Source organism: Oreochromis aureus, linkage group 5 (assembly GCF_013358895.1).
Source record: "Oreochromis aureus strain Israel breed Guangdong linkage group 5, ZZ_aureus, whole genome shotgun sequence".
NCBI lineage: Eukaryota > Metazoa > Chordata > Actinopteri > Cichliformes > Cichlidae > Oreochromis > Oreochromis aureus.
In genome coordinates, this window is record NC_052946.1 from 26,233,937 (window position 1) to 26,810,652 (window position 576,716).

Consider the following 576,716-nt stretch of genomic DNA (forward strand, 5'->3'; position numbering starts at 1 on the left):
AGTATTCCAGCATTTCAAGCTGTTCGTATGCAGTGTTTGTATGTGTGTTAGTGTGCTGTAAGGGTCGGAGCCCATGTGACTGAAAACAGAGTTTGAATGACAGTAACGCTCGTTAATGAGCTCTCATACCAATTAACCGTGAAGATTTAAGGCCACGTCAGTGAGCCAAAGATGCTTTTTTCTCCTCTCTTGGTCCGTTCCGGTTGTGAATCGCTGGTCTGACATTTGTAAAGATGGAGGTCTGTTTAAAATAAATAAATAAATAAAAGAGAGAAAAGGACAAAAGTCCAACAAGTTTCCTCAAACTAAAAGGAGAACATGGCTTTCTGTTTTCATAAAAGAAAAACACTAGACTTTAAGCTCCTCTGATATAGTGTTGAAAAACCAATAACCACCTGTGTGTCATAAAAAACAGACTCCATCTTCTTTCACATTGCCTGCTGAGTCCATTTGTTTGTTTCTAATGTCTTAATATTTATCAGGCATGCGTACGTGGGTTGTTGTTTGGGGCCTTATATGTTCGTCGCACATTTATTCATTATTCATTTATTCATCATTTCCAGAGTGATTCACGATGATTATTTGTTTTTAATTTTTTTAAAAAAGCTTCATTTTCTTCATGTAGGAATGTAAGAGGTCACAGACACACCTCTCCATTTGTGGGGAGGTTAAAGTAGCGGAGATGTTTCTAAAAAGCCGAAATCAACAGTTACTGAAGATGATTTTATTTTTATTTGAGTTTTTTGGGACATGTGGGGGTGAGATATTGCTTTCTTGTTTTTGCTGTAACCAAGTGAAAGACTCGTGTTGGCAGAGCTGCACTTTACAGACGAAGTAAACACGACAGGATTGCTGATGTTGAGCTGTAAATACGTTTCAGTGATTGATGTTCCCGTGTCATGATTAATAAAAGGCTTTACGGTGATAATAAAGCACTAACTCCATCCGCCTGACTCAGTCTGTTCTTGTTTTCCACTTCAAGCAAACCTTCACCAGCAGCACGAGCTTAAGACAAACATAGAATGAGAGGAACATTTAGACAAAGATTAAAAGTTTTATTTATGTTTGTGCCGGCTATGACAGTGGTGGTGCGGTGAGCTATAACACTAGACCAAATGTATTTTTTAATCTGTATTTTATTTGTGTAATGGCCAGCAGGGGGCAGCTGTTCTACAGGTCTATGAGCTGTGCTTTTTGGCAGCTTCCTGAAGACTTTATGGGCTAAATAACTTCGTTCAAGTCTTAGTTAATAAAACATGAAGCTTATTTAGTAAATTTTAGTCATTATATTGGTATACCTTTTTTTTAACAACTATCTCTACATAAGGTGGATCTGCAAATTGTTTTGCATTTTCATATGAAAAAATTGTTTTAAAGTAATGATATTTAATGATGATAATTTTCTGTCACATGATTTACATATTTACATAATGATACCTTATGTAATACTGCAGTGTATACAAGCTTAATATATAAATAGAGCATTGGTCTATAAAAAAATTTTATTTGGCAAAAAGTTGCTGTGTTAAATGAAAATATTACACTGAAATTGGGTGGAGCGCAGTAAAATAAAATTACGTGGAATGCAAATTAAAACAAAAGAGCAGAGGAAAGTGGACAGATGATTTTTTTAAAGTCTTAATTAAAATGTCATATAATGATTGATAAAGGACAGAATTATCTTTGTAAATAATAGGATTCAGGTGATTTGATTAAGTCAGACTTATTGTTTGACAAAGTGTGTACTGCTTAATTGCTATAATAACTTGAACTCAAAAGTTGAAACTGTGGGCATATACACCACGTAGCACATTTAAACCAACAATAGCTAGAGTGCTTTAAAGACGAGGACATTTATTTTCCTAGTCTAAAAAGAAACAAATATAAGAAAAGCTGGAAGGTAGGTTTTGTCCTATGAACAAAAGTAAAAATCACAGACATTTTCTGATCATTAAAATGTGTTTGATTTAGGAAAGTGATGATGATTTTCAAACTGATCAGTGGATAAAAATCCACTGACTTTTAACCTACTTTATAGGTTTAAAGTATCTGTATTGGTAACAGCAATCCTGGCCCTGTATTTACCTGGTATTGGACTGACACCAAAGTTTGCAATATCACACAGCATCACTAGATCAGTCACCTCATCATCAACTTAAAACAGCTTCTTGCATAGGGACGATCCACTCATGCAGTATGTTGTCACCATAATTAAAAATATCAAAAACAAATTTTTTTAAAAAATGTTTTGTTTATTATGTATGAAAAACATTTATTTTCACACATTACATACAACAAATGATGTATTCAATAATTGTAAGTTTTATATTTTGTTTGTCAATTTAGAAAACAACAATAAAAACACTCAGTTTGCCCTACAGATACATGCAGTTACATCTTACACAGAGGGAGCAATCCAGAAAGGATAGAAGACCCAAGGTGGTGTCAGGGGAGAATGTTAAGAAGAGGAATTAAATGAAGGCAGAGGCAAGGATTACGTGGCACTGCGTAGTAGAGAAGACATTCCACTAGGAAAAGTTCAGCACTAGCTGTTTGGTGTTTCCTCTGAACAGAGTCAAGAGGACAAGGAGACTTGATGGTGAAATGAAGGAGGACAGGAAAGTATTTAAAGGAATAGTTTAGCAAAGAAAACGTGGGCTCGTCAGGGAGATGAAGAAAATAGACAGTAGAATTGGGAGACAAGCATACACAAAGGAAAAGGCTTACAGTGAGTTATATGTGAGGCTGGACACCGAGGACTATGGGAAAGAGACAACAATCAATGAGCAGCACTGTGGTTTCACAAGAAAAACCATCACAGATGCTTTGTTTAAGAGTGTTTTTGAGAAGTTCTTTCTCTTTGTGGAAACTACATATAATAGGGTATCAAGAGAGGAGCTGTGGTACTGCATGAGAAAGTTGAAAGTGGGAGAGATGAGTGGCAGATGGGTCCAAGGTGGAGCTGTGTCCAGTAGACACTGTGATCTGCGGTGAGAGTAGGAAGAGGGCGGAAGAGAGGTGGAGGTGTACTCTGGAGAGAAGAGGATTGAAAGTCAATAGAAGACTACATGTATGTGAACGAAGTTAGGTCAGGTGAAAAGGTGAGCATGCAAGGAATAGTGATAATAACAGTAGATGAGTTTAAATACCTGGAGTCAACCATTAAAAAAACAAAAGAGAGACAAAAGAGAGTTGAACACTAGAGTTCAGGCATAGGGGAGTAGGTGAAGGTGAGAAGGAAACACTTTGGCAAAGGTCAACCTACTTTAATTTATCTATATCATGGCATTGAACATTTAGTGCATGTTACTTTTTTTTTGTTATTGTGAACTCTTTCTGGTAATTCCAACAGTGTGTATTAAAATAACACAAAGATACACAACCTCTCCACATGACAGCTTTATTATACAATAATGACAAAGTGAATCTGGAAAAACAAACATGTTTAGAAAGATTTATGTAATTCATGTGAAAAATAACAATAGCCACAATGCTACAGAAACACCTTAATAAAAACATTCACCCAGAATTTTACCTCATACACCAAGTTTCAACATCACAGTTTCATAAATAACCACTAAATCATGTGTTTCTGCTACAATGACAAACGACTCCAACGCTTCATTTGTGAAATAAATGAAATCAATTAGAAGAAATAACCTGAGATAAAAATGATAAAGAAAAAAAGTGCAGTTAAATTTTTTTTTACAAAAATGAAAGTTATAAGGAAGCCAAGAGGGACCATCAGAGTCGTCTGTTGATCAAATAAAGTGCAGGATTTTGAATTTTTTTTTTTTTTTTTTAATCCTAAAGTTCTGATTAATTTCACCTCCTTGCGCCTTTAAACTGTTTAAAGAAAACACTCAGAGATGGAAAATCCTTCTTCAATTTAACTAAAGGCAACCCGTGTCTACATTAAGGCAGCAGCTTGTAAATGGGGAACAAATCACGAACGAGGTCTGTTCACAGTTAAAATCATTATAACTGACTGAATTTAACCACTTTTTACATGGTTTGGTTTGGTAGTCTTTTCTAAAATTTCCCATCAGCATTCTGAATGTCTTTTGTTCTCCTCGTGCCAACCCATGTAAAAAAATGGTGGCTTCACTGAACAGTGACGCCCTCACACTTTTTAAGTAAATGTAAAAGCCACCAGGGGGCGATACCTGTGGCTGCAAAAAGACTGCTTGTCTACACAATCTATGCAAAAACATCCCTCTGCCCTGGCCCCACTAAACACTTTCATGATGTTTGGTTTCGGGTCATACTGAATAAAACAATCATTAATTTACTTAATTATGGTCATTTTAAGAGCCAGGCTATCATTGTGATTGACAAGATATTATCTAATGAGCTGATTGTTTCAAAACAACAATTTGGTGATGGCAAAAAAAACCAAAACCAAAACCAAAAAAAACAATCTCGAAGCTTCACAGCAGTATTTCATTAACCAATGGGTGATGTCCATCTATGCTGTGTCTATCAGGTCTCATTCGTCCATATTTACAATCACTATTTGGAGTGCATAGTTGAGTTCACATAACTGGCTGCATCAGAGGGACTGCTAAACAATTTTCATTGTGATGATGATGACTGGTAGCCCAGGTTAGCTGAGCAAGAGCAGCACTGAGTTTTTTGCAGGTAAAAACAACATTACACGTGTTAGGGCGTTGTTTGGCAGGTGTAGTGAATTTAACGATCGAAGGCACAACTTCTGGCAGCTGTTCATAAAATGTGGTTTAAACATTTCAAACGTCATTTGTGGTAATAATTAAACTCATCGTGGTCCATTTGAGACAATGCTAACCTTTGATAATTTACGTACTACATCAGCAAGTAAAGTAAGTTTGATAGATGAGAAAAATAAAAACACCGTTCTGGTAAGTTCTGTGGAGGCAGTTTTAAAGCAGCTTGTGTTGTCTCAGCAAGTTTGAACAAAAGTGATTAAAAAAATAAAAGTTAAGGAAAAATTAGCCCCGTTTAGACTTTTATCTCCTGTTTTTGAGTTTCTTCTAGAACTCTGAGTGACAGCATTTCCTGTCAAATGTCTTTGTGATGAGGCCAATTTAACAGTTGCAAAGGATCCTTCATGCTGCTTCTGGATTCACCGCTCACCTCAGTTCACAGAAGACAGAAGACTCAACAAACAAAGTAAAGCAGAACTCCTCGTCACCCCGATGTCTGTTACCGTTTCAGGATCTCATTAGAGAGCCAGTCCAGACCTTCAACCAGACCGGTGCCGCTGACGGCGCAGGATGGCTGGACCGACCACTGCACAAACACAGAAGGATGAAAATATTAACAAGACATAGGACACAGCCGAAACGGTTTATGATTGCAGCTTACAAACCAAGTCGCTTTAATCACACTGCTAACCACATGTGGAAGACAGAAAACTCTCCCATGCTCAGCAGAAGCTGGGGACACCTACCGGCTGTGACACTCCTTTTAAACTCAGGGCCTCGATGATGTCACTGACAGACATGGCTCTGGGTAAATCCTGCTTGTTAGCAAAGACCAGCACGGCCACACCCTTCAGCTCATCCTCCTGCAACTGCAACAGGACAATAGAACCAACTTTAACTATGGTCTATTTTAAACTCAGACCTCTGACTGGTACTGTGTGGATTAAAAGCTGAATGAAGGAGTTGTCGAAGTACCAAAGTCGTTAAAGTTAATTAAAACTCAAGAACGAAACTAAACTACAAGTAAAAATAAAAACATTCTAGTTAACTGAAATAAAAATAACATTTTTATAAAAATTAAACAACACAATATGATTAAAATCATATTATAAAAAACCCCAAAACCTCATACTGAAATAAAAACACCAAATAAAAATGTAAAACAGATGGAAAAACAAAACTATGACTAAGTTTAAATCTTTTTACCAGTGTGTGCAGCTCCTCAGACGCCTCTTTGATCCTCTCTGGGTCGTTGCTGTCGACCACAAATATCAAACCCTGAAGACAAACACAGACAATATTTATAATGTCCTCACTGCAGCTGCTTCATAAAACACAAACACAGACTCCTGAGTTAAAGTCCTGTGTTTACAGCAGCACTCTCACCTGTGTGTTAACGTAGTAATGTCTCCACAGCGGCCTGATGATCGTCTGACCACCAACATCCCAAACTGTGAAGCTGATGTTCTTATACTCCACAGTCTCCACATTAAACCCTGCACACGCACACACACGGAACCATGTTTATTATTATTTAACTCTTTTATATTTGTCTTACATAACATAAAGATGGAGGTTAAAAATGCTGACCAATAGTTGGGAGGGTGGCGACGACCTCACCCAGCTTGAGTTTGTACAGCAGGGTGGTTTTACCTGCAGCATCCAGACCCACTGCAGAAACACAAACACACACAAGTGTTACTGTTGAAAACACAACACATATTCAGCCGTCAAATATGGGTTTGGGGGCAAAGGATGCAGACATTTTACTTAAGTGAAGGCAATACATAAAATATCCCATTAGAACAACTTTCATTTCAGAACCCCTTGTTTCTGAGGGGCAGCCAATAAGGAAGAAGAGGGGGAGGAACTACAACATCTTGCCTCAGACAGAGGATGAACTTGGCTGCACCAAGGCCCAGTATTGAACAAATAAGGATTATTTGGAACTGTCAATCATGCAAAGCTGCTCTAGCAGAGTCTAAGAATAAAAACAAGAACATTCACTTGCGTATTGTTATGCTACACATCAGTAATATCAATTATATTCCATGGCTGCTGATGCATAAACGTAAAGTAGTATTTTAGTTATATAGCTTGCAGCTGATTACCATCACTTGATATCATCATACGATCTTAATATTGCTCAGTTTTTTGTTTTTAGCTTTCTTTTTTGTTATTAATGTTTATTTTTCTTTATTTAATTAATTGATTGATTTTTCTTTCTTTGTTCAGGTCACACGAATAGTAATTAGTAATAATAACACTTATGTAAGTTATTATTACGAATATGTAAGGAAAATGTCTTCACACTTCAGAGGAAGTTCTCACATATTTTACATACTATAGGTGAATTATAAATATAAAGATCATTAATTTTAATGTTATTTTCACTTTGTAAATAAGAAGTAAGCAAAAACTGCAGAGTCAATAAGAACCAATGATCCTACACGAGACTCATGTCAGTTTAAATTACATCACAATGTGTCGGAAAGAATAAAATTACATGTTGCTGTCATAACAAGTATTAACTCACCCATCAAAATCCTGACGGGATGCTTGGAGAAGAGTCTGGAGAAAATGTGTGAGACGATGACGCCCATGGTTCAGGTAAGCCTCAGGTAGAAAGTGTCTCTCATGTAGAAAGTGTCTTCGCTCGCTGTGCCTCTGTCTGTCTTTGCATGTGTGTGTCGGTGTTTTATAGCGCTCCATCGTGTTGTTTTGGTCTGTGTGTGTGTTATCCATGGTGTCATCAAGGCTCCTGTCAAATCTGGACACGGTGGAACTAGTAACAACACCGGAAAACGCTGGAAAACTCAACTTCCGCTAACCCAGCTTTCAAATTAAGAGCGCTTTGAAGCCATTGGAATTGTGGGAAAACATCAGAACTGGATATCAGAAGTTAGAACAATAAACTCAGGAACAAGATTACTGTTACACAGCACCGCAACATTTTTACTTAAATTATGTCATGGAAATGCAACAAAACCTCATTCAACAATTTAAAGATTGTTTTTTTCATATGCAAAACAAATTTAATTGTTCTGCGCATTAAATTGCAAAACATTTCTTCAACAAAATGGGAACAGAGGAACAAAACAATGTAATACGTCTATCTTTCATTTTTACCTTGTTTGCTAAAGTTAAAACTTTTGTAAACCTAACTATATGTGAAATGGAATTGTGCTCTTGATCCTCAGCTAGCACTTTGTGATAAGCAAGTGTTTATTTTCTTAATGTGAGTAGATTGTATGTGTTAGTTATGATCTCCAGTCAGGTTTCAAATGCCATTTTATTGCTTAGTTGGTTCCGAATAATAATAATGATAAGAAGAAGAAGAAGAAGAAAACGAAACAATTCCAATGGCTCGAAAGCTCTCTTAGTTTGAAAGCTGGATTAGCGGAAGTTGATTTTTCCAGTGTTTTCCGGTGTTGTTACTAGTTCCACCGTGTCCAGATTTGACAGGAGTCTTGATGACACCGTGGATAACACATACACAGACCAAAAGAGCACGCTGGAGCGCTATAAAACACCGACACACACATGCAAAGACACACAGAGGAACAGCGAGCGGAGAGGCTTTCTACCTGAGAGACACTTTCTACCTGAGGCTTACCTGAACCATGGGCGTCATCGTCTCACACATTTTCTCCAGATTCTTCTCCAAGCATCCCGTCAGGATTTTGATGGGTGAGTTAATGTGAGCTTAATTATCAGAGCTTCCAGTATGGCGAGTTCTTACTGATATCGCTGTAGTTGTAGTCCCGTACAAGCAAAGTCTGCAGTTCTGTTAATTTTTCTCCTCACTTTTTGGTTGTTTTCTACTTACAAAGAGCAAATAAGTTTAAAAGTCATGTTTCTTATCTTTATCACCTACAGTATATATCTATAACATCTGTAATTATCTGTATAGTGCATCTGTTTGAGGGGTTTCTTTGTGGTGACTGATCCAAAAGATTTTCACTCAAAGGAGACTATGAAGTCATTTTATCTTATCTCAGTGTAGGATAAGCTTTATTAGATAGTTAAGGTTGACCTTGAATATATTTGACTTTTAACTGTTAATTAATCGTTTCAGACTTATATTTTTCTTTACTTATTAAAAAAAATTACTATGACAATCAAACGCAAGCAAACAAAAAAAACCATGTCATTAACAACGTAAAGAAACTTTCTTTTTAAACTGAGCAACTTCAGAAAAAGCTGTTGTGCAGTTTTTGTAAACTTAAGCCTCAGCTTTGCTTCATTCAAATTTCTTCTAATGAAAAAATCTTTCTGGGACTATGATACCTTCAGTTTGCATTGCAAATGAATATTTTTACATAGCCAGCCCTTATTTGCTGTTGCCATATTACATAATACACTAAATACATCGTAATGTGAATAACAATAAGTACTACAGTATGTGTGGCTAGGTATAAGTATTAGGTACTTTTATTTGTATTACCGGTACTTAACTGATGATGGTTTACATACAGAACCTGTGATCATCTTATAAAATATGACTTGTCATATTAAGTGATGGTAATCAGCTGCAAGCTATATAACTAAAATACTACTTTACGTTAACGCATCAGCAGCCATGGAATATAATTGATATTACTGATGTGTAGCATAACAATATGCAAGTGAATGTTCTTGTTTTTATTCTTAGACTCTGCTAGAGCAGCTTTGCATGATTGACAGTTCCAAATAATCCTTATTTGTTCAATCCTCTGTCTGAGGCAAGATGTTGTAGTTCCTCCCCCTCTTCTTCCTTATTGGCTGCCCCTCAGAAACAAGGGGTTCTGAAATGAAAGTTGTTCTAATGGGATATTTTATGTATTGCCTTCACTTAAGTAAAATGTCTGCATCCTTTGCCCCAAAACTCATATTTGACGGCTGAATATGTGTTGTGTTTTCAACAGTAACACTTGTGTGTGTCTGTGTGTGTTTGTGTTTCTGCAGTGGGTCTGGATGCTGCAGGTAAAACCACCCTGCTGTACAAACTGAAGCTGGGTGAGGTCGTGACCACCATCCCAACTATTGGTCAGCATTTTTAACCTCCATCTTTATGTTATGTAAGACAAATATAAAAGAGTTAAATAATAATAAACATGGTTCCGTGTGTGTGTGTGTGTGTGTGTGCGTGTGTGCACAGGGTTTAATGTGGAGACTGTGGAGTATAAGAACATCAGCTTCACAGTTTGGGATGTTGGTGGTCAGACGATCATCAGGCCGCTGTGGAGACATTACTACGTTAACACACAGGTGAGAGTGCTGCTGTAAACACAGGACTTTAACTCAAGAGTCTGTGTTTGTGTTTTATGAAGCAGCTGCAGTGAGGACATTATAAATATTGCCTGTGTTTGTCTTCAGGGTTTGATATTTGTGGTCGACAGCAACGACCCAGAGAGGATCAAAGAGGCGTCTGAGGAGCTGCACACACTGGTAAAAAGATTTAAACTTAGTCATAGTTTTGTTTTTCCATCTGTTTTACATTTTTATTTGGTGTTACTTTTTTTATTTCAGTGTGAGGTTTGTTTGTTTTTTGTAGTTTTAAGCTTATTGTATTGTTTAGTTTTTATAAAAATGTTGTTTTTATTTCAGTTAACTAGAATGTTTTTATTTTTACATGTAGTTTAGTTTTGTTCTTGAGTTTTAGTTAACTTTAATCACTTTGGTGCCTCGACACTCCTTCATTCAGCTTTTAATCCACACAGTACCAGTCAGAGGTCTGAGTTTAAAATAGACCATAGTTAAAGTTGGTTCTATTGTCCTGTTGCAGTTGCAGGAGGATGAGCTGAAGGGTGTGGCCGTGCTGGTCTTTGCTAACAAGCAGGATTTACCCAGAGCCATGTCTGTCAGTGACATCATCGAGGCCCTGAGTTTAAAAGGAGTGTCACAGCCGGTAGGTGTCCCCAGCTTCTGCTGAGCATGGGAGAGTTTTCTGTCTTCCACATGTGGTTAGCAGTGTGATTAAAGTGACTTGGTTTGCATAAACTGTAGGGGGGCAACACACAGCCTTGCTGATTAGTGCTGAGAAACAGATTAATAACATACAACAAGAACAAGACATGTATTATCTGTGTTGGCACACCTGTCAGTCAAAGCAGCCATGCCCTAAATTGAACCCACATGCAGTTATTATGAAGGGGTAGTTAGTTAAAATAATTTGTTACAAGTTGAAGACTTTGGTGAATGCTGTTTGTATCCCTCGTGTTTCTGTGTCTTGTTAATATTTTCATCCTTCTGTGTCTGTGCAGTGGTCGATCCAGCCGTCCTGCGCCGTCAGCGGCACCGGCGTGGTTGAAGGTCTGGACTGGCTCTCTAATGAGATCCTGAAACAGTAGCAGATGTTGGGGTGACGAGGAGTTCTGCTTTACTTTCTATGAACTGAGGCGAGCAGTGAATCCAGAAGGAGCGTGAAGGATCCTTTGCAACTGTTAAATCTGGCTCATCACAAAGACATTTGACAGGAAATGTAGCGCTTCATGCAACCAGTCATGTGAACCCAGCTTGCACTTGTAAATATGGACGAATGAGCTTTGAGATACAATTGTGGTTAAATTCTCAGCAGGAGAGACCAAAGATGGAGTATTTTATATCTGCTGTTATATCTCTGACAGAGACACGATGGACGTCATGGATTGGTTAATGAAATACTGCTGTGAAGCCTCGAGTTCAGTTCAATTTTTTTTTTTTTTTCTTTTGCGCCATCACCAATGAGCTGATTGTTTTGAAACAATCAGCTCATTGGATAATGTGTTGTCAGTCGCAAGGGTAGCCTGGCTCTTAAAATGACCACAATGAACTAAATGGACTGATGGTTTTATTCAATATGAGCTGAGTGCTTAGTGGGGTCAGAGCAGAGGGATGTTTTTGCATAGATTCTGTAGGACAAGCAGTCTTTTTGCAGCCACAGATATCGCCTCCTGGTGGCTTTTACAATGCACTTACAAACTGTGAGGACTACAGCAGACATTTAGTGTTTTGAGTCAGCTGAAATGTTTGTGTGTGGAAACTTTAATGTTTTAAGACCGGCAGATTCTGATATGTTTTTTTTGGGTGAATGTTTTCAGAAGTGTCTCTAGTTTTTTTTTTTTTTGTTTTTTTTTTTTACATGGGTTGGCACGAGGAGAACAAAAGACATTCAGAATGCTGATGGGAAATTTTAGAAAAGACTACCAAACCAAACCATGTAAAAAGTGGTTAAATTCAATCAGTTATAATGATTTTAACGGTGAACAGACCTCGTTTGTGATTTGTTCCCCATTTACAAGCTGCTGCCTTAATGTAGACACAAAGTGCCTTTAGTTTAATTGACGAAGGATTTTCCATCCCTGACTGTTTTCTTTAAATGGTTTAAAGGCACAAGGAGGTGAAATTAATCAGAACTTAAAAAATTTGTAATTTGAAAAGCTAAAGAAAATTCAAAATCGTGCACTTTATTTGATCAACAAAAGACTCTGACGGTCCCTCTCGGCTTCATTATAACTTTCATTTTTGTAAAATCAAAATTTAACTGCACTTTTTCTCTTCATCATTTTTATCTCAGGTTATTTCTTCTAACTGATTTCATTTATTTCACAAATGAACTGTTGGAGTCGTTTGTCATTGTAGCAGAAACACATGATTTAGTGGTTATTTATGAAACATGACTGTGATGTTGAAACTTGGTGTATGAGGTAAATTTAAAGAAGACTTAATGTGCTGCTGGTTTTGTTGGGTGAATGTTTCTGTTAAGGTGTTTCTGTAGCATTGTGGCTATTGTTATTTTTCACATGTATTACATAAATCTTTCTTACCTTGTTTATTTTTTCAGAGTCCCTTTGATTGTATTTATTGTATAATAAAGTTGTCATGGTGGAGAGGTTGTGCAGCTTTGTGTTATTTTGATAAACCCTGGCCTTTTACTGGCTCTGCGCTTTGATAATATGAAAATTACTGTTTGAATAGAAAAATAAAATTCACAGTAAAATAAAAGAAACATGCGCTAAATGAGGGGATAGTTAGGATTACAGTAGGACATTAAAAACATTGTACGATGGGAAGCCAGAGATCACAAATCAAGTACAGGCAGAAAGATAAATGAGGGGACAAAACAGCAAAGAGTTTATTAACTGTTTATCCTACCTTCACTGAAACTTCCTTTGAGCCGTGCTTGTGGTCAAACTCACATTCAGTAGGTGGAGCATCAGCAGCCTGAAGCAGCAGAGTTTGGAATTTTTCTCTCCTGTAGCTCGACCCACTCACTCAGTCAGTGTTTGTTTGTCTTAGATAAGAGGTGGAGCTTATGATCAATAATAATAATACACTCATTTCTGTATTTTATGTATATAAGTTTAGATTAGTTATTTATAGTTGGTTTACACAGCTTTGTGTATGTATGTGTATGCATGTGTAATGTATATATAGACACGTGTGTGTGTGTGTGTGATTTACATTGCTGTGCTCGAGAGCCACCATCTACCGCACAGGTGTCGAACTCCAGGCCTCGAGGGCCGGTGTCCTGCAGGTTTTACATGTGTCCTTTATCCAACACAGCTGATTCAAATGGCTAAATTACCTCCTCAACGTGTCTTGCAGTTATCCAGAAGCCTGGTAATGAACTAATCATTTGATTCAGGTGTGTTGACCCAGGGTGTTATCTAAAACCTGCAGGACACCGGCCCTCGAGGCCTGGAGTTCGACACCCCTGATCTACCGGAACCAAATTCCTTGTATGTGTCTGCACATATACTTGGCCAATAAACACGATTCTGATTCTGATTCTTTATTACACAGCACAAGTAAAAAACATCAACAACTTAAGTTTTTTTTGTAAAAGTAATATTTGGTGAGTGATTTAAAAGTTACATTTAATATTTCTACCACAGATATAACAGAAAATACCTCATTTCCCTTTTTAATGAGTTAGACGGTGGAAAGAGTTTGCAAGGTCTCAAGTAGCAGGTGGGTTCATACGGTCTGACTAAATCTACTGCAGCAGATTTATGGTAGGAGTCCATGAAGAGCTTAAAAGTAAGTTTATAATCACTTCAGATAGTATAGTGTTAGGCGCTGTGAACGCATCTTGTTCCAGGCCTTTCTGTGTGAAGTTTGCATGTTCTCCCTGTGCTTGTGTGGGTTGGCAATATGTAAAACTATGTAAAACAACTATGTAGAATTATGCAACCAAAAGCAAAAATGTTCTGAATCACATTTAGTGTTATATTTTAGACTATCCCAATAGATGCTTGGGATTCAGGTATTTGTATTAAGGACCATTTGCAAGTAATGCTGGTGCTGCTCTCTCAAAGTGTGGGGTAGGAAACAGTTAAAACAGTTTAACACATTCCAGTATCTGTATTTACATTTAGGCTATAAAGTCATTTATACCTGAATTGATGAAGCAAACAGGTACATAAAAAAATCACCATAGGCAGAAGTGCGTCTTCTTATCTATCAAACTTCTTGTGCAGCAGCTGTGGCATTTTGTTTTTAGTGTCCAGTTTGTTTCAAAAGAAGAAGTTATAGAGAGATTTTACTACAGAGCCACATTAGGAGGAAACTTAGTTGGAAGTAGATTTTAACTGTTGTCAGTCCACAGTCACCGTATCTCAATCCAATAGAGCACTTTTTTAATGTGGGAGAACAAAAGACAGATATTATGAAATCTGAAGAGCAAAGAGTTTTGCTTTGAGCCAGATACAGCAAAACTGATTGGAGACTCTTCACAGTACAAAGGTTCAAAACATACTGTGTGCACAACAGATTCTGAAGGCAAGAAGTGTTTTGTTTGTTACCTGATATTTGGTAATGTGAATGCTTTATTTATTCCTTTTTATGGCCACGACAGATACAATGTTATGTCTGTTCACAAAAGCAAACGTAAAGGCAAATGTGCAGTCAAGCAATCTTTAAATTGAACTCAATCACCTGACGGTACAGTGAAGAAACAGAAGGAAATAGGAACGCCTGCTTGACTCCATTTTTTGTTGTCAGAAGTGGCAACAATAGTAGAGTGAAAATAGATGAGTTGGACTCAAAGCTGCTGATATCATCTCAAACAGGAACATAACTAAATGAGCTGAAGTGCAGCCTGCTCAGATTCAGAGAGGGAGCAGAGAGAAAAACACATCCACACAGCACAGATGCTCAGACGCTTCACTGCAGTGTCAGGGATGATGAAGACGAAACTTTTTCTTGTTGCCATTCTAATGATTATTCTGCCAGCGATGGCGGTCATCGGTGATGAACCAACCCCACCTGGACAACCAGACGCATGGCTAACAACAACAGGTAGACACACACACACAGACAACAAAAGTAAACCACACAAACTTGTGGTCTGTGATGTAGGAGGTATTCTTTTTCTTAAATGTGTGTTTGATTGCATGAATGAGGCTTGTAGTGCTTTACATGTTCAGGTAGAGTAGAGTTACATGAGAATCATAACAGGAAACTGACAAACACACAAAGAGTGAAAAGATCATTTTTATATTAGCTCAGGCTTTCTGTTTCTTTCTTCAGGACGTTCTGGACTAAATCTAAATGGGAAGATGTTCACTCTGTCTTCTAATAATGGAGGAGTAACCTTCTATCCCCCCAGTTATCATTTCCCCACTCCCTACCAAACTAGAAGACACAAAGACAGAGCTCCCATCACCACCGCAGCTACAACCAGAGCCCCAACTGCAGTGGGTCCAACTACAGGTGAGCAGGGCATTTAATTTTTTGTATTTATTATTCAAACACTGACTTTTATGTTTCTTCAAAAGAAAACCAAAAAGAAACACAATCTTTGTTACAGTTCATTTCTTTATCAAAACCTGATACAGTGACATAATTTTGTGTGCATTAAAAAGGTAGCAGATGCCTTTTTTACTAAGCAGGTTTTCAGAGTTACAAAAACGGTTAACTTCTTATCGAGGAGCTAAAGTTGTGAAGATAACCTGCCCCAGAGCAGATTGTGGAAAGTAGAGATCAACATGAACAGAACGACCTCCCTGATGACAAATCAGTTCTCTGGAAAATATCGTCCCCAATCCTGGGAATCCCGGGATTCCAGCTAGGAAGTTTGGTAGTTCAGAAATCCATGAAATTATTTTAAAAACCTACATACACACAAAACAATTTGGACATAGCTTTTTAAATCTGGCTTTCCCTTACTGCAACATCGTAGTCCTACTAAGCCAGGGATGACAAACTCATTTTACACTGTAATGCACACATAACCAACTTTGATCTTAAGTGGGCCGCACCACTTCAGTTCAAATCGATTTTATTTATAGAGCACCAAATTGCAACTGTCTCCCTAAGTGTTGGCCAGTGAAACTATCGTTTCTACACATTTTGTCCTGAGGTATCTTACCATAATTTATAAAAAAAAAAAAAAAAAGTGTAATCTTACCTGTAGTTTTTCTACAATATAGAAAAATTCTGTTGTGGTAAATTAAAGAAATCTTAACAGAACTCTTTGGGCTCAAATTGTTAAAAAAAACCAACAAATGTGTAAAATTGCATAAAACGTTTTGGTAGCTGATTGCCCAGACTGTCTTCTAATTGTAAAACAACAACAACAACAACAACAAAACCACAAAAAATGTAAAAAAAATCAAAATAAAAAAAAAAAAATCCCAAAGTGAAATTTCTAAGTCAGGTTGTAAAAAAAGCCCTGTCATTTAATAGTTGTTGGGTTTTTTGGGTTTTTTTTTATTTTTATTACTTGCAATTAACTCTCTTTACTGGGCCAAATCTGACCCCAGGCCTTATGTTTTACATCCCTATGCTAAGAGGTCACACAAAAGTGGACGCTAGGTAAATCTAGGGTTAACCATTCTAACTATGAAAGAGGCAGTGTTGGCAGCATACGAAGACTGCAGAGGCCCATATTTCATAAAGATGCTCAAATTATAATGTTGGAAAAACTCAGAGATGTTAAACAGACTGAAATACAAACTAAAAACAAGTTCAACAACTACAAGGTATAGGTGCCTCATTTAAGGGTCATACCACTGTATTAAAGCTTAAAAAATTATAAAAATGTTTTAGAGTTGTATGTGGACAGCTGGGAAAAGGCAAGCAATAAAGACGCTTCTAAGAGTCACTTTTTCTTCATGATACTAAAAAGACAAAAACTCTACAGGCTCTTTTTAATAGGTCTGAGGGAAAGGTGACGTATTTTCCAGAAAACTGATTGGTCAGTAGGTGATGAGTTCATACCTGTTGATCTCATGAACATAAAATGTTGAAGCAGAGGCTAGGTCTGTTGCACCAATTACCATGGTGATGGTAATAGGTGTGCAGGTGTCAGTTCCTTTATTATTTAGATTTATTGAAGCTGATAAGGAAGTCCAGAAAAAGACATAGCAACACAAATGGCACTAAAAGGCAAGCCTACGATGACAAGAGATAAAGAAGACATCAGTAAGGTGGAGCATAAAGGCTCATCTGTTATATAAATAATGGAAACAGTGGTGGGTTAAGCACCCAGATATAGAGATTATTAACTGCAGAAAGGGAAACATACCTCAAAGCCTGTTACACACTGTTCCTGACCATTTCTAGGAACCAATTTAACCTCTTTAAACTGCATGTAAAGTCAATAATCATGTTAAGTAACGTCTACATTTTTACTCACCTTTTCACAGGTGTGTCTGTGTGTGTGCGTTACATGACTGACTATATGTATCAAACCTTCCCGCTCTTCACTGTCAGTCCAAAGAAATCCACTCTGAAGCTGCAGGGTAGCACTGACGTATTCACGCTATCATATCAGGATCACAACAGCGTGGGCCTGGAACCCATCGTGTATTTATGGCCGGACATTACACAGGAAATCTGGACCAGTGTCTGCCTCACTGTGGACACCAGTAAAGGTGTGGTCCAGCTGTTCAATGGCGGGTACATGAGCGTCAGGGAGGTGCTGCCCACTCAGGTGAGAATTATTAGAATTAGTGTGTAGACTCCCACATATTTACACCCACATGTTTAGTTTAAATACGTAGCATACAAAAGGAAACACTTTTATTTATTAACATCTTTCAGGCTTGAGGCGAGTGGAAAAGTTACTGCATCCATAACATCTAATAAATGATGACACAGTGAGGAAGCTGTAACCTTTCTAAAAGTTTAAAAGCCATTTTTTTCACTCAGAATGCAAACTATGGAATATGGGTAACAAAAACTTTGTGAAAAATATACAGATCATTCATATTTCAGGTCTACAGCAGTTAGCATTTCCTTCTAAAAAAACAAGCAAACACCCCTGTCAGCCAATAAAACCTTCACTGTGTGTGCGTTTATGTGTGTGTGTTCAGTATGTGTGGGCAGGTGAGCCTGTCATTGACTTCCCAGGTTTTGATGGTCAGCTGACAGATGTCCACATGTGGGATTATCCTCTGAACTATAAAGAAGTTTTCTACTACATCACTAGAGGCTACTATGGGTAAGATCCTGTGTGTGTGTGTTTATGTGTGTGTGTGTGTGTGTGTGTGTGTGTGTGTGTGTGTGTGTGTGTGTGTGTGTGTGTAGGTGTGCTCCAGTTTTACATGTACAGCTAACTTAAACCTCACTGCAGCACAGACCATCATCACTGCATTAAGACTGATTTTAAGAGTGTGTTTTATTCCCAATACTTTTAAAAAATTGTCTAATACATGAAGAAATAAACTCATCATAATGTTACACGATGGGTGTGAGAAGTCTGTGCTTCATTTATTAATGGGAACAATAGTTATCTCTCTGTCATCTCTCTGCATGACATCACATGTTAAAATATGTAGCACAAAGTAGAGACATTCAACCATCAGCTGATAGCCATCACGGAAAAAAATTTTCTGGGCATGGAGCGCCCTCTTTTGGAATCAAGTTAAATAACAGTGCAGACCTGAAGTCATTTATGTGAGCGTGGTGCCTGGTTGGTACCTGGTTCAGTGGCTGCAGCTCAGGAGGTAGAGGAGGTCATCAGAGGGAAGGTAGTTGGATCCCTGGCTGCTCCAGTCTGTGTGCCAAATATCTTTGGGCAAGACACTAACTCCACTTTACTCTCTGATACATCCACTGAATGTGTATGAATGTTGAATAGAAAGCACTTATGTAGAAAAAGTGCTGCTTTTAGTGCTCAGAGTAGAAATGTGCTGTATAAGAATCAGACAATTTATCTTTTACTGTTTTTTGAGTGAATTGTTTCTTTAGGACCACCATATTTTGCCCAAATGTGTCCTTTGCAATTATAATTGTGTGCTGATGGGTTTGCATTACACTGCCACCAAAAGCTGGCCACATATCTAACATCCATAATCTATTTTTAAACAGAATTATTTTTATTTATAATTGGCCTTGTGTTTTTAGGTCTTACAACGGCTCTGTCATCTCCTGGTCCTACATCAGCTATTCTAACAGAGGAAGGGCAGTCATGGAGGACTCCTATGACATGCAGGCAAAACAGTCAATCAGGGAACCTGAGCAAGAGCGTGGCCTGAAGGAAGAGAAGCTGAGATTTTTCAGCATGGAGGAGGAAAAAAGACGAGAGTTGTTTTAATGATGACAGAGTAGGGACGGAGTAGGGTGTGGAATAAGGAATATTTTACTGCTACTTATACTTATTATCAGCATTATGATTGCATTAATTAACTTTGCATTAAGTCATGATCATTGCATTAAACCATATAATAATCACTTTATTGAAGCAGTTATTGAAGCTGCTGACAGTACGTTAAAGTCTGTATTACAAGTGTTATCATAATCACATATTCTTTACACATTGCAATTTGGTGCTTATTAATGAGTTGTGGCTCAGTCAATTAATTAAAAGGTTGAAAGCTCGGTTGGGCGTAAATGTCCCGGCGAAACATGGAGTAAGTGGCTTGGAGCTATGGAAGGTTCAATGCATGCACGCCTACAAAACACATATAATACATTTAATCAAGAAACAGGCTTGAGTGAAGGCCGGAACATATTCAGCTTCTTGTTGCATTTGAGTTTACCCAGTTACAGGTGACAGAAGAAGTGGCCAGATGACGACCATCCCCAAGGACCGTCTGGAGGGTGCAGCGAGTGGCCTTATATGGAAAACGTGATAGAAAACAGGAACTTCTATGTCTATTTTAGTTATTAAAATGAATATTTACTGTAACTGACATATCATAATCTTTGTAAACGCATGAGGGGGCGTTAACCCTGATGAATCAAAAGCAATCTGAAGTGTCTTTTGGGTGAAGATCTACACCTGATGTTGTACAGTGTACATCTTCCCACGCGTGTGCTCAATAAACTCATCTGTTTGATTGCATCCTCCGGGGGCTTTGGTATTTTGTTTTGGATCTCAATATTTCGAATCGGGACAAGGGTAATTAGTAGAAAATAATCCAGTCATAAAAGACTTGACAATGATTTATAATGTTTTGAAATTAAATGTTTGATTTGGGAGAAATGTTACAACTGTCTAGGTTTACTCCGATATTTGGAAATAACAGCTTTCCTCCTGGTAGGGCGGATGCAGGCTTTAAATTTTGGTTCGATCAAGGTATAAGAAAAGTATCTGTATTTAGGAATAATACTCTTATGTCTTTTGAACAACTTAGAAGTACCTTTTCTATTCCTGTCAAATATTTTTTTTAAATTTCTTCAATTAAGAAGTTTTATCTTAACCACACAAGGTAACAGCTTAGAAATCCGCACCTACTCCTCTCTAGAGAATACAGTTATAAATTATCTAAATGGGAGAGGCCGAGTTTCTGTATTGTACAAATTATTTATGGAAAATTCCAAAGAATCAACACAGTCTATTTTAGAGGCATGGAGAAATGATTCGCAAATATATATATATCTGATGATGAGTGGAATACAGTGGCTTGCAAAAGTATTCGGCCCCCTTGAAGTTTTCCACATTTTGTCACATTACAGCCACAAACATGAATCAATTTTATTGGAATTCCACGTGAAAGACCAATACAAAGTGGTGTACACGTGAGAAGTGGAACGAAAATCATACATGATTCCAAACATTTTTTACAAATAAATAACTGAAAAGTGGGGTGTGTGTAATTATTCAGCCCCCTGAGTCAATACTTTGTAGAACCACCTTTTGCTGCAATTATAGCTGCCAGTCTTTTAGGGTATGTCTCTACCAGCTTTGCACATCTAGAGACTGAAATCCTTGCCTATTCTTCTTTGCAAAACAGCTCCACAACTGCCCTGTGATGGCCTCAGAGGTTGTCTCAGTGGTGGGTCTTATCACCAACGGTGATGAGACGGCCTACAGGGAGGAGGTCAGCGCCCTGACCCACTGGTGTCAAGACAACCATCTCACCCTCAACGTCGCAAAGACAAAGGAGTTGATAGTGGACTTCCGGAGGTGCAGAGGAGTACACACCCCCATCACCATCAACGGCGCCGCTGTGGAGAGAGTGAGCAGCTTCCGCTTCCTTGGTGTACATCTGGCTGAGGATCTTACGTGGTCAGTACACATAAACAAGACAGTGAAGAAGGCGCAGCAGCGCCTCTTCTTTCTCAGGAGACTGAAAAGATTCGGCATGAGCCCCCGCATCCTCAGGACCTTCTATCGCTGTGCCATTGAGAGCATCCTCACTGGATGCATCACCACCTGGTATGGCAACACCACCGCTTACAACCGCAAAGCTCTCCAGAGAGTAGTGCGGTGTGCTGAACGGATAATTGAGGTGAGCTTCCCTCCCTCCAAGACATCTACAGGAAGCGGTGCCTGAGGAAAGCGGGAGGATCATCAGGACTCCAGTCACCCCAGCCATAAACTGTTCAGACTACTTCCATCAGGAAGGAGGTTCTGCAGCATCCGGTCCCGAACCAGCAGACTGAGAGACAGCTTTTTCCACCAGGCCATCAGACTGCTGAACACGTCATAGACACCTCACCCTCACTACTGGAACTTCAACATTATGCACTCCATACTGTACATTAATGCCACTGTTTTGCACATACCTACCTCTGTATATTTTATATTTTATATATCTTATTTTATTGTTTACTCTATTTCATTTGTAAAACATGTATATACACACTCACACACACACACACACACACACACACGTAGAAAAACATATTTAGTACACACATTCAGTAATGTATATACCTTTATATATGGTACATATATTTATTACTTTTAGATTAACCATTTTTTTATATTTTGCTTGTTGCACGTTATTGTATTTTGCACAACTCTGTTGCTTGTGAAGCTTGCACACAAGAATTTCACTCGCATGTACTGTACCAGTGTACCTGCACATGTGACGTGACAATAAAGGTGATTTGATTTGATTTGATTTGATTTGATTTGTCTAAGAGAATATTGGGAGCAACAACACCATGAAGTCCAAAGAACACACCAGACAGACTATATACACACACACAAGGTAATCAGGTAATCACCCACAGGAGAGAAGCACAGCTGATCCTAATACACAAGACGAACGGAGGATACAAGCTGAACACAGTGACAACAGACAAAGACCTTCAAAATAAAACAGGAAATCCACAACACGAGCTCAAGGACACAAACAGGGCACAAGGGGAGGACACAGAAAATCAGAATAAACTAGAACAGAAGACAATAATCATACTAAACACAAAACGCTGGGTCAACGACCCAGCACCATGACATTAGCTTATAACAAAACGCACTTTGAGATGACCATTCCTGTGAAACAGCTCTACATAAATAAAACTGAACTGAACACTGACCCGGACGTGTAACATTAATAAGGAGTGGTTTGCTTGCTCCAACTTCTTCTGCCTCATCTCAGCATCCTTGGCACTCTGCTGCTCCTTCTGCAGTTTCCTGATGTAGTCTACAGAAGCCTTGAGAATGGTGCCTTTATTCCAGCGCATCTCTCTGTCATTGTTGCGATGTCAGTAAAGATAAGAAAGACAACAGAGGCAGAGGACAAGATCATGATTTATACGCCTAATGCGTGGCCCCCTGGCATTAAAATTCAAACAGTGTAACTTTATGTGAGCAGTGGAAAATGAAAGCACCAGTAAGACCTACGGGTCTGATGACCCGGGTATCAAAGTGCCCAACTCGCATGTTGAACCAATGCCTCCTCTCAACTGCTACCAACAAAGCAAAGACACACAAGGTTACCTCCAGCAAGCAATTGCGTTGTATATTTTTTTTATTGTATTCACATTCGAACAAGAAGTTTAAAAAAAGGATCTCAAACAAAAGGTTTGACTTACTGAGGTTATGGTTGTCTTTCTTCTGCCTTTCTTTCATTATTGCTTTGGGATCTGCATCTGAAAGAGAAAATGTTAGCGTTCATGTTACGAAAAGCTAAACTGTTTATTAAAAACTAAAGAAATAAATGAAACAAGACAAGTTTAAAGAAAGAAGAAGAAGAAGTATAGCAAGTACACTTATTGTAATGTGATTTTATTCAAACTTTGAAGCACTTTGTCACTGTGTGCTTTAAAAACTGCTACACAAATAAACTTCTTATTCTTTTTCTTATGTTGATTGTGTTTTTCTTGTATCTCTTGTATATATTTTCTCAGTCCTGTTTTGTCCTTTGGGTTAGGGTCGTGTTGTTCTTGCAGCTGTGTGTTTCCTCGCTCTGTGCGTCCTGTATTTGCATCTCTTGTGATTTCTGGTGTTTGGACTCTGATTTTATTCCTGTGTATTTTGGGCATTTTGGACTTTGTTTGCTTCCTAGACTATCAGCTTTGAAAGCTTCCTTTGAGTTTCGTGCCTCTCCTGCATCCTATATTTGGCTCTGCTAAAGTTAATCAACAATCCACACAGCACAGTGTGACAGAAACTCACTGCTCAAATACTTTAAAAAAACCCATCAACACAAAAGCAATGGACCTGTTTTTAGAATATTTGAATAATTGATAATGTGTCAGTAATCCGGTTCAGTTCACTGAGCTGTAATTGTCTACATGGAGGAATCTATCATGAAGAGGACCATGTGATGTCTCATTGTGCTGTCCTGAACCGCAAACACACCTCAACCTGGCTGCAAGTTCAACACAGAGGTCATGACTGCTGTGCAGTATGAATACAGTCCATAAAGGCTGATTCCAGTCTATTTAGACTAAAATAACACTAAAAGATTGAGTAGCTCTGCTCACCACAACAGCTTTTCCACATCATTTAACAAGAGGTAAAACTGACACAAGAACCAATACTATATGGAAATTCTAGTTCTCAAATTAGTTTAGCTTTCATTAAATCTGTATGTGAGCTTTTACTTCCTCTACTCAAACCAGTGCAGAACTTTATCTCATATTAACAGCTTGCTGTGTCAGTAAATTTCATCTTTCACTTCCTTAAACTCGTTGCCCAAACTTTGATGCAGAGCTCCAGACACTTTTCTGACTGAATATACCAGTTTACTATGAGTACATTAGTCAAGACACATTTATTTAAGAAAGAAGTCACCATGTTAGGGTAACATGAGCTAAAATATCAGCCCAGTTTTTTTTTTTTTTTAAAGTGTCTCTAGGTCTGAGAGTATCAAGTAACATTTTGATGTAGAGTGACCTCTCGGGCCACAGAGGTCAGAACTCTCTGCCTGGGAGGGATGTGAGGTGGGCAAATGAACTGGTTTGATTCAGCCATGAGGCAGTCTTCAACACTGGCTGCAGACTCACCCACCCCCACTACTGCTGTCTCACCTCTGACACCTCAGACACTTCACACCTCCTCACCCTGCTCACTCCTCCCCACCCCCAACAACAGCATCCAATACACACTCAACAGCCTGTCTCTCTCAACCACCCAGGTTAGGAGGGAACTGAGGAGGATTAAATGGTGCCCGCTGGTGGGAGAGAAGGCCCGCCTACCCCAAGTTAACGATCAAAGATAGAAGCAGTGAATGCAAACAATCGAAAAACTGTAAATCTTTATTTTTCCTGCGGTGTGCTTGTGACTCGCTCAATAAACAGCTGACCAAGGTCTACCCTGTGGCTGCAGTTAAGGCTGTTTTTAAGCGCAGAAAAACAAGCATTATATTGTGATACACCAATGGCTTTGGCAAGAAACAAATCCCGCTTTTTCTACTTTACTATTAGAACTCAGTTTATCATAATTTCGCTGTATCGGCATAAACGCGGCCGTTGGGGTCTTTTGTGCCGAAACCTGATCCAAATCCAACTTTTTTTTTTCTATTTGTAATTAGCAATATTAATGAATAGACTGTATCCAACCGGATTGACACAATTTTGACTTTGCGTTATTGTACGTATCCTAATGAATATTTAAAATATTTCTATAGAATTGTGATTTTACATTTGTCGCAATGTCTGCTCCCCTCTTGGACTCTTATCCTCACTTCTCAATGACGTTTTTTTTGTTTGTTTGGTTTTTTTTAACCTGGAAACTGATCGCAGCTTCTACCAATGTTCCTTCTGGCTGAGAATGATTTGATATAATCCCTGAGGGATTTGTGTGACATTTGTTTGACAGACTATAGGCTAAAAACCTGTTTACAGCAGTTTAAATACCAATCATTTTTTGGCAAATACCGGAAATCACCTGCTTTGAGTGCATTTTCTAATAACCTTTTGTCGCAAAAGACCAGAAAATTTTCCACAAAAAAACACCTTTCAAAATAAAAATGCAAATTACATGTAAGAAAAAAATATAAAAATCCTAATTTGGGGAAAAAAATCTTGATGGACTTTGTCTCTGTTGAGATTGAGATTAAAAATCTAATTTCCAAGAGAGACCTGGATAGGGTATATAGGGGGGACGGTATGGTTGCAACATGGGGACAGTTGCAACACCCCCAATTCCATCAATCAACAATAAGATAGGAGTCATATGATTATTTCAGTGTTTACCCACTTCTATCCCTGACTTCAAGGCTAGAAATAGGGCATGCAGATTTTATTGAGAAAAAGGGATTTTGATGTAACAACACAAAACTTTGTTTGCAGATAAAATTATATGGCTTACAGGAGATTAAATTCTGATTTCTTAGATAAACTGTGATGCACCCCCTTGGGCTAACTATGCTAATACAGTTAGCTAAACAATTGATGACAGAGGTGGGGTGGGTTGTAACATATTTTAGAAGTGTTACAACATCCCCTTACATAAAACTAAGAATAAATTATTGATTTGAATCATTTTACAGTATGCCTAGGCAGTGGTTAAGTGACAGAGAGGTGTCTTAAAAGGAACCCCGACTATTATGACAAGTTACTCTAAATATGTTACAAATTATCTCCACTACATAAAAACATACTTGAGAATAACTACAAATCTTTTGTAATTGTAAAATTTTTCAATAAATCTTTGTTGCTTTAAACTATTTTGGAGCCGTGGGAGCGTCCACGTCTTTTCGCACACAATGCATTCTGGGATGACATATAGCAGGGGAGATACAGCAGATTAACCCGGAACTTATACAGAGTTCATTCCCGCCACAATGAAGGGATTTCCGGAAGTGTCTTTATTCTGTGTTATCGTTTTAAAATTGGATAACAACTGATTTGAACATGATATGAATGTGTTTTCACTATGGGAACTGTGGATCCATTGATAGCTTTAGTAATATGAAAGTTATTTATATTTGGATTTTTAGCGTTTTCCATTTGCATTTAGATAGGCCAATGCATGGTGATTCTCTGATGAGTATCTGTTTCTACCTGTGTTGATGCTAGCATGACTACTCATATGGAAAAGAAATAGAAAAAACTTATAGAAGACTTGCATAAGACGTGGCCTACTTCAAATAGTGAATCATATAAGGCTTATATGATTTACTAATGAAAATGGCCACTTTCTCATTACTTTCATATATTGTTTTAGTAAGTATCCAAAACATACAAGTTTCATTTATATAATTTTTCAAGGCATCTTATATCTGTTTTCACTCTTGTATGCTTTTCATACAAGTTTCACACAAGACAGATACAAACTTTATAAGATTTATATATATCTTTTCCATATGGGTAAAGCTAGCCAAGAAGCAGTAAATATGTGAAGCGAGGCAGAAAGATAATACTCATCAAATGACAAAATCATAAGAATATAACACCAGCACTTCAAATGTAACAAACATATGTTGAAATCAAATGGTGTGCAATTTGAAATATACATAAAACAATGACACATCTATATCTTTTAAATTTTTTATTTATTTTTTCACCCAATTGTACAAATTAGTCTCTGTTTGGCCTTAGTGTCCCAAAAATCATATTTATACACAACTAAATACAACTCGCGAATATGTTTTAAATGGATGTTTCCTCACTTGATGATGAATCATCCATTTACATATTTGCTGAGTGCTAAAACTGATGCCACTGAACTTATAAGCGGTTATTTTAACAAAGCCCCCAAATCCCCTATGAGCAAGCACTTGGCGACAGTGGGGAGGAAAAACTCCCTTTTAACAGGAAGAAACCTCCGACAGAACCAGGCTCAGAAAGGGGTGGCCATCTGTCGCGACCGAGTGGGGTTCGAATGTTCACATGAAAATTTAGTTGTATATAAATATGATGTTGAGGCCAAAATACTAAAAGGTTCATAGCTCTCACAACTCCTCTGCAAAGGGATTCCCTAAGAGAGAGAAAAAGTGGTTACCAAGAACTTGAGGACATTACCTACATATAAAAATATAAATAATTATAAATTTGTTTTGTTTTTTTTAACAATGTCAGAAGGAGAGAGGCACTGAGGCACCGTCTTCCGCCCCCCGGCGCACCTGCTGTGCCTCTTCCTTCTGACAGGAACTCCCTACAGAGCAAGTTTGAATGATGCCTGAGTGGACAAACACAACTTATAAGTTCCTGGCTCTCTCAGCTCCTCTGCAGAGGGTTTCCCTAAGAAGGTGGACCTAGCAGGGTCACCGGGGACGGGAGCTGTGCCTCACGGCCTTCACTTCGCCGGAGAAACCCTCCCGCAGAGTTGTTCAGAAAACTTGTGTGTTGTCCTTGTGAGCCTCCACCATTTACTGATGGGTGCAGCCTGGACTGTCTAGAGACAGACCAGACCAGCTGCACAACACAGACACTTCAAACCTCACCTGAGGACAAAAATTACAAGAACAAAAAAAAAAAAAAAAAAAAACGTAGCTTAGGACCATGCAGCGTTACAGGAGACGGCAGCACTGCAGAGGTGAGGACCGGCACCTGTTTGAAAGAGACAAAACAATACACACAAACAGAGAGAGAGAAAAAGTGGTTATCAAGAACTTGAGGACATTACCTACATATAAAAATATAAATAATTATAAATTTGTTTTTGTTTTTTTAACAATGTCAGAAGGAGAGAGGCACTGAGGCACCGTCTTCCGCCCCCCGGCGCACCTGCTGTGCCTCTTCCTTCTGACAGGAACTCCCTACAGAGCAAGTTTGAATGATGCCTGAGTGGACAAACACAACTTATAAGTTCCTGGCTCTCTCAGCTCCTCTGCAGAGGGTTTCCCTAAGAAGGTGGACCTAGCAGGGTCACCGGGGACGGGAGCTGTGCCTCACGGCCTTCACTTCGCCGGAGAAACCCTCCCGCAGAGTTGTTCAGAAACTTGTGTGTTGTCCTTGTGAGCCTCCACCATTTACTGATGGGTGCAGCCTGGACTGTCTAGAGACAGACCAGACCAGCTGCACAACACAGACACTTCAAACCTCACCTGAGGACAAAAATTACAAGAACAAAAAAAAAAAAGAAAGAAAACGTAGCTTAGGACCATGCAGCGTTACAGGAGACGGCAGCACTGCAGAGGTGAGGACCGGCACCTGTTTGAAAGAGACAAAACAATACACACAAACAGAGAGAGAGGAAAAAGTGGTTATCAAGAACTTGAGGACATTACCTACATATAAAAATATAAATAATTATAAATTTGTTGTTTTTTTTTAACAATGTCAGAAGGAGAGAGGCACTGAGGCACCGTCTTCCGCCCCCCGGCGCACCTGCTGTGCCTCTTCCTTCTGACAGGAACTGTCTACAGAGCAAGTCTGAATGATGCCTGAGTGGACAAACACAACTTATAAGTTCCTGGCTCTCTCAGCTCCTCTGCAGAGGGTTTCCCTAAGAAGGTGGACCTAGCAGGGTCACCGGGGACGGGAGCTGTGCCTCACGGCCTTCACTTCGTCGGAGAAACCCTCCCGCAGAGTTGTTCAGAAAACTTATGTGTTGTCCTTGTGAGCCTCCACCATTTACTGATGGGTACAGCCTGGACTGTCTAGAGACAGACCAGACCAGCTGCACAACACAGACACTTCAAACCTCACCTGAGGACAAAAATTACAAGAACAAAAAAAAAGAAAGAAAACGTAGCTTAGGACCATGCAGCGTTACAGGAGACAGCAGCACTGCAGAGGTGAGGACGGCACCTGTTTGAAAGAGACAAAACAATACACACAAAGAGAGAGAGGAAAAAGTGGTTATCAAGAACTTGAGGACATTACCTACATATAAAAATATAAATAATTATAAATTTGTTGGTTTTTTTAACAATGTCAGAAGGAGAGAGGCACTGAGGCACCGTCTTCCGCCCCCCGGCGCACCTGCTGTGCCTCTTCCTTCTGACAGGAACTGCCTACAGAGCAAGTCTGAATGATGCCTGAGTGGACAAACACAACTTATAAGTTCCTGGCTCTCTCAGCTCCTCTGCAGAGGGTTTCCCTAAGAAGGTGGACCTAGCAGGGTCACCGGGGACGGGAGCTGTGCCTCACGGCCTTCACTTTCGTCGGAGAAACCCTCCCGCAGAGTTGTTCAGAAACTTGTGTGTTGTCCTTGTGAGCCTCCACCATTTACTGATGGGTGCAGCCTGGACTGTCTAGAGACAGACCAGACCAGCTGCACAACACAGACACTTCAAACCTCACCTGAGGACAAAAATTACAAGAACAAAAAAAAAAAAAAAAAAGAAAACGTAGTTTAGGACCATGCAGCGTTACAGGAGACAGCAGCACTGCAGAGGTGAGGACCGGCACCTGTTTGAAAGAGACAAAACAATACACACAAACAGAGAGAGAGGAAAAAGTGGTTATCAAGAACTTGAGGACATTACCTACATATATAAAAATATAAATAATTATAAATTTGTTGGGGTTTTTAACAATGTCAGAAGGAGAGAGGCACTGAGGCACCGTCTTCCGCCCCCCGGCGCACCTGCTGTGCCTCTTCCTTCTGACAGGAACTCCCTACAGAGCAAGTTTGAATGATGCCTGAGTGGACAAACACAACTTATAAGTTCCTGGCTCTCTCAGCTCCTCTGCAGAGGGTTTCCCTAAGAAGGTGGACCTAGCAGGGTCACCGGGGGACGGGGAGCTGTGCCTCACGGCCTTCACTTCGTCGGAGAAACCCTCCCGCAGAGTTGTTCAGAAACTTGTGTGTTGTCCTTGTGAGCCTCCACCATTTACTGATGGGTGCAGCCTGGACTGTCTAGAGACAGACCAGACCAGCTGCACAACACAGACACTTCAAACCTCACCTGAGGACAAAAATTACAAGAACAAAAAAAAAAAAAGATAGAAAACGTAGCTTAGGACCATGCAGCGTTACAGGAGACGGCAGCACTGCAGAGGTGAGGACCGGCACCTGTTTGAAAGAGACAAAACAATACACACAAACAGAGAGAGAGGAAAAAGTGGTTATCAAGAACTTGAGGACATTACCTACATATAAAAATATAAATAATTATAAATTTGTTGTTTTTTTTTTAACAATGTCAGAAGGAGAGAGGCACTGAGGCACCGTCTTCCGCCCCCCGGCGCACCTGCTGTGCCTCTTCCTTCTGACAGGAACTGTCTACAGAGCAAGTCTGAATGATGCCTGAGTGGACAAACACAACTTATAAGTTCCTGGCTCTCTCAGCTCCTCTGCAGAGGGTTTCCCTAAGAAGGTGGACCTAGCAGGGTCACCGGGGACGGGAGCTGTGCCTCACGGCCTTCACTTCGTCGGAGAAACCCTCCCGCAGAGTTGTTCAGAAACTTGTGTGTTGTCCTTGTGAGCCTCCACCATTTACTGATGGGTGCAGCCTGGACTGTCTAGAGACAGACCAGACCAGCTGCACAACACAGACACTTCAAACCTCACCTGAGGACAATAATTACAAGAACAAAAAAAAAAGAAAGAAAACGTAGCTTAGGACCATGCAGCGTTACAGGAGACAGCAGCACTGCAGAGGTGAGGACCGGCACCTGTTTGAAAGAGACAAAACAATACACACAAACAGAGAGAGGAAAAGTGGTTATCAAGAACTTGAGGACATTACCTACATATAAAAATATAAATAATTATAAATTTGTTGTTTTTTTTTTAACAATGTCAGAAGGAGAGAGGCACTGAGGCACCGTCTTCCGCCCCCCGGCGCACCTGCTGTGCCTCTTCCTTCTGACAGGAACTGTCTACAGAGCAAGTCTGAATGATGCCTGAGTGGACAAACACAACTTATAAGTTCCTGGCTCTCTCAGCTCCTCTGCAGAGGGTTTCCCTAAGAAGGTGGACCTAGCAGGGTCACCGGGGACGGGAGCTGTGCCTCACGGCCTTCACTTCGCCGGAGAAACCCTCCCGCAGAGTTGTTCAGAAAACTTGTGTGTTGTCCTTGTGAGCCTCCACCATTTACTGATGGGTACAGCCTGGACTGTCTAGAGACAGACCAGACCAGCTGCACAACACAGACACTTCAAACCTCACCTGAGGACAAAAATTACAAGAACAAAAAAAAAAGAAAGAAAACGTAGCTTAGGACCATGCAGCGTTACAGGAGACAGCAGCACTGCAGAGGTGAGGACCGGCACCTGTTTGAAAGAGACAAAACAATACACACAAACAGAGAGAGAGGAAAAAGTGGTTATCAAGAACTTGAGGACATTACCTACATATAAAAATATAAATAATTATAAATTTGTTGGTTTTTTTTAACAATGTCAGAAGGAGAGAGGCACTGAGGCACCGTCTTCCGCCCCAGGCGCACCTGCTGTGCCTCTTCCTTCTGACAGGAACTGCCTACAGAGCAAGTCTGAATGATGCCTGAGTGGACAAACACAACTTATAAGTTCCTGGCTCTCTCAGCTCCTCTGCAGAGGGTTTCCCTAAGAAGGTGGACCTAGCAGGGTCACCGGGGACGGGAGCTGTGCCTCACGGCCTTCACTTCGCCGGAGAAACCCTCCCGCAGAGTTGTTCAGAAACTTGTGTGTTGTCCTTGTGAGCCTCCACCATTTACTGATGGGTGCAGCCTGGACTGTCTAGAGACAGACCAGACCAGCTGCACAACACAGACACTTCAAACCTCACCTGAGGACAAAAATTACAAGAACAAAAAAAAAAAAAAGAAAAACGTAGCTTAGGACCATGCAGCGTTACAGGAGACGGCAGCACTGCAGAGGTGAGGACCGCACCTGTTTGAAAGAGACAAAACAATACACACACAAACAGAGAGAGAGGAAAAGTGGTTATCAAGAACTTGAGGACATTACCTACATATAAAAATATAAATAATTATAAATTTGTTGTTTTTTTTTAACAATGTCAGAAGGAGAGAGGCACTGAGGCACCGTCTTCCGCCCCAGGCGCACCTGCTGTGCCTCTTCCTTCTGACAGGAACTGTCTACAGAGCAAGTCTGAATGATGCCTGAGTGGACAAACACAACTTATAAGTTCCTGGCTCTCTCAGCTCCTCTGCAGAGGGTTTCCCTAAGAAGGTGGACCTAGCAGGGTCACCGGGGGACGGGGAGCTGTGCCTCACGGCCTTCACTTCGTCGGAGAAACCCTCCCGCAGAGTTGTTCAGAAACTTATGTGTTGTCCTTGTGAGCCTCCACCATTTACTGATGGGTACAGCCTGGACTGTCTAGAGACAGACCAGACCAGCTGCACAACACAGACACTTCAAACCTCACCTGAGGACAAAAATTACAAGAACAAAAAAAAAAGAAAGAAAACGTAGCTTAGGACCATGCAGCGTTACAGGAGACAGCAGCACTGCAGAGGTGAGGACCGGCACCTGTTTGAAAGAGACAAAACAATACACACAAACAGAGAGAGAGGAAAAAGTGGTTATCAAGAACTTGAGGACATTACCTACATATAAAAATATAAATAATTATAAATTTGTTGGGTTTTTTTTAACAATGTCAGAAGGAGAGAGGCACTGAGGCACCGTCTTCCGCCCCCCGGCGCACCTGCTGTGCCTCTTCCTTCTGACAGGAACTGCCTACAGAGCAAGTCTGAATGATGCCTGAGTGGACAAACACAACTTATAAGTTCCTGGCTCTCTCAGCTCCTCTGCAGAGGGTTTCCCTAAGAAGGTGGACCTAGCAGGGTCACTGGGGGACGGGGAGCTGTGCCTCACGGCCTTCACTTCGTCGGAGAAACCCTCCCGCAGAGTTGTTCAGAAACTTGTGTGTTGTCCTTGTGAGCCTCCACCATTTACTGATGGGTGCAGCCTGGACTGTCTAGAGACAGACCAGACCAGCTGCACAACACAGACACTTCAAACCTCACCTGAGGACAAAAATTACAAGAACAAAAAAAAAAAGAAAGAAAACGTAGCTTAGGACCATGCAGCGTTACAGGAGACAGCAGCACTGCAGAGGTGAGGACCGGCACCTGTTTGAAAGAGACAAAACAATACACACAAACAGAGAGAGAGGAAAAAGTGGTTATCAAGAACTTGAGGACATTACCTACATATAAAAATATAAATAATTATAAATTTGTTGGGTTTTTTTTTAACAATGTCAGAAGGAGAGAGGCACTGAGGCACCGTCTTCCGCCCCCCGGCGCACCTGCTGTGCCTCTTCCTTCTGACAGGAACTGCCTGCAGAGCAAGTTTGAATGATGCCTGAGTGGGCAAACACAACTTATAAGTTCCTGGCTCTCTCAGCTCCTCTGCAGAGGGTTTCCCTAAGAAGGTGGACCTAGCAGGGTCACTGGGGACGGGAGCTGTGCCTCACGGCCTTCACTTCGCCGGAGAAACCCTCCCCGCAGAGTTGTTCAGAAACTTGTGTGTTGTCCTTGTGAGCCTCCACCATTTACTGATGGGTGCAGCCTGGACTGTCTAGAGACAGACCAGACCAGCTGCACAACACAGACACTTCAAACCTCACCTGAGGACAAAAAATTACAAGAACAAAAAAAAAAAAAAAAAGAAAACGTAGTTTAGGACCATGCAGCGTTACAGGAGACGGCAGCACTGCAGAGGTGAGGACCGGCACCTGTTTGAAAGAGACAAAACAATACACACAAACAGAGAGAGAGGAAAAAGTGGTTATCAAGAACTTGAGGACATTACCTACATATAAAAATATAAATAATTATAAATTTGTTGGTTTTTTTTTTTAACAATGTCAGAAGGAGAGGCACTGAGGCACCGTCTTCCGCCCCAGCGCACCTGCTGTGCCTCTTCCTTCTGACAGGAACTGCCTGCAGAGCAAGTTTGAATGATGCCTGAGTGGACAAACACAACTTATAAGTTCCTGGCTCTCTCAGCTCCTCTGCAGAGGGTTTCCCTAAGAAGGTGGACCTAGCAGGGTCACTGGGGGACGGGGAGCTGTGCCTCACGGCCTTCACTTCGTCGGAGAAACCCTCCCGCAGAGTTGTTCAGAAACTTGTGTGTTGTCCTTGTGAGCCTCCACCATTTACTGATGGGTGCAGCCTGGACTGTCTAGAGACAGACCAGACCAGCTGCACAACACAGACACTTCAAACCTCACCTGAGGACAAAAACTACAAGAACAAAAAAAAAGAAAGAAAGAAAACGTAGCTTAGAACCATGCAGCGTTACAGGAGACGGCAGCACTGCAGAGGTGATCCTGTGTGAGTCGTTTTTCTGTTAGTGAAAAAGAGAAAAAAAACAAGAAAACTTCCCTTAGAAATCTGTAGGGTTGTTTCCTCTGAGACATGTTGGAATCTGTAAACAGTTACTCCGAAAAGGTTCCAGGTGTTTCAATTCTGCAAACATAAATGCTGCGATTAACGAAGTAAAAGTCATTGCTTTTCACCCCTATTTATGGATTTTTACGGATCAAAGGATTAAAGCATCAAAGGACCAAATTTGTCGTAAGATTCAAAATATATGTGACGTCAACATCCGTAAGCCAATTAAGTTGTCACATGACATTTGTGGATCCTGGTATTTTTTTTTACTTGGAGAATTGACTATGTGCACGTTAGCATATGCTAGTTCCGGTGCGGAAAATCCTGTGTGGAGCTTTGTTTCCGGTGTCCTATTCGCGCCCTGTTTAATGTCCAAAAGAAGTTAACCAAATGAATGAATTAAGCGTCGATTTACATTTCTATAGATGTCTTGGTCATTTACCCAATATATCTGTAAATGATGTTCACGGACTTGTCGATATTTTGCCCCCACGCCTCAGAGCAAAGGAGAAAAGGGATTCAAATGTTATATTTCTCAGCTGTCCCTCGTTTATTGCGGGTGTTATGTTCTAAAAATAACCAGCGATGGGTGAAATCAAGTAGCCAATTTTATTTTTTTGATGCAGGGACATCGTGGACATCCAGTACTGCACTTTTTAATTTAGAAGGTAAGTCACAACATACCCTTCATACATACTAATGTATAGAAACCCTCACCAGCAATCGTTCATTTTTTGTGTGGCTTTTTTCACGGTTTGTTAACATGCTGTGTAGGTGTGGACATAACGGGAAACATCTGTGACTGTTGTTCACCTGTAGTTTGAATGCTGAACATTTGCCTGTTTAAAGAATAAGACCAGTCACTATACAGAGATGTGCTTCTGAATGTGGACGATGTGTCCTATGCTGAAGTGATGCAGTTCTGCTTGTGTTGAGTGATGCAAACAACCAATAGATCTAAACTCTTTAAACGTCAATCACGTGGTTACAGGTGTTGTGCCCAAAAGTGATCGTCTGCCAGAAACTGATTGCCGTCCGCGGGAGCGCGCACAGCTGCTTAAAGCTGCAGCGCCCGGATTAAGTGCGTTGCCAGCTACTTCCGTGCAACTGACATAACGTGGGGGAAACAACCCAAAGACATTAATGCCTTTCTTATTAGGCAAAGGTCTGCATTTATGGAACTTTAACGTTTATATAACCGAATTATGACGTTTATCAGAAGGTTGTTTTCAGTGTGTAGCGCAGTCACGAATGACTACACGCATCACGATGGAATAATTAATGCCTACAGGTTCAGTATCTCTACTCTCGTTGTTCATATTTGATATAAGACTGTCGAATAGTAGTTAAAACAATAAAGACCTATTGTGCCAGTATCACCATGACTCTGTCTTGTTTGTTCAGAATAACGACTGAGAACATGGCATTTTAGCGCTACCGAAAAGTCATTGTGGCCTATAACTTGTCACTGAAACAATATTTCAGCTTCAAACTTGTTGGATATATTCCCGAATGGTTACACGTGATATATTATATCCCAAAACTCTCCAAGAACTGCTGAATACCTTTAAAAGAACATTAATACCAATAATATGTAATTTTCAACCTGCAAAAAGTGATTGTGGCCTATAACTTGTCACTGAAACAATATTTCTGCTTCAAACCTGTTGGATATAATCCAAAAGGATCATATGTGACACATTATATCCCAATCAGTCTCTAAGAAATGCAGAATAACTTTTAAAGGAACAATAATACTCATAATGTGCCATTTTCGACCTGCCAAAAAGTGATTGTGGCCTATATCTTGTCACTGAAACAATATTTCTGCTTCACAATTGTTGGGTATCATCCGAAAGGATCATATGTGGCACATCATATCCCAAACAGTCTCTAAGAAATGCAGAATAACTTTTAAAGGAACAATAATACCGATAATATGCCATTTTTAACTTGCCAAAAAGTGATTGCTGCCTATATCTTGTCACTGAAACAATATATCTATTTCAAACTTGCAGGATTTCATTCAGAAGTGTTAAATGTGACATATTATATCCCACACAGTCTCTAAGAAATGCACAATAACTTTTAAAATAACATTAATACCGATAATATGCAATTTCCAACCTGCCAAAAAGTGATTGTGGCCTATATGTTGTCATTGAAACAATATTTCTGCTTCAAACCTGTTGGATATAATCCAAAAGGATCATATGTGACACATTATATCCCAGTCAGTCTCTAAGAAATGCAGAATAACTTTTAAAGGAACAATAATACTCATAATGTGCCATTTTCGACCTGCCAAAAAGTGATTGTGGCCTATATCTTGTCACTGAAACAATATTTCTGCTTCAAACCTGTTGGATATCATCCAAAAGGATCATCTGTGACACATTATATCCCAATCAGTCTCTAAGAAATGCAGAATAACTTTTAAAATAACATTAATACCGATAATATGTCATTTTCGACCTGCCAAAAAGTGATTGTGGCCTATATCTTGTCACTCAAACAATATTTCTGCATCAAACTTGTTGGGTATCATCCAAAAGGGTCATATGTGACACATTATATCTCAAACAGTCTCAAAGGACTGTTGAATAACTTTTAAAGGATCAGTAATACCCATAATATGCCATTTTCGACCTGCCAAAAAGTGATTGTGGACCATAACTTGTCACTGAAATACTATTTCTGCTTCAAACTTGGTGAATGTCATTCAAAAGGGTCCTCTGTGACATATTATATGTCAAACAGCCCCTTAGGACCGCTGGATAACCTTTAAAGGAACATTAACATTGATAATATGCCATTTTCAGCCTGCCAAAAAGTGATTGCCGCCTATATCTTGTCACTGAAATACTATTTCTGCTTCAAACTTGACTGATATCATTCAGAAGGATCATATGTGACATATTATATCTCCATCAGTCCCTTAGAACTGTTGAATAACTTTTAAAGGAACATTAATACCCATAATATGCCATTTTCGACCTGCCAAAAAGTGATTGTGGACTATATCTTGTCACTGAAACAATATTTCTGCTTCAAACTAGACTGATATCATTCAGAAGGATCATATGTGACACATTATATCCCAATCAGTCTCTAAGAAATGCTGAATAACTGTTAAAGGAACATTACTACCCATAATATGCCATTTTCGACCTGCCAAAAGTGATTGTGGACTATAACTTGTCACTGAAACAATATTTATGCTTCAAACTTGTTGGGTATCATCCAAAAGGATCATCTGTGGCACATCATATCCCAAACAGTCTCTAAGAAATCCTGAATAACTTTTAAGGGAACAATAAAACTAATAATATGCAATTTTCAACCTGCCAAAAAGTGATTGTGGCCTATATCTTGTCACTGAAATAATATTTCTCCTTCAAACTTGTTTGATATCATCCAGAAGGGCTATATGTGACATATTACATCCCAAACAGTCCATTAGAACTGCTGAATAACTTTTAAAAGAACATCAATACCGATAATAGTCATGTTCAAGCTGCCAAAAAGTGATTGCCGCCTATATCTTGTCACTGAAACAATATTTCTGCTTCAAATTTTATGGACATCATTCCCAAAAGTTTTATGTGACACATTTTGCTGCAAATTTAAATCAAGCCTTTATTGGACAGTGCATAAAACGTCAAATTTCAAAAATGTTGTAATTCAAAAATAATACAAAACAAGGATAATGGCCAAATGGAAACAGGTGGGAGGAGATCTGCTTAAACACATTAGGAACACTAAGTCATAGGAAAGAGAAAACAAAAGGTAATAAAAATTCCATTCCATTACAGCACTTATTAATTGAAATGAAAACCAAAAACGAATAACAATTACATCCAATTAAAGAAGAAACCACCAGTTAAAATAAACTAACAAATAGACCAGAAACAGGGGGTACAGCGGAAGCTGAACACGAGTAAACCATGGAACAACATATATATTAATTCTTTGCCTACAGTAACTATAATGCTAACATGTTAGGAAACACAAAATAATTGAATAATCCTACAAACAAATTGCAATCACACCTGAACTCTAATGTATTGAACAATACAGAAACACACACAGTTTGTAGTTTACCATTTAATTTATATTTGTAATGATACCTATATTCTCAAGAAGACATATTGCAATCTGTTGTCTCAGACTTGCAATACTTGAAGCAGAGTCCTCAAACTCTATTGGAACATCTTTTAAGATGCACTCTGCAAACTGTGAATAAAATATATAACAATGCAGTCATTATTTGAAGTAACATTTGCTATTCAAAAAATTTGAATCATATTTATTTTTAGAAAAATCATAGTAATTGCTTGTGTTGAACAAGAATGAGGACACAAATGGAGACACTGGAGGAGACAGAGCAGAGACTAGAACCAAAAGCAAGTGATTTTATTAAGGCAGGTAAACATGAACAAAACGCCAGCAAAGATGGAACAGGAGTAACAACTAAAGTGGGAAAATAATTAGGAAAACTGTTATGAAACTATGATAAATATGAACCAATTTAGACAACTATCACAGCTCCTTCCTGAAACATCCTTGCTGCAGGAAAGAGTGCTTTCCCAGATCATTCATTCCAACAGCAGTTAGACTCTACAACTCCTCAATCACGATGTCATAATTCACTGGACTTTGTGGACATCCATGGTCACCATTCATGCACAATGCACCTTCTATGTTTATGGACGTGCAGGTATACAGTATATGTATGTATATGTATAAATATGTATATTTAGTGTGTACATATGTGTGTTCGTGTACATATCTATACGTATAGATATCTATTGCTTCATAGGAACAGTAGTGGTAGAATGGTTATGTTAAGATATGTTTTTGAAATGTTGTTTTGTATCGTTGTCTCCTATAATATTTATTGTTTGTGTATTTATTTATTAATTCATTCATTTATGTTCATGTTGCTGTGTGTGTTTCTGTATTGTTCAATACATTAGAGTTCAGGTGTGATTGCAATTTGTTTGTAGGATTATTCAATTATTTTGTGTTTCCTAACATGTTAGCATTATAGTTACTGTAGGCAAAGAATTAATATATATATGTTGTTCCATGGTTTACTCGTGTTCAGCTTCCGCTGTACCCCCTGTTTCTGGTCTATTTGTTAGTTTATTTTAACTGGTGGTTTCTTCTTTAATTGGATGTAATTGTTATTCGTTTTTGGTTTTCATTTCAATTAATAAGTGCTGTAATGGAATGGAATTTTTATTACCTTTTGTTTTCTCTTTCCTATGACTTAGTGTTCCTAATGTGTTTAAGCAGATCTCCTCCCACCTGTTTCCATTTGGCCATTATCCTTGTTTTGTATTATTTTTGAATTACAACATTTTTGAAATTTGACGTTTTATGCACTGTCCAATAAAGGCTTGATTTAAATTTGCAGCAAAATGTGTCACATAAAACTTTTGGGAATGATGTCCATAAAATTTGAAGCAGAAATATTGTTTCAGTGACAAGATATAGGCGGCAATCACTTTTGGCAGCTTGAACATGACTATTATCGGTATTGATGTTCTTTAAAAGTTATTCAGCAGTTCTAATGGACTGTTTGGGATGTAATATGTCACATATAGCCCTTCTGGATGATATCAAACAAGTTTGAAGGAGAAATATTATTTCAGTGACAAGATATAGGCCACAATCACTTTTTGGCAGGTTGAAAATTGCATATTATTAGTTTTATTGTTCCCTTAAAAGTTATTCAGGATTTCTTAGAGACTGTTTGGGATATGATGTGCCACAGATGATCCTTTTGGATGATACCCAACAAGTTTGAAGCATAAATATTGTTTCAGTGACAAGTTATAGTCCACAATCACTTTTTGGCAGGTCGAAAATGGCATATTATGGGTAGTAATGTTCCTTTAACAGTTATTCAGCATTTCTTAGAGACTGATTGGGATATAATGTGTCACATATGATCCTTCTGAATGATATCAGTCTAGTTTGAAGCAGAAATATTGTTTCAGTGACAAGATATAGGCGGCAATCACTTTTTGGCAGGCTGAAAATGGCATTTTATCGGTTTTATTGTTCCCTTAAAGGTTATTCAACAATTCTATGGGACTGTTTGAGTTAGAACATGTCACATATGATCCTTTTGAATGACTTCCAGCAAGTTTGAAGCAGAAATATTGTTTCAGTGACAAGATATAGTCCACAATCACTTTTTGGCAGGTCGAAAATGGCATATTATGGGTATTAATGTTCCTTTAAAAGTTATTCAACAGTTCTAAGGGACTGATGGAGATATAATATGTCACATATGATCCTTCTGAATGATATCAGTCAAGTTTGAAGCAGAAATAGTATTTCAGTGACAAGATATAGGCGGCAATCACTTTTTGGCAGGCTGAAAATGGCATATTATCAATGTTAATGTTCCTTTAAAGGTTATCCAGCGGTCCTAAGGGGCTGTTTGACATATAATATGTCACAGAGGACCCTTTTGAATGACATTCACTAAGTTTGAAGCAGAAATAGTATTTCAGTGACAAGTTATGGTCCACAATCACTTTTTGGCAGGTCGAAAATGGCATATTATGGGTATTACTGATCCTTTAAAAGTTATTCAACAGTCCTTTGAGACTGTTTGAGATATAATGTGTCACATATGACCCTTTTGGATGATACCCAACAAGTTTGATGCAGAAATATTGTTTGAGTGACAAGATATAGGCCACAATCACTTTTGGCAGGTCGAAAATGACATATTATCGGTATTAATGTTATTTTAAAAGTTATTCTGCATTTCTTAGAGACTGATTGGGATATAATGTGTCACAGATGATCCTTTGGATGATATCCAACAGGTTTGAAGCAGAAATATTGTTTCAGTGACAAGATATAGGCCACAATCACTTTTTGGCAGGTCGAAAATGGCACATTATGAGTATTATTGTTCCTTTAAAAGTTATTCTGCATTTCTTAGAGACTGACTGGGATATAATGTGTCACATATGATCCTTTTGGATTATATCCAACAGGTTTGAAGCAGACATATTGTTTCAATGACAACATATAGGCCACAGTCACTTTTTGGCAGGTTGGAAATTGCATATTATCGGTATTAATGTTATTTTAAAAGTTATTGTGCATTTCTTAGAGACTGTGTGGGATATAATATGTCACATTTAACACTTCTGAATGAAATCCTGCAAGTTTGAAATAGATATATTGTTTCAGTGACAAGATATAGGCAGCAATCACTTTTTTGGCAAGTCAAAATGGCATATTATCGGTATTATTGTTCCTTTAAAAGTTATTCTGCATTTCTTAGAGACTGTTTGGGATATGATGTGCCACATATGATCCTTTCGGATGATACCCAACAATTGTGAAGCAGAAATATTGTTTCAGTGACAAGATATAGGCCACAATCACTTTTGGCAGGTCGAAAATGGCACATTATGAGTATTATTGTTCCTTTAAAAGTTATTCTGCATTTCTTAGAGACTGATTGGGATATAATGTGTCACATATGATCCTTTTGGATTATATCCAACAGGTTTGAAGCAGAAATATTGTTTCAGTGACAAGTTATAGGCCACAATCACTTTTTGGCAGGTTGAAAATTACATATTATTGGTATTAATGTTCTTTTAAAAGGTATTCAGCAGTTCTTGGAGAGTTTTGGGATATAATATATCACGTGTAACCATTCGGGAATATATCAACAAGTTTGAAGCTGAAATATTGTTTCAGTGACAAGTTATAGGCCACAATGACTTTTCGGTGGCGCTAAAATGCCATGTTCTCAGTCGTTATTCTGAACAAACAAGACAGAGTCATGGTGATACTGGCACAATAGGTCTTTATTGTTTTAACTACTATTCGACAGTCTTATATCAAATATGAACAACGAGAGTAGAGATACTGAACCTGTAGGCATTAATTATTCCATCGTGATGCGTGTAGTCATTCGTGACTGCGCTACACACTGAAAACAACCTTCTGATAAACGTCATAATTCGGTTATATAAACGTTAAAGTTCCATAAATGCAGACCTTTGCCTAATAAGAAAGGCATTAATGTCTTTGGGTTGTTTCCTCCACGTTATGTCAGTTGCACGGAAGTAGCTGGCAACGCACTTAATCCGGGCGCTGCAGCTTTAAGCAGCTGTGCGCGCTCCCGCGGACGGCAATCAGTTTCTGGCAGACGATCACTTTTGCTACCGGCGAAAATAATCGGGACGGTAAGCCAATTTCTGTTTTAGCGCATTTGCGCCGCTGTGTGTTTTTGTGGTCTTCTTTTGCGGCTAATTTAGTGAATTTTGGTCTGATCGTGGTGAAACTTGGTGTGTGGAGTCAGTGATAGCTCTGGGAGCTAACCAGCCTATCTTTAACCGGTTACTTATATGAAGTCTGAATAATTTCTGGTTCGGTTTTGTTTGTTTAGCGGACTTCTGCGCATTTACGTAACTGCTCGTTTAATCGCGGCTTATTTCCGGTGTGTTTGGTGGTTGTAGAAATGGTTTATATGACATTTTAGCTGAGATTATGAGGTTTCTGTGGATACCACACATGTCTGGACTTATATTTCTCAACCCGCGTTATAACCGATTAAACGTGATCTCCTCCTTTTTGCCCCCGGTACCGGAGACGTGGGGCTTAAGTGGTTAAACGTCAAAATCTATCATTAGATTTTTTTGTGACACAACAGTGGTGAGTGTTCCCACCTTCTGCTCTTTGGAACTTAATGCAATCTTTCCATTTTCAAGTTTTGGACATGATTTTGGAGTATATCTTGGCAGTAGCGATTTACCGCAAAGTAAAGCTACCGGAAATGTGCAACCCCACATCCGGCCTCAAACCAGGAAGTTAGCATTTTCTCCTGCACATAGTCAATTTGCTTTTGGTCCATGGTTTTATATTTAATTTGTTTGTATTGCAGTGTGGCCGTCTGAGAGAAAATACTTTTGAAAGCTTTTGAATACATTTGAAGAAAAAAAGTGTGTTTGTATATTTTTATTGTTTTTTAGGCATAAAGACCTTTATATAGTGACACAAAACCTGATTTTTTTTGCTTCAATTTGTTCCATGCTCAAAAATGAAAAAAAAAAAAGGGCGCCACCTGGTGGACAAATAAAAAAATTACAACTCTAAGGCCCCTACCTCAAATCCTCGGTGAAAGTGAAAAGATCACTTTTAAATTGATGGTAATGATTGGGCAGTGAAAAATAGCATTTATAATGGGTTTCAATGGGCCCAAAACGGCCACTAGGGCCTTAAAGCCAAGAAGGCAGCAGGTCCAGATGGTATCAGCTCAAGGGTGGTCAGGGCCTGCGCAGACCAACTGTGTGGGGTGATGGAGCACCTCTTCAACCTGAGCCTGAGGCTGGGAAGAGTCCCACAGCTCTGGAAAACCTCCTGTGTTGTTCCAGTGCCAAAGACTTCACGCCCCAAGGACCTCAACTGCTACAGGCCGGTGGCTCTGACATCCCACCTGATGAAGACCCTGGAGCGGCTGGTCCTGGCTCAGCTTTGGCACCTGGTGAGCTCATCACTGGACCCACTTCAGTTTGCCTACCAACCTGGCATTGGAGCGGATGATGCCGTCATCCACCTCCTACATCGTTCCCTCTCTCACCTGGAGACCACTGGGAGCACTGTGAGAATCATGTGCTTTGATTTCTCCAGTGCCTTCAACACCATTCTTCCCACGGTCCTAAGGACAAGCTGGAGAACACAGGAGTGGACCATCACCTCACCACAGGGATTTTGGACTACCTCACCGACCGACCACAGTATGTGAGGACTCAGGGCTGTGTGTCGGACAGGGTCGTCTGCAGCACGGGGGCCCCACAGGGAACGGTTCTGGCTCCGTTCCTCTTCACCATCTACACTGCAGACTTCTCCCACAACTCCACCCAGTGCTTCCTGCAGAAGTTCTCTGATGACTCTGCAATAGTCGGCCTCATCACTGATGGGGACGACAGGGAGTACAGAGGACTGACCCAAAGCTTTGTGGACTGGTGCCAGCTGAACTACCTCCAGATCAACACTAGTAAAACCAAGGAGCTGATGGTAGACTTCCGCAGGCACAAACATCCTCCACTGCAACCACTGAACATCCAAGGTATGGACATTGAGGCTGTGGACAGCTACAGGTACCTTGATGTTCATCTGAACAATAAACTGGACTGGACTCATAACTCAGACGCGCTCTACAGGAAAGGGCAGAGCAGGCTGTACCTGCTGCGGAGACTCAGGTCTTTTGGAGTGAAGGGCCCACTCCTGAAGACCTTCTATGACTCTGTGGTGGCCTCAGCCATCTTTTATGGTGTGGTCTGCCGGGGACAGGAAGCGACTGAACTGGCTGATCCGCAGGGCCAGCTCTGTTCTAGGATGCCCTCTGGACCCAGTGAAGGTGGTGAGTGACAGGAGAATGGTGGCTAAGCTGTCATCCCTGTTGAACAACATCTCCCACCCCATGCATGAGACTGTGACAGCACTGAGCAGCTCCTTCAGTGGCAGGCTGCGGCACCCACGATGTGGGACGGAGAGATTTCGCAGGTCTTCCCCCCCCACTGCTGTCAGACTCTACAACAAAGACCTTTGCAGCTGATCAAACCCACACATGTGCAGTAAGACTGCTGTAAGTGCAATTCTTTTTCTGACAGAGTTGTACTTTTGTATTTTCTTACTCAGTTGTATATAGCATTTGTATTCTATTTTATTCTATTGTATATATTATTCTATTTTATTCTATTGTATATAGTATTCTATTTTATTCTATTGTATATAGTATTTTATTTTTATTTTATTCCATTCCAGTGTTTTCTATTTCTGCTACATAACTTTGCACTTTTGCTGTAACGAAACAAATTTCCCACCTGTGGGACTAATAAAGGTCATCTTATCTTATCTTATCTTATCTTATCTTATAAGTGTTACTGTTCTGTGCTGCTCATGTTGGCCCTTACCTCAACTTTTGATACAGTTGGCTATCACATTCTGCTCAGTAGGTTGAGGTGCTGGGTTGATGCATGAGGATCTGCATTTTCAGTTTGGCATTCAGGTGTAGGAGACCTGGCAAAACAAAGTGGAGAGAGGCAGGCCACAAGTCCCACCTAACATGAAACATGAAAACAGATTGAGCAGTGTGAGGAGACAACGCCGGTCTCGCTACGATTCTTTTTGTCTTGGTAGAGATCAGCAGAGATGTTTCCACATTGTATACAATCCTTTTATTACCCATTTTCCTTACAGATGCATCTGGAGATCAGCACAGTGCATCCTATGCCGTCCTATGCTAAAGGCTGATCTGAGGAGCATTCTTCACACGCACACCTTTATAGACCTTAACTTCAAACTTTCATTTGAAGGTTATGTTTACCTACAAATAATTAAAGCTAGGCACACTAGAGTAAGGGGGTAACAGTCCAGTTTAGTGGAAACAAAGAAATAGTTATACTGTAAGCAAATTAAGTACTGCAAGTAATTTTAAGTAATGTGTAAATCATTTTTGATAGTAAGAATAATTTTTTCACAATTTACAATGTAATTTTCATTTTCTTACACAGTGAAAATGGCATTTTTTTAAAATTCACAGATAATTTATGTTTATTTAAGTCATAAAGTAAATTATTTCTTCATTTCCTTTACAGGGTAAGCCCAGTAATTCTTGCTGACAGGTTTCTCTGACTACAGCAGAATTCATTTATAAATTTGAGCTGCATTGTTGTTTTTTCTTAAGGTGTTTTATATTTTAAAGGTAAAACTTCAAAGTTAAATAAGAGATTAAACACTCACAGAGTCAGGACTTTTGCTGGTGCATTAAATCTTCATTTTTCAAATTGGCCACCAGGTGGCAACTCCTGTAGCTTCAAAAAGACTGTCCCTTAGAAGTCAAAGGGAAAATTAACCTCAGCCTTCACCTCTGTGAAAACTTCCACCGACATTTTAGATTTCAAGTGATTATGATCGAAAAAACAAACAAAAACAAAAACAAAAAAGGCTGGTGAAACAAAGATAAAAGATAATGGATTACACTGTACAGCTGCATGAAGTGAACTCTGATATCACATGTCAGGGTGGGGCCAGTGGGAGTTTCCCCCCAAAGGGGGACAAAGGACCCCCTGATGATCCTCTACCTAATCACATGAGCCAAGGTGTGAAAGCGGGTGTGGGTCCAAATTAGACAGGGTTTCGGGTGAGCTCATTGTGAAACCTGGCCCCACCCTATCATGTGATTTCCTGAGGATTTCCCGTGGAGGCCACCTCCATGGGACAAGACTCAGCAGTTCATCTGCATCTAAAGGACAAAGGTCACTCTTTCGAGGATGCCAACGTTCACATTTTCGACGGAGAGGACAGATGGTTTGAAAGAGGAGTTAAAGAAGCCATTTACGTCCACTGTGAGCGACCATCTTTGAACACAGGCGGTGGTTTACGACACCAACTGTCTGCCATCTATAATCCAGTTTTGATATCCCTTCCCAGACGCCTTAACGCCCACTCACATCATGGGCAATCTGACCTCAGGAAATCACACGAGAGGGTGAGGCCAGGTTTCACAATGAGCTCACCCGAAACCCTGTCTAATTTGGACCCACACCCGCTTTCACACCTTGGCTCATGTGATTAGGTAGAGGATCATCAGGGGATCCTTTGTCCCCCTTTGGGGGGAAACTCCCACTAGGTTTAAATCTGGGACTCCCCACTAATTGACCCTTAGAACTGAAGAAGCTTCTCGGATGAGAGGTGAAACGTCTTCAAGCAACTCAAAGAAGTCCAGACGCTTTTCTTTTCAAGCTCCTTAGTCTAGTCAGGGGGTAGTTAGCATTACTCGCCTGGCTAACCACCATTTCAAGCTGTGCGTCTAAATGGCTTGGTGATGGCTTTGGCCAATGCAGTGAAAAACCTGACAATTTTTTTTTTGCATGTCCCATTTGGTTCCTTAGCCATCAGAATTGTTGTCTGAAGACCAACAAGGATACCCAATGGATTTAATTTGCCAAATGGATCATCACGGCCTTGCTGTATTGGTCCATTTGATCGACCTTTGTTCTTTTGTTTATTTTATTTTATTTTCACTTGTACGTTCTTAAAGACCTGCACGATGTCTTTGGGAGTGTAGAAAATGTTCTTTTCGAAGCCAACTGTGGATTTATGGTCTGAAGCAGAAAATCATGAACAAGCTGCACCGCCGATTCACTGCTTTTGTCTATCCCCGTGCTCTGAAATGTGGCCCTGATGTTTTTGACCGTGCGAAGAATTGTTGCATTTGCAAATTGCTTCGCAAAGAATGATTTGATTTTACCTGAGGTGTTTTTTGCGGCTGCTCCAATTTCTCTTTAAACGATGTAGGAGTGCTACCTTCATCACTCTAAGTCTAAATGGCTTGGTGATGGCTTCAGACTCACTTTTTTTTTTTTTTTTTTTTGCCTGTCCCATTTGGTTCCTTAGCCATCAGAATTGTTGTCTGAAGACCAACAAGGATACCCAATGGATTTAATTTGCCAAATGGATCATCACGGCCTTGCTGTATTGGTCCATTTGATCGACCTTTGTTCTTATTGTTTATTTTATTTTCACTTGAACATTTTCTACACTCCCAAAGACATCGCGCAGGTCTTTAAGAACGTACTTTTCCAAGCCAACTGTGGATGTTTTGAGCAGCCACAAGTGCACATCGTGTTTAATTTCTTAGCTCTGCGGCTAAATAATTAGATTATTTAAAGAGAGTGAGCGCTTTTGCAAAGAGCTCACTCTCTTCAATTATTGCTGATTGCAGCTTGTTAGACTCAGGATCTTTAGTTTGATCCAAAGCCTTTTGGATGTCAAATTTGGAGTATTTAAGCTGTCCTAGGAGCCTGTCATGAGTCTTTCATATTGTTGATCCTGCTGTTCTTCTGGGACATCTCGGCTATCAAAAATTTCTGTGTCACCTCTGAATTTGTGAAGCTAATAGTGTCAGTGCTCAAGCCGACAGACTTCATCATGGAGATGAAACCTTTAATCATTCTCCCACCAAAACTGATAATTTTGTTTAGATGTTTTGGAGGAATGATGTGCTCACTTTCTGAAGTGAAGCTTGTTTTGGTGTCAGCAGACTGTGCAGATTGAACACTCAGCACAACCTCTTTAGCAAACAGCTGCTATAAGTTTTTCAGTGCTATCCTTGTGGCCCTGATCATCCGTTTTCAAAGCTTCTGCCAAAGGCTCTGGAAGTATGGTACCCATGTTGTCCAAAACAGCCTCCTCCGACACTTCAATGTTGGCGTTCTGGGCGATCATTTGAAAGTGTTTCGACGCAGTTTCAATGATCTCTATAAGGCCTCTGGCAGAAGAGTCTTAGTGGCTATGTCGGGGTTTCCTGATTTAATGGAACGCCACTGTTCAGCTGTCATGTTTTCAAAAAAGGATTTGATGACAGGACAAACACGAGCTGCTGTCAGTTCCTTAATGTTCTCTGTATTTAAGTATTCTTTTTCAATTTCTAATATTTGTATATTAGGCTGGGTTAAATGATTATTTGTTAGGTTTTGAGTTGAACTTGTCTTAAATGGACTTTCACCTTGAAAGCGTGTAAAATGTAAGTTCCAAGTTTGCTATTTCAAACACAGTTCCTGTCCTATTTATGGGTTTTGGGGCTGTAAGTTTTTTTTATCCTGGACTTCGCCTCATACTTCTTCCAGAAGCCCGTTGTGGATGTTCTGTGAGCATACACAAATGCACTTCATGTTTAATTTCTTAGCTCTGCGGCTAAATAATTTGTGAATGATTATTTGAATGTAAGCTTTACGTACCGGATCTGCTGTTGTCTGTGGTTCTGTTGTTGTCTGTGTGCCAAGTATTGCAAGCATTACGCTCTGACTATGGCTCGCAGCCTGGGTTTATAACCACCATCTCACGAGTGCCAAGAAAACTTTGATCTTTCTTTTTATGTATGCTCTTCTGAAATATGCCCTGTGAAGCATATTTGTTGAGCATGTCTGTGAGCACCTTGGTAAAGTCCAGGGGTCCGTTCTTCGTACCTCGCTTACTACATCCAAGATCAAATGACACATCCAAGATCAAATCATCGCGCCAACTTTGAGCTCGCTAATCCGGTTTCCCGAACACACCTGTTGTTGATGATTAGTACAGCTGGATGAAGTAATGTGAGATCACTGGGTGGCTTAAAAGGGGCTACGCATCGATAGTAGAAACATTGATCGGCAACCCTGTGATTGGTCGGCGAAGATGTCGAAGGAGCACGCTCAGTATTTTACGGCAGCAGAGCAAGAACTCTTGATTGAGGGATTTCAGGAGTTTCAGAGTTTAATTAAAACACAAGGGAACACTGCAAAGGCTGCAAAAGCAAGGAGAGAGGGCTGGCAGAAAGTTGCTGACAAATTAAACTCGTAAGTAATTTATTATATTATATTATATCATATTACATTATATCCTCTTTCACATTAGAGCCACAACAGGACCCACTAGAACATGGGAACAAGTAAAAGTGAAATATAAGAATATTCTACAGAATGGTAATATTTATCACTTATATTGCTTTTAGTCTCCTGAAAAGAGACCCTGAAATAATCTGTTTGTTTATAACAGCAACCAAGAAAAGGGCAGAGCAAAAAAAGACAGGTGGTGGTCCTGCACCCCCTCGTCACATCCCGGCAGAGGAGCTGGCCCTATAGGGTTGAATGCCACCAGACCGTTGTTGAGGACATCCCTGGGGGCAGCTCTTCCTTAGACGAGCAGCCGGGGTGCAGTAGCAGCAGCACCTTCATAACTGGTAAATGAGCTCATAATTCTATTTGTACAATGTAAAATATTTGGTTGTTGCCTTAATTAAAATGCTTTTTGTACTGTGACATTTATTGACATTGTGGGGTTTTTTTGTGTGTAGTTTTACATAACACCATCACTTCTACCTGTTCCCATGCAAGGGGTGACTGAAGCATGCACAGTAAGTTGAGATAGAGCGATATATATATATATATATATATAACACACACACACAGTGTGGCAGGGAAAAGGGTCTGGGGGTCCAGGGAAAACAGGGATATACAAGCTCTTCTCCTCAGCAGATTCCAAATACACACATCCTCGCTCAGCTTCACGGAAAACGGCGTCCAGGGCAGATCTGTACACACACAGAGAGGGATGTCCAGGTTAGAAACGATCCACTCAGCTGGGATCGGCTACAGGTGTGACGGTGAGCACAGGTGCGCAGGCCAGGGGCGGGAGCCTGTAATGAGCACCGCTCCGGCAGAGAAGAGAGAGAGAGAGAGAGAGAGCAAAAAAACCAAACAAAACATGTTGCCAAACACCAAGTGAGCCAGCAGGGCTCCAGGGGACCATGACCATGACAAAAATTAAATTAAAACAACACAAACAAACAGCATTGTAGCATTACCTTATTATCCAGAAGTCCAGCCTGTGCAGCTGAATGACTATGTGCACTGCAGATCAATGACATTGATCTGTTGAAATTGGTATAGTTTATATTCACATTGATCCTGAGCACCAACTAAAGGAAAGAAAACATTCGTTAAAGCCCGATGCAAACTGTTTCCAATCATTTTAAGGAAATGTGTTGTCCAACCCGTTTTTGTTACATCTCTTGCAGGTGTGTCGGTGTGTCTGCGTTACATGACTGACACTGTGCAGCCAAACTTCCCACTCTTCACTCTCAGTCCAGGCATATCCCCTCTGAGTCTGCAGGGTAGCTTTGACACGTTCATGCTGTCCTATTATGATTCCTTCAGTGTGAACCTGCAGCCCATTGTGCACTTATGGCCGGACATTAAGCAGGACATCTGGACCAGTGTCTGCCTCACTGTGGACACCAGTAAGAGTGTGGTTCAGATGTTCAGTGGCGGGTATATGAGCCCCAGGAAGGTAATGCCTTATCAGGTGAGAATGGCGACAAAGTTAGAATCAGCATGTTAAAAACTGTGTAGATGTAGAGACAGAAAGACAAATTTACTAAACAGAGCAAAGCAGTGTGCGATTTTTACTTGAAATGTCTCCAATAAGCGGAATAGACACCTTTCCGAGGAAGTTCATTTTCCTCACTTGTATCCATGATTTCATTCTCTCACAGCTCATGGTCACAAGGAAAAATAGATCCGCTGATAAACTTCGAGCTTTGCCTTAATATTCAGCCATCTCTTAATCACATTACAGTCTGTCTCTCAAGAAACAAGACCCTGAGATAGCTGGACTCCACCAGCTGGAACAGTAACTCCTTTCCACCTTTTTTGTGCCTGAGACTTCAACAGAAGACATAATAATGACAACACAGAATCATTTTTGTTTCGTTTTGTTTATATCTAAGTGAAGAAAAAAAAATCAAATGACTCCTTCATTGTAATCCAGATTTCTAAAAGGCTTTAAAAAGTAGACAATATTATTCTCAAAATCACTTAATCATCTGTAATTTTGATCTTCTCTTTTTTCTGTGTGTTCAGTATGTGTGGTCAGGCGAGCCTGTGATTAGTTTCCCAGGCTTTGATGGTCAGCTGACAGACGTCCAGGTGTGGGACTATCCTCTGCGATATAGAGACATCATCTACTACATGAGCAGAAGTTATTACGGGTAAGATCTCTATGCTGAACTCACACACCGACCGTTTAATCATAACCACAGTATAAAAGAAAATATTAAAGATATAATTTTTTTTTTTTTTCATTTAAAACAGGCCTTGACTTAAATTTGTTTTTTAATGTTTAAGTTTTGTTTTAAAGGCTTTTTAAAAGTGTGTTTTGGTTTGGTTTTAGGTCTTACAGCGGCTCCGTCATCTCCTGGTCCAACATCAGATACAATAACAGAGGAAGGGCAGTCTTGGAGGACACCTTTGACATGCGAGCAAAAGTTGAGCAAGAGAGTAGACGAAAGGAAAAGAAGATGAGATTCTTCAGTGTGGAGGAGGAAAACAAGCTGCTGCTTTAAGTCAGTCCCCACAAACTCCTTTGTTAAAATGTTAAGATTTCAACCAGAAATAAACATGTTTGCAGCCTGCTGCCAAATAAACAAACAAAAGCTGGTGTTGTCGCTATAAATAGTTTCCACCTATCCCACTGTTGCACCAGGCTGAAAACATGTTCATCTGTCCTGTGAAGCTGAGATGTCTTTTTCCCATTGGCTAAAAAGTGGATGGTGGTCCTTCCCCTTCTTCTTTTGTATTAATGTATATATCAGAGTTCACTTCATGCAGCCGAACAGCGTAATCGGTAATCGGTTATCTTTGTTTCACCAGCCTTTTTTGTTGTTTTTTCGATCATAATCACTTGAAGTCGCCAAATGTCAGTGGAAGTTTTTACACAGAGGTCAGGGCTGAGTTTAATTTTCCCATTGACTTCTAAAGGACAGTCTTTTTGAAGCTACAGGAGTTGCCATCTGGTGGCCAATATGAAAAATGCAGTTTTAATGCACTTCCAAAAGCACCGACTCTGTAAGCGTATAATCTCATATTTTACTTGGAAGTTTTACTTTTAAACTATGAAACGTCTTAAGAAAAAACAACAATACATCTCAAATTTATAAAGGAATTCTGCTGTAGTCATAGAAACCTGTCAGCAAGACTCACTGGGCTTACACTGTAAAGGAAATGAGGAAATAATTAACTTTATGACTTAAATAAACAGAAATTATCCGTAAATTAAACAAAATGCCAATTTTACTGTGTAAGAAAATGAAAATGATATTGTAAATTGTGGGGGGAAAATCAACAGAAAAACAAACATTTTCCTCTGTTTCATCATAAATACTGTACTTTTTCAGAGCATGGGCTGCAGTCTGAAGTGGATTAATCCTGCCTTTTTACATCTGTATTTAATATTCAGTATGTTGATGTGTATGTTGGATATTCTGTTATTCAACTGTGCTTTTATATTGCTGATGTAAATGTGATTAGCACTGTTGTCCCTTACCAACTTACAAGAAAAAAATCAATACAATCAACGTTTGCAGGCCTATGTCACCTTACAATGATAGAGCCAAGTCCAACTTAATTGTTTATGTATTTTAAAATTTCACAATCACCGTACAAATATGAGTGTACAGGAAAGGAGTGTCCCCTTATCTGTAAAATATCTGGAATTTAGGCCAGGTTAAACCATTGAAAAGCTCAGTATACTCCTAATATACACAGGTTATGTAAGATGGTGAAATATTGTTTTTTTTCCCAAAAATTACCAAGAAATTATCAACTACTTAAATTTACTTACAATGTAATTATTTCTTCATTCGCATAGAAAACATGAATTTATGCATAACTTAAAATCACTTACACAGTACTTCACATGATTTCCAGAATAGTGTCTCCTTTCCTGTAAAACATCTGAAGTTATGTAATTATTAAAATTACTTATTTACTACCGAAAATGACTTACACATTACATACTTGAGTACATACTAAATTAAGTACTTGTGCAGTACATAATTTACTTACAGTATAACTATTTCTAGTGTGCCTAGCTTTAATTATTTGTAGGTAAACTTAATTCTAACTTTAAATAACATACATGGAAATTACATTTAATTATGCTCTTAGTCACGGGTATTATAATGTATTACTAAAAAGTGCTTATTTTAAGCAAATTTCCCACTTGTGGGACTAATAAAGGTTTATCTTATCTTATTCCTAAACTTACCCACTAACTGTCTTGTGTTCCAGCCTAACCTCAGCCGACCTGTCTCACTGTTGGATTTCTCTTTCTAACATGGCCATGTCTTATTTATTTTACAAGTAAGTAAATAAGTAAAACTTTATAAGTACGTCATAGGAGCCAACAATGCATAAAAAAACAAAATTAGAGAAATTAATAAAAAGCTGATTTTAAAAGATGTTTTTAACTGGCTTTTAAATAAGACCTTACCAGAGGCAGGTGAAAACACTGAGCACATATGAACCAATGCACTGTAAGACACTTTCGAACAAAAGTGTAGTTAAAATGTCCAGAGAGCAAGAAAACGCTGTCATTGTACCACTAAGCTTCGTTACTGCTGCAAAACTGCCTAAGATAACAGGTCGAGCTGATGTGACAACCGTCTGCATAGATGCTGAGGAAGAGATATTATTTCTTACATTTCTGACCTTAAAACAAAAAATGAAAGAAAATAAGAAAAGAAATAAGAAAATATATACAACATAAAGAGTCTTTAGATAGTGTGCAGATAACATCAGTCTACCCAGTGTCATAAAAAGATTTTCACAGTTCTGCCCTTTTACTTATTCTGTGGCCATAAGGTTTGAAAACAGCCTCTGGGAATCTTATATCCTCTTTCCGAAATGCTTCAGTATCAGAGGAAACAAAACAAAAGCTCAAGAACAAAATGTGGAACTAAAAATCTGTTTTGGTTACCGTTCAATCTGTTTTCATGTTTCATGTTAGGTGGGACTTGTGGTCCTCCTACAAAAACTGTGTGTCAGAAAGAATCTGTTTACCAATCTGTTTGCTGCATTACTATGTGTAAACTATTTCACAGATGTAAATACACGCACTGAAATATAATGAAATGAGGCTCTCTAGCATTCTGTACTGAGAATTATCGTTGCAGCATCAACATACGCGCACACATGCAGGATAAAACTTCACGTTTCCACACATTCAAACCTTCCTGCTCCTGTTTGAAATATGTTGCTTACTTGCGATGATTTTACATCTCAACATTTGTTACTGAGTGACGGAAATAAGATTTCCTTAAGATTATTCAGAGATCTAGCATCAGCGCTTGTAGACTTTAAAAAACTGCAGCAAACAGAAAGCTGCCTCTCTCCACTTTGTTTTGCCAGGTCTCCTACACCTGAATGCCAAACCCTGTGGAGTGAAAATGCAGATACTCATGCATCAACCCAGCACCTCAACCTACTGAGCAGAATGTGATAGCCAACTGTATCAAAAGCTGAGGTAAGGGCCAACATGAGCAGCACAGAACAGTAACACTTATCACTCTGCATCAAAATGTCATTTGATACTCTCAGACCAAGCCAAACAAAATATCTGACTCCAGGGAGCCCCTCCTTTCTTATTTTTTACTGGGCTAATATTTCAGCTCATGCTACCCTAACATGGCACCCTTTCTTAAATAAATGTGTCTTGACTAATGTACTCATAGTAAACTGGTATATTCAGTCAGAAAAGTGTCTGGAGCTCTGTGTGAAAGTTTGGGCAACAAGTTTAAGGAAGTGAAAGATGAAATTTACTGACACAGCAAGCTGTTAATACGAGATAAAGTTCAGCACTGGTTTGAGTAGAGGAAGTAAAACCTCACATACAGATTTAATGAAAGCTAAACTAACTTAAGAACTAGAATTTCCATATAGTATTGGTTCTTGTGTCAGTTTTACCTCTTGTTAAATGATGTGGAAAAGCTGTTGTGGTGAGCAGAGCTACTCAATCTTTTATTGTTATTTTAGTCTAAATAGACTGGAATCAGCCTTTATGGACTGTATTCATACTGCACAGCAGTCATGACCTCTGTGTTGAACTTGCAGCCAGGTTGAGGTGTGTTTGCGGTTCAGGACAGCACAATGAGACATCACATGGTCCTCTTCATGATAGATTCCTCCATGTAGACAGTTACAGCTCAGTGAACTGAACCGGATTACTGACACATTATCAATTATTCAAATATTCTAAAAACAGGTCCATTGCTTTTGTGTTGATGTTTTTTTTAAAGTATTTGAGCAGTGAGTTTCTGTCACACTGTGCTGTGTGGATTGTTGATTAACTTTAGCAGAGCCAAATATAGGATGCAGGAGAGGCACGAAACTCAAAGGAAGCTTTCAAAGCTGATAGTCCAGGAAGCAAACAAAGTCCAAAATGCCCAAAACACACAGGAATAATGTCAGAGTCCAAACACCAGAAGTCAGAAGGGATGCAAATACAGGACGCACAGAGCAAGGAAACACACAGCTGCAAGAACATCACGACAAAGGACAAAGGAAGACTGAGAAAATATATACAAGAAAAAGACAGTTAACATAAGAATAATAATAAGAAGAAGAAGAAGACGTTTATTTATGTAGCGGTTTTTAAAACACACAGTTATAAAGTGCTTCACAGTTTGGATAAAAAACACATTACATTAAGTTTTACATGTTATCCATGCAAACTCAGAGACGTAGGCACTGTCTAAACCAGGGGTCGGCAACCCTGGGCACGCGTGCCACAGCTGGCACGCGAAGGGTTAACTGATGGCACTGATGCGCCACTGATGCAGTCTATCTGGGTCAGATATAAACCAAGTTTAGGTGTAGTTTATTTTCATTGTGCTGACTTTTTACAGTCAGTTACAATAAGCGGAATCGTCCGGTAACGGAGTTTGTCCCGGACTTCAGCTAGAATGGAAAAAGACACAAAGCTGGAGTTATTCTGTGTCTTTACGCTGTCAGCTGCCTCTTCATCTCTCATTCTCTCCCCTCCCTCTCCTGTTGCTACTTAAATCATGAAACTCATCAGTGATCAGCTGATCGGTATTTCTGACGCAAGTCCGTCTCTCTTGTTTGTTTATCGCCCACTTTGCGCCAGAAAGAGGAAACCTGCGGATGTCGCGCTAAACAACAGCAGCACGTTTAAGCTTGATCAGCTGTTGTTAGAATTTATTTAATATTAATTTCTAGTATCAGCTGATGTTTGCTGGAGCCACAGCTGTAAAAGCTGCTGGTCATGATATCGGTTTGGATATGTGGTGAGAGGGAAACATGCAGATGAAACCAGGAGATGTCCTTACTGAATCATCAGAGCTGAACTGGTGATGGAGAAACAGGTTTACCTTTTAGGTGACATGGATAAGTTGAAGGGAAGTCATGAGCTGTTTCTGAGAGACAAATAACACCAGGATCCTTTTCTACGTAGCTGACAGCTGGTAACTGTGCAGGGGCGGGTCTAGCAAAGTTTTGCCAGGGGGCCATGTAGGGCATTAACAGGTAAAAGGGAGCACAAAGAAATACTTTTCTTTCTTATTCTCATTTAAAATGTCTAACTTTTATTAAATAATTGTCCGAATCTTACAACCAAAGTTTTTATCTGATGAAAAATGTATAGAAATCATCTGCTTCAGGAGCTGTCCGCTCAGCGCAGCATCAGCACCGCAGAAATACATCCATAGATTCGAGACAGAATTCACAATGCGTTTATGGGACTTTCAGGTGTATGGGCCAATGTTTTCTTTTCTGATCAAACCAGAAAGCTTTAATGAGCAGCTGGATTTGTCTCGCATTAACTGGCTGGACACAGAGGACATCGAAATGCAGCTGATTGAACTGAAAAGCTCGACTCTGTGGGGGTCAAAGTTTGCAGAACTACGAACGCAGCTGGAATCCACAGCTGTGCATGTTCATGGAGCTTGCATTTTCACCTGCTGGACATCACTACCTGACAAGTTTAACTGTCTTCAGAACATTGCAGAAGCCTTATTGACAGTATTTGGCTCTGCATATCTGTGTGAGCAGATTTTCTCTCACATGAGTGTCCTCAGGTAGCCGTCTGAACGCTGGACACTCGGAGACCTGTGTCTCTGAGTGGGAGACCAGAGATCACATTAACATGAGTGTCTCTGTATTAACAAACATGCCATATTGGCCCAGTTTATTTTTCTTATCACTGTTGTGAGGAGACCATAAATAGCATTTGCTTTTTCTGTTGTACAGTTCATTTGCTGTTATGGAGTTCTTGTTATGGATAAAAAGTGTCTTTTGTTTTGTTTCAAAATAGCTGATAACTATTCGCTAATAGCTGCCAACATCTGCGAACAAATATAATTCTATAAAGTTGTTCTATATACTGTGTAACTGTTAATATAGAGCGTTATTAAATTTATTGCTAATACAATCATATGGCACACTGACTTCTGAGGAAAGTTTAGATGGCACTCATCATCAGAAAGGTTGCTGAATCCTGGTCTAAACTATAGGAACAGCTGCAGATGACTAATTAAATATTAACTAGAGCAAAGACAAACAATAAACCCAACCCAAAGATAATGTATCTTGTGTGTGTGTGTGTGTGTGTGTGTGTGTGTGTGTGTGTGTGTGTGATTGCTCACCTGGTGATAACGATGAAGCCTGATGGGGATGAGGAACTCCTTTTTAACAGGAATAAACCTCTGTCATAACCAGGCTCAGGGAGGGGTGAAAATGAAATGCCCCTAAATGCCAGAAACTGCGGGTTTTTGTCCGTACTGTCTCAAAAAGATGGTCAACCCCATTAGATTCTCATTTTAAAACGTCCAAATTCACAGCATTAAAAAGCATGTTTGCAGCCTACTGTTCACAGTTTTAGACTTCATGTATAGTTTTCCACTTCATTACAACTGTACAGTTTTTTTTCAACTCCCTCTGTCCTGAACAGACAGAAAATATGACCTCCCTGTGACTTCACATTTGCTGCTATCTGTCTAATCTTGCAACACTGAAAGGAGGGGAAAAGGAGGGGGCAGGGAGAGTTTCTGTTCAAAGAAATGAAACTTAAAGCCGCTGCTGATGCCTGAACCAGTAAACTGAAAGTTACAGAGCTGAAGTGCAGCCTGCTCAGACTCAGAGAGGCAGCAGAGATAAACACATCCACACAGCGAGGACGCTCACACGCTTCACTGCAGGGACGCTCAGTGTCAGGGATGAAGATGAAGCTGCTTCTTGTTCCCTTTCTGATGGTTATTATGGAGGTGATTGGTGGACCAACTCCATCTGAACAACCAGATGCATGGCCAAGAACAACAGGTACACACACAGAAGAGAATGTGGTTAAATGCAAATATAATGACCAAAATTGCAGCAGTGAAAATATTTCTTAATTAAAATCATGCGCATGTAGTGAAGACAAAGGACTATAACAATGGTCCTTTGTCTTTATTAACAATACTTAAAGAGGCCCATGTGATATGCAGTCGGATTTGCTGTTGCTTTTATTTTGTGTAGATTGCAGCTGAAGGCTCTGACTCCTACGCTGCTTTTCGAAACTCTGCAAACCACAAGTATGGCTGCAGCCGGAGAGCCAAGAGCTGTTTTGTTGGGGCCCAATCATTCAGGACGTACAATAATGTGAAAAAGTGTTGGCCCCCTTCCTGATTTCCTATTTTATTTGTATGTTTGTTACACTTAAATGTTTCAAATCAACAAACAAATTTAAATATTAAACAAAGAATACAAACACAAGCAAACACAAAATGCAGTTTCTAAATGAAGGTATTTATTATTAAAGGGGAAAAAGTCCAAACCTACATGACCCTGTGTGAAAAAGTGATTGCCCTCTAAACCTAATAACTGGTTGAGCCACCCTTAGCAGCAACAACTGCAGTCAAGCGTCGGTCATAACTGGCAGTGAGTCTTTTACAACGCTGTGGAGAAATTTTGGCCCACTGATCTTTGCAGAATTGTTGTAATTTTAACCACATTGGAGGGTTTTCAAGCATGAACCACCGTTTTAAGGTCATGCCACAGCATCTCAATCGGGTTCAGGTCAGGACCTTGACTGGATCGCTCCAAAGTTAACTTAATTTAACAAATTTCCCACCTGTGGGACTAATAAAGGTCATCTTATCTTATCTTATCTTATTTTGTTTCTCTTAAGCCATTCAGAGGTGGACCTGCTGGTGTATTTTGGATCATTGTACTTTAATAGTGCTTCAGCTTGAGGTCAGGAACAGATGTTTTGGTAGACAGCAGAATTCATGGTTCCATTTATCACAGCAAGTCTTCCAGGTCCTAAAGCAGCAAAACAGCCCCAGACCATCACACTGCCACCATCCTATTTTACTGTCGGTATGATGTTCCTTTTCTGAAATGCTGTGTTACTTTTATGCAACATGAAATGGGAACCACGCTTCTGAAGATGTCATTGTTTGTCTCGTCAGTCCAGTTTAGTCTTGAGGATCATCAAAATGTTTTCAGGCAACTGTGAGACGATCCTTTGTGTTCTTTTTAGTCAGCAGTGGTTTTGTCCTTGAACTCTCCGATGGATGGCATCTCTGCCCACTCTCTTTGTTATTGTTGAATCATGAACTCTGACCTTAACGAAGACACGTCAAGTCTGCGGTTCCTTAATGTTGTTCTGGGTTCTTTTCTGATCTCCTGGATGAGTCATCGATGTGCCCTTGGAGTAATTCTGGTTGGACAGTCTTCACCACTGTTCCAGGTTTTTTCCAATTTGAGTATAATGGCTCTCACTGTGTTCATTGAAGTCCCAAAGCCTTAGAAATGTCATTGTAACTCTTTCCAGACCGATAGACGTCTCTGACTTTGTTTCTCAGGTGTTTCTTTAGATTGTGGCATGATGTGTTGTTTTTGAGAACTTTTAGTCTGCTTCACTTCGTCAGACAGGTTCTGTTTAAGTGTTTTTTTGATTCAACAGGTCTGCCAGTAATCAAGCCTGAGTGTGTGTAATGAAACGAAACTCAGCTTTCCAAAAAATGTGGTTAATCACAATAACTCATGATTTAAAAAATATAAGTAAAAAAAAAATTGTTTGACAAATTTGGCTATATTCCACTCAACACAGTGAAGATGGTTTAAAATTAAAAATGCAAAAGACAATAAATGTCCCTAAGACCCTCCAAGGGTTAACAAGAGGGCCAATTACTTTTTCACACAGGACCAGGGAGGTTTTCTCCCTTAATCAATGAAATCATCATTAATTTTAGTAATAATAAAGGTTCTGGATTTAGCAGATCAATTAAGAGATATGGTCTTTCTTTCCAGCCCGTTTGTACTTTCATTGCAGTGTTTTGGAACAAATGGAGGTTTATAAAAAGCTGCTCGATATTAAGGATGTTTAAGGATATATCTCTGCAGTTAAAGTGAATTCGTCTTGCCACAGTAGTGAAAATCTGATATCTTTGTGTCACTGAGTTCTCGTCAGCGAGGACTGGAGCTCCACACAAACCTCTTTATTTATGCAGTTTCTAAAAACAGAAGATAACCTTTGCCTCACTGTAAAGCCCAGCTGCAGAGCACTGACTGTTTGCTTTGCAGCACAGCTACCTGTTGTGCTCACTCACTCTGTCCCCTCCTGCCCTGCACCTCAGGTGAGAGAGGATGCACACCAGGTGCTCTGCGCCACCTTTCCATCCTACAGTTGCATCTAAAACCAAACTGCACATCCGTCCAGTCTAAAACAGGCTGGAGTCACATTCCTGGCTTAAATTACTGCTCTAGTCCACCTTCGTCCTGGATGATGGACTGTTCATAAAAGCACTTACATTAAAGAAGTACAAAGAAGGTTTCATATCATATCATGTTGACCACTTGTTTATGTTTCTGTCTCCAGGAAGTTCTGCACTAGATCTAAGAGGGAAGATGTTCACTTTGTCTCGTAATTATGGAGGTGTAACCTTCTACCCGCCCTATTATGATTCTGTCTCGCCATCTACCCCTGATTACCCAACCAGAAGACACAAAACCAGTTCCTGGATCCCCACCACACCTCCCACCACCGATCCCTGGGGCTCCACTCGTTACTCCCCCCTTTCTACTCCTTCCTGGATCACCAACCGTCGCTGGACCTATCCCTGGACAACAGAGAGTCCAACTAGAGGTGAGTACAGTCCAACATAGGTACAAAAATGTGGTAAATCAAGTATTATTACAAATTTGTTATAAATTCGTATGCATGTGTTCAGATGAGATTCAACTAAAGAAGCTGTTAAGTTTTTGCTCATCTTTGGTAAATTTGTGATCCTGCTCTCCTCCTGCAGGTGTGTCCGTGTGTCTGCGTTACATGGCTGACAGTTTACAGTCCGGCTTCCCGCTTTTCACACTCAGTCCAAACAGATCCCCTCTGAGTTTGGAGGTAAACCCTAACTCATACGGCCTGACATTTAGCGGTTACTACAACTATGTGTACCTGCGACCCCTCATTAAGTTCTGGCCAAACATCGGCTCGGACTTCTGGACCAGTGTGTGCCTCACTGTGGACACCAGGAAAGGTGTGGTACAGATGTTCAGCGGCTCAAATATGAGCATCAGGAAGGTGCTGCCGTCTCAGGTGAGAACAGGGCTGAAATCAGCTTGGAGGCAGATATATCAGACTACACTTATGGATTGTTTCCATCCACTTTCTTAAATATTTTTTATGTTTAAGTTATTGCTTCATGTGTTTCTGTTTTATGTGTTTTTCCCTCCTTCTGTAAGAAACACTGTACATCTGTAAACCACTTGAGTAGATGTACTGAGTTATGTTTCGTTACTGGGTCTGTTGGAGGTGCTCATTTTAATTTCTGCCGCTTCACACTGTTGCAAATCACCTCAGTGCAAACTGGGAATCATCAAAGATGACAACAGACAGAAAAGAAGAACCAAATAAAGAACAAAAGCAAAGAAACAAATTGTTAAAATGATGAGACGATGAATCCTTCATTGCAGATATTAATGCTTAGACTGTAAAGAATACGGGCACCTTACTAATTTTTGTGAAATCATCTTTAATTGCTCTCATTGGCTCTATTATGTCTGTCTGCAGTATGTGTGGTCAGGCGAGCCTGTGATTGATTTCCCAGGTTTTGATGGTCAGCTGACAGACATCCAGATGTGGGACTATCCACTCCGCTATAAAGAAATCTTCTACTACATGAACAGAGGTTATTATGGGTAAGATCCTGTGTGTGTGTCTGTGTGTGTGCACGCACATTGAATTACGTTGAATTTAGAGAGTATCCTAACAGGGAATCCATTTATGAACATATTCAAACTTAGGGCGTAATGACGCTTGATGATCCGTATCCTGCCCAAGCAAGTTTGGTGTCCAAAGTCCAGTTCATTGGTCCAGCGTGATTGTGTACTGTGTCCCTGGAGAGGTGGGCACAGTGTATTTGTGATAGATAACAAACTGCAGATGGTTTAATAGTAATAAGTCTTTATCAGATCAGCCAATGCTGCAGTGGCTCTTCGTGGTTTGGACTTATACTTGTGTGCTGGTGTGTCTTTGAGTGAAACTCAAGCACCATTCATGTGGACTTCCTTTTATGCTTGTGTAATAACAATAACTAATAATGCTCTTGTGTTTTTTAGGTCTTACAGCGGCTCCGTCCTCTCCTGGTCCTACATCAGATACTCTCTCAGAGGAAGGGTAGTCATGGAGGACTCCTATGGTATGCAGGCCAAAGAGCCAATCAGGAAAGTGGGGCGAAAGCACGGACTGGAGCAAGACAAGCTGAAGTTTTTCAGCATGGAGAAGGATGGAATGAGTGAGGCCCAAAAGACCCAGGTGTTATAAGACGTAACAGGGGCATCAGCACCAAAAGAAAAGCAAAAAGAGTGATTCTTTCCTTCTTTAACACTGATCATCTGAAATTAAAAGTATGAGGCTTTTGCTCCATGTCTTCCCCAGCCTTTCTGTCCATTCTCCACAAGCTAAACCTGCTCTCTGAAGTAACCAACTGCAAAGAGTCCAGCTCAGTGACTTAAATTAGTGGAAGTGAGGCCTCACTCAGCGCACTGAGTTCATCATACTGACTGAAAATTGGCAACCACCAAGGATGAGAAGTATGCAGCTGGTATGGGTACACCGTCCAAGTAGTTGAACTGCATGTACTCAATACTGTATACAAGCACTCCATTTCAGACACAGATTTTACTAATGCTATCTCAAAGCGAATTCTTTTCATTTGTATCCACTGTGTGTGTTTTATTTTTTAAATTTGTGTTTTGTAAAAGAAAATAAATAAAGAGGTGGTAGACAGAATCTGATTTATTGTGAAATTTATCCATTGAGACACTTGGTATTTTGAAGCTTAAGTCTACAAGAAAATACAAAGAAGGAAATTAATTTTAACAAACTTCAAAAAAAGTTTGACTTTGCTTGAGATTATTAGTTGTATTAACATTTTTAGTGGAAAATCAAATTTGGGGCTGAAACCTATCCCAGTGAGTGATGGGAAACATTCTGGATAGGATGGATTCACACCCAGAAGCACCGATTAAGTTACATATGCATGCCTTTGAGCTGTGGGTGGAAGTATTCAGAGTATTTAGAGAGTACACAGTCCTCAGAGGAAGGCCCGAGCCAGCAGGGGGGTTTACACCCAGGGTCCAGTTGTTCAGAAGGTGTAATCTAAAAGAATGATCCAGTTTTGGTAGTCCTTTTTTTGGCCTTCTACTGATCACGTAATCCAGATCGTAATCAGGAGATGGCAGGAAGACCGTTTTAATATGAAGCAGGGTTTTTTGTTGCAGTTTGATTAGGACAAGCTAACAAAGCTACTTGGGTGGGTTTAGTGAAAATAGACAAAAATAAACTCTTCAGCAACAATTAACCCTTTAGTACAAGGCAGATCTTGCTCATCTGCATTGTGTTGGGCCCCTACGGATCATTAAAGACTAAAACGTGACTCTAAAACAATCCTTGCCCTTCTAAAGCATTGGAGCATCTTTGACAGAAGCTCCTCAGAAAACAAGCAAGACTTTACATTTTAAGAAGTCAGTTTAATGACACAAAACAAAACACATCAGTTAACATCAGTGACCCCACTGAACGAGACATGTAGCATGAAAAATCCTCTGACCTCATTCAAACAGCAGCCTTTTCAAACATTTAATCAAACTGCGACGTGCTGCATGAGTTTTAGCAGCAGCTGTCAGTCATCTGCATCAACCATCACAAACAGCTGCTGGATGAATTTTGTTTCACTGTAATACCGTTTCAGAAGCAAAAACAATGTTATGAAAGATGCACAGCAGGAAGGCCACTCAAACAAGTTCAATAATCATTTGCTTATATTAAAAAAGTAGGTCAGCATGACTTTCATCATAACGCGTCTCATAACCACAGCTGCAGTCCTTCAGGCTGTCAGAGTGGTCAAGTGTAGTGGTTATGGCTTCAATTTAAAAACATAAAATAAAAAGTCAATGGAGCCAAAATGCATATTAAAAACAACGGCTTTGAGACATTTTGAATTTGTCTTTTCTCCACACTTTATATTAATATGAGGGGAAAATGCCTCTGAAGGGACTTTTAAATCTAATTTCTAAATGTGTGCCACTGCTGCATAAGACAGTATTTAAAACAGAAGTTTAAGTCTAACCTTAACCAGGTGTTTGAAGCATCCATCCTCCATCAAACCAGAATTATTTGCCATAAACAGATTTTTATTTTAACCATCTGTCTGACAGGAACTCGCATATCCCTCATACAGAGAGAAGCAGCAGATTTAGACCTGCTGTAAAAAAGCAGATTATATCTAGGAGTACCTTAAGAATAGGGTGACCAGGTCATTTAAATTTCATCTCCCTTCTTCCACATTTTGAGACCATCTCCACATAGTTTGTTAAGGTTTACTAAAGTAAGCACGTGTTTCACAGGAAACGTGTCTAGAAAACCTTTCTGCTGATGTGAGGATCTAGAATGAAATCAAAAGATAATTATCAGACAGAACAGCAGTTCTAACACAAGAAAGAAAAAGGAAATGCGAGACAAGACCACAGAAATAAACATCAGCTTCATTTTATGCTTCTCAAAGTCAGGGAAAATGCATTCAAATGACATGTCACATGATCAAAGTCAAACATGTGACCTAAAACTAAACATTTTTATCTTAACGTAGTTTACTGGGATCTGGTCACCCTACACGAGAACTACTGATGATAAACACGATGTTTAAAAATTAAATATCAAGTTAATAATGCTAAATGATAATATTGTAAATAATGGTGTAACTGTTTGTAGTTCAGCGTCTCACTGCACTATTTTGATTTTAATCAACTTCTTTCTTCTAATTTTTTGCAAATTTACAGAATAACTTAAAATGTCATTATTGCTACTTTTTCATATAAATATTAAATACTGTTAGATTTCATCTCCTCATTTGTATATAATTTGGGTTTTTGATGGCGTGATTTGAACCTTCCTGATGTTCCAGTCTCTTATCACATCTCTGTTGATAAGAGACTTGTTTCTTTTGGAGAAAAATCTACAAATTCAAGATGTCCCTGTGCCTCCAGAGCAGTGTAAATATTCTCGTAAAAGCTATTCAGCGCTGCAGTGGCGTCACTATAGTTAATAATTAGCAAAGACATCTGTTTGAATAGCAAAATAATTATCATACATCCTCATATGTGGGCGAACATTTTACTTTACAGCTTTATGTACAAAAAAACTCCTCAGTTGCTACACTGTGGAATAAGAATAGCCCTCCATTAAAAAATTAAAAGTTGTAAAATATTACTGTTTTTTTTGTTTTTAAAATACAAATATAAAATTTGCATGGTTGCCCAACAACCAGATGTCGCAGGTTATTCCAACCAGTACATTTTTTTGTCTTTACAGTTGTCTGCGTAATAAAAAAGGCAAAATTCAAAGCATTTATAAAACAGCTGTTACATGATGGCAGGAAAACACATCCACAAGCTTGCAAGTCCATTCAATGTTCCGATGATGTGCAATGCAAACATAAAATAACTGTATGTGCCGACGTATGTATTCTCTTTCAGAAAAATGAGAACGAGGCGTTTTAATTTGTTTTCTGAAAATACAAACTGCCAAGTTGTTAAACCATTATTGCTTTTACGTTTTAGAAAATGTACAGAAATCTTTGAAATATCACAGATCATAGTGATGCAATCATAAAATTCAACATTTAGCTGGCTTTCCTGATTTTCATGTTTAATCATTGTGTGCTATGAAGGAGCTGTTGCTGCAGCTTGACTTTTAATATAAATTTTTAGCTTTATATCTATTTCCACACAAACACTTTTCATTTTGTTAATATGGGCTCTAAATAATCTGACAGGTTAACTAACGGTTACACTGACTCACTGCACCATCTTGTGGTACAAAGTGGTATTACATATAGGGCAGCCAGTCGAGATCTCTTTAGTCAAAGTGGTTTTTGTTCACAATGTGTTCGATAGCTTTAGCTCATTTTGAAAGGTTTGAGGTAAAACAAGCAAACAAACAAAAAGTCTCAAAAGAATTTAAACCTCCTAAAATTAAATATAATGTGAAGAATCAGCATCTGTGTATTATCCTGAGCAACCGTGACCACTATTTTACATACAAAGTTCATTGTTTGTTAGTCATTAGAATGAATACATTTTAAAGCACAGCAGTGCCATTTTTGAAAGCCCCCCATCCATCTATCCATTTTCTGCCTCCTTTTTGGAACCAGTTCACAGGCCCAGCAGCCTCAGCAGAGTCATCTAAAACTCCCTGTCACCAGCTCTTCTGGGGAGACAACCAAGTGTTCACAAGCCAGCTGAGAGACAATCTCTCCAGCGTGTCCTGGTTTGCACTGAGACCTCGTTCCAGCAGGACATGCCTAACACGCCTCATCTAGGAGATGCTCTGGAGGCATCTTACGCTGATGAACCACCACAACTGCCTCCTTTCCATGTAGAGAAGAGCTGCTGTACTCTGACCAAGCTCCACACCCTATCGCTAAGGGAGAGCTCAGCAAACTTCAAAGGAAGCTCGCAGCTTGTATCTGCAGCCATCACGCAGTACTCACAACAGTGAGGGTAGAAATGTAGATAAGCAGCTTCAGTTTAACACTCTGTACCACAGCTGACTCCACACAAATCTGTCTGCCCAGCTCCCGCTCCACTCCACCCTCACTCCTGAACAAGAACACACAAAACCCTCCAATTCAGGTAGCAACTTATTCCCAATCCACATGGAGCACTCCACCCTTACTGAGTCTCAGACTTTGTGTCATCCAAACTGCTCTACAATCAAAAACGGGTTTTTTTTCAGGTGAATAAGACAGAACAGCTTCTATTTATCTTTGTACAAGAAGTTGACATTTTTCAGGAAAAAACTAAACAGAAAATAAACCTTTTTAAAGTCAAAACAACTGACAGTTTATTTCAGTTCATAGTAAGGACTTGAAAGTGCATTAAAATAGTTGCTTAAAAGAGCTGTTTTGGCTTTTAAAAAGTTTATTTTTCTATGAACGGTCTTGAGCGGAAACAGATATGCAGTTTGATCCTGCGATGAGAAACAAACGTTTAAGAATTGCGCTAGGAAGAGTAAACAGCTTTAAAGATGCCAAATCAAACATGTGGCGCCAACTGCTGCAGTGATCCCCCACTTTTCTCTACATTACAGGGACATTTGCTGGATTTTATTACTTTTATGAACCAGTGAAAAACTTTCCAGAAAGAAAGGAAGGCTCAAGCTTCAGTTTTTCACAATAAAAGTCCATTCCATCATTTCAATTTTTTTTTAAAAGAGTTAAATATAAGAAATTGGAAAATACTTCAAGTTTAAAAGTGTTAAAATGGCCAAATAACTTCTAAGAAAAATTTTGTGAACCCTTTAAAATCGAAGTCAATAAGATACAGGAATAACCTCATTGTGATAGTGACACAGAAACTAATCAGGAGAAAAGAAGGAAGTTCACAAAACAACACACAGTATTTCAGAAAGTTAATCTCTCATTATTACCGATTATCATAAAACAATAATTATCTCTAGAAATCAAACTTTGGGCTCTAGCTCATATTTTTTGGTGTCCTCTCATTCATTCAAATGAAAAACGTTTTTTCTTTTAAAAGGTATCTTTTAAATTTGCATTGCTGCAAGTATTTTTCAAATGATCCATTTTTCTTTCTTGGTGGATACGGGCTTGTAAAGTTCACACTCGAGCAGGTCAAAGATTTTCCTCACCTGTCGGAGGAGATTCTACATGATTTTACACAACAGTGACACAAAAATTCAGAAGTTAAAAAAACAAAACAAAGCAAACAACAACAAAAAAACAAACAAATATAAAAACCATTCTGAATTTTGTTTTGATAGGTCATGTAACAATCATGTGACATGGATAAAAGAAGATGACTGGCTCCTGCAGAGAGTTATTGCAGGGGTCGCTGGTGGTTAGTGCTGTGTGTGTGTTTTAGTAACATCCCATTATAAAGCACTGCTTGGCTCAGCTTGTTTGCATAAAGGTGTGTGGTGTGAGAAGGGCACACTGGTCCTGTTATGGATGAAGTGCACTTCTTTGGGAAACTTTTTACATTTCCGGATTTTGTTCATTTAGACTGCAGCGACCCGCCATCAAAGTTTAAAAAAAAAAAAATGTTAAGGAGGTAAAAACGCCCAGGGTCAAAGGTCAGTAAAAGTCAATCTTCTTGTTGCTTGTGCACGCAGCCTCAGACTGTTCAGAAAATGCTATCAGGATCGAGCCCTCCAGGCTTTCTTCATGTAGTAATGTAGCAGTGATTTTACAAAAAAAAAAAAAAAAGTAGCAGTTTTTAAACACTTCCTAATCGATCCTGGTTCGACTGGTCATCTTTATAAAAAAAAAAATTTAAAAAAAAAACCCATGATCACTGAAATGCTGTTTAGTCTGACTCATTGTGAGCTAGCACCCAAGTATGTGCTTTCCATCTTAGACCCGAGCAGATTTAAACTGGCACCCAGTCCAAGTAAAAGAGGGTCCACGTCACCCTCACCTTGGAAACCGACTGGGAGGAAAGCCACTAGGCACCCCCACCCAAAACTTTAAAACAAGCTTTAACTGGGGTTAGTGTTGCAGGCTGCAGGGTTAGAGGTCAGAGCGTGGTGGGCTTGTGAAGGATGCCCTGCAGGTCCTCTGGTAAGGTCAGGATGACACCCTCGATATGGGCTCTCAGCTTCTCCAAGGTCCCGGGACGCACCGGTAACTTCTCCCTCTCCGCCTGAGTCTGCAGCAAAGAGCACAGTGAGACAAAAACGCTTCACCCAACAGGCTGAAGATGCAGCAGATGCCAGATACCAGGTGCAGCAGCAGGGATTACTAACAAGCACAGCCATGTATGCTGTGTTAGTAAAAGTAAAGTAAAAGAAGTGGGAGGAATACAAGGCAGGGAGAAAAGGTTCTGGGAACAGCTGTATTAAAAAAAATTATTTTTTAAAAAAAAAACAACTTCCATGATTTAAATTTCATGGACCTTGAGTTGAAGGTCATCTGCCCAAGAAAGAGGATGACCTTAACCCGCCATCCTCCTGGGCGTGTTCAGGCAGGTTCCAGTGACTGCACACATCCTGTTCTGACCATTTGCACTGTGAGCTTTGCAATTTCAGATACAGCTCAAACTTTACAGAGAGTAAAGATCAATTTCTGCTTCAAGCGGACCTGAATGTCATGTTTAAAATCAGTTTTCCATCCAAGAGTCCACAGCTCCCAGATCTGAAAGAAGCTGGGTTCCCACAGCTTAAGCCCAGTTAGATTTTAGACTTTGGCACTCCTCCTAAATTTATTTTAGGTTTTTTAAATTAGCTTGTAATCTTGAATGATGTCAGTTCTTCATTTCTTATGATACATCCATCCATCCATCCATGCAACACATAAAAAACGTTCTATGCTACGCACTCACTTCACTGCCTTATAAAAGACTAGCACACACTTTAATCCAAAAGATAAACCGGTCATGCTGCCTATGGTTCAGATTCAGTGCAGTTTTACAGTAGCTGAAGTTTCTTCCAGATATTCACATGCTTATTTAGCTTACTTAGCACCATGTTAGCATTACTCAACTCTTCCCAATAAATGACACCCCAGCCAGAAGACATGTAGCCAGTGCAGTAATTATGGTGGATGTGCAGCATGTTGACACTGCACTGAATATTTAATGTAAAACAAAAAACCTAGTTTGGGGTGCATGTCAAGTGTGTGCTGATTGAGAATGGACAGATAATGCAGGCACATTTTGGTTTTGATTTTTATAGATCCATTCCCAGAACTTTTTGACCTCACTTCCTATTAACTATGCAAGAAAAAAAAGAGCTGCAGGACTATAAGCTGTTGTGCTAGTAGGAGAGCAGTAGTTTAGCAGTAAAAGTACAGGAGGTTTTAGTAGAGGCAGTAGTGTTAAAGTTATAGACCATGAATCATCTTTACAGACCAGTTTGTCTTTCAGCTTCAGGACCAGATCGACTGTCTCCACTTCAGTGTGCTTCTGGATTCTCTTCTGTAGATCCTGCAGAAGAACAAATGACGTGGAGATCGATAAAGGTGTCTGGGACTCAATTCAAGGTAACTCATTACATTTTATGACTCAATTCAACACTGATATCTGCTTTAAGATATACAGAGCTTTAGCCAATGGCATCACTTAACTACTTTCTAACATCCCATCCATGTAAGAACAAAAAATAATAATAATAATAATAATAATAATAATAATAATAATAATTATGCTCAACTTTATGTTCAGAGGGCCAAAACCTCAGACCACTCTAAACACAGTTAGTTTAATCTTGAATCTGTATGATGCTTTGGATATTGCCTTTATATGGTCCCTTAAGCCCCACCCACCTGCTGTTCAAAACTTGAGGAGCCAATCAGAAGTTAACTTAAAAGCATAAAACACTAAAATGATGTTTCAGACAGACTCAGCCCGATCTTTATACACTCCAAGCCTTTCTCCTCCTCACCTCCTCACACAGCGCCTCGAGGTGCAGGGCTTCCAGTTTCTGTGTCATCTCTTTCCTCCTGTTGCGGAACCAGCCGTCAAAGTTGGGAGACTTGAGGAAATGCCTTCAAATTAAAAAAAAAAAAGAAAAAAGAAAAAAGAAAGGAGTTCATATGACACTCAGGATAGTCTGCATTTCTACAACATGTCAGTGATTCACTACTGACATCCTTTCAGTCTGTGTTACAATCAAACCATTCATACTTAACCCAGTAAAAGCTTCCATGGCTTATGAGCTTAAAAAATACAGATTACCATCTGATAAATAGATTTTATAATAAAGGCCTATGCCTGCACCTGTAGAGTCCTATCCAGTCTCCTTTCAGTCTGGACGTAAGCTGAGGTCCAGCTTTCTCCAGTGTCTTCATGAAGTCCTGCTGTATGAACGGTCGTAGCTGAGGAGGACTCTTCCAGGGACTGATGGACTTTTGGAGAGGCATCAGACTGGCCACGTACCGCTCCTGTATCACACGTACAAATCATTTTAGTTGAAGCCTAAAATGCTTATTGTCATTTATAAAATTAAAATTACATATTTACAGCTTCACAGCACAATGCATCAGAGTTAAATCCACTTCTGTAAAATCTTTCAAACTCAGAGCTTCAACTCTAAAAACACAGCATTCATTATAGAGTTCTAGGATCTGATTGGAGGATACCACAGACATAAAGTAATTGGTTGTTACCAGTGGAATGATGAAGCTTTGTGTAAGTTCTAAGAAGTAGCGTCGAAGAATTGCATTCTGGGCTGCAGAGGGTCTCTTCTGTTGAACACCCTGCAAAACAAGAAAATACATAAAAATATTTCATATTTTCAATAATGAATAAGGTGATGCTTTAAAATGGGAAACATCTCACCTTTTGAAGCTGTTTGATGATTTCTTCATCTTTGTTGAGATACGGTTTATATGCAGTGTACACACCTACAGAACACACACACACACACACACACTTATCAGACTGTTTTTTAGTTATTGCGGGACCTCTTGCACAATTTGTCGGTGTGTGTGTGTGTGTGTGTGTGTGTGTGTGTGTGTGTGTGTGTGAGTGAGTGAGTGAGTGAGTGAGTGAGAGAGGAGAGATTTCATGTAATGTATTAAAAAAATAAAAAATCTTCATAATACAGAAAAATAAATGGAATACAAAGGGGATCTGAAATATTTACCGGGTTTAGAGTCCAGAGTTTTGAGGTTTTTCAGTTTCTTGACTTTCATCTGCTTGGCCATCTCTCCTGCGAGTACCAGGTGGTGAAAAGAGTGATCGGACAGGTTAATATTTCTCCTCCATTTCCAATACATCATTACCTACTGTAGTATCCTGATATCCTGAAAATCTAGATGATAAACAAAGCCACAAAAAAACATGCAGAGCCAGTCTATAAAAGTATGGGATACAGGATATCAACACACTTTTTGGACAGAGACATCTTTTTGGTCAGGTTTGAGACCCTGTATGTCTCAGTTTGCTGAAGCTGTAATGTTTACCTGCTTGTTTCATGTCTCCGATGCGGATGATGTGCGGCCAGTGCTGCAGAGTTTTTGCAAAAAAAGGATTGGTCACTCCTAGAATGACTGACGGCCTGCAAAAACACAGATTAATAACTTTTAACACCAATAAGCAAAAAACAATTTTCAACACTCAACAAATTTCTCCCAAAGTAGCTTCTGTTCATTGGCTCCTTCTTAAATTGGAATTTCAAACATCCTGAATGACCACGCCCCATCAAGACTTTTTTTCCTGCTGCTGTATGGAGTGGCAGCCTGTTCCAGCAGCTCCTGTTGCTATATTTAAAATTATTTTAGGGACTTTATCGCATGATTAAATTGATTTATTTTTCTTGCTCATTTTGATTTATTTGAAGGTGAAATAGATACTTTTTGTTTTACAAATCTACTCGTGGTTTTCTGCATATCCCCTCTTGGCAACAGAATCTTCACCAGCTGATCGCTCCACTGTCCACAAATTTATCCCAGCTAATAATACCAATGACACAACAGCATGGCATAATTTTATTTTTAATCATTTATTTTTACTTACGGAGCCTGCGTCCTGGTGGTGTACTCCTTAAACTCACTGTCATGAATGGTGAAGTACGGCCGGAAATCACTGCAGTAACGCAGAGGAGCAATGCAGCTGCAGAGGGGGGAAAAAAAAAAAACATTAAAAAAAATTTCTAACATTTTGAAACTAGAGCGTTTACTGAACCTTCTGACAAATTAAAAAGAAAAAGAAAAAACAAAAAGAAGAAGAAGAAGAAAAAGAAGAAGAAATTAAATGTCAGTTTTAATATTTGAGTTTTAATTTGTATAAGTTTTGGTACATCTGGCATTTTTGTGCCTTTTTTTAACATTTTTAAAAACACGTGAAGGTGACAGGATTAAGGGTTGTTGTTTTTTTTTTAAAATTAATAAAATCGTACTGATTTTGTAGAGATCTCAAGTATTCACAATTTAAATATAATATGCTTGGCATATTCTAGGTCAAGCCCATTTTAAACAAATCAGCATTTTACTGACGCACATGCCAGTATGCATTGGATGACAAACACCTCTCTGATCACTGTACAAACAGAAACATATGTAGACCGACTCATTTGCTGGGCTATAAATTACACTTTATAACACATTTATAACAGGAAGACATTTCTAGGTGTCATACATCCAATTTTCCTGGACATGAAGACACAAAATTATGTAAAAATTAGCTTTGGGTTTGTTGTCAGGTACAGGTCAATGTATTATCCTGGCACAATAACTGCTGCTAACTTACCTGACCAGCGCTAGCACAGTATCAGATGACTCTGCTGGCGATGGCGCCATGACAACAAGTGCCTCCCCCAGCAACACCAACTCCCAAAGCATCTGGAGATGGAAGAAGACTGGATAGAAACACCTGGGGGGGGGGGGGGACAATGAGTGGAGTAAGTCTCTTTACCAATGTTTGCAAACCAGTCAATTTTGGCAACGTCAAAGACACACGCCTGTGTTACATTCTCAGGTCGAACCTTGTTGAACTGCTAGATTTCAAATTTATTCATTTACCTCAGAACCTGAAAGTCTTAAAGGGTTTCAGTAGATTTGGTCAGGAGCACAACCACCAAGCTGGGTGATTAATATTCTTTTTTACCTGAATACAGAATATGCTAATTTACACTTCCTGACAGCAAGAGCACCAAAAACAGTAACCCTAACCTTTTAATAATGGGCATGACTATTCATTTTGTCTGCACTTCCCCCACAGAGACACAGGGTAGAAGCAAGTTTTAAGAGACGCCAACTAAACACTGAAATTAACCCTCCTTGTGAAAGGTCTGTCTTCACTTTCTCTCAGTGGATTTTATTGTTTTGTTGTTGTTTTTTTGATAAGCCGTTGTCCTCAGCTGAAGCATCAAGTGATATTGTTCTTGATTCAGTGGCAGTACCATTACTAAGCAGCAGGTGGGGAAAAAACATGCCAGAAGCATGAAGAACACTGTGACAGAGGATTAAAATTTCTGTGTTAAATCTACCCTGTAGGTACACGTTACACCTTAACCTGACGTGTACATCCCTGGAAATTCACACCGATGCAGTCTGCAGCCAACTGGCTCATTCAGTGCCACGCACCAGGTTTCAGACAGATCAGTAAGAGCATAACAATTATTACCTTGATGTAAGTTATGATGATCAGCAATATAAGGACACACATTTGTAACAAATGGATGGAGATTGCTTTTCTCAACTTACACCAAATACAATCCCAACATACATTATCATACCAAAGCGAGTCACTAAAAAATATCCAAAAATTACCTAAACAATCCTAACATATAAATAATGCTAACCTAATCTAGACATTGTCACACAACAATAATGGTAAAATACATAAAATACTCTGGCAGCACAGTGCAGAAAGAAGGTCCCGAGTTCGACTCCACCATCTGGGAGGACGGTGGAATTTCTGCGTGAAGTTCCTCACAGAGTCCAAACACATGTAATTATTGAGGTTAGGTTAATTGGTGATTCTATAGGTGTGAATGACAGCTGGGATATACTCTAGCAACCCTGATAAGCAGAAGAAAATGGATGGATGCCAGCGACCAAGACTCGCACCAAAAGACAGAGACATGACAACAAGCTAATTAACACCAATCACAAGCTTCAATGTGGCAATGAGACTATTATGTAACATAGGTTGCATCTTAGGCTCTATAAAGATTCAGTCTAAATCAGCCTTGACCTGCAGGACTCACCTGAAGAGGTCCACTTCATGAATTGTTGGGAGCACAATGGACACCATGCTATCACTCTAAAACACAAAAACACACTTCCAGCTTTAATATTCACATAATGCTCAGTGTGTCATCACAGACATCATACAGACACTGAGTGTGTGTGTATGTGTAAGATCACCTGGGCGGATTGGACCAGCTGTGACGTTCCTGGTTTATCATAAGAGGTTGGGATGCGAACCTGCAGCACATAGCACAGATTTTCATCAGAGAAACAACGACATACAACGACATTTGTGATTAGTAATGGCCTTTTCTAATTCTGTTTAGGTCCTTCTTACTAGTATTATCCACAGGCATATAGAAGAGTTCGTCCTGAAAAGAGGCTCATGCAAATCTTAAATGGCTGAAGTCATGAAAGAGTGCATCTCTAGCAGCAGCTGGGAACATCATCTCAAATATAAGACCAAGCCTCACTCCACATTATGTTTAGTGCAATCGTAATTCATGAACTGAATCATCTTTGGAAACTTGTCATTTTGGACTGGACAAAATCTTTTTGATTTGAAAGTTTATTTGAACTTTTAGACAGAAACTATTTTTAGTTTCTTGTTTGCAGATTATTTTTGTTTAAATACTACTAGCACTTTAATTTGTATTACTTAAATAATATTACTTATTTCATTTTTACTCTGTCATATTGAGAAATGTTAGAAATACATTTGATTATTTTCAAATTGTTTCCTGGGTTTTTATTTTAATTTGCTGTGGGACGAGACAACAGGGTGATGGAGGCTAGAACAGAAGGTCTGCCCACAGGAAGCGGAGATAAGAGTTACTGAAATAGTCGTTGACTAATCGAGTAATTGAAGAAAATAATCTTTAGTTACAACCCTACCCTAGACTTAAGACATGCATCCTTACGATAGTCAAACTTGTTTCATACTTTTACGAGCATGTCTGGAGTCATTGTAGCCACTGCTGTTGTTATGCTCCCTACCAGCAACCACGTAAAATTCAAAAATTCACTTTAATAACACGTTTTGATCATTAACAGTGAACGACTGCTGAATTAAAGCACTTTGAAATCAGATTTTTATTTTATTTTTTTTTAAATACAAATGTATTAAAACACTCATTAAAGTGATAAACTTAACTAAACCAAGCCTTCAGTCCCAGAACTGTACCAATTTGTATTCTTTAAAACAAAATAAAAGACATGAAGGACACAGAAGTAGTGAACCAACTCCATAACATTGGAAACATTGACGTTACCTCACTAAGCCCCTAAATCCTGCTTTTACGTACAGGTTTCTGCTGACTGCGAAGGATTCTTGTTCTACCTGAACAAGACTGCCTGATTAAACAAATATTTGCCTATCGTGGGAAATTGAATCAAGCCATCTTTAAAGTTATTAATTAGACCTGATCTTTACCTGTCACGACATGTCAAAACTAAACGTCTGCTGGTTTCAACTTAGTGAGTGAGTGTACCTTGAGGACTACACCCATGATAGGCAGCGTCAGGATTCGTCCAGGATGAGGCGTTGGCCAGCGATCGATGTCATTACAAGCTATCAAACACAACAACAATTTTGAATTAAAAAAAGATCTTCTCTGAAAACAGAAAAAGGGATTTATTTAAGTACACAGAAATAATTGGCTGCCTCTCTGATATTATTCTTCTTCTGTGGCAAGACAAGTTCACAATCAGCTAGAGTCACTGCTCACCCTCAGTGAGCTCACATGGCACGTTCCAGTTCTCCATCAGAAACAGGAAGTGTATGTATCAAGTGTATGTATGTAGTCTGGGTCCAAAAAATTAAGACAGACAATGAGAAAGTGGCTTAAACTGCAACTGCAACTAGATTTTGATAGCTGTGGTTTCAAAAAGACTTCATGTCCCATGAAGTCTCAAGCAGGTTTCATACTTTCCACGTCTGCAAGCCCACTAGGGTCCGCTTTGGTCTCTGATGCAAATTCCATTGTCAGACAGTAAATGCAATGGTCAAAATGTCTGCCTGTTTTTTTCTAATCATGAGTACTGTACTGTGGAAAATTTAGATTTCAATGCACCAACTACGCATGGCAGGCAGGCCCAGGTAGCTGACTTCAACGAAGTATAACAGGAAGGACTGCTCGGCCGTTGTGTCTCCAGCTTTCAGTGTCATTCATGGAACAGAGTATAATCCACCCTCAACAGAAAAGTGCTTTCTGACTTGGCAAACCACTTGTGATTTACAATTCCTTAGTCAATGTGCAATCAAACTTTCAAAATAAGGGGATCATCCCTTACCAAATTAAAGATGGCATCATTGCCTTATACTGGTCGGTATTAATCTATAATCAACTAGAATCTACAATCCCTTTAAATAGTTTCCAATTAGACATGGGTAAAACAATGGGTTGGCCAACCCTCCAAGGCTCCCACCCCTTCCTGATTACTTTCAGGAGCAGTCTGGGAAGCTCATCAAAAAAGTGGCTGCACCTGAGAGGTGGGAGTGCCCAACAAGACAACCAGTCTTTCAGTCCACACCGTTTCCACTTATAGTTCATTTACTCTGGTCCGAATCAGCTGATGAGTTCGTAAACTTAGTTTAGTACTTTTTTCACATTGTTTGGTTTGGTGTGTTTTTTTCACACAAAGAACTCCAAGCAAGCCAAAATGCATCACTACAAACCATGCGAGTCCACTCACTGGCCAGGAGCAATGAGTGGAGCAACAAAAGTAAATACAGGAAGAAGGTGCTGTGTTCTGGACCACTGGAGAACATGGAGAATTTACATTCATTTCACAGCTAGCTGCTAGTCCCTACAGACCTTTGCATATCTGTAGTACCTTCCCACATTGAGAATACAAAGCATACATGGCTATGGGACATTTTTTATCTCAAACTTGTAACATACACCTTGCAGGATTAGGGTCGGATCACATCACACGATAAACAAACCACTCTGGGGTTTATTCCTCCAAACGGTCACAGTGCAGCTGTTTTGGACTATACTTAAGTCCAAATACTGTGAACTAAATGGACTAAACACCACAGGTGTGAAAACACACTTATTCACGATCCTCTCTTGGTTTGTTTGGTTATTTTGTTTTTGCAGCCTTATCCAACTTTATATACTTTTTCAATGAGACACCTTAGGTGGCACTGTTTACCATACTCTCACATCTCACTGCACCAATTCTTGATTAGGTAATTTGACTGACTAATTAAACCCTACTGTGCGTGGGCTCTCCTTGTTTGTTACTAGCCTGGGTGAAATTAGTGAAAAGCAGTATTTCCAACACATATTAGATATTAAATACTAGAGACACTGACATTAGAGGGAAAAACTTGCTCTAAGAGAACATTTCTATTTTGTGGTTTTTGGTTAATGAAAGTAAAGCAAAAGAAAAAACAAAAAACAAGCTGTTTTAGTCATTTTAAAATTATATTTACCTTTTTATTTTCCTGTTTCTCAGAATCAGACAGTGACAGTTTGGTTTGGCTGTCAACATCTTAAATTGTACCTTAGTCCTAAGTAAAACATCTTTTTCAGGTCTGACCATATCAATTACATCTCATTTTGCTGTATTCTTGAATTCCTCAAAACCTAAACAGACGAGAGGAAACTCATTCCTGAGAATATATATAAAATACATGTCTTGTAATTAAATGTGCAACAAACTGGTTTCTCTAAACTTTGTAAGAGGGGAACCAAGCTTACAGTGACATCTGATTGTTATGATTTAATGTTGTCAGTGTTTTGTTTTATGTTATGTTTAAGGATTTGTTCTCGTTTCCTGTTTTATTGTGAAGGTCTGCGTCTCATGTGAGTGTGTTCAGTTTTACCTCTGTCTCGTTCAGGGTCAGTAGTTTAGTTTTTCCCAGTATAGTTTAGTTCTCCGTTCACCATTTTGTCCATCTCTTTTGTTGTGTTTGCCTTAGTGGCACCAGCCATTTTTAGCCAACCTGGTTGTCCATTTTAAGATAAAGCCTCTTCTCACCCACAATCTGGTATTCATCTTCTTTTATGTTGCGGCCTTGAGCCGGGTCGTAACACTAAACCCAGAAGTCTCAGTACAGGGGACCTGCTGCCAAGCTGATATGTTGTGCCATCAAAATAAAAATGCTGAAACTAGATATAACGAGGATGTGAAAGCATTGTGAAAGTGTGAACTAAGGACTGTGCAGTTAACTCTTCTGGACCACACGGAGCTGAGACAGGATTACATAAATGATTACATACAGACAGGTAATCAAACTGACCAGCCTCCAGGCAGGGCTCCTGTTTCTCAAAGTATTCAGGAGCCATAATCTTCAGCAGCGAGTGGAAGAAGGTCACATAGGGCAGCTGACTGATCAAGACGAGAGACTGGAAAGAGACAGGCACAGCAAGAAAGAAAGAAAAAAAAAAAAAAAAAAAGGGAATTGTATTTTCAGACATTTCATCAGTATGTAATTTTTTTAGTGGTTTGATTTTGATTTTGTCTGAAAGATGTCAGAATATAGTGACCCGACAATCCCTCATTTTGTCTAGTAATAGATCAAACCCCAAAGGGCGTCAGCTAGCAAAAGCAGAAAACTACAAGAAATCTCAAAAGTGTCACAAAACAAAGACCTGGAACAAATAAATATCTTATGGTTTTTAAACTGCAAATAAAAACAGAATCAAACCCACAGCTTGAACCAGTGTATGCTCGACATGGGCCTTTGTTTCTCATTTTAACCCTCTGTGTACCTGCGGTCATGATAAAGTATAATGTTACATTTGCACCACATTAAATCCATCAATCGCATCATCAATCTATTAAGGAAGGTGCCAAATAAACATAAGGTGAATTAATTTGGCATTTGTTCAGTGATCAGATGGGAGGAGTGAGATGCAAAGGCCTTTTGAAATAACGTGGGGTAAAAATAAAACATTTTAGATATTTATATATCAAATTTAACATGCATGCAGTTTTTATATCAAGGAGAGCGCTAATACAGTTAATCGCAATGTAACCTTGCCTGATGTGGGAGTACTACTATCGTAAGCCTAAAATCATAACCAAGAGGTGTTGCTGAAACCATTTAATCTCTGAAATGTGGAATAAAAATTGCTTAAAACCATCATTAGTCCTATTGTGGTAATAGGAAGCATAATCTCTCTCAAATGTTGCGTTGTTTTAACACAGTGCATAGTGTGCTGGATCCTTGTTCATGCTTAAGTTTTCTATCACCGGCTGTATTTAGTCCTCCTGCAGTATGACACTGACCTTCTGGAAGTATCCTCTCTTCAGAGATTTGTCTCGCACCTGACGGAAGTACACATAACCGTAGTAATGGCCCTGCTCCCTCTGTAACACACACACACACAGCAAATTATCAGTTCACAAATTCTTATTTTACTCTCAGCACACAAAACTCTACACTGTGCAGTTTATCCGCCTACAGAGCTGTGTGTGTGTTAATGAGCGGTGCCTGACCTTCAGACAAGGTGGCGCGTCTCTGTCAGTGGTTTCCAAGAAGCAGCCAAGTGATGTCTTCCTGTTGGAACCCTGCCGGAACCGGAAGCAGAACTGTGTGTCACCAAGGCAACCTGGAAAAAGAGGGCAGAGCAATGACTGATTGTCACCCACAGTAAACAAGACACATTTTAAGACCTGAATAAAAACATATGGGAGAAAATCAGCAAACACAGGAAACCAATCATGTTTTTGTGGTGATGCACGGGGTTTAATTTAATTAAGCTTAAATAAAGTTTTGTTTATAAAATATCCAGACAGCCACCCAGATTTAATCCAAGATGGCTGCAGTATTTATAGGAGGATTTCATTAAAAGCCCAGATTATCCCAGCTTCCAAACACTATGCAAAAAAATATGGTGAATACATTTTAATATGGATGCATATTCCAGTATTTTCTAAGCTCAGACTAGCACATAGAACCAAAATATACATAAGCTGGGAAAAAAATAAAAATCACTTCATAAAGACACAATAGCAAAGGAGTGCTACAAAACTTTAGGAACATTTAAAACTTGTACTAAATTATTCTTTAAGCCCAAGTCACTTGGGTTTGAAAATCAAAAAACATACAACTTAATTTGTTCTGAAGACGAAAAACTGCACTGTCCTCAGCTAACCTTAAACTAAGATTATAAGTGTGATTATAAATAGATTTTTTTTTTTAAATCACCTTTGAAAAACAAGAAACAAAAACACTGCAGAATCCACCACAACCTATTTCTGTACATATTTGCATTGTGCACACTTTTAAAAATAAAGAATTTAAAAAAAATGTACGCTGCAGAAAAACGTGACCTCGATGAGCACTGGTCAGCTCTTCCAGCCTGCATCCTCTGGTCTTTTAGACAAACAGGAAGAGGAAAACGGAAGAAAAAAGGAAACAGGAAGTCCTGCATAAGCCATCAACCAGAAGTTAACCTCAGCAGGAGGTCCACACATCCTTAGACAGAGAAAATGAGCTTTAGGACATTCAAAGAAAGACAAACACTTCAGCTCAGGCTGATAGACTTAAAAGCATTCCACTTCATAAGTCACGCATACATAAGCACACACTTCCAGGAGCGCCAAGACTCCATGACATCATTCAGTCAGGTTGCATTCAAGACCACACAGCATGAAAACAGGCCACTGCTGCCTGACCACAGCTCAACCACAGCTCTGAATTAATTTTGAGTTTCACTCAAACATTTCACCTGCAAACCTGAGAAGAGCAAACACAGTCCGAATACTTCTGTGTGTACTTAAAGAAAGACTTTAAAGCTCTTTGCTTTATTTTCCACAAATCACATCAGTCCTCTTTTTCTTTTTTTTTTTTAACCTGTCCCGTTTGGTTCTTTTGCCATCAGAATTATTGTCTAAAGGCGAAGAAAGATGCCCAACGGATTTACTTTACCAAATGGACCATCCCAGCCTTGCCGTAATGGTCCATCTGATTCACCTTTTGTTTATTTTATTTTCACTTGCTGAATACGGGACAGACTTGACTGGTGGAAAGAAAGGGAGAAAGAAAGAGGGAAGAAAAAAAAAAAAAAACCAACCCCCAAAAAAAAAAAAAAAAAAAAAAAAAAACACCTGAGAAGAGGGATGGGGAAAAGGGCAAAAACAAAACCAACAGAATAAGCAGACAAAAAAAAAAAAATACATATCGATCACCTGGATCACCTGTTGAGAAAGAAAAAAGAAAGCAAGCAGAAGAAGACAAGAGTAATAAACAAGATCACAATGATATATGGGAATATGACAGTAAATACTAAATATTAAACATTATGGTGCAGCACGTGAGATCGACAGCGCACAGTGTGCTTTGAGGTAGGAGCCCAAAAGGGTGTAGTTTGTGTGTGTGAGCGCCCGTGTGTACACCTGTGAGCATGAACGCGCTTGTTTTTAAGAGGTTCCTTCATGTAATGATCTGCTAGAGGGTGTAGGGGGCCACTGCCCCGACCTCCAGGGCATGAAGCAGGTATGGAGGAGATCAAAACTCCAGACATCCAGAGGCCCCCAGAACACAAGAGACCAAGGAAGACCAACAGAGGGCAGCAGCCACTATCCCAGAAAGAGCTGAGGAGAGTCCCAGATGAGGGGTCACTCAGCAGCCGCGGAGCAGAAGCCAGGGGGGGTTGCAGTGACATGCCCGTGAGCTCCACCGGCAGCCAGCTGTGCCTCAGTGACCGAGCCCCGGGCCGAGAGGCCGAGGGCACCCCATCCCCGAAGTGGCCCGAGCGAGCCCCAGGCTCCATGCCACATCAGTCCTCTTTTAACAACAAGTTGACCAATGCCATGTAGAGTTCACAGGACAGGCAACATCAAAATTAAATAAGTTTTTACAAATGACTTGACTTTTTACCCCCTCCCCCAGTAGAGATGGAGAAGAGGCAGGTCTGAGCATCTCCACTTAAATTGCTGCTTGCTCAGCCTGGACTCAGTTAACTGGAAGGAAACGGATGGAGGTAGTCGCACAAATGTAGAGCAACCTGACATCTAGCCTATTCATTTATGCACAACAACTTGTTTTATAAAGCTCTATTGGGTATGAGAAGCATGAAGAGTCAGCACTTTCCAAATAAAGAGCACAACAACAAAAAAAAAAATATAAATCACCATTTATTCTGAATTCCCAAAGTGGATTAACGACAAATGATGCCAACTCTGTTCAGGATGTAAGCCTAAATTATGGACAACACACAGAGAGAGGAAGAGAGCTGCAGTTCCTCAGTTTAATGTCTCTCTCCCCCTTTCTCTCTGACAAACACCTACAGTGAGATATATATATAGCAGCCCTGTAAGCAGTCTGTCCTAATCCTGTCTTCAAACTGAGGGCAGCAGGTTCCTCAGCTTCACCCCCCTCTGACTCAGTAAACTAAAACACACACCTGCGGGCAAACACACAAAGCCACAGTGGTGTTTGTACATGGGTGTGTGGTGAGAGTGCCAACCACTATACCCTAATCTATCTTACACTTAATATATCCGCCTAAAATATTAAGTATCTTACACTTAATATTTTAGTAATTAAAAAAAAACACATCTAAGAGTATCTGTGAAAAAAAAAAAAAGAATAAGTACAATTTTTTTTATGACTTAATGCTGTTCAGCTGATATCCATCCACCTACAGTTACTTCTCCAAATATTTATGGACCTATGCAGTGGATTTTAAATCAAACAATCAAGATGTGACTGAAGTGTAGACTCTCAGCTTTAATCCAAAGTGTTTAGAAGGAGTATTGCATTAACTACAGGAATGACTGTTTAGGAATTACAACCATTTTTATACACATCCCACACAGAGTTGGAAAGAGCTGCACCTAGCATTACAGCCAACACCTTGTATAAACTAGGTCTTTTTAAGCAGAACACAACCAGATGTTAGCAAATATTTTCCATCACTGATGGAAAAATCTGAAAGCTGTTTAAAAAAAAAATAAAAATACAATAATGTAAGGTGTGTCTCTCATGATTACAGAGGTGCAGAAAGAGTGCCTATTTTGTATGTTATCTTGTTTGCAAATCAAAAACCGTGCAGTGCGTAAGCTCTTCTGATGAGGATGTGCATGTATTTGTCCTTTTGAGATGACCTAGTTCAGGCCACAGATTTTATCCGCCATGCTTTGGTTCACTAAAATGTGACAGTAACGCTACTTAATTATCTCATCAAGCCAGTCAAACTGTAGAACGGTTCTGAAAAAGGAACAAGGCAAAACTGGACCTTGATTTGCATTAGAACCAGCTCCAGCCCCAGTTTGGTGGATACAAGGTAAGAGAAAAAGGCTGAAACACAAACTCACCTGAGTTGGAGTCAGGGAATGAAAGGTAGCAGATGCTTGTTTTCTGAAAGAAGAGCAAATATTTAGTTTATGTCCTGTCCTCTTTTATTACATCAGCTCAGGTTTACATACCCATACTAAGCTTTTCCTGCCTCAGAATGGGCCTTTGTGAATCAATCCATCAACATGTGATGCTTTTTAACATGTCAATAAATGTTCCAAAAACAAACCTTTCTTTAAAAAAATAAAATAAAGAATAAAAAAAATCCCGCCCATTCAGTGTAACTCACCTCTTTCTCCGACAGTTTGGAATGATGAGGATAAATGACCTGGAAGAGAAAAAAAAAAACAACACTTTACCCAAGGAAGAAGCTCACAAATGCACAACTGAAAACTTTGGTCAGCCTCTTTTCAGTGCTGTGCTTAAGTTGTTAAAGTGTAAAAAGAGAAAATTTTAATAGAATCCAAAGATGTTATAAACTGATTTTAATGTGACTGAGAGACAAAGATAAAAGCTAAAACACAGGAGTTAAATTATGTTTCACGGTGAAGATTTCTTTCACCATAAAAATAAATAAATAAATGAATAAATACAACCCAATAAAAACCCACAAACACACACAGAAGTGACCAAATTCAATCAAATTATTTTTTTAAACTATTGTATAATGTTAACTGTTTATACAATACATACAATTTTTGTAGTTCTAAGTGTTTCTTTAAAGTACTTAAAAAAAAATAGCTGTACTTTTACAATTTTAGTTTTCCTTTAGTATAAAAACGATCTACAGTGTTTATATTTTTCAAACTAGAAATGTATCAATGACAACATTTTGGTTTAATACTTGTGTTGACGTTTGCTTTCAAATGTTTTATTAAACATTTTAAAACAAAACTTTTATAGTCTTTTCAGTTTTTCATTGCACAATTTGTTAATATTTGCACAGTTAGAAAAAATGTATCTTACACAAAAGACAAACATCAGTCACTAACATCAGCAAATTTATCTAAAAATTTAATATTGAACTTTATCTATATTCAAGTTAGAGGTGGGAATGATCCGACATCCCTAGATACAATATTATCAAAATATTTCTCTCAAAATATGATGCTGTTGCCATTTTTAACATTTTGTGATATGCTGTATTTTCGGAACATATATTGCGAATTATCACCTTTTTTAAAAACAGCAAATTATCTCCTCACAGTTAAACTTTGTCAATATTTATATTTTAACTAATAAGATGACGTTATCTTACTTCAATTTTTTTTTTTTGCTGCAAAATTAAATCATCAACTACACCAAAATGGTCATTAGAACCACTCACAAATGTTGCTGTAAGTCAGAGTCAGCCTGCTATCAGTCTGTGATTGAATGAGGTCAAGTTGGCAACTACATGCAATCCGTTTCTGATAATGCGCAATTAACTGTTATACACAATCAAAAATCACATAATTCAACTATTATATTTGCACTCAACGAGCTAACACGTAGTCCCTTCCAGTTGTGCTCATGGACAAAGACTCATTCAGAGCAACAGCAGCATCTTGGCAATCATTCTGCATTTATAAATTAGACAGCAATTATTTACAAACCTTCGACAGTGTCTCTGACAGCGATTTCAGTCAGTCCAAGTCACACTGCAACTGTCTGCATAAAGGTTGCCTCCTGAACTGCCTCTGAACTTCGAGGTAGTTTTGTCAAGCTAAGTGTGTCCAGTGGTTTTGGTTGAACCAGTTTAATGTTAAGTTTGTTAACCTAATGTTACCTCAGCATGGTGACATGAGATGAGCCATCTTGTTGGTAGTACTCCCAGAGTATTTTAAATATTTAATTTAAAAAAATCAGTATCTGGTATTCCTATATCATTACAGTATCGTAATACTATGCTGTATTGATTTTCCCCCCACTCCTAATTCAAGTCAAATTTTGATATACACAATTTAAAAAAAATAAACAAATATGCTGATCCATGTGCTGCTGATAGTACTGCTGATGAATTTACCGTACTAAGTACTACATCCAATTAGTAAATCAAAATTATAAAATGCTCTGTAGTCTTAGTGTAGCTCAGTCCGCTGCAGAAAGTGAAACAGAAAGACCTGAAGAAGTCTGAATCTGCATAGTTGTTTTGCATTTAAACATTGTTATCAGGTTACTGATTAATGTGTGTTTCTATAACTCCTGCGAGGTCAACAGGTGTTTGTTTTGTTAGCCTTGGTGACTCCAGTAGGATTCAAAATATTTGGGTACCGTTTTAACCTCCTAGGACCTGGCGTCCACATATGTGGACATCACATTTTGGGTTATTTAGACCAAAATACTGAATTTTGCTCTACAAAGGCCTGATATCTACTTCCGAGGACATTATACTGCTACTGTTCTATCAAAATTTTAAACGAATATCCTCATATGTGGCTCTTATTTTTCTTAAAGACAAAAATAAGGTAAAAAAAAAACAACAACTGGTAATTCTTTGTTTTTACATTCATCGGGCCCCAATATGCCCAAATATCAAAGAGAAATTAAAAATGCATGCCGTGTAAGAGTTCGGGTCTTAGGAGATTAAGTTGAATGATTTTTTTTTGTTTGTTTGTTTTAAATATGCAACTTTCTGCAAAATACCTCCATTTGAAGTTATAGCCTGAGTGATGCAGTGGCTGCTGGGACAGACTAACGTCAGCTAAGGACACCAAACACGCTTCGCCGTAAGCATTGTCATAAAGTGATCCTAAGGTAAAATGTTCTGCTAGTTTTGTAAAGCGTGTGTGCACTCGTGTAATCATTGTTAAATCAAAGAGTGGCAAAATGAAAGCAGCTAATGAAAGTGATTTGTTCACTCCCCTCCAAGAATTAGCCCAAGCCTTAAAAAACTGCTAACTTAGACATTTGTAGCCTCACTGAGTTTAACATGACCCCGCTGGCCCCGGCGGATACTTTTGTCTCACCTCCACCGCCTGTCCGAGCTCCAGGTCGAAGCCGACCACACAAATGCAGTGCAGCCAGGCGGAGAAACGGTCCCAGGGCAGCAGAAGAGCCTCCTCCGTCTCCTCGTCGCCTCCAGGCCCTGGGGGTAGCGTTATCTCCTCGGCCGGGGAGATGCTGCTAGCGTCCTGGTCGTCCAGATCCTCCGGCTCTTCGACCGGCTCCCCCAGCTCCTCCGGGCCTTGCAGAGCCATAGCTACGGCCCGACACCGGACACCGAGATGCTCTGAAGAATGTTAACGGTTTCCTAAACAAGTTTAATGGTATTTCAGGCCAGCTTGTCCGCAGGTAACAACAGGAGGCAAGGAACGGTGTAGAAAGTAGCCACTTAGCTTTCAATTAGCATTTCAGCAGCAACGTATTACGTTCTTTGAGCAACGTCATCACGTACAAATGTCCCTGAGCTGACTTCTACATGCCGTATTAAATAATCCATATAAAATCAATAAACAAATAATTACGTAGTTGTATTTAATATGTGGTCTAATTTTTCCGAATGGTTTGCACACAGACATACAAAGAAATTGTTAAAAAGACATAAAACATGGTAGAAGAGGTTTTTCTTTTCAAATCAAAGCTTTTAAAATCAAAATTATGAGATCCAAAGTCAAACATTAGACCTGCTAAGTCACAGCATAACCTAGTTAAGGCAAAACATTCTAAGCTAGTAAACCTAAATGTAAACCTAAACTCTAAGTAGAAATTAAGAGATGTTTATGAGATTTTTTTTTTAAAGATTTATTTATGTAGCACTTTTCAAAAATTGAAGTCACAACGTGCTTTATACAGATAATAATCTAAGTAAGAGGTGTCAAACATGGTCCAGTGGCCAAACCCAGACCCAGGCTGACAATAGGTGTAGTTCAACACACTGGCTTTGTAAAGTGTAAGTGATGAAGTCAGTGGTTATTACAGTGTTTCAGTAGCAAAAATTCAATGCTCATCGTTTTTGATACCAGATTGGTTTAATCTTTTTTAAGATCTTGGTAGTGGCTAAGATGGGTGTTTTCAGATTGTACTTGAACTGGCTCAGAAACACTCCTGATCTAAGATAAGACATACAGCTGCAAAATTTAAAATACTACGAATACACGAAGGTCCTATGACAGAATATGTAAGTGATTAAGGGGAACATCTGCACTATATATTAAAATGCAAGAACCAAAAAAAAGCTAAACTTCTTTGTTTGTTTATTTGTTTGGTGTAATTTTTTTTTTCCAAATAAGCTGTAAGATGTACATTGGCTGGAACCTTGGGTAAAATCCAAAAAAGTTCTTTTGTTTGATCACTGTTTCTGTGCAAATTAACTTTGTATCTTTTGCACATATTGGGATGAAATAAGCATTTTTAGCAAGAGGCAGATGACTGAAGAAAATAAGTGAGAGAGGAGGACAGATAGAACTATAATCAGTAAGTGCATAGGACTGGTAAGGAGGAAATGAAGGTAGCTATGAAGAAAATGAAGAGTGAAAAGGCAGTTGGTCCAATGACATACCTGTAGAGGAATGGTGATGTTTAGGAGAGAGAACAGGGTACTTCTTAACCAGACTGGTTAAGACATTCTTGGAGATTGTTAGGATTCAGAGATTCTTTTATTGCTATCATATAATCTGCCTTATGATAAATGCATTAATAACATGTCTTACAGTATTATTTTATCAGTAATATTTCTTATAGGGTTCATATTGCATTGAATATGTTTGTCATCACATTGACCTTTCTATTCACAGGTTGAGTTCAGTTTATACACATTGCATATCTGTGCTTGTTTAGAGTTGATGTTCCATCCAAGAGGGTTTTAAGCTTCACTGGTGAGAGTGTCCAGGTGATACATGTTGAGGGAAGATGAGAACATAGCAGGTTAATTGCATGCATGCTTACAATACATAAATCTAGCAACAGAGAGGATGAGAGGATGCCTGAGGAATGGAGGAAACAGTTTATTTCTTTTCCATTCGACATTAGAATTGACGAGATTAAAGGAACACCTCAGGCTGAGATGGTTTGAGCATGAGCGGAGGGCAGATGGTGGATATACTATGCAAAGGATGTTGAAGAAGGAGCTTCCAGGCAGGAGGAAAAGAGGAACAGCACAGAGAAGGTTCATGGGAGTAAGCACATGCAGGGGTTGTTGTGACAGAGAAGAACACTGCAGACAGGACGAGATGGAGGCAGTGAAGTGGTAAATTGGGGTTAGATATTCATACTCTTTACACTGAGACAAAACATACAAAGCAGGTCCTCTATACCATGGCTCTGAAGAAGTGTTTTTTGTCTGCTATAAATGTAATGGAATTGTTTTTGATGAATGACATAATTGTAGAAATTAGCAGTAATAAAAACACTGAAAAAATGTCTTGATGCATGCTCAATCATCCAGGTAAGTAAATCCCAAAAGGTTGATTCTGTTCATGTGCACGTAGCATTTTCAGTGGAGAAATGTTTTGTCACTCATCCAAGTGACTTCTTCAGTCTCAGCTGACTGCAGGTTCCCCCAACCTTATAAACAGTACATTTGGACAAAGACTGAAACTAGCCCACTGAATGAACAATGGACTGTGAGGTCAGTTCCTTGAGCATTAATATGCAAATTTTCATCACCATTGATCAACAACCACTGATCAAAGCCCATTGATGAATTGAGTGGGTGGTCAGATGATTCAATTGTACCACTACAGACCACCTGTAGATAGACATGTTGATGATTACGATCATTTTCATATTACTTTAAACGATAATATATTCCTTTGTGACACCTGCTGCTGGCAGCGCTAGCTACAGTTCATTCTTTGTGATCTGAACACCACCACCACTACCACCACCTCCCCCACACACACACATCCACATTGCTAAGTATAACTCCCATCACTGAATGAATCACGTCTTCAATTACAGCCCGACTCTGAAGGCAGTAAATCAGCTTTATCTAAATCCTTTAATAGCTCCATCACTGAGCAAGCAGATGGATGAACCGAACTGCAAACAGAGGGCACAAACAAACCCTGGTGGCCTAAGTTGTGATTCAAACTTATGGGTAAGAATAGCAATCAAATCAATAAGATCTTTTTCCACAAAATGACCAGTACTGGATATCAGTAAAGTAATGCAAATTTAAACCAATTCATACTAAATGACTTATATATTGTGTTTGGTTTTAAATATTCCTGCATTTTATATCTTGAGCCACAGAAAACCGTATTTGATCTGTCACTAAATAAATGTAAATGTATATTGCTTTTTTACATACTTTATTGTCATATGTTTAGCTTTTTAACACAATTATTCTTTTTTCGTATTTTATTATGATTTCGTATTTTTTTTTTCATAAATAAAGTATATGTTATCCCATGAAAAAAACAAAATGAAACAAAACAAAAAAACTGTGCATACTAAAGAGCTAAGTTATCAACTAAACAGAAAATAAATCAATTAAAAAATCCAAAGTCCAAGTGAGACCTTTTTGGGGATGTTCAAATATCACATGGTACAAACATGTAAGTTATAATGAATGTAATAGTTTCTTATGTTTTTATACATTCTTATGTTTTTGTATACAATTTCAAATGTAAAATATTCACATTGATAACCTGACATTAGTGATAATACATTCAATATCCAAAACACTTTGCATCGATAGATAATGAAATGCAATGAAAGAGATCTGGGAGCACACAAACCCCAACATTTATCAGATCACTAAAGAGTGTTGTAATTAAACTAAGATGTAATGGAGTTCAGCTTCTAAGGCTTTGTATCCCACAAACAGCCTCTGTTAAATGGACATAGTGATGTCAAACTGGGCTAAGAAGCTAAACACAGTAAGATGCTGTTAAATCTCATATAATAGTCAGACTGTTAGCACAGTGACAGCTGGTGCCCTGCTCTCTGTGCAGGAGGGCTGGGCAATGCAGCAGGGACCACGATGGGGTCTATCCCACAACCAAAACCTGCACCAGGAACACTTTACCAGGAAACTCCAAAACTTTAAAATGAAAACCTATAACAAGGGTATCAAATACAAGGCAGAGGAGCCAGAATTGGGCCGCTACAGTCCCTGATCTGGCCCACTGGATGGCTTTGGAAAATGTGAAGTAAGGCATACATTTTGGACTGCGCTGTATTTTAATAAATTTAACTTTTTGTCTTGCTGATAAACCTCTCCCATGGCCATTCATATTGCACCAAAGTATTTGCTGTATTTGTGCAATATCTGTTAGTTTATAGTATATGTATAGTCTTTGTTACTTAATTATAATCCAAATCCAATTTGGGATCTGGACTTTATTATACTATCTGTAATTAAGTAACAGACAAAATTAAATAAGAGAAAATGTCCTGTTTTTTTTACTATCAGCTATAGAAATTATGTTCTTTCCGTAAAGAACAGAACCTTTCTGTTTTACAGCACAGTCTGGGGAATGATCTACCCACAGTTTAAAATGACTTTAATATCACTGTCCTATAAGGTCTGATGTTTACATCGCAGGAGTCTGTCAGTCACTCAGTCCTTATCTCGTCCTTCACTCTGGTATATTTGGAACAGCCTAATGATCAGTCTGATCCCAAAGTGAATCCTGTTTCAATCCTCTGCCCTCTTAGACCTACTGAGATCTCAAGCAACAGTACAAGGTCTTATTCCCAGAAACATGCCCTTTTCTTGTGATGAACTAATTTACTGGCTTACATAGCTCAACATATGTTTTTCTTGCTGGGATTTTGTTGTGAAGATTGATTCCCCATGCATCTTCTTACAGTTTAGTAATATGAACGAGGCCAAACTAAACAGCCATGCAAGAATTTAAATATTCTGATCTCATCAAACCTACTCAGTCTTGGACATTTAGAAGAAAAGAGGCTGAAATGCTTTACATCTTCAACCTCTTTAGGCCCTTGTTCTTCTCCATACACTTTGGAAGTAGGTGAATGTGGAATGCACTGAATATTTCTCACTTTTGAAAAATTAGGGTCAGAGTGTAAGGAGTTGATAACTCTGTCTGACATCAGGCTGCTTTTCGGGTTTCTTGTTTTGAGGAAGTCATTTGCTTTAATGTGCATGTGGCCCTTTAAATGGTTCAGATATGTTTCTGATCATGCTGGAAGGTTTCTGCATGTTTCGTTACAGCTCTGCTGTATTATTGAGGCTGATTGAAAACAAGGACTAGCAACGATGGCTTGAGGTTAGTTAGGAAAGCAACAACTCAATAAACTCTGAGAAAAAGTTTAAATACTGCAAATAAGTTCCTTCATTTTAAAGGAATATTAAAAAAATGCCTGTGACCTCTTGACTAACTTAATATGAATGAGAACAGCACCAAACCTGTCTGTCTCTTTCAAGAAAAGTGTTTTTTCCCCCCAAAACTGATGAAACAACAACATTCCCAGTCTTAAAAGTTAGTGTTCAAACTGTTCAATTAAATTTTTAGCTCTTCTTTTCTCAGTAAAGTGTGTAGACTGAAGCCTGGTCACAGTTCAGCTGCTAGAAGCAACAATTATATTTTTTATACTTCCTTATAACCAACAAAAAAAATTGATGTGGAAAATTCCAAACACTTATGGAGAGTAATTATGAATACTTTAGTCACATGCCCTATAAATTATGGCTGAATCTAAGAAGAAACAGCAAAGCTTTGCTTTGTTTTTATCTGCTTTACAGTCTCATCCACCATCGATTTAGTCTCAGCTGTCTGTTCACCAGAGCACCACAGGGACATTTCTGGGGCCAGAAGCAGAATTTGATCTCCTCTAAAACCACCCCCAACCTGCTGTTCTACCCCTAAACTGCATTGCTAGGATAACGCCCATCTGATGCAAACTGAAAAATACTGCTCTGATTAATAAACTGCAGGTGATGAGAATCAAAAAGGTACTTGAAAAGAAACCAGATGATTTTTTTAAGCAAAGTAGATAAAAATCTGTTCTGTTTTTCCTTTCTAGGTTATACCATTTATTAGGATTTCCATATTTCTTAAGGAATTAATATATTCAGGCCTGTGTAACGGACAATGAAAAACAACAAAAAACAAGAAGAAAAGTTCTGAAAAAGAGACTGAACAATAATCCAATTTCCATATTTAACACAAAGCAGTCCATGTTCTTGAAATAAAAAAATCCACTCCAGTAAAACAGGGAAACCACAGCAAACAATAATAAAACAAAACAAAACAACAAAACAGAGAAATTGTGTGGTTTACAAAAAGCAGCTTTTCTCATAGATCCATATCCTAAACAAAATTCAGCCCTTTTGCCTTTCAGGATACCGTTTCATGGAAGATTTGACATCATTTGTTTTATCTTGTGTTTAAGGTTTGGTTTATGAGGGTTTTTTTCACCAAAACAATGCTTCTAGCTTTTATGTTAGCTTATATATTTGTGTTCTTCTGTATATAAACTAAGTAGAAATAGATTTGGGTCTATAGTAGAATTTCTTATGAAATAATTTCCTCACACGTCCCTTTGAGCTCTGAGGGAGTTAGCTACATTTGTATTTGTGTGTTAGTCTGAGGTATTTTCACTGTCTGGGTGGTTTCTAGTCCTCCAATCTTTGCGCAATACGTTTGGATTTTCATGTGAACTCTTGTAAAGATGATGTAATCAGATTATAGGATTTTTGTATAAAGTAATTTTCTTTATCATCATTATTTGAAGAAGTGTTTGTACGTGAAATATGTTGATGTGCTTTAATACCAACTTTGTAACACCTTACCCGTATGTACTTTTTTTTTACATTTAAAAAAGTGCTTATAATTTTATCGTCAGTGTTAATCACGTGGTTATTTTTTTTAATAATTCATAATTCTGTATGTATCTATGTATTTATCTATTAAGCTCATTACTTTTTCCGAGTCTGACTTAGTGAGCTCAGCAGTGGGTGGTGCTCATGTCACCTGGTCAGTGAATGCATCCCTCCGGCTGTCTATCGTTCAGTGAACGCACCACCGCTGTCTGCTCTCTAGTTACAGTATGGCGGCTGGGACTTGCGGAGGAGGACAACTTCTTCTAGATTCCTTCCACAAAACTGTTGGAAGGCGACGGCATTAATATAAAACTTATAGCGGCAACCACGAGGTACACTGCAACAGACGACAGCGGCATAACTTGTGTTTCTTACTGGGGCTTTCCCCAGAAAATAATCGGACTGGTGTGTGATGCGTGAGGACCCGCAGTCAAGAAACTCCCCTGATTTTTCCGCGTCGGTTTCTGCTCTGACTGTCAGTTAGCCGGCTAGCTGCTAGGTAGCTCCCTTCAATGCTAACGCTCGCCTGCAGAGCTCTGTATTAGGAAAAAGAAGCGCTAGCGTGTTGCTTTTATTTACTCCAGGTGACAGGGATGGTATATCGTATCCATTTGGTAAGCGGACTGGTTGAAAAAGATGGGGAGAAAAAATTTGTGGACCTGGACGATAACTTTGTCAGTACTCATTAGCCTAGCCTAGCTTAGCCTAGCTTTCTGGTACAACGCCAGAAGAGAGTTAGCGCTTCGCCTGTCCACCAGCGAGTTAGCCAATTAGCATTTCAGTTGCACAAGACGACCAGATAATCCCCCCCTGTTCATCCCGGTGGATGGTTTTGAAACGTCTCCGCTGACTAATTCAGACGAAGAGTGGGCACTGAGCTGCTTTAGTTTTATAACTCAGGGGTGTTTTGGCGTTCAGGCTCGCTAGGTGTTCTCTGGTAGAGGGAGTGGTGAAGGTAGCTAAGGTTCCCTGCATCAGGGCAACAAGGTCACTCAGATTATGACGAGCCATACATGTCAACTACACTTATAGATGACACTTTAGTAAACGACAGACGCGTGTGTGTTTGTGTGTATGTGTGTATAGGGTGATGAACGCTGGGGTGTGTGCCTGCTGTTAGCTTGCTGCAAGAGAAGACAACACAGCTCAGAAGCGCGCAATAATTGGACCTACTGCTCTTGATAGGCGTTAAACAGACAGTTTAGTCAGCACAGAAGGAGTTTGATGGACGTGAGGGGCTGTCAGTGCTATACTCACTCATGTATGTCTTGACACATGGCAGCTTGGTCTGTACATAGTGCCTGCTGTCACATATAAGCGTCGTTATGTAGCTTCGGTGGGCAGTCAGTGAGGGGAATGTCCTGTCTTTTTTTTTATACCTGTTGGTTTGTTTTTTATTTCTCACACATGAGAGAGGACCATGTTTACTAGTTAGTGCCTAGAAGATTAGAGGACTAACGTTTTAGCCTACAGATAGGCCGCAGATATTGTAGATTATTACTATTTTTTTGGAGGAGGGACTGCACCAGAAAAACCTGCCACTCTGGATCAAGAAAACTTGCCCCTCGTCTCTGGTTGGAGTAATACTCTCAAGCCAAAATCAATGCCTTCAGCGCTGGCAATATTCGCCTGCCGACCCAACTCGCACCCATTCCAGGAGCGGCATGTGTACCTGGATGAGCCCGTCAAGATCGGCAGGTCGGTGGCTCGGTGCCGGCCAGCCCAGAACAACGCCACCTTCGACTGCAAGGTGCTGTCCAGGAATCACGCTCTGGTGTGGTTTGACCACAAGACTGGCAAGGTATGCGGCAACAGCACTGAAAATTACCTCCTATTGCTTTACTTTGGTGTTTATGTGGGCCTACAGTAGATGGATACTTTACTCCATGTCTTCTTATGGGTTGGCCATATAAAGAGAACCACCAGTGAGAAATATCACCTCATTGGTTTGCATCTTTAAATAGACAGGAATAAAAGGCCTATAAAGAGGAATTTTGCAATGTTAGCTGCTCATCTTGTTTACTTATATTTTCCATGGATGATCCCAATTAGCTCACAACCTTTCTTTTACTGTGTAAATAAGGTTATTACCTAAGAGCTTAAAATATAGCAGGAGATCCAACTTATTCCAAACTGAATCATGGTAACCCTTACATCAACTTGGATTAATTTAATATGCCTTATAATTGTGACTTGAAGATTTATAAATAATGTTTACCTTCATGGCACAAGGGAGCAGATTTTAATACAGCTATCATTATTAATACTAATAATGATTGCTGTGCTGTGGATTTAACAGGCTGCTGTTCAAAGTTTGAAATGTATCAGCAGGTTGTGGGATGAAATGAAGAAGCAATGTTAACAACGTTAACACTGGCATAATCTGTGTCACTCTTGTCAGTTATGCTGATGGATTTGTTTGTGTCACTATGAACTGTGGGGAGGCATTGTCTCTTTAGTAATAAAGAAAGTAGTGAAGCACTTTTTTTTTAAAGTGTTTAGAGCAGGGGTGGGCAATTGATTTTTCTCAAGGTGGCCACATGAGAAACTGTGACACTTGTGGAGGGCCACACCAATAAGCTGAACTCAGTTCTGCTCAGTTTTCTCTTCTTTTTCTCACGTGAGCCCTCGAGAAAATGTATTTCCCCCCCACAGTTTAGAGAGTTCAACCAGCACTTCTTATTGCTTCCTTGTCATTTCTGTTAGGAACCTCCATAAGAACAGCTGATGCTGTGACTGTAGTCAGGGCTTTTTCTGGCTCATAATAAACTTTTAAGGGAGTGGGGCACTAAGCAGGATTACTGAGTGTGTAGTTGAGGTAGGGTAGCTTACTTAACAAATGTGTGCATTTTCCTGATATTGCCCAGCTTGCCTAGCAAATTAAATATGGCTTTAAAACCACTTAATTGATAACTCTTTGTTCTGTGGACTGATGCACCTGAAAGATTTTGGAGAAAATCTTCACACGCTTACACATGTTTTTAAATTTATTTAAGTAGTTGACTTAATCTGCTATCTAAAATTACATAATTGAAAAGGATCAGGATCTACAGATGCACCAGTTGCAATTTTCTTCAATTTTAACTGATAGCATATACCCACTCTGCTTCAATGCAAAGTTTTACTTTCATAATAAAATAAATTATTAAACTTAAGAATTTTCCCCCAAACTGCAGTACATTACAAGATATTCTCTCATTGGAAAACTGAAAATAAAGTGCTCCGTCACTGGAAAGAGTTACAAATAATTGAATGAAAATAAGGTGCTGTACACCTACCTTTACCTGTCATATTTTATGTAGGCAAACAATGTCAAGTTCAACAGATTTATATAACAAAACAAATGTCAGGTACTTGCATCATTTCCTAGTATTTTTATAACTTCACCAGATAACAGGGCATTGACCCTTCTCTCTTTTCCCACTCATCTCCATAATTTGTCTCGTAATTGCTTTGATCTTTTGCTCACGCTGAGGTTGCTGGCTTGTGTCTGGCTCTAAGTTGTAGCTTTAACCACTTTTCCTTTGTTAGGTTCTTTGTCTCAGTGGGATTGTTGTTATGAACTTTTTCACTCTTGTGTTTCACTTTGGCAAACTGTGTCTTCACTTGCAGTGAGGAGGTTAGATGGTTTTGACATAGTGTGTGGTTGTGCATGTGCACGTGCATATGATGATTTGTCTGGATTGCTGTGTGCATGTGTTGTGCTTACATGAACTAGCCTTTTCTCAGTCAGGGCAGAAAATGCTGGCCAAGTTCCTGATTGGGGAGTATCGGTGCATCTCTACTGAGTTGGGACCTTTTTGTAGTGACGAATCCAAATTTTGCAGCAACATATTATTGACTAACCTGGCATTATGGATGCATTAACTCAGACTTGTCTTTCTGTAAAATGATGGAATTTATCTCTGCTCATCAGGGACCCTAAAAAACAAGATTTTCACCAAGAACAATTTACTAACTCTGTAGCTAGCTGCCTGGTGGTACATTATTAAGTGTCAACTGGCCCAACTTAGGAACCCTCCAAATGTTGCTGCTATTTAGATTTTAGTTTTCATTTATATCTGCACCTATAAGACAGCTGTACATTTTTATTTTTTTCTTTCTTTCTTTTTCTTTCTTTCTTTATTTTTTTAAAATAAATACTTCTGACTAACTTCCAGTGGATTCCTAACTCGGCTAAACTTTGTGAATTCTCTCTTTCATGGATGACTGGCTGTTAAAGTTTATTGTAACAGCCACACTAATCATTTTATTGGAGCTGAAAGAGTTTGGACTGTTTAACTGTCAGTATGGTCCCTGTGTTCGATTTTTGGGAACTGAAGGAGACTTTGGACCTGGACATGTATAACTGCCAATAACTGAAACAGAGGTTGAAATCGCAATACAAACTTCTCCCATGTGATATTGTTGGACCATCATTTCATACCATAATACTCATGTGGAAGTGATAATTTATTCTAGTAAAAGGTGTTAAGTTTTAAGATTGATCAGGTAATACATGGACTGAAAATCTAAATTGTTGCACTCTTAGCCGTTAAGAGTGCAAACCGCCCCAAAACAAAACAAAAAATTGAGTTTCAAGGAGGCAAAGATGAAATGAGGGAATAATTTCATTCGGGCTGCTCGGTTATGGCAAAAATCATAATCGTGATTAGTTAAGTCAACATTGGAACTTAATTATTTAGCGTAATTATTTAACATAATTGCTCATTCAGTTAAATGTCATGAAGATGTAGAGCCAAAAAATGTATCTTTAGCCATTAAAATCATGAATTTCTATGATTGATATTAACTATTTCCTTTGATAAATTACTTAAAAACAAAGTTTTTTTTTTTCTTTTGGGAATAGCTGTCTTGGTGCTAAACCAAAAAGATAAAATAAAAATTTAGTGTATCTGCCAGGTTTTCTTATAAATGCGATGTATTTGTTTATTTAAATAAATAACGTGTCTTTCTTGTGAATTGTTTAAGTAATTTCTGTCATTAGAAAATGGACAGTAAAACCAAGAGTCTGTTAAATTCAGAGAATGAGATAAAAATAGTTGTAGGACTCATTTTCCAGACCAGGGGCTAAACTTAGTCCAGGGCTAACCAAAATTCAAAGCAGATATTCATTGAATGGAGTCCACATTCCAGTCTAGGATTAGACTTAATCCCTTTCAGGGGAGCCAAACTGTTGTTTCTTTAAAAGGCACAGGTCTGAATGTAAAGTGGGCATATAAAATCTGTGCGTTGTTGCATCTGTAGTTTCTCTGCTGAACAGGTTAAACAGGCTGAGACAGCCACGGGATTACCCAGCACTGTGGTATGCAGGGACTTTGAAATACCCTCTGTGTGTGTGTGTGTGTGTGTGTGTGTGTGTGTGTGTGTGTGTGTGTGTGTGAACGCAGCACAGGCTATTTATAACGACACTGGCAGCGTCATCCTTTCCTCTGTTCAGGAATAAACGCACATGCAGACTCACACTGATCTGTAGGATCTTACCATTCACACATGCTGCTGAATGTATTGAAACAGGGGAGTAATGATTTGAGATTATTGGTTTATCACTTGAGTTTTTATTATGACCAAGGAAGTTTTTTTCTTATGGCTCATGAAAAGGTTGTATTTGCTCTCTATTTGTGTGATTAATACAGTCAGTTGAATTTTAATGTAATAAATGTAAGACCTAGACAATTCGTTTCCTACAGAATGAGGTTTTGTTTGTGGTGGTGGCGAGGCAAAGGGCATGTGTCCACACACAAGCATGTCCATGTCAGTTAATGTTTTGCAGTTTTTCATTAGGTTCTTTATTTTTAATTTTTCACAGTGCTTGTTTTACTTGTGAAGCAAACAGGCATAAATGCACGCACACTAAGAGTATTTTTCCTTACAGTCAGTATTTTCACATCAAAAGACCAATAAATCCTTCATTAAACTGCCTGCATGGAGAGTTCCGATGTGAAGGAAAGTGATGTTTTTTTTCTGCTTCCATCCACTGATATTAAAAAAATATATATCTGTAGATACTAATTATTCTTGCATATTTGGATTATAAATATAAAAGTTCATATCTCCAAAAAAACAGTATTACTATAGACTAAGCTTCCCAGTAGTATATGAAGTCGAATGAGCACTGTCTTGCGTTCTACTATTATTACCTGTTTTGCAATTAAGTCACATAGATTGCATGTGACTAAGGCACCAGAAATGTAGCTTTCATATTAGGGAAATGCTAAAAACACACACACACACACACACACACACACACACACACACACACACACACACACACACACACACACACACACACACTCTAAAAGTGGCTTGCCTAACCTGTACCTCATAACCGTAGTTTCCTCTTGCAGAAACAATGTTTGTGTGTCGCATGACTCTGCAGTTTTAGTTCTTTTAAAAATCAGTCTAATGTGAAAGAGTTTGAGGAGTGGTTGCTGTTTGGTTCGATAGATAGATAGATATCATGTCTAACCATATTCTACACATGTATATGGATCTAGCCTGCAAGAAATGAGGGTTGCTGATTTTAGCTCCGCTAGCCACACTTACCAAAGCTCTCAAGTACACATGCAGTATTTTTATGGCCAATGTTAAACCTCATCTACCTGACTGTGGTCAGTTTACTAATGTTTGTGAGTATTTGCTGGTTTTTATACTTAGTTGATTAGCCTGACACCCTAGACTTCAAGCAGAAAGGGAGCACTGACCTGCCATGCAAAATTGCCTGTAGATGACAGCAGGATTTTTCCTGGCACACACTCAAAAAGGATTCCCCATTTCTTACATCTGAGGAGATGACCGCATGAGAGCCCATCAGAGCCTTTAAAAACCAGGCTGACATATTGTCTTTTACATTTGGTCAGGTTTATAGTGTTGCAGTCAGACTGAGACTCTAACTCTGTGCTTGCACGCTATGCCGTGGACTCCTGGTGCCGCTGACTACTGCAGAGGAAGGATGAGCTAATTGACATGAACGCAGCTGGTGAGATGAATATCTGAAGGGCTCTGAGAGAAAATAATGAAGTGTTTATTTAAGCAGTAGCCATCATGGGAAGGTCAGGCGGGACCCAGCTGCTTCTCTCTTAACCCTGGAGGTCCTGGGACTTCAGTTTAGGAACCGTATGGTAGAGCAGGGCGATATGGCCAAAAATATATATCACGATATATATTTGAAAATTTGCGATAACGATATAACTGACGATATAATTGATGCGAGACAAAATACAACTCCACAACTTTACTAGCGCAAAAAAACCCCCATCCATTTATTTTCACTTAAACAAGCAGCTGTCTTTTATGTGCAGTAAAGCTATGTAAAAGTTTAACAGTGCAAATGCAAATTCCTTGCTGAAAGTTTAACCAAAAGGTATTTCCAGTAGAAATGGGCTGACATATCCTGAGCATAACCATGTATAATATTCACTGAAGTTAAAAAGAGGTGCTTTGCAACATTAAACTGCAGTGTGCCAAATAAAAAAGTCAAATACGTATTTTTCGGACCATAAGGTGCATGGGATTATAAAACACATTAAGCGAAACAAAGCAGTCAGATAAATCAAACTTTATTCAACTCATTCTTCTTGCTTCCTCCACTTCTGTACCATTGATTCATTAATGCTGTATTCTATCACAGCTGCGCTATTCCCATGTTGTTGCAGTATATTAATGACTAACCTCGTATTGTGGATAGATTATCTCAGTTGTTCTCCTGACTGAAGTTTGGTCCGTTTACAGCATCCTGCCATGCGATTGCATTTGTCTCTAACCATCAGGAACCTTCACGTTAACTTTTATCGAGTGGAAAAGTGTTAGCGTTCATGCTCCAGCTTCACTGTGTTTATGTTATGCTAACATAGCTGTGTCGCTAGCGATCACGTAGCACATCATTATACACCACCTAGCCCAACTTCAGTAACCCTACAAACGTCACTGCTGTTTAGTTTCCTGTCTTCATTTATGTTGGAAATGATAGCAGAGCAGTACATTTGATTTTTTTCAGAAATCTCTCAGTCAGAACATGCTATATCATGCTTAGGTAACTAGCGAAACTAGTGAGCTAACTCCCGCTAGCTTCCTGCTAACTTCTAACTCCGTTAAATGTAATAAATTCTGTTTTCATGGATGCTTGGATGTTAAACTTCATAGTTACACCTGGTAAAGCAGCAATGCTGATTGTTTTATTAAAGATGAAAGAATTTAGACAGTTTTTAACTCTCAGTGATGCTGCAGTGTTCGTTTGACTTTGGGACCTGTAGCGGACGGAGTTTAGGACCCAGAGCACCTTAGTCTGACAAATACGGCAATAACTACGGCCGCTTGCATGTTCTACAAAAAAATGTGCTTTGTTGTGTATCTGACGGACAAACACCAAACCAGTTCCACATCACTGAAGTTGCACCATTTTTACAAACCAATTCTGGTTCATCCGTTTCACTCAACAATCGGCCATGTGCGTATGAAAACAAAGGCATTGCGCATCCGTGTTTTACCCATATTCTATCGCGATATTTCATTTTCTTATCATTGCCTAACATTGTACCGGTATTACCGTGAACGGTATAATATGGCCCAGCCCTACCGTATGGCTTCAAGAGCTCCAGACAGTCAGACAGATTGATGTGTAGCAAGAGGATATGTCAGTCAGATAGACAGTTAAATAGTGCTATGCCATTTTTGGTTCATGTTTTCCACTTTCCTCAAAGCGCTTTAAAAACTCTTGATAAATGTGACTAATTGATAACACTCCGTCTGTGCACATATCCCGTTAAATTTCCCGCTGTTTCTCATTACTCACTACTCTTACACCTGATCTTTGTTTACGTCATAAAAAACGTGGGTAGTGCACCAAAATGTTATAAATGAATGAATAGGGTTATTATAATGTTATAAGTTCTTAATCTAGAAACAACAAATGTAAATAATTTTCCTTCAAAGTGGCCCCAGAGAACCACATGTCCTACCTAATTAGAAATGGTTCTTAGCAGCATTTTCTTGGATCAGAAAGGCTACTTATAGGCTGGTGTATGGAGCTGTGACTGAATATTAAAAATCTGATTTATATAATTGAATATTAGCAGTTTTCCTTGTTTGATGGATGGATGTTAAAGGAGTGAATATGTACATAAGGAGACTTGGTTCTTGCACAGTTATGTCTGAACCAATTTTATATTTTCCTGCAAATTTTTTTGCCTGTTTGAAAACCATAAATGTAATTTTAGCTTTAATAAATGAAAAATAAAATGATTTTCCATTTTCCCCATTTGCAGGATTGTATGACTGTCATAATATTTCAAACCTACCCAGCCTTTTTAAATACATGGTAGTCAAAAAAATGGGTGGACTTAGGACTGGGCGATATGACCCAAAATTCATATCTCGATATTCTTTAGCTGGATGGCGATATACAATATATATCTCAATATTTTTTAAAGCCATAAAGTAAGAACAAAAAGAGTTCTTAGTCAAAGCTGTGTCCCAGATCTCACACAGGCACTTTTATTAACATACAGCGTAGATGTACATGAAAACAACTACTCAGAAATAAATTATCAGCATTTATTAAATAATAATGCTCCATAAATAAAAGAAAACAATGTTGTTTTTGTGCATAACAAAAAGCTCACAATTGTGCAGTCAAAATGTAGTTAAAAGACGCTGAGCATAATAACAAAGACAGACAGATTTCGCAGCTGCTCTGTTCCCAAGTTCTACTGTGTGACTGACAGCCTTGAGTTTGAAATCCTCTTTGTAACCATGTCTCTTAACAGGTGCCATTTGTGGTCCTTATACACACACAATACAGTAATATTACGTTGAAGCACAGTACGTATTACTCCGCGAGGCTCCTGACTCTGGTAGCCGTAATGCTCTGAGAATCCATCAAGCGGTGCTGCTTCGTAGCTTACCAAAGTCGTACTAAAACACTTTTTTGACAGATTGCTGAGCGCTGTATACCACATAAAATCGGTTCGCGGTTAGTAAGCACAACCAGAATTCATACATAAGGCGCACTGTCGATTTTTGAGAAAATGAATAGCTTTAGGCATCAACGCGTTAGCGCGGTTAGCTCGTTAATGTGTTGACACCGTCCAACCCCACGCACGGGGCGATCCCCGGTAACTCGTTAACGGAGATTTGCTGCGTTAATGCAGTTATGGCGTTAACATCATTTTAACGAGATTAACGCTACCAGCACTAAAATAGTAATCTCCAAATGTTTTCTGTTTACCAACCAGCTCCTCTTTGATAGCTGCCGTATCCATCTTGTCGTTGCCTGCTGGTGAAGCAATGGGGGAGGGGGAGTTGTGTTCAGTGAAGGAGAGAGGCGAGGCAGAGTAACGTTGCGTAGAGACAAAAGTGGACGAAAGAGAGGCAAACTTGCGGCTCCACAAGTATAATTATAACGTAACATAGACTATATCGATATAAACGATATTGTCACATCTTATATCTTGTATAAAATTATATCGATACATTTAAAAACTCGATATATTGCCCAGTCCTAGGTGGACTTTATAAATATAAATAAAGGAAGCATTCCAATCAGGTTTACGTTCCACCTCACTGACATGAATCATAGGAACAGTTTTCCCAGTTGGGTTGGGCAGTGTGTTTAAAATTTTCCACCAGACAATTGCTGATATATTGGCAAAAGTAAAAGCCTCCCGCCCACCTCACCCATTACTACCACCACCACCACCACCACATGAAGAGTTGTTCATAATAGTGAAGAGAGCCAATATATTTGTCCATTTTCCTAACTTTTTTTAGAGGTCAGTGTCTGTAGCCACTGACCAGTTTGTCAGTCGGATGGACTCGCAGGCAGATACTTGTCAGATTAAATCCGATTTAGGACTTAGTGGGGTGATCCCTCTAATACAGCTGTATTACTCACTAGTTATCCCACCAGTCATTCATTCATCCAGTGTGTTTGTATGCTGAGAACCCTAACACGTGCCACTAGACCAGATCAGACCAGACTTAGCATCCTGCAGGACATAGACATGACTCCACAAGCCAACTCTTCTTGTTTTCTTTCTTGTTTTTGGTCAACATCTGCTTGTTGTAGGTTTAAAAAAAAACAAAAAACAGTGAATCGTTCTATTTTTATTTATACTGAACAATAATGTAACTTTTCTTATGATGCAAGTGTCCCGTTTGTGTTGATTTGTATGCAGTAGCTCTAATCAGGATCAACTTTTCCCTCTGTGAGCTCTCTGTGCAGGATTTGGAATTGACAGGTAGAAAGAAAGAAGAGAAAACCTATGCAGAAACTAAACTGTGAATGAACTATGAACAGACTTAGAAGATTCAAAGGCTCATTATTTACTCAGGTGTAAAACCCGGTTAGCATGTAGAAGCCTAAGTCCTAAGTATGGTATGAAAGAGAGAATATTGCCATGTGTTATATGCCTTTTGTGCTGTAAATGCTGCATAGTTAATTTTGTTTTGATGCAATTGTTGTTGCAACCATCAAAATCAACTGATCAACTGGTTGGGGTAGAGTGCGTAATTTGCTTAATCTCTTGATTAACAAGCGCATTGGGTACACAACCTAAATGATTTACAGAAAGACAAAAAAGAGCTCGTATGTGACAACACGTTGTCATCTCAACACATAACATACCGACGCTATGTGACAAAACATCGGTATGTTATGCGGTCGGAGGCATGAGAGCTGTTTGGAGTGAATCTATACATGTAAATGTGTTTTACGTTCTTTCATGAATTATTTTGGAAAACACTATGTGATAGGGTTAGGGTGTGTTACCACTGCGAGCGGCATTCTATTGGATTCAACTGAGAATCCTAAGTGTCTCATAAGGACGCGGAAGGGTACCTTTCGCGTTACTGTGGGACGCCTCGAGCCGTGACAAATCGTCGGTATGTTATGTGTTGGGAATGAGAATGCTTTGTATATGAATCATGTTAAATACTTTTTACTTTAAACTTAAATTGTACAACTGCAGCATATACATCCTCAGTGATACAGATACAAACCATAGTGCCAGCACCATTTTCATAAAGCACAAGTCAGTGATGAGGAAGGTAGCCAATGCAGATTTTAACACAGTATCATTGGAAGTTAGATCATGATTAAAGGCAGCCAAAGAGCTGGTCAGTCACCCAGGCAGCTGGTGGAAGGCAGTGCTGACAGCAGAGCAGAGCTGTTGTCTGGTGTCAATAATCCACGGCATGGTAATAACCGCAGCATGAATGCCAACAAGGCACAAGAACGTTGCTATACAGAGTGGATTCAGATCTGTAGTACTCTTAATATCTGAGCGCGTGTGTGGAGGAATAAGACTCTTTTGGCAAGAACAGCAGCCTGGCAGCCTCAGCTTTGGCATCGTTCATGTGTTTAGTGATAGAGTGATGCTTCCAGATATTGCAGCAGGATACCACAATGGGGCTTTAGAAGTGCAGTTTCTGACTGTTATGAAACTAGGACAGATCCTTTTTAAAAACATATCTTTTCAATAACCCAAAACATCCAGCAGCTTTTAGGTGAAATGTTTTTTTTCCTGTTCCTTAATGTATACCATACCATACCATACAAGCTTTATTTATAAAGCACTGTAACATAAAACCAGGGTTCACAAAGTGCTGTACATATACAAATAGCATAAGCAAAGTAAAATAAAATAAGATAAAATAACTTAATAAATAAAATAGAATAAAATAAAACATGTTAAAACAAATTGTATGAGCTGACATCCTGAATCAGCGACATATTTAAATGACCAATCAGATTTTCTTTATTGGCTTTAAGTGATGACTGAATTTGAACCAGGTTACAGTAAATGTGAATATTATTTTCCCTCACTGGGAGAAAAACATGGCAGATTGCCATTTAGCTGAAGTTTGTTAACTATTTTGGGTTACAATTTGTATGTTTTGGCCCTGCAGTTCAATTTGGATATCTGGTAGAGACAAAACGTCAATAAAAATGGGTCAAAGAATTGGGTAACAGGTTCAGTAAGTTTGGTTTTATCTTTAACATCTCCTCCTTTGCCTGAGCTCTTTAAACAGCTGCTGGTAAGAAGCTGGGATAGTCTGTTGAGATGGATAAATTCCAAAATTTATCTTTAAGTGTTGGGGCTCTGATACCACCACTGTCAATGGGAACAGCAGATATTCTGATGTCCTGTCTGTCATTCCATCTCTTCTCTGTCTGAATTTTGATCCTGACCCTGACATGTTGCTGCAGATTTTAGTACATTTTAATTAGTATTTAAACATGTTAGGCTTGAGGCAGTCTTCATAACTTGTTTAGACACGATGCAAGCTGTTGGGAGCTTTTTATTTTTAGACTGTAGGGGTGTTAAAGCCCATTTACTATTTGTATGTGTGTTACATTACCCTATTCTACACCAACTCTATTCATGTATTTTTGTGTGCTAAGTCAGTGAAGGTTATACCAGGAACCCAGTATATCAAGATCAACATACAAACTCCAGCAGAAAGGAACCAGCTTTGTAGGAAGGTTATTGTGGAAGAGCTGAAGGAGTAAACGTCTTGGTCAGAATAAACTAAAGTTAACAGGTGAACCAGATGATTGGTCAGTGATGATGCAATCCATCTTCAGCTTTTTAGTACTTCCTCAAATAGGAATGATGATGCTGTTAACAGTTGATCCTCATGAGCTTGATAGAAGTCAAACCTGGTTTGGTTTATATGTTAGCAACTTTTAGGTAAGACTATTGTCAGGATTTTCTTCTGTCACAGAAAGTTACTCATCTGTTTATATTCTTTTGAGATTTGAATTTAGTGGAGTCACTGTCTGATTATCAGGTATAAATACACAGACAGCCATAAGCTATCTGTTCTGCTAACTTAAGGTACTGAATTGGACCTGTCCACCATATTTGTGTCTTCAGAAACATTTTAAATCACATCGTCTGGCAAACAATATGGCTCTTTGTTTGATAATGGCCATCCAAGAAGTTTATGTTCCAGTTTTGATGAGTTAAATTCTAGATTTTTTTATTAGTGTGTTACTTAGCACCTGCACGGTTTATGGATGCAGTTTACTAACGACATTTTGTTAGCATCCGAATATGGTTGACTCTACTCTGCCACTACTGTATACTGACTGACTACTGACTCTTTTGATTTTGATGAATCAAAATGTTAAGTTAGAAAGAGTGTCACTGTGGCTGTGTGTATTTTTAATTTATTTGTTTTTCTTTTTTAAATACACCCTGTACCCTTGTGTTTCTTTCCAGGCAGTCCTACAGTGGCCACTAGGGCTGGGTATTGTCACTGATTTCTACAACTTATTCAATTCTGATTCACAAGGTCCTTGATTGCACTTGATCTGATTCAATTCAATTCTGACTTTGTCAAAAAATATTATAATTATGATAATTTATCTTGGATATGTACTGTCAAAATAACCTTCTAAACCTTGTAATGTAAAAATATTTTATTCCAAATTATTTGATTATTTATCTGCATTTACATACCCAGTGTAAACTATCTAGGTATAATAACAAAAAGTGACACTTGTGAGACTTCATCAGAGATGCAAGCATCACAGCAGATGCCATAATGTCAAACTATGAAAAATAACAGAAACAATATGAATGAGATTTTCCCAGCCTGGTCTCTTGAACAGGAGAAATTAAGCTTTCTTGTCAGGAGTCATTTTTCGAAGGCAAAAAAACCAAAAAGGCAAAAATGGGACGCCACTATAGGTCACTTGGTTGAGCTGGAGATCCATATCACAAAAGGCTGCAGGAATCCTGGGTTTGATTCCTACATGTTGTTCCTCTTTGCTCTTTTCTTAGTTTCCTGTCTGGTCTGTACTGTCCCAGCCCAATAGTCTAAAAACTGCCACAAAAAGAAACAAGTCAAATCCTCACACTTTAAGGAGAGGAAACTCGAAAGCCTCTGGCACTTTTTTTTTGTTTCATTATTGTCTTAAATTTATATTCAGTATGGAAAAATGTGTAACTTAATTAAGGAGGTAATCTCAACTGTTAAAGATGGTGAAGTCTATAGCAAAACACTTGTGCACTAAGATTCACCTTTGAAGGTAAGGCAGACACTGTTGCAGAAATGAGCACGCTGATAAAATGCTCTTTTTGTTTGCCAGCAGCAGCAGCAAACGGCCTCTTATGGAAATGGTGGCAGGAGTCCAGTCTCCAGTCAGCTGGGTCTCCTGCTTTCTCTCTTTCTCCATCTGCAGCCTTTCTGTGAAACATGCTCTGTAACCTGTGAATGTCGGGTTTGCATGTCAGCTCCATGCTGAGGGAGAAAACTTTGGGTACAAATCTCTCACTAAACGCCAAAGAAGCGATGGCAGAACATGCTACCGCCATCTGTGTACTAAATGTGTATAAAACTTGAACGGCTGGCTTTGCTCATGTGGAAGTTGGCAAATATCATGTGAAAGTTACTTAAAATAGTTTTATAGAGTTTGAACAAGATATGTCCTGAGCAGATCCAAAGAACAACTATTGGCAGATCTAGGTTTGTGTTCAGGGTTTCTTATCGGCGAAAGATGAATTTAGTCTTCATAGTCCTCTGCTGAATTCCTGTTGAAGTCATTCTTGGGTGCGCTGCCATCACAAGTGAAACTGAGTTGATGGAGTTGGACTTGGAGATAAGAAATCTTGAACATTAGAGAGAGAAAATTTAACAGGGTTCAACAAAACCATTTTTTTAAGTTTAAAAAAGAAAGAAGTGTGGCACGTAAGTTGACTGCCCAGCTGCCAGCCTTTTTGGGCCATCGATGGCATTTCCACTGGTTGATTCTCAGGTGAAGCAAATTGGCTACTTGGCTAATTTTTGTTTTATTTTTTTCCATACAGTACTAACAAATGTATTAATAAAAAATCCTGTATCAGACTGTAGGAAAAGGCTACAATAAAAACTGTGCTGCAATAACCTTGAGAAGTTGTTATTATTATTATTATTATTATTATTATTATTATTATTGTTATTGTTATCATCATTATTATCAGGAGCTCCATAGTTCAGCCACTGTTTGTTTCAGGATTGGACTTAAAGTCTATTTAAAGTAGACTTACAAATGTGACTGATAACCAGTTATTCAGATGATGCCAATGAATGCTTGTCTGGTCTGCCATGAGTATAGCAAACCAGTATTACTGAGGTACACCTCAGTGTGGAGTTGCTGATGCTGCTGTAGTACACAAACATGGTGACATATCTTCTCTCCATTTGATTGCTTCACTTCAGTTTTAAGACTTGTATCCTGCCAGGTAATCTATAATTCATATCTTATCAATAATTTAAGATTATCAAACACTTTTTTCAACAAGGACTTTTTAAAAATATTTAAATATAATCAGGTGTTTCAGGTTACAGCTCACAATGTCAGATACACAGTGCTGTTTAAAAAGTGTTTAAGTAAATCTTGGCTCTGAGTCTATGTCAAGAATATCAGAGTACTATGACTTCAGATCAGTGCCCAAAAAAATGTATCACTGTCAATGTGGAACATGTAGAGAACAAAGATGTGTGTGTTTAAAACAAATAAATAAAAGGATGGTTACTTCATTTATTTATTTATTCATTTATTTATTTAACTCTGTTATTGCCCTTTTCTCTCTCAGCCTTACAATCCTGCTGGACCTAATGCTTCTCAACAGTAACGGCTTTATCGCACCCGTCATGACTCATTTCCTTCAGTGTGGCGGATGCATTCATTAATAAAATATGGAGAAAATCTCATGCCTCATTGACAGTCCTGTGGTGTGACCAGTCCTTTGACATTCAGACCCACAAAGGGACCTCTTCTTGGTTTTAAAGTCAGTAATTAATAAGTGAAATTTTATGGCTCCTTCTCTGTCCAGCTTTCAACCTTCCACTTGACCTGTACTGGCTGTTACTCCAGATTATTTGATCATTAATAACACGATATTGACATTACAGTACATCGTTCCTATATTTTATCACCTGTTGGCATGTGTAATATTTCTAATCTAACTTTTACTTTTTACTTTCTAAATTACATGTAAATCCACTTGTATGCCTACTAACAGCTATACAAATACTAAAGTTATAGTAAAGTTTTCACTTATTTAATGTGGTGGTATAAGATATGAAAAGCACATGTAAGCACATCTGTTTGACCTATTTCATAAAGTGTTGTGGAATTTTTCCATTAAATAAAGCCTGCAGACAAGCGGTGAGCGGTAGCTAACATTCTTTAATCAAAACACAAAGAACAGAAAAACCAGTGTTAAATCCAGTGGCACCAAGGCATTATACAATAAAATAATGTGATTAATACATAAATAAAAGAAATTCCTATACAAAAGGTAAAACAAAGTTTACCTGCACTGGTCTCTGATTATAATACATTTGTTATTCTTGATTATCATTTTTGTGTTTTTTTTTTTTTTTTTTTTTTTTTTTGGTTTTTTTTGCAGCTTAGCATTTTTATTCTTGGACTCTAATAGAGTAGGTAGGTTTGGATGTTTCACAGTTCAGTCCTTATTTATCTTATACTGGGCATCGGTGTAGCCCCTTAAGTCATCCTATGTTGTGATTGGCTTTTTCTTGTAAAACAGAGGGTTTGAACAACGGGTAGGTGGGGCTTCTGTGCTCATAGACAGTTAGAGCCCAGACTACACACTCACATGCAGAGTATGCACTGCTTTGCCTTTCTCAAGCATATTTAATTTGCACAGTAGCACAGTTGTGTATGCACCTTAAAAACTCACACTTTAATCTAAATAATCTAAATAATGCTGTTACAGATGTCTGAATTAAAGCACAGACCTCTCAATATCCTGAACCAGGACCAACAAGAAGTGGTCAGCCTATAGGAAACTGTTGAATGTAAACAAGAGTCATGCCCCTTTTCCCTCCATATGAAGGAAGGTGCAGCAAGCCTCTATCTGAGCCTGGTCTTGTAGTGCAAGCACTGCTGCACCACTATCACTCATCTCAAAGCTGCAGTCCTCCTCTGAACTTGGGCTAGCAGCATTAGGGTAGATGGGTGGGGAAAAAAGCGACAGAGGGAGAGAGGCATTGCTGGCTGGTCAGCTACATGTAACCCATCAGTGCTTTCTGTGTTGAGCATCAGATTGACAGCTAACATCTAACCTTATAGCACAGCTCTTTAATATGTGATTTCATCACCTAATTCACTGTTGTTTTTTATCTTACTACCTGTTTAAAATATCTTCGCGCCAATATTTTTCAAAACAATGTTTGACACCTAAAGCGAAGGATCCCCATTGGCTCAGTGGACTCTTTGGCTGTGCAGTAATACCTCTGTTTGACAGCCATCAAACCAGCTATGTAAATTAAATTTCGGCTACTGGAACATAAAAAAATTGTATGCAATTGATAAAATTACTAGTCAACTCTGATTTTAATAAAAGCTTAAAATTTTAACTTTTCACCTGGAACTTTTACTACCATCTTTGTTGATGTAGAGTTGCCCACTGATTGCTCTCATTGTGTCTCTGGCTTAGATAAATTTGAAGTAACTGATGGCTCACAGGGAATACTTGTACATACCTTGACTTCATTATTTGATACTTTGGCCATGTTTAATTTGAGCATCCACCAATGGAACAGGATATATAACAGGAAATAACATAGCATAACAGGCCCACTTTAAACCCTGTATGAGTTTGTTTTTTTGTTTTTTTTTGCATGTGGTACAGTGATCTTGCTTCTGTTTTATGACTGGCAGTGAAATTTCAAGAACTTGTTTATCAAGCCTCTCAGAGAGTGAAATGTGTCCTGACTGGCCCAAGACTCCTGGAGTGATGGATGTTTGTTGCTGCTTTTTGTAAAAGTACTTTGTCATATTTTGCTAATGAAGGAATAATCCGCTTTATCTGTTTGTATGGGAGCTGCAGTGCTAGTGATGAGACAAATATGTGCATGTTTTAGTTGATTTGGAAATTGAAGAATTTACACTGGAATTTCTCTTGAATGCTATTATTTGGTGTCTGGGTTTATATTTGCTATTTTTTCTTAAGGTATTGACTAGATTAGGTCATCTAATTATTTGTTAGTATACATGGTTTCATAGACCCTGGATCTTGTTTGCATTAAATCGAGATATTGGATGTCCTGCTCTAAGGTGGAATTATTTTTAGTTGTGCCAGGAGTCAGGGTGACTCCTGCGAGTGATTCTGGGAAGGTTTATCCATCAGGTGACTGCTGCTTTCTTTAAATCTGTCTGTAGTGTTGATACAAACTGGTGTCATGTGTTGACCTGCTGACTGGTTAAGTGGTTGTTGTGCCTGCAGGGCTAGCTGCCAGCTGATGGTTTGTACTGTTTTTGGAAGCTAAGAGCAAAGTAAAATCCGAACAGAGTAGCATGACGTTTGTTTAGCTGACACTACTAATGGATGAAAAGGGACATGGAGAGAGAACAGACATAGAAGGATAAAGGGATGCAGTGTTTGCCTGAGAAGTGCTCTGATGGTGGGTGGAGGTATTGCAGGAATGCTGGTGGTCGACCTTCTGGTTTAAAAAGTGCTTCATTCATATGATGATATGCAGATTGGGGGGAGAAACTGTTCTAGAGATCAATCTTTTTAAATGTTCATTATTACTTTTTTTTTTCTCGTTTGTCTTGGGTGATTGTGGACCATCACTGTCAAAATTGGTAAAAAACAAACAAACAAACAAACAAGAAAACACAACACATGGCTATTTTTCCAAGAAATCCCAACAAAGCAGGTGGACAAACCAATACAACACAAACATATATACCTGCATGTTATAAAACAAATATTATATTTGACAAACATTATTTCCATTTTCTACCTGAGTTTCTTGACCCTTTAGAAGAGATTGCAGAACTGTAGTTGAAAAGACAGTAGCTCATCCTGCTCTGTGGTATTTGAGTTTGCAGACTGATTAAACTGGGAAAGAATTCCTTCTCTCATACTGGTATGCATGGAAGAAATCTCAGCTCATATCCACAGTGCGTCACTCTGGAATCTCCTTTGTTGTGTCTTCATTTCAGAATGTTAAATCAGATAAAATGTCCAATCAACAAACTTAAATTCAGCCTTAAAACAGCCAGCTGGTCTGTTTTCTCCTCTCAGTGACCTGGTAATAAACTAATGGCTCATTCACTCACGCATTTGTTCTTAGTTAACAGTTAGCCACTTATTAGTCATTATGGAAAGTTTTCAGGACAGTGAAATGGATGATAGCCAGTGTGGCTGATGCCTCACAGACTGCTTTGATTACTTCTGGGTAGATGCATGACGTTATCAGAAATTTGATCCTAGTACTTCCTAAATTTGAATACCAAATTTAATCAAAGAAAGACTCAAAGTAGACACTACTTAGGAGTGTGCAAGTGAATACATAGTATTACAACATTCAGCCCAAGTAACCTCTTGTGTTATTTCAAGAAAAAGACTGAAGATACCACAGGAGTAAAAATGGTGCTGTGACAGTATAATGTGAAGCTGGAGCTGGTTGACACATAAATGGTGAATGATTCATTTTAAGATTGTTTAAAAAAAACAAACAAAAAATAAAAAACTTCAATAGATCAGCAACACTGTGCACATCTGAGCATCCTGGTTCGTGACCAGATGACCCCCACAGATGCATGGATGTAAAGTTGGGACAAAGGTTTACTAAGATTTATTTCAAAGATTTAGTGACATAATTCTTTTGCAGATTTAGATTTTTAACATAGTGGCATTAGTATAGTGGCTCTGTGGTGTAGTGTTTAACACATTTGCCTTGTACACAAAAGGTTCCTGGTTTGAGAACAAGACACAAACAACTGAGAGCGTTATCTTCTGAGGGGGCAAAGAGTGTAAAAAAATCAGTCTACGCAAGTGCAGATTGAAGTGCAACCCCTTGTGAATAGAGGAGGAGCCAAAAGCAGTTCTACGTTCGTCACTTTACCCACCACTTTCCACATATGGGATGGTGGCATTTTATATTGATATAAAACTTTTTTTGGCATATTTTTTTTCCTTCATGAAACTCTTGCTGCGATTTTCGTTTTCTCCCTGCTGTGATGTTGTCTCTGTGTGTATGACTTTGGCACAGTTTTACTCACCATGTCTGCTGCTTGTGTGCTCTGCTTTATTGTTACTTCCTGGTTGTGTGACGTGTCGTAATAATGTTGTGAAACAAGTCCACGTCTCAGGTGCTCTATGAGAAATCAGGCGTCACAGTCAGCAGACTGAACTCGCTGTCTGCAGCTCACAGGTGGATGATGTCATGGTTTCTCTGTGTATGTGAGTGTGCGTGAGAATGTAAGTCTGCGAGAGCCATATGTGACGCATAGTGTGTGTGTGTGGTGTTGCTGGGTGAAAAGCTCTATAGTTAGGTCCCTCCCTCCCCATCTCCAGGTTACCATGGGGACAGAAGGTAACTGTGTGTGTGTGTGTGTGTGTGTGTGTGTGTGTGTGTGTGTGTGTGTGTTAGTGTATAGCTATCATGAGCTGTGAATTGCTAGCTTTTCGTTGCACACTGCAGTGGGATAAACAGCGAAGTGAGCCAGTCAGCCTCAGCCTCTCTCTCGCTCCGTGGCTTGTTTTTTGCTGTTTCCTCCTTCAGTCCCTCCTTCCTCTCTCTCTGGTAGGACAGAGTGTTTCAAGTCATGACGGAGAGCTGAAAGCTGATGAATGAAACTCCTGGAACGACAGGCAAAAAGGCCCCGGGCATCCAGATCAGATCGTTATCTGTGTGTGTGTGTGTGTGTGTGTGTGTGTGTAATTTTTGCTGTGTCTGTGTTACCTTTATCTGTGTGTGCTGGTTTGTGTTTCAATTTTAGCTGTTAATATGTGTGTTTGCTCTAATTTGTGTTTTGTTTTGATGGTTGTTTCCTGTCTGATATCAATCAAGATATTCTGCATGGGTTTCCTGAATCATATGAACGAATGATTTTGGCTTCTTGTTTATGGTTTACCATCATGGGTGTTCTCTGTGTATATAGACTGTATATAAAAGATGGATAACAGGGAGAAGCCTGAATTTATTCAAAACATCGACCTCTGCTGGTCACAAACCCTCGCTTGTGACATCTGATTGTGAAATGCTAAAATGGTGATGATGAAAACCGTCATCTCAAAGCTTTGAAACAGGACTGTGGGAATCACTGGGTGATTTCAGGGTAGCTATGTCTGTCTGTATGTGGGCCTGGTGGCTGTCAACCTGCAAGATTTATAAGGCTTGTGGTCTAAAGTATGAAATTTTTGTAATGGTCAGCAGAGGATGACATCTCTGATTTGTGAAAGACATGAGATATGAGCCTCCAAATGTGTACTTTTTTTGCCCTTCAGGAGCAAAAAATCTGTAATCAATGTGCATGGATGCAAATCGGTTGATATTAGAGATGGCACGATACCACTTTTTTATGTCTGATACTGATATCATAAATTTGGATATCTGCCGATACCGATATGAATCCGATATAGTGTATTTTTTAATCAATAAAACTGTTTTTTAATATTTTGCTGCATTTTGTATAAGTTCATACTCGAGTTTTAAAAAGCAAAACACCAAAGCTATTCTGTTATACCTGTATGCTAAAAATACACTGCACCCAAAATATTTCATAGTTCAGCAATACTGATCAATCTAATAAACTTAAGCCTACACCATCCTCCCTATTCTGGTATTTTAAAGAGTACTTAGTTAGGTTGCTTAATATTTCTGCTAATAGGGTTGTCAACTCCCAGCAAAAAAAATAAAATAAAAGGGAACCACCCCCCACCCTCCGCCTTGTGATGCTTAATCGACGTAATCAACTTTAATTTAATGCACGTGTAAAATAAAAAAATAATTAAAAAAATGCACAGAAATCAATTATTTTTCTACAATAATTAAATAGATTCAACATCTTTCTTCAACAGAATTGCAGACTGCACAGACGGTACCTTCCCAAAGGAAAAAGTACTATAGCTTACTAGGGTATATATTAGACTTAGTAGTTACTATATTCAGTAATGGACTTCTATACATTTTACATCAGATTAAAACTTTGGGTGTAAGATCCAGATAATTATTTATTAAAAGCTAGACATTTTAAATGAGAATAAGAAAGAAAAGTATTTCTTTGTGCCCCCTTTCCCCTGTTAATGCCCTACCTGGCCCCCTGGCCAAACTTTGCTAGACCCGCTCCTGCACAGTTACCAGCCGTCAGCTACGTAGAAAAGGATCCTGGTGTAGAAAGTAATATTAAATAAATTCTAAAAACAGTTTATCAAGCTTAAACGTGCTGCTGTTGTTCAGCCGCTGGTTTCCTCTTTCTGTTGGAAAGTGGGCCAAAAACAAAAAAGAGAGATGGGACTCCGACAGAAAAGCCGATCAGCTGATCGTTGATCAGTTTCATGATTGAAGTAGCAGCAGGAGAGGGAGGGGGAGAGAATAAGAGGCAGTCATAAACTTAACGTGGGAATGCTTTACAAACATTCAGAGATGAACTTACACACTTGTTTTACTTCTCTCTGGCATAACTTTCTCAGATGAAATTCCGGTTTGGTAGCGAGGCTCCAAATGCTCAACCAGGTCTCGCAGGCCACAGCCGCTCTATCACGTGACGCATACTGCTCCGACGTGCTAAGGTTATGAGCTGAGTTACGCTATGTCGCAAGTTTTGTGAGGTGCTTTTGTGATATTTAATGGATCGGATTACATTTTTTATTTCTCGCCGATATCCGATCCAGTAATTTAGGTCAGTATTGGACCGATACGTAATATCGAATCAGTCCATCTCTAGTTGATATGACATCTGGTCTGATGAAAATTGTGTCCTGACTATTTCACAAAGTACCGTGAGACTTACTAAACACAACATGCTGTGGTTCCCATTACCCTCTACTTTGTGATTGACATACGAGAATCCAGTGTCCCTCACTCTTCACCTCTGGTTTAAAACACAAAGATGTTGATGGCAAATAATGCTCATCGTGAGGTTTTACAGTGGGAATTTACAAACCAAGACGAGTTCCTCTTACTCCCCTAAAAAATTAAACCTTGTGCTTATGCCTCACCAGGGTCATCTCTGGCTAGCTGCTGTGCTTGTGTCATATTTTTTGGACTATAAGGCGCACTTAAAGTACTTTAATTTTCTCAAAAATTGACAGTGCGCCTTATAATCCGGTGCGCCTTATGTATGAATTCTGGTTGTGGTTACTGACCTCGAACCAATTTTATGTGGTACACGGCGCTCGCTAGTTTCCACCTAAACATGATTTATCATGTTCTGACTGAGAGATTTCTGAAAAAATTAAAACGTACAGCTCTGCTGTCACTTCCAACATAAATGAAGGAGGAGTGTCTTTTGTAGGGTTACTGAAGGTGGACTAGCTGGTATGTAATGATGTGCTACGTGATCGCTCGTGACATAGCTATGTTAGCATAACATAAACACAGTGAAGCTGGAGGATGAACGCTAACTTTTTTCCACTCGATAAAAGTTAACGCGAAGGTTCCCAATGGTAAGGGACAAATGCAATCGCATGGCAGGATGCTGTAAACGGACCAAACTTCAGTCAGGAGAACAACTTAGATAATCCATCCACAATATGAGGTTAGTCATTAATATACTGCAACAACATGGGAATAGAGCAGCTGCGAGAGAATTCAACATTAATGAATCAATGGTACGGAAGTGGAGGAAGCAAGAAGAATGGGTTGAGTAAAGTTTGACTTATCTGACTGTTTTGTTTCGCTTAATGCGCCTTATAATCCGGTGCGCCTTATAGTCCGAAAAATACGGAAATACAACAGTGTAAAATCTGTGTATTACAAGGCCGTAGACTGCAGCCATCGATGGTGACAGGTGGCTCTGTAACCTATCAGTGAGGCTATGTTGTGCTTGGGTGACATGAATAATTAGGTAAACAAAGCAGAATTTTTATTTTTGGGTGCCGTCTGACCCCACGTTGCTCCAGGGGAGTTCATGTCAAGAGTTTCAGTTTTATGTTCTGGTGAAATTCATTGGACGTAGGTCAGTTCATTTTGTGTGTGTTTTGTTTCTTTTTGTTTTTCAGATACACCTAGTACACCAAGTATTTAGCTTTGTATTGTACATGTTTTTCAGTTTGAGGCCTGGTCATTTGTAGTGCATTTTTATTTTATATTGGTTGTTTTTGTTGGTGAATAGCAAACAGTGTCCAGGTTCCAGAGGGTGTAGTTGGTAACATGTTAAATCCTACCACTGGTGAAAACAAGGAAATAGTTTATGCAGACATTTCTTTTCCCAAAATATACTATTTAATTGGCTTTGATTACTGATAAATACTTGATATTCGTTTGACAATACGAAAATCATACTACCAAAGGTTGTGAAATATAATTTCTGCCATTATGAGCCGCTGCTTCATATTTCCTGTCATAATTTATTTCTCTCTTTTAATCTGGGGATCTATTTTAACTCGACTCTTCTTCAATTTAGAGTTTTCTGTTCATGTTTGTTTATAAGTGTCAGTTTTCTTCACATGGTTGTGACCTGTTGTTTTGCATGTTTCAGTTCTACCTGCAGGACACTAAAAGCAGCAATGGGACATTCATCAACAGCCAGAGGTTGAGTCGTGGCTCGGAGGAGAGTCCGCCCTGTGAGGTCCTCTCCGGTGACATCATCCAGTTTGGCGTCGACGTCACTGAGAACACACGCAAAGGTACAAAGATCACATCTGGAATATGATGACATACAGTGATGTATTAAGGGGCAAAGCACATATATTTTATGCTTCTCAGTCAGCATACATAATGCACAGAGGATTTTTCCTTACTCTTATAGTTAATAATGCACACATGTCAAGTAATCACACTTGACTAACCTTCAAGGATGGCTCTGGGCTCATTTAGCTTTGGTCCTATGACCTAATGCATACATAGACACTAGAGAGCGCATATTAAGGTCAGATTTTCAGCTCTACTTAAGCCATTTTCACACTGGAGTTCCAACAGGCATTAAACCGGCACACGAGACTTCTGTCAGAGGTTATGAAAAAAAGACTGATCTGTGCCTTTTTACAGATTTTAGAAGATTATATCAAGTTAAATTATATAATAAAAAAATATACAGTTTGTTTTACCAGAAGAGACTCATAACTACTTTAATTCATCAGCAGTATGAAAATAAGTCACTAGGGTCTAGAAACACGTTTTTGTTTTCACATCCTGGATTTGCGCCAGTGTATGACAAGTCAGATAGCTTTAGAGAAGTGTGTTCTCGGAACTGTTGTTATGCATTAAAAAAAATAAGCAAAACAACAAAAAGCTGTGTCTAAACAAATTTAGACACAGCTTTGTCTCTGTATACTGGAAATACGATATGTATTTATTCTATTAGCACTACCCCTTCACAACAATAGTTGTCTTAAGTTGCTTTGTACTATAAGAACACCATCAATTATGAGAAAGAGAACACCAACAATCAAATGATCCCCTACAAGAGCGAAGAGGAAGAAATGTCTTTTAACAGGAAAAGACCTCGAACAGAACCAGACTCAGGGAGGGGCAGGATCTTCCATGGCCAGTTGTGGGGTGAGAGGAGGGAGAAGAGAAAACAGACGAGAATAGAGATGATAGTGGATAGTGGCATGTTACCGTACAGTTAGTGAAAAGACGGGAGTAAAGAAGAAATGCTCAGTGCATCATGGGAAGTCCCCCAGCCACCTGAGCCTGTCGCATAACTTAGGCATGGTTCAGGACGACCTGATCCAACTAACCCTAACCAGAAAGAAAGGTTAAACACAAGCCCTTTAAAGCAGAGATGGTGTCTGTCTCCTGATTGACAGCTTGCAGCGGGTTCCACAGGAGATCCTGACAGCTGAAGGCTCTGCCTCCCATTTGACTTTTAGGAACTCTAGGAACCGTAGATAAACCTGCAGTCTGAGAGACAAGTGATCTATTGATATACTATGATACTATAAGGTCTTTAAAGCATGATGGGGCCTGATTATTGAGGAATTTCTATGTGAGGCAGAAGATTTTAAATTCAGTTCTTGACTTAACAGTGAGCCAGTAAAGAGAAGCTAATATGGGAGAAATATGATCTCTCCTTCTAGTCCCGGTTAGTACTCTCACTGCAGCATTTTGGATCAGCTAAAGGCTTTTCAGGGAGCTTTAGAACAGCCTTATAATAATGTTTTCCCTATTATCAAAAATAAGTAAAATCCCAGTCCCTCCATGTGACTCCCTCTTTTCTGTCCATCTGTGTGCCTCTGCGCACAGTCAGCTCACATGCTGATCCAGGCACTACAGCACGTGTGCTTTTATTTAGCTCAAAACAAACCACTTCTTTGTTGTGACACACAGGACACAAGCTTGACCTGGTAGCAGTTAGACTGATGTAACCCAGGTGAATGTGTAGGAGAGCTTGCATGACTGTCTATTTACGTGCTCAAATTTCTTTGAATAGCACTTTGAACCAGGATCCTTGTGTGCAAATATATGTAAAAATGTAAAGTGGGAAACAGCAGTTTGGGCAGAATAGAAAGAAGCAACATACGCTCAAATATTCAGGCACTGACTCTCCATGTGTTTGACAATCTGTGGAATAACCTTCAACAGGGCTGAAGGTAGTGGTAATACAACAGCGCTGCAGCTACTGGTGAAAAAATTGCCGGTGATTACTCTGAACTAGAGCTGGGCGATAGAATGATAACGATATGTATTGCGAAATAACTTTTTCTCGATAGAAAAATTAAACTATTGCGATAGACCTCATCTCCCTTGTCCTCTTAAAACCCCCCAAAAAAGAACAGCCAATCCAAATTAAGTAGCGCAGAGCCGAACCAATCACAGCCGCAGCGTCACGTCACGTACAGCACAAGTGCCAAGGCGCACATGTGTATTTGTTTTTGCAGCCGGGCTGCCCGGGTAATGAAGGAAATGAGTTTGCCGACTAGAGAAAAATCAACCGAGAGCGTGAGCGAAGGTTACCGAAGAAAAAAACAGATGATGGTTCCAATGCCGGAGAGATTGTCGAACGGAAGGGCCATAGAAGTTCCGTAGTGTGAAGGTATTTCGGCTATTTCAAGTCTGACAAAAAACAGAGTAGCGCGCACTGTAAATTGTGCCGAAAGCAAGTCTGGAAATACAATGAACCAGTGCATGCTCAATCTCTGACTGAAAGCGCTAATTCGTCATTCGGCTTTTGTCAGACTAAAGTAACTGTTAAAACTGTTTGAAAAGCTAAGCTATACAACAAGGAGAGATTGAGAATTTCCTTTTAGTTCTCAGTTTATTTGATATTGACAAAAGTTAGTCAATTTTGTCTGTTCTTCTGTAAAACAAACTAAGATTTATTTTTAGAATTAATATTTTGTTTCTAAGTGGAATTGACAATTTAGTGGTCTGTTTTGTTTGTTCTATTTTGAAACTTAAACGCTTTAGCGGCTGCCTTTTGTGTAGTTTGCAATATTTGCCTTTATTTATCATGTTCCTTAAGTACATCTACCCTGTTGAACTTATTATGGGAAATAAATATTTAAATCAAAACTAGCTGCAGATTATTTCACATTTTACTCGTGAGCAACGGCACATTTAAATCTTACAAATATAGTTATTTGGCTTATATCGTGATATATATTGTTATCGCCTGAACTGAAAAAAACATATCGTGATATGAAAAAATCTTATATCGCCCAGCTCTACTCTGAACCATACCTAATTATAACAGTTGCGGGGGAATTGTACACCCCCACATCAGAAAACCCTCAATAACATGAAATTTGATACCTCATAGGATTTGTTAATATGGGCCAGAAAGGCAGAAATCATTTTCTTAAAAATTATGAACTTCTGCAGTTTTGACACATAGTCAGCCCGGGCTGCATGTTTGACATGGATTCTCTAGAGTCTCTATATTCGCTGATGATCCAGGACTTTGTATATGTAAACATTCTGCTCTGTTTTATTTAGTTTTCTTCATATGAACAATATTGAAGTGTCTTTTCTCTTTTTGTCTGCAGTCACCCATGGCTGCATCGTGTCAACAATCAAACTCTTCCTACCTGATGGGATGGAGGCGCGCCGACGAAGCGAGTAAGCACCACTCACATTGATCCATGAAGATTTGTTTATCTAGTAATAACAGACTATATTTTTAACAAAGCTTTCTACAGTTTCTACACTACACATTTTTCTGAAAAATTGGGATTTATTACTGCTCATTAAAGCAACATTATACTGATACAGATTTAACCAGATATTGTTGTCGATTTAATGGTTGTCTGGTTAGGGTTAGATGCTTTCATACACATACACCCCCCCCGAATTTCTGCTTGTGTAGTGATGTGATTATTATCAGTCTAGTTGATGATGAGGGCAGTTAATGAGCTGAGGATAAGGGTCTGCGAGTGTGTGTTAATAATTCTGGCCTGTGTAATAACCTTTTGAATCAACTGTTCTTTCGAGTGTTAGGGTTCCCCCCCCCCAGTTTCTTTATATTGATTCATGCTGAGTGTTTACATGTCTCTTTGCCTTTCTTTGTGTGTGTTTCTGTTAAATGGGCTGTAGCTGACCAGCTGCCGACCCAGCATGGAACTTCCTACTGTACTCAGAGTCCCACTTGCGTGTCTGTGTGTTTGTAATTGGCTGGACGTGTGCATTAGTGTTACTGGGGCTCAGTGCTGTGTTGGGCAGTGCCATATGCTGCCATGCTGCTCAGCTTCCAGTCTGGTAAACCCATCAGCCACGCTGACTGGAGTCCTGGGTCTGGTTTGTTCATGCTGTCTGTGCTAGAAAACAAAAAGCTGATTTCCAAAACCAAAGGACACCAAGAATTAGTTGTTAACAGTATGAAAAAACTAACATATAATTCAAACAAGCCCAATCTAATGATCGACTATTATTCGTAAAAATGTGTGTGTTTGAGATCTATTTGTAACTGTTAATCACATTCTTCAGGAATCAAACTGTATTTTACATGTTGCTAAAATGTGCGGCACTTTCACGTTGTCACACATGCAGGACTTTAAGATTAGTTTGCCAAGTCTAGCTAATGTTAGCAGTGCTAGCACTTCCTTCCACACACAGGACCGGAAAACACTGCTGTGGTCGAGTGGTTTTATTTCAGTTTGCTCTGACATGTTGCCTGTTTAAAACTTCTTGTCACTGAAAGAGAGGATCTCCTACCTTGTGCCATGTGGCTGCATAACATCTCACCTCTGGTAGTTAACTGGTTTTCTACTTAAACAAAATATTAATTTTATTATACTAAGTAACCAAGTAGCATTACTACTGACAACTACTGAAATCAACAATGTTTAAATCTCTAGATGACAGGCCACACACTTCTCTAATGAATAAAGCTGAGGTCTTGGGATGAGTTTAGAGCTTACTTTGACTGTTTATATCCAAATTTGGACATTGTGTGATATATTTTTTGCAACCTGGAAAGACGGCTTTTCATTTACAACTGCTTTTTGTCACAAACAAAGCTTCACAAAGTGAAGATTCTGATGCACAACTAGGAAGTGAAATCAATAAGACTTGGAATATAAAAATAACCTGGATGAAATAATCTATTAAGACATTTGTAAGACATCAGATATTAGTTGCCAGGAATCTGATCTGAAATTATGAATAGGTTTGCTTGTTGAACAAGTGATCATCAGTCACTTTCTGGTTTCTAGTATGTCTTTGCACAGGAACAAAATCATTTCAGTCTCTGTAATGTTTTCCCTTGTCTCTCTGTCACTGCAGATGTGTGGTATTTTAGTAGTGAGTTGTGATGAATTGTGCTGGTTTATTTTCAAATGTGCAGGTTTGGATTGTAGTTCAGCACAGGTTTAAGAAGTCCGTCAATTAACACCAACGGTAGTATTTTATCCACATGGTCAATAATCCATGAAAGTGAATGGTGCTTACCTGAGATCTAAATAAGCGTAGACCTCCAACATGTTCTGTGGGGAAATGACTGCAGTCTCTAGTTTGACCTTTGACCTTCAGCATCTGTTATTATATCCACATGGGAATATTACGGGAACAATTACGGCATCATAGACTTACAGAGCAATGATGCTACCTTCTGTCTCAGGACCACATTTGACATTTTTTGCCCCCAACAGGTCAAATTTCACCTTTTTTAACATTTGCTTTAATCAAACAGCTCTTCTTATTTAACTAACAGTTGGACTCTGTCTCTAGAGTGCTGCTGAAGGGGAGGGATGTGAAGCTAAGTCAGAAGATTTATTAATAGCTGAAGAATGTCTCAGCTCCCTGGTATTAGAATTAGCTTTCTGGAGATCTGCCATATACAGCTTTATAAAGATGGTTACTGTGTTTGCAATTTTACATTAAACCAAGGCTGGGTCTTTGAAAACCTTTGATAGTGACAAATGTCCACAAGAAAGAAATTAATTAAATGGAAAGAAGGCAAATTACACTTTTTACATAGCAGCACTTTTAGAACTAAATTTCAATAAAAAAAAAAACAAAGACCAAAGAAAATGCATGGAAGACGAAAACGACAGTTTCATAACAATAACTATGCTTCAATTTTATTTTATGAACATCTTTATCTATATAATGAACTCCACTCTCCTTATCATCCTTTAAAGATACTCCCCAAACTGAACCCTTTTCAGATTTACATCTTTATTTAATATCCCTTTTCTCCACATTGATACTGCATTTCTAATTTCAAACAACTGCTAAATACACATTAATAAAAATTATTTAGTAATGTGAAAACTTTGTTTACAGAATCTGTTCTAGACTTTTCCCACAGTGATGTAAATTAGTGTTGTTGACAAAGTAATTTTGATAACTGGAAATGTCATTATTATATAATATAAAAAGTGTGAGGCCCAGGACTGGACTTTGTGCAGTATTTTTCAGCAGTATCCATTTCCAACTAATTAGCTGTCATCTCTTACTCTAAATATTTTCTCTATACTATTAAATACGTTTTATAGATCAATGAAAATGTATTGACTGAGTTTTAATGCTTTTTGATGCTCAGAAGTCTCCATAAAGTCCTCTGAACAGCACAGCTCCCTGGAGCCTCTTCCATTATAGTTCATGTAAAATAGGAGGTGACAACGTGGGAGTGTTTCCTTATTATTCGGTCTTCCATCTAATCTAAAACACCTGTTGTGACCTCACTGGATGACTTGTGGCCAGAAATGTTTGTAATTGAGGATCAGCAGTTTTCTGCCTTTGTGAAGTCATTTTTTTCCACAATATTGTTTATGTGGTGAGACAGAAAAACACATACAGATCCAAAGAATAAATTCGAGCAAGTTGTGTCTTAGTGTTCCTGCATTGCTCTATTGAACTACTTCTTTAAACTAATGAAAGTTAATTTTATAAGGTAAAAATTGAGCTATGAATTATTAAAGTCTGGCCTGTACATGCGTCTCGTGTCATTGTTTTGATCACAACAATAGTACTTCTTTGTCTCCCCTATCAGTCTGTTACTGCTGCCCGTATTTCCGTAAAACACTCACGCATACTTGTGGTCATGTGGTTAATGGGGGTGTTTCATTTTCAGATTCACTGCTCTTCCAGCCAGGTGAGCAGGACAATAAAATGTCAGCTCAAAAATAGGTTGGGATTAAAGATGATGAATCAGTTGCCAAGTGATTTATCCAGGCTACCTTTGACCTCCCACAAGATGATAAAGGTAGTGTAGAGTCATAGTTGCAGCAGAGAGGAGTGTTTCCTCACAGTGAGTGCCAGGAGGGGTGGAGCTATAGTACCTTGCACAAGTTAAAGGAAGAAACTCAGCTGTTTGTTCAGAGGAGGGGAGGAGCGGAGAGACGAAGAAAGCAAGTTAGTCTTAGACTTCATGCGCTCCGTGGAAAAGTAGAGAAGAATCAGCTGCTTCCTCTGAAACCAGAAGAGAAATTAAGTAAAAGTTAGAAGCTGTGGAGGGGGGGAGGCATTTCTCAGACTAGTCAGGGTGAGGTAGAAGCTGAAAGGTGAACTTTGGCCTGTGACAAATCACTACCTGACGTACGAGGAGAATACCTCACAGGTAAGGTCTTTGAGGTCCAGAATTTCAGGCAGGTTTCTAGGCAACTCTGATCGGACTGTTTTCATGCTTTTGATATTTACAGAGCTTTAAAGTCAAATAGTACCATGACCTAAAGTTTGTGTCTAAACAACAGTGTGTCGCTGCAGCTGCTGATTGTATCTGTTCAGTGTTTCTCATTGAATTTCTGTATTTGTGGTGGTGACAGGGGAAGTGGCTCTCTGTGTGACCGGTCGACCAACCTGTGCTTTCTTTTATAAATTAAGGAATAATAGTTTATATTGTTTATGACAGTTATTAATTAGATGCGTCTTTGATTTCTCAGCTCATAGACAGACTTCAGATCCACAATATTGGTCTGTGGGTAGCATTGTTTTGTGTTGTTTTGTTAATGACCTCAGCATAGCACCACATGAGCCAGTTCTCCACTTGATGCTGGTTGTGGTTGGGATAGGCGGCAAGGACAAGAAAGTTGCCAGCTGCAGTTTAAGGTGATGAAGATGGAGCCCTTCCGAATGCATATTATACCTGGGAACCACAGGCATTTAAAGTCTGTGTGTGTAAAAAGTCATTGGTGGAAACTAAAACTAGCTTTGCAAAATATTAAAATTCAATGAAGTCACTGCTGTTCCTGGTGTGTGGATGCCAGCATTGTTACAGAGTACTGGAACTGAAGTGTTTTCTAGATGTTGTTAGTTGTAGTTCCAGATTAACTCGCATGGGAATGTTTGCTCTATAAGTTGTAACACACGTGCAGCAAGACTTGTTGATTAAACTCTGGTAATTTTTTAAAAGACTGCTCAGGCTGTTGTTAAATGGATACTGAATGTTTGTGTGCAGTATTTTTATTAGTTTTCCCACTCGAGATGAAATTGGACTATGTTGTCAACAAAACTAAAATGAACTAAAGCTGGAAATCTAAAATGGGACCTGATTGGTTGTTTGTTCAGGTCACTGTTGGGTGTCTTAAAGCTGATGTGGCAGCTGTGTAGAGAGCTTCTTTATAGTTTTTTTTATTCTTGGCATTTTACATTATCGCTTCAGAAACAACCTGCTCATTATCAAAAGTGTAATCTCTAAGGTTAATCTCCTCATGCTGTCCTCCTGATCAGGAATCCTTTGGGCCTCCAAAGGGCTTAAGAGTTTAAATTTATTGCCTGCACTTCCTGCGGTGAAATGCTGGTTTGGGAGACTGTATTGAGGCCAGGGGTTTAGTATTTTAAAATACTTTCCTGACATTTTTTATGGTAAAAAAAATGGGATTACCACTCCAATGTTATTTTTTTCACTGACAGTGGAAATACATGGGTAGTGAGACATATTAAAAGGCCAGTGCAACAGAGATGAAGAGCAAGATCAAACCTGTTAGAGGTGGAAGAGAAATGGAAAGTCTGTAAAATACAGATTTTTTTTTTTTTTTTCTATCACTGAACCAGAGAAATCCACCTATCAGCTATTTTGTCTTATAACCTTTTATGTGAATTGTTCCATCACATCTGTGATAAGACTTGAGATAATCGTGGACGGATCCATCCCACTGATTGGCCCAAATGAGCAGAGGATGGTTTTGAGTTTTTGGTCAAGATAAGATGTCAGTTTTGTTTTTAGTTATGCTGCAGCTGACTTGTTTATCTAGATAACATTTCGTAATGTTCAGTTCAAACTCTTGCGTCACATCTCTCTCTCCTATTTACTCCCACTTTGAGAATGTTATTACTGGTATTATTAACTGATTTTCCAACTTCCAGTTGTGTTGCTGGCGAATGTCTAATCAATGGATCCAGCTTATGGTGGATGGTTTCAGCTTAAATAAATTTAAATAAATCTACAAACAAATCTACAAAATCACCTTTAAAGGAGAAAAGGTGAACAAAAGATTGAGTTTTCAAAAAAGACTATGCTTTAAATTGAAGAAGCTATGCAAGGACTGTTTTTTTTAATAGTATAATAAATTTGCACAATATTGACGAGAACATAAAGGAACAACAGAAAAGAAGGAATCTGTCCACATGTGCGATTAAAAATCAAGCTTTTATGCTTGCTTTTTTTCTTTGTTTAAAAAAAGTGTCCCACTAATAAATTAATTGTTAAAACTTCGATGTAAAAGCAGTTTTTTTGAGCCAGAATTTCCCTCAACCACGTTTTTTTTTTTTTTTTTTTTCTAATTATTATTTTAATTTTTTAAATAGTCTGTGCTGCAGACATATTTTAGTAAGTAATAGATGACCATGTAGAGCTATGTTTATGACAGAATGAAGTGTTCTCCCACAGTGGTTTAAAAACATACGAGTATGCTACAGATGGAAACTACTGGCAGCCTTTTGCTAGACTGCATGCAAAACACTCAGCCTTTTTGTTTTCCTGTTGCTCTGCTCTTCACTTTGTGTGTCCGTGTAGGCAGACTTGACGTTCTTGTGAGCCACAGTTGAAGACCTGTGAAATTAGATCATGTGATGGCGTAGATATTGTTCCATCTTTTTTAAAATGTGTTGCTTTGGAGCCATGCTGGTCCGGTCTGTGCAGGCAGTATTTGATGACTGGAAATGAGTAATTTTCTTGATGCAGTCAGAATCTGCTGTAAACAACTGCTGCAGAGCCTCCTGAACCCCCTGAACCGGCCTCTGATCCTTCCTTTTCTTTGTACAATGGAAATCATTTTTGTCCTGCATGTTTACTGTAATTTTCTTTATTTGCTTATTAAGAGAAGGCATAATTGCTCCATGAGATTGTCATTGAGATATTTATCTAAATAGTGTATTTTTACTGTTCAGTCATGCTCTTTTATATAATTGTTTTTACATTATTTAGCTATTTTTTTTCTATCAAAATTTAGTTTAATGAGCTATTTGACTTTCAGTTGTGTTGTTTTTGTTATGAGTTATTTGCTTTAGCTGCTGTGACATAATAATTTCCTAACTTTTTTGGATAAATAAAGTAAATTATATGAAATACAATTAAAAGAAAAAAAAAAAAAAAAAAAAACAATACCAATGAAAGAAGAAAAGTTTAAAGTGGTTGTTTTTCCTGGCATTGAGTGGATAGAAATCTTTTCTTGTTTTCTTGTTCTTTCTGGTAACTTGATAAATAAAATGCCTTAAAGCTGAAGTAAATGTACCCCAATTATCCAAATTAATGGAATCAGTTAAATAGATGTGTTTTTATTAGTTGGAAAGACACATTGTAACTGCAAACTTAACTGTGACGATGTTAACTCCTTCCCCCATAAAGATGACATTTACTCTTAATGATGAGTTTTGACCCCTCAGTATATATCAATAAAGACATGGTTTGACGACCATTAGAAAAGTTTCTGCATTTTTCCAAGGGTAGCTGCACAGCCAGAGACCACCCTTATTATCTTATGATGCAGTCGTTTTGTTTTGTAAGCAGGCCTGAAATATGACAGAAACTCCTCAATTTAACTTGAGTTTAACTTGCCTTTAGTGTAGGAACTTGAATAGAAAATTGCTAAATCATGCCTGAGAAAACAGGTGTCTGCTCACCTTTAAAGGCTTAATCTGCTAGCATGATGTAGCTGAATGACAACAAACAGCCTATTTGCAAATGATTCAAGGTTTATTTATGTTTCCATAAACAGACCTGTATAACAGGAATTCCCATATTTATTTTGATATTTAAATTTCTTGCCAAACATGCCCAAAATATCCCCTGATACATAAAATATTCTTCTCTGTAAAACAAGCAGGGGAGCAAGTAAAAACTGTAGTAAAGTTTGGTGTGTGTGAACTCTCATTAAAAGGCTTTTTGGTCATGAATTTGCAAAAGAGAAAACGTACAAAAAATGTAAGTGCCAAAACGGCAAGCAGTGCAGTTTAATGACCTGACGGTACCTTTTCTTTAAAGGACAGTTATCTTGGTTTATTTACGTTTTTTAATTTTTGGTGCCTGGATCAGGGTTTCAAATGGTCAAAATGAAGAAGATGTTGTATCTAAGAAACCTCATTGTCTTCACTGTACACAAGCCATTAATCCAAACTTACAAACTATCACAAAACCCCATATTTCTGTTATGTATGGGTAAAGAGAGAGGCAAAAGGCTAATCATTAGCATGAGCAGTGCTGATATGAAGATGGTATCTGAATACTAGAACTGCTGCCAGCTGTTATGCACAGAAATTAAAGTGTGACAGCGCTGTGACTGAATGATTGCAGCAGGAACAAATTGTTGGAACAACACAGTGAAGAAGAATCATCATCCCTTCAGGACAAGAGAGTCATCTGGAAGTGCCAGTGCCCAGCATTCAAGTGTTACAATGCTTATTTGCTGGTATCTAGTCAAAAATATGACTAGGAGATTTTAACAAGATAAGAGGAAACACTGAATACTGTATGTAGGAGGATTGTAGTTCTTCCATTTCTTCTTGCTGGGTGTCATGTGATCAGCAGGCAGTGGAGCTCTGATATGAAAATGCCTAACTCAACACAAAGTACTGGGTGTTTACTGTGATTGATGATGTGGCTCTGTGGAAGCTGTTTGCTCTAATCTCTGTAGAGAACCTGCTCTGCTGGTCCTAAATGTACAAAAATCCTTTTAAATCACTGCCTTAACCTTTTAAAGTGCTTTTAATAATTTTTCTGACCTGCAGTTTTGGCCTTACGTACAAACTGAGGTAAATGAAAGTGCTCTTTTCAACCCATCTATTTATTCATTGCAGATTTCTGGTCATGTATTGTCATCTCATTATTTTGTGAGGTATTGCCATTCAGAAGAAAGTTGCCTAAAATAGTGAAGATAAAACTGTTGGCTTTTGTTTTTGTTTTAAGACAGCAGTGGTCTGTGGCTAAACCATTCCCTTGTTCATGGTTGTTTTGTGGCTTCTTCAGTGCACCTGTTGTTACTTTGAGTTGCACCAAACTGATAAAATTGATGTACAATAGTTTCTGCATCTTCATTCTTCTGAGCAGAATTTTACATGCAGCTCAGTAACCAAGCAAATTTGAGTTGGAGTTATAAGTATGGACAGCTGAAGTGTGTGCTGCAATCCTTTTTATAAGAGGAAATGTATTGAAAAAAGGCCTAAAATTAAAGCTGTGGTGGCTCCATAGATGTTATGATGGAAGTCCAGCTTGTTCTTGTCTCCTGTAGAAAAACAAACACTTATTGATTTGTAAAATGTGTTTGTGTCATGAGAATTCATGTGACCCGTGAGTTTTTTGTTAAAGGAGCTGCTGCATTCTCCATTTCTGCAGTGAGTAGTGACACATTAACAGTGTTGAGTTATTTTTTTGCCCAGAGTTGAATTTACCTTCCTGAACTGCGACTGTTTCTACGTAATCTCCACACTGTCTCTCAAACAAACCTGCATGACCTTGCTGTGCTGGAAGATTACAGTACTTTGGGTAAACACAGCACAAAATGACAGAGGCCATGTTTCTGCAGGGCAGAAACTGAAGGTGGCCAATTTGTTTTCACACTGTGGTTTTGGCTTAGATTTATTCTTCATTCAGCTCCTCTCAAAACTACTGTGTTTTTTAATTAATGCAACACAGAGAGCAGTGGAAGCAACTCACAGTGACTGTACTATATTATTATGCATGGTTTGACCTAAGGAAATGGAAGAAATGTGATCCTGTGGAGCAGTGCAGTGTTAAAACAAATGACCAACAAATTTATTGCATTGGTTTGATTTTTAAAATGAATGCATTCATCTTTTGACTGCTATATCCTGCTGTGTCCTACATATCTTTACAATATGAATCCCACAGTTTACTGGGATTTAACTAATCTTTTTTAAATGGAAAGCTATAGAAGATGGTGGCTACTGTCTCTAAAGAGCCAATCAATAGCCAAAACAGGAAACAGATGAGCCAATCATTTGTTGCGCTTATGCATATGCAACAGAAGATGTTCACGACAGTTTCCACTGTATGGTGGGTATGTCTACACGCTATCGTGGCTAATATGGTGATTGGTTAGTACAAGTGAATGGTTTTTATATCCTGGTGACCATTAAAAGTACAGATACATATTTGACTTTGTGTACCTACCTAAGCAGACACAATACAATGATTTCTGCTTGAGGAGGCTGTATCAGGATATTCATGAGCCTGGGCTTTTGGTTCACAGGGATCATGTGTGTTCAAAATTCTTGAGTCATCCCTTATTTCTTTATAGAAGGGCTTAAAAGGAGAAAAGGTTGAAGTATGCCAAATTGCATAAGAACTGGACTGAAAATTAGTGGCAGCAGTCTTATGGCCCTGTTGCAATACCATCTTAAAAGCTTCTGATTGGTAACGGCTTCATTTTTCAGCATGGCAGTGATCCCAAACACTGCCAATGCAGTAAAAGCTTCACCTGAGTAGAAAAATGCACAGCTGAACACCATCAGTCATGGATTGACCTCCCCAGAGAACTGGACCTCAGCATTATTGAAGCATTGTGGGATCATCCTGACAGAACAGAACAAATGGCAGGCATCTGATTTTTCTTTATTTTTGCACTTGATTATTTACTCAATTTACATTTATGTTTGCAAACTTCATAAATTGCTGTGCCCATTTCCCATTTTTCTAGCAAAATGTAAAGAAATGATTGGCTTAAGACTAGTGCACAGTACTATAGATGACATTATTTGAAACGTTGGCCATGTTTGATATGAACATCCACCACTGCAGCTATACATGGCAGGAAATAAGGAAATGGATAGTAGATGCGCTCTAAACTGTCATTATGTTTGCCTGCTTTAATTTCTGTTTATTTCTTAAAGAAAATTAGATTTTTCTGAATTCATTGAAGTTTATCTCATTGAAAGTACACAACTTTTAGCTTAAATTTTTACCTGTAGCTAATGTTACAACTGATAGCAGTATAACCTTAACAAAACTGTATAATCAACTACATGGTTGATTTTCAGGGTCTGACTGAAAATGTTTAATTTCCAGGCCTACTTGAAGACTTTTTGTTTGTTTGGTTGGTTTTTTTGTTTGGTTTTTTCTGCCATCAGACAGTGATCTTTTCTTGCAACCTTGCAAACTATAGTAAAGTAATTGTATCCTGCGCTTACACATCTCACTTGATTTGAGTGAAACGTTTCAATGCACTGTTTGGTGTTTTATTGGTCCATATATGTGAGTTTGAGATGTTATTAAAGTCAGACTTTATGTAACAGGATATTTTTGAAACTGGCCTCAAGGTGTTGTCTGCAAGCAAACAGTCGCATCAATCTCTGACTTTTCCTGTACTTTAAGGAAATCCTGTCGGGCTTAATCATTGACTGTGTTTGATGTTTATTGCAACAACCACACCACACTGATCCAACATACACAGCAGCCGCTGCAGTGTGATTCAGTTCAAGTTCACCAAAAGTTAAAAAAAAACTTATGTGTTTGAGTGTTTTTCAGGCTGCAAGTGAAACTGATATTGAGTATGTGAATTAAATTAGTCAACTAACAATATTTCTTTTAAAAAAAAATATGGAAACCAGTTACCTGCCATTTTGAAGTAACACATGGTGATATTTATTTGACTCTTAGGTTTCAGTTTTATTCCAGTATAGCAGGGTACTTAGAAATCTAGACAGTGTGATTTCATGTCTTTCCAAAAACAAACACACAAACAAAAAATATCCACTCATCTTCCTATAAAAGTATCACTGAGATACTGAGTATTGTTATTAGTGTATGTCACATAAAAACCACCTGGGTGCAGTCTCTGAGGGAGCATTTAGCTGAGCTCATTGAGCTGTGAAACGTGTGAGAACAGGTTAACTATTAATAATGGTAATAAAAAAATACTAATACTCCAATTACTCCTCCTCCTCTTACTGCTACTACCACTACTAATAACTGACTGGCATGTTTTTATACACTTGGTCATAACCAGGTTATCAGAGTCAGACTTTACAGGGAGTGCAGAATTATTAGGCAAGTTGTATTTTTGAGGAATAATTTTATTATTGAACAACAACCATGTTCTCAATGAACCCAAAAAACTCATTAATATCAAAGCTGAATGTTTTGGAAGTAGTTTTAGTTTGTTTTAGTTTTAGCTATTTTAGGGGATATCTGTGTGTGCAGGTGACTATTACTGTGCAGAATTATTAGGCAACTTAACAAAAACAAATATATACCCATTTCAATTATTTATTTTTACCAGTGAAACCAATATAACATCTCCACAGTCACAAATATACATTTCTGACATTCAAAAACAAAACAAAAACAAATCAGCGACCAATATAGCCACCTTTCTCTGCAAGGACACTCAAAAGCCTGCCATCCATGGATTCTGTCAGTGTTTTGATCTGTTCACCATCAACATTGCGTGCAACCACAGCCTCCCAGACACTGTTCAGAGAGGTGTACTGTTTTCCCTCCTTGTAAATCTCACATTTGATGATGGACCACAGGTTCTCAATGGGGTTCAGATCAGGTGAACAAGGAGGCCATGTCATTAGTTTTTCTTCTTTTATACCCTTTCTTGCCAGCCACGCTGTGGAGTACTTGGACGCGTGTGATGGAGCATTGTCCTGCATGAAAATCATGTTTTTCTTGAAGGATGCAGACTTCTTCCTGTACCACTGCTTGAAGAAGGTGTCTTCCAGAAACTGGCAGTAGGACTGGGAGTTGAGCTTGACTCCATCCTCAACCCGAAAAGGCCCCACAAGCTCATCTTTGATGATACCAGCCCAAACCAGTACTCCACCTCCACCTTGCTGGCGTCTGAGTCGGACTGGAGCTCTCTGCCCTTTACCAATCCAGCCACGGGCCCATCCATCTGGCCCATCAAGACTCACTCTCATTTCATCAGTCCATAAAACCTCAGAAAAATCAGTCTTGAGATATTTCTTGGCCCAGTCTTGACGTTTCAGCTTGTGTGTCTTGTTCAGTGGTGGTCGTCTTTCAGCCTTTCTTACCTTGGCCATGTCTCTGAGTATTGCACACTTTGTGCTTTTGGGCACTCCAGTGATGTTGCAGCTCTGAAATATGGCCAAACTGGTGGCAAGTGGCATCTTGGCAGCTGCACGCTTGACTTTTCTCAGTTCATGGGCAGTTATTTTGCGCCTTGGTTTTTCCACACGCTTCTTGCGACCCTGTTGACTATTTTGAATGAAACGCTTGATTGTTCGATGATCACGCTCAGAAGCTTTGCAATTTTAAGACTGCTGCGTCCCTCTGCAAGATATCTCACTATTTTTGACTTTTCTGAGCCTGTCAAGTCCTTCTTTTGACCCATTTTGCCAAAGGAAAGGAAGTTGCCTAATAATTATGCACACCTGATATAGGGTGTTGATGTCATTAGACCACACCCCTTCTCATTACAGAGATGCACATCACCTAATATGCTTAATTGGTAGTAGGCTTTCGAGCCTATACAGCTTGGAGTAAGACAACATGCATGAAGAGGATGATGTGGACAAAATACTCATTTGCCTAATAATTCTGCACTCCCTGTATTTATCCCCAAGGGGCAATTAAGATAGATGCATTTTTTTTTTTTATTATTATCTTTTCTTGTTAGTTTTCCCCTTTTATGGACTTTCCTGTCAACAAAAGTTTGGTTGCAGGCTGCAAACATGATTATTTATGTTGCAAAGTTAGACATTTTAACATGTGAGTCTGTGCCGACTAACTCACTTTAAAAACCTGCCTTAAGTGGCCATTAGAGGGACTGCAGTTATTTGCTTCATGAATTGACTTCATTTTTCAGACCTGGAGGTTTTTGCTTGATTAAATTACATACATAAAATATGTAATATATAAATACTCACTTTTTATTTTTTCCCAGTTGCATAAATAACCTATGAACATAACCAAAGTTTTAGTCTGAAAAGTCTTGGGGTTTTTTTTCCCTTTGTCTTTTCCTCTGCTCTTCCCATCTAAAAATTGTTGCAAGGCTCAGTTGCTGAGTGGATATTTTTTTACATCAAGTGATTTATACCCTCTGAAATGTCAGAAAGGTGTGAGAAATGGACTCCTTGTTGCCAGTGACTTGGTCGTAATAGAATGAGTGTTTTATTAAAATGGGCTGAAAAACCGATGTCACAAGACTTTTCCAGGAACATTTTTTTATTTTGGTCTCCGTGGTTACTCCATGTGTCTTTGCTCTTTGGTGTTTCTATGGTGACAAACTTTTTTCTCTCCTCTCTTCCTCTTTCAGTGTCATCCAGCCTCCGTTACCACTACCTATAGACAAGGTAAGAACAGAAGTATGTATGCGTGTTTTTGTTTGTGTTGTCCTGTCCCATGTCAAAGTGTCTCTCACTCACTCACATGTAGGGCTACACCTCAGAGAAGCATCTAAGAGTGTGTGTTTGTATTTCTAACACACATAAGTTGTCTTTAACCACACAGAGTGGAGTAGTCAGCTGACAGAGGAATGCAGAGATCCCTGCCAGTTGGTGCTGCAGCATTACAGAAATCCTTCATGTGCATCAAGGAGGAGGATTTTTTTCTGCCACTGTACAGGCTGTGGTTTCACATACATTTAGATGTTTGTCCACTCAAGTTTAAAAGGAAATTTGTCATTTTCTCAGAGCTAGGATGTGACCTCTCTAAACTGAAGTCCCACTGCTTTTGGAGATTAACTATTTGGATGGATTCATGATGTTCATAAGAGCTTAAAGTGCTTATACAGAAAAACCTTAGATTGCTTCCTTTTACTAAACTAATTACTAATGTGTGCAGTGATGTATAATTCAGAGTATTAGATTGGACTTGAAAGTTGAAAGTAAACTGTATGTGCTGTCACTGCACACATGCCTTGACTCGGTTTGTGTTTGGCAGATGGGTTAAAAAATGTTTTAATGTTTGAATTGTGTGTAAAAACTGCTTTTCACAGATAATGTCCATAATCCACACAGCGGGACATTATCTTTTATACAGTTGCACATAAATATTTTTATTTATATTATTTCATAAATATTTTAAATTTGGGCCAGTTTTGGTGGGATTCTCAATCCTACAAATCTAACACTTAAAACTTGGTGCAATGGTGTACAAAATTTTCCCAGTCTACAGTAATATTGGTCATTGCTGTCATGCTTCTTGGATTCTGCCTCTCCATGTGGGGTGAATTTCCAAGCTAAATTAAAAAATGCTAAAATTTGCAACACTGAAAGCTGCTGTTTCAGGAAGTCTCACAAACCTACACAGACAGGCTTCAAAGAGCATGAATGAAGGGTATACCAAAAACAAAAAACAAAACCAAAATACCCCGTACAATTTAAAGTACACTTTTTTTTGTTTTTCTATAAGTCAGGTGCTAAATTCAGTCATATAGACTTCTTTTGAAGTTCCAGAAGGAATTGGGGTTGATTTCTTAACCTCAATGTTGTAACATTGGGAAAATTCCTTAGTACTGTAATCGGGAAATTTGTTGTTAGAGTTTAGCTGATAAATTGACTAGCACCAACTTATTGTATGTACACTACAAGATTATTTCTGCATATAAAAATATTGGAATTTATCAAGAGACTTTGAGCTCCCCACAAAGTAAAATCTTTAGATGTATGAAAATATTGATTTTAATCAGTGTTTTTTTTTAAATAGTGGGATTTCCTTAGAATAAAGTTTTGTCTTTTTTATTTTTTTTATTTTTTTATTTTTTTTTTTGCAAATAGTCATAAAATAATAGGAAAGCACACAGATTTAAGCTCAGTAAGGCAACACGGACTGTTTTGAGCATGTAAAAACCTGTACTGGTATCAAGAAATTCCAGCAATAAGGTATCAACCCTTTGAAAAAGAAATAAAAAAAAGAAATCAGTAGAAATTACGAGCTTTAGTTGCTGTGGTTTGTTTTACAGTTACTTTGCAATTAGTTGAATTAGTCCGCATGCACCAGCTGGCTCCCAGTGCTGTTCACACAAGGGATAATTTATCATGTAATTTGAATGAACGAGTAAATCTTTGTCATATCATAACGAACACCTTTCTATAGTTTCTTGTACAACACCACATGTGATCATATAGACACGTGGTACTTTAACAATGTTTTGGGGGTTTTTTTGTTTTTTGTTTTTTTTAAAACGCATTATATACATGTAATGTAATGTAACCCTATGTGCCATACAGTGCAGTACCAGACTTATTGTTTACCCATAGTGTGTTGTACCAGGCTTCCTCTGTTGCCTCGCCCTGCTCTGATTCTTCCTCAGAACAGCAAAGACTCAGTATAACCTGTCTGAGGAATGTAGGCTGGTGTGTGAGCACGCCTGGGAGGAGCTATGATTACATTTGAGCCATTCTTAAACATAGTTAAGTGTTCTAAAGCAGGATCCTCACATCTCCCAGGTCTCAACACACATAGTCATATGTGTGTGTGTGTGTGTGTGTGTGTGTGTGTGTGTGTGTGTGTGTGTGTGTGTATAAATGTATTAAACCTTATGTAGGTTACAGACCCAAGTGTAAAAGGTGTTTTCCTCATTATGTTCTCATACTGGTAACAAACATAAAACATCGATAGCAAAGGGCATGCTGATTTGATTTGTACACATATATACAAGGATAAGAGAAAACCAGCTCACAGATCTATTATAAAAACCAACCAGCAGGAATAGCTGTGGACATACAAAGGTGACCATGTGGCTTTGATATTTCATGGTTAATCTGTTGTCTGACAACAGGAACATATTTATTATTTGCCTGTATTAAAATACTGTGTAAGTGTAAAGTCTGCGAGAAGCAAGCAGATGAAAATGGCTAAAAGAAATCCAGCTGAGCGTAACACTAATGGACATTATCAGTACTGCTTGTTATCAGTCACTCCTTAAAGTTTAATTTTCCACAGAGCTTTTTCCTGTGTACATGAAATCTTTCTTCAGATGATTGGAGAACCTGAACATGTCAGTGTGGTTATTTGTAGGCTGTATTGAGTGTTTTCATCGCTTTGCTTGCTATCACACAGACCGATTTGAAATTTGACTAGATTTGTAAGAATTCTTTCGTTAAATTCAACAGCCTCCAACAACAACAACAAAAAAAAAAACAGTACTAGCTTTAACACTTTTTTTGTGCTAAATATGTTTTGCTACTGGCAGTCAATAGCAGATAGTTAGCATCCATTCTATGATACACAACTTGGCATTGACCCAGGCTTAAAGTGTGGAAAAGCATGGGGCTGTGAAGGTACTGCATGTAGGCCACCAGAAGTAATTTACAATAAATATGTTTTTTCCCATATCAATTATACAACTTTAAAGAAAAAAACAGAACTAAGAAGAATACACTACATTATTCATTTTCTGACCCGTTTTTGATCCTGAAGTTATTTGTCATTATCAGAATGAAAGAGGTAAAAATTAAGTTGTGGCTACAACAGTAACAGTTGTTGGGGAACTACTTCTATGCAGCACTTACAAGTCTAAACGCAGCTTGTCACAGCACAGCTTTAATAAAGCAGATAAATGATGCATAGATAAACATTGCTGAGAGTCGTTCAGAAAATTCTGAAGCTCAAAGTAAATCAATGAAAGCAGAGAGTTATATATTTCATGTCGTGTTTTAATGATCAGAGTTGTGGTAAGGCTGAAATGTGGACCTGCACTGTTCCTGTGCTCTGTCTTCGTGTATGTTTGTTGTTGTATATTATGGTCAGCTTACTCTTTAACCTTTGGTTTTTCAGCTGTTTGTTGTCCTTGCATTCAAACAAAAGGCTGAATGAGTCTCAGACAACTGTCAGCATGTTTCCATGGTTTGTGTTTGTGTTTGTTTTTTAGGTTGCAGCCAACACTCCCAGTATGTATTCTCAGGAACTGTTCCAGCTCTCCCAGTATCTACAGGTAATACACTGACACCTACTGGACATATTTGAGAACTACACTAACAATAATGAGGAGTCTGAAATGTGATTGTGCTTCTCCTTATTTTCTTATTTATATAAATATATACAAACACAGTTAAACTGGTGCTTGCTCACATACAAATAATCATGGTGAGCCATAAGTTCAGGCTTCAGACTGCTCTAAACAGCTGGTTTGTGGCTGTTTTTGCAACATCTGTATGATGCCATGCAGAGGGATATCCTTCATATAGCTATCAGGCTTGAAGGCTCCACCCACCTACCGCTCAACCCTTGTGTTTACAAACGGCATCCAATCAGAAGAATGCAGGCTTACTCTGTTACAACCCAAGGGACTAAAGTTATGAAGCTGGGAAATGAACAGAATAGGTCTGCTTTAACAAGACAACATTGGGTTCTGTGAAGACTTGACAGGAGTATTTCTCTGATGTGAAATTGATGTGAAGTTTTATCTGATCTGAAAAATGGATTACATAATGAAAAGCATACATCAGAGGTCCTTACTAAAAAGCAACTTTCTATAATGCACAAAGAACTAAAATGAGGAATAAATGTTTAAATTATTTCTAAAGGAAGAGTGAAAAAAATCTGATTACTGATTTTGTTTTGTTTTTCTTTTCATTTTAAGTGATTGTAACTAAAAACGGAATCATTTATAATATTATCATAAATGTTGATGCACTGTACCAGAGTTAGCTTAGAAATAATTTGCATCCTCTGTCCCTCAGAAGGTTCCAAGCAAAGGTTACAATAAACCGCAAAGAAAAAGCAGCTAACTGAAGTTAACTGGTACACTAATATTAGTGGATAAAAATCAGACATTGTCATAAATAACTGTGTAAGCTTTTGTTTGTCCTGAGTTATTTTTCATCGATGACCTCCCTCTCACTCTCCAGGAGGCCTTACACAGAGAGCAGATGTTGGAGCAGAAGTTAGCCACTCTGCAGCGTCTGTTAGCCACCACTCAGGAGGCCTCAGAGAGCAGCTGGCAGGTAGGAAATACCACGTTTCATTCTTCATTTCTTCATTCTTCACAAGTTGAGGAACAAATGCAACAAGTGCAGCTGTGATCATGCTTTCTGGCAGTTCAGCATTCAGTCTTTTTAGTAACATAAAAGTATAGTGTTTCCCACAAATCATAAATATGAGCACAACAAAATGAGGCACAGCACTTTCATTGGTTATTTAGTAATAGAGCCTATAAAGAGTTGTGAACTTGGATTCACCCCGAGTTTGCAACATCATATCTAACTGCTCATATTTAATCAGGGTCATTTAGTACACTACGCTGCGATTAGTTAAACTAATTTGTGTTTTTTCCCCATAATTTTCATCTATAGATGGTATCTAATGTGATAAGGACTGCTGTAAACTAAGTGTGTGTCTCCTACAGGCTTTGATTGATGAGGACCGTCTGCTCTCCAGGCTGGAGGTGATGGGCAGTCAGATACAAGCTTACTCTAAGGTATACATACACTTAAAAAATGGCTGCATACTTCTACAATGAATCAAAACAAAGTTAAAATGATCATCGCCTTTTAAAATTCTCTTTCAGTCCCAGACGGAGGAAGGGATCCGTAAGGAACTCTTGGCTCTTCAGGAGGATAAACACAACTACGAGACAACGGCAAAGGAGTCTCTGAGGAGAGTTCTGCAGGAGAAGATTGAGGTGGTCAGGAAGCTGTCAGAGGTGGAGGTACGATACACGTGTGTGTATATGGTATGCACAGAATGAAAACTAATTAAAATTTCTAAGGTTAACATTTGGTGCCATCTCTGCTGTTGTGCAGCGCACGCTCAGTAACACCGAGGACGAGTGCACCCACCTGAAGGAGATGTCAGAAAGGAGTCAGGAGGAGCTGAGGGAGCTCGCCAACAAGTACAACGCGGCCGTTAATGAGATCAAGGAGCTCACTGACAAAATTAAGGTAACCGTCAAGGGAAAATTATTTATTTTCCTGCAGCATTAATTTGTTTTAAAACAAGTTTTATTTCAATGTGTTTTTGGAGATATATTTAGAATAAAATTATCTATAAATTCAGTAGAGGGAATCTGTGCTCATTTTAAGCTCATTTTGTGTTTTATCCTTCGACTCTGGTAGAGCAGCTTTGCATTATTTATAGTTCAGAATAATCCTTATTTATCAAAAATGGGAGCTGTGTTTTATGTAGCATATAATCTTTTTTTTCTGTTTGCTTTCTCCCCATTTCCCTCCTTATTCCACTTTTTTACCCTCGTCTTTGTCTTCTTCTGTTCCTTCCTTTGGCCTAACCTCTCTTACGTCCTTTTCTCCTCCTCCAGGCTGCAGAGGGCAGACAAGAGGAGCTCACTCAGCGGGGCGCGACAGAGAAGAGGGAGTTGGAACTACGGATTGAGGAAATGGAGGAGAAGGAGCAGGTTCTCCAGGCTCGCATCGAGGCTCTGCAGGCAGACAATGACTTCACCAATGAGAGGCTCGCTGCCCTGCAGGGTACAAACGCACGCACACACACACACTTCAATGCATGTGGCATTACACAGACTTGGACGCTTAATCCAATCATATGGTTGCGTAAATCAAAGCTTGATCCCAAAATGTAATAAAAGCAACTGGACAGCAACTTCTCATTCAGGAGGAGCTCAGAGTTGATCTGCTACTTGCAATTAGACATCTGAGTTTATTTAGGCATCCGATTAGGATGTTGGATCTGTTTTGCAATAATTCATGGAGAAAATGACAAAAAGTGTATTTTGACTAAATTGTGTGGAGGTCATATTACCGTAGTATGAGACAGGGGGCTGGTCAAAACTATTTATAACAAATGAAAGGTCTCCTTTTCACCTGTGCTTTGATAACATGCTCATCCTCTAGTCATAATCCTTTTGGCAGCTTAAAAAATGTCAACCCACTCGTGTACTTTGTGGTCCAGTAACTTAGAATATTTATAAAAATCATAGCCAATTTCAGTTTTGTACTGAATGACCTGGTTAAACTCATGATAGGTTGGATACATTAAATGATGGTTTTTCAGTCACCTGGTGATCAGTCTGCATCATCTGCATCTTTACAACTATACAGAGAGCCACACACACACAGTCCTATTTAACCCGCTGGCATAGTGATCCCTTTACGCCAGTCACTTTAACAACATAGCGCCTCTTGCGCAGGTCAGATCATGTCTTTGACCTGTGCTCGGACTTCCTGTCAGTCAACAATTCTCTCTGCTTTTGTTGTTGTTGTTGTTGTTGTTGTTTACAGTGCGGTTAGAACAGCTACAAGAGAAAAGCATTAAAGAGAACAACAGTCTGGGTGAGTCCACATGTCCTGGGTTTGCGTCATCTCCACCACCGTCTGTTTGTGTATCTCTATCACTTCCTCAGCCTCCACTAATGATGCATGACAGCTTCCTGCATGATTTCCATGTAATTTCCTGTTGCTTGCTGCTCTTATCACTGAACTTCTATCTGTCTGTCACGGGAATCTGGGTGTCTTCTGTTTTCGTCTTGTTTATGGTGGCATGCCATCCAGCCTTCGGGTTTCCATTTCCTCTGGTAGTTTATATCTTGGTGCAGGAACTGAAGCGTTCAAATAAGTCCTGAGAGTATTCAGAAAGTGTCAGCTTTTTCCACGTTTATAATCAGAAACAAAAACACTGAGATAAAATGACCTAAATTTAAGTTTTCAAATATTAGGAAGGTTAATAATAATTACTTTTAGATGATGTGACTTATAGAAATATGTTGTTACATAGCAATATTACTGGGGAGTTAACAGGAAGTGAAAATATTTTTATCAGGAATATATCCAGTGTTGAAAATCAGTGGAGAATATATTGGGCATGGTTGTCAGGCTCATTTGCAGCCCTCTCCCTTTATACGGACCTATTATATGAAAAGTGGCTGCACATGAGCGCACCCTGCAGCATTATTGACTAACTCATAAGTCACCAAAAATGGGAGCTGTAGGACCAGCATCATTTATGCTTATTACAGTATGAAATATAGCAAATATTTCCAACTTTTTAAAGATCGTCCTTATTATTCCAGTTATGACTTATTTGAAAAAGTAAACAAATATTAAAGCTTTACACTGCATGTTAAATCAAATTAGGGTATTAAGGCACTGCACACTAGCTGCATCCATCATACAGTATGTGGGTTCTTCTGCAAAAAACGTCGTGGTCATTTTCCAGAGATTTTAATGGTTCGCTGACCAATAAAGCAGCTCAGTTTTAAGGTGTAACTACATATATCTCTGCAATGATTCCAGCTGATGTAAGATGTTGCACTAGGCAACGGGAATAGAGGCGAGGTCCGAATTGAATGAGCAACTTGAGCAAAAAATTTTCTTTGTCTGTTTCGCAACTCTTCAGCTGTGATTCTTCTGATGCCATTAAGAAATGGAGGGGAAGCTTGATGACGCCCTTAGATGGCAGCTTGAGCTGTTTGGTTTAACTTTGCTGTTAGATAGCGAGAGGAAGAAAAATGTCGTTTGGAGAAAAGTGAGCGAGATAGGATTTTTTTTTTTTTTTTTTTTGGTACATTCTGAAACTGGGAGTTGAAATGCTGCAAGTGGGTCTCTGACGAACAGGTAAAAAAAAATATGATGTGAAACTAAGGCGAGTAAATATTTTACCTAAAACAACCCAAGGTTTGCTGATGCTGTGGCTCTGGTGATCTGAACTGTAATTTATGTTAAATTAATTGTTTTTACCCCTCAGCCGTAAAAGGCTGATGAGGTATTGTTGTCACACCGCCTAAAGCATTTTTTATAATGATTGTTCAGGGGTACATCTTTTCCTTAGGAATTAAAAAAGTATTTGGATTCTGATTCTAAAGTCTTTTGAAACCAAAGTGTTTCATGTGACCTTCAGTTTCAGCTCTGTGTGAAGCCCGTAGGATTTGTACAAGGCTTCATGTCCTTTAAATAGCTCGATGGTCGGTATATCCACTGGTGATAGTGATGGAATTTTTTTTTCTGGGGCTTTTTGGATAATCTGGGCTGTTTCTCTGGTTTCCAAACTGTCCACTGCTTTGTTTTTCTTCCTGTGGGGGAAAAAAGTAGCCTTGGTCACTGATTGACTTCTGGTCATTGAATGCCTGACACTCTGAACATGAATGCTGCGGGTGACTGGCTCACTGCACACCTCGCCACAGTAATCACCTTATGACGGAACCCGCCATCATTTAGACTCTGTGCTCAACATTTCTGGTGACGTTTCGACAAAATCGTCTATATCTGATCTGGTCACATGACAGATGTCGTCACTGTCCCCCACGGACCAGTAGAGGAGCTTGTCGAGGACAGAGATTCCACACAGCAGATACGCGAGAGCCAGGAGGAAGACGAGGATGAGGAGGATACAGACACCGATGATGGTGCAGTTGGGGAAGATGAAGATGCTGATGGTAGTTTAATTATCATAATAATAAACTATTTAATTTATATCTAGGCTTGTTTTTTTTTTAAAGGTTTTCCTTCACAGAATTAACAAAACAATGCTATTTTAATGCAAGTAATCAGAACAACATTTAGGGAATAATTTGCTCTTGATATTAATGGGGGTTTTTTGGGGGGGGGGGGGTATATAATTACAGAAATATAAAAATCGGTCCTTCAAATGACCCATTTAAAAAATAAATTTTTTAAATTTTGTGTTCTCCATTTTTTAGAAGTTTTTTTTTTTTTTTTTTTAGCATGGCTCTTTATTTTAGGATACAGATAAACTTTCTAATTTAAAAATGTATTTTATTTTTTTAAACACTTCTTTAAACCCTCTTAGTGAGGAACTAGTATTACCTAGTAATTTATAATGAGTGCAGAGTGACCTTAATCCCGTTCAAATCTGCCATCTCTAATTACTCCAACAAGGAGATCATGTGCTTGGTTTGGTTTCTGTCCTCTGGCAGGACTCAGTATTCAACTTAACACTGCCTCCTGCTTTTTTTCCTTTCATTTCCCTTTCTTTTTTAATGAATCACAGCAGATTTGCACTGGGTTAAGATCACAGACACTATCCAACCAGTTAAAACAGCCAGTTAAACATTCCTGCCACATCATATTACGCATGACTATCCTCCGGTTTTCTTGAAATAACCTATTTCAGACCGTGATACTTTACTTAAAGGGAGCATCATATTTTGCACATTTAAATGATAACTTGTTTGATCCGAGCCTTGAATTCAGGTTTTGTGTATTGTTACATTTTGGGGAGTTAAACTGTATCATTTCACATCTTTTTGATTTCACTTTGTTTTTGTAACATCTGTACTTGGATGCAAAAATAAGGTGGAATTATTATTATTATTTCTTCAAAATTCAAGCCGACTTGTGGAAACTGTTAGGCTGGTTAACTCGTTATTTCTTGTGCGTGATGTTGAAATGAAAACTTGCTGGGAGGCTTTATGTTTCCTGTCTGCTGTTTGCTTGTCCACATCTTGTCTGATGTGGTATCTGTCCAGAACCTTTGTGTTATAACTTTCTGTCTGACGAGACCAATTTTGGCTTTAATTTCAGCTCCATCCTTTTATCGCGCATCTATCTGTCCTCATAGTTCTCTGTAACTCGTTCTTTCATGCATTCTACCTGGTTCTACCTGTTTGTCCGTCATGATTTCTGTCTTTGGTTCTACCCGTCCAGTCTAAAACCGGGTTGGGTGTGGAGAGCCAATTCTCAACTGGATCCTGTTCCAGATTTGTCGATCCTTAAGAGCAATGTTTTTTGATTCTGCTTATCTAATCCAGAACATTAAGTCTTATGGTCTGCTCTTCAGTGTGCTTATATTGGCTACACAGGCACAAGCACATGGGATGCAGTATACCCACTTGTCTTGCAGTTCAATATAATATTGCAATAAAACCAGTTTAAAATCAGGACAAATTAAAAAAAACAAACTTAAAAAAAAAAAAATTGTATTGATCTGTGTTAAATCCATGATTCAATTTACCCTGGCATCGATAAGCAGAATCAATCAAATCTAAAAGAAATACCGGGCTGTGCTCTGATAGTCTTCATAGTAATGTCAGTTCTCTGTGTTTCTATCAGACAACTGTCATGTTAACAACAGCGGAGGAGACTCGACTAGAATCCAACAGTTGATTGAGTGTCCGCGTGAGTACAAGCATCCATTCCTGCTGTACACCGAAACACTTTTTCCTCATAATTTCCTTTACTTTCTTCCCTATGGAGGCCAAACAATGCCAGGAGAAGCCAAATGAAACTGTCAGAGCGCTTAAAAGTCATAAAATGGAAAGCACAACAATTAAGTTATACTTTTGCAATTTTTATTTTGTTTTCCTCAGAATTATAAAATCTGGACATTTACATTTAATAACTAAAAATTTCTTCCACTAAATTCCAATAATACCATAATATCCCCCTTTGTAATAATTTTAAAAAATTCTAAATTTCGAGATGTGATGTAATGAAATCTACATTTTTCTTACTCATTCTTCACATGCCTTAACACATCATCACATCTTTGGATTTTCCTGGTTTAAAGTTGTTTCTGTTCTTGCTCATTCTTCTTTACTTAACTAGTAAACTTTGATTAAATCTTTCGGATGAAGATTGTTTTTCTTTAATTGGATGTTTCTTCAGAGCAGTTTTATTTTGCGTGAAACAGGCTGATAAAGAGTATTCTTAGAAAACTGCAAGTGTTCTTTTCATAAAGACAGGCTAAGCAGTATAAACTTTTTAAGGTTGAGTAGTATTAAGCGTAGTAGTTAAACCTTAAGCAGCCAAACTATTTTATGCAGATATAATTGTTTAATGGCTATGTTTGTTTCCATGGTTTCAAACAGATGTTCTTTGCTGCTGTGGGTCTTTCAGTTTGTTCACTGCAAAATGTCATGTAGTACAAAGTAAAGAATAAAAATAAAGTATGTTTTTAAAAAACACAAGAAACAAAACAACATCGATTTCTAGCACAATTTTCTATTATCCTTGCCACACCAAAGGATGAACTCTTAAAGAAAAGTTATAGATAAGGTTGGGCGATATGTAAAATTTTTCCAGTCCAATAACCGATGATAGGCGATATATTCGTGCAGGTGACTTTTTGATGGGCGGAGCAGTGTAATTATGCACGGACTGATTTGTGCGTTTAGAATTTATACGTGTTTTTTTGGAGGGAATATTCTACCTTCTTTTCTTGTTTGTTTCAGTATTAATATAGCTACTTTTTGGATTATTTATTTATTTATTTATTAGAGATGCGGCAAATCGCACAAAAGACTTAACCTTACTAGGAGATGTTATATTTTTTTTATGTTTGCTGGAAGAGACATTTTGATTTTTAACTTACTTTTTGTTTAATTTTGTATTTGTTGTTTGGTTGAGTGTGTAAGACAGATAAATACCGGCATGGCCTGTAAACACAGAGTGGAAAAAAGAAGCCAGTTTTTTGGGGGGTTTTTGTTTAAATAAAATGTTTTTTTTCTGAATGTTTTTAAAGAATAGAGTCTATACTACTCTGCAAGAGCGACATCTTGTTTTTCTGTCGGCAGCAGCACATGAAATTTACCTCACTGCAGCTGGCACAGACATGAATGAGCTCTCTGAGTGATTATTTCTAAAATCACCACACAGCTGTTGTTTTTGACTGTTGTGAATGAAGAGAGCAAATATGTGTTATTGGGAAGATTAAGTTAAAGTGTTAATACTGTTTGTCAGATCATTTGAGCAGGCTTTAGCTGAAAAATTGTGAAACTAGAGGTTCATCATGAGGAACCAGGACCCACCTAAGCTTTAATTTCAGTTTTATTTTTCATGGAGTGAGAATAATTAGATTACATTTGGAGCCTGGTGATGTCTCACTGACCAAATGTTCCTGCATATTGAACTCTTTCTTCCTCTTTAAAAACAAACAAAAAAAACCCACACATATATTGGTTGCTTGGATTTCCTTATGGCATCTGTCATGTTTCTTCTGAAGCAGTTTTTTCCCTGCATGTTGCTTTTATAACTTTTCACTAAAGTGAAACAGATTTTTTTTCTCCCTTCGATTTCTTTTCCTTGTCTTCCTTCTCTTTTAGTTTCTTCATTTCACATAACTTTGGAAAATTTACCTTTTTACACATTGACCATGTCTTCACTCATACCGGAAACAGATGGTATGAGTGAAGAGTAGCAAGTGTGTGAAAACATTTGAGGAAAACATCATCCACTGTGGAATTTTTATTGCTGGTGTACCTTGTCGGTTGATTACATTTACTATCAGCTGTCAGCCACATTCTGGTGTGGTATATAATGCACAGATGGAGATTAGGACTTTAGATGAAGCTTTAGTTTTGTTTAAGGTCATTTGGAATTAATTGAAGTGAGCTGTGTTGATTTTGTAGTTTAATTTAACATTTATTGTGTGAACAGCTAATAACACCTGGTAAGCGTAGTTTGGCTTTTTCAAAGGTCTCGATTGCATTAAGTATTTATTTTTTATTAACTTTATTTCCACATTTGAATTCAGTTAGTTTTTGCTGTACAAAAATGTCATTGTATTTATCATACTGAATGTAAGGATACATAAGTGAGATGTCACTGCAGTAGTGAGTAATTACTTCAAATGGTAAATGGTAAATGGCCTGTATTTGTATAGCGCTTTACTAGTCCCTAAGGACCCCAAAGCGCTTTACACATCCAGTCATCCACCCATTCACGCACACATTCACACACTGCTGTCAGTTGTTTCACTGTTTTACACGTTTTTTCCAGTCGTCTGATAATTGTGTTAAAATGATTAATCTCTGATTCAGCTGTTCAGTTTGAGAAGTTTGAAATAAAACATTAGTTTTTCTGAATTTGTATACTAACACTTTTACTAACCAACTGCTAATCCAGCTGATAATGGTGGAGGTCCGATTTTATTTTCTGACTTATTTAAACTGATTCCTCCTGGTTTTCTGTTTTTTCTCTCTGCAGCCGTCAAACAGCTAAAGGAGACCGTCAGTTCTTCAATCCACAAACTGGCCAACTTTGATGGTAAGTTAATAACTCGGTTTCCTTTGGATTTCTTTGGGGGTTTTTTGAGTCCTGATATAGATTCATCCATGAACAAAAGCAAGCTAAATGGATTGCTGTTTTTTAAAACCTGAACTGAAATTTTCACCCTGATGTTTCTGAAGAAGTGATGGACGCCCACTTACAGAACAACCAGACGGCGGGAGATGACATCCTGACCAGCCCTGATCGACTCAAAGGTAGAGAACACACTTGAGTTAGAAATTAGGTTTTATGATATTGTTTTATTTTTTTTAAATGTTCAGTTTTAATGATCCCAAAATTACGTTTGATTTAAGTAGAAGTATAAATCTACCTGAACACTGTGCATGTGTTCCAGCTGCTTAAAGTAATTTATTGGTTTTGAATTTGATGGCATGTGTAAATGTGGACTGTCAAGTGATTACACTGTAGTTTTTAGTTAGTCCTGGCTGATGTGCGTGTTTGTTTTTGTTTGTGCGTCTACAGGGAATCAGATGGATGCCAAAGAGTCAGACATGTCCGACACTCTGAGTCCCAGCAAAGACCGCAGCAGTGATGACACATCAGGTCAGTGAAAACACCCACACATTCCTGCTCATCGGTTTAAGTCTAATTTTGGTGATTCCAAAATTTGTCTTGTGTTTTCTCAGTTTTACTGGAAAGGTTTTTCTTTTCGACCTAATTTCGAATAGCATTGACATCTGTTTAAAGTTTAGCTGTTCTGTCTCACACTGTCTGCTCTTCAATCTTTAATTACCGTAGTTTTCGGGTCATAAGCCGCTACTTTTTCCCCACACTGTGAACACTGCGGCTTATACTGACATGCGGCTAATGCATATTTTTTTTCATGCAGCCAAAAACATTTTGCCTGGTAACAGTAGACCAATCAAACTGATAAGTCGTATATATACGGTATATATTTTTATCGGTTGTTAAGAGACGTTGTAATGTTGTTTGTGCACTGTTCTGTAAAAAAACCATAAGCAACGCAATTTGTGTGTTACCGATACGTACGTATACTTAAAGGTAGCCGTGTTACAGGCGCTGTTCGAGGAAAAAAAGCATTTGCAGTATGTATTTTTGTATGTTACCATAACCTTTATGTTACCATGTTTACGTTACCTTACGGATCAAATTAAACGTTACAAATCCTCACGTGTAATATTTCTGTGTAAATATCTCATATTACAAATGAAACGCATACGGTTTAAAATCCGGTGCGGCCTGTACAAGTACAAAATTGATTTTCTTTCTACAATTAGAGCATTTAATCAGGTGCGCTCTGTAGTCCGGGATTTACAGTAATTATGGCATAGCTTCACAAATTGCTGAAAATGTTTAGATTTTTTCCTAAAGATTATAAATTAGTTGCCTGAAACAGAATGGTGTTTTGTGTCTTTTAAAATTAGTTGTTCTCTCTAGCAGTTTATTATGTCAGCATCTGAGTAGTCTTGAAACTGCTGGAGTATAGATCCTGAAGCAGCCATAGGAGTTTTATGCGTTTTTGTGTGTTTCAGATGGAAACATGAACGACCAAGAGCTGAATGAACCTCAGAACAGAGTAGCTCTGCTCAAAGGTAACTGTGGCCGTGCACCTGTGATCATAAACCCCAAAACACCGGGCCACCCAGTTTGATTATTGTATTTAACTGACCATTAGGGAGATGTTCAGCTGTGCTGGTCCCTGAAGGGCCTGGTGTTTTTTCCATTTTAGAGTTTGTGTCTACAGACTGTATGAAAGGTGGATGAAGCGAAGCCTGAAGTGCCTTAAACTCTCACCTTTGGGATAAGAAGTCTAGGTGTATTAAATATGAGTGGGAAAAAGGCATCATTGCCATGACCTGTGACCTCAGTAAACTGTTTCCTGCAGAGTTTGTGGTCTCAGGCGATATTTTAAATAAGCGCATTTTTTAAAGCTGGGATTACATTTACTTATGTGTAATATACACATGTAAATCTGAATAACTGAAAGGGCCCAGTCTAAACCAGGACATCCATCTTCTCAATAAAAGATCTACTAGCTACTATCTAGTCAGCTGGACACTCCCCACCGCCCCCACCCACTACACTCACGACTGACTGAAAAAATTAGTCCTGTCGGTTATGTTCAGTAAGTTGATATCCACACTGTCACTGTGTGCTCAGTCGTATATTCATATATTTATTTATTGAACAGTGAAGAAGTTAAGTCTGGAAAGTTCCTGTTTTCTGTTTTTTTTGAATAAAAATACAGACAATTTGTAGACTCTGACTTTTTCATTGAATGTTCAGGTTTTTTGAGAAGAAGAAGACTGTAACATAATAAATGATGTACTTAACATTTTGTATGTGTGTGTGGTTAGCTGAGCTGCATCGGGCCGGTCTAGAGCCTGGAGACACGGAGCAGGTCATCCACCATCTCCACAGAGAGCTTCTGGAGGCCCAAGAATTAGCCAACACCGGCAAGCAGAAATGTCTAGAGCTACAAGGTAACAGTGTTCTCACATGGCTGTGGATAATATATAGTAATATTTTATAATTAGAAATTTAATTGTAATTAATAGCTCGCAAACTTTGTTTGAATTAAAGTTTACCTCATACATTTTTACTACAGTATTATTGAGTTTGTGAGATGACAGTTCTTGCTCTGCATCTCTCCAATTATACGTTGCATGAAAATATAAAAGAACAGTGGTATAAACATAGTGACTGTGTGACTCTTGGTGTGCAGCTCTGTTGGAGGAGGAGAGGAGGAGTAACTCTCAGCTGACTGAGGAGTCGACCAAACAGATCCAGTTCTTGCAGAGTGAGTGAACACAGAGAAAAAGATGTACTATAGATTTGTATCAATGAGTATTTATCTGCCACATCTCACCTTCTATGTGTTTGTGTGTTTTTAGCTCAGCTTGGGAAGCTTCAGGCTGACATGGAGGCACTGAGGGAGCAGAGGGAGAGCACCATCTGCAGCACCAGAGAGGAGCTTTACTCTGCTCAGGAGGAGGTACTTCTTCACCTACTGTTGCTGCCAGTTCTTCGTCATAACTCTTCCTCACTTCTCTTCCATTTTGTCTTGAAACCTCTCTTGGCTAATGTGTAACATGTCAGACTCTTTATGGACTCCAGGGTTTGAGTGGGTCATTAACAACCCTTTAAAAGTTGAAAATACTAATGAGAGCTAAAAAAAAAACCTAACTAAAAAAAACTGAACTAAAACTAATAAAAGGGAAAATTTTAATTAACTGAATTAAGACAACAAACTGAAACAACATTGTGTGCTTACGAAAGTATATAAAACCAATTAAAGATATTCAGGGAATGTCTTTGGGTTTACTCAGTCTGGTTACATCTTTTACACACAAGTCCTCTAGAGGCTTTAGTGCATCTTACATCTTGCCTGTGGAAATATTTTTAAAAATATTTTCTTTTGAAATCATTATTGTAATAATAAAAAACATTGAAATTAATAAAAATTAAACTGTAACTAGACATTCTTGTTTCTAAAAATGACAAATGGTAAACATTGTGACATTGTTCTCTCATAGTCCTTCTTTTTAAGTTTATCAAAAACATATGGATTTTTTTATTTTTTTATTTTTTTTTTTTTTAAATGATTCAGGAACCCTGAAGTCTCTGTCACTCATTCTTCATTACCCAAAAAGTCTCCCTATTTGTCAGTTTGCAGTAAATTGCAGTCACATGACAAAGTGAGCGACCCACGGATTGTGTTTTTGCTATCAGATTCTCGTCCTGCGACATGCTATGGAGGCAGCCACGGCAGAGCGGGAGCGTGAGATCACTGTCCTGCAGACAGACCTGGTCAGCGTGCGCTCCGAGCTAGAGCACTGGAGGAACACAGCCGCCAAGTACGAGGAGGAGATCACCCGGCTGCAGGAGGCCTTCACGCAGCAGAAACAGCAGCAGACCGCTGCCAGCGAGCTGCAGGGTGAGCACTGCCTGCATGTTCGTCTGAGGCTGTCTGTTCATGTCTTTGAATCACTACTAATCATAACTGTGCGTCCTCTCTGTCTCGCTGCCACAGCGGAGTGCACTGCATTGCACCAGCGGTGTACGTGTTTGCAGCAGGACTGTGGTGGGCTGAGAGCTGAGAGGAAAACGCTCACAGAAAAACTGCACCGCCTGGAGGCTGAGCTGAGCAGGTACACACACATGTTGCTTTAAATTCTTTATTTGAATCCACTGTTTTATTTTTTTTTATTTTACTATACTGCAGTGCTGTCAGAATTAAACAAGATCACATTTAATTATTTGTCAAAAAAAGATCCACACATCTATAAACCATTTGAATATACCGTTACTAAATAAACACCACTTTGAAACTTATAGTCTCTTAACTGGATCTCAAGCTGAGAGTCTCGAAACCTGGAACATATCAAACTTTGTTAGGTGGACCTTAAAGTCTTTTGACAGGCGTGATCGAGTTGATGAATTCTGGCCCAGGACGGCTCTCAGGAGCACTGCCAAGTCAACAGATCAGGTTCAGAGTTTGGATTCAGCATTAAAGGGCAGGCTGAGGGTGAGACTGACAGAAGGAAACATGGTGTCCAGCTGATTCAGGCAGAGAAAGACGAGGAGATGACAGCTGACTGACAGCTTACTGAAACCATCTGCTAGATCTGTTCTCCGCTGAGAGAAAACACTGCTGCATGTTCTCACCACAACCACGTCCTCAGCAGGATTTTATCTGCGCCTCAGCTACAAATTTTTTAGTCTACAATAAACTGTACACATCTTTTGACTTTCTACAAAGCACTTGGACATGGACGATTTTTATCCTGCATATTGACAGCTGAGGTAAACAGTGGACTGACAGCCTACCCAGATAGCAAAAACCTCCGAGCTGGATCCAGTTTGGAGTCACTTTGCTGTTTGTATTTCCTGGTTTATTACTATTGTTGATATTATTCAAAAAAGTTCAGGTAGTATGTACAAAAAATGTTTTCTTATAAACAAACAGTAAACGGCCATTATGGGCTAATCTAATATAAATGTTTTTGATCTCTTGACTGAAAGAATCACATTATTCCTACAACAGCCACCTCAGCTAGAATGATGCGGTTGATTTGGGAGGAGTAAGCAAACAATTTGAGCTGACTGAAATCTATTGACAACTAGCTTTGAAATCTTACACACTGTAACTTTAAAGTTTAAAAAGGAATTTATTTAGATTTATTTAGTTGTTATGGAAGATAAATTGCCTGTAGAGTCAGAACCATGTTTTGTACCATGTACATATATTTTAAGTACAGTTGCACTCAAAAGTAATCAAGCATTTTTTTTCTCCTGTGTTTTAAGGATATCAAATCCCAGGAGAAGACTGAAAACCACTTTAAAGAGATCTCACTAATGAGAGTTGTCAGCATGTCCAAAGTTTGATTTTGCTGTTTATGGATCAATTTCTGCATTTGAACTCTTTCTGACGACATTTATGGAAACAAGTCAGAGTGTTTTTTAATGTTGATGACATTTTGTTGCAGCATTTACATAAACGAGCTAAATACAGAAATCACTGTTTACAGTACCAGTCCAAGGATTTGATCCACATGTTGGACAGGTTTTCAAAACTATAAACACAAGTATAAACTACATATTCCAGTTTATGTTGCATGTAGCTCTATAAACAGAAAATCATATTGGAGAGCTACGTCAAAAGGAATTTACCAGTGTGATTGGTTACAGAATCGAGTCTTACTCAGCTCCAGTAAAATGTTCTATCAGATCAAAATCTTCGCTGTCAATAAAAGAAATCCAGTCAGCACATAATTTTCCATATCATAATGCAGCGGTCCCCAACCCCCGGGCCTCGGACCGGTACCGGTCCGTGAGTCGTTTGGTACCGGGCCGCGAGAGTTGAGGTTCAGGTGTGAAATGTATGGTTTTCAGGGTTTTTATCGGTTTTCAGCGTTATTTTGTTATCGTTTTTATCGTTAACTCGGTTTTCCTGGGTCTTTTCACGTGTGTTATGAATAAATCTTCTTTTTTTCGGTACCGGCACTAGTTTTATTTTGTTGTATTTATCCGCGACACCTTATTGCCGGTCCGTGAAAATATTGTCGGGCATAAACCGGTCCGTGGCGCAAAAAAGGTTGGCGACCGCTGTCATAATGCATTTGTAAGATGGATGAGGTCAGTCAGTGCCGAGACACGCTGAGGACTTGGCTAAAAACATACCCTTAGTCTATTTTTGATGGATGGAGCACCAAGCTGCATAGTGCAGATAAGCAGGACAGGAAGCCAGACACAGAGGAAGCATACAGTTTGGTCATTTTTCAGAATAAAACACTGTATGAACCAGGCACTCATCTGTTTACCAGCAGCGATGGTGAACACGACTATCAAGAAGACACGACTATTTGTTAACATTAAGTCTCGCTCTTCTTAATGACAAAAGGAAATGCAATTTTTGTGCCTTTATTTGCAAAAATTATTTTAAAAAATGTTGTGCATCATGTGTAAGGTATCCCAGTTACACACAATGATTTATATATTTTATGTTTTATAATGGCTTCTGGTCAGAGTACAAAGTAATCTCTCTCAGTATTCCTACAAAGGTGCGCTTTTTTCCTACCATTGGATCTACATGATACTAATGAAATCACAGCTTTAGTTGTGACCACACAAGCCCCGCAAAGGGTGTTCAAACCCTTTGTCTATAAAATACAGCCAATTAGGGGGAAAAAAGCTGGTCTAAATAGAGAGGAGCTAAAAGAGCTTGTTTCAGACCGGATAAATTGAGGGCCTGCACAAAGGCCCAGTATAAGTGACTCTAGAGTACAGTGAAAAAAATATGAGCCTCATAAGTCTTCAGTTAGGTCACAGCATCGCGAATCCTTCGAGAGTTTCTAACATTGTTGGGAAATGTAGTGGAGTGATAACTGAGTAGACGTGTGATTTGGTGTGTTTGCAGCTCCAGGGAGCAGAGTCTGGTCCTCAGCAGCAGTCTGGAGTCTATGGAGAAGAGGGAGGAGGTTTTGCAGGACAAACTGGGTTCTCTGGAGAATCAGCACCTGCAGGACGCGAGCAGGCTAAAGAGCCAGCTGGACCAGGCCCAGGCCCGCACACATACACTGCAGAAAGAGGTACGCACACAGGATGGGATTTAAAAAATAAATAAATAGATAAAACACAGCAAAAGCCAGGTGAAGAAAGAGCAGAACAAATGGAAGAGATGAAAAATAAAAGTTGGAAATGGATCATTGAGTCTTTTGATAAATCCAGAGAGACTTAGGTCAGCACGAGTGAAGGTGGTTGAGCAGATGCCTAAGGCAGATGTGAATAAAGAGAGGAAACCACACTGGGGTTCTCAGAGAAATAAAATAAAATGTCCCAAAATGCATACAAGCAGCAGCCTGAACTAATTTTTGAGCTCCCTTATTTAAAAACAAAACCAAAAATGGTTCAGCTAATTAGATAAACAAACAGCTACACAAGCAAGCTGCAGTCAGGATCTGTTCAGTGGAGCACATCAAGTGACATTAATTGACAAGTTGGTGATTTATTGATTGTATGTTTGCTTCGGGGAATTGAAAGTTGTAAGAAATGAGGGAAAAACATCAATCTCGGCATTAGCAATTTGGCTGCCACCATGTTTGTATTTTTGGAGCTAGAAGGCGCAAACACTAACAGGCTGTCCATAAACTGTATATCACATATATCTGCTGGTGGGTGCGACATTACAGACTAATAATGTACTGAAATTTCAATCACTGAAATCAAAGAATTAACTTTTTCAACAGTCTGTAAGTACAGTTGACCAAACAGCAGTTTTAGTTATTATAATCAACTAAAACTGAAAATAAAAGTCCATTTTTTTCAAGTCAATTTATTTGTAAGTACAATTAAAAACAACACAGAATGACCAAAGTGCTGTAAAAAGTGAAGAAAACAAAACTAAAATATAATAAAAATGGGAAAAAAATCCTAAAAAATTTAAATGAAACCAAAGTTTTTTTGGGGGAAGTAAACTACCTAAAACAAGTTAGTTTTTGTGAACTTAGAAAACTAACTAAAATAAAATACTAACATAGAGGATAAATTCTTAGTTTTAGTAATTGTTAGTTCAAGGTTAGCTAGCCTGATCATAATAAAATAATAATTAAAAAGACTAAAACTAACAATTCAAACATTGAAAGATAAGAAATTCCAGTCTGGAAACTAACAAACTAGACTGACTTGAAAGCAAAAAGTCAAAATGAAATATAAATACAAGCTAATTAGAAAATACAAAATGATAATAACTCAGCAGGTCATAGTGTTTGTCAGATAGTTGTATAAATAGTCCAGTGTTTGTTGACTCAGTTATTGGTAACAGCAGCTAGTGAGCTTTTGTAAATGTGGCACTTGGTGGATTCTCCATCAGTTTTTAAAGGGACCTGTTATTCTTTTCTGGGAGTTTTTTTTCTATTCTTGGATCTGTATGATGTCACAAGGAAAAGGATATCCCAAAGAGGTTAACTTTACCTGGAAGTGAACCCTTTATGCAAATGGGCATAGAAATGACAGTGGTCATAGAAATAACAGTGGCGTATCTGTGTGTGTGTGTGTGTGTGTGTCTGTCTGCAGTATGAAGACACACAGTCCCAGCTGTCTGATCTCCGTCAGCGTTATGAGAGAACAGAGCAGGAGAAGCTGAACATCCACCAGGAGCTGGAGCAGTGCAAGAGCAACCTCAAGCTGCTGCAGGACAAGTCCAGCTCTGTGAGTGCCCACACCCACACTCTTTGTTCCTTTATGATAAAAAAAAAACACAGACTTGTGCTTGGACTGTTTTTCTTGTAATCTATGTTTGCTCAGCTTGAAGTTTTACCTTAATTTATTTTTGCTTTAAGGTTGCTTTTTATGCAGGTGAAGCTGCATTTTTATCCTGAATGTCACACAGCGTTAGTGTTGTCTAAATCCTATAAAAAGAGAACTGTCAATAACATCTTTGTTGAAAGTAGAAATGCTCATAATGCCAAATAATCACTGGTGAGGTAACAAAATAACATTTAAATTGTGATTTTTAAATGAATTCATGCAGCTCTGTGAACACAGTCAAAGGACTTGTGTGTTTATTTTGTGTGTGTGTGTTTTTTTTTTAAACTGACTCCTCTAGCCAAGGTGACAACATGTGACCTCACCGTCTCTCCTGGTTTATATCCTGTTCTGATAAATAAGCTGATAAATAAAAACTCTTGGAAACATTAATCAGAAAATCAGTGAGGCGGAGCAGCCTACTCTGTACCCCCCACCCCTTTTCTTCCTCTCCTCCTCCCTCAGCTCTTTGTCCTCTTCTTTCAACTGTTCAAGTGACAGCAGATTACATCAGGGTTTGTTGCAACTGAGCTTTAAACATTAAAAGTCCTGATTCAAAGTCCCTGGACCCAAATCAACATAGTGTTTTTTTTAAAACACAATATATCTAAAGGCCAATTTCTCTTCATTACAACCTTGTAATTTTGCGTCTTTAGTTTTTTTGGTAATAATAATGTTGCAATATCTGAGATCTGGGAACACGAAGGCCACACTAGAAAGTCTCATTGTTTCTGTTTGTTTATTTTATTTATTTTTTGATACAAAGTCTACAATTGATATCTATTATGAAAAAATAAAATAAAAAATCCACCATTGGTGTATGTTAAGTGAACTGATTCTCTTCTGTCCCACTTTTCTTTCATGGCCTTCTCCAATTCTCATTATCCTCACAGTGCATCGTCTTTGGGCGTTGCATGGGCTAAACTGCTAGTGGTCTGTAGCTGATACATTGTGGATAATGGAATGCGATCACTGGTTTGGAAGGTCTTCCACTACTTTTTGCTGGACCTTGCCATCCTAAACTAGGTTAACTATTGATCTAATGATGCTTATAAACCGGGTTGTAACGTAAATGGGGGCTTGTCCGAGATCTTTTTTTAATTCTTTTGTGGAGACTAAAATGTTTTTCTGCAGGATGAGTGAAGTTTTATTTGAGCTATGGAGATGGAAACCATCTCCATATCTCTTATGGAGATATCCAGATGGAAACCATGAAATGTTCAAGGCAGATTAAAACAAAACTCCAGATTTGATTGATTTATTTGGAAGGAAGGATGAATGGCACTGATGTGATCTAAAACTGTTTTTGGAAATGTCCATCAGGGTTACAAAAAGTAAGATTTTCTAGACAAAAGTATTTGTAGCTCATTTCACTGTGTTCCCAGATCTCATTAACTACTGTTTGCATTAATTAGCACTGATAGCAATGGAGCAAATAAGAACCTGATTATAAAAAACTAGAGTTACCCTCTCTTCACTCAGTGTGTTTCTGTTAGGCTTCTTTGTATGAACCGGTGTCTGTCGTGCTGTAAAGATCAGATTGAAACCAGCTGACAGACGGCAGCTGGAGGAGATCTGTTCCTGCTGCAGAAAAGTGTTGCTGTTTTAAAAGAGCCTGGTGACGGATGGCTGCTCCTCCGTGGTGTTTGTGAATGTGGCTGCTGAATGTGTAGAAATGTTGGTGCTGCTTCGTAGAAAACGGCTGATTGGAAACAAACCCAAACCCCCTCTCTGCCTCTCTCCCCTCTCCCCCTTTCTTCCCTCCCCCCTCGCTGTAGCTGCTCCATCCTCCATGTTGGTTTTGGTTGATTTCCTGGCTGATTTCTTCTTATCCCCTCTCCCCTCCAACCCCTCTCCCTTTTAGCCATCCATATTGCAGCCTGTCCAAGCCATATTCATGGGCCTTGTCCTGGCTCTGCTGTACTGGTGTTTCGGCCAGTTGTGGTAGAAAGGTACACACCGACATGACATCAGTCAATCTCTCTGCCGTCCTGTCTGTCCGTCTGTCTGTCTCTGATGCATCTATCTGTTTGTCATCACTGGAAGGAAAGATGTCAGAGGCGAAAGGGTCATTCTGATCTGTGATGAATTCAGGGTCATGAGTTTCAGCTGGAAAACTGACGTGCTGAAATTGAAAAGAAATCTCCCTCTGTGAACCCAACACAGGTTTGCGCCATGAGAGCTTATTATTTTTGAAAATAAGAACTATAGGCATTGCTGTTGAAAGTGAAAGTTCCTGTAAGCGTGTCCAACACAAAGAATTGTAATAATATATTTAGAAGTCTAATAGAGAAGCTTTGCATGACTCATGATTTTCTTATACTGGGCCTTAATGCAGAACTTCAGTGTGAATCCTGCTGTTTTACCTCCGCCCAGTTTAATTCAATTGTTTTTTGATTGGCAGCCCCTCATAAACAAAAAGTTGGAACACGTTCTGTACCTGATATGAGGCACCTTTGTAGGTCAGTCTCTCCTTCCAAACAAGCTACCAGAAGAGATTTTATTTTAGCTTATGTCATGTAGGAGCATAGTATTTCCCTCACTATGGGGTTGGACATTATCACATTTATAGATGTTTTACAGTCTTAACATTTTACTTTAATTGTGGCTAAAGTGCATTCCCTTTTTTCCCCCATATGTCCACACTTTTTTTTTTTTTTTTAAAAAAAGGTCATAAATTCAGTAACAAATTAACCTAAATAAGGAGGGAATGTAAGAGTAAGGAGCAGGTTATTACTGGCAAGCATCCAAATATTCCTAAACTACATCTTTCACCATTTGAATGCTAACAGCTCAGGATGATGATACATAAAGGTAACCCAGCTGTTAAAAGTGGAACTCTGAATTCTGATCACCAGATCGCTCTCTTCACCTCCTAAACTTCCATTTAAGACTGAGGATCATCTTAGCCATCATCATCATTATCATCATCATGGCGTCTGGTCCCTCGTCTTCTGATTTGAGAAGCTCTAACTGCATGGCTGTCAGTCTGCCTGTTCGTCTGCCAGTCAGTCTCACTTCTGCTTCTGCTTCTGCTCTGCTGCAGCTAACACTAAACTCTGCTCTTTAAAGGGATGGGCTCCCTCCACCCACAGACCCTCCAATAAACCTGTACTCTTTCTAATGACCAGCAGGGGGAGACTCCTTTGGCTGTAAAGGAATGCCCGGGTGTCTAGAAGAAGTCACCCTTCAGCTCACTTGATCTACCTCAGTAAACACATTATTAAATGGAACACCATGTTTATTTTATAAATGATGGTACAATTGGAGTCAAAAGGGTGTTATAAAACAGGGCGTGTCTACTCTGTAACTGACATGTGAGCGTGCAGTGCCCCTCAGTTTTTCCATCACCCCAACCCTCGCTCGAAGCGTGTAGGTTCAAAACAAGGTGATTCCTTGAATCTGTTCATCTGGACGTTGTGTTTTCAGGGTGAGAAATATTTTTTTCACTAATTCAGAGGATTCCTTCACTCTCTACTAACGGTAGCTTTCCCCAACCTTATAAACAGTACATTTGGATAATGACCAAAACTAGCACCATGGACTAACAACCAGCTTCGAGTTCGGTTAATTGATCAATGGCCGTTAGTACCATTCTGAATGTTACTCCACCTGTGGTTGGAGTGGCTGCATTCACTTTTTTAGATCACCAAAAAATGTCCTCTTTTACCACCACTCAAACCTCAGTGTTCCTCCCTGTCCCGGATGTGCACATCCTCATCGAAAGAGTGGCCATTGGACTGTAGGTATAAATAGACTGCAGAGTCCTGGCCTGATGAAGTAGCTCTTCTGTGTTGTCCCATCCACTTAGCCAGAGGTTGTTTGGTTTTCCCGATGTATAAAATCACGACACTCTATAGATGGTATATAGCGCTTTTCCACTCTGAGCACTCAAATCGCTTCGCACAGCTTGCCTCATTCATGCAAGCACCTTTTTTTATGTTTTTTCTATGTAAGTGCTCTCTATCTAGCGTTCGCACACATTCATACTCATAGCAACTTGAGGTGGTATGTTGCCCAAGGATATTTGGAATTCAGACTGGAAAACCTAGGGATCGAACCACAACCTTCCGATTAGCAGATGACTTACAGCTACAGCCACTAACTGTGTACACTATATTACTGTGTTTGTGGTGGGGGAAACACATCCTTGTGGTTGACTGATCTTTGGTGTAGTGTGTTTTGAGGTTTGAAAGCCACAGAAAAGCTGTGTTTTAATGAAATGCTTCTTAGCGGTTTGGATACGGCCGACATATAAGGAGTCCTCAAAGGTTTTTGCTGAAGCAATGATACTAGATTCAGTCATTATGGAAATTTACTGTTACTGTTACTATCAGGTTGGGAAAATCAGCTGAGACTGAAAAAGTAACTTGCATGAGTGACGAAATGTTTCTCCCAATGAAAACGCAACGTCCAGATGAGCAGATTCAACACTAAGTTGGACACAGCCATTTATTTATTTATTTATTTTGTTTTGTTATTTACATGCTCAAAGTGATCTCAGAAAGGTCTGTCATGTAAGATCAAAACAAATGATTTCTGAGAGAATTGAAACAAGGGATGTGGCTGTAGTGACTTTTTTATTTTTGTGGAAAAAATGCATAAATAAACCAATCTGCCGATAATCCGCACATCTCCAAATCCACTGACTAGATGAGAGGAATGTAAACAGCCTGACTGAAAACGAAGGCACGGTAGGCCTCCAGGGTGTTTAGATGTGTATGATGGATGCAAATTTTGTGTCATCGCTGTACATCTATGCACACTGTACTACTTCAAAGCTTTGCCTATTTGATAGTTTAATGACCAGGCAAGAAACCATGACCATCCTGGTAATGTCAGTCAGCACCACACATCCATAATAAAGACTAATCTTTAAGATGCAACCTAAATTGACAATCCTGAAAAACACAGTGGAGAAAATAAGCATCCCAAATTATTTATTTATTATTTATTTATTGACTGCGCTGCAGGAGTATGGCTCATCACAATATTACACAGATCGGTTTTTAAGCTAAGCAAAGTTCAGTTGTCAAACTTGGGTTGCATTACTCGCAGAATGAAATGGTGCTTTTGTCTGGGATTAGTTTCAGTCTGTCAAGAAGGTGCATTTTTTTAAGTTGCCCGTCTCACGCACGACTAGAGGAACAATAAGTTTCTGTGTTTACCAATCCAGCTGCTGTCCACAGCACTGGTGTGAAACACACGTCACCTGCACCTGCGGCTGTTTTCTTGCTGCAGCTTTACTTCATCATGTGTTGGGCCAAAACGTGGCTGTCCCACACTGAAAGCAGCACCTGAACGCCTCCTGTGTAAACAGAGTGCTGAACCGCTCACTGCTGACCGTTCACAGTCAGGAGTGTGTTAAAATTTTAAGTTAAGAAGAAGAGGCGAAACAACAGAAATAAAGGGAAAAAAGTTAATCAGAGAGTCTTAATGTTTATGTTCAGCCCAGTAATTTTAAATAAATTAGTGACCCTCCTTTTGATTTGTCACTTTATCTCTCCCCGACCCCAAGAATTCAACAATATTTCAGTTTTAATTCAAAGAAAAGTCTGGAGCTGTGAGAAATGTAGATGAGCTTAATTCATCTGTGGAAACTTCTAAAGGTGACCCTTCTGTTTTTTTACACTCTGTTCCCCTTTAAAGAGCCGGGCTCTGACCATCGCATCTTAAAGGCTAACCCTCTCCTTCCACCTGCCTCATTCATTCACTCTCCTCTTCCTCTCCGTCAGGTTTTCGGTGTTTTATTTTAGCTTTCTTTAATTACATGTTTGTGTTCTCCTATGTTTCTTTTTGCAGGGTTTGTTTTTAATTTCATTTATTAATTTTTTTTCTTCTTCTGTGTTCTTGCATCCAGCTGCTGCTAAACTTCAGTTATTTTCATCTGTTACTGGTTTGTTTTTTATTGTCTTTTTTTCTGCAGCCATTCTTACTTTCCTTATTTCTGAAGCATCCATCATCATGTCCATCGTGTTTGTACTGTGTTTGCTGCTTGTTTGTTTATTCGGGAACGTCTGACCAGTATGCCCAGTTGTTGTTTGCTTTGAGGGGAAATTGGTCTGTAACTTTTCTGTTGTTCTGCTCAGGTAACATAATTTGTTGGGTTTTTTTTGTTTTGTTTTGTTTTGTTTTTAATTTAATTATTTTTTACTTGTTTTCTCCTCCTGTCCTGAAGTCCCAAAAGATGATATTGATTGAATTTGTTTCCTTTTATCGTTCATACACAAGTCAGCAGAGAACTCGAGTAAAACTCACAAACATCGACTGTCCTCGGCAGGAATTTAAAACTGTTTTGAATTTGAAGCAACAAACACTTGGGCCTTAATTACATATTTGATGCATAAAAGGGAACTCGAGTTAAGCCCCTATTGGACGTAATCAAGGAGGAAATTGTACTTGGCATGTTGACTTGCTTGAGTTAAAACCTTTGTTGTTTCTCACCAAAAATAAAGGATGAATCTTGAAATATATATGTAAATATAAGGACCTTGCAGTATATATATATACGTATATATATATAATTTTTTTTATAGTGAATATGACTTTTATTGTTTCAGATTGATTAGACAAAGGGTTCCTTCCAAATAAAATAAATGGATAATAGATGGATGCACCCATCACAAAGTCATCCATTGTTCTGTGGGCACTCCACTAATAAAATACTACAGTTTGATTAGCCATATTATTCAGATCATGACATTACAAATATTCTGAAGGGGAAGAAGTTTAGCTGACCCTTTGAGCAGACTGGGTTTGAAGGCCGTTTGCTCTCTTCCCACTTTTGTGTGTCAAAAATCTTCCCTGTCCAATCAAATAAAGGCAAAAAAAAAAAAAAAAAAAGCCAAAAAATAATGTTAAAAGCTGAGAAACGGCATAAAGGTATTTGAGAGGTCCAGTTCAGCCACCTGTCTCTGAGCTGTCGGTCAAAGCAGCCACAGCCTTAAAAATCTCAGCCTCGGTTATTTGAAAAATCCTGTGTAGTTGTCAGAAGCAGGAAACTATCAGAGGTCAAACCTATGTTTTTGCAGCGGGTGCTATAAAAGTTACATTTTTACATGTCAGTATATGGAGATTGATTGGAGCCAGCCTCAGGTGGACATTTTTGGCACTTACATGCAGTTTGGCTGATTCATTTACGTTGTTCTCGTTAAATAAACTTTTTTTTTTTTTCCTCAATCAGATGAATTTTTGCACCAGAAAAAGAAATAAAATATCATCTTTTGGACTGAAGTGGCTTCTCTTCTTTTGTCTTCACCTCTTCATCTTCTTTCCCCTCTTTCTTTAAAAGCTCTCCTTCCGCCTCTGTCCACTTTTACTTGTAATGTTCAAACTAACTTTATTTATTCACGCATTTCTTCGTCTGTTTCTGTCTCGTATGTGTTTTTTCGTTCGTCTCTCTCTAACAGAGCGGCTGGAGCCCGTGGATGCCGGTCGTCGCAGTGATGGTCGCCGTGACGGCCGCCGTCCTCTACCCCAACCTCTCCAAGAGCAGCTCCACCTAGGACACAAAACACAAGCAAACACACACGGAGCACCGTGAGGAGAGCGTCACTGCTTTACTTGTATAAAGTCTAATTGTACATAATTGTAGAGGGATATAAAGGTTGTGGTTTCTACAGAGGACTCAGAAGCTTCTTGGTTTATTTTGTTTTGGTTTTTTTTGTTTTGTTGTTGTTGTTGTTTTTCCTGCGGCGGGGAGTTTTGTTTTTATTCTCCGCTCTCTCAGCTCTGGTGGGGGGCTCCTTTTTTTTTTTTTTTCTCCCCTTTCCCCCTTTTTTTTCCGTCTCTCTACTGATTTCCAGGTAACAAAACATTCTCCAGCAGGTGGAGCTTCCACATACACACAAAAACCTGCTTAATGCTAACACGGCGCTTTCCAGCAGCTTCGAACGTCACTGACAGGTCTGAATCTGTCCGTTTCAACTTTACCTCTGAGGACAGAGTTGCTGAAGAAGAGATGGCTTCTCTTTTACGCAGCTCCACATTCAGCTTAAATTTACTCGCTAAATTCTTCAAACCAGCTCGTTGTGTTAGAGCAGATCTAGAGGAGGAGCCACTTTTTCTTGATCCCAGTTTACAGACATAATTAGGTGTAATTCACCCAGGGGATGTACCCATCCTCGATTAATACCAATAAATACTTTTTGTGTCCTGAAGGGGATTAAAAATAGCCACACATTTCATTTTAGTTTTCTCTGATAAAATGTCCAAAACAGATGAAACAACATTTCAAGGCTTTGGGACAGGGCACTTCCTTGATAGCAGCTGTTTCCAAACAGTAACTAAAGGTTAGAAGTGTAGTTGCTGTTTCCAAACAGTAACTAAAGGTTAGAAGTGTAGTTAAACCACAGCGGAGGTTTATGTTAGGGCAAGGTTGTGGTAGTTGAATGGGAGCTGCAGTAAAGTGGTCCACAGTGCTGCGACATCCCTCAGGTCCATCGATTGCTACAGTTACTACAATTAAAATTATAAAAACAGAAACAGTTATTTATTTCGCTGTTTCCAGCTTTTCTATCAAGGATATGTTGACAATTTGTCCAGAAGAAACATGTTTACACCACTAAAATGAACAGTGTTGTACTCCATACTGTGAAACAGATCATGAGAGTTTGGTGCGTTCACTGGTTTCCTGCTAACATCTGTTTCACTAGAGTTGGAGTAATTCGATTACTTTGAGCTTTAAGATCTGTTTTTGGTCAGATAGATGTTCATTCAGTGACTTCAGGTGTTCCGCCTTAAATGTGAGTTCAGGTGACCGTGCATCACATCGGGCTTGAGCAGGTCTGAGTTTATAGACTCGGGGTGATCCTGGCTCTAAGAGCACAAACGAAGCACAAACTGTGACAAAGCGCACCACATCGTCGTGACTAACCCGAGGCTGCTGGGAAGCTCTCGCGCTGAAGCAATTTCAGGAAGCTCTGCCCTGTTCTGCTTTCAGTTGGCCATGTTGGATGTCTAACTTGGCCTTTTCTCTGGGGTTATTATTTTAATTTGTTTCTTTGTTTCTGTTTGGGGGAATTTTGGGGTCTGGGTTGAAACTTGAAGCCAAATTATTGAAATAAAATCTGATTTAGTTTATGTTGGGTTTACTTTTTTTTTTTCTCCATGTTGGGGGCACAGAGAAAAGGGGTCAAAGTGCCTCTGATGTAACTAACACCACAGTTTGTGTATGTGTGCAGACACGCACACACACTCTTCACCTGATATACACACACACACACACACACACTTGGTTGGACAGTCAGAGGTTGCTTTTTCCAGGGCTTTCAGCTTAATCTCGGCTCAAATGTCTGAGAATTTCCCAGAATTCAGATTAACCGACTATACAACACCCAAAGAGCAAAATTTTAAAGGAGGAACAAGAAAATTTGCCATGTTTTCAGAGTTTAACGGGCCAAATATCAAAATCTATTCATTTTTTTTTAATTGACACACAAGACGTCAAGCCTCTACTGAAACATTTTGAGAGACATTGAATCATTTCAAAGTGTGTGTGTGTGTTGGTAGACAGGGGTGTGTGTGTGTGTGTGGGTTCACAGTCTGGACTCTTGAGCAGCGTTCGTCATCGTTCGTGTACTCCGTCTCGTCTCCGTGTTTAAAAAGAACTAAAATAAGACAATGAACAAATACTCCTGATGTGTAAAGAGAAAAAACACTACAGAACAGAGAGAGAATTGTAAGATAAAATGTTATCGACTGATGTGCTACTAGACTTATTTTGTTAAAACTGTTTAGAGATATGAGAGGGAGCTATGTAGAGGATATGATGAGGATGTATTGAATATGCAGAGCGATGTTTGGATTAAAGTTGTAGCAAGCTGACCCACCAAACCTGCTTCCTGTGTCTTTATTCACAAACACTGAAAGATGAACTCATTTTGGGTCAATATAAATACTTCAGAAGGTTGAAACTATCCTGGTTTTTCCCATCTGGCTTCTGCATGCTGTTATTTTGAAATGGCAACAGCAGGAAGGGCATTACAAAGGGGTTTTTACTGTAACTGCTCACAAGATTTAAAACTCTGCATCAGACTTGGGTAAAAGAAAATTATATCTTAGATCGTGTAGAGATGGTGTGCACTTTGTGGTTCTGAATTAAATGCAAATAAGACACTTTAAATATTGATGTTTCCAGATTCTTGAAGACTTGTGTTAAAGAAAACATAATTCTCTTTAATCCATTTTTACTAGATTAAAACACTGCAAGAAGAAAGCTAAAGATCAGTATGAATGCCTTCATTTCTGAAAAATCTCAAGATTGGAGTATTATATTAAACTGATTTGTGAATTTGAATGATTTTGTAGTGCACAAACAACTCCCAAGTACAAGACAATGTTTATAAAATATGTAGTTTGATTGATACGGGATTAATGAAGTGTTGTTGTTTTTTTAAGGGAAAGTAATGTTAAAGTTTTAAAGACAAAATTATCTCAAAGTTGTTAAAGTTGCTTTATCGTTAAGAAAAATCTTGAAATATCAGCACCTAAAATCCAAACGTGTGCTGCTACAAACCCTTAATTTATTATTTTTACATTTGTTTCATTAATCATGGTTAGCAGATTTAAAGTTACAGAACTGCAGTCAAGTATCTCTGGTTGAATCTTCACAGAAAAAGAATAAACATCATAGTCATGATGTTTTCTTTTTGTGTATGTGTTATTATTTACAGCTTTTCTATGACGACAACCAAGAAAGATGCCTAAAAATAAATTATTGGTTGATGTATATACAGTGGCTTGCAAAAGTATTCGGCCCCCTTGAACTTTCCCACATTTTGTCACATTACAGCCACAAACATGAATCAATTTTATTGGAATTCCACGTGAAAGACCAATACAAAGTGGTGTACACTTGAGAAGTGGAACAAAAATCATACATGATTCCAAACATTTTTTACAAATAACTGCAAAGTGGGGTGTGCGTAATTATTCAGCCCCCTGAGTCATTACTTTGTAGAACCACCTTTTGCTGCAATTACAGCGGCCAGTCTTTTAGGGTATGTCTCTACCAGCTTTGCACATCTAGAGACTGAAATCCTTGCCCATTCTTCTTTGCAAAACAGCTCCAGCTCAGTCAGATTAGATGGACAGCGTTTGTGAACAGCAGTTTTCAGATCTTGCCACAGATTCTCGATTGGATTTAGATCTGGACTTTGACTGGGCCATTCTAACACATGGATATGTTTTGTTTTAAACCATTCCATTGTTGCCCTGGCTTTATGTTTAGGGTTGTTGTCCTGCTGGAAGGTGAACCTCTGCCCCAGTCTCAAGTCTTTTGCAGACTTCAAGAGGTTTTCTTCCAAGATTGCCCTGTATTTGGCTCCATCCATCTTCCCATCAACTCTGACCAGCTTCCCTGTCCCTGCTGAAGAGAAGCACCCCCAGAGCATGATGCTGCCACCACCATATTTGACAGTGGGGATGGTGTGTTCAGAGTGATGTGCAGTGTTAGTTTCCGCCACACATAGCGTTTTGCATTTTGGCCAAAAAGTTCCATTTTGGTCTCATCTGACCAGAGCACCTTCTTCCACATGTTTGCTGTGTCCCCCACATGGCTTGTGGCAAACTGCAAACGGGACTTCTTATGGTTTTCTGTTAACAATGGCTTTCTTCTTGGCACTATTCCATAAAGGCCAACTTTGTGCAGTGCACGACTAATAGTTGTCCTATGGACAGATTCCCCCACCTGAGCTGTAGATCTCTGCAGCTCGTCCAGAGTCACCATGGGCCTCTTGGCTGCATTTCTGATCAGCGCTCTCCTTGTTCGGCCTGTGAGTTTAGGTGGACGGCCTTGTCTTGGTAGGTTTACAGTTGTGCCATACTCCTTCCATTTCTGAACAATCGCTTGAACAGTGCTCCGTGGGATGTTCAAGGCTTGGGAAATCTTTTTGTAGCCTAAGCCTGCTTTAAATTTCTCAATAACTTTATCCCTGACCTGTCTGGTGTGTTCTTTGGACTTCATGGTGTTGTTGCTCCCAATATTCTCTTAGACAACCTCTGAGGCCATCACAGGGCAGTTGTGGAGCTGTTTTGCAAAGAAGAATGGGCAAGAATTTCAGTCTCTAGATGTGCAAAGCTGGTAGAGACATACCCTAAAAGACTGGCAGCTGTAATTGCAGCAAAAGGTGGTTCTACAAAGTATTGACTCAGGGGGCTGAATAATTACGCACACCCCACTTTTCAGTTATTTATTTTTTAAAAATATTTGGAATCATGTATGATTTTTGTTCCACTTCTCACATGTACACCACTTTGTATTGGTCTTTCACGCGGAATTCCAATAAAATTGATTCATGTTTGCGGCTGTAATGTGACAAAATGTGGGAAAGTTCAAGGGGGCTGAATACTTTTGCAGGCCACTGTATGTTGTTTCACATGCTATATGTTCATGTTTCTCTGTGTATGGTTGTTTATCAGGGTGATGAAAACTCAGAGCAAAAACGTAAAATAATATGTTGTCCTCTTGAAAGTGAACACATCACATAATTCCCATGTTCAGACCTGTTTTTTTTTTTTTTTAGGTATTAAGATGTTTGAAATGAAAATAAATGTTCTGCGACCAGATGTAGTTTTTTCACTCTTCTTTGGGTTTCCATAAAATCCTAAAACCCTATCATGAGGTGTGATAAGAGGACCCAGATGCATGAGACAACAGCTGGCCGCAAAAGAAATGATAAAATTTATTGGTGGAAACAGAAGTCCAAAAGGGCACAATGGGCCAGAGCCAGCACTGCAAGCAGATAACACATGGAAAATAATTTGGTACAACAAAAGGACCTGAAAAAGGAAGAGATGATGCTGTTTATACTGTACACAGAGGACCAACTGACCCAAGAGGACAGAATCAGAGAGGAGCAGCCAATCACAGAGGAGGAAAAGGGGCAGGAAGTAAAAACAGGAGGAGACACTAACCTTCAAAGTAAACCAGGACATTACTGAAAGATAACACTAGGGAAACTAGAATAATACAGAAATCAAGACAAGAACTGAAACCTATCAGTAGAACAACTGTAAAGTCAAAAGAGGAAAAAATAGAACCAAAAAACAAACAAAACACTTGAAAACCCTGAACTATGACACACCGACTCCTTATTATAAAAATAAATCACTTTATTTTTGCTATGCAGAAGAAATCATCCATCTGATAAAATCCAAACATCATGTTCTGAGCTGTAAGCCTTCCTCCATGGGCGGAACCTGCTCACACCAACGTTTATGGACACTTTTCTAAGAAGTCTCTTGATTTTGTGTTTTGCTACTTGGAGCACCACAAACCGAGTGCCGTTTACTTCTCTCCCAGGTTTCTCTATATCAAGAGAAGCCTGAGATCTTTCCAGAACAATCTTCATCTAAAAAACACTGCAGGCCAAGTGAGTTTGAGGTGAACTGTCCCTTTAAGGCAGAGTGAGCTGTAGGTGATGTAATGCAGACATGAAATAATGAAGAGAAGCAAAGGTTGCACAATTAGACAACACAGGTCTGGACTTGCATATGAGTGTGTGTGTTTGATATAAGCTGAATGTCGTCACACAACAAACACGCATCAACCATCTATCCGGAGCATGATGTCACCTTTTATGAGAAGGTTTCAACATGCAGACAGAATAAAAAATCATAAAAAGGACGGTACTCATATTTCTGTCTGTCTGATTCTGAGTCAGAAGAAAAGAAAAGTAAGACACGATTTCATTCAGGTAAAACTTAAAATACTGGGACATGGGCAGAGGGAGTGTTTCATGACAATAAACTTCTTATAAAGTGCGGAGGCCGGACGGTCACTGGACACATGGACTCACATCTGGTGCTCATAAAGTGGATCATCAATCACCGGCACATGGGATAATCACTGCAGTATTTACAGAGCACAGACAAGGGCGTGTAGATGTGCTGCAAAGCAGAGATAAGTCAAAAAGAAATAAATGTGGAAAAAACAGGTGGGAAATTCTCAGTCTAAAGGAGCTTAAACCAAGTGAAATCAGTGTTTTTATAAACTTACCCCAGAGTCATAGATAAATCTTAGTCTGCGGCAGCTTTATGGCTTTCAGCCACAGACTGTAAATAAAAGATGGACGTAGCAGCAGTGACATCACTTATCTGTTAGTGAAGTCCTGCTATGAAGCCTCTGTCCGAGGGTTTTCATCATAAGCAGCTTAGCTTTTTGAAATGAAGACGTGACGAATGAGGATTGGTACTAACTATTAAACCTGCTGCATCCTTATTGGCTGATCAGAGTACTGTCCTCCATCCTCCTGTTTCACTCTGATAAAGAATGATATACACAAAGCATTGTGTAGTATTCAGTAATAGTAGCGCCTGAGCTCCTACCATAAAAAAAGAAGGGCAGTTTCCACATAGTGTTATACACAAAAGGAAACAACCAGTGGAATCGCCCTCTGCTGGACAGAGTTCAGGTGTAAGGCACTTACACTCACTGGAAATAAACTGAAGGAAGTAAGCAGGACCAAACCCTCTGCTCTCCACTCCAAAAAATATTTAAAGTGCTGGAAATCTTCTTTGCTACAATTTCTCCAGCATGAACAAATAAATGGGAAATGCTTTGAGTGTTATGAAGGTCCATCCTCTCACATGTAACCTTGCCAGACCACAGTACTGAACAGGTAAGAGGGCTTAAAAATGCTGGAAGAAATAACGCCTCGAATTTCAACACACCCCAATAGATGTGTGAGGGCCTGAAACTCAAATGAATGAAGGTTTATGCAAAATAAATAAATAAATAAATTTACAGAATGTGAGGTGAAACTCACTGACACAAAGGTTATTGACTAGAAAAAATATGAAATTATGTTTTTACATGTATTTATATTCAAACCATGCGAGTCTATAACTACTCTGTGTCCAGTGTCTGCATCTGAGTCTAAGGTGCGGAAAATAAATACACTTCAATGAACTTCAATGCCGTTGGGAGGCGGTAAAACGTCACAGACTAGCAACTCAGACAAACGAGAAGAAGAAGAAGCTGATTAATCCGAGCAGCACCTGAACGCAGCGGCATTAGTCCAGAGAAAGTTCAGACCGAGCAGCAGCTCCGAGGAAACAACGCGGCGACACAGCAGGCTTACCGGCCAACTTTCTGCAATTTTTAACCCATCTCCGTGACAGAAGCCTTACACACAATCAGCGCACAATTATCAAAGATGCCGGCCACAGAGAAGGACCTGGCGGAGGACGCTCCGTGGAAGAAGATCCAGCAGAACACCTTCACCCGCTGGATCAACGAGCATCTGAAGTGCGTCAACAAGCGGATCGTGGATCTGCAGCTGGACCTGGGCGACGGCCTGAGGCTCATCGCCCTGCTGGAGGTCCTCAGCCACAAGAAGATGTTCAGAAAGTACCACCCGAGGCCCACCTTCAGGCAGATGAAGCTGGAAAACGTGTCGGTGGCTCTTGAGTTCCTGGAAAAGGAGAACATAAAGCTCGTGTCCATAGGTGAGTACCGGGGTCCATTCATTCATCTGGAAGCTTCCCCCTCAGCTGTGCGCCTCCGACATAACTTTGTAACATAATAAAGAGTCCGCACACGACAGGGATACTGGAATTTCCAATATTTCTTCTCCGAGTAAAGTTTTCATCCAGTTTTCACTCACTATTCCAAGTTTAAAACCTCATCGCCCCGTCTTCTGTCCTGGAATGCACGGGCTACCATTTAAAATTCAGGCATTTAACATCTTTGGCTTTTCTATGCGAGAATAAACGTCGCACCTGACTGCAAATGCAGCTTTTTAATAATTTTGGACACACTCTTCAATTCGGCATATATTTTAACCCAGATAGCACGAATATTCTCTGTAAAATATCAGACTTGTAAGTTTCACGGCGCCTCTACCGCCCACTTGGTCGCGTTTCGTTAGGAAGGTGAGGCATTGGGGGACTTGAGTCTCTTAAAAGCTGATAAAGTTCACCATTATGCACTCAAAGTAAGCCTATTAGCGAAAGGCAGAAGAAACGTTATTTCTTAAATTGTCCGTAATTTAATAAATTCACATTCACGGTGGCTTCTGTACGTGTAGAGCAGTGTACGACAAGAACTCCTTGCAAAACTTCGTCGAGAAATGATCTTTTTAATAATGTCGCGCGTTTATCTGCGACATTAAAGTAATGTTGAATCGATTTAATACAACCTTTTAGAACTAGCGGATGTCCATCTTTAATTCGGCGTAACCTCATCAAAAATACTTGGATTACTTTTTAAGTTGAGGTTATTTTATTTATTTTAACGTTTAAATCTGGGTCGTGTTAGACTCGTAGAAACGTGGGTCTAAACTTGGACTTGGCATTCAGGGTAATTTCTGATGAAGTGAATGGTTTTTGTCAACAGCAGCGTTAAGTGACAGATTTCTGAATGGAGTTTGGCGTGTTGTGGGTGCAGAGTGTGTTTTTAATGAGCAGTCTCCCGCAGAGGTGAGGACACACCTGTGTTAATGAGGCCGACCTCGTGGAGAACTCAAGTCTCCTCAAATATTTCACCCTCGGACTCAAAGAGATCACAAAGTCAGAGCTGAATGATGTTCATTAGCTCTTGCGCCCCCCTTCCAACAGTTTTTTGATCTGCTTTGCAGTCTTTCTGCTTCATGTTCTTTACAAGCTGCTCTTTGCTGGGTGACTAACCACACCACACCTGAATTTAATTTCCATTGTTTGTAGTTTATGTCCCTTTTGTAAATAGTAGATTTTTGTTCCCTTCAGGTAGTGTTTTAGAGGGTTAATCATCACTCATTAAATTGATGAGTCAGTGGGGAGGAAATCGGTAGGAGCTGCTGCTGCTTCTTCTTCTTCTTCTGCTGCTAATACACAAATGTCTGGTTTCAGCTTGTATTTTAATATCTGGGTTTTGGTTATTGGTGGGACTTTGGTAAAACTTTGATTGTAGCATCTGAGAGAAATGGATTAAATAATTAGATCTTTGGGTTTTTGTTCTCCTCCTTTTCACTCGTCATGGGTAATCTGGACAAAAATTGTGTGCTCATATGAAAAGAGGGATTTTATTGATTGTTTATAGATTGTTTCACTGACTGATGCTTTTCCTTCAGACTGAGAAGTGATCCAGGAAGGTGGGGGGAAAAAAGGAATCCCCTCTGCTTCCCTTTTAGCTTGTTTTGCACATAAAATTAATCATCTCAGTTCTTGGTGATTCACTGCAAATCTAAATGCTCTAAATAATTAGCTTAATCAGCATAAACTTGATGAAGCAAGAGTACACGTAGAGCCGACAAATGAAAAAGTCATTACAGGCATGATTGATGCTGTTTGAAATGTCCCTCAAAGGTTGGAAAAACAAAAGCTTGTTACTCCCAGAGCACCTTTTTGTTCTTGTGCCTGAGTTTTCATTTATGAAACTACACAAAGATGGTGTCCAAAATGAGTTAAACTCATGGTCTCTGGATCCTCTGTGCATATGGATGGTTATTTCTGCTCTTTGAGACATTTTAAGGTGTTTGGTGTCAGGTAGAGAGCTGCTTAATTGGCTCTCTGCTCATGTTTTTTGAGGGTGCTGAGCTGTTTTGCTGCTTGTACTGGTGTAAACGGTGGACAAAATAACAGAAGAATCTCTCCAATCTTTCATAGGTGTATTTTCTTTATATATATTTTTTCCATTAGTTTTAGCTCCCTCAGTTTGGCTTTCACACATTCATAACAGAAAAACTTCCTTTAATTCTGGAGGCATCATGTATTAAAGTTGGACCTGTTACTAGCGGTCTTCTTTTTCACTCCCGTGTTAAAAAATCTCAGCCTTTAAAATGCGAGAGATTTTAATCCCAAACAAACTGAAAGGAGAATTTAGTCATCTGCACCAACGCTGGTGTTTCAAAATTTCCATCCCAGCAGTGCCGAGTAAAGCGGCGGCTGCCGTTTGATTTTCACTAAATGCGTTTGCGCTTTGTGCACTGGCTTCACTCCTGTCCTCAGAGGTTGGTGCCCATCCAGAGCATGGCCTTGGTCTGTGTCAACGAGCTGATTCACAGCCTGAGTCAGTGTCATCTCTGAGGCAAAATGATGTCATCTCCTCCCTGTGGTTACCTGTTGGCAGGACCAGGTGTGTGTGCTTTGTGGTGTGATGAGTAGTCTGGGTTCTTGTTTCCCAGACGGTGAGTTTTGGTCTTTTCATTGGAGCTGCGTACAGTCCAGCATGACATCCTGTTCAAGAATCGTTCAGTTAAACTCAGAACAAAACACAAAATGTGACACCAAGACGAGTCAGTGCCAGTATTTCATTGTATTTGTACAATGACAGTAGAGGGCTATTCTATCCTTTTCTAATTTTATAAGTGTCACACTTTAAAGGCTGAAAAGGGCATAACGGACAAGTCACTAATATTTAAACAAATAATAATAAAAAAAGAAACACAAAAAACCAACCAGAAATAAGAGTCCGTGACAAACTGATGAAATGTTTATCTGCGGTTTTTACCCGAAGGTCACCTGCCTGTTCAACGCTCCTATGAAAAGCACCACTACTTACATGAAATGGATTCAGAGCATGAGTTAATAGCTGTACCTCATTTATTTTAATGTTTTGACAGAGTCCTGAACAAGCTGCTGGTTATCTTTTTGTAAGGGGGGAAAAGATGCATCACATTGCTCCAGCCCGCTAGAGATGAATGCACACTGTTTTTAATAACAACAGTGAGTCAGTCTTTGGTGATATTCCTGAGATGCAAGAAAGCCGTTTTGGTCATAAAGTCAAAGTGCAGTTTGAAGGTCAAGTTTGAGTCTAAAATAACTCAATGACCTGCCGCTGCTGAGATGAAACGAGTGGTTAACTTTATATGAGCAGATTGTGTCCAGAACGTCTCTCAGAAGCCTGAATGTGTCGCGTTTCCACAGCTTAGCTGCATACAGCCTGCTTTTGAGTTCATTTGAGACCAGAGCAGCTTTTATACCTAATCAGACGTCTACATCTGAACTCTGATTGAAGAGGGAGGAAAAAACCTAAACTAACCACGCTGAGTGAGCTGAGGTCAGAGTGCATTCAGCTACGTAAAGCTGTGGTGGACGGTTGGTTTTTCCACACTTGAAAGGAAATGACTGCCTGGCTGGGTGGGACGTGCACACAGTTGGGCAGAGCTGGTCCTGTTTCAGCTTTCAGACATGAAGCAGAAGACTGTGATTACCTCTTTTTATGAAGAAAAAGGCAAATATTCAGTGCTACAGGCCTGCTGACAGTGACTTTATGTAAACTATAGTGTGTTCATTATAACAAATTCTTTAAGTAGTAGTTGATTGGTAAAAGAGGGAGAGAGCTGAAGGAAGATCGGCTCTCTTCTATCAAAGATCTTGAGTGATGGAACCATCGGCGAAGCTACCTGCCTTATGGGTTTAGGTTTGAGGATAACCAGCAAGTGTTTTGAATACAAAAGGGTTAGCTGATGGCTAAACTTGGTCGAAAAATTTGTTCCAAAACAAAGTTGTTGAATTCTGTGTGTTCAGGAATATATCTCTGTCATGGTTGTAACAGAAATGTTTCAAACTGCTGATCTCTCTCTGACATTGATCTCTTATCCTGATGTGAAGTCGTGAGTTCATGTGATCACGTTGCTTTAATGGCCCTCGTAAACCTGCATATACAGAGTAGGACTGCACGATGAAGCAGGATTAGAGGGCTCAGTGAGCGAACTTCAGGTTTAATCCTGAATTTTCAGGCTTAAAAATGTGGTTCATTCATATTGGGGGGGGAAATTGCCATGGAAACTAGTACTGCAGACTTCACCTGCTCCAGTGCACGTTATGTTCAGAACAGGGAGAGAGATCAGCAGGTACGGCTGCCTACTGAGCAGTCACATGGTTTCCTCTTTCAGGTGAACGTGCTCATAACTACATTGATAAACCCTGAGCTGGCTTATTGACTACATTCCACTTAACCTGATCGATGTTGGAATAAGTGAAGCCAGATAAGGAGAAAGGAATGATGTGCTGAAAGTACGTAATTCCTATCTCTGGTTCAAACCTGTTTTCATTTTTCTTCATGGGGTAAAATGAGCCTGTTAGCTGTGCAGAGTTCATAATCACCAGGTGGATTTAACATTAGGTTAGCTTTTTAAATGAACGCTTAAACGGCACATTGACTCTAGTTTTGTGGAAGTCAAGCATATCCAGATCTCAGACAGGCCATTTGGAGCTGATCCAAAACCACCTTCTTGCACGTCTGGTTGTTCATTTATGCGCCGCACTCCAGCTGCTTTCACTTTTTATTGTTCGGCCGCAGTCTGAAGGGCGTGCCATCTGTGGCACAGGTAGTACTGGCTCGTTTTAAAAGTCGTGTTTTGCAACACATGTAACATCTCACAGATGTTTGCATGTCAGAGCAATACTCGGTAGTCTGAGTTCACTGTGACGCATTTTACAGAAAGTCCACACAACATCAGAGTGTGAAAATGTGCTCAGGTCCCACCTGGACGTCTCGGAGAGGCTCCGGTGTGTTTTCACAGGTGACGACAGTTTGTCAGATACCTCACCTCCATGACAGGCGGAGCATATGAGCCAAGCAGGAAGGGGTGAGGGAGGGCAGGCGTGTGGAAGCTCAGTTAGGCCATATCCACACTAGTTTGAAAACGCATCTTTTCTCTCCGCTTTGACCTTCCGTCCACACTGAGACGGCGTTTTTGGTCAAGGAAAATTGAGCTTCTTGAAAACGCTCTCCAAAGCGGATACATTTGAAAACAGCGTTTTCAAATGTATCTGGATTAGTGTAGACGTAGCCATAAACTCATCACCCTCTCACCTGCACACTTTCACTCAATTTACGTGTTTGAGTTAAGGGTCTGCACCTCAGACCACGCCACAAAGGTGCAGCACCTGTTTTGTGTCTCATGTGGAGGAAACTCTTAAATAAAACAAAAATGGAGCACAAACTGTTAAGTTTAAAAATGTCTTATTAAAAGATTAGGGAAGAGTTTACTGGTCCTAAACTATAAATGTCAAAAAGGAAAGCTGAAAATTCACCACAAAGGCGACATTTGGCGACCTCCCCAGTAGCCTTAATGATGGGTTTTCACAGTTCAGTGTATATATCAGTAGTTTTGGGGGGTTTTCAAAGGGAAGCTGCACTGCAGCGATGACTCTCTTTAACTTCTGATGCACAGACAGTCGTTTTGTTTTATGAGCAGGCTGAAATATGCCAGAAACCACTGGGTTTTTGAAAAGGTTGCTCCCACTCGGCTTTCAAAGGGTTAAAACTCAGTCGGTGACCAGCTGGTTAAGATTTGGTTGAAGGAGAAACTACAGATGTTCCAGATTCAGTGCAAGCTTCAGGGACAAGATAATTTCCCATCACAAAAAATAAGTGGTGAGCTGAACGAAACTGAAATTCCTCCAATGGCGGTGTGACTTGCTGCACACTGGAAGCTCGTTTCCGTCACAGAGGCGAGGCCATCTCAAAGCTCGTAGCTTATATCACGGCCCAGCCCCATAATTGGGAAACCCTTCAGCAACCAGAAGAGCGACTCCTCACGGAGTTGCTCATCAGAGTGGGAGGGTGGAGAAGACAGACTGGCACGTGGCCAAAGTGATGTAACTCCACATCCTTTTCAGCTCTGTTAATGGATTGCTGTGGTGTGGGGACCCCTGAAGAAGGCCCCTGGCTTTTGTCTCTAATGCACACTGAATATTTTCAGTGCGTGCGACCTCTTCAGAGCTTGAACACACTTCGTTTCATTTTAAAGAGTTTTGGTTCAGGGACGGCCGACGCTGTGCTTTCAGTCTCTCTTCTGCTTTTCCTCGAGCTCGAGGCAGATCGATAGTTCCTCAGTTGACTGCTTTCGGGATTCAGGGCGTCTGTGTCATGTTTAAACACCAAATGTCACAGTGGTAGCAATAAAGCACATCGATTACACCACAGCTGCTCGGTTTTGTATGCTTGCATAGATTCTCACCGCAATCTTTAATTTTCTGTCTCTTATTTAATTTGCCAAAGAAATTTCCTTTATCATAAAATCAGAATTGGAGTGACTTGAATCTTATTTACGACCTTGGTAAACACTTTCCTGATTAGTTTATAGTCTGAATAGATGGTTTCAAGTCTCGCTGAATGCAGCGTGATGTTGATTCAGTAAATATTGTCTCCCCATTAGTGCTCGGAGAGGATAAAGCAGGGTATGATTTTTAGAACAGGCAATCAGTTTTGAAGCAGTGTCACAGAGAAGGTGTTTGTAAGCAGGAGGATGGAGTCATAGAAGTTACCTGGACTTTGAACTGAGAAATCACGAGCTTAGCGGTGGAGACGTTAAAGTCATTTGATTGTGGTGTAGTTTTGTTTTTGGTTTTCTTTGGGGGGGGGTTTAACCTCTGGTGATTGGAAACTCGTACACTGGTGTCAGTTTGTGAAGATGTAGTTATTTCCTACAGAGCTAATGTCACACCAACGATAAATTTGGGTTGGCTGACCCAAAAAGACGGAGGAAAAAAAATCACTACTTTGTACAGAAGTGGGTTTCCTCCTCAGCTGGCAGCAGAGCAGCAAATACAGGAACACCCACCGGTTTCCTGGCGTATGTTGTCTTTGTGCCTCTGCATCTCAGCTTCCACTTAATTCAGCTATGCATCGTGGCCTTTAAATAAATATGCCTGACATTCAAAGTGAAATTACTCATGTTTAACTCCTAATAGCTTACGGAATAACTATTAAGCTTTGTTAGGCAGTGCGACTGCAGTGAAACCCTACAATCCTACCAGATCCGGGCTTAAAAGTGGAGGCAATGGAGCTTTTTCAGTGGTAGCTTCTAATCTTAGGAGCAACTCACCTTTTCACATATGAGCTGCCCAGTCCCTCAACACTCTTAAAGACTTATGTGGATAATAAAAGCCAGGATATGCTGCTCAGCAAGACCCAAAAGCAAGCGACAACAGTCTCTTATTTAGTTTGTTTGGTTTTTAAGTGTATATTTATTGTTTAGTGGTTATTTTATAGTGTACATTTTCTTTAACTGTTAGAGAAATTTGGTCGACTGAGGTTGTTTACAATGTGCTATAAAAATGAACTTTGACTGGACTTGAAAGTCGAACTTCTGTGTATGTGTGGATGAATACTGACCTCCATCTGGGTGCCCAGATGGAGGTCATTTAATGCAGCCGGCTAAATGTCTGTTCCAGATGACTAATTTTTTTTTTTTTCTGCAGCATGGTTCAGGTGAAAACTGTTCATGAAGCTGCAAGGAGCTTGCAACGTTGCCATGTTGTAACGCTTTTTCTGCAGGTTCCCGAATCTCTGCAGAGGCCGTGTTTATCCTCTGACAGCAGTTTGATTTAAGAAGCAAATCTTTACCACCTTAGAGAGAAATCTATCCCTGAATGAACCTTAGTGTGTCTGTTTGGCACTGGAATCATCATTCTGAGATTGCAACACCTTATATGCGCGCTTTTTTGGGAGTTTTTTTGCCTACCTCTTTTTGGACGTTGGCCAGTGAGTTGAGCGAGAGGTGTGTTGTGTACAAAAGGCGTTGGCCCATCCACTTGTGCAGTCCGGTGTGCTGCATCATGATGGATTTCAGCCTGAGTAGCTGTGACATGATCAGTTTAAGTTGGAGAAAAACATCTAGATTATCTTACTCATCTGTTAATCCTACGTTAGCTATAACAGTTTGAGTCACTGGGGCTTCTTGGCTGTTCTTTTCCTTATGCACACTGTGACAGCAGTGCATGCTCATTAAAACATGCTTGTTTGTACAAGTAGTTCTTCTCTGCTTCAAATTGCTATAAAGATGGGCCATGTCTGACCATGAGGGGCATCCAAACAGTAGAAAGATGGCCTAAAGGCAATAGTTTCAGGCAGTTGAACCGAGGGGGTGTGTTGTGGCCCTGTATGAAACAAATGGCATTAGTGTGAACTGGGAATCATGCAAAGCTTGTATAGAGTCAAAGCCTAACAATATGGAGTTGGAAAAAATCATGATGGGTGTGATGGAGGTGTTGTTGTTATTATTAGCAGTTTGTGTACATTTAGTTTATCAGATTTCTGCTGAGGCTGAAACGAGGAATAACGGTGCATGGAAAAACTAATTTAGGATTTGGAAACACTGCATGGAAATCTGTGCAAAAGCAGCGTGAATGCAGAACAGAAGTGCTAAACGCCACCAATTAAACAAATCACCTGGGACAAATTGTAAGCCGAGCAGAGAAGTATTAAGCTTTGAGCCATTGTGCAGGTTTGTTTCTTTTTTTTTTTTTCTTCTTTTTTTTTTGTCCAACATTAAAGCTGCATAAATGACTTGCAGTGCCTATAATTACCTTGGAACGCGTGCAGGCATGAGTGTCTTTCCCGCTACTGGTTTGAATCTAATGTGAAAACTAAACACACATCTGAACAAAAGAACAACTGTTTGGATAAATTCACATGCCGTGCATAACATTTTATGTTCAAAGTAAAATGCAGACGAGACGAATACCTCGATGGCTGCATGCTGTGAAAGATAATTGGCCCTGAACTTAAGCCAAGCTACATTGCTACCAGGATAAACTTGCACCAGAGCACATAAGACACTGGTGCTACTTTCTGTAGGTGTAGCTTTAAATATTCACAGCCTTCCCTTCAGAGTGACAGTTTTGTCACCTGAGCTAAATTTAAGTTATAACATTTTGCTTTTATGGAAGCCTGAAATGTCTATACTTCCTGTTTTTAGTGCAGCTTTCGAGTAAATACACAAAATCATATAATGGAAGCTGTAATGCATTGTTTTGGAATGGAGAAGTAGCTGTAGTCTGTTTTATGTCCCTGTCTGATCATTACTAACACTCTACAAGCTAGCATTGCTTGCATGCTCTTCTTAGCCTGTGCTTGCCCCGATTAGTGTTTCTTCATTTATTGTGTCAGAAATATGACATCACCTGTGCTGGTAAATTTAGTTGAATAATCCTGCCTTCAACTGGTTTTTGTCCCCATTTGCAGTGCTGTTCTACATCTGCCTCAGTGTGAGAGGAACCAGGTGAGAACAGGCCTGACGGGATCTGTAGCTCTCAGGTGTGACCTTAATCAGGCAGCGTGACCTCTCCTACATGCAGAGTTAACCTGTGGTGCCTCCAGGCCCTGTTTTTCCAAGAACAACCCCACCTTTCAGTGGGAGAATTTTTCCACTTCTCTGTTTGTATTTTCAGAACGTCAAACTTTCCTCGTTGTTCAGTCAGCAGCAGCCAATCAGTCCTCCTTTCTTTTTGCGCTCTTTAGTGCTCTGTAATCATTTTTGGGACACAGTCTCCCTTTCTCATGTCTCTCAACAGATGTGAGACGGTGTGAAAGCTTTATACTTTGATCTACTGTTAATCAAAATGCCCCATGCTCAAAGTGAAGGGACTGAAACGGTTTATTAAAACAAAGAACTAATTGTTTCCTCATCTTGTCCTGCTCGATGCCACGCCTAATTGACAGTATGCCTCAAAGGTTAAAACTGTTCTGCAAAAGATACACTGCTGTGTCCTCCGTTGGCTCCTCTGCCATCCGGGTACATTTTAGGAAATTAAACATACTTGAGCATTGGCGTACTGAGGTTGACTGTCAGGTCGTGGGCGGGAGGACAGAGGCACAAATGAGGAAAAATGAAAAAATCCTACTTTGATCCTTTGCTACACCTAGCATGACCCCCTGAATGTGACTGATCAGACATTGAACTAAATAGTTATAGTTCAGTAAACTCATAAAAGCCCTCAACACACTTGTTGTATGACCTTTAGTGAATTTGGAGCTGCCACTTGTATAAAGAGAAAATCGCCTGTATTGAAAGTGTTAGTGTTTCTGGACTTTGACACAAAGTTGGATCTGAAAGATTAGATTTCTTCTTGTCCTGCTGTTTTTGCTCCTACCTGTGTGGAAGGACGACTGACTGGAATACCTTAGGACTCTGGGAACTGTCACAGGAAAATGTTGACTAATGTTTTGAAAGTTAGGGGAAAAACTAATTTAATGCCACCTGGAAAAAGTGAATTATTCTAGATCCCTTTTAAAACTGCAGCTATCAATTTGCGTATTTGCTTTTCGAGCGCTGTTATATATTATTGTGATTGAATATTGTATATGTGTAGCCTGTACCCTTCAGTATCTTAGAGAAATGTTCACTTTTTCTTTTGAGTGCGCAGCAATTACATTTACATCCAGTCAGGCTTCTGCTTTTCTTAAAATCTTCCAATGAAAGAACTTAAAACTTGACACTTCTTGGAAAAACGGGAGTCGAGACTTATTGATTCTGAGTCTTGACTTTGTACTAAATGGATTTGGCACTCCTGTAACATGACTAATAATTGACAGATAAATCTATATTGAAGATACCCATTTATTGTGCGTGTCGTCTTCATATCTGCTGACGAGCGTCGGGCCGCTCTCGGCACATTTAGTGCTGCCTCCCTCAGTGAGATATTAACTAATCTGCTGGCTGGCTGCTCCTCTCTGGGAGCAGAAATCTCGCCGCGCACACACACTCACACTTGAGTTCACCCTTTCTCTTTTGGCCGTTTGTTGCTATGGTGATGTGTATCAACAACAGTCCACGTCCAGCTCGCCTCGTTGAACTCTGACAGCTGATAGATGTTTGGTTTCAGTCTGCCAGGTCTTGGTTTAAAGTTCAGGCTTCGACACAGATTTCTGGATGTTGTGTTTCTGACGTGTTGGTTTCTGTTTTCATTTTTGTGTTAGTTTGCCACTCTTTGACTCTACAGGCTAAACTTTTTATCAGAGCTTAAAACAGATAAGAGAAACTGCTGTCAGCTGACGAGTCACTGAAGCACAAACTCTGAAACTGTTTATCTGCTCTTGTGTTGCTCTGTGCTTATTCATGCACGTCATGTTACATGCGGTTTTTATAATCTTCGGTTGGCCTGGACCTGATCTTAATCATGATGCCAGCAAAACTGACGGGTACATTAATGGGAGAAACGCAGCTGTGTGAGAAGATCATCTCGACAAACTCGGCTGTACATCTAAAGGACAAAGGTCACTCTTTCGTGGATGCCAGAATTCACACTTTGGACCAAGGAGACGGTTGGTTTGAAAGACGAGCAAAATGGGCCGTCTCTGTCCACTGAATAACACAAACTCTCAGCAACCTACAAATGCAGACTTGAGATCCCTTCCCAGGCACCTCAACCCCAACTCGCACCTTGTGTCAGGTGACCTCAATAGTTTACGTGATAGGGTGGGATATCTACTCGTAGGGGTTTAACCTGAAACCTCTGGTGGTAATGACCCCCACCTTTTTCCACACTGTGGCTGATGTGATAACACAGATGATCAATAATGGGTCAATGACCTTCTCCTTAGGGTTCAAATACATGGGACTCTCCACCTTTTTTGGTTTTAGAACTTAAGTGACTGGACTTCATTAAGTATTTTCTTTTTAAGCTCCTAAGACCACCATGACCTGAATAACTGAGAATCAGCCAGACCAGACTTCAGATACTGAAACTACTGACAGGTTCACTAAGATGGCGTTTACTGATGCCACTGGCCGATATTTCTGCTGCTTATCAGCTTTGCCATCTAAATGTTGGCATGATGAGGCACTGAGACTTTAAAGAAAGGCTCTAACAGAGATTTCTTAGTTTTCCTGGAATAATGGGGAAAACGTGACTGCAAAGAACCCAAACCAAAACAGTGATGCAGCATTTGTACCCAACCCTCGTGACTCTGATTAGGTCACAGTAATTCAAACTCTATCCTCATTTATGTTTTGTGGTTCAGCCACAGACGCTCTCTCAAGGTGATTTTTGGCTCTCTGACAGACTTTATTGAGGTTAATTATGCAGTGTCTTCAGAATGAAGCGCAACACTTTCATAGAAACCAGAAATGTCTGAAACTGAATTGGTGACATTGTTGTTGAGTCTCATCAGTGTAGAACAGTCAGTATCGAGACAAAGACGGAGGTGTGGGGGCTGAACGCGCACACACACACAGAGGAGTGATTGATAACACTGGCAGAAAGGCCTCTCAAGGTCGGGCCAGTGAGACGCATTCTTCCTCCTCGTCATGGCAACCTCAGTAAACAGAGCTGGTGTTTGGCCGAAGTAACCTGAGGGTGGCGGAGGGGTGTGGGTGTTCATAAACAGGAAGTGTCACGTAACTTGGAGCATTAGGAGCATGCCTCATGATGTGTTCAGGTACCATGAGAAAGGTCAGAGATTGTTCTGTAAGTGAGGAAATGCTAGTGATGAGCTGGTCTACCTTTTGAGCCACAGCTGCCCGCCTATCTTTGGTGTATACATCCACTCATTATTAAAAAAAAAAAAAGTTACAAATGATAATTTAAAACCCAACTTTTCAGTTATTGGACTATATCAGCCTAATGACCAAAGGTCTGTGCTGGTTTTAAGTTTCCACATCAGTCGTGTAAGCTGCTGATTGGATGATTGCTTTCAAACATCTTCTTAGGTGACCTCACAGAAACTTGGTTTGGGCTGACCAGCGTCACAGTCTGTAGAACCAAGTTTCTAAAATTAAATGCTCTTTTTAAGAGAATCGGTTTCACACTCGCACTAAATTTAACAGCAGTGGATTTTTAGTTGAGCACAGCACTTAAAACATAATAATTAAGTGCAGAGTTCATGATTTGTTTTCATTTCCTTTGGAAATTGGAGCTTTTAGGATTCTCGGAGGGTTCCTGTGTCTGAGTCATTGGACGGAGGAGTGTTTGAGTTGGCCGTGTTTGCACTCACTGAAACCTCATCGCTCCGCTCTTACCGAAACCTGTTTGCTCCTTCATCTGTTTCACTTCCTTGGTTTCCATCCTCCAGGAGGAGAAAAACCCCATCATGGCGGTGTCATATTTATGGCTCCGGCCTTCGCGCTCCTCTTCGCTGCAGATGTTGCTACTGTGGCTTGACTGAACTATGTCAGCATGTAGAGGAGCAGAAACATGGGCCGTCCAGATGAGGTTGTTTTCAAGTCCGCAGTCTCATCCTCAGCTCCCTGTTTACAGCCTCTGTAGAGATGTGTGTCATCACTGAGAATAACTGCAACCAGATCAGTAATCGCAACCAGATCACAGAATGTGTCACATACAATAAGTCCAAAACTAGAAGAAGCATAACTAGATAAATCTGGATAACATCTGCAGTGTTTTATTCTTCGGTTCTTCGACCTTGAAGGATGGCATTAGAGAAATTAGGGAAACATGACCCAAGGTGTTGGAACAAAAAGCACTTTTTTTTTTTTTTTCTCTTTTTGTAGGGAACGACAAAGCTGCTTTCATGTTTTAACTCGTGCTCTCAGAGCGAGCTCGCGCTAACACACTATAAAAACCACCAGTGCGAAAAACACCAGCGCATTCCCCAAGTCCTCCTCGTCATTCGGTGGGTTTAATTATACATTTCTTCCTCAGAGCCTGTGAACTGAGGTTATTGTGGAGACCGGGTAACTCTGGACCATGTAAACTCCGTGCAGTGTTATTGGTCTAGTCTAAAATTGTGGGGTTATGGTGTAAGTGCCAAACTGGGAGAAGTAACTTTCTGTGAAACGCTCAGTTTCTCAGAGTTAGAGCTTTATTTTTTCTATTCCTGATTTAACTGGAGGAGCTCTGCATGATTTTGCTCAAATCCTTGTTTGGAAAGTGGCACAACTTTGGAAAACTGTCATGATTTTATTGCATCACAGCATTTGTGTGATACTAAAATTACTGGGAAAAGTCGCTCGGCTTTAGGCCAGCTGAAACTGTTGATCCAAAGGGGTGCAGCTTCAACTCCACCTTACGCATCTCCTCGCTGAGAAGCAATAATGTCCAAGTATAGACTGTCGGTTACTCACTGGTGTAATCTTGGTTTGTCTGAAGAGGTAAAGGTAATTTTTGTTAAGTCTAGAAGGTTTGAATCATTGTGAATTATCTAAAGCTGTTAAAGAAATTTGAAGAAGTTAAGAACTGCTCTTGATATCACAGTGAGTCAAGCAGGCGAGTCATAAGAACATTTCTGTAATGAGGATTTCCCCAGTATGTAGTTGTCTGCCCTTTTTTTTTTTTTTTTTTAATTTTAAAATCGCTCAGATGTCCATCTATTCATTTATTAGTATTGTTTTATTTATTTTTGTTACTATTGGCATGTGTTCACTAGAGTCCTGGGAGTTTGTACAGCTGCCTGTATGAAGCAATCATGTTTCTTAAAACCAAACCCAAGTTATTAAAAGTACTCATTCTTTGGGATACTGACCCAAGAAAAGGCAAAGGCTCTTGTAAAAATGTTGGTAGTGCTAAATAAAAATAATGAAAGTAAAATATCAGCAGCACAAACCCTGAAAACAAAACTGTGCTAGTAAAATGCTGGCCCCCCGTCTTTGCACTAAGTAAGTTAAAGAACAAGTGTAGTAATGCAACACACCTAAAGTGCTGACATTTCTAAAATCCGGTGTAGCCTCAAAGCGACACACCAAGCTAAAATGTGCTGTCCGTGTGCCAAATGTCTCATTCAGATGTGACTGAAATCTCCTCAAACTGAGTTGTTTTTGTTTTTAAAAACTGGCCCCAGGGCGAGTTTCAGCGATCTGCGAGGCAGTGCGCTCTGATTGGACGTTCTCCCGGTGCGGTTGTAGCGTTTGATGTCGACCTTGAAGATGTTTAATGTATACACATAAATAAAGGGTTTGTGGTGTCTATCGTTTCGTTCCCTCCCACGCTAATGTGTGTGAGACCCAGGCCTCAGTGTGGCTGCAGAAAAGGTAACACGAGAGCGGCCGGCTATCGACTTACACGCATGCTCGCCCCTTCTCTGCACACAGAAAAGCACCTTTGTTTGTTTCAGCTGTAAATGCAGCAAATTCTTGAAGGTTTTTGCACTGAGAAGCTTTAAAGAAGCACATGTCAGCTGAAATCCACCAAACACAAACATTTAAAGCTTTTACTACAGTTTCACCTGTTTTTGATCGGAGTTGTCACAGTTGAGACTTGTTACTTATTTTTGCTCCTCTAATTGGGTTCTTTTAATTTATTTAGCACTGAAGGAAATTTGTCAGCATAGAACAGAATGACAGAAAAACAATCGCTCTAAAATCAGACTGTTTAAGGATAATTGCTTTTTATTTTCCCCTAATGAGGCTATTATGGCTCTATGGGTGATAAGTTCACACACTTCCTCACTTGTCAAGTCTGATTCCAACCAAGACTGGTGCCTTTGTGAGGAAGATAAAAACAAAGCCATTGTGGGAAGTACTATAAGCTGCAGTTCCTCTACTGGCCTTTTGATCTGGCTGCTTTCACGAGTCTTCCAATGGTGACATAAAAGGTGGACTGAGCTTCTGATGATCGATGGCTGGGTACCCAGACAGAAAACGAACTCCAGGTTTTTGTGACTCCTGGTAGCCTCTGGGGCTGATCGCCAACACTTTGTTCACTTATAGTAAAGAAAGATTTATAACAATGCCCCAAACTCCCTTTAGCTCTGGCTAAAACCTCTTTGAGAAGGTGCCTAATGTGTTTCTCTGACTGAAACATCTTGCATGTGCATGTGGAAATCTTTGGGTTTTGGTTTGTTTTGAATAGACAGGATTTGGAAAAGGGATTTGAGTTTACAGGAAACTGCAGATTGTTTTTCATTTTGGGCTATTTTACGGCTGCTGCTGCAGTAGATTAAGTGGGGCAATGTAGGAAAAACAAAAACATGGCACAGTATCTTGAACCCAATAAAGGTTTGATCGTCGTGTCCAACTATCCTATCAGCTGACTGTTTAGGTGTTTTCAGATATCTAACGATGAAATTTAATTAGTTGTGTTGCGGTACCATCAGAGGTGAAAAATGGCCCACACAGACGCTGGACTGTCTCACAGCTGATCATCTATTTATGAAGGGGAGCTATCGTCATGTTGTCTGTGTCATTGTGAAATGGTGCTGAGCTGTTTTTGATGCAGGAAGTGTGATCTTTTGTCTGGGTGTAGTGGCAGCAGACATGACGCAGAGTTTAGCGCAGCCACTGTGTGCCAAATATTTAGTTAATGATGACTATCAGAATGACAGGAAGATGATGGACTGCCGGGTCTGAAAACACAGACGTACATGCAGGCAGACTGAGTTCAGTGCGTGTTTTAGATTTGAGTTGTAGGTTTAATTTGAGTGTGTGTGTGTGTGATGGTTTACTGAGGATTGTTCACTGATAATCACTGCGGTGAACCTCCTGCAGCCTGGCTGAGCTGCAAATATCCCAAACGCTCCTCCTCTTACTCACTCCATTTCTTCATCTCTTAATCTTTTGCTCCTTTTCTTCTTCTTCCTCCTCCTGTTTTTTTCTATAAAAAAAACTATCCAGTCACTAAACAAGTCTGGTAGTTATTCTCCAGTCTTGGTATCTGAGTTTTAAAGGATTTGGCTGTTTTAGGCTGCCTTAACTGCAGAAACTGTGAATAAGTTGATCATTTTGGTAAAATAATGTTGGGCTGGGCTGTAATTTTTTTTTTTTTTTTTTTTATTTTCAGACAAGAAATGGTTTCATTTAATACATATGAGGTAATGAGAGGTTTGTCCAGTGCACATAGAGTAGACTTTGTGTTGGTGTACTCAGTAGTTAAATTGACTCATTTCTATTAGCAACCTTTTTTAATTGATGTCCATCACCAGTTCTGTCACTGTCGTTCTGTGATGAAGCTGTAATCCATCGAGGTGGAAAATGAAGCACAGCTGCACAAAAGTGTTCTTATATTTAGACTTGTTAACTAGCCCGAACCTCCCCCTCTGCAACATCACCTGAGGGTTTTGTCAAAGGCTTCAAGGAGGTTTTGAACCTGCAGCTGCTTTTGTCTTTGTATGCGAGCTTGTGGCTGCATGTCCACTTTAACACTTTTCCAGTTTTCTCCCCTCTTCCCTTTTTTCTTTTCTTTTCTCGATCAACCTCTTCTTCCTCACCACATGGCAGGTCTGGTTGTGATGACATCATTGCCTGGGAACCAGCAGGGTGAGGTCATGCAGGGCTAAATGCTGCAGTGTGTTTGTCAGTGTGTGTCCTGTTTATGCATGCAGACGTCATGCCAGATGTTTGTGTGTTAATGACAGGGCAGCTCTGCGCTGGTTACTCAGCTCTCTTGTGGCTTCTCTGACCTTCACATTTCTTCTGCTCTTTGTCCATATCATACTTGTTGTTTGCTCTGTTGCACATCATGCTTGCGGTGTCCCACGAAGCTCAGTTTTAGGCCTGTTATTGTTTGTTGCTCACAAGCTATTGCATTTCTCCTGCTTGGTAAACTGCCTGCAGACGCTGGACGCTATCCAGTTTTCATCATTTGGTTCATTCAAACTGAATCCCTGTGAACGACTCCCTAGAACATGGGAGCAAACTTTCTCAGTCTTTGATCTGTGTCTGTGCAGCTGTTTGTGCCCAACCAAAACCAGATTAAAGACGGAGAGGGAGACAGAATGACACCGACTCTGTATCCTGCTCACCGCTCATTACCCAAATCAAAGACATTAAAAGCCTCTTGCTTTCTTCTCTCTGCCTGTAATCTGGATTTTGTTGCTGGGATCACCCCCTCTGAGCTGCTGGTGCATGATTCATGTGACTCCTATTAGGCGCCACTCTTATTACACCAATGCATCATACGGTGATGTCATCAACGGGTGCCCCAGCTTGGGAGCGCCGACCTGATGTTTAGCAGTGGAAGTTGAAAACTGATTTCTAGTCATTTTAAAGCACATTAAAACCCCACTGGAGACCTAAAAACTAACTATTAGAAACATCTGCTAAAGTTTTTACTCATCTCTGCTACTTTGTCGATATGAGAAAGGCTTATTTTTATTTTTGTTGACAAAGTGGTTCCAACTATTTATATTTATTTTATTCTGCAAACAACACTTGATTACAATAAAACAATCAAAAATCTTTTATATTTTAAACGTTCATCTGTGGGATCGTCATTGATGTGGCTCCAGGATTGTGATTGCAGCTGACCACCACGATGTGGTGATTGGAGTTTGTTTGGGTTTAACTTTAGCCACCTAGCGACTTTGTTTAGCAAAAACATTTTAGTTTCCATTAAAATGAGAACTTTAAGACTATTTTATGTACACTGGCACAAATTTTTGTACTTGCTCAGGAAGTATTATTGCGACACTGATTTCAACCACATCCACCCCCAAACCAAACCCTGTGAATGACGGTCGTTATCACTGAACGTGTCGTCAGTTTCTCAGCACAGAGGAATGTCATGCATCTTTGTCTTTGTTTGCGTGTGTCATGTTTCCCGGCAGTGTGTTGTGTGAATGATGTGTTAATAATCGATCTGACAGCAGCAGAGGCTTCCTGCTGAGTGTGTGTTTATGGTTATTTTAAACTGAACCTCAGATGTATACTGTGTGTGCGTGCGTGGCTTTTTGTTCCTCTGCCACCATCCATTGGTCCTCAGCAGGGTGGAGGGTGATTTGCAGGCTGGGTAGATGGATGGGTGGGGGGTGGGCGATGGAGTTGATGATCTCACCACTCAGGAATCTGTGCAGCAGAGGTCAAACCACACACACGGTAGCTTCACATCCTGTTTACCACTGCAGGTATCGTCTGTCCAGTTCCACCCAAACTTTACTTTTGCCACCAAATTTCAAATTTATTTTTCCATGTAAATTTACTTTTTTTTGTCTTTTTGCTGATGCTGCAACCTGCCATAAAAATGGTTCCTTTTAAAATCTGTGTTAAAACATATATTAGTTCTCTTAACTTTTAACGTGGGTCCCTACAGTGTCTGGTCGACACAGCTCATGTTGGAGCTGCTAACATCTTAGTTGTACTTGTTTTGTTTTCTTCCACAGACTTGTTTGCAGTAAGTCGGTGCACTCGGTGGGTTAAAGGGTACCTCGACTAAAGAGGCGTGCAACTAGTTGATTTCATGGTTAAATGCTGCAACCCTCATTGGTAGATCACAGACATCAGTGGCTTAAACTGATATTAAGGCTGTGCAGTGAACTGTAAATTGTATTCAAATCAAAATCTCTTGCAGCTTAATTTCTTGTTTTTTCTGTTTCTTGCTTAAAAACGTTTTCCCCTTGTAATAACCTCAGTCACTGCCGACAGGCTGGGGCAGGTTTAATTCAGCTAAAGCTGAAAGATATTTGGAGACTTTCGTCTCTTTGGAAATACTGATTTCAACAAGTCTATTAAGGAACACCAAACACTATATTAACAAATGTATGATTGAGTATTGAGATAATAAAGTACTCTTAACAATTTCTTCTTGGGTGTTGGCAGACATTTGCAACAATAGCACCCCTCTATCTTACTGAAGCACAGAGTAAAACCCGTCAACATAATATTTAACAGCAGTCAAGGGCATGTGGCCTCCAACCACAGCAAGAAATGTGGAAATGATAAAATTGGTTAACAAGCTTTGTCTTAATGTTTACTGTGGTGACTCTCAAAGCACAAGTTTGAAATGGTTTGAAGCTGGAGTTTATAATTCTGAGGCCAGTGTGTTGGTGAAAAGGAAATTGAACACATCCACTGGTCTTCAGGCTATTTCTCTTAATTTTCTGCCGTTATCTCACCGCATGACATCGTTAAAATCGTTGCTGCTTCCGTGCGTCTTCGTGCATGTTGGCGCCAACCGAAGAGATTTTAGACTTCCGCCAAAGGAAGAATCAGGACTGTTGTGAAAATGTGGGCTAATAGCGTTTAATTGACTCAAACTGAAAATTTAGCTTGTCTTGAATGATCAAAACCATCAGGAAACTGCTCAGACATCCTGTAGGTCACCCTGTAAGAGCCCCGGGTTTAAAAGATTTGGTTTAAATTATATTTACAGGAATTGGCCGTTTCAGTGTTCTGTCCTTATGGTGTTGGACATCCAGGTGAAGGATTTAGGTGGGGTGTGGTTGGCTGAGATCAGTGTGATGATCTGCTTCAGGCGTAGACTGTTCTCTACTGTTGAGCGGTAAATTATTGGGTAGGAAGCTGAACATGTGTCTGCGAGTCATCGTGCAAAGGAACAGCTGTTGTAAGCGGGCAGCAGTCGTGCCTCTGAGGGCGAGATGCTTAGAAAGTGAACTGCAGTGACCTCTGCTTATAACAAATTTTATTTTAACAACCTCGGCACATTTAAGTTATACAAAGCTGGATGAGCCTGGTATCACAATGTAGGTATAAGGTGACTTTTCATATGAAATGTTTTGAGCGGTCAGCTGTCCGACCTGGTGATATGAGCCTTAAGTTTACCTGCTATGTTCACGTATTGTAATGATTTTCTCAGGTGAATTATTAGAAAACGGATGCTCTGCTTCCTTTGTAGACACAAAACTGATGGTTTTGTTGAAACTATCATGTCTCGTACCTCTTTGAAGCTGTGTGAATATCTCCTAAACTTGAGTCATTAAAAGAAGTTGGTTCTAAATGCTGTAGGTGGAGGTTTAATGTTTATTTTAAGTATAAAATGCAAGAACACTAAGATGTACAAGCTATCCACATTTTAATATCCTCTATTAGACGGTTAAACGTTTTTGACTGTTGATTGGTTGCCATGGTGCAACGGTCTTTGTTTGACATGGTGTATCTGATTTTTGTCTAAGTGTAGGACATTTCCTCATTTTTCAGCCACCTCTCAGATGTTGGTTGTCTCAGATTTCCAGGACTGTAGTAGTCTTACTTGTTTGCAGTGGAGATGCTCTGTGCTTGTGATCTTTGACGTTCCTTAATTCACCACAGCAGATGGGCAAAGGGAAACTCTATTAAAAGGCTTAGTGAAAAGTGAATCAGTACCCCAGACAAGCTGATCTGTTACACTGGAAGAACTGTTGGGACCGTTCTTTGCCCCATTGAACCCTTCACACAGAGCAGTAAAATACAGTTTAATCTTTTGCTGAGTCTAATGGGAGAAAAGTGAAATCTCTGGATTTGAACTGTATCAGCGTTTAGGTTTTCCACTCCATCAGTGAACACAGTGCCCAGTTCTTCCTGTCTGTCGAATGACTTTAATCCTGGACTGTCCAGTATTGAAGTTGGGACACAGCTCCTCTTCAGTAAATGAATTGATGTTGCTGAGGCTATCCAAAGCAGCATGATGGAGTTTCTACTCATATTGAGAGACATGAGTCTTGTTTCACCAGAATTCAGACATTTTATTGTGAGAAATGTGAGGACGAAAGCTTGAATACCTGCTATAATCCCAGAAGGGAGAAAACTTGGTCATGAGTATAGTCATTTAAATAAATCGGAACTTGTGTAGTGACAAAAAATGTAACCAAATTGACTTGGTAGTAATGGTTTTGTTTTTTGGGGGTTTTTTTTCTCCATAACTGCATTTAATCACCTGTTATCTTGTACCCGGCACTGAGCTTTATAGGTAGAGATGGGATGGCTTTGGTCATAACATATTTCTTTATTAGGAAACCTGAATCAATTATGGAGAGATCTCGGAGTTTGATTGTGGATCTCATGCATAAACGTTTTGTTTGCTTCTCCATCCCGTCTGTAACTTGGGTGTGAGATGAGGATTTTCTGGAGTTCTAGGTCAGCAAGTAGGTTGATTAGTTTAGCTTAAGCTCTCAGGGCAGGTATTTTTGAAATCTGCCCCAAGGCTCATTATGCAACTTTCTGTAAGAGCCCAGGTTTGACTCACAGATAAGAAAGGCATTTAGTTCCGTTCAGTTCACCTTTATGCTATCACACACTCTTTATCTCTCACTTTCTATTTCTCTTCATGAAAAGGAAAAAATTCCACGTTTCTTTGTCTGTTCTTATGCAAACTCAAACTATCCCAGGACTTGCTTCTCCAGTCCTGTCCTTGTTGTGTTGATATTGTCTCCATAGCAGCCGGTCAAATCAGCAGGTATGGGCAGGAAGAGCATTGCGAGAGGCAAAAACACTGTTTATGTGATGCAGAGCCGGGCTGTATTAAATGTGAGCCACTTTGTGAATGGAGCTGTGGATGGATAAATCTCAGAATAAAAGAGGTGGTGACTGCAGTGGTCTATTATTGCTGAGGGTGCAGGAGTCGAGGCGGACCTCTCGTGTCATGCCTTCAATGGCTACGGCTTGTTAGCTGCAAACACTGAGCGCACTCACCTGGTCTACACATGGTGTAAGGGACGGATACAAGAAGGGAGATGGGTTCAATTTACTACTTAAAACACTGTTTAAGGGTTTAAAAAAAAAAAAGTTGATCTTAAAACTGTAGATAATCACAGAAGTAGATTTGACTGAAGAGAAAATATTTCCCATGACTTAAAACTAAGGCTGCATGACTACATTGATTGTAGATAATGTGACACCAAAGTCGGGACCTGTGTATGGGAGTGAAGGCAGTCGTTCTAGAAGAGTCTCAAATATCAGCAGCTGGCTTGAAATTTATATGGTCCGTTATATTGAAGAGCTATCTAAATGAACTTGCTGGTCACTGGGACATAAACCGCATGCACAGAATTACCGGTCACATCTGTTTAAAAACCAAAGTCTTAAGTTTGAGTTTGGTCCAAAATAAATAATGCTGCTGTAGATTTAAATTTTTCTTTTGAGTGCAGCTTTTGTTTTCTGTCTTGGGGCCAGTTTGAAGCCTAAAAACCTCGGCTCTTTTAAAACGGCAGATTCTGTATGTAGGGTAGGATGAGGTTTGCATCAGGACTTTGTCGTTCACAAACATTTGTTGTCCAGCAGGGTAAAGTAGTGTCAAGCAAAACAGAGGATTGGGTTTGGAGTGAGATTGGTACGGATATAATTAAAAGGCCAAATGGGCTCTGATATACAGGTTTGTAGTTGGGTCATGCAGAACTATTTTGATCCTGCCATAATCTCTTTATCCATTGTATGAAAACCACTGCAAAATGACTCATATTTCTTGGTTTGTGGGCTGGATGCAGTCAAATCATTGCCACAGTTAACAAGTTCAGTCATTTCTTGAAATGAAGAACTGGTGTTAGAAAATTTGGCTTTACCTGCCCAGGTGTGCATTTCTGTTGGCAAGCTGCTGCTACTGGAGTATTTATGGCTGTGTTCTTTGGACCAAACCCAGAACATTACATCAGGGTTTTTAATGTGTTTCTCTTGCTGCTTTGAAATATTAGCTGAAGACTTGTAGCTGGCTGCTGGGGTAATGTCTGGTCCCCAGCGCTACCTTGGAGTCTGTCACGAGGGAGGAAAAGGAGGGATCAGACTTTAACCGGCAGGGAACAATGCAGCAGATTATTAGAGCGGTTAAAGCCGTCTGTAACCTGCTCTCTGTGGCGCTCACACGAGCTGAACTCTGGAGATGCCACAAACGGTCCTCGGGTTTATTGTTTCTGCTCCTTCCGTCATCGTTTTAACTGGCTGCTTTTTACACCCCCCACCCCACCCCCTCCAGACTCTTTCTGCTACTCTCGACCTTTATATGAACAATGGGGGTACCATGGTGATAGCCTCGTTACCCACAAAACTGTGTCGACAATGGCGCGCACACACGGTGTTTAGTTCCCAGCCTGATGTTGTGAAGTTTTAGAGCAGAGGTTCAGCCAACCTACATCCTAAAAAAGAAAGAAAATGGAAAAATAGTCCTCATAGCACAAAAATCTTAAAGGAGTCATTTCCAACCCTTAAGTATCCTATTTTTGTTTATATATACACAAGTGAGACGTCACAAGCACTTGTGACTTGTGATTGCAATGAGCGTGCAGTTTTATACTACAGCTAGTCCTCCAGTTTGAAATGAGGTATGAAGATTATTACGAACTGTTTATTCGGTATGGTCCAAAATAAGTAGTGAGCCCATAAATTGAGCAGGAAAATGACTACAGAGGTGTAGAAGCGGGTTTTCAGTGCCCTTCTTTAGGAAAAGAAGTGTTTTTGGAACCACAGCTATTGCTATCTGTTGGCCTTGAGATGGATTCAAGGTTCCTCATTGGCTTTTCTTTGAACTGGTTCTGACAAAAGATAAGCTGTTCCACTTCACCAGACTCCATCGACAAAAGTGGTTGTTTTTTACCTCACAGTACAGAAACGCAAAACAAAGACTCTCAACGCTCAGTCTCGAGGTAAAAACAGTTTTTGTCTGGTAGCTTTCTCAGTGTCTCATTTGCACAAATCAAACTCTATCATCTGTTGTCTCACATACAGTTTTAATGTGAAGTTAAATGTTTATGTTCAGACTTGGAGTTATGTTCAGTGGATCATTGCCTTACACATGGTCACGATTCCATATAAACAAAGGAAACATGCACAATTTTAAAAAGTCCCTCTGATCCAAAGCACAGCCCTCCAGACAGTTTGATTTCTAGTCTTTGGTCTGAATCTGATCATAAAGTAGGGATGTCATAATATGGTCATGTACACACCTCTGTACAAACCTTCTAATTGTCAGAGACAGCCAATCAGACAAAAGCTGCCTTAAATGGGAATCTTCATGAGCTGAGGGGCTGTGCCAAAGCTCGCTGTGGGAGAGAAAAAAGGGATTGTCTTGATCTGTGAATCATACATTTCTCATGCATTGATGTAACACTTTGTTACTCACAAATTCTTAATGCAGAAAGTGTCACAACTGGTGTGATTAAACCGTTAGTAAGCTGGGTGGATATGTGAGTTGGGGGTAAAGTTCACTGGCAGTGTTTGCAGTTCGTAGTGACACACATACTTAAAGGTGTGGCATTACAGTCTGAGTGGGAAAGAAGGGAAGAAAGGGAGAAACCACAGAGATAAGAAGTTGTATGTTAATAATTCATACAGTTGGGGAGTGAGATGGACAGAGGAAAAGCAAATGTAGTTTGAACAATGAGAAACGGGAAAAGAGGGCTAACGGACACAAAAGGGAGATAATAATAAAAAAATGTAGAAAGCAGGATGTCGCAACACACAGTCAAATGTTGTCACTGGGCGAGGCGGCAGCTCTGCAAAGCTCCACCTAAACCTGAGCTGTCGCAACATGTTGGGACCACAGCTGTCCTGCTGGCGGTGGAGCGGAGCTGAAGCTTCTCGGGGTGGATCACAGGATTTCCCACACTGTGTGGTGGCGTGTTTAGCAGATATAAGCTGTGTCGCCACTGTGTCAACAGCTCGCATTAAAACGGCAACACAGGCCATTTATAACTAAGGCGTGGATAAAATAAAACGAGTTGTTTCGCAGAGGTAGACTGTGGACTCCTGCAGCTCTGCTTCAAAAGAGCCGTGCCTGATATCAGAAGATGTTTTAATGGGATTATAAGCAGTTAATCAGAAAAACTTGTTCTAATGAGTATCTCTACTAGTGGCTTTGTATGAGTCACAGTTCAAAATGATCTTTATCAATATCGGTTCATCTTTAGTCTGAAACAAAATGTTTTTTTGTTTTTGGTTTTTTTTTTTTTGTTTTGTTTTGTTAACACCAGCTGGATTAGATGAGCATATTAGGAATGGGGGCTCTGTGACATCACACAGATCCAGTACTCAAAGATAAAGTCTGAAACTGTTTCTAGAGCAGTCTAAGCCTGAGCTTTAACCTAATAAGGCTTTTTTGAGAGGCTGGAAAGCATGATGGGCAAAAGCTTTGACCTCAAACTATAAAACACTCTTTAAAGATGTTTAGTCCAATACTTTTTTTTAAAAATATTATTACATTTGCTTTAACTATACATTTATACACCATTATAAACATGTGTTCTCCAACATGTGTTCCTTTTATTTAAATGTAACCTTTATTTAAATATCACACGCTTGCTTGGAGCGTCCCAGCGGTGCATTGGTTGCCTCACAGTAAAAAGGTTCTGGGTTTAAAATCTCCTGGACCTCCTAACTGGCAGCAGGTGACCGTAGGAGTCCGTTATGAGTGATGCTAACAGACTCAATAAACTGATCCGTAAGGCCAGTAATGTTGTGGGGATGGAGCTGGACTCCCTTAAGGTGGTGTCGGAGAGGCAGATGTTGTCCAAAATAAAGACAATGTTGGATAATACCTCCCACCCACTCCATGACCTGCTGGTCAGTCTGTCACGTTCAGTGAGAGACTGAGATTACCAAAAAGCACCACTGAACGACACAGGAAATCATTCCTGCCTGTGGCCATCTCCCTGTACAACTCATCCACTTAACACTGTATACTGCAATAGCTACACCCTTTTTGCACACGCTCTCATTCTTATTCAGCTATTTATCAATAAGTGACTTATATGTATAGAAGTCATGTATATATTGTGTCTATCTTTGTTACTGTTTATACTGGAGCACTGGAACCAAAATAATTTCCCCTAGGGATCAATAAAGTATTGTGATTCTGATTATCGCTGTATTGGATTGGTGAGCTGTTCGGCAGCCCTATGTCACTGAGGGCGGGGACTTCAATAAGCACTTAAAACATTGATTGCTGGACATGACTAAGACTTTGTTTTAGTATTAGCAAAACACTCCTGACAGTGTTGGTATCCTTATGAAATCTATAGTGTGATAATGATTTGAAATTTACTCTTCTCCTTGACACAGCTCACCCCATTCTAAATAAATGTGTACTGTGCCTTTAACAATTTGCTGTTGTTATGAGAGACTCGGATTAAAAATGATTTTATCTGCTGTGGTCTGAACTCTGTGTGGAGCAGCTGAAGATGAACTCATGTTGCTGTGTGTGGTACCAGCTGGTACAGTAAGGTCTGGTTGATGTGAAGTGTTACCCAGCAGCACTCTGTTCAGACTGTGAGGTAAAAAGGTTTACAGCCACAGAAAGACAGGAGCAGGTTTGTTGCTGGCTTGTATTTCGGATCTGCAGCTAAGCTCGGTGTTGCACAGTTCTGTGAAATAAACTCTGCAGCATGCCGTGTGAAATATGGATCTGGACCCAGATCAGTTTGTGATATTTGTGTGAAGATGGGGTTAAATGTGTCCCGGCTTACAGTGTTAAATTATCCTTACAGAAATTCCTGGATCATGATTTGTTTCCTCTCCAGTTAATTTTAAGTCCATCCAAGCCTCACTGTGGTAACTTGTTCTTGTAATTGCATCCATAACTTTGGCACAGTTTGTTTGCAGGATTACTTTCAATCACAAAACCTCACTAAAGGGGGAAAAATGAGCCAATAAACATTTAATTAAAGGACAAACAGAGGGATGTAACGGACGGAGATGAACTTTTTATGGGATGGTGGCGCTTGGTGACATCCTAAAGGAGGGGGGGCAAATAACTGATCATTGTGCTCAATTTTGTTTGTGTGAGCTCTGAATCTGACCTGAGGTCTGCCTGTTTCTCTCAGACTCTAAAGCCATTGTAGATGGGAACCTGAAACTGATCCTGGGTCTGGTCTGGACTCTGATCCTGCACTACTCCATCTCCATGCCAGTCTGGGAAGGCGAGGATGAAGAGGTAACGTCCAGCTCGTAGTTTGTTTTTTTTTAAAATCACTTGTTTTTGTGGCTGTAAATGGAAAGTTGTCTTCTTCGGGAGCTTGCTAACTGCAACGTGCTTTTGTATTCAGGCAGAGTCAAAGACACCCAAGCAGCGTCTGCTGGGCTGGATCCAACACAAAGTCCCCGATCTGCCAATCACTAACTTCAGCCAGGACTGGAGGGACGGCAAAGCACTGGGAGCACTGGTGGACAGCTGTGCACCAGGTACGCTCTGTTGTTCCAGGCTGTGCAGGAAGTTTACCGTAACAAGCTTCATTAGCAAAATTAATTACACTGTATTGTCAAATGGCATTTTGGGTGAAGCTGGAACTATTTGGCCCAATGTCAACATGCAACATGCAGTAAGCCTGAAAGAGCAGCTTTCTCACAGCATGGGTGTGTTTCCTTTGGAGTTTAACCCGACTGGTATTTTTAATTACCCTGTGTGTGAAATCGGAAGTGAAACCCAGGCTCCATCTTTGTATGAATGAGATTCCTAATAACTGAAAACATCAGAATTATAAACACTGTCTTTTAGATTACTTTTAAAACAAAGAATAATGTTGAGTTTTATCTTATTGTGCAACTCTATGTAAACTACTTGTTTTATTTCTGTTGCTTGCAGGCCTGTGTCCAGACTGGGAGACCTGGGATCCAGTCAGACCAGTGGAGAATGCCACCGAAGCCATGCAGCTGGCTGATGACTGGCTGGGCATCCCGCAGGTTGGTTTCCCTCCATTATTTGCCTTCACTGCTCTGACCTTTAAATTAACCTTTAACGTATTTTCGGTGACATTAAAAATTCAGATGACGTCATTTAGTGCTAGAATTTTTGTCTCCACCTCGGACATTTACTGCAATAAGTTTTTTCTCTTTTTTTTCCCTCTAGCTTTAGTTGGCTTTTCAAGTCAAACGCTTTGCTTGCTTTAGCAACCAAGTGTGAGGAATGCAAGAGAGGCTTTTACTGTAAACAAGCATATTACAATGGATGCAGTTCTTACAACGCCATGCATTTTGTGTCACGCAGCCCAATTAAGGCAGAATCGGCTGTTCTCTCTGCTGCCAGAGGTCAAGAACATCATCAGATTCTTAGTTTCCTGATTTTTACTGCAACACAGGAAGCTTTTTCATTTTTCAACACAAGCTTGGCTGAGGTTGAGGCAATGCAAGCCTAGAGTTTAACAGCTGTAACATTTCTGTAATGAAGAAATTTCACAGGAAGTGATTAGGAAAGTGTCTTCATCTTTTTGGAAGTGGGTACTTGGTGTTTTAGATGTTTGAGGATAACAAAATTGTCTCTGCAGCCTCATTTTTAATCTTAAGGAAAGAAAATGGTTGATACTTGATTTGTGTTTTTCCTGTTTCACCTCCAGTCAGCTGGCACTGAAACATAAGTCTCCTCTAGAGAGTAAATGAAAATGCAAAGAAGCATGGCTTTAAAAACTTTTCACATTTCAGCTGAATCGTGTTTTTTGTTTTTTACATTTTTAATAAGCCCTAACTGTGAAGCAGAGAATCTTGAGCAGGAACAGAGCACTGACCCGAGCGTCAGAGTTCATTCACATCCACATTTCCACCTGAAGTCATCACTAATGCTTCTGTGTTGCACCTCTGAAGTGACCGAGCCAGAATATCAGACCAAAGTAGTCTGTTTGCATTTCGATAGATGAAGTAGTAGCATATTTAATGTGAGCAAACACCATTGGAACAGAGTTTCAAATTATGATGTCAAGGGTGTAAAAGTGAACCCTGTGAACCAGAAGTTCAGGCTTCATACTTTAAACATTGGGACACTTTCCCCATAAACAGTCCGAGTTTATATTTTCCATGAACTTGACCCCTCTCTAAAACTGCTGAGTTTCCCTTATTCTGTTGGAAAGCTACTAGAATAGCTTTACATCATTCAGTAGAAAATCTTTACCTGTCTTATGTTGGTGCTCTTCTTCTGATTGGCTGCAGGTGTCCTCTTCCTCATGACATCATACAGATCCAAGAGTAGAAAAAACAGCCTGAAACTGTATTTGGAGTAGCATGAAGCCTGAGGTTTTGACAGAGGCTACTTCTACACATTGACCTCATTACTTGAAACATTGCCTATGTTTAATTTATGCGTGCGTGTGTGTGTGTGTGTGTGTTCAGCATACACTGTGTGTACACTGTTTACACAAACGATCCAAACAATGAGCTCCATTTTCCAGGTTAGTGACTTAGTTCCAATGAAAGGAAATATTAATGCTTCATCATGATATTTTTAACAGCATGCATCAAACCTCGGTGCAGTATAGGCACAACCCCCCCCCCTCCTCTTTCCTGTTTCTACATGACAATGCCCTCATGAACAAGGCCTGGCGCAGAAGGAAATGACTTTCCCAGTTTGGTGTGAATGAACTTGACTGATCTGCAGAGATGCCTGAAATGAAGCCAGCTCAATAGATTTGGGTTTAAAAGAAAAAAAGAAAAAAAAAAGAGTGAGATCTCCAGCATTGATCTCATTACTGCTCTGGTGGATAAATGGTTCGTAATTGGAAGGAAATGTGAAACCAACAACAGCAGATCATCGCCTTGTCAAAATCTCGTTCGACTATCACATGTTCGTCCATTTGCTTTTTTCCCTTGTATCTAGTTTGACTGCCTGTGTGGTTGTTGTGCAGTTTCAGATTCTGACTGATTACTTGGTAAAAGATTGTATCCTGAAGCTACCATATCATGTAGAGATGACTGCAGATTAACGTGGAAATGGCAATCTGTCAGTTATGTGTATCTGTGTGTTTATCTTGAGATAGGAAATATCAAGAAATGGAATTCATTTTGTTTATTTCAGTTAAATTGCCAAAAAAGATGGTTTAGATTAGTTTAACTTTTCTATATATTGCATTATTTTGTGTAACCATAATTGTGAGGATAGTGAAGAGTTTCTCAGCTTTTAATGCCAGTCTTGTGTCTGAGCAGGGAGAAAACAAACAAATCCTGTTAGTTATCATCAGATAACCACATGCGAATGACATCCTCAAGAACTAAACAGAACAGGAGATATTAATGTGAGATGTGTGGTGGTAGAAACAAACTCACACTCTGAGACTCGGCTTTCCTGTTTACCGAACTAGAGTGCTTGGGGAAAGCTGCCTTCACACTAAGAGCTAAGTTCTGACTTCTAGGGACAGTCGGGTTTATTTATTTTGTATCAGGTGTAAACTGTTTGTGCAATTGCAGGTGATCGCTCCAGAGGAAATCATCGACCCCAGTGTGGACGAACAGTCGGTGATGACCTACCTGTCCCAGTTCCCCAAAGCCAAACTGAAGCCCGGAGCTCCACTCAAACCCAAACTCAACCCCAAGAAGGCCCGCGCATACGGACCGGGTACGCGCACAAACTTGCAACACAAAAAAAAGATTTGAACACTTCTGAAAACACTCGAGTTCATCTGGTTACCGATTTAGTAATTTGTTTTTCTCACTGTGTTCGAGCACTTGACACGCTGCGAGGAAACAAGCAGCTATAATCTAAACAATGGGCTGCACTCACATCTGATCCACACAAACACAAGGTGGTGAGGTCAACATTTGTTCTTTAACTTGGACTGTAAGTGAGGAGGAAATACCAGGAAATGAATAACAAGGCAACACAGACACTGACGCACCCACAGCAGCTACAGACTGATGGATTGTGCTAGAAAAACAAAAGGAAAAAAAGATTTAAATATTTATGAAATAAAAAAATAAAATGAATAATTATGTCAGGAGCAGTCTGTGTGTGCTGGAGCAGCTGCTCCCTCAGGATTCTTTTCTAGAATTTGAAAATTGCAGTATTTGGATGCTTACAGATGAACTTTTAATCTGTGGTCAGAGATGAACTAGCAAAGAGCATGCTAATAAGGACAATTTGAAAGGGAAATGTAAGGAGACCCGTTTGTGACAAACGTGAAATTCAATTAAAACACAATATGTCCAGATTAGTAAATGTACACCCACTCATTATGGAATCTGATGCTGGACTGTAAATCAAACTGTGCACATAGAAGAACCCTTAATCACTCATGTCACTGTAAATCCATCCTGTGTGTGTTTGTGGTTCAAATATGTGTGCAGAAGGTTTTGATTGGGATTAAATTTGCCGCTTGTTGATCTCCAAAGTTCCTGAATTGACCGTCGTCCTCTGCAGGTATCGAGCCCACGGGGAACAGAGTGCTGCGACCTGCTGTCTTCACAGTGGACACATTCAGCGCGGGTCAGGGGCAGGTCACGGTCTACCTGGATCATCCAGACGGCACACGAGAGGAGGTAAAATCCAAATCCCCATTATAGAGTAGCATCTAATGACAGGCATGAACATATTTTGCTTCATGGATATGCATTTTTGTTCTTGGACTGTGCTGGACAACCTACAGAGCCAAGGTTTAAGGAAAAAAAAAAAAAAAAAAGGTTAAATGGTGTTTGTAGCTGTTTAACTTCACAAATGCTAAAACTCCTTCTTTAAAATATTAATGTAAGCATCAACTTCTGGACCTGTGTGTGAATACTTTATGCTTTTACTTAATTTTAATAATTGATCCCCCTTTTAACTACCTCAAACTTGCATGACATCTTTTTGCATTTGTGTTGATCAGCTGAAGGCGGAGCTTAACGAGGGCAAGAAGACGTACAGTGTCACCTACATTCCTCAGGTCATGGGACCCCACAAGGTAAGCTTTCATTTGACTGTGAACACATTATTATAATTGAATCAGGAAAGAAGAAACCCACTTTCTGTGTGTTGTGGGTCTAGTATTAAAAAAACAAACAAACAAAAAAAACCCTGCAGCTTAAGGTTATTGTTCCTCTCAGCAGACGTTTAATTAGGAATTATAACTTGTGTAATACGCCAATTTGCTTATTTTTTTAAACAAAAGAAAAAGGAGCACCAGGTAAAATCAGTGTATTAGTCAAATCTTTGGAATTAGAAAACACTATCACCTACCTAGAAAGAGTTCATTTTTACCACGTCAAATTTTTCTATTCTACGACTCAGACTGAGTGAAGAAGTCCAGAAAAACCTGGACTTTTTACTGTAATGAAGATTTCTGGTTCTATGCATTTCTTATTAAGAAATGAACCTTTAATGACATTTATAAATATTTATACAATTGTATTCCATTTTATTGGAAAATGCAGTACCAGTAAAAATAGTTTTTAATTTGATTTTAATAGAAAAATTAATGCCAATTTTTTTTTATCTCCTTGCTGCGTAGTGAAAAGAGTTTTGAAATTACACCAGAGTTGTTTTTATGATATTATTGATTATTATTATTTTTATTTATTTATAAGCAGAGTCTAGATAATTTACTTTTAACTTGTTCTAGGTCACTGTGTTGTTTGCGGGCCAAGAGATTCCCAAAAGTCCCTTTGAGGTGAATGTGGATAAAGCGCTTGGAGATGCTTCCAAAGTCACAGTGAAAGGCCCGGGAGTCGAACCTGTGGGCAACATCGCCAACAAACCAACTTACTTTGACATCTACACTGCAGGTAAGAGCAGTTGGACACAAGAAGAAAAATCACTCATTAAAATTTTTCTACACACAGAGGTGGCGTTTTCATGGCGATGAACATTGATATTAAAAAAATCGTCACTGTAGGTGCCGGTACAGGAGACGTGACAGCCATGATCAAAGATCCTCAGGGCCGGCAGAACACTGTGGAGGTGATGATGGAGGATAAAGGCGACAGCGTGTACCACTGCACGTACCGACCCACGCAGGCTGGACCGCACACAATCACAGTCACCTTCGGAGGCGTTGGAATCCCTAAGAGCCCCTTCAGTGTGGACGTGGGCCCCGGTGAGTACTCTTTTTTTCCCCCTTTTCCCAATTTATCTATTGCACAGCTTAAATCCTTTAAATGAATGAGTCATCACCTGTTTGTGTGCTGTCTCTTTCACTTGGCAGCCTGCATGCCGGGAGCTTGCCGGGCGACAGGTCGAGGTCTCCGGCCGTCAGGTTTGAGGGTCAAACAGGTTGGTGATATCAAGGTGGACACCAGGAGCGCTGGCAGTGGAGAACTGAAAGTGACAGTCAAAGGACCGAGTGAGTACGGTTAATATCTTAGAAGTGAAATAAGCTCAGACCTAATAAAAAAGAACCACCTTCAGAATCACATTGGCCGAGTTTCATACACACACTGCAGTTTTTGTCCATCTTCTGTTTAGTGACTTCACACCATGAAGCCCCCTGGTGTGGTGTTTGCTTTCTCTGTTGGAGGATGAACTCTGAGTGCTGGTAGTCTGGTCTTAATCACGCATAAGAACCAGATGAGATGACATGTAATTTACTGTCAAGTCAAGATTGGAATGATAGAAAACAGTATAGGAAATGTTTGAATCAGGCCTCAGTTTGTGGAGTACTGCAGTCCTCATTACGCCACATAGATCTGACTTCTTTTCTTTTTTTCTGTGACTTTAGGGACAAATAACTTCCAGGCTTCATGTTGTATTCACAGACTCAGTTTCCATTGTATGTTTCTGGATGTTTGTTTTCCAAAATGTCACATTGCTATTTCAATTGTGATTTAAAAGCTTGTTACTCAGTTTTATTTATATAGCCTCATATTACAGCACACAAGTTTGTTCCCTTCCACGATGTGCAGACATATCACATATCTGCGTGTGTGTGTTTGCGGTTTCAGAGGGCGTCGAGGAGCCAGTGAAGCAGCTCTCCAGTCAGGATGGGGTGTTCTCCTACGAGTATCACCCCAGCAGTCCTGGGAAATACACAGTCTCCATCACCTGGGGAGGTCAGCACATCCCAAAGAGGTGAGCTGTACGCTGCGTGTGGCACGGCATTACCTCAGCACATTACCTCATCTAATCTGAATGACTGGGTCTGCTGGGGCCTCATAAGACCTCATGTTCAAGACCTAATTTTCTTTGTCACCTCTGTGAAGCAGATTGAGGTTTCTTTTCATTTTGTTTTTTTCCTCTTGTGTGAATATTAGTAATGGTGTGAGGGTTTCTGAGAAGCAAAGAACATATATCAGTTGTACATGAATCTGAGGGATAAAACTGAACTCTGTGTGGTTCAGTCTTAAAATCTAGACCTCTTCACAGGTCACAACAGGTCATAAATTTCCCTCAGCCCTCACATCTTTGGGGCAGGGGAGTTGAGAACCCCTTTAACAGGTTTCTATTTTGTCTCATCCAGCACTCACTGTTAGCTCGCTAAACTAAGCTCAGAGGAAGAAACTCCTTTATATAACGAATATAAACTATAGCTGTTCTTGATCTTGAACCTCACCGGTGTCTGTTAGTCCAGATGTGGAGAAGATGGATGAGCCGAGAGTCAAAACTCCCAGCCATGGGTAGTCCGGTGACCTCAGCCCTCACATAATGCCTCTGTCCCGCAGTGCTTTTTATTCACTATTCATTATTTCTGTTTAAAATTCCCAGTTTTGGACTTTTCCACTGAAGAGAGGTCTGCCTGCCCTTGAATTTAAGATTGATGCTCAAAAGTATATGATGTACATTTTATGTAGTGACATCTTTGGCCCAGTAAACATAGACTTGTAGCAGCTGTGGTTTGTGCTGTTGGTGGGCATAAGTTTCAAAAGGCTAAGAGACAAAACTGGAATAGTGGAACATTTAAAGGGGAAAAACTGTAAATCCACACAGACAGTTTTATTTGGAGATGGAGAGCAACAAAAATGAACTGCAGACTCTGTGCGCACACTCTTTAACTGCAGTGTTGGGTTACAGTCCTGTGGGGCACTGTGGTTGGTTTGTTTGTTGACAGTCTTTTGGGTGATTTCATACTGTGTATTTGGACACATGCGCACACACACCATGTTGTTTTTATGCATAAGTTGTGACTTTTACCAAAACGGCGGCAGACTGATCTGATTTAACCTTTTTCCTCTCCAGTCCATTTGAAGTAACAGTTGGTCAGGAGGCGGGGCCTCAGCAGATAAGGGCCTGGGGTCCAGGTTTGGAAGGAGGCATTGTGGGTAAACCTGCCACCTTCGTAGTGGAGTCCATCGGCACCGATGTGGGAGTGTTGGGTGAGTCTGATCCCACCTGGTTCAGGTTCACCTGTATTTATCAAGCTGCTGCTGAACCAGCACAAGACATCAAATCTTTTCATCAATCATAATTTTTTTTTCAAGTTTCAGATTTTGAAATGATGTAAACTTTCATAATGCTTAGTGAATACCTACAGGCAAAAATATTTCAGCAGGTCTCTCAGTGGTATCCTCACAAAGGGAGACAGTAAAATTTTTCTTTTGAATTATTCAATTGCTCACTTTAAGAGTCATCACAGAGGATCACCTGCCTCAGTCTCACCCTATTCTCTTCTGTCACACCAACTCTCTGCATGTCCTCCTTCACTACATCCATAAACCTTCTCCTGAAGGGGGATTGGGCTTTAAAAACAAGTGAAGGGGTTAAAAATCATACACTACATACAAAGATGGATGTTGCCGGTTCAGTACTGGTTGCAGCCTGCAATGTTACAACTTAGCTGAATGTATCCAACCTGCAGTTCTTTACACCCTTTCCAACTTAATCTAACCTGCTGTGTCCTCAGGTTTTGCCATCGAGGGACCTTCACAGGCCAAAATCGAGTGCGAGGACCAAAATGATGGGTCATGTGACGTTCGTTACTGGCCAACGGAACCCGGCGAGTATGCCGTCCATGTGACTTGTGATGAAGAGGACATCGAACACAGCCCCTTCATGGCCTACATCGTCCCTGATAACAACACTAGCTTCCCAGATAAGGTCAGTAAGACTCTGAACAAACAAGCGCACATGTGTTCAGTTGTTTTTAATTGACAGTGAAGAGGTATAAAGTTGGGGGAATGATTTTTGATTTGCGGTTGCAGGTCCAGGCTTACGGGCCGGGGCTTGAGAAGAGCGGCTGTGTCGTCAATCAGCCTGCCGAGTTCACTGTGAACGCTGAGCATGCTGGGAAAGGACCTCTGAACATCACAGCTCAGGTCAGAAGCAGAAATCCTGCCCCAAACTTTTTTTTTTTTTTTTTTTGCAATAATGACTACCATTATAAACAAAGATTAGCTTAATATTTGTTCACCTTTAAGTTATGTTTATTAGTTACTGTAAGAAAGTTTCCAAACATTTAAAAATGTGTTCTGCAAACATGACTGTGGGAATAAATGTGTAGAATTGGTTTTTGCATCCAGTTCCTCATAGTTTGATTTAGTTCATCTACATGTAACACTCAAACCAACGTGAACTTCACCATATGATCAAAGTTCACAGGTTGCATACAAAGTGTGTGAGTGCAGTTAAATGTGCAATACTTAAGACATTTTTGACCATTTGCCACTCAAACTGCTTAGCCATGGGGTGACCCAGTTTTTGAAGCTGTTAATTCAATGTGGTGCTTTGAGTGTGAAATCCTGAGATCGGACCCAGGGAAGATCTGCTGCTTTGGGACTGCTTCGGTGTTGCCCTCGAAGATGGTGGTGGGAGTCTGCTTAGCCCCGCTGAATAGACTGTTAGGAAATGAATGAATGACCAAATGGATGAAATGTGCTTTCGCTTGATGTGGTTGTCGAGTTTGTCTGGCTGCTTAGTTTCTGGTGCTGTTGTCTGTCATGTGATTGAACTATGTTCACGTTACCTGTGGCTTCATAACAAATCCTTCAATTTAAGAAGCTTTAACCAGAAGATGTTCAATATTTCCCATAATAACAAGAGAAAACTGTGTGTGTGTGTGTCCTATTGATGAACTGACTTCCTGTTTGTTTGTCAGGACGCAGAGGGACTTCCTGTGGAGGTCAAGATGAGGAGCAAAGGTGACGGACTGTATAGCTGCTCCTACACGCCTACCTCCCCTCTCAAGCACACTGTGGCCGTGTCCTGGGCTGGAGTCAGCATCCCCAAAAGCCCCTTCAGGGTAAGCAGCCAATCACAGAACCCCGTTACTACAGGAAATGATAATTCCCTGGCCAAATCTGACCATCTTGCCATGGCAGAAAGCATCAAGGTTGTTCAGTCGGAGCCTTTAATTAAGACAGAGAGAGTAGAAGTTGTTCAGTCAGAGCTGAAGGTCAAAGGTACAGATGAGAGCCGCAAAACTAAGAAGCCTCTGATTATCATAACTACATCTATTGAGGAGAGGTACCTCTTAATTTAGGTGCACAGAGGTTCATCGTACAACCAAAAATTAAGAAAAACTTTAAATATTATGAGAATTAAACACTTCACATGAAGAAATGGTAAACTGAGATGCATGGATAAGCCTGTAACTCAGTAGATTACTCATTACATTTACAGTCATACATTCAAGTATCTGGTATTCAATATACCTTCATAAATGTGTTCAGTGGACGTGGGAGGATATCTGTGGTTTGGGTTAGTGAGTTTGTTTTCTTCATCAAGGAAACAAACCTTTGTCTCAGCATGTATCTGTAAAGCGTCACAATCATCAACAGATGGTTGTTAGAGGAAGGAATTAATATCCTGTGTCTGATCAAAAATTTAGTAGAATCTGAAATGTTTTTGATTTTGTTTTGCATTTCAAATGTTGTAGTTTAGACTGTTCTAATGAACTCCGTCATAGTACTGTTTTCACTGTAACAGCTGTTTGTCCTTCACATTCTCACTTAACAAGTTTTATGTAGACTCTAGTAATGATGATGTAACCACCAGGCACTAACCAGTGTTCTGCACTGTAACCACTGTCCATGCATTTTTTTAATTTTTTTTTAATTATTATTTTTTTGTAACACTTTTTGGGGTTTGAGTCTCACCTGAAAATCACTCACCTGAACCTTTCTGGTCCCAGCTACAAACCAGCTTTGACGGTACCAGCTGTCATCAACTCCGAAATGTCAGTACTCACCATATAAAGCAGCCAGATTTATGGGTCATAACCCTTAAGAAGAATCCTAAACTGAATTTGCTCAAACTAAATAGTCTAGAATGTAATGACCCCTGTGGTGCTATAAACCAATAAATATCAGTTTTGTGAGTCTAACTTTATTCTTCGGGTTATAGACATAGCTCCAGTTTTGATTTAAAGAAAAAAACAACAAAAAACAAAAATGCTTTTCTGTACCTATTACTGATGTCACAGAAACAAGGGCTGCTTTTTGGCATCTCAGATTTTGATTTCGGGCATGAAGTGAGCAGCAGCTGCCATGATGGCACCGCTTTCAGGACTACATTCAGCCTTTTAAGTACATGCACTTAAGATTTAACTACATTTCTAATGTTAGATTATCATTTAATAGTCTAAAGACTCTAAAGAATGACAGCATTCTTTAGAGTTCACATTTATAATCTGGGAAGCTAGAGAGGTTCAGATAAGTGAAATTTTAACAGCATGTTTGTTGTTGTTTTTCCTCCTGTTAAATGTGTTCATGTTCAGGGAAAACCTTTTCATTCCATGTGTGTATTTGATGAGATCAACACAATCTTTCAGTGTAAAGTTGCTGACTTGTGAAAGTCATCCACATCAAACATAAATTCTGAACACAGATGCAATTCATCCTTTGACCCATGATATTTGAGTATCAGGGCAAAACTGAGAGTGAGAAGGTTTTCTTTTTCCATTCATGTTTACTAACCAGTCTTTTTTTGCACTGTAAACCTTTTATTTAACTTTTTGAAATCATTGTTTGAGTTGCTGTTTATTTTGAAGCCGTTTATCGGCTCTCCCCTTCTTTTTGATACAAGTTTAGTTCCACATACATTACACAAGTCCCATGAGAAACTGCCACCGGGCCTGAGATGGGTCTGGATTTGTTTGTCATTGAGGAATTCATGAAGATCCCAGCAAGCATGAAGAGCTGGCAAAGGCATTCAGCTTGTTGCACATCTGTTATCCTGTAAAGTGTTTAGGGCTAGACTAGACTTTCAGGATGCTTTTGTAACAACCTGACTGACTTCTGTAGTGTTCACGGTGGTCCATAAATCACTTCAGCCGATGGACACCTTGTTGGATGTCTTAGTCACTGATTGTTCAGCAGGCTTGTTCTGAGCTGCAGCAACTTGCATGCAGGCTTCCTGGTACTGGCTGCGCCTTTCTCGAATTTCAGTGAAGATGCTTTGGGTGGATAAAATGCAAACAGACGCACCCAGCTCTCAGCACTGCTGGGAGCCTACAGCAGTGACACCTTTTTAATCAAAAGTGTAGGAAAAGAATCCAGTACGGGAAAGAGGTTCATGGTTAAAACGTGTCTCAGTGTAAACTGTCCACTGCTGTGCTGGTCAGCTACAGACGAGGGAGTAAAGAATCTGTTTAAAAGCCAAGAAAGTGAAGCAGAAAGTTGATTCTTTTGTGTCAAAATGGGCTCACTTCGGCAGTTTCCATACATGCATTGCATCCAAGGTGCCAAGTCCATCTCTGAATCTCTGGGCACTTATTTGGGCAGTTATTTTTAGACATTCTCTCAAATAACTAAAGTAGTTTATGATTCCAGTGTTTACTGCGACATAAAGTCCACACTATGTTAGACTGTGTAAAAAGAGCTGCTAATTTACCCACTAGTGAGTGGACGTGGTGTCCGTCGCTCCCTGAGCTGAACGGTTTACCGCTGCCTGCTGTGTGTGAGAGCGCATATCGTTTATCTCCCGGCTTCTTTTGTGACTAATCCTCGGGAGTAGTTGCAGAATAAATCAACCTCTACACCCTTTGACAGTCTGCTTGGGCTGGGCTTTAAAAACAAGTCTGAAAAGAGAAACTGTTTGCACTCATTGCACTGATTTTTACTCTTATTATATAGAATGAGTTGATTTCCTTTTAAAACATCTGTAATGACTTAAAAGCTTTTAATTTAAAGGATTTTAAGTTTTCCGTTAGCGCCTCATTTGAGATTTCTGTGCTTGCATTTTTGTTTTAAAATATTGCCAGTAAATCTGTAACTAACGTGTTTGCTCAAACTAACTTTAATTTCAATCTGTACTAAAACAACAAAGCACTTAAATACTTTAATCGCCACAAGTGGAAGTTGATTTCAAAATAAATTAACATTTCATTTAAATGTTGTTCTGTGTTTGGTTCATTTGTCTTTTTCCTAGACTTTGCTCATTCAGTGACTTTTTTCTTTCTTTCACTTATTCACTGATTTCTTGTTAAAAGTACAACAAAATCTAAACGCTACATGCAAATGCAGGGAAAGGGAAGAAGTGACCAAAGACCAGGCAAAACAAAAAGTCAGAATCCTGAATTGGACCCAGTAACTGTGTGTAGCTGTGATGTGGAATAATTATTGTACAGTCTTGTACTGGAAACGTTATCTAAATGGCACAAAGGACATTTAAGACTTTGTTATATTTTAGAAACAAATGTTTTTATGATGATGGTGAAATCTTAATATCACATCAAGACACTAGAGTTTCATATAGATTCAAATTGATCATCATGAAGTAAATTTAGTGGTGTTTTTTTTTTTTTTTAGTTGGACCTTTTTCCCCTTTTAATCTGAATTTCTGGCATTTAAAAGTCCCAGCAGTTAGTTTTCTCCGCCTGTGAAGTTGTTAACCTGCACTGAACAAACAAGCGCACATGTGTTCAGTTGTTTTTAATTGAACAGTGAAGTAATAACAGCCAGCAGTAATAAATGTGATGATGAAATATGTTGCAGTAAATATGCTAAGAATAAATTAAAAAAATAAAAAGCTGTGCATCTAGTTTGGAGCCTTGTGGTTCTCTGTATTATAGCATTCATTGTTTTCTTATTTTAAAAAAGTTTTACAAAATGTTTAACTGCCTCACATCCTTAAGGAGATTGAAATAAGTGATGTCACTTCCTGTCGGTGCCCGTAGGTGAATGTGGGTAAAGGCAGCCACCCCAACATGGTGAAGGTGTTTGGTCCCGGAGTGGAGAGGAGTGGACTGAAGGCCAACGAACCCACACACTTCACTGTGGACTGTTCAGGAGCTGGAGATGGTAACTCGAACACACTAAGAATTATTTAGACAGGAAATCCTGACTATTTTATGACACTTCAAAAGAACTTGCTTAAAGAGGGTGTGCTTTTCCTTGTTTGGGGCATTAACACATATAACCTTAAACAGTGGTCGATCCACTTGTACTTCTGTGGTGTCACAGAGTAGATATGCCTGATGTGGGCATTAACCAAGATGATAGGTTCTGATTTAGACCCAGAGTTAGGGGGAAAAAATTTGTAATTTTATGCTTTTTTTTTTTTTGTCAATTTGTTTCACAAACTCTGGGGTTTGAGTGTTAGGAGTGTGCTAAACACAGATAAACAAGGTGTGTTCTGTTTCAGTGTCAGTCCAAGCAGCACAGTCTAAAAGCTAACAAAGTATCACAACCTTAAAGTTTTGATACCAATATGCCAGTTCAGCACCAGACTTCAGATTTGCATAATCTAAAATGAATCAACTGGAAAAGATTTGAAGCAGAAAAACGACTTCCATGAACAAGTTGCGCTGACTGTTCTGTGACGTTTGAAAGGGTAGCCTTCTCCTTTCCCCCCCCCCCCTCCGATTTCATCATCAGAGGATACCCACTTACATTCATTTCCATTCTGCTGCATCTTATGAACTCTCTTATCTAAACTTGCACTTCAAACAAGTCTGAGGACGACTAGTATTTGTCACTGCATTAATGAATCGAGACAAAGCACACGTCTAGGTTTGTGTGTATATATTCTTTTAATGTGGTGGGGAGCATGTTTAGGCCGGTGCATGAAGCATGATCCTGTGTTACTACTCAGGAAGGTCAGATGGATGAATTTCCTGTCGGGATGTTTCTGCCTTGAGATCATTGCCAGGACATACCAAAGGAAAAGGGGTGGGGGTATATATGTCTGTAGTATCATTCAGAGGCTACATTGTAAAGTGAGTGCACATGTTACAAACTGTGTGTGTGTGTGTGTGTGTGTGTGTGTGTGTGTGTGTGTGTGTGTGTGTGTGTGTGTGTGTGTGTGTGTGTGTGTGTGTGTGTGTGTGTGTGTGTGTGTGTGTGTTGTTTTTTTTTTTTTTTTTTTAACTCTGTGCCAAAGAGCCGTTCAAATTCAATTCAGCCTGGGGGCACAAAAGTAAACGGCTCTAAAAGGCTAAAACAATTTGCAAATGCTACTAGAATTTAGTTATTTTCAAATTATAGTATTGGTATGTTCAAACTGGAAGTAACACTTATGTAGATGATTTAGCAGGGAAGTCCATAAAAGGCATCATTCTATGATTGTATTTTCTTTGTCTTTTTTTTTTTCTTTCTTCCATGTCATTTCCATGGCAGGAAACGCTTCTTTTAGGAATTCACGCTAACACCCCCCCACCCCACCCCAAAAAAGACAAACTTTGCCACAGTGGTGATGCTCATATTAAAGTGTGTGTGCATAAAAACTACATCAGTTTTTTAATTTTACTAATAGAATTCAATTGTTAAAGATTTGAGTATGTGCAGTGGGGTAATTTGAGCTTTTTCTAAGGGGCAAGCGAATTGTAAAGGTTCTCGCAGTGATCTGCTAACACTCTGTATAGAAAGAAAAAGGGAGCTGGAGGGGGTTTCTCAGGAGTGGTTTCAGGTTATCAATGGTTTCCCTTCAGGGGTGGGCAGTTTCTGTTGTCTGACATGGTTTCTTGTCCTTTTCTTATCTCTCATACTCTGAATTCCTCTGCTGTGATTGATAGCTCAGGTCTTGTGCTGCAGGGAGTGCCGATTGTGCTGCACAGTTGGCTTATTGTTTATATTAGAGTTTTTGGCAATCCACCATCCCAGAGGTGTGAAGTGTTTCTGAGATGAGACGATTGACTGACGAGCAGAAACGGAAGCAGGCAGCGCCCCCTTGTGGCAGCCGGTGTATACACTGAAACAATCATCGGCCAAGAAATGAGATTATTTGGAGTCTGAGTCATAACTGTATAATGGTCACGAAATGGTTATGCTCGACTGTGTGTTTGTTCAGGTGATGTCGGCGTTGGGATTAAGTGTGACGCCAACATGATCAGCGACAAAGAGGCCGATGTGGATTTTGATATCATCCCCAACGCCAACGACACGTTCACAGTCAAATACATCCCTCCTGCTGCTGGAAGACTCACCATTAAAGTCCTGTTCACTGACAAGGTACAAATGCACTCCTGAAAGGATCACCCTCTGGTCTGAGCGCTCGCTGTCAACAGTCTGGAGTCAGAAGTGATCACATTTAGATGAGAGTGGAATGCAGAGTATGATTTTCTCCATAAACTGCCTGCAAAGTACAGATAATTTGTATTAATTGATAAAATACTAGATTTTTCCCTAGTATTTTAAGTCAGCTTTAAGTCGGAATTGATGAATTAATGAGTGCCAGAATTTTAATGTTTTCATCATTTCTAAGTTAGTATACCCGCTCTGATTCCTATTTGTAGATCACTAGTGAAATAGCTCACTTTCTTCTCAGGTGAAGTCTGGTGTTGGTGAAACACAACATAGAAAGAGCCAGTGTCTCTTAAAATCTGTTTGACCTCATGATTTAAGGCTTGTATGAAGAAATGCATCAATTTTTCTGCATTAAATATGACGTGCCATGAGAATAAATGTTTACCTTTTGGGCTTTTCTCTTTTCGCTCCATAAGCTATGCTATAGAATGTGATTTGTGGATATTGATTTTTTTTTTTTTTTTTTTAGTAAAGCAGTCCCATATGGAAAAGAAATAGTAAAAACTTATAAAAGACTGGCATAAGATGTGACCTGCTTCATATAGTGAATCATATAAGGCTTATATGATTTACTCATGAAAGCGGCCACTTTCTCATTACTTTCATATATTGTTTTAGGAAGTATCCAAAATGTACAAGTTTCATTTATATAATCTTTCAAGGGATCTTATATCTGTTTTCACTCTTGTATGCTTTTCATACAAGTTTCACACAAGACAGATACAAACTTTATAAGATTTATATATATATATCTTTTCCATATGGGGTTAGTTGATCAAAAAAGTAACGCACTTAAACAAAACTGAAAAAGGGTTTTGTTTCACAAATATAGAAGTGGAGGTTTCAACCTCACAGGGTTATACTCCTGAGAGCGCCTCGAACACAAACTTAAACCCGCCTATGCTCATATTTTCTTCAGGGCCATTAATTCCATTAAACGTTTTCCATTAAAGGCACCAAACACTTGAGAGGTGCACTTTTAAGAAAAAAAGTGCTTACTGTGATTTTATTCTGGTTACTTCACACAGGAAGTTCCTCAGAGCCCCTTCATTGTCAAAGTCGATCCTTCCCACGATGCATCAAAGGTCAAAGCAGAAGGTCCTGGACTGGCTCGCACTGGTGAGAGTGGATTTAATGGGACATTCAATTTATTAGAATAGGTCTTAAACAAAAATCTGGCATTGAACCAAGTCTTTTAAATCAAAGTTTAGTCCTTTATATGATCTACTATTTGTAGGCGAGACTGTGCACTGTGACAGTATACAGAGAACATGATTACAAGATAACCCCTTCTCTTATTGTGTCCAGGTGTGGAGAGCGGAAAACCGACTCATTTCACCGTGTTGACTAAAGGAGCAGGTAAAGCACCGCTGGACGTTACCTTCTCCTCTCCCGTGAAAGACTTTGACATCATTGATAACTACGACTACTCTCAGACCGTCAAGTACACACCTGCACAACAGGTACATCAGATACATACTTTGATCCACTTCAAAGTTGACGGGTGTATTGCTGGGAACTGATGGCAAGATTATTTCTAGTGCTTTTTATATTTTGGCAAAACTCTGTGGTGCAGTTCTGTTTGGGTGCACACTTAAAGTTCGCTTAAAGTTCGTCATATCCAAGTGTCACAGATCTTGCAAACTGTCCACAGTCATGATGGTGAATGAATACAGTGCTTTTAGTGTTTGTTCCAGAGTAAATGATCAGTTTCTTTGCAGGGGGAGATGACAATCGTGGTGAAGTTTGGAGGCGACCCCATCGCCAAGAGCCCCTTCACAGTTGGAGTCGCTGCACCACTGGACCTCAGCAAAGTCACAGTGGATAACATGGATGGAAGTAAGCTGACTTCCTCTTCTGTTAACTTCCTCAACTGTTTAGAAAAGTTTTCTAGCAAAGAAAGAACCCAATTTAAATCTTAAAAAATAAATAAAAGATTTTGTTTTTCTGACACAAGCAGTAAAGCATAAAAAATGACTGCTTTATACTTCTGCAAAAAAGAATATCTGCAGATTTGCTGTTGGTTCTTTTTTAACATGCAAGGAACTTCAGGATGGTTCCTTCCCATTTCTGGTTCATGAGTCGTTTTGTTTCGTTTTTTGTTTTTCTTTTTGCTTCCAGAGTCTAATGAGAATTGACGAGTACTTTTCATCGGAGTTGCAATCAAATTTAAAGATTGTACAGATGTTTGACTGTAAAGTTACAGTGATCTGGATGTTGTACTCCTGTTTATTCTATCAGCCATCAGTTTTAGTGTTAACAGAAAGGTTCTAGGTACTTTAGGAGGCAGCCATTTATAAGTGACTAATGTCTTTCAGGAGTGGAGGTCAACCAGGAGCAGCAGTTCATGGTGGACACAAAGGGTGCCGGAGGTCAAGGTCACCTGGTGGTAGAACTGGTGAGTGTCAGAGAAACCTCATATTGACCTGTGTGAAAAATATAACTATAAGTAAGATTCAGTCTTTTTATTCTTTTGGTCTCCTAATAATAAGGTTGGATAAGAAAAAAAACTTTTTCCAAAAATGTTAAATTCTGGAAAATCTGATTGTTTCTTTTCTGCGTGTGTGGTGTTAGCTGAGTCCCAGTCAGCAGGCAGTACCTTGTAAAGTTGAGCCTCAGCCCGGTAAAGCAGATGTCAGCTTGGTTCGTTACACCCCCACAGAGGAGGGAGTGCATGCTGTTAACGTGTCCTACGATGGACACCCCATCCCTGGAAGCCCCTTTCCTGTGGAGGCCCACCTGCCTCCAGACCCCAGCAAGGTAATACCAGTTTGTGTTCTGTACCTTGACATTTTTACTTGGTCTGTTTTAACATGTCAGACACTTGTATCATTAATAATGCGTTACGTCTTGTTTTAGGTGAAAGCCTTCGGTCCTGGTCTGAAGGGAGGCTTAGTGGGGAACCCGGCTGAGTTCACAATCGACACCAAAGGTGCCGGCACTGGAGGTCTGGGGCTGACGGTGGAGGGGCCGACCGAGGCCAAGATCGAATGTTCAGATAACGGCGATGGGACCTGCTCAGTCTCCTACCTGCCCACCGAGCCTGGAGACTACCTGGTTAACATCCTGTTTGAGAATGTCCACATCCCCGGATCGCCATTCAGAGCTGACATCCAGATGCCCTTTGACCCCTCCAAGGTGGTTGCCTCAGGATCGGGCCTGAAGAGAGCCAAGGTGAGAGTCTGCAGGGGGAGTCAAATCTGGATGAATGCTACAACACTGCTTCTGAATTTCTCTGCAGCTCAGAATTTTGGCTCGTTAATCTTAAATTTGTTGACTAAAGTTAGCTGCTCTTTTATGTGGTGGTCTCTGGGTTTCAGTAGGGATGCAGAACCACCTCCTCCTTCCCACTTCACCCAGTAATATGTTCCAGTCTTTGCTGTAGCAGCATTTTCCAGTCTTAGTGGGAGTTTCCGTCATATTGCACAAAACTCTTCATAGCTTTTGACTGTATGGTGTAATTTCCTCCATTGGGTGTGTTACAAGCAGCAAGAAATGTGACGAATTGACCTGCACTTGATCCATGATGGCAGCCTTTCCTGCTTTTCTTACAGCCAGTGGATTCATTCCTCTGTTTAGGGAAGGTGTGTGTGAAGTGGTGACTTCTGAAAAGTAGAGCCAGTCAAAATGTGTGACTAACTAGGGAATGAAAAAGGGTGTCCCACATGAACTGATACACCTGGTCAGCCAATATGTGTGTGGTGGACACTGCTGAAATGCAGCCAGGAAGAAATTTTAAAGTTCCTCAGAATTTATTCATGCAGTAGGCACAAGTTCAGTTTTTCATTGTTTGAAAGTTGTGCTGCTTTTGAAGTTCCTTAGTCTCGTCCTCTCCTGTGTCTGCTTTAAATAGTCTGACTCATCCTTTAAACTACACTCCTGTCCTGAAAATCAAGTCTGATCCATGTTACTGTCTGTTCAGGTTGGAGAAACCAGTGTTGTAAATGTGGACTGCTCTCAAGCTGGACCGGGTGAACTCAGCCTGGAGGCTGCGCTAGATTCACCCCCAAGCAGCCCTACTGGTTCAGGTCTGGGCTCCGGTAACACCGAAACTATTTAATTCAGTCATATAAAAGTTATACATGTTCAAAAGCACGTTTAAAAAGTTATATTCAAATAAAGGCAGAGCCGGCCATTATTCACTGTTCATGAAAATTGGGATGCAGAGACTTGAAATAACTCATCATCAAGTCTTTTAAGTGAAGAAAGTGTCCATTTCGTCCCCTTTGCTTCTTTAACATGCTTTACCAGGGCGTAAGTGTAGAGGTTACTTATTTAATATCATGAAATATGGCTGGAAAGCTGTAGTTTGGCTTTGCCAACAGACACATGTTCATTGGTGAGATTTTGTATGTTAAACTCCAGGTTTGCCAGGAGCTCTGTTTAAAGCAAAAAATTTTGGTTGTTCTCCATGTAGCACAAATTCTAATTTCATATTCCAGGTGCAAAAGCGAAGACTGAGATTGTGGATAACAAAGACGGGACCTACACGGTGACCTACATCCCTCTGACTTCTGGCATGTACACCCTGCTGCTGAAGTATGGAGGAAAGACAGTCCCTGGTTTCCCTGCTAAGGTGATGGCGGACCCTGCTGTGGACACCTCCAAAGTCAAAGTGTTTGGACCTGGAGTGGAGGGACAAGGTACGGTATACATTTAGTTTGATACAAAAAGACACAAATCCAGTCTGGGAAGAATAATTTAAATGAGTGGCATTCAAGTTGAGCAGTACTGTTAGGTTTTTTTTTTTTTTGTTTTGTTTTTTTTTTTTCCTGTTTGGATTCTTTTGCTTTGCATTAGCCTGCACAGTTGAATATTATACAAGTTAGAAATCATGGAAAGTGAATTATACAACTTAATAGCATTCGCTACAGTGGTTAATGAACCTAATATGATCATCTCAAGCACACGGCAGAGTACATAAGCTCCACCCACCTGCTTTTGTTGAGGGGTAGCCAATCACAAAACTGTTTTAAATAGGGTGGCCTTACAGGGGGAGGAGATAAAATGGTTTGTGTCAGACTGGGTTTAATTGATAGACTCCACTATTGTGCTGAACTTTGTAGTGTTAATATTCAGTGAGGGATATTCAATGCTTCTCCATTTTTTTGTGAATTGAAGAATGTTGTGTTGAGGGATTGTGGGTATTTTATGTAGTATAGTCTTTAAATCCCTTTGTGATATCGGGGTAATTTCCAACTTGATAAAACTCCTTCATAGGTAGGCAGGTAGAGGTGACTTGACAGCCTGAGTAAGTTTGGTAATGATCAAAAAACCCCATGTGCTCAGTCAGAGTTCTGCTTAAAACGCGCCTTCCTCCGTTTCCCTCCCTCCAGCTATTTTCAGAGAAGCCACCACAGAGTTCACAGTGGATGCTCGTTCTCTGACCCGGAGAGGTGGAGACCACATAAAGGCGGCGGTCAAGAACCCGTCCGGAGCTCTGACGGACTGTGTGGTTACAGACAAGGCCGATGGCACCTACAGTGTCGAGTACACTCCTTTTGAAAATGGTAACGCATCCAGTCAGAACTGAACTGCTCAACATAAAACCTTTTTGTTGTGAAGTCAGTTTCATTTGTGTCAATCTTTGTTTATTTTAGGCGTCCACAGCATTCAGGTTCTGTATGATGAAACTCCAGTTCCCAATAGCCCATTCAGGGTTTCTGTGTCAGAGGGATGTGACCCGAGCAGGGTGGTGGCTACTGGCCCCGGGCTGGAACAAGGCCTGACTGACCAGCTCAACAACTTCAACATCTTCACCAGGTACTGCTGGGCAATAAAGTATACACATATAGCCTTATAAATAAGGAGCAATGAAGTAGATAATTGTATGAGTCAGTAAAGATTAGTTAACTGACAGAGAACTGAAACTACACTTTTACTTTTACACTTTTTAATTTTTTTTTTGAGCTAATACAAACAAAAGGTAAACATCCTTAATCAAAAAGAGGGGAAAACATTTGTGCGCAAATGACAGAATTTGCAATCAAATCATGTAAATCATGCTGTATGATCTGCATACATTTCAACATTTTGACAGCCGTTGGTAGATAATTAAAGTACAAATAATTTGGATGTGTTGTTCCTTCAGAGGGGCAGGTATTGGTGGCCTTGGCATCACTGTGGAGGGTCCATCAGAGTCTAAGATGTCTTGCACAGACAACAAAGATGGCAGCTGCAGCGTGGAGTATGTTCCCTTCACACCAGGAAACTACGACATCAACATCACCTATGGAGGAGAACACATCCCTGGTGAGATGATCTTTTTGTTTTTTTAAAAAAAATTTGGTTCCCTTAGTAGCATAATAAGCTGTAGCACATGGGATGGTTAAACCCGTAAAGCGTGCAGGAAAAACCCTACCTTTTAAAAATGGAAAGAGAAGCATTCAGAAACAGTTCAGAGTAAACCAGGTTTTGCTCTGCATCAGTGTGAGGTGTTTCAGGCATGTCCAACCTGGACACAGAACACGCTGGAAAGATTATTTCTCTGAGCTAGTTTGGGGAACACCTCAGCATCCTGAAGAGTTTAACAACCCTTTTTATAAAACAACTTTCTTTGAGTGTATTTCAGCTCGAGGCCTTTAGCTTAGACTGTTGCCCTTGCAACTCAAAGTTGGATAAGGAGTGAAAGGGAGATGGATGGAGAAGGCATTTCATTTGTTTGAGACAATTTTCAACTGCAAGTTAATCACATTTGATACTTTAGTGAGTTTTTTGTGAGTGAGTTGGTTAAAATAAACGGTGGAAAGATCAGTATTTCTGGACCACAGTGGAGCTCTGTGGCATAGATAAACAGAAACTAGATCCAGATGGTTTTGGTCAGTTTTCTGAGATTTGTTGACAACAGAAAGAGAGAAGAATTTAATCAGACTTAATTTTGGTAATGTGAGAAGGCACAACTAATTTAGCACAGCTTCGCTAAGCTGTCTCACATGTGTTCATCTCTTAAAGGGCTTTAATGTCACTAACACTATGTTGCCTTTTCTCTCATTTGTACCTATAAACAGATGCTAATGATAAAAGGTACAGTTGATGTTTAGTTGACGTTACAAAAATGCTGTTATTGCTTGTTTGAAGACATGTTGAGTGTTTTGGCTTAATGTTTTAAAGATGTCACAGAGTTGTAAATTTCATTGACTGTGGTCTGAAAAGTTCTCATGTTTCTTTGTTTGACAACTTTTTTGAGATGACTGCGGTTCTGCAGAGTCATTCAGCAGATACTGCAGCACTGTTATCTCTAACTTTGCATTTGTTGAGTCATTCACAGACATGTTGTCAGACAATTATCAAGTATCTAGGAGTGCATTTTATTAAGAGGTGGCTTCACTCTGCACATCTGTCTACATGTCTGTGATGTGTTTCTGCTGCATGTGCTGCAAACAAAGTGTCAAACAGCATGCTCTGCTGGACATGTTGTGTAATAACATTTCTAAATTATTGCAAAGAGGTTCAAATCTTTCAATTATGAGTCTTGCTAGCTGTGTTTACACAGAATTTATTTTTTTGTACTTAGGGAGTCCCTTTAAGGTCCCAGTTAAAGATGTGGTGGACTCTAGTAAGGTCAAAGTTTCTGGTCCTGGAGTGGCGTCAGGAGTCAGGGCCAATATCCCGCAATCCTTCACAGTGGACTGCAGGAAGGCCGGCGTGGCGCCCCTGGCTGTGGCAGTCACTGCTCCCAAAGGCATTGCAGAGCCTGTAGAAGTGACTGATAATGGAGACGGGACTCACACAGTGTCCTACACGCCGTCTGTGGAGGGACCGTACTCAGTGGCTGTAAAGTATGCTGAGGAGGACGTCCCACACAGGTACACAGCTGTAACGGCACAGCAACAGAAGGAGTCGGGCAACTTTTGTGAAAATGTATAAATTTGATTTGTTCTGGTTTGTTTTAATTGAACTGCTGACACCTCAAATCATGAACTTTAGCTAAATTTAAGATTATATGAAACTACAGTGACTGATTAACCAGATAAAAATGCATGAAAAGCAGACCTTTTGTGTTGATTCACTGTAACAGCCAAAGGTGAACACTGTATTACTCTATCACTGGTAATTTTTGTCCCTTTGATATCTGCTTGCTGTTGTGGTTCATACTGTTGTTGATCAGTCTGTACTGTCTCTGATCTTTTAGTCCCTTCAAGTTTCGGGTTCTGCCCACTCATGATGCCAGCAAAGTACGAGCCAGCGGCCCCGGGCTGACCAGCGGCGTCCCCGCCAGCTTCCCCGTTGAGTTCAATATCGACGCTAAAGACGCTGGCCAAGGCCAACTGAGCGTGCTCATCACGGTCAGTATCACACACATAAGCATACACACACTAAAGTAGACCCCGCACTGACTGTTCTTCACTTCCTTCCTCTTCAGGACCAGGATGGTAAACCTAAGCAGCCCACGATCCATGACAACGGTGACGGTACATACCGGGTATCATACGTCCCTGACCGTGCTGGCCGGTACACCATCGTTATAAAATATGGTGGCGATGACATCCCAGCATCACCTTACAGAGTCCGTGCTACAGCAACTGGTGATGCCAGCAAGTGCACCGTGAGCGGTATGTGATCAGAGTCTGACAGGAGTCTCATTTATTTTTAGCAGTTTGATTAATTCACAACATGTCCTCCACCCAGGTTCAGGTGTGGGTCCCACTGTGGCCATTGGTGAGGAGCTGGGTCTGGTAGTGAATGCAAAGGGTGCTGGTAAAGGGAAAGTGAGCTGTGTGGTGGTTCAGCCCGATGGCACCGAGGTGGAGGCCGAGGTGCTGGAGAATGAAGATGGCACCTTTGACATCTTCTACACTGCACCAGCTCCTGGGAACTACGTCATCTACGTCCGCTTTGGAGGGGAAAACATCCCACGCAGTCCCTTCAAAGTCACGGTGAGAAGAGAATGCATATTAGACAACTCCGCCCACCCATTTTGAACACTTTGGATGACCAAGTCAACTGCTTTCAGAGTATCAAACATGTCCTTGTACACTGATTAACCTCATCTTAGTTTGACTGTTTTGTTTGTTTTTTCCTGCTCGTCAAATTGGGCCTTTCATCGTCTTTCCTTGCGTTTGTGTGGGAGTGATCATTTTGTCCACAAAGTCATGTCACAGTGGAAGTAATTTTATTTTAACTGATATGCATTTCAGTTTTAGCAAAAGCGTCTGTCTTTAGGCTGCACAGACAGATAAATGGCATTTCTTGAACTCTGATGTGATCAGATGTGAAGACTAAGATTTAAGTGGATAAAAAAAAAAAAAAAAAAAAAAAAAAAAAATGCTTTTGTGCTTACAGCCGGAGCCTGGCCATACCATATCAGGGATATCCGACATATCAGATGGTGTTTAGAGCAGTCTGATGCCTAAATTTTTGGCTGGACAATAAAGGCCAAATGCATAATGGCTCTGCTTTAGAGAAACTTGCATAACTAATTAGAAATTAATATCCTCAAAAGCTCCTCAAAAATGGGGGGCAACAAAAATATAGGTGGAAATTGATGCTGTTCTTCCCTTATATTCCTAAAAAGTTGATTCCAGCCTGATAAGTGGGTGGAAATATGAGAACTTGATGTCATTTCTTGCTAATAAGGACAGAACATGTAAGCTGTTTCTAGTCATTAATGGAAACTGCTGGTGGTGATCGCAGGTGTTTGTTTTCCACTCCAAACAGAACTATGGACTTGTGTAAAGAGACTCCCACATATATATTTACATGGATTGACTGACTGGTTGTGTGAGATGTGTTAATCCTTACTGTCATGTCACCAGGCTACTGATGAGGTACCCATGATGAAAGGGCAGACATCTCTACAGCAACGGGCCGCTCCCCCTGGGGCTGGCTTCAAGCCATGGGTACCCCATTACACACTCTTACACACTTACACATGTTTTAAGCCCTTCAGCAGATCGTTAGTGTCCTTTTGAGACATCTGATTCCAACTTTATTCTGCAGCAGGACAATTGGCCTTAAACTGGGGTTAGAAACATTAATTGGTTCATGATTTGAATAATAATGGTAATGGGGAGGGTTACATCTTACCAGTTTGGGCATAATCACTGACTCTAGTCTTTAAGTTGAGTGAGCTGCAAAAGAAATCAGATGTTTTAGAAGCTCTTTGGAGGTGCAGGTCTGTCAGTAAGCTTATAGATATTGTTCTTCAGCTCACCTGAGCTCTGTACTACAAAGTTATTCAAACAGGGATCTTTCTATTATCTGGATTCCTTTAGCCTGATATTGGATCAGCGGTCACATGAAACTGGATATCCACTTGGTCAGTTAACCCACACGTCATGACTTTTTCTACTAAAAATGATCCCTATGAGTGTCACCTACTCCATTGTCAGATGATAATAATAAAATGGTGATTGTAAAAAATCTCTGAAGAGCAGAAAATTATAACGGTAACAGTGTTGGAATGAGGATAACAGAAATGCTCTAGAAAATTGTAAATCTGGTGATTTTAGTGCACAGAGCAGTAAACATTTTAAAGTTATTAAGTTATCACTGAGTGCCTTTTAGTGCTGCTGATTGTTTCTAAGGTGATGGCTGTTAATAGATCTTTAACGCTTTAAACTGGGTGCACTTTAAAGTACATTTTACTGTACCACAGCCTAAGAAAGGGGAAGGAAACTGCTGTATTTTGGGGGGCCTATAATTTAAATAAACTTTATTGATTAATTTGAATGGGTATTGTTGCTGTGTGTCCTGGGTGCAGGGCTCAGATCTGTACTACGAAGCAGGATTTGTGGCTCAACCTAAAATGGCAGCACAGTTATTGTTTCATTTGTTTTTAATACTTCACTTGCACTCATAGCATAAAATATCACCATGTTCCTTTTATGATGCAGATAATATAATATACAATTGTAATTGTAGAGTTGATACTGATAAATCTGTTGACAGCTGAGAGCTTTCATCCTTTGAAATAGGCTTTATTCTTAAGACCTGTCCATCTTCATGTGACCGCGTCGTCTGATCGCTCTGTGTTAGGATGGCTTGAACCAGATAAGAGAGAAATCCTAGGAATGTTGAACCTGCCTTGTAGTGCAGGCCCCAGGGTTGGTTAAGGCTGTGCTGCAGTGTGTGGTTTAGGTTGTCTTTTCCACTGTTTGGAGGACAGTATTTATATAATACACTTTATATTCCCACAGACACACACCCTCTCTGTTGCAGGTGAATGGCTGCTGGTTGAACACTTAACTCCTCTCTCACTGCACTCCTTAGTGTACTCACTCGAACACTTTCTTTCCTCCATGCCATCGCTTCACTTTTTGTCTTAGCCAATGGGATCGCAGCAAACTTCTAACATCATCATGAAACGAACCACTTGTGTGCGAGATGCATTGCAAAAAGGTGTTTTTGAGGGAGGGGGGGGCTGTTGTGGTGGTAACCTCTGCTCCTCTTCTTTCTTGGTGCACTCTTCATCACTGTGGCTGCATCACAGAGTCACCCCATCATCACAGTCATCCACTTCTTCCTTCCTCATCCTTCCTTCATTGCACAACTCCTTTTCAGGATGCCCTTGTGTGGGCAGGGCTTGGAGGCAGCATGTTTGCATTTCAGGTTGCTGAGAACATTTCCCCCCTTCACTGGCATGCTAAAGTCTGTCTTTCTGCCTGTCTTGTATTCAGGTGAAGTCGGAAAGCTACCAGCCAGATGGTGCGAGTGTTAACGGCAGTGGCTTCAGACCTTTCGACATGGTGATTCCTTTCGCATTCAGGAAGGGAGAAATCACTGGTAAGGAAGAAAGGGATGGATGGTCTCAGTGAATTTGTGCTTATTTGAGGTGTTGAGAGACATAAGGTTTTATCATAACAAAAAAGCACCAGCCATTCTAGAAAAAATTTTATAAGTTAGTTAAAACTTCACTGCACACGGTAATGATTAAACACAAATGTAATTCATTCAGATCAGCAGAGGCTAACGGACACATTTTTCAGCTTTCTGGGTTTCTCTGCAGTACAAAAACTGCTTACTCTGCCAGCTGCAGCAGTAAATACATTTTTTGTGTGAATCGACAGATGTTAGTTACCAGTAAAATGAAATGTGGCTGAGACATTCATGGGTTAATATAATCAGTTTAGTTATTAGAAATGACACAGTCTGTACAAACTAATATGTTAAAGTGGAATAGATCAGAGTTTAAGACACTGACCAATAAATGGACAGTCTGACTCTTCCATTACAAAAATGGCTAATCAAGAAATTTTTCTTACAGGTGAGGTGTTGATGCCTTCAGGTAAATCCGCTCAGCCTCTCATCACAGACAACCTGGATGGGACGGTCACAGTGCAGTACTCTCCTACTGAGGCCGGTCTGCACGAGATGCACATCAAATACAACGGCACACACATCCCAGGTAAACACGTACACTCATGTGACATTAGCACCATGATTAGAACCCTTATAGTGAGAACTACAGCCTGCTGCTCACAGGGGCCTCAGTTTGTCGGGGTAAATCTTGGCGGGGTGTCTGAATTGAGTTCTGAAGTGGCTGGTTGGGTTTACTGAGGGCTCATGAATTTCACAGTATTATTACTGCTACTGCAAACTTAGTTTGCTGTACTTAGGTTAACTATATGTGTTGCAGAATCTCCCCTTCAGTTCTATGTGAATCATGCCAGCAGTCCCAACGTCACAGCCTACGGTCCTGGTCTGAGTTATGGTGTCGCCAACAAGTTAGCTACCTTCACAGTCTTCACAGAGGACGCCTCCGAAGGTACGGATTATACATTTTATTTTTCATTATTTAACAGTCTGTTTTGACTCAGTTCAGTCTCGCTGACCACGCCTGTCTGTCCAGGAGGTCTGGACCTGGCTATCGAGGGTCCGTCCAAAGCGGAGATCAGCTGTGTGGACAATAAAGACGGGACCTGCACCGTCAGCTACCTGCCCACGCTGCCAGGAGACTACAACATCCTGGTCAAATACAATGACGAGCACATCGCTGGCAGCCCGTTCACCGCCAGGATCACCGGTCAGGCACCAATGCAAAATATTAGTACTGTAAACTGTCTAGCACTGTAGCTTGTTAGCTCACTTGTTTAAAAAAGTTGAGCTTGTTTAGACAAATGATTATTTTGCTACTGATGTAGACATAAATTCAGATTTTTTTTTAAAAAACATTAAAGAAATTAGTTTTTACAGTTCTCATCTCAATAATTTACCCACCGTTGTCTCCTCTGGGTTTGCTATATTTTATCATCTAACACTTTACCTTCTTGCTTCTGTTCGTCTTTCAGAGGACAACCAGCGGCGCTCTCAGGTCAAACTGGGCTCGGCTGCAGATTTCTCTCTGGACATCAATGAGACGGACCTCAGCCTGCTCAGCGCCAGCATCAGGTCGCCCTCTGGACGTGACGAGCCCTGCTTGCTGAAGAGGATGGCCAACAACCACATCGGTAAGATCCACAAAGGCACATTTTAGAAAAATAAAATAGTACAACATTTACCGAAATTGCTCCTCTCGCCTTCAACTCTTTTCTCCTCCTCACAGGTATCTCCTTCATCCCCCGGGAAGTGGGCGAGCATAAGGTCAGCATCCTGAAGAATGGTCGTCATGTCGCCAACAGTCCCATCACCATCATGGTCGTCCAGTCTGAGATTGGCGACGCCAGTCGAGTCAAAGCTCACGGTGACGGCCTCGTCCAGGGAACCACCTTCAACAACGCCAGCTTTATAGTCGACACGCGGGAGGCAGGTCAGTGTCAGCCCGTTCTAAACAATGCATTTATTTTCTGATATAAACTCATAATTCTTACTTTCAAGCACTATTAATGACGTCAATGCCAATGATGGCGATCTGTGCGATCTGTTTCCAGGTTATGGCGGTCTGGCTCTGTCCATTGAAGGTCCAAGTAAGGTAGACATCCAAACAGAGGACATGGAGGACGGGACCTGTAGAGTCACTTACTGCCCGACCGAACCTGGAAACTACATCGTCTCAATCCGCTTCGCTGAGGAGCACGTGCCAGGTAGAGAGGAGAAAAAGTAGCTGAAAAACAGTTTCAGTGTTCTAATGAAGCGTGCAACTTAACGAACGTGTGGCGTCAACAGGAAGCCCGTTCACGGTGCGGGTGACGGGTGAAGGTCGTATTCGGGAGAGCATCACCAGACGACAGAAGGCGGCGTCTGTCGCCAGCGTCGGGAGTGTGTGCGACCTCAGCTTAAAGATACCAGGTACACAGACATTTGGTGCCTTTGTTCATGATGTTGCGTGTGTGTAACACAAACTTTAGGAAAAATAGAAACAGATTTTTTTTTTTTTTTTTTTTTTTTTTTCCCCCCAAGGCTGTCTCTTTAAGTAGATCAGAGCTGCTCTCTGTCTGAAACTTTAGCTTTTTCCGGTTTTTCCTCACTGCTGCTCTGTGCTGACTGTAGTCTCTTTGACATTTAACTTTTCTTATTTCCCTGTTCTGTCATTCCCTTTCTATGAGAACTTTTCACTCATCTGTCTCTTATCTTTCATCGATCTTTTCCTTTTTTCTTCTCTCGTCAATCATGTCTCTTCTTCTCCTCAGCTTCTCCTCGTTTCCTCCTCTACTGCCTTGTTCCCTTCTCATACCCCTCAATCCTTTCCCTTCCTCTGTATGCTCTCTTCCTCCGTATGCTCTCTTCCTCCTCTTTTTCCTCCAGTGAGCTGGTTCCTCCTCGTCCTGTCTCGGCAGCTCCTTTCTCACACCACCTACCGCTCCTACTGCTCTCTCTGGTGGTCTGGAAGATCCAGTGTTCCCATGACTCATTCCTCTGCTGCTACCCGGAATCAGAACCTGTCTCCTGGCTGCGTCCGGCTAGTCTCTGGCCTCTCCGGTCTGGTGCTGGCAAGGGGAGCCAGAGCAGTGAGGGGTGTTTGGGTTGTTGATGCCCCCTATTTGGGACGCAGTGCTAGGGTGGAGGGTGCGTTGTAAAACTAGCTTTAACTGCTTTATTATTATTATTTTTTTTTTTTAAGTGGGCATGAAAGAGATTCCACCTCGTCTTTTATCAGTTTGTTTTGCGACAGTTTTTTTTTTTTTTTTTTTTATCACACACAACAAGGAAGGAGTTCTTGGCTGCTCCTACCTACAGCAGCGCCAGTATAAGATTAGGGGAACTTTAGTTTTTATTTTTGTGTTACAATTTTGATAAAGACAACTAGTTAAAAAGATATAAAAGCAACCCTTGTGACCCTCAAGGCAGGTGTTCTTGGGTAACTTGCACAGTTGCATTTGATCTGTAAGTTGTGAACTGGATGGTAAAGTTTACACTGTGCAAACAATCAGTCGTTCACTGTATGAAGGACCTTGTTGCTTCTGATTATGTCTCGGAGGTCGTAGCACAGTTTAATTTGAATTAAATTTCCTTTTGCAGCCTTTTCTCATTTGCCATGCGTGTCCCCCTCTTACTGTTAGAACAACAAGTTCTGGTTTGTTACAGCTTTGATCTGAATAACAATTAAAATAACAAGTTTATGCATGATCATGTGGTGAATCCGTCAACAAATGCACACAAAAGTAAATGCCTCTTTCCTCTTTTCAGCGATCGACATGCAGGACGTCACTGCTGAGGTCACCTCCCCCTCTGGAGCCAGTCAGCCAGCCGAGCTCGTGGCCACTGGTAACGACGCCTACTGTGTGCGCTTCGTGCCCACAGAGATGGGCGTGCACAGCGTGAGTGTGAAGTACAGGGGCGTGCACGTGCCGGGTAGCCCCTTCCAGTTCACTGTGGGGCCGCTGGGAGAGGGCGGGGCTGGCAAGGTGAAGGCCGGAGGTCCAGGACTGGAGGGAGCACTGGCAGGAGAGCCAGGTACGCACAGAACACCTGATCCAAAAGTCTGATGTCCATTAAATGTCAAAATTAAAGAAACTCATCCTGTTCCTACCACAGGGCAACACTGTTGTCGAAAAGCAAAACCACAAACAGCTGCAGTTTCACAATAAATAAAGTTCACACAGTGCTACATTGGTTTTTACACAAGTACTTTTAAAATGTGGACCGATGGAGAAGGATCTGTGTCTTATGAAGTTTCATTTTTCTTGTATCTTTTCACCAGCTGAATTCACGATCTGGACGAGAGAGGCAGGAGCTGGTGGTCTGTCAGTTGCCGTGGAGGGACCCAGCAGGGCTGAGATCTCCTTCGATGACCGCAAAGACGGATCCTGCGGCATCTCTTACGTTGCTCAGGAGCCTGGTAGATGATTCGCACACGCTCACGGTTTACCTGTTGGCTGTTTGTTGATGCGTTAGACTGAGTTTCCTTCTTCCCGCCTCCTTTTCCAGGTGATTATGAGGTTTCGGTGAAGTTTAACGACCAGCACATACCCGACAGCCCCTACCTGGTTCCTGTTGTCGCTCCAGTGAACGACGCCCGTCGCCTCTCTGTTGCGGGCCTTCAGGTGAGGCACGAGGAGACACCTCCACACCCAGCCTGCCCTGCTTGATTAAAGGGCTCTGATGAGGCACAGTTGCATAAAAATGTGACTTCATTAGCAGAGCAAGGACTCGAATGGTTTGGGCTGTTAATCATTCATTTTAAATTGGATTCGAAGCGCCATCTTAAACAGCCCGAGTCGGTCGATCCTCAAAGCACAGATACTCAGGTTAAACTAAATGTTCTTTATGCAACTGGTCTCATGGATATGACCGCAGCCAGGCAAACGCATGCAGTTTCCAGTTTGACTAAAAAAGGGTTCAATCCGCTTTAGGTTCACTTGGTGTCTTGAGTGGGTTTACTCATTTCAGTTTAGCTTTTATTAATTGTTTGAAAGTGTTCAGTTTTTAGTATTTAATGTAATTATAATACAGGTGTGGGTTTGTCAGGTGTAGACTTTTAGATACTCCAGTATAAACATGATAACTGGGGTTTGAATGGCAGACATCCCAGCAAAGCTTCCAGATGGTTGCTGGGTTGAAGGACTTTATCACATAGACGATGAAGAAATTTTTTATAAATTGAGTTTTATGTGCATTTTATCTTAAGGATGGCCACTGTTTCACATGTTTGTACTAGATATATTATGTAATGTTATCAAAGTAAAAGGCTCTTTAGAGTGGCTGAGTTTGGGTACCTGTGGTCAGGAAGTCATCCGTGCAGTTTTGCCTGGCTCTGGTCAGCCCTCGCTTTGTCTGGTGTGGAACTGTTGGTGTTTCTCTTGTGTTTCATTTAAAGGCTTTTAACAGTACAATCATCCGTTTCATCAGCTCCCGGGTGTCCCAGCTGCAGCAGACAGACTTCCTTGTCTTCTTAGAGACTGTAGTTTGTTTTTGTCTGTAGCTTTAGACATTCTTCTGCTCTGAGTCTGCATAATTTTATGTTTGTTCATTTTGGCTCTTGCAGTTCAGACAGCAGATAAAGATCTTGGTTCTTAATGAGAATAATAAATCACTGCTGTAAGACCAAGGAGATGGAAACGCTTTAAACCAAAAAGTAGATCAGCTTTATGACATTTTTTTCCTCCCTTCAATTTGATAAAATAGTAATATTAAATAATTAATGCAGACTTTTAAAACCTTAAGATATGGCAGTATATATGGCACACATCCTTTAAATAAAACAATACTATAGATTTGTGTAAGTACTGAGCCTCTGGATACTAAAACAGTCGTGTTCTAAAACATTTCATCTGCCCCTGTACTGACACAGTAAATGATACCAGCGTCGGTTACTAATGTTAACATGTTAATTTATGTAGTGTTCTTGGTTTTTAGCTCATATCTGCATGTGATGAATGTCAGAAATGCCAAAGAAGTCACCGTGGCTTTTATGCAGTGATTTATTACATAGTTTCTCCTCCAGAGGGCGCAAACGGGGTCATTTTTATTTTATTAAAGTCCCGCTCTTTGTGCTGTCTCTAGGTAATGACAGTATCTGTTTAAAAAAAACACAAAAAAACTAATGCCTGCAAATATTAAGCTTTTAAAACTCTAATATTGAGAAGTTCCTTTAAGACTGTACTAATAATAAGACTAATGTACTGACTGTCTAACCTTTCTGAGTCTGTCTGCTGGAGTTGCACTAAGTGGAGCTCAGGTAAGAGTAGAGCAGAGGATGTGCACTGAAGTCATTTGTTTTTAGCACTCTGATCTTCAAAAACCAAAGTGTGCGTTCAAGTGTTTAAGATGTTTTCTCAGTTTTTCCTGTTCGTCAAATGTCCGTCCTGTACACTGACTTTGTGCGAAACCGACAGGAGTCTGGTCTGAAGGTGAATCACCCAGCATCCTTTGCGGTGCGTCTAAATGGAGCCAAAGGCAAGATGGATGCCAAAGTCCACAGTCCCTCTGGAGCTCTGGAGAAGTGTGTCGTCACAGAGCTGGAAAGAGGTGTGTGTGTGTGTGTGTGTGTGTGCGTGTGTGTGTGCGTGCGCGCCTGTCTGGTTTTTTTTTTTTTTTTTTTTTTAAATTGTAAAGGTGATTTTCAGAGGATTTATGGAAACTTCAGTAAAGACAAAGGCACATACTGTGAAATCTCTGCAGCTAACAGACCCTTCTGTACTGTCTTCTAGACAAGTACGCTATCCGGTTCATCCCCAGGGAGAATGGCGTCCACACCATTGATGTCAAATTCAATGGCTCTCACATCCCTGGAAGTCCTTTCCAGGTCCGAGTCGGCGAACCAGGACAGACCGGAGAGCCTGGTCTGGTTTCAGCATACGGATCAGGACTGGAGAGGGGAACAACAGGTGAGTTACTGTTTGACCTGCTGCAGCCTTAAATTTTTCACTTCATAACCGGTGTGAGCCTGTTTAGAGCATAAAGTTGAGCAAAGTTCAGTGTGATTTATCCACTGCTCAATTTTAAGTATATCCCCTCTACAATAAAGTTTCACATATACCAGCTTGGAGTTGTATAACAAAACATCACACTCCTTAAATCTTGCAGGTACCCAGTCAGAGTTCATTATTAACAACACTAAGGCAGGCCCTGGGTCCTTGGCTGTGACCATCGAGGGTCCATCAAAAGTAAAGATGGACTGTCAGGAGGTTCCTGAAGGCTACAAGGTGCAGTACACTCCCATGGCACCTGGAAACTACCTGATCAGCATTAAATACGGAGGCCCAAACCACATCACTGGGAGTCCCTTCAAGGCCAAAGTCACAGGTAAAATGCTGCTCTTAGTTAAAGTTGGTTACAAAAGTTCCTTGATTCAGATTTGGATCACTTTGAAGTTCATCCAAGCCCAAATTCTGGTTTTAAAGCAATATAAACTACGGGATCAAAAACTGCAGACGTCACATATCCTCTTTGGCAGAGGTTCATTAACAATAAATAGCCATAAAATGTTGTTGAAAGCTGCTTATTCTGTCACCAGTGTTTCATCTGCCTGCACCACATGGTAAGGTTAAACTTTTTTTCTGCCTTTCAGGTCCTCGTCTTGTGAATGTAACGAACGCCAGCGAGACATCGACCCTGACACTGGATCCGGCAATTCGGGCATCCAGCAGCTTCACGCAGAGCGCCATGCCCAGGCTGGGTGACTCTGACGCAAGCAAGGTGGTGAGCCGAGGAGCTGGCCTGAGCAAGGCCTTTGTGGGCCAGAAGAGCAACTTCACTGTTGACTGCAGCAAAGCAGGTAAGGAGGAACTGCATGTAGAAGCCATCTTTTAAGAGAATAATTTAAGTATTTGCCCTCAGCGCACAGGTTAAAACTCCCAAAGATGAAAATTAACAGATTTAAAAATTAATTTGCCGTCATACTTTTTAAAACAAATATTGATAAAGCTGATATCATTAGTTTTACACTTGCATTTTGTTCTTCTACCTCCTCCCAGGTAAGAACATGCTCCTGGTGGGCGTGCATGGCCCACAGGTCCCCTGTGAGGAGGTGCTGGTCAAACACGTGGGCAACCTGCAGTACAACGTCAGCTACGTACTGAAGGAACGGGGCAACTACATCCTGGTGGTCAAGTGGGGTGAGGACCACATCCCTGGCTCCCCCTTCCACGTCACCGTCCCCTGATGAGCCAAGAAACCTTCCGTCTCTCCTCCTGTGCCGTTTTGCATCCCAGTTTGAGTTAAAAGACACATTAGCTGCACTACAAATAACTGTCCAGTGAACAAGCTGCTGAGCAAAGCTTTCTCTGCTAACTTTGTTTTCAGCTCAAATCAGATGATTTTTGAGGATTTTCTGAAGCAACTCATTTACATTTTGAAATGTTTCTCCTTGATATAGAAAAATGTCAGAATTAAAGAAAACATTAGAGAAAATAAATGCACCACTGAATAGAGACTTTGAACTCTTAGACACTTTTCTGGTAGTGAATCATTGAAGCGAAATGGTAGATGTACTCTAGTTTACTAGATTGAACTGACTGAAGGTAAAAAATCTAAAATCTGTCGATTTAAAACTGCCCTGGAATTTTCAATTGGCTCATGTTGCGCTTGAATTTTTATCCTAGATTCGTGAATTAACGTTTGCTGGTTTTACACAGGTAGTTCATCCACCTGCACATCAGCTTGTGTTGAACTGAATATGTTAAGTTTGAAGTGAAACAAGTGGATCCGAAGCTTTTAAATACCTATGTGCAAAAATATATATGCATAACTGGAATTTCACAGGACAAAACTCAGAACTATAGAGACACTTGACATGAGGTTTCCTAATGGTTTAACTGCATGTTGAAGAGAATATGCTGCTGGTTTAGCTGGGAACCGGGCGGTTATCGCCAGGTTTGTGCAGAACGTTTTCTCAACAAAATTACTGAACGACTGTGTAAAAAAGAAAAGTGATCATCTCAAACAAACATCTCAAAAAAGGAACTGGAGTTGTCTTTTTGTTTTTTTGTTTTTTTTCGTGTCATTGATTAATTTACTCCAAGACTAACTAAACTGTCAAACTGTACGCCAACTACTGATGTTTAATGTTTCTTGCGCCTAAACTAGCTGCCAGAGTCCCGCGTGTACTAAAGGTTGCCATAACGAGTCAGTGATTGTTTAAGCTGCCTTCACACTACTGTTTCCTGCACTGTTTGACAGACTACTTAATTATGTGCTGGAGTTTAGATGTCCTTCTATCTTCTCTGTTGTTTCTTCTTGTATTTTCACACGAGCAGATCTGACTCGGTTCTGATTAAAAACATTTTAAAGCAGATCTAAGATGAAAAATTAAAAGTCAGAACTGTAGTTTGTGTGTAAATCTGGAAATCTACATGAATTTAATGTTGTTGCCTTATCACTGCTACTTTTGATACTTAAGAGATGAAAGTTGTGGGGTGTTTTTTGTTTTTGGTTTTTGTTTTTTTGTTTTTTGTATGTGGGGTTTAAGGGGAGACTTCTCATTTTGTATTGGTGTTTTAATGTGAAACTAAACCCTGAGATATGATGTACATTTGATAATTAAAATAAAGAACAGTTAAGATGTTAGAGTTAAGTGTTTCATTTCATTGATGTCATGTCTCCAGCTGCCTTACAGTTTTATTGGAATGTGGTCAAGTGGAAAGCTGCCTTTTATTTGGCAGGCCGTTTTTACGACTGGCTTTAGTGCCAAATTTTGGTGTGCTTTATTTTGTATAGCAGGGTTATGGTGCTATGATTTTTGTTAGGGAGTGACCAGAATGGGCAGGATTACAAATGAATAGAGGGACAAGAGAAAAATCTATTATTTACAATGGGTTTTAAGTTTAAATTTTATTGAAGCACCTAATAATTCCTCATTGTAGCAAAAAACGATCATTGTACTTTGTCAATATCCCATAATCCACAAATTTTTCATAAACAGGATCTTCTTTCCTCAATATTATTTGCTGTCACAAAAATGGCTGGAAAACATATTTTAATATTTTTGGACCAATTTATTACAAATTAAGTACAACATTCTTTAAATATCTTTCCACCCAGAGCTAAAGAAATCCCTGCATAATGACCTTCATCTATCAGCGCCATTTAAAGCTAAAGACTTGGTTTACAAAAAGCAAATTATTATAGCAGGACATCTCATTGGTTCATGTATTCTGGAAATGGCTCGGTGTGGATCGCCTCAAACTGCTAAAGCAATATTTGTGGGGGGGGGGAGCTGTGGTAAAAGCATCATAAAACAAGTTTGAGGCAAACGCACTGCCAGGAATGTCAAGTTTTAGTTTTCAAACTTTCTCCCACATTGGATGTACTATTAACGAGCTCTGACAGACTGACAGTACCTCGCAATCACAGTTAAACATTACATAAATAAGTGACACATCTACCATCTAAATATTTTTCAGTTGTTGGTTAACAGTAAAACGCACCTTTGTTCTGTTTAAACTGCAGTCTTTATCTGGCTATCCAAACCAGAAATTTCTTCTTCCTCTTAGAAAAGCACAAGCAGTGCAAGAGAGAAGCTTCAGCTTAAAGACAGAAGACTGACACAGAGACGACAAGGAAAAACTGTATTTTCAGCTTCTCTGAGAAAAGATGTCTTTCCAGTCCGAGGAGGATCTTTCCTGTCCCGTCTGCCACGACATCTTTAGGGATCCAGTTTTCCTGATATGCAGCCAGAGCTTCTGCAAGACGTGTCTGAAGAACTGCTGGGCACAGAAGCTGGAACAGCAGTGCCCAGTCTGTAAGAATATATCTGAACAGAGTGACCCACCCTGTAACTTTGTCCTAAAGAACCACACTGAAGCTTACTTACAGGAGAGGGATCCGAGTGCTTCAGTGGAGTCTGAGGTTCTGTGCAGTCTGCACCACGAGAAACTCAAACTCTTTTGTCTGGACCATCAGGAGCCAGCATGTGTCATCTGTCGTGATTCGAGAGCACACGTCGACCCACAAGTTCAAACCCATTGATGAGACTGTGCAGGATCACAAGAAAGAGCTTCAGAAAGCCCCGAAACCATTACAGGACAAACTGAAGGTCTTACAAAAAGTGCAAGGAAACTTTGATATAACACAGCAATGCATTAAATTCCAAGATCAACACATAGAGAAGCAGATCAAGGAGCAGTTTAAGAAGTTTCACCAGTTTCTACATGAGGAAGAGAGGGTCAGGCTCACTGCTTTGAAGAAGGAAGAGCAAGAGAAGAGTCAGAAGATAAAGGAGAAGACTGCAGCTTTGAGCAGAGAGATGCCAGCTCTTTTACAAACGATAGGAGGTGCAGAGGAAGTGCTGAGAGCTAAAGATGTCTCATTCCTGCAGAACTACAGAGCTACACTGAAAGGTGTCCAGCAGTATCCCTCAACGGATGATCCACCGCTGGTCTCAAAGCTCTTATAGATATGGCCAAGCACCTGGGAAACCTGACTTACAACATCTGGAACAAGATGAAGGGGGTGGTTTTTTACGCTCCTGGGACTCCAAATGCTGCCCATCCAGAATGCTCTGTCTCCAAAGATCTGACCAGTGAGAGGCACCAGCTTCCTGACAAGCCAGAAAGGTATCCAATTTTTCTGTCTACAGGAATTCCCAATAAAGGATGTGGTGGACTCCAGTAAGGTCAATATCCCTGAGAGTACTAACAAAAAATCTACTGGGTTGGGATTTAGGAGAAAAATAAAAATGATTGATAGTGTTAGGATACTATTATTACCTGCTTTGGTGACTTAATTCTCACTGGGTTTAGTCTGTCGGCCATCTGACAAAGATCTATGTTTTGGGCCTTTTTAAGTATTGGATGAAGTACAAAGTCCTGTCTTTTCTTCTTTGTAAATTTTATTTTGAGGTTGGGTTAAAATTAAATTATTTTTTTTTTTTAATTTGGCACAAGTTAGACAGTAAAAAGTTCAGCATCAGAATCTTTTTTTGTGTGTGGTAATGACTAACTAATTTAGAGGTTGTGCTTCTCATTTGTCTATTCAACAATCAAATGAACCCCTATGAGTAAGGCAACAATGCAAAGGTAAAACTCCCTCTTAACAGGAAGAAACTTCCTGCAGAACCAGGCTCAGGGAGGGGCGGCCATCTGGTGTGACTGAGTATGGGTGAGGGGAGGAAGACAGGACACAAGACATGCTGTGGGAGAGAGCCAGAGATTAATAATAACTAATGATTAAATGTATAGTGGGGTATAAACACGAGGTGAATGAAGAAGAAACTCGTAAATGTAGACCTATTGGAGCGTAACTAAGGGAGGATTCAGGGTCACCTGATCACGCCCTAACCATAAGCTTTGCCAAAGACAAAGTTTTATGCCTAATCTTAAAAGTAGAGAGGGTTTCTGTTTACCCAGTCTGGGAGCTGGCTCCACAGAGGAGGTGCCTGAAAGCTGAAAGGTCTGCTTCCAATTCTACTTATATTATTCTAGGAACAACAAGTAAGCCTGCAGTGTGAGAGTGAAGTACTCTAATGCTGTGATATGGTACTATCAGGTCTTTAAGGTAAGATGAACACTGATTATTTGGGACCGTGTATGTGAGGACATGGATTTTAAATAAAATTCTGGATTTAAACGGAGACCAGTAAAGAAATATCTCTTGCCAGTTGGCATAAACTGGTCAGGTGGTTGTAACTAAAATATCTGGGCCTTTTGATATCTGGTTGCTGCAGTGGTTCATACTGTTGCTGATTGTCTCTGATCTTTCGGTCTCTTCAGGTTTTGGATTCTGTCCACTCACGATGCCAGCAAAGTACGAGCCAGCGGCCCTGGGCTGACCAGCAGTGTCTCTGCCACATTTCCTGCTGAGTTTAACATTGATGCTAAAGATGGTGGCCAGGGCCAACTGAGCGTGCTCATCACAGTCTGTATCAGACACACTTATATACACACGCTAAAACAGATATCTCACTTTAACTTCTGTTCCTTCCTCTTCAGGACCAGGGGGGTAAACATAACCAGGCCAACATCCATGACAACGGTGACGGTACATACCGGGTATCATACGTCCCCGACTGTGCAGGCTGGTACACCATCATTATTAAATATGGAGGTGATGACATCCCAGCATCACCCTACAGAGTCCATGCCACATCAGCTGGTGCTGCCAGCAGGTGCGCCATGAGTGGTATGTGACTGCTGAGAGTCTGACATTAAGCATCTAATTGTTTTAGCAATTTGATTTATATATAATGTGTCCTTCCCCAGGTCCTGACATGCATCCCACTTTGGCTTTTGGTGAGGAGATGTATTTAGAATAGAATAGAATAGAATAGCTTTTTATTGTCACTGTTACAAGAACAGTGAAAGGCAGTTTGGCATCTCTCCGTGTGTGTGAAGTACACAATAGCGTAAGTATTTACACAATGACAAATTTACATTTACACAAGAAAGATATGTACAAGTTATACATACACCTGCAAACATACACGCACATACATACATATATGTATATATACATATTTGCATCCGTACATGCATACACACACATATTTCCACATACACACTTACATCTATATACATACACATACATGCCATCTAACTAGCAGGTGCATTGAGAGGTGCAGTGTGATCAGTGATATTGCACATTGAGTGGGGGGTGCTGTTGGAACTATACTAAATAATGTTATAATAAATACAGTTTAAAGAGGTAGGGTGTTGTTTGCATTGAAGTATAAACAGAAATACGATTTATAAATAAGGTGTAATGTCCATGAGTGTTGGCAGTGCAGTTATCCTCCAATCAGGGTGGAGGTAGGGCATGTTTGACAGCCTGTGGGTAAAAACTTCTGTTGAGTCTGTTTGTCTTCGACCTGATGGACCTGTAGCGTTTACCAGAGGGAAGGGGAAAAAGTGAGTGTCCAGGGTGTGAGGGGTCTTTAATGATGATGCTGGCTTTCTGCTGAAGTCTGCCAGTATAGATGTCTCTGAGGGAGTTAGTGAGGTGCCGATTGCCCGCTCTGCTGCCCTCACCACCCGCTGCAGTTTCCTCTTGTCCTCCGCAGTGCAGCAGTTGAACCAGAGTGTGCAGCAGTAAGTCAGAAGGCTCTCAATGGTGGAGCGGTAGAAGTTTACTAGCAGTCTTTGGGGTAATTGAGCCTGACGTAGTTTCCTGAGGAAGTACAGCCTTTGTTGTGCTTTCCCTACCTGGTGGGAGATGTTTGTGGACCAGGTAAGGTCGGCCGAGATGTGGACTCCGAGAAACTTGAAGCTTTCTACCCTTTCTACCTCCTCCCCATCAATGTAGAGGGTAGAGTGCTCAGATCGCTTTGTTCTTCTGAAGTCGATCACCATCTCCTTGGTCTTGGCTGTGTTCAGATGCAGGTTGTTGTCGTCACACCATTGCTTCAGATGCTGAACCTCCTCTCTGTACGCTGAATCATTGTTGTTGTCGATCAGTCCTATGACAGTGGTGTCATCAGCAAATTTTATAATGGTGTTACTGGTGTGGATAGGTGAACAGTCATGGGTGAAAAGTGAGTATAGGAGGGGACTGAGGACACACCCTGTGGGACACCCACATTCAGAATGAGGGTGGAGGAGGTGTGCTCTCCCATTCTTACGTTCTGGGGTCTGTTGCTCAGGAAGTCCAGTATCCAGCTGCACAGTGAGCTGCTGAGTCCTAAGTTGCTTAGTTTATTAACCAGTTTGTGGGGTTGAACTGTATTGAAGGCAGAGCTGAAGTCCACAAACAGCATTCTCACATAGGTGTTACTACAGTCCAGGTGTGTGAGGGCTGTGTGAAGAGCTGTTATTATGGCGTCCTCTGTCGACCTGTTTGCCCTGTATGCAAACTGGTGTGGATCGAGGTTTGCAGGGATGGCAGCTTTAATGTGTGACATGATGAGCTGTTTGAAACATTTGGCAATTATGGGTGTTAAAGCAACTGGACGATAGTCATTCAAGCAGCTCACTGTGTTCTTCTTGGGCACTGGAACGATGGTGGGTGACTTAAGGCAGGATGGTACTACAGACTGTAGCAGTGAGAGGTTGAAGATGGTGGTGAAAACCTCTGCTAGTTGGTCTGCACATGCTTTAAGCACTCTACCGGCTACACCGTCAGGACCAGCTGCTTTCCTCGCGTTGACTCTGCGCAGTGTGGCTCTGACCTGGTGCTGCTCCAGCTGGATGGGGCGTCGTCCCTCTCTGTAATGGCAGGATGGGTGATGGTGTCCCTGTTTTCTTGGTCAAAGCGGCGAAGAAATGGTTTAGGGTGTCAGGTAAGGTGATGTCTGGGGAGTTGGTTTGTGTGCAACTGTCTTTGTAGCCAGTGAGTGTCTTGATCCCCTGCCACATGTTTCTGGAGTTCTTTGTGTTAAAGTGTTCCTCGATGCGCTGTTTGTATTTGCGCTTGGCTTCTTTTATGCCTTTAACCAGAGATTGGCGTGCCTCTTTGTAGACTTGTTGGTCTCCTGATTTGAAGGCGCTGTCACGTGCTCTTAGTAGGGCTCTCACCTCACTGTTGAGCCATGGCTTCTGGTTCGGGAACACTTTAACAGTCTTTGTTGTTGTTACGCTCTCAGTACAGAAGCTGATGTATGAGAGTACGGCAGATGTGTGGCCCTCCAAGTCTGATCCTTCTGCAAATACACTCCAATTCGTGTTATCAAAACAGTCTTGTAGGGCCGTGGTGGCTTCCGCGGTCCACACTCTTACATGATTTTTCAGATGGTTTTTGTCTTTGAATTTTTCTTTTTGGTTTTTGTATCCCATTTCAGTGCCAGCACCATTGGAGGAACACAGCCCTCATTTGCCGCACATTGTTGGGTTATATGGACTGCAGCAAGATCTGTAAAGTCCACAAAGGCCATGAAGCCCGCTAAAGCCAGAAGTGATTAACCTTTAAAGGGAATAGTCTGACTTTTACTTTAGAAAGCTGAAAATTATTCCCATTAGCAACACAGATACACAATTAAATCAATTAGCTAATGTAGTTATGAGACTAGTGTCATTTCACACTGAGAATATAATATAGCCTACATTAAAGATTATATTACTATATGAATGTTATTAAAAATGAGCAATGGTTGAATAAAAAAAATATTAATAACTTTTTATACAGTGGCTTGCAAAAGTATTCGGCCCCCTTGAACTTTTCCACATTTTGTCACATTACATCCACAAACATGAATCAATTTTATTGGAATTCCAGGTGAAAGACCAATACAAAGTGGTGTACACGTCAGAAGTGGAACGGAAATCATACATGATTCCAAACATTTTTTACAAATAAATAACTGAAAAGTGGGGTGTGCGTAATTATTCAGCCACCTTTGGTCTGAGTGCAGTCAGTTGCCCATAGACATTGCCTGATGAGTGCTAATGACATATAGAGTGCACCTGTGTGTAATCTAATGTCAGTACAAATACAGCTGCTCTGTGACAGCCTCAGAGGTTGTCTAAGAGAATATTGGGAGCAACAACAGCATGAAGTCCAAAGAACACACCAGACAGGTCAGGGATAAAGTTATTGAGAAATTTAAAGCAGGCTTAGGCTCCAAAAAGATTTCCCAAGCCTTGAACATCCCACAGAGCACTGTTCAAGCGATCGTTCAGAAATGGAAGGAGTATGGCACAACTGTAAACCTACCAAGACAAGGCCGTCCACCTAAACTCACAGGCCGAACAAGGAGAGCGCTGATCAGAAATGCAGCCAAGAGGCCCATGGTGACTCTGGACGAGCTGCAGAGATCTACAGCTCAGGTGGGGAATCTGTCCATAGGGACAACTATTAGTCGTGCACTGCACAAAGTTGGCCTTTATGGAAGAGTGGCAAGAAGAAAGCCATTGTTAACAGAAAACCATAAGAAGTCCGTTTGCAGTTTGCCACAAGCCATGTGGGGACACAGCAAACATGTGGAAGAAGGTGCTCTGGTCAGATGAGACCAAAATGGAACTTTTGGCCAAAATGCAAACGCTATGTGTGGCGGAAACTAACACTGCACATCACTCTGAACACACCATCCCCACTGTCAAATATGGTGGTGGCAGCATCATGCTCTGGGGTGCTTCTCTTCAGCAGGGACAGGGAAGCTGGTCAGAGTTGATGGGAAGATGGATGGAGCCAAATACAGGGCAATCTTGGAAGAAAACCTCTTGAAGTCTGCAAAAGACTTGAGACTGGGGCAGAGGTTCACCTTCCAGCAGGACAACAACCCTAAACATAAAGCCAGGGCAACAATGGAATGGTTTAAAACAAAACATATCCATGTGTTAGAATGGCCCAGTCAAAGTCCAGATCTAAATCCAATCGAGAATCTGTGGCAAGATCTGAAAACTGCTGTTCACAAACGCTGTCCATCTAATCTGACTGAGCTGGAGCTGTTTTGCAAAGAAGAATGGGCAAGGATTTCAGTCTGTAGATGTGCAAAGCTGGTAGAGACATACCCTAAAAGACTGGCAGCTGGAATTGCAGCAAAAGGTGGTTCTACAAAGTATTGACTCAGGGGGCTGAATAATTACGCACACCCCACTTTGCAGTTATTTATTTGTAAAAAATGTTTGGAATCATGTATGATTTTCGTTCCACTTCTCACGTGTACACCACTTTGTATTGGTCTTTCACCTGGAATTCCAATAAAATTGATTCATGTTTGTGGCTGTAATGTGACAAAATGTGGAAAAGTTCAAGGGGGCCGAATACTTTTGCAAGCCACTGTATGACATCTTTTGAAAGAAAGTTAGAAGAGCTAAAAGTAAAAGGAGATAAAAATGAGTAATAAAGAGAATGGAAAAATCAGCCAATTAAAGCTAATATAAAAAATAAATTACATTAAAAATGATCACTAAGACAAGACAATTTAAATAATTATGAAAGACAACAAATACTCAAAGTGGAGGTGTGGAGGCACAGGAAAAGCCTGAAAGAGATACTGTTCCAAAGACAGGTCGTACAATGTGAGGACATTTGAAATATACTGTGGCATGAGCCCAGATTCGACAACAATATCAAATAAGATCTATTTTAGAAATTGATAGGTAGCCATTAATAAGTGTTGCTGTGAGTGTGTTGGACGCATCAGAACCAGTCATGATTATTCTGTCTTTTGCCCATTTAGCTGCGGGAAGTTCTATGCCATCCAGTGTTTAATTTTATGGATACAGCACATTGAGTTTCCAAGGAGTTAGAGTCCAGAGAGATTATTTTCAAAAGAGGTTTTATAATTGTGTTGCAGGTAAAATGACAGATTTGGGAACTTCCTTCAGGAATGAACCTCACAGGCAGAATATGCAGGGCAGCTGAAGACGAGTTCATTCTGTCAATCAGTAATCCTGAATTAAAAAAGGGATGTCAGTTATGATGCGGGTGAAAAAAAGGAAAAAGAAAAAAGCTTAAAAATTCCAAGAATTTCTCCATTGAGGGTTTTATACCAACATTTGTTGAAGCCATTCATTATCGGTTCATTGCCGGTTCCTTTCAATACGGTCTATGGTTTAATAAGTGTCAAGTCACACTTATTTGTTCAGTAAAAAGAGTGAGTTCGGACGAGGAAGTCCGACAAAAGGACACCTTGAGTTGAGCAAGGTGTCTAACTGACTCAGGATTTCAGAGAATCGAGTCAACTGTGATCTTGAGTTTTAATGGTAAATTGATTTTAAAGGAAAATCAAGGTTTACCGTGTTGAAGTAATTTTGATGATATTACTGGATATTACAAGAAACTGTTTTTAAATCATCACTGGCTGCAGTGAGATACATGTGCTGAAGATTACTGGACCCATAGAGGTCCATTTGATGAAGTTCTTGGGCAGATAAATGACAGAAACAGTTTTTGAATCTTGTGGAGAATTTTGAAGCACTAAGGTTGAATTTTCTCCGTGCTTGGTGCGCTGTGAGGAATATTATATCACAGTTATAAGTCCAAAGTTTTATGCCCTGGAGGCCAAGAGTTGTGTGTAGAGAAGAACATGACTTAGAAAAGGACATTTAAGGTCACATTTTTGTCTAAGCTGGGGAGAATTGTCCCATATGTGTTTATTTCTCTTCTCTTTTAAGAGGACATACGCAGTTACTGGGTGTTGTCTACTTCCTCTTTTTGATTGTAAACAGCATGTTTGATAAAAAATACTCTTAGGAAAGCGTATTTTGAGTGATTCTAAGTGTGTGAATGTTGTGAGTACTGGATTTGTGTGATTCGTACAAAATAATAAATAAGTAATAATAACACTACATGGGTTCATAGCAGAGTGCGGGAAAAAGGGGAAGTCTGAGAGAAGAGTGTGTGAGACGACGAAGTTCAGGGAAGTGTGTAAAATGCTGATGAAAGTATTGTGTGAATGATGCTACAAAACTGAGCTAAAGAATGGTGATATGTGTGGAAACCCCCCCCCCCCCAAAAAAAACAAAAAATAAAAACTGTTAATTGTCTTGACGTCTGAAAGAGCTCTGCTAAGCACGCTGAAGATTTTGATGTGAATGCTTGCAAAGGCAAAGAGCTTAGTATATTTAAGTGTGTGTGCGTGTAATAAGGGTGCATTCTTTTTATATCAACATTTAGCAGAATTACAGAGGGTTTATAGACTGTAAATACAAAAAAAGAGTTCGATTAGGCTGTAGAAACAGGAAAGGGAGAAATAGAAATAGAAATAGATCAAAATATAAGTGTGTGTGTGGCTGTGTGTGTGTTTAAGCAGGACGTGGAGCAGGAAACTGTGAGCTTGTGACGTTGCAACATGAAAACAGAGGAATTAGAGACTTGAATGTAATAAGACATAGTAATGAAAATGATATTAAATAAGTGTTTTAGTGTGTTAATACAGGTGCCCATGGACTTACTCAACCTCAAAAATCAGTAAAGTGGCAAAATGATAGATTAACAGAATTGGGACGACAAATAGGCCAGCCTTTGGCTTAAAATTTTACAGCTTGACCTCTCATTCTGTCCCCATCCTGAGAAGAAGCTTAAAGGACAGTCAATCTCCTGATGAAGACAGAAGACAGACAGAACATCGTGGACTTGAAGAATTAACAGCAGGCAAAAGACAGTGCAACTGACCTAAAACACTGAAGGGTCAAGCAGCAGCATGTATGAATACCACTGATGGAAAATGAGCTTTGAATGACAAGCTGGAAACTTGACAAGTGACATGACTGTTTGAAGGCACTGGACGTGATATTTGCCATGCTGGGAGTTAACCTACAAGAAAAGACTGAAAAGATCAACGGAGAAGAAACAGAGAACAAGAAACAGCTGAGTTGGGCCTGTGTTTGCTGGAGATTTGAAGGCCACACAGGACACTGTGAGAAGAGGGACAGGGACCAGTGGGAGGTCAAGCCCGGACGAGTTCAAGTGAGGGCGTACAGGATATAATTGGATTGAAAATGGAGGCCGAACTGGTGGAGGTTTAGAAATGCCCAGAGCATCATAACAAAGAGGTAAAAAAAAAAAGACAGAGAAAAATAAATAGATGAACTAACAATTACATGAATGAATAGAAAACACACATACACAAATTGTTACATGTGAAATTATTTTTGGAAAGAATCAGAAGTGAGACAGTTTGAATCCACAGCTCAGTCCAAAGAGGCATGAATTAAACCTGATTTAAAAAAAATACATATGCAATGAAGAGGCAGCTTACACTCAACATTAATATGACCACATAACATAAACGCAATGAAGAACATGCTTACATTCATGAATGAGAATACATGACATAAATTGGTGTTTCTGGTCGGAGAGAGAGAAGTGTGTTGATTAAGCAGTGATGATAATAATGAAAATGTGCTAGTGTTGTCACTTTCAGGTGCAAAGCAGACCTGGATCAATTTTCCACATGCAGCAGTCGGAAGAAAGTTATAGGTTAACATCACTGGAAATGTTTAGGCCAAGTTTCTGGTTGAATTGTTTACAGCGCCATGTGTCACTGAACCTGACAAGCGAGCTCTAATTCCTGGCTGAAGACAAGGAATGCGGTTATTTAAGGTGGGAAATCAAAATTTGGGTTAGCAAACCTGGGAAAAAGAAAACTGACTGTTTAAGTGGGAAAATTGTGAAGGAGTCTGAAAGACTGTAAAAAGAAACATATACAAAATCACACACACAAACAGAAAATGCATTAACCTTACAAATACAAGAGAGCTCATGAAGATTAGACAGCATCTTGAGTATGTGAGTCTGTGTATCATCTTGTCCAAGTCGCGTAATGTGTAGTAGTTTTTAGAATAGTGAATTAAAAGTACTCTTGTACAGATTGATCAAAACAAGTGATTACTGTAGAAAGAAATAAAATAATTGAATAAGGTGGTAATGTTTAACCCTACTTCTCGAGAGATGACTCAATATGCAAATTAGTTGGATGACTGGGGACAGGAAAAGAAAAAAGAGGAAGTTAGGTTTCCTGTCTGATTGTATGTGTGAAGCTTGCACTGGAAGAGACACTGTGACCGTGTGGCGTTTAACAAGATTTTCTGTGTATTGAGCAGGTGAAATTATGTCAGTTGACCTCAGAGTCTCAGGACGCTGAAGAACCTGAGGCCACTGAAATATGATGTGGGGAAAATGAACAGAGGGAGTGATTTAAGTCTGATTTCAGACTATGTAAGTATTAGTTAAGCCAAAAGTAGGGCAAAACTTTTGTGGCCCTGAAGTTCTAATCCCAACAACATATGGATAGATTAATAAGCAAAATTTTCTGTGTTTAAGATTTTTGAGGTTGTTGTTTTAGTGATGGGTTGATTCGGTCGGTTAGGTTTGGGTGTTCTTCTTATTTTAATAAAGGGAGTTTTATTAAACATGGACATGTCTAAGGGGGCCCATTATTTTTGTAACAGTGCACTTAGAGAAAACCTGGCAGGTGATTTTGTTTTGTGCTTTGATGAGCTAATAATCAGCTCTCTTTTTTCTCATTTTTGTTCTAAGAAGGCCTGAAAGAGTGATTTAACAGCGCTGTAAAAATTTCCGGGAGAACATATATAAGGTGACCTTTTCCAGATTACAACTGGCTGAGGAGAAGGCTACCTGTGGGAACCTGATCAGGTTGTAGGTCTCTATCTAAAAGGATTGCAGTCAATCCAGTCCAAGAGCATAAAGAACTCTTTTCCTAAAAAACAAAAGGAAACAAAATAAAACAAATGGATGAGCTCATGTTGCTGAGGGTGGAGAATCTGATTATTTGTGCGGGAGTCTCCACCATCAGCAATACCTGGTGTGAATTAACTCTATAGAGGATGTTACCGAAGGTTGATAAAAGAATCTAGGACCTTTTACCAGAAAAGCTAATTATATCTGTTTGGAGTTTACAGTGTGCACTGAGGGAAGTCAGGAGTGGTTTTAAACTGGGATTGAAAGAAAATTAAACTGGGTGAAAAGGGGTCTCACAGCTTGATTTATTAATTGTGGATAGAAGTAATCATGACAAAATAATAAGGAAACGTTGAAAACATACAACCCGTTGAGGGGACAGATAGGGTTGGGCAATCGAAAGGTTTAGTTTTGTTTAGCATAATCTCTTTTGTTATGTTTTAGCTTTTTAACATGAAAGTAAAACTTAATGGGATAAATTAGGGTTTATGTCGTCTTTTAAAAAAAAGACGAAAAGGGGGAGAACTGTCATGTAATTAATATATCCTTAGTGTTTATTTTCTTATTATATTGTTTATTATTATTATATTGTACTTTAATAATGAAGGTTTGTAAAGCAAGGCCACTTTTGACTCATACACTACAGTGGCTTGCAAAAGTATTTGGCCTCCTTGAACTTTCCCACATTTTGTCACATTACAGCCACAAACATGAATCAATTTTATTGGAATTCCACGTGAAAGACCAATACAAAGTGGTGTACACGTCAGAAGTGGAACGAAAATCATACATGATTCCAAACATTTTTTACAAATAAATAACTGCAAAGTGGGGTGTGCGTAATTATTCAGCCCCCTGAGTCAATACTTTGTAGAACCACCTTTTGCTGCAATTCCAGCTGCCAGTCTTTTAGAGTATGTCTCTACCAGCTTTGCACATCTACAGACTGAAATCCTTGCCCATTCTTCTTTGCAAAACAGCTCCAGCTCAGTCAGATTAGATGGACAGCGTTTGTGAACAGCAGTTTTCAGATCTTGCCACAGATTCTCGATTGGATTTAGATCTGGACTTTGACTGGGCCATTCTAACACATGGATATGTTTTGTTTTAAACCATTCCATTGTTGCCCTGGCTTTATGTTTAGGGTCATTATCCTGCTGGAAGGTGAACCTCCGCCCCAGTCTCAAGTCTTTTGCAGACTTCAAGAGGTTTTCTTCCAAGACTGCCCTGTATTTGGCTCCATCCATCTTCCCATCAACTCTGACCAGCTTCCCTGTCCCTGCTGAAGAGAAGCACCCCAGAGCATGATGCTGCCACCACCATATTTGACAGTGGGGATGGTGTGTTCAGAGTGATGTAGTGTTAGTTTCCGCCACACATAGCGTTTTGCATTTTGGCCAAAAAGTTCCATTTTGGTCTCATCTGACCAGAGCACCTTCTTCCACATGTTTGCTGTGTCCCCCACATGGCTTGTGGCAAACTGCAAACGGGACTTCTTATGGTTTTCTGTTAACAATGGCTTTCTTCTTGCCACTCTTCCATAAAGGCCAACTTTGTGCAGTGCATGACTAATAGTTGTCCTATGGACAGATTCCCCCACCTGAGCTGTAGATCTCTGCAGCTTGTCCAGAGTCACCATGGGCCTCTTGGCTGCATTTCTGATCAGCGCTCTCCTTGTTCGGCCTGTGAGTTTAGGTGGACGGCCTTGTCTTGGTAGGTTTACAGTTGTGCCATACTCCTTCCTTTTCTGAATGATCGCTTGAACAGTGCTCCGTGGGATGTTCAAGGCTTGGGAAATCTTTTTGGAGCCTAAGCCTGCTTTAAATTTCTCAATAACTTTATCCCTGACCTGTCTGGTGTGTTCTTTGGACTTCATGCTGTTGTTGCTCCCAATATTCTCTTAGACAACCTCTGAGGCTGTCACAGAGCAGCTGTATTTGTACTGACATTAGATTACACACAGGTGCACTCTATTTAGTCATTAGCACTCATCAGACAATGTCTATGGGCAACTGACTGCACTCAGACCAAAGGTGGCTGAATAATTACGCACACCCCACTTTGCAGTTATTTATTTGTAAAAAATGTTTGGAATCATGTATGATTTTCGTTCCACTTCTGACGTGTACACCACTTTGTATTGGTCTTTCACGTGGAATTCCAATAAAATTGATTCATGTTTGTGGCTGTAATGTGACAAAATGTGGAAAAGTTCAAGGGGGCCGAATACTTTTGCAAGCCACTGTAAGTGCTCACCCAGACTGAAAAACAGGAAGTGTAGAGCTGTACAGCATATTAATAAATACAGGAAGCCAGACAGAAAAGAGGAACTTGTACCATATAAGGAATGTTGGTAATGAAACTGTGTGTGATGGGTGTGACGTCTGAAGTACAAAAATAACACTATATGAGACATATCTTGAGCTTCAAATGTTAGAGATCCTGCAACTGGCTTTTGGGGCTGTGCAGGGCTCTCTCTTCCGGAAGATGATTGAAATAAAAGAAATATAAAATGTTTTGACCACTATGAGTCGGGTTTTCTCTGTTCTATCATGGGGACAAAAGAATCGGGGTTTAATAAAACCTCATGTCAAGTGTCTCTACAGTTCTGAGTTTTGTCCTGTGAAATTCCAGTTATGCATATATATTTTTGCACATAGGTATTTAAAAGCTTTGGATCCACTTGTTTCACTTCAAACTTAACATATTCAGTTCAACACCAGCTGATGTGCAGGTGGATGAACTACCTGTGTAAAACCAGCAAATGTTATTCACGAATCTAGGATAAAAATTCAAGTGCAAAATGAGCCAATTGAAAAATCCAGGGCAGTTTTAAATCGACAGATTTTAGATTTTTTACCTTCAGTCAGTTCAATCTAGTAAACTAGAGTACATCTACCATTTCGCTTCAATGATTCACTACCAGAAAAGTGTCTAAGAGTTCAAAGTCTCTATTCAGTGGTGCATTTATTTTCTCTAATGTTTTCTTTAATTCTGACATTTTTCTATATCAAGGAGAAACATTTCAAAATGTAAATGAGTTGCTTCAGAAAATCCTCAAAAATCATCTGATTTGAGCTGAAAACAAAGTTAGCAGAGAAAGCTTTGCTCAGCAGCTTGTTCACTGGACAGTTATTTGTCGTGCAACTTATGTGTCTTTTAACTCAAATGGGGATGCAAAATGGTGCAGGAGGAGAGACGGAAGGTTTCTTGGCTCATCAGGGGACGGTGACGTGGAAGGGGGAGCCAGGGATGTGGTCCTCACCCCACTTGACCACCAGGATGTAGTTGCCCCGTTCCTTCAGTACGTAGCTGACGTTGTACTGCAGGTTGCCCACGTGTTTGACCAGCACCTCCTCGCAGGGGACCTGTGGGCCGTGCACACCCACCAGAAGCATGTAATGATACCAGCTTTAATGTTATTATTTAATATTATTATTTTTTAAAAGTATGATAGCAAATTATTTTTTAAATCCGTTACTTTTCATTTTTGGGAGTTTTAACCTGTGCACTGAAGGGAAATGCGTAAATTATTCTCTTAAAAGATGGCTTCTACATGCAGTTCCTCCTTACCTGCTTTGCTGCAGTCAACAGTGAAGTTGCTCTTCTGGCCCACAAAGGCCTTGCTCAGGCCAGCTCCTCGGCTCACCACCTTGCTGGCATTAGAGTCACCCAGCCTGGACACAGTGCTCTGCATGAAGCTGCTGGATGCCTGAATTGCCGAATCCAGTGTCAGGGTTGATGTCTCTCTGGCGTTCCATACATTCACGAGGCGATTAACTGAGAGGCAGAAGAAAAAATTTAACCTTAACATGTGGTGCAGAAGAAGAAAACTACTGATGAAGCACTGGTGACAGAATAAGCAACTTTCAACAACATTTAATGGTTATTTATTATTAATGCACCTCTGCCAAACAGGTTATGTGAAGTCTTCCGTTTTTATCCTGTAGTTTATATTTTTTAAAATCAGAATTTGGGCTTGGATGAACTTTGAAGTAATGCAGATCTGAATCCAGGAACTTTTGTAAGCATTCTTGACCATTGGCTCTAAGAAATTAGTTCTGATCAATCCTGCACACCCACTCCTGATCCTGAAGTATATAATTAAGGTGACGTTAAAGGAAAAGCGGCAGGCACAATGGGACAGAGAAGGAAAAGGTAGATATTATTATACTATACAGAAAGTAATTGGACAATGTCATTGAAGAGAAGGAGATTTAATTTCGAGAGTAAGACTTGGTCATACAGGTTTAAATAACAAACTAAAAAAGGATGAATAAGCATGAGACAGGGAATTGTGAATTTTGTGGACAAGAGGAGACATTTGAACATGTAATATTAGAATGTGGTAAATATAGGCGGGGAAAGGCAAATGCTCAAATCTGAATTCCAGAAAAGTTCAGTTAAGGGTAAAATATGTATTACAAAGCACTACATGTGATGTAGAAACATGGTTTCAAAAATAAAATAAGGCTAAACAAGAGTGTCCCAAACCACCAGCTTGACTTGATTTACTGCAGGGGAACCTCTCAGAAAACTGGAGAAAGTTTTGACAAAGGTTTGAGCTGTATCTTGCAGCTACTGGAGGTATTGCAAGCCACCCAAGGTACCCTCTTCACTATTTCTTCAAGTAGCTGGGGAGAAGGCATTTGAAGTGTACAATACCTTCACGTTTGAATGAAATGGTGATGAGCATTGTTACGCCCCTAGTCTAGACGTGTTGAGACGCACATAAGGTTGGAGGAGAGAGAGACAAGTACCCGCCCTGATTCCCAAGCCAAACATCCGAAACCGGTTGTGAGTAAAACAAAGGTGATTTTATTGAAGGTCAGGAAGCATAGCTCCAGGGTGAACCCAGGCCAAAATAATAAACAAAACCAACTAAGACCCGCCAGAGAAAACTAACTAAACCCTAAGAAAGAAACAAAACAAACAAATGACAATACTAACCCTCGCTCCCTAGCTCCGAAAACAGGAGAAAACTGTTCAAAAGAAAAAGGCGGCTCACCCCTTCCGCTTCAGCCTATGCGTGCCTAAGCCCTAAGTTGGAACACCAGTGGCGGCTCTCACAGAGCACGCTCACACAAATACACAGAAAAGTATAAGCTGGAAACCAGGGCCAGGTCCGCGTCTGCTGTCAGACTGCTCGCTCGCTTCTCTCTCTCTCTCTCTCTCTCGTGGCAGCTGTCAGAGCGGCTTTTTGAATGCAGTCACGTGTTCCATGGTCCAATCAGCTGCTCACTACTCTTCATTAGGGGAGGGACCTGCAAAGAGTCTTAAGCACAGTAAAGAGACACAGAACAAAACAGCCCACACAGAGTTCTTATGGCCACAGCCGTAACAAGCATAAGATGATGAAAATAACGGAGAAATTTGAGGAATACTGTAACCCAAAAAAGAACATAACCTTTGAAAGGTACAAGTTTTTTACGTGTGTGCAAGGGAATATGTCGATTAGCCAGTATGTCACAGCGCTACGGTAAGGGTCAAATCATGCGAATTTGGACAATTGCAAGAATCCCTCATCAGAGGTCAAGTAGTGTGTAGAATTACATCTGATACAATGAGAGAGAGGGTGTTAAGAGAAGTTGATATTACTCTCAAAAAGCAACTCAAATTTGCATTGCAGTGGAAACTACTAAAGCTCAAATTAAGCAAATGCATGAGGAGGATCACAACGCACAATGAAAGTAAACGTGTAGATGCAGTGAAACGTAAGCAGACACGCAAAAAGATGGAAAAAGGAAAATGAAACTGAACAAAAAAGACAAAGCAAACACGTTTAATTGCAAATAATGAGGAACTGTGCATGCATCACGCCAATGCCCTGCTTATGGCAAACAGTGCAAAACTGTGAGAAAATCAATCACTTTGCCAGAATGTGTAGATCGAGAAAAGTACACACAGTCACTGATGAACCCACGGATCAGCAAGCAAGTCTGTTCAAGTCTCTGCTGACTAAAAGTACAGTTTTAATTCTTTTAGACCTGAGTGCAGCATTTGACACTGTCGACCACACAATCCTATTAAACAGTCTAAAGATGTATCGGCATTCAAGGCTTTGCTCTAAAATGGTTTGCCTCTTACCTGGAGAGCAGATCATACTCTGTGATGCTGGGAAGCCTTTTTCGTCACCCAGGGAGCGGCGGGATTTGACTGCGCTGGAATGAAGGAGAAGGGCATCTACCAAATTCCCACAGTGGAGAATCTGGTGGCTTCTCATCTCCACCCAAACCAGAAACTTTCCATGTCATCTGGTCCATTCCTGCCCTCCAAGGCGAAATGCCTGCAGTCCTCCCTGGCTGACAGGGCGTAAATCAGTTGCCACCACCATGAGGGCATTGAATGCCTCATCGCTCCTGTTAGCCTACTCAGCGGAGCTTCAGGACCAGACTGCTGCGAAACCCGATGTTAGTGAGCTGTGGGACGAGCTGGGCGTCGTTACCAGTATCTCCACCTCACTAGAGCAACAGTACAAGCAGCGGGCAGAGCTCTCAGCATCATCGACCTCCAGGAGAGGGCAAAATGGCTGAACTTGTCAGGGCTTTCGGACAGAGAAAAACGTGACATTCTGGATGAAAGCATCGACCCCGCTGGCCTTTTCAGGACCGCCGTTGCCAAGATGCAAAGATGGTGCGAGGAGAAAAAGAAGAGGGAGAGGCCCTGCAGCTGTGTCTCCAGGCTGCGCCCCCACCTCCACCCAGTCGCCACACGTTCGGTCAGGTCACCAGCGGTCCAGCTGGCATGCTGACGTTTAAAATCTTAAGGTTATGTATATAACCCCGGTTCTCTGAGTAGCATGAGTGAGTGTCTCACTATGGGAACGCCTCCTGCGTGACCTCATCAGAAGCTCAAATACCATTACGCCAGCCCTTACAGGCTGGCTAAGTGACGCCCATGTCAGGAGGGGCTAGCACCTCCCTATATAATAGGCTGACATAGCGTCAGATGTCATTCAAAACAAGCCCACCTCTTCCTCGCTTCCATAGCAAGGAGGGCGGTCTGGTGAGACACTCACTCATGCTACTCAGAGAACCGGGTTATATACATAACCTTAAGTTCTCTTTCATAGCATTCGTTTCGTGTCTCACTATGGGAGAAATACTGACTCCCGGATTGCCAGACATGCCTGTTAAGAAGACAACTGTCCCCAACAGCACTTCACAGGGGAGAGGCTCCCACCTGGGAAGAACCTGCACTGAGGACTGAATGCGCCAGGTTAGGTGCTGTTACATCCAACCTGTAAAACCTAGCAAATGTGTGAGGTGAGGCCCAGCATGCAGCCGCACACACCTCCTGAATAGAAACTCCCCTAAAAAGAGCCCATGAGGTTGCCAGACCTCTAGTGGAATCTTGACGCAAGCCAGCAGGAGGCTGAAGGCCCCTGCTAGTATAGGCCAGGGCAATTGCTCCTACTATCCAATGGGAGGCGCTGTTTAGACACAGGCTTTCCCATGTGTGGTTTAGTCCAGGACACGAACAGCTGGTCACTTTGTCTGACACTCTGGGTTCTGTCCATATAAATGCGCAGAGCACGGACTGGATACAAGGTATGCAGCCGCTGTTGCTCCTCTGAGGAGAAAGGCGGTGGGTAAAAGGCCGGCAGTTCTATAGGGGAACATGTGCCAACAACCTTTGGGATAAAGGCAGGGTTGAGCCGCATACTGACCCTCGTATTATCTGAGGAGAACTGAATGCATGACTGATGCACTGAGAGGCGTGGATCTCTCCTACACGCTTAGCTGAAGCTAAAGCAATTAATAGAGCTGTCTTCAAGGACAGAAATTTTAACTCAACCTGTTCCAGGGGTTCAAATGGGCCACAGGAGAGCGCAGCTAATACTGTGGGAAGGTCCCATGATGGAGCCAGTGGCCTAGATGTAGGCAATTTACGCCGTGCACCCTTCATGAAACGGCATATTAGGGGATGCTGACCAACAGTCTTTCCCTCAAAACCAATATGGCAGGCTGAAATTGCTGCCAAATACACCTTGATGGTGGAGAAGGCTTTACCTTCATCAATCAGGGCCTGAAGAAATGACAAAATCACAGCCACAGAGCACTGAAAAGGGATGGCCTGTGATTCTAAGCACCAGCTTTCAAACACACGCCACTTGTGCTCATATAGCGTCCTAGTAGACGATGCTCTAGAACTCTGAATAGTGTCGATAACACTATGAGGGAGCCCCACTGTGTTCAGGTTAAACCACTCACGGGCCAAGCCCGTGAGAGCTAACCTCTCTGGGTGGGGTGGAATATTTCCCCCCATGCCTGAGACAGGAGGTCTCTGCGTAGTGGTAATGGCCAAGGTGGGCCGCACAGCAACTGAAAAATCTCCGCCAGCCAGTGCTTCCCTGGCCAGTGCGGGGCTATCAGGATCATATAGTGACCTCTCTCTCTCACTCTGGCCAGAGTTGGAGAAATGAGGGCCACTGGGGGAAAAGCATAGAGGAGGGTTCTTGGCCACTCGTGAGCTAGAGCATCCACCCCGAGTGGAGCTCTCTGATCGTGCAGCGAGTAAAACAGGGGACACTGAGCATTCTCCCTGGATGCATAAATGTCTACGGTCGCCTGACCGAATCGCAGCCAGATCTGCTTCACCACCTCTGGGTGAAGCTTCCAGTCTCCGTACAGTGGGTTGCCCCTGGAGAGAAGATCTGCTCCAAAGTTCAAGATTCCCAGCACGTGAGTTGCCCTCAGCGACAGCAGGTGGACACTGCTCCAGACTATCAGTCTGTGTGCCAGTGTGTGTAACTTGTGGGACCCCAGACCCCCCTGTCTGTTGATGTAGGCCACAACAGTGGAATTGTCCGACCTCACTAAAACATGATGACCTCTCAGCCAAAGGGAGAAAATGTTTTAGCGACAGGTGAACTGCCAGCAGTTCCAGACAGTTTATGTGGGTGGAGCGCATGTGAGGGCCCCATTCCCCATTCACTGTTCTGCCTTCGTGGGTGGCCCCCCAGCCCGAAAGAGAGGCATCTGTGGAGACCACCTTCCTGGCTGAAACCGCCCCCATGGCAACGCCCTGAGACAAGAAACCTGGCTTCTTCCACTCGCGGAGAGCGAGTGAACAGTCTGCTGAGACTCTCATGCGACGGTGGCCGTCTCGGTGAGGGTCTAGTCCCCGCGACCCCACCCAGCGCTGAAAGCCTCTCATGTGCAGGCGTCCCAGTGTTATCGCCACTAGAGAAGAAGCCATCAGACCTAGCAGCCTCTGGCACTGTTTGAGGGTCACTGTGTTGCCTCTGCGAAACAGTGCTAGGGATGACAGCATGGTCGCTGTTCTCTCTGGGGACAGAAAAGCTCTCACCCGGAGGGAGTCTAGGCTGAGCCCTATGAAAGTAATGCACTGAGTTGGCTTCAATGTGCTCTTTTCCATGTTTATCTGGAAACCCAAACTCTCTAGGTGGTGTATGAGAGCATTCGTGTGACAAGCCGCTTCCTGGCGGGTTGGGGCTGCCACCAGCCAGTCGTCGATGTATGTGGCCACCCGAATGCCCTTTTTTCTGAGCGGGGCCACTGCTGCCTCGGTGCATTTTACAAACACCCTTGGGCTCAGTGAGAGACCAAAAGGCAGGACTACAAACTCGTATGCTATCCCCTGGAAAGCAAATCTTAGATACTTTCGGTGTGGGGGATATATGGGGATGTGGAAATAAGCATCCCTCAGGTCGATTGATGTGAACCAGTCGCCCGCTTGTACAAACCGTAGCAGCGAGGCGTGCGTCAACATCCTGAACTTGTATGTCCTTAAATGCCGGTTCAGGGCACGGAGATCCAGAATGGCTCTCATCCCCCTCCCCCCTTTCTTTGGCACAAGGAAATACCTTGAATAAAATCCGCTGTGCATTTCCTCGGGAGGGACAACTCTTATAGCTCCTTTGTCTCTCAAGTTGGAAATTTCCTCCAGGAGAAAGCCGGCAGACTCGCCCAGAGCACGAGAGTAAATGATTTCTTTGAAATGTGGTGGAGCGACATTGAATTGCAGCCTGTAGCCCTTTTCCAATGTCCTCAGCACCCATGCTGACTGAGTGCAGGTAGCCCAGCTCTTTATGTGGAGAGACAGAGGGCTCACTGGCCACTCCACCGAAGATAGCGTTTTGGCGCCCCCTTGTGGTTGTAGCGCGAAACATACGCCATTTCGGTGTCCCGTCACCTCTGTCGCAGGCGAGGGAGGTGACGGGCTCATCTGCACTATCACAGCCGTGGAAAGGCGAGTCTCCACGGGCTGCGTTATGGCAGACGTTGCTCTGTTTTTCAGCATGTTTGATTTTTTCATGTGTTTTACAACACTCAACAGCGCCCTCGGCAAACTGCCTTGATGCGCGTGTCGGGGCTTTCTTAATACAGAATGCATGAGAGAAGTGCTTGTGAAACAACACTGCGAACTTTGGCTCTCTCTTTCCTCTGGCGGGTCCAGTGACAGGAACGCCGGCCAGAGTTATGCACTCTGTGTGGAGCATGTCCCGTTGAACTTGCTCTGGAACGGAGCTGGTTGGCGGCAGAGCGGCCCATGAAGGGGGGAAACTGGGTTCGCTCTCGCCTAGAGGAGAGGCTGTCAGGCCGGCCGCTTCTTCCTCCTCACGGTCGCGGCAGCGGGGGGAGGAGGAGGGGCCGCTTGAGGTCTGGCCTGGGGAGACTGTTCCCGAGTCCATGGATTCTTAGGAGCCCCAGCAGCCTGGGAGGCTGCCTGCGTCTTAGGCACTTTGGGGATCCTGAAAGCGGGGACCGGGTGAGACGCTGCCTGCGCGAATGACTGGCGCAGTGCCGCTGGAGTGGCGTGCTGGGCCCTCCTCGGCAGGCAGAGTTTCAGAGCCTCATCATCTCTCTTTTTCTCCTCACATCTCTTCTGCATGGATGTAACAGCCGCACCGAAGAGACCTTGAGGGACGACAGGGGAGTCGAGGAGTTCCTCTTTTTCCTTAGTCGTCAGGTTGGTGAGCCCGAGCCAGCGTGCTCGCTCCTGAAGAACCATGAGGCCCATGGCTCTCCCAGTAGCCTGTACGGCTACCTTGTGGAGGCGGAGGACGTGGTCAGTTATAACGCAGATTTCTTCCCACACTGTGGTATCTGGTTTAGCTGTCATGTCCTCTTCTAGCTCAGCTTGGTAAGCCATTAGCATAGAGGAGGCGTTGTGGGCTCTTACCGACAGAGCCGCTGCCTTGTAGCACTTATCTGTAAGGCTAGACTGGAAGCGGTCTGTCTTGGAGGGAGAGATGGAGCCGATGAGGACAGAGGCGTCTTGGTGAAGATGGCTCGCTACCAACGGCTCCACTTGTGGCATCTGGCGGAGGCCGATAGACTCCATCCCCTCACAATCCAGCAGAGAGCTCCCCGCGATGGGGTGTTTCTCGCTGTAAGGTTTTGCTTTCCACGTCACTGCTATCTCATCGAGTAGCTCCGGGAAAACAGGCAACACATGCTTCCCTGTCTTTTTCGCCTTCGGCAATTTCTTACCTTCAAAACGAGATTTTACAACCTCTGTTTGTATGGCGGGCCACGGGATGTTGAGCCTAGCAGCTGCGCGCTTGCACATGTCCTGCATGTTGAGATCCAGGGGAGACGGCGGTGTCGGTTTTTCAACCTCGCCGGTAGCCGAGTGCTTTGCAGCCCAGCTGATGCTAGCCAAGGAGGTGGAATTTTCCTCCTCCTCGTCAGACAGCAGGAGGTCCGAGTCAGCCGACTCATCTCCGTCCTCGTTAGCATCTCCTCCCCGGGTGACTCCAGCATGGGGGAAAAACTCACAATCTCCGTGTGCCTCCAGCGACGGGAAAGCGGTCGCGATGGGCTGAGGGTCTACCTCTGCCCAGCTCGGCCCTGGCGTTGCGGCCAAATCATCGGGCATCTCAATTTCTCCTTGCACCGCAGCAGCCTCACACAGCAAAGGGTCGCCACCCGACAGGTTAGCCTGGCGAGCTAGCCTCTTGGCGGAGTAGCTGCGTGAGAAAGCCGCGCAGTGGATACAGTCGTGTGCGGGTGTCAAGGCAGCCTGAGCGTGAGATAAACCCAGGCATGCCGCACACACTAGGTGTGTATCCCAGGCAGAAATCTTCTTGCCGCAAGGACAAAGTTTTGCAACTGCGTTGTCAGTCGTAGCCATGGTTAGCTAGAGGGTTGCGCACGTTAGCGAGACCGACACTGAGTGTGGAAAATATTGCTATTCCTCAGCTAGCGTGGGGTGAAAAGTAGTGCTACTTTTCTACAGGTATTGCTACCTAATGTGTAAAAACCGCTAGCGCCGAAGGGTATTGCTACCTGATGGTGAAGCTAGTGGTACCTTTATTAGCAAAGTGTTGCTACTTCGCTTTGGGAAAATATTGCTACTTCCCAGGGTGAAAGTATTGCTACTTGACACCAGCACTAGCTACAGAACAGTATTGCTACTGCTTGTATGCTAGTGGACAACTGAAATGCGGGGAACAAAGCGCCCGGCGACCGAGTTGTTCACTCGAATCTGTGGACAGTTTAGCTTAGCACCCAATAGCACAGTTGTCTACAGGCTTCTGTGAGAAGCGAGAAGAGGTTTTTGAATGACATCTGACGCTATGTCAGCCTATTATATAGGGAGGTGCTAGCCCCTCCTGACATGGGCGTCACTTAGCCAGCCTGTAAGGGCTGGCGTAATGGTATTTGAGCTTCTGATGAGGTCACGCAGGAGGTGTTCCCATAGTGAGACACGAAACGAATGCTATGAAAGAGAACCCTCGCCACCCAGCCCCGCAGGTAGCGGCCCAGGGTCCCCTAGGATCGCAGAACACTAAGACCCACTGGCCCAGGAAACATGTCCCGCCTGCTGCCGCTCAGGGTGCCCCACCACCAGCTAAGCAGTAGGACCGCAAGAAGAAGCGGACTGCCTAACATCCCCCACGGGGAGATCGGAGCCGGACCAGCCTGGGCTTCAAGTTCACTTCAGGGCTCGGTTCCGGAGCCCGTTCGGAGAATTGTGTTCTGTCTTTCAGCACCTGGGACTCGAGTTGGATCCCGCAGAGCGCATTCCAACAAAGAGACGATGAGACACTGTTCAGCTGAGTCAAGCATGTCACAGTCTCACAAAAACACACTGTTTATTAAAAACTCACCCGTTGCATCCAGGCATGTTGCCAGGGGCACGGGAAAAATGTGTGAAAAACACAGAAAATATGTTGAAAAACATAATGTCATCACACCCCCCAGACACCACCGGGATCGATTTCCTCAGTGGTGTCCGGGGCCCTATGAACGCTGGTCAAGCGCACGCCGCCCGCGCACGCGCAGTCAAGTCTAGCCAGCAGGACCAGTTTCCGCCACAAGAGGGAGCCAAAGCCCCGTCTACTGTGGAGTGCCTGACTTTGGGGCAAGCTCTCGCTGCGCCAGAATGGGTTGTGAGGACATTAGAGCGAGGCTACCATTTGCAAATTGCAACCACCCTTCCCACAGAGTGATTTTCTCTCTTGCAAAAGGCGAATCAGCCAGGATTCTGCAAGAAGAAATATCTACCTTGCTATCAAAGGAAGCAGTACGAGAAATACCCCAGGAGCAGAGCCAATGTGGCTTTTACTCAAAGTATTTTCTCGTGCCCAGGAAGGTAGGGGGACTGCGTCCGATACTGGACCTAAGGGCTCTAAATCTGCATCTGAGGTTATACAAATTCAGGATGTTGACGACCACCACTCTGCTGTATGTAGTGCGCCCAGGCGATTGGTTTACATCAATAGACCTGAAGGACGCATATTTTCACATCCCTATTTACCCGCCTCACAGAAAATTCCTGCGCTTTGCGTTTCAGGGCAGAATGTACGAGTACCAGGTCCTGCCGTTTGGTCTCTCACTGAGCCCTCGGGTATCTGTGAAATGCACAGAGGCAGCCATAGCCCTACTGAAGAGACGGGGCATCCGCATAGCAACATACATAGACAATTGGCTGCTGCTATCAGAGTCAGAAATAATGGAAAGAGAGCACACCAGGTTGACAGTGGATCATCTGATGGCTCTGGGTTTCACCATAAATTACGAAATGAGTGTCCTGCAGCCACCTCAGGCCATCTCTTTCATAGGAATAGCTCTAAACTCTCTCTGTGGACAGAGGGGGAAAAAATGCTATCACATGCTGGCATTTTTCAGGTGGGAAGATATCTCCCATTCAGAAGATGCCTGCAGATGCTGGGATTAATAAATGGCTTCTTCACTGGCGGTCAGTCCACTAGGCAGACTGCATATGATGGAGTTTCAGCGATGGGTTGCATCACTGTGACTGAATCAAAAGCGCCATACCCACTGCCATATCAGAGTAACAACAGACTGCGCTGCGGCACTCCACTGTTAGAGAAATCACACATTTCTCACTCAGGGGGTGTCACTGGGGGCTGACACAGCAAGAAAGTTGGTGACCACGGACACGAGTCTCAAGGGCTGGGGTGCCACTCACGAGGGCAGAGCAGTGAGCGTCAACTGGGACTCATGACAGAGGGGTGCTCACATAAACTGGCTAGAATTGCTAGCAGCGTTTCTAGCACTGAGACACTTCCTTCCCCTGTTAAGAAACCACCATGTTCTGATCAGAACAGACAACACCACTGTTGTAATAAATATAATAATAAAGAAATAAAATGAAGAATAAATGTATGTGTATTGCACACTGTTATTATTGCACCTTGTTATAAATATAAATATAATTATTGTTATTGTTGTTACCCCCCCAAAAAAGTCCAGGGAGATAGACAATCAGGTCAGCTGTTTGCATTGATTAGGGCTATTGCCCTGTTGTAAAAGCTGTCCTTGAGTCTATTTGTCCGGGACCTCAGCATCCTGAACCTCCTGCCAGATGGCAGCAGCTTAAACACCCAGTGTCCTGGGTGTGTGCAGTCCCGTAGGATGCTGCGTGCCCTCTTGAGGCAACGCGTGCTGTACACGTCCTTCAGGCAGGGAAGAGGATATCCAATGATTTTTTGGGCCATATTAATGACCCTCTGACGTGCCTTTTTGTGTGCCGTGGTGCAGCTGGAGAACCACACACAGATGCAGTATGTCAGCACACTTTCAATGGAGCAGCGGTAGAAGACGATCAGCAGCTCCTTCTTCAGGTCCATTTTTCTGAAGATTCTCAGAAAGTGGAGACGCTGTTGGGCCTTCCTCAAAACCGCAGAGGTGTTTTAGCTCCATTGGAGGTCTGTGTCGATGTGCACATCCAGGAACTTGAAACTGTACACCTTTTCCACACACTCCCCGTTGATGCTGACAGGCTTCAGCTCAGACTTCCTCCTTCTGAAGTCGACTACCAGTTCTTTTGTCTTGGTGGTATTGAGGTCCAGGTTGTTTTCGACACACCAATCTGACAGCCTCTGAACCTCAGCTCTGTACACCGTCTCATCTCCCCCAGAGATGAGCCCCACCACAGTGGTATCATCTGCAGACTTAGTGACTGCGTTGTCTGGGTGGGAACTAACACAGTCATGTGTGTACAGAGTGTACAGTAGGGGACTCATTACACAGCCTTGTGGAGAGCTGGTGTTAGGAAAGCTGAGGAAAGATGAGGCCCCACTCTAACTCTCTGTACACAGTCTGAGAGGAAGTCTCTGATCCAGCAGCAGGTGGTAGAAGCAAGTCTGATATCCAGCAGTTTAACTATTAGTCTGTCGGGAGTATCGTATTGAAAGCAGAGCTAAAGTCAACAAAGAGCAGCCTGGCGTAACACCCCTGTTGTTCCAGGTGAGAGATAGTGGTGTGGGGCATTGTAGCAATGGCATCTTCAGTTGATCTGTTAGCTCTGTATGTGAACTGGAGCCGGTCAAGTGTGGATGGCAGGCAGGACATGATGTGACGTTGGACCAGTTTCTCGAAGTACTTCATTATAACAGGTGTTAGAGCAACTGGTCTGTAGTTGTTGAGGCTGCTAATGTTGGTACGCTTTGGGAGTGGGACAATTGTTGCTGACTTTAAGCACAGCGGGATGCAGGACTAGAACAGTGAAGTGTTGAAGATCTTAGTGAAGACCCCAGCCAGCTGGTCTGCACACTTTTTTAGGACCCTTCCGGTCACCCCATCTGGACCAGCAACCTTCCTGGGGTTCACTGCCCTCACTGTGCGCCTCACCTCATATTCCTGCACCATGAGGCTTGGGCTGCTGCTGCTGTCCGATGTTTTTGCTGCTGCTGCCTCTGGTCCCTTCACCTCAAAGAGTGCAAAGAAGTGGTTCAGCTCCTCTGCAAGCGCCAGGTTACCCTCAGTTAACGTGGTATTGCAAGGTTTGTAGTTGGTTAAGTGTTTAACTCCCTGCCACACCTGGCGTGAGTTGTTGTTGCTGAAGTGGTCTTCAATCGTCCTCTTGTACGCTGCCTTGGCCTCTCTGATGCCTCTTTTCAGCTCAGATCTGGCTGCACTGTACTGCATAACATCTCCGGATCTGAAAGCAGCGTCACGGTTCTTCAGGGTTCATCCAGGGTTTCTGGTTGGAATACACCCGGAGATGTTTGTCCACAGTGACAGTGTTGACACAGAAGTTAATATATGAGAGCACTGATGTTGTGTGCACTTCGAGGTCCTGATGTTCAAACATGCTCCAGTCTGTGTTTTCAAAACAGTCCTGCAGCTGATGTGATGCACCTTCTGGCCAGGTTTTCACAGTCTTTGTGGCTGGGGGGGGCTCTCCTTCTAATGGGAGTGTATGCAGGGATCAGCAGCATGGACATGTGGTCTGACAAACCTAGGTATGGTAGAGGGGCTGCTCTGTAGCCTTTTTGGATGTTGCTGTATGCTTTATCCAGTGTGTTTTTTCCCCTTGTTGCACATTTAATATGCTGTTCAAATCTGGGGAATACTGACCTTAAGTCAGCATGGTTGAAGTCCCCAGCTATGATGTGCACTGTGTCAGGATGAGAGTTTTGCTGACTGCTTATTGTCTTGTGCAGCTCCTCCATGGCCGAGTTAGCATTAGCATCAGGTGGTACATACACGGCCATTACCATGACAACAGTAAACTTGCGAGGTATGAAGACGGGTCTACACTTCACAGTCAAATATTCCAAATCCGGGGAACTGTGGCTGTCTACAGTCTTTGTGTTTTTTTAACCAGCTGTCATTGATGTCGATGCATAAACCCGCTCCTTTGTTTTTACCGGAGTGGCCGTTCCTGTCGTGACGGTGGACCGTGTGGCCTGCTAGCTCAATAGCCGAGTCTGTAATTGATGGCTGCAGCCAAGTCTCTGTGAGTAGTACAATGCTGCTGTCCCGTACACACTTGTTGACTGCAGTCTGTAATCTCAGTTCGTCGATTTTGTTGGTTATGGACCTGATGTTGGAGAGGAAGATACTCAGAAGCGGTGGCTTAAATGGTTGTTTCTTTAGCTGTGCTAGCGGGCCTGCCCTGCAGCCACACTTTTGCCTCCTTTGTTTGTTTGTTTGGATTGCCGCTAGGAAGAACCAACCATGGAGACCCTGGAGTTCTTATTATGGCCTCCGAAATGCCGTAAAAGTGGTGCAAGTCCGACTATCACCACTTGTCCCTTGCTGTCCCTTGTACAGCGTAATCCCAAACTCAGAATGTCCTGACGACTGTAAGTGGACTCTACTCGATGTATAATAATAAAAAAAACACATACATCCACACATATGCACATAGAAAAAGTAAAAAACAAAGCACCGAACGTGAAGAGCAGTGAGCCGCTGCATCTGTGGGCGCCACCATCTTGATACACAATGCCTGGTTGAAATAAAAATCCTGTCTTTGAAGACTGCATTGCTTCTGGCTCTCACATCTGCAAAGCGTGTCAGCAATATTCATGCACTATCAATACACAAACAGTGCACCCGATTCACGTGGGATAACTCTAGAGGTGCGTCAACACTAGACAACAAAAAAGGAAAACCCAGTTCAATAGTCCAACCACTGCCCTAGTGGCAGCAACAGTTCTGGCGGCCGACCCCGTGGACGGCAAAACAGGCAAAGCCCGCTGTGGGTCAGGCAGTGGTGGGAAAACAGTTCAGGCGGCCTACCGCCAACCCCTTGATGGAAGCGCTGCAGCTCCGGCGGGCGGCCACAGGTCCGGCAGCAGCGGTGAAACAGTTCCGGTGGCCTGCCACACACCCAGTGGCAGCGACGTGGCAGCTCCGGTGGGCGACAATGTAGCACAACACACAATCCACGATGTGCTGGCCGTGCAGGACGAAGACGTGGCGCCCGTGCTGCTGGTTGCGGCCATGCTGCTGGTCGCACTGGACGTGGGCGGCGTGGAGGGCGCGCTGGACGTGGGCGGCGTGGAGGTCCCTCCGGCACGCCGACCTCCAGCTCTGGTTGAGCGGGTCCCTCCGGCTTGCTGAGCTCATCCACTGGCGGCACGGGCTCCTCTGGCTCGCTGAGCTCATCCACTGGCGGCGCGGGCTCCTCCGGCTGCGCTGCAACTACAGATGGTTGATCGGGAGGTGAAGATGGTGATACGGCAGCTGCAGGCGGTGGAGATGATGGTAGAGTAGGTGATGTAGATGGTGAAGCTGAGAGTGCTGCGGTCGCTGCAGTCTGATGGGACGCTGGTGGAGAAGCAGCTGCAGAGGGCGGAGGTGATGATGGTGTGTCAGCTACTTGCGGTAGACTGGACCGCGATGCAGGAACAACAGACGGGTGAACTGACGGCAGAGTAGGTCCAGCAGGCGTATCGACCTCCATCCGACTGAGTTACTGGCTGGGCAGCAGGCTGTGCTACGGCTACCGGCTGTGCTACGAGATTAGCATTCACACAGTCCATGGTTGGGTATACAGATAAGGGGAGTGATGATGAACTGTACATATGACTCACCGCAGCCGGCTGATGAAAAGTCCGGGAATCCGGCTGCGGTGAGGAGCGCCGGCGGTGCGAGCATCGCTTCTTTGACGATGCCGGGGCCGGCGTGTCAGGCTGAGGTTCCACCAGCTGGTCGGGCTGGAAAGCAGCCTGGTTAGGAGAATAGAGGTGGAGAGTGTTAAGCAAAAAATCCGCCACGACCGGCTAGAGAGACTCTATTACCCAGGGGAAGCAAAGAAGCATCTCCTGCAATCGCTTCTCCACAGCGCAGTGAAACTCCTCTCCGGGCGTATTTATCCATAGGTCACACAGCTTATTTACTTTGCCAGTTACCTCCCTCATGAGCTTCTCCATTGAGTCCGCTGGGCCCATAATGGCTGGATCCTTCTGTCACGGGCTGCGATGTTTGACCGTGGAGTTGCAGTGAAAGTAGGGCCCAAACGCGAGACTCTTAGTGAAGGACAGTGGATTTATTGACAGGGGGGGTGGAAAACACACGACTATATACAAAATCTCGGCACTGTGGTCCCGTGGCGATTCTCCCTGAATCCCACACAGTGCAGATGTCCGTGAAAGGTGAAAAGTGGCGACTCCAAAAACTCCCACACCGTGACTTCCAAAACACACTCCGCTCTAGATTCCTGGTAACACAAACACATTCAGGTTAGCAGGAAATCTACTTTCTCGAAGGTTTATACCAAGTCCACGGCTGTACTGACGAGTTCAGACTCAAGGATCCAACGTCGGCCTCAGCTCAGCTACAGTCTTAAATACCGCTCCCTTGACGAGTGTAATCTGCTGCAGCTGGCAGAGGAGGATGAGCGGCAGGTGTGGCTGTCTCTAGTGCAGAAACACTTCCGGGTTCGCAGTCTCCTCAGCAAACCAAAACATCCGGAAGCTCACACGGAGAAACCAGGAGAAGAAAGGAGAGAAAACCAAAACACCACACAGAAAATATAAACATAAACATACACTAAAATACATGAGCCTTGGGTCCCTAGACCCAGGCCATGACATATTCAGGCCAAATCCGGCCTTTTTGCCCAAAAATCCTTTATCTCCAGTGCACCCCATTGGAGCTAGAAGCTTTTTGCCCTCCTCCTTTCTCCTCCCCTGAACAGGAGCACCTATATGCTCTCTGTCCAGTTAAGAGCTTTATGTACCTATATAGAGAGAACGAAGGCCTCCAGGAGGTTGGATCAGCTGTTTGTTTCCTGGGCTAAACCACATGTTGGCAAGCCCGTTAACAAACAAATCATTTCCCGCTGGATTGTTGAGGCAATCCAATTGGTTTATTGCAGCACCGGTATGCCTCCCCCTGGGGGGGGCTTCGTGCTCATTCTGCTAGAGGGATGGCAACCTCTTGGGCCCTTTTTAGGGGTGTCTCTATAGAGGAAATATATGAAGCATCGAGCTGGGCTTCACCTTTGACCTTTGCAAGGTTTTACAGGTTGGATGTCACTGCACCATCTCTAGCCCACACTGTGTTAAGTGTGGGTCCCCACGAGACCTCCTAAGTTGGCAGTCAGTCGTTCAGATGGGCTTATCTGGCAATACGGGAGTCTGCATATCCACATAGTGAGACACCAAAATAATAATAATAATAATAATAATAATAATAAACTTTATTTATAAAGCACACTTAAAAACCAAGGGTATGCCAAGGTGCTTAACAAGTAACATAAGGAATAAAAGGAAGATAATAGAAATAGGACCAAAGCAAGTACTAAGTATGCAAGCAGGTAGCTGTCACTGATACATAGGAAAGCAACAGGTACAGAGCAAACAAGAAATTAAATGAGCATAAAAGTGCATAGTGTAAAATCATACAAGAAATATTAACTAGAGGGAAAGGCAAGATTGAATAAGTGGGTTTTTAGTCTTGATTTGAACAGTGCAATAGAATCAGATGCGCGGAGGTCGAGAGGAAGGGTATTCCACAGTACCGGGGCAGCCAGAGCAAACGCACGGTCATCCCAGGACTTCAGCCGAGATCTGGGTTGGATCAGAAGTTGTTGAGTGGCAGATCTAAGTGTTCTAGCAGGAGTATGTGGTTTGAGAAGTTCACTAAGATAACTTGGTGCCAATTTATTAATAGTTTTGAATGTAAGGAGTAGTATTTTAAATTGAATACGGTACCTTATGGGCAGCCAATGCAAGCTAGCTAGAACAGGAGTAATAGGGCAAAATTTCCTGGTACCAGTCAAGAGGCGGGCTGCTGCATTTTGGACTGTTTGCAGTCTAAGAAGAAGAGAAGAGGGAAGACCGTAGTACAAGGAGTTACAATAATCCAGCCTGGAGGTCACAAAAGCATGAATAAGCTTCTCCAGGTCCTCATGTGGAACATAATGCCTAGCCTTAGAAATAAGGCGCAGTTGGTGGAAGCTAGATCTCACTACAGCAGATACTTGCTTATCGAGTTTGAGCGAGCTATTCAGCAGTACACCCAAGTTACTGACATAGTCACAAGAAAAATTAGCAAAGGAACCCAGGGCAGCACAGAGTCGGGCACGAGGGATTTTACTATTGAACACCACAATCTCAGTTTTCTTATCATTTAACACAAGAGAATTACTCAGGAACCATTCTTTGACCTCCCGCATACATTCTTGAAAGTAGTGTAGGGACACAGCAAGGTCGTCAGTAAGTTCAAAATAGATCTGTATGTCATCGGCGTAACAGTGGAAGGCGATATTGTATTTTTCAAAGATTGCGTCTAGGGGGAGCAAATACAATGAAAATAGAATAGGGCCTAAAACTGATCCTTGAGGCACACCACAACAGACTGGAGCGGAGGAAGAGGAGAAGGTGCCTAAGTTAACTGAAAAGGATCTGTCAGCGAGGTATGATTTAAACCAGTCGAGGGCAGTGCCTCTAATACCCACAGTGTGCTCAAGTCTTAGTAATAAAATGTTATGGTCCACCATATCAAAGGCCGAAGAGAGGTCGAGTAAAACTAGGACCATAGAGCGTCCAGTATCAGTGATTACAAGAATATCATTAAGAACTCTAACCAACGCCGTTTCAGTGCTATGTAATGGCTTAAAAGCAGATTGAAATTTCTCAGCGATATGGTTCGTGTCCAAGTACACCTGGAGTTGGGAGAGAACTAGTCTCTCCAGGATCTTGGACAAGAACGAAAGCTTAGAGATCGGTCTGTAGTTTGATCGGTCTGAATGTTTGAAAGAGAACTTGAGGTTACTCTATTCCATAATCTCCGTTCTCTGATAACATCAGTGAGGTGTCTCACCAGATCACCCTCTTTGCACGAAGCAAGGAAGAGGTGAGCTTATCTTGAATGATAGGCGATGCTATGTCACACCCTTTTATAGGGAGGAGGGTGGCCCTCCCTGACGCAAGCGTCATGACTGCCAGCCAATGCTGGCTCGAGTAATGACATAGAGGCTTCTGAGGACAATGCTGAGAGAGCGTTCCCAATAGTGAGACACCTCACTCATGTTATCAGAGAACGGGGGTTACAAAATAGAGTTCTCTCAAGTTTTTCCTCCCAGTGCTTGACAGGGAAGGTCCATTTTTCTGTGTCTCTGACAATTCCTGCATCTGTTGCTCTTGAGATGGCATAATCTGTAAGTTTGGTGAAAGGATTGATTGTTCTCACTTATTAGTATCTTGTCCAGTGAAGTGATGACCTTCTTGTGTGTTTAGGGAGTTTGTTACATTACTAATGGAAGCTAGCTGTTGGTGCTTTGTTTAGCCTGCTAGCAACATACTAGCTTTTGGTTTTCACTGCATTACTTGACATGCTATGTCCATTTATTGTTGATGTTGAGATCTTGTATTGGTTGTTTACACAATGCAACAATGTTGAATGTTACATTTGTGTATTTGTATGGAGACTAAATACACCTTACTCTGTTTCTGTTATTACAGTTTTACAAGAATGAAAGTATTACAAATGGTACCATTAGTAAATCTCCAAAGAATGTGACATGGTCTCTTGAGTGTTCACTGAAGCCATTTAATGTTTAGCTCTCTACATAAGCTAAATAGTAACATATAGCTGAGAGCAGAAGAGGTGAATAAGACAATGTAATTCCTAACAGTCTACTACAAAGAACAGGAAACAGGAAGATGCTTAAACCAACAAATGTGAAGCTGTCAACATATACTGGAGACAAAATAGCATTGAAAGGACAGTGCATTTGGACAGTAAAATTCAAAAAGAAAGGTTTTGTTGTGGAGTTCATCGTCGTCAAATCAGAAACCAAGCCATTACTGGGAATTCAAGCATATGAAGAAATGGGGCTCATCAAGAGAGTGATGGCACTGAAAAAAAGAAAGAATATGCAGATGTGTTTGAGGGCATAGGTTGCCTAGAGGGAGAATACACCATTTGAATTAATGAGAGTGCGGCACCAAAAGTTTACCCACCTAGAAAAATTCCTGTCACTTTAAGAGAAAAACTCAAAGAAGAACTAAAGAGAATGGAAAAAAATGGAAGTGATCGCAAAAACTGAAGAGCCCACCCAGTGGATAAATCCAGTCATGATTGTGGAAAAGTCTACTGCACAACTGAGAATCTGCCTAGATCCACATGATCTCAAATCAGCAGTAATGAGAAAGCACTACCAGTTACCAACAGTTGAAGAGATAACAAGCAGACTTTCAATGGCCAGATACATCACTGTGCTTGATGCAAGCTCAGGTTTTTGGCAACTTAAATTAGATGAAGCCAGCTCTTGCCTCTGTATGTTTAACACAACCTTTGGTCCTTACAGATTCCTTTGCCTGCCTTTTGGAATTAATTCAGCTCCAGAAGTATTTCACAGGACTGTGAGACAGCTGTTTGAGGGGATTGAAGGCGTAGAGACGTACATAGATAACCTTTTGATCTGGGGTGAGACAAAAGTACATCGTGACTACGGACTGAGGCAAGTGCTTGAGAGAGCAAGAGCAAAGACAAATGCAAGGTATGCCTGGAGGAAATTAAATACCTTGGTCACATCTTCTAAGCAGACGGTTTGAAACCAGATTAGAGCAAGATTGAGGCAGTGAAGAAAATGCCTACACTAGAATCCAAAAAAGATGTAGAGCCATTTCTAGGTATGGTGAGATATCTTTCTGTTTCTTATTGAGGAGTAAAGTGATGGTGATGGACATTGGGGTGTGACGTGAGTTTATTTGGTGGTTGCGCTAACAGGTTGCACACTTTGCGCTTGCCTAGGGTCCTGCAGCCAGCCGTTCCTTCTGGTGTATTGCCGCGGTCTTGCGAGTTCACATGGCTAGTGGGTCCTCGCTATTGCTGCCCCAGCCCAGCAAGTGAGAGTTCCATTGCGGGTGTCCGGCAGTTCTTGCGGTCTTGCGAGTTCATGCTCTGCACCCACTCTGTGCTCATTGTTGCAGGCTGTGTTCTCTCTTACGTATTGTCTGCAGTCTCGCCGGTTTAAGGCCCTTTCGCATAGGACACGGCATGTGCTGCACCGACAGCGAACTAGAGCAAAAGACACAAATTTTCTGTTGTGCTGGCCACTGCGCTCTGCTTGTACATTATTTTTTTTTCATCCACTCTTTGTGTACTAGATGCGCCTGCTCCCTGTCATTTCAAAACATGCATCGCTCTGACTTTGTATTGTCTACAACAGTTTGTGTTGTGTTATGTTCAAATGTTTAGTAAAAACGTTCATTGTTCAGTATTCATAAAGAAGAAACCTCTGCAACATTCATAATTAGTGAAGAGTGTGTCATTTCCATAACACTCCTTTCCTCCCGAGGTCCCCAGAGCCATTGAATAATAATGACTAAAGGCTCTGGAGGCCCCTATATATGCACACAAGCCTTTGTCAAAAAGTTCACCGAACTCAGACATGCAGAGAATCTTTTCCATCATCATGTAGTTGAATAGTGCAAATGTACATTACAGCGTGCAGTGGTCAAAATTCAACTGGTTTGTTCTGGCTCCCCCCACCATCACCAAACTGGAGAGCCAGAGACTAGTTACAGCGTGCAGTGGACTCGCCCAGGTGACAGGCTCTTATTCCAGATAGCAGAGGATGAATGAGTCATGGGATCTTCCAGAACACCAGAGAGAGCAATAGGAGCGGGAAGTGGTGTGAGAAAGGAGCTCCTGAGACAGGACGAGGAGGAACCAGCTCACTGGAGGAATAAGATGAGGAAGAGGAGCAGGAAGAGGATACAGAGGAAGGGAAAGAATTGAGGGGTATGAGGAGGGAACAAGGCAGTAGAGGAGGAAACAGGAAAAGCTGAGGAGAAGAAGAGTCCTGATTGACAAGAAAAATAAATTTTCACACAATGATACTACATAAGGTTTTTTTTGTTTGTTTGTTTGTTTTAAGTGAAACAAGAAAACCCAGACTGCTTTTCTTATTAGTCCTCTGCCTCACAGTGCAGACAGCCAATCAGACGAGCCTTCACATGAGCATGGTGGGAAAGAGTGCGTGTATCTGTGTACCTGGTATCTTTAGGCTGAGGTCGCACACACTCCCGACACTGGCGACAGACGCCGCCTTCTGTCGTCTGGTGATGCTCTCCCGAATACGACCCTCACCCGTCACCCGCACCGTGAATGGGCTTCCTGTTGACGCCACATGTTCGTTAAGTTGCACGCTTCATTAGAACACTGAAACTGTTTTTCCAGCTACTTTTTCTCCTCTCTACCTGGCACATGCTCCTCAGCGAAGCGGATTGAGACGATGTAGTTTCCAGGTTCGGTCGGACAGTAAGTGACTCTACAGGTCCCGTCCTCCATGTCCTCTGTTTGGATGTCTACCTTACTTGGACCTTCAATGGACAGAGCCAGACCGCCATAACCTGGAAACAGATCGCACAGATCGCCATCATTGGCATTGACGTCATTAATAGTGCTTGAAAGTAAGAATTATGAGTTTATATCAGAAAATAAATGCATTGTTTAGAACGGGCTGACACTGACCTGCCTCCCGCGTGTCGACTATAAAGCTGGCGTTGTTGAAGGTGGTTCCCTGGACGAGGCCGTCACCGTGAGCTTTGACTCGACTGGTGTCGCCAATCTCAGACTGGACGACCATGATGGTGATGGGACTGTTGGCGACATGACGACCATTCTTCAGGATGCTGACCTGGTGCTCGCCCACTTCCCGGGGGATGAAGGAGATACCTGTGAGGAGGAGAAAAGAGTTGAAGGTGAGAGGAGCAATTTCGGTAAATGTTGTACTCATTTTATTTTTCTGAAATGTGCCTTTGTGGATCTTACCGATGTGGTTGTTGGCCATCCTCTTCAGCAAGCAGGGCTCGTCACGTCCAGAGGGCGACCTGATGCTGGCGCTGAGCAGGCTGAGGTCCGTCTCATTGATGTCCAGAGAAAAATCTGCAGCCGAGCCCAGTTTGACCTGACAGCGCCGCTGGTTGTCCTCTGAAAGACAAACAGAAGCAAGAAGGTAAAGTGTTAGATGATAAAATATAGCAAACCCAGAGGAGACAACGGTGGGTAAATTATTGAGATGAGAACTGTAAAAACTAATTTCTTTAATTTTTCAAAAGATCTGAATTTATGTCTACATCAGTAGCAAAATAATCACTTGTTTAAACAAGCTCAACTTTTTTAAACAAGTGAGCTAACAAGCTACAGTGCTAGACAGTTTACAGTACTAATATTGTGCGTTGGTGCCTGACTGGTGATCCTGGCGGTGAACGGGCTGCCAGCGATGTGCTCGTCATTGTATTTGACCAGGATGTTGTAGTCTCCTGGCAGCGTGGGCAGGTAGCTGACGGTGCAGGTCCCGTCTTTATTGTCCACACAGCTGATCTCCGCTTTGGACGGACCCTCGATAGCCAGGTCCAGACCTCCTGGACAGACAGGCTTGGTCAGCGAGACTGAACTGAGTCAAAACAGACTGTTAAATAATGAAAAATAAAATGTATAATCCGTACCTTCGGAGGCGTCCTCTGTGAAGACTGTGAAGGTAGCTAACTTGTTGGCGACACCATAACTCAGACCAGGACCGTAGGCTGTGACGTTGGGACTGCTGGTGTGATTCACACAGAACTGAAGGGGAGATTCTGCAACACATATAGTTAACCTAAGTACAGCAAACTAAGTTTGCAGTAGCAGTAATAATACTGTGAAATTCATGAGCCCTCAGTAAACCCAACCAGCCACTTCAGAACTCAATTCAGACACCCGCCAAGATTTACCCTGACAAACTGAGGCCCCTGTGAGCAGCAGGCTGTAGTTCTCTAATGTCACATGAGTGTACGCGTTTACCTGGGATGTGTGTGCCATTGTATTTGATGTGCATCTCGTGCAGACCGGCCTCAGTAGGAGAGTACTGCACTGTGACCGTCCCATCCAGGTTGTCTGTGATGAGAGGCTGAGCGGATTTACCTGAAGGCATCAACACCTCACCTGTAAGAGATTAGCCATTTTTGTAATGAAAGAGTCAGACTGTCCATTTATTGGTCAGTGTCTTAAACTCTGATCTATTCTGCTTTAACATATTAGTTTGTACAGACTGTGTCATTTCTAATAACTAAACCGATTATATTAACCCATGAATGTCTCAGCCACATTTCATTTTACTGGTGACTCACATCCGTCGATTCACACAAAAAATGTATTTACTGCTGCAGCTGGCAGAGTAAGCAGTTTTTGTACTGCAGAGAAACACAAAAAACTGAAAATGTGTCAGTTAGCCTCTGCTGATCTGAATGAATTACAATTTTCATGTTTTAATTGCTTACTGTGTGCAGTGAAGTTTTAAATAACTTATGAAATTTTTTCTAGAATGGCTGGTGCTTTTTTGTTATGATAAAACCTTATGTCTCTCAACACCTCAAATAAGCACAAATTCACTGAGACCATCCATCCCTTTCTTCCTTACCAGTGATTTCTCCCTTCCTGAATGCAAAAGGAATCACCATGTCGAAAGGTCTGAAGCCACTGCCGTTAACGCTCGTACCATCTGGCTGGTAGCTTTCCGACTTCACCTGAATACAAGACAAAGACAGAATTTAGCATGTCAGTGAGGGGGGAAAGCCAACACAAGGGCATCCTGAAAAGGAGTTGTGCAATGAATGATGAGAAAGAGGTGGATGACGGTGATGATGGGTTGACTCTGTGATGCAGCCACAGTGATGAAAATGCACCAAGAAAGAAGAGGAGCCAAGGTTGCCATCACAACAGCCTCCCTCCCTCAAAACACCTCTTTGCAATGCATCTCGCACACATGGAGGAATCTGAGATGTGTTCTCTTCTCACCGTGACTTTGAAGGGACTGCGCGGGATGTTTTCCCCTCCAAAGCGGACGTAGATGACGTAGTTCCCAGGAGCTGGCGCAGTGTAGAAGATGTCAAAGGTGCCATCTTCATTCTCCAGCACCTCGGCCTCCACCTCTGTGCCATTGGGCTGAACCACCACACAGCTCACTTTCCCTTTACCAGCACCCTTTGCATTCACTACCAGACCCAGCTCCTCACCAATGGCCACAGTGGGACCCACACCTGAACCTGGGTGGAGGACATGTTGTGAATTAATCAAACTGCTAAAAATAAATGAGACTCCTGTCAGACTCTGATCACATACCGCTCACGGTGCACTTGCTGGCATCACCAGTTGCTGTAGCACGGACTCTGTAAGGTGATGCTGGGATGTCATCGCCACCATATTTTATAACGATGGTGTACCGGCCAGCACGGTCAGGGACGTATGATACCCGGTATGTACCATCACCGTTGTCATGGATCGTGGGCTGCTTAGGTTTACCATCCTGGTCCTGAAGAGGAAGGAAGTCAACAACAGTCAGTGTGGGGTCTACTTTAGTGTGTGTATGCTTATAATTGTGTGTGATACTGACCGTGATGAGCACGCTCAGTTGGCCTTGGCCAACGTCTTTAGCATTAACATTGAACTCAACGGGGAAGCTGGCGGGGACGCCGCTGGTCAGCCCAGGGCCGCTGGCTTGTACTTTGCTGGCATCATGAGTGGGCAGAACCCGAAACTTGAAGGGACTGAAAGATCAGAGACAGTACAGACTGATCAACAATCTGTACTGTACTTTCATGCATTTAAAGATTGTGACTTTTTCTTTTACTATTAATATGCAGTTGTGGTGACCTGTGAGGAAATAAACCAAACTAAGAAATCAATAATCTCAAATTCATCTCAAGATATTAAGAGATCTGATTCAGAGACATCACGCACCTAACTTCAAAATTTGTTATTCCCTGTCACGAAAATATTCTGTTGTTGTCCTGTGGTTCATTAAAAAAGTTACTGAATAAAAACAGCATATATGAATTTAACACTTGTTTTTTTAAAGTCCACAATAGTCTCAAATATGCACCCCTCTTTTTTTAAAAAAAAAGAAAAAAGAAAAAGGATTGTTATCTGTAGACATTAGATTTCAGCCTGTGAGAATTCAAAGAGAGAAAGTATCCTATCCCTAATCAGCATCTGAGGTGTTTTAGTTTTTCTCTAAAGCCTGTTGATTGGGAAACCAAAGTGCTAATAAACTTATTTAATCTCTAAAGCAAAAGTATTTTTTACCTGGCGAGTTAGGGCCTCGTGTAAGAAAGCTAGGGTGTCTGGGCATCTGAGGATTAATAATATTTTGTACAAATACTCTAACATATGATTTTTTTTTCCAACTTATCAAATAATTGCTGCAGAAAATAATGTTTTTGTAGTCTCGGAAACCTTGACCTCACTCGACTCCATCATGTCCTTAACTGGGACTTCCTTAAAGAGAAAAATTGGATACCTTTTTGGCTTGTCAGGAAGCTGGTGCCTCTCACTGGTCAGATGTTCATAGTTGGAGAGTTCTGGATGAGCAGTATTTGGAGTCTCAGGAGTGTAAGAGACCAACCCCTTCATCTTGTTCCAGATGTTGTAACCCAGGTTGCTCAGGTGTTTGGCCACATTTATCAGAGCTTCTGAGACCACCTGTGGAGCATCCATCAAGGGATACTGCTGGACCCTTTTCATCGTACCCTTGTAGTTCTTCAGGAATGAGATGTTTTCAGCTTTCAGCTCCTCCTCTGCAGCTCTGATTGTGGCTGAAAGACCTGCCATCTCTCTGCTCAGAGCCGCAATCTTTTCCTTCATCTTCTGACTCTTTTGTTGCTCTTCCTTTTTTAGAACAGCCAGCCTGGTCTTCTCTTCCTCATCCAGAAACATGCGAAACTTCTTAAACTGCTCCTTGATCTGCTTCTCTGTTTGTTGAGCCTGGATCTTAATGTGTTGCTCTCTTATATCAAAGTTTCCTTTCACTTTTTGTAAGACCTTCAGTTTGTCCTGTAATGGTTTCAGGGCTTTCTGGAGCTCTTCCTTATGATCCTGCGTGGCTTCATCGATGGGCCTGAACTTGTGGTTGATGTGTGCTCTCGAATCACGACAGATGACACATGCTGGCTCCTGATGGTCCAGACAGAAGAGTTTGAGTTTCTCGTGGTGCAGACTGCAGAGAACCTCAGACCCCGCCGAAGCACTTGGATCTTTCTTTTTTAAGTAGGCCTCAGCGAGGTTCTTTAAGACCAAGTTACAGGGCAGGTCTCTCTGTTTAGATATTTTCTTACAGACTGGACACTGCTGTTGCTTCTTCTGTGCCCACCAGTGCTTCAGACACATCTTGCAGAAGCTGTGGCTGCATGTCAGGAAAACGGGATCCCTAAAGATGTCATGGCAGACGGGACAGGAAAGATCCTCCTCGGACTGGAAAGACATCTTTTCTCAGAGAGAGAACTGTATAACAGGAAGGCGGCCAGGTTTACTTTCACTTTTGGTTTGTGTTATAAACATATAATATTCCAAGATAAAAAATATACTCTTACCTTTACTATACTAGTTTGTCTTTGTTGTCCTTTCTGTGTTGTGATCCTAACCTTGAGATAAATCTTTTCTCTCTGACACCGCTTTTGTTTTTCTCAGAGGAAGACGAATGTCCAGGCTGTGCTTTTTTCTTAACCTTAAGAAATGTACTTTGGTCAGATAGGTGGAGTTTTGTCAGAACAGAGGTGAGACCTATTTTAAGGTGCTCCTCTCATATGTAGAACCTACAGGTGCAGTAGTTAGGACATGGAAGCAGACAAAAAATAAATAAACTCTGCATTTGAATTTCTTTTTTGAGTGCAAAAATAATAGTAGGTGTGTCATCTGTGGAAAGGGTGGTTTTTAGGAGTTTGCCTTGTTTTGCATGTGTTGCTGTGTTTTTTTTGTTTTTTGTGTTGTTTTTAAATAGTAGGTGTTTCCGTTCTTATGGTTTTTGCATGCTTTTACTGTGACACTCCTGGTTGTTACTGGGAGACACCCCAACCCAGACACTAAATAATCTCACCTGTGAGAGTTTATGTGCTTAACGGACTCTAGCGCCAACCCAGCAGGACGAGCCTGCAGGGGGCAGGAGAGCGTCCAATCTCTTCTGACGGGCGAGATGCTAACCACGTTTGTAAAGCAGGAACAGCGGCGGGTGGTGTTAAGAGCTCTGCCCATTCTGAGTAAGTACCAACCCAGCTGAGGGGTGAGGGAAGGTCGGTATTTAAAAGAAAAGTGACTGCTGCTCTCCTCCTTTCCTTTAGTTAGAAATGGAGACGCTGCGTGCTTTTGTATATTAATGGACTTTTATTTTACTTTTAGCGGTTTTAACTAACCGGCTCCCCGCTCCGGGAATTTTTTTTATTTTTATTTTTATGTTTTATAAATTAAAATTCTTGTTGCCCCTGGCCAGGGTTGTTTAATCATTTGTTTTTATGATAAATAAAGTTTTAGCAACTTAAAGGTTTATTATCTACTGTCTTGGCTCCTCCACTACTCTCCTCATTTTTTTGAAGGGGTTTTCCTTCCTGATCGGACACATTGTCTTGCTAAATTAAAGATCGATAACAGTCACACTGCAAATGTCAAATTCCACTGCATTACAGCAATTATCTGATGTCACGGGAGGGGGCGTGGTCACGATTTTTGGTCGAGCCGCCATGTTAGTAGGCCAAACAAAGGGCTACATGAGCGAAAGCACACAGAAACATCAGTTCTCTTTCAAGCATTCGTTTCGGTGTCTCACTATGGGGAATGCTCTCTCAGCGTTGTCCTCAGAAGCCTCTATATCATTACTCCAGCCAGCATTGGCTGGCAGTTGTGACGCTTGCGTCAGGGAGGGGCCACCCTCCTCCCTATAAAACGGTGTGACGCAGCGTCACCCATCATTCAATTTCCTCTTCTTGCTTCTTAGAAACCTTATCTCTCCTGACTGTGAACGTGAGTGCTAGCTTAACTGTCGTCAAAGGAGTTTGCAAAGAAAAGCGTCTGGACTTCTTTAAGTTGCTTGAAGACGTTTCACCTCTCATCCGAGAAGCTTCTTCAGTTCTAAGGTCAAATGGCCGAGAGTCCCAGATTTAAACCCAGTGGGAGTATCCCCCCAAGGAGGGACAAAGGACCCCCTGGTGATCCTCTAATCACATGCGCCAAGGTGTGAAAGCGGGTGTGGGACCTAATCAGCCAGGGTTTCGGGTGAGCCCATTGTGAAACCTGGCCCCACCTTGTCATGTGAATTCCTGAGGTCAGATGGCCCAGGATGTGAGTGGGCGTTAAGGCATCTGGGGAGGGAACTCAAAACTGGATTATAGATGGCAGACAGTTGGTGTCGTAAACCACCGCCTCTGTTCAAAGATGGTCGCTCACAGTGGACATAGATGGCCTCTTTCACTCCTCTTTCAAACCATCTGTCCTCTCTGTCCAAAATGTGAACATTGGCATCCTCGAAAGAGTGACCTTTATCCTTAAGATACAGATGGACTGCTGAGTCTTGTCCCGTGGAGGTGGCTCTTCTATGTTGTGCCATGCGCTTGTGAAGTGGCTGTTTGGTCTCGCCAATGTAGAGGTCTGGGCATTCCTCGCTGCACTGTACAGCATACACCACGTTGTTAAGTCTGTGTTTTGGAGTTTTGTCTTTGGGGTGAACCAGTTTGTGTCTGAGTGTGTTGCTGGGTCTGAAGTACACTGGGATGTCGTGCTTGGAGAAAACTCTCCTGAGTTTCTCTGATACACCGGCTACATAGGGGATAACAACGTTGTTGTGTCTGTCTTTCTTATCCTCCCTCGCTGGTGTCTGATCTTCTTTTCTGTGCCTCTTTGCTGACTTTATGAACGCCCAGTTCGGATAACCGCATGTTTTCAATGCTTCCTTTACATGTGTGTGTTCCTTCTTTTTCCCTTCAGGCTTAGAGGGAACATGTTCTGCCCGGTGGTGTAGGGTCCTAATTACTCCAAGTTTGTGTTCCAGAGGGTGATGGGAGTCAAAGAGGAGGTACTGGTAGCTTAACTGTCCACGCGAGCAAGTTAACACCTTGGTCACCGGGCGGTAGCACGGTTCGCGTTTCGAGTCGCCTGCTCTTCACCACAGAGCCAGATCGGAGAGTGTGTTAGCTGCCACCACGCACCTAGCACAGCAGCTAGCTGACCAAGCTAACTGTCTTTGCTACACACGGTCACCAAGCCAAATAGCACAAGCACTAGCCACCACACTAGCTAGGTCATACTAACTCACCATAGCTACCCGACCGAGAGAAGAAAAAAAGATCAGCGTTAGCCGTCCAGCCATTCCAAGCTAGCTACACCAAGCTTCCTTAATATGGCAGACTGCAAACCGCTGCCCAGATGACAACAGAGACCTCCACCTCACGATACGAGGGTAAAAGGCTCCCCAAAGCAAAGTGCACTACTAAGCAGGTACTGCCGCTTTTCCCCAAATGCGTAGACAAGGTCACACACTGCTGGGCAAAGCCATTTTTGTCACCCAACCCCGTGCAGGGAGCAGCGGTGTTTGGAGAAGGGCATCTACCAAATTCCCACAGTGGAGAATCTGGTGGCTTCTCATCTCCACCCAAACCAGAAACTTTCCATGTCATCTGGTCCGTCCCTGCCCTCCAAGGCCAAATGCCTGCAGTTCTCCCTGGCTGACAGGGCGTATAAATCAGTTGCCACCACCGTGAGGGCATTGAACGCCTCATCGCTCCTGCTAGCCTACTCGGCGGAGCTCCAGGACCAGACTGCTTTGAACCCGGATGCTAGCGAGCTGTGGGAAGAGCTGGGTGTTGTTACTGACCAGTGTCTCCACCTCACTAGAGCAGCAGTACAAGCGGCGGGCAGAGCTCTCGACATCATCGTCCTACAGGAGAGGGCAAGATGGCTGAAAACGTTGGGGCTTTCGGACAGAGAAAAACGTGACATTCTGGATGGAAGCATCGACCCCGCTGGCCTTTTCGGGACCGCTTTTGCCACCATGCAAAGACGGTGCGAGGAGAAAAAGAAAGAGGGAGAGGCCCTGCAGCTGTGTCTCCCTAGGAAGACCCAGGCTGTGCCCCTGCCTCCAGCCAGTCGCTGCACGTTCGCTCATGTCACCAACCGTCCAGCCGGCATGCTGACGTTTAAAATCCCTCGCCGCCCAGCAACGCGGGTCACGGCCCAGGGTCCCCTAGGATCGCAGAACCCTAAGAACCACTGGCCCAGGAAACATGTCCCGCCTGCTGCCGCTCAGGGTACCCCACCACCAGCTAAGCAGTCGGACCGCAAGAAGAAGCGGACTGCCTAACATCCCCCACGGGGAGATTGGAGCCGGACCAGCCTGGGCTCCAAGTTCACTCTAGGGCTCAGTTCCGGAGCCCATTTGGAGAAGTGTGTTCTGCCTCCACCTTTCAGCACCTGGGACTCGAGTTGGATCCTACAGAGTGCATTTCAACAAAGAGACGACGAGACACTGTTCAGCTGAATCAAGCATGTCACAGTCTCACAAAAACACACTGTTTATTAAAAACTCACCCGTTGCATCCAGGCATGTTGCCAAGGGCACGGGAAAAATGTGTGAAAAACACAGAAAGTATGCTGAAAAACATAATGCCCCCACGCACCCAGACACCACCGGGGTCGATTCCCTCAGTGGTGTCCGTCCCCATGAGCGCTGGTCAAGCGCATGCGCAGTCGGGTCTGGCCCGCAGGACCAGTTTCCGCCACAAGAGGGAGCCAAAGCTCCATCTACTGTGGAGTGCCTGTCTTTGGGGCCGCTGTCAGCAAGAATAGAGAGATGGTGAGCTCTCGCTGCGCCAGAATGGGTTGTGAGGACATTAGAGCGAGGCTATCGTTTGCAGTTCGCAACCACCCCTCCCAGATTTCACAGAGTGATTTTCTCTCTTGCAAAAGGCGAATCAGCCAGGATTCTGCAAGAAGAAATAACTACCTTGCTATCAAAGGAAGCAGTACGAGAAATACCCCAGGAGCAGAGCCAATGTGGCTTTTACTCAAAGTATTTTCTTGTGCCCAAGAAGGTAGGGGGACTACGTCCGATACTGGACCTACGGGCTCTGAATCAGCATCTGAGGTCAAACAAATTCAGGATGTTGACGACCACCACTCTGCTGCATGTAGTGCGCCCAGGCGATTGGTTTACATCAATAGACCTGAAGGACGCATATTTTCACATCCCTATTTACCCGCCTCACAGAAAATTCCTGCGCTTTGCGTTTCAGGGCAGAATGTACGAGTACCAGGTCCTGCCGTTTGGTCTCTCACTGAGCCCTCGGGTATCTGTGAAATGCACAGAGGCAGCCATAGCCCTACTGAAGAGACGGGGCATCCGCATAGCAACATACATAGACGATTGGCTGCTGATATCGAGTCAGAAATAATGGGAAGAGAGCACACCAGGTTGACAGTGGATCATCTGATGGCTCTGGGTTTCACCAGAATCTACGAAAAGAGTGTCCTGCACCCAGCTCAGGCCATCTCTTTCATAGGAATAGCTCTAAACTCCACCTCGTACAGAGCGTGTCTCTCTGTGGACAGAGTAAAAAATATGCTATCACATGCCGGCATTTTTCAGGTTCTGAGATTAAAGTCAGAATTCTGAGAAAAAAGTCAGAATTCTGAGATTAAAGTCAGAATTTTGACTTTAATTTTTTCTCCGAATTATGAGAATAAAGTCAGAATTCTGATAAAAAAGTCAGAATTCTGAGATTAAAGTCAGAATTTTGACTTTAATTTTTTCTCCGAATTATGAGAATAAAGTCAGAATTCTGAGAAAAAAGTCAGAATTCTGAGATTAAAGTCAGAATTCTGACTTTAATCTCAGAATTCTGGAAAAGAAGAAAAAAAAGATGTGCCCATTTTCTTTTTCCCAGTGGCCCTAATCCTCTTCCGTACTTTATGGATCCTATCTATGAAGTAGAGTTTTTTTTTTTTTTTTTTAAATCAAACTAACAATAATTGCAACTGTTTTTTTAAAAAAAAGAAATTGTTATTGTTTTTTCTTTCTCTTGGTATTCTCTCACAACATTAACTTAGCTGAGTATTGAGAAGAGCTTTTGTCTGGTTGAAGGTAAATGATTGAACTGGTTTGCAGTAATTCTCATCGACCACTAGGTAGAGACAAACACATTAACATCTTATTAACATTTTCACCACCCTTACCATAATCTCCTTCACTATCTGCACTATCTTGGTACACTTGTGGCAATATCTTCAATGGGAGTTCGTTCTTGGTGTAAATGGATGGAAAAGGTTTCTGAGTAAAAGTGTGCGTGAAGGTGTGAATGTTGATGTCAGGATCTTAGAAATGACAGCTTTCCGCTTTTTCACTCCAGGCAAACTCTGATGCTCAGCAGCTTTTTTGGGGGGGATGAATAGGGTGACTGGATAGCCATCAGCCCTCTCTAGATTTTCGGGAAGCTGCTGCCTCTTCAAGGCTTGCATAATCATGAGTTTCATGCATCCAGTGCATTTTAAAGCTTAACATTTGGTTTAGAGCAGTGAATATGTTTTCTGTAAAGTTTATGGAAAGAGCAGACCATTACATGCTTCACACTCATACCCAGGTACTCTGGAAACAACTCAGTGACAACATCAGTGCTTGATAGAGGTTAATAATATTATATTTACTGTTATGTTCTCCTAAAAAGGTCCAGGGGATGAGGGACAGTGACAAAAGGAGTCCAGGTCAAAAAAAAAGAGACAGGGAGGCAAAATGGTTAAATTAAAAAGTTTTATTAATGCTTCTATCAGTAAATGAACTAAAGGTAATGGTCATGCCGCTATCACCATTTAAAGAAACAAAACAAAACTCAGGCGTCGGTCAATAAACTGAAAAGTAACTAAAAAAGGGTTTGTCACCAAACACATTCCTCTCCACCGAGCAGGATCAATCAATCACCAAACACACACACAGTTCACTAGTTGCAAAACAACATGGCTCTTTGGCACTAGAGCTCACCTTTCTCTGGCCTTAAGTACTTCTAATTGCTGATAGGAGTCAGCTGTACAAAAAAGGTGGCAACTAAGGCAGGAGATATGTGAAGGCCCCTCACATCTTCACATGATAATCTTTAAACGTAATAGACACCTTGTTTTTTTATTTTTTAAATCTCCACCAGGGAGATTATCTATTTGGTAGGGTTTGTGTTTCATTCTGTCTGTAAACACGATACCTCAAGGTTTTGAATGAATTTTGATTAAATGTTTATCATCCCTTTATAACACAAACCTCTGGTCCTGTAGTCATGGAGATGTGGTTTGACGTTACTGGATGCAACAAAAAACTACCTTGAAAAATTACCTTTCCAGTTATTTTTTTTTTTTTCAGTTTTAGCCACACTTAATCCAGTTTGTCAACAAAACCAGCAGAGCAGGCATTGGTGCAAATGTTTATTGAGAATATGATGTCTACATGATAACTTGTGTTATAATACCTGTTACATCATCAGTCTTTCCCTGATAAATCACCCATATTACAATGCAGGAATCCAAAACAAATACAAGCTAAACTGAAATGACAACACCTGAAACTAACAGGAACTGAAATAGAAAGAAATAAACAATTAGAAATAAATAAAAACTAAATGCATTGTTGGGAAAACATTTCATTATGAGAGAAAAAAAAGAAGTTGACTCGCTATAGTGTAAAGTATTTGAGGAGCCACATATTAGATAACTGAAGGGGCAAACGGTATTTGTTTATCTGTTAAAATGAAATCTGTGTTTGAATGGAGCAATCCATATAAATGCCAGATAACCTGTTACTTACACAAACACATAATTTTATACATGAAAACATTAAAGCTGAATAATTTGAGATTATCACTTCTGTTTTGCATGATGACCAAAAGTTGGCTTCGTGTCTCTTGTTAAAATAAACAACACAAAAGATTCATCATATTGAACTGAAATTAAATTGCAGTTCAGACTTGATACAATCACTCGATCTGAGGTTTTTTAGTTTGTAACAGTTGGTATCACAGAACTTAAAAGCCACCTTACATATGGTTATAAAGCTATAAAACACCATCCTCTGAAAAGACACAAACACTAAGTGTTTTACCCTTAAATATTATGCTCACTCCCAAAGATTACACACGGTCAGTGAACTATGCTATGAATTACTGAAATGAATAAACAAATTTAAAGCAACATTATACCCCAAATCTATATAAACAAACTGCCCCATTCCTGATTTTCATATGAATAATTAGTAGATAACTGGTTAACTAAGTTGAATAATTTCTCTACAGTTAAATAATATTAATATGAGATAACTGTGTCATAACTGTGGAATGTATTTATTTATTTTTTAACAAGGATAGTTTTATCATGTGAGCTCTCTAACTAGCTGTCATGCAATCCGTGTGTTTATTTCCACCACTTCTGGCTTCATGCCTATGAACCACCACCCTACTTCACTGTTGCGGGCAACATCTTCAGTGGAATTTTACTCAGATTACTTACGTATGGAAACATCTTCTCAGTGAAAGTGTGTGTGAAGGTGTGTATGTGTGTTTTGGTGTCAGGATCAGAGAATGACACCTTCCCCCTGTTCCAATCCAGCTGAACTCTGACCTTCTTCACTGCCTTTAAAAAGAGAACGGTGGAAGACTCTGGCAGGGAGCGCACTGTGTATTCACCTTTATAAAACCCTAGCCTCCATAATCCAGATTGCGGCTCTCCCTTCCTTTTGGCAGACTCTGCTAACACACCGACTTTCCAGTCTGTGCTGTTTCCAACTTCAACATCCCAGCTGTGAGTGCCTGAGTAAAAGCCCTCGGAGGCCATAGCAATCGGGTAGAAGTCAAACCTCTCTGGATTGTCGGGAAGCTGAAGTTTCTCACTGACGTTCACTCTGGTCAGATCTTCAGAGATGAGGAGATTTGGATGGGCAGAGTTTGGGTCCAGAATCACAGGAGAGTAGGAGACCATCTTCTTCATCTTGTTCCAGATGTTGTAACCCAGGTTGCCCAGGTGTTTGGCCACATCTATCAGAGCTTCTGAGACCACCTGTGGAGCATCCAGCTGGGGGTACAGCTGGACCATGTTCATTGTACCCTTGTAGTCCTGCAGAAAAGCGACGTTTTCAGCTTTCAGCTCCTCCTCTGCAGCTCTGATTGTGGCTGAAAGACCTGCCATCTCTCTGCTCAGAGCCGCAATCTTCTCCTTCATCTGCTGACTCTTCTCTTGCTCTTCTATACTCAGAACAGCCAGCCTGGTCTTCTCTTCCTCATCCAGAAACATGCGAAACATCTTAAACTGCTCCTTGATCTGCTTCTCTGTTTGTTGAGCCTGGGTCTTAATGTGTTTCTCTGTTATATCAAAGTTTCCTTTCGCTTTTTGTAAGACCTTCAGTTTGTCCTGTAAGGGTTTCAGGGCTTTCTGGAGCTCTTCCTTGTGATCCTGCGCGGCCTCATCGATGGGCCAGAACTTGTGGTCGACGTGTGCTCTCGAATCACGACAGATGACACATGCTGGCTCCTGATGGTCCAAGCAGAACAGTTTGAGTTTCTCAAAGTGCAGACTGCAGATAACCTCAGACCCTGCCGCAGTGCTCTGATTTTTCTTTTTTAAGTAGGCCTCAGCGAGGTTCTTTAAGACCAAGTTACAGGGTGGGTCACTCTGCTCAGACATTTTTTTACAGACTGGGCACTGCTGTTCCAGCTTCTGTGCCCAGCAGTTCTTCAAACAAGTCTTGCAGAAGCTGTGGCTGCATGTCAGGAAAACTGGATCCCTAAAGATGTCATGGCAGACGGGACAGGAAAGATCCTCCTCGGACTGGAAAGACATCTTTTCTCAGAGAGAAGCTGAAAACACACCGAACAGAATTGTATAACAGGAAGGCGGCCAGGCTTACTTTCACTTTTGGTTTGTGTTATAAACATATAATATTTTGTCTCCTTAGAAGGGAAGAAATGTACTCTTACCTTAACTATACTAGTTTCGCCTTGTTGTCCTTTCTCTGTTGAGATTTTAACCTTGAGATAAATTTCTCACCCAGACAGCGCTTTTGTTTTTCTCAGAGGAAGAACGCCCAGGCTTCCTGCCTTTTTTTTTTTTTTTTTACACATAGCTGAAAGAAAGTAGTCAGGTGGGTGGAGTTTTGTCAGAAAGGAGAGAAAGCTGTGACCTGTTTTAAAGTGCTCCTAAAGTATTCCCATTTTAAAGTGTTTTCAGTAGTTCAGACATGGAAACAGGCAAAAAATAAACTCAACAATAACAACAGCTGTCTTACTAAATTAAAGATCACTAACAGGCAAAACTGTAATTCCACTGAAGTCCAGCAATTATTCTCCTCTTAGCTTTTGTTTCCTATCAACCTGCACCTGGGTGCAATATTGGAAAAATAAAAAGTTGAATGTTTTTTGTGTTAAACTTTCCATTAAAACAGCTTTTAACAAATATCAATTAAAAATTTGTTAGGCAGACATTCAGTATAATACAATGAATCCACTGATATTAATGTTCTCAGGTAGGATGACTCAAAATACCTGTAACAATCACAGTAACAAAACAATGAGTGTTAAAACATAATCATAAAACAAAGGGAGAAAAAACAACATTTTTTTTTATTATTCAGTTGTGAGGTCATTTTTTAATAAAAGAGATTTGTGGCATATTAAGTCTTTTAGGGACTCGTCATGTGAACATGAGTGTGTTCTTCATACATTCAGCTTTTTGAATAAAAGGCAGTTTTATTTTCTATTGCAGCCCCAAATGTAATATTATCAGACAATATTACTTTGTACTTAGAAAGTCTGTATGGATTTATTTTACATGTTTCAACTAAATTATGTATTAGGGGGTTTTACCTTAAGAGCTAGAAAGATCATTTTTTGACATTTGAAACATTTACATCTTCAAAAACTCTGAGGCCAAATTTACAATACTGAATTGTTTACACCGAGTCAAACCTGCTTCATCAAAGGGTTCAGTGATCCTTTGGGTCAAATATCCACTGATTTATGTTCACATCTGTGCACCATTTTAAGTTCACTTTGTGTTTGTCTCTACCTAGTGGTCGATGAGAATTACTGCAAACCAGTTCAATCATTTACCTTCAACCAGACAAAAGCTCTTCTCAATACTCAGTTAAAATGCAACAGAGTAACCAGAGAAAAAAAAGGATTCAAAATGAAATATATTTACTGTTACCGTTTACTGTTACAAACAGCTGCAAATATTGTTAGTTTGAAAAATAGACTATAAAAAATAGTCTACTTCATCTGTTGCAGTCAGTGTTTTTGATCATAGACAGTCACAACCTCATATTACAGCCTTTTCTTTGTGCTTATAGTGTCTAAGTGATCTTTCTATCACAGTCTCTGTATGACACTGAGGTGTTATACAAGTTTGTGCATCCACCATAAAGTAGGGCTGTGTAACCCTGTGTTCATTTTTCTTCTGTTGTACTTACCTTTCTTTATTGCTGTGGCCACTTTCATTGACAGCTGTAGCCAATCCTTCTGTGCTTGACTAATTGAACTGGACCTAACTACTCTGTTTGTGCTCTTAGTGCCTTTTTAGCATTTTGATAGAATTAGCTATCAGATCATTTTCAGTGCAGAACAAAATATCATTTGTTTTATGGATTTTATGGTCCAATTTTGTTGAGTGTAGTTCTAGTATTTCTTTTTAGTTTGTTTTTTATTAGCTTTAATTAGCAGGAAAGAATTGCTTTGTGCAATTTCTAAATGCAGTTTGCAACCAACCTAGTATTTTATAGGTTTTAGTTTGGTTCTTTTACACTTGAAGGGAAAACATTGGTATGTGGCTATAAGCGTCAGTCATCATCATCATCATCATCATGATCAACATCATGAATAACATCATCGTCCTCATCAAGAATGCCATTAACAGTTTCACCACCTTCATCGTGATCTCCTTCACTATCAGAGTCTGCACTGTCATGAGACACTCGTGGTAATATCTTCAATGGCAGTTCGTTCTTGGTGTAAACAAACGGAAAAAGTTTCTGGGTGAAAGTGTGTGTGAAGGTGTGAATGTTGATGTCAGGATCGGAGAATGACAGCTTCCCGCTTTTCCAGTCCAGGCAAACTCGGATCCTCTGGAGCTTTTTCTTTGGATGAAAGGAGGACGAATCTAGTGGGGAACGTATGAAATAACTACCCTTACTGAACCACACAGCCCATAATCCACACTTAAAGTCTGTTTGTCCCTTTCTTTTAGTTGATTCTTCAGCCACACCAACTAGCCAGTTTGGACTGTCTCCAACTTCAACATCCCAGCTGTGAGTCCCTGAGTCGAAACACTCGGAGCCCAGGACGATCGGATAGCCGTCAAACCTCTCTGGATTGTCAGGAAGCTGCTGCCTCTCTCCAAGGCTCACACTGGTCAGATCTTCAGATATGCAGAGGTGTGATTCAGCTGTGTTTGGATCCAGGATCACAGGAGAGTAGGAGACCATTTTCTTCATCTTGTTCCAGATGTTGTAGGTCAGGTTGCCCAGGTGTTTGGCCACATCTATCAGAGCTCCTGACACCAGCTGTGGATCATCAAGCTGGGGGCACCGCTGGACTCTGCTCACTGCAGCCTTGTAGTTCTGCAGGAAAGTGATGTCTCGTGCTCTCAGCTCCTCCTCTGCGGCTCTGATTGTTTCTGAGAGACTTGCTATCTCTCTGCTCAGAGCTACAATCATGTCACTCATACTTGCACTCTTCCCCTCCTCTTCCTCTCTCAGAGCAGTGATCCTGGCCTCCTCTTCCTCATCTAGAAACTGGTGAAGCTTCTTAAACTGCTCCTTAATCTGCCTCTTTGCGTGAAAGGCCTGAACCTTAATGTGTTCTGCTGTTTGAACAAAGTTTCCTTTAACTCGTTCAAAGGCCTTCAATTTGTCCTGTAAGGGTTTCAGTGAGATCTGGAGCTCCTTTCTGTGATCCTGCGCAGCCTCATCGATGGGTCTGAATCTGTGGTTGCTGTGAGTTTTTGAGTCTCTGCAGATGAGACACGCTGGCTCCTGATGGTCCAGACAGAAGAGTTTGAGTTTCTCCGAGTGCAGACCGCAGAGCGACTCGGACTCTGCTGAAGCACTCTGATTTGTCTCCAGTAAGAAGTTCTCACACAGGTTCTTTAACACCAAGTTACAGGGTGGGTTTTTCTTTCTAGATGCACTCTTACAAACAGGACACTGGCGTATTTCTTTCTTTCTCCACCATCTTTTCAGGCAGTTTCTACAAAAGCTGTGGCTGCACGACAGAACAACAGGGTCTCTGAATATGTCTCGACAAACGGGGCAGGACAGCTCTTCTTGGATTCCAGACGACATTTTATCTGTGACTGACGTTGTTAACAAACCACACAAACAGGAAGTTAGACACTTACTAATCTATAGAAGGTACTTCCATATTTTTAGCGCTCTAAAAACTCACGCAAACGAGGTGAAGTAATCCCAAATCTCTTCTCCTTCTGTGGGTTTTGTCTTCTGGTGAATAATATTGTATTTATTACAGAGTTTGGAGTTTCCTCTCAGTTGAAAAAGATCTTCTGCTTCCTCTTTTTAGTAACGTTAGTCAGGAAACACGTGGAGCGCGCTCATACGTCAGAGGTGCTACATCACTTTAAATTTGTTTACAGTATAGAAGATATCAGTTAAAGAGACAGCATCAGCTTCCATGGATTACTTTAGCCTCTATCCACCAACATGAGTACATATAATGTATCATGATCATGATGATTACTCAGTTGGTGCAGATTTGTCAGCTGCACATCCATGATACGAATCTTGTACACAGCCATGATTTGTTGGACAAAGACAGTTTGTTTTTTTTTTGCCTCTGTGCACCACGAAAACTTTTTTTTCAATCAGTCAGTATGTGATTGAAGTTTAGATTTTCAAATTTAACTCAATGAAGTTAATAAAAAAATTTCTTTGTGTAGGAATTACATTGATTTTTATACAAAGACCCCCATTTCACAAGCTCAAAATATAATTAGACAAAGCAACGTCATCTTGAAAATGTGTTGCTTTTGAAACAGCTCTTTGTTGTCAGTGACTGTCAGAAGTCTATAACTGCTTTTCCGCAACTGCGCAATCTCTTTTACATTTCCGGCCTTCTTCTTAAGTGTAACCAGTGGTTTGCGCCTTGATGTAAACCCTCCTTTACATTCATGAAGGTATTTATAGATTGTGAAGTTTGTTTTTCTTAACCATGGAAAAAAATATGTGATCATCTTCTGCAGTTGTCCTCAGGCCTTTTCGTGTTGCTGTGCTTGCCAGTGCAATCATATTGAGAGTTTGAGCAAACAGCTAACAATGCACTTTCAAGACTCTTTAATTTTGTAGCATCTTCAACTTAAAAAAAAAAAAAACTAACTTGAGACTTGAGTCAGTGTGAAGTGGCATCATATGTCTATAAAAGTAGAATTTTTAGGTATCTGTACTTTACCTGTACTTTAGTTTTTATTTTTCTGACAACTTTTTAATTTTGTCAGTGACACATGATAAACTGCAGATTTAAATTTTACATGTAATGTCATAATTTTAATTACTTATTGGATTGGTATATGTGTTTTGATAAATTATAAATGATGTATTTTCATTTTGTGACGCTGGACAGACCCGGTGCACCTAAACGCGTAGTGAGGGTGTGCTGGGAACGCCTAGCAAAGGCCCCAGTCCGCGAGATCTTCAACGCACACCTCCGGCAGAGCTTCAACAGCATTCCGAGGGAGACTGGGGACATTGAGTCCGAATGGACCATGTTCAGCATCTCCATTGCCAAAGCTGCTGCATTGAGCTGCGGCCGCAAGGTGGTTGGTGCCTGTCATGGTGGTAATCCCCGAACCAAATGGTGGACACCAGAGGTGAAGGAAGCCACCAGGCTGAAGAAGGAGTCCTATCGGGCTTGGTTAGCCTGTGGGACTTTGGAGGCAGCTGACAGGTACCGACAGGCCAAGCAGAATGCAGCTCACATTAGAAAATTACTGTGAGTTGTGATTGTTTTCCATGTGCTGAGCAACTAAACAGTTTCTATCATTACCTGCTAAATCCCACTGTAACTCCCGATTGTACTAATTTTCCTGTTTAGGTGTGGAGGTGAATTTACCATCTACAATGTAAGGAACAGAAAATTGTTATTTTTTAAAATTCTCTTTCACTTTATGTGTCCTACATAACAGATTCAAGCTTTCATGAGAATTAGAATTTAGATTGGAGTAGTATTTGCGTTCCCATGTACTAATATTGTTTAATATTATATTAATATAGTGCATGATTCAGTTATCTTTTTACAAGAATGGTTAGCAGGATTGTCCTTCAAGGAAGTACTTCTTTCTTTCTTACTGCGAGTACATTTCAGAGCCTGTATTTCACTTTTACTTGAGAAAAACAGCTGCTACAGTATTTCAACTGTTACTGGAGTATTTGTAAACACAGGTACTTGTACTAAAGCAAAGAAAGTCTGTACTTTTGCCATCTGTGGTAAAATGTAAGATGTAATGAACTACTGTTGCAGTGAAATGCAGTTAATCCCAGCAGTGAAATGACAGTAATTTGTAGGCATAATCATAAAGATCTGATGCGAAATGAGTTTTATAAAAACTAAAACAAAAACATGGAAAAACCACAACAACACCGAACCCAGTTATTTGCAGATATTTATTTTTTCCAAGTTTAAAATGACAAAAAAAAAGCAAGGAAGGTCCAAAGACAAACACATTTTCATAAAATCTGCTGTTTAATAAAAACCATGGTACAAATGAAATGTGGAAAAAAATCGAAGTTTTACACAGATGAAAGTTATCGATCTATAAATCACACAATCTCGTGATTTAAAAATAACATCTAAAGACAACCACGTGATTTTACTGCATTAGAAAAGAGACATTCAGATGGTTGTTTTTACTCTGCTATGAAACAAAATACTAAGCCATGAATAATGAGTCGTAAGGCACTGCTGGCTCATATAGATCACAGTTCAGTATACAAGTCAAAAATTGATGGTGACAACACCAACTCTGTCTGTAGAAATAATTAGCCAATAAATACATTAGTAAACTGACCAAATACACAACACCAAATTAAGTTTTTGCATTAAAAAAATTAAACTTTGCAACTTTTCAGAAGCAGTCGTAAATGCACAGATGTATAGATCTTAAGTTGTGCTCTGAAAACTTATGAACTTAAATATATATATATGTAGTAATTTAATTTATTGATAAAAGATGTTATCTGGATCCAGAAATCTTTGTACCATTTAAACTAGAATATTGCACCACTAACTCTGGTCTTGTCATTTCTTGTTTAAATTTTAAGCGCTTAGCAAAGAAACTCTGTTTTTTTTTTTTTAAAGAAATGTTAGTACATATACTAATAAGAAGCTCAGATCTAAATGCAAAAGCACAGCGATGGTATAAGAGGCGTTATTTTGTAACCCATGAAAACAAAATCAGTGCCAATCAGTTTGCAGCTAAACATAGTCACCTAAAGAAGAAACACGTTTTCCTCTTTACTACTTTCAATCTGAAGTTGAATTGCATATTTGTGGCATTTTTTCTTTTTCTTTTTACATGTTAAGTGACAAGTTTAAATCACATTGTCTGTACAGTGCATCAAACTAAAAAATTTTCCGAGTTCTTTAAGTCGATGGTAAATGTTTTATTCTTTCTTTTGTATTTTAGTTTATCTGTCTGAGGGAGTAAGGTTAGCGCACAGCCAATAGGAAAATATACGCAGTCCGTGCAGGGCCAATGGTTGTGTGGATCTTGACGCGCTAAGAACACTCCTGTAAAATATATTCTGAATATCAAAAGGTTTCTTTCCTGGATAACCCCGTGACGTCTAACCCACCCACCACTTTTCCAGACATTAATTAATCCTGATCCTAAACTAACGGAACAATTCCAAGAATAATTCCTCTGAAAAGTTTTTACTTTAAGACCAGACTGCATCCTTGTCTGGGAAACAGAGTCTGTATGCTCTGAAGAATGTATGTTGGTTAGGAGCCTCTCTTTGTACCAAGCTAATCACAATGTGCAAAACCAAAATTTACATTCAGATAGCAAGGCCTAAAAACAGTGTTTCAGGTACTTGTGATTGCCAAAGATGACCTCAGAGGGTTAAATAAAGGTAAGAAATTTACAGCTTCAACAAATATTAGTATAAAAAAAATAAATCTTTACTGCATATAATTAGCTTTTTGACGCATGGACAATTTCTTTTGAACAGTCAATGTGAGGAAGACATGGTAATTACTGGCCATCTATATGTACATAAACTACAATATCATTACATTAAACCTTATTTGCAGTGGAAGTAATACTGAAAATAAAAAAAAATGTCTGTAGAAAATGTATTAACAAAAATGTACAGGAAAGCTGTTGCATCCTGATTAAGCAAATCAGACTTTTACATTTGTGGTGAAAACATTTTAAAAGTGCACTGAAGAAATCCACATGTTGGTAGAGTAATGTGTAAATGGCATTCACTGTTGTACTACTCCAATGCAAATAGGGCTTAAAACAGTTCTCATTCACATTGAAGCCAAAATCTGATGTTGTGAAAGCTTCAGATTAAATGTCATCACCGACAGCAATTACAAAAATATTCTGAGTTGTTCTGTTTTTGTATAAAGTAGAAAATATTTTTATACTTTAGGATGTAAAAAGATACACAGATGGGTACAGTTACAGCTTTACATAGAAAAACAAGAGATTGGCGGGTTCAGAAAACAGCAAAACTCAATATACAAACAATTTTGTTAGTGTTACAAAATTAAATAGGACTGTGGCAATAACAGAATAAATTATTAGCTATAGAAACATGTTCATTATCCTCATTGTAGAAAAGGCTGAGGATGAGACGACATGTCGGTTTGGTCACATATGGTGCTGCTGGCTGATTAAAGTTTAATCAGGTGGTTACTGTAGTGAATAAGGCTCTCAGAGTGTTGCGAAACTCGAGCTGTCAGGATCACGTCACTCAAGTTTGTCCTCAGTCACTCTTTACTGAACTCTCTGCCTCGCTCAGGTCCGTCTTTCTGCTTCTTCATTTCAGTTTGTGTCTGTCCTCGTAGACATGGAAAGGTAATGACTGGTTATGCGTTAGTGGTTATACTGAATTACAATTACTAAAACAAAATAATCAAGGTAGGGTGTAAACTTCAATATGGAATTATGCTCCTGGTATCCGGCCGGCAGGTGTCCTGAAACGGGCGTTTCATGTAATAAGAGCATATGCAAATAAATCCAATAATGAATATGGAGATGAAATTAATAGAATGGGCCTAATTTAAAGGAGCTAGTGGAGAACATTTGTATGATTTGACCACTAGGTGGTGCTCAGAAAACATTTTACTGGTTCCTCTTTTTTAACTAAATGTAAAAAGGTTTGCAATTTATAAATAAAATTTATGTTGACGTAGTGATATCTACCTATACGATTTGATGGGGACAACACAAACAGACCCCTTGTCTGTCCTCCACTGCATCCTTTGCCTCATCTCTCCATCTCACCTACTTACAAATGCCATCTGACTCTGGTGGAAACAGCGCAGCTGTTCTAACTGCCTCACATCTGGAGGCTTTTCTTTACCTAAGAAAATCAGATGTCTCCAAACCAGTGCAAGTGCAGTCAGAGCTCACTTATTCCCCTTTTCATGGGCAACTAATGGGCGACAATGACCTGACCTATGGCATTTGAGTGTGGATCCCTCTCAGTAACATCACAGATTTGTGGGGATTTGGTTGGTTTTCTTCAGTTGAAAAAAAAAATAAAATAAAAAAAAATCCCAGGAAATCTGTTACACATCCACAAGGTAAACCTCTGGTTCTGCTCGAGTGGTCACCTGTCTGTCCACACATTTGTCCATTAGTCTGTCTATGCTTATCTCGCCTTCTCCTCTTTCTGCCTCTTCCTTCTGTCTCTTGGCGAGGTCACTCGCGATAGCCAGCGCTCCTCCTTTTAGGAACCTGACAAAGTTCTCGCCCACTAGCGGCCCCATGGCGTACATGCCCGGCCCGTTCGCAGCAATCACCCTGTTTGTAAACGGGTCCACCTCAATTGGGTTCCTCCGGCATGAGATGGGCTCCTCAGGGTTCATGCCAAGCGAGCGCCCGTTATTGTCTAGAAAGGAAAGGTTGGGGTGGGCGCCAATCAGAACCAGAGCCTTAGAGACCTGAACCACCGTCCGCTGGCCAGCGTCTGACTCTAGAACGCACTTTCGGTCAGGTCTGAACTCGACAACCCTGTGGTGCGGGAAGCTCAGGTAACCCGGGTACCGGGGGAGGGAGGAGGAAGAAGAAGGGGTGGAACGATGAAGATTCTGCGTATGGTCCTGTTGTGAATTATTGTGTTGATGCTGCTGTTGAGTCATCATCTGGTGAACCTGGAGGACAAAGTACAGAACAGAGGTTAGGCGGTTAAAATCCCAGACAACCGGGTTCAGCTGTCATGACGATCAGTCAGGAAATTGATCTGCTCTGCTCTCCCCACCTTGTGGTACTCTGGGTAGAGCAGTTTAGGCAGCTGGTTGAAGATGAGCTCTGGGTCGGTGACTGAGCGTCTGAAGGCGTGGTAGACAGGGGTGTTGAGATGGTGGGTGGCAAGTACTGCGTCGGCTGCCGTAAGCCCTGCCCCCACCACCAGAACGGGGTCTGACGACTGGTCGAGCTCACCGCGAGAGATGGCTGCCTCTAGATCCCAGAATGAGTGGCACACGAAGGGCAGGGACTCGCCCTGTACACCGAGTCTGGCCGGGATGTCATGCGTGCCCGTCGCCAACACCACATTGCGTGCTAACACGGAGAAAGGCACCTCCTCTGAAAGCGTGGAACCATCTAAAAGTAGGAGAGAAGAATCAATAGGTGAAAATCGGCTTTACTGAGAGGCTGCATGAAGTCCATATTAATATGATTTTGAGCTGTGAATCAAGCAAAACTACTTCAGTGCGGTCCTAGAATCCTAATATACAGCTGGCAATGTGCTTTAACACTTTAAAACACAACAAATGTTAACAGTGATCAAGAGAGTTTCATTCACTGTACCTCCAAGCGCTTCCCCCTCTCTCCGCTGCAGTCCTGTCACTCTCCAGCAGGGCGGCGACCCCTCCTGGCTGCTAGGCTGCCTGGTCACAGAGGTGACTAAAGTCCCACAGGCAAAGTTCTGCTCCAGGGACATCTGGGAAACGTAGTGCTGGTAGTAGGAGGCGATCTCTGCTGGTGTGGCACGGTCATTTCGCACATTTCTGTTGTGAAAGAAACATGAAAATACATTTAAATACAGGTTGAACACGTATTTATTTACAGACACAGGACAAGTCTGAGTGTGGTGCACAGAAATTAAAGACCACTATTCTGCTGCTATGGTCACAAATTTCTATTTTATGTAAATCAAGTGGGTCCAGCTGGGCTGCGAGTCATTTGAAAAACAAATTAAAGAGTGTGACGCATGAAGATGAATGGCTTTGTTCTTTTATTTCTCTGCTCAGCTTACTCAGAGGAGTTACTGTAACTTTAGGTCACTTTGGAAAAAACTGTATTTTCTTTGTGGTAAAAACTTTTATTAATTTAGGCCTCCAAGTCTTAATTTCATCAATTTTTATTACATTATCAATTTATTTTCATTTATATGACCAATACATCTCCTAAAAGTCATTTTTGTTCTTAGCAGCCTCACTGCAATGACAGCTTGAGCCGAGTCTTAAAAATCAGGGCTGTGGGGATTAAATCCAAGTATGAGCTAACTAAAAGAGCAGCTCCATCATTGAAACTCAAACCCCATTTAGCTTCAGGTTCTCAGCTCGTAAACATAAGCCCGGGTGGTCAAGATTTGTTATTAATAAAGGTAATCTGATTGTATTTCTCCACTGTGGAGACATCTTTTTGTACACAAGCCTCTCCGCCAGGAGCTTTATTACGGTTGAAAACTTCATGAACCCTGTTGAGTGTTTAAACAACACGTCGTACACGCTCTGTACACAAAGTGGCGGTTTTATTATGAGCAGACCTGCGTTTGTCTCTCATCCAGTCCTTCAGCTTCAGCCCGGGAAGCTCCATCCAGTTAGCCAGGCTCAGCGTCAGCATGGAGCCCTCCATTGCCTGCACACAGCACACACATTGTTAACACTCTTGTCATTCAAATCATGTTTGCCTTCTATCGTGTGCACATCAATTTCTGTGTGTAAATAAGCAGCTGGGAAAACATTTTCTTTTATGGGTTTGCTAAACATATCTACTTTACGATCGAATTCAGGCCATCTTATATAATAACATTTTATGATGATAAGGACTAAACAGCCAACCGTTTATCCTTCTGCTTACACAAAACAGAATGGGTTAGCCTTTAAAACCTATTCTGTAAGTTCAGACACTTACATGCCAGGCTCCTCCAGGTGGACCCTTCCCCAGCACCAGGTGGGGAATGGCACGCTCTGGCTCGTATCGCCATTCCAGCGGAGAGGTGTGGTCGAATCCGAAGTCGCTGTCTGGCAGCAACAATGAATCAAAGAGCACCGCTACGGGGTTGGACGACCGCCCTTCCAGCCCCTCGCACAGGTACTCCAAGTCCTACAAAGGGAGCATCTGTGAGGCTCTGTTCACACTGCACTAATGCAACTCCATAACTTCACAGAGAGAAGAAAAAGGTTTACCTGCTCCAGCAGCGACAGGTGAGGCTGCTCTGCCAGCTTGCTGTGCAGCAGGGGATTTGGGTGTGATGCCTCAGGTGACAGGTAAGGGGTGTAACCTGATAACAGGTAGGACAGGCAGATGCCTGAGGGGCCATTACCTGAAAATAAATGAGAGGTAAGGTTACACATTCAGAAAAAATGCAGTTTGATTATTATCAATTTTACCGCACAGCTGCACACAGATAAAAAAATAAATAAATAAAAAAAATTGAATAACTCAATTTAACTTCCAACAGAAACATCGCAAAAAATTTAAAAAAAAAAAACTGTCAATGAAAGAGGGACATTAAAGTCAGTGTGCTGCATGATTCAGTGGGTTTGGATACAAGAGGCCAATGATTCAGCAAAACCACGTAAAACAGTTGCATGGTCATGACTGAAAGTGGTCATCCCACTTTCAGTTCTCTAAGTAATCCAACTGAACCTTTTTTTTAAGACAGCCTTTCCCTTTGCTGATGCGAGGATTCACTCTGACTTCTTTTTTGTGAATCATTAATCTGGATTCATCACTGATTCATGGACAGTAAAGCTCTTCTTTTCCATTAGTGAGCTGTAATGCTGCAGGAGTGTTCACCTGAACCAACAGTAGAAAAAACAAAACAAAACTGAAGAAACCCAGTGTTTGCATTTATAACTGAAAATGAGGAAAACCGCAGTGGGTTTCCTTTAAAGTATTGCAGTCCATTTCAATGCACTGTTTGCCTCAATTTTGTGCAACCTCTGCTTCCCGCTGTTGGTGAGTTCATCTCTTACAATCTAAGCCATATTTAGCCTATAACCAATAGCTTGGCTAACTATTAGGCTATAATCTGGAAGCCCAGAGTCATGCAAAAGACTATAGAAATGCAGACAAAGCAAAACTGGCACAACTCACTCTCAGAAGTATATTTCTTCTCATGCACTTCCCTCTGAGCTCCATCACAATGATCCAATTTAATGTTTGTCAGGTTTATTTCAAAGCTACTGGCTAATATTCAGGGTGTGAACTTCATTAGTAACTGCTGTAATAAGTTAATTGAGCACACATCTAAACAAAGCTAATGACTGCTCCTTTGAGGTTTGTAACAGAACTATTAAAGTGCAGTTCTTCATGTGTGTTTCTTACCAATGATCACCACAGGCAAGATGTCTCCAGGGAGAATTTCTTTGTCATGAAGGTCCATTTCAACTGCAAAGAGGGGAGAGGAAAAAAGACATTTTTATATAAGACTGAGAAAGTGGTTCAGCAAAGTTAATGATTGTTGAGTCCAGTCAGCATTAACAATGGTGAGTCGAGTTCATTTTCATGTGACCTGTGGCACACACACTTCCCCTGCGGGGCCTCAGTTTGACATAGTAGTGCGAGATTGCGTAGATACACCATAAACCACACAGGAAGACAGTCTCTAGAGAGACGCTCATTTCTTCCTTGTTTACTCTCTGATTTGATGTTTTGTTTTGTTTTTAAACCTGCAAGTTTGAAGCTGTACTGTACTATTCCTGGGTTTACAAACAAGTCAAGACATAAAGGTCAAGTCAGTACATCAAGGTTGGTTGTAGAGGAACTAGATCTGTTACACACAGCAGTAGGTCAAGTGCGAGAATCAGTTTTACAACAAAAACACATCCACTGCAAGTTTAGACATCAACCCAGGGTTTACCCCAGGGTGAAAAGGCATTAGATCAAATGTAATAACTCACATCACAAGACGCTTAAAAGCCTGAGAGCACACGACCTGTAGTCACATCATATTTTACCCCCACAACATGCGTGCTGCATGTTGTGGGGGGGTTTCCCCTGTTAAGTTTAACTGTTGTGGATTAAATAAACAAACCTGGCCTTGGAGAGTCTTTTATTTGCTTGGAATTTTCTAAACAAAGCTCATCTTTAAGCACTCTCGCTCATTTTAATGTGCATTACTGTGTTTGTTTTGTTTCTAACTTTTTTATTTATTAAAGAAACCAAAGGCCTCAAATGTTCAAATAAAAATCTGTAATAATGTTTGAAATGAAGAAACTATTCACACTTTCAACTTTGTCTTTTTTTTCTGAAAGGAGACATTGCTGATGATTTTTTGCACAGTTTATGTACTAAAGGACCACAAGCCAAGCACCATTTAGTCTGATTGTATTCATGAAGAGTGAGGCAACTCTGGAGCTCACACGATTAAAACTGGGTAAAGCCTAAAGGGAAAATGTGAGTTTGGTGATTATAAGTAGTTTCAGGAAAGCTCTGACTGGCTATTTCAGGCGGTACAAACAAATGAATGATATCATAATTTATTTTGAGGACTTCTAGGAAAGACTATCAGCATGAAATGATGTTGATAATTTCCAAATTTTGGCCTTGCAGGTCTGACACTGAGAAAGGCTCAAACTGAGTGTTTTGTGATCAAAGTTAGCCTGAGACAAAAATGTGACCATAAAAAAATGAAAAAAAGAAATATTTGGAGGTAAAAAACAAAAATGTTTGGGATTGCATTAAATGAGAAAATCCTGTGTCCTTCAGCTGTTATCATGAGCACGACAAGGAGGACGGAGCGTAGAAACAAACGACCGAGGAACTGATATTCAGGGAGGAACGTCTTACTTCGTATCGCCCCTGTGTTTACTGGGTACATGCCTCTCAGTGTGGTTTAAAATAAACATCAAGTCTGCTGGAATCTCAGTGTTTAGAAAAACTCCTATTCCAAAACAAAAAGTGACAAACTTAACTCCCTTTTCCAACGGTCACACCATATAGGCCTATATACTCTAAAATTAAACAAAATTAGCAGAATGAAAGAAAAAAAAAAAAGATGGTGTAAGAGAAACGCTCTTAAATACATCCTCATTAGAAGGAGCTCAGTGCTCATCAAGTAGCTCTAGTAAAGGTCTCACTCAAAGGGTCCCTAAGTTTTTCTATCTTTAAGAAATATGTCAAATCTTTAATGCACTGGTGACAGGATGGAGGCCTTTTCCATTAAAATAAACAAAAAAACCCACCAAACACCTTGCATGAACTGCAGTTTCAGCAGCCACAGAGGAGTGCCGCTGGTATAACGGCGCCTTTATTTGTACCAAAACAGTGTGCAGTTACCTTTTTCCACCCCTGTGATGCAATGACCAGGAAATAATTGCAAATATACTTATTCATCACAGAAATGGGAGCAAGTCAAGTCAAGTCTGTTTGTCTCTAACCCAACTCATTAAAACTTAACAGAATGCCTAATAAGTAAATTACGAAGGGTGGTGCAAGAGCGTAATGCATTTACCCCTTTGCAGACACAGATGTCTATACAGATAGACAGACAACTGTAATATAGCCCATGATGTCAGCTCAGGTCGGGTATGATGTTACTTGTGCGCACAGGCCTGCCCCTTTACATAATCTGCTAAGTCATGCTTACACGGGCAAAAAGAAAGTCAGTGCAGGACATGGAGGGAAAAAGAGGATGACTCAAAGTAAAAAACACAAGGTCAAGATAAGCAAAGCAGTGAGAAGGGGAAAAAGAGCAAAGAAAAAAAAAAGAGGATCGAATGAGCCAGAATCAGCGCGAAAAAGAAAAGCTGCGAGAAAGATAGAGGGTTACATAATCCAGCCCAAACGTTGGCAGAGAGCCCAGTGAAGGCGGACTGCACACACACAGTCCATGACTAAATGAAGCCTAGTAGCTGAGTTTCCCCCTGAGATTGACCTGCTAGGGATAATTAGGCTTCCTCAGTTTCTTTGGCACAAAATGCTAAAAATGTTTTCCAGGGAAATGTGACTAATGTGCAGCACAGACATCATTAAACACTTTATTTTCAGTGTTTATGCTTGAAAAGAGGAATTTGGCTACAGCATTAAATGTACCAAATATAACAGTTATGCCAAGTTGTTATCTCAAAAAAAGAAGCAATCTTTAGAGGGATGAGACATACCAACTTCTTTATTCTGAGTGTATGGTAGCCTATGAGGATAACCAAATTAATATAGTTTACCAGAGTAAAGAGTTTCTCTTATTTTCAAATTAAACACATTCATTTAAATTTCAATCCAAATATAAAATAAAAAATAAACAATACTAAAAAGTCAGCCATGAGGTACTGTGCATGTTTGCTTAACTTCAGCACACCTGCAGTGATCTCTGGGTCACATTACAGTTATAAAAGTCATAAACCCTGTGAAAACTGGATAAAACACAACTGACCAGTCATAGCTGTCATCATTCATGACCTGTGAATGACTTTAGACTACAAAGACTGCTTTAAGAAGCTGGAGACGTGGTGGTGTTACAAGTCAGAAGTGCTTTTAACCTAAAACAGGACCTCGGTTTTACACCTTGTTTTAATTATTATTATATTTTCCCCCAAAAGGAGGTTTCCATTTGCCTTTACTGTCATCAAAAATCCTTAATAAAATGAAATGTTCAACCTGTTTTTATGTTTTACTTTCAGTGCTTCTTCTCTGAGAAGAGGCATACTTAAAAAAAAAAAAAAAAAAAAAATGGAGCAACTACACTTCCAGGTTGTGTATTTCCTTTACGGTAAGACTAATGTTTTGTGTGAGTCAGCTGATACTGACAAATATTCAAATATTGTAAACCAGATAAGTTTTATCACTACCTCTATCTCCCTAGGTCTACCTGCCTACCAGGCTTTTCAACACAGAGCGTAAGCTTATTTTAAAGCATTTTTTGTTACACTTGCTTTAGTAACACTCATTTACTGCAAAGGAAAGTTTGTCCCGCCACAGGTGGAGTATATAATTAACTCAGTAACCGCACAGCTATAACAATGACACAGCAGTTGTGTCAACTGCAGGTATGTGTGTGCAGTGTGCAGAGCCACAACAATATGGAGCCATGAAAGCCTTCATATTGTTTCAAAACTACAGGGTCCAACTTCCTGTTAAGACATGTCTTAAATCAGCTGCTCACCATTACATAATCATATGTTTTGCTCATGCGAAAGACTCAAATCAGCAAATCGAAACATTAACTTAAAAAGCAGAAAACCCTCACTTATTTAAAGACATATTTTAAATAACTGATGGCCCTTTGGGGGTGAAACTGAGGCACCATTTCTTATTTTAAACAACGGTCAGGCAAAGTCGTCTTTGCTTTACACTTCTGATGAATGGTGCAAGCAAAGCAGTTACAAAAACAGGGGGAAAAAAACCAAAGCGTTGGTGAGTTTCCCCTCTTCCCCTGTGAAGCTTGAATCTCTATGACACTGGATCAGATTCTCCACTCATCGGGCTGCAAATATAGCACAGGCTTATCTGAACTCTTATCCAACTGCTGATGCTATTTTAATACAGGCTCTCAATCTGAGCCCCTTTATTTTATGCAACGGCCTGCATGATTCTGTCGCTACCTGTGGAAAAAACTTGAGGAATGCTCCATATGGCACCTGTGCATACGCCTACCTTAAAGCTTCCAGCATCTGGCCAGCTAATCCGCCATATGCACCTGCCAGACGGCTAATGAGATTTCAGTTATGTCTGCCTAGACGCCTGCTGCAGTCTGCAAAGTGTACGGAAGAACCAAATCGGTTCCTGTGCAAAACACTAAACGCATAAGTATTCACACTTCTTGATCCTTTTCAGCCAGGTTTCTTCTGACTGGTTCCCCCTCACGAACAAATAGCTAAAACAATGGGTGGGTGGGATTTCTGTGCTGACAGCCAGTGCTGTGTACCTGATATCTGGTGTCATTATCATAAAATATCCCAGAGCGGGGGTTCAAACTGTCTACAGTCAGAATTTACTGTACATACACTAACCTCAGTTTGTCAGATTTAACCAGGTGTAATATGAGAGCATCACAGTAGCAGTACCTGTATGACAGAGCATAAATTAAACCCCTCTTTAATTGTGTCACCTGTCTGTATAAACTGAACTCTTTTCCCTGTGTTATTCATTTTCATTCAAGGGGTTTTGGCACTGGGTGTCCCTACGACCCTCTGAACTTCCTGTCAGTTTCCTGTGAACTCTCAGGCATCACTGTTTTAGCACCCACCCACCGACTCCACCTCAAGATAAACATGCAACTGAATTCTAAAGCTGTTTCTATTGTTTCAGCACAGTGAAGCAGTTATTGACATTAACAACTATAAAACTATGTGCAAAACCCAGAAGTACCAAAACAAATCAATCGCCAGCTATTGTGTTACAAAATGTAAAATTATAAAAATATACTTTTCCTATAAAAATACTGTTCAGCTATGGTGTGATAATCTTTAGTATCCCTAAAATATTTTATACAATAAACTACACTTTAATGAAATATTTGCTACTTTTAATAGTACTAATTTATATGTATTTATACATAGCTGTGTATAGGAAGCAAATGTGCTTTAAAAAAATTAATCTATAAACGTATCATTCTGTACTTATATATCTAAAGGTAACCACTCATGAATGTATATGATTCAGCATTGAGAGTACTTTTACTCCGGGTGCTTAGGGTAGATTTGGATGATAAAACTTTTCCAGGATTATGACGGATACTCAGATAAAGAGTATAAATCCTTTTTTTCAGTAAAAACCCATTTTTTGTGCAGCACGTCTGCATGAGCGCTACAGATGTTATCTGCTCTGCACTCTTAAGGAAAACCCTAGAACCGTCTCTCCCCACGTTGCACTTGCACCCGCTCGGTTCAGTCGTGACCACCCACGCCCCTCCCCGGCGGGTCAGCTGCGTGACTCACAGCTCCCAGCTCCGGCTGACAGGAGCCTGCCCTCCCCATCTAACCGCTCCACGAACTCAGGACAATGACTCACGCGACAATGGATGCTCACCTAAATGAATGGATAAAGAAGAAAGATGGTGGCCTCGGGCTACTCACTGATTCGCGCTGGAGGTGAGGCTCTGTGTCCTCCGCGTGCTGTTTGAGCCTTTCAGGAGACACGAGGGTTTCACGTCTGTCTTCTCTTTCTGCTGCTTCTTCTCTTCTCTCAGTCTGTCATGTCGGGACTCTGCCCCCTTCTTTTATATCCGCCTTCTCTTTTTTTCCCCCGCACGTGTTCACCGCGAGGCTCCAACTCCTGCGTCGTGCAGCACGTGGACTCATTTAATGTAACAGTAGAGGCGGTCCCTCCCCCGTCGACCAATCAGAATCACGCCTCGTTCCTAGAGCTGCCCCGGTTTTACCCTCTGAAAGCCGCCATCTTTACGCTGCTACGTAAAGATGGCAAAAGCAAAAGCCAGTCCTCGTGTCTGTGTAATTAATAAATAAATACACAAGAAAACAGAAAAGAAATAAAGATAAGACACATTTCTTATTTTATTATTACAGCATAACATAGTCATTGTCCCTGTATAAATAAAAAAGAGAGAAAAAAAAGCCAAATTACATCTGCTTCTGGATTATTATAAATGTTGACTTTTAAAAAATACAGTATTACAGTATTTATAGTCGGTTTGTAATGTGGAATTGCTTGTTTGAGTTTATTATTTAGAAAATCTCAGTTTAACTCCAGTTTTCACTTTTTCCGAGTTATTGGTAGCTTCTTCTATAACCTTATATAATTTTCTTAAACTAAAGCTAAAGATATTTCCTTGATATTTTTTATTTCAGTTTCGTAAGCATACATGATTGTTTCAGTAAGTTAATTAGTTTTTATTTTCATTTTTGTTAGTTAAATATAACATACTTGGATCTCTGTCCTGTCAGAAGCATCCTTATAATTCTTTAATCAACGGTATCATGAAAAACTAGCATTTAAATGTCGCATACTGATGAGAAAACCTTTGTTCCCATGTTTAGTTGTTTGCAGGATCCAAATTTGATGTGGGTTCCCGTTTCACAAGACATAACTACTGTTTTACCTAAAATTTGAACTTCCCTGATGGTTGTGAAGAAGCTGATGACAGCAAAACCAACATGCTGAACATCACTACAAAGCACGGGGCTAAAGAGCACAGGAACAGTTATATAATCCCTGAGCGTTTAGATTTATTTAAATAATTAGAATCAGCTAAACTTTAATAACATAAAGATAAAGCAAATCCATGTACACATATAGAGTAAATTAAAGATGTAAGAGACACACCTCTCACACACTTCTGTTTTAAAAGACTATAAGCTTTCAGGTGTCACATATTCGCAGACTCACACTCAAGTTCCTCCAATATGGCTGCCATACGTTACATCACACTTCATTCACAGCTGGTAAAGTTTAGTCGTGGTTATGTATTTTTGTTGTTTACGTTGCTGTTAAGGCGACGTCGCCTTAACTTTTCTGCTAAGACTGTTTTATTCTGAACAAACAGATTTCATTATGTGCCGTTTGAGTTTCCTGGAAATGCAAACAGAGTGGGCACTCCTCTGTTTCTTCCCCCTCTAAGAGCACCAGGTGCCCTTGAAACAGAGCACTGCATAATGACAGTTTAATAATCTGAAGAGTCCCATGTCTAGCTGATGTTTTTTCTGAGATATCTTTATTATTAGGCAGTCACATTTTATCTATTTCTATTTATTTGATATACATTTGTAAAAAAATTTTTTTTTTTAAAAAATCGTTCTGAGATGGATGGAATAACTGGAATAACAGGAATGCCATACATCCCAAAACACGTTAGATGACTTTGTGTCATGCGAGATTGTTGTATTTTTAGTCAGACTGTTATGCGGTCTATAACATATCCTCGTGCAGATTAACAGTAGCACACCTACAGCAGGGTTGTCCTTATGTAACTTTCAATTTTGCAGCTCCCCAACTGGGTTTACCTTTAAAGTATGCTCTATTTCATTCACTTTATAATAGATTACGAGTGGACAGTAATTGGTTCTCTCTGTCGTTACATCATTTTCTACATTATAATAAAAAAAATAGTGGAAAATGTGGTTATTTTCAGAATCCTTTTTTTTTTTTTATCCCCACAAAAAAAATCCACTTTTTCCTATAATCATTATCATAACAACCGATGTGATGAGAGCGGACAGAAAATCTACCTGGGTGCTATTTTTAAATCTTAAATTCTGATATTGATATTTTTTTGTTTGGTTTTTACTTTCCCTACAAAGACTCACTCAGAAGAGTGACTGTGATGGTCATCATGTTCAGTGGGGTTTTAACACAAGCAGGCAAAACACAGGACTTCAGAATCAGTTAAAAAAGTCTTACTTTAAAAGTCAATATGAGATGAAAGCTTTAACAGAGAAGCATCTCCAAAACACCCAGACCTCATAATCAGACAACAAGCTCTAAGTTTGAAGCCAGGCGCAGCCATGCAAATAATTTATTTTGCCTTCTGGGGTTTTTATTTTAAACACGAATAGGACTGCTAGTGACATGAAACCATTTATTGTGAACCCTACATAACAGAGCAGATCACCAAGTGTTTCAAATGTTTGAATTCAGCTATGTCGTAAAAACAAAGATGGCAAACTAAGAAGAAAAACTGTCACTAGAACAATCAGAGCAGGTTTGTGCACTTCACTTCACACGACATAACATTTTAATACCAAATCCCTTACAGGTGATGGAAAAGGTCATAGGACATGATTAACTTAATTTTCTTCCTCATTCAGCCCACATGCTCCACGGAGGGGGGAATCCTGGAACACATCACTCCCATGAGGATACAAATGTGTCGTCAGGACAAAGCTGATCAGCTAGAACAACTTTGTATTCATTTATATGCAACCAACAACATAAAAATAAGCTGGATTATGTTTTTCCTTCAGTATGTCACTCATAGATGTACTAATCATTCCAGGAATTTCACCAACATTATCCTGAGATAAATAATAAAAGGAAAAAACTTTTTCAAAATTACTTCTAAGTTTAGCTTTTTCCATTATTATTTGACACCACAAAGCAGGTAAAAGTCCTTCAAATAAAACTGTGTGAGAAGAAAAAATTACAATGGAACAAATTTACTGAAAAAACATTTTAGTTAGTCTGCTTGCCTATCCATCCCGCCTATTGGTTCCACTTGCACTTGCGTTACAATCAGCTGATTTCAGCTGATATGCTGGAGACGGAAAATAGTGGAGCAGTCTGCCAAGTGGATATGGGCATTTTATTTATATTTTATTGCACAAAAGGATGAGAGTGCAATGGTAAAGTGGAAACTTCATCCAGGACAGAAACAACTATATCATACTGTTAACACAACTTCAGCTCTTTGCAAACACTTGCATGGACAGCATGCTAACGCTGGGTTAGCCAAGAACCCAGAGTGATGTTAAAGCTGAATGCCGACCCCAACTCAGCAGCCAGACCCTGAACTTCAACTGGGAACAGACTCCAGCCTCCGTTTCTACCAATTCATCACCATGTCGATCCTTCTGAAGTCTCTTTGCGTTGTGTTTCATCTATGCTTTGTGTTTTCGGCTTTGTGTTCAAAGGTTAATACATAGAAAGAGATCATATGTTAGGACAGGTATTTCTGTCGGTGTGTGGGACTGTAGCCTCAGGTTTATATTGTTAATTGGTAATTATGAGACAGTGGTTTTCAGGTCATTTTACAGTGAAAGTAAAGTAACAAGTGGTATAACAAATTACTTTCTGTTGGGAGTAATTAAATAATGTACTGCATTACTTGTTATTAAAGTGTTCTGTGTAATATGTGTAATACATTAGTTTTTTTGAGTAAGACTCAAATACCGATCACAACAAAGTGGGGAAATACCTACAACATGTACAAACACTAGACTGCACAGCATCCAATTAATTTGCTGTACTTTTCCTGTACTTTTGTAAAGCACTCAAATAAGTGCTAAAGAGGGCCAATCATATTTCAAATGAGGATGGTGCCACCTCATGCACCCCTTTAGACACGCCCCTGGGCTTAGGGTTGGGGACATCAACCATGAAACCTCAGAAGGTTATAGTAGACTTTACCACATTATCCACATAAAAAAACCTTGCCCTCAGATCAGACTTCAAACTTTCATATTTGACAAAGCTTTGGTCTAGTTAGAGCCGGATCATATGATGTTGAATCCTCCCTTAGTTAGTTTCAGGCTATAGGGGGACTTCCCAAGACGCAGTGAGCACTTCTCCTTCAGTCCTCTATTTTCATGTGTTGCGTGTCATTAACGTTTGTCTTCTCTCTCCTTTAGTTTTTCTTTTGTCCTGTTTGTTATTTGTAGTCTCTCTCTCTCTCTCTCTCTCTCTCTCTCTCCCCAACCAGCTTCTGCAGGTGCCTGCCCCTCCTGTTCAAAGAGGGCGTTTCCAGCTAAAAAGATGTTCTTCGTCTCCGCTTTTACCTCCTCGTAGGGAATCATCAGACTACTGTTCTTGTGAAATGATTACATAGAAGAGCCACAAATGAGACAATGGCAAATGCAGATATGGTATTATATCATGTTTAGATAAAAAGATTGGGAACCACAGCATAACAGAGCTAATCACTGTAGAAGTGAATGGTTCAGGTTTTCCTTTCATTCAATGTTAAAAAGAAAAAAGTTGAATAATTCCAATAACTGCTTTATTTTTTGATCTCACTGACTGGTCTATTTCATGCCACACAATAATATATTTGCTGGTAAAAATATACCTTTAGTTTTATTTTTTGTTGGTGTGTGTAACATGAAACAAATGTATAAATGAGTTGCGTTTTTTCTACACTAACTCACATGTCAAACTTACAATGTCTTTACTTTCTCAAAAAATTTGCATGTGTAGGTGTAAATATAACAGGCACAGCAACGCGTGTCTTGTGCACGTGCCCAATACACAGACTGCCACACCTTCTGCAGCACCCATGCTCAAAAACAAAACAAAACAAAACGAAAATACTGAAGGCAAATATTTTCTGCTGAGACCAAGCAGTAAAGATCCAAAGATGATTTATGATTTCAAAGAACAGAATTTGCTTGGTCATTATGATGTGTGTATCCACACAGCAGCATAAACATGGAGTCACAGATCAGGAGTACAAAGGAAGGAATGCTACAACTGCGCCATAAGTTTCTTTGAGCCAAATCTCAAAGCGAAAGCCAAGTTTCTTTTTTTATATGCAGCCAGTTTTGTGCAAAAGGCTGGACTGTGTGTTACAGGTAAGCTACATGGCTTTCAACTACACCTGCAATTCTAATGTAAAATTAAATAGAAGCAGAGTGTAGAAAATGGAAACACATCAAATATCTAAACTAAGACATTTAAAGAAAAAAATAATAGGTCTTTATGAATCTAATGACAGCAACACATCTCAAAAAGTTGGGCTGAAAAAGTAGGCGTTGGTTTATAAAAACAGCTGGAGGAAAATTTTGCAGCTAATGAGGTTAATTTGAAACAGGAAAACCTGGACACCATATCCTCCAGGCTAAAGAGGAGAGGGACCATCTGGCTCGTGGTCAAAAGCCTGCATGGTATGGGGGTAGATCAGTGCTTATAGAACTGGCACCATCAATGCTGAAAAATGCTCCCAGTCAGATAACATCGTTCTCAGGGAAGGCGTTGCATATTTCAGCTAGACAACGTCAAACCACACACTGCATTTATAACAACACCATGGCTTTGTAGTAGAAGAATCCAGCAGCTGAACTGAGCTGTCTGCAGACCAGACTTTTCATTAACTGAAAACATTTGGGACACAATGAAATGAAAAATATGACATGCTGGACTTTTGAGCACTAATGTATCAGACAAGAAGGGGACAGCATTCTTCTCCCTGAAGTCCAGTTAACGGTCTCCTCAGTTCCAGACGGTTAGGGGTAAAAGAAGGTGGGATGTTACACAGTGGTGTCATGGCTGTGCTACTTTTTGACCCCAACTGTTTGAGATGTGTTCAAATTCAAAATGATATTTTTCTTAAAATGATACATTTTTCTCAGTTTACACATTTGATATGTTTTCTGTGTTCTATTGTGAATAAAATACAAGTTTATGAGATTTTTGGAATTGGGGTTGTGCAGTGTGTCATCATGTTATCCTCAGGCTTGACTTGCCCACTTGTGCAACTCTAATCAAAAAGTATTTTGCTTAATTAAACTGAACTTTTTGTTTGTTTTTCGAGGGCTTTTTGCAGACATGAATGGAAATTACTTCTGTTGGAACGCTATGTTGTGCATGCTTTTGCAGTTAAATTAAAGGATGTTAATAATCAGTACATTTGGTCCCTGATGGGATTTTCATTACAAAGCATGGTCTCCATTGAAATAGAATTGGAAACCCTTCCAGAAATGATACTTGCACAGTCACTGAGAAGCGTTAGTCCAGTTCATTTACTTACGGTGACATGCATTCACTGACATGCCTCATGAGAGTATTTAAATATTTTTCATTGTTCAGTTTATCTACAACATACCTGTTATTTTTGTTACCATTCATAAAAATAATTCACGTTTCAAATAAACTGCTCTCACTGACCGTGTCGTGAAAAGCAATGCGGTGTGAGTTTAAAGAAGCCTTTTGGTAACCGAGCGATCCTCTGTGAGTCACCGTGTAATCCTCTCCAGGATGCCTTCTATTGTCTGTCAGCGGGCATTTGAGAGCTGACGTCACCCGGATCTGCTTTAAAGAACAGAGATGACAGGCAGAGGATAAACAGCTCAGAGAGAGACAAAGGGGCCTGTGAAGGGTTAAAAGTACACAAAGCATTCCTCCTCTGCCGTTTTCCCAGGGACAGACAGAGACACAGCGAGGTACAGTGATGCTCAGACACCGAATGAGCTTCACACAGACCAAAGAAAACAGCAACGCATGAGAAACACAACGTAAGACTTTTTACACGGATGTGACGCTTTCTCACACACGAGATGGCCACGATGTAAGATGTCAGAGGATTCTCAGGTTCACTTTAACAGTTTCCATACATTCAATTAACCATTTTCTACTGACTGTTTCATTAAATGCTTTTTATTCAAGGCTTTTCCTGGAAATTACATGCAAAACCACATCTCAGCACACATCATATGACTTGACTTGTTCAGCAGTGTCTCTGAACTCTGAGATACATTTCTGCTTACTGGTGTTTTATTGTTCAACATGCCTTATGGACTACATAAAAGGTGGACATAGCTTCTGGGTCTGAAAAGTGAAGCTCAAAAATGAGAACCATAAATTAATAATTATATCGTTTCTAAATGGGCAGTAGAGGGTGACTATTGTAGCTGCAAAGCATATAAAGACTGGATAGACATCTATGAGAAAATTACCCAACTTCTCAGTTTATTTATGAAATCAGTAAACACTTTCTTGATGGGTTTATGACTTCAGCTGCTTTTTTAAAAGTCTTCTAAACACTGTGAAGTTTATCTTGTAAATGATAGTTTTCTTTAGAGTAAAACAGATAATAAAATGCGGTATGCTTTAGGTTGTGAAAATGTCTGCTGTATGGACCGGCAGTGCTGGTTTTCCATTATGATTCACCCGTCCTGCATTAAAAGGCACTTAAAAAACAGTCACGGTTTTTAACTGAGACACCAACATTTATGGATTTTGTATATCTGCGTTTTTCTTTACATGGTAGAGTTTTATTCTTATTATTTGTTTGTTCACTAGCAATGATTTTCAAAACAGTTCCTGAACTTATGCAGTGATTTCCACCACATAATCACATTAGTCGTTACTGCAGAGACTGGAGGTCATAGCACTCAGTGCTTGTTTTCACCACTTTGAGATTTCGCTGGATTCTCTAAATCTTTTAATGATATTATGTGCTGTGGTAAAAATGACCAAATTCTTTGCAATTTTACTGTGATAAACCTAATTATTAACATTTTTGTTCATGCAGTCTTTCTCAGACTGGTGAAAAAAAAGTTGAATCAAACACTGCAGAAGTTTTGTTCTCTGAAACACACCATCTGTTGAAATGTATTATAACTAATCATGTTTCCTTCTGCTTATTTTAATTAAACATTAAATTAAAGCAAAAAAATATATTATACTTTACAAAGAGAATGTATTATTTTTTACTTCTGTAAACTGATCAGGTTTCATCATGGCCTTTGTATAATGAATGACTGAACTGTAACAGCTGGGACAGCTCACCTGTCTGAGGCCTGGTCTGTGTGAGGAATGTTATTAATATTTTTTAATTATATAATATTTTGGGGCATCTTTTTCTTTATTACATGGGACATGTTCAGGAAGTGGGGAAAGAGTGAGATGGAAAGAACACTCTCCAGAAGGACTGCAGCCTTCAGTACACAGACTGACTGCTCATCCAGGTGAGCTGTTTTTAGCTATGTGGGCGATCAAATTGTAGATCAAATGGCGTTACTCAGACTGCAGTTTAAACTGACCCCTGACCCTGTAAGACCCCTTTCCCCTCCCTCTCTCTTCAGTCCAGCCTCAGTCTGGTTCATACCCTCTTATTGACTGAGGAGTTTGTTGAAAATTGGATTAAACTATTATATAAATAAGCTTATGTACTAAATTTTTCTTTGTGCAGAGAGGCTGACTGTTTGGTTGTGATGTAGTTCTTTGCTGTAGGGGCAGAAACAGCATTCTTTGTCCACATGCTCAGCAACAAACCTCACAAACTTAACACTGTCCATCTTCCAACGACCATCTTCCTCTTGGCTGAGGGGAACAAGTCTGATGTTTGACGTTGACATAGCAGCTACACTTTCCAGTAACTTGTGCAACAGTTTGAACTATTGATCTTGGAAGCTGCAGTTCTTTAGAAACATTTCCATGAGACATTTTTGTAAATCTGTGACCATTTTTCTCAGACTTGCATTGAGCTTCTTGGACATTTTCATTTTAGTGTGTGTACGTTACGGAGGACCAAAATGGCCAAAATCAAAAATAAAGAAATAGGATTTAATAAGAAATTAAAAAGTACTTATTTTTATACTATGTTTAGTGCATTTACGTGGATATTATTTTTTGAATCATTTATGTATTTTAAATCAGTAGTTTCGGTGCTCCATACTGGGTCAATCTACTGAGGGATACAACCCTTTTTAGGTGTCATGAAGCTTCTGACAGCAGATAAGAGGCTTGACAAATTAAAAAGGCTCCACTTTAAGGCAAGTGTGCATATGCGTGTTTTTGACTCTGTATAATCTTTCTCACACTGTGGTTGTTGTATAATTGCTTAACTCCAGTAATGGAGTTAAGTAATGGACAGTTCACAGAAAATTATTAATTGCCAAGTATTGTGGAAACATTCATTTCCATGATGGCCATGTTTCAAGGTAACTTTCACCCAAAAATGTAAAGTTACTTAAGTAACATTACCACAGTTTAGTGAATTTAGTTTAGTTTTAAAAGAAGATTAAAAGAGGACAGGGATCCTTTTAGATAACACCTTTCAAAGTTTAGAAGCCCTGGCAGCAAACATTCACCTTAAAGTTTGCAAAACAACTAAACCGGCTCCACCAGCCCAACCAAGCAAATCAGAACTTTCAGCTTATCAATTCAAAAGCTGATCTGAAGCTGATAGCAGACCACAGTTATGCGGGTGGAGATGAGTTATATAATAATTATTCAGCATTGTGCTGAATCACTTCCTGAGACGCAGTGGTTGTCATCTGCAGAAAGGGTTGCGTGATTCGCTTTAATGCTTCACGTTTCTTAAAATGGTTGAATCCCTTTTTCTAAGAAGGTGCTTTGTGAATGTTTATGTTGTAATCGACGTCAGTTACTCGTCTGATTAACACGACGTTTAATCAAACAACAGGATAGGCCTTTTCGAGCCCTCACACCTGTGAGTCATCTGATTTTGTTCAGTGATTTTTAAACAAGCTGAATGAAGTGACCCGAACTGGAAGTGAGTCTGATTATTAAGCTAAGCTTTCACTATTTCATAAGTAGAAAAAATAACTTGTTTTTCTCCTTTGTATGGGAGATGGTTTCAGTGTGTTACGTGAGATTAGTATTAGAGGAAAACAGATCTAATTACAGAAAGTTACAGTAGCCTAAATGTGCGTTTTCAGTGTTTGAAGAAGTTATGAAGAACACACATAGGTTTAGCTTTTTCTTTTTTGTTTTAAAGGTGTGGAGCCAGTTCAGCCTTGGTGACTCATGAGAGCTGGCCTACATTTCAGCAGGTTTGAGAATCAAACATTTTAATGTGTTTTTTAGGGACAGTTGGGGTAATTTATGTGGAATGAAAATCACTAGCCAGACTCCACCGGCTCCATGTGAGTTGAGCCATTATTGTTTGCTGCAGTGCCAAAACCACTGGCAGTGATCCTGACTTTTTGGACCTGATTTTTTGTTTTATCTTTTTTTTGGAACTACTACTGGTTATTTTTTGATTGGAAATGTTTGGGATTGGTTCAAAATTGGGATAATTGATTCAGTAATAAATGACAGAAATACTGATCTATAACTTGAAGAAAGAAACCAGAAAAAATAAGAGACTCTGAATATTTGTAACATCAGAAAACTGTTCAGACTTTTACTAGAATGGCTGATGTGTAATTAAGTAACTGAAAAACTTGTTAGACAGATGAACTATTTCAGGTGCAAAACAACCAACTATTGCAACTTATAATTAAGTCTTTTAAGGATTCTGCTACCAACAACATGCACACATAGGTCTGTGTGTACATGTTGTTGGCAGAAGGCCAGTATTATTGTTCATTTTAAATAAATATATTATCATAAACTGTCATGAACAATCAACTGAGTCCTGTTTCCTACTTCAGTTGCTCTCTGTCCTTAAAGTAATTGTACACAGAGAGCATTTGATGCACATGTATATGCAGCAATGCTGAATTAAAGTTTATCAAAAGTTTCCTATAAGAATGAGTGAATAAAATTTGATGATAAGCTCCAGTTTGGGAATTGCAATTCTGTTGCATATTTAACAGGAAGTTTAACATGAACCTGATTTTTTAAAATGTATTTTCCCTGAAAAGCATGCCTACTTATCTATTAGCAGTTCCGGTTTATACATCCAATTGTATGCAGGCTAACAATTACTGGATTGTTGCGATACTGAAGAGAACTTAAAAACCTGATCATTTTCATGTGACCTCTGTGTCACAGGATGCAACATCAGCACTGCACATCTTTTACTGCACACATCCCCCTGCAACTCTCACTCGCAGTCTAAAGTTTGCAGACCTTTAATGTACATAAATGCATGCAAAGGAGTTGTTACTAAATTATCCAAAAATGTATTTTATTATGGTTGTGTACTAAAACCCCTCACATGCAGTGCATACACAGCAATCTGACATCACAGGTAACATTTCTGTATATTTTTGTAGATATTCCAGTCGCAGGGCATCATGAAGGAAAACCAGGGTCAACATGAGGTGCTCCAGTGTAATCCTCACCTGGTTACAGTCTGTTGGCTGTGATTCAGCAGATGGAGATGCATATTTTTGTCAGCTATCTCTGTTTTAGTGAGTTTAAGCAGCCTAGAGTCTCTAATGACGCTGGCCAGGTGCCTCCGTTTACAGTATGTGGAAGATAAGAGAGATTTATGAGATTTCATATCTCTTAATATAACCAATACTCCATCAAACAAACAGCAGGCAGCTTTTTAAACAAAGTGTTTACCTTTTTGGAGACGAGATGAGAAGGTGAAAACTAATCTTACTGTGTTTCATCTAAGTAATCTAGAAAGGTTGTGAGACTTGTCATCAGCACAAGCAATTTATTGTTACTTTGAATCCCTCTGCAGTCTCTTCTGTCCTGTCTTTGGTCATTCTGAGTCTCTTTGTTTTTCTTTGTGAGTAAAAAAACTATTTCCTTGGTTATTTTAAACTGATCACGTCCTAACTCAGCTGATCCTTAATACTTTCTTGCTGATTTTAAACCAAATTTTCCAAACTTTCCTTTCTTCCTTTCCCTTTTTATCTTTCCCCCATTCTTGGGTTTGACCTTTCTCACAGTGCTCTGTGCTTATCTGATTAACACATTTCGGAGTCTAAAGTGCACCTTTTTTAACCCTTGTTTCTTTTGCTCTCATTCGTTTCCCCGCTCTAATAGTGTTAATCATTAAAAGGCAATTTTCGTAGATTTTTCCACTGAAGGGCCTGCTACTCATTAAAGATTTTTTTGTGAAAGCCAAGACTTCAGTTCAGTGTTTATGTGAATTTGTTTGGATTGATTGTTTCAACAGTGTGTCAGCTATTGATTACAATTGCAAACTTAGATGTGAGGTTTGCATTTTTTCAATTATTTTTTGTTTTCAAAAAAGGAAGCAAAATTAAACAAAATCCATCATTTGACAAAGTCTTTATGCAACAACTTGAGGGTTTTTGTTGTCCTTATAAGCCCACTAATATACTGGAGATCCTCCTCATCCTTTCTACTTTTAAATTATCTTTTACTCTCTGCATTGAGGGCAATGACCAATGTTGCAACACTCATATCTGTATTTATCTGTACTTAATCTGAAATACTATTATCTCCAATCTGGTTCATTTGTTTTTAGGTAGCTACTGAGTTAAAAAACAAAAACTATCATATAGTTTTTACAGCTGTGTTTATAGATGCTTTTTTATTTGTTCTGGTCGACCTGTCAGGCTAACACTAAGCTTTCCCACCTTTTTCGGTGGTGCAACCAGGTTTTTTCCAAACACTGAAAATAGGGAGGGAGGTTTGTGAGCATCCCTGGGCTCCTCTGGGTTATGTGGTGGTTTTGAAGCTCAGTATTTTGCAGGATTCATCTTGAAAGTTCACACAATGGTTAAAAAAGAAAAAAGAAAAAAAAAATTAATATCAGGGATTCCAGAATTGTAGTCAATCAATAACAAGACCCTAAAACTAAGCAAGTGTACTTAGTACGGGAAATTTATGCTCAAGCAGAATATTTTACTTGTGTCATTTCCAGAAGGGTTGTCAAACTAAGGCTCACAGAGCAGAACTAGTCCAGTAGTTTGTGCTTCACTTGGGCCCACTGGTTGGCTCTGTAGAAGCAGGGAGGTCAGGAGGTCATTAGTTTTGGACTTTTTACTGTCTTTTGTAGCAGGAAGCAAGAAGAATTGATGATGTCAAGAAAGTGTTTGTATAAATGAATACTTTTGTCTGAGCAAGAAGTCTAAATCACCATTGTGTTTTACAGCCTGCAGCAGCAGTGGTTACGGACACTTGTCTGACTAAATGTGGAAAAACGCAATGGAAAAACAATTTTTCATAATCTACTTCTACCTCTTTATGCTCTAACGTGTTTCTTTAACTACTTCTCCTCGTGTAGCTTGTCGAGATCATATTGGAGGGTATTTCTAGTTTATGTGGCTCATCATGAACTCTCGCCTGGAGAAAAATAAGCAGGATTGCAGAATTAAAGAATGCAACATAATGCAGATTTGCTGCATGTCTCTAAAATACAGCAAAATATTATTATTAGAGTTAATAATAAATGAACCATTACATGATAAGAAAATGCATTGGCTACCAAAACGCAGAAATCAGAAGCAGATTTATTTACATACAAAAAAACACAAAACAGAAGGCCAGTGTAACTGAAGCAGGAATCCATAAAAAAGACTGTCAACAGGAGGGTTAGAATACAGAAGACAGCAAATGAAAAACTACTAAATACTATACACAGGAAACTATCTGAGAACAGGTAGAACCAATGAGTGCAGGGTCAACCAATCAGAAAGGAGGAAAAAGGTATTAATCTAAAAAGAGAATGAAAATAAAATAAAACAGAAAATTACTAAATTAAAGACACGAAGATGGAAACACTGAAAAGAGTAAAAACTATGAAACATGAAGGAGAAAACTACATTAATAAAAACAAAAACAAAACCAAAGCAGAAACCGGGCATTTGCTTCGGCAGGTAAGAGTTGCTTAATGTTGGTAAAGAGCTTTAGGGTCAATGAATATTTTTCATAGGCAAAAGAATCAAAATTGGAGGAATTAATTTAAAACATTAGATTGCAGAGCACTGAGCCAAAGTCTGAGGTAAGTTCAAATGTCCAACAGGACTAAACATGCAATGGTGACTGTGCAGTTCCTAATGAGGGGATGGATCAACACAGATTAACAAAATGAATGTTCAGGGCTTGGATTTCTCTTGTGTTTTTCTTCTTTTGAAGCTCAGCCCAGTCGGCTCTTTTATCACCTCTCATTTTCCTTGTTGCTACAAATCCCGTCAAAAAGCCAACAGTGTTGGCAAACAGTGTTGCTAAGGGACAGATTTATAAACACCCCTATTACTGTGAATAGATATTAACCCTATTTCCCGTCTGCCCCACCCATGCACAGTATTTACGAACACAATAAATTAGTTTAAACTCAAGGACACTGATATTTTGAGCATCTGGAAAGCAAGGATATACGAGAGCTGGCATCAACATCGGTTGAGGAAATGGATTTGCACTAATGCAAGGTCTAAGCATGGTGTATGTACAAACAATAATATCCTGGGCTGGAAAAGAAAACCAAGCCAGGAACATTCAGACTAGAAGTGGACCAAAAAACTGAAAGAAAAAACTCCTACACCAGAAATTTCATCCCTTTTCTACAAGCCCTACATATCCACATCTACCTGGTTTATTTCATGAGTTTACCAATAAACCCAACTCTGCCATTATTACCCCCACCTGTGTTTTTCCTGCTGTGACAGGTTAAAATATTATTTTTACTGTTGCTATTGCTACTAATTCTGGTGCTGATGTGCTTGTTGTTATTTCATCTACTATGACAAAGGACTTTTCCCATAAATATTACTTGTATTATCTTATTTCATTGTACGGTCATTGCAAAATCCTCAAAGACCCTCAGAGCTGCAGAAGCACCAGAACAGATCACATGATCACATGTGTCTACTGCCAGAGCTCAGAGTACAAACCAGCTGGGATTTCTTCCAAGTTGGGTCATTTCACAAGCTGATCTTTGCGTTCCCATACCTGCCAAATACAATAATAACCAAGAATGTGTGGATGCAAGCATTTGAATGGGTAATGTAGCACATTACATAACAGAAAATGTAAAGCCTGGTTCAACCTGTTTTGTTTTTTTCAGAACCCCCTGTGTTCAAGCAAATAAAGGCATGGCGTTGCTACGTGGAGAGTTAAGGCTCTTGTGAACGCAACCTAAACATTCAAAGACCAGACAGCACCACTCCTCAGCACTTAAACTGATTATTAAAAAGAAATGCAGAAGAACACCCACGGACACATAAACAAATATTCCCTCTGTTGTTTGACTTTGTGATTCTTTGTCAATGAGCTGACTTCAACAGGTCAAACACACACACACACACACACACACACACACACACACACACACACACACACACACACACACACACACACACACACACACACACAAACATATACGTTTGCTACGTGCAGAACACACACACTAGTTGTCTAATCCCTCAGCCTGCTGAACTTGCTGACCCCAGCGCTTCAACAAAGAAGTGAAACCCACTGTATTCACGTGTTATACTCAGATATTTCCTTTTTGTGGATTCTGAGCTCCAAACGGTTCTTAAAAAAGCTCAAACCTCAGCTGTAAAAGGGCATGAACATAAAGCAACTACAAGCGCTTTCTCATGGGCACCTCACCTCTGCTTACACCCCTAAAGCTGTTGTGCTTTTGCTCCTCAGCGTTTGCAGAAGAGCAAATGAAGTTTCTGCAGAACAGATCTTAGATGATTACTGTTACATTTGGTGCTGCCATCAAATTTAAAATTTTATCGGTTTAAACATTCAGCATTTTTTCTGTGTTCTATTTTGAAAATGTGAGTTTATGAGATTTGCGAATCATTGCATTCTGGTTTTTGTGTTATGTTTTTTCACACACACTTTCACACAACAACCAATATTTTTGGGTATTGGGGTTGTATGAAAGGCGAGCTTCATTTTTCTGACTCCTGCCTGATTGTTGCTCTGGATCAGCTTTGAGTGAGGTGCGTTTGATGTGTCTTGGTTTCGCGATCTGTTCCCTGTTCTGATCTTTCTTCAGTCTTATCTTATCAACAGTCAAGTAAGTAACTTTTTTATAGAGCACTTTTTACAGGCATACAGTCACAAAGCACCTTAAAACAAACACATTTAGAAAAGACATTCAATATGGATACAAATAATGTTAAACACAGGAAAAAAAACATGATAAAACAGAAAACAATCTGAACAGAAGGCCTGGTTAAGCAGAAAAGCTTTCACCTGCTTTTCTAAAAAGGCCACAGAGTTAACTAAACATAGCTGGAGTGGTAAGCTGTTCCAGATTGAAGTTGCCACAGACTGATCATCAGTCTTGTATGAGGAATAAATAATACATTTTGATCCAGCAAACAAAGACTGGAAGCAGCAGTGTGTTTAACAAGGGGTTGAGAGAAACAGTCTAGTTGATATAATGCTCTGTATGCAAGTAGAATTTTGCAAAGAGTGCAAAGAGTATAAAATCTTGCAAATGTGAACATACTTACTAGAATCTGCATGCAGCATTTTGTACCATTTGGATGCATGAAAGAAACGATTTATATTAACCAGTGAGCTCATCTGCTAGTCATGGAGGAATAGTATGGAATAGTTATGCACAGCCTGCTGTGCCTCACTTCAACAGACTGGAAATGTAGTTTTCCAGTTTGTTGTTCAAAGTTTACATGATTTTCTTGCCTCCAGTAAACCTGCTGCTTTTTAGGTGTTTAAGTAGATAAAGTCCTGCAGCTACCATGTTCACCTGGCTACTGCCTGGCACTATAAATACAGACTTGTGTATCACTGGAATTGCTGCCTGACTTTAGGCGTAGCCTAGATTTGTTAATCTGTTGATGCATGAGAGTCATTCATCTGGGCCCAAGTTCAGCATAGCCAGGATATGTATTTTCAATTATCTGGCTAATGAGCATGGACACATCTACTGGCAGAACTACAATAATAGAAACATTTGAGGAGGTTAAATACAGGCGGTTATAGGCGAAGACTGTGAGCGATTGAAAAAAACACTGTGCAGTAGATTAGTATGAAAAAGCACTGAATGAATGGTTTTGCATTAGGATCTTTGGTGACTAAGAGTGGAAAAAGTGCTGTATTGTAGCTTAGGTAAACAAGCATCAAATAGAAAGACAGAACTCAAACCAGCAAGTTTTGGATTAGGTCAAAAAGTCCAGCCTTAAGCGATCTGTTGTGGATTCATGTCTGTATAAAAAGGCTTATACTGAACAACAATTGTTAGCAGCAAAGAGGAAAATAATAAAGAAATAAAGCTGCTCCGCAAAATCTTTATTATCTCTGTAAGAAAGAAAGGATCTTTACAACAACCCAGGGGTTAAACCTGAAGATACTGTGCTAGAGGATACCCGTGCATCAGTCTGTGCCTCTGGCTTACACAAGAACTGATATGACTGATGACAAATCTTTTATTTGCATACATGCTGGAGATGTTTTTATTACTATTGAATACCTTTTACTTGTTTTCCCTTTGACACAGTGGCTGTCTTGTGATGCATTTCAGCTCAGGTGTGCTGCTCTTCTCACAGGACACGACAGGTTTAAAATGCAGGTTCGACCAGATATTTTGTTCATCCAGCGTGTGAAAATCCTTATTTCATTTTCAGAAACTTTTTTAAAAATGTTGGTGATGATTTCTAAGAGCTGGTTGTATAACCTCTCTAAGTCTGCAAAGTGCCATTTTATGGATTGACTGGTTGAACTTGTTTGTTGTGTAGGCGAGTTTCATAACACTTTGCTTTACCTTCTAGGTATTTTTTAATTAATTTACAGTGTGATTGTTAAATATAGTGCAATCACTGTGTGTAAACACTGTGCTAACATTAATAGCTTCCCACAAACACTTCTCTTTATCAGATATAAAATAAAAGAACAGATGTTACATCCTGCAGTAAAAATCACAGCAATTAACAGGATTAGCATGTCTCATGCTGTTGATGAGACACACTTAACAACAGTGTTACAAACATAAAGCTAACAAAATATCATCAGTTTTGTATTTCTACTGGTTTTCATGTACTCGGTTCAGTTATTGTTCATAAACCGTATCTAAAGTATCTGTAATGAAGTATAAAGTGTCTGTAAAAATGTCAACAAAAAGGGCATCTGTAAGTTTAAGACGTTCATTTGATACAAACATGTGACTTTGCACATGTGTCAGTGGGCCAAATGTAGCCCACATCTGCAGTTTCCTACGAGTCAAATTTGTCCTTCATTGAAGTTGCTGAGTCAGGGTGAGTGTGGCTGCTGCAGCTCAGCGAGGTTCACCAACATGTCAGGTGTGTCGGCACATTTTGGGCTCTTCAGGACCACAAAACAGCCTCCTGACACCTGACACCCACGTCAAGCCTGGTGGACTAGATGTTGCTCTAAAGAGCATTCACCAAACATCTGCCTGCTCATAACTTAGCCCACATGTGCCTGCTAATCAGGGCTTTGCACCTCATGTAGGTTTTTTAGTTTTCGATTGGAAAATATCTTTTCAGTTAATTTGAATTCAAGTCTAGGTTTTATTCTTTAAGGTGACTTAAATTGTTTTGTTTTTATTACATATTATGACTATAATAACCTTGACCCCCACCCCCACACTAGAAAAAAACACACTAGAAAAAAAGTGGACAATGCAATAATCAAGATAAATACGCTAATTAATCATTTTTTAATAGATGCTACGTGCTGTTTGTGTTCATAGTCAAAGGTTTTCAAACTTTTCCACAGTGAACTATGCTATGAACAAGTTGTTTTCTTTTTATCTCTAAAGCAATTAAGGTCAAAGTTTTTGCACTCAAACAGCAGTAAAACCTTTCCATCATGTTCCTGAAGTGATAAAACACCAAAGAGAACTTTTCAAGCTGTTTTAAATCATGTCACTGACTTTTATTGCAGTTGCACAGTGTGCATTTTCTCTGATACAGCTAGAGCTGGTTTGGGGAAATTTTTGTGTAGTGTCCACACTAATGCTGCGTTAACATTGGCTGTGCAGAAGCAGCTGCCTATGAATCCCTAAGTGGAAATAACAAAAATGTTTAAATTGACGGCCTACATTTTTTTGCTGATTGTAATTCAGCAAAAAAATTTGTGATAGAAACTGATCATATCTAAAATATTTCATTTTTGTAAGTCTGGAAATACCAGCTTGGATTTGTGGTGTGATGTAATGACCGCTGGTCTTTTTGCAGGGTTGCTGATCGTGTATGTGTGTGTTTTAAGTATTGAGATTACAGGAATTGCAGAAGACCAGGTCAGTGCTCTGCAGGGCTATTTGAATCCCTCCTTCCATGGCTTTGGCCCTGCTCCCGCTCTGCTCCACTCCTGTGACCGTCTCTGTGATGTCCTACGACTGTCACCTAGTTTGGTCAGTTTGTCTGAGATTTCATTTTAATTTTTTGCACGTACAACATGTATCCATGCACAACTTAATACCATTAATACGGATTTACAAACATCATCATTTTGTGTTTAATAAATCTTTGATGATCCTTATTCTTTGTTGTGGCACACCTGACCACAGAATCAATGTCTTCTATTCCAACCTCTCCACCTCCATGGGTAAGATCAAAGCAGTGCCAAAGGATGCCAGGAGCTGAATTAAAGGCAGTTCAAGTCTTTTTTATGTATATAACACCCAATCATGACAACAGTCACTTTATATGTATATAGGTAATGACCCTACCTACAGCAATACAGAGAAAAGTCCAATAATCATAACCCTACGAGCAAGCACTTAGTGACAGTGGAGAGGAAAAAATACATTTTAATAGGAAGAATGTATCATAAAATCTTGGAGGAAAACCTTCTTCTCTAAGACAGAACACTGAAAATGAGTCATGATGGGTTTTCCAGCATGAAAATCAATCCAAACAATCCATATTTTAACAAGGTCTATGTGTGACGGATGTGAGAAAACAGATGTTAGTTGTTAGATGTTTTCTCTTACCCTACTACTACTAATACTACTACTACTACTACTACTATTATTATTATTATCATTATTATTATTATTATTATCATCATCATCATTATTATTATTATTATTATTATTATCATCATCATCATTATTATTATTATTATTATTATGATTATTATTATTATTAGTAGTAGTAGTAGTAGTAGTAGTAGTGCTAGTAGTAATCTATAGCAGTAATCTGCAGTGGAAACTTCTTTGCTGGTTTCCTGTGTCTGGGCTTCCTCTGTATCTCATGCACAAGGCAAAGTGACAGGTGACCTTTTTTGGCTTTTTTGACAAGGTTGAGGGTTTTCATCATTCTTTTTATCGTCACCTGATTTTGAATGGATGAGAATGGATGGAAATGAGCCAAACAAAAGTGGAGAATGATAGGAGAGAGGCTGTAGGACTGATGTACCGAAAGGGAAAGAGACAGATCATAGTGAATTTAAAGAAAATTTGAAGAATTCAGGCAGACAGATTATTGGATAAATACGGTGATGTAAAATTTTGAATGAGACTATTTCGACAGTGTAGGAAAACAGAGAATAGAGCAGCACGAATAGCTCAGCCATGAAAAGGAACAGAGACAAGAGAAAATTGATCTTCCTCATTAAATTTAAATACAAATTTCCCTGCAGTCTGAACCTGAAGAGTGTTTTTGCTGAAACTAATTCAAACAGTTGATGTGGCGTTACACTTTTATTCTTAGAATGAAATGTGGTAGTTTTTAGGAGAAATGGGAGATTTGACTTTCAACTGATTTTGCTTTGAGTTTCTTTAAGGTGACCCGTGCGGTTCAGAGTCTTGCTGAAATGCTGCTGGTTTCTGTCATTGCATGCTGTCACAAAGAGCAACCCTCCAAATTGTAGCATTATCGTTTAATGCACGGCTCTAAACTTTATTCATGAATACTGACAAAAATCTTCTAGATGTATTAAATGTTGGCTCAAAGTGGCGACACTGAAAGCCTAAGCTCACAAACTGTGAGTAAAATGGTTTGTGCTCCTTCTTTGAGTGTGACTCGCTGAAACAAAAACGCTGCAGTTCAGAGGACAGTGCAGTGAAATCATTTTATCAATAAAGAACGGCTTGTGAGCTTATGAGCATGTGAGTTTTCTCTCTCACACATACAGAGTGGCTGAAGTGGGTGACCTGGATACCGCTATCATGTGAGGAGGCACGTTACTGGACTTTTCCCTCCCCCTCACATTATTCTGAGCCCTTCACTGTCTCTGTTCCTCTTCGTCCTCCTCTCTGTTTATTGTTTTACTTGCATTCTCGCTCTTTCATGCTCAGTTTGATATATTAACATACTGACAGGTTTACATTTCCCCCCTCTTACTGTGCTTTGGTTTTAATTTCAAAACCAGGTGAAGAAAAAAATAATAACAAAGAGAGTAAATGAAAAACTGAATTAATGAAAAGATATAGCAGAAAGGTGGGAGGACAAGGAGTGAGGTCGCACTATCATGAGATTATAATGACCTAAAAAAGGTCAGGAGGGGTCGACACTAGTCTGAGAACTTTAGGAATTTGCCTCAAAGAGAATGGTTGATCTTATCAAGTTTAAGAAAAGACACTGTGCCAAGGATGCACTGTGTGTGGGAGTGGGCACTGTTGGAAATTTGCAAATCATTTCATTCTGCTTTCATCTAAATTTTACACAGCGTCTCATCTCGTTTGAAACTGGGGTTGCATATATGAAGCATTATGAGACCATATCATTTACAGTTTTTGTCATGCTACATGACTGAGGGAGACACCACTGAAATTACAGCTTTAGCTTCAATTCCAGCATCAAAATTATGAGTATTCCTAATTCCGAAAATAGGAATACTCCAACCATTTTTGCCAAACTGGCAATCTGAAAGTTATCCATAGGCTGTTTTACAGGCTGGTCTCTGGACTCGTGTTGTTTTTGTTTTTGTATGAGAAGATGACACGTTGTAAGCTTGGTCAGCTGGTCGATGAGCTGCACGGGTAAAATGTACAGACACAAATACCTGCTAATTAGTGCTAAATAATATTATTTCTCAGATGGCCAGTACTTCACAGGAAGTTATGTTATTATTCACACAATTCTATTTAAAATGCCCCAAAATACAACAACAGCACAAACACAGCGGTGTTCCCACTTTTCAGCACGTTCCATGAAGCCCTTTCTAGAAGACAGAAGAGATGTAAAATCATCATGAGGCTGCTGCTGCCTTGAGAAAAAAAAAGTCAAGCATACAATATGTCACGAGAACAGCACTGAGATGCTTGGATGTGAGTCTTTGGGACCTTTTTGGCATAAAGTCAGGAACAAGAAGGGAAAAGGTCAAACACTATAGAAGTTCTCCTTACAAAGTGAGCATCACACAACGACTTCTTTATGCATCTCATCTTTATTTTGTGGTGTTTTTGTGATACGATTCAATTTGCTGCTGCAACACTGCGATTTCAAATTTTACTGAGATCTTTGCGTCTTAACAGATGACCCAACATGCACCGAGTTTTAAGCGCTGACTCTCTTTCCTCTAAGGAGGAATGCTTTGTTTTTGTTTGACACATTCTTCTTCCTCAGCACCTGTGTTTCCCACCATGCTCAAATGTCTTCATTTCTCTCTGGGATTCAGTTTGTTGTGCAAGAAGCAGCTAATGTAGCCTCAGTCAGAGGTCTGATGAGCTCACTCCATGAATACTTTGTTTCTAAGCCAAAAGTTTTTGCCACGATTAAAATTTGAATCCTTTTCAGCCCAAAATATTTATTGAGCTTCAAAGAGCTTAAAGAACAAGTTTATTTTCCAAATCACCATCAACATTAATCAATTAATAAAAAGGAGTGTGCGTGTGTGTCCTTGTTCTAAATAAAGACCAACACCTGCTGCAGTAGATTTACAAAGATACGCGCCAAAAGTATGTGGACGCTTGAACATGCAAACTTTCCTCGTTTCCACAATACGTGACATATTTTAGCTACAAGGATTTACTCACATTCGCTTTCATTTTTAAAAGAGAAAGATAAACAATGTGCGCAAACCAGTTCTTCCAAACAAGACTGGGAAAAAAACAAACTTTTTTTGTTTGTCCGTGAAGGTTTCATGAACAATGCTTCAGCAGTTAAAGTCTCCAGAAGCAACACTGTTAGAATAAATTCAGACCAATAAAAAGTTTTATTTTGAACTGTGACTCATCCAAAGGACAATAATAAAAATATAGAGCTGCTAATGAGCATAACAGGTTGTCTTTAAGGACTATCAGGTCATTCAGGGATAAGCGTCCCCTCCCTTGAATGAGCACAATATGCTGTGCAGCGATAAAAAGCAGCGTAATAGTGGCCTTTCCGACTTGTTCAGCAGACCGGAGAAAGTTGAGAGCAGCGTGCTCTATCAGTGTTAAGCGGCTGCCCCCTACTGGTGACAGAGGGCGTTACACATTAAGCCTGAAAGTTTTGTTTCAGAAGTTTTAAAAGCTGATCTGTGACAGATGTATAACTTAGGCTTTTTGTGTGTATAAAATGTCTTTCATCATAAAGAATTTCTATGTTTGCTGTGATGAATGACAACAAACTGAATATATTTGTATTTAGTGTTATTATTCAGACATAAGAGCCATTTAAAGACAGTTTTTCTTTCACGGGTCCTTCAGGTAAACAAAGGAAGACAGATATTCAGTGTTAGCCTGTAAATCACTCTCTGCAACAGCAGTTTCTTCATATGGATGTTTAATAAACAGGGATCATCGCTCAGTTCAGCAGACATCATCAGCTACATAACAGCCCGACACCAACATGACGGCACACGGGTTCAAGTACTGGAGAGGGTTAAGAGAGCGTTACACTGCAGTGCATAGGTGTGGTTGTTCTCAGGTAAATATGTAGTTTTATCTAAAGAACAAAATGCATTTTGAAGTCCATCTCAGCGACTTTTCTCACGTTAATGAAAACACAGTTCTCATTATTGTTCGTTTCTCTATTTTTCCTCAACGTAAACACAATATTATGTCCCATGAAATCAAAGATACAGGTTTTCAGATCTAAATGTAAATGAACATGCTCCCTTCAGTTTTCTGTCCTGCTTTAGCTTGGAGGTGAATGCCAGTGGTGCAATCATGACCTGTGATGTGGTCCCTCTGAGGTTCAGCTGGTCAACTAACTACATCCAAGGCTGATGAGTACAAGGCTGAATCAAGACGCTGAAAACTCACATGGCACTGCAACGACCTGGCCCCACATCTGATTATGCCCCATTTCTACTCCTGTTTGATGATGTCGACGGCTACAAGTCTTGATTTTATTATTTTTGAGCTACTACTTTGTGAGAAGGTGGCACAAAGTACAGAAACTCTGAATTCTTGCACGGAAAGACGCATTTTGGCAGTTTTTGCAATTTCCGATTTATAATTAAAGTATAATGGAAAGATAAGTACACAGGATATATGCACCACAAAAAGTTTGACAATATCGGCCTTGAAGTTATCATAATTCATAAAGCTCATTGTTTATCTAACTCTGTCTTTGTGGTCCACTCTTACTGCCGTTGTAGCATTATTTTCAGCCACAGCAGGCAGCTGATTTCAGAGGAGAAAGCTCTGAAGTGTATTGACCTCCTTAGTACCAAAGACCACACAGAGACATTTAGAGACCAGCTTTTAAAAGTAGTGGAAAATTTAGCAGCAAAAGACACGAGAGAATGAACATGGGTAAGAAGCAGGAATAATAAGGCCCCATGAATGTGTCTGTATCAGCTAATCAATCAACCCAAGTCACCTAAACATTGTGCTGGAGAACTCGAGTCAGACTTACTATAGTTTTGTATCTGTAAAAGTACAGAATATCACATCAGTTAATTTTTATTCTTCAGAAGTCTACCTTTTACTTATTATTCTTTTATTTAAACCTATAATGCTAAACTACAATAACCCAGACTCAAGTTTCCTGTGGGTATTTGTTGAGAAGTCTGATTCAGTGGTTTGTTCAGTTTAGACAACAAACATCATTTCTAGTTGTTGTTATGTGGGATTCTTTTCTAAATTGCTAAAGTGACATTCACATATACCAACAGCGCTCCTGTTTATCTGCCATCTTGAGATCAGTGAATTTTAAATATTTAGAAGCAGTTAAAAGAAGTCCTCGGCCTCATTAGTGCAGTAAGCAGCAGAGGTAGATAATAAACCCAAATCAACACCTGCAGCCGGTTTATTATTCAAACCGAGTTCACTGAGGTTTGTAATTTGCACTCATTTGTTCAGATTATTACTCCCAGCGCCCGATAGTGTTCCCGTACATTTACATATTCAAACTGGAGGTATCGTATCTTAACCAGTTCCTCTGAGCAGCAGGTAGACAGCAGAGATGGTGATGGCAGTGGCGGTGTAGGCAAACACTGCATTATAAAAATTGGTGGTCCTGATTTGTTCTCCCAGAGTCCTCTGGGTCTCCTCCAGACTCCTCACCACCGCCTCAGACTCAGCTCTCTCTGGTCTCTCGTGTAACAGCGGACCAGCTTGTGTCTGAAGCTGTGGTTTGGTCTCCAGCAGTTTCCTCACTGTTGACACTTCTCTTTCAACTTTCCCAAGCCCTTGTTCCAGTTGTCCTAGTTTTGGCGGCAGGGACTCTAAGAGGGACTCGGTCCTTTGGCTTCCTGTGTGGAGGTCTTTCAAGGCTGAAACAGACACAGAGGGCGAGTGTGGGGCTGTGCCTTCTTTGTCCTGGCGAACAGCGCTCCTCTGTGCGAAGGCTTCACTCAGAGCAACTCTGAGACTGTCGATGAGCGTTCGGAGCTCGTCCTGCTGGGAGCGATGGTTTCCAGCCTGGACTTTCAGGGCTTCCTGCAGGCTCTCTGGACCTTTCTGGGCCTCCAGCAGCAGATTCTTCAGCTCCTGCAGAGGAGACAAGAGAACATATATGAGCTGAAATAACTGCTGTCTTGGTGAGGATCAGATAAAGGTAAGTGTTAATTACAGATGGGTGACATATTAAAGGAAAAACCTACATAAAGGAGGCTAGTCCAGTCATTTTTCTAACTTAACCTGTTTTTAAGTACAAAATTGGCCTTATGAAGGCTCTCTTAAAGGAACACGGCAGTAGGTTTTGCATGGCAAACGTTCCAGAAACAGGAATTACACTGCTATTGGGTATGGGTATAGTTCCTGAGAAAGTCCACATCTTACTCTGTTTCACTCGCAATTTCAACAACGCTTGTGAACTGTTCTCATTCATCTTTTTCATTTTCTTATTTCTTGTTGGCATTTATAACAGTAAAGCTAAAAACATTAATAAAAAACATGAGACACTTTTCAAAAACAGGTACAAAGCTTCACATTGTTGTTAGTTTTAGTAAGACCCAGAGTTTAGGGGAGGGTGTTGGAACAGTACCAGTGCAGTTGCTTCAGGTAAAAAAAAAAAAAAAAAAAATCGGTGCACTGAATGAGGTCCCCTAGTGTAGCACCCCTCCTCACCTGCAGGCGGACTCGGTTCACGTATGTTGACCCCATGACCCCGATCAGGGCTCCGAGCACCGAGCCAATGATGGACCAGTTCTTGGTGCGTTCCGCTCTCGTCCTCTCCTTCTCGTGGCTTCCTCTAACGGCCGCTGAGAATAAAGCAAACTTCTCCCTCTCTGAACCCTCTGCGTTCTCGTACGCTGTCCGGAGGCGGCGCTCCTCCTGCAGTGACAGAGAGGTGGGGTTAAATTCAATCTACTCATCCGACATCATTAATGATGTATGATTGCATAATGTGAACTGTGGTTAACTCAAAATAAAAGCACTTCCACTTCCTCTACTGACCTCAAGCCAACTATAAAACCTAAACCAACAGTTTATGGACCGCGTGTTGTTATGGAAGTCTTGACCTCAATTAAAAATAAATTAAAGATTTGTTTTTAAAATCCACGCCTACTAGTCTCCAACAAACCAGTGATACCCACAGTACGGTATTTTATTTTATTTCTTTTCACTCATGGCAGTAAAGAGAATCTCTGTGGTTTTTGTACTGTCTGTGAGATAAAACAAGGCATCTGTAAATCTGTAGATTTTACTTTGATATGTGGTTTTTGCTATTTGTCCTGCCATCCCTGACAGTTATTTAGACAGCAGTCAATGTACCGTATTATATGAAGCAAATTATTGACTATTTTTCCAGCTGAATGTGTTTATTCGTATGTCTCTTCTTATACAGCATCTCTCAATTGTGTGATTTATTTATTATTAAATGCAGTGAGTCTTGATTGTAGGATAATGTAAGATAATGTTTTAAATCCTTCCTTATGACAAATAGGTAAATTTGCAAAAGAGGGATATAAGAAAACAGAACCTAAAATAAAGGCCACTCTGTTCATCTTTACTGTTGTATTTTACCGTTATTTACGTTCACTGATGCCATATTACTAAAACACATTATATTCTCAATAACTGAATAACTGCTGTTTTGACATGGCTTTTCTATCTCTTAACTCTCTCCACTGTGACCTGGGATGGATTCAAACACCTGTCCTGAATCACTGTCTGCTTATAGTTTTTCTACTTGTGTCTCTGATGATATAATAAAGTTGCTGGTTGACCAGTAGAAAATGATTTGATTTCTATTTTAGGTTAGTGACATTCAAATTTTCACAACTTTACAAATTTAATCTAAATTAAGCTCATCGTCTATCCTTTTCCCAGTTTTAAACAAACAAATCTGAAAAACAAACTACAACAAAAGTTGCAGGAAATTTAAGATATTGAATTTTTAATGACTCAAGGACATGGATTTTGTGTATTTTAATAGCTTCCGCTCACTTGTAGGAGTTTGTGCTCCATTGTGGCCAGTTCCAGGTAGTGTGGCTCCTCCCTTGAGACTCTGTCCAGTCGGTCTCTGATCTCCTTCAGCCTGCCCTGCTGAGCCTCCAGGCTAGCATGAGCCTCACGCACTATTCCTCTGGCCACCATGAATGCTGCCTCAGCCTGGAAAACACAAACATCTGTCAGAGAATTGTATAACAAGCACCTGACATTCCTTATCCATTCTATACTAAGTCATGTCAGCACAGACTAAACTCGGACGCTGTGTTTTTACTGACCTCAGTGACCTTTGTCTGAGCTTCGCGGACCTCATTCAGCCCCACAAACTCCTCGTACTTCTCCCACCAGTGGTTCACTGTTGCGGTGGCTGCCTGAGCCGACCTCTGACTCCACTGCCGCCCAAACTCACCTGCATGCTTAAAGATGAAGAGAAGAGAGAAAAAAGATGACAGTGTGCAGATTTGCTTTGTCGTGTTTTGTAGTTCTGTTGTTACAGTCAGAAGAAGATCCTTTTTGTACCTGTAAGACAGCCAAGGCACGCTCCTTCAGAAGCTCTGCTCCTTTTTTCCCTTCAGGAGGGGAAGGGTTGTTTGGAGGTGGTGGTGGTGATGATGATGATGAACCAGGCTGATGGAGAGCACTGTAGGTTCGCACCTGAGTGATTCTGCCAGGCAGCGAGTAGCGGGACAGACAGCATGAGCCATGAGCCCAAAGACAGATCTGAGCCCCTCTGTACCTGACAGAGTAAATATAACATTAACCAGTAATATTTGCTATATTTTTATTTACAATCAAAAATGCAGAAACAATGCTCACACCAGTACCTCATTGAGCAGAGCAGCAGCAGTGCAGGTTAAAAATAGTCAAAGACTGACCGTCACAGCAGCCAACACTGGAACAGGCACCTGGGAGAATAAAGGGAAAACAATTTAATTTGATAAACCGTCAGCTGTATAAGATCCGTGGCATCTTGTGTAGGCAGTCAGCAGGGGGTGTGCCGTTGTATAAGACAGAACATCTAGTAACATAGAGTTTCTTCAGATAATTTTTAAACCTCCCAGAGATCCTGCTTAGTAGTAGTGGTTATAGACACGCTTTCAGAGGCCATTCAGGCACTGTGAGAGCTTAGTCTGCCAACCTCACCAGCGCTGCACTTTGTCACAGATTCAGTTCAAAAAATGTATGGATATCATTTTTAAAGGGGCAGTGGATCCATGATTTGGTGGTCTGGGAATAATTACCTCCAAGGCTGAGGGGCAAGTTCTCAGTCTGGAGAAGGGTGGACTGCCTGCTTGGGGTTGGAGATAATTGTTACTCCTAGTGCAAAGATTAAAGCAACCCGGGTCTTCCTCAAGTACTGGTGAATTATGAAGCTGTACCAGTCTGTTACAGTCAAGAGAGATATGAGCTCAGAGGAGAAAATGTCAGTCTGCCTTCTCCTATGCCATCTAAGTTTGGGCACTGACCAAAAGAATAAGATGATGGATCCAAGAGGTGGAAGAACTTCAGACTTATAAACAGGGCGAGGAGCTCAATCATTTGAGTGGAGCTCAGGGTACAGCTGATGCTCTTCCACATCAAAGGGAGTCAGCTGAGATGGTTTGGATATCTGACTAGGACACACCCTGGATTCCTTTCAGGGTAGGCGTTCAGGATAATAGGAGGAATTCCTGCTACAGAGTCAGCACACACTGGAGACACTGGGAATGCCACAGATTCCAAATTTACGAAGTAACGGTGTATTCACGCTGAATCTTAAAGACTTACAGGCAATCCAGCCTTGATGAAACATAAGGACAAAGAGAATACTGTCACTCACTGATGAGTAATGCAAATTAAAGGGCTAAAACTGAACCCCTGCTTGTTAATAAATACTGTGAAATGTAATCAGTGACACCTCAGTATCCTCCAGAGGTTTGGGCAGCATTGCCTAGCCTGCTAAGCTTTAGAAAGTGCATGATTGGATTTCTTTAAAATTTATAAGACTAGATTTTTTTTTTGTTTTAGACATTTAGGTTATATCCAACGCAATTGTAAAACTCAAAATAAATAAAAGCACACTCAAAGAAGAGGTGAAAAATAAAATCTGATAGTTAACTTCACATTTGAAGTAAATGTACAACCTGCGGAGGAAACGTGACACATATGAACTCTGTGCTAAAAATGATCGTATACACAGCGAACTCACATCCTGCTAACAGTGAACGACTCATACCTAGCCAGCTACCGACTAGATGACTTTTCGTAGGAATCACCTAGCATAAAAATTAAAGGAGATGTGGTTTAATAGGCCTACTTTGTATGAATTATATCAAGAGTACTTTTCCACCAAGGTTAGGTTCCACCTACTTCTTCCTAGCTAGCTCCATGTTGCTCCATGTAGCTCCATGTAGCTACCGGCTAGTTGACTTTTCATAAGTTTTACACTGTTTTGGGACTCCGGTGATAGTGTTACTTACAAAGCGATATAACAGAGTAAACATACCCGTTTTCTTCAATGATGTCAGTGCACGCATAAGACACGAATTACGTTTCTTTAGGGTAACAGCATTGTAGCATATTGATGTCAAGAGTTTTCTTTGAGACAGGCAACAAGCAGGCATTCTATTTCCGGTTCACCGGGGTCCTAACAGCGCGGATTAGCGAGAAGTACCAGTTGTATTCGCAGCAAACTTTATTTTCCTTTAAATTATATACCAAGCTGTAAACATGTCTGGAAGAGAAGGTGGGAGATTATTTCATTTGAGATTTATCTGTAAAATCTGCTCATCTTAAAAGATGCTGGTGATTTTCAGTTTAGAGCGTTTTTAGTTGGCTAATGCTAGCTGCCGCTAAAGATAACGTTTTCTCCGACCAATCTGCAGTTAAAATCTGCCATATTACGTTTTTTTCTGTTTTGGGATATACATACGGAAGGTAGAAGATATTTTCAGATCATTTCTAAATTATTGGGACTGAATGGAACATTCGGCTTATAAACATTCTCTCAGGCAACAGATAATATAAACGAAATCTTTAAAATTTATATATATTTCTTCTTCTTTCTTAGAATAACCCTTGGTGGTAACTAAGGTTTGTATTCGAGGCTCAGGCTTTCGCAGTCATCTGACTGCCATTTAGCTTGAAGCAGATTTTAAAGAGTTTAGGTTTATTTTTTTCCAAGCAAACATTAAAAAAAAAGTAAAGAACGCTGTGTTATTTGATTGACGTAACTTGGATCATATTCCTTCGTGTAATGTTTCATTCTTATTCACTGACTATTGTTTATTAGATCTTGCAAATTTATTTATATTTTGTATTTTATTTTAATAAGATAATGAAGATGAAATTGTCTAGACTTTATCAATTTATTTTAAAGAAAAACGTTCAGACATAGTCCATTGTTATAGAATATATAGGGTTTATTTTTCACTGTTTTTATTTGTATATTTTAACTTTGTGGATCTGTTCTTTAAATACTTTTGTCTAGCTTGGGTTTTCATATTTTGTATCTACTTAATTTATTATTTATTCATTTACTTTTATTGTTCTAAGTTTCATTTTACTGTCATTGTATTTATGTATCTATGTAAATTTTATTTCTCAGGAGGTAAGAAGAAACCACTGAAGGCCCCCAAGAAACAGAACAAGGACGTGGATGATGTATGTATCTGGTCCTTTATTCCCATCACCATAGATTGTATAAAACATTTAATAACAAGCCTCTAAATTATTTGCATCCCTTTGTAATCAAGCTAACATGGACAAGAAGCCATTCACATTGCATCATTGTGATATTTTATACATTTAGTTTTTGTTTATATTTAAAGTAAAACTGTTTTAACAGATAATTTGATACATAAGCTTTGATGTATGGATCATTTCGCTAACCCTTTCTGTTTTTTGTGATCTACTTTGTAATTTTATTAGTTTTGTTTTAGGAATTTTTCTTTATTAACCTGTATTATTACCCATCAAAGGAACACTGCTGAAAATTAGAACTGGTGATAAAAATGTATTCCTTAATTTGGTAACAAAATCAAATCAAATCATGATATCCATATCATGGCGTTACACAACCCAGTGTGATGTCTTCAGCTGTCAGCTAAGAAGCTGATAAATGGAAATCATATGAAATATAAATTTTTGTTATTTGACTGAAGGGCAGAGATATTTAGAGGTAAATGTCAGCTGTTGCCTGAAATGAGCTGAACATAAGACAGAAGCGTAGGAAAATTTTAAATTGTATGTGTCTCTGCAGGATGATGTAGCCTTCAAGCAGAAGCAGAAGGAAGAACAGAAGGCCCTGGAGGCGTTGAAGGCCAAAGCATCAGGAAAAGGACCTTTAAGTAAGAGCTGTGTTTAGAGTTTTAGTTTTAGTTTGTATTTGTAAAGAACCATGCACAAAAACAAGAAGTGAAGAAATACATAGTACCAGATTCATCTACTGCTGCAACTACTGCTACATTGCTCATTTCAGTTTTCGGGGTTCACTTTTTGCAATTTTCTAAGTTATTCCAGTCCATAGACTGCTTTCAGATATTTGACAACTTGTTAGCTTAACCTTGAGATCCTAATTTGGGCATTTCTTGCCTTGGCTACAGTGAAAGCCTCAGGTTAGCCCTGCTGTTTCACTCTACAGCTTGTGGTTTCTTTGCAGGTCAGGAAACTGAAACACAGCCCAGACTTGCAGCAAATTTAGCCTAAAGTAGACCTCACTACTCTCTGATGTTTGCATCCCCTTTCAAATTTAAATAGCTTAGACTTTGTTTATGCTGTTTTGTTTTGATTTCAGACTTTTAGTTATAAGCATGCATGCCTTTGCAGTGACCTCGCCTTTCAGAAAAATGTAAAATTATGTTATTGTGTGAGAAAACCTCTAATTTTAAAGTCTTTCAGTCATCAATATATTTTCAGACTTGAGATTTCACTGGCCACAGCTGTTGCTGCAGTTTTAATTAGATGCTTTCTGACATCCAATCTTTTTGTTTGCTTTCTCTCTCTTGCAGCTGGAGGTGGCATCAAGAAATCTGGGAAGAAGTAAAACCTGAGCTGCTGATTTTTTTTTGTTTTTTTTGTTTGCTCCCGGTCTTGCTTCCTTCGTCTTTTTGCTGAAAGACTACAGTTTGTTTTGCTCTGTAAAAAAATAAACAGCATCAAACTCAAAACCTGCTTGGGTGCTCAACCTTCAGTGGGGCAGTACAGGGAATAAATTTAACAATGTTAGGTTTTCAAGGACAATGGCCCTCCAACTGTGATGTTTCACTCATACACACAGATCAGCCACAAATCATTATTGTGTGGAAGCATTGGCAGTGGATCTCATTCTGCCCATTGAGCCTGCTCAGATTGGGTCTTGGTATTTTTGGAGGCCAGGCCAACACCTTTGTATTTCCTAAGCAGTTTTTGCTTTGTGTATAGTTCAGCGTCCTGCTGGAGGAGGCTGCTGCCATGCACCAATGTTTAGGTAGGCGATGACATCGTGTTCTAATGTTGTGGCTGATCAGTGTATATTGACCAAGATCTTTAAACCTAGTATAGAAATGAAGGCCTGCAGCTTAAGATGTAGGAGGAGTGTAAAGCTAATGTCCACTGCATTTTGTCTCCATGTGAAACTGTCAAACACAAACCAGCCCAAGTCCATGATTTTTGCTATCTTGTAAAGAGGGAGATGCCAATAAAGTTTTTTTTTTTTTTATTATTATTTCTTGTTATGGTTTGTTCTGTTTTTTTAATTTGGTAAGAAATCACTTAAAGCTCAATTATCAGGCTGTGTTTAAATTAAAGTAATTAAAACAGTAGTGATGATGCTTTATTTGAACCCCCTTTTAAAATGTCTAATCTGTTTCTGGTTTTATTAAATTAAACAATAACAGCATTTTAGGACTGAAGAGACAACTTTTACAGAGTTAGAGAAACATTTTTTTTTTTTTGTCACCAAAAACATTGACCAGCAACAAGTGTTGTAGTCACATACAGATGAAACAAAAAGGTGCATACATGCTTGTAAAATTTAAATGTTATTTTTCCATAATATTATACATTTTTCCACTCATTAATACTTTTTATTTTGCAATAGAAACTGCTCTCAAAGTATGTATATAAAAGATGTCGCTTTTGGAGTTTGAAAGTGAAGCCAGTGCATACATGCCTGAAGTATTCTAATAGCCAGCAGGGGGCGACTTTTCTGGTTGCACAAAGAGAAGCGATTATATAGGATTCTAAAGGAAAACACTTTCTCGTTTCTCCTTTTTTGACCTTGGTAAATATTTTAATGAGTTCATGGACTCAGTTGCTGGTTTCAAGTTTCACTGAACACGACATGATGTTTATTTTGTAAATTATGGTCCCCATTACTGTCTAAAAGGAGGAAGGAGCAGGCTACGCTACAGCCTTTGGTTTCACGGTCAGATCTACCGTGTACTTATGACTTTGGTAAGAGTGGTAGCCAATACACTTTAAAAAACAGCTTGAAAAACAGCACTTTGTAAATCAATGGATGATCTCACAGTGGCACAGTTTCCACCTTAATATACAGTCTTTGAAAGCTACAACCCTGTTTATTAAACCATGAGTTAGACACTAGCTAACAATTATAACTAATACTGAGAGCCTGAGGACAGATGTTATCGCTGCTGCATGAATTCACCTTTCAAATATTTACATCACCTCTAAGGTAAGTCTTATTGTGGATTTTATTGTCCAAATAAATATAGTATAAAATGTGAAATCATAGAATAGAATAGAATAGAATTCAACTTTATTGTCATTGCACATGTCACAGGTACAGGGCAACGAAATGCAGTTTGCATCCATCCAGAAGTGCTTTAGTGATATAGATATATTACAATATATATTAGCAATAATATAGATATGTAAGTATATTACAGAAATGGGTCTATTATGGTATGTTATAATGTACACGGTATGAAGTATGTTGTGAATATTCTATAACTATAAGTATGTACAGGCTGTAGTGAGTACAAGCTATGTACAGGCTATGAACAGGATATAAATGTGAAAAACTATACAGAATATGAAATAAATAACTATACAGAAATATGAGATATACAGCTATACAGAAATGGGAACTATGCAAGTTGTAAACAGTTGTAAGGTAAAAAATTATTGTATGTACAGAATGATTATTTACACAGAGCTATACAGTAGTGCAGTTAAGATAAGTGAGGGTGTGGATAATTTCTACAGAGGCTATATAAAGTGCTAGTGGTTGTGAGTGGTGGTTCAGTCCATGTTATTATTGTGTGTTTGAGGGTACGGTTGTCCATTGTGGGTGTGTGTATGTTCAGTCCATGTGTTAACGTGGGTCAGATGTCAGGAGGCAGAGTTCAGGAGTCTGACAGCTGTGGGGAAGAAGCTGTTCCGGTACCTGGTGGTCTTAGTCCGGAGGCTCCTGTAGCGCCTCCCAGAGGGCAGGAGGGTGAAGAGTCCATGTGATGGGTGACTGGGGTCTTTGATGATTTTCCCAGCACTTTTCAGACACCGCTTCCTGTAGATGTCTTTTATGGCAGGAAGTGGTGCTCCGGCGATGCGCTGGGCAGTTTTCACGACCCTCTGCAACGCCTTCTGGTCCGAGGCAGAGCAGTTCCCGTACCAGACTGTTATACAGTTGGTCAGGATGCTCTCGATGGTGCAGCGATAGAAGTTCACCAGGATGTCTGAGGACAGGTGGTTCTTCCTCAGAGTCCTCAAGAAGAAGAGGCGCTGGTGAGCCTTCTTGACCAGCTTGGAGCAGTTGGTCGTCCAGATGAGATCCTCAGAGATGTGGACTCCCAGGAACTTGAAGCTGCTCACACGCTCCACAGCCGTCCCCTTAATGTGGATGGGTGGATGTGGGTCAGCATTCCTCCTGTAGTCCACGATAAGCTCCTTAGTCTTCTCAGTGTTAAGCAGCAGGTTGTTTGTGTCGCACCACTCAGCCAGACGATCCACCTCCTACAGTACATCCACCTTAAAATCATGATTTTAACATTTATTTCAAGTGTGCCGTGCATAAAAAAGCATAGCTGCATATTCACAGTCAGTTAACCTCCTAAGACCCGAACTCTTCCACGGCATGCATTTTTAATTTCTCTTTGATATTTGGGCATATTGGGGCCCAATGAATGTAAAAACGAAGAATTACCAGATTTTTTTTTTTTTTACTTTATTTTTGTTTTTAAGAAAAATGAGAGCCACATATGAGGATATTCGTTTAAAATTTCGATAGAACAGTAGCAGTATAATGTCCTCGTAAGTGGATATCAGGCCCTTGTAGAGCAAAATTGAGTATTTTGGTCTAAATAACCCAAAATGTGATGTCCACATATGTGGACGCCAGATCCTAGGAGGTTAAGAGTAAACACATCTCCTGTGCTGACTGTGCTTTACAGTGCATTAATTCTGAACCTCAGTTCCAAAGGGTATTTTGTCCCCTTGAGGACATTTGTTAAAAATGGAGGGGGGAAATAATAAAACATAATTCCAGCTTTGACTTCACTGGTGACATTATACAAAATTTTGTATAATGAAGAGGCACTTACCATAATTAAATTTACTTTGTGCTGAAGAAAATAAAATCTTGGTTCAGTCAAAAACAAAAAAAAAAATGTGTTAGTGATATCAGCAGTCATTAAAATGAATTTGATAGAAGCAGGAGTCCTGGAGGTTGCCTGAGGTACATTAAACCCTGGGACAGCTTCTGTCACAAACAGTACAGATAAACACTCAAAGTGGGCCTGTAGATGATGAATTAATGTTTACAGACAACAAGGTGGACAGATCAGCTGCTTGGGTTCAAGCGTCACGGTTCATCTTGGCCAACTTCATTTGGAGAATCTGGATCTCCAAATTTAGCTTTTCCCTCTCCAGCAGCAGGTTTCCTCGTTTTAGGTCCAGCAGATCCTCGTCTGTGGCCGCCGGGGCTGGAACCTGCACCGTGTTTTTCAGACCTGCAGAGGAAAAACAAAAAGACACAAGCACATAAACCAACAACACTTGCAGTTACATGAACACAGGTTAGGAAGATTGATTTTTAAAGGGTAAAAACACCCTTGAGTTCCTACTTCAGTCCTCATAATTAATGAACCAGTATAGGAACCAAATCTCACTTGTCGACTTGAAGAAGAAGAGCTGCGGCAGCACTGTAGTGAATGGTGATCTTGATAAACTAAAGCATGATAACCTAAAATTTTACTCTGAACCCTCTGTTATCATACACTGTATGGACAAAAGTATTGGGCTACATTACACCTACAAAGGGTTTTGTAGTTTCAGTCAATAGGCATTAACAGCTTCCACTCTTTTTGGAAGGCTTGTTTGTGGGAAGTTTCTGGGAACGTTTGCCAGTTTCTCCAGAAGGGCACTGATGCAAGGTGGTGTTTTTGTTTTTTTTCCCGGTCAGTTTATCCCAAAGGTGTTGAATAGGATTGAAGTCAGGGCTCTGTGCAGGTCAGTTATTCCACATCAAACTCATCTAACCATGCCTTTTGGACCTTGCTTTGTACACCCGGTCTGAGTCAGTTGCCTAAAAAGTCCTAATAAGCTGAAGCATCAAGATTTCCCTTCATTGGAACTGAAGGCCCCAGGCAGACTTTACACTTGGTACATTGCAGTCAGGCAGGTAACATTTTCTCGGCCTTCACCAAACAGAGATGTTGCCATGGATCCTAAATGCTTTCACTTTGCAAAATTAGCACTTACAGTTAATTAAGTAATATCTAGACAGGAAAGAAGTTTACGAACTGAGTATGGCTAGGTAATTGATTTTACAGTGAAACATCTTGTAAAACAAAGCCTCCAAAGGGCTGATGACAGACAGGCAGTCTATCTCCTGGCAACATCACCATAGAAAACCTTGTGTATATCTCCAAAACAATGGCAGCTTTGGAAAAAAACATGCCCTGAAAATGAGATGTTTTTTTTTTAATAGGTGAAATATTTGCATGTATAAAATCTTTTCTTTGAAAAGTCATTACACCCTTTGAACATGTTGTCAGGAAAAAAAACTAATTGTGCATCCAGCAGATTTCAAACTGAAACTCTGACTGTAACCTGCATGTATTCAACATACTTTACCACAGTAACAAAATCAGGTTAAATGAGGTTAAGAGGAAAATCTGATATCAGTATATCTTGCTAAAACACATATGTAAGTTTTATTTTTCACATTTTGGGGAAAGCTTTAGAACAATTGTCATTTAACAAGAATGAAATACTGAGTTTACAATTTTAGTAAGTATTTACAGTAGTAGTATTACAGTACATAATCCTTGGATTAAGTATAAATATCCTGCTTACCATCTATTTCATCTGTCTAGACTATGAACTTCAACTCAACCTCCACGGGATAATGGTCACTCACTTTCAGAGCCTGCAAAAGAAACAAAATCTACTGATTGATAATCAAGTTTTGAGCTATTATCAAAGTCTAGCTGAATGTCCCCCTCCATGAATCACCACCTTAACATGGTGGAGGGGTTTGTGCATCCCAGTGATGGCAGTGCTATGTTCTCAAAGGTTTCTGCATTAGTTAGGGTCTAGCAAGGCAAACTGGTCCTGGGTGAGGGGGCAGAGGAAGAGTGATTCACAAACCCCCTATGAAGACACGCTCAAGGGACCAGTTTACTCTGATGGGACAAGGTTACTGGGGCCCAACCCTGGAGCCAGGTCTGGGGAGAGAGCTCAATGGTGGGCACCTGGTGTGCAGGCACAGCCTGAAGAGGCAACAAGGGCCTTCACTTTTGTCGGCCACCACCTGCAGGAGCGGCAACAGGGGTTGGCTGCAATGTGTGTTGGTCAAAGACAGTCCGGTCCCTGGCTGTTGAAACTAGCTCTTGGGATGTGGGATGCCATCTCTTTGGTGGGAGAGGAGCTTGAGATTGTGCAGGATACTGACTAGATATAGTTGGGCCCACCTCGGCATGTGGCTTTTCTCGGGAACCAGGGGCTTGACTCAGAAAGAGGCAGGGGCAGGGTTGGGTACACTTGCATCGACCCAGTTTAGTGCATTTATGTTGGGGCATTTTCTGGTGTATGAGAGGGGTGCATCTCTGTACCTCATTCCTACAATCAGGATCACAGTATGGATGCTTTATACTGCAGTGGTTTACATTTTCAAAGACAATGAGCTTAGAGACCAGGGTTAGAGTCTTTGTCAAACTGAGGTCATAAAGTTACCAAGGAAACTTGAAATTTTGACACTGTTAATGTTTTACCCTAAAGTTTCATTTGCAATTCTGAAGAATAAAGGTTCCTCATTAGTGAGCCTTCTGTCTTTTCTCCCCCTGTAAAGACAAGAGGAAAGCTGGCTGATTTTCAACATTTTTGTGGCTATTGATTGACGGCCTCTTAGGAATTTTAATTACAGCCATAACACCACCCCGCAGCTTTATTCCAGCTCTGTCTTTAAGCAACCGTACTAGCTTTTACACACCGAGTCCTGTTTTTCCATCTCCATCCATTTCAGTGGTCTCTTAAGCCCCACGCCCCCGGTACCGGGGGCAAAAGGGAGGAGATCACGTTTAATCGGTTATAACGCCGGTTGAGAAATATAACTCCAGACATGTGTGGTATCCACAGAAACCTCAGAATCTCAGCTAAAATGTCATATAAACCATTTCTACAACCACCAAACACACCGAAAACAAGCCGCGATTAAACGAGCAGTTACGTAAATGCGCAGAAGTCTGCTAAACACGCAAACGAGAACCAGACAGTCTTCAGACTTCATGTAACCGGTTATAAATAGGCTGGCTAGCTTCCAGGGCTATCACTGCGTAAACACACAAAGTTTGACCACGATCGGACCAAAATTCACCGAATTAGCCGCAAAAGAAGAAAAAAATTAGGTGAGAATAAAATCCACTTCCTTTTTCTGTGTTCCAGTCTCAGTAACTTTGACACAGTAATATCTGCTTTAATATTTACACCTCTGATTAAATGTCCCAAGTGTTAGCTTCATTTTGATACCAAGATTGTAAGGACGGAGTTTGTAATTGCAGGGAAATAATCAATTTAATTTAGGCATTGCATTTTCGAGCAGGAAGCTCAGAAACCCCCTTGGGGCTGAAGAGGTTAAATGGACTGAGAGATATGACAAAAAACAAATCTATCAGCCTTATCATTTTGTGTATAAACCCCTTCTGGCCAATCATATTCTGTGTGATATTGCAAATAAGGCAGAGAACATAACAGTAATTTATTTGCTGAAAAGCATGAATCAAAACAGACCTGCGCCTCACTGAGTTTAAACTCCTCCTGGAAGTTGAAGGTTTTTGCAGAGTTTGGTACCACAGCATTAAGCATGTCATCCCCATAGACCACAATCCTTAACACAGATTAAGAGAAAGAAAAAAAGTCTATTTATTTTACTCATAACACCAGATTTAAATATATAATTACAAAAAAAGCTTATATTCTTGCTGACAAACATATCGAAACCACTCTCACATCTGTCCATTCAACATAAAGCTGCGGCCAGAGCCAGCAGCTGCTGTGCATTACCTGTCATAGGTGTTGGTGTTCTTGGTGCTTGCTGTAGTGTCCACGTCATCTCCAATCAGCCAGTGGAAGTTCTTGTCTTAACGAATGCGAATGGTCTTCATGTCACGGTTGGAAACGTACGCATCGTCTGCATTGAAGTCACCCAAGATCATGATGTTCTGCAGCACAGACCTGAAATATATGCATTAGAGTGTTTTGCTTTAACTCATCATCTTATAGTTAGTTTTATTTTCCCAATTGAGTGCGTTTTGGATTGGTTCATAAGCTTTTTACTACACAACTCTGTCAAAATGTACAAAATCTCACAGAAATATGAATTCCTGCTTTGTCTGTTGTGCAACCAATCCGAGCTACAAAGCTTTAGACACTCTAACTTCTCCTTACATCAGTCCTCCACTTCTTCTTGACATTCTGGAAGACATCGTACAGTTCATCCAGCTCCTTCTCAGAGTCTTCTGGTTTGGTGTGAACTGGGATCATCACCAGGTCCTTCAGCACTAGAGCGAGAACACAAACACACACGGTTTCCGTCCATGATTATATTTACATTAAACTGTTCAAATGATTATTTGATTGCCTTTTAATAACTTTTGTGAAATAATTATATATTACTTCATTATCCTAAACTTGAAACCAGATTATATACATTATTATGATTTTCTCTCCATACAAATGCACACCTCCTCATAATCTGTAAACAGATCTAGGTGATCACAACTTTAAAAAATACCTGGAATAGAGGCTCATCTGTACATCCAGGTTACATACAGGTGCAGCCACAGAAGACATAGTAACAGCTATAAAGTGAGCTGTTACGCTGATTACACACAAGATTAACTCCCTGTTGATCCTAGTCTTACTTTGTTTCCATGACAAACATATCCTACCTGTATTGAGGCATCTAAATCGCAGGATGTAGGGGTCTCTAGCAAAAACATCTCCTCCTTCTGTTACCTCATCATCAAACTGGTAGGAGCTCACCAAGTCCACCAGATCATCCCTACACATGCACACACAAACACAAGCCAAATTCAGACTGTTTTTAAGACTGAATTTTATGCGTTTTATTTTCAGCTTTTTGATGTCAGTGAGAGGGGATATGTATAATATAGTCATCTCAACTCTGGCTGTGAGCTAGGAAGCCCTGCCCACCTGCTGATGAAACCTTCCGTTTGCACAGAGGAGCCGATCGGAAGAAAATCAGCTTAAAGCAAGAGGGCTATACAACTTGTTTCATACAGAGGATGAACTGGAGGACTGCACCAAGGCCTGGCGTGAGATTAAACAATTATCATTTTGAACTGTTAATCATGCAAAGCTACTCTAGTGAGTTAAAGAATAAAAAATATGGAACTGCAAATGAACAGGAATCTGCAACCTGACAAAATACAGTAATTATAATGTGCTGTCAGTGAACTCTCACCTGTAGAGGAACATGAACTGCTCCTTGTAGCGCGTTCTGCCCAGACGAGTGCTGATTTTCAAAGTGTAGTGATGTTCCTTGTTGGCTCTGAGAAGATATAAGTTGAGTGAAATTTGTGTAACTCTTGAAGTTTGGTCCATGATATCTTGTGAAATCTTCTGATTCTCTGATGTTTGCAATACCACCATCCATCCACTTTCATGAAGTAGAGGCAGGAGAGGGAGAGCGAGGCAGTCGCTCCATATATCGGTTGTTAAGCTTAACGTGGGAACGCTTTACAAACATTCAGAGATGAACTTACACACTTGCTTTACTTCTCTCTGGGATAACTTCCTCGGAGATGAAATGCTGGTTTGGTACAAATACACACAGCCGCTCTATCACGTGATGCATACTGCTCCTACGTGCTAAGGTTATGAGCCGAGTCACGCCGTGTCGCAAGTTTTGTGAGGTGCTTTTTTGATATTTAATGGATCGGATTACATTTTTTATTTTTCGCCGATATCCGATCCAGTAATTTAGGTCAGTATTGGACCGATACCGATACGTAATATCGGATCGGTCCATCTCTAGTATAAAGTAATTAATGCAATGAAGTATGAAAGATGAACCTGAAATAAGTAAAAGAAAATCTTACTCAGAATCCAAAATGCATTGATATATTTTAACCCTGTTTTTAAATTCATGTTTAATTAAATCAGATTTTTTTCTGCATTTAATTTTATTTTTAGTTGAAATTTATCTTTTATTTTTCTATTGCATTTTTTCTTATTTGCGGATCTTTTTAAACAGCTTTTTAATTGTCCCTTTTTGAACAACATTAAACATTTTGTTTTTTGTTGCTGCTGCTGACATATTTTAACAGAACAATTAGCTGCTCTCAAAATTTTTTCCCACTGAGATCCCTGCTTGGGCCACATTAGTGTGAAGACAGCAGACAGAAAACTTGTTCCAACAGGTTCAGTCTCCGTCTTTACAGACCTGCTTTCCAAATCCCCGTCTCCATTGACCTGAGTCTACCTGCAGCTTTACATCAACACTGCATCTTAAATGCTCTGTCAGTGAATCATATAGACTTTGTCCTAACCAGTGTTGGGTAAGTTACTTTAAATTAGTAACTTAGTTACATTACTAGTTACTTCTCTAAAAAAGTAACTCAGTTACTTCAAGTTACTCGTTACTTTCAAAGTAACTAGTTACTAGGGAAAGTAACTTTGGTTTTACTCAGAATTCTCTTGTTAATGTGTTGCTTCTGTAACTGGATACCCAGCAAGATTGCCAGTCTTCTATCTTGCTTACATGCCACAAGTGCACTGTGCCACCTACCAATAGAAAGGAAAAAATAATGTACACATTTCCATGAGAGAAATCCCACGCCTGGACCGTCGTTGACCGCCGCCATGATTCTAGCCTGCTTTTTACATCCAACACAAAAACTGCAGTCGTGGTGCTTTTGATTGTACTGTTAAAATCTCCCAATTCTTTTAATCTTTGGGCTGAAGGAAGGACAATACTCGGTGTATAAATGCTCAATCAACAATACTTTATTTCCATACAATTCAACACTTAAGAGCATAAGAACCATCATGATGGGGAGACCTGCCTGCAGAGGGTCACAGCAAGTCTGAAAATGGTGACGGGTTACTCAGCTTCTTATAGCCTCTAGTGGCCCCCACCTAGTCGTAAAAGCCTAAACATTCACATTCTTTTCTCTCACACGGCGCCTAAGTTATGACCTCGGCTCCCTGTCTTTCTGCTCTCTGTAAAGGTGGGGGTATGGAATGTGGTCTGTCTCTTCTGCTATCAGAACAACAAGGCCTTCTGCACCCAACATTCTCTTCATGATTCAGCAGTATGCAATGTCAAGAAACCATGTAACACGTTCAACAGTGTCGAGTAGTACAGGTCAATCCAAAAGATCTAATGGTTTTCACACTCTTTTAAGTCAGAAGTATAATGCAAACTAAAACTACATACTGATCACACACTCTATATTAAGGGGTATAATATGATCTACAGCAGTATCATAATTCAACTACTTTGATTACATATATAAGGTAACATATGATAACCGAATAATCTCACAGTACTCAGAACTTGGAAATTCTGCCTTCTGAATAGGAAGATGTAGGTAACACCAGACTGCAGATGAGCTGCATACAGAGCTGGACTGGGACAAAAACATCATCCCGGGCATTTTGACTAGAGACCGGCCCACCATTATAGGAAAAATCATAAAGCCTTTGAATGAAAATAAACACTGTTGTGACAGTGATGTACACTGTTCTGATGGTATATATGTATCAATCTATCAATTGTTTGTTGTAAGACTCAGATAATTATTTTTTTTTAAAGCGAGACATTTTAAATGAGAATAATAAAGAAAAATATTTCCTTGTCCCCCCTTTTCCTGTTAATGCCCTACCTGCCCCCTGGCAACACTTTGCTAGACCCGCCCCTGCACAGTTACCAGCTGTCAGCTACATAGAAAAGGATCCTGGTGTTATTTGTCTCTCAGAAACAGTTCATAACTTCCCTTCAACTCATTCATGTCACCTAAAAGGTAAACCTGTTTCTCCATCACCTGTTCAGCTCTGATGATTCAGTAAGGACATCTCCTGGTTTCATCTTCATGTTCATGTTCATGACCAACAGCTTTACAGCTGTGGCTCCAGCAAACATCAGCTGATACTAGAAATTAATATTAAATAAATTCTAACAACAGCTGATCAAGCTTAAACTTGCTGCTGTTGTTTAACGCGACATCCGCTGGTTTCCTCTTTCTGGCGCAAAGTGGGCGATAAACAAACAAGAGAGAAAAGCCGATCAGCTGATCATTGATCAGTTTCGTGATTGAAGTAGAAACGGGAGAGAATGAGAGAAGAAGAGGCAGCTGTGCAGCTTCAGCTTTGTGTCTTTTTCATTGTAGCTGAAGTCCGGGACAAACTGTGTTCCTTTTCACCTTTTCACCTCAGTACGAAACGCATAATATTTGCTCTGAATACGAGACGATTCTGTTTTTTACGGGACGGTTGGAAACTCTAATAATTAACCGTATGAACAAAATAAAGTTCAACATCAGTAATAGCACCCACCCAGCTGTATAGAAACTCCGTCATGCTAGCTAGCACGCAGTACGAAAATGTCAGCATACCGAAAATAAACTCCACCTAAACTTGGTTTATATCTGACCCAGATAGACTGCAGGTCATAACTTCTTACCTGAAGTTCAGTTCACCTGACACTCGGACCGGCGGCCGCTTCGGGTCTCTCCTCTTGCCTCCCTTTTCCTTCATCCACCTGCTGGCTTCCACCACTTGCTAATGTTATTGAATCTGTGGAAGCTCCGCGATATCCACCACACGAAGTAACGAGTAACGAGCCTATCTAAATCCCAGTAACGAGTAACGCGTTCCTGGTTTTGGCATAATAACTAGTTACCGTGCTCGTTACCACAATAATAACGTAGTTACTGTAACGCGTTACTTAATAACGCGTTAGTCCCAACACTGGTCCTAACCCATGTACCAGCAAACAAACGTAAACAGAAATTAAAAGGTTTACTACAAGTCAAACAACAGTGGGTGTGACACTGACTCCATGCAGCAGTTGTGAATTTGCAGTGAGCCGCAATCAGTTTTTGGCAGTGACTTTTATATATCCTTTATTTATGCAGTTAAAAAAAAATCTAGTTAACATTAAAAATGTCTTGTAATAGTAAGGTGACCAAGAGGGCAGCAGAAATTGCAACAAATATTAAAATATGTTTACAGAACTATTGTAAGTGGAGAAAAAGGACCGGATTGGTTATAATGTAAGTACAATAACACAGAGTTATAAAGATACTTGAAAAACAGGTAATTTTTGAATTTTATATATAACCTCTTTGTAAACCCTGTTCACCGAAGTCTATTTACCAACATACGTAAAGATATTACACATAAAAAACACACGGAAACATTGGAAATCAGTTTTTGGCAGGCGATCACTTTTTGGCACAACACTGGTACCAAAAAAAAATAAGATTTATTCATAACACACAGAAAAAGACCCAGGGAAACCGAGTTAACGATAAAAACGTTAAAAAATAGTGATAAAAACCGATAAAAACCCTGAAAAACATAAATTTCACGCACGAGCCTCAACTCTCGCGACCCGGTACCAAACGACTCGGGGGTCCGGGGGGTTGGGGACCGCTGATGTACAAGGACTCTTTATAACCAAAACACTATCTACTCTTGCATCAGCACAACACCAGTCAGAGGTGATACTCCTAATATTTTCAAACTTTCGATTTGCAAGGAGAAGCCAGTCAGAGAAGTTAAAATAGCACGTTTCAGACAAAGGATGAACAGAGGAGCAACACCGAGGCTAAGCACAAAATAAATATGGATTATTTTTAACTGAATCATGCAAAGCTACACATATAAGAAGTTGTTGATAGTGCTCAACATCAGTCTAGAGAATCATCTGTACTCTCTTGTTCCAATTTACGTGCATCTGACATTTACTGTGTTTGTCTTTTTAACTACATTTATAAAACTATGCCTAATTTATTTTTTCCTTATTCAATTTATTTAACTATTTTATTTTACTGTATTCTATAGTGTTTCTTTTACTTTAGTTGATTCCGTTTACTTAATTTTTCTACCTTATTACTATTTTTGTTCTGTTTAATTTGATTTGAATCCACTTCATAAAGCTAATCTGACACAGGCTGTATTCAGTTTTGCTTTTGGTATAACCTTAATACTTTGAGTACACAAGGACAAGGTCAAATACCTGTGAGTAAAGAAATAACATGTTAGGTATGGAAGCACAAGTTGTGAAAAAAATAATTATATTTTTGAGGCAGGTAAATGAGTACTTGGTATGTAAATTCCACCATCAGTGGAATCAGTGGTAAATTTAATTGTATTTTACGATACGAGCTTTCTCGGCAGACGTCTCGGTGTGAGAGGGTGAGGTGCTCAGCCTTTCAGGGCCCCCTCTGAGCAGAGCTGGTTTGGGTACTCGCCTAGCCTGGACGCCTCCTAGATGAGGTGTTTTGGGCATGTCCAAGTGGGGCAGACTGAGGACATGCACCACAGAATACATTAGCTGACTTGGGGAATCCTTCAAAAGAGGGGGTGGTGGGGGCAAAGGGAGGTCTGAAGAGGCCCAGACTCAGCTTAATGGTAGAAAACTGATTAGGAAAATAAAGAATGAACACTTGCTCATAGGTATCCACAAAGTCCACAAACACAAAGGTGGACATTAACTGTCAGTGTTCCCTGCCCTGGTGCCACTTACTGTTTTCAAGTTGTGGATTAACAGAGCACAAAACACAAGCAGTACCAGTGTTTCTGCATGAGTGTGGCGAATGTTGTCTGACTGGTTTGCCTTTGTGCTCCTATTTAGACACCCGATCAGAAGAGGTTGAAGCTGATAACAGCTGCAACAAAGGAACGCACCTCAGTCATGATGATGTTTTGCTAAACACTAGGATTAGATGGGATAAGATACAGTGTTATGTCCACAGCTGAAGTTTTATATCTGTTAAAACTCTACTGCAATTATTTATTGTTTATTCATGTGACGTCAAGCAGTCTGTAATGTTGCAAAACATTTCACGATCTGGATTTTTGGGTTCACTTTTCTGAATTTCACATTCACAGTTATGTGAAGTCCAGATTTAGCTCCCACCATAATAATGAAATATTAATATTTCCACTCTGATAGCAGCAGTCGGAAAAAATCCTCTAGATTGTCACAACATGTGAACAGGATTCTTTCCTGCCATAAAAAAAGAACAGATGTATCTGCGTCGACATGAACAACGGGGATGGAAATTTCATCTGGTGTCAGCAATGGTGAAAAGACGGTTATGCAAGGGGCTCGTTTCTATAATACAGAAAGACATAAAACAATAAACAAGACCTAGGAGTGTTGGAAAAATGTTGGGGGTGTTTACCATCTTACTTCACTCACGCTGGTGCTTTTTGACTCTAGGGCAGGGGTCGGCAACCTTTTTGATGGCGAGTGCCATTTAAAATTTCCTCAGAAGTCAGTGTGCCATATGATTGCATTAGCAATAAATTTAATAATGCTCTATATTAACAGTTACACATTATATAGAACCACTTTATAGAATTATATTTGTTTGCAGATGTTGGCAGCTATCAGCGAATAGTTATCAGCTATTTTGAAACAAAAAAAAGACACTTTTTATTCATAACAAGAACTCCATAACAGCAAATGAACAGTACAACAGAAAATACAAATGCTATTTATGGTCTCCTCACAACAATGATAAGAAAAATAAACTGGGCCAATATGGCATGTTTGTTAATACAGAGACACACATGTTAATGTGATCTCTGGTCTCCCACTCAGAGACACAGGTCTCCGAGTGTCCAGCGTTCAGACGGCTACCTGAGGTCACTCATGTGAGAGAAAATCTGCTCACACAGATATGTAGAGCCAGATACTGTCAATAAGGCCTCTGCAATGTTCTGAAGACAGTTAAACTTGTCAGGTAGTGATGTCCAGCAGGTGAAAATGCAAGCTCCATGAACACGCACAGCTGTGGATTCCAGCTGCTTCGATGTCGCATTAACTGGCATTAACTCAGCCAGTTAATGCGAGACAAATCTAACTGCTCATTAAAGATTTCTGGTTTGATCAGAAAATAAAACATTGGTCCATACACCTGAAAGTCCCAAAAATGCATTGTGTCTCGAGTCTATGGATGCATTTTGACTAAAGACCGGCCCCCCAGATATTAAAGCCATAAAGCCTTTGAATGAAAACAAACGCTGTTGTGACAGTGATGTACTCTGTCTTGTTGGTAAATGTATGATTTCTGTTCATTTTACATCAGATAAAAACTTTGGTTGTAAGCTTCAGATAATTACTTAATAACAGCCAGACATTTTAAATGAGAATAAGAAAGTATTTCTTTGTGCCCCCCTTTCCCTGTTAATGCCCTACCTGGCCCCCTGGCAAAACTTTGCTAGACCCGCCCCTGCACAGTTACCAGCTGTCAGCTACGTAGAAAAGGATCCTGGTGTTATTTGTCTCTCAGAAACAGTTCATAACTTCCCTTCAACTCATTCATGTCACCTAAAAGGTAAACCTGTTTCTCCATCACCTGTTCAGCTCTGATGATTCAGTAAGGACATCTCCTGGTTTCATCTGCATGTTTCCCTCTCACCAGATATACAAACCGATATCATGACCAACAGTTTTTACAGCTGTGGCTCCAGCAAACATCAGCTGATACTAGAAATTAATATTAAATACATTCTAACAACAGATGACCAAGCTTAAACGTGCTGCTGTTGTTTAGTGCGACATCCGCAGGTTTCCTCTTTCTGGCGCAAAGTGAGCGATAAACAAACAAGAGAGAAAAGCTGATCAGCGGATCATTGATCAGTTTCACGATTGAAGTAGCAACAGGAAAGAGAGGGGAGAGAATGAGAGGAGAAGAAGATGCAGCTGTGCACGAAAGACACAATATCTCCAGTTTTGTGTCTTTTTCCATCCTGGCTGAAGTATGGGACAAATTGTGTTCCTTCTCAGCTCAACACGAAACGCGTAATAATTTCTCTGAATGCGGGCCGATTCTGTTTGTACGGGACGGTTGGCAACTCTACTAACTAACCTTATGAATAAAATAAAGTTCACTATCAATAAAATCATAGTACCCGCCCAGCAGTATATAAATTCCGTCATGCTAGCTAGTACGCAGTACGAGTTATTGTAACTGACTGTAAAAAGTCAGCACAACGAAAATAAACTCCACCTAAACTTGGTTTATATCTGACCCAGATAGACTGCAGGTCATAACTTCTTACCTGAAGTTCAGTTCACCTGACGCTCCGACCGGCGGCTGCCTCGGGTCTCTCCTCCTCCTGCCTCCCCTTCCCTCATCCACCTGCTGGCCTCCTCCACTTGTTAACTTTACTGAATCTGTGGAAGCTCCGCCATAGCCACCACCAAACAACTGAGTTATTTTTACACACCGACCAGCGTCTGGTCAGTCCACCACCAAAAAAAAAAAAAAAAAAATAATCGGGCCACCGAGCAAATGCCCTTATGCCCGATGGCCAGTCCAGCTATGGTCGTGCGTGCCATCAGTTAACCCTTCGCGTGCCAACGGTGGCGCGTGCCTAGGGTTGCCGACCCCTGCTCTAGGGGAACCATCCTTTCCTTTTTTTTCCCTCTTAGCCAGAAACCTTATCAGTTTCTAACAGTAATCCCTGAGTAATCAGCTACATATTGGACTGTGACATTACTGCATATAATTCTTTGGTGACAACGTCTCTGCTACAGTCAAACATCTCTCTTATGTCTGATAATAAGATTCATGGTCACCAGAGAGATTTATCTTAGTAAAACTATAATTGCATATTATTTTAAAGGTGCACTGATGTTTAGCAGCTAACTTTAACAACATAGTCCTATATTAGACCTTATTAGACAACCCATACTGTTTTAGTGACTTGTTTTCTGATTAGATGCAACTATATGTGAGATTTGGGTAGGTTAAGGAAAGAGATGTTGGAAGCGAGATAAAGCTTGTATCAGGACTGAGGACTGCACTAATGCCCCGTATAAAATAAATACATTTTATTTTGAACTGTTATTTTGCTTTTTAAAAACAAAACAAAACAAAAAAACAGTGTCACTGGTTTACTCCCTACAAGAGAGATGAAAAAAATCATGTTAAGGTATATGAAAATAATGTTTGGTAATTCTAGCCCTGAACTTGAATGGCCACTTCATGAACTGCTGTGAGATTTTGTTGCTCAAGCAGAAAAGCAGCTGAAGATCGGAGCACTCAGGAGTTAGTGGCAACCAGTGACTGTAGAAAAGTCAAGTGAATGCTGTTAAACTTCAATCAATTTTATTGAATTTGCTGTATCCACTGAAAGGTTTGTAAAATGTTAATTCTGTGTTCACAGTTACCTTTTACAGTTCAGTAGTGATTAAAGAAAACTCAACCATTCCAGCTGTATTTGAATACATACATGGATTAGCCATTAAACATGAACCCACTGACAGATTAAGTGAACAATATTGAGAAACCTCAAAGAAACCTCGAGTCTCAATTCATGCAGATGCACCTGAGTGTCAAGATTCATGCATGTTGACATGCAGCACCTTAAACTGTACACCCGTCCAACAGCAACAACACTCCCTGCCAAAAAAAACACTCAAGATGAGCTCAAGAAATGGCTTCAAAACTCCTCACATTTCCATCTAACTAGATAGCTGTTGCTGTTTGCAACAGAAACAAACACAATCATGGAGACCTGTCATCCTGCTGTTAAGACACAGTGGGAACACCCCAGTAGGGCATCTATAATATTAGGAAGGTCGTTTCAATTTACCTAATTTGCATTGCATTGTTATGTTTTGCACTGTTTACATTTGAATCCTAAATCCATGCAATGACATTAGTTTTCTTGGCTTATTGCATATTAAATAGCTGCTTTTCTTTCTGCCCCTAGCTGTGAAATGGTGTGTGACATAACAAATATTTCCACAAAAATACACAAAGAAACACTGCACATACATCCAGCAGCTTACTGGAAGCTTCAGGTTTCACTTACTACTCCCCCCCTTTGTTCACGACCACGGCCAGCACCATCACAGGCAGCAAAGGGTGGAAAAGTACTCCAAGCCATTGCGTAACCTAACTTTGCAAACACACACTAAACATATATTTTAAGTAAAATGTGACGAGCTCTCACAATCTGAAGTACTACAGGCCTTTTCACAGAGATAAACTATTCATATCTTTAACCACACAAGGCTTTAATACAGCAGCCTCACACTGTGATCAGAAAACTGCAAAATTTCCCTTTAAAAGTTTTTGCGAGAAAAGGTGCAAAACTTATGAATAAAATATAACTGTCTGATTTTACTGTGTAGTACTTTGGTTACATGATTGTGTCAAATTTTAAACTTTGACATGAATAAGCACAAAAATATTATATACACCGCCAAAAAGTAATCTCTAATAAACAAGACTGCAGCTCCTGTAATTATTACGTATACATAAAGGGCAAAAAATACCGCGATAGTTTCTCCTATTATATCCAAATTTTTAACTTTAGTTAGTTTTTTAAATAAATGATGGAACAAAAAAGTGCGAAAGTACTTCAACAGGTGTACAAGTTCATCTTTGTTTACATTTGTGTGACTGATAATTTAGCCTAACGTTAGTTAGTTAACACAATTAATATCAGTAAGCTACATTAAGGATGTGAGCTTCTGCAACATAAAAAGAAGTTCCAGGAGAAGCAGACTAATCCTTTAGCTCAGTATCTAAATGCATCCACCGTCATCAGAGGAAGGTTACTTTATTGTCGGTATGTAAAACCACTGTGAGGACAAACAGACCGAGAATTTGTTTCTCACCTGCAGGAGGAGGAGGATCTGCTGCTGCTGAGAGGAGGGCCGTAAACCAGACGTATTTTTCGAAAGCAAGATCTGACTAAAGGAACAGAAGTAAACCTTTCTTGACTTCCCAATCTAGACTTCATGTTATTCCTTCAGCCCTAGGGGAAAATTACTCTGCAGTTAGTGACCACAGACAATATGATTGGTCGAAAGCCAACCAATAGGATGGCTAGACAGTGAGACAAAAAAAAAAGGCTAAACAAGTTTCCCTCCCTTGTAGTGATTTCGTGCTAAATAGAAAAACACTTTGTGTGCTCTGATGTTAGAAACACGATCTCCAACAACAAAAACGTTCATTTTTATTATTTAATTCACCCAGTCTTTATTAAAACACAAACTAGACAAAAATAACAAAGTGTGTTTCACTGAGAGAGAGAGAGGATGTTTGTCTGGTTCGAGTTGTTGTTGTTCGGCAGGATACAGTGACACACGACACATTAAAGAAATGGTTTACCCCACAGTGGCACCCACATACATTAGACCTGTCTGAGGCTGGCTGAGCTTTGCACGTCACTGAAAGTTGCAGCTTTCAAGTAAATGAACCAACCTGCATCTGCAGAAGGATTTTTAAAAGTCATAGAACAAATGTGTGTAACATGTCTGTTTAATTGGGACACAATTAAATTACTTGCTGAACAAATCTGAATTAATATTTATATGAGCGGTAATTTGAGAGTTTAAAACACACTAGGAAATAAATCCAGAAATAAATAACTGAGGGACAGTAACAGATATAAGGTATATATTCAAATACTTTGATATTGAATTAATGAAAAAAGTTTTATTTCAAAACAACTTTCTTTAAAAAACACTGCATTTATTACAGTTGTATTTCTTAGTTGTTCTGGGTCGTCTTTTACTACAATCTCTCAATGTATATTAATTTTCTGTGGTTACTGATAACTAACTACCTCACAGTACATTTGTGTGGTCAGTTTATTAAGATAAAGCCTACTTAAAAAATAGTTCTTTTTTTTTACTTTCTGCTATCAAGCCAGTACTCTGGTGCTCTGCTGAGAGCGGCCTTATTTTACTTTTCCAATAAGCTCCCTAATTCTGTTTAGTTCTAAAAGCATCCAAACCTTTTAGCAAATTCAGTTCTCAGTTTCTTAACCTTGATACTTTTACTTCAAGTGACAAATTACGATTGGTGTGAAGTATTCTACACCAAAAAACTGGAATCCAGAGGAGCTCATGATTGAGGAACGTCCAGCTAGATATCAGACATGAAAGACTTATGGTTTACAAAGTGAAGAAATCAAACACGTGACTTCAGGCAGTGGAAATGACAAAATTAAAACTTTAATTGTTTGGTAGAAAAGTATAGAAATTACAGACATTACAACAAACAAAAACTGACACTGAGACAGGTGGGGAACAGGAATCAGGTGGGGAAAAAGAATCAAGAGACGCAATGTCAGTTATTAATAAATGAAAAAGACCCCAAAAAGCAAAAGCAACTCAAAAACCCTGTAAAGAGACAAGGGACCACGACAAAAAGACCACCACTCATTTCTTGTTTCAGACACCTGCTCAACAATATTTATTTTACCCTTTACCCCTATTTATTTTAAATGCAATGACCAAGGTGTGCTAACACCAACAAAGTATCTACTGTAACCCAAATAATTACCTCTCCTTAAACTTAGCCTGGTTGTTTTTTCTGCTAACCTAAAAGTGCACTTACAACGTCTTTTTGCACAATCGGTTAGAAGGCAGGTTCAAATATTTTCAAGGGTCATTTTGCTTGGTTTGCACTGATCATGTGTGGTTCTCCCTCTGTCCATGTGGGTTTTCATTGGGGACTCTGGCTTCCTTCCTTCATCTCTAAGTCATGCATTATAAATTAACCATGCAAATGTGACTGTGAGTGGTTATCTGTCTCTTTGTGTTGGTCCTGTGATTACAACCAAGCCAGAGCGTACTCTGCCCCTTTCCTTACAATCCTGAATTTGATAAGTAAATTGAATAAAATCTATGGATGGTTTGTTATTTCTGTTTTTACTGCTCTATGTAAGTTCACACTGATATTTATAATTCCTGCTGGACTGTTAGAGATATGTGTCTGCTGTAATTAATTAGCTGTGATTTTCCTTACCTGACTTTAACACTCGCTGACTTTGATCTCTTTTATACTTTGTGTTTTTCTTGCACTTTTGCCTTAATTTCTCACATTTTGCCCTCTTTGATGAGCCACGGTGTCCCACCTCTATTTAACATTGTTCATTAAAAGTTCAGTGTTCTTAAAAAAATGTTATATACTTATGTTATATAAAATTTTACATAAGAACAAGACAAAACACAGGAAAGACAAGATAAAGGAAAACGGTTTGAATTTGCAAGACAGAGCATGTTATGGTTTCAGTTTTCTAATTACTCTTCCCATGACATGTTTGCTTACATTATGTGGCAGTCTCCAAGCAGTGTGACAGGCTCCTTTAAGTGAAACCCACTGCTGGGTGGGCGAAGCTCCACCTCTAACCTTGATATCCTCAGAACAAAAAACACAGGAAATGTATTTCTCTCAGTTATTGTTCACTGGAAGAGAGGCTCCAACTGAGAGAAAAGGGGAAATGCCGACCAAATAATTCTTCACAGCTTTCGGAGAAGTAAACGTAACACAGCATTGTGATCCTGCATTTCAACCTGCCTTTAACTGAAGAAAAACAAGCAAAGAGAAAGTGAAGGTGAACTTCCTCCTTTCATGCTCTGCACTGTAGCTTTTTACTTTCACCTGAGAACGAGAGAATGGCTTATAATCCAGAGAAGGACCTGTCCTGTCCTGTCTGCCACGACATCTTTGATATTCCTGTCGTCCTGGCATGCAGCCACAGCTTCTGTAAAACCTGTGTGGAGACCTGGTGGAGAGACAAACCCATAAAAGAGTGTCCGGTTTGTAAGGAAAGACCTTTGCTGGGTGAGCCACCAGTTAGTTCAGCCTTAAAGAACCTGTGTGAGGCCTTCTTACAAAAGAAAGATCAAAATGCTTCTGCAGGCTCTGAAACTGTTTGCAATCTGCACCATAAGAAACTGAGAGTCTTCTGCTTGAATCATGAGCAGCCAGCGTGCCTTGTCTGTCGAGATTCAAAATCACATCTCGGCCACAGCTTCAGACCCGTCAATGAAGCTGCAGAAGATCACAGAAAGGATCTCAAGGAATCCCTGAAACCTTTACAGGAGAAACTGAAAGTGTTTGAAGAAGTTAAAGAAAAGTTTGATGAAGCAGCAGAACACATTAGGGTCCAGGCCCAGCAGACAGAGAAACAAATTAAGGAGGAGTTTAAGAAGTTGCATCAGTTTCTACAAGATGAAGAGGAGGCCAGAATCACTGCTTTAAGGGAGGAAGAGGAGCAGAAGAGTCAAATGATGAAGGGGAAGATTGAAGGTCTGAGCAGAGAGATAGCAGCTCTTTCAGAAATAATCCGAGCCACGGAAGAGGAGCTGAGAGCCGAAGATGTCTCGTTCCTGCAGACCTACAAGGCTGCAGTGGAATTAATCCAGCAGTGCCCTCTGCTGGATGATCCAGAGCTGGTGTCAGGAGCTCTGATAAATGTGGCCAAACACCTGGGCAACCTGACCTACAACATCTGGAATGAGATGAAGGCAATAGTCTCCTACTTTCCTGTGATTCTGGATCCAAACACAGCTCATCCAGAGCTCATCCTATCAGAAGATCTGACTGGCGTAAGATCTGTAGAGAGGCATCAGCTTCCTGACAATCCGGAGAGGTTTGGCTGCTATTGCATTGTCCTGGGCTCTGAGGGCTTTGACTCAGGCACCCACAGCTGGGATGTTGAGGTTAGAGACTCTACAGGCTGGGTCTTGGGTGTAGCAGCAGAGTCTGTACAAAGAAAGGGTGAAATAACATCTGGACTTTGGCGGATAATGGGGCTAACTGAAGATAAATATGCAGCATGCTCCCCATCACAACACACATTTATTCACCCACTGAAGGAGTTCCAGCGGATCAGAGTTCATCTGAACTGGGACGAAGGAAAGCTGTCATTCTCTGATCTCGATACTGACACACACATACACACCTTCATACACACTTTCACGGAGAAGCTGTTTCCATACTTCATCAATAAGAAAGAACAGCAGCTAAAAATACTTCCGCTGAAGGTTTCTGCAACAGTAAAACTGCTTAACCAATGAAAATGATGGGATTATCAAATATTATAGGTCATTTTATGTATTCAAAGATCATTGTACTGTTTTCTTTGTATGGAAAACATTTCTTGACTTCTGATGAAGCTAATATTGAAAGCATGCTAATGTTACTTAACGCATGCTTTAAGATTTTGTACTGAGTTTCAATAGGTCACATCATTTTGTATGGTATGTTAGGGTGGGAAAGAAAAAAAGTCTGTTGAATATGATGTTAATTACTATAATGGACATTTCACAATAAAAATCCACCATATTTCATATTTCTTTCAGTAATATTGTATCCAATGTAGGTTAATTTAAGCGACTAGCTTATTTGGATTTTGGTATGTATGCCTTCTGGTCTACTAGCATTTTAGAGAGCAGCTAAATTGCGAAGTGCATGTCTGGTAGCATTGACAATTTTTAAAACAAAAATTTGGGCGATAGCAAATGCTTTTTTTGCTTTTTGTTGTAAAATCAAAGAATTTTTCATTATAAAATGTTTTAATATTTGTTTGTGTTAGTTTTATAGTGGCTCAATATTCATTTCATACAATACAGGGATGGTGTCTCATTTTCACCACAAAAATCAGTATTGGCTAATACTGAAACACTTTGTGGTTCAAGTAACTTTACAATTGTCCATCCATCCGTTTTCTTCCACTTATCCAGGTCAGAGTGGTGTTGTGGTGGGGTGTATGTTTGGCTCCACCACAACACCACTCAGCCAATGCTATACACTAAGTATGTAGCATTAGCTTATGAGTTTGCACCCTCTACGGTTCTCTGTTCTGTAATTTCCATTTATGTATTTATTCTATGGTGTGTGTTTCCTATAATCTCTCATGTATACTGTATGTCTTGACAAGTGTGTGTATGTGGTGGGGCTGATGTTACATACTTACATAAATATTGTCATGAACAGCAGTCTGAAGACAAACCAGACTTGTGGTTGTGGCAGGAACATTTCTTATATCTCATGTTATATCATTACTGTATAAGCAATGCAAGCTTCTTTGCTAAAGCAATGGTAGCAAGTTTAACTGTAAATAAATATCTGTACCTGTTTTAAAGAGCTTCGTGGTGTTTTATTTATTTATGTATTTATTTATTTTATCAACCAATAATTTTCCATTTATAGGCTTATCTTTTATTCAACTTTTTCAAGAATCTTTGCATTCCAGTGATAAAATATCCAAACACAAAATCCAAGAAGGTGAAGTAAAATTCTGGCAGAAGAGATTACTTCTTCTTCTTTGGACTGCTCTTTTTAGAGATCCTCACAGCAGATCATCTAATCCTGTCACTAGCACCCTCTTCTATCACACCACTGCTGCTGACAGTTTCAATTTCTAGTTTTTCCAATTCAATTTTTATTGACAGACTTTATGTCCATAGTCCCAAAAAAAAAAAGAAAAAAAGAAACAAGACAAAACACAACATATAAACCTTAATAAAAAAATATTAAACATTTGTAAAAATATAAAACCATAATATACATAAAATACACAATTACTTAGAAGAAATCAATAAATACACAAACACTTCAGCCAGTGCTTCCTCAGACTAGATGAGTAACTGGAACCACTCACCGTCGGATCTGTGAGTGCTAAAATTATACTGTTACTAGAGCCATCCAGTTGTTCCCTAATATTGAACATCAGATTTCTTAAACGTGCTTTAAAAGTCCAAACACCCACAGCTACAAACATCTGACTGGCACTACCGCCTCTAGGTATCCTACGAAGGATTCTCATTGCATCATTATATGCAACATGCAGGTTCTGCGTGTCTGTGAAGGTTCTCAGTCATCCAGGTCATCGTAGTCTAAGGAGCTTGGAAAGAAAAGTGTCTGGACTTCTTTAAGTTGCTTGAAGACGTTTCACCTCTCATCCGAGAAGCTTCTTCAGTTCTAAGGTGACATGGTGGAGAGTCCCAGATTTAAACCCCGTGGGAATATTCCCCCAAAGGGGGACAAAAGGACCCCCTGATGATCCTCTACCTAATCACATGAGCCAAGGTGTGAAAACGGGTGTGGGTCACAATCAGCCAGGGTTTCGGGTGAGCTCATTGTGAAACCTATCCCCACCCTATCATGTGATTTCCTGAGGTCAGATGGCCCAGGGTGTGAGTGGGAGTTAAGGCGCCTGGGAAGGGATCTCAAAACTGGATTATAGATGGCAGACAGTTGGTGTCGTAAACCACCGCCTGTGTTCAAAGATGGTCGCTCACAATGGACAAAAATGGCTTCTTTCACTCCTCTTTCAAACCATCTGTCCTCTCTGTCCAAAATGTGAATATTGGCATCCTCAAAAGAGTGACCTTTGTCCTTAAGATGCAGGTGGACTGCTGAGTCTTGTCCTGTGGAGGTGGCTCTTCTATGTTGTGCCATGCGCTTGTGAAGTGGCTGTTTGGTCTCTCCAATGTAGAGGTCTGGGCATTCCTTGCTACACTGTACAGCATACACCACATTGTTAAGTTTGTGTTTAGGAGTTTTGTCTTTCGGGTGAACCAGTTTCTGTCTGAGTGTGTTGCTGGGTCTGAAATGCACTGAGATGTCGTGCTTGGAGAAAACTCTCCTGAGTTTCTCTGATACACCGGCTACATAAGGGATGACAATCTTGTTGCGTCTGTCTTTCTTATCCTCCCTCGCTGGTGTCTGATCTTCTTTTCTGTGCCTCTTTGCTGACTTTATAAATGCCCAGTTAGGATACCCACATGTTTTGAGTGCTTCCTTTACATGTGTGTGTTCCTTCTTTATCCCTTCAGGCTTAGAGGGAACATGTTCTGCCCGGTGGTGTAGGGTCCTAATTACTCCAAGTTTGTGTTCCAGAGGGTGATGGGAGTCAAAGCGGAGGTACTGGTCCGTGTGTGTGGGCTTCCGGTAAACTTCGATGTTGAGGTTGCCATTCTCTTCAATGTGCACAGCGCAGTCCAGGAAAGGCAAGCAGCTGTCCTTTGTGCCTTCCCTGGTGAACTTATGTTTTTATCCGCGGCGTTAATGTGCGCAGTGAAGGATTCCACTTCTTGTGTTTTGATTTTGACCCAGGTGTCGCCTACATATCTGTACCAGTGGCTGGGTACTCTCCCTTTAAAAGAGCTAAGAGCCTTTCTTTCCACTTCTTCCATGTAAAGGTTGGCTACAACAGGTGACACAGGGGAGCCCATGGCACAGCCATGTTTTTGTCTGCAAAAACCCTCGTTGTATTTGAAATATGTGGTGGTAAGGCAGAGGTCTAACAGTGTGCAAATCTGAACGGGTGTGAAGTTGCAGCATGCAGGTTTTGCTTGCTACATTGTTTGTAGGAAGGCAGTATATAGCGGTGTGCAAAATGCTTTAAACAAAGCCACTTTAACTGGAAGTGAACAAAAGCGGAATTTGCGTGCAATAATATTTGCCTGCACATAGAGCTTACAACGTTGTCTGTATATGTCATCATCATCATTCATCATTCTCAGCTGTATGGACAAATCATCAACATATAAATTAAATAAAATTGGAGATAAAATCCCACCCTGTCTGACACCATTGCTAACACCAAAGGGGGCAGAAATACTGCTTCCCCATTTAACCTGCATCTTCTAATGAGTGTACAAGCAAGACAGAATCCTCACAATGTATCGAGGAACTCCCTGTTGCTTCAATTTATCAAGAAGTTTTCTGTGGTTCGCTCGATCAAAAGCTTTAGAGGCATCAATGAAACACATGAGGACAGATTAATTTGTGGCCCTATTCCTTGAGTGCAAATATGCACATCCCAGGTAGTACGCCACGAATCATAAACCCAGTGAAGCAGAGCGCTAGAAGAGGAGCCAGTCTTAAACTAGCATGTTTTATTCTCTCAGCTGCAGACTCATGCAGTTTAAGGTTTGACAGTAAATATGTAACTGAATTCAAACATAGGCTTAATCTGTGTGCAAATTTGATATGAGGCCAGACTAATGTTTACAGAAAAATAAAACTGTTGTAAAATTGTTTGCTGCCAACAAAAAAAATAGATGCACATTTATTCCTTGATTTAAGAATCTATCTTCATTACTGATGCTTATCAGGGAAATGCAAAAACTTTAAAGGCTACAAAAAACTTTAAACCCTCTTACCCTCCCCACAAAAGTCTGAAAGAACTTCAGGAAGGGTGACACTATTTTCTGGAGAATTGATTGGTAAATACGCAGTGATTTCATATCTGCTGACCTCTAATGTGAAACCTAATCTGGTCCAGAGCAACAGCACAAGTTACGGTGGTGTTCTACAATGGTAAGAAGTGAACCACCTTCATAGTACAGAAAAGCCAGGGTTAAGACTGAAGTTACCTGCGTAACAAGGAATCCTGCTTCAAAGCACAGGCGTCAGCTCATTTTCTTTTCTTTTCTTTTCTTTTCTTTTTGGCAGTTATACTTCTATCAACATGTTTGCAGAATTCTCCTATTATCAGTTAAAAATACTTTGTCTTTCTCTTCAAATATCCCTGGAATTGCATAAAACTATAAGTTGGTGCTACATTTCCTACCTTACCTGAATGCAGCAGAAATAAGTGCCTAACCGACCTACTTCTATTTTAGTCATTACCAAAAAGGGGAGGAGCTTTTTTTGTTGGTCTTGTCTAATACAGAAACTATATTTAAGGTGCTGTGCCCTGACATAGTGGCTTAATGTCTGACACACATTACCTGGAAAAACGTCACCTAAGAAATACCGGGAAACCGTTGTTGCTCATCCAGTAGGGAGAAAGAGACACGCCCTGAGAGGGAGAGAACGATTATCTCATTCAGATCAGACACACGACTTCCTGAGGGGGGAAAGCAACAGCAGCAAATACTGTGAGTACTGCAACTTTAAATTGCTATCCCATCTGTGATTCTAAGAAGGAAAAACGAGAGACTGGGATCTTCCGGGAACTTTCTGGAGGAGTAAGATTAGCCACGAATGACTGCTGTCGCATTGTGCTTTCTGCCTGGTGTGTTTTCAGCTTCAGTGAGATAATGGCTTTCCAGTCTGAGGAGGATCTCTCCTGTACTGTCTGCTTGGATATTTTTAAAGATCCTGTTGTCCTCTCCTGTAGCCACAGCTTCTGTAAAAGCTGTCTGCAGACATGGTGGGGTGATAAAACAGTACATGAGTGCCCTCTTTGTAAAAGGAAATCATCGAGGAGTGACCCACCTCGAAACCTGGCATTAGCAAAGGCGTGTAAGACATTCCAAATGGAGAGAGATCAGAGGGTTTCTGCGGTGTCAGAGGCTCTCTGTTGCCTGCACTCAGAAAAATTCAAACTCTTTTGTCTGGACCATCAGCTGCCGGTGTGTCTTATCTGCAGAGACTCAAAAATGCATACCAACCACAGGTTTAGACCCATCCAAGAATTTGCACAGGAGCAAAAAAAGGGGCTCCAGAAATTCCTGAAGCCTTTACATGAGAAACTAAAAGTATTTGAACAAATTAAAGAAAAGTGTGATAAAACAGCAGAACACATTAAGGTCCAGGCTCGCCACACAGAGAGACAGATTAAAGAGCATTTCAAGAGGATGCACCAGTTTCTACAAGAGGAAGAGGAGGCCAGGATCACTGCACTGAGGGAGGAAGAGGAGCAGAAGTTTAAGACAATACAGGAGAAGATTGAAGGTCTGATCAGAGAGATAGCAGCTCTTTCAGAAACGATTAGAGCCACTGAGGAGGAGCTAAAAGCCGAAGACGTCTCATTCCTGCAGAACTACAATGATGCAGTGGAGTTAGTCCAACAGCAGCCTCTACTGGATGATCCAGAGCTGGCCACAGGAGCTTTGATAGATGTGGCTAAACACCTGGGCAACCTGACCTTCAACATCTGGAACAAAATGAAGAAAATGGTCTCCTACTCTCCTGTGATTCTGGATCCAAACACTGCCAACCCAGAATTTATCCTCTCTGAAGATTTGACAAGTGTAAGTCACGGAGAGCGACAGAAGCTTCCCGAAAACCCAGAGAGGACTGACTATCATCGTTCCGTCCGCGGCTGGGAGGGCTTTAACTCGGGGACCCACAGCTGGGATGTTGAAGTGGGAGACAACACAGCCTGGTTTGTTGGAGTGGCAGCCGAATCCATCCAGAAAAGGGAGCGGGTAAAATCAGGATTCTGGCAAATCGAGTTCTACAATGGTAAATACAGCACACGCATACTGGGAGCCCCACCGTCTGCTCTCCGAGTAAAGAAGAAGCTGCAGAGGATCAGAGTTCATCTGGACTGGAACAGAGGAAAGCTGTCATTCTTTGATCCTGATACTGGCTCACACTTACAGAGTTTCACACACTCTTGCACTGACAAGCTGTTTCCATGCATAGGTACTTTAAACGAAATCCCACTGAAGATATTGCCAGACAAAATTTCTGTAACAAGAGATTATCTCAGTTAAAGTTTGGTGTGTTTGATAAGCAGATGCATTGTCCTTCCATGCATGGACTGACACCAAGGTAATGTGTCAAAGTATCACACACATGACCCAGAACTTAAGGTTTCTCAGCAGAAAACTGCAACGAAATGAGAAGATTAATGGTATTCTCACCACCCGTAAGTGGTTTTAATGTTACTAATGTTTGCATGCTGTAAAATCTGTAGACTTCACCCCCCAGAAATCAAGAAGTGGGAAATGCTGCCTGAGTTTCAATCATGTTCAAAGTACTTATTTACCTACTTAAGAAGGATAATAGCTGATTTATCCTACAGCAATAAATGAATGGGGTGTATTGCCATCAACAATTATGTCAGGTTCGTTTTGAATTAATGCGGTGTAAACAGTGGTATATCTGAAAGCTAGTACATCCAATAACAGTATTGAAAAGAAGAAAAACTCTGCGAAGCAAGATATGCTGGAATTCAAATGCAAGGCTAACATTATGCTAATGTAGACATATGCACTTTTTCTTGTTTTTATAACTCGGTTCTGATCCTCTCTCTACAACCCACATTTCAGAAAAAGTAACGGTTGCTTAAGGTTTGTCATTTTCAAGTTAACATTGTCAACTCAGTTTCTCTTGTGATGTCGGGTGGCTGTAGCTCAGGAGGTAGTGCCGGTTAACTACTATTTTCTAGGTTAGTGGTTCAATCCCTGGTTATTCCAAACTGTATGGATACTACCCAAGAATGGGTAAATGGGGCAAGTTGTAGAAAGTACTTTGGGTGCTTAGCTAGAATATAAAAGTTCTATATAAGGTCCATGTTAGGGTGATAGAGACACATAGATATAAAGACATCATTTACTACAGCACGGTTTCAACAACAGTGTTAACAATTAAGCTGAAAAAAGGCAATAATGTAGCATACTGAAGTAAAACTACTCTACTTAAAGTTAAATGTACTTTTTATTACTTTAGTTCAGATAATTTTATTAGAATACACTTTTTTAATGTGTGCCATACACAAGTTGTTTGTACTTGTAGAAACTATACAACATGTTAAAACACCCAGAACTCACTGTTGTCTCATCTGTGTGCCCCATACACAGCACAAATGTGTGTATCATTTAATTATGTGACAGACCTGTGTTTGGTTTTACAGAAAAGTCCAGGTGGACAACCAACTGAACCGAAAAGTGTCTGTATAAATTTTGTGCCACGTTCAGTCCGCTTATTGGCTGTGTCTGATGTGTCTGGGACAGAAGCAACAAACACAGGATTATGTGGTGTTCTGGGCCCTATTTCAGGAAACATGTTGAACAGTCTTTGAGCTGCTTCCTGGAAAAAGAGCCCTGGCCCGGTGGATTACATGTGAGGCCTCTGTTTATTTTATTGCTAGTTGGTACAGTCTGTGCATTCTGCACATCCATACTGCTCTGCCACCTCCCAGAATATGAAGCATACCACACTACAAGAGGATGTTTAATTCAGACTTACAGAGTAAACCTGGTAGTTCGATTGGATCAATCATAAACAACTCTCCTCCAAATGGTCTTGGTGCAGTGAGATTATCATGTTCACATCTGCACAAACAAACAAAAGGGAAAACAAACCAGAGTTTTACTTAAACTAAAGGAGTTAATTCATTTCCCCAAATGGTCACATTCAAAACATTGTGGAGGGCTGCACTAATAAGCCTATAGGAGATCAAATTAATAAACTGAAATAGAAATCACAACACTGCTAAATTAAAGAATAACATTTCAACATAACTGGCTTGTTTTTACATATCATACATGTTCTGAAAAATAGCTCAATATAACCAAGTCAGCTTGAAAAACTAGCATGGGTTTGGCTTTATACACTTATAGAGTAAGTGCATCGTTTCCTGCTTGTGTGGTGCTATTTCATAAAATGACCACATGGGGAGGCTGTAGACTTTTTCATTTTCATTTAAAGCCTTGATTGTCACTGAGACTTTATTGCAGTCAACTGACACTTAAATAGGTACACCTTACTGATACTTTGTTTTGTCCATATTAACGTGACAGCATCATGCAAATTGCTCTCGGTTCTCCTTTGACCTCTGACATTGACGAGGCAGTTTTACTCCTGCTCACTGGACATTTTCTCTTTATTTGGACCATTCTCTGTAAATATCAGGGATGGTTGTGTGGGAAATTCCCAGCATATATGCAGTTTCTGAAATTAGCCTGCCTTAAATCACCTTTGTTTCCTATTTTGATGCTTTTTTCAGTTCTCACAGATGGGACAGACATGGCTGGGGGATAGGAAAGGGAGAAAGAAAGAAGAAGGAAAAGAAAAACAGAGGGGAAGAGGGACAGTGAGAAAGGACATAAATCTCCTGGATCACCTGTTGAGAGAAAAAAAAGGAAAAAAGAGAAAACAAGCAAAAAAAGAGAGCGACATAATAAACACAAAACCATCGCATTAATAGCTAACAGCAAATAACAGTAAATACTAAATATTGAATGATGTTGTGCAGCACGCAGCATCGACTGCGCACAATGTGCTTTGAAACAGCAGCCAAGAAAGGTGTAGTTTGTGTCTATGAACAGTGTACACCTGTGTGGATCAGCACACTTGTTTCTCCACGTAACGATCTGCTAGAGGGTATTCTGATGCTTGACTTGAACTTCAGAAGGTAGTCTTGACCTGTGTCTACATGATAAAACGCTTACATGTATTGACTTGCTGTCATGTGATTGGCTGATTTTAACTTTAACAAGAAATGGGAAAATGTACAGAAAAGTGAGTTTACATGTGCGGCGTTTGATTTGCACTTTTTGAATGTTATACAATTGGAGGGTGTGTGTGAAAAAAAGTTTTTTTCAAAATGCTTAAGAATAAACATTAAAAGTGTCTTGGTTGTTTTCTGTAGTTATTTTTGCACCACATATCTGTTTTTTAAATACTTTTTTTATACATCCGATCAACATTTAAAAATTCAAATGTTTTTGTGAATTTTTGTGTTTTGTTCTTCATATTTTCCTTCTTTACTCAGTTACTTTTCAAACATTTCCCCTTTCCCTTTCAAAATATAAGAAATACTTTAAATGCTAATCGCTTCCTTTCATTTGCATATTTGAGCACATTTAACTGCATATCGTTAACTCTTACTGATGCAGTCAGTCTCAAAACTACACTTTATAAGAGAGCCAGTGTCATCCATTTCTACCATCATGAATAGGACTCATCTGGAAATTAATTCTTGTTGAATCTAATCTATTTTTTTAAGAAAGCAAAGATCATTTAAAAAGTATCAAGCACGTTGGCAAAATTCGCTTTTACATATCATCTGTTTCATAATGTCTAATAAGCTTCATACAGTTAAACACAATTACTATGACTGAAACACGCTTATTCTCGCTATAAATAAAAATAGTATACATGTATGCCTGAATAAAAACAAACAGGTGAGATGTTAGAACTCTTTTATTTTTATTTTAGTATACACTCAAAACTTGCAACAGACAGCTGCTGGGGTTTGGAAGAGAGTTGAACAAATGTTTAAAATATAATCTGATCATTTTTGGAGCAGGCTTCAGGATCTCCATGTATTAACATGCTGCTTTTGCTCCCTGTGAAAATGTTTCCTCCTGAATTTAAATATTTTTAATGTAAGAACAGCACATATTACATCAGGGGATATGACAGGTGAAATATTCAGTTTAAAATATACTGACAGCTCTCCAAGTAAGACTCTAAAATGAAATAAAATGGTTCAGTTATGAAGCTTAACTTTAATCTCAGCCAAACACTAAGATAAACCATACATGAACATTTCTAAGTTATCTAAGTGACATATATGTCATGTTCAACCTGAGTAGCGATAGACGGGGGGGGGGGGAGACAATGTCCGCTGTTCTTGCCGGCTCTATCAAGGAGCGGTGGAGGCCCCCTGGGCAACACTGGCAGAGGCGCTGGCAATAGCCTGGTTTACAGCCTGGTTTACAGCCTGGTGTACAGCCTGGTTTACAGCCTGGCGTACAGCATGATTGGACATGACTGCAGTGGCCAACTCAGCCTGGGCCTTCTGAAAGCTGCCATCGGTTTGCTTGTACAGATTGTGGATCTGGAATGGGAAAGACAAGAGTACACTGACACCTGATACTTGCAGCAATTCATCATCTTATTATGCACGCTGTGAGGGTGAAAACGATACCCACAACCTGATATTGTGGCTATTCTTCAGGCTCTTTATCTACTAAATGCTTCGCGGTAGATGGACGACCTGGACTACGTGGTGAGAGGACTGTGTTTACTTGAAGCTTGGACAATTTTGTTCTTGTTCTAGACCGTTGACTTTCCTGATCAAATATGACCCACTTAATTTTTGGCTTTACAAGCATAATCCATATCAGTTTATTTATTTTGAATCGGAAATTCAGACAGAGAAACGCTGTGACATTTTCAGTGTTTTAGTGTCACTGTCTGGATTTCAAATACTGAAGTTGTAAGACTATCTGAAAATCTGCTGATAAAAATAACAGCCTGATTTAGAGTTCTTTATGGGACCTAAAAATGTGAACAAATGTACCCTTTTCAGCATGACGACCCCCATAACGGTTTCTGCAGTAAAGAGAGTGGCATTGATCATCATGATCGCACCGGCAATGAGGCTGTAGCTCAGAGCTGAAAGGCTCACAATCCAACCACTGAAGGACAGAGAAACACACAAAGATCAAACATACAAGAACACATACTGTGAAAATAGAGGTTTAAAATAGTATCCTCATTTGTCCCTAAAATTGAATAGGTATTGATAAAACAATATGTAAAGCAGGTATTAAATATGCACTTATTATCACCACCAAATTCAAGACGTTTGAAGAAAATAAGCCTTTTTTCAACTCATTCGATTCATTTTTATGGCTTACAACAACTATAAATACATGATACAGACAACAAGCAATGCACCTAGAATGAACAAAGTGCATGGACAAGAACAACAAATGTAGGAATCACATTGCTCAAAAGATTTAGAAAGAATTTTGTATTAGTTCATTAGCCAATATAATTGGACTACCTTTCTCTATAGTTAAAAATAAGATCCAAGTCTTAATGCTTCCAAATGAGCAGGATTTCTAGTATTGTTTAGACTTTAACTGAGCCATATACTTTTGGGTTTTAACTCAATAGTTGCTTTTCTATCAGTTTGACCTACTGACTGCCAGCAACCACTCGCCAGCTAGTTTTTAGCTGGGATAACAAAGAGATGTTTGTTTAGGTACCTTACCTGAACCCCCAGCCAGGGATGCCGATGGTCATGATGACAAAGACAACCACTTGGGCAAAGAAAATGAAGAAGAAGGCAAAGAAGTTGAAGGAGCTGTCATTCCTAGAAGAGGGAACAATATAATTACTGATCTGTCTGCACAGTAACTAACAACTCAGACATTTTTTTGTACTGAGCAAAAACCAAAAAGGAAAACAACTCTGAATTTCTTCACCAAGACGGAGGTACACACCTGAAGGCTTTGCACACAGGTCGATACCAGCAGAAAAAGGAGCAGGGAGTGAAAAGTCCGACCCACAGCACGGCGAGGTACAGACCAGAGCGAGCATCACTGGACAAGGTGATGCAGAACAGGACCAGGGAAGTGATCAGGTTGAAAAACAGTGTGCCTGTGCAAACTGGACGTAGATAAGCAACAAAGAGACTATGAATAAAAAGGAAAAGAACTGCAGCCTGACTTTAGGGATCAAAACCAAACCCATCCTTCTCCCTTTTGACTCTGGCTGATGCAATATGATGCCATTTTTCACAGGTACTGTTGTCGTCTGCTGCCTGGTCAAGATTTCAGAGTGTGACAGGCCGTTATTAAAAAAGCTCTACACTGTTTTTAAATCTCTTGTTCTTTGCATTTTCACACAGAAGCTGCACAATGTAATCTTAATAACACTTTCACAGTTTTGCAGGTTCAGGTGTCCTCGAAATCTGATAATTCTGCAAAAATCTAAATTATAATTATTAATCACACAAGCAGTTACAGGCTGCTTTTACTGGATACACCCTGTGACAGCTCAGTCAGCTGAATTGCATCAGCTCTTAAGAAATGGATGGCTGTATTGACAGATGGCAGGAATATGCCAAATATGGTACTTTTGGTGCTGTCCTTTGGCAGCTGATACCAGGCAGTATATCCTGCCGGTCTCAAAGCAAACAGTCTCCTCTAAAATCCCCTCTGTGAAACTTCACAAAATGCAGTTAGAAGTCCAATATTTATGCCCTCCATCATGTTTTCCAAAGCCATTCAGTGGTCCAAATTGGAATTTTTGCAAGGCCAATTCTGGCCTCCAGGCCTTATGTTTGACATCTCTGCTTTAGCCATTTAAAACTGTAAAAGAACAAAACTAGAACTTGTTTCTGTTTTGTTTCCCTTCTTCTATTTAGCAACATTAACTTTCTCTCTCACTTTCAAAATCAGCATCAAGTGTCAGTATCAAGGAAATATTAAAGGCTCCTCTTACATTTTTTTCCCTGGCCTAATCTAAGAGACAAGGTGTGGAGAAATTCTACAATTTCTCTTTGAAGGAGTCAGCGAGAACTTCTGCAAGCTTAACCAGCTGGATCGGTTGTTTTGGAGATGCCCCATGTCAGTGTCCCCAAGTCTTTGATCTAACAGTGAAGTGCGAGTCTTTGTACAGTCTTGTGCCAGACAGTGCAGGAAAAGTTACGCATGCACGAATCAGTGTTCACTGTCTCTAACTAGGAAGTCTTAAGTGTTAACATATGAGTATTTTAACAAACAAAATTCCCTTTAACTAAAAAAACCCTTCATAACGATGTTAAATTTTGACACAGAATGTGCAAATTAATAGTAACTGTTAAAAGTTGCAGGAACTCACACAACCAGAAGTAGTACATAATGGTGACCGTGCGCTGGAACTGCTGGATGATCTCCACATTGATGTCCTGATAGAAACAGGGACCCACAGAGCTGAAGGAAGGCGGGGAGGGGGCAGTTATTCTCCCGGGCTGAAGAAGAATAAAGTCAAAAAACACTTTGGTGTCACTGGGATGTCATCAGTTCATTTCCTATTCGTTTAACAGGTGTTAGAATGTATGAACACATCTGTTAGAGCCAATCTATAGAGAAATATTTTTGATACTGTTTCAGTTATTATGTTACATGTTTGATTTTGTATAATATGTTGTTAGAGAATATATGCGCGTGTTTAATTTGTGTCGGGTAAGAAAACATCACAGCGCATGTGTGGCAGCAGGTTAGAATGAGCCAGGACGGCAATGGAAATGTGCGCTGTAGCAGCAAATGGTTTTTTGACCGTGACATCGTTTGTTTGTATGTACAAGTCAGAAATAAATCTGGACAGCTCACATTAAGAAGTGGAAGAACTATTTTTTCAAAGCTTGGGACAGAAATTCACCACTACAACATCCCTCCAGTTTTAGCAAGTTTACACTGGCTCCCTGTCAATTGTCGCATTGATTTTTAGATTCTTTTACTTACTTTCAAAGTTTTAAATGGTGTGGCACCCAGTTATTTAAGAAAACTCCTAAACATATATAACCCCAAAGAGCACTGAGATCGTCTAGCCAGATGATCTGAGTACAACCGAGGTCTGGATTGAAGCATAGAAGGAGATCAGGCCTTCGCAGTTGCAGCGCCTTGACTCTGGAATAACGTGCCAGATGATATTCGCACTTCAGAGTCTATACATTCTTTCAAATTGCATCTTAAAACTCACTTTTTACGTGGTTTTTAATTCAAGTTCAGTTTGAGTATCACCAGGCTTGTTTTATGTTTGTTATGTTTGTTTTGGTTTTATGTTAATACTTTTTCATCGCCTCATCTCATTTATCTGTATTTGTTTTTATATTGTTTTCTCTTGTTCTTAACTAATTGTGAAGCACTTTGGTCACCTTTGTTGCTTTTAAATGTGCTACAGAAATAAATTTGATTTGATTCATGCAAGTTCATTAAACCTTATGATATTTATATTACAGGATGTTTGTACTTGTTTTTGCGAGACCTGTGCTTTATTTATGGTCACATCATGACAAAATAGCCGTGCAAAACTTCAGGTTCATACTTAGCGCATTTTCATCACTGAACAGGCAACAAAGAGTTCCTCTGTGATCCAGACTCCTCTGTGTTTAGACCAATGTTCCCACTAAGCTGCGCGCGTGCGCAATTGCGTACTGCTGGCACGGTCTCTGCGCACAGAAAAAAAATCTAACCTGAATTGAAATTAACATTAATACTTTAACAATTCTGTTTTCCAGTGTTAGTCAGTAAGTGACTGGCTGCTCCTGTATGGGATTAGAACGATGCCACCTTATCCCATAGTCCAGCCAATAATGCGATTCACATTCGTATATACGCAGCTAATCATTGACAGGCTATGACAGCGTCCTTATGTGCCGACACCGGTGTTTTAGCTAGTAAAGCGGCATGGCTGATGTGGAGTGAAGCCACGTTAATGACAACGTGTACAACCATTGGAGATGTGAGCAGGACAGACGAACAATTGACGGATAAAGTGTTGACTTTATACCAGTTTTAAATTGTGTTGATAGGTCACGTAACACCAGAGTTATGATAAAAATATCTGCAATGTTTGGTTTACTTCCTGCATTGTTTATATTTACTGCGGAAAGAAACTGTAAAAACTGCGTTTTATAAGGAAAACGCTCGAAAGCACTCTCCACCTGTGAGCAAACCCCGGCCTTTCCTATTGGTGGAAAAATGTACCATGTCGACCAATCAAAAAATTATATGGCGACATGGCATTTAGTTGTTTAGGAAGGGGGAAGTTTTAGGAGTAACGGCAGTGTTTTGAGATGTGAGAGATTTGCTACGTTTAGCGCAAATCTTGTATAGTTAGTGTGTAGTGTAGTCAATAGTTTTGTTGTGTGTGTCAGAACAATGAGGCGACTACTGAATGTTACAGGTGTTACAGGAGTGATACATCTCCTGTTGTCAGGCCTGCAGGTATCAGGCTGTTGTTCTCCTTTATCTCATAGTGGACAGAAATTATGTTTTTGTGTGGCATCAAATTTCATGCAGAACAGCTGATTGTTCTGTAAATAGTTTGAAATATTTATTTAAAAAAAAAAACGCCTTGGCTGCATTTTTAGGTAAACAGCTGCAAAAAACGTTGTTGTTTGCAAAACTCAGTTACTTTTTTGAAGAAGTAACTATACCTGTATAACTGTAAATGCTGTAATTTGATTATTTTAATAAACCATGTAACTTGGATGGATTCGATGCTGGCGTGACCACAGTGCACACGTCTGTTGTTGCTCAGTTGTCCAAGGGACCGCTCAGGGAGTTTGTGTGTTCGCTCAGACACATGAAAAATTAGAGGGAACATTGGTTTAGACCTAAAGCGGTTTCATCCATGCCCAAAACTATTACACAGAACATGTAAACGCCAATGTTGTCCTTTCATTACACAGCCATAAGCACATTTAAGAATTTCAATGGATGACTATATTTCTCCCACTTTTCTCCCACTGAAAACACTATGTCCAGAGGAACAGAATCAACTTTTGGGGATATTAGAACATTTCTTTGACAAAAAAAGCAATCAGTTACAAGAAGTACTCTTTCTTCTGAAGAGTAGTGTAAGCTCCAGCATTGCAATGTCCTTTTTTTAATCCTGACACCAGCACAATGTCACCCCTCGTCGTTTTTTTTTAATGTGCAGAGGGAACTTCAGCTACTATCAGCTGCCTTAGGTGCTCCTTAGGTGCTTTTATGAAGCAGATGGTGGTTAGCTGGTGTTGTTGCCAGGTACTTTATAAACAGTAACCAGTTATCCATCCCTTCTTCATTTCATAATGAATCCAGCATCATGTACTCTGCTCTATTGCACATATAAGTCTGGAAATGTGTTATATCCATGTTGTTATTATCCGTTTATCAACTCTGTTGAGTACACAAAGCAATGAAAAAAACTGGAGCCCAATTCTTTGTATCTGTGCATATACTTGATCAATAAAGCTAATTCTAAAAAAAATTGAATGTGGCTTCTTTTACTTGTGAAGCTGTGGGTGCTCAAAAATTGCAATAATCACATACACAGTAAGAAATAAAAAATAATGTTGGACAAGGATCTTTTAAATCTAAAGGTTTAAAATTCTCTGACTTCTACTTTTAACTCCCCATCCCATCATCCCACTCTATCTCTTACAGGCTCCTGCTACGAGGTAGCTCCTGGGGTTTCTTTGCCAGCTCCTCCTACTTCCTCATCAGCTCTGCCTTAGCAGCATTCACTACAGGCTAGCACAGAGTGAATTAGGCATTAGAACTCTATGTCAAAGTTATTATGCATAATTACATATATAGGTCTTAAAGGTGCTCCAGTGGTTGTGCTTAGGTATATTACTGGTTCAACTGAGTAATTCAGGCAGGTCTGCCTAAAATTGAGGTGGGATCCATAAAGCTGGTGGCATTAAAAAAATCATGCAAATGAAGTGCTGTCCTGCTGATTATTTCTGGGATTTTTTTTAAGCATTCAGCACCCAGATATACACAGCAGAAATTAGTGCAACACTTCATTTTAATAGCCATGAAAACACTCCTGCTTTTCTAGATCCAGCTTCCCCTGAACATTCTGATGGTAAGCTGATGTAAATCACAGTAAAGAGGGTCTTTACTGTATAGTGTTTACCTGGGAGTTGTAGGAGCCATATATGTGAGACTCCATAGGCGTTGTCATGCCCTTTGGGGTCTGCACAGGTGCAGATGGAGGAATGGCTTCATATGGTGGAGGAGGCTGTAGCATGGTTAAAAAAGAAAAACCGACATCATACTTCAGTCTGACAAAAAATGTGGTCTTCAAAAAATTATTCCAAAGAACTTGGATTTAGTTAGTGAATGAAAGAATTATGAATTAAAGTATTAATTGTTAATTAATTAAAAGTATTAATGTATAAGATATACAGATCATACACATTTTAAAACAATACAAAAAAGTAAAATTACACATTTATGTCCACAAGTAATATCTTACTTTTTGTTAACTGATCTCTCTAGATAATTCTGAGCACAAAGCTGCAGGTAACAGCATTTAGACCTCTTCATTCTGAAAAGCCTTTTATCCCATATCTCACACACAGCTATATCCTGTGGAGTAATAACCTTCTCTACTCATGGTGGCTTCACTCATTTGACTTTTATGCCCCACTGGTTTAAGCCATTATCATTATCATCATCCACCCCTTACTTTCAAAATTTACTTTATTTAGAGTCAGTTAGTCAAACCATTATTTTGTTTTTAAATGTATTTATTAATTTTTTTTTCTGTTATTTTAGGGAGAAAAAAGGTCAAAAGGTACCAGAACAGAACTTGGGGTGATTCATTTTAACAGACAAGATGTGTATAACTAAATACACAGAAATGGATGATATTAATATGATAATAAAATAACTCTGGGTTTAAGTAAGGAGGAATATTTAAAGTGACGTATTCTCTCCATTTTGCCCATATTTCCTCAAACTTTAACCACCTGTAGTATCATGAAGAAGGTGATTTTTTTTTACCAGTCTTCTATGCCTGGGATTTCTGGTTTAAGCCATTTCAGATCATAATTCTATAAATGTTATATTGACAGCAGTATATTTATAAACACAGTACAAGTATATAGGACAATATGTTGGACCCCTGTAGTTCTAGGCATCCCCCCCACACACAAATCAAACCATATCTGATGAAAAGAGCTTCAAATGTCTGCTGACTTTGCTTCACAATAAAGTTTTTAAATGGACTTCAAAAGATCCCAGCGGTGTATTCATATGTGTGGATTTGTGACATTAAGCAGGAAGTGGCCCATCTGTGTGGGAAATGTAACACCAAAGTCATGGAAGCTTGTGCAAAGTTATTTACCATCATTTAACAATATAGGTTTTATTGTAATGTAATTTATTTGTAAATGTTCCATAATTAGGAATCTTATTTTGACATTCTTCAGTTATTTCAGTCTAAAAATGTATTGAGTATACAGTTTAAAAAATGATTATTACTGATTTAAGTGTTACAGAATCACCAGTTTATCTCTATATTAATGTTAAAATTATGCTATTATATTCTATATTATATAATTGACTCATAAATGACCCGAGTCTGATATTTTAATTGCTAGAACAACTTGGTTGCTTGGGGGTTAAAAGCCTTTTCACCTTGTGAAGTTCCACTTCTACCACATCTTTACTGTTGCAAAAATTTCACAGATTTCAATTCAGGATTCTCTGAGTGCCATGCCTCTCTATTAGAAATGACTCTGTTCTGCATTTTAGGAAAAACGGGATTACACAATGGTGCAATTCACAAATATACTGTAAATATTCTTGTGAGAAGGTATGCAGCTTGTGAGCTCTGCTACAAATGCTACATAAACAACTTCAAGTTTAGTTCCTGTTGCTGCAGAGTTTGCTAGTATCAAAGAAAGACAAGAAGTACACATGAACTCAAGGTGTTTCCTAGCAACAAAAACCTAGTGATACAGCTGGTTTTGCTGGTTAAGAAAGATTAACCAGGAGAACCAGTCCTGGTCCTTCCTGTTAAAAGAGCCCTCCCCCCCCCACAGTTACCATATGCGTGCTCATAGAGAATGACCTGATCACTTGGGTTCTGTCTCTAATATTCTGGGGTCCTTAGTTTTCTGTATAAAGTCCCTTGGGATGACTGCTGTATACAGTTAAGGAAGAAGTACACATTTACCATGCACATTAATCTCATGAAATTCTAAGGCTTTTAATTTTTTTAACTGTTCTTTTTCCAGGGTGGAATGACTGTACAGCATACATATTTAATGACTCTATAAAACAAGAATTGGGTGCGCTAGTTTGAATTATTTTGGATTTTCTCTAATCCATACAGGGTAAAATACACTTAAATCTTTTAAAAGGTGATCCTGAAGATTCAACGGTTTCTTTTAGCTTGACAGGGCCGAGACCTATCAACTTCTCATTACTGATCATGATTGACTACAGCTGGTAGATTCTCTTTATGCATGCATGCATACATACATACATACATACATACATACATACATACATACACACACACACACACACACACACACACACACATGTATGTGTGTGTGTGTATATATATATATAGAGTTTAGTTGAAGATCATAATTCTATAAAAGTTAAAACGAGTGAAGTGAAAAGTGAAACAGAAAGCATGACGACACCAAAGTGACTCTGCAGCAACTTACAAAAAGAATTGGAATTAACACTTATTCACAAGAACAATTGCTCTTTACTAAAGATAATATCTCAGAGCTCAGGATTATCTGTGTGAGCATGCTTTCTTAAATATTTGAACCAACTCAGGCCGCAAACCAGAAGCCAGATGCTTAGAAAATACACAGGAAGCATGAGAAACAGGCTCTCTGGATCTCTGTGTCCTGTGTAACAAAAGCAGGAATAAAAAAACTGGTTAAACCAAATAATGCTCACGTCAGTTGTATTATGAACCAGGTTGTAAAGGTCCAGTGTGGTATATCCTATGTTGCTGTTGTGTTGAGTCACTGCAGGGTCCTAACAGACAGGACAAAGAAAGAGTTATTCAGCATCCTTATTTATTCATGTGGTCACTATGAATAAGAGTTACAAGTGGGAAAACACTGAGGAGGATCTGGCAGGCCCTAAAATAAGTCACATGAGCAACAACACACCAGCTGCCCACCCATACATCCATCCATTACCCTGACGTTAGCTTCATGTCCAACATCTCTCACCTGAAAAGGGTTTTGGTCCTCCATCGGTTCTGGGAAGTTTGTGTATTTTTATATCTTACTAGCAGTTAGCTTGAAGAAGCCACTGTGTACTCACTGATGTCAACGCTGGAGCAAAAAGATAAGAGAAAAAATATCCCTGCATTTGTTTCCATTACAAAACAAAAGAAAAGGCGTGGCCGTACTTGCGTTCTTGCTTATCCGGAATTCTCAAGAACGCAGCGATCGCACGATCATTTTACAATTGGAATGGCAGTGTACTTGATAACATCACAGCTCTGGAGTTTTTACTGTCATTCATTTAACTGTGATTAATATTTGCAATGGAAATGACACATAACATGAAAAAAAAATACACATGATGTAGTAGATTTTTTAAGAAAAAAAGATCATTTAAAAAAGTATCTTAAGCACTTTGGCAAAATTCGCTTTTACATATCATCTGTTTCATAATGTGTAATAAGCTTCTAATAAGCCTAATAAAGAGCAATAAAAGACTGAAGCGCATGACTTAAAGTGGTCATTGCTATGGTGTCAAGAAGCAAAGGTTTTTTTTTTGCTTAAACTTGTCTGGGAAGTTTGATGGTTCACCTAATAGATCATTCCAAATGAAAATTGTGAACAAACCTCAAATTAGAAAATGGGGCATAAACTGTCTTTCCTCTGTGTGGCAGGGTCCAGTTGTCTGTGGATTGACGCATTCAAATTGCCCAAAATGCATACTCTAGCAGGAACTGCTGGACTAAATGACTAACTCTATTCTGGTTATAGTGTGCAGAGGTAGAGTTTGAAGCACTGAGGAGGGGCATGCAGTCTGACCGGGCACTTGGCAATCAAGAGTTGGGTATGGGGCAAACTGAGAAGAATACGGTCAGGCAGTGTTAAGGCAGCATGATTAAACCTCTATTGTTAAGTGACTATTGACCTATAAGAATACAAGGCGTAGCAGCGTTTGTGGAACTGACCCAAGAGCAAATGGTCTGGTACAGGATGCAGGACGAGTCTGCTCCACATGTGTCTTTGGCCCTGCATGTGGGACACCAGGCCAAACACTTTGGTCAGGCTGGCCGCCAGATCAACTGAACAGTCTCTGAGCTGCTTCCTGGAAAGGTGCCCTGACCCGGTGGATTACATGTTACTCTGTTCATTTTATAGATAGTTGGTACAGTCTGTGCTACTCTGCCACCTCTCAGATATATGAATATAATATGATATATATAATGATATATAATAAGAAGCATACCACACTACAGGAGGATGTTTAACTCACACTTACAGATAAAACCTGTTAGTTGGATTGGATCAAGCTCGGATCACGTTCCCATCATAAACAACTCTCCTCCAAATGGTCTTGGTGCAGTTATTTTGATCTCCACTCCAGTGAGATTATCATGTTCACATCTGCACAAACAAAAGGAAAAAACAAACCAGATTTTACTTAAAGTAAAGGAGTTAATTCATTTCCCCAAATGGTCACATTCAAAACATTGTGGAGGGCTGCACCAATAAGCCTATAGGAGATCAAATTAATAAACTGAAATAAAAATCACAACACTGTTAAATTAAAGAATATAATTTTAACATAACTGGCTTGTTTTTACATCAAGTCTCTGAAATTGTTTAACAAACATAAATTAGCTACAATTAATGTGAACAAGAACGAAATCAATAATCAATTTATGCATGCATTTATATGCTTTACATTTTTCATGCAGTTTGCAAGTTTTGTTTCTTAAACTTAATGTTGAGTGTTTTGTTCATTTGTATACCAATATGTAGTTCCCTTGAACTATAAATTACATCAGCCACTAATTTTGTTATTTCTAGTAAATTAAATGTCCTGAAGGTTTGACACTTGATGCATTATGAATATTTAGTCACCGGTTTACTCTTAAACAATATAACAACAATGTGATGTGTCATTTTATCCTCTATTCAGTTTATTGAATGGTTTCAATTGAAATTTATGAATATATGCTTGGAATTATCTATTGTATAAAGTTTCTACAGGATTTGCAGAAATAAAAGTGAACATTTCTAATTTGAGTCCAAAACATAAAGTGTCTTGAGGTAGCAGAATAAATGTAGAAAAATACAGAATGTTTATGTCTTTACTTTTACTGTTTCTTACAAAATTTCTCATTTTTAACTCTCTTGATGTTAACCGGATTCATCTTTCCAAATGTTAAATCCAGTGTCAGGCTTATTCAGTTTTTTTTGTTTTCATTCAAGTTCTGTTGTTTCCATTCAAATTCTGTTGTTTTCATTCAAATGCCATTGTTTTCATTCAAATTCTTTTTTTTTCAAATTCTGTTATTTTCATTCAAATTTCGCTGTTTTCATTCAAATTCTCTTGCTTTCATTGAATTCAGTTCTTTTCATTCTAATTCTGTTCTTTTCATTCTAATTCTGTTGTTCTTTATTCTGCTTCTGTTGTTTTCTTCCTGATTTTGTTTTCATTCAAATTCCATTGTTTTCATTTAAATTCTGTTGTTTTTATTCAAATTCAGTTGTTTTCTTTGGAGTTCTTCTGTTTGTTCTTTCAAAATTCATTTTTTTCATTCTGTTGTTTCCTTTCAAATTCCATTTTTTACTCAAATTCAATTGTTTTAATTTAAATTGAATAAGATTTTATTCAATCTCTGTTGTTTTCTTTCAAATTCTGTTGTTTTCATTCAAATTCTTTTATTTTCATTCAAATTCTGTTGTTTTCATTCACATTCCGTTGTTTTCATTCAAATTCTGCTGTTTTCATTCAAATTCTCTTGCTTGATTCAAATTCTGCTGTTTGTTTTCCAATTCTGTTGTTGTCATTCTAATTCTGTTGTTTTCATTCAAATTCTGTTGTTTTCATTCAATTTCAGTTTTTTTCAAATTCTGTTTTCATTCAATTTCCATGTTTTATTCAAATTCTCGTTTTCATTCAAATTTTGTTGTTTGCATTCAAATTCTGTTGTTTTCATTCAAATTTCGCTGTTTTCATTCAAATTCCATTGTTTTAATTAAATTTAGTTCTTTTCATTCTAATTCTGTTCTTTTCATTCTAATTCTGTCGTTCCTTATTCTACTTCGGTTGTTTTCTTCCTAATTTTGTTTTCATTCAAATTCCGTTGTTTTCATTCTAATTCTGTTGTTTTTATTCAAATTCAGTTGTTTTCTTTGAAGTTCTGCTGTTTGTTTTCAAATTCAGTTGTTTTCATTCAAATTCTGTTGTTTTCATTAAATTCTGTTGTTTTCATTCTTATTCTGTTCTTCTCATTCTAATTCAGTTGTTCCTGATTCTACTTCTGTTGTTTTCTTCCTAATTTTGTTTTCATTTAAATTCTGTTGTTTTAATTGAAATTCCATTGTTGTCATTCAAATTCTGCTGTTTGTTTTCAAATTCCGTTTTTTCTTTGAAATTCTGCTGTTTGTTTTCAAATTCAGTTGTTTTCAGTCAAATTCTGTTGTTTTCTTCCTAATTTTGTTTTCATTTAAATTCTGTTGTTTTAATTGAAATTCTGTTGTTTTCATTCAAATGCTGCTGTTTATTTTCAAATTCTGTTGTCTTCTTTGAAATTCTGTTGTTTGTTTTCAACTTCTGTTGTTTTCATTCCAATTCCATTGTTTTCTTTCAAATTCTGTTGGGTATTTTCAACTTCCATTGTTTTCATTCAACTTCCATTGTTTTCATTCAATTTCCGTTGTTTTAATTCATATTCTCTTGTTTTCATTCAAAGTCAGTGTTTTTCATTCTAATTCTTTTGTTTTTATTCAAAGTCTGTTGTTTTCATTCAAATTCTGTTCTTTTCATTCTAGTTCTGTGATTTTCATTCAAATTCCGTTGTTTTCATTCCAATTCTGTTGTTTGCTTTCAAATTCAGTTGTTGTCATTCTAATTCTGTTCTTTTAATTGAAATTCTGTTGTTTTCATTCCAAATCCGTTGTTTTCATTGAAATTCGTTTCTTTTTCAAATTCTGCTCTTTTCTTTCAAATTTGGTTGTTTTCATTGAAATTCTGTTATGGTTTTTTTTTTTCAAATTCATTGTTTTTAATTCAAATTCTTTTGTTTTCAGCCTAATTCTGTTGTTTTCATTTACCTTCCGTTGTTTTCATTGAAATTCTGTTCTTTTCATTCAAATTCTCGTTTTCATTCAAATTCTCTTGTTTCCTTTCAAATTCCTTTGTTTTCATTCAAATTCTGTAGTTTTCATTCAAATTCTGCTGTTTCCATTGAAATTCCATTCTTTTCATTCAAATGATCTTGTTTTCATTCCAATTCCATTGTTTTCTTTCAAATTCTGTCATTTGTTTTTGAATTCTATTGTTCTCGTTCAAAGTCTGTTGTTTTAATTCAAATTCCTTTGTTTTAATTCAAATTCTGCTGTTTGTATTCAATTCTTTTGTACTCGTTCAAATTCTGTTGTTTTCATTAATATTCTGGTATTTTCATTCAAATTCCATTGTTTTCATTCAAATTCTGTTGTTTTCATTCAAATTCTGTTGTTTTCATTCAAATTCTCCTGTGTTCATTTAAATTCGTTTGTTGTCATTCAAATTCTGTTGTTTTCATTCAAATTCTGTTGTTTTCTTTCCATTTCTGTTGTTGTCATTCTAATTCTGTTGTTTTCTTTCAAATTCCGTTGTTTTCTTTCAAATTCTGTTAGTTTTTTCAACTTCCATTTTTTCATTCAACTTCCGTTGTTTTAGTTGCAGTTCTGTTCTTTTAATTGAAATTCTTTTGTTTTCATTCCAAATCTGTTGCTTTCATTCAAATTCTGCTGTTTGTTTTCAAATTCTGTTGTTTTTATTCAAATCTTGTTGTTTTCATTCAAATACCGTTGTTTTCATTGAAATTCTTCCGTTTGTTTTCAAATTCAGTGTTTTTCAGTCAACGTCTATTGTTTTCAGTCTAATTCTGTTGTTTTCATTGAAATTCTGCTGTTTGTTTTCAAATTCTGCTCTTTTCATTCAAATTCTATTCTTTTCATTCAAATTCTGCTGTTTATTTTTCATTTCTGTTGTTGTAATTCTAATTCTTTTGTTTTCATTCTAATTCTGTTGTTTTCATTCAAATTCTGTTGTTTTCATTGAAATTCTGCTGTTTGTTTTCAAATTCTGTTGTTTTCATTCAAATTCCGTTGTTTCATTCAAATTCTGCTCTTTTCATTCAAATTCCATTCTTTTCGTTCAAATTCTGCTGTTTATTTTCCATTTCTGTTGTTGTAATTCTAATTCTTTTGTTTTCATTCTAATTCTGTTGTTTTCATTCAAATTCTGTTGTTTCCATTCACATTCCGTTGTTTTCATTCGAAGTCTGTTTTTTGTTTTCCAATTCTGTTGTTTTCATTTAAATTCCATTGTTTTAACTGAAATTCAGTTGTTTTAATTCAAGTTTTTGTTGTTTTTATTGAAATTCTGCTGTTTGTTTTCAAATTCTGTGTTTTTCCTTTAAATTCAGTTTTTTTCCTTCTTGTTTTCTAATTCAGTTGTTTTCATTCAAAGTCAGTTTTTTTCATTCAAGTTCTGTTGTTTTTATTCAAATTCTGTTGTTTTCATTCAAATTCTGCTGTTTTAATTGAAATTCTGCTGTTTGTTTTCAAATTCCATTGTTTTCATTCAAATACTGTCGTTTTCATTCTAATTCCGTTCTTTCCACTCAAATTCTGCTGTTTGTTTTCAAATTCTGTTTTTTTCATTCAAAGTCCATTAATTTTACTCTAATTATGTTGTTTTCATTCTAATTCTGTTCTTTTCATTCAAATTCTGTTCTTTTCATTTTAATTCTGTTCTTTTCATTCTAATTCTGTTCTTTTCATTCTAATTCTTTTGTTTTCATTCACATTCCGTTGTTTTCATTTAAATTCTGATTTTTAAAAAAAATTCTGTTGTCTTCATTCAAAGTATGTTGTTTTCATTATAATTCTGGTGTTTTCATTAAAATTCTGCTGTTTGTTTTCAAATTCTGTTGCTTTCATTAAAATTCCATTCTTTTCATTCAAATTTTCTTTTCATTCAAATTCTGTTTCTTCTTTTAAATTCCTTTGTTTTTATTCAAAGTCTGTTGTTTTCATTCAAATTCTGTTCTTTTCATTCTAGTTCTGTGATTTTCATTCAAATTCCGTTGTTTTCATTCCAATTCTGTTGTTTTCATTCAAATTCAGTTGTTTTCATTTGAATTTTGCTCTTTGTTTTCCAATTCTGTTGTTTTCATTTAAATTCTGTTGTTTTAACTGAAATTCAGTTGTTTTAATTCAAGTTTCTATTGTTTTCATTGAAATTCTGCTGTTTGTTTCCAACTTCTGTTCTTTTCAATCAAATTCCGTCGTCTCCATTCAAATTCTGCTGTTTCTTTTCAAATTCTGTTTTTCATTTAAAGTCTGTGGTTTTCCTTCTTGTTTTCTAATTCAGTTGTTTTCATTCAAAGTCAGTTTTTTCATTCAAATTCTGTTGTTTTTATTCAAATTGTGTTGTTTTCATTCAAATTCTCTTGTCTTCATTCAAATTCAGCTTTTTGTTGTCAAATTCTGTTCTTTTCAATCAAATTCCGTTGTTTTCATTCAAATTCTGCTGTTTGTTTTCAAATTGTGTTCTTTTCAATTAAATTCCATTGTTTTCATTCAAATTCTGCTGTTTGTTTTCAAATTCTTTTGTTTTGTTCTCATTCTGTTGTTTTCATTGAAATTCTGCTGTTTTAATTGAAATTCTGTTGTTTGTTTTCAAATTCTGTTGTTTTCATTCTAATTCTATACTTTTCATTCAAAGTCTGTTCTTTTCATTCTAATTCTGTTCTTTTCATTCTAATTCTTTTGTCTTCATTCACATTCTGTAGTTTTCATTCAAATTCTGCTTTTTGTTTTCAAATTCTGTTGTCTTCATTCAAAGTGTGTTGTTTTCATTCTACTTCTGTTGTTTTCATTTAAAGTCTGTTGTTTTCATTCAAATTCCGCTCTTTGTTTTCAAATTCTTTTGTTTTACAGACTTGGTGTAGATTCCCCTGGGTACTAGTGATGGGATTTCCAGCTCTTTTTAGAGAACCGGCTCCGTAGTTGCTCTGCTTCCACGTCTGCAATATTGTTGTTTCGAATTGCTGTTTCTGTGGCTGTAATCAGTTCCACTAGCAGGATTTGTCTCGGCATCACAGCAAAATTCAACCTTTTAGCAAGGATGTTTTTGTCTGCTTGGGTGAGCTGTCTGTCAGACAAATTCTTCACCCACTATCGTCGGTGTGGCATCCTCTCTTCTGGCCACTGAAGACATTCTCCCTATTTTGCTGTGGTTTCCGACGTACAACAAGTAAGTCAAACTTCCTTTGTTGCCTGGTCTTAGACTTCTCATGCTGTGAGCCTTCTCAAGGAATTCAAACACCTTTTTAAGAGTATTGTCATCTAAGCATTGTAAGTCTCTGTCGGATCCGCTCCATCTTACAATGCTGTGATTGCAGCCATTCCCCAACTCTCTGTAAATGGTACTCATGGCCATTGACCAGTAGTCGTTGATCAATGAGCTTTGATCAGTGGTTGTTGATCAATGGTCATGAGAATTTGCATATTAATAATCAAGGAACTGACCTCCCAGCCCATTGTTCCTTCAGTGGTGCTAGTTTCAGTCATTATGACAAATTTTGACTTTGAAATGAAATAATCAATATTTTTTTATTTTTTTAAATGTGACTCTAGTATTTTTTAGTTACAAGGTTATTGGCTGTGAAGGTTCTCAGTCATCCAGGTCATGGTAGTCTAAAGCAGTCATTCTCAAACTGTGATACACGGGAAAGCTCCATTTTTTTTTAAAGATTAAATATTATACAATTGTGGAGGTATACAAAGACGACACGAGAGTCCCCAAGGCTCTTCTGGGAGCCAGAGTCAACCAGAAAACATCTCCCCGAGCGTGAGTCCTCTATAAAGAGCAGCCTTTCCTTATCGCCAGCGGTCTTGGCTGCTACAGAGTGCTGGCAGGCTCATTTCCCTGGGCCTTAAAACTGCAAAGGCAGCATGGAGCTGTCACGCTGATGGTATACACAGGCCTTTTCCGCCGTGCTGCGATCCCAGCAACCATCGATGATTTGCAGGCCCCCGGGAGAATTGGTGGGGGTGCGGGAGATGCCGTTGGTGAGTCGGGAACTATCGCCTGGATGCCGTAGCTCCTGGTAGCCAGGAGAATGCGAGTAAATGGTAATCCTTTGCGGCCAGCAGTGGTTAGGGTTAGGGTGGCAACTGTCAGAGGAAGACGTGAGTGAAGAGGAATCCGCCGTCATCAGTTTACTCATTAAAACATATTAAAAACACAACAGCCTTAATGCAGAGTAGTTTGGACCCGGAAGCAGGTTTCAGGTCATCACTTAAAGATTGGATATCCCACCTGATGTGAATGTTTTAATGCAGTACAGTTCTTATTATTATCACTTGTCACATCCTGTTTTTGACAGTTAAAATACATGACATTCATATAAGAAATAAACTGTGTAAACTTGTGTAAACTGTATGTGGTGTTAAATAGGCCTATACTACTGTACTTTAATGTCACTCATAAGGGTCATGACAAGAACATTGTGGAGGGCTGCACCAATAAGCCTATAGGAGATCTGAAACTGCCGTTGTGTGGGTGTGGTGTTCTCTCTCCTCCTCTCTTGCTCCACCCCTCTGTCTCTCTCTCACGCTTCTCTCTCCCCAGGACACAGCTGCATTTGATTAGCCTCGTTTACCACCTGGACCCAGTCAGCAATCACCTCTCTGAGGCTATATAAGCTAGGGATGACCTGCGAGTGAGGTAGTTTTTCTCCTTCTGGTGCTACATGTTTGTTTGTTTTTTACTAGGTTTTAGAAAGGTAGTAAGTAGATGGGCTTGTGGTCCTCGGAAGTGTCTCCCCATGGTGAGGAGTTAAGTAAGAAGTGTGGAGAGTGCCTCCCTTATTTGTTTGGTAGCTTTTTTCTTTTGTTGTTGCAACTGCTTCCTTTGTTTCTTTGGCATTATTGGTAAAACAGTGTTGCCGGCTCTTTAAGTTAAGGTTATTTGTAATAAAACTACATTATTTGTAATAAAACTATATTTTTATAGAACACCTCTGTCTGGTTTTCTTTTCATTCCATTCCCGGACCCATTTGTTACTGGTCCCCACACTCACACCCATAGACCACTTCGTGGAGACGTAACACTGAAATAAAAATCACAACACCGCTAAATTAAAGACTAAACTTTTAACATAACTGGCTTGTTTTTACATATCATACATGTTCTGAAAAATAGCTCAATATAACCAAGTCAGCTTGAAAAACTAGCATGGGTTTGGTTAAATACACTTATAGAGTAAGTGCATTGTTTCCTGCTTGTCTGGTGCAATTTCATAAAATGACCACATGGGGAGGCTGTAGACTTTTACATTTTCATTTAAAGCTTTGATTGTCACTGAGACTTTATTACAGTCAACAGACACTTAAATAGGTACACCTTACTGATACTTTGTTTTGTCCATATTAATGTGACAGCATCATGCAAATTGCTCTCGATTCTCCTTTGACATCTGACATCAACAAGGCATTTTTACTCCTGCTCACTGGATATTTTCTCCCTTTTTTTGGACCATTCTCTGTAAATATCAGGGATGGTTGTGTGGGAAACTCCCAGCATATATGCAGTTTCTGAAATCAGCCTGCCTTAAATCACCTTTTTTTTTTTCCTATTTTGATGCTTGACTAGAACTTCAGAAGGTAGGCTTGACCTGTGTCAACATGATAAAATGCTTACGTGCATTGACTTGCTGTCATGCTGTTATGTGATTGGCTGAGAAATGGAAAAAATATATAGAAAAGGGAGTTTACATATGTGGTGTTTGATTTGCACTTTTTGAATGTTATACAGTTAGTTATACAATCAAGGTGTGTGTGTGGAAAAAAAGTTTTTTTCAAAATGCTTAAGAATAAACATTAAAAGTGTCTCTGATGTTCTGTGTGGTTATTTTTGCACCACACATCTGTTTTTTTTAAATACTTTTTTTATAGATCCAATCAGCATTTATCTTGTTTGGGAATTTTTGTGTTTTGTTCTTCATATTTTCCTTCTTTACTCAGTTACTTTTTAAACATTTTCATTTTTCCTTTCAAAATATAAGAAATACTTTAAACAAATACTGAAGACTAATCACTTCCTTTCATTTGCATATTTGAGCACATTTTCAGTTCAATTCATTTTTGTTTATATAGCGCCAAATCACAACATCAGTCGCCTCAAGGCGCTTTATATTGTAAGGTAGACCCTACAATAATACATACAGAGAAAAACCCAACAATCAAATGACCCCCTATGAGCAAGCACTTTGGCAACAGTGGAAAGGAAAAACTCTCTTTTAACAGGAAGAAACCTCCGGCAGAACCAGGCTCAGGGAGGGGCGGCCATCTGCTGTGACCGGTTGGGGTTAGAGAAGGAAGACAGGATAAAAGACATGCTGTGGAAGAGAGACAGAGATTAATAACAAGTACATTTGAATGCTGAGAGGTCTATTAACACATAGTGAGTGAGAAAGGTGACTGAAAAGGAAAAACAGTGCATCATATGCAGCCTATGCCTATTGCAGCATAACTAAGGGAGGATTCAAAGCCACCTGGTCCAGCCCTAACTACATACTTCAGCAAAAAGGAAAGTTTCAAGCCTAATCTTAAAAGTAGAGATAGTGTCTGTCTCCCGAATCCAAACTGGAAGCTGGATCCACAGAAGAGGGGCCTGAAAACTGAAGACTCTCCCTCCCATTCTACTTTCAAATACTGTGGGAACAACAAGTAAGCATGCAGTGCGAGAGCGAAGTGCTCTAATGGGGTGATATGGTACAAGGTCATTAAGATAAGATGGGGCCTGATTATTTAAGACCTTGTATGTGAGGATTTTGAATTCAATTCTATCTATCTATCTATCTATCTATCTATCTATCTATCTATCTATCTATCTATCTATCTATCTATCTATCTATCTATCTATCTATCTATCTATCTATCTATCTATCTATCTATCTATCTATCTATCTATCTATCTATCTATCTTTGAAACTGTGATCAATAAACCACATATCATGAACCATATTTTCTTTTTTTTCAACATCAGGTGTAACAGATTGTCTTTAAGTTTATAACGAGACAGTTTATATTTAAGTGAAACAGACTTGTACATCTCACAGTGCAGACAAGTCAAAAAGATCTTTGTGATGCTGAACTGAAACTATAACCTTTATTTAATCACTGTTCTTGTCGGATCATGAGTTTTACTTCCTTACTTATTTTGCACAGTGTGTGTGTGTGTGTGTGTGTGTGTGTGTGTGTGTGTGTGTGTGTGTGTTCGTGTGTGTGTGTGTATGCATGTCAGAAAGTGTCAGAATGAACCACTGACTCATTTTTTCATTTTAATAAGAAGTCTGTTCACCAACAGAAGGAAATCCCGTCCTTTCATTGAAGATCCAACAATCAGAAAACCCGACAGGTGAGTAAAATAACACCTCAACACACAGAAAACATGGAATATTGTTAAATATTTGTTTGTCAACAGAAGGGCTGTGTATATAATAGAAATGTTAAATAACTTAATGATAACGTTCACAGTGGGATCATCTCTGGACCAACTTTCAAGTCTTTGAGATTGTTAATCAAAGATAAATTAGCTACAATTAATGTGAACAAGAACAAAATCAATTTAAAAATCTATGCATGTCTTTATTTGCTCTACATTTTTTCATGAAGTTTTCATTTTATGAAATAAGTTTTTTTCTTAAACTTAATGTTGAGTGTTTTGTCTGTTTGTAAACCAGCTTTCCCTTAAACTAAAAACTTACATCAGCCACTAATTTTGTTATTTCTAGTAAATTAAATGTACCGAAGGTTTGACACTTGATGCATTATGAATGTTTAGTCACCGGTTTAGTCTTAAACAATACAACAACAATGTGATGTGTCATTTTATCCTCTATTCAGTTTATTGAATTGTTTCAACTGAAATTTATGAATATATGCTTGGAAATATCTGTTGTATAAAGTTTCTACAGGATTTGCAGAAATAAAAGTGAACATTTCTAATTTGAGTCCAAAACATAAAGTGTCTTGAGGTAGCAGAATAAATGTAGAAAAATACAGAATGCTTATGACTTTACTTTGTTTCTTACATAGTTTCTTATTTTTAACTCTCTTGACTTTGACTGGATTCATCTTTGCAATCAAATGTTAAATCCAGTGTTTTGGACCATGGGTGGTAATTATGGGCTAGCTGTCTTGGTGGGCGTGGCCATACTTCTGGAGGCTGTCCAATGTCAAGTGAACTGCAAAGGAGCTAATGGTGAGCGAGGAGTGAACGGCGCTCCGGGCAGAAATGGGTTGCCTGGAATGAAGGGAGAGAAGGGAGAGCCAGGTAACACCCTGCTGAACGTACAAACATTAACCTGCTTACCGCACTTGGTTTATGTACTTATTTTATCTTAACTGCCAATACAGAAGTTGAAAAAAATAAACAACAGAAGCTGAATAAAAACAACAGAAGCTGAATAAAAACAACAGAATTTGAAGAAAAACAACAGAATTAGACAAAAACACAACACGATGGAATAGCTGCTTATAACAATCATTTATCTGCATTATTATGTTATTCTTTTAGAACACATTTTACTTTATCTTTCTTTCTCTCACTGTGAATCCTCTGCTTCTTTTCAGCTCGCCTCAGTGCAATTCTTCACACGTTTCAGTTTCTGTCGCTTTTCCAGCTCTTCCTTTACTTTATTATCTCTCTACTGTTGTGTTTTTATTCAACGTCCTTCTGTGTTTTGTGTGCTTTTGCAGTGTTTTTCTATTTGCTGGTGTGCTTCGAAATTTTAGTTTACAGTTTGATGTTCCATGTTTTACAGAACCACTACACTAAAGAGACAGATGCGCTCCACTGATAATGACTGATAATGTTACTGTGTAATTGCTGGATGTATAAATAAGAAACAAAGTCTTCACAGGTGCTTTTATCACCCCTCAACTGATATAAAACTCAAAGACTGGTGTGGAATAATTCATTTTCTATTTGTAGCTGTGATGATTCAAGGCCCAGTGGATACAGCCAGCCTACTGAGGCAGAAAGGAGAGGTGGGAAATCGGGGCACGCAAGGACCCCAGGGCCCAAAAGGTTTCCGTGGAGATTTGGGGAAAGCGGGTGAGGATGGCCCCCCAGGTACTCCCGGCCCAGACGGCAGGTTGTCCCAAGGTAATGAAGAGATCATTTCTGACCTCGCCATATACTAACATACAGAGTATATCTTTTAAAACACAGCAAACATAATGCTGAACTCATATTGAGTACACAATAACTTACACAATGGATAATAAAGCAGGGCAACGTGGAAATGAGAGTTTCTTCTCTTTACTGGTAAGTTTAAGCTAGCATATGTAGTTAAACAGTTATCCAGCATCTTGTACATAATTTGTGACATTCACATGTTACTCATAAGCACACACAGTGTAACATCAGAGTATCGAGTGGCCACCAGCATTGAGTGTCCAGTCTCATAACATTGCCATGATTTCTACCTTATAAATTACACATTAAACACATCATTCATACTTGTGTGTGTGTGTGTGTGTGTGTTCTCTTAGGAAGACACACCTCTCAGCAGCAGTCCCGTTCGGCCTTCTCAGTGATCAGGACCGACAACACTTATCCTACCTTCAACCAGGTTGCCCATCACACCTTTCACTCCCTCAGATGTTTCATTTCTCATATTTTTAGTCACAGATGCAATATCTGGACATGTGTCCCTCTTAATGTCACACACATGAGTTTGTCACCTCCCCTTAGCATTATCTACCCATGCAGATTGTTTCAGTTTTAAGTCACAGTTTGTGTGTCTAGTACAGAGTCCTGACTGTCAACAGCTTTCCTAGCAGCCATAAGAGGTTACTTTTATACTACACACAACTCTCGTCATAAAATAAATATTATTGTAAAAATTATGAGACCATCAGTAGATGAAGCAGCTACTATTAGGTGTTAGGACCACATTAAGAAAAGTCAACTCAAAGTACTATTTTAAGAAAAAATTCCAAATGTGGAGATTGCAGTTTTCATTTGAAGCCAAACAACTGCCCCTTTTTGACCTTAATCTCAAAATTTTGACTTTGAAATCAAATAATCAATATTTTTTCTGTTTTTTAATGCGGCCCTAACACTGCTTCATAAACAACAGCCTCTCGTTTTTCTCTTACAGTTTTTAGTTACAAGGTTATTGTTTTCCTCTTTGTGTGTGTGTTTGTGCATCAGAAAATAACCTACCAAAAAGCTGTGGTCAACACAAATGGTGATCTTGACACACGCACAGGTGTCTTCACCTGCAGAGTACAGGGTACCTATTACTTCAACTTCCACTCTGTGGCCAAGGTAACTCGCTCCTGTCTGTTCCACTGTAAAATAAATCATACATATTGTGCATATTAGTGTGGCTTATACTATCATCTTGACAGCCACGTTTTGTGTTAAATACAGTGAAAGCTTTATAAGCTTTTCCAAATTTCTTCCAAACATTTGTGTGTTGTGTATTTTTAGGTCAGCATGTGCCTGCAAATAGTCTATGATGGACCAAGAAGAACCCTGGGATTCTGTGATTATAACAGATCAAACAGGCAATCTGAGCAGGTTGGTTTCAGCTCCAGTGAGAAACATGGAGGGAAAACATTTGATCAAACAGCCACACAAATATCTGTTTATCTAAAAGAAATCCTCCTCTAATAATATCCCTGTATATTGCCTTGGGCTATTCTTTACACTGACTGCAACATTTTGTCACAAAGCCTCGACTTGATCAGCTGTGTTGCCTTTCAGGTGCTGTCAGGTGGTGTGGTTTTACAGCTCACAGTTGGACAGAAGGTCTGGCTTGAGTCCTTTAGGGAAAACCAGGGATCTACTGATACCAGGGAGAACAGGGAAAAAAAGATCATCTTCAACGGCTTCCTGCTCTTCCCAAGTCCAGCATAAAGTTCAGCTGTACGCTCAGAAATTTAACTTCACAATGGAGTCTGTGCTCAAACACCAGACTGCATCACTTTGTCAGTTTAATATCTAAAAATCTCATATTTCAGTTGTTGTTTTAAAAGCAGCATCACAGCATTAACATGCATTATCATCTAGAGAACACAATTTCATGTGAACATGTAAGCAGGTAATTTTGTGTCTACTCATGTCAGACTCATGTAAACTTTGATTATTGGCACTGATAAAATAAAATTGAAGGCTATTATTCACTGTGATTGTGTCTGCTGAGATTAAATCAATGAGAAATATACTTTCATACAATTTGATAAATGAAATTTTATTCATCTGTAGCATCCAGTAAAGTAAAAACTCTGGGATTCTGTTTTCATTTGCTATTGATTAATTGCAAAGGCAAAGGCACCTAAAGCACTCAGTCACAACCAGCTAAGGTGGGTTCTTAGGCCAGGCATTAGTCTTTGGGACAATGTGCTTATATGAACTACAGATCGTCTTGCAAGTCAGTCGCTGGCTAAGGTGATCCATACTTAAAATGCACTAAAAGTGGATGCAGCTGCTGTGATCTTATGCAATACAATAGAAGAAAAAACTATTTCAAATGGAAAGGGGTCAAATGGATCTATTTCAATCTATTTCAAATCGAAACACGCCACAGCGTGTTTCAGATACAAACCTCCCAGCGATTTGTATCTTCTCCTGATATTGAACCAGAGAGCTTTCACATGCTAGGTTAACTACTAAACAATGGACATGATTCAATGAAACAGACAAGGCTAGAGTTAAAGATTGATGCTTTTAAAAGTTTTTGTTTTTTTCCAAATACATGCACTTTGCATTCCAGTACTCACAGATACAGATTGTAATATATCAGTCAGCACCAAGCCCATTATTTCTCACTGAAGAAGATGTCGTCTGCAGGTCATCTCAAGAACATTCAGGAATAGTTTCAAAAATCCACTGCTGTAAAACAGTTGTAGTTTTAGATAACAGTGTTTTATGCTTTGTTGCAGTAATTGAAGACTCAGTGGAGTAGCTGGAAAAACTGTAAAACTTGTGAAAATACAGTTAAAAGTCCAAAATGTATGGAATGGATTTTGTGAATGGCTGCAAAGTTTTTAAGGAAAAACATAAAAAATAAAATCTTTGGGGTATCCTATTTTTTAAATATATTGTAACGATGGTTAAGTGACAGGTTGGCTATCTCTGCACACTGTTGTTGTTTCTTTAAGGTACATGTTTGGTTGTGCTGCAGGACAAAGGGAGTTAGTGTGTGCGGGAAGGGGAGGGGGGTCCTTGTTGTTGTTGTGACTGTCCGGGGCTGAAGAGAGTGGGTTGTACTGGAGCACTCTCCCCGGAGTTAATGGCCCATTTGCCTGTGTTACTGAATAAACAGACAAACTGAGATCAAAACGTCTGGTTCTTGAGAACATATGGGAACATTACAATATATATATACATATATGTGTAACTGTTAATATGGCTGCTCATATTAAAAATGGTCAGTGTTTTAATTGAGGTCAATGTATGTGCAAAGCACCACATCAAATCCCCCAAAATGAGTGGTGTGATTTGTCCTATCCAGGTGCAAGTGATGAGATGGAGTGATGCTAACATTTTACCCCCTGAGTCTGAACTCTCTGTGTAGAGATGAAACTCCTCCTATCTCTCTCTCTCTTTTTTTTAAATTTCTGCCCATGCACAAACAACTCTTACTGCCCATCACCCTTTAGCTGTCTAATTTATCAAACAGGAATATTTAATGTGAGCCCCTCCTAAGGTGGTGAGGGAAGTGAAACATGTTCTGTTGTTCGCACTTCTTCTTTTGGTAAACTTTTGTATCTCAGCAGACCTCTAACTTCTGTTTGTGTGTACATTTGGTTGAATTGCTCAAATCTGTTCTTCAGATTCTGTCATGAGTCAGAAACATTTCAGAATCTTCTTCTTTCATAATCCCACTTTTTATGCCAGTTTCACTGTGGTGGTTCACAAACTAATAACATTCATGATTAGGTTGCCTTTGTAAAGAGTCAGTCAAGCTTGGTCAGGACCCCAAGAGTCAGTCAGTTTGTTTATTTTAAAAAGTAACTAAACTGCTCACATTGCTTGTAATTTAAATTACACTGAAAAACGAAGAGCTTGGTCTGAGGGCAAAACAGTGAGCACAACATTACGAGTAATGCAGCAGGTAGTTTTTCCAGGCAAAATGCATCATCATGGCAACCATAAAGGGGGATACAAAATCAGAGCTGTTGCAAATGTAACTTAAACCTTAATCTTTTCCTAAATTGAGGTATCGACTGTGCTAAATTTAAGCATTTAGCACAGTCGTTTTTATATCCTAACCCGATCCATATTATGAATATAAAAGTCTTTATTTATCCCAGAAGTCTGAGAAACTGTGTTACAGCAACCAGTTAAATAATAAAAAAAGATCAACAATGATACAAAATGTAGAGTAAATATAAATTTAATACATAAATTTGATGTAATGTGATATTTTGTGTCAGTAGAGCTAAAACACACCAGCTGCATGCCTTGTAGGTGGCATGCCATGGCATGCAGCACATCCTTTCACCGCATCCACAGTGATTCTGTGTCAGCTGATGGAGGAATCCAAACTCATTTAAACAGCAACAACAATGACAAAATCCCTCAGCAAGCAATGTAGAAGCCAATGATAATGCAAATAACAACATATTGAAAATATAAAAACTACAAAAATCTGAAACATGGGTGAGTTGAATTTGAGTCTTTTTGGCACATGCCAGTCTCCAAATGTTTTGGCCTTTAAAGTGGAAAATATTAAGCTTGTGTATATAGAGAGGGATTAATATATATAAGACCGTAAGGGCAGAAAATCTTGATTAGCAAAATGGAAAAAAATCCCCAATAAAATTCATGTCCAGAAACAAGAATCAATAGATTACAGGTTGTGATTATTTCATTGAGTCTATGTGGTGTAATATTTTAGAATCGTGGAAAGGAAATTGAGTTGAAATGAGTTAAGGAAAAAAAGCGTACAGAATATTATATATCAGTTTGATGATGAATAGACAATGGTGTGGTTAATTTTGTTTATTTAATTGGATTTCTTGACAATGACAAAACCACCCCATTCCTTATGCATCACCAAGACCTCATCTGACAACTGCAGACAACATCTGAAATGTTCAGAAATCTTTTGGAAAGATTAAAAGAAGAAAACTGGAGCCTTTTTTTAGGTTCTGGTAACTTTGCTAACTTTCTAGTTTAGGATTTGCTTCTCTGTTCTCTCTTTCTTTCTTGTGTGTCCAGCTGTCAGTAAAACCCAGAAATGCAGAACTTCATTTGCTCAGCACAGAAAATAATCAGTGACGTAAAGCTGCTGAATCTTTGCTTTTGACTTTGGTTTCCTTGTGCGACTGTAACACGACTCCAAGCGTCTCTTCAGTTTGCGTTTAACTCATCGTGGTTGGTTTTATTCTCCCGTCTTTTCTCTCAGGTGAGGTTTTTACATTTATGATGAATTATCTGTTCAGCTACTGACTGATCTGTTTGTTACACTGAAGCGTTCATTGAAAGGGTCTCCTGTTTCCTGTTTGTTTATCATGTTTGAGTGTCCCGTGCATTAACAGAGGAATTCAATAACTGATAAAAAAAAAACCTTTCTGTTTCTGATAAATAATTTTGCACTTGTTGTTATTTCAGCGCTTCTTTCTTTCCCCGATGTCGTCCTTGTTTCCTCCTCTCCTTTCATTCCTCTTTTTCTTTGCTTTCCTTCCCTAATCCATTCTCCTCATCCATGTGCCTAGAGCAATACATGACTTGTTATAAATGACTTATTGGCCTATAATCTGTGAAAAATATGACTAACATTTTTCTCATGAACGATATTAAGCTATTTTAAGCCAGAAAGAGTACATCTATCACAAGGTGGAAGCAAAGATATTGTTACATTTTGGGTACTTATCCAGGTAAAAAATGTAACTCACATTAAAAATGTCTTTTCAAGAGAGATCTGACCAAAAATAACATCACAGTTCTTTTAAAATAGCTTAAGGAACCAAAGAGGGCTAGATTGATTATGATGTCAGTACAGTAATGTGGAGCCATAAAGATGCTTGCAAAATATTCATTTCTTTATTTTATATAAAACCCCTTCATAAATCCTCATCACTACAGTCTATCTACCAATATAAGTTAAGACATGGGGGGGGCATCATTGATTTTCCTATTTTCTTTGTTTTTCTCTTTTTTTGTTCCATTATTTGCTTTTCATCTTTTCCCATCGCCTCTCCTCCCTCTCAGGATTTAGCCATCATGCTCCACCATTGTTTGCTCATAATTGGAGCCCTGCTCTCATTGGCAATATCCGGGCTAATCGCTATGGAGACCTGTCCAGCTACAGGGATGCCCGGAATGCCAGGTGAGTGCATTTTTGTACTCATGATTGTTGAGACTGATGTGTTTTTGTACTCTATTGGTTTTTGAGTTTCATTAGAACTTTCTGACCATCTTCAGGTATTCCTGGGCTTCCTGGAAGAGATGGTCGTGATGGACAAAAAGGAGAGAAAGGAGATCCAGGTATCTAGAACATAGCTGTGTAAAAGCAGGTTATGATAAGGGAAAAATCATTTTGCCACCAATGTATCCTCTACAAAAGGAGAGAAGAAACAAAGCACTGTATTTAGGTCATTCAGCCAGCGCTTCTTAGGCCTGCCACACATATATTCCTGGGTCTTATCACTCACTTAGAAGCCTTCATAACCAAAACGATTCCACTGCAACCATAGATGACCATAGATGGCTCTGGAAGCAATCCCTGTGGCTAATGTTAGCGGCAGAGCTATGAATGCACACATTCATACATCTGAACATTGGAATTATTGGGACTTGCACGTGGTATAATCATCTGCAAAAGTCTGTCTGCTGAAACCAAAGTGACTTCTGTTTAAGTGCTGGTCAGATTTACGGCTCCTGGATTAATTGAACTAAATGTCAGATTGTAATCCCTTACGTTACTGATCACAGAGGAAAGTAATTACATTAATGTACTAATGCTTCGAACTTGTTTCTTTAGGAGCAAAGTTGCAAGGTGGTCTCGGACCTCAGAAAGGAGAGAAGGGGGAGCCCGGCCCAAAGGGGCCCCCTGGTAAAAGAGGTCAGATTGGGGAGTCTGGGAAGCCAGGTACCCCAGGAACTGCTGGACCTCCAGGAGAACCAGGAGAACAAGGGTAGGCAAACAGTTCAACAGTTCACTCAGTAAACTGTCAAAGCTGGATTATACCCTGGCCAAATGAGACAACTGCTCGCAACCTAAAGCAGGTTAAATGCTGCTCCAGCTTTATGCGTGCTACATTGATTATATGAAACAAAAAAGGCCATTCCTTGATTTAACTATATGAAATATATAACTGCTAATGAGTTTATTTTTTAAACCTATGTTTAATTCATTCATTCATTTTAATTAAATTTTTTGTAAATAGTTCCAAATCAAAAAAATAGTTGCTTCAAGGCACTTCATATTGTTGAGTTAAGACTCTAAAATAACGTAGGAGCGAAACCCCCCCAAAATCAAACAACCCCTTATGAGTAAGCCCTTGGCAGGAAGGAAAAACTCCCCTTTAACAGGAAGAAACCTCCAGACTCAGGGAGGGACAGCCAAATGCTACGACCATATGGGGGTGAGGGAAGGAAGACAGGACAAGCGGAAAGTGTGGAAGACAGCCAGAGATTAATAATTTCCCCATGTGGATCAATAAATTATACATCATTATTATTATCATCATTATTATTATTATTATTATTATTATTATTATTATTATTATTATTATTGTTATTATTATAAGTAATGATTAAATGCAGAGTGATGCATAAACATGATGACAGTCAAAAGAGGTGAATGAAGAAGAAGCAGAATCATGCGTTATGGGAAGGCAAGTATTGCAAAGGGAGGATTCAAGATGAGCTGCATCATGTTCACTGTTAAAAAAAACAGTCCACTGCAGTTGTTCTGCATTAATTAGCTGCTTCTATTAAAAAAATACTCTCTGTTGCTGCAGGGCTGTTGTAGTCCAGCAGCAGGCGGCCTTCAGTGTGGCCCGAGCGACAAACCAATACCCGGATAAAGCCAGCGTCATTAAGTTCACAGATGCGATCACCAACATCAACGATGACTACAACATAAACACAGGACGCTTCAGGTGAGACATTTTTCTTTCAGGCCAGACCGATCACTGTAGGTGTGTTTGCCAGTTTAATGTTGAATGATTGATGTTAGGTTCAAAATTGTACAGACTCATTCAGCAGTGAAACCTGATGGCAACGATGATTCCTGCTCAAACTTTCATAATAATACATTTCATAATGATCATAGAGTTCAAGCATTCATACTATAACAATCAGAGACAACACTAGATTCAAAGTCCGACTACAACTCTATCGAGATCATCTTGTTGTGCACATCTCAAATGTTGAAGGATCAACTTATCCTTCGAACTGATGTGTCTGCCATGTCCAGGATCATCACTAATGATGACAACTACAACTTGAGGACTTTATGATTTAGCAGCTCTTGCCGTACACCAGCCTGTGTGCAACTTCTACGGCATAGGGGAAGAGTCAAGTTATTACAGCTGAATGTTAAAACCATGAAACTGGTGAGCTTCATTGTTGCTCCCTTCCCTTTGTCAACCAATCACCATTTGACCAATCCACACCGTCATAATTAGGATTTTGGAGGACTGCACATGAGCATGTCTACTATTTTATTTAAATAGCGAATCACAAAAACACTTGTCTCAAGGTACTTTATATTGTAAGTTAAAAATCACAAAGTAATACAGAGAAAACCCCAACAACCAAACAACCCCATGCACTTGGTGACAGAGTGAAGGAAAAACTCCCTTTTAACAGGAAGAGGTCCTCAACAAAACAAGGCTCAGGCAGGGGCAGGCATCTGCTATGACCAGTTTGGGGTGAGGGAGGAAAACAGGACAAAAGACAAAATGTGGAAGACATCCAGAGATTAATAATAAGTAATGATTAAAAGCAGAGTGGTGTATAAACCTGCATACATCAAAACACTGCAGGGTCATGCACAGTTAATTCCAGTCATCAAGCTCCATGTCTGTGAAGGTTCTCAGATGACCCCGATCAAGCTCCATGTTCTTCTTGCTTCATGAGTTACACCAAGCGTCTTTGCATCCAGTCTTTGCGTCTTTCCCATCCACTCGATTCCCCAGATTTAGCACTCTGTGACTTCCTCTTGCCAAAAATCTCTCAAAAATCTTAAGGGTTTAACAACAAAGGCTTTGAGGTTAGATTAGGTCTTCTACTGATTGCTCTAGAAAGCAGTCCAAATGTGCAGAAGCAAAGGAACTGAATTGAAACGGGCATCAAAAGTCTTGAAACTTTATGATTGCACCTCGTAGTTGCTGAGACGTACTACATTGCAAAAAATAATCACTCACCCATCCACATCACTGAACTGAGGGGATACCACCTGTGGAAGTCCAGTCCTGAAATTTCCTTGTTACCAAATATTCCAGAGTTAACTGAGAATAACATTTTGATAACTCTCTGTTTTGAACAAAGTAATTCTTCCCAATATGACATAAGACATAAGAAACAAATCCACTTGTATAGAATCATCTTCATTGTGTTGTTGTGTCGCATGTAGGTGTCGGGTCCCAGGAACGTACTACTTTGTGTACCACGCCTCGTTAGATGAAAAACTGTGTGTGTTGCTGAAGCGTGACAACATGCTGCTGGCATCGTTCTGTGATCATCGGCAGACGGGGAGACAGGTACAAGCATCAGACGATAACAATTCCTGTTATTGGGTCAGAGTGTATTAACCTCTGAAATAGATACATCCTCCATTTAATTTCCGAACTCCACTGATTCTAGGTGACTTCTGGTGGCCTGGCAGTGTACGTGTCAAAAGATCAAGAGGTTTGGTTGGAGACTAAAGACTACAGAGCAATGAGAGGGACACGAAACGGATACAGCATCTTCTCTGGCTTCTTGCTTCACTCTCACTGACCACCCCCGGGACAGGAAACAGAAAACAGTTTGACAGCTGAACAACTGAAACAACATGAAAACATTTTCTTACTCTTTCTTCACAATGATCCATTTACCTTTGTAAAAAGCACAGACTGTTTATTTGTCATTTTCATTTTTCATTTATATTCAACAGCCAACGTGCACCATTTTATTCTCTTTCTGCTGAATCAGCTCTGAGTTCCTATCAGTTGAAAAGCTGACACTTCAAATGGAGAAGATGTTTGTGTCTGTAACTGACTGTCGATGGTTCTGTTCTTTTTCTCTTGTTCAGTTTCATAAAGTTGGTTTTATATTGCAGACTCAGTTGATATTAGTGGGTGTGATTTTTAAATGTATTTCCTAACAGAGTTTGATCTTTCTAATTTCCATCATTATCTCGAGTTCACATTTAAGCACAGAATGTCCCATCAGACATTCAAACAAACAAACAAACCAAATAAAGAGCTGAGCATCAACCAAAAGCCTTTGTGTTGTTGCGATTCTTTGAATTAATGTCTCCATTTATTATATATTTTCTTTTTCTGTTCACTTCAAAAATGACCACAGTTTCAATGATGACGCACACACACACACACACAGAGCAAAGAGAACAAAATCAGTAAAAAAAGTCGATTTGAAATTTGAGTAAAATTGACTGTCAGAGACTACATACATCACGAGGGAGGACACGACACAGAACAGAGGGAGACACAGACACAGGAGGGGATTAGGGCAGAGTGGACACACCTGGGAAAACAACTGGACAGAATCTAACCGATGAGACAGAGGAAGTAAAACTGAGCGCACACGAGAAGAGGTAATGTTAAAATAAAACATGAAGTGACTAACACAGAGACCAGGACTAAGACATAAGAACAAACAGGGAAATCAAACCACAATGGAGACAGAAAACAGGGAGACCAGAGAGACACAGGGACATGACTGGGGATACAGAAAGGGATCACAAAAAGAGAACAAACTAGGATATGAACTCACTACAAACAGAGGATGTGATACATGACCTGGGAAAACAACAACGTACTAATATTACCGAAAAACAAACTTAAACACAAAAACCCAAATACCAAAAAAACCTTAAAATACTGAGTTGGAGACCCAGGATGATGACAGGTACTATGTGATGTTCAATAATCAAACCTGTGGAATAGGTTTAGATGATTGTGGTGCATTAAGATAACAATATCTATCCTCCACACTCTCAACTGCATGACCAGAGCAGAAAAAAGGGATTTGCTTCGGTTGCTGTTGCGATGAAAGGAAGACAATCAGGGACTTAGTTTCCCCAGTATGAAGTGAATGAATGTGGAGGTGTTTGTTTACATGCAGCTATGAATGACTTATCATACCATAGTTAGTGACCATGAGTGGACACATACATTACATTGTCAAAAGCATTCACTCGTCTGCCTTCACACACACGAATGTCAGTGAAATCCCATTTTTAATCAGCTGGGTCTAATATGACGTCCGTTGAGCTTTTGCACCTATAACAGCTTCAAATCTTCTGGGAAGGCTTTCCAAGTTTAGGACTGTTTTGATGGAATTATTGATCATTCTTCCAGAAGTGCATTCATGAGGTCAGACTGATGTTGGAAGATCAGGCCTGACAGTCTCCGCTCTAATTCATCCTAAAGGTGTTCAATCAGGTTAAGATCAGGATTCTGTGCAGGCCAGTTAAGTTCTTCCACACCAGACCTGCTCATCAATGCTTTATGGGCCTAACTATATGCACTTATGTGCATTTACATTGGAACAGGACGGGATCATCCTCAAACTGTTCCCGCAAAGCTGGGAGCATGAAATTGTCCAAATTTTAGTATGTTAATATGTACGTTAAAGCAACATGAGTTCTTTTCACTGAAGCTAAGGGGCAGAGCACTGTAGCGCCACTGGGAAAAACAAGCTCACACCATAATCCCCCCCTCCACCAAACGTGGCACAATGCAGAAAAGTTCTCCTGGCAACTGCCAAACCCAGAGTCGTCCATCGGATTACCAGACAGAGAAGTGTGATTCGCCACTCCAAAAAATACATCGTCACTGCTCTAGACTCCAGTAGGGGTGTACTTTACACCACTGCATCTGGCGCTTTGCATTACTCTTGGTGAGGTAAGACTTGGCTGGAACTTCTTGGTCATGGAAACCAATTCCATGAAGTTCTCTGTGCTTCAGGGAATGGAGCTAATCTGAAGGTCAACTGAAGTTTCAAGGTCTTTAGCAATGGAGTTGGCGACCTGGGCACGACGTGTCTCAGCATCTGCTGACACTGCTCTGTGATTATACATGTCCTACCACTTCGTAGATAATTTGCTGCTGCGATCTAAAATGCAAGAAATGAAAGAGGATGTGAGAAGAGAAAACGCCAAACTAGCAAATTAACAGGATGCCATTATTAAAAATAAACACCAGCTACATAATGTGGAGGAAATCAAATATTTTGTGGAACAGATACCAACATCCAGGCTGAGGTTAGGAGTTCAGCCGCACACTGCCTGGAAACACCGTGTTTTTCTAACAATAAAAAAGAAGTTGATAGAAAAACAGAACAAAATGTTAATTTAGAGGAAAGATTTTTTTAATCCGATGCACTCAGTGATGCTTCATCATCAATTCTTCATTTGGTGGAGACTTCTCTGACCTTATCTGAAACAGTTTCACTTCCTTAGAAGGTTTCAGAAAAAAATTACTTTCTTGGGTAAAACTGACTAAATGCAATAATCATAAAGAATCAAATGAGAACAGAACAAACAGGAAAAAGTAGATGAATTGAAATATATAACATGCTGGAAATTATTGGTAGACTGTAAATAAGACTGATGGATGTAATTTCCATTTTGTTTTGCTATATTTTCACTTCACAATATACTTCACAATAACATTATATATTTGAGCCATTTAATGCAAAAGTTCTTTATTGGTTAAATTTGGACTTAAAAGCATAAAAACACAAAGACACTGATCAACTACAGCTGTCTTTGTCAGGACATTTGTCAATAAACATCATCCTAACTGAGTTATCCAGGTGGATGAGTTCTAAGAAAATTTTCCCCCGACCCTGAGTTGTTATGAAGAAGGGGCCAAAATGTTTTTGTATCATGTATTTCAGCTCTAAAGTTGTATGTTTTAGCATTCAAGTGTAGGGTGATTGCATCATATGATTTTCAATCATCTTGCTGTGGGAGAAAGAACCTCATTAATGAAGTACATAGCATATTACCCATGCCACCTCTTTTCAAAAAGACAGTTATTTCCCTATAAAAATGTATTTTTGCTTCATGGATCCAATCAGTTTCACATGGGTTGTAAAATGATATCTGATGTGATGATGTTGGTTTATATTCCTCCAAGATAAATAAATGGTCTTAAACCAGTGTTGAATAAAAAATAAAACTGAATAACTGACGTTATATTTTTAGATGTAGCATAAGAGTTTGAAGAAGAGACAAGCTTTTTTTAAAAAAAACTGTAAAATCAGTGCAGCATTTCCAAACATGCAGTTAAGAGTATGTACTATCATATATATAGTTAAAAAGCAAATCATTTTTGGATGTTCATGATGCAAAAACAATAAATCTTTGTTCAGTTTAAGACTTCAGCGCTTCCTCCTTGATATTGTTCATAACCAATGTCAAATTAGATGTAACATTTATTTCATTCATTTTTCGTGATTATTGGGTGTTTCATGTTGAATAAGTATATTTAATGGCGCAGTGGTAAGTAATGTTACCTCACAGGAAGACAGCCATAGGTTTTAATCTTGAGGTCTGTGGACTCCAGTGTAGAGTTTGCATGCTCCCCCATTTCTGCATGGGTTCTCTCCAGGTACCCCAGCTATTCTATTAACTTTTATTCACACACCACCAAATCACAACAACATCATCATCTCAAGGCAATTTTCATTGCAAGGTTAAGAGCCTACAGCAATACAGAGAAAGCCCTAATAATTAGACCAGACCATATTTCTATGGTGACCTAAACGGCCTATTAAAGACTGCTGCAGTATCTTCAAAACCCAATAGGGGGGGCACAGATTGGATTTGTCCATGTAAGTTCCTACAGAGTGAAGAATTAGTGTTGTACCCCAGAAAGGATTAATAGTGACACCAATAGTTTTTCTTCTTGCTCTCTTGAGTTTCACTTCCTCTTTTTTCGCCCGATTGAGCTGTGGCAGTCACAGTGAAGCACGACGAAAAGTCTTCATCTCCGCTCCCCATCAGCTTATCGCTCCGCTGCAGCAGGAAACACTTCATTACCTGCAAATGGTGAGATGATTTTGACAGATACTAAAAAGCTAGCCAGACAAAAATGTACAGACTTGTACAGAAGTGTTGGGTTTCCTCACATTTCTTGCTGAATGGTTGTTCATGCTGGATTCAAATCTGTGTCAATGATCTTTCACTTTTTAAGTGTAGTTAAATGTTTTATAGCTCTTGTCTTTCACAGATTTCTTTTTAAAGACTCAAATGTACTTATCCTAAACCTTTTTCCTGTATTTTCTGTATTTTATTTTATTATTTTTGTAAGGATTCAATACAATCTTTAAAAAATTATATCTTCAGTTTGTAGCTTGTCGCTCCACTTAGATGGAAATGCTTCTGAAAGCTTTATTTTATTTTATTTTTATGTTTTGTTTTGGGGGTTTTTTTATATGAGGGCCCATTTTTTTGAAAGGTAACTCATATCTTTGTGATCAGGCCCTCCAGTGGCTGAGCTGCAGTACTGCAGTGTTGCTGTTTCTGGTTCACATCACTCCAGCTGACATGCAGTCCTGCAATGGGGGATTCCCTGGGATTCCTGGGATACCAGGCACTCATGGGCCCAACGGCAATGATGGTACTAAAGGAGAGAAGGGAGACCCCGGTGAGCGCAGACTGCACACAAAGAGAATAAATACTCAATATTAACTGTACACTATATGGAGTGCAGGTTTTGATTCCTATTACTAAAACATCTATTTAGTCAGAGGACTTCTTCATTAACAGATTTAAAAACACTTCAATGGTGCATTTGCCACGCTGGCCAAAAAGTAACTGATTATCTTGTACCTCAGTTTCAATTTCCACTGATATTTTTATGCTGTGTAATAACTGTTTATTTGCATGAGCAGGTGAGGCAGATCATAGCATGAGGGGTCAGAAAGGAGAACCTGGTCCAATGGGTCCTCCAGGGCGACCTGGACTGAAAGGGGACCCAGGCCAACCAGGCACTAGGGGATTACCCGGTCTACCCGGGCCGAAGGGAAGCCCCTTCAGCCAACAACAATCCTATTTCTCCTTGAAATCTACGACATCATCACCAGCAGATACTCCCATCATCTTCAATGGGTCAGTGCGCTGAAAGTTTTAAATCTTCAGAGTGAAAAAAGAGTGGTATTTTATTTCATGATTGCTAGGCAAATATAGAAACTACCCAAAGCCAGTGGTAAGGAAACAAAAAGGGAAAAACTGTTTGATTGGATAAAGTGACCACTGAGCACCTGATTAACTTAGTTATTCTATTTAAATAACACTGACTAAAATAGCAGCATATAGTAAAGTCTCCACACATAACAAGTTTTAGATTTTTGCTTAAAAACATGAACAGTCAGTAACAGATTCATCAACACTGTGTAATGTTAGTTGAACCGTAGACTGTATATGAGAGATGGCAATAGCTTCCAGGTCTGAAAAGTGCAGCCACTGCTTAAACCTGCATTCTTTCTACTGGCCAGCAGGGGGTGACTGGTCCAAAAAATCAGATTAATAGAAAAACGACACTCAGCTCCTTCGATTTATGACCTCATTAAACATTATCCTGAGGTGGTTATTGTTTCAAATAGTGGTTTTTAAACTTTTTCAACCCAACAAGATGTTACTCTTTTAAAATGTGGTTTTCATCAGAGTCAAAAAGGCAAATTGTACAGGGATGGACAAGTCCTTACATCATGAGCGAGCAGTGGCCCTGAGATCTTCTTCTGACCATCTGAACTGAAACACAAATACAAAACTCTCTTAACTGACACAACCAAGTCTTTGTGATATTAACTTGTCGCTCACAGTAAGCAGTAGATTGAGAAAAACAGCTTTTCACTGCTAGTTATATGTTGCTTTTAGGTCATACTGACCATTTCGAAAGCTCTTTCACTGTCAGCTAAAGAGACAACATTTTATTGTCTGGATAAAGCTTAGATCTATGATACACACTAGGGGTGGAGTCGAACACGAATACGGTATTCATAAAGGCACAAATAACGTGTTTTTTACGAATATTTATTTCGAACAAATATTTTTAAAAATATTTGTGTTCAGGAACAAGAAAAACTTTTATATCAAAAACCTGAGTTTCCTTATGAGACCGCAGAACATGACCAGATGAGTGAGTGACGTGTGAAAGAGGTGACTGACACGGGCTGCTCCACACAGCAACAGAGAAGGCTCGGCTGAGCGAAAAAAGAATGAACTGCATCACGATTTTTGTTGAATCGATATTTTTGTACCTTAACTGGGTTCCGGTTTATAACTTTCGCGAAGATCTGGAGATTATGCCATTGCGCTGCATTATTGACGTCTGCAGTCGGGTGCTCTGGTGTTCGTTCTCTTTACGTAGCTCTGTTAGCTCGGTAATTTACACAATAGGCTGTTGACAGAGTAACGTTAATGTTCGGTTAAAAAGGTTAAAACAGTGCTTGTGTAGTTGTCACTCATTAACTTAGCTGAAACTCCCCACATGGATTTGGGGAACCAAATAGAAGAGTGTTGCTGCTGCTGAGCCATCTGGCAATCACATAAATAACATAACAGCCAGTGGCTGTTATTTTCTTTTCAATGATGTTCCTTGTTACATGTTCATTGCTGGATTTATGGGAAAACATCAACTAATATTGCATATCCATAATAATTATAATGGATATAAATAAAGAATACTTACACTATAATGTTTGTTAGAAGTGTAACACAAAAAAATGGATTTTTACACCTATTTTAAATATTACTCGAATACAAATACAAATACAAATACTTTTCCCTCCTCAACAAATACGAATACAGATACAAATACCGGCTGCTTTGCACATCTCTAATACACACATTGCTATGAATAAAAAACAACCACAGCTCTTTGTTTTGTAAGAACTAGCATAACTCAAAAATTAAAAAAAACAAAAAAACAAACAACCGTTGTTGATCTGTAAATCTCCCACAGACCAATTTTGGCTGAAGAGAATGAACCGTTTCGAGGAGAAAGACTGACAAATGAGACAACGTACACCTGCACCAACAGAGGCATATATTTCTTCAGTTACCACATCTCAGGAAGGTACAAGGTGAGTATGGATAACTTCTACTTGTAAAACTACTCTGTGTTTTCTGTTTCTGCCAAGTTCATCTTTGTCCTTCTCCTTTTTATTGTTCCAATATTGTATAGATTAAACTGCTGTCATGTATCCTGCTCAACTTTAAAGCTCAGTACTTACAACTTAAAGTATGAATATTAAAAGCCGGGCAGCACGGTGGCACGGTGGTTAGCACTGTTGCCGCACAGCAAGAAGGTCCTGAGTTCAATTCCAACATCAGGCCGGGGTCTTTCTGTGTGGAGTTTGCATGTTCTCCCCGTGTTTGCGTGGGTTCTCTCCGGGTACTCCGGCTTCCTCCCACCGTCCAAAGACATGCAACTTGTGGGGATAGGTTAATTGGATAAACCAAATTGCCACTAGGTGTGAATGTGCGAGCGAATGTGAGTGTGAATGGTTGTCTGTCCCTGTGTGTTGGCCCTGCGACAGACTGGCGACCTGTCCAGGGTGTACCCCGCCTCTCGCCCCATGACAGCTGGGATAGGCTCCAGCGCCCCCCGCGACCCTGAAAAAGGAGAAGCGGAAGCGAATGGATGGATGGATGGATGGATGGATATTAAAAGCCTCGTAATAATTCCACCTGATAGTAAAAGGGAACAGTATCCACAATGAGAACATTGATATCAAAGTTTTACTTTCGCTTCACTATATTTAAATATCTCTTGAATTCTTACTTGAAATTAAATATTTCTACATTAACAAAAATACTTCATTCTGGATTTTGATTCCAAATTGGGAAATATTCAGAAAACTGTAAATTAATATGCATTATCAGGGAGGGGGAACTACAACAACTCCAGTGATCACATTTCATACATTTTGATAGGTTCGATTGTTTGATTGTAAAATTCATCGTTAGCAATGATTGTTAAACATTTTGGAAAAAGCCCATAAAAGAGGATTTTTTTCTCCATTACTTTATTTCTGCCTGTCTTTAAGCTAATCTTTGTCTTTTATATTTTTGTATTTCCTCATTATGTTGGAAAATAAATGTAAAATACACAAATCTTTTAGAATATAAAGTTGCGATGATTTTCATGATTTCTACTATTTACAATATTGTTTGTTTTGTTTGTGTTTAGTTAGTAATTCTAAATATTTTTAATTATGTATGTTTTCCCTTTTGTTTTTTGTTCTTTTGTTTGTTTTTTTTATTATTTAGATTCTTACAAAAACAACTTTAGTAAAGTTTGTGTAAAATGCAGTCACACCTCTTGAAATAATTCTTATATAAGGAATGCTTGTTTACAATCTTATAATAAATAAGATTCCTGTGTGTGACTTGTGATCTTCTAGGTGTGCCTGAAGTTGGAGAAAAATGGTGTAAGTGACATGGAATTGTGTGACCAGTATAATGGGTTTCTGGTCGTCTCTGGCACGGCAGTTCTGGAGCTGGAAGTTGGCGACGTGGTCTCACTGAAGACAGTCAAGACGAACACCATCCTGACAGGCCAGGCCAGCGCCAGCACCATATTCACTGGCTTCCAGATCTTCCCAACCTCCTAAATCTGCAGTCTCCACAGTTTAATAAATTACAAATCTTCTGGGACAGTTAAAGGAACTAAATGATGTTTGTGCCTTCTTTAACAGAGCAAAGACTATCCACATTTGTAAAGGTTAGCTCTGTGTTGCAGAATTCATCCCATTACACTAACCACAAATCATGTTTTACCCATGCATGCATTTTACACTGATTTACAAGAGTACGAAAACACAGTAAACAATTCCCCAGTTTTATTTCACTGTGTCTGTAGTGTTTTGTTAAAGGTCCAGTGTCTACTGCTTCCACATTAACTGATATGGAAATCTTACAATAATGTGTTTTAAGCTTGTTTAGTTCTTTTATTTAATTATAAGTTTAAGTCTATGAACACATTTAATTTTAAGCTCTTCTTTCACATGCCCTCAAAGTTTAACTTTCTTTACTCATAAAATTACTAAATGATACTTTCATAATGTCTTACTATTATCAGATATTTTACAGATTTACATGACAAGCAAATTTTGCCCTCTTGTGGTCAAATGTAAAGACTCAAATGCAAATGTTTTTCACGTCCGCTGTGACACATCTTAAAACAGAATGAATTTTGTTAAATGTATCAGAATCAAAATCAGAATACTTTATTAATCCTTAAGGAAATGATATGGTTAGAGTGGCTTCAAGACAATAAGAACAGTAACAGACTGAACTAAATTAAATAATACAATATATTACAATGTTACAAATTATTAAAAAAATAGCTCTAATATATACAAATTATGAAATTATAAATATCCAGAATATCACAGAGATTTAATATGTATAACTGACATTTTACTCTAAGCTGTAAAACTTGTCATTTGTTATTCTCACTGTAGAGGATGTGCACAGGATGTAACTATTGCAATGTATACTGTGCATTAGATGGAGGAGTCGTACAGGGAGATGGCCACAAGCAGGAATGATTAACTGTGTCGTTCAGTGGTGCGTTTGGGTAATCTCAGTCTCTCACTGAACGTGCTCCTGTGACTGGCCAGCACGTCATGGAGTGGGTGGGAGGTATTGTGCAGCACTGTCCTTATCTTGGACAACATCCGCCTCTCCTACCTTAAGGTGCAGTGGTGTTTTTAACCCAGTCCAATTTATTATCAATGTACACTTAAAGGTATTTATGGTCCTCCACAATGTCCATATCGACCCCCTGGATTGAAACAGGGGTCACAGGTTTCCTGGTCCTCCTAAAGTCCACAATCAATTCTTTGGTCTTTGTCATATTGAGATGCTGATTCTGCTCGCACCACATCCCGGTACTTTGTCTCATCACCGTCACTGATGCGTCCAACCACCACAGAATCATCAGAAAACATGAAGATGGCCGGTCTCTGTGCGGTGGCTTAAGTCTGTGGTGTAGAGGGTAAAGAGGAAAGGGGAGAGGACGGTCCCTTGTGGTGTCCCTGTGTTGCTGATCACCTTGTCAGACACACAATGCTGAAGACGCATATCTTGGTCTTCCTGTCAGAGAGGCATCTACCTGCATCACTATCAGCTTATCACTCCGGAAGGTCACCCTGGTGGTATTAAATGCACTGCAAAAGTCGAAAACATGACTCTTACTGTGCTCGCTGACTGGTCCAGATGGGCATAGACACGATTGAGCAGGTAGATGATGGCGTCCTCAGCTCGAGGTGGGGCTGGTAGGTGACCTGAATGCACACCATGAAACTAAATCCAGGATCTTATTTCAATTTTTATATACCATTATAAAACTTTGGCTAAACCTTTTGGCTCTACAAATAGGTAATATTCACAGTGTACTTACTACTAGTCACTGTCTTGAACAACAATCTGAACAACACAGCTTTAGCATTAGCTTCACTGACTCGTTCTTATAAGGTTGTTATTACTCTCAAATTTCTCTCTTTCTGGGCTGGTGATGGGGACATGGAAACTTATTTTAAAATAGTAGTAAGTATTATATAAAAATAAGTAACCGTAAACTATGAACAGTAAATTGTTGCTGATGGAATCTGGGTAAGTGTTTTTTGACAATTTATCTCTCAAGGTTAGCTGCTTGATATTAATTACAGCGATATGACTTGTGATATCAGGAGCTGGCCATTGACTACATATATGATGGAGCTTTTGTGGCATTAGTCAAGCTTCAAGGTGGGTCCGTCTGTGAAACTGAGGGATGCTATACTTTTAAAATGAACACGTGAGTACCAGCTCTCATGGGCATCATAATTACAACTAATGATAAACAAAACAATGATAGTGAATTCAGTGAGACCTAAAACTAGCAATTGAGACCACAAACGCATCAGAAATGTGTTTACTGAGATCATAAATCAGCTGAGCCGTAACATCATTCCCTCATGGATGTCAGCCCAATAAGTCGCCTCCTCCTGACCATGAGAAAGAAGGCAGGTCACAGTGGGTCGATTTTTCAGACACCATCTTTTATCTGTGAAAAAAATATTTTCCCCCTCCTTGATTGTTTGTTTGTTTGTTTTTTGCACACATGTCAAACTTTTTTTTCAGATTATTGTACACATTTTAATATTAATCAAAGATAGCCCCCATCGGCGTAACTTTGTGCTGAACATTGGGGGGGTCGAGATCTCTCCCTGAATAAATAAATAAATCTGGGTAAATTCCCAGATGATTAAACATGCAACTATTTTGCTGGTAATACCTGAAATGAGTAAAGAAAATCAGCAGCCTATTTATGCAAGATAACTCATAATTTTATTGGGGGGGGGGGGGGGTTATATTGGTTGGGTCTGAATATTGGTGGTGGGAGGGGGGGGGTGTCATAACCCCTAACTCCCCTGGAAATTACCCCTGATACCCCCATGAGTGAAATCATAAATTAAAACCTGCATTTTGTAGACTCTGTATAAAGCCTACTTCCTCCACAAAACAACTTGTGAAAATGATTTTGTGAAATTGATTTAATGCGCTTGTGACAGGAGTTGCAGGATTACAACATTCACTATAAAATCAAACAATGTACGTGATTAATTAACAAAAAACACACACAGCTGACCTTATGAAAGACAAACGCCTCAGTTCCAAAACACTCAAAGAAGGACCTTTAGCTAGACATTATACTGATCTATAATTCTTTTTTTCTTCTGTCATGTATGCTCTTACATAATTATGATTAAGGAACTGACCTCCCAGCCCAGTGTTCATTCAGTGGGCTGGTTTCAGTCATTATGCAAATGTACTGTTTATAAGATTGGGGAAACCTGCAGTCAGCTGAGACTGAAGAAGTGACTTCGGCGTTTCTCCCACTGAAAACGCTACGTCCAGATGACCAGAATCAACTTTTGGAGATGCTTTTACATTAAACGTGGCCAGACTGCTCTAAATGCCTGCTTGGTGTCAGGCACTCTTCTTTCTAATTTTGGCTCAGCATGAGCCATAACAGATAGGATCCACTAATACGGTCAGTTCATCTTAAGTTCCACTCACCTTCTGTTTATAAGCAGCAGCCAATCAGAGGAAAGTTTCCTTTAAGCTGGAGGAGCTGGACAACTTGTTTCAGACAGATGATAAACTGAGGAGCTGCACCAAACCCCAATAAAAGTTAAAGAAGGGTTATGTTGTACTGTGAGTCATGCAGTATTTGTACAGTGCAAGAGCAAAACTATGGAGCTCGAAATGAGCAGAAAATATAGTCTTTAAATAATTATGTTTAATTAGAAAACAATACTAAGCCTGTGCTGTGTAACATTTCCTCTGGTGGCTCATTGGAATACACCTAGTACTCAGGTTTCAGGCGTATAAAGGTCAGTTGCTTCTTCCGGACTCTTTCCAGGCAAGATACTCATTAAATATCCAACACTTGGTATCAGGTTATTAGACACTTAACCCTACAGCCATGTGCATCGTAAACAGACAGCATTACAGGAAGTACTGGATTTCTGGATGGATTGATGGGCTGCATGTGCACTTTTTATTCCCATCACCATATTTCCTGACAGGACATTTCATCTCATGATAAATATGACCACTTACAGGTGTACTCATGTATCAAAGCTTTGTTTTGTCTTTTGTTTGATAGGAAGTCAAAATCTAAGTAGTTCAACACATACCATTCAAAAACTTCTAAAACAAACAAAAATATATATATATTTTTTTTTTTTAAGTAAATGAGTTTATAATACCAGGAAATCCCCAAATCACATTAGCCTGGGGTTATATTTGGACATCTGTTGGCACGATTGCCTTTGAAGTGCTCTTTAAAGAGCAGCCTCTGGAATGGGGTAACAGAACTTCAGCCCAGGGTGTCGGTGGCTGCTGGGCGGCTGAATACCCCGTTCTTTGCATAGAAGGTGTTCTTCACCAAGGATGACCTGGCGCTGGACGGAGTTCTGTAATCCAGCGTGTAGTCACCTGTGGATAAATTAAGATTACAATAATCTGAAGAATTAAAAATTTGAGCGGAAAGCATCTACAGATCTACAAATCTATGGTGGCAGACTGGAGCTGAGCACATTTACAGTAAAACCAGAGATGTCTGAGTTAATCACAGTCAGCTTCATGGTGTGAATGTTGTTCAGTTAAACTAAGTCTGACACTGGCCCAGTGACCTCAACAGGCTGGACCCTGGAAAAATCTGAAAAATATGATTTTGTATGAGTAGACGCTGATAAGGTAAGCTAGCAAAAAATGTTAATGTGTTTTAACTTTTTTTCTCTACATTAAGACAGGACCTTGTATTTTTCTTCATTTTCATCATACATATGAACTGTTTCAGTGGTGGATGTTCATATTAATCACGGCCAGAGTTTCAAATAACCTGTTCAGCACATGTAATGTAATCTCTCTGCATCAAAACCTCAGCTTTCAGACTGCTCTGAATACTCTAATTTACCCCCCGATCGTGGGACATGCCTAATATGGTCCTCTGAGGCACACACCTCTGACTGTAATCAGACTGTAAAAACACCTGACATCTGCAAAACACCTGTATATGTATTTTTTTTTTTTTTTTGCATTGTGTATTTGTTTTGCTTTGTGTAACCTTTAACATATTTAAATTCCAAATAGTGACTATAGTTTAATCAGTCATTGTTACAGGATCTCCTGGTATTAAAACACAGGATTACTACTGAGGTTATAGTACATATAGTACCTAATGGTGATTTTAGATTCAACAAGTTTATCTTTCTAAGGTGTATGCATCATTTCACAGTCTCCACACCACAGGGGATAGACTGTGACTCCATCGTACCAAGCCTCCAGCCATAATCCCAGGAGGAGAGCAGGGGAAAGTTAAACTTCTCCTCAGGTTTAATGTGTCCACGTCTGTGCAAGTACAGAGTTCTCCCTTTGCCCTGCAAAAGACACATAGATTACATAAAACATCACTTTTACACAAATGTAGGAATATACTGAATAAACTTACTAAAATTATAAAATTGCAGGGTTTATTTTATTATATCTAATTATCTTTCTACGTATATAAAAAGATTAAAGAGGAAATTGATCATGGCTGCTGCTACAGCAGATACTTGCAGCTCACTTCACTCAGTTATGCTACAGTCACACTGAAGAAAACTGAAAATTGTGGCACAACCAAAATATTGTGAACTTGCAGTCTCATTGCCTTTGAAACGGTTGATTTGAGCACAGGGACAGGTCTGTGACCACTTATGATGAGTTGCTATCTTCTATGTGTTGTCAGCAAGATGGAGTCAGTCTACCATCAGTCTGTGACCTACTGACTGGGGTCAAGTTGGCAATTACATGTAAACTGTGTGTGATAATACTACTTAGACTACTTAGATTCAGAGTCCAGCCAAACTTTGTAGCTCTGAAACAAAAATTTAGAAATTACTCCACAAATAGTGACATAGTTGCTGTAAAAAAGCGATTATTTTTTTTTTAATAAGCAGAACAACCAGAACATAACCAGAATACAAGCAGTTGACAGTTAAAAGTGAATCTTCACCAAACTGTGTGAGAGTCAGTCTGTGATTGTTTGGAGGCTGTTTTCCTCCCACCAGGGGGCCTGTAGTAACCTTGAGAATGAAGGCGGTCACCCAGTGCTCGAGAGTGTTGCACACTCCCCCCCTGACCAGTCAACTGGTGGCTGTAACTGTGCATTTGGCTGCTGAATGTAACATGTTTTTATTATAATCACCGGGCAATCGCCAAATTTTCCAAATTGCAATGAGGTTGTCCTCCTGTTTTTATTCTAGTTTGACTGAACCAAAAGAAACACTCCAGCAAAACAGGCTATTCAAATCCAACCTATGGATTTGTGAATAATTCCTTATGGACTTCACTGCTGGTTGTGTAAGTTGCTCTGTCACTGAGTGTGATAAAGTCAGCTAAATATTACCCTCTTTAACAGAAACAGTGAAAATGTCAATCTTTCACACTTTTTCAGTCAACTACGGAATGACAGCAAAAGTGATGATATTTATATTTAAATGTTTAAATGTTAATTTTATGAAAGAAGGTTTGACTGTCAAAGTGATTCTTACATGGTGAGAGGAGTCCTGATACAGAGCCTCTCTGGTGTGGGGCGAAACCGGCCTCATTAGAGGAGGCACACTGAGCTGCTGTTCACCTCCCACAGAGCACACAGGAGGAGGAGGAGGACGAAGAAGGTCGCTCTGCTTCTCAGTAGTCCTGGCAACAAGAGGCACAACAGCCCTGATGGAACATAAACAGAAAGTTAATGTTTATTTTCATGCGTGTGTAATGTCATGGTCGCTGGGATCTGTCATGTTTCTGAGGTTTGGACTCTTGGTTAATATTAAATCAAGTCACGTTTATTTATGTCCCACATTTAAGGCCAACAGACGCTGACCAAAGTGCTGCACAGGAATCATCAACAATGTTGGTTAATATTAATGTCACATTCATGCCAAGCTACAGCAGTTTTAGTCTAATTATGTGGGTCTCAGTAACATCAGATAAACCTACTTTTACCCAGACCATGAAAACAAATGATAGCTGAGCACATGTGGATACTCAAGACAACTAAGGCATGGTTTTAAATCTTCACTCTTCCACTTTAATATGAATGAAGGGGCTCACTGAGGGTCGGCAGGTAGCTTTGGCAGCTGTGGCAGCTGTGTGGGCTCTCTGCTGTTGTTCCTGGGATTGTAGCAGGATGGGTAGAGTTTGGCGTAGCGGCTCCTCCAGGTTAAACGGGTCAACATCTCCTTCTGGATCTGCTCCCTGTAACAGTTCTGGCTCTGAGTCGTCAGCAGGTCGCTCATTTCCTGCCCGGAAAGCCAAATTTAGTGTAAGAACAGCTAACACAGACGCACAAGCTGCTTTGGACTTTGTTTTTCTGAAAGATTAATAGTTAACACATAGAACTAGAAGAAGCCCTCTCAGATAATGTTAATGCCCTAATTTTGACTTTTAAAGAAAAGAAAGGGAATCACAATAGCGAACATCTGGAAGATGCAAATAAATCACAAGTGTCACTGTCTGGACAACTTTTCATACTTACAAATAATTGTGCATTTTAATTTAATTATCTTGTGTCCATTTTTTTTAATCCTTTTTAAGCTGGAGCTAGCTCTGAAGCTTTGAGTCCCTTTTATTTAAACAGCAGCTCCACAGAAACAACACAACAGCCATCACAAACTGGCCATAAGAACAATCTCTAAAAAAGTCACAGCAACATATCCTACCAGAGGTATAAAACAGCAGATTATATTTTTATAGTATAAACAAATGGCAAAAGATAATTGTTAAATATAATATAGTTTACCTTTTGTTCAATGCAGAGCTGTGCAGGATCAGTTTCTCACTGTGGAAATGAACTGTGGATCAGATAACGCTGGGGAACGCCAGGAAACACGACACTCCCTGTTTTTCAACTCCTACATACCTGCATGTTTGCAAATAGATCCCACTGTGGGCACTAATATCAACTAATAAAATTCCTCACAAGTTTCTGACCGACTACTTGAGCCCAGCACTTTTAACTGTTTAACATGCGCAAGGAGTTAATTTTTCTTTAGTCACAAGCTTAATTTTTGGCAAATGTTGAGCAAACAGGAGGCCCTGCCTTTCAAAATAAGTCTTGCACATGTGTTTTGGCAATTGAGTTTTTCTGTTAAAAGCTTTTTGTTGTTGGAAATAGGCAAGAATAAAGAAAGACAACAGAAAAAAAGGATGAATCATTCTATAATCAATCCAATGTAATTTTACTAAAATTATTTCTGTACAATGACTTTCGTATATTAGTCATATTAAAAAATAATCAAGAGGGGAAGTGCCAGATACCATGTGATGCTAATTAAATGCACTTTATTAACAGGAAATCACAATTATTAACAGCAATCACCTTCCCCCAACATGTCGCAATAGATGGATGCACCTCCGTCAGCCTGGTTCTTCCAAAGGTTTCCTCCTGTCAAAAGAGAGTTTTTCCTTGCCACTGTCACCAAAGTCTTGCTCATAGGGGGTCCTCTAATTGTTGGGGTTTTCTCTGTATTATTGTAGGATCTTTACTTTACAATATAAACTCTTGTTGTGATTTGACACTTTTCACAGAACAGCAGAGAGTCCTTTGAAAAACTTTTTTTAACACATGACAGTATTTAATTAAACCAAGCAAAATATTAGTAAAATCTCTCCAAAACTAGAATGACGAGTTGATTCTGATAACTGATGAGTGTTTCATTTTGTGTCATTTAAAATGAAATCCAACAAACTCATTTATTCATGGCTGTTAGGAAATCTAGAAAAATCTAGGAAAAGAAGAGAACCATAATGCAGAAACGTATAAAGTGTCCGCTGTCATGCAGTCCTCCACTCATGTTTCAGTTCATAACTGGAAAATAAAATTGAATATTGAACAAGTACCTGTTTCTGCAGAAGTGATGATGTTTGCAGTAAATCTCATCAACCACTAGATGGAGAAGTTCAAAGTACATGTGAACAAAGAGCAGTCAGTGAGTATATTTACTGGATGGTTAACAGATTTTTTTTTTTTAAATTTTTTTATTTTAGGCTCAGAAGTGATGATGTGTAAAATAAACACATTGCAAGTCCAGGTTTCTGGGCACCCACATGTCTGCTGATCTCACCTGGACCCATGGATCCACCTTTCCCAACCCTGGAGGCCATCATCAGATCCTCCTGTGTCAGAAAAGCCAGGGCCATCACAGGTGACCCCTTACACCCCACCCATGATCTGTTTGACCCGCTGCCCTCTGATCGGTGTGGGACCTCAGGACAATCAGGTCCCACATCTCCAGACTCACAAAAAACTTCTTCCTCTGGGCCATTCGGGCTGTTAACAAGCACTATTTGTGTAGATCATCACAACAGAGATGCGTTTCATTTTAAGGTGTACATTTGGTTTATCAGAGCATGTTTGTTGAGTCAGTCTTTTCATTTCTTCCAAGTTGGCTGTTTGGTAGTCTTTGTTTTATAAATAGGAGCAAATTAGAAAAAGACAGTACACTTATGCTGTGAAATTACTGCTGCCACCTTTTATTACCTTAACATTAGTATGTTAGTGATGTAATCCAGATTTCCATTTGTACTTCTTTCTAACTGCACCTTTCTTTACTTTGGCCTCGAGCCCATTTTGCTTCAAAGCCCCGCAGCCACCCACTGCACATGCTCCTCCAGACTATTGCTATGAATGATGACATCATCCAAGTAGGTGGCACTTGGTTCATGAAGCGTTGGAAGGTGGTTGTATCCCTAAATGGAAACCTAAATTTAAATGTCACGAGCTGGTAAGTTTTTTTTTTTTCCTAATGGGAGTCCACACAGGAAGTGTGCAGCGATGAGGTGATCACATCACCACAGACCACAGAAAGTCAACCAATGATGGGTGAAGAAAAAGTTGGTGATAGAAAGTAGGCAAATCCCAAGTTTAACTTCTCTCAACTCTGAGGCAAGTGACTGAGCGACTACCAGTGAAAACTGAGGATACAACTGACTGACATATGATAAATACATTAATATATTACGGGGTTACCTAGGCAACTGCAGTCTTCAATCAACTCTAGCAACCAACCACCAGGGACAAAGTGATGGATGATGAGCTAATCAGCTCATGTTTGGATCTCCCTTTAGGCTCTGAAAAACCTGGAGATTAATCTGAATCTTGAGTCATTCACTTGACAAAATCCACACAGAACTGTACAGGCCAAATCTTCTTAACCACAAGAACATTGAGGCTAGATGAGAATCTCATAACAACCCATCTTGCATTTTCAGAATAGCTTTCAGTTCTTTTTTTATGTTCTGCAAGAACTGGTAGCATGTTGATTGCACTGACGCATACAGATGAGTCTCACTCTGATGTTTATGCTGTTTGTGTCATTCGCTGTGAGACCACAGAAGGTCCCACTTGGTGAGGAATTTAGAGCTAGAGATGAAAGCAATATAACTATCTCCCCTTGCAAGTTTCCTAAGCTTGGTATTGTAGTGTTGCTGTTTCTTGCCCCGGAGCAAATTGTGCAGTGTAAACTACCTTGATAACTCTCAGAGCCAAAACATACTGAATTTAATTTCCCCCCTGCCCTCCCTCCCAGTTTTCCTAAAGTAGCCAACAAGGGTTTCTTTTTTTTGCTAAACAGCAGCTCAAAGGGCGGAAATCCCATGGAACCCACCAACAACTCCTATACTGCAAACAACATAAAGTTGAGCCACTGAATTCATCATTGTGCATGAACCTACAAGTCATGAATTTTACATGCTTTGTCTAATATCCAGCAGTTCATACTTAGGTCACCGCCTTTACAGAGATGTCGTGTAAAGGGATTGCTTTAGGACATTCCGTTGCACAGCAAAACCAACACAAAACATTATTTTTGCACACTTTGGTGAGATGACCCATCCTACAATGGTCAAATGAGACCTCTATTTATGGCAAAGTATCTTTTGGAATTGACAGCTTATTAACTAGTTGTAATTCAGGACATATAAGCACAATACAACACAACCCAGGTCATTATTCTATCCTGAGTGTTATCATATCTCATTTAACCGGCCATCAAGTTAGAATGGGCCACCTGGGAAATAATTTCCTGGTGCTTTTTCTTCACCAACAACTGAGTGATTTCTTCTCCATGTTCAGTCTCATGGCTTACTATATACAGTCTGTAGAGACAGCAACTGATGTCATCATCAGGTAATACTGAAGAACAGACAAACCTTGGAATAGACAAAAAGTTTGGATATTAATGTTTTATTGTCAGAACATTTTTTCTGTTGGAGTGAACTGGTTTGCAGTAAAACAAATTGACCACAAGGTGGAGACAAACACAAACTGAACTTAAAGATGCAACCAGAGATGAACAGCCAGCACTTTGTGGTTTTGTGACTGTAGATTAAATTTAACAGTAATTTTCTTACATGATATCTGACAAAGGAAACATTGAACCCTGTAGATTCATCAGTTTAGACTGTAGGTATAAAATGCACACATCAAATGAGTCTGTGTATTATGTAAAAATATGTTTCCGGCATTGCAGCGGAGACCAAACAAATGTTTCCTGCAGCATCACTTCAAGTGGTTATAATAAGAGTAAATCCAGAAATCTGCCGCTGGTTATCCTCCTAAAGGATATTTTTAGCTCATTAGAAAAACCTTCAGTTTAGTATGTTGTAGTATTCAACCTTACGTGTTGATGTATTCATTCATACAGTTCAAACAACAAAAAAATAATTTGATATGAATAACTGGTTTAAAAAAACGACTTAAAATGTAATTCAACACATCTATCCTTCAATATAAAATTCATTTTGAATGTTTTTCCTTGTTTCTCTGATTACTTTACTTCAGTACTATTTTTTTTCCGTTGTTCTGTGTAATGCTACCTCTAAAATGTCTAACTTTATTTTTTTAAATGCACAATGATGTCAGTGTTTGCAGATGTTTGATCAAATTTCTAAGTGAGCCTTCTCTCTGGTTTAAAAATAGAACAATTGCTGCTTAATTGTTGTTACATTATTCTGAGCAGATGTTTTGGTCTCCATGTAAACCATATTTGTGTTTGGTATATGGTAGTCAGTGATCAGGCACACATGCAAACACACACACACACTTACTTTCAAACATGAACACATACCATTGTGGCATGCTGGTAGCCATGGGAACAAGGTTGGTAGGAAGGCTGGTATAGTGGTGACTCAGCTTGTTGCCGGGTGAATCAGGAAAATACACCGAGACACACACAGATGCACGCACACACAAACATTCATACACACTTTGTGTTTATTATGTGCTCGTTGCCACATAATGAATATGGAGTGAATGTGAAAAGCCTGCATGTTTGATAAAGTGAACTGACAGCGCGTAATCGCTGGTGAGTCATTTAATGGTGGTTTCCTGTCGCTTCCAGTGGTGATTAAAACCGGAACAGACCAACGCAAAAGAACTAAATGGGACATCTGAGAAGGCTTTAGCATTTATCAGCAATAACCAAGCACATATATGGACATTTTTAAATGTTCATTAATGTAAAAAAGCCTTCTATGAAGATCTCTTTTATGCTACTACACCTGTCTCCATGGGAAATGGGAACATTTTTCTTCATTATGCAGACTACTTGAAATTTGGGTCATCTTTGAGACATGCAAAAAACGGTACATAGTACAAAATATGCAGCCACCACATCATAAACACAAGTATCAACTATAGTTTTACTATTAAAGATAAGTGATTCTGAATATTCAAAGCTCTTTAGCCCATGAGCCACATTTGCACATTAATAGCATGTTTTGTTCTATGAATTTTATCTGCCCCACATCCAAAGCTAATTTTGAATCTGGGTGGAGACTGTATTTTTAGCATTTCCTACAACTAAAGTCATACAAACTCCACAAAGAAAGACCCCAACCCCCTAGCCCTGGGGGCAAAGGTAACACTAAAAGAAGTCACATTAACCCTCCGTCGGGCATAGGGAGCAAAATTTTATACTCACAAAAGGGAGAATGCTCAAAAAAGTTTGGTTGACCAAAATGCTGAAAAAGAACAACATGACATCAGAGCTTAATCTTTATTCACATCCCACACAACCCTGACTTTATTTCCTATGTGAAGTCAGCTAAGGTTTTAAGGTTTATACAGCTTTGTTCAAGTTCACTAGCCAAGCATGCATTGCTCATTAGGGCCTATTTTTAGTAGATAATAAAACAATATTTGTGTGGCTTTTTTGTTGTCTCATATTAACAACAGCAACCACATTAAAAAAAAAACATATGGCAACAAGATGCACTCAAACCTATACATAACCCTACATATGTAAAAGTTTTGTGAGAGCTGTTTGCAATAAACTTTTGAGCTGAATGAGTGAGTTTGGATTTACAATGTGGAACCCTAAAGGTAAGAAAAATAAATGTACTATTTACTTATATCCAGTTACAGTAACATCGCAATGCTTTTTTATGCTTTCAGTGCTTTTTATGCTCATTTCAATCTCGATATTTTTATCATTGGACTCTTCTACAGGGGGCAGCAAGGTGGGGTAGTGGTTATTACTGTTGCCTCACAGCAAAAATGTCCCGACAAGATAGTCTCTGTGACATCATCAAGAGCCAAGAGTAGAAAAAAACTGTCTAAGATAGAGCTGGACTGGTCTAAAGTCTGAATTTGTACTCACCATATTTACTTGTGTGTATGCTGATCTCAGTATGTGAAACTTTGTACATAATACGAACATCCAACATGACAATATAAAAATACTGAAAAGTATAATAGGTTCCATTTATAAATATTAGCATTTATTAAATGTTGTTCTGCACTCATAAACAAAAATCCTGCATGCCATAAATGGCAATAAGAGCCACATTTTCAGAAAGTCTCTCATCTAAAGCATTTATGGTGCTTTCCTCTGGGCTGCTCTCAGTCAAAAGACCTGCGTCAAGAATGAAAAAACAGAGTTCAGTCACCTGCTTTCACACCTGCTAATTGGCCCATGACTTGGATTTGACTGTTGGGTTATTTGTTTCTTAAAGCTGCAATCTAAAAAAAGTCTCACTCAGCTGCAGGACTTAGACAATAAAGAGGAAACAGCTGGACACCACTATAATTACAAGAAAACAAATGACTCCAAATGATAAATTTCATTTTTTTTTTTTTTTTCAGAAATAAAAACAGCAAGTGTGGCCTGTAAGATAACATGTCCCTTGAGACGCCTTTTTCCTGTGCAGGCATTGTGGTTTGAGCACGCTAAACCCTTCAGAGACAAGGATTTCTGAAGCCAAATGCATCTGTGGCTTCTCACAGACAAGAGCGCGATAAATGTTGTCCAACTCACACAACTCCCAAATTTTTAAATAATCATCAGGACAAATGTGGAAAAGACAGCTCAGAGGCGAAGCGTTAGAGAATAATATAAGCAAAACCTGGTAGCAAATCATCAGGTGGCCATCACTGAACTGCAAACCAGGTGTTGGAAAAAGAGGAAATAGTTACAGTTTACAGTTCCCATTTCACTTCATTTAATTTCATATGTAGCACCACTTCACAACACCTTAAGGTGCTTAATACAATATGTAAAGATCTTTTAATATTTGAGAAAAACTACAACAATCTTATAATCCACTATGAGCAAGCACTTGGTGGTAGTGCGAACAAAGAACCTCATTTATAAACAGGAAGAGACCTCAAACAGAGGCATATAAACACATGGGAAGTGAAAAGAAGGGAGTGGAGAAAAAGTGTTCATTGCATCACGGGAAGTCCCCCAGCTTGCTGAGTCTATTTAAGCATCACTAAAAGATGATTCATGGTCACCTGGTTCAGCCTTAAATAGAAGCTTTATCAAAAGGGAGGTTTTAAGCCTGATCTTAAAAGTAGAAAGGGTGTCTGTCTTCCAAATCCAAACTGGGTGCTGGTTCCACAGGATCCTCCCATCCTACTTTTCAAATCTCTAGGAACCACAGGTAAGCCTTTAGTCTGATAGCAATTATGCAGCGATTATGTTAAGATTATATGGTACTATGAGTTCTCTAAGATATGATGGGATCTGATTGTGAAAAAGAGGATTTTAAATTCAATTGTGGGGTTAATAAGGAGCCAATGAAAATAAGCTAATATGAGAAAAAATGTGATATCTCTTTCTAGTCCCATTTAGGACTCTCACTTACATGTTTTTGATCAACTTAAGGCTCATCAGTGAGCTGTTAAGGCAGCATGACAATGAAGAAGTACAACAGTCCACCCTAAAAGTAACAAATGCACTTATTTTTCTGCATCATTTTGATTTAATGCTGTTTTAACAATAATGTGCAGATGATAGAAGGTATTCCTAGATATTTGTTTAATATGCAAGTTAAAGGACATATCCTGCTCCAAAGTCACTCCAAGGTTCCTCACAGTGTCAGTGGAGGCTAAGATAAAGCCTGAGAGTAAATAGCTCGTTACACAGTGCGATTCTCAGATTTTTAGAGACAACTTGCTACAAGTCAGTTTTGTCAGAAGTGATGATGTTTGTCTGCATAAACAGACACACATACGTATATCTGCAAAGACTTCACTCGTGTTAAACTGGCTGATGACTAGTTTAGCTCTTCTTGTCATCTCCCAGTAAAGTCGCATTAAAGTCACAGTTCGTAGCTCCGCCCCGGCAGACTGCCGCGTCTTCAACACACAACAAACCTCCACTATGCACGGAGGCAGCAGCGTCAAGTGAGCCGAACGCTGCCTCGACAGGAAATTACGTGGCACTACAAATAAAAAGCCCCAACAAAGTAAACCTTTAAAAACACATTTTCACTCAGGTCTACTTATTAATGCATTTCAAATGCAACTTTTCAAGATAATTTCTTGTATATAAAATAAGGGATTGTGCAGGATGTTAAGGACAAAAAGAAAGTGAGTGATTTTATTTGTTTGCTTACAAAAGAAAAATGAATTGCTGCCACTGGAACTTTGGTAAAAGTATAATGGTTTAACAAACTTCACACAGAGGCAAAATATCCATTTATCACATTTAGCCAAGAAGACTGATTTTCACTTGGAGTCCCCAGTCAGGAAAGATTTTTATTAGAATAAAATAACAAAAAGAAAAAAAAAATATAAAAGTTATCCCAAACAAATAAATGTTGTTGCTGTTTTTGTCAGATCATGCGACCTAATTGATTGTTCAATAGGAAACATTTTAAGGCTATATTTCTCATTTTTGGAGGTAATAAATTCCAGGCAAGAACTGCTTCAGATAAGAGTGCAGACTGTCAAAAAAATTGTTATCCATAATAATATGCAACAATTAGCGGTTAAAACTGACCACATGAGTCAATCTGTAGATGCAGTCACAAACTCCCAAAGTACTGATGGAGCAGTTCTATTTAAAATGTTACAATCTAAGAGAAGTCATCTTAAATTAAAAGTCATCTCATCTCAAATCACCAGTTCAAAAACTAGTTCAGTGGGTCCAGGTCCTTGCTGGAGTGTGGTTTGGCAATTAGTAATATGAGAAGGGATTGTATGCTATTATCCTCCATGTACAACATTTTTTTATTTCAAAGTTTGAAAATGCATTTTGTTTTAAAGCATCATTTCCACAAAGAAACAGGCAGGTAATTTTAATCAAGTAAAGCTGCAGAACTAAAAAACTTACCTTGCTTTAATTTATAAATTTCCTGTAAAATAAGAAAGAAAAAGTGCCTTTTAGAATTTATTAAATATACTGTTTAACGTTACAAGTATAGATTTCAATGGGAACTGGAAATGTCCATCTCAAAATTTTGAGCACATTTTCCCCAGCCAGTAAAAACATGAAAGAAACAAATAAGAAAACAGCAAGCACTTTGTGAGAGAGTTTGGTCGTTTTTTTTAATTATAACTCACCTAAACGTGAAAACGCAATTTCGAAATGACACAAAAATAAAAACTAATAAAACTACAGAAACTGAAATTTTAGAATGATGGCTTTTATTGTGAAACTCTCGACCGGATGTGGGCGCTGTCACTTCGGCTACCTTGATGCGCAGTTCGCGGACGCGCTCATTCACTTCAGGTTAGGACTCCCACTGGAGTAAGGAGAGAAGGACGGGGCAACGTCTGTCGTTAAAACTCGCAGGAGGAAAACGTCAAATCACTCGGATACACTCCTGGAAACAACGTCTTTCAGACCGTTAAACCTGAGCAGCACACCAGCCGAAAGCCGCGTCGGTTTATTTTTGGGCCAACGGATTGATCCCGGACTGTGTGTGCGCGCGTGTTTTCCTTTGGATGCACATACACACACAAACACACGCGCGCGCGCAGTCACACAGGTTGCTAGCGGAGTTAGCCGGGTTTGCTAGCTCGTTGTGGTTAGCTGGGCTTTCCGTCCGCTGGGAGTGAACGCAGAGCGGGGTTAAAGTTTAGAAGTGCCCGACATTTTCCAGACAGAAAGCTGCTGGTTCAGGCATGATGTGCGGGTTTTTCGGAGGTTTGTCAAGTTGGCCGGCTGGTAGCATCGGCTGACTGAAGCCCAGCATTAGTACCTCGGATTGGACTCATGTGTGTCCCCCCCCTTCTTCCTTTTCCACTGCTGTTTTTAAACAGTTTTTTTTAAAAAGCGGACTTTGCCCTCGGGGTGTTGTAACTCACCTCCCTATATTAAATAAAAGCCTCAACTGATTCTTCTTTTGGACTTTCTCAAACTTGGCTGGAAGTTTTTTTTCTTTCTCTTCAAGGAGGAGGAAAAAAAAGTTGTTGGGAAGTTGAGAAGGATTTTTCCAAGCCTGTGGAAAAAATGGATGCGGGAATAGAGAAAGAATGCAGCGCCTTGGGAGGGCTCTTCCAGCTCATCATGAACGACATGAAGGTAAAAAAACGGACACACAAGTCATCTTATTACATGTCTCTACATCTTTTTTATCAAGCTGTTTTTTCCCCTTCATTTTTTACATACTTATACCGATATATTGGGTTACCTGTAATTTCAGCCTTCAAAAATCATATTTGCTTCATATTAAGTAACTTCATGGCAGCAGCCTGTAATATTGTTATGAAGATTTGACCCTTGCAATGCTGATTTGGCAGCTCTATTCTCCGTGAGACTTACTTTTTAAAAATATGCAAATATATTTTTAAAATTATGACTCGTGAGCTATTTGATTGGGACAGATTTGGACATAACATAAAAAAAAAATGCATCAACAAAGTGGAATTCAAAATATAGAGTCTCAGGAAAGCACGAGTAAGCTTGAAACTTAGGTTATTAAAGGCTTGACATGGGATTTCTGGATGTGCAGTGCTGCTGATGTTGATTAGGTAATGAATGAGCAGAGGTTAAAACTGGAAGTGGGCCATCTGAGAGGGTAAGAGAGCTGGATGGGGGTGGATTTTACCAGCTGTGCACCCTTTGATGTTTGTCAAGCACTCTGCCCTTTTGCTGCCTGTCTGTCTGAGTTTCACTGCTCTCAGATGTTCATAGTTAGCAGCTTCTCTTTTCCAATCTCATCTCCCCGGTCCAGAATAGGCAGCAAATGGCTCTGGTTCTACTGGTCTTTCACGCACTGGCATGGGCATGGGTGATTTTTACTGGTCAGGTTTAGCCATTTGTTGATATTTTGGAATCTGTTAAACAGACTTTGGGAGTTTTAAATGTTACTTTTCACGGTGGATTTCCTTTAAATTTAACTCGGATGATAAAATTAGATGCATAAATATGATCTGAAGTAAACTGTGCACAGCCTGCAGGGCTTGTTTTGGCTTTTAGGTCATGTCAAAATGAATGTAATGTATGCAATGCCTTTAAAACATAGGATAATCCCATTGTGCTATGTTTAAGAAAAAAAGGTGTCCAGTCCAATTGGTGTGCCAATTGGGCAGGTGACCCTTATGTCTTAAGTCTATTGCAGAAGCCCAAGTTTGAGTCTGTCCCTGGTGATTAGCAACTTCTCCTAGTTCCCAGCTTTCCTGCCTAGTAGAACTGAAATAGTTATTCAGTTCTGAAATGATAAACAGAAATACAGCTCATCATCCATTTGAGTTATATGGAGCAAAAATTTAAGGGCTGCCGATAGGCTATACCTAAATTTAAATGTGGTTATCTCTGTCAGAGTAGTCTCTAATGTGCCACCATCTTGTTAAAAGCACATACTCAGCCATAAAATAATAATGAAAACTGAAATGTTTTACTAGAGTATTGATTTTCTGCAGTAGCTTGTCTTATTTGTAACTGTGTTGCATTTTATTGTTATACATTTTTATGTTTCTTATAGATCATCATTATGTAAATAATGTTGTGGTAGGTGGCACTCATAGGGATCATTTTGTTATATGACATGTGAGCGCGCACAGAGCCTGAAGCAGATGCTTAACAGAGGAAGTTGAAAACCACCGTAGTGTTACCCGCCATCTCCAACTGGGGGTTTTAGCTTTTGTCAAGCCTGCTAATGCAAAGGAAACTTGTTTGTGTTGAACTTGCTTCACTGTATCTTGATGCATGCTCAATCATCCAGATAACTCATCGAAGTGACTTCTTCACTTGGGATAAATGTTACAAAACGTTTATCCCAAGTGAAGTTATTCCAAGTGACTGAAAATGCTATGTGCAGTTGAACAGAATGAACAGAAGCAACTTGTTGGGATTCCTTCATTGTACACTTTTCTGGTGTCCTGTTACGAAAACGACCTACAGCAGATGATTCAGTCTTCAGAAATACAGCGATATTGTGTAACAGTGGATCTTCGGGTGACTCACGGAAGCTATAGCAGCCCTCCTTTGAGCAGTTTTTATTTTTCTCAACATTGTAATGCACATTCCTGGGCTGAATAACACACCTCTGATTGAAGCAGACCGTCGTCTCTAATAGAGGGGTCATGTTGCTGTAGTGAGTGAGTGCTTGTTGTCTCTTTCTGGATCTCTGTGTGATGAAGAGTCTGAGGAAAATTAGTTAAATGTTTTGCGTGTAACATGATGGAACTTGCAGACGTCCTGTGGTGAGAACAGCAAGCAGTACACATGAGTCACTTCTGCTGTCAGATAACAAGGAAGAGGAATGGTATTAATGGTGCGTGCGTGCGTGTGTGTGTGTGTGTGTGCGCCAGTCATCATATCCTGGTTCACCAACATGGCACAGACCCAATAGGGGCACTGCTACCATCTGACACACACACACACACGCACACGCACACACACACACAAAGAGTCATGTCTAATTAAGTAGAGAGTCTCTCTTCAGATAAATCTCTCCTCCGGGCATCATAACATGCCTGTGAAGATCTCACACTTCTGAATTAACCAATAGGCAGGGAGGCACAGATGCTTTTAGCAGATTGTAGGTCATTTTATGATGCACTGATCCAACTTCTTCCAGTTCTGTTACTGAGTACTGATCCAGTACCGGTGTTAATAGTCAGCATTCTCCCAATGTAGATTATGCTCTTCATCAGACTGTAAGGAAGAGCATGAGAATATTATTTCCTGTGTAAGAGAATAAACGAGGAACTAGCCGGACCAAGATGGATAAAATAAAAAATATAACCATGTATTTACATTATTTACCTAATTTATTTACACTAGTGTCAATTCAGCTCTATGTGAGAGTTTTATACTGGATGCTGTTGTCATTTAATGTTAGCACATCTCACTTATGTGTTTAGACGAAACTTCTCTCCCTCTTCGGCACTTGTACAAATAGGATGTAAGAGTTGATTGGTGCAGATGTAGTCCTGCATTTCCTCTCCCCATTGGACGGCTAGGAAAAAAAGTGACAGTGTTTCAACTCATGGTGGCCAGGAAAAAAATTGCAAAATGGAAAGGAGAAACCAGTTCAGTTAATCTAGTTACACTCTGGATTATTAAGTAGATATTAATGGTAGATATAACTTAATTCCCCCCCCCCCCCCCATGGACTCCTAAGAAAAGGGTGTTGGGTATGTCATGACATAGCCCTGCAGAGTGAATCATAATAGCACCAACTGCCCTCTTTCCTTCCAGGCTAGTGTCCACACATCTGTCCTGATGTGGTTATGCGTTGCTCCAGTGGAGTGGTTATTCTTACACTTTTCTCTTATTCTCTTATTCTTCTTTCTTACAGCAAAAATCTTAAACACAATTATTTTGAGAAATATTGGGGTATGGATTATTTGATTGATATTACCGTAGTTTACGGGTCATAAGCCGCTACTTTTTTCCCACACTGTGAACACTGAGGCTTATATGGACGTGCGGCTAATGCATATTTTTTTTCATGCGGCCAAAAACATTTTGCCTGGTAACAGTAGACCAATAAAATTGATAAGTAGTATATATACGGTATATATTTTTACCGGTTGTTAGGAGATGTTGTAATGTTGTTTGTGGACTGTTCCGAAAAAACCCCCATAAGCAACGCAATTTGTGTGTTACCGATACGTACGTATACTTAAAGGTAGCCGTGTTACAGGCGCTGTTCGAGGGGAAAAAAGCATTTGCAGTATGTATTTTTGTATGTTACCATAACGTTTATGTTACCATGTTTATGTTACCTTACGGATTAAATTAAACGTTAAAAATCCTCACGTGTAATATTTCTGTGTAAATATCTCATATTACAAGTGAAACGCATACGGTTTAAAATCCGGTGCGGCCTGTACAAGTACAAAATTGATTTTCTTTCTACAATTAGAGCATGCGGCTTTTAATCAGGTGCGCTCTGTAGTCCAGGATTTACGGTAATTACTCACTGACTTTGAAGAAATTGTGGATTGATTGAACTCTTCATTGCATTTAAGTGGATTTCCTTGAAGTTTATTTATAATTTTAATGAAAACAACAAAATAAATGAATATAAGCTCAATTAAATTTGTCTGCCAGGGTGTCAACTTGGACCTCTACAGAGTATACAGCACAACTGTGCCAGGTAGTGGCATTGTTGTCTGCTTTACATTTGGCCATCATCGTTTACAATTAATAGAGAGTGAGCCCAGGCTAGTGTCGTCTTAGATCCAGCAGTTAACTGGCATTGTTTGTTTACAAAACTTTAATAATTATTTTAATTGACTAATATATTTGCTGCCGGTTAGGAAGGGCTGCAGCATTGGAAGCTTTGACTAGCATGCACACCCACACCCAGGACCGGATGTTGCCTAATTTAAATGGACTATGGATTGCAGTGAAATATGTGGTTGATGTTTCAACATCATCTGAAAAATGTGTTGGATTGTGTGTTTTCCCCACATTATTACAATGTTGAATCAAGCATAATGAACTTTTAGATCCGAATGCTCCTTCGGTTCCCATTGGTAAACGAACGCCGAGACGCTGCTGAGAGTTAGTGTCTTCCTCTCTCACCTCCAATAAAATAATCAGTGTGTATGTTCTTCAGGTGTTACAATAAAGTTGAACATTCAGACATCCATAGATGGGGAAAAAGGATTTGAGGTCTAGCAGTGTTAGAAGTTATGGTCAGGCTAGCATAAAAAAATAGCACAGGATGAGGATTAGGGTAATTTTTTTTCTGAGTAAATGTCCATTTTGAGGGTTCTTGATGGACAGTGATAATTGGCATCATAGAAAAGAAAGAAAAAATAGACCAAACTTTAGCCAAGAAAACATCTGAGATGATACAAGATTAGTAGTTAAAGTGTTTCCTTGTCATTAGGATTATGTGCTATCGGGAAAGTCCCGATCCTAAGGTTAATGTTCACATTGAAATCTTAGTCTGATGAAGGGGGAATATTTTCTGAAGTGTTCGAATAGCACGAGTAAAAAAGCTGGAGAGGCCGAGAATAACTGTTGAATAGTTTTGTGAACTTGTGTCTGACAGAGCTCGGCAGAATGTTTACATCATCAGTTAACACACGGACTGTCTTAACAGCATGTGTGGAAATGCATCCAAGAGCTAAAGAGGCTCTCAGTGTTTATTCACTTAAGACTCCTTAGCGAGCAGACTTTCTGTGCTGTCTTAAATTGACGCTCCAGTCCGCAGCTCTATAAGATAATGCAATTATCTTATAGAGCTTACAAGTGGTCAGCTGTGTTTTAATCTCAACTCATTAAGTTATATTCTCCTCCAACTCCCCATTTGATGCAAAGACATGTTACCTATCAGAAGAAAATCCATGCTGCTGCAGCTTCATGAGACCTTTGAGTTCTCCTGGAGAGAGACAGACGGCTTATTGATTTCTGTCTCGGCTATATCAGGAGTGGCGTTATGAGCCATCGACCTCCCACACTCCTCTGTTTCTGCTCAAATCTATCCCTCCATCCTGACATGCTCAGTACTTCTGTTTTCATGCTCTGACTGAACCCCCCCCTCCCTCCAACACACACACACTCTTTCACTTTTTCTTCATGCACACCTCTCTTCTTCCTCCTTTGTTCCCCCTCTTTCTTCTCCTGCCTACTTGTTTGGCTATGTGTTTATACACACGTGTACTTTGTGCATGTGTTCTGCACTGTACTGAAGATGAACGGAGAAAAACACAGTAGAGGGGTGTGTGTGTGTGTGTGTGTGTGTGTTTGTGTGTTTTGAATAGGAAATAATTTAAACAAGCAAGCTTTAGCTGTGTTCAATTTCAACATAGACACACAGGACACCAGAAAAATCATAAACAACCCTCAAGGCTGTGTTAATGTATTTTACAATGAGGCTTATATGTACTGAACTGCGCATGAATGCACGGTGAGCAAAATAGTCTTTTCACACACACACACACACACACACACAGAAATGTTAAACTAGAGTCTTTAATGCAGTGTGACGTCACCAATACTTTGTCACATTGGTCATATAACGTTTATGGTTCCTCATAGTTTAGTGTGTGTGGGAGCGGCAGATTTCAGGGAAGTCTACTGTTGCTGACAGGAAAATAGGCAGCCTCAGGTGAATGTGGGCGAGGACACACACACACTCTTAATGAGCATGCGTTTCTTCAGAACTAGCCAAACAAACTCACATGTAAAGGTGTGTCATCTGTGTGTGTTTATGTTGTGAGGGAAGGAGAAAGAATAATTAAAATGAGAGCAAATACAGAACTGAAGGAGGGACATTAGAAATGACAGGGTGAAAAATGGATAGTTAGGAAACCAAGAGACAAAGAAGAAAAAGAAAAAAGTAAATGAAAGAAGAGATGTGCCTCAGGTGATGTTTTACAGTTGAGACAATGAACAAAGACCTGAGCCTCCTCCCAGGATAAAATGATCATACAAAGTAAAGCTATGATGCATTCAGGTGCTTTTAAATCGATCATTGTCATCAGTAAGCTGCCCTCAAGCGCATTAAAAAACAGTAAAATCCTGCTGAGAAAAGCTTAGTGCTCACCAGCTTTACACTGTTGTGATTTTCCTTCTAAGCATATGATAGATTAGTGTGCAGAGTTCATTGCAGCGCTGAACTTCTCCAGATATTACTCAATGGAGCTGTGAGGAGAAAGTGAACAAACTGTGCACATTAAAGAGCGCTAGCTTCCTGAGTACAAGGGTAAAATGATGTTTTATTGTGCCAATGTGAGAATAAGCTGGCTAATTGAAGCTAATTGTAGTGTCATGTTTCCTTCTTTGCCAAAAACCAGTGTATTTTTCAGGACTAAGAAATGTGTAACTGCAGGTTGAGCTGGGGAATTAATAAGATTTTAATTTCATGAACAATTTTGCCTTCCATCAATTATGAAAACAAGATAATCAGGATAAAAAAACAATACTTTTTTCTATTTATGTTTTCTTTTAATATCCCTTTACAGTTGTGCCCTGTACTAATTCAGCCAAAATGTCAGAAAGGTTGTCTCCAGCTGACTTTGTCTTGAGGATTACCTGTTCTAATTTTGTCAGCACATGACTGAAGTGTTGGTTGGGTGTACGCTCTTCATTGCTGTCTTCATGGCCACCATGCAAATCCCTGTGAATCCCTGTGAGCAGTCTAGACCTCTCTATCCCCCGTCTGTCCTTCATCTCTTTTAATTTTATCAAGAAAAAAAAAAAGTGTAAATAGACATGTAATTTTTAAGTTAAGTCAGTAATAGAGCTGGGCGATATGACCCAAAATTCATATCTCGATATTTTTTAGCTGGATGGCGATATAAGATATATATCTCGATATTTTTTTAAAGCCATAAAGTAAGAACAAAAAGAGAGTTCTTAGTCAAAGCTGTGTCCCAGATGTCACACGGGCACTTTTATTAACATACAGCATAGATGTACATGAAAAAACTACTCAAAAATAAATTATGAGCATTTATTAAATAATGATGCTCTATAAATAAAAGAAAACTATGTTGTTTTGTGCATAACAAAGAGCTCACAATTGTGCAGTCAAAATGTAAACTAAAAGACGCTGAGCATAATAACATAGACAGGTTTCACAGCTGCTCTGTTCCCAACTTCTACTGCGTGACTGACAGCCTGGAGTTTGAAATCCGCTTCGTAACCATGTCTCTGAACAGGTGCCATTTATGATCCTTATACACACACAATACGGTAATATTACGTTGACGCACAGTACGTATCACTCCGCGAGAAGTCCTCAGTAGCCGTAATGCTCCGACAATCCATCAAGCGGTGCAGCTCCGTAGCTTACCAAAGTCGTACTAAAACATTTTTTGACAGATTGCTGAGCGCTGTGTATCACATAAAATCGGTTCGCGGTCATCAAGCACAACCAGAATTCATATAAAAGGCGCGCAGTCAACTTTTGAGAAAATGAAAGGATTTCAGGCCGTGCATGGCGTTAGCGTGGCTAGCTCGTCAGCGTGGCTAGCTCGTTAACATGTTGACGCCGTCCAGCCCCACGCAGGGGGCGATGCGCAGTAACTCATTAACGGAGATTTGCGTGTCCGTCTTGTCGCTGCCTGCCGGTGAAGCGATGGGGGAGGAGGGGGAGTTGTGTTCAGTGAAGGAGAGGCGAGGTCGAGTAACGTTGCGTAAAGACAAAAGTGGACGAAAGAGAGGCAAACTTGCGGCTCCGCAACTATAATTATAACGTAACATAGACTATATCGATATAAAGGATATTGTCACATCTTATATCTCGTATAAAAATATATCGTTATTTTTTTAAAAATCGATATATCGATATTAGCTGCAGTATTAAGGTATGACATTAACCTTATTATTTCCTTATCAAACTTCCTGTTTTTTAAAAAAAAGTTGTTTTATGTGTAAAATGGTTAAAGGCAGCAGTAAGATAATCATTTTATAACTTTTCTATTAAAAAAAGAAAAAGAAAAAGAAAGCTTATTAGGCTCCATGGAAGGTCGGCTTAGGTCATGTAGGCTGCTGAGCTGGCAATACACTGGTTTAAACCCTGAGTAAACTAACCTAGCCTCATTGCCTTAACTATATATGAATCAATAATGCTTAAGCACATAATCACCCCTGAATGCAAATTTGAGCAGGAAAAGTCCTGTGAAGACAAACTGGTCGTTCCCATCTTATTCAGTTAAACAGACTACATTTCTCAGATTTTACTGTGACCTTTCAGATCAGGCTGATCTGTTCTAACGTGCAGAAACGCAACCTCACGAGAATTCAGCTCGTGAATCAGGATGCAGCAACAGACTTGACTGTGCATGGAAAATTTGGAAGGAAGGCGGAGGGTCGGCTGGACATGAGTCAACAGGTGAAGACAGATGGAGGTGATCAGGCAGTACGGATGAGTTCAGCTTAAAAGAGGGTGTTGGATTTAACTTACAAACACCTGGATATCATTACATACATTACCTATGAACAGTAGTCATTACATACTTATTTGGTAGTTTGTGATGCAGAACCTTTAATTAGGTGCAGGAAATCAGTTGAAAGTTTCTTTCAAGAACTGGAAATTTTCATCATTTTTGTTTTTGTAGCTTTGTAATGCTTAATATTTTTTATGAGCTGTGGAGAAATGGATGCCTAATCAGAATTAGATTAAGTGGCACGACTGAAGAGAAAGAGATACTCAAATCATATGCAAAGAAACGGTCACATGGAGATCTGCTGTCCTTTACTTCCTCTTCTCCACCCTAACGGGAACCCCTGTCAGCACTTTGGACAACGACAACTGAAGATTAAGGAAAGAGCCAAGAAAATTACTTAACTGCTGGTTTGAGAACGTGAAGTGATGAAATATTGAGTGTTTCAACATGAAACTACAAGGAGCCACATATTCAGAAAACATTCAAGGCATCTGTTCAGTCTGTCTACAATGCAAAACGTATGTTAATGAATTTCTGTAACTGGAGTTAAAAGAAACTGCAAGTACATCAACTAATGGGCCTAAAATAATATAGTAAAGAGTTTAAAGTACTACAATGTTTTTCCACAGTTTTATGTTCTGTTTGTTGCAGGGCAGCTGCGAGCGCCTATGATATCAACCAAAGCTGACTCATAAAGTGGTAGATAACAGACTTCTTGAGCCTGGGGATTTCATCCTTCTTTTTCTGTAAATCTATAATTAGCAATATAAAAAAAGTACATTTGCCATTTACTAAACAGGGCTGAATGGGGACAGCAACAATTATATTTTGATCTGCTGTGTTATCATCTGAGCAAAAACAGCCTGCTTGGGGACTCATCTCACCAAAATTAAAGAACTCTTTAGACTCTTTATTCTCATTCTCATTAGACTTCGCCTGTGGTAAAAGAGAAGCCATACACAAACGGGGGTTAGGTTTAGTCTATCGCAGTTTTGGAAAGCAGATGGTTGTCCCTATTCTACTCTGCGGCCTTATGGGTCCTGGTCTGATGGATCTAACCAGGAGAAGATCTAGTACTAACTTTTTCAGTTATAGAGAGGAGAGTTGGAGTATGACTGACTATGAACCAGGATATTCTTTGGGGATGAAGCAGAACACTACATTTCTACATTTCCAAAATGAGAGTGATACATTCTGCACAAATAAACTGGCCATGGACTGTGTTGGAGAGATGGAAAAGTAGAAGTGATATATCTTGGAGTCACAGCTTACCTGATATGAAAATTCAATGTTGAGTTGAAGTGTCTGATGCAAAATGGCCACTGTTGTATAAATGAAGAGGAAGAGCGTGAATAGAGAAATATTATCTCTCATCTCTTTTAGTTCCTATTGTACTTTTAACTGTTCAGCACAATATTTTTTTAGTCTGGAATCAACTGACTGAGCCTGGCGGGTGTTTGTGGACCCTAAGGAGTAACCTTTTTGGCTCTTAAATATAGCAAACTATGTGAGCAACTTTATGGTATTATAAATATTATATGAAGAAAGTAGGGAAAGATGCAGTCCAAAGAAAAAAATCATGAAACAGAGGAGAGAACAACAAAGTGTATGGGAGCAAACTGAAAGAAAAATTATTTACGTCACATCTAGGAATGTATAATAAAACGAGAAAGTCCTTTTTTTCCCTGCCATTTTCTTATGAAAAAAAAATTCAGATAAAAGATCAGACTGTCGAGTGTGGACCACGTAGACTTCATAGAACAAACCATTAACTCTGCGTTGACACATCCTTCCATCAACCCCCACTCCTTTTTAGTCTTCTGTCTTTGAGTCAACCAGTGTTACTCAAACATAACGTCAAACAAACTATCAATGTGCTGTTTGAACAGTCTCACCCTCTCTCCCCTTCCTTTGCTTTCTGATGCCTTCAGCACAGTTACTTTTAGTGCGCCGACTGTCTCCGACATAATTGGCAGGCCAGTGGACAAAATGTCTAGTTTATATTTCCAAATATATATATTTAAGCTAACGTAGTAATTATTAAGTTAACTTCTAAGCTTCAGCTGTGCTTTATCCCAGATGAGAAAACTTTGTGGTTATGTTCTAGTTTATTTTAAAAATTTCTTTTAGTATCGCCATACCCTTCCATTATTGAATGAACAATCTCAAAAACAAACACTGATATTCCTGTGCCTTAAAAGTGCGACCAAAATAGGGTTGTGCCAGTGGATGATGGTCTTTTATTTCCAATAGCTTGCTATGAATCAGTCTTTTATTTAAAGAAAAAAAAAATCAAGCACATCCCTTTCCTTTCTTTACAGTTTTGTGTTTTTGCTCTTCACTTAAAGCTCACTCACAACTTAGTTCGGCTCCAATCAAGAAGACTAGGAAAGCCTGTGGCCAACAAGACAAATCAATAGAAAGTAAAACTCTCTAAAGGTTTATGTGGGTGGGATTATTGAAGGGTGTGTTTTTCTCCAAATTACTCAGGGTCACTAAACTTCCATGACTGATGGCTTTGACTGTCCGTCACTTGCACTGTTGTTAACATGCAGGTCTCCCAAGGTGTGAACATCCGCTGCCCCTGGGGCTTTATAGTTTGTGAGGTTTTGGATTATTGCTACTGATTTTTGTATCGACAGATGGTTTGCCAGATTAGTTTTTGACATACTTGACATACTACTTTGGGAACCTGTGGTTCAGTTGATATTTATAAACGGGACACGTTCTTTATAAAGAACACACAGAGATATAAGTTGTTCAAGCAATTAAAATGTCATTTATTTAGCTGCAAACTCAGATTGAATTTTCCAGAAGGAAAAGGCTGCGTACAAAAAGCAGCCAAGCAATAATGCAATCAAGAACATCTGGACTCTCCAAAATTTCTTAACTTCACTGTCTGCAAGTATTTTCATGCCCGAAAAATGTAGTTTATGAACAGTTTGTGTTGCATAAACTGCATAAATTGCACTATTTTGACTCAAATCCTCACCCAACGACCTTCTCAGCTACCAAGGAAAAACGCACAATCAACCAGCCGGACAGTGAAATTTGCGCCCCTGTGATGCTGGTAACTTTTCCATCTTTAACCTATGTGGACTGTGGTCGGTCAGTGGTTTCTTATAAACGTAGTGGAGTTGTTTTTTGTTTTTGTTTTTTCATTTCTTTTTGAGAAGTTGAATCATGTAAGAATGTGCTACAAGTGAGCATTTATCCATTTGTATTTCTAGTAAATAATATCAATAATTCAAATACAGTTTTATATTTTCAGGTTAAAAATTCCCAGAAAATGAACATGGATACATTTTTGAAACCTGAAAAACACAGTCTTCTTTTTTGAAAAATATCTTTTAGCTCTTTTAATATAAAATTTTCACAAATGGGTCAGTCTAACTCAAAATGTATATTTGGGTTTTCTAGATAAGTTTAAACATGCATTCAACAGATTTTTGGAGATTTATTGAAAAATATAATAATAATGACGCTCAGAGTAAGAGCTCATTAGAACATCGTGTGCATTATCCAGTAGGTCAGTGAGATACTGAGAATGAAATGCAACCAAAAAGCCTACAACAATGTTTGTTGTCAATGAAATGAAGGTAAAACTTAAACATCTTAGTGGTGCATAATTGCCAGGTTTCACTTTCAAACTGGTTTCTGTGGAATTTCAGCCATCACATTCTTTTAGCAAATAACTTTTCCACGGTGTGACACTCAGTGATTTATGAGAAGGTGTGTATCAATACACCCACACATGTCAAGAGTGGATTTTTCCACTAATAAAACTGTGGAATTAGAAGTAAAAGACAAAATGGTAGATGGGAAGGCTTGCATCAGGTGACCAGATGTTGTTGTTGTTGTTGTTGTTTTTTGTTTTTTGTTTGTTTTTGTTTTTTAAGTAGATTGATGCTTTACTCAAACAGTGATTAGTTTCCGATGAGTAAGTTAACATTTAAACAGACCATTCAGCATTCTTATCTGATAATCTGTGACTTGGTGAAAGTGGCAGCGAATAATCTTCTAGGTGTACTCAAAGACACTGAGGTCATAGGTAACTGTGGGTTGTTTGGGCAGTTTGCAGCAATGGTTTGTTCAGCCCTACTGGTGAAACTAGACAATTGGTTGATTCAGCTTCCTATGTGAAAGATGGAAACCAAACAATACCTGTTAATCCATTTCACTGGGGTAAACACAGGGTTTTTCCCCATACAGAACTGCCCTTTTTAGGCGGTGAATATGGATGCAAGTATGATTAGTCCACATTTATTTGAACTGATGACTCTGTGTCACCTTACCATTTCATCAAAATTAAACTCAAATAAAAAACTTTAATTTTTTTTTAACCTCTTAAAAATATTTTTTTTTACAGCCCGTCTGATTTTCCTTTGGAGGATGGTCAAAGCCTCTTCTATAAAATCTCTTTAAAATTTCTTATTTTTCTTTTTTTTTTTTTTTTTTTTTTTTTTTTTTACTTTTTTGCTTATATAAATTAATGGCATTTTTGCGTGCTGACTGATGGATACAAATAGGGAAGTGAGGTTTAGCCTTAATGTCAGCCTTTCCTTAGGTTAAGCTTGTTCACTGAAGTTCATGTGAAACCTGCTTGTCCTGGAAAATAACAGCTCCTCTCTGTCAGTAATACCCACATCGACACAAACTGTTATCAGTTTATTTGTTTTTTTCTAAAAGAGACAGCACAAAAAGCACACACACAAACTTTGCAGTGAGCTGCATGCATGGCTGCACAAGTGCAAGTAAGACCTAAAGTACTTAACTGTATTTGTACAGCAGCAAAATGCAGTTACATGGACAAAGAAAGAAATTCAATGGAAAATGCTACACAGCGCAGAAGAAAAGCTTAAAGATTATTTTAAGTACTCTTCGAAATATTAAGTAGACAATACATAGTAAATAAACCAAGCAATATATATATATATATGTATATATGCTTCTGTTCCTCTTAATCTCTTGTTGTTCTAGCACTTTTGCTGTGCAATGCAGACATATTAGCAAGTATTTGCTATTTTTCCAGACTGTTTTGGAAACGTCTCAGACTACTTGACGCCTTGATTGTACTTTCTCGGAAAGATGGAGACATGGTGGCCAAATAGTCATTCCTGTTATTATATCCTGTTCTTATACTTCTTGAAAGTCCACCACATGGACAAAATGCGTAGTTCATGCAGTGTAACGTAAAATCTCTGTTGCCAAATCCTTGCGGCAAAAAACGAACAAAACCTCAAAGACTCACGGGTCTGTCAGTCTCGAGCAGACCCTAGTGAACTTGCAAGTGCAAAAAGTGTAATTGAAACATTAACTGTTAGCATAGCGTAGGGTAGCATTATGGTTAATTTACACTTTTGTGTTGAATCTATATAGAGCTTACGATGTAGCCTATACCATGGTCAACACCAACATTTATAGTTATTTATACTTATGTATGTGGTGTGTGTACATTGCTCTGCAATTTTGCCACCAAAACAATACTTGGTGCTGAGTTTGGCCTTTTTCAGTCAATTCAAATAATGGCAGTATCTTTGGAAATGCATAGGAGGTAGGAAACGCAATCGCAGTTATTGTGGATTTCGCTGAGGTGACATGTAGTCTAATTTCTGGGGAAGTTGGGGCATAGGGTCTCAGGAGGGTTTGGTTACAAAATATTTTTGGCATTGAAGCGTAACCTCTTTCAGTATTTCTGACATGGCTTTGTTGTTTTGATAATCCCAGTGACGTTAGTATGTTGCACCAGTAATTGTGCTTTTCACTGGTATCTGAACCTCATGTTATATCTCTCTCTGGCTGAATGAATGAATGAATGAATGAACAAACGAATGAACGAACTCTTGGCTCACTGGCTGGCTGACTAGTTGAATGAGTGGTTGAATAAATCCTTGACTCTAGGAAGGGCAGTATTCTCACTTTCCTGAGATGTCACGCCTATCTCTCCTCGCTCTTGCTTCATTCTTTCTTTGTGTTGGTCAGTAGAGCAAGTCAGGATTACTGTGGTAGGATTAGATGCTAATGGCAGGTGACTACACACACCAAGGTAATTCTATACCTATTAATGCTGCCTGGTTGACTAAGCAGATAGGATAACAGCCCTGTGTGTGTGTGTGTGTGTGTTTGTGTGTCTGTCTGTCTGTCTGTCTGTCTGTCTGTCTGTCTGTGTATGTATGTATGTATATGTGTTCTCTACAAGGACAGCTTAGGCTGTGTGAATAGAGTTTACTGTGTCAGTGCCAGTGGGGGTTACGTACAGCTTCCACTCTTTGGGCAGAGCTTCAAACAGGTATAAAAGCTGTTTGATTAAAAGAAGTGAAGATGTATGGTAATTATCAGACACCAAACCTAACACTGATTTTAAAACAACTTGGGTATTAAATTTAGGTTATAACATTGGGGGAATTCCCCTTTAAATGTTTTCTTTAATGTTATTTATAGACTTTGGGGGAGGGATACTACTGATTGTAAGTACAGTATGTCCTATTCTTACCTCAGATTGTGCTTTGTCATCCTCTTTTCTGTCTCTGTTTTTTTTTCCTTCTTTTTTCTCTTGATCCCCTCTGTCCCATCACGTCACCACCTCAGCACTGGTTACAAGTTGAACAGCTTTTTTAAACATTATAACATAAACATATTATAAGCCACTTAACCAAGAAACTTATGTTTGGACTAATGGTTCACCTTGGCGTTACATATATAATGTTTTTGAGGATTCACATTGTAAACGTTGGCTTCAGTGGGACTTACTTCTGAACTAATCCTTCCAGAGTCAGTTGTTTTTTGCTGAGGTGTTTCCTCATTGGTTAATTTGCATTTTAGCTAACTGAATAGCTTGGAGTTTGCACGTTTGAACCTGCTCCATCTGTCTGCCACTTTTCTGCTGGAACACCTGAATTTTCCCAATGAGGAACAGTAAAGGATATTTGTGTTTTGTTCTTTTCTGTTCTATCTGTGTACATTGGCAAGAGTTTAGGAAACAGCAGAGAGGTTCATTCACATCTAAGGGAGATTTTTAGTCTACCTCTGCAACACTTATTGCCAGTTGTTGTACCTGCTAGATTTGAAGGTATGTTGATATTGTGTACAATACCTGCAATTCAGAACTGAAATTCAAGCCCTGCAACCAGGTCAATAATTTGTTTAGGATGTTCTTTAAAAAAAAATTGTAGACAAAATATTTATTCATATATAAAAATAGATCCTTATATAAACACAAACATTTAGAAAGAAAGAAGAAAGAAAGTGTACTTTATTGATCCCCGTGGGGAAATTCCTCTCTGCATTTAACCCATTCACTCAGTGAAGCAGTGGTCAGCCTTTGGGCGCCCGGGGAGCAGTGTGTAGGGACGGTACCTTGCTCAGGGGTATCGAACCCCCGACCTTCCGATCATGGGGCCACCACTCTACCTACTGAGCTATCCCTGCCCCAATTTACTAAGAGTACCTTGAGTTTTAACTATCAGAGCTTTTTTTTTTTTTTTTTTACTGTAGATACCCATTACTAGGGCTGGGCCATATCATACCGTTCACGGTAATACCGGTGTAATTTTGGGCAACGATAGGAAAATGAAATATCGCGATAGAATATGGGTAAAACGCGCATGCGCAGTGCCTATGTTTACATACGCACATGGCGGCGACGCAGAATGAGAAGAGCGAAAGTGGATCGTTAAATGAAACGGATGAACCAGAATTGGTTTGTAAAAATGCTGCAACTTCAGTGATGTGGAACTGGTTTAGCTTTCGTCCGTCAGATACACAACAAAGCACTATTTTTGGTAGAGCATGCTAGCGGGCCATCGTTGTTACCGTGTTGTTTGGAAAATACGGCACACTTAAAATCAATCCTTTGATTTTTCTGAAAATCGACAGTGTCCCTTATAATCCCGTGTGCCTTATGTATGAATTCTGGTTGTGTTTACTGACCTCGAAACGATTTTATGTGGTACACGGCGCTCGAAAATCTGTCAAATGTTTTAGTACGACTTTGCTAAGCTACGAAGCCGCACCACTTGATGGATTGTCGGAGCATTACGGTGTTGTGCCAAAAAGTGATTGCCTGCCAAAAACTGATTTCCAATGTTTCCATGTGTTTTTTATGTGTAATATCTTTACGTGTGTTCCTAAATATACTTTGGTGAACAGGTATTACAAAGGGGTTATATATAAAATTTAAAAATTACCTGTTTCTCAAGTATCTTTTTAACTGTGTTATTGTACTTGCAATATAGTCAATCTGGTCCCTTTTGTCCACTTAAAATATGTTTACAGAACTATTATTGCATTTGTTGCAATTTCAGCGGTCCTCTTGGCCAGATTACTCTTAAAAGAGACATTTTTAAAGTCAACAAGAATGTTTTTAACTGCATAAATAAAGCATACATAAAAGTCACTGCCAAAAACTGATTGCGGCTTCTACCTTGTTATAGGAATGTTGTTTGCTGCTCAAGATGACTTGATATCATTCATGAGTGATACATTTGACATATGTTTCACATATTATAGACCAACAAGTTATTTATAGCAGTTTAAATACAAGCAATCAGTTTTTGGCAAATACCGGAAATCAGTTTTTGGCAGACGATCACTTTTTGGCACAACAACGGCTACCGTAGGCAGGAGCCTCGCGGAGTGATACGTACTGTGCTTCAACATAATATTACCATATTGTGTGTGTATAACCTCTTTTTAAGTTTTGTGGATGTTATACATGGTTATGCTGACGATATGTCGGCCAATTTCCACTGGAAATGCCTTTTGGTTAAACTGTCAGCAAGAAATTTGCACTGTTACATTTTTATATAACTTTAATGCACATAAAAAACAGCTGCTTGTTTAAGTGAAAATACATTGATGGGGTTTTTTGCACTGATAAAGTTGTGGAGTTGTAAAGTATTTTGTCTAGTGTCAATTATATCGTCAGTTATATCGTTATCGCAAATTTTCAAATGTATATCGTGATAAATATTTTTGGTCATATCGCCCTGCTCTACCCATTACCAGTTGACCAATCAAGAAATCTTTTGGCTAATCTGCTGACTTTGTCTGTGAGGAGAAACGGTCAATATGTCAGGACATCTGGTGAAATCAGGAAAAAAATGTAAACACATAGCAAACAACAGCTACCCAGTGCTTGATTTCCTGTTCCAGATGTTGCTCACTGGTTTTGTAAGCAGATAGATAAAAGTTAATTAAAAGCTAAATCAGCACATAAAGGGCTATTGCAGGGCTTGCAAAATTTCAAAATCTCTGGTAGCCCTTCGGGCAGGCACTCTTCAGTTTTTGGTAGCCCAAAATAAATTTAAGTAGCCCGAATAAAAAAAGAGAGCAATTAATTTTTTAATGTTTTGTTTCCTTTACAATATTATACATTAAAGTATAATATTGTAACGGAAACAAAAATTAATCAGAAAATTGTTAAAATACAAATCACAACAACTGTATAAAATTACAATCATCAACTCAAATACTTGTTTCTAATTGACAACATTTCTATGAACTTGTAAGAACTGTGTAGAACATGAATCAGTCTGTGTCAGATCCTGAATCTGAAATTTCCACTGAAGTCAAGGGTAAGGGATGAGTGGAACCAAGATCGAGGCCATTTGCTTTTTGAAGTTTGCAAAGACTGCTAAATTTTGACAATGGTAGTTCACTCTTTGCAACATAGTACGCTTTTGAAAGATTTTTCAGGACTTCTTCTTGTGCTTGGTTTATTTTTAGTATGTTTTTTTTTTTTTTTGCAATTGCTGTTTGTTCTGGGAAAGATATTGCAGACTGGGCAATAATGCATTTCTTGCATTTCTCATGGGTTCTGATGGGGTCTTTCTTAAAATTACTGGTCCCAGTAACAAAGGCGCTTGGCGACTCAGATATCGAGGGAAACTCACGACACACCTGGCAGAACATCATGTTATTTATCTCGTCATATTTTAGCCACATAAATTCTTTTGTCCATGAAACCAAAAAAGCTGAGCTTTCTTTTTGCCTCGGTGTGATTTGTCATAACTTTTCCGTTTTGTGGTAGGCTTTTCTTTGGCTGCCCCTTCTTCACCCTGACCTGTCTTATTTGGCTCAGCAGAACTAAAATACCGGCGTAAATCCTGCTGCTTTTACACACGCACCACATAACGGTCAGCGATTCTCTGCGCAATCAACCTCTCACATGTTTAAGCTTGCTGTGGGAGATTTCACTTGTCACGTTTGAATAGTAAGCTAATGAGTGATAAGACGATGTCAGAGGAATTGGTGCGCAATTAATCGTCACTCAGCAATCAGTGCTGCCGCTCTCTACACACAGTTCGCGCGATCGCAAAGTGAAAGTGAAAGCAAAAAACAAGCACAAATTCAAACGCGATTTCAATATGTCAAATATTGACAGAGGCTCATCGATGCCAATGACATATTACTCAGCTACATTTGCGAAAGAAAATGCAAAAGCATTGACACATATTTTTCCTTCCTATGATAGCCCGACGGGCAGGGCGGAGATAGATTTTGGTAGCCCGACTGGAAAAATCGCTAGCCCCGGGACGTCGGGCTAGCGATTTTGCGAGCCCTGTATTGTTTCCATGTTATATTTCGTCAAATGCAGTTCCCCTTGTTTTCCACGTAATTGTGTGGATGCCTCAAAAGGCATCCACACAGTTCACAGTTAAACTTTTTTCAGTTCACAGTTAAACTTTTTTAATTCTTTTCAACACAAATTTAAGCATCTTCGCCCCCTTTCAGTAAAATTTTCAGTTTATTCTGCTGTTTTCAGAAAAAAAACTCTTTTCAGCAGAAATCTGCTCATTCACCTCTTTTCAGCGCAGTGTTCTGCTTCTTTCTGTCTTTTCTGCAGAAATTCTGCTCATTCAATTCTTTTCAGCAGAATTTTAAGCTTTTTTTACCTCTTTTCAGCAGAAATTCTGCTGATTCATCTGTTTTCTGTAAATTTTCACCGCGATCTAATTCTGACTGCTCATCAACCTGTTTTCTAGGCGGCGGCTCTCTTTGACAGTGGCGCAGTGAGTAATGACACGGGTCAGCAGCCCCGAGGTCGTGGGTTCAATTCCACCTTGGTCGACATTTTTTTTTCACTACAAATTAATACATTATCACAGACCAGTAATTCATATTGATAATTTATTACAATTCTGCAAAGTTTTATGATTTTTAGTAGCTTTTCTAATATGGACCTCACATTCTTGTTAACGCTCCATGGCAGAAATGCATACAAGTACAAAGCCTGATGAAGCAGACAGAAGCAGTACCTCTGATTGGTGAAATTGAGCAGAACCAGGTTGTTCTCCCTCTTTTCACCAGAAAGTTAAGTGTTTTCACCTTTTATCAGCACAAATCTCAGCCTCTTCTGCTGTTTTTATCAGAATTTTCAGCTTTTCACCTTTTTTCAGTTACGTGAGAACCACTTTGGCTCAATGAGTAGCTGAAAAATTTCAGCCTCTTTCTGCTAATGTGTGCTATGACTTTTGGTGCTCATAACTTCTATACTTTTTGAGATATTCAGATTCTTCACCCCTTTTCACCAGAATTTTCAGTTTTTTCACCACTTTTTAGCACAAATCCCAGCTTTTTCAGCTGTTTTCAGCAAAAACCTCTCTTCAGCAGAATTCTGCTCATTCACCGCTTTTCAGCAAACGTTCTGCTTCTTTACCTCTTTTCAGCAGAAATTCTGCTGCTTGACCTCTTTTCAGCAGAATTTTCACCTCTTTTCAGCCAAAATTCTGCTGATTCACCTCTTCTGCAAAATTTTCAGCCTTTTCACCTCTTATCAGCATAAATCTTAGCTGTTTTCAGAAAAAACCTCTTTTAAGCAGAAATTCTGCTGATTCATCTCTTTTCAGCGCAACTTTCTGCTTCTTTACATCTTTTGAGCAGAAATTCTGCTGATTGACCTCTTTTCTGCAGAATTGTCAGCCTTTTCACCTCTTATCAGCACAATTCTCAGCAGCTTCTGCTCATTTCAGCAGAATTGTCAGTCTCTCCACCTCTTCTTTGGGGAGAATGATGAGTAGCCGCCTTGAGACCAGGAGGGTCAGGTTCGAATCCTGCTCAGGGCAACATTTTTTTTCCCACCACTTTTCAGCAAAATTTCTCCGTCTTTACCCCTTTTCAGTAGAATTTTTTGCTTTTCACCACTTTTAAGCAAAAATCTCTCCTTCTTCACTTGTTTTCAGCAGAATTTTCAGTTTCTTCACCACCATACAACTTTTTGCAACTTTTCATCTTTTTCAGCTTTTCAGCAGACAGCTTCAGCGTTAAGGCATCCACACAGCATTTTTGCAGGAAATGCAAATTTTTCTAGTTCATTTCAATTTGGACTAAAAGTGGACTATGAATGGAAACCAGAAAGCTTCCAAATCAAGGCTTTTTCATACAGATGGCTCATATTTCTATGCTGTGATATTCCCATGTGCTTAACAACAGCAGTGTAAAGAGTCACCATTTTGTTTAATTAAAACGCCACTCTTGGAAAAGTTTTGGGGGTTTCAATAGGTGCATCTCTTTTGATGTTTTAGAAATGGACATTTTCTGATTTGGATTTAAACTGAAAAAATACCCAGATGGCTTTTTGGAGTAACAGTAAATACCACTACCATTTCCATTTGCATTTTCTACTAACGCTCCAGAAATGTAGTAGAGTTAAAATGTAAAAATAGCTGTCCAGCCAGATGAGAGTAGACAGCTGTTTCATCGGCAGCTGTCTCGGGGAACCCGCTGGACATCATCAGTGACCCTTGTGGGTCCTGGGACCCTAATTTAGCAACCACTTCTTGAAAGCTCTTAGTATCAAGCTGCAGTGGACCCTGATACTCTGGCTGTCTGCGGTCTCTTCAGCCCTGCCTGCTGCAGAACCAGTGCTGGAATATTTTGTCTGCAACCGACTGTGACATTCCTGGCAGTCACAACAAAGCCAGGCAGAATTTTAGGTTTAGCCGAGAGGTGGCAGGGGAACAAGAAGAGGCCTCCAAGAGCTGCACAGACTAAAATACAAGCAGCAGGATGTGCTTTTTATGGTACGCATTCTTGGTTTGTAGCTTGACGTTCTTGTCCAGGACGCTCGGTGTCTGCTCAACTTTAAAAAGGACTCCAAATTTAATTAGTACGGATTACCAAGAATTGTAGGCAGTATAAAAGAGACTAGATTTGACTTCGGCACATTGGTCATAATTTCTACTTTGAAATTCAAGCAAACTTTACCATAATCTATGGGAAAGAAATGTCAGTTTGACCAGATTAAATTTGTATGAATGCTAATAAACCTGGGTAAGCATATGCGAACCCAAAAATGATCACAGAGATTTGCAGCAATACAATTCAACAACCATACAGTACAAAACATGCATATACCCAGATACAAGAGGTTAGACGTCATGCTATTATATGTTAGAAATTAATTTCACATCAATTTCAGTGTTTCCCACAGATTTAGTATAGTTTTTTAAAATAACTATCAAATAATATAATTTATAAGTTTCTCTTTGAGTATTTTACAATGTGAAACTCACGATCTATTGCTTTGGACTGCATCTGGCAGCTCTCCACCTGCTACAGTTTCTGGCCAGGCTGGTCCTAAATTTCCAGAGTATCTCCAGAGCATAAAATGGACTACTGCCTTATTACAAGTCAGTGTTGTTGTCCTCTGTCCAGTCAGTGGAGGGAATCTTCACTGAGAATAAATCTGAATAATGTAAAGCATAGGTCTTCAGTTAAAATTTAAGGAAGTCCAGTTAGAGAAAATATCTTCAAACAAATGTCCAAAATGATACTGCTCAAAGACACAGCGCTACTCTGGAATCAACAGGGTAGTTGGAGCCATTTTGCTGGAGAGGTTATGGTAAATATTAGGGATGTTCTTGATGATCAATTTATTAGTTGATTAAACTTGGAAAATATAAAAGCAGAAAAGCCGCAGAAAACAATCAGAACTGAGCACAATCAAATGGACATGTTTAAACATTGGCCATATATATTTTTGCTTAAAAAACTTTCATTAAATTTTAAACAATTTGATAACAAAATAGTAATGTTTTAAAATGTTTTAAATAAGACAAGATAACCTTTATTAGTCCCACACGTCTCTGAAATGAGTGTCACACAATGCCAGATTAGTGTGCAGAGTGTGCCTAACAGTAGTGCTAGCACCAGTAGCCCTCTACTTTCCACGCCTGTGGAGAAAACGGTTAGACAGCGCTTCAGTCAAGTGGTTATATCAGTTTACTTTGACAAAGGTGACATACGACTGCTTGTTTTTGACATCAAGGTATTCCAGAAACGGTGCTGGTTTGCTCAGCTGCCATCTGCTTGCTTTGTACCTTGCTCATTTCCAACCTCCCATCACTGAAAGAGGGAAGGGTGTGGTTGCCCATCAGTGATGCAGCCCCAGTTAGTCAAAGCGGCATCAAAACATTGTTAAACCAACTGCTTAGTGCTGTTATACTTTAATATAAATAAATATATAAAGTTGTTTCTCCACAGATCAACTCTGTACTGTGTTAATGCCAATGCTGATAGAGATATGATAATTAAAGTTGACTTAATTTGAAAACTTACTTATATATAAGTGAGTATATATATAAGTATATAAGTTTTCAAATTAAGTCAACTTTAATTGTCATAAGCTATATAAGCTTTTTCTTAAACCCCAGTACAAATTTACCCCAAGTTCATCCTATCACTCCTCCACCCACAGATCAGAAATGGATTTGGAGTGTAGTCTTTCCTTCTCTCTCAATTTTCTTCATTTTCTATTTATCACAGCTCGCTGTAAGATGTTCACCAGAGACATTCTGCCCACCACCTGCAGTATTTCATCATGCAGAGCTAAATCCCTGCAGCTAGTAAACCTGTCAGCCCCATGCTGCGTGCATACTTGGCTAGCTGTAAAGCGGGGGCTGGCTAACGGCTTTAGCAGTGTAGAGCTAAGAGGCTAATGGTGTTGTGTTAGGGGTTAAATCGGTATTATCCTCTCCTTGGTGGACCAGCAGAGACAGAGGACAGACAGGGTGACTGGGTTCATGAAAATATAGAGAGAGAAAGTGGAATCGGACCTCTGTTCGAGCAGGGCTTTCCTGCGTTTTAATTTAATAACCAGGACACTGCACCAGCAGCTGTTCCTTCAGATATAACCCAAGGTCAGAGCCTGCATGAACCAGCGTTACATTACATAATCATTCAGCTGCTTTTACAAAATGTAGATAAAGAAGTAGCTTTGAACCCTCAACGGTAAATGCAAACAAGATATGTTAATAATTCAGGTTTTTTTCCAGCTCCAAAACAATGGTCTGTTTATTTTTCTTTCTTGTTACAGAGACCTGCTGTGATACTAGTGTTAAATTTAAAAGCTGTTTTCCTCACTTTGAAGAAGTGACTGAGCAATAATTCTTGTCTCAATCAACATCAAGTTCGACTTAAACATCATTTTCCTAACTTTGGAAGTTAAATATAAAAGGTTGAACTGAAATGATGTGAGTGGAGTTGACTCCAACATTTTATGGTAGTGCAAATGCAATAAAAAAAAAAAATTGTTAAACTAAAACTACTGACAGTGAGACAGAGAGAATGAAGTCGACAGGGAGATTTTTTTTCCTTTGCCACACTTTAACACAGTTTGTTATTTAAGTCACAAACAAATATACAAACTGCAAAAAAATTATACCAAACATTATAATAAATTATACAAAAAGTTAAATCGTAAATAAATCACAGATATGACACACAACTATTTTAATAGCTGAATATTCTGGCTTTGTGAGAGATCCCTGAAGCAAATTCAGTTAAATTGTTTTAGTTTTAGATTTTTTTCCAGACAGAGTAGAGGGAAAATGAACAAATTTTTAAAACAAATACTCGAATAAATCTGAATATGTAAATCAGTTACCAGAGCATGTTTGCAAACCTTGACAAGCTGTTGGACCTGGCTGATCAAAAGTAAGCATGGCCCCATAAAGAGAGCTGGAACACATTATACAACTCCTTTCAAAAAAGAAGTGAGTTTCTCGAGCAGTTCAGGCTGTTGAGCAAAGTACTGATTGTGATATATATGTTTAAAAATACCATTAATTAAACCAATTTGATTTGCTTGAAGTATGTTTCACAAAAAAATAGTTTTGCCTGTTATGTGGGATGTGTTTATTTGCTGCAAGTAAGCACATTTGGTGCTCCCATGATTTTTGCCAGGGATTTGTACAAAACAAAAAACGTAGCCATGACAAGTCTCCAAACTACTAACATTTTTCTAACTCTGGTATTTTAATATGTTGGCTTTCCAGCTAGCAGCTAGTGCACTGATGACGTCATGTGAAGTAGGTTTTGCATTGAGATCCCTGGTGTTCATGCCATCTTTTGTTTTTGTTGAGCCCTTAGGGTGTGTTAAATTGGTAAGGAGATTTAAAGCTTTAAGGATTAGCTGACTAATTGATTAATCAGTTGAATTTCTCATGTTTTCACTGTTTCTTTGTTTTTTTTAAGTGCAGGTTAAAACTGACATCATGAACATTATGATGGATTCAGAGTGTGAACTGCAGTTTCATGGCGAATCAGCGACATCTGCATAAGAACAACATTAGTTTGCTCATGTTTAGCGCCACTCGGGTGTTTCTGCTCATTAGTTGTCAGGCTCAGAATCCCCATCCCCTGTCATAACACGCATCTAGAAGCAAAAAGTAACATGCCAAACAGCTGATAATTGCTTTTTTATTTTTTTTAATTTTTTTTTTAGAGAAAATCTGAAGAACTCTAAATATATGTGAATGTTAGATCCCCTAGGATTCAGTTAAGAGCTGCATTTATTGCTTAAATCTGTCATTAGTTAACTGAAAACTGGCAATTAATTATCCAGCAAAATAGAAAACAAGTTTTTGTCAAACCTTTCACTTATATTCAGTATTTATTTTTAGATTTTCCATCTCATTTGACCTAAATGTTTTACTTTCTTTAATACCTTCATGCTTTTTTCCCCGCATTTGTACATTTCAGACCTCTGTTCTCTTTCTGTCATCCTGATTTTCATTTTGATCCAATCCCAAATTCATTTAAGTGGAGTCCATTAATCCTCACTGGATTTAATACTGCAGCTGTAATGCTCTGCTAAAGCACTGACAACATATTCTGTAGTGCTTTTCTTTCTCTTAACATAGTTTGTTGGAATATGAACTCTCCTTAGGTATGTCATTTTTCACTGTTTTTGTTTCACAAAGTGTTGATGTTGAATGCTCCTTTTGGATCAAAATAGGTCAAATGTTTCAGCTTTATGCGTCTCTGTTCAGTTTTGTGTGATTTGTTTTCTGCACATTCCAGTCCTGTGCAGACAAATGTCTGGCAGGTTTAATACTAATGCCTAAATAATGCCCCTTTCTCCCTTCATTAAGGCTACAACTCCTTCAGGATTATGGCTGTAAAAGAAATATTGTTAACATCTCTTTTAGACTTAAGGAATCTTGTTGCATCCTGACTTGTGTTATAGAGGTTTAATGCCATCATTTGTCTTCTCATTTTTCCCCGCAGGCCAGTTATCCTACATGGGAGGACTTTGTATCCAAAGGAAATAAACTGCAGTCACAGCTCAGGTAAGAGGCACATTTTAACCCCTTTTTTGTGTGTGTGCGTTTTTAAATCAGCAGCTTATTATTAACGTGAAACATTTTCACCTGTAGAGCAGATTAACCTGTAGATTAAGTCTTCTAACTCTATCACTAATTTTTGGTCATAACCTATTGAATAAAACAAGATATTGCCATTTCACGGAACGATACTGTGTTCAAGCACTCATCAAATCATCAAAGTCAAGTCAAATAGCTGTTGAACAGTCATAAGTGTGTCACAGTTGTGACATGTTAGGTTTAACATTTTAACAGTTTTGCATGTTTCTCCTCTATTTATTCTCTCACTACCACTCCAACATGGAAACTTTCTTGTTACTTTTTTGTTGTTTAATAGTGACTTGCAAACTGTTTTTGGTGTTGGTAAGTAGGGCTGGGCGATATGGCCTAAAATCCATATCGCGGTATAATTTGAAGCATGTGCGGTAACAATATATATCGCGATATATTCTTTTCTTCCGTATTTTCAGCACTATAAAGGCGCAATTAAAATTTTCTCGAAAATCGACAGTGCGCCTTATAATCCGGTGCGCCTTATGTATGAATTCTGGTTGTGCTTAGTGACCTCGAACCGATTTTATGTGGAACACGGCGCTCAAAAATCTATCAAAAATGTTTTTGTACGACTTTGGTAAACTACGAAGCCACACCGCTTGATGGATTGTCGGACCATTACGGCTACCGTAGTCGGGAGCCTCGAGTATTCTGGGTCCAAAACTCTGTTCGCTTCAGGTCCCAAAGTCAAATGAACACTGCGGCATCACTGAGCGTTAAAAACTGTCTAAATTCTTTCATCTTTAATAAAATGGTCAGTGTCGCTGCTTTACCGGGTGTAACAATTAAGTTTAACATCCAGGTATCCATGAAAACAGAATTTATTAAATTAGTTAGAAGTTAGCAGGAAGTTAGCTCGCTAGTTTCCACCTAAACATGATTTACCGTGTTGTGACAGAGAGGTTTCTGGGAAAAAATAAAACGTAAAGCTCTGCTATCACTTCCAACTTAAATGAAAACAGAAAACTAAACAGCAGTGACTTTTGTAGGGTTACTGAAGTTTGACTAGCTGGTATATAATGATGTGCTACGTGATCGCTAGCAACACAGCTATGTTAGCATAACATAAACAGTAAAGCTGGCGGATGAATGCTAACTTTTTTCCACTCGATAAAAGTTCAACGTGAGGGTTCCTGGTGGTTAGGGACAAATACAATCGCATGGCAGGATGCTGTAAATGGACCAAACTTCAGTCAGGACAACAACTGAGATAATCCATCCACAATAAGAGGTTAGTTATGAATATACTGCAACAACATGGGAATAGAGCAGCTGCAAGAGAATTCAACATTAATGAATCAATGGTACGGAAGTGGAGGAAGCGCAGTTTTTGGCTTTCCTCATATTACAAAACGTGCTTTGTCTCTTCGCTATTACTGTCGCACGGCATAATTTGCAGATGATACTGCTTGCAGCTGCTGCGATGCTTTCGACCAAAACAGGCGCCGCTTGATGACACCATCAACATGCGCTATCGCAGTAGAGCAGTATAGTCAAAATCTCTACCGTTGGCCAGATTCATTTTAATTTAATTTAATTCATTTCTACATAATTTTTTAATAACTTCATAGTTTAAATATATGAAGGTCATGACCATCCCTATTTAAAATAGGAATGTGGCTGTTTGATATCTTTTATCAGTCAGAAAATCTTGTTGATCCTCCTGCAACTCAGCAGAAGAAGATTGTCAGTTTCCCTGAACTATAATTGGATGGCATGTTGCCAAATACTTAGTCATGTTCTTTCAGTTCATTTTTCCATGGAAAATATTTGGCCACGGTGACAGATCAACCGCATCCTGTCTTGTGTCGTTGTGACATCAGTTTTAGGTTGCAGATGAAACACTAACAGATTGGGGCATGCAAACCGCTTCATAGGAAATGAAATGTATTGACTCATGATCTAATGTCTGTACTGGATTTGATTCGATTGTTAAATACATTATTTTAGCATATTTAAATGTCCAAGGTGATTTTTGGAGTGTAAGGTCAAGGTGTGTACATGAAAATGTCACAAATGGATCACAATGCTTGGTTTGTTTTACTTCCACACAGGTTCTCAGTCAGAGTCTTGAACCACTGCAGGGTTTTATAATGTAAAAGATTGTCTCTACCGCTTATTGATCTTATGTCATTATTATTATTATTATTTATAATGATAATAATAATAATAATGATAATAATGATAATATTGGGCTTTAATTATGAGAAATACCAAGGTTTTACTTTACAGCAAAATAACACTACCAGGCTTTTCGTGGTCCCTTGGGTTTTTATCCCGTAGAACTTCATAAATATATAATAAAATATTCTGGTTATTGTTGTATTCTGTTGTTTTACATGAAAGCTGCACATGTTCTGACCCAGGCTAATTCTGTCCGGTAGCTGGCTTGGTTTAATGACAGTATAATTGCTGAATTCCCAGTAGGCCAGTTTACTTTGATAAGCATCGCTCTGCCTGCTGTAGCCAGTCACAGTCCATTAGCCCTGCCAGTCAGCCAGCTATGCACACACAAAGCTACAGATACAGGCATAAATAAAGGGCATCCACTTTGCTCTAATGTTTAATGCTACTTAAAAGATCAGCTGTGGATAATTTGTACACACAAAGCTTTATTTCACACATTAACTTCACAGTTATATTTCTTCATTCAGCCACCAATAAAAATTTGTTTGTTTGTTTGTTTATTAACTTACTTTTTCTCGATACCTTCTAGCCTCATTAACACTAAAGCTTCACCAGGTAATATTTCATAGCTTGAATTATAAAAAATTATGAATTATGAAAACACAAAATACAGGCATGTCATGATTTGTAAAAGTCCAAAGACCTCAAAATGGAACATTGTCTGATGCAGTTGAGCTGGTAAAATGCTGTAATCCTAGTGAAAAGGAGGAAATTTTGACAACAAATAGCTTGAGGCATGCAGAAGTGTTGGACTCTTCTGCATACTGGGCACACATTTAGGATATATGTGAAAATATAAATATTCACTGGAATTTGCATAAATGTATTTCCTTGTAGTAGAGAATTGACCAAATAAAGTTTAACTTTCAGGCTGATCATTGAGGGTGATGAAACGGTTAACTCCATTTTTCCTGTCTCTTTTTATGCATGAACTAAGCCTGTTAAGCTTGACTAGCAGAGAAATTTTGCTGATAACAGACATGATGACATAACACTGCTTTTAAAATAAAAGATTCAAATGAATAAAGGGCACCAGTAATATTAAATATAACAAGTCCGTTTCACTTGACATCTTTTAACAGGGATGGCTCATTGCTGCATCATTTTTAATAGCAAAAAATATGTTTCTGCAGTTGGGCTAATTAGAGATTTCAGCTGTGCATTCTGATGTGGGATTTAAAAATACAAACAAACAAACAAAAAAACAAGCAAACAAAACAGTCAGACTCTGCTCTGTAGATCTGTAGTTTAACTTTAAAGCAACAGTTACAAGCTGAAAAGACAAACTGAAGCCTCCCTTGGGCTCCAGTGGGGTTTTCAGTCTTGCTAAAGTATTTGGGACTCTGTGTTTTTCTGCAGCATCACCAGAGTGTTCATTCAGTCAGGGATTTAGATAGAGAAGATCAAATACATCTTTGCACACACAGAGCTTCAAGAGTGTGTTTAATTATATATTATATATTTCTTGTAGTCCGACTGTGTGTCTATGTGCTACACCACATTATTGTCAATGCTGGTACTGTTAAGTGTTTTTGGAAAGTTGTTAAATTAAATTATTGTTAGCTACTTCTGTTCAGTTATTATATATAATTATGGACAGTGTGCACTAATTAACATGTACTCTGGCTAATGCACCAGATTTATTCCTACCTTTATTTATAAGTCTACTGCTGGTACATTGATAGGACAACATGCAAAATCATATGAGCACAGCAAATTGGTAAATAAGATTTAAACAGTGTGGTATAATAAAATATATTTAAAGGCACTTGAGCACAGACAGTTAAGAAAACATGACTCCAGTTCATGCTGTCTTTTTTCAAGATGGTATAAAGTTGGTATGAAGATGGAATTCATTAAGTGGATCTAAGCATCATCAACTAAAATTATACGAATCTCTGCTACACTTGATGTAACCTAACTCTGACCATGAAACCACAGCCACTGTGCACCAGTCCAATACACTGTTGTTTACTTTAAATCCATCACAGTACAGCATCCTAACCTGTATCCTGCACTAACCTACAGAGTGTTTAATGTAATCTTTAAATAACTAAATTAGTCTTTCTCAGTTTGTTTTGCAGTATGTTTCACAATAGGAAAAAACATAATGTCACATATACAAACCCAATATCTGATTTAAAAACATGAGGACTTAGATGTGAGCTTTAAATTTTACAGGTTATCAAATAACCACTGAGCAGTGCTTGTATAGCATTTACTATTATTGTTATTATTATTATTGGTGCATTAATTTGTCGAGTCATTTGACTATTCTTCCATATTTTCTAAAAAGTTGTTGTGAATTGGATTGTTGTCCTCAGCCTATCCTGTTTGTGAACTGCATTGTTAAGTAAGTGTGTGTGTGTGTGTGCGCGTGTGTGTGTGTGTGTGTGTGTGTGTGGGAGAGAGAGGGAGAGAGAGAAAGAACTCTTTGGTCTTAATATGAAAGAGAATTTCCACTGAGGTCAGATGCACAAACTAGAGACAGGAGTGTCATATGATCTTCTTAGTTTGGTTTTCAGAGATAATGACTTTGTGTGTGTGTGTGTGTGTGTGTGTGTGTGTGTGCATACATACATGCACTTGCGCAGCTATAGAAGCATAGACCTGACTGGTAATTGACACACATACACAGACAAAAGATCCATTGATGTAGCTGATGTGCGCCTCTCAAGGTCTCCAGTTGCACTCCTAACACTGGCCTTTGCAGGTGATTGGACTCCTTTATCTTCACCAGACTGACTTTCAAAATAAAAGTGTTTTTTTTTTTTTTTTTTTTTCCTAGAGTAGTGCAGAGGGTTGTTTAGGATGCATCTTCTGATTTGTTGGTCATTTGTGTGTGTGTGTGTGTGTGTGTGTGTGTGTGTGTTTCCTTCAGATTTAGAAAAGTTCTTATGGTGGCACTTATGTGTCTGATTTCGTTCTTCTCGTCACATCTAATTTGTTTGCGTTGGCGGCTTCGTTTTCCCTCAGTGAGTCTGAGCGTGACCACAGTTCCACCCCTCATGCAAATGTTCATCAGAGAGTGAGAGACTTTTTTTCGTTTTAAATGTTACCATCCAACAGAAATGTGGACTCAATGCCCATTAAATTGTGAGCCTGTGCCTCTTTGAAACTTGATTGAGATCCTAAGCACAAATAAGCTCTGCAAGACACCTCATCAGTAGTAGAGCGTATTTACTAAAGCTAGTAAAAATCTAAAAAGGTTTTTGTGTGGTATTTAACTTAATCCACCTAAAGAGTTGTTGGTTCTTTACAATGTGATGCTTGTGCTGTCAACCAGTTGATCTTCTACCTATGCATGTTGCCATGACACTGTGTGTTGGGCTTTTCTTGGAGGAGTTAATGCAGTAGCGTCTTTTGTTTTCTAAACCTGAACAAATGATAGCGTGATGGAATGATATCATGTGTAAATTCAGCACGACAGGTAACACATGTGTTGTTTGTTTCAGAACGACCATCGTGGTGACCGGAGCCTTCCTGGATGCTTTTCAGAAGGTGGCAGACATGGCGACCGGAACCAGAGGTAAGCACACACAGATACACACAGTTGACACGTTACTGTCTGTGGCCCAGTCGTTATCATCTTGCTCTGTGTTTTTATGTGACACACAGCAAATCAAGATAAATGTTTTCTCTCTTTCTTTCACTGTTTCTCTTTTTATTATAAATAGTAAGATCATGAGGGAGCTAATTAGCGCTGTTAACTCTCCGTAGACAGTATGTGGGTGGGATAGAATATCAAGTAAAAACCATTAACCATTGTGCTACTAAAGGATGGTATGTGGCAGGAAAAGCCCCCAGCTAATTGTCAGTACATTGCTTCCCCCCCCCCTTCTCTTCCTTTAGCTGTTTTGTTCTTATTGTTCTTTCATGCCCGAGGCTGTTTTAGGTAATTTTTCTTCTGAGTGTTCTTTTTTTTTTTTTTTTTTTTTTTAAGTTTCTGTTAGCCTCCTCTGCTTTTCTCTCTTTAGTGACACAAGAAGAACTTATGTTCAGCTGTATGTTTTACCCTGAAGATTAGCTTACACACATTCACATTTAAAGAAAGGTGGGTGAATGGGTTGATGTATTAGTGCAGTGGCAGTAGTACTGATGTGCAGATATTGCACCATAATGGGTATGAATGTGAAGCTCTTAATTTAACATTTAACATTCTATGAATGAGGTTGTGAGATCTGGGTAGTGACTGAAAGGATAAATACAAGTGCCTGAAATGAATGTCTGGAGACAGGGTGAGGTGCTCGGTTATCCAGAGGGAGTTTGGAATAGAGCCCTGCACCTCCTTTGTGTAAAAAATTTGAGATGGTTTGTTCTTCTGGGCAGAAGACCCCAGGTGGGACCAGAAACCACTGGAGGAATTGTAAGTGTCATCTGGTCTAGGTAGTGCTGGGCGATATGGAAAAAATATTTATCACGATATGAATTATTTTATATCACGATAACGATATATATCACGATATACCACCTGACCTGTGGTCATCTGGAAAGTATGCAGTCTGTAAACAGCGAGTGGAGAGGGTGCAGTCTTTCTTTTGAGTTACCGTAAAGCATGTCGCAAATCCGGGTGCACGTAAAGCAGCACCATGTCACAAAACCACAAGACGGAGTTTCTTTGCGAAAAATATCATTTTTTTATACTTTATTTTCTCTTGCATAAAGTTAAGAGTATGTATAGTGAGAAGACAACACTAATATATTTGCCACAGGCTATTTAACCCTTTAAGACCTACAATGAGACCAAGTCCGCCAGAGCTTATCTTTACATTTTACATGCTGTAGTGCCATTTGTGGGAGCATTTCAAGTTGCTATACATCAATACAACTGTTATAGCCCAAATTTTAATAATATGTATGCATTAAGTCCATAGTAACTACATAAATTGCAAAAAAGTGCAATAAACTACAAAAAAATTGAAAATCGTTTTTGTTTTGTTTTTTACATATATTTCTAGTAAGAGAAATTTAAGAGGCTTATCCCTCAAAACTGTAAATACAAAAAAGTTGCACAAAATAGTTTCCAACCACGAGAAATTTATTTTGAGTGTCTTCATAGTTTTATTTTTGAGATACACTAATTTTTATATACTACAGGAAAAATGAAAATAAATAAATGCAAATTTGCAAAAACACAGCATGTGCATCAAAATAAACTATTTCCAACAGTGTAATTTGACTTGACATCCCAGAAACGATACAGAAAAGCATAAAGTCAAACATGACTTTTAAAAACACCAACATAGGCTTTGAAGCTAAAAAACTACATTTTCCGCGAAAATGACGTCACTTCCAGTTTCGGACAGGTAATGGCGGGCATGCGATAGTTCGCGCTGACTTATATTCCAACGTAGGAAGTGTTATGAATAGCTGATCGGATCGGCAAAGCGTGTTTCTGGAATATTATGTTTTTGTTGCTGCAAGTGCTTTTTATGCAATTTTTGCAAAGCTATATGTGGAAGGAAACCGTGACCTAGGGCATGCTAATGGAATAAGATGTAAGTACAACTCCTACGGTTTCATATGCAAAAAAAAAAAAGATTGCGCTACCTTACGTGGTTCCAGTTCTACAGGGATTAAAAAATAGTTAGGCAAAACGGAGTGTGCCTGCTCCGACCGGTTGTAAAGGGTTAATGATATATTTTATGTAATAATTTATAAAATTAGGGTTAGAAACGATAGAAGACAAATGGCACGATAGACACTTTTCTATCGTCCACACGATATATATCGTCATATCGCCCAGCACTAGGTCTAGGATTGCTTCAGGTTCCGACAGGAGGAATTAGAGGACAGACAGATTTCTGGAATACCCTACTTATGATGGGTCAGGGATGACTGATTATCATTTTGACTTTAAAGAGCAGGATAGCTCTTCATTTGAAAAAAACAAACAAACAAAAACACCCATTATCACCCTCAAAACTGGTTTTAAACTCCTGCAGCAGGACCAAATAAATCATCTTTATTTTATGAATTCTTGTTCCTTCTTTAAACCTGCCAAAATAAATATGCTCCAGTGTAACTTGATGACCAGAATTTCAGTTGGATATTGGAGTATGTTATCATTGCGCCAACTTCCCTTGTTATGTTTTATCTGACATAATTGCCTACACTCTTCTGGGAGGACTTTTCTCCAGAATTATGGAGCCTGGCTGCAGTGTATTGCTCCAGTGGAGCCACAAGAGCATTAGTGAGCTTAGACACTGATGTTGGGCGATGAGTCCTGGCCTCTGCATAGCCGGTGTTACAGACTGATTATACTTAAGTTGTTGGCTACTTTAAACATACAGATAATCAGTGTTGAAGTGAACTGACTGTGATAACCTGGACTGACTCAAATTGCAAATGTATTTATTTATTTATTTTTAAAAACTGACCTGCCACTTATGATGTTGGCTTTTGATGCACACAGATCGACACAAGGTCCTTAATTTGAACCTCCTGTTTAGCTTGGTCCTCTCTGTGGAGTTTGCATGTTTTTCCTCTGCCTGTGTGGATTTCCTCTGAGTTGTTAGGTTAATTAGACTGTGGGAAGAAGCCAAACATACATGTCAGGTTAATTGGTGATTCAAACTTGGCTGTAGGTGTAGATGAAAGACTGTGGTTGTCTGCCTTTCTTTGATGGCCCAGTGATAGAGTGGCAACCTGTCCAGGGTATACCTCCTCACCATAAGTCGAGCTAAGTGACAACATGGCTAATTTTGCGTGTTAAAGGACCTTCGACTTTCAGGACCTTACTTCAACTAATGAAGATTATGCCCTTGATGTTAATAAATACTGAACAGTTAATTAAACATTTTTAAGGGCTGTGATTAGTCTGCTGCACATACTCAGGCTGACCAGCTGTGTCGCTCCTCACGACTGCTCAGCTTGTGTAAACGCAGGGTTTACTAGTGCATTCAGAGCCGTAGTCATATCCCTGTTATCAGTCAGTTCTGGTATGATTATGTAATGCAGAAGTCATTTGGTACTTAGAGCAAAATCTACTAATATTTGTGTGCGTGTGAGGTGAATCATGGAAGCCCCAGCAGACCTACTCTATTGCCTCATACTTGTATATAAAAATGGATATGTATATACATGTATTATACATGTAATCATTTAGCTACTAGCTTAGTGGAAAAGGTTTTGACATTGTGCATCCACAGAGAGCAGTCACCACATAAAGCATGTGTTTGTTTTTCTCCCATGCACACTCTCACACACTTTCTGTGGGGGGGCCTTGAACAAAAAGCAGTCACTAATTCAAATCCTACTGTAGCCTGTGGGTGCTTTCCTGTTTGCATGTCCTCAGGTAACCATCAACTGAGAAGTCTAATAATTATGTTGAAAATGTATAGAAGAAATCAAAATTTGTTTGTAACTAAGGCTGCAAAAGGCTCTGTTAGAGTTAAGACCATGACACATTTTAATATTGCATTTCTCTGTTTAGACTCAGCCAAAATTTAGAAATGATTTCTTATAGTTCTGGTTATTATTGGAAATATTGAATCAGGAAGTGCTAAAGAAAATGTGTGTATATAAGTGAGAGGGGTTGACAGTGAATTGATTAACAGCCTTTAGGATACAATCTGTAAACAAAATTTCTAAACCGCCTCATCACATGTTTCCTTCAAAGGTTCAAAGGTCACAGATAAACTGTAGTTACCATTTTTGCATTCTGAATCGAGCAAAATCTCCAACATATAGGGTTTATGGTTTTTCATCTTCTCACCCAGCTGGCATAGGCTCCAGACCTCAGCAACTCTGAATTCATTAAGATTGGATTAATGGTTGGAATTTCTCAAATGTTGTTTTTCGCTTGTCTTTGGTTCACGGAATTGGAAATTGAATAACTTTTTAAAACATCACTCAATTTTGAACTCAACTGCCACCATAACCAATCAGTAATGTTTGTCTGTTGGAAATTCCAAAATCTGTTCAAAAAGAATGAATCAAAATAAATAAACTTTTGTGTTTTCTCTAAATTGGCAGCAGATTACAGGACTTTTTGTCAGTGTAAATAAAAAAAATAAAATAAAGTGTGATAGGCTACTTGAAGGAATTACTTCTACAAATTAATTCCAAATAAACATTATTCAAACACGCTTACCAATAGTGTTGTAACTAGTGTTCCACCTCCCATGTGCTTGTTGGTGGGAGGGTTACGTTGCTGTGTTGAGTAGTGGTTTGCAATACTGCAGATTTTGGTTTCTATCCAATACCCCCAAAATACAGAGCCAGTATTGCCAATACCAATACTTTTAACTTATAAAAGCAACATATGTAGGGAAGGGCAGTGTGTAATGATTTATAGGATGAATCATAATTGATCACTAAATCACTATGATTTACATGTCTGTGAAGGTTCTCAGTCATCCAGGTCATCGTAGTCAAATGAGTTTGCAAAGAAAAGCGTCTGGACTTCTTTAAGTTGCTTGAAGACGTTTCACCGAGAAGCTTCTTCAGAACTGAAGAAGCTTCTCGGATGAGAGGTGAAAACGTCTTCAAGCAACTTAAAGAAGTCCAGACGCTCTTCTTTGCAAACTCCTTTGACTACTATGATTTACAATTTCCACATTAATAAGTTAACACAACAAAACACAACTTTCAGCTTCTGTATTTTGAAATTGGGGTTTTTTGAGACCAGGAATGTAAATGTGCCAGTGGGCTACCTGCTCTACGTAGAGGAAAAAAGCAAAGTATCGTTCCTATCATGATGGTATGGATCCAGTACCAATACCAGCGTTAGTATCATATCTGACTTGTAGATTTTGGAGAACGGTCACTTAAACAGAAATTACAGCATCATGAATTACAGAAGATGAACTTGCATACAGATTAGTAGGGTGGTGAAAATGTGGAAGGTTTTAGATACATTCCTCTTGACTTGCATATTCAGTTTTTCCAGTAGTGTCACACTACAGTCATTCAGTGGTAGACCCTAACATGCCAAGATAAACTGCAGTGTGCCAAGAAGTCGGGGCTGGATTGCAAGCTAGTAAACATCGATGTAAACAGCTGTAGGTTTTCAATTTTTTCTTTCTTTTTTTAAGACCTTTGCAGTTGGCCTATGGCCTAGAAAACAGTGCAATTCATTGATCCCCCAGTGAGCAATGTTGAAGCATAATTTTAGTTTACAAGAAGACTTCACACACAGGCTGTCAACTCATTCAAGTTTGTTTAAGAAGGCACAAAACGTTTCAGGTCAGGTTGAGAGAATTGTTAATCAGAACCTGTGTGGTACAACATCAGCCTGTTCTGCCTTGTATAATCTGTATCTTGGTATTTCTGAACTTGCAACAATTATATAAATGACATAAGGTATTCATAGTTATTTTATATATTTATATATTATATATTTTATATTCATTTTCACTACAAAGCTTGTGTTTTGTTTATTATTTCATTAAAGACAAAAGAATTTAGAGTTTCTAACTGTCAGTGATGCCGCAGTGTTTGTTTGAGTCTGGAAACTGAAGAGGTGTCTGGACTCGGAAACTGCTAATGATGTATGATGTAAGAAGCAGATGGTCACCTGCTTACCTACTTAACCGGTGCCCCGAAATCACGTGCTGTTTAATGCAGCCCCAGAAGAAGGACATTACTCAGCAACATCTATCTAGAAGAAGTAGAATTTGTAAAAAGTTTTAAAATGTGTCTCTGTAGAAAATTTTTGACTGTTTATAGCCATAATAGTTGTCTCTGGATCTCTAAGGGTCTATCACCCAGTCTGACTGAGGGTTGGGTTGCCTTAGGGCTGTGCGATATAACGAAATATACTGGATGACAAAATTAAAACATCTATCGTTTCATGTTACATGCTATCGTTTGTTTAGTGGCGTCGCAAAATACACTGTTTACGGCAATATTTTTTTCATCGTTTAGATGGTCACCATGCAGGCACAGAGAATAACAGCATGGCCAGTGAAGATGAGGCAGAACCAGGTAGCTCCAAACAGAAGGACCAGTCAAAAGAAATCGAGGACCTTATTCCTAAACGAGGGGCTACCTCTGTAGCATTGACATGGTTTGGTTATGAAAAGTCTGACATGGACCAGAAAACTGTACTATGCAAATTATGCAGCAAACCGGTTAACACCACAGACTCAAACATGACAAACCTCTTCTACCACCCACGCAAGAATCGTGTGAAAGTGTATAAAGAGAGTTTACGGATGAGAAGCAAAAAAGAGCCGTCAGGTGCTCAAAATAAACCTTAGACTCAAACGTTAGAACAGGCTTTTCCCTGCAGCACGCCATGTAATAAATACTCACAAAGAAAATGGTAGCTATTGCAACTTATGTCTAAAAATATATAGTTTCATGCATCGGTCAAAACACTCCTCTCCAGATAAATGACGCCCAGCTGAAAACACTTCAACCAAGTCAAGTTGCCCGAGTTTCACAGAATTTACAGAAACTGCACTATTTTGTGATATATATCGTTATCGGGATGAGAAATGTCTTATATTGGGATATGAGATTTTGGTCATATCGCACAGCCCTAGGTTGCCTTGTTCGCTGTCAATCAGTCTCTGTTTGGCTGCTGTGGAGATCTCCAAAGAATGTCTTTTCCTGTTGTTTCCCAATCTATATGTTGTCAGGAGGGAAGGCAGGGACCAGCTGTTGCCCTTTTAAGATGGGCTTTACATCCAATTCTTTGGTCTGAACTTTGTGCTAGACTCCTGTGTATCCCTCATCAAATCATCCACCTGTTTTTTGCTATTTTTCATTTAAGATGGGCTATATTTAAATTTATATTTGAGTCCCTTCTAAAATGTCTTATAATTCCTAAATATAAAATAATTTGGAGCTCACCTCAAGGGCTTTAGGAATGTCACCATAAGTGTAATTAAAACAAATGGTATTTAATTCACTTGCACACAGAATACATTTTATTCATCAAGAAAATGTACATACTTAACATCCAAGTCAGACTCCCTGTTTTAAATTGACCATTCACCCTTTCATGCTTTTATGCATGGTCACCCCTCCCAAAAGGAAAGTGTTAATTTAATGAGTAGTCATGCTAAATAAATGAAATTATAATTACTATCCAAAATAATATTAATTATACTTTCTGCCGTAATCAAACAGGCCTGTATCCAGCCTAACCTTGGTTCTTGTTTGGCCCCAGCGGTGGATGTAGGAAGGTTACCATCTGTTGGCACTTAGTTCAATGTGAAGCTGATATAGCCTTCACATACTGCGCGTTGATGAGACACATTCCTTGAGACACATTGAAAGAAAAATATATGTATGTGAGAGTGACAATACATGTGTCTGACAGAAGAATGTATGTATGTGAAAGTGAAAATATATGTGTGTGTGAAAGAAGAATGTATGTGTGTGAGAGTGAAAGAATGAATTTTGGCTTGTACGGCCCGTCATATTCCTCTGTTGTGCGTGCGCGCGCACCTGCATAGTGTGTTTTGACAGCTGCCTCATCCCCCTCATTCTCTGCAGTCTCAACTCAGCTGTCCAGTGTGTGAGAGAAAAGGCAGACAAAAGAAAAAAGGAACAGCTGACTTTAAGCAGGGCCAAAAGTGACCTCTCTTATGCATTTAACACACACTCCTACACATATGCACTTTTAACACTGGCAAGTCCTGGCATCTTGTAAATGCCTTAATTGATTTCTCCTTTTCAACCCCTTGAATTGCCTGCAGGGGACTACATATATATCAGAACTGGTTTGGCAGGTCTGTGCGTAGGTTCTTTGTTTGCTTTTCATGGTAATACTCATGATGTCATAGTTTTGTGGTATGGGAAACGGAGAAGTTGTGCATTTGAATTTTTTTTTTTCTACCAGGATAGACAGACAGACAGACATGAGTGACAGGTATCAGTTGGTGTCTTGGTCAAAGGTGGCATTGTTCAGCATTGCTGAACACCCCATGTTGCCGTTTCTCAATGTGGAAACGTGTCAGGACAACTTTCAGTGACAGCTGACTTTAATTGTTCGTTATCCACTTTCATGCTTCATAGACGCTGACAGCAATCCCTGTTGTGTCAACACCTGTAACATCAGTCGTTGAATACAGCCAGAACCAAAAGGCATGCAAAATAAAACCACACAGGTAAACTGTTGTAATGAAAGATTTTTTTTTTTTTTTTGATTGGACAGTATAGCTTTATTTAAAGTCTGCTTCCCACATATGCAACTATCAAAAAAATACAAAACTGTCTCTCTCCAAATGTCATAAAGACACATTTATGCCATAGGATGCTATATGATTGATGGCAGCTGATTCTCACGCGTTGATTTTTTTTTTTAGGTTCCTATTACAGATAGGCATTGGCACACTTTAGTGAACATCCAGTTTTTTTTTTTTTAAATATTCTGATAGGTGACCTCACAAAGCAACAAAGCCACCACATTTCATCCTCTATCTGCTTTTGTTGTTGCTTACCAAACTGAGCACTTTGGTATGATTAAAATTGAAACTGACAGAGTATTGCTAAATCCACAAAACTATGCGGGATCTTTTCTTACTGAGCTGCAACTACTTCAGACCTTAAGGTGGTGGGTTAATATCTATTCATGCATTCATTTTCATACGCTCCAGTTCAGAGTTGTGGGGGCTGGAGCCTATTCCAGGTGTCACAGGGTGAACGTTTGGGAACGTCCTGGACAGGTTGCTAGTCTGTCACAGGGTTAATGTAAGGCCCCATAATTCTCAACAAGAAGCTGGTTTAGAAAGTAAGTCGGAGCTTTTAAAGCCACTTATGAACTCATTGCATTGAGCCATTGATTGCTTTAAAGCAATCAACACCCGGCGGTTAGAGTATCCCTAAATGGAAGAGATGAGGCGTCATACTGTCTAAGGCTGCTGACTGGCTAATGTCACCTCTTCTTCCCGTGTGGGTGAGGTGGGGTGGGGTGGGTTATCCAATTAAATCACATGTAATTTAATTCTGTTATATTTCAGTAAACAATGATAAAGGCTCTGCTCTTTCTCATGGCTTTAACTGCTGCTCCATCCACTCATTTTCTGAATCCACTTTTTGCTAGAAATAAGCGATGGGTCAGTTTATTAGTGCGAATTTAAAGCATGTAGAATAACAAAATACTTTGTCAATATAGTTTCATGTTGTCTCCTTTGACTGCAATCTTTGACCCACTCTGCACTTGCACATGAACAAATTTGTCCTCCAGCAAATACACTAATTTGTAAAATTCCATAGAGACACAAACTTAAAAAGGAACTGAAGCAACAGTAAATGAAGCAACACTTTTTGCAAGGTAAAATGACAAGGTTAAATTCAGTTGGTGTATAATGTGGCACCTTCTTGTCAGAATTACCTGTGAAAGTGAGGTGAAAATGTTTGAAATATAGCGTACACAAATTGATTCTTGTATTGCTAAAATCCATGTAGCTTTACAACAACCCCATTTTCACCCATTTCAAAGAAACAGAAGCTCAGTACGTCTACTTGAAACAGTGCAAACATACAGACATGAATCGCAAGCTAAAATTCAACTCTTTCTCACTTAATTTAGGAAAATTAACTGAGACTGCTGTGAAGTTGATTAATATCAACTTCACAGCAGTCTCTGAAAAGAAAGTCACCAAAACAAATGTAGACAGGGGAAATTACAGTAAAGTTGTATCTGAAGAAAGAGATGGAACGCATTGGAATTACGAGAAGTACAAGACAGTTTTTATCACTTAGCTGTAAAATGCTGATGAGGTATTGTCATCACCCTGGCAGTGGGCAGGTAGCATGGCCACCAAAATTTGCGAATGCGATAACTTGAGAACGAGGCATCTGCATCTGCTACAAATCTCAGAAGAGTTTGAATCCTGGTGACCTGGCGAGGTAAAGTTTTCTAAAAATCTTGTCAAATATGATAAATCAAGAAGGAAGTCTCCTAGGATTTTTAAATTGATGTCATGCATGCATCTACTAAGAAACCAAGGGGTAGCACTGACAGCTGCCAGTAATTTTTTTTTAATATGAATTTAATGACCTGTAGTGATCCGAATGCTATGAAACACAACAGAGGGAAATTATTTACTATTGCTTCCTTATAAAACACCAAGATACATGCAGTTTGCTGACTCTGCTCAAAAATAAGATTATACTTCCACCACTATGTGTGCTGTTTAAGAATTCCTGCAGTGTGTCTTCCTCTTCTAATTTCTATGAGTAAATGAAAGCCAGTATTTATTAATGTTAATTTTAAAGTGTGACAATAAGAACAACACTAGCGTTAAATAAATGCCATCACAATCAGCTGGTTTTCAAAGTAGGTTCCCCTAGTCTCTTGATTCCACATGACTGGTTTCCTCAGTAACCAAGGAACTGTTGACGTCTTTAGCATCATGGGGCTTTCAAAACACACACACACACACACACACACACACACACACACACACACACACACACACACACACACACACACACACACACACACACACACACACACAGTTACACACACACACACAGAGATCACAAGACGACCTACTGAGTCCTGACTAATTCCACCAGAGGTTTCCTAAGGTCAGCTTTCTCTGCATGCTTGTTTGCTCAAGTATTGCAGAGGTAAACATGCAGTTTTCTCTATATTGACTGGTCAGATGGTCAGTTAATCAATAACAAGTGGATCAATAGAGGGGGAAAGGTTAAATGAGCCACAGTGCATGCAGAAATTGAAATGCCTTTGAGTCTAAACTGATCAACTGTGTAAACTCATGATACATAGGAGTTTTTTTTTTTTTTCTCTTGATGGCCACAATCACAGTAGGTTTGGAGGAAAAGAAAACATTGACGGCTAGTCTTGGTGGAACAACCCAGGAACATAAAAAAAATGACAGGAATTAATTCACACATACACACTTACAGGCTTTTCTGAAAGGGCCACATTATGAGCAGTGAGGAGGAGAGTGAAGCTGGAAAATCTGGGTTTAGGAGAAGGACGAACAGCCCTTGCTCTGTCTCTCTGGCGTCGTCTTTGGAAAATGGAGGGAAATTATCAGTGACTGGAGTTTTGTTTTTCCTTTTTTTTTTCACTTAAGACTGATTGTAGTCATGTTATTCTTATTTACTTACATATATCTTGTTTTGGTGAATTATATTTCAGTATTTTTAGAACTCTGTGTTTGGCCCTGTGTCTATGTCTATGGTATGGTATATGTCTCTTGGGACAAAAATAAGATCAAAACAGTTTGATGCCAGTGCTTTGAGTAGGAATTTGTCTGATGTGGTTTCCCGTCAAAAGTTTTGAGCATGTCCTTTAAGTATGGCTGGGCAGTTGATCAAATTTTCTTTTCAGTTATTGTTTATGGCTTCTGATAGTTGAAACAAAGTCAGTCACAGAGACTGGTCAGTGATCCCTTGGTGATCACAGGTTACTAAGGAAAAACTGGTATTTCCCAGCCAGTTGCTAAAAGTGGGATAAGTTGTAAATAGGTATAAAGTACTGTACCCCTCCTCCTCCTCCTCCTCCTCGTGATTGTTTAGGTCTCTAATAGATTGCCACAGTCGGCCACAACTCCAGACTCTGCTGGTTTCTGTTTCCAGTTTGTGTTTTTCACGGTTTCATAATCACTCAGCAAGCAGTTGGTGAGTGTTTGCAGACAAGTCAGTGTGTTCCATGTTACTACAGGTGACCATAGCAATCTGTAGTGACGAAGGAGTTTTTTTTATTTTTATTGCAGAACCCTGTTTGTGACTGATTTCACCTAGCAACAGCCAGGAGTGTCTAGCAACTACTTGCTAACTAGTCAGGCAGTAAACATGTTTCCCCAGCAACCTATGGTTTTCAGGGGGTTGCTGATGGGCTCTAGTGATGGGATTTCTGGCTCTTTTTAGAGAACCGTCTCTTTTGGCTCGGCTCACTAAAAAGAGCCGGCTCTTTCGGCTCCCAACCGGCTCTTCAGGTTGTTTTGTTGCTTTAATTAATTTATTATTAACAACAATATAAAATTATGCACAAAAGGAATTACTAATGTAAAAAAAAAGTGGTTTTATTTATCTATGTTCATATATATAAATATATACAGTGGCCCCTAGAGACAAAGCACGTACAAACTCCAAAAAGCACGTACAAATTCCAAAAGACATTTCTAGCATTAACTGAACTTTCAAAACAGAGCTACCTAGATCACTTAAATTACACAATTGAAAGCATATGTGTATTGTTTGTGTATTTATACACAAGCACTCATATATATTCAAATAATTTTAAAAAATCTTCATTTACCTTTTACTACCACACACCAAATCTGGTCGTTGGTACTTCCTGGCTTGTGTAACCACTAGGTAACAGAAGCTCATCACTGCGCCTAGCATCCTGAAGCACTTCTGTTGTGTGTTGTATGTGTTTTGGAGTTTGTACGTGCTTTGTCTCTAGGGGCCACCGTAAATATACTTTTATTTATTCACTCCACATTAAATGTAATAAATAAATCATATAATACAAAAACCAACTACAGTATTCACATTTCAACTTGAATTTTCAGCTTTTTCCTTTTAAACAAATTTAAAGTGAAACAACATAAAACACTGCAAACCACAACACAATTAAATATAAATTAAAGTATGAAAACAAAAAGAAGATACATATTCTCTGTCATATGGGCCTGCATGAATAAACTTTCTGAATCCTTTATCATCCAGAACTGAAAATAGTTGTGGATGATTACTGTACCTTTCTAATGTGACGTTGTTGTCCCTGGCTCTCTTTCTCTCTCTCTCCCTCCTGCTCTGTTCCTGTGCTACTGTGAGTGTAACTACCGCCCCTCCCCCCTCTTCCCAGCACAAGGCTCGCGTGCGGAGTGAAGCGGAAAAAAAGTGCGAGAGCGAGGGTGAGAGAGAAGAAAAACCATTGGGAGCCGGCTCGCGTCGTTCACTTCAAAGATCCGGCTCTAAGAGCCGTTTCGTTCGCGACCGACACATCACTAATGGGCTCTAAGCTTGTGCGATTGAAGCCTAAAATAAACAACCTCTGTATACGATTCCTGCTTTGTCTATGGACATGTGAAGTTTAACTACTGGTGTTTGGCCAAAAGGATGTGGAAATCGGTGTTGGAGCTCATTAAGGATCTTCTGTAAAGTGGAAGTTACAGAACCATATTTAGGGTGGAGTTTTCGAACAATAGTGGCAGTATTAATGTTATTATGTCAGCTGATGTAATACACATTCCAGCTAATGGCTTCACACAAATCTGCTGGCACACAGATGGCAGGAATATGCCATCTGTGTGTTGGCTTTCTGTGCCAGAAAATTCAGCAAAGAACATCACAAGTTAGCAACAGAGCAGGATTTAATTTAAGAAAGAAATGCCCCTGGCAAAAAATATTAGAAATGGACCGCAGACAGCATATATCAGACCTCACAAAGACACAGCATTGTATGATACCCATGGTCAAGCATGATTTACTGGTAACCAAATACTTCTGTCCTTTTGGTGTATTTAAAAAAAGACTTCACATTCACAAACCCAATTTTTAAACTGCTTCAGAGCTTTAAATCTGCATTACATCAAATTCAGAACAAAACAAAATGTGAGAATCAAAAACAAACTCACTCCCACACTGAGTCTGTCTGATCTTGTCAGGTTACATTTTTCTCTGAAGTCATCTCCACGCCACACGGAGCTCTGTTAGACATGTCTGAACACAATCACAAGAACCGCCTACACTGTTCAATACCTGGTTGCACACTTTTGTTTCACTAGCCCTGTGGGTATTCTTGTTGATATATTGCATTTGACCATTACACTAAAATGACCCATGAGAGCTGATTGCCTAACCCCAACCTTTCCACAGCCTTTTCACACCATGTGTGATTCAACGGCTGAATCACACATGGTGTAATTCATGTCTTACTAAATGAATGTTCACACCATAAAAGTGTTAGGGTTAAAGGTCATTGATTGTTGTCTTATATGGAGGCAAAATAGGGCGGGGGTCATAACTGTAATTTCTAGGAATTGATGGAAGCACTGGGTTATTTGGAAAACAAAATGAAAGCTATCTACATTGTTGCTTTAAACTTTGGAGACCTGAAACTGCCAAATGGAAATGTAAGAAGAAAACAAAATAAATAAATAAAAATGGGAAATATGGGAACGTCTGAACGATGCTGTGAGGAACATTACCTTAAAGTGATCCATGTCTAAATGACCGAATGTTACCACTTTAACAGCTGGCTCAAGCTACCATTGTTACCTATGTTACAGTAGTACATTTAGGGCTGTCAGCAATAACAAAAAAAAAAAAAAAAAAAAAAAAAAATAAATCAAATTTTATAAATTAATATTTCAAAAGAAATGAACATTTACTTGAAAAATATTTAACAGTTAATAGTACCAATAAGCGCACTGTATATGCATCATGGTAGTACAGTAGTTAGCACGGTCACCTCACACCAAGACGTCTCCTGGTTTGAACCCCAGGTGAGGCATTTCTTTGTGGAGTTGGCATTTTTTCCCTGTAGCTATGTGGGCTCCCTCCAAGTACTATGGCTTCTTCCCATTGCCCAAAGACATGCATGTTAGGCTGATGGTTAATTGATCAAAGCTCGGTATAAGAATGATTAAACTCTTCTTTGGAAATACTTTGGATGTTGGACAGAGGATGGCAAAAATGTAGGACTTGAACTGCACTGATTGAACAGATATTGAAAAATCTTTATTTATTGGCTCATGATAGAAGCGTCATTGACCGCAGCTGTTTTGATGGCTTGGTTATTACCATTTCATTTTGATGAAAAGGTAATTATTTTTCTTTATGTGAATGTAATTAACTGTGACCTATTTCATTCTGTGCAGGTATGTATGATATGTTTGAAATACGTTCAAGACATTCAAACCTGTGTGAAGTTTTTGAATGATCTGGTTTATACAGCAAGGGTTATTTGAGCTTAACTTGAACCATGACGTGAAACTAAATTTATCTAGAAGAGCCCAGAAAACCTTAGAACTGAGGGACCAGCCCAGACAGTGTTCTTTTTCCGTCTACTGTAAGCTCATTAGCCATCGTTATGTCTTAGAATTTTAAATAGAGATTTATAACGTATTTAAAGACTTCAAAAAATATTTTTAGGCCTGTTGGAACATCTGCTTTAGCTGTATTAAGATAATGATGATATGACTGTAACATTTAAGATTTAATTGATACCTGAGCTGAGAACTGGAAGTGCAATAGGCAAAAAAACACACCTTGCCCCACCCGTGAAATGAACCTAAACTTCATACCTGAGAGTACGTGTTTATGAATGTTGCTGTACACCATGTTGCTGCACATGTCGGGCTCATAATTATTTTGTTTAGTTGCAGCAGAGAGGAGTTTGAAAGGAAGTAAAGGGGATAACAGAAGTCTGGAGGAGAGGGGGGGCACTGAGAATGGATAAGAAAGAAAGAGGATCTATAGAGGCAGATGAAGTGATGGACGATAGATTGAGTGTTAATGTGAAAGTCAGTTCAGTTTTACTCTTAGATCGCTCTATGAGTGGATGAGAAGACACACCTGATCTGCCAGTGTAATTGTCCTTTTGTTTTAAACGTGTCAGTTATGAGTCAGCTTTGCAGCCTATGTGAGCTTTCCTGCTTCCTCCCTGTGCAGCTCTCTGATTTAGATATTCAAACAACACAAAATGAGTCGGTGTGAGCTCACACAGATCAGTCTCTTTGCTGAAAATCTGCTGTATCACTTTCATCACAGTAGAGCTGAGTATAGTGGATGTCCCTAATTGTTCGATTCAGTGTCAAAGTAGGAGAGCTGAAATCACAGAACATACCCACACAGTCACAAATCAGCAAAAGATCTTTGCCAGAGGCCTGAAAAACATTGAAAGGACGTCCACATTTGTTTTAAAAGAGAAAGGACAATCTTGCTCCTCAACACCATTGCAAACTCCTGTCTTTATAGGTAGAATTAATGGTTCCATAGTAGTGTCTATTTTGTTTTTGGATATGCAGCCGATACAGACCTGCTTGAGGTCTGTTTTATATTTAAAAAATTGTAGTTGGGTAATATTAGTCAGTGGAAATAGAATGGGTGTGCCAAATATGCCAGTTAAATGTCTTATCAAAAGAAAACAAAGGACCTTGAGACAACAGCTACGTTCTTTCACTTGCATCATAATTAACCTAATTTTAGCCTTGATGACTTTGTGCCATTTATATCTTTTAGACTTCTTATCAACTGTTTAGGACTTCTAATCAGCTGCTGCAAATAGCTGGGAAAGGCACTTTTCAGTTCTTCAATTGAATTTATATCCAGTTTTCACTGAGTACTCCAGGTTCCAGACATACATGTTAGATCCTGGTTTATTGATGAATCCTGTTGGTCAGAATGTAAATTGTTGTATGTCTGACTGTGGGTCATATAGCATATTGCCGACTCATCCAGGGTATACCCAGCCTCTTGTTCTTTAAGAAATAAGATAAGTTAATTGAATAAACAGTTAAGAAAGTAAGTGGATGGAAAAGGATGATTGACCGACCAGATAAATCTAAAAAAAAAAAAAAAAAAAAAAAACAACTTCCCCAGACTTCTGGTGCTTAGGATAGTAACCAGTTTAGGAATGTAACTGCCTTTGTTTTTTTGTTTTTTTAATTTGAATGAATTAACAGGATTGCTTTGTCAAAAGTTGTCATTTTTGTTGTACAAAAACACAAACAAAACATAACAAAAGGAAAACGGGCTGTGGAAGTAACGGTTCTGTTTGTTTGTCTCAGACACTAAAACATTAACAGTTTAACAGGAAGTGCTGTGTCCACAGACACACTGAGTCCCACAAAGAAAGCTTTATGATGAGCAGAGGACGACAGAGGACTCACTGTTGAAATGAAGAGGCATTTCTTTCCCCCTTCTAGTTCTTCTGCCTTAACATTTATGTGACCTACGAAATGTGGAACAAATCTGAATAAAGGTCCCATACACTCACCAGCCACTTTATGCCCAACTGCTCTTTATAGCAAATACCTAATCGGCTAGTCACGTGGCAGAATCTCACTGCTTTAAAGCATGTAGACATGGTCAAGACTACTGCTGGAGATCAAGTGTAGCATTGGGAAATTAGTTTAAACAGCATGTGTGTCTTTTTCAGAAACTGCTCATCCACAAGGAATTTAATGCGTACTCACCTTTAGGCTTTATATGTATTTCGATATATCTGTCTGTCTATCTACATATCTTTCTCTATATCTATCTATAGATATCTACCTATCTCTCTATAATAAAGTTACAGAAAGCCTTAAGAAACAATACAAACTGTAAAAAAAGCTATATTTGATAGATATCAATAGGCTCAACACACTGCAACCTGGATGAACCTTAGATATTCATTTTAATAATACAAACATATGCATATAAGAATCTCTGTATAAATTTTTGCTGTATCATTTAGATGACAGCGTCAGAATTTGGTGTAAACAGTAAAGAATGGTACCTGTCCTGATTGCATTAACATCTCATGCTGCTGTGGGTTTTAGCCTCATGGTGGCAGCTGAGCAAGATTTAGTCATCATAGTCTTTCACAGTGTTGTTGCTGACCATGTCTGTCCCTATATGACCACAGTGAACTCATCTCTTAATGGCGGCTTTGAACAGGATACCACAACGCTCATATCATCCCAAGCTGGTTTCTTAAACATGAGTTCACCAGGGGTTTTTGCCAGTGCTTCTTGATTTTTTTTTCCCCATCACACAGGCTGCTATGCTGTAAATTCTGTACTAAGAAACACTTGGTACAGAAACTGGTGCTGTGTTACACTGACTTGATGTGTTACGTTGACGCATTTTCTATAGTGTTATGAAAATGTTCTGAAGATGTCTTATGATTAAGTAAGCTTCTTCATTGTCTAGTCATTTTGTCATCCCTGCTAAAATATACAAATAGCTGCCAGAGTTGGACAAGAGATGCCATCAAAATGAACTTGTTAAGGCAGTGCTATCCATCTTTCATACTGCGTCCTGGGTGGCCTAAAAGCAAAATGTGTAACCACAGAGAGATGGACACACACTGAGAACTTTATTTCCCACTTACCTTACAAAGGAAAGGAAAGGAAGCTATATCAGCAGGAGAGCTTTGTTGTTTTTTGTTTTTAAACCTTGAATGAACAGGCCTACTGTAATTAGTGACCATTAGGCTACAGAATGAATTTCAGCTGATCAGTTAAAATGTTATTAAATCATAAAACTTACCTGAAGTGTGTGTGTGTGTGTGTGTGTGTGTGTGTGTGTGTTAGTTCTAACTCTTTTAGTCTGGTTTTTGTATGTAAAATGGCTCACCGTGGCGTCCCCACAGACCTCACTGTTTTACTGACGAAAACAACCCCAGTGAAATAAAAAAATGTCTCTGCAAACTAGGGATGTCTCAACACCAGAAATCTAGTAGTCAGTACCAATTCCACTTGAATTACATGATTCTCAATCATGAAACTCAACTTGATACCAAAACAAAGTGATCATCCGACATACAAAGCTCCTTTATTAAAAGCTTGTTTTAAAACATAGACGCAGTGGCAGATCATTCATTAAATTTTGTTGGAGAGGCTTTAATGGAAATGTTAGGATAGTTGCCCTGAAGCTTGCTATAATTATAGTTGCATTACATTATCATAAGCATTAAATACTAGGCATTGCAAAGATTTTAGCCTATGGAGCAGAGTTGATTTCACAGCGGCAGTGCCAGCTTTCTCAAACAAAATGATAAAATGTATTTCAGGAAAACGTGTATATATTGAACCTATCTGGATGTCGGTCTTTTAAGTGCTTTGCTAAATTGGAAGTATTTCCTCCCTTGATCCAAAATACATGATAACATCATTTGCATATTTCCTTTTGCAAATCAGTTTCACCCCTTTGGTCATTCCCCCTCCAATGCAAATTACTTCCCTAGCCAGCTCAACCTTCCTTATCAATCTTATCAATGTGTCAGAGCAGAGCTGTCGTGGCAGCTGCACCAATCACCATTTTCCATGTGTGCTTTTTACTGTTCTTGTGGGGTATCTTTTTATTTTTCTTCAAGTAAAGTTAGACTACAGCACTTGTAGTTGTACGCTGCCTGTTTCATTTCTAGAAGAACTGTCACCTCAGTACATATGGTACTATGGTAACAAAGAAAAACAAGTACCACTGCCTTTACAGTATTTTGGCATCTATTGGTATTTATTCTGGTATTTATCCCTACTGCAAACATGGTGTTACATCAAGCCTAAATATACAATCAAACTAACAGATGCAAACACTTCTCTCTATTTCTGGTCTGGAGATTGTAATGGATGTGTTCATATATGATGTCTCGATTCATAACATGAAACATCACAGCTCTGGGCTCTCACCCACTCAGATCATTGTTCTTTGAAATGGGAGCAAATAGGGAATACCTTTTGTAGAAGATATAAAGATGGAGAAAGAGACTGAGAGAGCTAACTTCCTGATGTGCACACAAGCTCATTATCACATGTGTATTAGTCAGTGTGTTTAAATATGTCCTGGCTGTGTTTGCATTTGTCATGCTTTTGTGGACGTTTCAGCATGAAGCCAACATTGTAACATCATATAAACCCAAACTGGTTATTAAAGGAGGTGGTGTCTTTCTTACATAATTTATTAACAAAATGAGACACACACCTATCATTTCAACACATGTTGCACCACTCGTCATAAGATTTTAATCCGATGATTTCCAAATAGCCTTTAATGAAGCAACAACCTCACACAAACTGCTGTATTGTTCAAGGGCTTCAGTTCAGCTCCTGTTTTTATGTGTTTTACAGATCATGCAGGCAAAAACTCATTTACTCATCTGAGAATTTTTTTTCTAGACTGATTTCTACTACAATTTTACTCTATTCACCATTTTTATTTTATTTAGCATTTGTATGTTTCAAGCTCTTTACTAGACTTTTTTTTTTTTTTTACTTCATTGAGCTATTTTGTGTCATCATGTTCGATTTTGTCGATAATTTTCATTGATTAGTTTTTGTCTGTTGTCATGACTGCAACTTAGTGAGCAAATTCAGCTCTACTGGCGAAACATAAATACACTTAATACGTCTTGTCAAAGTCCTTCTATGTCTTCACTACATATGTTAATATAAATCTGAACAATCAGATATAAATTGCTGCTGCAAGGATTGCCAGACACTCAAAATCATGATGTGGAAATTCTGTTTAGTCCCATGTAGAGACGTCGTTTAGATCAGCTGAGCTCAGAAACCTCTAGATTTCGAGACGATAATCGGAGCCCTTATGTTGTTTTGAAGTATATAAAGTTTAAGGTGGTGTGTTATACAAAAACCTGACAGATATCCTGTCATCTGCTCATGATGAACTAGATTATGATCTAGATGTCATTCACTGGTTTTTTAAATATATTTTCAGCAGCAGCAGTAAAAAGCTTTAAAAAATAAATAAGAGTCGCCACATTGACGATAGTCGTCTGGGTAAAATTGCAGTGATAAGAGCTCCTTTTAAACTGACGGAGGTGTTGACTCTGTCTTATGTCTGGTCTTTCAGCAGCTCCTTTGATGTCTCTCAGAAATATACAGTCAGCAAATACCAACAAAATCCAACCAAATCTCTCTAATAATGTGGATTACAAGTCAATTTATTTAATTCATGCTTAGAGCATGCATAGCAACAGGTGTGTGTCTTGATGAACACACAAATTTTTTGCATTACTGGCAAATCCTGGTTTTCCTTAATGATCAGCCTCTGCACAAAATTTTTTGAAAACCACAGAGCTTGACTAGCTAGTTAGCCAAGATAGGTTTTTCCTGACTCGGACAGGAAACTGACTCGTTAAGCGTGGGGTGGACTCCACCCGTAACAATGATCAGTCCCAGGCAGTAAAGCCACTGACTGTGCTTCTCACACAAAGTGCTATTTCTCAGATTAAAAAAAGAAATTAATAAATGCTTGGGTAAAGACATCTTTACTGTTTTTATTAAAAACTGTAAAAATATGTTGTTCTGTGTTATTTTAATTCATTTTCCGTCAGGTCTGGGTGAAGCTTTTTGTCTTTATGTGGATTAAAAAAAAAAAAAAAAAAAAATTCTTTGGGGCAGGAAACATGTCCTGAAAGGAAGATTGCTCTTCTCCTCTTGCTTCCCCTCTTGTTTTTTTTTTTGATCAGCAGTGTTGGACCCTTAAAAAAAAAAACAACACTAACACTTGTTAGGAATTCTAGATCAATAGAACCACTCCTGTGGTTCTCTGTATCAGTTTGTACAGTTAATCTCATAGAAAAAAACTATATAAGCCATAACCTAATACCATAATGTAATTTATTTACATTTTATTATTTAATTTTGTGAGTGCTTTAAAATGAACTTTATTCTGATTTTTTTTCTTTTTAAAAATAAAAGTTTGTTTTCTGATTGTTCCAGGTGCCACCAAGGAAATAGGCTCAGCGCTAACCAGGATGTGTATGAGACACCGGAGCATCGAGTCCAAACTTAAACTGTTTACCACGTAAGACACAAATTCTCACCCTCCACTCACACACAGCTATGAATATAATCTTTATGTAGGAGGGAGGTGAGACAGGTGAAGGTTTGAATGATGGTGTGGTGACACCATTTATCAGGCAGTGTGGGAATTAGGTAATTATTTCCAACAGACATATGTTAACACCAACAGGCTGTGTGTGTGTGAGAGTGTGAGAAAGCTGGACTTGCATGCTATCCTGATTTCACCCATTATCACTGTCACTGCAACATTACAGCTGTCCTTTCATTACTGTCTGCTGTCATTAGCAGAGGTGTCAGTCAGTGACGCATATATTGTCTCATGCGGATCACGACACATGCACTCAGAAGCCACATTATTAGGTATACCTGTGCTGCCTGTCTGGAGTCCCCTACAGGTTTTGTTCTTCCATCTTCTTTCATCTATATAAATGAGAAGGTTAAAGAAAACATCTTATTTAAAGGTAGCAGATATCTCCTATAGCAGCTGCATTATTACATTGTAAAATTGTCTCTTTCCAGCCTGCTGAGGTAATGCTCAGGTTAAGTTATTCTGTCCCTTACTGAGTAATAAAGTTGTGGTTTTACAGCCTTATTTAACACAACTCAGCAGCTTCATAGTAAAGACACAGCAGCAGCACATAATTTAGCATCAAGTGCACGCAAGAACAGATTCCCAGTTCAGTTATCTGAACCACTCATTTGAAGAAAAAGAAGTCTAGATTAAAGTTACTATTCAGATTGTCTGTTGTAAACGGCTTTTGTAGGGTGTGGCCAGTTTGTTTAAATTATGAAAAACAGTAAAATGGAAGCTCCTAACACATATACCGAAACACATTTGGGCTCTCATTCACTAAATATGGGGCCATATTGTAAAAACCTTGGTGTCATTTTTGATCACTTCAGTCACTTCACGTTGAAAAAGCAGGTCACCTCAGATGTTCAGTCATGTTTTAGGCAGCTCCGGAGACTCAGTAAGGTCAGCTCAGTTTTATACAAAAAAGGAAATCTAGAGATGGTCATGGTTGCTTTTATTTCCTCTTTTATTTTGAAAGTTGTTATACATGTAAGTCTACATAAAGTACAGATTATTCCTATCATTCTTATTACCATTTAAGTTTAGAATTGATTTTAAGATTTTAATTGATGACTTGTTGCAAGTCTTGCTCAATAAAATGTGTGAAACATGGGCAAATAAACTAAGATGATCTAAGATTGATTTGAAAAGTGAGGAGTCTTTTCTGATTGATACAATTTCATCACAAAGACGTTTGGTGCCGTTTCTCTCCTCCAGATATCCACAGTAACATGAGGGTGTGAAAGCATCGAATGCTCACACTGAGGGGGTTAGACCTGGGTTTAGAGAGCAGTTTTTACTCCTCAGCTCTAAAAGTTTGTGGGATTTTGTCATGAACCTGCCGGATGGGCAGTGTGGACACCTAAGTTTGTGAATGCGATAACTCGAGAACAAGGATATGTAGGCGCTTCAAATTGATACCATGGGTGCATCTACTAAAAATTTTGGATCTCAGTGACCTCTGACCTCGACTGACCTCTGGTTAGAGGTTACGTTTTCTGAAAACCTTGTGAATGCGATAACTCAAGAACAAGATGATGTAGGATTTTAAAATTGATACCATAGGTGTATCTACTAGGAGGTTGAGCAGTAGAACCTACAATTGCTGGTATTTTTTAAATTGATAAAGCACTGGCCTACATGTAATTAGTACCGGAGTTTTGTTTACTAATCCTTTAGTTTAGTTACTGTACGGATGGACAAAAGTCAATTTATAAGCAGCTCTTCATAAAATGAATATTTTTATGTTGTTGACTGTTGGCCAGACAAAAACAGACAAAGGAAGCACTTGATACATACTAAGGCTAATCATGGGATGATCATCACCTTCATACAAAAAAAGAATAATTATAAATAAATGATTTTATTCAGAATTCAGTTACTGGAACTTCACTAAAGTGCTCTTTTGATTTACAGTGTTAATTATTTTAAAAAATGTTTCAGCACAGTGTTTTAGAAAGTGAGTCTATATATCTCTTTTTGCCCTCAGGTCCCTCTCAGAAGGTCTCATCACACCACTGGAGTTGAAAATGGAGGAGTGGAAAAAAGTGGCCAGTCAGCTGGATAAAGACCACGCCAAAGGTATGTCAACAGGCTAGCGCGCACTAACAGACACTTAGGCAAAGGCAAAAGCTTCCTCACTCTGCTTTTTCCTGTTGTTCAGAGTACAAGAAGGCCAGAGCAGACATCAAGAAGAAATCTTCAGACACCATCAAACTGCAGAAGAAGGTGAAAAAAGGTAAGAATCACCACCTTCATTTCACCTCCAGCAGGTTTTCAGCTGCACTCGGACAACAGAAAACAGTCTAAAAAGAAGAAAAGGACAAAACATTTTTTTCCCATGTATATATAAGTTGTAAAACATGCAGATATCACAGCTTATTTATAGAAGGCTCCACCTTCTATATATGTACGCCATCTTCCACAGTGAGCTAATCTCCATAGTAAACAACATGGATCTTTTTGATCCTGCCCTCATTGTGTTAACATGAGTGTTGTCAGCTCTCTGCCACATTATGGCATGGCCATCATTCTGTCATCTGTGCCCCAAGTGAAGAAGAAAAATCCAATCTTAAAACATATTTATGTATTAAAAGAACAGTTATGCACCACTTTGGTTTTAAGTATATAAAAAAATGAGCTCTTTCAAAGTTTTGACATTTTAACTCAAATACTGTGTGTCACCACGCAAATATCAATAGTAAAAAGTCATCCTTGCTTATTTCTTTGTACTAATTTGGAGCATCTGGAGAAATAGTGGTCTCAAAAACTCATCTATCAAATGATAGATACACTTAACTTTATTGGGTTTAGAAATAATCTGTAGTACTAGAACTGCACTGTTAGTCTTGCACTAGAAATGATCATTGGCCTGGCCTGTGTGGCAATGGAACTTGTTGTTCCTTAAATTGTGTTTGGGCTTTGGGGTAAACAATGACTTGTTGACATGGTTGGTGCTACCTTGCGGCTGTTTGATCTTGTCTGAGGGCGTATCTCCTTCGTGCTTGTTAATCTTGTTTGGTCTTGTTGGTCTTGACCTTAGAATTACGTGGATTTGTTTCCACTTACTTCGTGCTTCTTGGACTGTTTGGGTTTGATTTGGGGCTTGCTGCAATTACCTTACGACAGTAAGGTAATTGCCACTTTTTTAGCATAGCCAATATGAGATTAAATGTCTTCCCTACCCAAAATGGAGGGGAATAATCAGCTTTTGTGCTCATAGTAATTTTGTAATTGATCATTATTTTAAATCTGCCAGTATTTTTTCACTGAATAAATACTGTGAGAGCAGCCTCTGTACAGTGAGGCCTGAAGTCAGACTCCAGGCTTGTCAGTTGGACTTGTGCCATAGAAACCAGGTATACTGGCAGGCAGATACCTGTGCCACTCCCTCCCCTGCTATCAAAGTAACACACCCTGCAGTTGCAATGGTTGCACCTAGCCTTGACATCCCATTACCAAACAAACTGAAAGCTTGCTAGGAAGGACTGCAGAAGGCATTGTATGCTAGAAAGAAAGAAATGGAAAAACAAAACAAAACAGAAATGCCACAAATGCACACTCTTGCATTCATAAACACACATGCATACACCAAGATTGAAATGCAACCTCAAGGCATCTATACAAATATCTTCTCTGTCCTGTGGCTCGACAAAATCCAATAGGCAAATGCAAAGATACAAAAATAGTTCGAGCACACATCACAAGTGCAGACCCGCCCAGGGTAAACAGTGATGCCTGTGATTTTAACATCCCTGAACACGTTTCTGCTACTCGCCTATTCCTTTTTGGTCCTTAATTCTGCTTTCTGTCTTTTTTCTGCAACATTCCCTTTATTCTGACTTCTGAGCTCAAAAGGACTGACCACAATAGTTTCAGGCAGTCTAAAAGATCAGTAGAAAGTCGGAGCATTTGAAGAAAAATTTGGGTTAATTACAGCTTGGGTCTATGGTTTCAGCTGTGCTTTCTACTTGTAATGATAACACTGTGCTGAATATGTAAAGTTAGAGATCTCACGTATCCGCCCTGAGCTGGTGCTGTTATGCCGGAAATTTTTTATCTGAAGCTAAAAAGCTTTAATCAAGTTGATGCTAAAAGTTCTCTGACTTCTCTCAATGTAGGTCAGTTTGAAAGTGACAAGCATATAGACAAGGCTGGCAGTGTTTCTAATCATCCCTTGTTTTACTGTAACACTGAAGGTATTATAAAGTTCTCTTTGAAATCAGCTGGTCCAATGCAGTAATTGCTTATAGAAATGATGGACAAGGCTGCAAAAATTGAAATTGAGGTTTGAATGAACTGTACGCTCTCTGAGAATTGCAAAGCTGAGAGAGACCATAAGTAAACAAGTAAGCAAAAGCAACTCAAAGACAGAGACTGAACCACAGCTTCACATGTTGTCACCACGTAATGACAGAGCACACACACATGCACATGAGAGCATCTTTTTTTTTTTTTTCCTCCCCTGCACAATGCACCAAAACAGTCACCAATCAGGGCTTCACATTGTAATTATCCTGCTGTACAGTGCTCTCACTGTGTGTAGACACCATATAATAAGTAGGGACAGACTGAGAGACTAACTGCTGAGCCATTTGTTGGTACAAGGAGTCTTAAACAGAAATAAAGCCCACAACGTTTTGTCATTTTATGGATTAGCTGTGTTGAATATGTTGTTTTTTGTTCAATCTTGTTCCCAGTGAAACTTTGCAGTATTGGATTTTTTCTGCACAATCATAGTCCAGACATTGATATTGTTGTATCATAGTTAAACCTACATGAAACTATGTTGAGCTCCTGTATTTTTAGCAGTTTTCCTCGCTGTACAATCATCTTTTTCCTCCTCCTCCTCACAGGCTCATTTTTGTAGTCTGTTTTTGCTGATGTATGTTTGAATTAAAAGAAGACCTCATAACAGTAAACATCTGTTCCTTCACTAATCATCTCATCCCATATGATTCTCTGTGTGTGAATGTGTAGTCTATCATTATGTGGTGTTTAACCACTTTCGGATAGGGAATCTACAACTGCTGTGTGTGTGGGGGGGGAGGCAGATGGTGGGAAGAGATATGGGGAAACATAAATAAGACATAAAGGTGATTTTAAGTGTTTTAGAAACTTGATAGCATGTCTTTGCATATCTTAAAAGTTGCAGTGCATGTCATCTACTAACTAAAAACATGTTCGGTTGAGTAGAGGTTTGCTTAAAAAAAATCTGTTAAGTTGTAGCAATTGCAATGATTCACTGCATTACAAGTGTTTGCATCAGTAAACAGCACTTTCAAATTGCTGTTTTTCACGGGCGTTTGATGGCAGCACAGAAGATGTCGAGGAAATGTCAGATATTGCCATGAAATTTGAATTTCTGGTAATTTTCCAAGCACGAGAAGGTCACTGCCTCAGCCCCTTAGGCCTAGAGGAGGTTTTTACATGTAAATAGCCACTAGTAAATAGCCACTATTACTAGCACTATGTAAATAGTACTAGTAATAGTTACTTCAGTTTCTAAAAGGTAGTCTCATCTTTTATTTCTGTACCATTTATTTTCCATAATGCATTGTAATCAGTGATTGTTAACTAGACTTTAATAGTTAATTTTAGGAAATAGTTATTTTATTTTATTATTGGTTCAACGTTCTGCCCTCTAACGTTTGCCTCTGCCACCTCACCAGCCTTATATTTATACTTTTTATATTTGCTTTGTCTTTATGCTTTCTTTAACACGAGAAATATAAACTTAATTTATAACAAAATGTAGGTACAGAAGAGGGTACATGGCAAGGAAATGAAGAGAAATTAAACAAATCTTGCGTGGTTGATAAACTTAAACCTCCTTGTGTTGCTCTGTTAATAGAGGAGGAGGAAGAGGATGAGAGTGATGGGTTGAAGTCATCATCTCTATGACTCAGCTGTGTTTACTGTGTTTAAAAAAAGATGGATAAAGGAAAAATGCATTAAGAGGAGGAGAAGTAGAGAGATTTGTAAAGAGAAGACAGTTGAGACAGAAAATGTGACGTGTAAACTCTGGGAATGGAATAAAAATAAAAGATAAAAGGTGGAAAGAATAACTGATGCCATCAGACACTGGGGATGACGAAGTTCATAGTGAGGAGCAGCAGGAGGAAGCAGTATTGTTGCTTTGCTCTAAAAGGCAAGAAAGAGTTACAAAAAAAAAAAAAAAAAAATCCAGAGTGTAAGAGAATCGAGCGAAGCTTCATGGCTGAAGATGTCGAAGAAGTGAAGAGAAGTATTTGATGGTGGAAAATAGTGAGGACAAAGGAAGAAAATAATAAAGAAGAGAGGCTGATAGAGCTAGAAAGCAGAGTAAGGTAAAAGGACAGCAAGAACAATGAGGTATAAAAGGAGTATAGTTGATTTAAGAGATTAAGAGCAGGGAGGTTAAAGGACGTTAAATGTCCTCATTTGAATATCCAGACAGGTTTTGCATACAGCTTCTACTGGTTTCATCCTGCCTTGGAGAGTGCTGCAGAAACCTTTGACATCACCTAAAACTGCCTGACCACCTGTCTCACACCAAAGACATCATCAGCATGTGACGCAGACGGTCTAGACTGTGTAATGAGTAAGCTTTTAAAAGCAGCTGAGCATCAGCATCAAAATTAGTCATTGTGCTTCAAAAATATTTTGCAGGCATCATTTGGCATTACAAGCTGTTGAAATTGAACAGTCTTCATAAAAAAAATACTTGCCCTCTATATTTTTTTTATTTTACTTTTGTGTGCACAGAAAATCATTTTGGTTGTTCCCCGCCCCCTTTTAAAAAAAAAAAAAAAAAACCATGGATATTTTTACACTAGTTTTAGTTCTAGTTAGCTATAATAACCTTGCACTAAATAATGGGAGATGGTATCAATATATGGATATAATTAAAGAGGTCGTAATTGATCTGCTAAGCCTCCAGTACCCAAGAACCAAACCTGAACCCTGGTTCATGGTTGGGTTTGCTTTCTCTGAGTGAACAGATCATATTTTGGCTCAAGTCTAATTCCTTGGGTGTGTAGTTGGGAATGTTTTATACAAGTTTATTTCAGATTGTGTTACATTTTTGATCCATGGAAGATGTAGTGGTGGCTGGGAGGTTTTTGAATTCATACTTGAGCTGAGTTACTGTTGTCACTACAAGGAATTTTTCAGATGAACTCCACTAACAAATGATAATAGCTAAGTTAAGTTAAATGACAGTCATGCCCTTTTTTATTTTTAATTTCAGTTTTGTTAGATTTTTCTAAAGTCTAACAAAACTGCAAGTGACACGGAGTAAAGAAATATTAGTTTTATTATTTTAGACACAATAATTGCATTTAATACAAATAATAATTTATTTTATAGCTGCCCACAGCTTCTTTTTCCTTTTGGGATTCTGTACTTTTTACAATTAGTAAAGTTGTATTCAGTAATACGAATATCTTCCACATCTGCATTTACCTTTTCACACTTTTGTATTTGTATTTATATTTTTGATCTTTATAGCAGCAGTTTACAGCAACAGTTATATCTATGCACTTAACTAGAGCTGGGCGATATAAGATTTTTTTCATATCACGATATGTTTTTTTCATTTCAGGCGATAACGATATATATCACGATATAAGCCAAATAACTATATTTGTAAGATTTAAATGTGCCGTTGCTCACAAGTAAAATATGCAATAATTAGCAGCTTGTTTTGATTTAAATATTTATTTCCCATAATAAGTTCAACAGGGTAGATGTACTTAAGGAACATGAGACTTCAGTTTCAGATAAATAAAGGCAAATATTGCAAACTACACAAAAGGCAGCCGCTAAAGCGTTTAAGTTTCAAAATAGAACAAACAAAACAGACCACTAAATTGTCGATTCCACTTAGAAACAAAATATAATTCTAAAAATAAATCTTAGTTCGTTTTACAGAAGAACAGACAAAATTGACTAACTTTTGTCAATATCAAATAAACTGAGAAACTAAAAGGAAATTCTCAATCTCTCCTTGTTGTATAGCTTAGCTTTTCAAACAGTTTTAACAGTGACTTTAGTCTGACAAAAGCCGAATGACGAATTAGCGCTTTCAGTCAGAGATTGAGCATGCACCGCTTTATTGTATTTCCAGACTTGCTTTCGGCACAATTTACAGTGCGCGCTACTCTGTTTTTTGTCAGACTTGAAATAGCCGAAATACCTTCACACTACGGAACTTCCATGGCCCTTCCGTTCGACAAGCTCTCCGGCATTGGAACCATCATCGGTTTTTTCTTCGGTAACCTTCGCTCACGCTCTCGGTTGATTTTTCTCTAGTCGGGAAACTCATTTCCTTCATTACCCGGGCTGCACGGCTGCAAAAACAAATACACATGTGCGCCTTGGCGCTTGTGCTGTACGTAACAAGTCACGTGACGTGACGCTGCAGCTGTGATTGGTTCGGCTCTGCGCTACTTAATTTGGATTGGCTGTTCTTTTTTTTTTTTTTTTTTTTTTTTTTTTTTAAGAGGACAAAAGAGATGAGGCCTATCACAATAGTTAAATTTTTCTATCGAGAAAAAGTTATTTCGCAATACATATCGTTATCGTTCTATCGCCCAGCTCTACACTTAACATATGGAAAGATAAATACCCTACAATATTAGTGAGAAAACCCCAACAGTCACATGATCTTACTTTGAATAAGTAGACACTTCACAACCAGGCACAGTAAAGGGGGAGTGATCTGCAACGGCTGGTTTTGGGGGTAAGAGGAAAGATAAAGAAATGGGATCATGGAGAGATGAGGCCAAAATACAAATTATAGGAATGAGGAGACAAAAGTTAATGACATGCATTAACAGCATATAAACACACGGGCGGTGAAAAGAGTAGTAGTCTGAGCCTATAGCAGCATAACTAAGGGATGGTTCAAGGTCTCCTGATCCAACTTTATCTGTAAATTAAAAGGAAAGTTTGAAGCCTATTTTCAGAAGTAGATAGGGTGTCTGTCTCCTGAAGCCAGACTTGGACCTGGTTCCACAGGAGAGGTGTCTGATAGCTGAAGCTCTGCAACTAGTTTTACTTTGGAGACTTTAAGAACCACAAGTAAGCCTGCACTTAGAGAGTTAAGTGCTCCAGAGATAATATGATATTATAAGATATGATGGGGCCTGATCATTCATTATTTAACCTTGCATTTATTGCAACCGCTGCACCACCACTGTGCATTTATATATGTATTCAGGGCCTGATTTAGTCTCTTCTTTTGTGTCATTAAGTCTTATTGTTGTACAAAAATAAAAACGCACCATTCAGCCATGCTGTTGCAGATTACAAAGACAATATTCACTGCAGCTTGTGTGGAAGCAGCTCCACACACTGATAAGTGACCTCTTTCCTCATACTGTTTGACTGACACATGATTACAGGGAAGTGCAGTCCAGAGGAAAAAGATTCCTCTCATTAACTTCTCAGGTTACATGTGTCTGACTTAAGTAGAATTAAATTAGGTTTAGATCGGTTAGATTTTGGGTTGCCTGAGGCATTTTAGTTTGTGTGTTATACATTATTAAGCCATAAACATCTAGAGATTGAGAAAATTAATGTTAAAATGGCCACAGGAACAAATTCTCAAATGCATTGAGGTAAGCTGGAGCTACATTTGGAAGCAGCCATGAGGTGTCTTTACATTATGTCTCCCAGCTGGTGAGAATTAGCTTTGCGTGAACTGTGTTTCACCTTTAACAGCATGAATTTGCAGGATGGAGCTTCTGAGTTCAGGTCTTTGTGTTTTTGTGGGTGGTGAGCCGGAGCCTTGTAGAAACAGCAGTCTGTGAGTGTTTCCACAGAGCCTAGAAGTCAGACTAACAGCACACATGGACACTGAGCTTCTGTTAGCAACGTGAAATTATCCTCAGTCTTCTCCATGCTCTCACACACACCTGAGGGAACAGGCTGTGTTTAGGTTGAGCTTAACGTCTGCACAGTCTTCAGTGTGTGTGGGTTTGTGTTTGGCTGTGGAAATTGCTTCTCACTGTTTTTCACAGGACTTGCTGTCCCCGTCTCTGTTTTTCCTACTTCTCGCTGTTGAAGTTTGAAAGAGGTTTTGTTTGCACCATGTTTGCTGGAAAAATATCTCAAACTTTATTAAAGAACAGTTTAACAGGAATCTGGTGAACAGATAAGCCCGGGGATCAATTTGTGGGATTTTGCAGGTGGCTGTGAGCTGTAATGTGAGATGTTAGATGGCTGTAATTGTTCATTTGAAACAACCATCTGTTTGCAAGTGCTGGAGTTCAGTTAAAGTAAAAGTAAGAAAATATTGCAAATAAAATGTAGTCAGTATGGAAATACTCGCTATATTATATAGCCCAGTGGCACCTATCCTAACTGATTGTGTTTGTTAACTTACCTGCATTTAGGTTCTTAAACTAAAATGCATCTAAAGCTGACAGACAAATGTGTCAGAGACTATATAGATATTGTTTGAGGAATATCAAGTTAGAATAAAATGAAGGAAGCTGTGTATGAAACATGAAGGCTGCTGCTTTGCACAGCATGATCCTTTGAATTCTTTGAAAACTTCTTTCACCGCCTCTCGGCTTCATTTTTACATCCAGTGGTTGTTTCCACAGTTGGGTGGTCTGCAGGTCAGAACTCTGAACCGCCAGACTCAGACCAGACAACACTGTACCAAACAGTTACACCTACAGACTCTGTTATTCCTCAGTGGCACTTAATTATTCCTGAAGGGAAATCTACGGGAGACTTTCTGTACCACTAAACCTGGTAGTTAGCCTCCCTCTGCTCTCAAAGAGTGTGTTGTGTTGTGCTGAAGCATGTGGAAAGTAGAGGTTAATACAAGGCAGACGTCCCACTTCAATTTTCAGTGTAGGGGGTTGCTTCTAAATTTGAGGGTATTTAAAGGCTTGAGATCATTGCGTTGTGGGGATGAGCCACAGATACTGATTGTGTTGTCACTCTGTACTGAGCTTTTAATGCAGCCATACTGTGACTTCACATATCTCTAGTAGAAATCTAGACTGTGGTGGAAACTGACCCTTTGCCTTAAAATAAATAAATAAATAATCCATCCAGGAGCTTTGGACTGACAAGACTTGCTTCTAAAATTCATTTGGTTACATCTCTGCTCTGTCAGATTCTCCCCCATATCCTTTGAAATGATTTTGTAACATTCTCCTCCTCCAGTAACATTGAATGATTCACAGTTCAGAAATAATCCTTATTGCTTTGGTGACATCAAAACTCTGTTGACGTTTGTGGAGGAGCAGTTTGCATGGAGTGACTTTCTTTGTGCTCACAGTGGCGACACATGGAGCATGTGTTATAAATGCCATAAAACATTTAAGTCATGTCTTTTACACACCATTTCAGATTGCCTTTAGTGATTTTAGGTTAACTTCAGTTTCAGAATCTTTCTAGTGCAACAAATCGGTCAGATTCTTAAGGAAATCCTGAAAATTATCCTGAAGAATTTGCTCTCAAAAATGTGCTTTGCTTTTTGTTTCTCCACTTGGATGTTTGAACTTTGCAGCAGAATGACGTATGTGCCGGTTTTGACACCAGAACGCGGTTTTTATGTTTGTCTGCTGAAGGGGGGAAAGTTTCTTTGCACTCACCTTAAATGAGTTTAGCACATGTACATACAAGCAGGTCCAGTGTGCAGCTTACAGAAGTGTGATGTGGAAACTTGTGGGCTCCAGTGGAGAGACGCTGAGAATGTTGCGTGGAAATATCTGTTAGTTATGCAGCTTTGACCTATACTACAGCCTGTCAGTGTGGCATGAAGACTGTTAGTTTGGAGTGGAAAAGAAAGAAACGAGGGAGCGGATTTGATCACAGTTCACTGAAGAGACAGAGCCTTCTGTCAGCTGGTGAAAAAAATATGTTCTTTGACTCAAAGGTGTGTATTCAGGAGTGTTTTGGTTTTTTGGGGGGTTTTTTAATGGCAAAAATTACATTTTGATGATTGTCAGTGACGAGTCCATATTCATAAAACAGCCATGAACTTGTGTACTAGTGCAGGATACAGTTGGCATGATGTAAGCTAGCTGAAAGCTGATGCAGCATTTAAATTGTTTGTTTTTTGTATGTGATCTTTATATTGGAACCTTGGAGTGCACCAGACTGATACATAAATTTGGAGAATAGTTGATGCTTTTTGAATCAAGGATCCAGGACATTAGGATTTCAGTCTACCAAATACTTGGCATTTAACATAATTCAGCACTTTGTGTGTCATATCTGAATTCAGTTGTTCATATATGAGCCTTTGCTCACTTTATCTCAGTTAATGTGCCCTCTTCGGGTCTAATGGCTGGCAGTGTAAAAGAATAGACTCTGTATCAAAGATTAAGACAAGATAATGCCACCCATTAGTTACCGAAGTTTTGTTGTGAAACTTCAAGCTGACTGTTTTCATGGTTGCCATCTTGGTGTTTTCTGATTGAAAAACTAGGGGATACTCCACACCCATAAGAGGCCAGCTGCTTTATCTTACTTTGTGACTCAAATGAGGACCATAATGTAAAAAATAAATATAATTTGGTTTTAATAACACTCGAAACCAGCATTTGAGATCAAATTTTCACCTGGAAAGTGTTTCCTAAGTTTATAGAGCAATAGGGTAATTTTGTCATGGACTAACAAGGAGTTGCTCCCTAATGGCCATTAGAAAGGTTTCGGGGTTTAGGCATCAGCTAAGCATAATACCCAGCGCCTGCTTTACAGGGAGGAATAAGAGCTAAAATGGTGATAACAGAACTGTAAAATATCATCTTCAAGGCAGATCACTCCTGAACTGTCCCATGGCTAGCTTTGTGAAGGCTATTTCTGTCTAACAAAGACTCGAGGTTGTTGCAGTGGTGAACTGGGTTTCAGGGCTTCTCATGACTCATGTGACAAGCCTGGTATGGTTCACATGCTGGCATAGAGTCCAGTAAACAATGTAGTAAATCAAATCAAAGGAGTCAGAGAAAGGGAAACCAATGTCCGTTTCTCTTCCTCAAACTCAAATTCCTTCCCACTCTAAAGCACCTCAATTACTCAGAGCCTTTACTGACACATTATTGAAGGAATTCTGAGCATGCAAGATGCCTGTTAACCAATGACAAAACGCTCAGTCTTGTTAGTCTGAGCTGGGAAATCCTACATTGCCATACTAATTTTCACATTTTAAGCACTTATTTTCAGCGCACACAGAAGGATAAGGTCAGGCAGGGTGTGTGACAAACAGCTGACTGTTTGCGTGTGTGCATGTGTGTGATGCGTTTGCGTGTGTGTCTTCACTGCTTTTATGTGGTGCTGTTCTACCCTCTGGTGGTAGCATATGGGTAACACAGTGTGAGCCTGTGTGATTTCCTTCACACACAGTATTGCTCATTATAAGGAAGAGGTGTTGCACTAATGTTGTTTATAAGAACTGTGATACTTTCTTTGGTTAACTGCCTCCACACCATGAATACACCAAAAGCAAATATTTTTAGATTTAACATTAGCTGGTTGTTATATTGTAGTAGAAAGTTGATCAAAAAGTTAATGATGGATTTGTGTGAAAAGTTTTACCACAGATGGCATGGTGGGAAGTTTTTCACTGTTGTGTAATCAAGCATCAGGACATTTGCATAATATCCTCACTTTTCATAAAAAAAATTAACGCTGAATCCAATTAAAATTAAACAGTGGGAAACATTGTGGTGATAATGTAATTAAGTGCAGACTCACAGCTTTCATTTGATGGGTTTTACACAAAAATAAATGTATATACTGTTACAAAATTACAGATGGTTTTTAAACATAGCATTTGTCACAGGTTCAAAAGTGTTTGGAAAACTAAGATGATGCCTATCATTCATTTGCACGAATTTCTATGTAAAGTTTGTGTGGTTTTCTCCACACACAGCTGTTTCATTCCTTGGGATTCTTTTTGAGATCTTTACTGCAGCTGCCTTCTGTTTCTGCTCGTTTGTGGTCATTTTATCCTTAGTTTTTCCTTCCTGCAGTGAATTTTTAGCTGAGCTGAAGTGGAGAAGTCAATTTCTTTGCCTTAAGGATCTATTGAGTTGCATTTGCTGTACCTTTAGAGCCATCATCCATCTGTACGATGGCTCTATCATGAGCCTTTTCTTCTACATACCCTGTCCTCTCATCATTTTGCTATGAGTTAATCTTTCTTTCATCTATCCAAAGAGTCTTGTTCCAGGAGTGTGTGTGTGTGTAATACTGGTGGCTTGTATCATGAAACTAAAATATCAGAATTGCTTTGGACTACAGACATTTCTGCTGTCTCCATATATTTCTATCATCTCGACTGGTCTACCATCAGTTCCTCCTGTTTGTGTTTTAGGGAAGGATGAAGCTCGGGGACAATTGGACAACGCGCTGCAGGACGTCAATGTGCGTTACGCTGTGCTGGAGGAGACCGAGAAGCGAGCTGTGTGCAGAGCACTGATAGAAGAAAGAGCTCGATACTGTAGTTTTGTCAGCATGCTGAAGCCTGTGCTGGTCAGTTGTGTGTGTGTCTGTGTGTGAAAGAGGGATACAGAACAAAACGTTTTCAGACTTTTCTAACCTGGCAAAGTAAAATAAAAGGAGCTTGTCTTGTAGGACCATGAGATCAACATGCTGGGTGAGGTGACACACCTGCAGACCATTCTGGAAGATCTGACAAACTTGACAGCTGAACCCAATAAACTTCCACCAGCCAGCGAGCAGGTACCTTAACCACCTTCCTCCATCATTACTTAGTGGTCTTTCAGTTCTCCTCTAGCACCCTCTGTAGGCCTAATATTACATTTTTAGTGCTATTACTCTGTTTTCCCCAGATTTGTATTCTCTGTGGTGGGAGACTCTCATCCACAAATATTTTAATTGCCAAGTGCTGTGACAAGTTGACAGTAGCTCTTGTTCTGCACTGTAACCTTGGTGAACTTAATGTTGCAGCACACAGATCAGTTTTTGCAACGGGTTATGATTTGTGGCCCTTCAGCTTACTGCAGATCAAAGCAATTCAACACATGGAGATGGGGCTTCTCTAAACAAGTAGCCCAGCATGACAAATCATTTAATCAGCAGGTCCTTCTCATTTAATTAAAAAAAACAAAAACAAACCTAATTTGTAGTAAAAAATACTAATATTCCTTTTTTTCCCCTTCGCATTGAAAAAGATTAAAAGAACCTTAAATTTCAACATAAGAGTGAAGACATTGTTTTCTCTGAGAGATTATAAAAAATGCTCAAGCTGCCAGAAACATTTAGGTGGCTGTTAATATGCCTGGAAGGCCCCGCCCAAGTACATTAGCAATTTCAAGGCAGATGATGTTTTATTTTTTTTTATTTTGTTTCTTGTTATTTTCAGCAAATGTCAGAAAAAGACTACGACCAACAGTGATTGGCCCTACTGAAAGTGTTGTGTATGTATGCAAAGCATGGTTTATCTGCGGAGGCCCATCTTTGTCCAAAAAACTGCACACTGTACTTTATTTTGACCCACTCTTTCATTGACTAACTTGGTTCTGGTAATACCCACTGGAGCTGCAAATGTGTATTAATCCACCACTGAATATAGTTCCAGCTTCAGCACTTAATGTATTTCTGAGCTTTATGCCTTCAGTAGAAACATCCCAACTTTGAAAAATAAAAGAAAAAACACCACAGCTGTCTTTTGTGTGTATTACAGGTGATCCTGGACCTTAAAGGTTCTGATTTCAACTACACCTATCAGACACCTCCAGCTTCTCCCAGTAACACTCTGTCCAGGAAGAGCAGCATCAGCAGGTGGGTTACACACCAAAGCTGATATCAGTTTACAGCAATACAGTATTTCATATCACTTCATTTCACATTCTAATAATATCAGTGTGCACTGCTGCTTTCTTTTCATTTTGATGTTTTGTCACCGTGTTTGTAACTTTACTGTGTGTACTGCACTATATTTAAAAACCTCACCTTAAACTTTGTTTTCGTGCAAGTTGATGCAAGTCAAAGTTAAATCCAGGCTTAGACTACATAGTTTTCTGAGCTGTGATAATCAAAGTGTCAGATCGGACAGTTACAGTCATAAAGTCGTAGCTTTTTATGACTGACGCACATGAGAGTGTGCACGTTCTGCAGAGGTGATAACTCGAGACGTCCAGGATGAGAGTGTAAACAGACAATCACAACAAAGCGTGTTTTACTGGCTTTCGGCTCCATTTCAAACTTTCACCGAGCTTATACCAGCAACTTCATTCCTCTTTGACTTTGTTGTGTTTTGCAGCGTTTATGGCTTTTAATTCTAAAATAAGTTCTTTTTTATGTGATTTTCACATTCCAGACAGTCGCTACTTTTTTTTTGCTTTTTTATTTCTGTTTGCGAGCCTTCATTTCTTAATTTTTGTGCCTTTGCCTCATAGCTACCAGTCAGGATCAGTGAGACATGTTCCCTCTTTGGACTCTATCAGCTGTGCTGTAGATGGACTACACCTGCAGGTAACACACTTTTTACCTTTGTTACAACAATTTTATTTCTGTTGTTCTCAAAAATACTGTTAATACATTTTACACTATGTGGCCAAAAGTACATGGTCATCCCTTTTCACACACTCCTGTGTCTTTTAGCTCAGTTTTTCATTTCCAGGACAGTAATGGTAAATCTTTATTATATAATTGTAGAAAGCAACTTCCTTCTAATTCAGATGAACTTTTGTGTGTCTGCACTGTATCCATACTGTGCTTGCTAACGTTAACAGAGAATCACTTCATCCTCTTGTCCAAATATTTAAACATTTGGCTAAAAAATGTGTATATATGTAAAATGGCCGCACAAAAAATGGCAACACCAAAAATGTTGTACTGACAGTTCAAAATGCAAAATATAGCTGACAGCACGGTGGTTATGTCCATCTTTCTTAAATAGCTTATGGCCGACGCTTCCAAAGTGCATTTAAAATCAGCCTGACAGTTGTGTGTGTACGCTCAGCTTTAGGCCAGATCCCCCAACCTCATTGTAGGACTTTGAAACCTTTTTGGCTGAATGGGAACAAATCTGGGCAAATGTTAGCAGCAGATTAATGCCCGGAAATCACAAGTGTAGCATTTGGGGGTGTCCATATATTTCTAGCCATATACTGTACATCAGTGATATTAAGATACTCTTATTTCATTGAAACTTATATACTTTATAGTTTTAAATCAAATTTCCGCAATAATAAAGCAAATTCTGGTCAAACATTCTCAATATCTTTAAAGGTGCATTTCACTTAAATATACCATTCCTGCGACGCTGTACACTCCACATTCTTCAGGCTTCATCTACATTTTAAAATGACACTGTCAGCTTTAAGGATCTTCAAAATAAAAGCTTGTAACAGTAACAACAAAAACAAACACATCCACTCTAACCCTTTCCTGTGTGTAGCGCTGCTCCTCCCCCTATCTGCTCACCGGCTGCGATGAAAGCGGTCGATCTCTCAGCGAAGGGAACTCCCCCTCTCGCCTCGGCCGTCACGGCAGCCGTGGTCGCTATGGTTACGCAGCTGGCTATGGCCACCGCCCGGCTCAGAGTCGCCGCTTTAGCCGCAGGGATTTGAAAACAGTGAGGAAAAAACTATATAACTATTACATTCCTCCCGACCACCCGAGTGCCGTCCTGTGATTTTGACCCTTTTGTCTTCCATCGGTGTGAATCTGGTTTCAATGTCACATTGGCTCCAGCTGTTTTTTTTTAATTCCACATTTTTTTTTTCATCAGCTCATACCTTCAGTTTCACCTTTAATTGTCTTCGGCCTCCTCCACTCAGTGTCCCAGGATGGACCTCATATCTCAAATCCATTTTGTTGTAATTTTAGACGTAATTCTTGATCCCATTTCATAAAAAAATGTTTCTGAGCCTTCACAAGTACAGTTGTAGGTACTCTGCAATTGTGTGAGTGCTTGCAGTATTTGCTTACTTATCGGTGTCTTTTCTTTTTTTAATTCTCTTTAAAAGTGGTTTTGTGTCAACTTTTTTAGGCTTATGTTTCAGATGTATGTGTTACAGTTAAGTACTGTATTAATATTCAATTTAAAAACCCTTACTTTTCTTGATAGCTTTTAGACTCAAAATGACACTTCTTTAGAGCTTTGTTTTTTTTAAGGTCAAGCTCTCAGGAGCACAAATAAAGGTCTCTTCCCTGACTGCTTTCTCTAAGCCAGGAATTTAGCTGGAATGCTGTGGTCATTTTAGCCTAGTTGATGTTGGATTTTTGGATTAGGAATTCTAAAAAACCGCCCATAATATATTTTTGATATACGATCACCTGGACATTTAAAAGATTCATAACATCCCGCTCCTTATTTTCAGTAGCAGTGAATGTCATAATTTGTTTTATTTAAAAAAAGAAAAAAAAATCAAACCCGTCCACTAATGGCTTTACACAAAGCCAAACGTGACATCTTTATCGTACTTTTTTCCTTGTTAACACTGTTATTTAATGAATAACACGATTGCTTCATCCCACCTCAAAAGCAAGCCTTCTCCTTATCTCAAGTACCTGTCATTTGTCTCCCGCCACCAAGACGCCCTTTCTGTTCTTGAATTTTGGTGTAATGCCCTTTTAAACTGGTGTCATTATTGCTGTCAGTGGTGTCTTGTCAGTCGTCCTGTAATAAAAATGTAAGTTTATGTTTTAAATTGAGGAAGTTATCTCAAAATTATGTGAGGAAGAACAAAATCATTAAGGGCTCATGTTGCTGTTGAATGAGGAACTTTTATTGATATTTTTAAAATAATAAGTAAATAAGTATTTTCTACGTGATGTTTCTCTCAGTAAATCGCTGGCTGAACTGCTAACATGTCGTGTTGATGGTCTAACATCAGCAGCCATTATGCAAGTCTGATATATAGAAAATAGAGCTTGTTTCTTATACATCTGATTAAAACTGATGGCTGTGCTGACATAAATGTAAGTTACAAGCTTTTATTACAAATGTATATTCTGTCAATTTCTTTCCACCAGAGACTTTTATGATGGCTGAACAGAACTATACTCTCTGTACTCTGCGGTTGATTTGTGATTCTACATTTGATGATTCGTACCTTTGATCCGCTCTGACTTGGTTTCTTAATGACAGGATTCAGTTGGCTCTACCAATCAGCTGGCCTCTGGGGGAACTGGAGGGGCGGAGAACGGCCTCTTGGCCCCTCCACACAATGCCTACGTACATGGAGAGCGAGCTCGCGCCATGTCTGCATCTGGAAAGGTAAAACCAACAGAAAGCATATTTGGATTCTGGTGATTGTTCTTGTAAAACCTCATCTGTATCTTTAAGTCTACATGTAACTAACTGAAACGGTATGTGTGTGCTGTCTAAAATAATTTAAAAAACATAAGGGAGGAATTGATGCCATCTTTATTGAGACTGGGAGGGTTGTTTGATATTATAATGTAAACCTGTAATACTCACAACACAAATGTTAAAAAAACAAAACAAATATTAAACATTTTTAAACATCAAAGCTGTAGCAACAAACAAACAACACTAAAATGAAAAACTAATAAAAAGCTGAATAGAAATTAAAAGAAAAATACGAAACAATACATGCCTGTATTGAAATTTCTGTTTAAATAAAACAACAAAAACAACAAAAAAACCCACAAACTAATAACAGCTGAATTAAAATGAGAAAAACCACTGTGGAAATTGCTGAAATGAAATGGAATTGTAAAGAAAAAATTTACGAGAACGAATTAAAAATCAAAACTGATGATAAATATTAAACTAAAATAATACAGGACAAAACATCCCTGAAGACACATGAGTTTATTTTATGTTTATATTTTTTGTTTATTGATCCAGTTAATGAACTAAGAAAAACTGTTTATTAAAACAAAACCTAATAAATAAAAGTCAGAAAATGCATGCAAGTGTATTTTCAATGGTATATTATAGAGTTCAAAATCAGAGCGGAATTGGGTCTTTAAAATAACCAAATCGTCCACCAGACGGCAGCAGGAGATCAGAGGACTAAAATGATCTACACCCCTAATCTTATGTCGGCTCCTCTTCTCTTTTGTTTCTTTCTACTGTTATCAGTACCTTCTGTATTTTGCTTTCCTCCTCTTTTTTTTTTGTCCTTCCATGTTCTTGCTTCCTGCTTTCAGGGAGTGACAGGAAGAACCAGGAGGTGCTTTTATGGCACTCCACTGTGACAGTTTAAGTGCTTCGGGGAAAAAAAAGAAGTTCTTTGTATTTCATCTGTGTGAAAGTGTCACAGTTGATGTTCTCAGCCAGGATACAGGTCCTTGTGGTGAACCGGTGTTTTTGGTGCTAAACAGGCTCTAAAAGGTGGTTGGTGGTTCTTGTGCAAACATCCTGTGGTTAAACGCACAGGTGATGTTCTGAGTCTGACAGTCATTGAGTTAAAACTACAAAGGTGACATTCTGGCTTTCAGCCTGGATCCCAGTCTGAGAGCGGGCTGCTTCTGTGGTTTTTTTCTCCAAAGCAAAAAATAAATAAATAAATAAAAAAACTTGTTCCAAATACTCAAATTACATTCATCACTAATTGACTTTATGAATTAAAAGACACCTGAACGTATTTTACCTGGAGCCCTGAACATGCAGGCATATTGATAACCCAGGAGGAGGCAGAGAGGACGAGCATAGATTATTAAAAAGTCTCAAAACTAACAAAGTTGTGAGCCACTTTGTTAGCTTTGTTTGTTAGCTAGGCTAGGCTGATCATATGCAAAAACTCTCTTACAGGGATTTTCCGCCATAGAGGAATTTTTGGTGTCTCAAGTTGTTTTGGCTGGAAATAATGAAAACATTTCCAGAATTTTAACACTTTAAAAAATGAAACGTTAAATAAAACTTATTTTTATTTTATTTATTTTTTTAATCCTGTCCTCTCTGGCAGCTTTTGCGATCATAATTATGATCTAAATGCACTGCCTTTACTATATTGTGCTTATTTACCTCGTCACATCCTGAAGGCCGATTATGAGCCAAGAAAACCCTTTTCTGCCTCTCCTCTTTCTGCTATTGAATTTTATTTTTATAGCACTTTCCAATCCAAAGTAGTTTATTATAAAAAAATAAAAATAAAAGGGTTGCTAAAAATTAATGCTGAATACGTTTACAATATTTACATAAAATAACACAAGCACCACCTGTCCTCCAACCACACTTTCAAAAGCTTGACAAAAAAGTTTTGCTGATGTCACTTTGGAGATTATTCCAGCTTGTTGGCGCAGTGACAGAAGCTTTGACCGCTGGATGGTCAACAATGAATGAGAAGCATGATCTTAAGGGAGCATATGGATCTTTCGTTAGCCGAAAAGTTGTAACCTCATCCATCTCCTTCTTTCACTCCTTTAGCCTTGTTTGGCCCAGGATCAGCTGGCATTGTCACTGGGTGCGTTGAATTCTGACGCCCCGAGAAGCAGCAGAGACTCTCTGCACTGTTCCAGCGGCTATAGCACCCAAACCACCACCCCATCCTGCTCCGAGGACACTATACACACCCACAGTGAGTACATTAAAGCACAACACTTTTTTTTTTTATTAGTACTAAACACAGCTCCCTGTGCTGTTACGATTTTTTTGTTGCTGTTGTTTTTGTCCTAGAGATCATAGAAAATCTAATTGAGCTCTTGATTAAACGCTCTTTGAACCAACTATGTGGCCGAGACGAGCAACATGTGATCCAAATACAAACTAAAGTGGCAGCAGCACCGCCAACAATAAAGCAATTAGATGTTGTGTTTATTATGAAAATGGAAACCCGCTCTCTCATGGAGCCCTAACCTTGGTGTGAATTGCTGCTTGTCTGGCTGAATTTCTCGGATTTACCCTTTTGTGGGTCTCATTTCTGATTTCTGACAGTGAAACTGACTCTCTTAACCTGCCTGTTGTTCACTTGTTTCATCTGTGCTTTTCTGGTGTATCAGCTCATCTTTACTTCTTTTCCTGTTGTATTTCTTTGAGTAGTTTTGTGTTTTCTTGGTTAAACTGCCTTCCTTCTCTTCCAGCTGTAAAGAGAGATCCTCCTATCTATGGTAGGTCTCTGACTCCCTGTATATCTGCCTGTCTGTCTGCTTATGTCACGTGCAACATACCATTAAATCTACTTTTGGTTCATCTATTAAAGATCTTACATCAGCTAAAAGAGCACTGTTTATTTAAAAGAAGCAATAAACGTTGTCCTAATTTTCAAATATTAGAATCTTTTTGGCAACGATGAAATTATTAATTTTGGTGCCTGTCAGGGCACTTGTATGGCCAATTTTAATAACCTAATCATTAGTGGCTGCAGTTTCCTCCTGTTATCTCAGTTATCACACACAAGGAAAATAAAGTCTCTCTTCTCAATTTTACAGTATTAGTGTTACAAAACATAAGCATTTTCTAGGCTTCAGGACTTCGATTTTAAACATCAGCAAATTATCGAAGATTCACTTATGAAGCATGGTGCCTAGGAGGCAACACTTCTCTGGATAGTCACTTCCTGTTTACCCAGCAGATCCTTTAAATAAATAAATAGATAAATAAATAAAGCTTCTTTTGTATCAAAGTATAAAGTGATGTAAAAATTGGCTAAATCTTGTGACACTGCTGTGAGGGCATCAGGTGGACAAGCTGACGTTGTTTATTTTACCTATTAAATGAATGAATACATTTTTTGGGTACAGAGCTAATCCACATATGGAATTTATTTATTTATATTTTTTTAGTCTAGTCACCCAGCCTATAGGAGACTGAGGTTTCTCCCATCACATTTGCTTGCAAAGAGAAGATATTAATTACTCACATTTCATATTTCTGGTGTTGATGCTAGCGGATGAGAAGCTGCCAGACACATTTAAATTACGTAGTCCCTTTTTTACTTCATTTTGGAACCCAAAATAAACAGAATATTAGAAACAAATTCAGCTGCCTTGTCTGTACTCTGTAATTTACTTCCTCCTGTGTGTGTCTGTGTGTGCCTGTGTGTGTGTTTGACCTTTTTAAAGTTAATGTCGTTGCCATGAATTGACGTCTGTTTTTAACCTTATTATTTGGAACATTATACTGGAGTTTTGCATGCGTTTTAAAAGTAATTGGGTTGCATGTTGCCCTGTTTTTGTTTGATAAGAGTTTCCACAATGATGCATCCCCTAATTGTTCATTCACAAACATGACAGTGAGTCACTGATGTGATTATGTGCTCCTGATGCTTCTGTTGTTTGTCTGTCAAGCAAGCAGATGAGAGCCCTTTCCAAAAAAAAAAAATGTCACTGAGACAATCCAGAGGTAATGAAAGGTTTGCCTGAAAGCAGAGCAACTAACTAACATTTTAACATTCTCTCTCCATCTCTGCAGTCGACTATGAGTCCATCTCTCTCCACGGAGACACTGACTCCATCTCCTTACATCACCTCTCCCACGGCAACAGCCAGTCAGATTTCGACAAGTCTTCGACCATCCCGAGAAACTCTGACCTCAGATTCCAGTACCGGGAGTTCATCCACTCCAAGCGTCCCGCCTCTACTGTCAGCCTATTGGCTGAGTCCGACTTGAGTGGTGGGTCTAACCGGCAGATGCCGTCCCACACGGCAACCATCAGGCGCAAACCTTCATCTAAGCCACCTTATCGCAGAGGAACAATCAGTGGTGGGGTTCCCATCCCCATCTCCACCCCACAGGTTCCACTCAAAGCCCTCGGCGGAACCAGCGGAAGCGATGAGAACGTTTTCAAAGTGCCCTCTTCTGTAGGGGTGGGAGGTTTAGGTCACAGTAAACTCTGCACCTCCACCCAGAGCCTTAGTGCTTTACCACCCTCCTCCCCATACTACCAGATTGTCCCAGGCCAGATGCCCATCCCAGTGCCCGTACCCACTGTTCCTTCGCTGCCATCTGAGGGAGGGAACAGTGTCAAACAACAGCACCAGAGGCAATACCAGCAACATCAGCAATACAGTCTACCACAGCAACAGCACAACCAGCAATTCCAGATTCAACAGTTCCAGCAGCAGCAACAGATTCAGCAGCAACAGTTCCAGCAGCAGCAACAGATTCAGCAGCAACAGTTCCAGCAATGGCAACAACAGCAGCAGTTTCAACATCAGCAGCAACTGCAGTTCCAACAGCCCCAGATTCAGCAAGCCCAGCAGCTGCAGCATCAGCACGATCAGTATCAGCTGCAGTTGAACCAGCAGCAGAAACAGAAGCTGTTTCAGCAGCAGCAACAGCAGCACCAGGCCTACACTACTCAGGCAGAGCCCTCCGGTGTGCCCAACAACATCAACTACCAGCCCCAGGCTCCTCCACCCTGCAGCCAGGACCAAAAGCCTGAGCAGTTCACCCAAGAAGAAGAAGAAGAAGAAGAAGGAGGCAGCAGAAACATGTTGACCCTTATTAGAGGAGTAAAGCTCAGAAGGACCATCACCAATGATCGCTCTGCCCCTCTCCTACCCCCTCCAACCAATCACAAATGAGGCTGACCAGCAGATTTTTACTTCTCTGCTTAACTGTTAAGTTTAGTTTGGTTTCTGAAGAGATATCAGAGTGTGTCAGCACAGAGAAAACTCAAACACACTTTGAAAGTGTTGACAGATTGATTTTTTTCGCTGGAACTCAACATTGCTTGTTTTATTTTATAAATTTACTTGATTGCCCTTTTAAATTTATGTTTTAAGCATTTTTGAGACTCTTCTGTTGTTGCAGCAACTGTCTTTTTGCCTTTTTTTTCATGCATTTTGATTGTGGATAAAGGTTTTGTGTGACTCAGTCTTACAGAAAGAACTTTTGATTTGATTATTTTAGTTGGTACTCACTTCCTGGTCAGAAAATGTAATTAGGCAGAACAGGAAGCTGTTAGCATCTTCGGCCTGGCTGTGTTTGATTTGCTTTCTGCCTAGTCTCCCAGGATGGTGGGGTAATCAGTAGTTCAGTGGACCCACAGTGGTTGAACCATGATCGTGGAGTTTCGAATTTACTGACTCGGGGTCAGTGATTGTCTGGTGTATTTGATCTGAGTATTTAGTTGGTTTCTGGTAATCTCAAAGAGCCAAATGCTAACACTCATGACTCTGCATCTGGCTTTAGGTTTAAATAAGGTAGAACAAGAAAGAGTCTGAGAACACAAGGACTGGGTTTGAGATATATATATTTTTTAAGTGGCACATGGTCTGAGGTCACTTGGTTGCTCTTACCTTAGAGTGGAGATTTGTGCCACTCCTGGGACTCCAAATGTTCCCTCTGAACGTGAGAGTTTGTGGAATACAATGAAAAATGTTACTGTGGGGAAAAACTCTGGTTTGCTGTGTAAATAAGCATCAAATTTTTTAGAGCAAAAATCACAAATAGACAGCGGTTTGTTGGCAACTTTATGAGACAACACTGATGTTTCAGAAGAAGCGGCTTGACAAATGTGGGTTGCATTTTTGCTAAACATAGCTGGCTATGATGAACTGAACTGTAGAACAAAACTACCACAGGGACTGATGGTTTGAAAGTACTTTATAAGGTAAACGCTGCCATGTTTCAAGACTTAAGTGAACCCCCTGAGACCACAGAATAAGAAATCTTTAGATTTATTTACACAGATATTTGCATCAACAAGAATGCTTTAAACATCATTTTTTAAAGAGATATTGTGGACAAGATCCTATATGAATACCAAGAAATTTTCTTTTGGCATTTCTTATTACTTGGTGACCAACATATACATTGATCCAAAACAACTTTAAAGTAATTGTTTGTAGTTCTCTTTATTTCCACTATTATTGGAACCCACAGGACCTCTGCATCAGTTTATTCTAGTGTCTTCTGTAAATGCATGACTGAATCTGGGTGGTTTGTAGGCCATGTTAAAAACTGGCTGTTTTTTGTGAACCACCTACTTTAACATAACTGCAAAGTTTCCCAGCCGCACGAGGATATGTAGAGTGATAATTCATGTTATGCGGTTTTGAAGTCCACTTGATAAGTGTGCATATCCTGGTTACAATATTTTAAGGAGTCCTCCTTGTTGTTGTTCCCCTGTATAGTTATAAGACATCAATGATGCCGATTTAAGCACAACTAACATGTTGGCACGAGGAACATTGAATAATACAGTTTTATTCACCGGTAGTAAAAGTTATGCTGAAGTTATGTTTGAGGGGCATCAGGAGCAGATGTAACTTGACAATTATTTCGATATTTAAAAACAGTTATATTATTATATAAAATGTGAGAAAACCATAGAAAATGTCGTTTTTCTAAATTACTCAGATTATATTAAACTAAGTTATTTTTTCAGCTCTAGTTACAGGTTTAAAAACAGTTTTTGAGTATTGACAAAGACCTTGTGATTTTTCCATATTGACTTTTGGAAAATTCAGAAGCTACTTATAGCACTATGCTTTTATCATTTAGACACACAAGCGTTTTTCAAATTAGTTTCTATAAACAAAGGATCTGCTATATGCAGTGAAGTTTAGGTTTTGCTTGAAGTTTTAAATTCAACTCCACCCACTGAAAAATCTCTGAAACATTTGTTTTAGCTGATTTACTGTAATCGGCTTGGATAAAATGCTGCGGAGGCTCAAACTGTCGTAACTTTAAATTAAACATTTTTTCTACAGAGTTTGGTTGGACTGAAATAGCTGGTTCTATTTTTGATCTTTGTTCCAATTTGGTAAAATATTTACCTCTGCTAATCTTGACCTTATAAATCTTATAAATCTCTTTATTTTATGTTTTATTCCCTGTTTTGTTTTTGTTTTGTTTTTTTTAGTTTATAGTCCTTTAAGTCACACCTCAGATGTTTTCAGTAATTAAACAGTTTTGTCTTCTGATGCACTTCAGTCTAAGGCCATGAGAAACTGGGGGCGCTCACTTCCTGTGCTTGAACCAGAAAAATATAGCATCAAGTGCAGGTTAATAAAAGTTGACTAAAGAAATAATTTGGAGCTTAGCATATTTTACCATGGCAGCCTCATTACTTAGGTGTTTCCTGCTAATACAGCTGCTAAACCGATGTGTTGCTTCTAAAAGTTGCCCATCTTCTTCATTTGTGAGCTGTTAGCATGTTGGACTCGGATTGTCCTCAGTTAAAGATTTGGCGAACTTGAGTGGTTAAAATAATTTTTGTTGGAGCAACAGCTGATTACTTTTATAATAATTTAATGTCGTAGTTCTTCTTTTGATTAATCCAACAATAATTTATAAAAGATCAGGAAATGGCACAGAACAGTCAAATGTCCAAAATCCATAAATGATCAAATTACAATCTTAGAAATCAAAGAAAAATTTTTTTTTCTTTTTTTTCTTTTTGTTTTGGGGGGTCTTTAAAAAACAAAACAAAAAAAACCCCGATTGATTAATGGATTAATAATTTTTCCACATTGTTTTAATTCTCAGCTCGAAATTTTACATTCTAATAAAATTTTATCTCTGATTCTTAAAACTTAAAATTTTGGTTTAAAAAGTTTATAAAACATGGACGTAGCTTCTATGTTTAAGTGAATACCTGCATTCTCGCTAACAGCCAACAGGGGGGACAAATGTTGCTAGAAAAAGAAGTCTGTGGACAAACAACCCTACTTCTTACCTATCTGTGATCTCCCTTTCCTGATGAGTTGTTGGGCTCTGTCACTGCTTTGAATACAACGTTATTTTCATTTTAATTGTTCTCCTAATTTAGTCTCATAAAGCAAAGTGAGGTTTAGTTTAAGCTGTGCAGTGTTTCTGGGGTTCTCAGATTGCCCCCTTGCTCGTGCCAGCAGTGGGTGATTTCAGAGGCTACATCCATCTTTTATGTACAGTCTGTGCCTATTGGACAGAAAATTATAACATGATAGCAATTATGAAACTTTCTACCAAAATTATACTTGAAACTGCTGAGACGACATTAAAGCAGGGAATTTTAAGTTTATTCAACTGGTAAATTTTTTATTTTGGTTCGTAGCTCCTAATTTGTTTGGTGCGAGAATCTGGGCCTCAGTATTTCTAAAGTTCTACTTTGAAGCTGCCTGTCAGAGACCTGCTGCATGCTGGGAAATGCAGTCTGCTCTGTGGTCAGCTGGTCCTGGTCAGTTCCTGGAGAGACTTTTGTGTATTTTAAGAGTTCCTGCAGCTTCATTCTGATTCGTCTTTAAGCCTGTCTTTTTGATTGGACCCAATGAGCCCCACAGCAGTTGTCTGTATATATTAGTGCTTCTATTCCTGGGAGAGATCTAAGTCTATAAATCTATATAAAGATGTACGTATACGTATCCTGATTGTACTTTTATTTTGTTGATTTATTATTGATCTGATGACGTGGTTGGAGCTGATGCTGCCAGTGATCGTCGATCATCATATTTGGTTTTTTTGTAGAAAAGCTTTAAAGGAGGAAACCCAGTGAACTTCCAGGTGTTTGAGGATCTGATACCTGATTGGACATCAGACTGTTAAGCAAAAGGACTGAAAGGACATCTAGATGATATAAACCAAGAGAATGTAGACATGTTCTGTTCTTCATCTTTTGATGCTCGCTGTGGGATCAACAATAATAATAATAATAATAATGCTGATGCTGATTGGTTCTGGTATTTTTTTTTGTCTGTGTTCTGTTTACTGTACTCTTTACACCTGTAACAGTATAAATTTACTGTAGGAGTTTTCTGTTTCTATAAGAAGTTAAATATGCAGAAAACTGAAGGACTGCTGACAGCTTTTCATAGAGCTGAAACTCTACAAAAATAAGCAAATTCTGATAACTTTGGTCAAACACTGCAAGTAAACATTCATCTTTTGTTTTTATTTTTGTTGTATTGCAGCTACTTTATCATTTACAGTACCAGCCAGCACCTCCTCTAACCGGAGTGCTCTCACATGATCCTCTGGGGTGTGATTTAGGCATGTGTGGGGCACAAATACAAAATCCTCTCCACGGAGTACAGCAAACACACTTAACAGTGTCCTCAAAAGGGACCTTTTACGCTGTTCCTTATTTTATGCCATTTATATATTCTGTTAGTGGGATGGATGTTCATATTAAACATGGCCAAAGTTTCAAATAAAGAGTTCAACATTTTTACAAGTAATCACCGAAAGCCAAAAGCTCAAAGTGCTTTAGTTCTTTTCTACTCTTACAACAGTATGATGACATTAACAGCATATATCCCTACTGTGGTCATCTCAGGACAGAAGCCCCACCCACATCAGAAGATATGTATCCTAAAGGGGCCCTGTTCTGCCTCACTACAGAAGCGCAACATGATTTATCCTTTAATGCTCACGCTGCCATGCAAAAGCAGTGGTACCTGTGCTGCTGTAGGACCAGTGAAGTGGCAGATGAGTAAAACAGTAATTAAAGTTTTGTCTTTTATTGAATTTATTGAAAGGATCCTCAATAATCTGAATGATGGGCAGATAGTAAAAAAAAAAAAATGCCTTTTTGTAAAATCAGCTGATTTCATTGTGTGCCAGGGAGGAGGAGAATGGAGTCGTTGTCGTCGTCTATAACATCTTAGGAGCGAGGATATGACCATTTATTTTTATTTTTATGGTAAAGTCCAAACTGGATCCAGGGTGCAAATGGCTATATTATACTGCTAACACAACATTAGCTCTTTGCAAGCATCTGCATGGGCAGCATGCTAACACAAAGGCAGCAAACAGTCCAATGTGATGCCAAAGCGGAGTGTAAGCTGACCTGAGCCTACCGGCCTCATTTTCAGCAGGTAACAAAAGCATCGTGGCCTCAGGTCCTACCTGCACGTGGTCGGTGATGGCTTTGAAATCTTATCAGGCTGGTTTTCAACTTTGTTGTCGGTTTTGTGCTCAAACTTAAACACTAAAAGGAAGATCATGTGTTTGTGCTCAGTAGGACGTTTGGGTGGGGCTGTAGCTTAACTTTTATATTCCTAACTGGTTATTATGTTGCACTGAATTTCAGAGCATGTTATGGACTGACACAGTAATGTAACAACACTGGCTACTGGGAGGCTGTTAGCACCCATCCTAGCTAATGCTAATAACATTCATGACCTCAGGGAAGATGAAGAGGAAGCAGGGGCTTGCTGGCAGGTATTTTCCTCAGGTTACACCCACACAGGTGACTTTGATAAGATAAGATAACTCTTTATTGTCATTGCACACTCATAAATGGTACAATAGTACAATGAAATTTGAAAACTGTCCCATGTCGGCACTACGTACGACACGACACAGTAACTTAACTTACCTGCAACCTCCCCTGAAGTCTTCACCTGTATGCACGACTACTACATTCACAAGAGTATGTGTTGTTATTGTTGCAGTAGAAGCAGTTGAACTTGGAATTTAGGTGAAAGTTGAGGTAAAGATGGCAGCAGCTGTGACTGCAGGCTAAAGCAGTAACTCGGCTCATGTTGTCCTTTCATACAGCACTGAGTCATCTTTTAATCTTTGTCTTTTCTTTCTTCTTCTGCTCCCCCTGCTTTGTGTTGCTCAGAGTCATCTGATGCTCAGGGGCAGCAGGTGGGAGGCGAGGGACTTGAATTAAAGACACATGCATTTTTTTTTTTAATCTTTGTGAGAACAGTTGTTGGTATAATGTATTCATTAACCCCTCTAATCCCAGCCTAAACCAGACTATTATGAATCCTGAAACCGAGACCAAACTCGCAAAAAAGCGCTTTGAAGATTTGAAGTCAGCACAGTCCAGACACGTTCTTCTCTTTAAGAGGTTTCAAGATGATACTTGTCCACATAAGCATACAAAACACACAAAAAGACAGGTGAGTTGGTCCACTTGTAAGGAACTTAGTCACTGTTACATAAAACCTTGAAGCTGTGACAGCGGTGAGTCACGCTGACCCGAATACTGAAGGAGGCAAACTCTGCTCAGTGAGTCAAAGCCCACATCACAGTGACAGTGCACAAATCTCTGTTACACCAGTGTTGCAGCAGATGGAGTTTCTCTCTGCACCAGCAGAGGATGCAAGAGACCAAAGCAGTATAAAGCTTACCCTTGTACTGTAAGTAAAAGTTAAAGGCCATCCTGGTACCTCGTATATCCCACAGTATTTAATATACTGTATATAACGTGATCCTCCCATCCCTTTTCTTCCATTTATTGAATTTCCGGTTACTGTGGGGCTGGAGTACATCCCATCGGTCACAGAGTGAAGGGCAAGGATCACCCTGGACAAATCACCAGGCTGTCTCAGGGCCAACACACAGAGACCATGTCTCATTATGAAGTTTTGAGCTGAGGTTTTTCGCTATTTTGTGTTTAAAGTGGATTTGATCAGACAGAATGTGAGGAACACTGCAAGCTCATATCGCACAAGCGATATGTCGATCACAAAACTGTTTTATATTTCTTTATTACCCCTCAGATTAGGCGTCGTCGTAATCCTGCCGGGCAGGCGGGGAGGTGACGTGGACACCCAAGTTTGTGAATGCGATAACTCGAGAACGAAGTGACATACAAGTTTCAAATTGATACCATAGCTATATCTACTGAAAATCTTGAATGCGTTTGAATCTCAGTGACCTCAACCTTAAGATCAAGGTCAGAGGTCAAGTTTTCTGAAAATCTTGTGAATGCGATGTAGGAATTTCAAATTGATACCATGGGTACATCTATTAGTAGGCTGAGGGGCAGCACTGGCTGCTGTCAGTATTTTTATTAATCTCAGTGGAATCAAAATTCACAAAATAAACATATTGTATTAAAAAACAAACAAACTGAAAATAGCACCTGAGAACATAAACCTGTCAGAAAAAATGTTAATGCCCCCTGCTGGCCATTACATTTCTGAGCTCAATTAGTCCATACTAAAAACAGATCTATCTCTATCCTGTTAATAGTGCCATCTCATCATGTAGCTTTTAGGGGTTTTCAGCTTTTGCTAGCATGCTCTTTTTCTTTTTTTCTTCAGCAAGTTGATGCTAATCGTCCCCGCTTGATGAAAGCATCATTACCCTCGAGAGGTTTCCCCTCTTTGTGAGAGAGAGATGATTGAGGCTCGTGGATCGTGCTGAGTTGTTTGTTCCTTAGTGTGTTCTTGTTCATGTTTTTGAAATAAAAAGTGTATTCATTGGGCTGAAATAACATTTTATGTGAATGTCCTGATGAGTCATGATAAATGGATGTTGGTGAGATCAACGCTGTGAACATTCACTCAGAGCTGGTGACTCATCCAGAGAATGAGCTACAGCCTTCCCTGCGCTGAAGCACAGACACTAAAGTCCTTTTATCCTCTTCCAACAACACTCAGCTGGCTTCCTGCTGTGGATGTACAGAAAACGTGAAAGATCTCCACATGTCTTTTTCCTGCTACTTGTTCCGCACCTTTTTTTCCATCTGATTTTTCAGAATGAAGCCCAGCTGATGCTGTATAGTTTAGAAAGTGTCTTAAAGCGATGCTTAAAAAAACCTAATAAAACATCTCTAATCCCTTTAATAAAAACACTTGTGCACCTGCATATACAGAATATTCTAGTGCATCCCATCCTGCTGATATTTTCCGGATGTTAAATATAAGGCAGCTGATCTCAAAACAAAAACCCCACAAGGTGTTTAATCTGCAGCTCTGTAGATTAAACACTTTGCTGATAACAAAAGTCACCGGTCATATAGGTCAGAGCCGACAGAATGGCTTCAAGAACTCATAAAACCACTCTTTACTCACAAAGTGTATAACCTTGAGATGATGGGCTTGAACGGACCATAAATACGAGAGTGCAGTGGACACAAACTCAGAAAACCTGAAGATCATAGACTGTATATAAGAGATGGACATAAAACCACAGTGAGAAAAACATTAAAAGCTAATACTAACAATCTCAATTAGCAACCAGCATTTGTAAACTGTATCAGTACAACACATACACAGATCTGCTACCTTAAGAAAGGCTTCAACAACACCAAGACAAATGGGGAGGTGAGATGAATTGACACAAGTAAACCTTAGTAGACAGGTATATGGTATAGCTGCACACAATGGCACACCTGTCCATCAAAGCAAGCACATGTCCTTAAGCCTTAATAAAAACCAAAAAAAGATGAGTCATTAAAAGTCCCCGCACATACAGCTGATAATAATGGAAACATAGCTGCAGGGAATAGAAAGTGAACATTTCAGTTCTAAAGTTGAGTTCTTAGGGACTGACTTACTTTTGGAGCCTCTTTTCTTTTCTTTTCTTTTCTTTTCTTTTCTTTTCTTTTCTTTTCTTTTCTTTTCTTTTCTTTTCTTTTCTTTTCTTTTCTTTTCTTTTCTTTTCTTTTCTTTTCTTTTCTTTTCTTTTCTTTTCTTTTCTTTTCTTTTCTTTTCTTTTCAGCATTTTTTTGTGGGTCCAGACAGCTTCATGATTTATCACCTCAAGTTTTGTCTTCACTGCAGGAAGACTTTTCTTCATCATTTGATTTTGACAGCATGATCAAATTTCACATGATGTGGACAAGCACATCAGGGGGGAAAACAATAAATAATAAATGCAATAAAAAAATAGCTGGATCTGAATTTAAAATCTGAATTCTGAATATTTAGTCTGTTTTCCTATTAATGTTTGGCTTAACTGAGATTATGACAATCATCCTATTTATAATAGGGAAAAACAATTTTACAAAGCATAATAATAATAAAAAAATCAGTGTTTATTACTTTTCTGATTTGATAAATTCATGTGTCTCACAGAGACAAGGATCAACAAGGTCCTTGAAATACTTTAATAAAGAAACAAACAGTTGGGCTTTGTGATGCTTACAAGAAAAAATTGATGCTGAAGCTGAACCTCTAAGTTTAAAGTCCACAGAGCTGAAAGTTAACCAGCAGCTCTGACTTAAAAGGATTGAAATGTAAACATGTTTTTGTGCCCAAAAATAAGTGACTTCATTGGTTCTCAGGCAGAAAATAAGTCCTGCCAAAGTGAAGTCCTGAAGTTTCTCTCCAGGTTCGGTGTCATAGTGAACTTACAGGTGTGTGTTGGTGGATGATTATGATCAGGCACTGTGACAGTGACATGGGACTCTAAACCTCTGTGTTATGATCCTTATAGCTAACCAGCCAAACTATCCAAGAACCCCTGCTGATCATAGTTTCTGCTGTTAAGACATTTCTCCTCATTAATGTCCACAAAACCATCATCTTGGTTAATGTAATTATCTGCAGAAAAAGACCAACATTCAAGTAAGAGACAAATAACACAGTCTGAAATATAATTAAAAATAAAAACTACTACTACTACTACTAACACATTTAATAATAATAGGAAAAACCAGAAATTAAGGAAATAAAAAATACACCAAAGACAAAAATGGTTGATGGAGCTGTTATTAAGAATATTACAGATACAAAAACTTTTGCTCTGTTTGTCAGAATAAAGTTAAAAGCAGTTTGAGATATTCAGTCCTCAGACTTCCAGCATGATGTCTGGAGGTAATCATCATTCTGGAGGATCATTAAAAATTAATTTACAATTGTCTGATTACCCACGCCATTTAAAGAGGATTACTAACGACATTTTCAGTGAATTCATTTAAATGGAACAAACCAGATGTCGCAGCCGAGTTCATTCTTTGTTTCAGTGTTTAAAAACATTTCTTGTTCCTGGTGTTTTCATTAATAACACCTCTTGTTACTGAATGTTACTAATGATGTTTAGTAACATTAAAATGTTATTAATATACATTAATGTTTTCATTAATATATCGATTTTTCATCTGATCCTTTCAGGTCCTTTTCCTGAGATGACTTTATGTGACTGACCAGGATTTGCTTCAGTTCTGATCCTTGAAATTAAAATCTCTCATTTGCATCGTGATTTATTGTTTGTCCCCAGTTCTGCGTCATTGTGATGTCACTGAGAGAAATGATGACCAGATTGGTTGTGCATGGATAGGAAGTAACACTGTGCTATTTTTAGCTGCTTACCTCAGAATGATGATAATGGGCTGTCATGGACAGAGTGAGTCCTATTGCTCGTGTGTGATCACATAGACTCGTCCCTATCACAGATGGGCACTAGAAGCAGTTTGTGAGGATGCAGGGTGAGTCCACTGCAGAAAGCATTGTGACTGGACAGGAAAGTTCAAAGACTTCAGGCTTGCTTTGGTAACAACTAGTGCAGTGCATTTGGGGGGTGGGGGGGTATTTTGGCACACTGGGTTCCTTGAGCATAGAAAAAATTCAGTGCCCCTTGTGGAAGTTGTGACTCACCATTAATCATGCACCTCATCACATGAGTCAAGGTGTTAAAAAAAAGGTGTGGGTCATTTTCAGCAGAGGTTTTGGGTGAAACCATCATGTGAGAAATGTATTACAAAAAGTACCCAAAGTTTAATGTGCATCTTTTTTTATCATTATCATCATTATTGTTACAATTAATGATTAAAAAAACAAAATCATGGTGGTTAATGGGCTGTCAGCTGACAGAAAAAGTTTGATATCCACTGTCTTAGTCTGTAATAAAGGTAGCTGTGCAGATTAATGTAAACTGTGTATGAAAACACATTATTAAGGCTGGGATGGCGGTAGTGCAGGTCACCTACCGATTGGATAGGGTTGGTGGTTTGATCCCTGGCTGCTCTAGCCTGTGTGCCAAATATCCTTGAGCAAGATGCTAACTCCAAGTTTCTCTCTGATGTGTAAATGTTTGATAGAAACCACTTAAGCCTAAAAAAAGTGCTTTGGGTGAGCGAGATAAGTGTAGAAAAACGCTATATAATAACTAGTCCATTTATGGCAGGTCACTCGGCGCTTTAGACATCAGCTTGCAAAGTTTCATATTGTTTATGTTTCCGAAAAGGTTTAAGTGCTCTGCCTAGATTATGTTTATGTTTATTCTGAACAGTGCAGACTGCTGGAGCTTAGTCACACATACACAGTGACACACAGCATACTTTTGTACTCTGTTGTACTTTTCAGACACCCACAGGTTGTTTGCTTTTGTTTGATGTACCTGTTAGAGTCAGGTTTTGTGATGTTGCTCGGCAGGTGTTCAGCGGATGTAAGACGGCTGATGTCACTATCTCCATGAGCGCGACAACTGCTTTTAAGTTCAGCGCAGTTTGGGAGTGTAACGTTAAAATTTAACACTGTTTATACGAAACTGTCCCTACAGTGTCTAACTCAACCGCTGTCAGTGCTGCTTCACTACAAAACGCTATTATGATTCTTTATCATCAGCGGTGGCAGCAAAGTCAGGATGAGTCACATTAAAGGCTTACTGATAACATGGAAATCAAACACTGTGTGCTCAACCTGCCGGTTATCTGAAACTAAACAGCGGCAAGACAAAGGAAAAACTTGGCTTTTAAAAACTCCCACAGATAACACAGGGATGATGAGGAAAAAAGGAAGAAGAGAGAACTTTAAACCCTTTTAAAGAGAAATGATTTCCAGACTTTCCCTCAGTTTGAAAGATGTATGTATTTGAGAAACACGCACCAGATCCACCCAGGCTCTGCCTCAGGTTTTGAATATTTGTAGATCTAACTTTTTGTAAATGAATTACCTACAATACAATAAAAATAAAATCTACAATAAAAGTGATTCAGTGTTGCTATAGGAACCAGCCAACTGAACTCTGAGTCTCAAAAACAGATGTGAAAACTTTGAGCCAACACTAATATAATTTATGTTTGACATTATTACTTTAAAAAAAAATCATTTTAAAAGCGAACCTCCTAGACTTTGGCATGTTTATTTACATGTGTATGCTGTTACAAAGGATGTTCATGTTAAACATGGCCCAAGATGAGGTTCACTGTGTCGTGATTTTAGCCAGAACAAGTGGATCCAAACGCAGACGCAGAGACACCAAGCAAGTTTCCAAGTATTTATTACAATGACTGGAGTTAGACTGGATGCCAAAGGGACTCACGCCAGGGGGCAGAGGTGGAGAGCAGGTAGGCAGGTACATTCTTCCAGAGGTGACTTGATTTTCCAGAGGAACCAAACTTTTTCCTACAATTGAAGCTGTAACGATGTGGTGGATGGAACAGCTGAGTGGCTGAACCGGTTGTGTCAAATAGTCGGAGGATGAGAACAGGAGCTCGTGGAAAGACATGCCTCATGGACATATTTTCCCTCATAATTCTCTGAAATTAGATAGTTTAGATTTCACCCTTGAAGAAGAAGGGAACTAACCAGCTAATATCAGAGAGTAAGTGGACTGAGGGGCTACACCAAGACCCAGCTTAAGGCGAATAAGGATTGTTTTGAATGTAGGATCATACAAAGCTGCTCTAGTGGGCTATGAGGAAAAAAATATAGAGTTGGAAATTATCAAAACAGATTCTTAAGAATTCAGTTTATATCTCCATTACATGAAAAGTGGCCACTGTAGATGCAGACGGCTTCTGCTCTGACCTTTACCCGGATAAGCATTACAAAACGATAGATGTCAGATGAATACACCTGATTTTTGAGCCTCTGTTTGTACATAGGTGGTGGAGAGTTACCTGTGTGCCTCACTGTTTATGGTTTAGTGTTTGTGGTAAGGACATTCAGCTGCCCTTACTGATAACAGATGGGACACAGAAGGGCTGTATAATGGTGATCAAATGTGACCAGGTGATTGACTCTGGATCAGCCTGTGTATACACTGATTAAAACCATTTCCATCACTATGAAGACACAACTACACACACACACTCACACACTGTGTTTTTGTATACTTGTGAGGACACACACTGACCTACATGACTCCCGATTTCTCTTAATCTAACCTTTACTATGACCAAACAACTGATCCCAGCTTCAAATAAGCCCCTAAGCCAAACCCGAGTGTGTTTGCTTTCTATCTATAAACACTGTGTAAAGGAACTCAGAGTTCCTCTTGCTTTTTTTCTTACATGACATGGTGAAAGTATAGCCTTTACTGTGAAACTCATTCATTTTGGGCTCTAAACCAGCTGAGCTGTCCTGAATCCACCCTTTTCCTGACTGTTTGGATCAGGTCATTGCGGTGCTGAAAGATGACCTGCTACACCAGTCTTGACCACACACACAGACACACTCAAACACAGTTTTCCTGCCAAACTTGGGTCAGCTTGGCCAGGGGACAGCATACTGGCCCTTTCAGGGTGCCCTCGCCATGGAAACTATTTGTGTCATGTTGCCGCCACACCATGTGACAAATGACCGTGTGCAGACATTAAACAGACCGGCACACACTGCTGACCAAGATCCTTTACAAACAGTCGTTTGTTAATGTAGTTATGAGCAGGGTTAAGTATTTAAAGTATTTATTTAAGTATTTATTTGTGTAGCAATCATATAAAATAGGGCTTCATAAGAGAAGTTCAATCAATGTGAAAAATTGTTGACTATTAATTATTAATGACTTTATAGTGACTATATCGTCATCTCACTAAATGCTGGTATACTGTTAATAAATAATAATAATAATAATAATAATGTATACTTTATTGATCCCCGTGGGGAAATGAGTGGGTGGAAAGCAGTAAAACAACGGAACAATTGGAGAATATTTAACAGCAAAGAAGAGCTTGAGGTTCAGATAAATGTTGTGTTTTTGGTGTTGAAGTAAACTTTTAAAATGCTTTTTAGTTTTCTAAAATGATGAATAATCACTTTTTACCACTAGAGGTCCTCGGCGGGTCAGTTTGGGCTGACTTCATAACAAACTCTTGTGCTGCTTTTTCATTTATTCTTGCAATCCCTTCCACTCTGATCCGTTGACTAAAAACAAAACCCCTGATCTGTCCAGTAAACACACGTCATCGTGTTCCTAACGGCCTGCCAAGTTTCACCTCCCTCTGTTTGCTTTCATTGATCTGACGCTGGAATTCCTTTTTTCCCCCTTTCCTTCCAGGACCTCAGGCTGAATGCATGTACACTGCTCCCATACAGCTGCTGACTGGATTTGCGACCAGAACAAACTTCGTGACCACCTGCTTTTCCTTATTAAATTTAGTTAGATAAAACCAACGGGCAAGAAAAGAGAGATCCACTACACCAAAACTAATTCCGAATAATGAGGGCTCTGTCTCACAGAGCCAACTCTCTGATGGGATGGAGGAAAAGGAAGGGAAAAGAAATTCCAATAAATAATTTACTTTTCTGTGTATCGGGCTCTTATGAGATGTGTTCAAACCCATAAAACAACTATCAGTTATTTAAGATAATTTCCAAACACTTTATCCTGCTGCTGGAAAAAGCTCCAAATCCACCAAAACAGACAATTTTAACAAAATAACAAGCTTTTTTTGAAATTATGAAACTATCTTTGTTGATTAGGTTTAATGGATGGATGTTCCTGATGACCGCTCAGGGGTTTGTGTACTTTCGTGATCCCAGGAGCTCTGCTGTCTAGGGGAGTTGGTAGGGTCTCTCAAACCAAAGAGATCAGAGCGGGTGATCTACTAATCGAAAAGTTTCTGGTTCAGTCCGTGTCTGCTCCAGTTTACATGCCAAACATCATTGAGCAAGGTACTAAGTTGCTCTCAGATGCATTGTAGTGTGAATGTGTGTGAATGTTAGACAGAAAGCACTTAAGCGTAGAAAAAGTGTCTGTGTGAATGAGGCATGTTGTATAAAGTGCTTTGAATTCTCTGGTAGACAAGAAAAGTGCTATATAAGAATAAGTCCAGTCTAGTCATCTCACCTGCAAGTATCTTGTGGCCAGGTCTTGGTACATGGCCCTATGTGGACTCACCATCTGCAGGAGGTGCCATAGGGGACTGATACAATGTGGTCCCGGCTGATGAAATTGGTTCTTTGAACATTGTCGTTTGGTAGGGGGCTTGGAGTAGAACTATTACTCCACCATACTGAAAAGAGCCAGCTGGGGTGGTTTGAGAGTCTGAATAAGCTCCTTTGTGGTGTTCCATGTATGTTTGATTGGAAGGAGACCTGCTGGAGAGATTATGTCTCTGACTGGCTGGGAATACCTCAGTCAAGAGCTAAAAGTCAGGGAACTCAGGGCATCTCTGGCACCTGCATGACCCCGACCAAAACAAGCTACAGGAGATGGACGGATGCTGTTAATTTTTTAATTAAAACGTAATTTCTTAATAAATAGAATCAAAGATACTTCATCCTTGAGCAAACAACCTATATCAACCTGGTAAAAGCCTACAGACAGCTCACACGATGTGACATGGGTACAATAGCAAACATTCATTAGGCAACCTCTTAACCCGAGAACAGTTACGCTGTTGATGATGATGATGACATGATGATGATTAGGAGGGCGATATTTGGTATGTGGTTTTACAACTTATTTATAAATGGGAACATCTATATTAGCAAGTAACGGTAACATAGAAGGCAACTTAACTGACCTATTTCTAAAATAAACCACCTGCAGCTTGAAGAGCCGTCACAAACTCATCTTTAAAAATAGATCACACATCAAGTGGTTGTTGTCACAACTGCCACTCGGAGTTTGAATGCAGTCAAATTCAAATAATTGAGAGATTATTACTTATTATCTGAAACTAAACCTTTGTTGCGATACCTGTCTTTATGTACCACCATTAGGGCAAGTTTCACTTGGGTTTTGCTTATATGTTGTCTATAAAAAGAAATAAAATAATACAGTGCACTTGGTCCAAGTCTGTTTTTGACCCAGTGAAATTGTCCTCTGTAGTTGGAGTCCACTGTGTCGGTGCACCCAGCTGGATCCCAGCAGGTGGATAATCAGCAGTTGCCAAAATCACTTGTGTAATTATGGGGTGAGGATAAATTCTAACACAGTGCGACCACAGGCACAATCTGATGTTTCTGCTGGTGTCGCTTCTAAAGCATCATAAACCGTCTGAACCATCACTGGTTTGTGATGGTATAGTTTTAAAAAAGGCTCCACATGGCAAAAGAAAAAGTTTGCCTCCAGAAAGCAAAACCAGGATGGCTTTTCTTTGATGGTTACTGCTATAAGAGAGGCTGTGAACTTCTTATAAACCTAAACAGCCTTTGATCAAAAATAAGTCCACTAAATCTAAACCCAATGCTTTTGATTTCACAAAGTGTTAAAGGTCAAAGTCACGTGCTTGGCCTTTCAGCCCCTGTTAGAGAGTTATCTCTGGGATGCTGGGATGATAGCTCCCTCAGGACTCAAACTCTGGTCAGAGAGTGGGGTCCGGATAGCCCCATTATCCCATCTTTGAATGGACTTTGTCGCGGTGCAGGTCTGCTACTACAAAGCTATGCAATGATGGTCCTGGAGTTATAGGAGCAACACCACACAAACACACACAGAGGACCCATAAGTGAATCAGACTGCATGCATAAGTTGCATGTTAAGCTGAGGGTTTTCACTGTGAGGTGTGGACCTGACTTTGAAACAGAGGACAATACACATTCATATAGTAGGGACTGAAGTATGATCTACTTTATCTTCCTTTTTGACTCTAATGGGGACCATAATTCACCAAGTGAATAACATGTTTCATCAAATAAAACGAGCAACTGAGAGCATAAAGTCATCGAGAGAGTGTTTGATGAGGTCATAGATTCAATGATCTGACAGCCGTTTTCCCACAGATTTCTATATAGTCAGACGTCTTAAAACCGCTCTCTGATAGGCATGAGAAAGAATGCAGATTTAATGGCTTCACTACATCCATCCTTTGTATACAGTCTTTCTTCACCCTATACTACAAGTCTGATAAATTAGCAAACCATATCCACCATCGGCCACCGCGCACCAGAACTAGCATTTTTTTGTATTTTCTAATTAGCTTTTACATTTATTCTCTTTAATTTCAGATAGTTTCTAGAGTGGGCTGATGAAACTGTTTAGTTTTACTTGAATGATTATAATACGCAGGGTGCTTCTGAGGGGCAGATTTAAGAAGTTCAGCAGGTTTTTGGACGGCAGCTCACTCCATCGTGGAAACATCCCAAGTCTCAGTGAATAAATTGTCGATTTCCACTTTTTATTTTCAACTAACTAAAATATGCAGCAAAAAGTGTATTGAACTTAACTCAGATACACAGGCAGATGCACATGAACTCTGCCAACTGCTGTTTTAAGAAGGAGCATTGAGCTTTAATCTCCCGCTCAGACTTCTTGTGTGGACTCGTGCTGGACTCATCCATCTGTTAAACTGCTGCTCCTGCTGCTGCTGGTTTCAGCCTGCTGGCCTCCAGCCTGTGGCCTGTTTACAGAGCAGGTTGTGTTCAGAGATGCGTCGCTGGGGAAACCACCCTGCTGAACTTTTGTTCCCGTGTCCGCTGAGTGTGGCGGCTGCGGCAGTAGTAGTCATGTGGAGAGAAAAGCCCGCGAAAAAGTCAGCAGCCAATCGGAGAGAGAAGGAGGAGGGGCTGAGTGAGCTGAAGGGAAACAGAAGCAGCTGGGAGAGAAAGTGAGTGTGTTTGTGGGTGGTCACATTGCGAAAAGCTGCAAAAAGTTGAGCTATAGTGTTGACGCGCTGTATGGGCACATTTTTACACACATGATGAACAGCAATCACAAATGATGGATGACTCGGATTATTAAATGATCATATAAACTGTATGCATTAATGAAAGTTATTAACACTTATATCACTTGTATCTAACTGAGGGTCAAAGAAGCTCCTATTCATGTTGTCCAAACTTAAATGCTAAATGGATTAGTTCTTAAATAGTGGTTCTCTACTCTAACCGAGCACTTAAAATGCTTTATTTATTTTTTAAAAAGGGATTCACTCAGTCACATTCACATATTTCTTTATTCTGTTCCTTAATTGGACTGATGAATACTTGGGAAGCAATCTGGGGTTCAGTAACTTGCCTCAAGGACCTTACATATAGACTGGAGGAGGCAGGAATCAAACCACTGACCTACCAATTAGTATACAGCTAGTTGTTTACTAAACTAGTTGTACCTACCTCCTGAAATGCAATTTAAGACCAAGCTTACAATGGAAATAAACATCATCAAAGTAAATGCATCTTTTTCAAATTATTACCCACTTTTATATTAATCAGTCTGAGCAGTGAGGTAAAATGAAATCAGTCAGTTGTCCTTTTGAGATATTCCTAAAATGTTCTCTTCAGTGTAAAAAGAAAGCAAAAATAAGCCTCATTCTCCAGTTTAGCATCACCTTCATTGCACAGCATAGGTTATCTGTTTGCAAGCGCTTACAGATTGAAACTGTTAGATTCACTCAGATAAAAACAGTCTGGAAAGTTTTAAAGCTTTAAAGTGAGGATGCAGCTGCATGTTATTTAAATTTGTTGACCGAGCAAAAATAGCAGCATCCTGTGGTGCAAATCCTCGCAGTGACGGGATGAAGATATTTAAGAAGCATCCAAACTGATGCAATGTTTGACATACTTTTTAAGGCATCTTATTAGAAAATTCATGCTTTTCAAAATCTTCCTTTTTAAATGAAACTTTCATGTTGTATGAAAAAATTATTTTAAACTTGAAATTGAGACATGCACATTGCCACATACACCGATACATATACCAAACATACATACTTTGTTTGGTTGGACTTTGCAGTCTTTTCGGTTCCAATGAGGACTTTGTTAATGTTTGTGCAGCACGTTTGTTACTTTTTACAGTGTAGACGTGCATTTCCCGCCACTGAGAAGCTTCTGGAGCCCTTTGAAGAACGCATTCCTCCGAGGGAGAGAGTGAGAGGGAGGGAGAGGGTGTGTGTCTTTCATTCACAAATGTGAACATGTTCCCAGTATGAACAGGAGCCGTTTCTCTGTGTGTGTTCGTTTTGCCCTTAAGAAAAAAATGCTGGTTGAGTTTCGCCTGAAAGTGAAGCTGCAGGGGAGGAACATGCTTTACGTGTGTGATGTGTGTGCAGCTGTACGTCTGCCTTTGTGAGAACTCGGTTCACTTTTAGACCTCAGGAATGAGGGAAGCGGAGCTAATTTTCTGACAGAGCGCTGGGGTCAGGTTAGGCCTATGTGAGGGTGAGGTTTCGGTTGAGGCATTCAGTTGTGTTAGAATAGGGGAGCCATTATGTGGCTCGGTGTCCTCACAGCTATAGAAAGGCATGTGTGCATGCAGCGTTCATGTGATGTGAACGTGATAGTCAGGAAGTGAAGGTGTGACAGCAGCAGCAGAGTTTTAACAGAAATACACACACATGCAGGATAATGTTTAAAAGGACAAATCAGCTGACACACTGAAGTCGCCCAACCTCATTACTGAATAGGGCTGCATATAAAGGATATAAAAAAGTGCTGTTAAAAGCTGGCAGGAACAACTCACAGATATGTTCAGATAACACTTTATTAGTGATAACACTGCAACCACAGAGATGTGCTGTCACTGAATTTGAGTGCAAGGGTCATGTAACATATCGTGCCAGTGTGCCACATCCAGAGCTGATTTAAGACAGTGTATGTGACTTCAGAAACTGTTAATGCAGTTTCAGTTTCAGAACATATATTACATAGAGTACTGTGCAAAGGTCCTGAACCACCCCTCATTTCGTTATGCGTTGCTAGGGAAATTGAAAATAGGTGAAATGCAGTAAATAAGGCAAAAACAGAGTTTTTGTTATGGCCAACTTTATTCTTCGACACAGCCTGAACTCTCTTAGTCAAGCTGTCAAGTCATGTGAGGACTGACTCCCTGCTGGACTCCCACCCTCAAGTGGCCACTAAAAGAACTGCAGATAAAAGTTATAGATACAACAGTTCATTAAAAAATCAAAACATTTTATGATTTTTAATGATTTAAAATTGATTTCAGATATGACAAAAAGAGAAGTAGACAATATGCAACATGAGCCACTTGGACACAAGCAAGTTTCTGCTGTGTAAACTACTGTTTCTAATGTCTTACGATACCTGAAACATCTGCTGCCTTCAGTCCAGTGTTACTGTACTTATGCACTTGGGCCCCGATACAAAGACACAACAAAAATGTAAGTGAATTGTTAAATAAAACTCAATAAGACTTAAAGCTAACTGAATAACTTTTGTGGCACAGAAGCAAGAACCAGCACAGCTGTGTTTGTGTGTCCTTGCAACACTGTATCACATGCTGAATCTCTGGTGTGTTCTTGGCAACACGTGGGCACATGTGGCTCACATGTTCATGTTCACATACTTTCACCTCAGTCACTTTCACTCTCACACACACACCCACACACACACACACACACACGCACACTTCAAAGTAAAGACGCTGATAGAAAGATATATCCTTTAATTTTTCCTCTTCCGCTGATTTGAAATGCATTTATGTTGCATCACGTTGTTTCGTATTTTTGCACCTTGCTTGCTGAACCTGGCTGACATCATTGTCTCACTCAGTCTGTCATTGTTTGAACAGCTGGTGGAGAAATGTTCAAAGGTTTCGTTCACCAGAATTTTCTAGGAAAACTCGATGTAACGTGTGAAGTCCAGGTCAGCCGAACAGAGGCTGGAGCCTGCCCCTCCACAGACCTCACAAACACAGAACCGACTTTAAAAGTTTAAATAATGGTTAACTACTGAGGAGTTACACACTCTTCTGTGCCGCTTTACATTTAAATGAGACTGCGAAGGTTGAGATTTTCAGACTTTCACATGTCCATCTCTTGCCAGTTTCCTAACTGGTCTCTATGTCTATGTTTGATTTTTACCAAGCCATACATAAATTTTATTTCTATACTTCTGAATTCAGAATTTTTCACTTCTTTTTAGCTCGTGATGGGCTTTGACCTGTGAAGTTCACTTTAAAGTGCAATGGCAATCATGCGTGCTGATGCTGAAACAAGATCTTGTACTGACACTTCAGCTGAAACACTATTATTCACTGAAGTTGTGTTTTTTGGAACACGGCAGTTTTCTTGATCCTGCTTGTACAGGATTTCTCATCATTCCCGACCCCACTGGAAACATTCTTACTGTTCACACCAAAACCGTAGACTGCAGTGGAATTTATGTCTTCTCCCATCCCACGGCGAAAACATGCGATATCACTGTGAAGCACTGAAAATACTAAATACCATGCATATATATGTATAACCTATCTTTGTGAGGACAATCAGTGACATAATACATTTTCCAGCCTTTTAACCCAACAACTAAGAGGTAACCATCCCATTTCAGAGACCCACTTTTTCCCCACTTGTTGGTTTATTTTATTCACTCACTGGTTAGATTAAGGGACTGGGTAAAAGACAGCCCTTCACAACAATAACTCGTTTTGTTGACAGATGGTAAGTGGTAAATTAAGAGTGGATCCTCGTTGATCCCGTAAAGCAACATGCGTCATGGCACAGACTAAAGGACACCGTGTCCATAATTTACAAACTGGCACTAACTGACATCCTGGGGATGAGAACAAGCTGTGCAGGAAGGTTGGTACTACAGTGTTTGCTAGCTAAATCATTGAAGGAAATGTAAACATACACACACACAACACACCCAGCTGAATTTCTCATCAGGGCAATACACTGCAAGTTTGTGTATGCAGAATTAGAAAGATGCACACGCACATGCTCATATATTAAATATTTGCATATTACACACACACACACACAAACACACACCCACAGACGGTTCAGGTTTGGCCCATCAAAGACAACTATAGCTGTTAACATTTCAGGGCAGCAAATTAAGTGAAATGATATTTAATTAATATTTAATGATTGCAACACTAATTATATTTTTCCAACAAGCACTGTAATAACGTTCTGCTCTATTTGTCACACTATGAGAGATGGCTATAAGAAAATATTGGTCTCAGTTTGTGATTACGTACGATGTTATTATGTAGAATGGTGGGATGATGTGCAAGCAGAGACATTAGCCCGCGTTATTGATCAGCGTCTCTGTCACCGTTTGGAAAGTCAGCAAAATGACGAGCAACTGCTGGTCACAGAGTTGAGAGCTTTCATTACAAACCTACAATCTACAATTTCTTGTCACCAGCTGCATCTTTTCAGACATGTTTCCTCCATTTGGCTCATTCAAATGGAGTTTATGCATTTCAGGGAGGTGGAGTGATTTCTAGAACCCATTTCTCGCCCTGATGATGCTGTTATCAAACCGTATAGTCTGAATCTTAAATTTAAGTTTCGTTCCTCTAGTTTTCATTTTTTATTTTTATTTTTTCATATTTTTGCTTTTTTTATGCTGATTCTAAAAAAACACATGGACTTCCTTGGAAACCCATAAAAACTGTTAAAATATTGAAAACAAGGCACCACATTGTGAGGCCACAGTTTGCCTCCATGTTTAAAAATTTGGTGATATGTAAGGTTTATTGTCATATTCATACATATATTTTCGTACTCGTAGTTGCATCACATGTGTGGCAATGTTGTAGACGTGGTTTAAAAAGTTACTTTCTTTAAGGGGTAAATAACTAAATTAATGCATTGCTTTTTGTTAAAGTTTTGTTAAAGTAATGCACAATGTGTACACAATAGAAAGATATAGAATTTCTCCAGAATTAAATGAAAAGATAGTTATTTAATGCATTATGACACCTCCGTCTGTGGTTGTAACTGTTTCTGTGGCAGGATGCCTTGGTATGTTTCCGGGAGTAGTGCTGTGGGTTCAAACCCCTGATTGAGTCAGATAATTTGGGCTCTCCTCCCTCAGCAACAACCAACCATCTGCGCTGAAGCAACACAGGCTCCAGTCAACAAATGCTCACACTCAGTAACATAATCAGTTGGGCAACCTGCACATTTTCTGCAGCCAGCTTTGCATCTGTTTTAAAACTCACTTTCAGGTTGTGGTTGGAAAAAAGACTGAATTTACTAAAGTTGGGTAACAGCTTGAGGTTTGGAAAGTAAGCTACACATTTCAGGATGTTGTATCATGAAAATTCATTTTTCAATGTTCAGGGGAGCCAGATGATTTCAGGACTCAACATATCCTGAATATTTAAGTTTGAGCTTCAAGTCCCCCTCCCTGCTTTTTCAGCTTTTCTTTATATACTGATAACATTTTCACATAATGTGTCAAACACCCCAAATTATTCTAAATGTTGATTTTTTTTCTGCTTTCAGCTTTCTATGATGTCATTGAGAGCTCCCTATATGGTCGTCTCTGGCAGGCGGCTCTATCTGCAAGCTCAAAAGCCCCGCCCACCTGCTGTTCATTTTTATTTGTGGAGGATTAGCCAATCAGAAGACACCTTAAAGGGAAGGCGGCATTACCAGGGAGTAGCTAAAACGCACAGTATAAAAGATTGTCAAAGCTTCTGAGTTTGAAAAATGAAGCTGACCCATGAGCTAAATCTGCATTCTTAGTAATGGCCTTTAGTGGGCGATAGCCATGATTGCAAAAAGGCTTATTGTTCTAAAGAAGTCTATAGGAAAACGTTCCTCTGTCCGGATTTCCGTTTACTAAGTTTTACTCATTTTGAGGCATCATGTTAATTTCTGTCATTCTGAATGTCAGAGTGAAGAATTATCCAGGATGTGCTCACTGGCTAATGACTTGTGATTGACAAGTCTCACCTTGAGGCTTCATATATGGACTAAACAGTGGGTGACACCACAGTAGCTTTAACATTATAAACCACATCATCTTTTTTAGTGTGTATGCTAAAGCAGCTTATTTTAGACCGAAGATGAACCTATTGCCTGCTCCAAGGTTAAGAATCAGAAAATTATGGAAGAATCATTCAAACCTCTTCAAGTAAATTCCAGTAAATGTACTGTAAAAATGTGGCTGAATGAGCCTGTTAACGCCCAAACCAGGAAACATTAGCCTGTCATGTTTTTCTGCGCAGTGGAGGTTCAGCTGTTGGTGGCCAGCATCTCTCTCTACTCATCATCATTGTAAACATGTAGGTAAGTGTACTTTCCTTTTTTCCTTGGCTTACTGTATCTGTAATGTGAATTAACATGGCATTTGTTGAGTGCTCTGTTTGCATCAGCATTCTTGATTGAGCAGCTAATGAAGCCATAATCAATTGAAAGTGTGCATATCTGAAGTATAAAAAACATTTTCTTTCTAACAAGTTAAACTTTATTTTTGGAACAATGTCGAATGTTGCTCAAACCTGTTTTTCCCCCCTAATTGTCCCTTTTGTGTATAAATAAGATGATTTGAAACAACATCCTGGATTCCTTCCTAGATGAAGATGTTGAGTTTCCAGACTTGGTTATTGAAGAACTTTGTCAGCAGGATTGCTCCTTTTGGGATAGTCTATCATGAGCTATCAGCTATCACGAGACCACTGTCAAGCAGCATCAGGACAGAACTGCATCAAATTATCTGTCCTGGCTGTCAGGACCAGGAGCCACGGTACTTTAGAAAATACTATTAGAAATCATCTTCTAGAATCTGGTTTGTCTAATGAAACAACTTAAATAAAATAAAATGATGCCTTCAAATACTTTCAAGAAACCTGTGGGCTCATGATGATCCTGTCCTGAGCTGACATGGAAAATTAGGTCAGGGTAAAGCTCAATTTACACCCTTTGTTTCAATAAATAAAGGCACTCGGTCACACACAAACACAAAGCTGCATGCAGTGCAAAATGCTAGCTTCTGCGACTGTACGCTTTCTTAGCACATGATAGAATCTAAACACACACACGGTCACCACTATGACCTTTTCCAGGTACACTGTGTACATGCACACCTAGTAACACATTAACTCAGAGTGTTGCTTGTGCAGCTCCAGAGCGCTGATGTGGACACACCAGCTGACAGAGTGACTGTTGAAGAAAACAGCACTGCAAGCACAGCGCGTCTAAGCTGAGGGTGCAGCTAGAGTAACAGAGACACTGAAATACTATCCACTCCCAGGTAGAGATGACCTGTCACACGGTGCAAGAAGCAAATCCAGTATCTGGCTGAAAGCAACCAAAATCATCCAGAGTGAATGACAAACCAAAACCTCGCAAGGACCTGTTTTTAATGTTGCGTGAGAAAAATGGTTTCTCTGAGTGGCAATTTTTTTAACTTAAATTCTTTGGTAGCACTTATAATAATGTCATATTATTAAGCATTAATAGGGTATTAGCAAGTGCTTATATAGCATTACTCCTCCTTAGTATACCATTTATAAATATTGATATATTATTATGACTATGATTATGATTATAATTATTACTAGCCATGCTCTAGTAGCAGTGATAGCTGTACCTGTTGTAACAGTAACAGATTTACAAATTTATAAATGTATTTCTAAATGACACACTAAGAAGGAGTAATGATATATAAATGATGATTTAAGCACTTGCTAATACCTTACTAAAGCTTGATAGTGTGACATTATTATAAACCGCTACAAAATGTTCTCATTAGACACTTGAGACAACCCCACCATTGTCTGGTGGGGTTCATCCATGTGAAGATAAGAACTGTTGCTGTAGATGTTCTCTCCAAACAGCAACAACCAGTAACTACTGAAGAAGAAGAAAAACAAAAGCTATCAATACTTTATTCAGTTTTCTGGTTCAGATTCACATTTATAGCTTTGATATTAATGTTTTAACTGATGCTAACAAGTTTGGTAAGCTTATCCATGGTGGCCAAAACCTTTCCTTGTACCAAGCTGCAAAAACCTGTATTTTTGGAGGCAGTGAAGGAACTGCAGTTTTGGCACTTCCTCACAGGTTTCTTCTTCTTCTTTTAGCTGCATAGGTTTTTGCTTGGCCCCAGCATACAGTCTTTAACATTTGATTATATTTTTTAACAGTTTGGCTGTTTACGAGGGTATTCATATAACAACATCACTCTGGACATTGCGTACACTACCATGTGAGCAGCACGATATAAACAGTACTACTCAACTGAAAACATAGAAACTAAAAACAAAAACAGTGAGAGATAGGGGTCAGGGAAACAGTACACAGATGGTTTATAATGCAACAAAGTGATAGAAAGCAACATGTAAAATGTGCCTGGTCATTGTCTCAGTGGCAGAAACAGACCAGTAAGAATACATGAGGTCTTACAGTGCAGATAACAATCACCAGTCAGAGAACTATGAAAATTTGTAAATGTTGTCTTACTGAGATAAAGTTATGGTGTCACTATATTCAAAGACTACAAGTTGTACAAATGGATAGATTGGATATATTGTTATTGGCACTTAAGCTAACCTAATCTAATATATAAGAAGGTGACAAGGAACTAAGATGCACGAGTTATTGTCTTTTTGTGTTGGCTCATATGCTATAGAAACTTTTATGTTACCCTCAGTAAGTGGTGACATATGGTTCCCCGTCATTGACCCTGCTGGAGGTTTCTTCCTATTAAAAGGGAGTTTTTCCTTACCACTGTCGCCAAAGTGCTTGATGAAAGGGGTTTATTTCTTTGTTGGGTTTTTTATCTGTATTATTGTATGGTCTTGACAGTATAAAGCACCTTGAGGTGACTGCTGTTGTGTTTTGGCGCCAAGAGTGAATAATTTCTCTATGGGTAGCCTGGACCTTTAATAGGAATATACCAGTCAGATATTTGGACATGACATTGGTCTGATCAGTGAGTCCATGTGTTCAGTTCATTTGTCGGTTTGTTGTTTTGTATTTACTTCAACAGCAGCAGTGCAGAAGTTTCTAGCATGGATGAGGCTATTAACAAAGGGTGAGTCATGTGGAGGTATTTTCCCCTCTTGTCTTTGTGTGGTTGCAGTATCTTTGACTTAATCATAAACTGTGGTCAAGTCAGTTGATGTGACTGAAAAGCTGAGAAGACGACGCTTTCTGTTTTGTTCACTCCAGTTCTTTCATTTTTATCTGTGACACTTGTTGAAAAACTCTCATTGCACTTAAAGTGATATAATGAATTCTCATGAAGTTGATAAAAATCATCTTGTCTTATAACGGCTCCATGCTGAAACTAGCTTCCAGTAAACACTCTCACGCTGAGCTGACAGATGGCTTGTGCAAATATATGTAACGCAGGTGTATTTGTTTTCTGTTTTTATATCTTGGGCCTGATGTCATTTCCACTTTGTGTTTAAGTTGATATTAATGTTGCCTCACATGGAAAGATAAAGTGCAATTTTTTTCTTCTGAGTAAATACGAAAATATATGAATTTAATAAACAAACAAATAAAAGGATTGGTGCATATCTAGTCTTTCATGTCTATGGGTGATGATGATAAGGGGAGGTTTGCCCTTCTTAATGAGCAGTGGAGATACTGCCCTTTCTTATCCAGTGAGATGGTACTGAGGGACTTGAAATATACACTGGGGTGGTAGGTGGTGGGGGAAAGCCTCAACAAAATGACAATCCTTTTGTTTTGTGAACATAAAGACAGTTTTTTGTTCACCAAAAAAGTTGCACCTTTCTGTTTGATGACTCATTGTTGCTGAGGAGACCCACACCACCGTGTTATCTGCAACCTGAGAAGTGGTTTGGACGGAAAATACAATGATGACTCACTAAAGTGAGTAAGCAGCTCATAGGGATCCTGTGCTCTTTGTGAGGGTCAGTGCCAATCCAAACTGCCCGAGGCCTCCCAGTCAGGAAAGTCTATGACTCAGTTACAGTGAGAGGTGTTGATGTCGAGTGAGCTCAGTTTTCCTGGGAGGTACTGATGCATGACTATGCTGCATGCTAAACTAGAATCTGCGAACAGCATTCTGACAAGCGTCCTACTCCAGAGGTCTTCAAATGTGATGAGGCTGAAGCAAGTGCAAGGAATATAGTGTCATCAGTAGAGTGAATGAATGGTCTCCAAACTGGAGAGAGTTCAGGGAGGTGGTTAGTGCAGACTGGTTTCAAGCCTAGCCTCCTGAAACAGAATAGGCTGCTGGGGGTGAATTTGAAACTGCCTGGCTCAGGTAGTTCTTGAAGGTGTCGGTCAAGACATCATCCAGCTAATCTTTACATCTCATCAGCACACTTACAGAGCAGAAGGTTTAGACATAAGTTGATTCCACACATGAACTCCAATTGGGTATGGATATGCAGTATTATAGTAGGAAATAGTATTCACACTACTGCAGTATTAGCTGTACTTTTCTTACACGACTACAACCTGACATCACTCAGACTTTGTAGCAGGGAGCTAGCAGGATAAACACCGGCTAATCCTACATGCAGCTGCATCCAAAAGTTAATGGCTGTTGTAATCGAGAAAAATCACAGAGAAAATCTTTTATGTGCAGTTTAAAAATGATCACTGACAAAAGAGAATACCAAATCTTTACAGACATATATGACGTTTTAAAAAAAAAAATCTTTATGTGGATTGTTTGCTGTTTGCTGTGTTGTGAGCAAGTTGTTCGTTGACATCAGTGATTAGTGGACTTCATTTCTATGCCATTAACTTTCTGTAGCTTTCTGTGGAAAATTCACAAACCGCTAGAGTCAAGCGAGAGAATAGGTGAAAGTTACATTTATAATTCTCAATCTCATGTAGACATTGGAAAGAAACAAAAAAATAAAAATAAAAATAATACTTGGCAAATTTGAATAGAACTTGTTTATTTGAATATTTTGTTAATATTTTGCGTGCTGTGACTTGAAAGTCTTGGAAAACGTGTTGGATTAGGACTAACTTTAGTCCACATACATATCGTAACTCCAAATCTAAGTTGGGGACAAGCTTTGATCTTATTTACACTGTGATGGAAATGAAGACTACACACACACACACACACACACACACACACACACACACACACACACACACACACACACACACACACACACACACACACACACACACACACACTCACCTGTAAGTAAAAGATTTACAGGTGCGTTGATCCACACCTGCCAGGTTGTGACCGTTAGAGGGAAATTCTGTTCTAATGAAACAAAACTCCTTCCACTTCCTGTAACTGTCTATACAAACACAGCTGTTATCTTAAGTATTAAAAGTGAGTTTAAATTGAGTCACTCAGATATGGATCTATCTCATTTTAATATTTCCAAATGAAAAACAACAGTTTAACAGGTCATTTACCCATCCTGTAAGAAAGCCATGATTCCTTGATTTCCTGCTAATTTTCTTGTTTTAAGTGCATTTTTAAAGTAATACAGAAAATATTGTTTTCACATAAACAAAAATCTCCACTAACTTCTAAAGGTTTTTCAGTGTTAGTAAAGAAGAATCATGAATGTTAATGAAATGAAGTAACTTTTAATTTACTTTGTTAGCATGAGAATTATTGGCGTCATTAGTATGTCAGCATGCATAACAGACACTAAAAAGTAGGCGGTACTGGGAATAAATATTTTCAGAGATTAGAAACAGTTAAACAGGTGTGGGAGTGTTGGGCTTCACTGTATATTGTCCTAGTTAGTACTTCCTGTTCCTGCTCCTGGTCAGGTGGAAAAATATAACAGTTAAATGATTCACTACCAACAGTGCTGTCATTGTAATGATAGATTGGATATGGAGTTCCTTGCTTGTTAGGATTAGGGTGTGGAGCAGTAAAGAAAGTAAAAATCTTTTGATAAACAAGAATCGGATGTCCTGTTCAAATAGTCGACAAATAAAAGTGACCTTAGAACATTTACCACTCCCTATTCATAACTCACTTATTGATATGCGTTTTATGGAGTATAACTCAGTGTACGGTACATTAAAGTTTGTTTTATCAGTAACATTTGAACTTACACATCTGAGAACGACATGTACAGCTGTGAATGTTTAAACATTATAAGACACTAAATAAACAGTTTTAAGCACAGCGGAACCATAAAACATGTCACATTTAAAATGAAATGTACTGAAAAGCCTACCTAATGTAATTTAGCTATTAACTGCTTATATGACATTTGTCTGCCTTTGCGGCTTTTGTGTTCTACAATATTAGGTTCTCTTCACTGGTTAAAGAAAGATTAAGTTTGAAATTCTTGGCATTTCCTAAGGCCTAAATGATCAGGCCCATTACATCTTAATGACCTCATAGTACCATATTACCCCAGTAGAGCACTTCTTTCCTAGACTGCACGCCTACTCCTGGTTTCTGGAGACTTTAAAACCAGACAAGAGGCCCCTCTCGCCTGCCAAACCAGCTCCCAGTTTGGGTTCAGAAGACAGACACCCTCTGTACTTTAAACATTAGGCTTCAAATTTTCATTTCTGATAAATTTTTAAGTTAAGCCTGAATCAGTTTCCTGCCATAGGCTCAGGCTGTCTATAATGACTGTTTTCTGAGAGTTTTCTGACTTCTAGTCCAGTCTGATATTTTTTCCCCATTTAATCAACCAGGAACCAGGAATCTCCCTTCTGGAAAGTTTTTAAGGTTGTCTAGATTGTGTTTGTTGTGTTATTTGATATTAGTTTAATTTGATTTGTTGAAGCCAATAAATATGCGTAGTGTGGTCAGTAATGCTTAGTGGAGAGTATGCAGGAGTCCTAGTCTTTTTTTTAGTTGACCATCATTTTCAAAACAGTTACAAAATAACAATTAATTTTTCATATTGAACAAAGAAATTCTGCTGATATGCTGATTATAAAAAGCAGACCTGTAAGCATTTCATCTTAGATCTATCGTAACACAATTAGGGTCAGCTAGATGCTTAACAAATGCAGCATTTTCATCTGGACAGATTCATCTGCTATCACTTATTTTAGGATAAAAATGTTTAAGCCACAGGGATTTGTTGAAGATTTAAAAACAGCTTTAATTCCCCCTTATTGTATGATCATTGGCTCATGTTAGGTATGCTGAAAGGTCACTTTAGTGCAAATAAGAACAAATACTGTGTGTGTGCTTTCTTTGAATTGTTAGTCTCACTGATTAAACAGAAGTCCTTTTGATTGTGGGTCATTGTGCTGTTGTGGCTCAAAGAAGTCTAGAAAGCTTTTTTATCAGCTTCTTTTTCTTGAAACTGTTTTCCTGTGAAGTTTATCATACGGTGCTGTAAAACATTAACGCTGGTGCTATTGTCAGCCAAAGGTGTCTGGGAGGTTAGGGTGGTGGAGATTGTTAAAAGTCTACTCACTATTCTTAATTTATGCAAAGCGCTTGAGTGAACAGGCTACTGTTTAGCAGCCACTCCCTCCATTTATACACTTAGAATCACACTGTAGCCCTCGCTCAAGGACACAGGACTATGGTTCCTTAGACTCTAGCAGGAGAACAGACGCCGTTCTCCATGTCTTGAATGATATGAGGAAAATCTCGGTAATAGAGTTCATTAGCTGGAAAAATCTTCTTTGGGGTTTTCGATTATTTTTCAGTCTTCATCTTCAAACTTTAAAGTGCCACAGTTGCATAAAGAGTCAGTGTAAAGACAAGAATACAGATTGATTTCCTCTTCTAGGTGGTGCACGCTGACTTAAAACTATAGCTGAGCTGAGGTTTCAACTTATGCGTGAGCTTTACCAAGTTGTGTCACAAACCTTATGAGACACCATAAAAACTGAGACTGCAGGTGAATACCAAAAACAGAAGTGGAGTTTCTGCTCAGTTGTGAGTTTGCTCAGAGTCTGAAACACACCATCAGTGCCTAAAAACCTTGATTACAGGTAATATCTGTATATCTGTTATTAGTGTCAAGAGGTTTACGGGTCAGCTTTTCCAGGTTAACCTCAATGATGAGGTTCTGCCTTTCTAGATCTATCTATCTATCTATCTATCTATCTATCTATCTATCTATCTATCTATCTATCTATCTATCTATCTATCTATCTATCTATCTATCTATCTATCTATCTATCTACCTACCTACCTACCTACCATTTCTTAACCTTTGTCACTAGATGGAGTATGCCTATCTGGTTGTCACACATTACATTTCATTTGAGAGGGCTCAATAGCACAGAGTTTATGAAGGGATTGATTTGTTAATGGGAGAAGATGTCATTGTTAGTAGGTGCAGAGCTAAAGCAGGAGCCAGTCTGCAGTAGAGTGAGTTATTACCTGCTGAGCAGTCTTGTGAAATGGATAACTTGTCCTATTATTTTCTCCAGGTTGTGCTTCTGTCAGAGACTCCAAACTTATGAATTTGCTCTCACTTGCAGCCATAAGGAGCAGTCTCGAAGAGCAACATACCAGAAAAGAGACAAACCTTCTGGTATCTGCAGGGGCGTAATCTTTCCATCACTAGCCCAGGAGCTGGAGCCAATGAATAAATGTGGTCAAAGCAGAGTAATTGACCAAGAATTGAATGCAGTTGTACCCTAGTCCACTGACAAAAAGCATGAGGTTGGCGGTTGTTAGTGGTTTCTCTGTCTACTGTAATTGTGCTTTAGCGAGGTCAGACACTAATTAGGGGTAATGATGCCTCACTTTGTAGCTGGTATTTTGTTTCATCCCAAATTTGCTGGATGGGGTTGAGGTCAGGACTCTGTAGAGACCAGAACACATTTGTTTATGGATGCTGCTTTGTTCCCTGTGATGAAATGCTGACAAATTGCTGCCACAAAGTAGCAGGTTGTTGTAGTTTTTTAAGATTTAAAACCCCTAACCCAGGAAAAGTAGAGCATAAGCATGCGTTATGTGGGATTTTCACCCAAGATAATGAAAAAAAAAAGCATAATATGTAACTGAAGTTTCTGGGGAAGAAGCACAAACAATCTTTAACCCTAACCGTAGCTCTGTGCTTGTTTGTTTTCAGGTACATCAGCACTGAAAATACTCAGAAACAGTGTTGGTCAAGTTACTTGAAAAAAGTAATCAGTTACTAATTACTGATTACTTCCCCCCAAAAGTAATCCCGTTACTTTACTAATTACTTATTTTCAAAAGTAATTAATTACTTAGTTACTTTTTAAAAACACGATTTACAACCTGAATAGGTGATAAAGCGATAGATCTTTCAGCCCAATTCTACTTTTTCTGCATAATCCATCATACAAAATGTAATCAAATGGAAACGTCTCTTTTTAAAACTTTAAACTTTAAATCTTTTAACTTTATGCATCAAGCAAAAATTCAATTACGGTATATGCAACATTCTCTGACTGGAAGAAATTTGTTTAACATTTAAACCTATTTTCTGCACATTCCAGCACATAAAATAAAAAATTTTTTTGTGTTTACACTCACTCTTTCAAATAGATGAAAGTAAAAACACAGCAGAAAATAAATAAAATCAAAGACTAGCGGTCCTGTTGCTCTATTTTCACCTGTAAAGCAGGAGTGGGTTAGGCGGAGGTTTACCCTGGTGCAGGTGTGCCGCAGCGGTCAGTGGAAGAATCCGCGAGTTTCTCATATCGCACTCGGTGCTTGCTTGGAAGTTTATGGGTTTTTTTCGCTGTAAAAAGAAGTTTTCTTCCCACGCACAATGGACACTAATGATTTTGTCACTTTTTATGGAATCAAACTCAAAGTAAGGTCAGTACTTCCACGCTTTAAACGCTGCATGCTCATACTCTCTCCCGCACTCGGTATATTGTCCATTGTTGATCTGCACACAGCTGTTGTCACGAACGTCGCACTAAACGCTTACGTCACTGTCATGAGACATTCTCGCAAAAAATCACGGTTTTAGTAACGCAGTAACGCAGCGTTCCTTCGGGAAAGTAACGGTAATCTAATTACCGTTTTTGCAATAGTAATCCCTTACCTTACTTGTTACTTGAAAAAAGTAATCAGATTACAGTAACGCGTTACAAGTTACAAGTAACGCGTTACTGCCCATCTCTGCTCAGAAATATGCTGATGATTTCCAGTGCCTTGCTACACGGCCCTACGTAAGCTGTTCAAATATGAAGAATATCCAATAACAGAAAAGGACTCAGAGTTATCTTTGCCCATGGGAGTCAGGCAGCATATTTGTCCTTCACATGCTTCATTAAATTGTGGAAAATATCAGCCAACCATATCAGATATAGTAGAGACAATTCATTTTACATTTAGTAATTTCATCTTCCAAATATACATTCCTCTTCACACTGATCCCTTGGCTACTCCTTCCTGAGCCTGGTTTTAATGTAAAAGATGCTCTTCCTCCCTCCTTGCCAACTGCTTACTCATAGGGATCACTGTGGTTTTTCTCTCTTATATGGTCATCACATTAAAACAGAACACACCTTGAGTCGACTATTGCTGTGACTGATGCGATATAAAAAAAAACCCAAACTGAATCAAACTCTTCTCTGCTGTAGAAGACCCAAAAGGGGTGTTCTCACTTGGTAGGACCCTACAACATTACACAAACTGTACCAGGACTGCTTGAAGAATACAACAGAAGATCCCAAGGTGTTGAGGTAACTTTGAAACTGGGACGTACAGGAACAATCAAACTCTCAGTACCTAAAAAAATCCTGCGTCGTGCACCATGGGATGCAATGTCAATGCGTCAATGCCAGGGTTTTGTTTTTGCTTTTTATGTATAGTTGCAGTAGCTGCAGTGCCCACCACATTGCTGTTACTCATAGAGTTATACATTAGAGAAATTAGGAACTTTAATCCTAAATCTTCTAATACCCTCATGTCCCCCACTCACCGCCATGCTAAAAATATGCAATGTGTCACTGTGATCCGCGGCAGTCATGCCTGAAACCTGAGTTGATTTCAGTATGACTGTGCAGTTGTGAATGAATGACACATTTCGTAGGTACCTTAGGAATGATTTTCATTGCAGAGTTTTCTGTCAGCTTTTAACAGTCGCCGTGCTTCCTTGGCAGCAGATTAAAGCTCAGGAGTGTCTTTCAGTGAAGAGCTGCTCACAGCTGGGATTTCACAGTTACTACTAACAGATGTTTGGTTATCAGTCACTAGGAAGTAATAATCTGAATGACCTCATCTGAACAAAGAGAACTTAAGTCGGTCTTTTTTTCACTTGTTTTGAAACAGGGTTTTATTTCAAATATCTTGTTTTTTAAAAAAACGTATTCTGTTGTTTATATTTTAGCAAAAAGGCTTTTTTCTTTTTGAGAAATACAGTAGAAAAGCACATGTGAAGGGAAGTTAGTATTATTTTGGCTGTTGATCTATTCATAAACTGTGTGCAAAAGATGGATATATGTAGGCACCATGACTTCGCCCATTGTTCAGCGAAAGCCTTGACCTAAGCATTTTTACCATCACCCTCTTTTTCTTTCAGCCACTCCCATCAGGTGTCGCTACAGAGGATCATCTGCCTCCATGTCTCTCTCACTACATCCATAAACCGCATCTATGGTCTTCCTATTTTCCTCTCCCTGGTGGCTCCATATTCAACATCCTTTGCTCAGTATATCCACTATCCCTCCTCTGCACTTGTCCAGGATTTGTCTCCAAACCACTCAACCTGAGCTGTTCCTCTGACGTACTCATTGGTCAGTCCCGGCCCCAAAATCTTAGTATCTACAGGTCGGCCTCCTGTCTTTTTTGCCAGTGCCACCATCTCCAAAACATACATACATGTCAACCTTTCCTTCCACTCTTGCTGCCATCCTTCTATCACAAATCACCCCTGACACTTGTCTCCACCCACTCCACCCTCCCTTCACCTTCCTCTTTCTTGTGCACTGTCCATTGCTTTGGATGGTTGACCCCAGGTATTTCAAATGTCACTACTCTGCTGCTTGCAGCTACACCGTTGCCTCCCTGTCATTGACATAAACATATACTATCTTACTGATGAGTTTCTTCTCCCCTGTGCATACCTCCAGAGTTGATCCCTGATGTAATCCCACCCCCAACTTCAACCCATCTGTCACACTGTCCTCATATATCTCCTGCAGCACTCTCACGCACTTCACATACATATACTTAAAAGTAGACGTGACAAGCAAGAAGCTGATCTGAGAAACCAAAGATACTGCATGCTCATATGGTAGCAGCCTTTCAATTACACAGTAGCACTGCCATAAAGCATATCGTGCTTTATCTGGAATTTATACAATAATCATAATACCGTATTCAATAAGACCTGAAACTTGTGGCTGAGACCATAAACTTACTGAGGAAGTTACTGAGGCCATAGATCAAGAGAGCACACTGTGGATTTCCCATAAAGGTCTTTACTATCAATTTCAGCTGTTTCACACACTGAAGCTCATCTTTTATAAAGATTCTATAATTTTAATAAACAACCACAAACAAATGGAGCCAAAAGGTTTAAGCATATTTAACATGTTGTCTTTATTTGTGGGGATAAGAGGCCTGACACAGCCTCTCTTGACTAACTCATACAGAGGATTATTTACATGACTGATTTCTAGCTGTGCCTGAGCAACACCTGTCCAGGAGTTGGAATGCTGCTACTTGTGAAAGCTGGGCCCTATTCCAGGAACCAGGTTCAACAAACTCTGAGTTTAAAAATAAACTCAGAGTTGATTAAGTTCATGCCTGAGTAGAGAAAAAAGCCATCATCAGAGGGGCTCGGATGCCAAGATTAACCACGGTAACGGGTAAATAAAAAGCAGAGCCTCCGTTTTCTTCCAGTGGACCGAGGAATACGAATGCGTGTCGTGCTCACAGTGAGATTTATGTGAAAAAAAAAAAACACGATGGGAGAAATAAGTCGTTTCAGTCACCATCATCACAGGCAGTACAATAGTTTGATTGAAAAATTTAACACTTTTTGTACTGTTTGATCATCATTTACCCAAATTGTCATTAATTGAAACTGGAATCCTAAATTTACATTTGATTTTCAGCTGGAACCTGACAGAGACTGAATGACTCCTGCCATCAGGTTTTAAAGTAATGGCATGTACTGATGTAATAACTTCATTTTTATAGAGGTATTCTAAGCTTTATGAGTAAAGGGAAATATAAGAAAGGTCAAATGTTTCACAGATTTATAATCTTTTTAATTTGTGTTGAGTATACTTTTGGGAGAATGAGCCATTATAAATGAGGAATACAGATCGTGCTGGGACAAAATAAGAGAGTAAAATAATCTGGGCCTGATCTGATCTGAATCCATGATCCTAAACTGTTTAAAGGTCCACAGTGCCGTGCACGTGGACTCTGACCTGGACACGGTTTGCTGATCTGTTACAGAGGCTCTGATAAGCTACCTTTGGGCAGTTCTGCTCTGGTCTTCCCAGTGAGCAGTACATCAATCAATATAATTACATTTCTGTCAACAAATTTCAACATGAAATGTAATCAGATTACACTCAGTCTGTAACCACATTTAAAAAGTACATTTAAAACGCAATCAGTTCAATTTCAGAGTCTCAGTCATTTCCTCTTTGTTAAACTACTCACATCATCTCCAAGATCTCAGCTGTGAGAGACGTTTTACATCAGTGTGACCGTTTACGACACGATAATTGACTGATCATTGATCAGTGATCCGTGTCTTGTGTCTAAGGCTTTAAACAGATACAGAAAGTGTGATTTGAACAGTGAGGCGTGGAAAATATTGACTGTCTGACAGTCTGACAGCTGCATTACTGTTCACAGTCTCAGTATTTAAAAGACGGAGACTTTAGACTTTATTCTGAGCTGGTAATAAATTTGTAACATGATCAGTGTCTCCATCCTTACACTGATGACTGAGTGATTGTAAAAGAGCTCATGTTAAGTTGAAAAGTGAACTGGTGTCCTACTGGGATTTCAGTTTTTGTTCAAATGTAAACCTGCAAATTAATTTGCTCATCAATGCAAAACTTTATGAATGAAGACATTTATAGAGTCAGGGTTTAATGTAACCCTCCTTCTGGAAAAGACAAGTGTTTCCCTTATCTCTGGAGTAATAAACTTAGAGCTGTTAGCTTAACGTGGCTTCGGCGCTCTGTGGTTCTCTCTTGTGATTCACTGAGGACCTTGGTGAGGTTAATGGGATCAGCATTCAGAAACTGGTTTCACTATGACATACATGGTTTCACTATGATTATGTTTGAATCAGTGACACATAGAATACAAAGTTAGTAGATGTTTTTCACTGCTTGGCTGTTTGCCATTCATTAAAAGTAACAAAATTTTGTTGTCTTTGCTTGGCCTTTTTAAAAAAATGTAACTACAGTTTTATTAAACTCATTAGATGTGTTGGAAAACAAATGAAAAATCAAATAAACAGGATTCTGATGAAGAGTGGCATTATATTAGATTCTCTTGAATTAAGTGTGTTTTAAAACAAATAAATTCACATTAAAAACAAACTTTATTTCTTATTTGTTTGCCTCGTTAATTAATTGTTGCTGCTTTTACCTGTTGATGCAAATGTGTAACAGCTCTGTTAAATGAGGCATGAACTCAAAGTTTACTGACATTTGACCATGTAATGGGATATAAAAGCAGGCCTGTTTACACTCAGGTTAGAGGTGGAGCTGATGAGGGGATCGAGTACAGGTGTGTAAGTCAGGTGATGAGGAAAGGTTGAAAAGCAGAGGTGCTTATTTGTCCCGCAGAGTGTGCAAAGGCTCTCTGGGTTAATCCACTTTAAATAAAACTAAGTCATTGCTCAGACTCTGAATTGCCATAAGCCAAGAAGTAAGTATATCTTACCTTCAATAATACAGTTGAAATGAAGAATGGCTAATCGGTGAAGGGAGAAAGAGCCTTTGAACTGGCCACCTGTCAGAGCGTCTGTTAAAGCACTGGCTTAGTGTAGCATATTTACGGTGCAGGCCAGACGGACAAATATGGAAAAAAAAAAAGTTTAAACTGTAAACAAAAGCCAGTGAAACACCTTAATAAAGGTGCTGCAGCTCCCACCAATGTAGAACAGCTCCCCCCGCTCCATAATAATTAATGACCTGATTAACTGCCAGCTGGACTTTTTCTGTTATCCAGAAGTGGAGAGAAAAAAAACTGCCACTTCTCCCAAACTTCTCTCTTTCTCACTAGGCGAAAGAGAGAGAAAGGTGAGAAGTATTAATCAAACACACGCCTTAAAATTTGATCTATCTTTCTTCAGAATCTCCTCTGACTTTTGCAGCAACACACAAACAACAAAGCTACAGTAAACTGGTTTTAACTTTTCAACTGCACCATTAACCCAGTAACCCAGAGACCTGCAAGCAGTGTGCACAAGTAACTCTTGTGGGCTGCGTGTTGTAACGTTTGAGGTTATTGGGCCTCCTTATGAGTGTTACAATATCTTCCAATGTGTTGAAACAATTTGGCAGTTTACAGTTTTAACCGACTTACAGTGACTGACTGGAAACTTTGCCTTTATTACATTTGCTGTTGGTAGACTAGGAGAAAAGATACATTGTTAATAAGTTCTCAAGTGCTACGCTCCTCTCGATAAGGTCGGGCTGGTTTTCAGCAGCTGAAGCGGGCGTTGCATGATGTAGATTTTTTTAAGCATTAACACAACAAAAACAGCCTGATCAGTTTCTGCTCAGTCTACCAGAGTATTTAACAAACTCTTTGCGAGTTCAAAGTGTAGACACAGTCATGAACATGCAGTCGTGAACATAGCGACACATAGCGATGCCCATGGGGCTTGTCTGCTGGCAGCGACCCTGGGGACACAGAATAGCAGTGGTAGTACAAGTGCAGTCAGAAATTTCGAATATCCTGTTTTTATTTTTGACACGACCAAAGAAACCACTATCTGACACTGTGTCAGGCTTTTCACCAGTTGGCAGTCTTCTCCACTTCAGTAATTTAGAAGTGAGTCAGAAAAAAAGTATAATCTGATCTAAACCTTTTAGATCAGCTAAAGGGGAATCCCTGACTGTGGCACCTCTGTGAAGCCAGTGTAGGTTTCCTCATATCCAAATATAAACCCTGACCATGACCTTTGACCTGTAATATCTATCGTGACGAACCCCTTCCTTCCTTCAATCTGACAGACAAATAAGTAGAGAAATTTCCTTTTCCTCTGCGTGTTTCCCCCAGATTTAACTCGCAGTGACACAAACACAAAAAGCAGGGTCAGTCCTTCACATCCATACGAGGTCAGTGAAACAACACTGCTGACTTCTTTTGTTCCCGATAATTCAGCCGGACTGTGCATCAGAAATAAAAGGTGACATATTAAACAGTTTAATGAGATTCTTTCTCATCCACTTCTTCATTCACGCACACGTGTCAGACAGAGACAATGAAGAGTTCATCTGCAGTTTTTCCTGTCGCTCTCTCTCTCTCCTCCCACCCTCTCCGATTACCCCGTCTGTCCCTCTCATAACAAAGAGAGGGTCTCTCTTTTTTCGAGTCATGTCCAGACATGTGTCTTTTCTCTCTGACTCTGTCTGTGTTTCATGATGAACAGAGCCATGAATATACCTGTCACGCAAAATAAAATTAAGGTGTATGGAACATCATGGAGTACAGCTTGGGATCCCCAAAGGTCGAGGTTTGTCTGCATTTTGGTCCACAATTTAGTGATATTTAAATACAGTCATACAGGAAAACATATATATATATAATTATTAATGATTGCAGATGATGTCTATATTTGGCTACTGCTTATAGATCTAACAGTATTGTGACTTGAATTTGAGTTGCCAGAAAGGAAAAGACAAGCCAGACCTCCCTCTTTGTCTCCCGCTCAACTAAAAAAGAGCTTAATTAATACCAGTGTCTCCTTCTGTCTCTCTCTATTGACAGAAACTGGGCATGTCCTGGCGTATCCTGTGGTGGTCTGCAGGCTTCAGCTCCCCTCCCCACAGGAAAACACAGAACACATTTGTATTGAGACCCAAGGGCCGATTTTCATGAGACTATTTTGGTAACCTTGTTTACAGACATTTAAAATGGTTGCAGCATCACATATTACAAATGATGTCATTAGCAGATTGAAATACAGGCATCGCTGGGAGCTTGTATGCAGCTCACGCAAGCTTGCAAGAATTTGTTCATGTAAGTGCAGATTTCAGCTTGAAACATCCAATCTATGATAGAAGAGTGGACGTTTCAAACCCCTTTTGTCATCATAAATCTAAAAAAATATCTTGGATGTATCTAAATAAAAGCAAAAATAAAAGCCATTGCAGTGATTTTTAAATTGTAACCCTGGCTGTACAATATGCTACACTTTACTGTTATCCAGAGCTGAATGTGTTGCTGTTTCAAGCCTGCTGACTCTGAAATTCCAGCGATCTGCCACACAGGAGCTGAAAGCAGCTGAGAGGTCGGAGCATGCGCAGGCCAGCTGTGTGTATGTGTTTGTGTTCGCGCTCATGTGTCTGCTTTATGTGAATAAATGAGCTCACGTGAAAGAGCTAGATGATGTGTGTCCCTGCTTGTTTCTTCGCTTGTGTTTATGTATCTAAAAATGTCTGTGTCGTCAGTTTGCTCATCGATGTGCTGCGTGTGCATGTGTGTGAGTGTGCACCGCTGTGGGTTTGAATGTGTGCCGCAAGCTCAGCTGTTTTTGACATTTATATGGTGATTGATGTCCGGAGAGTGCAGTGTGCTCCTCTGCTACATCCATTATCTAATTCCCACTCACTGATTTCCAGGAATATCATGGAAGGGTTATTCCATGCAGAAAAAAACAGAAAAATTCTGTTATTTCATGAATTTAATCAAGACTGCCATCATTCATATAGAGTAGAACATTTTCCTGAAAAGCATAAGTGAGGGGGAAAAGGAATACTTTTGCGAGTGTGGATGAACATGTATGTGTATATGTGTAGTGAACGGACTAAACTAACACTGACCAAATTAGAGCCATGCAGACCAAAGAAAGCCAAAATTCCATTGCACATCTGGCCATCGTATCTGCAGAATAGCCTCTGTCATCGGACATGTCATCATTTCCTCTTTTGACTGTATTGCCAGACAAAGCCATTTTTGACAGGCCATAGATATAGCATGATATTTTGATACCACTCCATTTCCACTTTCATAGCCCAACAAAGGGTCTCTGCATGAAACTCAGTGCTTTTTTTGAAGTAAGTCTAGTTTATCTCTGAAGGCATGTTTGGTTTCCAAGTGCCTCTTTAGCTTGCTTGCCACCCTGTTAGCATTAGCCAACTTTTACTGGCAAATGATGCTCTGAGAGCTGTTACCATCACCGGTCCAGCTGAAGCTGTAGACAGGTTACATTGTGGATCATTTTCTCGTTTTTATTGGTGGTGGGTTGTTTCCTCTTCACTGTCGATCACATACTTTGATGCATCTCACACTTAAAGTTTCCACCATCAGGAAACTGCACTTGGACAAAGGTTTATGCAGAAAGAAATCAATGCACACTCACAAGTACTGATAAACTAAACAAATAATTCATTCAAGCTTCCCAATGTGTTAAGCATAGAGAAGCTGCTTCACAAAATCTTTCTCCAGCATCTTTCTGTTTTATATTTGTACCTGCAGTGACCCTGAAGGCGAGAAAGATGTGCTGTAGACAGAAGATTAGAAAGTTTGTATTTGTCTGGAGTCTGCTCCCACTGTAAAGATGCGTCACTTGGTGTTTTCCTTTCCTGAGTAAAAGCAGCAAATCTTTCTACATCAAATCTTCTGGAGATGCTTTTTGTGTACTGAGGAAACTTGGTCTCATCAAAATTGACACAACAGCTGTCACAAAATTTGCTGTCAAATGCCAATCGTGTGATTACTGCTTATATGCATTTTGAAGACCTACATACCTTCCAGCCATTTCACTGCGCTAAAATAAGCTTTTTCCATGTTTTTTTTCAGTTCTTTTGGTTCTTTTAAGCTCACTGCTTTCTGTGTTGAAAAAAGTGTCTTACGGCAGGTTGCATCTGCTGTGCTGAAGCGCTGAAGATTTCCTTCTGCTGTTTTCTCAGAAATGTTGGGGCTGCTGTGTAAAACCCTTAATCTCTGACCTCTTGTCTTTTTAGAACATATGCAACATCTGCATAGCTCTTTCTATCTACACCCTGCTATCAAGAAAGTACTTGAACACATTTCGTGTGTTATCTGTTGATATTTTGTTTTTTGATTTTTTGCATGCCATTTCATGCAATGTATTGGTTTAGGAATGGATCTAAACTTTGACTCTCAGAGTAATTTTATTAACATTAGATAACATGCAAAAAAGTTAAAGTGCATGCACATAATAAACTTGAAGAGGCCCTTCTTTGTCTTTTGTACTCTCCTTTAATTTTGTTCCCTTCACCTTTTCCCCTCTCTTCCTCTCTAAGTTGCTTCCTTTAGTTTCTTTTTCTCCACTATCTTTTTTCCAGAGAAATTTCTTGGCTTGCAGCAGCTGTTACGTGCACGCTCTGTGTATCCATGTCTGTGTGCAGTTGTGCACTGAAACGTGATCTTTTGGCTGGAAGGAACAGTCTTGAAACTCTCACGTGTATCAGTGCAGCGTGTCACAGGAACGACCAAATAAGGCAGCAAGAACAGCCGGCATCTGTTACAGCATGTGTGCATGTGTCAAGCTGGCAGAAACAGCAGGTCTTATTATTATTTAAATATCACTAACCATAAATAAATCACTTTTTCTCCAGGATTTGAAAAGCGTGGGCAATTTTTAGCAATAAAAACAAAATTTTTAATAGTGTCAGTTAAGTTCCTAGTAACAGGTTTCTTTCATTGTTCTCCCTGTGCAGGTGTAATGTGATTCGGACTGGAAATTTTAGCAAAGATTAAAGAAGTAGAGCCTACAAGAGATGCCTTACCTTCCTTTTGTGGTTTATTGTTTGGGAAAATAAAAGTTGGAGATAAAATTTTCGTTCTATTTATTGACAGCCAGGAAAGTGGAGCGGGAGGATCCTCAAGAAAGGGGGGGCAACTATCATGTAAGGAGCCATTGTAGACCACTGTATTGATTGAAATACAGTATGTGTTTGACCAGACGTGCATGAGACAGATGACTGCAAAACACAGCTGCGATGAATCCCGTATAATGTCCAGTGGACTGTTAGAGACACATGGCCTTTCAGGGCAGGTGCAGGTGGAGCAGGAAGAGCCAGAAGTCCTCCTCGCTAAGCAATGTCTTCACGGTTTGCAAATGCCTCCACAGTATGTACTTCCAGACTCTTATCATGGTTGCACTTACCAGAGGAAGTAAAGGGGCCCATAATGTGTCTCTGCACGTATCACTTTACGTCTCCCCGTGGCAACGGAGCATGTTCTGAGTGCAGGAAATTGTCCCATAGCAGAAAACACAAAAGTGACGAGGGAAAACCCTGATTAACTCCTAAGTGTAGCTTTCTTGACACCTGTAGCTTTCCCAGTGAACTGAGAAAACCACAGTCCTCACATAGCAACACATTTTATGTTTGTCCCATAAAACCCATTAAGGTAACAAAGAGGAGGCAAACAAAAAGACATAAAGGAAACGGACAAAAATGAAAACATTCATCTTCTAACAATAACTTTCATCTAATACATGTTGTAACCTCATGCTTGCACTAAAAACTGCACATGTACTATCTTCATAATAGACATCTCCTACATCGAATAAAACTGTACCTACAGTATAAAAATAAATAAAAAATAAACCAATAAAGAAAATGTTTATTGGTTGAGGTGGAAATTCAACAGTGATTTATTCCATCCAAGAACCAGTCAGGGAACAAATAATACATTAAACTTACACTTTCAGTGTGGATGGAGAAGGCATTTAGGATTTTAAAGAACTAAACTAGATGCACCAGAATGCCATGCAACTTGACATAGGTAAGAGCTGACAACAGAGAGACTTTCCCCATTTGGTCAGACAGAGTGGTTCTGCAGCAAACCTATTAAACAAGAAAGTACCAGCAGAGGAATACTCACCAGTATCAGGTTATAATGGCAGCGTTGTGAAACTGTGGGAATATGACTGCATATGAATACTCAACCAGTTGTTACATGAAAGCCAGCATTAAGTGACCATCGAGTAAAAAAATTATGCCAATGCAATTTCATATTGGCCTTGAGGCTGTTACTTGGTGTAAACTTGTCTTCTCTTGAATCATCTGATGATACAAGTGTGATTAATCTGATATAAACAATTACCTTTAATCCAGGCTACACAAACTTAAACTTTGGTCTTTCACCATCTAAAAGTAGATTAATGTATGTCCTAAAGGTTGAAACATGTCCATCTTCTGCTATTGTTTGAGGTCTCTGCAATTACATTTGTTCAATGTGCTGCAGTGCATGAAGTTGTGCAATGTTTCAGATGATGAATCAAAGGCATCCTTCACATAAAAGCTGTAATAAAGCTGTGCAGTAAAGCCTGAGGAGATTAACGTAGCGTGTACACCGGCCATGCAAGTTACTGCCTGTTACAGAGATGTACACGAGAAAATTTATGTCCAAACTGTTCATCTGTACATCAGAGGGAGAGAAATATTGAGGGAAGGGGAAGTGAAGTGGAAAGAGATGGTGGCAGAGAGGAGGAAAAAGGTAACCAAAGAAGCAGAAGGAAAGACGAGAGTAAAAGTGTGCAGGTGAAAGAAAGAAGAGGATATTGATGACAAGTGAGTCAGTAACAATGTATTTATAACAGTGTGTGTGTCTTTGTGTGTGTCATTTGAGTTGTGAAATTAAAACTGGGTCCCAGAGGATCGTGGGATATACGTCTACGCCCATGTGCTTCATTCCATTCCTGAGTGACACCTTTAAAACTAATAGACTTCCCTGAGGAGTTCTCCCACACAAGCACAGACACACACACACACACACACACACACACACACACACACACACACACACACACACACACACACACACACACACACACACAGGGAGGATTTATACCTGCTCCAGGCCCACCAAGCTCCAAATCATGAAGTGACATGTGATTCACCCCTGCGTTAGACCGTACTCCCCATACAACACAAGTATCTATATAACTTCCCACGCCATATTTCTGTGTAAATTACTTAGAATCACTCCAGAACTTGCATATTTTTTGAAACACGTGATCTTTTGTCTAAGCAGTGATGTTCTCATGACACCTGTTATCTACACAGAAACTATTACAAAACATTTTCCTGCGGAAAATTTTAATTTTGGTTCTGAAGGAGCTGAACAGCTCGTCGTTCATAGATTACAAACAGCTGTTGACCAAGAAAATCAAGTCCCCCAGAAAAATGACCCAGTGTTTGAATTAGCAGATAAAATGATAAAGTCGTGGTTAAAAGTGCGACGGGCTTAAATAGTTCTGTGTCTGATAAACTTGTTGAATGTCTACAGTTTACACGTGAACTTTGGACTCACATTCTAAAACCAGATAGATATAGATAGTCCACTTCAGACATGTTTGCACTATTGGAAATACTTGGTCTGTTTTAATTTAGAGAACTTTCCAGATAGACCTTGCAAGGCCAGCTCATGACGCCCACTCAGTAGCACTGAAAGCGCCAACAGATTAACTATACTCTTTACATATTGTCACCATGCAGATTTTAACAGGTGTTACAGATTCTGTGTCCATGACTCTTCTAGGGTCTGCTTGCATCTGAGTGACCTAAGTTTCATCATCAGATGGTGAGTTTGAGGGTCTGTGGAGATATCTGTGTGCCTGCCAATTTTCTGTGATGTCATCATAAGTAGATCAACAGCCAGGAAATCACATCATCTGTATACTGGATTTTGGAAAAGGATGAAACTGTGTGTTAGCAGAAAAGAAAATATTCAAGAGATTTGTAAAACGTCAGAACTTATCTTTTGTTATCCTTTATTTTTACAAGTAAATGTCTCTTAATATTAAAATCTCTTTTTCAAGACAGACCTACTTTGTCAAATATATATTATTTGTTAACCAAACAGTGATGGTTTACAGAGGGTGGACCCTGTACATTGTAAAATGGAACAAAGGGTGTGAACTGGATCCATCAGTCATCAGTTTCTGATGAACTGAGAATGATGTTAGCTACTACTGTGGCTTGGTTAACTGTGAACTCTGCTGACACAAGGATTAAACATATACCCCTGGATGACCAGTCAAAAGTGTGCAACACTTTTTGACTCGAGGGACTTGACAAATACCTGAAAGACTGGTTAAACCTTTTAGAGACTTGTGGTATATGTAAGGGACAGCTCTGCATGACTGAAGGATTAGTCAGTTATGTGAGTAAGGAAATAAAAGTTCAACAGGATTGCAAAACCTTCTGGAAACTCAAACATCTATCAGACTGGTCAGATAACTAAGACATGACTAGCCTAGTTCCATCTAAGACTAAACTACTGAGACTAACCAGACAGGCATCTATAGCGTCATAATTTAAGGTTTGTTAAGTTGAATTATTTTAAGATGTGCATGGACATCCTAAGAAGGCACAGTATAACAGTTACACGATGGTTAAAACTTTTTTTTAAACTTTACTTCAGAGTAAAGTTGACTCTGACTTTACTATCTTTCTCTTTTCCACAGAAACTGAACATACGCAACACACCGAATACCAGAAGAGCTGACAGTGTGATTCACTCCTCCTCTTAAATACTTTCCCATGTTGAACAATGAGAAAGGGTAGGACACTGTTTACAGAGCAGTGCTGGTGTATGACAGAGGCATCACTCTGTCAGTAAAACTCACACTAACATCAAACTGAGAGAACAGAGAGACCATGATTATAGAGATGAATAAAAAATCAAGAATCGTTTTCCTTTATAGTGCTCGTTTCATTATGGAACACATTTAAGCCAGCCATCTCATGTGAAATACATTATGTAAAGCTTAAATAGCACTAATAATCTTAGTCCAGGCTTTAACTTCTGTTCAATCTGAAACCAAGCTTCAGAGTAGGTGGTGTCTGCATTGGCGCTATAGTTTTTAAAGTCAGTACAATTTGAAAGACAGTAGCAAATCAATTCAATTTTTATTAATATAGTGCCAAATTACAACAGAGGCCTTAAGATGCTTTATTTTGTAAGGTAAAGACCCCACAATAATACAGAGAAAACAGAAAACCCCCCAACAATCACATGACTTCCTATGAGCAAGCCCTTTGGTGATAGTGGGAAGGAAAAACTCCCTTAAACAGGAAACCTCCAGCAGAACCAGGCTCAGGGAGGGGCGGCCATCTGCTGCAGCTGGTTGGAGGTGAGGGGATGAAGACAGGACAAAAGACATGCTGCGGAAGAGAGCCTGAGATTAATAATAGCAAATGATTAAATTCAGAGATATGTACAAATAGAGTGAGTGAAACAGGTAAATGAAGATGAAACACTCAATGAATCATGGGAATCCCCCAGCAGCTGAGACCTATTGCAGCGTGACTGATGTAAGATTAAAGGTCAGCTGATCCAGCCGTAACTATAAGCTTTATCAGAAAGGAAGGTTTTAAGCCTAATAGTAAAAGTAGAGATGGTGTCTGTCTCCCGAATCCAAACTGGGAGCTGTTTCCAGAGAAGAGGGGCCTCCCATTCTAAAAGTAGAATGGGAGGTTCTCCCTCCCATTCTACTTTTAAGTGCTCTAGGAGCCACAAATAAGCCCACAGTCTGAGGGTGAAATGACACAGTACTACGAGGTCTTTAAGATAGAATTGATTATTTGAAATCTTGTATGTGATGAGAAGGATTATAAATTCGATTCTGGATTAAACAGGGAGCTAGCAAAGATAAGCCAATATAAGAGTCCTTGTCAGTACACTCACGGGATCATTTTGAATCAAATGAAAGCTTTTCAGGGAGTTTTTAGGACAACCTCCTAACAATGAATTACAGAAATCCAGCCTAGAAGTAATAAATGAACTAGTTTTTCAGCATCGCTCTGAATGCTTCTTATTTTAGAGATGCTTTGCAAATGGAGCAAACCAGTCATTCATATTTGTTTAATATGCACACTGAAGGACATATCCTGGTCAAAAATGACTCCAAGATTACTCACAGTGTTACTGGAGGCCAAAGTAATGCCATCCATCAGCACAAGGTAAATAGGCTGTGTCACTACTGAAATGCTCTGATGTGAGATAATCAGGATGATACAGCAGACATAAATGATTAAGTTAAAATGGAAGTGAATCTTGTATTAGTTTCTTACATCTGCTTGTGTCATTTTCTCATGAGTTTTGGGTTAGAGAAGTCTGGGCAATGAATCCCAGACAAACCCCCAGTCTGTCATGACTGTCACAGCACAACGTCATTTATAGCGTTTACATCATTAACTTTGGTCCAGGATCAAAATTGCAACTGACCAAGTTCTTGTGATGTCATAGCTTTGCAATGTGGGAAAATTCCCCTTGTTCATATAAAAGTCTTCTGGAACAAACGGTAAGCATTTCAAGGGTTTTCCTTTTATTTATACAATGTAATTAATATGTTATAAAATTAGGTTTGCTGCTAGCCAAAGTTAGCTAGCGATCGTTTAGCAAATGCTAATGCTAACTGAATGCTCACCATTGTATAAATCAGAATGTTTGTGTAACTGTTTGCATTAAGATTTCACAAAACTAAATTTATAAACAAACATCATTTAGTTATTGCTTGCATCTGTGACCCAAACCTAGGAGGCTCCAAGAATAATTTACTATAAATGTGCTCTGATAACAAGAACCTGATGTGACATACCCACAAAGAAAGGATATTTCCATTAATACTGAAGGATTTTGCTTTGAACTCCTGGATGGAGAATCTGTTAGCAGCTGGAGAGAAAGGTATGCCTGAGAGGCTGAACTTTGGGCAAAACATAATCCTCTCGAGCCTTTTCATTGTTTTGGCTGAGCAATCTGACATATTTCCAGGACTCACAGGAAGCTGTTGTGTGTGTGTGTGTGAACGTGTGCAAAGGTCAGCTCTGGTTTTGCCAAGTGGTGCAAAAGACTTGTGAAATAAGTTCAAACAAATGCTGTGTTTAAATGCTGTGATGGAATTGGGAATAAACAAATAAAGGTGTTGCAGAGGTTTTGGCATCATTTCCTGGTCTCTTTAGACTTCAGGTACACCTCTATTCTTTGTGTATTAGATAACATGAAGAAATGAAATTTTGCAGAGCTTGCCAAGCCAAACACACCCACACACTGATTCCCATGGGATTCTTCTGCGTGTGTGCGTGTGTGCAGTTTAGGGTTAGGGCATGTGCCAGCAGGTCAGACTTCTCAATGTGAGACTGAAAATGAAAGATATTAGAGTGAACGAGAGAAAATGTTGAAATAATAACAGCAGACAGGCAGATTATTAAAGATGGATGAATATCTTTTAGGAATGGCAGGTATTTCTTTTTTTCACCTGATTATTCCAAGTAATATCTTTTTGTATAATTCAAAAAAGTTCACTAGAAACATAAACTCCAAAATCACCATGAAGTTGTACTGCAAACACAAATAATTTTTTTTACTATTTAATTGTTAAATATAAATAAAAATTCAAACTTTTATGTAAGTTCTGTTAAGCTGACCGCGGCAGAAGAATAGGGTATGAAGTAAGGCAGAGGAAGGACTTAGAGAATTTTCAAAATAAGGCAAAAAAAGATAAGACTTTATGCCTTAAGCTTCTGAAATGCTTCTAGTTTGATTTCAATCTGAGTGAAGGTTGGAACAAACATGAATCTGTGTATTTCCTTAAGTCACTTACATAAGTGCAGTTAGGCCATTACATTTTTGACTGAAGTACTGAAGATGACCAAACTTTTCCAGATTTGATTCTTAATGTAATCATCACTTCTTCACATCCTCAGGCTTCTTATTTCTACTATTATTACTTTTCTGCCTACTGAGCACTCTGATCTAACAATAGATGCTTCATTAAAACACACTGCTCTCCCCTTTAACTTGCAGGTGTGTATTATGTGGCAGGCCTAAATGAGTAACTTTAGTTTGTAGACCTAAAACAGAGCACCAAACTGAATACTGTGCAACCAGGAAGAACTGTCCACACAGGTTTACAGTAGATAAATGTATATTTTTTGTTTTCACCTGATTAGAGATATTGTTGGACTTTTGTCTTTCTAAAATGTAAACTTTTTGGAAAATAAATTGACCTTTTTACACTTTAGCAGTTCACATACCTGCCTGGTTTATTGCCCTCTGTGTTGAGCATCTTGATCCAAAAAAACACTGTTGTAAATAAGCTAAAATTGATACTGACTGAAAGTTTTTGTTTGTTTGTTTTTTAAAAATACAAATATCATGGCATGTGATTTTTTGTGATAGCTCCAACTCCTGACTGCAAGACCAACATTTGCGACTTTGAAAGGTTGACAAAGCCCCAACCGTTCTCAGTTTACTGACAGCACAAGTACATATTGCCTCAGACCTTGAGTACATAGTACAGTTGAATGGCCTTCTGGGTAAAGCCTACCTTTATGAAATGTGGGAGTGCCTTCTTGCCCTTTCAAGTGAGTTGACAGATGACTTAACGTAGTGAAGAGATGTGGCTAATGGAAGTACCGCTGGCTCCAGAACTTTTGTTTGGTTAATCTTTATGTACACAGGGGAGATTTGCTGATGAGGCAGATTTTTTTTTTGTCCAGCTCCTCCCCACTTTACATTACACATTTACTTCTATATATACAGTTGGCATAGGCATTGAAGTATAGGTAATTATTAGCTTTCCCAAGTAACTCTTTATCTGTATTCTACTTTATCGGTAAATTATGTAATTTGTTACAAGATGCTGTGTACAAACTCCCCCCCTTTTTTTAAAAAAAAGGCAAAAATGCTATAAAATAAAGAAAATGAATCAGTTATACTTCTTTAAAATTTATACTTGAATATAGATTTGTTGTGCAAAAAGGAACAGCAACATCTACTTTTATGTTTTGAAACTGAATCCCAATGTCCTTGTTAAGTAACGATAAACCTGTTTCAGGATTCAAGCTCGTACTGCATTCACTGAGGTCGCTGTCTTGTCATGTTAATATTGTAATAATTTGCATCACTATTCATGTGCTGCATGTTCTTAATAGCATTTTTAAAATCTCATAGACAATAGTACATAGGCTCACAATTTCCTGGGAACTAAATTTTGGAATGCTTCAGAAAAGACTCACTCAGCCAACAAAGATTTCAGTGTGGAAATTATCTGGATTACTCGTTTGCAGAACAAGTTACCCAAACCATGCAGCAACATATTAATTAAAACTTTGTGTTGTAGATGGAGCCTTTCAGTTCAATTCAATTCAGTTTTTTTTATACAGCGCCAAATCACAACAACAGTGGCCTCAAGGCGCTTTATATTGTAAGGTAGACCCTGCTATAATGCATACTGAGAAAAATCCAAAAATCATATGACCCCTCCTATGAGCAAGCACTTCGGCGACATTGGGAAGGAAAACTCCCTTTTAACAGGAAGAAACCTCCAGCAGAACCAGGCTAAGGGAGCGGCGGGCATCTGCTGCGACCGGCTGGGGTTAGAAAAGGAAGACACGACAAAAGACAAGGGAACCTTTGGACCGAAAAAATTGCTAGCACATCAGACTTAAAAAGTAGATTGTAGTCTAATTCTTATTCTACTAAATTCCTCCTGGATGATAGATATGCAAGATGTTACCTGTGGAACCAGGACACGCTGAAGTGTCTGTTTGTGTTTGCATTTTCTATATTAGTTTGGCAATATAAAATTAGAGTATTGGTATTGTCACAATAAGTGGAAAATCTAGTCACAGTTATTAATTATCATGAAAAGCTTTACTTCTAATGCCACTTTTATAAAACAAGGTTACATAATGCTTTACAGATAGATTATTGGAAAAAGAGAAAACACACAAAATAGACAGTCATTAAAATGCAAAGTAAAAGCTATTTTATAAAAATAGTTTTTACAGGACTTTAAAAGAGAAAAAATATAGTTTGTCCTTTATGTATATATAAAAAAGCTTGTCTTAAATGTCTTGAACTTAAAAAAAAGACTTTTAAAAAAGATTTTCTTGTAAATTTTTAAATATTTTTCCTAACCACTGAACACTGACCTATGATTCTTTCAAGCATGAACAAAGCACCTATCTCAGATAGAGTCTTCTTTGGTTCAGTCTATGAAAAATATTATGTTGGTACCATCAAGATGATTCTGAAGGAACTATTAGTCACATCTCAGGATGTTGTGCAGTGTGTGCTTCCAAAGAACAACAGCCCTCTACAGCAGATGAATAGTATCTCAGTATCATCATCTTTTTAAAACATACAGTCGTCCCATCTGCTGTTCATCAAAGTCTTATCAGAAATGGCCTCAGTGGAAGTATAGCTGTTAAGAAGACACTCTTAAGGAAGCAAAGCAGGGAGAAAAGGCTGAAACACGACAAACTACACAAGAACAAGACCTAAAATCTGTGAATCCAGTTTATGTTCAAATAGGTGTCAATATGTATTGAGGCTATGGCTGTGTTGAAGAATAAAGGTGGTCACACCAAACGTTGACTTTCAAACTCATTAGAATTTAACCTGTATTTCAATGTACTCTTATTTTGTGTTATTTGACAAACACTGAGCCAAAATGCAGAAGTGCTGAGTGAGAAACTAAGTGCACCTCATAATTCAGTTGCTTGTTGAACCAACTTTAGCAGCAACAATAAAGTTAAATAAATAATTGTTTTCCGTGTCACTTTTTGTCTCTCACACCACTATGGAGGAGAAAGTTCACACTTTTTAGCAGTTTTTAAAAAAACATTAACTTTAATATGCTAACTGAGGCTTGTGCTTTTAAAGAGGTGCTCACCTGGGCTGGGACAAAAAATTGGCTCTCAGAAACAGTTCACAACTTCCCTTCAACTCATTCATGTCACCTAAAAGGTAAACCTGTTTCTCCATCACCTGTTCAGCTCTGATGATTCAGTAAGGACATCTCCTGGTTTCATCTTCATGTTTCCCTCTCACCACATATCCAAACCGACATCATGACCAGCAGCTTTTACAGCTGTGGCTCCAGCAAACATCAGCTGATACTAGAAAGTAATATTAAATCAATTCTAACAACAGCTTATCACGCATACACGTGCTGCTGTTGTTTAGCGCGACATCCGCGGGTTTCCTCTTTCTGGCGCAAAGTGGGTGATAAACAAACAAGAGAGAGACGGAACTGGGGACAGAAAAACCGATCAGCTGATCATTGATCAGTTTCATGATTGAAGTAGCAACAGAAGAGGGAGGGGCAGAGAATGAGAGAAGAAGAGGCAGCTGTGCAGCGTAAAGACAGAATAACTCCAGCTTTGTGTCTTTTTCCATTCTAACTGAGGTCCGGGACAAATCGCATTCCTTTTCACCTCAATACTATTTTCTTCTGTTTGTCTGTAATAAGCTTGCTTTCAGAGCCATTGCCCAAGCAAGAGGGAGCGTGCATCTGACCTCCTCGGCTGTAACTGGTCCAGACCACAGTCGATCATGACCAATTGGCTAATCCATCACCTTTCATTGTTTATACCGTTACAAAAACAAACAAACAAAAAAAACATTGGTCCATAAAAATGAAAAATCACAATCGGCCCACCGGGCAAATGCCCTGTATGCCCAATGGCCAGTCCAGCTGTGGTGCTCACATTTGCTGATGATGCGTTAATGTAGCACATTGGATTAGCAGCACCTGGCTACTAATTACCCCGTTAGTTCCCATGGAAACAGTAAGGATGTGCTTAGTTTTTCACAGGACTGCTTCTTAATTTTTGTTTCAATTTAAAAATAATAAATGATGACGTACGCCATGTTCTTTAGTCCATGTAGGTTGTTCATGTAAGGTTGTATTTACCTAATTTTAGGAGTTGCTTAGATTATTTCTTTCTGATAGAACATTTTACAATAGAAAGAGGATGTGCATCCTTTTTACCACAACGTATAAATGCTAATGCTGTCTTCATCATCATGCTGCATGTGATGTCTTTGCAACTCTTCTTTAGCACATGCAAGGCATTGCATTTCATGTATTTAATTCATATGAAGCTGCAGCTCTTACATTGTTTGCGATGCTTCATGCATGCATGCTTTAGTGCATGTGCACATACACACACACACACACACACGTGCACAAAGTAGAGATAATTCTGACAACCAAAAATAGCTTGAAGTTAGAATCAAATCTTAGAATCAAACTATTTAAAGAGTTATAGTTAACTTTGAATTATTATAACAGGGGTGAGCTGGATCTTAGTATTGAAGTCAGAATCTGCAGTGTGTTTCTTTGCTTGTTGTTCGAGGCTAGCGACAGCACTGTTTGGTTTCAAATCTATCTAAATCTATTTAAAAATATACCACATCTCACTTCCTTTTTATTGCATAATAATGTCACTTCTCTGCATGCATGCATCAACGAAAACTAATGACTGAAACAAAGAAACACAACAAGAAGCTAACGCAAAACACAACATTAAAATTTAAAATTAAGTAAATGCACAAATGAATAAAGTCATGCTCACTAGCTCCTCCCACAGCCTCACACTACAGCTCTTTCCGGTTGTCTCTGATGTGATAAAACTACTTTGGTTTCCTAGAAATACTAAATCAACTCTGGCCTCTTCCTTTCAGACAGGAAGCTTCCCTGCAGCTTGCTGTCTTTTGGCAGCACACAAACATCACAGAACAACCTGAAAAGATCTGCAGATGTGGGTATTAGTGTATGTCTGTGGTCTGCGGTCACACACATATACACAAACAGGTGATGTGAGGTTGCTCCGTTTCCATGGCTGCAGCAAGTTCCTGTCAAAGTCAAAACATGGCAACAAGAACAAAACATGCCTTGAAATCTTACAGGAAGAGAGCAGGGCTTTAAAGTGGTTCACTCTCACTGCAATTATCATAATAGCAGAAAGAAATATAGAAAAGGAGAACGAAGAGAAAAAAAATCATAAAAAGAAGAATAGAGAAAGTGAGACAAGTTGTGCACAGGTTATGAGAGCAGGAGCAGGGCATAGAAGAATAAAGAGGGAGATGAAAGACAAGCATAGAGAATGAATGGAGGCCTGCAGCCTTCTTGCAGTCACAACAAGAAAAAAAAGGAAAGGAGAATGAGAAAAGCTGCTTGAGGAATTCCATTCAGTCATTTGTAAGAAGGCGTGGGAATTTCTTCAGGACTGCAATGGAAAACTCCAAAGAGGGAATTATGTGCTTGAAGGGTCATGATAGCACACACACACACACATGCACACACACACATGCACACAAATAATCCCATTTTACCATAGTGCTATGTTCAATGTTGGATTTATGCTTATGTAGTTTCAAGTTATGAAACTCAGAAAAATGCAAATAAGAACTGGTTTGCATTTACTGCATGTACTGTAGCATGTATTGTTGTTGGTTAAAGCAGTCTTCCTTCATTTTTGATGCAGGAAGAACAAGTAACACTTTTCAGTGCACACAGACTCAGTGACTGTCACAGTCTAGGCTTTTCCTAACTTTAGGGTAACTTCACTGGAAACCATCATGAGGTCAATGAAAGATATGAAGAAGAAATGATGAGGAATTAGGATGAGAGAACAGCAGATGTTACTGATGTGGATCTGCTGTATTCAAACTTACCAAAAAGTCCTAAAGTTATAGTAATAACAACAGCAACAACAACAATAAGAAGAATATCACCAGAAAAACAGAGAGCAAAACAAAATCGGGAAAAAAAAGAAATAGATTTCTGAGTAACATCTCTTCGCAAAATGGGAAATGGGGTCAATTGGGATGTAACCATATATGTGTATGTGTTTTATGTATACTTTTGCATACCTTGGATTTGTACTAATTATTACTATTTACCATATTAGTTTATAATTAAAGATATTGTTCCATCCATCCATTTTTTTCCATTTATTGGGGGAGATGAATATCTGCGTGAAGAAATCTATTTTCTTCATGCAGACACAGGAAGAACGTGCACAGAAGAAGAAACTCCAAACAGAAAGACCCCGGCCAAATAGTGGAAATGAAGGCAATAGTGAGCCAACATTGCTAACCACTGCACCGCTCTGCCCTGCAATAATAGTTACTGAATTATATTGTATTACTTTAGCCAAAGAAAGCAGGTGTGTGAGCTAGTACCTAAATCCGATGCAGCATATCTGTTCTCCTTGGACATGAATGGATTTACATTTAGCTACTAACAAATAAATAACAATAAGTAACAAAAGGAAGCCATTTACCACAGAATTGCTCAACAGGCAAAATAAACAAAGCCTAAGAATAATCATCAAAGATGCATTTTTTGCAGCTTTGGAGCTTTTGATCATGACACAGAAGCTTCACTTATTGATCTGAAGTTATGGAAATTTTCCAGTTTATGATGGTTTAAAAGTTGAAATATGTTCATTTTTCACATGTGACAAAACCGAATCAGTTCATTCGGTATTCTGGGGTACCCATTGTATCACAGTCTTAAGGATTACCTTTAAACCATGTGATAATTTTAGTTCACTCTCTTGTATGGCCTTTAAAGACCCTCTCTTTTTTTTTTTTTTTACTGCTGAACACTCAGCAGACATGTCATTATCAGCTACTGAAGGCCTCCTACATTCAAAGCATAGCTCAACTTTTCTCTTTCCCAGAAGTCTTGCGTTACTGCGGGGGGTTTCTCAAAATTAGGGGTCAGATCCACAAATGGCTCACAGGTGCCCCCCTACCCAGCCCCCTGCCCCGACACCACCCCCCAGGAGCTTTCACAGACTTGATTTAATGAGCAGAGAGTCTCAGGAAGAGAGGGAGATATTTCACATCCAATATCCACAGCATGAAAAATCACACATGCCTCTTAAACAAGACAACAGACCGGCTCCACATTCAGCTGCCAGAGCACGAAAATGGCACAAAGAGAGTGCAGGGGATAAAGACAAAAATAAATGAAAAAGGATGAAATAAAAAACATAAAAGGTAACGTTGGAGAGGATGTGTGGTTTTAATTCGAGGTGAGCATGTTCTTGATAAAAGGTGGGGCTTCCGTAACAACAGGAAATCAGTAAGAAAATACAAAAAAGGTGTGATAGCTTTTTTCCTCAGTTCCACAGAAATCACAAAATGAACCAAAAAAAGAAAAATATCAACACTGTTTTCGCACATGCACTGCTCGAGTGAGCTGCATGTGCTGATGTCCTGTGAAGTCATTAAAGGGTCATTAACCTGCTTGCTCCTTAGTGTCTGATGCATATGAGCACAGAGGCCCTGCTTTGAAGCAGAATCCACGGAGCGTTGTGTCTGATGTAGCAAAAAGTTTGCAGATCTCAATTTGCAAATAAAGCTGTCAGATATATTGTAGTCAAACAGAATTTGCATTATTTTACTTTGAGTTGTAACAGAGTACAAGTAGAAAATGGCTACAAAAAAATGTAGTCGTTTTTTAAATATACTTTTTCCACCAATGGAATGAAGAACGTGCCCACAGTTTGGAGGCTTATACATTTTCTAGCATTTGGCAGACTGAACGTGGTCTTCATTGAGTCTTTATCAATTTGTGCTGCAACGGTAGCTCTCACACCAGACCTTTTTTTTAAAAGTAGTTTTATATATAACTTGAATGCTACAAAGTGCAACATTTAAAAATAGCTGTTTTAGTTTCTGGCCTCATAATATAGCTGTAAAAGGACCAGGCACGACCCAGATATGGCTGCTCTGTGCAACTTTTATTTTATTTTACACTTTCCAGTGTCTGTCCTCTGTCATTTCGATCCCCGCTGCCAGCTCCGCTCCTATCAGCCGCTCCGATCGGCTGTCTTCCTCCGAGCCTGGCGGCTACTGAAACAGGGAGGGCCTGATTAGAAGATGTTTGCTGTCTGTGACAACCAGCCTCCCCTGACACAACGCCCTGAACCTGCTGCTCCAGCTCTCCCCTGCAGCTGAGCCACAAACCACCCCCTCCGCCACAATAGCGTTTCCGCCCTACATTGCACGTTGATGACATAGTGGTATAGGCTGCCAAGCTCAATCGTGCATCTTATTGCCTGGTGAGTCAGTTTGTGCCATGTGTACTCCCTCCTCCAAATTCTAAATCTCCTTCCCTAAACCAAACAGAGTCCACTTGTGAGAGCTACCACCTGCCGTGTGCTTCATGTAAGAAAGGCAAACGTGTCAAAGTAGTTTAAAACACATACACACAGCGGTTAGGCTGACTAACCAAACGCAAGTGGAAGTGCTTCCTGCTACACAGTTCTTTTCATCTTTAAGCTCTTGACTTGAGTCAAAATTACCCTCACATGAAACTGAGGTCTTGACTGTTTAATCTCTGGAAACTGAATCTGTAGTCAAAGGGCAAGAATAGGCTGTGCTTGTAGTCCAAGCTCTGTTCACCAGTCATGTTTGAGCAGACTTTGATTGCAAGCAGTCTGCAAAAGACAGAGCCAAACTGTCTTTTGCTCTTAAACCTCCTTGCAGTTGCTTTGCTTGCTAGCAGGTTACTGGGGTCACCCATAGTTTGAGTGGAAGATGCCAACGTCTCTGCAAACACTTACTTACCTACTGAGTGTTAGGGAAACTTAAAACAATTAGATCAAACCAGAAGGTTTGTCTTCAAATTAAAAGTTGCAGCTTTCGAAACATTTAAGTTTCAGCTGTAAAATTTTACTTTGAAGATGGCCATTCCCTGTTTCCAGTTTCACTATGGTTTAGCGCTTAGTTAGTGGGTGTTTGCCTAAAGCCGACATGCTCTATTCAAACTAAGGGTGACTGCGGCAATCTGCTAGGGACCAAAGCAACTGCAAGGAGATAGCACCTTGGTTGTGGTCAATCTCATCCAGGTACAGCTAAAAAAAAAAAAAAAGTTCTGTATATTCATGTTCATGAGACAATCATCCAGATGTTTAATTTTTAAAAATGTCCAACCCTGTTTCTGTTAAGTGAAAGGACAAATTATGGTAACTTCAGCAGGAAATACGCTGTAGCTGGTCAATGCAGTCCTGAACTAATCACGATCATTGATTCCTTTGCTTTTTAATTTATCAGGTAGAGGATGATAAGCATCATTTCAACAAAATAAAGAACAGCATCAAAATAAGGACTCACAAATGTCAGGAAATTCCTGGATATAGACTGCTGAAACTATCGGAACGGATGTGTGAAGAAGTAGAAAAACCTGAGGGACAAATGTTTGACCACACCAAAGAGTGGGGACCCAGGAGGGAAAAAGTTATCTAAAAGGATGTTAGTTGATTCAATCATGGCTGACACTGCGTATAAACCCTGAGACACAACCACATGGTAATTAACACATAATGTACCAACACAGGCATAAATGTCAGCACTGATGTCAAACACTTACGTGAGTTACGTCGTAGGCTTTACAAAGATTCCCCTGCAGAAGTCTAAATCGGGCCTTATCCGAGAGACAATCTGTAAACCACAGACTATAATCTGACAATTAATCTGCACCAGCAAAAAATGAGGGCAGAAGGAAGTCAGTCGATGCGCTGATGCAATCTAACAGGGTTGAATGTATAACTTTAAAATGCTTCAAAACATTTTATTTCATCTTTTTCTTTAAGATAAATGTTTTAGCTGTTTGAACTGGACTTTGATGAC

General features: G+C 39.6%; 24 protein-coding genes and 1 pseudogene across 42 annotated transcripts in view; 15 read left to right on the forward strand and 10 right to left on the reverse strand.

Annotated features, from left to right (window-relative positions):
- Positions 1-946, forward strand: part of appl1 (adaptor protein, phosphotyrosine interaction, PH domain and leucine zipper containing 1) — a 17,344-nt gene extending 16,398 nt beyond the window's left edge. For both annotated transcript variants that reach the window (XM_031751763.2, XM_031751764.2), the window contains one exon: positions 1-946. This exon is cut by the window's left edge. The gene's annotated coding sequence lies outside the window, so the exon portion shown is untranslated.
- Positions 947-4,015: 3,069 nt separating this feature from the next.
- LOC116329699 (ADP-ribosylation factor 4-like) lies at positions 4,016-7,479 on the reverse strand. Its single transcript, XM_031751766.2, has 6 exons — positions 7,222-7,479; positions 6,276-6,356; positions 6,072-6,181; positions 5,892-5,963; positions 5,432-5,554; positions 4,016-5,271 (listed from the first exon to the last, which is right to left on the reverse strand). The coding sequence occupies exons 1-6, from the start codon at positions 7,286-7,288 to the stop codon at positions 5,185-5,187; spliced, it is 540 nt and encodes a 179-aa protein (XP_031607626.2). The 5' UTR covers positions 7,289-7,479; the 3' UTR covers positions 4,016-5,184.
- Positions 7,480-8,109: 630 nt separating this feature from the next.
- On the forward strand, positions 8,110-12,535 carry LOC116329698 (ADP-ribosylation factor 4-like). Its single transcript, XM_031751765.2, has 6 exons — positions 8,110-8,375; positions 9,633-9,713; positions 9,826-9,935; positions 10,044-10,115; positions 10,453-10,575; positions 10,931-12,535. The coding sequence occupies exons 1-6, from the start codon at positions 8,309-8,311 to the stop codon at positions 11,015-11,017; spliced, it is 540 nt and encodes a 179-aa protein (XP_031607625.1). The 5' UTR covers positions 8,110-8,308; the 3' UTR covers positions 11,018-12,535.
- Positions 12,536-14,616: 2,081 nt separating this feature from the next.
- On the forward strand, positions 14,617-19,928 carry LOC120440128 (C-reactive protein-like). 2 transcript variants are annotated; one of them, XM_039611849.1, is made up of 5 exons: positions 14,617-14,948; positions 15,159-15,362; positions 17,300-17,586; positions 17,969-18,096; positions 19,002-19,928. In XM_039611849.1, exons 1-5 carry the CDS (start codon positions 14,801-14,803, stop codon positions 19,189-19,191), a joined length of 957 nt encoding a protein of 318 aa, XP_039467783.1. In that variant the 5' UTR covers positions 14,617-14,800; the 3' UTR covers positions 19,192-19,928. The 2 variants fall into 2 exon arrangements, with proteins under 2 accessions (XP_039467783.1, XP_039467784.1); XM_039611850.1 differs by having other exon boundaries at positions 14,620-14,948; positions 15,180-15,362.
- Positions 19,929-49,926: 29,998 nt separating this feature from the next.
- LOC120440168 (jeltraxin-like) lies at positions 49,927-55,564 on the forward strand. 3 transcript variants are annotated; one of them, XM_039612001.1, is made up of 6 exons: positions 49,927-49,977; positions 50,051-50,234; positions 51,072-51,358; positions 51,916-52,043; positions 52,226-52,397; positions 55,243-55,564. In XM_039612001.1, exons 1-5 carry the CDS (start codon positions 49,975-49,977, stop codon positions 52,395-52,397), a joined length of 774 nt encoding a protein of 257 aa, XP_039467935.1. In that variant the 5' UTR covers positions 49,927-49,974; the 3' UTR covers positions 55,243-55,564. The 3 variants fall into 3 exon arrangements, with proteins under 3 accessions (XP_039467935.1, XP_039467937.1, XP_039467936.1); XM_039612003.1 differs by having other exon boundaries at positions 51,072-51,343; XM_039612002.1 differs by lacking the exon at positions 55,243-55,564 and adding an exon at positions 53,229-55,213.
- Positions 55,565-58,947: 3,383 nt separating this feature from the next.
- Positions 58,948-64,131, forward strand: LOC116330711. Its single transcript, XM_031753127.2, has 5 exons — positions 58,948-59,169; positions 61,715-61,981; positions 62,142-62,431; positions 62,906-63,033; positions 63,454-64,131. The coding sequence occupies exons 1-5, from the start codon at positions 59,067-59,069 to the stop codon at positions 63,656-63,658; spliced, it is 993 nt and encodes a 330-aa protein (XP_031608987.1). The 5' UTR covers positions 58,948-59,066; the 3' UTR covers positions 63,659-64,131.
- Positions 64,132-64,845: 714 nt separating this feature from the next.
- Positions 64,846-88,814, reverse strand: dennd6aa (DENN/MADD domain containing 6Aa). Its single transcript, XM_031753124.2, has 19 exons — positions 88,257-88,814; positions 85,598-85,636; positions 85,329-85,371; positions 81,504-81,616; positions 81,294-81,374; positions 80,302-80,407; positions 77,540-77,619; positions 76,227-76,286; positions 76,067-76,122; positions 74,605-74,727; positions 73,873-73,968; positions 73,320-73,414; positions 73,001-73,066; positions 72,694-72,758; positions 72,522-72,611; positions 72,133-72,296; positions 71,798-71,900; positions 71,266-71,340; positions 64,846-70,065 (listed from the first exon to the last, which is right to left on the reverse strand). Exons 1-19 carry the CDS (start codon positions 88,485-88,487, stop codon positions 69,934-69,936), a joined length of 1,818 nt encoding a protein of 605 aa, XP_031608984.1. The 5' UTR covers positions 88,488-88,814; the 3' UTR covers positions 64,846-69,933.
- A 6,406-nt stretch (positions 88,815-95,220) lies between these two features.
- Positions 95,221-170,284, forward strand: slmapa (sarcolemma associated protein a). Of its 10 annotated transcripts, none has more exons than XR_005613044.1 (26): positions 95,221-96,827; positions 120,480-120,627; positions 123,931-124,003; positions 138,061-138,097; positions 141,619-141,681; positions 142,598-142,693; positions 143,095-143,166; positions 143,257-143,397; positions 143,492-143,629; positions 144,004-144,172; positions 144,941-144,991; positions 146,941-147,090; positions 148,727-148,792; positions 151,601-151,660; positions 151,804-151,878; positions 152,147-152,227; positions 153,178-153,237; positions 154,003-154,128; positions 154,371-154,445; positions 154,540-154,640; positions 155,378-155,582; positions 155,679-155,796; positions 158,565-158,736; positions 160,220-160,354; positions 167,860-168,741; positions 168,781-170,284. XR_005613044.1 is itself a non-coding variant. In XM_039612013.1 (26 exons), exons 1-25 carry the CDS (start codon positions 96,630-96,632, stop codon positions 162,396-162,398), a joined length of 2,694 nt encoding a protein of 897 aa, XP_039467947.1. In that variant the 5' UTR covers positions 95,221-96,629; the 3' UTR covers positions 162,399-162,402; positions 167,860-170,284. The 10 variants fall into 10 exon arrangements, 9 of the variants coding, with proteins under 9 accessions (XP_039467947.1, XP_039467946.1, XP_039467948.1 ...); XM_039612013.1 differs by adding an exon at positions 162,315-162,402 and having other exon boundaries at positions 167,860-170,284; XM_039612012.1 differs by having other exon boundaries at positions 167,860-170,284.
- Positions 170,285-175,374: 5,090 nt separating this feature from the next.
- Positions 175,375-241,074, forward strand: LOC116330702 (filamin-B). 2 transcript variants are annotated; one of them, XM_031753114.2, is made up of 49 exons: positions 175,564-175,900; positions 203,511-203,620; positions 203,733-203,868; positions 204,269-204,366; positions 206,854-207,001; positions 207,803-207,921; positions 208,248-208,322; positions 208,980-209,142; positions 209,253-209,453; positions 209,562-209,699; positions 210,298-210,424; positions 211,529-211,665; positions 212,193-212,386; positions 212,491-212,604; positions 213,384-213,527; positions 217,404-217,527; positions 219,515-219,675; positions 220,779-220,869; positions 221,059-221,213; positions 221,472-221,589; positions 222,069-222,148; positions 222,325-222,510; positions 222,610-222,924; positions 223,673-223,790; positions 224,193-224,393; positions 225,087-225,260; positions 225,351-225,513; positions 225,842-226,002; positions 227,264-227,555; positions 227,882-228,035; positions 228,113-228,302; positions 228,379-228,626; positions 229,506-229,589; positions 231,369-231,474; positions 231,956-232,096; positions 232,328-232,456; positions 232,541-232,714; positions 232,980-233,138; positions 233,234-233,437; positions 233,559-233,711; positions 233,794-233,916; positions 235,255-235,521; positions 235,769-235,906; positions 235,996-236,111; positions 237,903-238,035; positions 238,218-238,394; positions 238,594-238,812; positions 239,078-239,284; positions 239,484-241,074. In XM_031753114.2, the coding sequence occupies exons 1-49, from the start codon at positions 175,609-175,611 to the stop codon at positions 239,669-239,671; spliced, it is 7,845 nt and encodes a 2,614-aa protein (XP_031608974.2). In that variant the 5' UTR covers positions 175,564-175,608; the 3' UTR covers positions 239,672-241,074. The 2 variants fall into 2 exon arrangements, with proteins under 2 accessions (XP_039468684.1, XP_031608974.2); XM_039612750.1 differs by lacking the exon at positions 229,506-229,589 and having other exon boundaries at positions 175,375-175,900.
- A 906-nt stretch (positions 241,075-241,980) lies between these two features.
- On the forward strand, positions 241,981-244,869 carry LOC120440328 (filamin-B-like). Of its 2 annotated transcripts, XM_039612657.1 has the most exons (4): positions 241,981-243,062; positions 244,218-244,362; positions 244,437-244,626; positions 244,707-244,869. In XM_039612657.1, the coding sequence occupies exons 1-4, from the start codon at positions 242,905-242,907 to the stop codon at positions 244,757-244,759; spliced, it is 546 nt and encodes a 181-aa protein (XP_039468591.1). In that variant the 5' UTR covers positions 241,981-242,904; the 3' UTR covers positions 244,760-244,869. The 2 variants fall into 2 exon arrangements, with proteins under 2 accessions (XP_039468591.1, XP_039468590.1); XM_039612656.1 differs by having other exon boundaries at positions 244,218-244,626.
- A 10,864-nt stretch (positions 244,870-255,733) lies between these two features.
- On the reverse strand, positions 255,734-293,578 carry LOC116317143 (filamin-B-like). Its single transcript, XM_039612415.1, has 15 exons — positions 293,448-293,578; positions 282,988-283,964; positions 282,082-282,235; positions 281,811-282,000; positions 281,487-281,734; positions 281,110-281,215; positions 280,494-280,634; positions 280,160-280,288; positions 279,902-280,075; positions 279,483-279,641; positions 279,183-279,386; positions 278,909-279,061; positions 278,703-278,825; positions 257,095-257,301; positions 255,734-256,889 (listed from the first exon to the last, which is right to left on the reverse strand). The coding sequence occupies exons 2-15, from the start codon at positions 283,947-283,949 to the stop codon at positions 256,783-256,785; spliced, it is 3,057 nt and encodes a 1,018-aa protein (XP_039468349.1). The 5' UTR covers positions 283,950-283,964; positions 293,448-293,578; the 3' UTR covers positions 255,734-256,782.
- Positions 290,896-293,581, reverse strand: LOC116317162 (E3 ubiquitin-protein ligase TRIM39-like). The gene is made up of 2 exons (XM_031735848.2): positions 293,450-293,581; positions 290,896-293,329 (listed from the first exon to the last, which is right to left on the reverse strand). The coding sequence occupies exon 2, from the start codon at positions 293,310-293,312 to the stop codon at positions 291,933-291,935; it is 1,380 nt and encodes a 459-aa protein (XP_031591708.1). The 5' UTR covers positions 293,313-293,329; positions 293,450-293,581; the 3' UTR covers positions 290,896-291,932.
- Positions 293,582-294,115: 534 nt separating this feature from the next.
- On the reverse strand, positions 294,116-297,048 carry LOC116317099 (zinc-binding protein A33-like). Of its 2 annotated transcripts, none has more exons than XM_031735764.2 (2): positions 296,912-297,048; positions 294,116-296,819 (listed from the first exon to the last, which is right to left on the reverse strand). In XM_031735764.2, exon 2 carries the CDS (start codon positions 296,806-296,808, stop codon positions 295,306-295,308), a length of 1,503 nt encoding a protein of 500 aa, XP_031591624.1. In that variant the 5' UTR covers positions 296,809-296,819; positions 296,912-297,048; the 3' UTR covers positions 294,116-295,305. The 2 variants fall into 2 exon arrangements, with proteins under 2 accessions (XP_031591624.1, XP_039467819.1); XM_039611885.1 differs by having other exon boundaries at positions 294,116-296,825; positions 296,912-297,037.
- A 3,588-nt stretch (positions 297,049-300,636) lies between these two features.
- osgn1 (oxidative stress induced growth inhibitor 1) lies at positions 300,637-312,228 on the reverse strand. Its single transcript, XM_039612486.1, has 8 exons — positions 311,960-312,228; positions 306,273-306,335; positions 305,129-305,265; positions 304,854-305,045; positions 304,486-304,577; positions 303,525-303,724; positions 302,974-303,317; positions 300,637-302,866 (listed from the first exon to the last, which is right to left on the reverse strand). The coding sequence occupies exons 2-8, from the start codon at positions 306,328-306,330 to the stop codon at positions 302,282-302,284; spliced, it is 1,608 nt and encodes a 535-aa protein (XP_039468420.1). The 5' UTR covers positions 306,331-306,335; positions 311,960-312,228; the 3' UTR covers positions 300,637-302,281.
- A 23,160-nt stretch (positions 312,229-335,388) lies between these two features.
- On the reverse strand, positions 335,389-342,220 carry ccdc51 (coiled-coil domain containing 51). Of its 2 annotated transcripts, none has more exons than XM_039612422.1 (7): positions 341,956-341,975; positions 340,431-340,511; positions 340,126-340,342; positions 339,885-340,022; positions 339,604-339,768; positions 338,281-338,487; positions 335,389-337,701 (listed from the first exon to the last, which is right to left on the reverse strand). In XM_039612422.1, exons 2-7 carry the CDS (start codon positions 340,433-340,435, stop codon positions 337,138-337,140), a joined length of 1,296 nt encoding a protein of 431 aa, XP_039468356.1. In that variant the 5' UTR covers positions 340,436-340,511; positions 341,956-341,975; the 3' UTR covers positions 335,389-337,137. The 2 variants fall into 2 exon arrangements, with proteins under 2 accessions (XP_039468356.1, XP_031591645.2); XM_031735785.2 differs by lacking the exon at positions 341,956-341,975 and adding an exon at positions 342,092-342,220 and having other exon boundaries at positions 335,390-337,701.
- Positions 342,185-345,386, forward strand: tma7 (translation machinery associated 7 homolog). The gene is made up of 4 exons (XM_031735786.2): positions 342,185-342,331; positions 343,193-343,248; positions 343,847-343,934; positions 344,595-345,386. Exons 1-4 carry the CDS (start codon positions 342,316-342,318, stop codon positions 344,627-344,629), a joined length of 195 nt encoding a protein of 64 aa, XP_031591646.1. The 5' UTR covers positions 342,185-342,315; the 3' UTR covers positions 344,630-345,386.
- A 2,414-nt stretch (positions 345,387-347,800) lies between these two features.
- Positions 347,801-364,075, reverse strand: LOC116317142 (annotated as a pseudogene).
- Positions 364,076-366,712: 2,637 nt separating this feature from the next.
- On the forward strand, positions 366,713-368,119 carry LOC116317119 (nuclear factor 7, ovary-like). The gene has a single exon (XM_031735794.2). The coding sequence runs from the start codon at positions 366,713-366,715 to the stop codon at positions 368,117-368,119; it is 1,407 nt and encodes a 468-aa protein (XP_031591654.1).
- Positions 368,120-372,741: 4,622 nt separating this feature from the next.
- LOC116317131 (zinc-binding protein A33-like) lies at positions 372,742-377,364 on the forward strand. Its single transcript, XM_031735810.2, has one exon. The coding sequence runs from the start codon at positions 373,097-373,099 to the stop codon at positions 374,498-374,500; it is 1,404 nt and encodes a 467-aa protein (XP_031591670.1). The 5' UTR covers positions 372,742-373,096; the 3' UTR covers positions 374,501-377,364.
- A 560-nt stretch (positions 377,365-377,924) lies between these two features.
- LOC116317145 (secretory carrier-associated membrane protein 3-like) lies at positions 377,925-388,357 on the reverse strand. The gene is made up of 8 exons (XM_031735825.2): positions 388,222-388,357; positions 387,941-388,021; positions 385,146-385,250; positions 381,354-381,483; positions 379,973-380,138; positions 379,741-379,842; positions 379,042-379,159; positions 377,925-378,576 (listed from the first exon to the last, which is right to left on the reverse strand). Exons 1-8 carry the CDS (start codon positions 388,243-388,245, stop codon positions 378,382-378,384), a joined length of 921 nt encoding a protein of 306 aa, XP_031591685.1. The 5' UTR covers positions 388,246-388,357; the 3' UTR covers positions 377,925-378,381.
- Positions 388,358-399,511: 11,154 nt separating this feature from the next.
- On the forward strand, positions 399,512-403,554 carry LOC116317151 (complement C1q subcomponent subunit C-like). Its single transcript, XM_039612766.1, has 7 exons — positions 399,512-399,664; positions 400,409-400,582; positions 401,243-401,416; positions 401,806-401,885; positions 402,470-402,586; positions 402,752-402,841; positions 403,028-403,554. Exons 2-7 carry the CDS (start codon positions 400,420-400,422, stop codon positions 403,178-403,180), a joined length of 777 nt encoding a protein of 258 aa, XP_039468700.1. The 5' UTR covers positions 399,512-399,664; positions 400,409-400,419; the 3' UTR covers positions 403,181-403,554.
- Positions 403,555-406,501: 2,947 nt separating this feature from the next.
- LOC116317160 (complement C1q subcomponent subunit C-like) lies at positions 406,502-411,705 on the forward strand. Its single transcript, XM_031735845.2, has 7 exons — positions 406,502-406,676; positions 407,483-407,600; positions 407,696-407,758; positions 408,255-408,408; positions 409,237-409,377; positions 410,856-410,982; positions 411,086-411,705. Exons 2-7 carry the CDS (start codon positions 407,495-407,497, stop codon positions 411,218-411,220), a joined length of 726 nt encoding a protein of 241 aa, XP_031591705.1. The 5' UTR covers positions 406,502-406,676; positions 407,483-407,494; the 3' UTR covers positions 411,221-411,705.
- A 3,605-nt stretch (positions 411,706-415,310) lies between these two features.
- Positions 415,311-420,307, forward strand: LOC116317155 (complement C1q subcomponent subunit B-like). Its single transcript, XM_031735839.2, has 5 exons — positions 415,311-415,505; positions 415,938-416,103; positions 416,351-416,567; positions 418,423-418,543; positions 419,867-420,307. Exons 1-5 carry the CDS (start codon positions 415,503-415,505, stop codon positions 420,074-420,076), a joined length of 717 nt encoding a protein of 238 aa, XP_031591699.1. The 5' UTR covers positions 415,311-415,502; the 3' UTR covers positions 420,077-420,307.
- A 3,426-nt stretch (positions 420,308-423,733) lies between these two features.
- LOC116317102 lies at positions 423,734-428,010 on the reverse strand. The gene is made up of 5 exons (XM_031735766.2): positions 427,801-428,010; positions 427,113-427,300; positions 426,554-426,725; positions 425,296-425,398; positions 423,734-424,454 (listed from the first exon to the last, which is right to left on the reverse strand). Exons 2-5 carry the CDS (start codon positions 427,295-427,297, stop codon positions 424,336-424,338), a joined length of 579 nt encoding a protein of 192 aa, XP_031591626.1. The 5' UTR covers positions 427,298-427,300; positions 427,801-428,010; the 3' UTR covers positions 423,734-424,335.
- An 8,961-nt stretch (positions 428,011-436,971) lies between these two features.
- On the forward strand, positions 436,972-521,273 carry mtss1 (MTSS I-BAR domain containing 1). Of its 2 annotated transcripts, XM_031735820.2 has the most exons (14): positions 436,972-437,815; positions 464,104-464,165; positions 469,895-469,968; positions 491,777-491,861; positions 493,924-494,015; positions 494,098-494,172; positions 506,260-506,417; positions 506,520-506,627; positions 507,592-507,689; positions 508,307-508,382; positions 511,006-511,134; positions 513,256-513,406; positions 513,909-513,935; positions 515,239-521,273. In XM_031735820.2, the coding sequence occupies exons 1-14, from the start codon at positions 437,744-437,746 to the stop codon at positions 516,351-516,353; spliced, it is 2,322 nt and encodes a 773-aa protein (XP_031591680.2). In that variant the 5' UTR covers positions 436,972-437,743; the 3' UTR covers positions 516,354-521,273. The 2 variants fall into 2 exon arrangements, with proteins under 2 accessions (XP_031591680.2, XP_039468038.1); XM_039612104.1 differs by lacking the exon at positions 513,909-513,935 and having other exon boundaries at positions 436,974-437,815.
- The last annotated feature ends 55,443 nt before the right edge of the window (positions 521,274-576,716 follow it).

What these genes read in the sequence shown, in the direction of transcription:
- LOC120440328 (XM_039612656.1), top strand. Translation starts at nt 242,905, where the DNA reads ATGGCCAAGCACCTGGGAAACCTGACTTACAACATCTGGAACAAGATG. An exon ending in CTTCCTGACAAGCCAGAAAG is followed by an intron (nt 243,063 to 244,217) that starts GTATCCAATTTT and finishes CGGTCTCTTCAG; the next exon opens with GTTTTGGATTCTGTCCACTC.
- LOC116317102 (XM_031735766.2), bottom strand. Translation starts at nt 427,297, where the DNA reads ATGAGCGACCTGCTGACGACTCAGAGCCAGAACTGTTACAGGGAGCAG. An exon ending in AAGCTACCTGCCGACCCTCA is followed by an intron (nt 426,726 to 427,112) that starts GTGAGCCCCTTC and finishes ATGTTCCATCAG; the next exon opens with GGCTGTTGTGCCTCTTGTTG. An exon ending in ATCAGGACTCCTCTCACCAT is followed by an intron (nt 425,399 to 426,553) that starts GTAAGAATCACT and finishes TGTCTTTTGCAG; the next exon opens with GGCAAAGGGAGAACTCTGTA.
- LOC116317162 (XM_031735848.2), bottom strand. Translation starts at nt 293,312, where the DNA reads ATGTCTTTCCAGTCCGAGGAGGATCTTTCCTGTCCCGTCTGCCATGAC.
- ccdc51 (XM_039612422.1), bottom strand. An exon ending in GTGCCTTGGCTGTCTTACAG is followed by an intron (nt 340,023 to 340,125) that starts GTACAAAAAGGA and finishes TTCATCTTTAAG; the next exon opens with CATGCAGGTGAGTTTGGGCG. An exon ending in TGGAGCACAAACTCCTACAA is followed by an intron (nt 338,488 to 339,603) that starts GTGAGCGGAAGC and finishes CTGTCACTGCAG; the next exon opens with GAGGAGCGCCGCCTCCGGAC.
- LOC116317099 (XM_031735764.2), bottom strand. Translation starts at nt 296,808, where the DNA reads ATGTCGTCTGGAATCCAAGAAGAGCTGTCCTGCCCCGTTTGTCGAGAC.
- slmapa (XM_039612012.1), top strand. Translation starts at nt 96,630, where the DNA reads ATGCCTTCAGCGCTGGCAATATTCGCCTGCCGACCCAACTCGCACCCA. An exon ending in TTGACCACAAGACTGGCAAG is followed by an intron (nt 96,828 to 120,479) that starts GTATGCGGCAAC and finishes TGCATGTTTCAG; the next exon opens with TTCTACCTGCAGGACACTAA. An exon ending in CCTCAGAGAGCAGCTGGCAG is followed by an intron (nt 142,694 to 143,094) that starts GTAGGAAATACC and finishes TGTCTCCTACAG; the next exon opens with GCTTTGATTGATGAGGACCG.
- LOC116317131 (XM_031735810.2), top strand. Translation starts at nt 373,097, where the DNA reads ATGGCTTTCCAGTCTGAGGAGGATCTCTCCTGTACTGTCTGCTTGGAT.
- LOC116329699 (XM_031751766.2), bottom strand. Translation starts at nt 7,288, where the DNA reads ATGGGCGTCATCGTCTCACACATTTTCTCCAGACTCTTCTCCAAGCAT. An exon ending in TCCCGTCAGGATTTTGATGG is followed by an intron (nt 6,357 to 7,221) that starts GTGAGTTAATAC and finishes GTGTTTCTGCAG; the next exon opens with TGGGTCTGGATGCTGCAGGT. An exon ending in CTGAGGAGCTGCACACACTG is followed by an intron (nt 5,555 to 5,891) that starts GTAAAAAGATTT and finishes GTCCTGTTGCAG; the next exon opens with TTGCAGGAGGATGAGCTGAA.
- LOC120440168 (XM_039612001.1), top strand. An exon ending in CAGCAGCACCTTCATAACTG is followed by an intron (nt 50,235 to 51,071) that starts GTAAATGAGCTC and finishes CATCTCTTGCAG; the next exon opens with GTGTGTCGGTGTGTCTGCGT. An exon ending in ATGAGCAGAAGTTATTACGG is followed by an intron (nt 52,044 to 52,225) that starts GTAAGATCTCTA and finishes GTTTGGTTTTAG; the next exon opens with GTCTTACAGCGGCTCCGTCA.
- tma7 (XM_031735786.2), top strand. An exon ending in AGAACAAGGACGTGGATGAT is followed by an intron (nt 343,249 to 343,846) that starts GTATGTATCTGG and finishes GTGTCTCTGCAG; the next exon opens with GATGATGTAGCCTTCAAGCA. An exon ending in ATCAGGAAAAGGACCTTTAA is followed by an intron (nt 343,935 to 344,594) that starts GTAAGAGCTGTG and finishes TCTCTCTTGCAG; the next exon opens with CTGGAGGTGGCATCAAGAAA.
- LOC116330711 (XM_031753127.2), top strand. Translation starts at nt 59,067, where the DNA reads ATGAAGATGAAGCTGCTTCTTGTTCCCTTTCTGATGGTTATTATGGAG. An exon ending in AACAGAGAGTCCAACTAGAG is followed by an intron (nt 61,982 to 62,141) that starts GTGAGTACAGTC and finishes CTCCTCCTGCAG; the next exon opens with GTGTGTCCGTGTGTCTGCGT. An exon ending in ATGAACAGAGGTTATTATGG is followed by an intron (nt 63,034 to 63,453) that starts GTAAGATCCTGT and finishes TGTGTTTTTTAG; the next exon opens with GTCTTACAGCGGCTCCGTCC.
- LOC116317151 (XM_039612766.1), top strand. Translation starts at nt 400,420, where the DNA reads ATGGGTGGTAATTATGGGCTAGCTGTCTTGGTGGGCGTGGCCATACTT. An exon ending in GGGAGAGAAGGGAGAGCCAG is followed by an intron (nt 400,583 to 401,242) that starts GTAACACCCTGC and finishes TTCTATTTGTAG; the next exon opens with CTGTGATGATTCAAGGCCCA. An exon ending in CTTATCCTACCTTCAACCAG is followed by an intron (nt 401,886 to 402,469) that starts GTTGCCCATCAC and finishes TTTGTGCATCAG; the next exon opens with AAAATAACCTACCAAAAAGC.
- LOC116330702 (XM_031753114.2), top strand. Translation starts at nt 175,609, where the DNA reads ATGCCGGCCACAGAGAAGGACCTGGCGGAGGACGCTCCGTGGAAGAAG. An exon ending in TGGTTCAGGTCTGGGCTCCG is followed by an intron (nt 223,791 to 224,192) that starts GTAACACCGAAA and finishes TTCATATTCCAG; the next exon opens with GTGCAAAAGCGAAGACTGAG. An exon ending in AACTTCAACATCTTCACCAG is followed by an intron (nt 225,514 to 225,841) that starts GTACTGCTGGGC and finishes TTGTTCCTTCAG; the next exon opens with AGGGGCAGGTATTGGTGGCC.
- mtss1 (XM_031735820.2), top strand. Translation starts at nt 437,744, where the DNA reads ATGGATGCGGGAATAGAGAAAGAATGCAGCGCCTTGGGAGGGCTCTTC. An exon ending in TTCCACCAGCCAGCGAGCAG is followed by an intron (nt 506,628 to 507,591) that starts GTACCTTAACCA and finishes TGTGTATTACAG; the next exon opens with GTGATCCTGGACCTTAAAGG. An exon ending in TAGATGGACTACACCTGCAG is followed by an intron (nt 508,383 to 511,005) that starts GTAACACACTTT and finishes TCTTAATGACAG; the next exon opens with GATTCAGTTGGCTCTACCAA.
- LOC116317143 (XM_039612415.1), bottom strand. Translation starts at nt 283,949, where the DNA reads ATGTCTTTCCAGTCCGAGGAGGATCTTTCCTGTCCCGTCTGCCATGAC. An exon ending in AACTGAGCGTGCTCATCACG is followed by an intron (nt 282,001 to 282,081) that starts GTCAGTATCACA and finishes CTTCCTCTTCAG; the next exon opens with GACCAGGATGGTAAACCTAA. An exon ending in CAGCAAGTGCACCGTGAGCG is followed by an intron (nt 281,735 to 281,810) that starts GTATGTGATCAG and finishes TCCTCCACCCAG; the next exon opens with GTTCAGGTGTGGGTCCCACT.
- LOC116317160 (XM_031735845.2), top strand. Translation starts at nt 407,495, where the DNA reads ATGCTCCACCATTGTTTGCTCATAATTGGAGCCCTGCTCTCATTGGCA. An exon ending in AGGGATGCCCGGAATGCCAG is followed by an intron (nt 407,601 to 407,695) that starts GTGAGTGCATTT and finishes GACCATCTTCAG; the next exon opens with GTATTCCTGGGCTTCCTGGA. An exon ending in ATCGGCAGACGGGGAGACAG is followed by an intron (nt 410,983 to 411,085) that starts GTACAAGCATCA and finishes CACTGATTCTAG; the next exon opens with GTGACTTCTGGTGGCCTGGC.
- LOC120440128 (XM_039611849.1), top strand. Translation starts at nt 14,801, where the DNA reads ATGCTCAGACGCTTCACTGCAGTGTCAGGGATGATGAAGACGAAACTT. An exon ending in TGCAGTGGGTCCAACTACAG is followed by an intron (nt 15,363 to 17,299) that starts GTGAGCAGGGCA and finishes ACCTTTTCACAG; the next exon opens with GTGTGTCTGTGTGTGTGCGT. An exon ending in ATCACTAGAGGCTACTATGG is followed by an intron (nt 18,097 to 19,001) that starts GTAAGATCCTGT and finishes TTGTGTTTTTAG; the next exon opens with GTCTTACAACGGCTCTGTCA.
- osgn1 (XM_039612486.1), bottom strand. Translation starts at nt 306,330, where the DNA reads ATGGACCTTCATGACAAAGAAATTCTCCCTGGAGACATCTTGCCTGTG. An exon ending in ACCTGTCGCTGCTGGAGCAG is followed by an intron (nt 305,046 to 305,128) that starts GTAAACCTTTTT and finishes CTCCCTTTGTAG; the next exon opens with GACTTGGAGTACCTGTGCGA. An exon ending in CACCTGGAGGAGCCTGGCAT is followed by an intron (nt 304,578 to 304,853) that starts GTAAGTGTCTGA and finishes TGCTGTGTGCAG; the next exon opens with GCAATGGAGGGCTCCATGCT.
- dennd6aa (XM_031753124.2), bottom strand. Translation starts at nt 88,487, where the DNA reads ATGGCTCTGCAAGGCCCGGAGGAGCTGGGGGAGCCGGTCGAAGAGCCG. An exon ending in ATTCCCTGACTCCAACTCAG is followed by an intron (nt 81,617 to 85,328) that starts GTGAGTTTGTGT and finishes CTCTTTTTCCAG; the next exon opens with GTTGCCTTGGTGACACACAG. An exon ending in GGAGCCCTGCCTGGAGGCTG is followed by an intron (nt 77,620 to 80,301) that starts GTCAGTTTGATT and finishes TGTGTTTGATAG; the next exon opens with CTTGTAATGACATCGATCGC.
- LOC116329698 (XM_031751765.2), top strand. Translation starts at nt 8,309, where the DNA reads ATGGGCGTCATCGTCTCACACATTTTCTCCAGATTCTTCTCCAAGCAT. An exon ending in TCCCGTCAGGATTTTGATGG is followed by an intron (nt 8,376 to 9,632) that starts GTGAGTTAATGT and finishes GTGTTTCTGCAG; the next exon opens with TGGGTCTGGATGCTGCAGGT. An exon ending in TAAAAGGAGTGTCACAGCCG is followed by an intron (nt 10,576 to 10,930) that starts GTAGGTGTCCCC and finishes GTGTCTGTGCAG; the next exon opens with TGGTCGATCCAGCCGTCCTG.
- LOC116317145 (XM_031735825.2), bottom strand. Translation starts at nt 388,245, where the DNA reads ATGGAGGACCAAAACCCTTTTCAG. An exon ending in TATGTACTACTTCTGGTTGT is followed by an intron (nt 380,139 to 381,353) that starts GTGAGTTCCTGC and finishes ATCTACGTCCAG; the next exon opens with TTTGCACAGGCACACTGTTT. An exon ending in CCTGTGTGCAAAGCCTTCAG is followed by an intron (nt 379,843 to 379,972) that starts GTGTGTACCTCC and finishes TCCCTCTTCTAG; the next exon opens with GAATGACAGCTCCTTCAACT.
- LOC116317119 (XM_031735794.2), top strand. Translation starts at nt 366,713, where the DNA reads ATGGCTTATAATCCAGAGAAGGACCTGTCCTGTCCTGTCTGCCACGAC.
- LOC116317155 (XM_031735839.2), top strand. An exon ending in AGGAGAGAAGGGAGACCCCG is followed by an intron (nt 416,104 to 416,350) that starts GTGAGCGCAGAC and finishes TTGCATGAGCAG; the next exon opens with GTGAGGCAGATCATAGCATG. An exon ending in ACTCCCATCATCTTCAATGG is followed by an intron (nt 416,568 to 418,422) that starts GTCAGTGCGCTG and finishes AATCTCCCACAG; the next exon opens with ACCAATTTTGGCTGAAGAGA.